This window comes from Narcine bancroftii, chromosome 12 (genome assembly GCF_036971445.1).
Source record: "Narcine bancroftii isolate sNarBan1 chromosome 12, sNarBan1.hap1, whole genome shotgun sequence".
Taxonomy (NCBI): Eukaryota; Metazoa; Chordata; class Chondrichthyes; order Torpediniformes; family Narcinidae; genus Narcine; species Narcine bancroftii.
In genome coordinates this window covers 39,604,926-40,181,641 of record NC_091480.1, presented here as the reverse complement: position 1 = coordinate 40,181,641, position 576,716 = coordinate 39,604,926, and the positions used below count along the sequence as shown (strand labels likewise).

The following is a 576,716-nucleotide window of genomic DNA, read 5'->3' as shown; positions in this document are numbered from 1 at the left end:
GCACTGACTGTGTGGCCCAGCACTGACTGTGTGGCCCAGCACTGACTGTGTGGCCCAGCACTGACTGTGTGGCCCAGCACTGACTGTGTGGCCCAGCACTGACTGTGTGGCCCAGCACTGACTCTGTGTACAGCAGGACTTTGTGGTCCTGTACTGACTGTGTGTGCAACAGAACTGTGTGCCTCAGTACACACTGTGTATACAACAGGACTATGTGGCCCAGTACACACTGTGTGTATAGCAGGACTGTGTGGCCCAGCACACAGTGTGTGTGCAACAGGACAGTGTGTCCCAGCACTGTCTTGTGGCCCAGCAATGACTGTGTGTCCCATCACTGACTGCGTGGCCCAACACTGACTGTGTGTACATCTGCACTGTGTGGCCCAGAACTGACCGTGTGGCTCAACACTGACCATGTGGCACAGCACTGACCGTGTGGCTCAGCACTGACCGTGTGGTTCAGCACTGACCGTGTGGTTCAGCACTGACCGTATGTCCCAGTGCTGACCGTGTGTCCCAGCGCTGACCGTGTGTCCCAGCGCTGACCTTGTGTCCCAGCGCTGACCGTGTGTCCCAGCGCTGACCGTGTGTCCCAGCGCTGACCGTGTATCCCTGCACTGACCGTGTGTACAACAAGACAGTATGGCCCAGCACTGTGTGTTTTACAGAACTGTGTGTCCCAGCACTGACTGTGTGGCCCAGCACTGACTGTGTATACATCAGGACGGTGTGGCCCAGCAGGACGGTGTGCCCAGCAGGACGGTGTGCCGAGCAGGACGGTGTGCCCCAGCAGGACGGTGTGCCCCAACAGGACGGTGTGCCCCAGCAGGACGGTGTGCCCCAGCAGGACGGTGTGGCCCAGCAGGACGGTGTGGCCCAGCAGGATGGTGTGGCCCAGCAGGACGGTGTGGCCCAGCAGGACGGTGTGGCCCAGAAGGACGGTGTGCCCAGCAGGACGGTGTGCCCAGCAGGACGGTGTGCCCAGCAGGACGGTGTGCACAGCAGGACGGTGTGCCCAGCAGGACGGTGTGCCCCAGAAGGACGGTGTGGCCCAGCACTGACCGTGTGGCCCAGCACTGACCGTGTGGCCCAGCACTGACCGTGTGGCCCAGCACTGACTGTGTGTACAACAAGACAGTATGGCCCAGCACTGTGTGTATAACAGAACTGTGTAGCCCAGCGCACACTGTGTGTACAACTGGACTGTGTGGCCCAGCACTGACTGTGTGGCCCAGCACTGACTGTGTGTCCCAGCACTGACTGTGTGTCCCAGCACTGACTGTGTGTCCCAGCATTGACTGTGTGGCCCAGCACTGACTGTGTGGCCCAGCAGGACGGTGTGGCCCAGCAGGACGGTGTGGCCCAGCAGGACGGTGTGCCCAGCATGACGGTGTGCCCAGCAGGACGGTGTGCCCAGCAGGACGGTGTGCCCAGCAGGACGGTGTGGCCAGCAGGACGGTGTGACCAGCAGGACGGTGTGCCCAGCAGGACAGTGTGGCCCAGCACTGACCGTGTGCCCCAGCAGGACGGTGTGGCCCAGCACTGACCGTGTGGCCCAGCACTGACTGTGTGTACAACAAGACAGTATGGCCCAGCACTGTGTGTATAACAGAACTGTGTGGCCTAGTACACACTGTGTGGCTCAGCACTGACTGTGTGGCCCAATACTGTCTGTGTGGCGCAGCAATGACTGTGTGTCCCATCACTGACTGCGTGGCCCAACACTGACTGTGTATATATCTGCACTTTGTGGCGCAGAACTGACCGTGTGGCTCAGCACTGACCATGTTGCCCAGCACTGACCGTGTGGCCCAGCACTGAGCGTGTGGCCCAGCACTGAGCGTGTGGCCCAGCACTGACCGTGTGGCCCAGCACTGACTGTGTGGTCCAGCACTGACTGTGTGTACAAATGGACGGTGTAGCCCTGCACTGTCTGTGTGCACAGCGGGTCTGAGTGGCGCAGCACTGACTGTGTGTACAACAGGACTGTGTGGCCCAGCACTGACTGTGTGGCCCAGCACTGACTGTGTGACATAGCACTGACTGTGTGACCCAGCACTGACTGTGTGACCCAGCACTGACTGTATGACCCAGCACTGAATGTGTTTCCCAGCACTGACTGTGTGTCCCAGCACTGACTGTGTGTCGCAGCACTGACTGTGTGTCCCAGCACTGACTGTGTGGCCCAGCACTGACTGTGTGGCCCAGCACTGACTGTGTGGCCCAGCACTGACTGTGTGTCCCAGCACTGACTGTGTGTCCCAGCACTGACTGTGGGGCCCAGCACTGACTGTTGGGCCCTGCACTGACTGTGGGGCCCAGCACTGACTGTGAGGCCCAGCACTGAATGTGGGGCCCAGCACTGACTGTGGGGCCCAGCACTGACTGTGGGGCCCAGCACTGACTGTGGGGCCCAGCACTGACTGTGGGGCCCAGCACTGACTGTGGGGCCCAGCACTGACTGTGGGGCCCAGCACTGACTGTGGGGCCCAGCACTGACTGTGGGGCGCAGCACTGACTGTGGGGCCCAGCACTGACTGTGGGGCCCAGCACTGACTGTGGGCCCCAGCACTGACTGTGGGGCCCAGCACTGACTGTGTAGAACAGTACGGTGTGGCTCAGCACTGTTTGTACAACGGGACCGTGTGGCCCAGCACACACTGCATGTACAACTGGACTGTGTGGCCCAGCACTGACTGTGGGGCCCAGCACTGTCTGTGTGGCCCAGCACTGTCTGTGTGGCCCAGCACTGTCTGTGTGGCCCAACACTCTCTGTGTGGCCCAGCACTGACTGTGTGTCCCAGCACTGACTGTGTGTCCCAGCACTGACTGTGTGTCCCAGCACTGACTGTGTGTCCCAGCACTGACTGTGTGTCCCAGCACTGACTGTGTGGCCCAGCACTGACTGTGTGGCCCAGCACTGACTGTGTGGCCCAGCACTGACTGTGTGGCCCAGCACTGACTGTTTGGCCCAGCACTGACCATTTGTACGAGAGGACTGTGTGGCCTAGCACTGACTGTGTGCACAGCAGGATGGAGTGGCCCAGCACTGACTGTGTGGCCCTGCACTGACCGTGGGGCCCAGCGCTGACCGTGGGGCCCAGCGCTGACCGTGGGGCCCAGCGCTGACCGTGGGGCCCAGCGCTGACCGTGGTGCCCAGCGCTGACTGTGTATACATCAGGACGGTGTGGCCCAGCAGGATGGTGTGCCCAGCAGGACGGTGTTCCCCAGCAGGACTGTGTGCCCCAGCAGGACGGTGTGCCCCAGCAGGACGGTGTGCCCCAGCAGGACGGTGTGCCCCAGCAGGACGGTGTGGCCCAGCAGGATGGTGTGGCCCAGCAGGACGGTGTGGCCCAGCAGGACGGTGTGCCCAGCAGAACGGTGTGCCCAGCAGGACGGTGTGCCCAGCAGGACGGTGTGCCCAGCAGGACGGTGTGCCCAGCAGGACGGTGTGCGCATCAGGACGGTGTGCCCCAGCAGGACGGTGTGGCCCAGCACTGACCGTGTGGCCCAGCACTGACCGTGTGGCTCAGCACTGACCGTGTGGCCCAGCTCTGACCGTGTGGCCCAGCACTAACCGTGTGTCCCAGCATTGACTGTGTGGCCCAGCACTGACTGTGTGGCCCAGCAGGACGGTGTGGCCCAGCAGGACGGTGTGGCCCAGCAGGACGGTGTGCCCAGCATGACGGTGTGCCCAGCAGGACGGTGTGCCCAGCAGGACGGTGTGCCCAGCAGGACGGTGTGCCCAGCAGGACGGTGTGGCCAGCAGGACGGTGTGACCAGCAGGACGGTGTGCCCAGCAGGACAGTGTGGCCCAGCACTGACCGTGTGCCCCAGCAGGACGGTGTGGCCCAGCACTGACCGTGTGGCCCAGCACTGACTGTGTGTACAACAAGACAGTATGGCCCAGCACTGTGTGTATAACAGAACTGTGTGGCCTAGTACACACTGTGTGGCTCAGCACTGACTGTGTGGCCCAATACTGTCTGTGTGGCGCAGCAATGACTGTGTGTCCCATCACTGACTGCGTGGCCCAACACTGACTGTGTATATATCTGCACTTTGTGGCGCAGAACTGACCGTGTGGCTCAGCACTGACCATGTTGCCCAGCACTGACCGTGTGGCCCAGCACTGAGCGTGTGGCCCAGCACTGAGCGTGTGGCCCAGCACTGACCGTGTGGCCCAGCACTGACTGTGTGGTCCAGCACTGACTGTGTGTACAAATGGACGGTGTAGCCCTGCACTGTCTGTGTGCACAGCGGGTCTGAGTGGCGCAGCACTGACTGTGTGTACAACAGGACTGTGTGGCCCAGCACTGACTGTGTGGCCCAGCACTGACTGTGTGACATAGCACTGACTGTGTGACCCAGCACTGACTGTGTGACCCAGCACTGACTGTATGACCCAGCACTGAATGTGTTTCCCAGCACTGACTGTGTGTCCCAGCACTGACTGTGTGTCGCAGCACTGACTGTGTGTCCCAGCACTGACTGTGTGGCCCAGCACTGACTGTGTGGCCCAGCACTGACTGTGTGGCCCAGCACTGACTGTGTGTCCCAGCACTGACTGTGTGTCCCAGCACTGACTGTGGGGCCCAGCACTGACTGTTGGGCCCAGCACTGACTGTGGGGCCCAGCACTGACTGTGAGGCCCAGCACTGAATGTGGGGCCCAGCACTGACTGTGGGGCCCAGCACTGACTGTGGGGCCCAGCACTGACTGTGGGGCCCAGCACTGACTGTGGGGCCCAGCACTGACTGTGGGGCCCAGCAGTGACTGTGGGGCCCAGCACTGACTGTGGGGCCCAGCACTGACTGTGGGGCCCAGCACTGACTGTGGGGCCCAGCACTGACTGTGGGCCCCAGCACTGACTGTGGGGCCCAGCACTGACTGTGTAGAACAGTACGGTGTGGCTCAGCACTGTTTGTACAACGGGACCGTGTGGCCCAGCACACACTGCATGTACAACTGGACTGTGTGGCCCAGCACTGACTGTGGGGCCCAGCACTGTCTGTGTGGCCCAGCACTGTCTGTGTGGCCCAGCACTGTCTGTGTGGCCCAACACTCTCTGTGTGGCCCAGCACTGACTGTGTGTCCCAGCACTGACTGTGTGTCCCAGCACTGACTGTGTGTCCCAGCACTGACTGTGTGTCCCAGCACTGACTGTGTGTCCCAGCACTGACTGTGTGTCCCAGCACTGACTATGTGGCCCAGCACTGACTGTGTGGCCCAGCACTGACTGTGTGGCCCAGCACTGACTGTTTGGCCCAGCACTGACCATTTGTACGAGAGGACTGTGTGGCCTAGCACTGACTGTGTGCACAGCAGGATGGAGTGGCCCAGCACTGACTGTGTGGCCCTGCACTGACCGTGGGGCCCAGCGCTGACCGTGGGGCCCAGCACTGACTGTGGGGCCCAGCACTGACTGTGGGGCCCAGCACTGACTGTGGGGCCCAGCACTGACTGTGGGGCCCAGCACTGACTGTGGGGCCCAGCACTGACTGTGGGGCCCAGCACTGACTGTGGGGCCCAGCACTGACTGTGGGGCCCAGCACTGACTGTGGGGCCCAGCACTGACTGTGGGGCCCAGCACTGACTGTGGGCCCCAGCACTGACTGTGGGGCCCAGCACTGACTGTGTAAAACAGTACGGTGTGGCTCAGCACTGTTTGTACAACGGGACCGTGTGGCCCAGCACACACTGCATGTACAACTGGACTGTGTGGCCCAGCACTGACTGTGGGGCCCAGCACTGTCTGTGTGGCCCAGCACTGTCTGTGTGGCCCAGCACTGTCTGTGTGGCCCAACACTCTCTGTGTGGCCCAGCACTGACTGTGTGTCCCAGCACTGACTGTGTGTCCCAGCACTGACTGTGTGTCCCAGCACTGACTGTGTGTCCCAGCACTGACTGTGTGTCCCAGCACTGACTGTGTGGCCCAGCACTGACTGTGTGGCCCAGCACTGACTGTGTGGCCCAGCACTGACTGTGTGGCCCAGCACTGACTGTTTGGCCCAGCACTGACCATTTGTACGAGAGGACTGTGTGGCCTAGCACTGACTGTGTGCACAGCAGGATGGAGTGGCCCAGCACTGACTGTGTGGCCCTGCACTGACCGTGGGGCCCAGCGCTGACCGTGGGGCCCAGCGCTGACCGTGGGGCCCAGCGCTGACCGTGGGGCCCAGCGCTGACCGTGGGGCCCAGCGCTGAACGTGGGGCCCAGCGCTGACTGTGTATACATCAAGACGGTGTGGCCCAGCAGGATGGTGTGCCCAGCAGGACGGTGTTCCCCAGCAGGACTGTGTGCCCCAGCAGGACGGTGTGCCCCAGCAGGACGGTGTGCCCCAGCAGGACGGTGTGCCCCAGCAGGACGGTGTGGCCCAGCAGGACGGTGTGGCCCAGCAGGACGGTGTGGCCCAGCAGGACGGTGTGCCCAGCAGAACGGTGTGCCCAGCAGGACGGTGTGCCCAGCAGGACGGTGTGCCCAGCAGGACGGTGTGCGCATCAGGACGGTGTGCCCCAGCAGGACGGTGTGGCCCAGCACTGACCGTGTGGCCTAGCACTGACCGTGTGGCTCAGCACTGACCGTGTGGCCCAGCTCTGACCGTGTGGCCCAGCACTAACCGTGTGGCCCAGCACTGACCGTGTGGCCCAGCACTGACCGTGTGGCCCAGCACTGACCGTGTGGCCCAGCACTGACCGTGTGGCCCAGCACTGACTGTGTGTACAACAAGACAGTATGGCCCAGCACTATGTGTATAACAGAACTGTGTAGCCCAGCGCACACTGTGTGTACAACTGGACTGTGTGGCCCAGCACTGACTGTGTGGCCCAGCACTGACTGTGTGTCCCAGCTCTGACTGTGTGTCCCAGCACTGACTGTGTGTCCCAGCACTGACTGTGTGTCCCAGCACTGACTGTGTGTCCCAGCACTGACTGTGTGGCCCAGCACTGACTGTGTGGCCCAGCAGGACGGTGTGGCCCAGCAGGTAGGTGTGGCCCAGCAGGACGGTGTGGCCAGCAGGTCGGTGTGCCCAGCAGGACGGTGTGCCCAGCAGGACGGTGTGCCCAGCAGGACGGTGTGGCCAGCAGGACGGTGTGCCCAGCAGGACGGTGTGCCCAGCATGACGGTGTGCCCCAGCAGGTCGGTGTGCCCCAGCAGGACGATGTGGCCCAGCACTGACCGTGTGGCCCAGCACTGACTGTGTGTACAACAAGACAGTATGGCCCAGCACTGTGTGTTTTACAGAACTGTGTGGCCTAGTACACACTGTGTGGCTCAGCACTGACTGTGTGGCCCAATACTGTCTCTGTGGCGCAGCAATGACTGTGTGTCCCATCACTGACTGCGTGGCCCAACACTGACTGTGTATATATCTGCACTTTGTGGCGCAGAACTGACAGTGTGGCTCAGCACTGACCGTGTGTACAACAAGACAGTATGGCCCAGCACTGTGTGTATAACAGAACTGTGTGGCCTAGTACACACTGTGTGGCTCAGCACTGACTGTGTGGCCCAATACTGTCTGTGTGGCGCAGCAATGACTGTGTGTCCCATCACTGACTGCGTGGCCCAACACTGACTGTGTACATATCTGCACTTTGTGGCGCAGAACTGACCGTGTGGCTCAGCACTGACCATGTGGCCCAGCACTGACCGTGTGGCCCAGCACTGACCGTGTGGCCCAGCACTGACCGTGTGGCCCAGCACTGACCGTGTGGCCCAGCACTGACCGTGTGGCCCAGCACTGACCGTGTGGCCCAGCACTGACCGTGTGGCCCAGCACTGACCGTGTGGCCCAGCACTGACCGTGTGGCCCAGCACTGACTGTGTGGCCCAGCACTGACTGTGTGGCCCAGCACTGATTGTGTGGCCCAGCACTGACTGTGTGGCCCAGCACTGACTGTGTGGCCCAGCACTGACTGTGTGGCCCAGCACTGACTGTGTGGCCCAGCACTGACTGTGTCTACAAAAGGACTGTGTGACCCAGCACTGACTCGGTGTACAGCAGGACTTTGTGGTCCAGCACTGACCGTGTGGCCCAGCACTGACCGTGTGGCCCAGCACTGACCGTGTGGCCCAGCACTGACCGTGTGGCCCAGCACTGACTGTGTGGCCCAGCAGGACGGTGTGGCCAGCAGGACGGTGTGCCCAGCAGGACGGTGTGCCCAGCATGACGGTGTGCCCCAGCAGGTCGGTGTGCCCCAGCAGGACGATGTGGCCCAGCACCGACCGTGTGGCCCAGCACTGACTGTGTGTACAACAAGACAGTATGGCCCAGCACTGTGTGTTTTACAGAACTGTGTGGCCTAGTACACACTGTGTGGCTCAGCACTGACTGTGTGGCCCAATACTGTCTCTGTGGCGCAGCAATGACTGTGTGTCCCATCACTGACTGCGTGGCCCAACACTGACTGTGTATATATCTGCACTTTGTGGCGCAGAACTGACAGTGTGGCTCAGCACTGACCGTGTGTACAACAAGACAGTATGGCCCAGCACTGTGTGTATAACAGAACTGTGTGGCCTAGTACACACTGTGTGGCTCAGCACTGACTGTGTGGCCCAATACTGTCTGTGTGGCGCAGCAATGACTGTGTGTCCCATCACTGACTGCGTGGCCCAACACTGACTGTGTACATATCTGCACTTTGTGGCGCAGAACTGACCGTGTGGCTCAGCACTGACCATGTGGCCCAGCACTGACCGTGTGGCCCAGCACTGACCGTGTGGCCCAGCACTGACCGTGTGGCCCAGCACTGACCGTGTGGCCCAGCACTGACCGTGTGGCCCAGCACTGACCGTGTGGCCCAGCACTGACTGTGTGGCCCAGCACTGACTGTGTGGCCCAGCACTGACTGTGTGGCCCAGCACTGACTGTGTGGCCCAGCACTGATTGTGTGGCCCAGCACTGACTGTGTGGCCCAGCACTGACTGTGTGGCCCAGCACTGACTGTGTGGCCCAGCACTGACTGTGTGGCCCAGCACTGACTGTGTCTACAAAAGGACTGTGTGACCCAGCACTGTCTCGGTGTACAGTAGGACTTTGTGGTCCAGCACTGACCGTGTGGCCCAGCACTGACCGTGTGGCCCAGCACTGACCGTGTGGCCTAGCACGGACTGTGTGGCCCAGCAGGACGGTGTGCCCAGCAGGACGGTGTGCCCAGCAGAACGGTGTGCCCAGCAGGACGGTGTGGCCCAGCAGGACGGTGTGGCCCAGCAGGACGGTGTGCCCAGCAGGACGGTGTGCCCAGCAGGACGGTGTGGCCCAGCACTGACCGTGTGGCCCAGCACTGACTGTGTATACAATAAGACAGTATGGCCCAGCACTGTGTGTATAACAGAACTGTGTGGCCTAGTACACACTGTGTGGCTCAGCACTGTCTGTGTGGCCTCGCACACACTGTGTGGCCTTGCACGGACTGTGTGGCCCAGCACACAGTGTGTGTGCAATAGGACAGTGTGTCCCAGCACTGTCTATGTGGCCCAATACTGTCTGTGTGGCCCAGTAATGACTGTGTGTCCCATCACTGACTGCGTGGCCCAACACTGACTGTGTATACATCTGCACTTTGTGGCGCAGAACTGACCGTGTGGCTCAGCAGTAACCATGTGGCCCAGCACTGACCGTGTGGCCCAGCACTGACCGTGTGGCCCAGCACTGAGCGTGTGGCCCAGCACTGACCGTGTGGCACAGCACTGACCGTGTGGCCCAGCACTGACCGTGTGTCCAGCACTGACTGTGTGTACAAATGGAGGGTGTAGCCCTGCACTGTCTGTGTGCACAGCGGGTCTGAGTGGCGCAGCACTGACTGTGTGTACAACAGGACTGTGTGGCCCAGCACTGAATGTGTGACATAGCACTGACTGTGTGACATAGCACTGACTGTGTGACCCAGCACTGACTGTGTGACCCAGCACTGACTGTGTGACCCAGCACTGACTGTGTGTCCCAGCACTGACTGTGTGTCCCAGCACTGACTGTGTGTCCCAGCACTGACTGTGTGGCCCAGCACTGACTGTGTGGCCCAGCACTGACTGTGTGGCCCAGCACTGACTGTGAGAGACAGCACTGACTGTGTGTCCCAGCACTGACTGTGTGTCCCAGCACAGACTGTGGGGCCCAGCACTGACTGTGGGGCCCAGCACTGACTGTGGGGCCCAGCACTGACTGTGGGGCCCAGTACTGACTGTGGGGCCCAGCACTGACTGTGGGGCCCAGCACTGACTGTGGGGCCCAGCACTGACTGTGGGGCCCAGCACTGACTGTGTAGAACAGTACGGTGTGGCCCAGCACTGTGTGTACAACGGGACCGTGTGGCCCAGCACACACTGCATGTACAACTGGACTGTGGGGCCCAGCACTGACTGTGTGTCCCAGCACTGATGTGTGTCCCAGCACTGATGTGTGTCCCAGCATTGACTGTGTGGCCCAGCACTGACTGTGTGGCCCAGCAGGACGGTGTGGCCAGCAGGACGGTGTGCCCAGCAGGACGGTGTGCCCAGCATGACGGTGTGCCCCAGCAGGTCGGTGTGCCCCAGCAGGACGATGTGGCCCAGCACTGACCGTGTGGCCCAGCACTGACTGTGTGTACAACAAGACAGTATGGCCCAGCACTGTGTGTTTTACAGAACTGTGTGGCCTAGTACACACTGTGTGGCTCAGCACTGACTGTGTGGCCCAATACTGTCTCTGTGGCGCAGCAATGACTTTGTGTCCCATCACTGACTGCGTGGCCCAACACTGACTGTGTATATATCTGCACTTTGTGGCGCAGAACTGACAGTGTGGCTCAGCACTGACCGTGTGTACAACAAGACAGTATGGCCCAGCACTGTGTGTATAACAGAACTGTGTGGCCTAGTACACACTGTGTGGCTCAGCACTGACTGTGTGGCCCAATACTGTCTGTGTGGCGCAGCAATGACTGTGTGTCCCATCACTGACTGCGTGGCCCAACACTGACTGTGTACATATCTGCACTTTGTGGCGCAGAACTGACCGTGTGGCTCAGCACTGACCATGTGGCCCAGCACTGACCGTGTGGCCCAGCACTGACCGTGTGGCCCAGCACTGACCGTGTGGCCCAGCACTGACCGTGTGGCCCAGCACTGACCGTGTGGCCCAGCACTGACCGTGTGGCCCAGCACTGACCGTGTGGCCCAGCACTGACCGTGTGGCCCAGCACTGACCGTGTGGCCCAGCACTGACCGTGTGGCCCAGCACTGACTGTGTGGCCCAGCACTGACTGTGTGACCCAGCACTGACTGTGTGACCCAGCACTGACTGTGTGACCCAGCACTGACTGTGTGTCCCAGCACTGACTGTGTGTCCCAGCACTGACTGTGTGTCCCAGCACTGACTGTGTGGCCCAGCACTGACTGTGTCTACAAAAGGACTGTGTGACCCAGCACTGACTCGGTGTACAGCAGGACTTTGTGGTCCAGCACTGACCGTGTGGCCCAGCACTAACCGTGTGGCCCAGCACTGACCGTGTGGCCTAGCACTGTCTGTGTGGCCCAGCACTGTCTGTGTGGCCCAGCACTGTCTGTGTGGCCCAGCACTGTCTGTGTGGCCCAACACTGTCTGTGTGGCCCAGCAATGACTGTGTGTCCCATCACTGACTGCGTGGCCCAACACTGACTGTGTGTACATCTGCACTTTGTGGCGCAGAACTGACCGTGTGGCTCAGCACTAAGCATGTGGCCCAGCACTGACCGTGTGGCCCAGCAGTGACCGTGTTGCCCAGCACTGACCGTGTGGTCCAGCACTGACTGTGTATACAAATGGACGGTGTAGCCCTGCACTGTCTGTGTGCAGAGCGGGTCTGAGTGGTGCAGCACTGACTGTGTGTATAACAGAACTGTGTGGCCCAGCGCACACTGTGTGTACAACTGGACTGTGTGTCCCAGCACTGACTGTGTGTCCCAGCACTGACTGTGTGTCCCAGCACTGACTGTGTGTCCCAGCACTGATGTGTGTCCCAGCATTGACTGTGTGGCCCAGCACTGACTGTGTGGCCCAGCACTGACTGTGTGGCCCAGCAGGACGGTGTGGCCCAGCAGGACGGTGTGGCCCAGCAGGACGGTGTGCCCAGCAGGACGGTGTGCCCAGCAGGACGGTGTGCCCAGCAGGACGGTGTGCCCAGCAGGACGGTGTGGCCCAGCACTGACCGTGTGGCCCAGCACTGACTGTGTGTACAATAAGACAGTATGGCCCAGCACTGTGTGTATAACAGAACTGTGTGGCCTAGTACACACTGTGTGGCTCAGCACTGACTGTGTGGCCTCGCACACACTGTGTGGCCTTGCACGGACTGTGTGGCCCAGCACACAGTGTGTGTGCAATAGGACAGTGTGTCCCAGCACTGTCAATGTGGCCCAATACTGTCTGTGTGGCCCAATAATGACTGTGTGTCCCATCACTGACTGCGTGGCCCAACACTGACTGTGTATACATCTGCACTTTGTGGCGCAGAACTGACCGTGTGGCTCCGCAGTAACCATGTGGCCCAGCACTGACCGTGTGGCCCAGCACTGACCGTGTGGCCCAGCACTGACCGTTTGGCCCAGCACTGAGCGTGTGGCCCAGCACTGAGCGTGTGGCCCAGCACTGACCGTGTGGCCCAGCACTGACCGTGTGGCCCAGCACTGACCGTGTGGCCCAGCACTGACCGTGTGTCCAGCACTGACTGTGTGTACAAATGGAGGGTGTAGCCCTGCACTGTCTGTGTGCACAGCGGGTCTGAGTGGCGCAGCACTGACTGTGTGTACAACAGGACTGTGTGGCCCAGCACTGACTGTGTGACATAGCACTGACTGTGTGACATAGCACTGACTGTGTGACCCAGCACTGACTGTGTGACCCAGCACTGACTGTGTGACCCAGCACTGACTGTGTGACCCAGCACTGACTGTGTGTCCCAGCACTGACTGTGTGTCCCAGCACTGACTGTGTGGCCCAGCACTGACTGTGTGGCCCAGCACTGACTGTGTGGCCCAGCACTGACTGTGTGGCCCAGCACTGACTGTGAGAGCCAGCACTGACTGTGTGTCCCAGCACTGACTGTGGGGCCCAGCACTGACTGTGGGGCCCAGCACTGACTGTGGGGCCCAGCACTGACTGTGGGGCCCAGCACTGACTGTGGGGCCCAGCACTGACTGTGGGGCCCAGCACTGACTGTGGGGCCCAGCACTGACTGTGGGGCCCAGCACTGACTGTGTAGAACAGTACGGTGTGGCCCAGCACTGTGTATACAACGGGACCGTGTGGCCCAGCACACACTGCATGTACAACTGGACTGTGTGGCCCAGCACTGACTGTGGGGCCCAGCACTGACTGTGTGTCCCAGCACTGATGTGTGTCCCAGCATTGACTGTGTGGCCCAGCACTGACTGTGTGGCCCAGCAGGACGGTGTGCCCAGCAGGACGGTGTGCCCAGCAGAACGGTGTGCCCAGCAGGACGGTGTGGCCCAGCAGGACGGTGTGGCCCAGCAGGACGGTGTGCCCAGCAGGACGGTGTGCCCAGCAGGACGGTGTGGCCCAGCACTGACCGTGTGGCCCAGCACTGACTGTGTATACAATAAGACAGTATGGCCCAGCACTGTGTGTATAACAGAACTGTGTGGCCTAGTACACACTGTGTGGCTCAGCACTGTCTGTTTTGCCTCGCACACACTGTGTGGCCTTGCACGGACTGTGTGGCCCAGCACACAGTGTGTGTGCAATAGGACAGTGTGTCCCAGCACTGTCTATGTGGCCCAATACTGTCTGTGTGGCCCAGTAATGACTGTGTGTCCCATCACTGACTGCGTGGCCCAACACTGACTGTGTATACATCTGCACTTTGTGGCGCAGAACTGACCGTGTGGCTCAGCAGTAACCATGTGGCCCAGCACTGACCGTGTGGCCCAGCACTGACCGTGTGGCCCAGCACTGAGCGTGTGGCCCAGCACTGACCGTGTGGCACAGCACTGACCGTGTGGCCCAGCACTGACCGTGTGTCCAGCACTGACTGTGTGTACAAATGGAGGGTGTAGCCCTGCACTGTCTGTGTGCACAGCGGGTCTGAGTGGCGCAGCACTGACTGTGTGTACAACAGGACTGTGTGGCCCAGCACTGACTGTGTGACATAGCACTGACTGTGTGACATAGCACTGACTGTGTGACCCAGCACTGACTGTGTGACCCAGCACTGACTGTGTGTCCCAGCACTGACTGTGTGTCCCAGCACTGACTGTGTGTCCCAGCACTGACTGTGTGGCCCAGCACTGACTGTGTGGCCCAGCACTGACTGTGTGGCCCAGCACTGACTGTGTGGCCCAGCACTGACTGTGAGAGACAGCACTGACTGTGTGTCCCAGCACTGACTGTGTGTCCCAGCACAGACTGTGGGGCCCAGCACTGACTGTGGGGCCCAGCACTGACTGTGGGGCCCAGCACTGACTGTGGGGCCCAGTACTGACTGTCGGGCCCAGCACTGACTGTGGGGCCCAGCACTGACTGTGGGGCCCAGCACTGACTGTGGGGCCCAGCACTGACTGTGTAGAACAGTACGGTGTGGCCCAGCACTGTGTGTACAACGGGACCGTGTGGCCCAGCACACACTGCATGTACAACTGGACTGTGGGGCCCAGCACTGACTGTGTGTCCCAGCACTGATGTGTGTCCCAGCACTGATGTGTGTCCCAGCATTGACTGTGTGGCCCAGCACTGACTGTGTGGCCCAGCAGGACGGTGTGGCCCAGCAGGACGGTGTGCCCAGCAGGACGGTGTGCCCAGCAGGACGGTGTGGCCCAGCAGGACGGTGTGGCCCAGCAGGACGGTGTGGCCCAGCAGGACGGTGTGCACAGCAGGACGGTGTGCCCAGCAGGACGGTGTGGCCCAGCACTGACCGTGTGGCCCAGCACTGACTGTGTATACAATAAGACAGTATGGCCCAGCACTGTGTGTATAACAGAACTGTGTGGCCTAGTACACACTGTGTGGCTCAGCACTGTCTGTGTGGCCTCGCACACACTGTGTGGCCTTGCACGGACTGTGTGGCCCAGCACACAGTGTGTGTGCAATAGGACAGTGTGTCCCAGCTCTGTTTATGTGGCCCAATACTGTCTGTGTGGCCCAGCAATGACTGTGTGTCCCATCACTGACTGCGTGGCCCAACACTGACTGTGTATACATCTGCACTTTGTGGCGCAGAACTGACCGTGTGGCTCAGCAGTAACCATGTGGCCCAGCACTGACCGTGTGGCCCAGCACTGACCGTGTGGCCCAGCACTGAGCGTGTGGCCCAGCACTGACCGTGTGGCCCAGCACTGACCGTGTGGCCCAGCACTGACCGTGTGGACCAGCACTGACCGTGTGGTCCAGCACTGACTGTGTGTACAAATGGACGGTGTAGCCCTGCACTGTCTGTGTGCACAGCGGGTCTGAGTGGCGCAGCACTGACTGCGTGTACAACAGGACTGTGTGGCCCAGCACTGACTGTGTGACATATCACTGACTGTGTGACCCAGCACTGACTGTGGGGCCCAGCACTGACTGTGGGGCCCAGCACTGACTGTGGGGCCCAGCACTGACTGTGGGGCCCAGCACTGACTGTGGGGCCCAGCACTGACTGTGTAGAACAGTACGGTGTGGCCCAGCACTGTTTGTACAACAGGACTGTGTGGCTCCACACAAACTGTGTGTACAACTGGACTGTGTGGCCCAGCATTGACTGTGGGGCCCAGCACTGTCTGTGTGGCCCAGCACTGTCTGTGTGGCCCAGCACTGTCTGTGTGGCCCAGCACTGTATGTGTGGCCCAGCACTGTCTGTGTGGCCCAACACTTTCTGTGTGGCCCAGCACTGACTGTGTGTCCCAGCACTGATGTGTGTCCCAGCATTGACTGTGTGGCCCAGCACTGACTGTGTGGCCCAGCAGGACGGTGTGCCCAGCAGGACGGTGTGCCCAGCAGGACGGTGTGGCCCAGCAGGACGGTGTGGCCCAGCAGGACGGTGTGGCCCAGCAGGACGGTGTGCCCAGCAGGACGGTGTGCCCAGCAGGACGGTGTGGCCCAGCACTGACCGTGTGGCCCAGCACTGACTGTGTATACAATAAGACAGTATGGCCCAGCACTGTGTGTATAACAGAACTGTGTGGCCTAGTACACACTGTGTGGCTCAGCACTGTCTGTGTGGCCTCGCACACACTGTGTGGCCTTGCACGGACTGTGTGGCCCAGCACACAGTGTGTGTGCAATAGGACAGTGTGTCCCAGCACTGTCTATGTGGCCCAATACTGTCTGTGTGGCCCAGTAATGACTGTGTGTCCCATCACTGACTGCGTGGCCCAACACTGACTGTGTATACATCTGCACTTTGTGGCGCAGAACTGACCGTGTGGCTCAGCAGTAACCATGTGGCCCAGCACTGACCGTGTGGCCCAGCACTGACCGTGTGGCCCAGCACTGAGCGTGTGGCCCAGCACTGACCGTGTGGCACAGCACTGACCGTGTGGCCCAGCACTGACCGTGTGTCCAGCACTGACTGTGTGTACAAATGGAGGGTGTAGCCCTGCACTGTCTGTGTGCACAGCGGGTCTGAGTGGCGCAGCACTGACTGTGTGTACAACAGGACTGTGTGGCCCAGCACTGACTGTGTGACATAGCACTGACTGTGTGACATAGCACTGACTGTGTGACCCAGCACTGACTGTGTGACCCAGCACTGACTGTGTGACCCAGCACTGACTGTGTGTCCCAGCACTGACTGTGTGTCCCAGCACTGACTGTGTGTCCCAGCACTGACTGTGTGGCCCAGCACTGACTGTGTGGCCCAGCACTGACTGTGTGGCCCAGCACTGACTGTGTGGCCCAGCACTGACTGTGAGAGACAGCACTGACTGTGTGTCCCAGCACTGACTGTGTGTCCCAGCACAGACTGTGGGGCCCAGCACTGACTGTGGGGCCCAGCACTGACTGTGGGGCCCAGCACTGACTGTGGGGCCCAGTACTGACTGTGGGGCCCAGCACTGACTGTGGGGCCCAGCACTGACTGTGGGGCCCAGCACTGACTGTGGGGCCCAGCACTGACTGTGTAGAACAGTACGGTGTGGCCCAGCACTGTGTGTACAACGGGACCGTGTGGCCCAGCACACACTGCATGTACAACTGGACTGTGGGGCCCAGCACTGACTGTGTGTCCCAGCACTGATGTGTGTCCCAGCACTGATGTGTGTCCCAGCATTGACTGTGTGGCCCAGCACTGACTGTGTGGCCCAGCAGGACGGTGTGGCCCAGCAGGACGGTGTGCCCAGCAGGACGGTGTGCCCAGCAGGACGGTGTGGCCCAGCAGGACGGTGTGGCCCAGCAGGACGGTGTGGCCCAGCAGGACGGTGTGCACAGCAGGACGGTGTGCCCAGCAGGACGGTGTGGCCCAGCACTGACCGTGTGGCCCAGCACTGACTGTGTATACAATAAGACAGTATGGCCCAGCACTGTGTGTATAACAGAACTGTGTTGCCTAGTACACACTGTGTGGCTCAGCACTGTCTGTGTGGCCTCGCACACACTGTGTGGCCTTGCACGGACTGTGTGGCCCAGCACACAGTGTGTGTGCAATAGGACAGTGTGTCCCAGCTCTGTTTATGTGGCCCAATACTGTCTGTGTGGCCCAGCAATGACTGTGTGTCCCATCACTGACTGCGTGGCCCAACACTGACTGTGTATACATCTGCACTTTGTGGCGCAGAACTGACCGTGTGGCTCAGCAGTAACCATGTGGCCCAGCACTGACCGTGTGGCCCAGCACTGACCGTGTGGCCCAGCACTGAGCGTGTGGCCCAGCACTGACCGTGTGGCCCAGCACTGACCGTGTGGCCCAGCACTGACCGTGTGGCCCAGCACTGACCGTGTGGTCCAGCACTGACTGTGTGTACAAATGGACGGTGTAGCCCTGCACTGTCTGTGTGCACAGCGGGTCTGAGTGGCGCAGCACTGACTGTGTGTACAACAGGACTGTGTGGCCCAGCACTGACTGTGTGACATAGCACTGACTGTGTGACCCAGCACTGACTGTGTGACCCAGCACTGACTGTGTGACCCAGCACTGACTGTGTGTCCCAGCACTGACTGTGTGTCCCAGCACTGACTGTGTGGCCCATGACTGACTGTGTGGCCCAGCACTGACTGTGTGGCCCAGCACTGACTGTGTGGCCCAGCACTGACTGTGTGACCCAGCACTGACTGTGTGACCCAGCACTGACTGTGTGACCCAGCACTGACTGTGTGTCCCAGCACTGACTGTGTGTCCCAGCACTGACTGTGGGGCCCAGCACTGACTGTGGGGCCCAGCACTGACTGTGGGGCCCAGCACTGACTGTGGGGCCCAGCACTGACTGTGGGGCCCAGCACTGACTGTGGGGCCCAGCACTGACTGTGGGGACCAGCACTGACTGTGGGACCCAGGACTGACTGTGTAGAACAGTACGGTGTGGCCCAGCACTGTGTGTACAACGGGACCGTGTGGCCCAGCACACACTGCATGTACAACTGGACTGTGTGGCCCAGCACTGACTGTGGGGCCCAGCACTGACTGTGGGGCCCAGCACTGACTGTGGGGCCCAGCATCGACTGTGTGGCCCAGCAGGACGGTGTGGCCCAGCAGGACGGTGTGGCTCAGCAGGACGGTGTGGCCCAGCAGGACGGTGTGGCCCAGCAGGACGGTGTGGCCCAGCAGGACGGTGTGGCCCAGCATGACGGTGTGGCCCAGCAGGACGGTGTGGCCCAGCAGGACGGTGTGGCCCAGCAGGATGGTGTGGCCCAGCAGGACGGTGTGGCCCAGCAGGACGGTGTGCCCAGCAGGACGGTGTGCCCCAGCAGGACGGTGTGGCGCAGCAAGACCGTGTGGCCCAGCACTGACTGTGTGTACAACAAGACAGTATGGCCCAGCACTGTGTGTATAACAGAACTGTGTGGCATAGTACACACTGTGTGGCTCAGCACTGACTGTGTGGCCTAGCACGGACTGTGTGGCCCAGCACACAGTGTGTGTGCAATAGGACAGTGTGTCCCAGCACTGTCTGTGTAGCCCAGCACTGTCTTTGTGGCCCATCACTGTCTGTGTGGCCCAACACTGTCTGTGTGGCCCAGCACTGACTGTGTGTCCCAGCACTGATGTGTGTCCCAGCATTGACTGTGTGGCCCAGCACTGACTGTGTGGCCCAGCAGGACGGTGTGCCCAGCAGGACGGTGTGCCCAGCAGAACGGTGTGCCCAGCAGGACGGTGTGGCCCAGCAGGACGGTGTGGCCCAGCAGGACGGTGTGCCCAGCAGGACGGTGTGCCCAGCAGGACGGTGTGGCCCAGCACTGACCGTGTGGCCCAGCACTGACTGTGTATACAATAAGACAGTATGGCCCAGCACTGTGTGTATAACAGAACTGTGTGGCCTAGTACACACTGTGTGGCTCAGCACTGTCTGTGTGGCCTCGCACACACTGTGTGGCCTTGCACGGACTGTGTGGCCCAGCACACAGTGTGTGTGCAATAGGACAGTGTGTCCCAGCACTGTCTATGTGGCCCAATACTGTCTGTGTGGCCCAGTAATGACTGTGTGTCCCATCACTGACTGCGTGGCCCAACACTGACTGTGTATACATCTGCACTTTGTGGCGCAGAACTGACCGTGTGGCTCAGCAGTAACCATGTGGCCCAGCACTGACCGTGTGGCCCAGCACTGACCGTGTGGCCCAGCACTGAGCGTGTGGCCCAGCACTGACCGTGTGGCACAGCACTGACCGTGTGGCCCAGCACTGACCGTGTGTCCAGCACTGACTGTGTGTACAAATGGAGGGTGTAGCCCTGCACTGTCTGTGTGCACAGCGGGTCTGAGTGGCGCAGCACTGACTGTGTGTACAACAGGACTGTGTGGCCCAGCACTGACTGTGTGACATAGCACTGACTGTGTGACATAGCACTGACTGTGTGACCCAGCACTGACTGTGTGACCCAGCACTGACTGTGTGACCCAGCACTGACTGTGTGTCCCAGCACTGACTGTGTGTCCCAGCACTGACTGTGTGTCCCAGCACTGACTGTGTGGCCCAGCACTGACTGTGTGGCCCAGCACTGACTGTGTGGCCCAGCACTGACTGTGTGGCCCAGCACTGACTGTGAGAGACAGCACTGACTGTGTGTCCCAGCACTGACTGTGTGTCCCAGCACAGACTGTGGGGCCCAGCACTGACTGTGGGGCCCAGCACTGACTGTGGGGCCCAGCACTGACTGTGGGGCCCAGTACTGACTGTGGGGCCCAGCACTGACTGTGGGGCCCAGCACTGACTGTGGGGCCCAGCACTGACTGTGGGGCCCAGCACTGACTGTGTAGAACAGTACGGTGTGGCCCAGCACTGTGTGTACAACGGGACCGTGTGGCCCAGCACACACTGCATGTACAACTGGACTGTGGGGCCCAGCACTGACTGTGTGTCCCAGCACTGATGTGTGTCCCAGCACTGATGTGTGTCCCAGCATTGACTGTGTGGCCCAGCACTGACTGTGTGGCCCAGCAGGACGGTGTGGCCCAGCAGGACGGTGTGCCCAGCAGGACGGTGTGCCCAGCAGGACGGTGTGGCCCAGCAGGACGGTGTGGCCCAGCAGGACGGTGTGGCCCAGCAGGACGGTGTGCACAGCAGGACGGTGTGCCCAGCAGGACGGTGTGGCCCAGCACTGACCGTGTGGCCCAGCACTGACTGTGTATACAATAAGACAGTATGGCCCAGCACTGTGTGTATAACAGAACTGTGTGGCCTAGTACACACTGTGTGGCTCAGCACTGTCTGTGTGGCCTCGCACACACTGTGTGGCCTTGCACGGACTGTGTGGCCCAGCACACAGTGTGTGTGCAATAGGACAGTGTGTCCCAGCTCTGTTTATGTGGCCCAATACTGTCTGTGTGGCCCAGCAATGACTGTGTGTCCCATCACTGACTGCGTGGCCCAACACTGACTGTGTATACATCTGCACTTTGTGGCGCAGAACTGACCGTGTGGCTCAGCAGTAACCATGTGGCCCAGCACTGACCGTGTGGCCCAGCACTGACCGTGTGGCGCAGCACTGAGCGTGTGGCCCAGCACTGACCGTGTGGCCCAGCACTGACCGTGTGGCCCAGCACTGACCGTGTGGCCCAGCACTGACCGTGTGGCCCAGCACTGACCGTGTGGTCCAGCACTGACTGTGTGTACAAATGGACGGTGTAGCCCTGCACTGTCTGTGTGCACAGCGGGTCTGAGTGGCGCAGCACTGACTGTGTGTACAACAGGACTGTGTGGCCCAGCACTGACTGTGTGACATAGCACTGACTGTGTGACCCAGCACTGACTGTGTGACCCAGCACTGACTGTGTGACCCAGCACTGACTGTGTGTCCCAGCACTGACTGTGTGTCCCAGCACTGACTGTGTGGCCCATGACTGACTGTGTGGCCCAGCACTGACTGTGTGGCCCAGCACTGACTGTGTGGCCCAGCACTGACTGTGTGACCCAGCACTGACTGTGTGACCCAGCACTGACTGTGTGACCCAGCACTGACTGTGTGTCCCAGCACTGACTGTGTGTCCCAGCACTGACTGTGGGGCCCAGCACTGACTGTGGGGCCCAGCACTGACTGTGGGGCCCAGCACTGACTGTGGGGCCCAGCACTGACTGTGGGGCCCAGCACTGACTGTGGGGCCCAGCACTGACTGTGGGGACCAGCACTGACTGTGGGACCCAGGACTGACTGTGTAGAACAGTACGGTGTGGCCCAGCACTGTGTGTACAACGGGACCGTGTGGCCCAGCACACACTGCATGTACAACTGGACTGTGTGGCCCAGCACTGACTGTGGGGCCCAGCACTGACTGTGGGGCCCAGCACTGACTGTGGGGCCCAGCATCGACTGTGTGGCCCAGCAGGACGGTGTGGCCCAGCAGGACGGTGTGGCTCAGCAGGACGGTGTGGCCCAGCAGGACGGTGTGGCCCAGCAGGACGGTGTGGCCCAGCAGGACGGTGTGGCCCAGCATGACGGTGTGGCCCAGCAGGACGGTGTGGCCCAGCAGGACGGTGTGGCCCAGCAGGATGGTGTGGCCCAGCAGGACGGTGTGGCCCAGCAGGACGGTGTGCCCAGCAGGACGGTGTGCCCCAGCAGGACGGTGTGGCGCAGCAAGACCGTGTGGCCCAGCACTGACTGTGTGTACAACAAGACAGTATGGCCCAGCACTGTGTGTATAACAGAACTGTGTGGCATAGTACACACTGTGTGGCTCAGCACTGACTGTGTGGCCTAGCACGGACTGTGTGGCCCAGCACACAGTGTGTGTGCAATAGGACAGTGTGTCCCAGCACTGTCTGTGTAGCCCAGCACTGTCTGTGTGGCCCATCACTGACTGCGTGGCCCAACACTGACTGTGTGTACATCTGCACTTTGTGGCGCAGAACTGACCGTGTGGCTCAGCACTAACCATGTGGCCCAGCACTGACCGTGTGGCCCAGCACTGACCGTGTTGCCCAGCACTGACCGTGTGATCCAGCACTGACTGTGTGTACAAATGGACGGTGTAGCCCTGCACTGTCTGTGTGCACAGCGGGTCTGAGTGGCGCAGCACTGACTGTGTGTATAACAGGAATGTGTGGCCCAGCGCACACTGTGTGTACAACTGGACTGTGTGGCCCAGCACTGACTGTGTGTCCCAGCACTGACTGTGTGTCCCAGCACTGACTGTGTGGCCCAGCACTGACTGTGTGGCCCAGCATTGACTGTGTGGCCCAGCACTGACTGTGTGGCCCAGCACTGACTGTGTGGCCCAGCACTGACTGTGTGGCCCAGCACTGACTGTGTGGCCCAGCACTGACTGTGTGGCCCAGCACTGACTGTGTGGCCCAGCACTGACTGTGTGGCCCAGCACTGACTGTGTGGCCCAGCACTGACTGTGTGGCCCAGCACTGACTGTGTGGCCCAGCACTGACTGTGTGGCCCAGCACTGACTGTGTGGCCCAGCAATGACTGTGTGTCCCATCACTGACTGCGTGGCCCAACACTGACTGTGTGTACATCTGCACTGTGTGGCCCAGAACTGACCGTGTGGCTCAGCACTGACCATGTGGCACAGCACTGACCGTGTGGCTCAGCACTGACCGTGTGGTTCAGCACTGACCGTGTGGTTCAGCACTGCCCGTATGTCCCAGTGCTGACCGTGTGTCCCAGCGCTGACCGTGTGTCCCAGCGCTGACCTTGTGTCCCAGCGCTGACCGTGTGTCCCAGCGCTGACCGTGTGTCCCAGCACTGACCGTGTGTCCCAGCGCTGACTGTGTGTACAACAAGACAGTATGGCCCAGCACTGTGTGTTTTCCAGAACTGTGTGTCCCAGCACTGACTGTGTGGCCCAGCACTGACTGTGTATACATCAGGACGGTGTGGCCCAGCAGGACGATGTGCCGAGCAGGACGGTGTGCCCCAGCAGGACGGTGTGCCCCAACAGGACGGTGTGCCCCAGCAGGACGGTGTGCCCCAGCAGGACGGTGTGGCCCAGCAGGACGGTGTGGCCCAGCAGGGCGGTGTGGCCCAGCAGGACGGTGTGGCCCAGCACTGACCGTGTGGCCCAGCACTGTCTGTGTGGTCCAGCACTGACTGTGTGTACAAATGGACGGTGTAGCCCTGCACTGTCTGTGTGCACAGCGGGTCTGAGTGGCGCAGCACTGACTGTGTGTACAACAGGACTGTGTGGCCCAGCACTGACTGTGTGGCCCAGCACTGACTGTGTGACCCAGCACTGACTGTGTGACCCAGCACTGACTGTATGACCCAGCACTGAATGTGTTTCCCAGCACTGACTGTGTGTCCCAGCACTGACTGTGTGTCCCAGCACTGACTGTGTGGCCCAGCACTGACTGTGTGGCCCAGCACTGACTGTGTGGCCCAGCACTGACTGTGTGTCCCAGCACTGACTGTGTGTCCCAGCACTGACTGTTGGGCCCAGCACTGACTGTTGGGCCCAGCACTGACTGTTGGGCCCAGCACTGACTGTGGGGCCCAGCACTGTCTGTGTGGCCCAGCACTGTCTGTGTGGCCCAGCACTGTCTGTGTGGCCCAGCACTGTCTGTGTGGCCCAACACTCTCTGTGTGGCCCAGCACTGACTGTGTGTCCCAGCACTGACTGTGTGTCCCAGCACTGACTGTGTGTCCCAGCACTGACTGTGTGGCCCAGCACTGACTGTGTGGCCCAGCACTGACTGTGTGGCCCAGCAGTGACTGTTTGGCCCAGCACTGACCATGTGTACGAGAGGACTGTGTGGCCTAGCACTGACTGTGTGCACAGCAGGATGGAGTGGCCCAGCACTGACTGTGTGGCCCTGCACTGACTGTGTGTACAACAGAACTGTGTGCCCCAGCACACACTGTGTGTACAGCAGGACTGTGTGGCTCCACACAAACTGTGTGTACAACTGGACTATGTGGCCCAGCACTGACTGTGGGGCCCAGCACTTACAGTGGGGCCCAGCACTTACAGGGGGGCCCAGCGCTGACCGTGGGGCCCAGCGCTGACCGTGGGGCCCAGCGCTGACCGTGGGGCTCAGCGCTGACCGTGGGGCCCAGCGCTGACCGTGGGGCCCAACGCTGACCGTGGGGCCCAGCGCTGACCGTGGGGCACAGCGCTGACCGTGTGTCCCAGCGCTGACCGTGTGTCCCAGCGCTGACCGTGTGTCCCAGCACTGACCGTGTGTCCCAGCGCTGACTGTGTGTACAACAAGACAGTATGGCCCAGCACTGTGTGTTTTACAGAACTGTGTGTCCCAGCACTGACTGTGTGGCCCAGCACTGACTGTGTATACATCATGACGGTGTGGCCCAGCAGGACGGTGTGCCCAGCAGGACGGTGTTCCCCAGCAGGACGGTGTGCCCCAGCAGGACGGTGTGCCCCAGCAGGACGGTGTGCCCCAGCAGGACGGTGTGCCCCAGCAGTACGGTGTGGCCCAGCAGGACGGTGTGGCCCAGCAGGACGGTGTGGCCCAGCAGGACGGTGTGGCCCAGCAGGACGGTGTGGCCCAGCAGAACGGTGTGCCCAGCAGGACGGTGTGCCCAGCAGGACGGTGTGCCCAGCAGGACGGTGTGCGCATCAGGACGGTGTGCCCCAGCAGGACGGTGTGGCCCAGCACTGACCGTGTGTCCCAGCGCTGACCGTGTGTCCCAGCACTGACCGTGTGTCCCAGCACTGACCGTGTGTCCCAGCACTGACCGTGTGTCCCAGCGCTGACTGTGTGTACAACAAGACAGTATGGCCCAGCACTGTGTGTTTTACAGAACTGTGTGTCCCAGCACTGACTGTGTGGCCCAGCACTGACTGTGTATACATCAGGACAGTGTGGCCCAGCAGGACGGTGTGCCCAGCAGGACGGTGTTCCCCAGCAGGACGGTGTGCCCCAGCAGGACGGTGTGCCCCAGCAGGACGGTGTGCCCCAGCAGGACGGTGTGCCCCAGCAGGACGGTGTGCCCCAGCAGGACGGTGTGCCCCAGCAGGACGGTGTGCCCCAGCAGGACGGTGTGGCCCAGCAGGACGGTGTGGCCCAGCAGGACGGTGTGGCCAGCAGGACGGTGTGCCCAGCAGGACGGTGTGCCCAGCAGGACGGTGTGCCCAGCAGGACGGTGTGCCCAGCAGGACGGTGTGCCCCAGCAGGACGGTGTGGCCCAGCAAGACCGTGTGGCCCAGCACTGACTGTGTGTACAACAAGACAGTATGGCCCAGCACTGTGTGTATAACAGAACTGTGTGGCCTAGTACACATTGTGTGGCTCAGCACTGACTGTGTGGCCTAGCACGGACTGTGTGGCCCAGCACACAGTGTGTGTGCAATAGGACAGTGTGGCCCAGCACTGTCTGTGTGGCCCATCACTGACTGCGTGGCCCAACACTGACGGTGTGTACATCTGCACTTTGTGGCGCAGAACTGACCGTGTGGCTCAGCACTAACCATGTGGCCCAGCACTGACCGTGTGGCCCAGCACTGACCGTGTGGCCCAGCACTGACCGTGTGGCCCAGCACTGACCGTGTGATCCAGCACTGACTGTGTGTTCAAATGGACGGTGTAGCCCTGCATTGTCTGTATGCACAGCGGGTCTGAGTGGCGCAGCACTGACTGTGTGTATAACAGAACTGTGTGGCCCAGCGCATACTGTGTGTAGAACTGGACTGTGTGGCCTAGCACTGACTGTGTGTACCAGCACTGACTGTGTGTCCCAGCACTGACTGTGTGTCCCAGCACTGACTGTGTGGCCCAGCACTGACTGTGTGTCCCAGCAGGATGGTGTGGCCCAGCAGGACGGTGTGGCCCAGCAGGACAGTGTGGCCCAGCAGGACGGTGTGGCCCAGCAGGACGGTGTGCCCAGCAGGACTGTGTGCCCAGCAGGACGATGTGCCCAGCAGGACGGTGTGCCCAGCAGGACGGTGTGCCCAGCAGGACGGTGTGCCCAGCAGGACGGTGTGCAAAGCAGGACGGTGTGCACAACAGGACGGTGTGCCCAGCAGGACGGTGTGCCCAGCAGGACGGTGTGCCCAGCCGGACGGTGTGCCCAGCCGGACGGTGTGCCCAGCAGGACGGTGTGCCCCAGCAGGACGGTGTGGCCCAGCACTGACCTTGTGGCCCAGCACTGACTGTGTGTACAACAAGACAGTATTGCCCAGCACTGTGTGTATAACAGAACTGTGTGGCCTAGTACACACTGTTTGGCTCATCACTGACTGTGTGGCCTCGCACACACTGTGTGGCCTAGCACGGACTGTGTGGCCCAGCACACAGTGCGTGTGTAATAGGACAGTGTGTCCCAGCACTGTCTGTGTGGCCCAACACTGTCTGTCTGGCCCAGCAATGACTGTGTGTCCCATCACTGACTGCGTGGCCCAACACTGACTGTGTATACATCTGCACTTTGTGGCGCAGAACTGACCGTGTGGCTCAGCAATGACCATGTGGCCCAGCACTGACCGTGTGGCCCAGCACTGACCGTGTGGCCCAGCACTGACCGTGTGGCCCAGCACTGATCGTGTGGCCCAGCACTGACTGTGTGGTCCAGCACAGACTGTGTGTACAAATGGACGGTGTAGCCCTGCACTGTTTGTGTGCACAGCCGGTCTGAGTGGCGCAGCACTGACTGTGTGTACAACTGGACTGTGTGGCCCAGCACTGACTGTGTGACATAGAACTGACTGTGTGACCCAGCACTGACTGTGTGACCCAGCACTGACTGTGTGACCCAGCAATGAATGTGTGTCCCAGCACTGACTGTGTGTCCCAGCACTGACTGTGTGTCCCAGCACTGACTGTGTGTCCCAGCACTGGCTGTGTGTCCCAGCACTGACTGTGTGTCCCAGCACTGACTGTGGGGCCCAGCACTGAGTGTGGGGCCCAGCACTGACTGTGGGGCCCAGCACTGACTGTGGGGCCCAGCACTGACTGTGGGGCCCAGCACTGACTGTGTGGCCCAGCAAGACCGTGTGGCGCAGCACTGACTGTGTGTACAACAAGACAGTATGGCCCAGCACTGTGTGTATAACAGAACTGTGTGGCCTCGTACACACTGTGTGGCTCAGCACTGACTGTGTGGCCTAGCACGGACTGTGTGGCCCAGCACACAGTGTGTGTGCAATAGGACAGTGTGTCCCATCACTGTCTGTGTGGCCCAGCACTGTCTGTGTGGCCCAGCACTGTCTGTGTGGCCCATCACTGACTGCGTGGCCCAACACTGACGGTGTGTACATCTGCACTTTGTGTCGCAGAACTGACCGTGTGGCTCAGCACTAACCATGTGGCCCAGCACTGACCGTGTGGCCCAGCACTGACCGTGTGGCCCAGCACTGACCGTGTGGCCCAGCACTGACCGTGTGGCCCACCACTGACCGTGTGGCCCAGCACTGACCGTGTGGCCCAGCACTGACTGTGTGTTCAAATGGACGGTGTAGCCCTGCACTGTCTGTATGCACAGCGGGTCTGATTGGCGCAGCACTGACTGTGTGTATAACAGGACTGTGTGGCCCAGCGCACACTGTGTGTACAACTGGACTGTGTGGCCCAGCACTGACTGTGTGTCCCAGCACTGACTGTGTGTCCCAGCACTGACTGTGTGTCCCAGCATTGACTGTGTGGCCCGGCACTGACTGTGTGGCCCAGCACTGACTGTGTGGCCCAGCACTGACTGTGTGGCCCAGCACTGACTGTGTGGCCCAGCACTGATTGTGTGGCCCAGCACTGACTGTGTGGCCCAGCACTAACCATGTGGCCCAGCACTGACCGTGTGGCCCAGCACTGACCGTGTGGCCCAGCACTGACCGTGTGGCCCAGCACTAACTGTGTGGCCCAGCACTGACTGTGGGGCCCAGCACTGACTGTGGGGCCCAGCACTGACTGTGGGGCCCAGCACTGACTGTGGGGCCCAGCACTGACTGTGGGGCCCAGCACTGTCTGTCTGGCCCAGCAATGACTGTGTGTCCCATCACTGACTGCGTGGCCCAACACTGACTGTGTATACATCTGCACTTTGTGGCGCAGAACTGACCGTGTGGCTCAGCACTGACCATGTGGCCCAGCACTGACCGTGTGGCCCAGCACTGACCGTGTGGCCCAGCACTGACCGTGTGGCCCAGCACTGACTGTGTGGCCCAGCACTGACCGTGTGGCCCAGCACTGACCGTGTGGCCCAGCACTGATCGTGTGGCCAAGCACTGATCGTGTGGCCCAGCACTGACTGTGTGGTCCAGCACAGACTGTGTGTACAAATGGACGGTGTAGCCCTGCACTGTTTGTGTGCACAGCCGGTCTGAGTGGCGCAGCACTGACTGTGTGTACAACTGGACTGTGTGGCCCAGCACTGACTTTGTGACATAGAACTGACTGTGTGACCCAGCACTGACTGTGTGACCCAGCACTGACTGTGTGACCCAGCAATGAATGTGTGTCCCAGCACTGACTGTGTGTCCCAGCACTGACTGTGTGTCCCAGCACTGACTGTGTGTCCCAGCACTGACTGTGTGTCCCAGCACTGGCTGTGTGTCCCAGCACTGACTGTGTGTCCCAGCACTGACTGTGTGTCCCAGCACTGACTGTGGGGCCCAGCACTGACTGTGTGGCCCAGCACACAGTGCGTGTGTAATAGGACAGTGTGTCCCAGCACTGTCTGTGTGGCCCAACACTGTCTGTCTGGCCCAGCAATGACTGTGTGTCCCATCACTGACTGCGTGGCCCAACACTGACTGTGTATACATCTGCACTTTGTGGCGCAGAACTGACCGTGTGGCCCAGCACTGACCGTGTGGCCCAGCACTGACCGTGTGGCCCAGCACTGACCGTGTGGCCCAGCACTGACCGTGTGGCCCAGCACTGATCGTGTGGCCCAGCACTGATCGTGTGGCCCAGCACTGATCGTGTGGCCCAGCACTGACTGTGTGGTCCAGCACAGACTGTGTGTACAAATGGACGGTGTAGCCCTGCACTGTTTGTGTGCACAGCCGGTCTGAGTGGCGCAGCACTGACTGTGTGTACAACTGGACTGTGTGGCCCAGCACTGACTGTGTGACATAGAACTGACTGTGTGACCCAGCACTGACTGTGTGACCCAGCACTGACTGTGTGACCCAGCAATGAATGTGTGTCCCAGCACTGACTGTGTGTCCCAGCACTGACTGTGTGTCCCAGCACTGACTGTGTGTCCCAGCACTGACTGTGTGGCCCAGCACTGACTGTGTGGCCCAGCACTGACTGTGTGGCCCAGCACTGACTGTGTGGCCCAGCACTGACTGTGTGGCCCAGCACTGACTGTGTGGCCCAGCACTGACTGTGTGGCCCAGCACTGACTGTGTGGCCCAGCACTGACTGTGTGGCCCAGCACTGACTGTGTGGCCCAGCACTGACTGTGTGGCCCAGCACTGACTGTGTGGCCCAGCACTGACTGTGTGGCCCAGCACTGACTGTGTGGCCCAGCACTGACTGTGTGGCCCAGCACTGACTGTGTGGCCCAGCACTGACTGTGTGGCCCAGCACTGACTGTGTGGCCCAGCACTGACTGTGTGGCCCAGCACTGACTGTGTGGCCCAGCACTGACTCTGTGTACAGCACTGACTCTGTGTACAGCAGGACTTTGTGGTCCTGCACTGACTGTGTGTACAACAGAACTGTGTGCCTCAGTACACACTGTGTATACAACAGGACTATGTGGCCCAGTACACACTGTGTGTATAGCAGGACTGTGTGGCCCAGCACACAGTGTGTGTGCAACAGGACAGTGTGTCCCAGCACTGTCTTGTGGCCCAGCAATGACTGTGTGTCCCATCACTGACTGCGTGGCCCAACACTGACTGTGTGTACATCTGCACTGTGTGGCCCAGAACTGACCGTGTGGCTCAACACTGACCATGTGGCACAGCACTGACCGTGTGGCTCAGCACTGACCGTGTGGTTCAGCACTGACCGTATGTCCCAGTGCTGACCGTGTGTCCCAGCGCTGACCGTGTGTCCCAGCGCTGACCTTGTGTCCCAGCGCTGACCGTGTGTCCCAGCGCTGACCGTGTGTCCCAGCGCTGACCGTGTGTCCCTGCACTGACCGTGTGTACAACAAGACAGTATGGCCCAGCACTGTGTGTTTTACAGAACTGTGTGTCCCAGCACTGACTGTGTGGCCCAGCACTGACTGTGTATACATCAGGACGGTGTGGCCCAGCAGGACGGTGTGCCCAGCAGGACGGTGTGCCGAGCAGGACGGTGTGCCCCAGCAGGACGGTGTGCCCCAACAGGACGGTGTGCCCCAGCAGGACGGTGTGCCCCAGCAGGACGGTGTGGCCCAGCAGGACGGTGTGGCCCAGCAGGATGGTGTGGCCCAGCAGGACGGTGTGGCCCAGCAGGACGGTGTGGCCCAGAAGGACGGTGTGCCCAGCAGGACGGTGTGCCCAGCAGGACGGTGTGCCCAGCAGGACGGTGTGCCCCAGAAGGACGGTGTGGCCCAGCACTGACCGTGTGGCCCAGCACTGACCGTGTGGCCCAGCACTGACCGTGTGGCCCAGCACTGACTGTGTGTACAACAAGACAGTATGGCCCAGCACTGTGTGTATAACAGAACTGTGTAGCCCAGCGCACACTGTGTCTACAACTGGACTGTGTGGCCCAGCACTGACTGTGTGGCCCAGCACTGACTGTGTGTCCCAGCACTGACTGTGTGTCCCAGCACTGACTGTGTGTCCCAGCATTGACTGTGTGGCCCAGCACTGACTGTGTGGCCCAGCAGGACGGTGTGGCCCAGCAGGACGGTGTGGCCCAGCAGGACGGTGTGCCCAGCATGACGGTGTGCCCAGCAGGACGGTGTGCCCAGCAGGACGGTGTGCCCAGCAGGACGGTGTGGCCAGCAGGACGGTGTGACCAGCAGGACGGTGTGCCCAGCAGGACAGTGTGGCCCAGCACTGACCGTGTGCCCCAGCAGGACGGTGTGGCCCAGCACTGACCGTGTGGCCCAGCACTGACTGTGTGTACAACAAGACAGTATGGCCCAGCACTGTGTGTATAACAGAACTGTGTGGCCTAGTACACACTGTGTGGCTCAGCACTGACTGTGTGGCCCAATACTGTCTGTGTGGCGCAGCAATGACTGTGTGTCCCATCACTGACTGCGTGGCCCAACACTGACTGTGTATATATCTGCACTTTGTGGCGCAGAACTGACCGTGTGGCTCAGCACTGACCATGTTGCCCAGCACTGACCGTGTGGCCCAGCACTGAGCGTGTGGCCCAGCACTGAGCGTGTGGCCCAGCACTGAGCGTGTGGCCCAGCACTGACCGTGTGGCCCAGCACTGACTGTGTGGTCCAGCACTGACTGTGTGTACAAATGGACGGTGTAGCCCTGCACTGTCTGTGTGCACAGCGGGTCTGAGTGGCGCAGCACTGACTGTGTGTACAACAGGACTGTGTGGCCCAGCACTGACTGTGTGGCCCAGCACTGACTGTGTGACATAGCACTGACTGTGTGACCCAGCACTGACTGTGTGACCCAGCACTGACTGTGTGACCCAGCACTGACTGTATGACCCAGCACTGAATGTGTTTCCCAGCACTGACTGTGTGTCCCAGCACTGACTGTGTGTCCCAGCACTGACTGTGTGTCCCAGCACTGACTGTGTGGCCCAGCACTGACTGTGTGGCCCAGCACTGACTGTGTGGCCCAGCACTGACTGTGTGTCCCAGCACTGACTGTGTGTCCCAGCACTGACTGTGGGGCCCAGCACTGACTGTGGGGCCCAGCACTGACTGTGGGGCCCAGCACTGACTGTGAGGCCCAGCACTGAATGTGGGGCCCAGCACTGACTGTGGGGCCCAGCACTGACTGTGGGGCCCAGCACTGACTGTGGGGCCCAGCACTGACTGTGGGGCCCAGCACTGACTGTGGGGCCCAGCACTGACTGTGGGGCCCAGCACTGACTGTGGGGCCCAGCACTGACTGTGGGGCCCAGCACTGACTGTGGGGCCCAGCACTGACTGTGGGCCCCAGCACTGACTGTGGGGCCCAGCACTGACTGTGTAGAACAGTACGGTGTGGCTCAGCACTGTTTGTACAACGGGACCGTGTGGCCCAGCACACACTGCATGTACAACTGGACTGTGTGGCCCAGCACTGACTGTGGGGCCCAGCACTGTCTGTGTGGCCCAGCACTGTCTGTGTGGCCCAGCACTGTCTGTGTGGCCCAACACTCTCTGTGTGGCCCAGCACTGACTGTGTGTCCCAGCACTGACTGTGTGTCCCAGCACTGACTGTGTGTCCCAGCACTGACTGTGTGTCCCAGCACTGACTGTGTGTCCCAGCACTGACTGTGTGGCCCAGCACTGACTGTGTGGCCCAGCACTGACTGTGTGGCCCAGCACTGACTGTGTGGCCCAGCACTGACTGTTTGGCCCAGCACTGACCATTTGTACGAGAGGACTGTGTGGCCTAGCACTGACTGTGTGCACAGCAGGATGGAGTGGCCCAGCACTGACTGTGTGGCCCTGCACTGACCGTGGGGCCCAGCGCTGACCGTGGGGCCCAGCGCTGACCGTGGGGCCCAGCGCTGACCGTGGGGCCCAGCGCTGACCGTGGGGCCCAGCGCTGACCGTGGGGCCCAGCGCTGAACGTGGGGCCCAGCGCTGACTGTGTATACATCAGGACGGTGTGGCCCAGCAGGATGGTGTGCCCAGCAGGACGGTGTTCCCCAGCAGGACGGTGTGCCCCAGCAGGACGGTGTGCCCCAGCAGGACGGTGTGCCCCAGCAGGACGGTGTGCCCCAGCAGGACGGTGTGCCCCAGCAGGACGGTGTGGCCCAGCAGGACGGTGTGGCCCAGCAGGACGGTGTGGCCCAGCAGGACGGTGTGCCCAGCAGAACGGTGTGCCCAGCAGGACGGTGTGCCCAGCAGGACGGTGTGCCCAGCAGGACGGTGTGCGCATCAGGACGGTGTGCCCCAGCAGGACGGTGTGGCCCAGCACTGACCGTGTGGCCCAGCACTGACCGTGTGGCTCAGCACTGACCGTGTGGCCCAGCTCTGACCGTGTGGCCCAGCACTAACCGTGTGGCCCAGCACTGACCGTGTGGCCCAGCACTGACCGTGTGGCCCAGCACTGACCGTGTGGCCCAGCACTGACCGTGTGGCCCAGCACTGACTGTGTGTACAACAAGACAGTATGGCCCAGCACTGTGTGTATAACAGAACTGTGTAGCCCAGCGCACACTGTGTGTACAACTGGACTGTGTGGCCCAGCACTGACTGTGTGGCCCAGCACTGACTGTGTGTCCCAGCACTGACTGTGTGTCCCAGCACTGACTGTGTGTCCCAGCACTGACTGTGTGTCCCAGCACTGACTGTGTGTCCCAGCACTGACTGTGTGTCCCAGCACTGACTGTGTGGCCCAGCACTGACTGTGTGGCCCAGCAGGTCGGTGTGGCCCAGCAGGACGGTGTGGCCAGCAGGACGGTGTGCCCAGCAGGACGGTGTGCCCAGCAGGACGGTGTGGCCAGCAGGACGGTGTGCCCAGCAGGACGGTGTGCCCAGCATGACGGTGTGCCCCAGCAGGTCGGTGTGCCCCAGCAGGACGATGTGGCCCAGCACTGACCGTGTGGCCCAGCACTGACTGTGTGTACAACAAGACAGTATGGCCCAGCACTGTGTGTTTTACAGAACTGTGTGGCCTAGTACACACTGTGTGGCTCAGCACTGACTGTGTGGCCCAATACTGTCTCTGTGGCGCAGCAATGACTGTGTGTCCCATCACTGACTGCGTGGCCCAACACTGACTGTGTATATATCTGCACTTTGTGGCGCAGAACTGACAGTGTGGCTCAGCACTGACCGTGTGTACAACAAGACAGTATGGCCCAGCACTGTGTGTATAACAGAACTGTGTGGCCTAGTACACACTGTGTGGCTCAGCACTGACTGTGTGGCCCAATACTGTCTGTGTGGCGCAGCAATGACTGTGTGTCCCATCACTGACTGCGTGGCCCAACACTGACTGTGTACATATCTGCACTTTGTGGCGCAGAACTGACCGTGTGGCTCAGCACTGACCATGTGGCCCAGCACTGACCGTGTGGCCCAGCACTGACCGTGTGGCCCAGCACTGACCGTGTGGCCCAGCACTGAGCGTGTGGCCCAGCACTGAGCGTGTGGCCCAGCACTGAGCGTGTGGCCCAGCACTGAGCGTGTGGCCCAGCACTGAGCGTGTGGCCCAGCACTGAGCGTGTGGCCCAGCACTGACCGTGTGGCCCAGCACTGACCGTGTGACCCAGCACTGACCGTGTGACCCAGCACTGACTGTGTGGTCCAGCATTGACTGTGTGTACAAATGGACGGTGTAGCCCTGCACTGTCTGTGTGCACAGCGGGTCTGAGTGGCGCAGCACTGACTGTGTGTACAACAGGACTGTGTGGCCCAGCACTGACTGTGTGACATAGCACTGACTGTGTGACCCAGCACTGACTGTGGGGCCCAGCACTGACTGTGGGGCCCAGCACTGACTGTGGGGCCCAGCACTGACTGTGGGGCCCAGCACTGACTGTGTGGTCCAGCATTGACTGTGTGTACAAATGGACGGTGTAGCCCTGCACTGTCTGTGTGCACAGCGGGTCTGAGTGGCGCAGCACTGACTGTGTGTACAACAGGACTGTGTGGCCCAGCACTGACTGTGTGACATATCACTGACTGTGTGACCCAGCACTGACTGTGGGGCCCAGCACTGACTGTGGGGCCCAGCACTGACTGTGGGGCCCAGCACTGACTGTGGGGCCCAGCACTGACTGTGGGGCCCAGCACTGACTGTGTAGAACAGTACGGTGTGGCCCAGCACTGTTTGTACAACAGGACTGTGTGGCTCCACACAAACTGTGTGTACAACTGGACTGTGTGGCCCAGCATTGACTGTGGGGCCCAGCACTGTCTGTGTGGCCCAGCACTGTCTGTGTGGCCCAGCACTGTCTGTGTGGCCCAGCACTGTATGTGTGGCCCAGCACTGTCTGTGTGGCCCAACACTGTCTGTGTGGCCCAGCACTGACTGTGTGTCCCAGCACTGACTGTGTGTCCCAGCACTGACTGTGTGTCCCAGTGCTGACCGTGTGTCCCAGCGCTGACTGTGTGTACAATAAGACAGTATGGCCCAGCACTGTGTGTTTTACAGAACTGTGTGTCCCAGCACTGAGTGTGTGGCCCAGCACTGACTGTGTATACATCAGGACTGTGTGGCCCAGCATCGACTGTGTGGCCCAGCATCGACTGTGTGGCCCAGCAGGACGGTGTGGCCCAGCAGGACAGTGTGGCCCAGCAGCTCGGTGTGGCCCAGCAGGACGGTGTGGCCCAGCAGGACGGTGTGGCCCAGCAGGACGGTGTGCCCAGCAGGACGGTGTGCCCAGCAGGACGGTGTGCCCATCAGGACGGTGTGCCCAGCAGGACGGTGTGCCCAGCAGGACGGTGTGCCCCAGCAGGACGTTGTGGCCCAGCACTGACCGTGTGGCCCAGCACTGACTGTGTGTACAACAAGACAGTATGGCCCAGCACTGTGTGTATAACAGAACTGTGTGGCCTAGTACACACTGTGTGGCTCAGCACTGACTGTGTGGCCTCACACACACTGTGTGGCCTAGCACGGACTGTGTGGCCCAGCACACAGTGTGTGTGCAATAGGACAGTGTGTCCCAGCACTGTCTCTGTGGCCCATTACTGTCTGTGTGGCCCAGCAATGACTGTGTGTCCCATCACTGACTGCGTGGCCCAACACTGACTGTGTATACATCTGTACTTTGTGGCGCAGAACTGACCGTGTGGCTCAGCACTGACCATGTGGCCCAGCACTGACCGTGTGGCCCAGCACTGACCGTGTGGCCCAGCACTGACCGTGTGGCCCAGCACAGACCGTGTGGTCCAGCACTGACTGTGTGTACAAATGGACGGTGTAGCCCTGCACTGTCTGTGTGCACTGCGGGTGTGAGTGGCGCAGCACTGACTGTGTATACATCAGGACGGTGTGGCCCAGCAGGACGGTGTGCTCAGCAGGACGGTGTGCCCAGCAGGACGGTGTGCCCCAGCAGGATGGTGTGCCCCAGCAGGACGGTGTGCCCCAGCAGGACGGTGTGGCCCAGCAGGACGGTGTGGCCCAGCAGGACGGTGTGGCCCAGCAGGACGGTGTGGCCCAGCAGGAAGGTGTGGCCCAGCAGGACGGTGTGGCCCAGCAGGACGGTGTGGCCCAGCAGGACGGTGTGGCCCAGCAGGACGGTGTGCCCAGCAGGACGGTGTGCCCCAGCAGGACGGTGTGCCCCAGCAGGACGGTGTGCCCCAGCAGGACGGTGTGGCCCAGCACTGACCGTGTGGCCCAGCACTGACCGTGTGGCCCAGCACTGACCGTGTGGCCCAGCACTGACCGTGTGGCCCAGCACTGACTGTGTGTACAACAAGACAGTATGGCCCAGCACTGTGTGTATAACAGAACTGTGTGGCCGAGTACGCACTGTGTGGCTCAGCACTGACTGTGTGGCCTAGGACGGACTGTGTGGCCCAGCACACAATGTGTGTGCAATAGGACAGTGTGGCCCAGCACTGTCTGTGTGGCCCAACAATGTCTGTGTGGCCCAGCAATGACTGTGTGTACATCTGCACTTTGTGGCGCAGAACTGACCGTGTGGCTCAGCACTAACCATGTGGCCCAGCACTGACCGTGTGGCCCAGCACTGACCGTGTGGCCCAGCACTAACCGTGTTGCCCAGCACTGACCGTGTGGTCCAGCACTGACTGTGTGGACAAATGGACGGTGTAGCCCTGCACTGTCTGTGTGCACAGCGTGTCTTAGTGGCGCAGCACTGACTGTGTGTATAACAGGACTGTGTGGCCCAGCGCACACTGTGTGTACAACTGGACTGTGTGGCCCAGCACTGACTGTGTGTCCCAGCACTGACTGTGTGGCCCAGCACTGACTGTGTGGCCCAGCACTGACTGTGTGGCCCAGCACTGACTGTGTGGCCCAGCACTGACTGTGTGGCCCAGCACTGACTGTGTGGACCAGCACTGACTGTGTGGCCCAGCACTGACTGTGTGGCCCAGCACTGACTGTGTGGCCCAGCACTGACTGTGTGGCCCAGCACTGACTGTGTGGCCCAGCACTGACTGTGTGGCCCAGCACTGACTGTGTGGCCCAGCACTGACTGTGTGGCCCAGCACTGACTGTGTCTACAAAAGGACTGTGTGACCCAGCACTGACTCTGTGTACAGCAGGACTTTGTGGTCCTGCACTGACTGTGTGTACAACAGAACTGTGTGCCTCAGTACACACTGTGTATACAACAGGACTATGTGGCCCAGTACACACTGTGTGTATAGCAGGACTGTGTGGCCCAGCACACAGTGTGTGTGCAACAGGACAGTGTGTCCCAGCTCTGTCTGTGTGGCCCAGCAAAGACTGTGTGTCCCATCACTGACTGCGTGGCCCAACACTGACTGTGTGTACATCTGCACTGTGTGTCCCAGAACTGACCGTGTGGCTCAGCACTGACCATGTGGCACAGCACTGACCGTGTGGCTCAGCACTGACCGTGTGGTTCAGCACTGACCGTGTGGTTCAGCACTGACCGTATGTCCCAGCGCTGACCGTGGGTCCCAGCGCTGACCGTGTTTCCCAGCACTGACCGTGTGTCCCTGCGCTGCCCGTGTGTCCCAGTGCTGACCGTGTGTCCCAGCGCTGACCGTGTGTCCCAGCACTGACCGTGTGTCCCAGCGCTGACTGTGTGTACAACAAGACAGTCTGGCCCAGCACTGTGTGTTTTACAGAACTGTGTTTCCCAGCACTGACTGTGTGGCCCAGCACTGACTGTGTATACATCAGGACGGTGTGGCCCAGCAGGACGGTGTGCTCAGCAGGACGGTGTGCCCCAGCAGGACGGTGTGCCCCAGCAGGACGGTGTGCCCCAGCAGGACGGTGTGCCCCAGCAGGACGGTGTGGCCCAGCAGGACGGTGTGGCCCAGCAGGACGGTGTGGCCCAGCAGGACGGTGTGGCCCAGCAGGAAGGTGTGGCCCAGCAGGACGGTGTGGCCCAGCAGGACGTTGTGGCCCAGCAGGACGGTGTGCCCAGCAGGACGGTGTGCCCCAGCAGGACGGTGTGCCCCAGCAGGACGGTGTGCCCCAGCAGGACGGTGTGGCCCAGCACTGACCGTGTGGCCCAGCACTGACCGTGTGGCCCAGCACTGACCGTGTGGCCCAGCACTGACCGTGTGGCCCAGCACTGACTGTGTGTACAACAAGACAGTATGGCCCAGCACTGTGTGTATAACAGAACTGTGTGGCCTAGTACGCACTGTGTGGCTCAGCACTGACTGTGTGGCCTAGGACGGACTGTGTGGCCCAGCACACAATGTGTGTGCAATAGGACAGTGTGGCCCAGCACTGTCTGTGTGGCCCAGCACTGTCTGTGTGGCCCAACAATGTCTGTGTGGCCCAGCAATGACTGTGTGTACATCTGCACTTTGTGGCGCAGAACTGACCGTGTGGCTCAGCACTAACCATGTGGCCCAGCACTGACCGTGTGGCCCAGCACTGACCGTGTGGCCCAGCACTAACCGTGTTGCCCAGCACTGACCGTGTGGTCCAGCACTGACTGTGTGGACAAATGGACGGTGTAGTCCTGCACTGTCTGTGTGCACAGCGGGTCTTAGTGGCGCAGCACTGACTGTGTGTATAACAGGACTGTGTGGCCCAGCGCACACTGTGTGTACAACTGGACTGTGTGGCCCAGCACTGACTGTGTGTCCCAGCACTGACTGTGTGGCCCAGCACTGACTGTGTGGCCCAGCACTGACTGTGTGGCCCAGCACTGACTGTGTGGCCCAGCACTGACTGTGTGGCCCAGCACTGACTGTGTGGCCCAGCACTGACTGTGTGGCCCAGCACTGACTGTGTGGCCCAGCACTGACTGTGTGGCCCAGCACTGACTGTGTCTACAAAAGGACTGTGTGACCCAGCACTGACTCTGTGTACAGCAGGACTTTGTGGTCCTGCACTGACTGTGTGTACAACAGAACTGTGTGCCTCAGTACACACTGTGTATACAACAGGACTATGTGGCCCAGTACACACTGTGTGTATAGCAAGACTGTGTGGCCCAGCACACAGTGTGTGTGCAACAGGACAGTGTGTCCCAGCACTGTCTGTGTGGCCCAGCAATGACTGTGTGTCCCATCACTGACTGCGTGGCCCAACACTGATGACTGTGTGTACATCTGCACTGTGTGGCCCAGAACTGACCGTGTGGCTCAGCACTGACCATGTGGCCCAGCACTGACCGTGTGGCTCAGCACTGACCGTGTGGTTCAGCACTGACCGTGTGGTTCAGCACTGACCGTATGTCCCAGCGCTGACCGTTGGTCCCAGCGCTGACTGTGTGTCCCAGCGCTGACCGTGTGTCCCAGCGCTGACCGTGTGTCCCAGAGCTGACCGTGTGTCCCAGCACTGACCGTGTGTCCCAGCGCTGACTGTGTGTACAACAAGACAGTATGGCCCAGCACTGTGTGTTTTACAGAACTGTGTGTCCCAGCACTGACTGTGTGTCCCAGCACTGACTGTGTATACATCAGGACGGTGTGGCCCAGCAGGACGGTGTGCCCAGCAGGACGGTGTGCCCAGCAGGACGGTGTGCCCAGCAGGATGGTGTGCCCCAGCAGGACGGTGTGCCCCAGCAGGACGGTGTGGCCCAGCAGGACGGTGTGGCCCAGAAGGACGGTGTGGACCAGCAGGATGGTGTGGCCCAGCAGGACGGTGTGGCCCAGCAGGACGGTGTGCCCAGCAGGACGGTGTGCCCAGCAGGACGGTGTGCCCAGCAGGACGGTGTGCCCAGCAGGACGGTGTGCCCCAGCAGGACGGTGTGGCCCAGCACTGACCGTGTGGCCCAGCACTGACCATGTGGCCCAGCACTGATTGTGTGTACAACAAGACAGTATGGCCCAGCACTGTGTGTATAACAGAACTGTGTGGCCTAGTACACAATGTGTGGCCGAGCACGGACTGTGTGGCCCAGCACACAATGTGTGTGCAATAGGACAGTGTGGCCCAGCACTGTCTGTGTGACCCAGCACTGTCTGTGTGGCCCAGCACTGTCTGTGTGGCCAAGCACTGTCTGTGTGGCCCAGCACTGTCTGTGTGGCCCAGCAATGACTGTGTGTCCCATCACTGACTGCGTGGCCCAACACTGACTGTGTGTCCATCTGCACTTTGTGGCGCAGAACTGACCGTGTGGCTCAGCACTAACCATGTGGCCCAGCACTGACTGTGTGGCCCAGCACTGACCGTGTGGCCCAGCACTGACAGTGTTGCCCAGCACTGACTGTGTGTCCCAGCACTGACTGTGTGTCCCAGCACTGACTGTGTGTCCCAGCACTGACTGTGTGTCCCAGCACTGACTGTGTGTCCCAGCATTGACTGTGTGGCCCAGCACTGACTGTGTGGCCCAGCAGGACGGTGTGGCCCAGCAGGACGGTGTGGCCCAGCAGGACGGTGTGCCCAGCAGGACGGTGTGCCCAGCAGGACGGTGTGCCCAGCAGGACGGTGTGCCCAGCAGGACGGTGTGCCCAGCAGGACGGTGTGCCCAGCAGGACGGTGTGCACCAGCAGGACGGTGTGCCCCAGCAGGACGGTGTGCCCCAGCAGGACGGTGTGGACAGCAGGACGGTGTGCCCAGCAGGACGGTGTGCCCAGCAGGACGGTGTGCCCAGCAGGACGGTGTGCCCCAGCAGGACGGTGTGCCCCAGCAGGACGGTGTGGCCCAGCACTGACCGTGTGGCCCAGCACTGACTGTGTGTACAACAAGACAGTATGGCCCAGCACTGTGTGTATAACAGAACTGTGTGGCCTAGTACACACTGTGTGGCTCAGCACTGACTGTGTGGCCTCGCACACACTGTGTGGCCCAGCACACAGTGTGTGTGCAATAGGACAGTGTGTCCCAGCACTGACTGCGTGGCCCAACACTGACTGTGTATACATCTGCACTTTGTGGCGCAGAACTGACCGTGTGGCCCAGCACTGACTATGTGTACAAATGGACGGTGTAGCCCTGCACTGTCTGTGTGCACAGCGGGTCTGAGTGGCGCAGCACTGACTGTGTGTACAACAGGACTGTGTGGCCCAGCACTGACTGTGTGACCCAGCACTGACAGTGTGACCCAGCACTGAATGTGTGTCCCAGCACTGACTGTGTGTCCCAGCACTGACTGTGTGTCCCAGCACTGACTGTGTGTCCCAGCACTGACTGTGTGTCCCAGCACTGACTGTGTGGCCCAGCACTGACTGTGTGGCCCAGCACTGACTGTGTGGCCCAGCACTGACTGTGTGAGCCAGCACTGACTGTGTGTCCCAGCACTGACTGTGTCCCAGCACTGACTGTGTGTCCCATCACTGACTGTGTGTCCCAGCACTGACTGTGTGTCCCAGGACTGACTGTGGGGCCCAGCACTGACTGTGGGGCCCAGCACTGACTGTGGGGTCCAGCACTGACCCTGTGACCCAGCACTGACCGTGTGACCCAGCACTGACCGTGTGGCCCTGCACTGACTGTGAGTACAACAGAACTATGTGCCCCAGCACACACTGTGTGTACAGCAGGACTGTCTGGCTTCACACAAACTGTGTGTACAACTGGACTATGTGGCACAGCAATGACTGTGTGTACAACAGGACTGAGTGGTCCAACACTAACTGTGTTTATTTCTGCACTGTGTGGCCCAGAACTGACCATTTGGCTCAGCACTGACCGTGTGGCCCAGCACTAACCGTGTAGCCCAGCACTGACCGTGTGTCCCAGCACTGACCGTGTGTCCCAGCACTGACCGTGTGTCCCAGCACTGACCGTGTGTCCCAGCACTCACCGTGTGTCCCAGCACTGACCGTGTGGCCCAGCACTGACCGTGTGGCCCAGCACTGACCGTGTGGCCCAGCACTGACCGTGTGGCCCAGCACTGACCGTGTAGCCCAGCACTGACCGTGTGGCCCAGCACTGACCGTGTGGCCCAGCACTGACCGTGTGGCCCAGCACTGACCGTGTGGCCCAGCACTGACCGTGTGGCCCAGCACTGACCGTGTGGCCCAGCACTGACCGTGTGGCCCAGCACTGACTGTGTGGCCCAGCACTGACCGTGTGGCCCAGCACTGACCGTGTGGCCCAGCACTGACCGTGTGGCCCAGCACTGACCGTGTGGCCCAGCACTGACCGTGTGGCCCAGCACTGACCGTGTGGCCCAGCACTGACCGTGTGGCCCAGCACCGACCGTGTGGCCCAGCACTGACCGTGTGGCCCAGCACTGACCGTGTGGCCCAGCACTGACCGTGTGGCCCAGCACTGACTGCGTGTACAGCAGCACTGTGTGTCCAAGCATTGTCTGTGTGTCCCATCACTGACTGTGTTGCCCAGCAATGACAGTGTGGCCCAGCACTGACTGTGTGGCCCAGCACTGACTATGTGTACAGGACTCTGTGGCCTAGCACTGACCGTGTGTCCCATCACTGACCGTGTGTCCCATCACTGACCGTGTGTCCCAGCACTGACCGTGTGGCCCAGCACTGACCGTGTGGCCCAGCACTGACTGTGTGGCCCAGCACTGACCGTGTGGCCCAGCACTGACCGTGTGGCCCAGCACTGACCGTGTGGCCCAGCACTGACCGTGTGGCCCAGCACTGACCGTGTGGCCCAGCACTGACCGTGTGGCCCAGCACTGACTGCGTGTACAGCAGCACTGTGTGTCCAAGCATTGTCTGTGTGTCCCATCACTGACTGTGTTGCCCAGCAATGACTGTGTGGCCCAGCACTGACTGTGTGGCCCAGCACTGACTATGTGTACAGGACTGTGTGGCCTAGCACTGACTGTGTGCACAGCACTGACTGTGTGCACAGCAGGACGGTGTGGCCCACCACTGACTGTGTGTACAAAAGGACGGTGTGGCCCAGCACTGACTGTGCATACAAAAGGACTGTGTGTGTGTACAGCAGAAATGTGTGCCCCAGCACACACTGTGTGTAGAACAGGAGTGTGTGGCCCAGCACACACTGTGTATACAACTGCATTGTGTGGCCCAGCGCACACTGTGTGTCCTAGCACTGACTGTGTGACCCAGCACTGACCATGTGTACGAGAGGACTGTGTGGCCTAGCACTGTCTGTGTGCACAGCAGGACGGTGTGGCCCAGCACTGACTGTGTGGCCCTGCACTGACTGTGAGTACAACAGAACTGTGTGCCCCAGCACACACTGTGTGTACAGCAGGACTGTCTGGCTCCACACAAACTGTGTGTACAACTGGACTATGTGGCCCAGCAATGACTGTGTGTACAACAGGACTGCGTGGCCCAACACTGACTGTGTTTATTTCTGCACTGTGTGGCCCAGAACTCACCATGTGGCTCAGCACTGACCGTGTGGCCCAGCACTAACCGTGTGTTCCAGCACTGACCGTGTGTCCCAGCACTGACCGTGTGTCTTAGCACTGACCGTGTGGCCCAGCACTGACCGTGTGGCCCAGCACTGACTATGTGTACAACAGGACTGTGTGGCCCAGCACTGTGTGTATAACAGAACTGTGTGGCCCAGCACACACTGTGTGTACACCTGGACTGTGTGGCCCAGCACTGACTGTTTGGCCCAGCACTGACTATGTGTACAACAGGACTGTGTGGCCTAGCACTGACTGTGTGCACAGCAGGACGGTGTGGCCCAGCACTGACTGTGTGCACAGCAGGACGATGTGGTCCAGCACTGACTGTGTACAAAAGGACGGCGTGGCACAGCACTGACTGTGTGTACAAAAGGACTGTGTGGCCCAGCACTCACAGTGTGCAGAGCAGGAATGTGTGCCCCAGCACACACTGTGTATAGAACAGGACTGTGTGGCCCAGCACACACTGTGTACACAACTGCATTGTGTGGCCTCGCACACACTGTGTGGCCCAGCACTGACCGTGTGGCCCAGCACTGACCGTGTGGCCCAGCACTGACCGTGTGGCCCAGCACTGACTGTGAGTACAACAGAACTGTGTGCCCCAGCACACACTGTGTGTACAGCAGGACTGTCTGGCTTCACACAAACTGTGTGTACAACTGGACTATGTGGCCCAGCAATGACTGTGTGTACAACAGGACTGCGTGGTCCAACACTAACTGTGTTTATTTCTGCACTGTGTGGCCCAGAACTGACCATTTGGCTCAGCACTGACCGTGTGGCCCAGAACTAACCGTGTAGCCCAGCACTGACCGTGTGTTCCAGCACTGACCGTGTGTCCCAGCACTGACTATGTGTACAACAGGACTGTGTGGCCTAGCACTGACTGTGTGCACAGCAGGACGGTGTGGCCCAGCACTGTGTGTATAACAGAACTGTGTGGCCCAGCACACACTGTGTACACAACTGCATTGTGTGGCCTAGCACACACTGTGTGGCTCAGCACTGACTGTGTGGCCCAGCACTGACCGTGTGGCCCAGCACTGACCGTGTGGCCCAGCACTGACCGTGTGGACCAGCACTGACCGTGTGGCCCAGCACTGACCGTGTGACCCAGCACTGACCATGTGACCCAGCACTGACTGTGTGGCCCTGCACTGACTGTGAGTACAACAGAACTGTGTGCCCCAGCACACACTGTGTGTACAGCAGGACTGTCTGGCTTCACACAAACTGTGTGTACAACTGGACTATGTGGCCCAGCAATGACTGTGTGTACAACAGGACTGCGTGGTCCAACACTAACTGTGTTTATTTCTGCACTGTGTGGCCCAGAACTGACCATTTGGCTCAGCACTGACCGTGTGGCCCAGCACTAGCCGTGTGTCCCAGCACTGACCGTGTGTCCCAGCACTGACCGTGTGTCCCAGCACTGACCGTGTGTCCCAGCACTGACCGTGTTTCCCAGCACTGACCGTGTGGCCCAGCACTGACCGTGTGGCCCAGCACTGACCGTGTGGCCCAGCACTGACCGTGTGGCCCAGCACTGACCGTGTGGCCCAGCACTGACCGTGTGGCCCAGCACTGACCGTGTGGCCCAGCACTGACCATGTGGCCCAGCACTGGCTATGTGTACAACAGGACTGTGTGGCCTAGCTCTGACTGTGTGCACAGCAGGACGGTGTGGCCCACCACTGCGTGTATAACAGAACTGTATTGCCCAGCACACACTGTGTGTACACCTGGACTGTGTGGCCCAGCACTGACTGTGTGGCCCAGCACTGACTGTGTGGCCCAGCACTGACTGTTTGGCCTAGCACTGACTATGTGTACAACAGGACTGTGTGGCCTAGCACTGACTGTGTGCACAGAAGGACGGTGTGGCCCAGCACTGACTGTGTGCACAGCAGGACGATGTGGTCCAGCACTGACTGTGTACAAAAGGACGGCGTGGCACAGCACTGACTGTGTGTACAAAAGGACTGTGTGGCCCAGCACTCACAGTGTGTACAGCAGAAACGTGTGCCCCAGTACACACTGTGTATAGAACAGGACTGTGTGGCCCAGCACACACTGTGTACACAACTGCATTGTGTGGCCTAGCACACACTGTGTGGCCCAGCACTGATCGTGTGGCCCAGCACTGACCATGTGGCCCAGCACTGACCGTGTGGCCCAGCACTGACCGTGTGGCCCAGCACTGACCGTGTGGCCCAGCACTGAACGTGTGGCCCAGCACTGACCGTGTGGCCCAGCACTGACTATGTGTACAACAGGACTGTGTGGCCTAGCACTGACTGTGTGCACAGCAGGACGGTGTGGCCCAGCACTGTGTGTATAACAGAACTGTGTGGCCCAGCACAAACTGTGTGTACACCTGGACTGTGTGGCCCAGCACTGACTGTGTGGCCCAGCACTGACTGTGTGGCCCAGCACTGACTGTGTGGCCCAGCACTGACTGTGTGGCCCAGCACTGACTGTGTGGCCCAGCACTGACTGTGTGGCCCAGAACTGATTGTGTGGCCCAGCACTGACTGTGTGGCCCAGCACTGACTGTTTGTAGAACAGGACGGTGTGGCTCAGCACTAATTGTGTGTAGAACAGGACGGTGTTGCCCAGCACTGTGTGTAGAACGGGACCGTATGGTCTTGCACTGATTGTGTGCACAGTGGGACTCTCTGGCCCTGCACTGATTGTGTGCACAGCGGGACTGTCTGGTCCTGCACCGACTGTGTGTACAACAAAACTGTGTGCCCAGCACTGTGTGTACAACGGGACCGTGTGGCTCTGCACACACTGTATGTAGAACTGGACTATGTAGCGCAGCACGCACTCTGTGTGTAGCAGGACTGTGTGGCCCAGCACTGACTGCGTGTACAGCAGCACTGTGTGTCTAAGCATTGTCTGTGTGTCCCATCACTGACTGTGTTGCCCAGCAATGACTGTGTGGCCCAGCAATGACTGTGTGGCCCAGCACTGACTGTGTGGCCCAGCACTGACTGTGTGGCCCAGCACTGACTATGTGTACAGGACTGTGTGGCCTAGCACTGACTGTGTGCACAGCAGGACGGTGTGGCCCAGCACTGACTGTGTGTACAAAAGGACTGTGTTGCCCAGCACTGACTGTGCATGCAAAAGGACTGTGTGGCCCAGCACTCACTGTGTATACAGCAGAAATGTGTGCCCCAGCACACACTGTGTGTAGAACAGGATTGTGTGGCCCAGCACACACTGTGTGTACAACTGCATTGTGTGGCCCAGCGCACACTGTGTGTCCTAGCACTGACTGTGTGGCCCAGCACTGACCATGTGTACGAGAGGACTGTGTGGCCTAGCACTGTCTGTGTGCACAGCAGGACGGTGTGGCCCAGCACTGACTGTGTGGCCCTGCACTGACCGTGTTGCCCAGCACTGACTATGTGTACAACAGAACTGTGTGCCCCAGCACACACTGTGTATACAGCAGGACTGTCTGGCTCCACACAAACTGTGTGTACAACTGGACTATGTGGCCCAGCAATGACTGTGTGTACAACAGGACTGCGTGGCCCAACACTGACTGTGTTTATTTCTGCACTGTGTGGGCCAGAACTGACCATGTGGCTCAGCACTGACCGTGTGGCCCAGCACTAACCGTGTAGCCCAGCACTGACCGTGTGGCCCAGCACTGACCGTGTGTCCCAGCACTGACCGTGTGTCCCAGCACTGACCGTGTGTCTTAGCACTGACCGTGTGGCCCAGCATTGACCGTGTGGCCCAGCACTGACCGTGTGGCCCTGCACTGACTATGTGTACAACAGGACTGTGTGGCCTAGCACTGACTGTGTGCACAGCAGGACGGTGTGGCCCAGCACTGCGTGTACAACGGGACCGTGTGGTCTTGCACTGACTGTGTGCACAGCGGGACTGTGTGGCCCTGCACTGATTGTGTGCACAGTGGGACACTCTGGCCCTGCACTGATTGTGTGCACAGCGGGACTGTCTGGTCCTGCACCGACTGTGTGTACAATAAAACTGTGTGGCCCAGCACTGTGTGTACAATGGGACCGTGTGGCTCTGCACACACTGTATGTACAACTGGACTGTGTGGCACAGCACTGACTGCGTGTACAGCAGCACTGTGTGTCCAAGCATTGTCTTGGTGTCCCATCACTGACTGTGTTGCCCAGTAATGACTGTGTGGCCCAGCACTGGCTGTGTGGCCCAACACTGGCTGTGTGACCCAGCACTGGCTGTGTGGCCCAGCACTGACCGTGCGGCCCAGCACTGACCGTGTGTCACAGCACTGACCGTGTGTCTTAGCACTGACCGTGTGGCCCAGCATTGACCGTGTGGCCCAGCACTGACCGTGTGGCCCTGCACTGACTATGTGTACAACAGGATTGTGTGGCCTAGCACTGACTGTGTGCACAGCAGGACGGTGTGGCCCAGCACTGCGTGTATAACAGAACTGTGTGGCCCAGCACACACTGTGTGTACACCTGGACTGTGTGGCCCAGCACTGACTGTGTGGCCCAGCACTGACTGTTTGGCCCAGCAATGACTATGTGTACAACAGGACTGTGTGGCCTAGCACTCACAGTGTGCACAGCAGGATGATGTGGTCCAGCACTGACTGTGTACAAAAGGACGGCGTGGCACAGCACTGACTGTGTGTACAAAAGGACTGTGTGGCCCAGCACTCACAGTGTGTAGAGCAGAAATGTGTGCCCCAGCACACACTGTGGAAAGAACAGGACTGTGTGGCCCAGCACACACTGTGTACACAACTGCATTGTGTGGCCCAGCACTGACTGTGTGGCCCAGCACTGACCGTGTGGCCCAGCACTGACCGTGTGGCCCAGCACTGACCGTGTGGCCCAGCACTGACCGTGTGGCCCAGCACTGACCGTGTGGCCCAGCACTGACCGTGTGGCCCAGCACTGACCGTGTGGCCCAGCACTGACCGTGTGGCCCAGCACTGACTGTGTGGCCCTGCACTGACTGTGAGTACAACAGAACTGTGTGCCCCAGCACACACTGTGTGTACAGCAGGACTGTCTGGTTCCACACAAACTGTGTGTACAACTGGACTATGTGGCCCACCAATGACTGTGTGTACAACAGGACTGCGTGGCCCAACACTAACTGTGTTTATTTCTGCACTGTGTGGCCCAGAACTGACCATTTGGCTCAGCACTGACTGTGTGGCCCAGCACCAACCGTGTAGCCCAGCACTGACCGTGTGGCCCAGCACTGACCGTGTGTCCCAGCACTGACCGTGTGTCCCAGAACTGACCGTGTGGCCCAGCACTCACCGTGTGGCCCAGCACTGACCGTGTGGCCCAGCACTGACCGTGTGGCCCAGCACTGACCGTGTGGCCCAGCACTGACCGTGTGGCCCAGCACTGACCGTGTGGCCCAGCACTGGCTATGTGTACAACAGGACTGTGTGGCCTAGCACTGACTGTGTGCACAGCAGGATGGTGTGGCCCAGCACTGCGTGAATAACAGAACTGTGTGGCCCAGCACACACTGTGTGTACACCTGGACTGTGTGGCCCAGCACTGACTGTGTGGCCCAGCACTGACTGTGTGGCCCAGCACTGACTGTTTGGCCCAGCACTGACTATGTGTACAACAGGACTGTGTGGCCTAGCACTGACTGTGTGCACAGCAGGACGGTGTGGCCCAGCACTGTCAGTGTGCACAGCAGGACGATGTGGTACAGCACTGACTGTGTACAAAAGGACGGTGTGGCACAGCACTGATTGTGTGTACAAAAGGACTGTGTGGCCCAGCACTCACAGTGTATACAGCAGAAATGTGTGCCCCAGCACACACTGTGTATAGAACAGGACTGTGTGGCCCAGCACACACTGTGTACACAACTGCATTGTGTGGCCTCGCACACACTGTGTGGCCCAGCACTGACCGTGTGGCCCAGCACTGACCGTGTGGCCCAACACTGACCGTGTGGCCCAGCACTGACCGCGTGGCCCAGCACTGACCATGTGGCCCAGCACTGACCGTGTGGCCCAGCACTGACCGTGTGGCCCAGCACTGAACGTTTGACCCAGCACTGACTATGTGTACAACAGGACTGTGTGGCCTAGCACTGACTGTGTGCACAGCAGGACGGTGTGGCCCAGCACTGTGTGTATAACAGAATTGTGTGGCCCAGCACACACTGTGTGTACACCTGGACTGTGTGGCCCAGCACTGACTGTGTGGCCCAGCACTGACTGTGTGGCCCAGCACTGACTGTGTGGCCCAGCACTGACTGTGTGGCCCAGCATTGACTGTGTGGCCCAGCACTGACTGTGTGGCCCAGCACTGACTGTGTGGCCCAGCACTGACTGTGTGGCCCAGCACTGACTGTGTGGCCCAGCACTGACTGTGTGACCCAGCACTGACTGTGTGGCCCAGCACTGACTGTGTGGCCCAGCACTGACTGTGTGGCCCAGCACTGACTGTGTGGCCCAGCACTGACTGTGTGGCCCAGCACTGACTGTGTGGCCCAGCACTGACTGTGTGGCCCAGCACTGACTGTGTGGCCCAGCACTGACTGTGTGGCCCAGCACTGACTGTGTGGCCCAGCACTGACTGTGTGGCCCAGCACTGACTGTGTGGCCCAGCACTGACTGTGTGGCCCAGCACTGACTGTGTGGCCCAGCACTGACTGTGTGGCCCAGCACTGACTGTGTGGCCCAGCACTGACTGTGTGGCCCAGCACTGACTGTGTGGCCCAGCACTGACAGTGTGGCCCAGCACTGACAGTGTGGCCCAGCACTGACCGTGTGGCCCAGCACTGACCGTGTGGCCCAGCACTGACCGTGTGGCCCAGCACTGACCGTGTGGCCCAGCACTGACCGTGTGGCCCAGCACTGACCGTGTGGCCCAGCACTGACCGTGTGGCCCAGCACTGACCGTGTGGCCCAGCACTGACCGTGTGGCCCAGCACTGACTGTGTGGCCCTGCACTGACTGTGAGTACAACAGAACTGTGTGCCCCAGCACACACTGTGTGTACAGCAGGACTGTCTGGTTCCACACAAACTGTGTGTACAACTGGACTGTGTGGTCCAGCATTGACTGTGTGTACAAATGGACGGTGTAGCCCTGCACTGTCTGTGTGCACAGCGGGTCTGAGTGGCGCAGCACTGACTGTGTGTACAACAGGACTGTGTGGCCCAGCACTGACTGTGTGACATATCACTGACTGTGTGACCCAGCACTGACTGTGGGGCCCAGCACTGACTGTGGGGCCCAGCACTGACTGTGGGGCCCAGCACTGACTGTGGGGCCCAGCACTGACTGTGTAGAACAGTACGGTGTGGCCCAGCACTGTTTGTACAACAGGACTGTGTGGCTCCACACAAACTGTGTGTACAACTGGACTGTGTGGCCCAGCATTGACTGTGGGGCCCAGCACTGTCTGTGTGGCCCAGCACTGTCTGTGTGGCCCAGCACTGTCTGTGTGGCCCAGCGCTGTATGTGTGGCCCAGCACTGTCTGTGTGGCCCAACACTGTCTGTGTGGCCCAACACTGTCTGTGTGGCCCAGCACTGACTGTGTGTCCCAGCACTGACTGTGTGTCCCAGTGCTGACCGTGTGTCCCAGCGCTGACTGTGTGTACAATAAGACAGTATGGCCCAGCACTGTGTGTTTTACAGAACTGTGTGTCCCAGCACTGAGTGTGTGGCCCAGCACTGACTGTGTATACATCAGGACTGTGTGGCCCAGCATCGACTGTGTGGCCCAGCATCGACTGTGTGGCCCAGCAGGACGGTGTGGCCCAGCAGGACGGTGTGGCCCAGCAGCTCGGTGTGGCCCAGCAGGACGGTGTGGCCCAGCAGGACGGTGTGGCCCAGCAGGACGGTGTGGCCCAGCAGGACGGTGTGCCCAGCAGGACGGTGTGCCCAGCAGGACGGTGTGCCCAGCAGGACGGTGTGCCCATCAGGACGGTGTGCCCCAGCAGGACGTTGTGGCCCAGCACTGACCGTGTGGCCCAGCACTGACTGTGTGTACAACAAGACAGTATGGCCCAGCACTGTGTGTATAACAGAACTGTGTGGCCTAGTACACACTGTGTGGCTCAGCACTGACTGTGTGGCCTCGCACACACTGTGTGGCCTAGCACGGACTGTGTGGCCCAGCACACAGTGTGTGTGCAATAGGACAGTGTGTCCCAGCACTGTCTCTGTGGCCCATTACTGTCTGTGTGGCCCATTACTGTCTGTGTGGCCCAGCAATGACTGTGTGTCCCATCACTGACTGCGTGGCCCAACACTGACTGTGTATACATCTGTACTTTGTGGCGCAGAACTGACCGTGTGGCTCAGCACTGACCATGTGGCCCAGCACTGACCGTGTGGCCCAGCACTGACCGTGTGGCCCAGCACTGACCGTGTGGCCCAGCACTGACCGTGTGGCCCAGCACAGACCGTGTGGTCCAGCACTGACTGTGTGTACAAATGGACGGTGTAGCCCTGCACTGTCTGTGTGCACTGCGGGTGTGAGTGGCGCAGCACTGACTGTGTATACATCAGGACGGTGTGGCCCAGCAGGACGGTGTGCCCAGCAGGACGGTGTGCCCAGCAGGACGGTGTGCCCCAGCAGGACGGTGTGCCCCAGCAGGACGGTGTGCCCCAGCAGGACGGTGTGGCCCAGCAGGACGGTGTGGCCCAGCAGGACGGTGTGGCCCAGCAGGAAGGTGTGGCCCAGCAGGACGGTGTGGCCCAGCAGGACGGTGTGGCCCAGCAGGACGGTGTGGCCCAGCAGGACGGTGTGCCCAGCAGGACGGTGTGCCCCAGCAGGACGGTGTGCCCCAGCAGGACGGTGTGCCCCAGCAGGACGGTGTGGCCCAGCACTGACCGTGTGGCCCAGCACTGACCGTGTGGCCCAGCACTGACCGTGTGGCCCAGCACTGACCGTGTGGCCCAGCACTGACTGTGTGTACAACAAGACAGTATGGCCCAGCACTGTGTGTATAACAGAACTGTGTGGCCTAGTACGCACTGTGTGGCTCAGCACTGACTGTGTGGCCTAGGACGGACTGTGTGGCCCAGCACACAATGTGTGTGCAATAGGACAGTGTGGCCCAGCACTGTCTGTGTGGCCCAACAATGTCTGTGTGGCCCAGCAATGACTGTGTGTACATCTGCACTTTGTGGCGCAGAACTGACCGTGTGGCTCAGCACTAACCATGTGGCCCAGCACTGACCGTGTGGCCCAGCACTGACCGTGTGGCCCAGCACTAACCGTGTTGCCCAGCACTGACCGTGTGGTCCAGCACTGACTGTGTGGACAAATGGACGGTGTAGCCCTGCACTGTCTGTGTGCACAGCGGGTCTTAGTGGCGCAGCACTGACTGTGTGTATAACAGGACTGTGTGGCCCAGCGCACACTGTGTGTACAACTGGACTGTGTGGCCCAGCACTGACTGTGTGTCCCAGCACTGACTGTGTGGCCCAGCACTGACTGTGTGGCCCAGCACTGACTGTGTGGCCCAGCACTGACTGTGTGGACCAGCACTGACTGTGTGGCCCAGCACTGACTGTGTGGCCCAGCACTGACTGTGTGGCCCAGCACTGACTGTGTGGCCCAGCACTGACTGTGTGGCCCAGCACTGACTGTGTGGCCCAGCACTGACTGTGTCTACAAAAGGACTGTGTGACCCAGCACTGACTCTGTGTACAGCAGGACTTTGTGGTCCTGCACTGACTGTGTGTACAACAGAACTGTGTGCCTCAGTACACACTGTGTATACAACAGGACTATGTGGCCCAGTACACACTGTGTGTATAGCAGGACTGTGTGGCCCAGCACACAGTGTGTGTGCAACAGGACAGTGTGTCCCAGCTCTGTCTGTGTGGCCCAGCAATGACTGTGTGTCCCATCACTGACTGCGTGGCCCAACACTGACTGTGTGTACATCTGCACTGTGTGTCCCAGAACTGACCGTGTGGCTCAGCACTGACCATGTGGCACAGCACTGACCGTGTGGCTCAGCACTGGCCGTGTGGTTCAGCACTGACCGTGTGGTTCAGCACTGACCGTATGTCCCAGCGCTGACCGTGGGTCCCAGCGCTGACCGTGTTTCCCAGCGCTGACCGTGTTTCCCAGCGCTGACCGTGTGTCCCTGCGCTGACCGTGTGTCCCAGTGCTGACCGTGTGTCCCAGCGCTGACCGTGTGTCCCAGCACTGACCGTGTGTCCCAGCGCTGACTGTGTGTACAACAAGACAGTCTGGCCCAGCACTGTGTGTTTTACAGAACTGTGTTTCCCAGCACTGACTGTGTGGCCCAGCACTGACTGTGTATACATCAGGACGGTGTGGCCCAGCAGGACGGTGTGCCCAGCAGGACGGTGTGCCCAGCAGGACGGTGTTCCCCAGCAGGACGGTGTGCCCCAGCAGGACGGTGTGCCCCAGCAGGACGGTGTGCCCCAGCAGGACGGTGTGGCCCAGCAGGACGGTGTGGCCCAGCAGGACGGTGTGGCCCAGCAGGACGGTGTGGCCCAGCAGGAAGGTGTGGCCCAGCAGGACGGTGTGGCCCAGCAGGACGGTGTGGCCCAGCAGGACGGTGTGCCCAGCAGGACGGTGTGCCCCAGCAGGACGGTGTGCCCCAGCAGGACGGTGTGCCCCAGCAGGACGGTGTGGCCCAGCACTGACCGTGTGGCCCAGCACTGACCGTGTGGCCCAGCACTGACCGTGTGGCCCAGCACTGACCGTGTGGCCCAGCACTGACCGTGTGGCCCAGCACTGACTGTGTGTACAACAAGACAGTATGGCCCAGCACTGTGTGTATAACAGAACTGTGTGGCCTAGTACGCACTGTGTGGCTCAGCACTGACTGTGTGGCCTAGGACGGACTGTGTGGCCCAGCACACAATGTGTGTGCAATAGGACAGTGTGGCCCAGCACTGTCTGTGTGGCCCAGCACTGTCTGTGTGGCCCAACAATGTCTGTGTGGCCCAGCAATGACTGTGTGTACATCTGCACTTTGTGGCGCAGAACTGACCGTGTGGCTCAGCACTAACCATGTGGCCCAGCACTGACCGTGTGGCCCAGCACTGACCGTGTGGCCCAGCACTGACCGTGTTGCCCAGCACTGACCGTGTGGTCCAGCACTGACTGTGTGGACAAATGGACGGTGTAGCCCTGCACTGTCTGTGTGCACAGCGGGTCTTAGTGGCGCAGCACTGACTGTGTGTATAACAGGACTGTGTGGCCCAGCGCACACTGTGTGTACAACTGGACTGTGTGGCCCAGCACTGACTGTGTGGCCCAGCACTGACTGTGTGGCCCAGCACTGACTGTGTGGCCCAGCACTGACTGTGTGGCCCAGCACTGACTGTGTGGCCCAGCACTGACTGTGTGGCCCAGCACTGACTGTGTGGCCCAGCACTGACTGTGTGGCCCAGCACTGACTGTGTGGCCCAGCACTGACTGTGTGGCCCAGCACTGACTGTGTCTACAAAAGGACTGTGTGACCCAGCACTGACTCTGTGTACAGCAGGACTTTGTGGTCCTGCACTGACTGTGTGTACAACAGAACTGTGTGCCTCAGTACACACTGTGTATACAACAGGACTATGTGGCCCAGTACACACTGTGTGTATAGCAAGACTGTGTGGCCCAGCACACAGTGTGTGTGCAACAGGACAGTGTGTCCCAGCACTGTCTGTGTGGCCCAGCAATGACTGTGTGTCCCATCACTGACTGCGTGGCCCAACACTGATGACTGTGTGTACATCTGCACTGTGTGGCCCAGAACTGACCGTGTGGCTCAGCACTGACCATGTGGCCCAGCACTGACCGTGTGGCTCAGCACTGACCGTGTGGTTCAGCACTGACCGTGTGGTTCAGCACTGACCGTGTGGTTCAGCACTGACCGTATGTCCCAGCGCTGACCGTTGGTCCCAGCGCTGACTGTGTGTCCCAGCGCTGACCGTGTGTCCCAGCGCTGACCGTGTGTCCCAGAGCTGACCGTGTGTCCCAGCACTGACCGTGTGTCCCAGCGCTGACTGTGTGTACAACAAGACAGTATGGCCCAGCACTGTGTGTTTTACAGAACTGTGTGTCCCAGCACTGACTGTGTGTCCCAGCACTGACTGTGTATACATCAGGACGGTGTGGCCCAGCAGGACGGTGTGCCCAGCAGGACGGTGTGCCCAGCAGGACGGTGTGCCCAGCAGGATGGTGTGCCCCAGCAGGACGGTGTGCCCCAGCAGGACGGTGTGGCCCAGCAGGACGGTGTGGCCCAGAAGGACGGTGTGGACCAGCAGGATGGTGTGGCCCAGCAGGACGGTGTGGCCCAGCAGGACGGTGTGCCCAGCAGGACGGTGTGCCCAGCAGGACGGTGTGCCCAGCAGGACGGTGTGCCCAGCAGGACGGTGTGCCCCAGCAGGACGGTGTGGCCCAGCACTGACCGTGTGGCCCAGCACTGACCATGTGGCCCAGCACTGATTGTGTGTACAACAAGACAGTATGGCCCAGCACTGTGTGTATAACAGAACTGTGTGGCCTAGTACACAATGTGTGGCCGAGCACGGACTGTGTGGCCCAGCACACAATGTGTGTGCAATAGGACAGTGTGGCCCAGCACTGTCTGTGTGACCCAGCACTGTCTGTGTGGCCCAGCACTGTCTGTGTGGCCAAGCACTGTCTGTGTGGCCCAGCACTGTCTGTGTGGCCCAGCAATGACTGTGTGTCCCATCACTGACTGCGTGGCCCAACACTGACTGTGTGTCCATCTGCACTTTGTGGCGCAGAACTGACCGTGTGGCTCAGCACTAACCATGTGGCCCAGCACTGACTGTGTGGCCCAGCACTGACCGTGTGGCCCAGCACTGACAGTGTTGCCCAGCACTGACCGTGTGGTCCAGCACTGACTGTGTGTACAAATGGACGGTGTAGCCCTGCACTGTCTGTGTGCAGAGCGGGTCTGAGTGGTGCAGCACTGACTGTGTGTATAGCAGAACTGTGTGGCCCAGCGCACACTGTGTGTACAACTGGACTGTGTGGCCCAGCACTGACTGTGTGTCCCAGCACTGACTGTGTGTCCCAGCACTGATTGTGTGTCCCAGCACTGACTGTGTGTCCCAGCACTGACTGTGTGTCCCAGCACTGACTGTGTGTCCCAGCACTGACTGTGTGTCCCAGCACTGACTGTGTGTCCCAGCACTGACTGTGTGTCCCAGCACTGACTGTGTGTCCCAGCATTGACTGTGTGGCCCAGCACTGACTGTGTGGCCCAGCAGGACGGTGTGGCCCGGCAGGACGGTGTGGCCCAGCAGGACGGTGTGCCCAGCAGGACGGTGTGCCCAGCAGGACGGTGTGCCCAGCAGGACGGTGTGCCCAGCAGGACGGTGTGCCCAGCAGGACGGTGTGCACCAGCAGGACGGTGTGCCCCAGCAGGTCGGTGTGCCCCAGCAGGACGGTGTGCCCAGCAGGACGGTGTGCCCAGCAGGACGGTGTGCCCAGCAGGACGGTGTGCCCCAGCAGGACGGTGTGCCCCAGCAGGACGGTGTGCCCCAGCAGGACGGTGTGCCCCAGCAGGACGGTGTGGCCCAGCACTGACCGTGTGGCCCAGCACTGACTGTGTGTACAACAAGACAGTATGGCCCAGCACTGTGTGTATAACAGAACTGTGTGGCCTAGTACACACTGTGTGGCTCAGCACTGACTGTGTGGCCTCGCACACACTGTGTGGCCTTGCACGGACTGTGTGGCCCAGCACACAGTGTGTGTGCAATAGGACAGTGTGTCCCAGCACTGACTGCGTGGCCCAACACTGACTGTGTATACATCTGCACTTTGTGGCGCAGAACTGACCGTGTGGCTCAGCACTGACCATGTGGCCCAGCACTGACCGTGTGGCCCAGCACTGACCGTGTGGCCCAGCACTGACCGTGTGGCCCAGCACTGACCGTGTGGCCCAGCACTGACCGTGTGGCCCAGCACTGACCGTGTGGCCCAGCACTGACTATGTGTACAAATGGACGGTGTAGCCCTGCACTGTCTGTGTGCACAGCGGGTCTGAGTGGCGCAGCACTGACTGTGTGTACAACAGGACTGTGTGGCCCAGCACTGACTGTGTGACCCAGCACTGACAGTGTGACCCAGCACTGAATGTGTGTCCCAGCACTGACTGTGTGTCCCAGCACTGACTGTGTGTCCCAGCACTGACTGTGTGTCCCAGCACTGACTGTGTGGCCCAGCACTGACTGTGTGGCCCAGCACTGACTGTGTGGCCCAGCACTGACAGTGTGGCCCAGCACTGACAGTGTGGCCCAGCACTGACCGTGTGGCCCAGCACTGACCGTGTGGCCCAGCACTGACCGTGTGGCCCAGCACTGACCGTGTGGCCCAGCACTGACAGTGTGGCCCAGCACTGACTGTGTGACATAGCACTGACTGTGTGACCCAGCACTGACTGTGGGGCCCAGCACTGACTGTGGGGCCCAGCACTGACTGTGTGGTCCAGCATTGACTGTGTGTACAAATGGACGGTGTAGCCCTGCACTGTCTGTGTGCACAGCGGGTCTGAGTGGCGCAGCACTGACTGTGTGTACAACAGGACTGTGTGGCCCAGCACTGACTGTGTGACATATCACTGACTGTGTGACCCAGCACTGACTGTGGGGCCCAGCACTGACTGTGGGGCCCAGCACTGACTGTGGGGCCCAGCACTGACTGTGGGGCCCAGCACTGACTGTGTAGAACAGTACGGTGTGGCCCAGCACTGTTTGTACAACAGGACTGTGTGGCTCCACACAAACTGTGTGTACAACTGGACTGTGTGGCCCAGCATTGACTGTGGGGCCCAGCACTGTCTGTGTGGCCCAGCACTGTCTGTGTGGCCCAGCACTGTCTGTGTGGCCCAGCGCTGTATGTGTGGCCCAGCACTGTCTGTGTGGCCCAACACTGTCTGTGTGGCCCAACACTGTCTGTGTGGCCCAGCACTGACTGTGTGTCCCAGCACTGACTGTGTGTCCCAGTGCTGACCGTGTGTCCCAGCGCTGACTGTGTGTACAATAAGACAGTATGGCCCAGCACTGTGTGTTTTACAGAACTGTGTGTCCCAGCACTGAGTGTGTGGCCCAGCACTGACTGTGTATACATCAGGACTGTGTGGCCCAGCATCGACTGTGTGGCCCAGCATCGACTGTGTGGCCCAGCAGGACGGTGTGGCCCAGCAGGACGGTGTGGCCCAGCAGCTCGGTGTGGCCCAGCAGGACGGTGTGGCCCAGCAGGACGGTGTGGCCCAGCAGGACGGTGTGGCCCAGCAGGACGGTGTGCCCAGCAGGACGGTGTGCCCAGCAGGACGGTGTGCCCAGCAGGACGGTGTGCCCCAGCAGGACGTTGTGGCCCAGCACTGACCGTGTGGCCCAGCACTGACTGTGTGTACAACAAGACAGTATGGCCCAGCACTGTGTGTATAACAGAACTGTGTGGCCTAGTACACACTGTGTGGCTCAGCACTGACTGTGTGGCCTCGCACACACTGTGTGGCCTAGCACGGACTGTGTGGCCCAGCACACAGTGTGTGTGCAATAGGACAGTGTGTCCCAGCACTGTCTCTGTGGCCCATTACTGTCTGTGTGGCCCATTACTGTCTGTGTGGCCCAGCAATGACTGTGTGTCCCATCACTGACTGCGTGGCCCAACACTGATGACTGTGTGTACATCTGCACTGTGTGGCCCAGAACTGACCGTGTGGCTCAGCACTGACCATGTGGCCCAGCACTGACCGTGTGGCTCAGCACTGACCGTGTGGTTCAGCACTGACCGTGTGGTTCAGCACTGACCGTGTGGTTCAGCACTGACCGTATGTCCCAGCGCTGACCGTTGGTCCCAGCGCTGACTGTGTGTCCCAGCGCTGACCGTGTGTCCCAGCGCTGACCGTGTGTCCCAGAGCTGACCGTGTGTCCCAGCACTGACCGTGTGTCCCAGCGCTGACTGTGTGTACAACAAGACAGTATGGCCCAGCACTGTGTGTTTTACAGAACTGTGTGTCCCAGCACTGACTGTGTGTCCCAGCACTGACTGTGTATACATCAGGACGGTGTGGCCCAGCAGGACGGTGTGCCCAGCAGGACGGTGTGCCCAGCAGGACGGTGTGCCCAGCAGGATGGTGTGCCCCAGCAGGACGGTGTGCCCCAGCAGGACGGTGTGGCCCAGCAGGACGGTGTGGCCCAGAAGGACGGTGTGGACCAGCAGGATGGTGTGGCCCAGCAGGACGGTGTGGCCCAGCAGGACGGTGTGCCCAGCAGGACGGTGTGCCCAGCAGGACGGTGTGCCCAGCAGGACGGTGTGCCCAGCAGGACGGTGTGCCCCAGCAGGACGGTGTGGCCCAGCACTGACCGTGTGGCCCAGCACTGACCATGTGGCCCAGCACTGATTGTGTGTACAACAAGACAGTATGGCCCAGCACTGTGTGTATAACAGAACTGTGTGGCCTAGTACACAATGTGTGGCCGAGCACGGACTGTGTGGCCCAGCACACAATGTGTGTGCAATAGGACAGTGTGGCCCAGCACTGTCTGTGTGACCCAGCACTGTCTGTGTGGCCCAGCACTGTCTGTGTGGCCAAGCACTGTCTGTGTGGCCCAGCACTGTCTGTGTGGCCCAGCAATGACTGTGTGTCCCATCACTGACTGCGTGGCCCAACACTGACTGTGTGTCCATCTGCACTTTGTGGCGCAGAACTGACCGTGTGGCTCAGCACTAACCATGTGGCCCAGCACTGACTGTGTGGCCCAGCACTGACCGTGTGGCCCAGCACTGACAGTGTTGCCCAGCACTGACCGTGTGGTCCAGCACTGACTGTGTGTACAAATGGACGGTGTAGCCCTGCACTGTCTGTGTGCAGAGCGGGTCTGAGTGGTGCAGCACTGACTGTGTGTATAGCAGAACTGTGTGGCCCAGCGCACACTGTGTGTACAACTGGACTGTGTGGCCCAGCACTGACTGTGTGTCCCAGCACTGACTGTGTGTCCCAGCACTGACTGTGTGTCCCAGCACTGACTGTGTGTCCCAGCACTGACTGTGTGTCCCAGCACTGACTGTGTGTCCCAGCACTGACTGTGTGTCCCAGCACTGACTGTGTGTCCCAGCACTGACTGTGTGTCCCAGCACTGACTGTGTGTCCCAGCACTGACTGTGTGTCCCAGCATTGACTGTGTGGCCCAGCACTGACTGTGTGGCCCAGCAGGACGGTGTGGCCCAGCAGGACGGTGTGGCCCAGCAGGACGGTGTGCCCAGCAGGACGGTGTGCCCAGCAGGACGGTGTGCCCAGCAGGACGGTGTGCCCAGCAGGACGGTGTGCCCAGCAGGACGGTGTGCACCAGCAGGACGGTGTGCCCCAGCAGGTCGGTGTGCCCCAGCAGGACGGTGTGGACAGCAGGACGGTGTGCCCAGCAGGACGGTGTGCCCAGCAGGACGGTGTGCCCAGCAGGACGGTGTGCCCCAGCAGGACGGTGTGCCCCAGCAGGACGGTGTGCCCCAGCAGGACGGTGTGCCCCAGCAGGACGGTGTGGCCCAGCACTGACCGTGTGGCCCAGCACTGACTGTGTGTACAACAAGACAGTATGGCCCAGCACTGTGTGTATAACAGAACTGTGTGGCCTAGTACACACTGTGTGGCTCAGCACTGACTGTGTGGCCTCGCACACACTGTGTGGCCTTGCACGGACTGTGTGGCCCAGCACACAGTGTGTGTGCAATAGGACAGTGTGTCCCAGCACTGACTGCGTGGCCCAACACTGACTGTGTATACATCTGCACTTTGTGGCGCAGAACTGACCGTGTGGCTCAGCACTGACCATGTGGCCCAGCACTGACCGTGTGGCCCAGCACTGACCGTGTGGCCCAGCACTGACCGTGTGGCCCAGCACTGACCGTGTGGCCCAGCACTGACCGTGTGGCCCAGCACTGACCGTGTGGCCCAGCACTGACTATGTGTACAAATGGACGGTGTAGCCCTGCACTGTCTGTGTGCACAGCGGGTCTGAGTGGCGCAGCACTGACTGTGTGTACAACAGGACTGTGTGGCCCAGCACTGACTGTGTGACCCAGCACTGACAGTGTGACCCAGCACTGAATGTGTGTCCCAGCACTGACTGTGTGTCCCAGCACTGACTGTGTGTCCCAGCACTGACTGTGTGGCCCAGCACTGACTGTGTGGCCCAGCACTGACTGTGTGGCCCAGCACTGACAGTGTGGCCCAGCACTGACAGTGTGGCCCAGCACTGACCGTGTGGCCCAGCACTGACCGTGTGGCCCAGCACTGACCGTGTGGCCCAGCACTGACCGTGTGGCCCAGCACTGACAGTGTGGCCCAGCACTGACTGTGTGACATAGCACTGACTGTGTGACCCAGCACTGACTGTGGGGCCCAGCACTGACTGTGGGGCCCAGCACTGACTGTGTGGTCCAGCATTGACTGTGTGTACAAATGGACGGTGTAGCCCTGCACTGTCTGTGTGCACAGCGGGTCTGAGTGGCGCAGCACTGACTGTGTGTACAACAGGACTGTGTGGCCCAGCACTGACTGTGTGACATATCACTGACTGTGTGACCCAGCACTGACTGTGGGGCCCAGCACTGACTGTGGGGCCCAGCACTGACTGTGGGGCCCAGCACTGACTGTGGGGCCCAGCACTGACTGTGTAGAACAGTACGGTGTGGCCCAGCACTGTTTGTACAACAGGACTGTGTGGCTCCACACAAACTGTGTGTACAACTGGACTGTGTGGCCCAGCATTGACTGTGGGGCCCAGCACTGTCTGTGTGGCCCAGCACTGTCTGTGTGGCCCAGCACTGTCTGTGTGGCCCAGCGCTGTATGTGTGGCCCAGCACTGTCTGTGTGGCCCAACACTGTCTGTGTGGCCCAACACTGTCTGTGTGGCCCAGCACTGACTGTGTGTCCCAGCACTGACTGTGTGTCCCAGTGCTGACCGTGTGTCCCAGCGCTGACTGTGTGTACAATAAGACAGTATGGCCCAGCACTGTGTGTTTTACAGAACTGTGTGTCCCAGCACTGAGTGTGTGGCCCAGCACTGACTGTGTATACATCAGGACTGTGTGGCCCAGCATCGACTGTGTGGCCCAGCATCGACTGTGTGGCCCAGCAGGACGGTGTGGCCCAGCAGGACGGTGTGGCCCAGCAGCTCGGTGTGGCCCAGCAGGACGGTGTGGCCCAGCAGGACGGTGTGGCCCAGCAGGACGGTGTGGCCCAGCAGGACGGTGTGCCCAGCAGGACGGTGTGCCCAGCAGGACGGTGTGCCCAGCAGGACGGTGTGCCCATCAGGACGGTGTGCCCCAGCAGGACGTTGTGGCCCAGCACTGTGTGTATAACAGAACTGTGTGGCCTAGTACGCACTGTGTGGCTCAGCACTGACTGTGTGGCCTAGGACGGACTGTGTGGCCCAGCACACAATGTGTGTGCAATAGGACAGTGTGGCCCAGCACTGTCTGTGTGGCCCAGCACTGTCTGTGTGGCCCAACAATGTCTGTGTGGCCCAGCAATGACTGTGTGTACATCTGCACTTTGTGGCGCAGAACTGACCGTGTGGCTCAGCACTAACCATGTGGCCCAGCACTGACCGTGTGGCCCAGCACTGACCGTGTGGCCCAGCACTAACCGTGTTGCCCAGCACTGACCGTGTGGTCCAGCACTGACTGTGTGGACAAATGGACGGTGTAGCCCTGCACTGTCTGTGTGCACAGCGGGTCTTAGTGGCGCAGCACTGACTGTGTGTATAACAGGACTGTGTGGCCCAGCGCACACTGTGTGTACAACTGGACTGTGTGGCCCAGCACTGACTGTGTGGCCCAGCACTGACTGTGTGGCCCAGCACTGACTGTGTGGCCCAGCACTGACTGTGTGGCCCAGCACTGACTGTGTGGCCCAGCACTGACTGTGTGGCCCAGCACTGACTGTGTGGCCCAGCACTGACTGTGTGGCCCAGCACTGACTGTGTGGCCCAGCACTGACTGTGTGGCCCAGCACTGACTGTGTCTACAAAAGGACTGTGTGACCCAGCACTGACTCTGTGTACAGCAGGACTTTGTGGTCCTGCACTGACTGTGTGTACAACAGAACTGTGTGCCTCAGTACACACTGTGTATACAACAGGACTATGTGGCCCAGTACACACTGTGTGTATAGCAAGACTGTGTGGCCCAGCACACAGTGTGTGTGCAACAGGACAGTGTGTCCCAGCACTGTCTGTGTGGCCCAGCAATGACTGTGTGTCCCATCACTGACTGCGTGGCCCAACACTGATGACTGTGTGTACATCTGCACTGTGTGGCCCAGAACTGACCGTGTGGCTCAGCACTGACCATGTGGCCCAGCACTGACCGTGTGGCTCAGCATTGACCGTGTGGTTCAGCACTGACCGTGTGGTTCAGCACTGACCGTGTGGTTCAGCACTGACCGTATGTCCCAGCGCTGACCGTTGGTCCCAGCGCTGACTGTGTGTCCCAGCGCTGACCGTGTGTCCCAGCGCTGACCGTGTGTCCCAGAGCTGACCGTGTGTCCCAGCACTGATCGTGTGTCCCAGCGCTGACTGTGTGTACAACAAGACAGTATGGCCCAGCACTGTGTGTTTTACAGAACTGTGTGTCCCAGCACTGACTGTGTGTCCCAGCACTGACTGTGTATACATCAGGACGGTGTGGCCCAGCAGGACGGTGTGCCCAGCAGGACGGTGTGCCCAGCAGGACGGTGTGCCCAGCAGGATGGTGTGCCCCAGCAGGACGGTGTGCCCCAGCAGGACGGTGTGGCCCAGCAGGACGGTGTGGCCCAGAAGGACGGTGTGGACCAGCAGGATGGTGTGGCCCAGCAGGACGGTGTGGCCCAGCAGGACGGTGTGCCCAGCAGGACGGTGTGCCCAGCAGGACGGTGTGCCCAGCAGGACGGTGTGCCCAGCAGGACGGTGTGCCCCAGCAGGACGGTGTGGCCCAGCACTGACCGTGTGGCCCAGCACTGACCATGTGGCCCAGCACTGATTGTGTGTACAACAAGACAGTATGGCCCAGCACTGTGTGTATAACAGAACTGTGTGGCCTAGTACACAATGTGTGGCCGAGCACGGACTGTGTGGCCCAGCACACAATGTGTGTGCAATAGGACAGTGTGGCCCAGCACTGTCTGTGTGACCCAGCACTGTCTGTGTGGCCCAGCACTGTCTGTGTGGCCAAGCACTGTCTGTGTGGCCCAGCACTGTCTGTGTGGCCCAGCAATGACTGTGTGTCCCATCACTGACTGCGTGGCCCAACACTGACTGTGTGTCCATCTGCACTTTGTGGCGCAGAACTGACCGTGTGGCTCAGCACTAACCATGTGGCCCAGCACTGACTGTGTGGCCCAGCACTGACCGTGTGGCCCAGCACTGACAGTGTTGCCCAGCACTGACCGTGTGGTCCAGCACTGACTGTGTGTACAAATGGACGGTGTAGCCCTGCACTGTCTGTATGCAGAGCGGGTCTGAGTGGTGCAGCACTGACTGTGTGTATAACAGAACTGTGTGGCCCAGCGCACACTGTGTGTACAACTGGACTGTGTGGCCCAGCACTGACTGTGTGTCCCAGCACTGACTGTGTGTCCCAGCACTGACTGTGTGTCCCAGCACTGACTGTGTGTCCCAGCACTGACTGTGTGTCCCAGCACTGACTGTGTGTCCCAGCACTGACTGTGTGTCCCAGCACTGACTGTGTGTCCCAGCACTGACTGTGTGTCCCAGCACTGACTGTGTGTCCCAGCACTGACTGTGTGTGCCAGCATTGACTGTGTGGCCCAGCACTGACTGTGTGGCCCAGCAGGACGGTGTGGCCCAGCAGGACGGTGTGGCCCAGCAGGACGGTGTGCCCAGCAGGACGGTGTGCCCAGCAGGACGGTGTGCCCAGCAGGACGGTGTGCCCAGCAGGACGGTGTGCCCAGCAGGACGGTGTGCACCAGCAGGACGGTGTGCCCCAGCAGGTCGGTGTGCCCCAGCAGGACGGTGTGGACAGCAGGACGGTGTGCCCAGCAGGACGGTGTGCCCAGCAGGACGGTGTGCCCAGCAGGACGGTGTGCCCCAGCAGGACGGTGTGCCCCAGCAGGACGGTGTGCCCCAGCAGGACGGTGTGCCCCAGCAGGACGGTGTGGCCCAGCACTGACCGTGTGGCCCAGCACTGACTGTGTGTACAACAAGACAGTATGGCCCAGCACTGTGTGTATAACAGAACTGTGTGGCCTAGTACACACTGTGTGGCTCAGCACTGACTGTGTGGCCTCGCACACACTGTGTGGCCTTGCACGGACTGTGTGGCCCAGCACACAGTGTGTGTGCAATAGGACAGTGTGTCCCAGCACTGACTGCGTGGCCCAACACTGACTGTGTATACATCTGCACTTTGTGGCGCAGAACTGACCGTGTGGCTCAGCACTGACCATGTGGCCCAGCACTGACCGTGTGGCCCAGCACTGACCGTGTGGCCCAGCACTGACCGTGTGGCCCAGCACTGACCGTGTGGCCCAGCACTGACCGTGTGGCCCAGCACTGACCGTGTGGCCCAGCACTGACTATGTGTACAAATGGACGGTGTAGCCCTGCACTGTCTGTGTGCACAGCGGGTCTGAGTGGCGCAGCACTGACTGTGTGTACAACAGGACTGTGTGGCCCAGCACTGACTGTGTGACCCAGCACTGACAGTGTGACCCAGCACTGAATGTGTGTCCCAGCACTGACTGTGTGTCCCAGCACTGACTGTGTGTCCCAGCACTGACTGTGTGGCCCAGCACTGACTGTGTGGCCCAGCACTGACTGTGTGGCCCAGCACTGACAGTGTGGCCCAGCACTGACAGTGTGGCCCAGCACTGACCGTGTGGCCCAGCACTGACCGTGTGGCCCAGCACTGACCGTGTGGCCCAGCACTGACCGTGTGGCCCAGCACTGACAGTGTGGCCCAGCACTGACTGTGTGACATAGCACTGACTGTGTGACCCAGCACTGACTGTGGGGCCCAGCACTGACTGTGGGGCCCAGCACTGACTGTGTGGTCCAGCATTGACTGTGTGTACAAATGGACGGTGTAGCCCTGCACTGTCTGTGTGCACAGCGGGTCTGAGTGGCGCAGCACTGACTGTGTGTACAACAGGACTGTGTGGCCCAGCACTGACTGTGTGACATATCACTGACTGTGTGACCCAGCACTGACTGTGGGGCCCAGCACTGACTGTGGGGCCCAGCACTGACTGTGGGGCCCAGCACTGACTGTGGGGCCCAGCACTGACTGTGTAGAACAGTACGGTGTGGCCCAGCACTGTTTGTACAACAGGACTGTGTGGCTCCACACAAACTGTGTGTACAACTGGACTGTGTGGCCCAGCATTGACTGTGGGGCCCAGCACTGTCTGTGTGGCCCAGCACTGTCTGTGTGGCCCAGCACTGTCTGTGTGGCCCAGCGCTGTATGTGTGGCCCAGCACTGTCTGTGTGGCCCAACACTGTCTGTGTGGCCCAACACTGTCTGTGTGGCCCAGCACTGACTGTGTGTCCCAGCACTGACTGTGTGTCCCAGTGCTGACCGTGTGTCCCAGCGCTGACTGTGTGTACAATAAGACAGTATGGCCCAGCACTGTGTGTTTTACAGAACTGTGTGTCCCAGCACTGAGTGTGTGGCCCAGCACTGACTGTGTATACATCAGGACTGTGTGGCCCAGCATCGACTGTGTGGCCCAGCATCGACTGTGTGGCCCAGCAGGACGGTGTGGCCCAGCAGGACGGTGTGGCCCAGCAGCTCGGTGTGGCCCAGCAGGACGGTGTGGCCCAGCAGGACGGTGTGGCCCAGCAGGACGGTGTGGCCCAGCAGGACGGTGTGCCCAGCAGGACGGTGTGCCCAGCAGGACGGTGTGCCCAGCAGGACGGTGTGCCCATCAGGACGGTGTGCCCCAGCAGGACGTTGTGGCCCAGCACTGTGTGTATAACAGAACTGTGTGGCCTAGTACGCACTGTGTGGCTCAGCACTGACTGTGTGGCCTAGGACGGACTGTGTGGCCCAGCACACAATGTGTGTGCAATAGGACAGTGTGGCCCAGCACTGTCTGTGTGGCCCAGCACTGTCTGTGTGGCCCAACAATGTCTGTGTGGCCCAGCAATGACTGTGTGTACATCTGCACTTTGTGGCGCAGAACTGACCGTGTGGCTCAGCACTAACCATGTGGCCCAGCACTGACCGTGTGGCCCAGCACTGACCGTGTGGCCCAGCACTAACCGTGTTGCCCAGCACTGACCGTGTGGTCCAGCACTGACTGTGTGGACAAATGGACGGTGTAGCCCTGCACTGTCTGTGTGCACAGCGGGTCTTAGTGGCGCAGCACTGACTGTGTGTATAACAGGACTGTGTGGCCCAGCGCACACTGTGTGTACAACTGGACTGTGTGGCCCAGCACTGACTGTGTGGCCCAGCACTGACTGTGTGGCCCAGCACTGACTGTGTGGCCCAGCACTGACTGTGTGGCCCAGCACTGACTGTGTGGCCCAGCACTGACTGTGTGGCCCAGCACTGACTGTGTGGCCCAGCACTGACTGTGTGGCCCAGCACTGACTGTGTGGCCCAGCACTGACTGTGTGGCCCAGCACTGACTGTGTCTACAAAAGGACTGTGTGACCCAGCACTGACTCTGTGTACAGCAGGACTTTGTGGTCCTGCACTGACTGTGTGTACAACAGAACTGTGTGCCTCAGTACACACTGTGTATACAACAGGACTATGTGGCCCAGTACACACTGTGTGTATAGCAAGACTGTGTGGCCCAGCACACAGTGTGTGTGCAACAGGACAGTGTGTCCCAGCACTGTCTGTGTGGCCCAGCAATGACTGTGTGTCCCATCACTGACTGCGTGGCCCAACACTGATGACTGTGTGTACATCTGCACTGTGTGGCCCAGAACTGACCGTGTGGCTCAGCACTGACCATGTGGCCCAGCACTGACCGTGTGGCTCAGCATTGACCGTGTGGTTCAGCACTGACCGTGTGGTTCAGCACTGACCGTGTGGTTCAGCACTGACCGTATGTCCCAGCGCTGACCGTTGGTCCCAGCGCTGACTGTGTGTCCCAGCGCTGACCGTGTGTCCCAGCGCTGACCGTGTGTCCCAGAGCTGACCGTGTGTCCCAGCACTGATCGTGTGTCCCAGCGCTGACTGTGTGTACAACAAGACAGTATGGCCCAGCACTGTGTGTTTTACAGAACTGTGTGTCCCAGCACTGACTGTGTGTCCCAGCACTGACTGTGTATACATCAGGACGGTGTGGCCCAGCAGGACGGTGTGCCCAGCAGGACGGTGTGCCCAGCAGGACGGTGTGCCCAGCAGGATGGTGTGCCCCAGCAGGACGGTGTGCCCCAGCAGGACGGTGTGGCCCAGCAGGACGGTGTGGCCCAGAAGGACGGTGTGGACCAGCAGGATGGTGTGGCCCAGCAGGACGGTGTGGCCCAGCAGGACAGTGTGCCCAGCAGGACGGTGTGCCCAGCAGGACGGTGTGCCCAGCAGGACGGTGTGCCCAGCAGGACGGTGTGCCCCAGCAGGACGGTGTGGCCCAGCACTGACCGTGTGGCCCAGCACTGACCATGTGGCCCAGCACTGATTGTGTGTACAACAAGACAGTATGGCCCAGCACTGTGTGTATAACAGAACTGTGTGGCCTAGTACACAATGTGTGGCCGAGCACGGACTGTGTGGCCCAGCACACAATGTGTGTGCAATAGGACAGTGTGGCCCAGCACTGTCTGTGTGACCCAGCACTGTCTGTGTGGCCCAGCACTGTCTGTGTGGCCAAGCACTGTCTGTGTGGCCCAGCACTGTCTGTGTGGCCCAGCAATGACTGTGTGTCCCATCACTGACTGCGTGGCCCAACACTGACTGTGTGTCCATCTGCACTTTGTGGCGCAGAACTGACCGTGTGGCTCAGCACTGAGAGTGTTGCCCAGCACTGACCGTGTGGTCCAGCACTGACTGTGTGTACAAATGGACGGTGTAGCCCTGCACTGTCTGTGTGCAGAGCGGGTCTGAGTGGTGAAGCACTGACTGTGTGTATAACAGAACTGTGTGGCCCAGCGCACACTGTGTGTACAACTGGACTGTGTGGCCCAGCACTGACTGTGTGTCCCAGCACTGACTGTGTGTCCCAGCACTGACTGTGTGTCCCAGCACTGACTGTGTGTCCCAGCACTGACTGTGTGTCCCAGCACTGACTGTGTGTCCCAGCACTGACTGTGTGTCCCAGCACTGACTGTGTGTCCCAGCACTGACTGTGTGTCCCAGCACTGACTGTGTGTCCCAGCATTGACTGTGTGGCCCAGCACTGACTGTGTGGCCCAGCAGGACGGTGTGGCCCAGCAGGACGGTGTGGCCCAGCAGGACGGTGTGCCCAGCAGGACGGTGTGCCCAGCAGGACGGTGTGCCCAGCAGGACGGTGTGCCCAGCAGGACGGTGTGCCCAGCAGGACGGTGTGCCCAGCAGGACCGTGTGCCCAGCAGGACGGTGTGCACCAGCAGGACGGTGTGCCCCAGCAGGACGGTGTGCCCCAGCAGGACGGTGTGCCCAGCAGGACGGTGTGCCCAGCAGGACGGTGTGCCCAGCAGGACGGTGTGCCCAGCAGGACGGTGTGCCCCAGCAGGACGGTGTGCCCCAGCAGGACGGTGTGCCCCAGCAGGACGGTGTGGCCCAGCACTGACCGTGTGGCCCAGCACTGACTGTGTGTACAACAAGAGAGTATGGCCCAGCACTGTGTGTATAACAGAACTGTGTGGCCTAGTACACACTGTGTGGCTCAGCACTGACTGTGTGGCCTCGCACACACTGTGTGGCCTTGCACGGACTGTGTGGCCCAGCACACAGTGTGTGTGCAATAGGACAGTGTGTCCCAGCACTGACTGCGTGGCCCAACACTGACTGTGTATACATCTGCACTTTGTGGCGCAGAACTGACCGTGTGGCTCAGCACTGACCATGTGGCCCAGCACTGACCGTGTGGCCCAGCACTGACCGTGTGGCCCAGCACTGACCGTGTTGCCCAGCACTGACCGTGTGGCCCAGCACTGACCGTGTGGCCCAGCACTGACCGTGTGGCCCAGCACTGACCGTGTGGCCCAGCACTGACTATGTGTACAAATGGACGGTGTAGCCCTGCACTGTCTGTGTGCACAGCGGGTCTGAGTGGCGCAGCACTGACTGTGTGTACAATAGGACTGTGTGGCCCAGCACTGACTGTGTGACCCAGCACTGACAGTGTGACCCAGCACTGAATGTGTGTCCCAGCACTGACTGTGTGTCCCAGCACTGACTGTGTGTCCCAGCACTGACTGTGTGTCCCAGCACTGACTGTGTGGCCCAGCACTGACTGTGTGGCCCAGCACTGACTGTGTGGCCCAGCACTGACTGTGTGAGCCAGCACTGACTGTGTGTCCCAGCACTGACTGTGTGTCCCAGCACTGACTGTGTGTCCCAGCACTGACTGTGTGTCCCAGCACTGACTGTGGGGCCCAGCACTGACTGTGGGGCCCAGCACTGACTGTGGGGTCCAGCACTGACCCTGTGACCCAGCACTGACCGTGTGACCCAGCACTGACCGTGTGGCCCTGCACTGACTGTGAGTACAACAGAACTATGTGCCCCAGCACACACTGTGTGTACAGCAGGACTGTCTGGCTTCACACAAACTGTGTGTACAACTGGACTATGTGGCACAGCAATGACTGTGTGTACAACAGGACTGAGTGGTCCAACACTAACTGTGTTTATTTCTGCACTGTGTGGCCCAGAACTGACCATTTGGCTCAGCACTGACCGTGTGTCCCAGCACTGACCGTGTGTCCCAGCACTGACCGTGTGGCCCAGCACTGACCGTGTGGCCCAGCACAGACCGTGTGGCCCAGCACTGACCGTGTGGCCCAGCACTGACCGTGTGGCCCAGCACTGACCGTGTGGCCCAGCACTGACCGTGTGGCCCAGCACTGGCCGTGTGGCCCAGCACTGACCGTGTGGCCCAGCACTGACCGTGTGTCCCAGCACTGACCGTGTGTCCCAGCACTGACCGTGTGTCCCAGCACTGACCGTGTGGCCCAGCACTGACCGTCTGGCCCAGCACTGACCGTCTGGCCCAGCACTGACCGTGTGGCCCAGCACTGACCGTGTGGCCCAGCACTGACCGTGTGGCCCAGCACTGACCGTGTGGCCCAGCACTGACCGTGTGGCCCAGCACTGACCGTGTGGCCCAGCACTGACCGTGTGGCCCAGCACTGACCGTGTGGCCCACCACTGACCGTGTGGCCCAGCACTGACCGTGTGGCCCACCACTGACCGTGTGGCCCAGCACTGACCGTGTGGCCCAGCACTGACCGTGTGGCCCAGCACTGACCGTGTGGCCCAGCACTGACCGTGTGGCCCAGCACTGACCGTGTGGCCCAGCACTGACTGCGTGTACAGCAGCACTGTGTGTCCAAGCATTGTCTGTGTGTCCCATCACTGACTGTGTTGCCCAGCAATGACAGTGTGGCCCAGCACTGACTGTGTGGCCCAGCACTGACTATGTGTACAGGACTCTGTGGCCTAGCACTGACCGTGTGTCCCATCACTGACCGTGTGTCCCATCACTGACCGTGTGTCCCAGCACTGACCGTGTGGCCCAGCACTGACCGTGTGGCCCAGCACTGACCGTGTGGCCCAGCACTGACTGCGTGTACAGCAGCACTGTGTGTCCAAGCATTGTCTGTGTGTCCCATCACTGACTGTGTTGCCCAGCAATGACTGTGTGGCCCAGCACTGACTGTGTGGCCCAGCACTGACTATGTGTACAGGACTGTGTGGCCTAGCACTGACTGTGTGCACAGCACTGACTGTGTGCACAGCAGGACGGTGTGGCCCACCACTGACTGTGTGTACAAAAGGACGGTGTGGCCCAGCACTGACTGTGCATACAAAAGGACTGTGTGTGTACAGCAGAAATGTGTGCCCCAGCACACACTGTGTGTAGAACAGGAGTGTGTGGCCCAGCACACACTGTGTATACAACTGCATTGTGTGGCCCAGCGCACACTGTGTGTCCTAGCACTGACTGTGTGACCCAGCACTGACCATGTGTACGAGAGGACTGTGTGGCCTAGCACTGTCTGTGTGCACAGCAGGACGGTGTGGCCCAGCACTGACTGTGTGGCCCTGCTCTGACTGTGAGTACAACAGAACTGTGTGCCCCAGCACACACTGTGTGTACAGCAGGACTGTCTGGCTCCACACAAACTGTGTGTACAACTGGACTATGTGGCCCAGCAATGACTGTGTGTACAACAGGACTGCGTGGCCCAACACTGACTGTGTTTATTTCTGCACTGTGTGGCCCAGAACTCACCATGTGGCTCAGCACTGACCGTGTGGCCCAGCACTAACCGTGTGTTCCAGCACTGACCGTGTGTCCCAGCACTGACCGTGTGTCTTAGCACTGACCGTGTGGCCCAGCACTGACCGTGTGGCCCAGCACTGACTATGTGTACAACAGGACTGTGTGGCCCAGCACTGTGTGTATAACAGAACTGTGTGGCCCAGCACACACTGTGTGTACACCTGGACTGTGTGGCCCAGCACTGACTGTTTGGCCCAGCACTGACTATGTGTACAACAGGACTGTGTGGCCTAGCACTGACTGTGTGCACAGCAGGACGGTGTGGCCCAGCACTGACTGTGTGCACAGCATGACGATGTGGTCCAGCACTGACTGTGTACAAAAGGACGGCGTGGCACAGCACTGACTGTGTGTACAAAAGGACTGTGTGGCCCAGCACTCACAGTGTGCAGAGCAGGAATGTGTGCCCCAGCACACACTGTGTATAGAACAGGACTGTGTGGCCCAGCACACACTGTGTACACAACTGCATTGTGTGGCCTCGCACACACTGTGTGGCCCAGCACTGACCGTGTGGCCCAGCACTGACCGTGTGGCCCAGCACTGACCGTGTGGCCCAGCACTGACTGTGAGTACAACAGAACTGTGTGCCCCAGCACACACTGTGTGTACAGCAGGACTGTCTGGCTTCACACAAACTGTGTGTACAACTGGACTATGTGGCCCAGCAATGACTGTGTGTACAACAGGACTGCGTGGTCCAAAACTAACTGTGTTTATTTCTGCACTGTGTGGCCCAGAACTGACCATTTGGCTCAGCACTGACCGTGTGGCCCAGAACTAACCGTGTAGCCCAGCACTGACCGTGTGTTCCAGCACTGACCGTGTGTCCCAGCACTGACTATGTGTACAACAGGACTGTGTGGCCTAGCACTGACTGTGTGCACAGCAGGACGGTGTGGCCCAGCACTGTGTGTATAACAGAACTGTGTGGCCCAGCACACACTGTGTACACAACTGCATTGTGTGGCCTAGCACACACTGTGTGGCCCAGCACTGACTGTGTGGCCCAGCACTGACCGTGTGGCCCAGCACTGACCGTGTGGCCCAGCACTGACTGTGTGGACCAGCACTGACCGTGTGGCCCAGCACTGACCATGTGACCCAGCACTGACCATGTGACCCAGCACTGACTGTGTGGCCCTGCACTGACTGTGAGTACAACAGAACTGTGTGCCCCAGCACACACTGTGTGTACAGCAGGACTGTCTGGCTTCACACAAACTGTGTGTACAACTGGACTATGTGGCCCAGCAATGACTGTGTGTACAACAGGACTGCGTGGTCCAACACTAACTGTGTTTATTTCTGCACTGTGTGGCCCAGAACTGACCATTTGGCTCAGCACTGACCGTGTGGCCCAGCACTAACCGTGTTTCCCAGCACTGACCGTGTGTCCCAGCACTGACCGTGTGTCCCAGCACTGACCGTGTTTCCCAGCACTGACCGTGTGGCCCAGCACTGACCGTGTGGCCCAGCACTGACCGTGTGGCCCAGCACTGACCGTGTGGCCCAGCACTGACCGTGTGGCCCAGCACTGACCGTGTGGCCCAGCACTGGCTATGTGTACAACAGGACTGTGTGGCCTAGCTCTGACTGTGTGCACAGCAGGACGGTGTGGCCCACCACTGCGTGTATAACAGAACTGTATTGCCCAGCACACACTGTGTGTACACCTGGACTGTGTGGCCCAGCACTGACTGTGTGGCCCAGCACTGACTGTGTGGCCCAGCACTGACTGTGTGGCCCAGCACTGACTGTTTGGCCTAGCACTGACTATGTGTACAACAGGACTGTGTGGCCTAGCACTGACTGTGTGCACAGAAGGACGGTGTGGCCCAGCACTGACTGTGTGCACAGCAGGACGATGTGGTCCAGCACTGACTGTGTACAAAAGGACGGCGTGGCACAGCAGTGACTGTGTGTACAAAAGGACTGTGTGGCCCAGCACTCACAGTGTGTACAGCAGAAACGTGTGCCCCAGTACACACTGTGTATAGAACAGGACTGTGTGGCCCAGCACACACTGTGTACACAACTGCATTGTGTGGCCTAGCACACACTGTGTGGCCCAGCACTGATCGTGTGGCCCAGCACTGACCATGTGGCCCAGCACTGACCGTGTGGCCCAGCACTGACCGTGTGGCCCAGCACTGACCGTGTGGCCCAGCACTGAACGTGTGGCCCAGCACTGACCGTGTGGCCCAGCACTGACCGTGTGGCCCAGCACTGACTATGTGTACAACAGGACTGTGTGGCCTAGCACTGACTGTGTGCACAGCAGGACGGTGTGGCCCAGCACTGTGTGTATAACAGAACTGTGTGGCCCAGCACACACTGTGTGTACACCTGGACTGTGTGGCCCAGCACTGACTGTGTGGCCCAGCACTGACTGTGTGGCCCAGCACTGACTGTGTGGCCCAGCACTGACTGTGTGGCCCAGCACTGACTGTGTGGCCCAGCACTGACTGTGTGGCCCAGAACTGATTGTGTGGCCCAGCACTGACTGTGTGGCCCAGCACTGACTGTTTGTAGAACAGGACGGTGTGGCTCAGCACTAATTGTGTGTAGAACAGGACGGTGTTGCCCAGCACTGTGTGTAGAACGGGACCGTATGGTCTTGCACTGATTGTGTGCACAGTGGGACTCTCTGGCCCTGCACTGATTGTGTGCACAGCGGGACTGTCTGGTCCTGCACCGACTGTGTGTACAACAAAACTGTGTGCCCAGCACTGTGTGTACAACGGGACCGTGTGGCTCTGCACACACTGTATGTAGAACTGGACTATGTAGCGCAGCACGCACTCTGTGTGTAGCAGGACTGTGTGGCCCAGCACTGACTGCGTGTACAGCAGCACTGTGTGTCTAAGCATTGTCTGTGTGTCCCATCACTGACTGTGTTGCCCAGCAATGACTGTGTGGCCCAGCACTGACTGTGTGGCCCAGCACTGACTGTGTGGCCCAGCACTGACTATGTGTACAGGACTGTGTGGCCTAGCACTGACTGTGTGCACAGCAGGACGGTGTGGCCCAGCACTGACTGTGTGTACAAAAGGACTGTGTTGCCCAGCACTGACTGCATGCAAAAGGACTGTGTGGCCCAGCACTCACTGTGTATACAGCAGAAATGTGTGCCCCAGCACACACTGTGTGTAGAACAGGATTGTGTGGCCCAGCACACACTGTGTGTACAACTGCATTGTGTGGCCCAGCGCACACTGTGTGTCCTAGCACTGACTGTGTGGCCCAGCACTGACCATGTGTACGAGAGGACTGTGTGGCCTAGCACTGTCTGTGTGCACAGCAGGACGGTGTGGCCCAGCACTGACTGTGTGGCCCTGCACTGACCGTGTTGCCCAGCACTGACTATGTGTACAACAGAACTGTGTGCCCCAGCACACACTGTGTGTACAGCAGGACTGTCTGGCTCCACACAAACTGTGTGTACAACTGGACTATGTGGCCCAGCAATGACTGTGTGTACAACAGGACTGCGTGGCCCAACACTGACTGTGTTTATTTCTGCACTGTGTGGGCCAGAACTGACCATGTGGCTCAGCACTGACCGTGTGGCCCAGCACTAACCGTGTAGCCCAGCACTGACCGTGTGGCCCAGCACTGACCGTGTGTCCCAGCACTGACCGTGTGTCCCAGCACTGACCGTGTGTCTTAGCACTGACCGTGTGGCCCAGCATTGACCGTGTGGCCCAGCACTGACCGTGTGGCCCTGCACTGACTATGTGTACAACAGGACTGTGTGGCCTAGCACTGACTGTGTGCACAGCAGTACGGTGTGGCCCAGCACTGCGTGTACAACGGGACCGTGTGGTCTTGCACTGACTGTGTGCACAGCGGGACTGTGTGGCCCTGCACTGATTGTGTGCACAGTGGGACACTCTGGCCCTGCACTGATTGTGTGCACAGCGGGACTGTCTGGTCCTGCACCGACTGTGTGTACAATAAAACTGTGTGGCCCAGCACTGTGTGTACAATGGGACCGTGTGGCTCTGCACACACTGTATGTACAACTGGACTGTGTGGCACAGCACTGACTGCGTGTACAGCAGCACTGTGTGTCCAAGCATTGTCTTGGTGTCCCATCACTGACTGTGTTGCCCAGTAATGACTGTGTGGCCCAGCACTGGCTGTGTGGCCCAACACTGGCTGTGTGACCCAGCACTGGCTGTGTGGCCCAGCACTGACCGTGTGGCCCAGCACTGACCGTGTGTCCAGCACTGACCGTGTGTCCCAGCACTGACCGTGTGTCTTAGCACTGACCGTGTGGCCCAGCATTGACCGTGTGGCCCAGCACTGACCGTGTGGCCCTGCACTGACTATGTGTACAACAGGACTGTGTGGCCTAGCACTGACTGTGTGCACAGCAGGACGGTGTGGCCCAGCACTGTGTGTATAACAGAACTGTGTGGCCCAGCACACACTGTGTGTACACCTGGACTGTGTGGCCCAGCACTGACTGTGTGGCCCAGCACTGACTGTGTGGCCCAGCACTGACTGTGTGGCCCAGCACTGACTGTGTGGCCCAGCACTGACTGTGTGGCCCAGCACTGCCTGTGTGGCCCAGAACTGATTGTGTGGCCCAGCACTGACTGTGTGGCCCAGCACTGACCGTTTGTAGAACAGGACGGTGTGGCTCAGCACTAATTGTGTGTAGAACAGGACGGTGTTGCCCAGCACTGTGTGTAGAACGGGACCGTATGGTCTTGCACTGATTGTGTGCACAGTGGGACTCTCTGGCCCTGCACTGATTGTGTGCACAGCGGGACTGTCTGGTCCTGCACCGACTGTGTGTACAACAAAACTGTGTGCCCAGCACTGTGTGTACAACGGGACCGTGTGGCTCTGCACACACTGTATGTAGAACTGGACTATGTAGCGCAGCACGCACTCTGTGTGTAGCAGGACTGTGTGGCCCAGCACTGACTGCGTGTACAGCAGCACTGTGTGTCTAAGCATTGTCTGTGTGTCCCATCACTGACTGTGTTGCCCAGCAATGACTGTGTGGCCCAGCAATGACTGTGTGGCCCAGCACTGACTGTGTGGCCCAGCACTGACTGTGTGGCCCAGCACTGACTATGTGTACAGGACTGTGTGGCCTAGCACTGACTGTGTGCACAGCAGGACGGTGTGGCCCAGCACTGACTGTGTGTACAAAAGGACTGTGTTGCCCAGCACTGACTGTGCATGCAAAAGGACTGTGTGGCCCAGCACTCACTGTGTATACAGCAGAAATGTGTGCCCCAGCACACAATGTGTGTAGAACAGGATTTTGTGGCCCAGCACACACTGTGTGTACAACTGCATTGTGTGGCCCAGCGCACACTGTGTGTCCTAGCACTGACTGTGTGGCCCAGCACTGACCATGTGTACGAGAGGACTGTGTGGCCTAGCACTGTCTGTGTGCACAGCAGGACGGTGTGGCCCAGCACTGACTGTGTGGCCCTGCACTGACCGTGTTGCCCAGCACTGACTATGTGTACAACAGAACTGTGTGCCCCAGCACACACTGTGTGTACAGCAGGACTGTCTGGCTCCACACAAACTGTGTGTACAACTGGACTATGTGGCCCAGCAATGACTGTGTGTACAACAGGACTGCGTGGCCCAACACTGACTGTGTTTATTTCTGCACTGTGTGGGCCAGAACTGACCATGTGGCTCAGCACTGACCGTGTGGCCCAGCACTAACCGTGTAGCCCAGCACTGACCGTGTGGCCCAGCACTGACCGTGTGTCCCAGCACTGACCGTGTGTCCCAGCACTGACCGTGTGTCTTAGCACTGACCGTGTGGCCCAGCATTGACCGTGTGGCCCAGCACTGACCGTGTGGCCCTGCACTGACTATGTGTACAACAGGACTGTGTGGCCTAGCACTGACTGTGTGCACAGCAGTACGGTGTGGCCCAGCACTGCGTGTACAACGGGACCGTGTGGTCTTGCACTGACTGTGTGCACAGCGGGACTGTGTGGCCCTGCACTGATTGTGTGCACAGTGGGACACTCTGGCCCTGCACTGATTGTGTGCACAGCGGGACTGTCTGGTCCTGCACCGACTGTGTGTACAATAAAACTGTGTGGCCCAGCACTGTGTGTACAATGGGACCGTGTGGCTCTGCACACACTGTATGTACAACTGGACTGTGTGGCACAGCACTGACTGCGTGTACAGCAGCACTGTGTGTCCAAGCATTGTCTTGGTGTCCCATCACTGACTGTGTTGCCCAGTAATGACTGTGTGGCCCAGCACTGGCTGTGTGGCGCAACACTGGCTGTGTGACCCAGCACTGGCTGTGTGGCCCAGCACTGACCGTGTGGCCCAGCACTGACCGTGTGTCCAGCACTGACCGTGTGTCCCAGCACTGACCGTGTGTCTTAGCACTGACCGTGTGGCCCAGCATTGACCGTGTGGCCCAGCACTGACCGTGTGGCCCTGCACTGACTATGTGTACAACAGGACTGTGTGGCCTAGCACTGACTGTGTGCACAGCAGGACGGTGTGGCCCAGCACTGTGTGTATAACAGAACTGTGTGGCCCAGCACACACTGTGTGTACACCTGGACTGTGTGGCCCAGCACTGACTGTGTGGCCCAGCACTGACTGTGTGGCCCAGCACTGACTGTGTGGCCCAGCACTGACTGTGTGGCCCAGCACTGACTGTGTGGCCCAGCACTGCCTGTGTGGCCCAGAACTGATTGTGTGGCCCAGCACTGACTGTGTGGCCCAGCACTGACTGTTTGTAGAACAGGACGGTGTGGCTCAGCACTAATTGTGTGTAGAACAGGACGGTGTTGCCCAGCACTGTGTGTAGAACGGGACCGTATGGTCTTGCACTGATTGTGTGCACAGTGGGACTCTCTGGCCCTGCACTGATTGTGTGCACAGCGGGACTGTCTGGTCCTGCACCGACTGTGTGTACAACAAAACTGTGTGCCCAGCACTGTGTGTACAACGGGACCGTGTGGCTCTGCACACACTGTATGTAGAACTGGACTATGTAGCGCAGCACGCACTCTGTGTGTAGCAGGACTGTGTGGCCCAGCACTGACTGCGTGTACAGCAGCACTGTGTGTCTAAGCATTGTCTGTGTGTCCCATCACTGACTGTGTTGCCCAGCAATGACTGTGTGGCCCAGCAATGACTGTGTGGCCCAGCACTGACTGTGTGGCCCAGCACTGACTGTGTGGCCCAGCACTGACTATGTGTACAGGACTGTGTGGCCTAGCACTGACTGTGTGCACAGCAGGACGGTGTGGCCCAGCACTGACTGTGTGTACAAAAGGACTGTGTTGCCCAGCACTGACTGTGCATGCAAAAGGACTGTGTGGCCCAGCACTCACTGTGTATACAGCAGAAATGTGTGCCCCAGCACACACTGTGTGTAGAACAGGATTGTGTGGCCCAGCACACACTGTGTGTACAACTGCATTGTGTGGCCCAGCGCACACTGTGTGTCCTAGCACTGACTGTGTGGCCCAGCACTGACCATGTGTACGAGAGGACTGTGTGGCCTAGCACTGTCTGTGTGCACAGCAGGACGGTGTGGCCCAGCACTGACTGTGTGGCCCTGCACTGACCGTGTTGCCCAGCACTGACTATGTGTACAACAGAACTGTGTGCCCCAGCACACACTGTGTATACAGCAGGACTGTCTGGCTCCACACAAACTGTGTGTACAACTGGACTATGTGGCCCAGCAATGACTGTGTGTACAACAGGACTGCGTGGCCCAACACTGACTGTGTTTATTTCTGCACTGTGTGGGCCAGAACTGACCATGTGGCTCAGCACTGACCGTGTGGCCCAGCACTAACCGTGTAGCCCAGCACTGACCGTGTGGCCCAGCACTGACCGTGTGTCCCAGCACTGACCGTGTGTCTTAGCACTGACCGTGTGGCCCAGCATTGACCGTGTGGCCCAGCACTGACCGTGTGGCCCTGCACTGACTATGTGTACAACAGGACTGTGTGGCCTAGCACTGACTGTGTGCACAGCAGGACGGTGTGGCCCAGCACTGCGTGTACAACGGGACCGTGTGGTCTTGCACTGACTGTGTGCACAGCGGGACTGTGTGGCCCTGCACTGATTGTGTGCACAGTGGGACACTCTGGCCCTGCACTGATTGTGTGCACAGCGGGACTGTCTGGTCCTGCACCGACTGTGTGTACAATAAAACTGTGTGGCCCAGCACTGTGTGTACAATGGGACCGTGTGGCTCTGCACACACTGTATGTACAACTGGACTGTGTGGCACAGCACTGACTGCGTGTACAGCAGCACTGTGTGTCCAAGCATTGTCTTGGTGTCCCATCACTGACTGTGTTGCCCAGTAATGACTGTGTGGCCCAGCACTGGCTGTGTGGCCCAACACTGGCTGTGTGACCCAGCACTGGCTGTGTGGCCCAGCACTGGCTGTGTGGCCCAGCACTGGCTGTGTGGCCCAGCACTGCCTGTGTGGCCCAGCACTGACTGTGTGGCCCAGCACTGACTGTGTGACCCAGCACTGACTATGTGTAGAACAGGACGGTGTGGCCCAGCACTGATTGTATGTAGAACAGGACGGTGTGGCCCAGCATTGATTGTGTGTAGAACAGGACGGTGTGGCCCAGCTCTGTGTGTACAACAGGACGGTGTGGCCTTGCACTGACTGTGTGCTCAGCAGGACTGTGTGGCCCAGCACTGACTGCGTGTACAGCAGCACTGTGTGTCCAAGCATTGTCTGTGTGTCCCAGCACTGACTGTGTTGCCCAGCAATGACTGTGTGGCCCAGCACTGCCTGTGTGGCCCAGCACTGCCTGTTTGGCCCAGCACTGCCTGTGTGGCCCAGCACTGCCTGTGTGGCCCAGCACTGCCTGTGTGGCCCAGCACTGCCTGTGTGGCCCAGCACTGCCTGTGTCGCCCAGCACTGCCTGTGTGGCCCAGCACTGACTATGTGTAGAACAGGACGGTGTGGCCCAGCATTGTTTGTGTGTGGTACAGGATGGTGTGGCCCAGCTCTGTGTGTACAACAGGACGGTGTGCCCTTGCACTGAATGTGTGCACAGCAGGACTGTGTGGCCCTGCACTGACTGTGTGCACAGCGGGACTGTGTGGTCCTGCACTGACTGTGTGTACAACAGGACTGTGTGGCCCAGCACTGCCTGTGTGGCCCAGCACTGCCTGTGTGGCCCAGCACTGACTATGTGTAGAACAGGACGGTGTGGCCCAGCATTGTTTGTGTGTGGAACAGGATGGTGTGGCCCAGCTCTGTGTGTACAACAGGACGGTGTGCCCTTGCACTGAATGTGTGCACAGCAGGACTGTGTGGCCCTGCACTGACTGTGTGCACAGCGGGACTGTGTGGTCCTGCACTGACTGTGTGTACAACAGGACTGTGTGGCCCAGCACTGACTGTGTCTACAAAAGGACTGTTTGACCCAGCACTGAGTGTGTGTACAGCAGAACTGTGTGGCCCTGCACTGACTGTATGTAGAACAGAACCGTGTGCCCCAACACACACTGTGTGTACAACAGGACTGTGCGACCCAGCAATGACTGTGTTTACAACGGAACTGTGTGCCCAGCACTGACCTGTGTCTACACATTTCTGTGTTCTGTGTCGCTGTCACATTTTTCCTCTCTGACTTTAATCTAAGGCTTAAAAAGTCCTCTTCAGATAATATACAACTTTTTGCCTGAATTTCAGTAACATCAGCAAAACAATGGGATTTGGAATGCAGAAATATATTTCCTTGAACGTGGCATCACAAGTATAACCATATAACAATTGCCGCATGGAAACAGGTCATTTTGGCCCTTCTAGTCCGGACTGATCCAAGTACCCTCCTCTAATCCCACTTACCAGCATTCTGCCCATATCCCTCCATCCCCCTCCCATTCATATACCTATCCAACTCTTTCTTAAATGACAAAATTGACCCTGCCTCCACCACCTTTACCAGAACCCCGTTCCACACAGTAATCACTCTGTGAGTAAAGAAGTTCCCCCTCATGTTCCTCCTAAACCTTTGCCCATCAATTTTCAACCCATGACCTCTTGTATCCATCTCTCCTACTCTCAATAGGAAAAGCCTTTCCACATCAACTCTATCTATCCCTCTCATTATCTTAAACACCTCTATCAAATCCCCTCTCAGCCTTCTACGTTCCAAGGAAAAAAACCTAATTTGCTCAACCTTTCCTTGTATTCCAGATGGGATTGTATAAAGAGCTTTCAGTATATTAGCCTCCATAAATCAATGTATTGTGTATAGGCGTTGGGATGATGAGTCGAAGTTGTATAAAACATTGGTGAGGCCAAATTTGGAGTATTGTGTGTAGTTTTGGTCATCCAACTATAGAAAAGATATCAATAAGATTGAAAGAGTGGAGAAAGTTTACAAGGATGTTGCCTGGACTTGAAGAGCTGAGTTACAGGGAAAGCTTAATTAGGTGAGGACTTTATTCCCTGGGTTATCTCAGAATGAAGTGAAATTTGATGGAGGTATTTCAAATTCTGTTAGATATAAACAGAGTAGATGCAAGCAGGCTTTTTCCACTTAAGTTGGGTGAGACAAGAACTAAAGGATGGGTTAAAGATGAAACGTTTAAATGGAACATTAGAGAGAACTTCTTCATTCAGGTGGTGATGAGAGTGTGCAATGAGCTTCCAGTGGAAGTGGTGGATGTGGGTTCACTTTTGCCACTTAAGTTTAGATTGAGCAAGTATGTGGGGTATGGAGCACTATGGTCCGGATACAGGTTGATGGTACTAGGAAAATGAATAGTTTGGCCCGGACTAGATAGGCTGATGGATCTGAAGCCATGTTTCAAACAGGTCAAGGTTTGTAAGGATTCCCTGGGGTCTGGAATGTTTTCTGTTGATGACACTTTGCATGAGAGAAGCATTTGATACTTCCCATGATGCAGGATGTCAGGGCAGTGGAATCGGACATCTGGCTGAGCCTGTAATGATCAAAATAAATTCAACAAACTTCACATTTAAAACCTGGTTGCTTTGTTGATTTATGTAGTTAAATGGTTGTTATTTACTGATCATAACATTATTCATTTATATTAATTTTAAATACCATGCCCCACTTTTCTTATTTCACCAAATTCCTGCAATTACAAACTTCCCAAATGGTGCACTCTATTCAGGCTAGAAGCTGCATAATCTGTCTGTATAACAAAACAGGGTCCCAGCATTGAATGAAGGCCCTGTGTGTACAGCTGGACTGAGGGTCCCAGCAGAGACCGTGTGTACAGCTGGACTGAGGGTCCCAGCATTGACCGTGTGTACAATAGAGTAAAATAAAGGTCTGCAGATGCTGTGATGAAAGTGAAAACACAAAATGCTGGAGAAATTCGCCAGATCACACAGTGTCTATAGGAGGTAAAGATGTATACCAACATTTCAGGCCTGACCCCCTCTTTAAGGAGTGAGCCAAGAGGAGACAGCTGCCTGAATAAAAAGGCTGGGGGAGGAGGGAAGAAAGGGTAGGGGGAGGAGCACAAGCCAACAGGATGTGGATGGGAGGGGTGAGAATTGATGGGGGGGGGGTGTCACTCACTCTGTGAATGCAGAGATTGAGGTAAGGAGACAGAGGGAAAGGGAAACAGAGTTAGAGGAAAGGAGAGAGGAATAAGAGAAGGGGAGAGACAGGGTGGGGTGGGAGTAGGAAGCGGCACGTTTAGTGCAGCAGTTAGCACAATGCCGTCACAGCGCCAGCGACTGGTACTGGGTTTGAATCCCACGCTGTTTATAAAGAGTTTGTACGTTCTCTTCATGTCTGTGTGGGGTTCCCCAGGGGCTCAGGATTCCTCCCACCATATGAAACGTATCGGGGGTGTAGGCTAATTGGGTGTAAATTGAGTGGCATGGACTCATGGCCAAAGTGGCCTGTTTCCTTATTGTATTTCTAAATTTAAATAAAAATGATGAAAAACTACTTTTGTTTTAAAAACTACTTGTCTAGGTGAAAGTCTATTGCTGCTGGGTTTTGAGGTCCTTTGGGCTCATATCACTTGTTGAGAAAATTACATTATTTACTTAAATTTTAATATCAAGCTTCACTTTTCTCTCTTCACCAAATTACAAACTTCCCAAACATTGCACTCTGTTCAGGTTAGAAGCCGTATGATCCATGCATTTGACAAAACAGTGTCCCAGCACTAACTGAGGGTCCCAACAGAGAGTGTGGGTACAACAGGATTCAGGGTCCCACCACTGACTGTATACAACAGATCCAATATCCCAGCATTGACTGTGGGTACAACAAGACTGAGGGAATGTGAAAAGTATGACTGTAGTGGGCCGCTCCGCAGGCCGACACAACAAATAGCTGTCGAACACGACGATCGGGAAGACAGCACACGGGATGAGACGCCCGCTCCCATAGGCTGCAGGCATAGTGGTCGAATCAACCAGTCACTGCAGGGGGTCCAATCCGGGCCCGCGCATCCGGGACAGCCAATCAGCAGTCGGCCTCACTCAAGCCACGCCCCAGTGTTGAGATGGCCAGCTGTCTATATAAGGCAGAGCTGCAGTTCAATAAAGCCAGTGTCAATTACACTCCCTTGGTGTGAGAGTTTTCTTTCAACCTCGAGCTATAACCCATTATACTTTGAGCTATTACCATAGTGACCCCACTACAGTGGTGACCCTAACTGGCCCAAACAGCGTTTTGGACCCAACAATGGAGGAACAGCCTACAATCAACACCGTAGCATTGAGGCTGCCAGGCTTCTGGACGTCGCAACCACAGATATGGTTCCAGCAGGCCGAGGCGCAGTTCGCCATTCACCAGATCGCCACAGATGACACGTGCTACCACCACGTAGTCAGTGCTCTTGATCAAGACACCGCAGCCCTCATCGTCAACTTCCTCCAGCAGCTCCCGGAGCAAGTGAAGTATGTGGTCGTCAAGGAGCTACTAACTCACACTTTCGGGCTTGCGAACCGCGAGCACGCGGCCTGACTGGTGCACATTGACGGTTTGGGGGACAGTGACATGCTTACTCTCAATGATGGCCACACCTCTTGCTTGTTGTTCCAGCAGATCATCCTGGAGCTACTGTCTGAAGAGATCTGGCTGTTTGACTTTGATGACCCCAGGAGTGTGGCTGCACAAGCTGATGTGCTATGGACAGCAAAGCGGGATGCCTGCACTTCACTCAAGCAGGTGATGGCATCTCAAGTCATAGTGGAATTCCCCTCCATCAGTACGCCCCATTTCAACTTGGTGGAACCCAAACATGGGGTGAGACTCCAAATTATTATGTAGGGTGGAGGCCATGAGCAGACTACCACCACCTTAATGAGGCCACCTGACAGATATCCTGTGCCCCATATCCAATCTGCAAGGGGCACGGATATTCTCTAAGGTGGACCTCATCAGGGGTTATCATCAGATCCCAATCCACCCTGATGACATTCCCAAAACTGCCATCATAACCCCCTTTGGATTGTTCAAATTCCTCCGCATGCCAATCGGGCCGAAAAATGCAGCTCAGACTTTCCAAAGGTGGGCCGGGATCTGCACTTCACCTTTATCTACCTCGATGGCATTTTAAAGCCAGCCACACCCACACTGAGCATACTGCTCACTTAAGACTATTATTCTCCAGGCTAAGTGAGTTCAGTTGAACCATCAATTCGGCCAAGTGCCAGTTTGGCTGTGGGACAATTGATTTCCGAGTCCATTGCATTGACCAACATGGGGCCAGGCCATTACCCACCAAAGTGGACGCTATCCGTTCCTTCCCCAGACCATCGACCGTGAGGGACTGCAAGAGTTTGCAGGTATAGTCAATGTTTATCATCGCTTCATACCTGCAGCGGCCCTGCATCATGAGTCCACTATATCCCCTCATGGCAGGGCCCAGTAAAAACATTCAATGGACACAGGAAGCGACCGAGGCTTTCAAAGGAACCAAAGGTGCCCTGGCCAAAGCTACCCTCCTTGTGTATCCCAGGACAGATGCCCTGACCTCCCTCACGACAGACCCCTCCAGCACAGTGGTCAGGGATGTACCTGAGCAACTGGTTAATGGACAGTGCCAGCCACGGGCCTTTTTCAGTAAACACCTCAGGCCACCAGAGCTCAAGTACAGTGCCTTTGATAGGGAGCTGTTAGCCTTATACCTGGCATTTTGGCATTTCTGTTACTTCCTGGAGGGCAGGAAGTTCAAAATTTACACAGACCACAAACCACTTACCTTTGCTTTCAGCAAGGTTTCAGACCCGTGGTCGGCCAGGCATTAGCGGCACTTGTCCCACATATCTGAATTTTCGACAGACATTGAGCATATCGCTGGCAAGTCCAATGTGGTAGCTATTGCCCTATCCCGTCTGGCCATCCTAGCAGTGCACGATCCCGCCCCGGGTATCGACTCTGTGGCCCTGGAATCTGCCACAGCAGGCAGACCCTGATGTACTGGCATACCGTCAAGCACTTACCAACCTGCAACAGGAGGACATCCAGATAGCCCCAGGTAACAGCACTCTGCTCTCCGACACCTCCACTGGTGAACTGCACCCTGTCATTCCAGTTGCATGGAGGAAGTGAGTTTTTGATTCAGTCCACAATTTGGCTCACCCCGCTATCAGGTCTACAGTTAAAATGGTGGCCAACAGGTATGTCTGGCATGGCCTCTGTAAAGGGGTCACTCAGTGGGCCAAAACGTGTACTCAGTGCCAGGCATCCAAGGTCTAGACCCACATTAAAACCCCTCCACAGCCCTTTGAACCAGCACACTTGCCATTTCAGCCACGAGCACATAGACATTGTGGGGTCCCTACCCATATCCAGAGGTACATGTTATCTGTTGACCATGGTCGACCAGATGACTAGATGATCAGAGGCGGTGCTGCTACCTGAAATCTCCACAGAGACGTGCACGGGCATTACTGAACACCTGGGTGGCATGTTTCAGGGTCCCAATTCACTTCCAGCCTGTGGACTGCCTTAGCAAATGCCCTGGGGACTCAACTCCACCACATCACAACACACCACCCGCACACAGGCTAACGGGCTGGTGGAGAGGTTCCACAGGCACCTGAAGACAGCTCTGATAGTCCGACTCACTGGGCCGACGAACTCCCTTAGGTCCTGCTGGCATCTGCACCGCCTTGAAAGAGGATCTCAATATATCCTCTGCCGAGTTGGACTATGGCGCTCCTCTGGTCATCCTGGGCGAATTTGTGGTGGCTTCTGAGGACTTGGAGCTCCTGGCAGCCACATTTTCTCACTGTGCGAGCACCTGGGCTCACTGGCCCCAGTTAAGCCCAGAGCTCACGGGCAAGCCAGCACCTTTGTCCCAAAGAACTTTGCAGACTGTTACTACTTATTCATCTGATGCGGGGCCCACCGGCCATCTCTTCAATGGCCTTATGAATGGCTGTACCACGTCATCAAGCACAACGGTCCACCTGCATGTTGGACATTGGCGGCAGGGAAGAGACCATCACGCTCGACCGACTGAAACTAGCCCACTTGGACGTTAACCAATCAGTCACTCACCTGACCCCACAGTACAGGGGTCAGCCACCAAAAGGCAGTGTCCTGATCGCCGGTTCAGTGGGGGGGCAGTCGTGCAACATCTTGCGGCCCACTCAATGGGCTGACACAGGAAACAGCCATAGAACACAACGATCGGGTAGACAGTACGCGGGATGAGACACCCACTCCTATAGGCTGCAGGAAAAGCAGTCGAATCGACCAATCCCTACCAGCAGATCACCAATCCGGCCCCGCACATCCGGGACAGCCAATTAGCAGCTGGCACCACTCAAGCCACGCCCCAGTGGTGACACGGCCAGCTGCCTATAAAAGGCAGAGCTGCAGCCCAATAAAGCCAGTGTCGATTACACTCCCTTAGTGCGTGTGAGTCTTCTTTTAACCTCGAGCTATAACCCATTATATCTCAAACTATAACCGTAGTGATCCCACTACATGACCACATTAATGACCACCCAATAGTCAGCGAGAATTAAATGGATTTTAGCAAGGCATTTGACAAGGTCCCCCATGAAATACTCATCCAGAAAGTCCTGGGGCACGGGATCAGTCAAAAATTGGCTTGTAGGAAAAAAGCAGAGAGTAGTATTAGAAGCAACATATTCTGCCTGGAGGTTGGTCACAAGTGGAGTGCAGCAGGAACCTGCTCTTTGTGATTTTCATAAATGACCTGCATGAAGAGGCGGATGAATGGGTCAGTAAGTTTGTGGATGACACGGAGGTCGGATTGGAGGAGTTATGGATGGAGATGAAGACTGTTGAAGGTTACAAGATGATGTAGAGTTGGGCAGAAATGTGGTAGATGGATTTCAATCCAGATAAGTGTGAGGTGATACATTTTGGAAGGATAAACCTTGCTTAGTAGGCTGAGTACAGGGTGAATGGTCAGTTACTGAAGAGTGTGGATAAACTGAGGGACCTTGGAGTGTAAATCCATACATCTCTCAAGGTTGCCACATTGATAGTTATGAAGGTCTATGGGATGCTGGGACTCATTAATGGGGGATTGAGTTCAAAAGTAGAGAGGTTATGTTACAACTCTACAAATCTCTGGTAAGACCACATTTAGAGTATTGTGTTCAGTTCTCAACATAATTATAGGAAGGATGTGGAAGCTATAGAGATGGTGCAGAGGAGATTTACCAGGGTGTTTCCTGGACTGGGAAACAAGTCTTATGAAGCAAGGTTAGCAGAGCTTGGACTTTTCTCTTTGGAGCGTAGAAGGATGAGAGGAGACTTGATAGAGGTCTACAAGATCAATGGAAGCATAGATAAGGTGAACAGCCAGTGCCTGTTTCCCAAGGCAGGATCAGCAAACACCAGAGGACATCTGTACAAGGTTAAGGGAGGGAAGTTTATGGGAGACATCAGGGGTCCATTTTTTTCACAGAGAGTTCTGGGTGCCTGGAATGACTTGTCGTGCATGGTGGTGGAAGCTGAAACATTGGGGGAATTTAAGAAACTCTAAGACAGGCCCATGGATAAAAGAAAAATAGAGGGCTATGGGGTATGGCGGGTTTAGTAGGTTTTTTTAAGGAAGAAATATATGGGTTGGCACAACATCTAGGGCTGAATGGTCTGTACTGTGCTGTAGTGTTCTATGTTCTATATCTGCAGAGAGATTGCAAACAGCTAAAGGAACAGTTGTGAAGGTACAAGATTTTAACTTTCCATATATTTACCAAGACTCTCATACTGAAAAAGGGCTGGATGGCCTGGAGTTTGTCAAATGTGTTCAGGAAAGTTTTCTAAATCAATATATCAAGCTACCAACTAGAGAGAGTGTGATACTGGATCTACTATTAGGGCACAAGACGGGAGAGGTGACAGATTTATGTGTGGGGGTACACTTTGGGTCCAGTAATCATAATATCATTAGTTTTAAGATAATCATGGAGGAGGATGGGTCTGGACCTTGGGTAGAGATTCTAAATTGGAAAAAGGCCAATTTTAAGAAATTTTAAGAAAAAGGCCAATTTTAAGAAAATATGAAGGATCTAGAATGCGTGGATCTAGAATGTGATAGGTAAGAGGAAGGCCTTCAAAGGTGAACCTTTGAGAGTACAGGTTTGTATGTTTCTGCAAAGTTAACAAGCATAAGAAACCTTGGATCTTGTTAAGAAAAAGAGAGATGCAATAAATGTAAATCAGAAGTGGCTTCTCTAACTCGTATGTTTTGGTCATGCCCCATACTGGAGAGGTACTGGATAGATATTTTTAAGACTTTGTCAGCTCTACTGGATATCAATTTGCAACCATTGACTGCTCTTTATGGAATTTCTATGATTTAGATCAGTGGTTCTTAAGGTGGTTTGTGAGTGGGAAGGGAAGGTTGAGAATCACTGCTCTAGACCCAATTGTTACTGAAATGTTTTGCATTAGAAAAATTGTTATTGGCCCATTTCCTTTGGAGTTATGAAACCGTGCATATAACGAGTCAATGAGGTACAATTAAAACAGTGGTTTTCAACTTTTTTCTTTCCACTCACATACCACCTTAAGGAATCCCTTACTAATCAAAGAGTACCTATGGCATAGGGAATACTTAAAGTGGTATGTGAGTGGAAAGAAAAAGGTTGAGAACCACTGATCTAATGATTTCTGAAAGATTATTACCAATTCCTCCACAATCTCTACCCCTACCACTTTCAGAACCTGAGGGTGCAATTCATTTGGTCTGAGAGACTTTTCCACCCTGAGACCATTCAGCTTTCTGAGCAACTTCTCCCTTGAAGTTCCCTTCCAATACCCTTCGACATCTGGCCCACTGCTGTCTTCCACAGTGAAAACTGATGCAAAATACGCACTTACCTCCTCTGCCATCTCCTTGACTTCCATTATTATTTTTCCAATCATTTTTGCATCCATATTTACTCTCGCCTTGCTTTTACTTTTTACATACTTAAAAAAGCTTTTTGTATAATCTTTGATATTATTTGCTCCCCCATTTTCATACTTCATCTTTTCCCTTCTTATGACATTTTTAGTTACCTTCTGCAAGTTTTAAAAAACTTCCCAATCCTTTATATTCCCTCTAATTTTTGCTTCCTTGTATGCCCTCTCTTTTGCTTTCACAATGGCTTTGACGTCCCTTCTCAGCCACAGTTGTGACATTTTTCTATTTGAATATTACTCTTTTTTTGGTCTGTATTTATCCTGCAGATTTCCCATTTCTTGCTGAAACTCCATCTTTGTTGCTCTGCCGTCTTCCCTACTAGTGTCCCCTTCCAATCTACTTTGGCCAGTTCCTCTCTCATTCCACTGTCAATCCCTTTACTCCATTGAAACACCAACACATCTGACTTTAGTTTCTCCTTGTTAAATCTCAATTTGTGATCACTGGCCCCTTCTTCTTTGGCTTGGCTTCGCGGACGAAGATTTATGGAGGGGGTAAATGTCCACGTCAGCTGCAGGCTCGTTTGTGGCTGACAAGTCCGATGCGGGACAGGCAGACACGGTTGCAGCGGTTGCAGGGGAAAATTGGTTGGTTGGGGTTGGGTGTTGGGTTTTTCCCCCTAGTGGTTCCTTTACTCTCATGCCTCTGGTGCATGACACAACACAGTCCAGTGCAGCAAGCCATCTCAAAGGCTTTCTATAAATTTTCTCTCTTTTTTAAAACTTTATTTATTCGTTCAAAAAACAAATAATATATGACATAATCAACAATTAACCATAAACATGAACGTTATTTTTTATATATAGAAAAAAAAACAAAGAAAAGAACTCCCCCCCACTTCAGCCAACTCTCCTAAGGAGAGCCATAAAGATAAAAGAAAAAATATTAAAGAAAAATTAAATATACATATTAAGAACTAATCAATGTAAATTGAAATGTAAATATTCTGAATATAGCAACCACTTATTAATTAAAAAATTATAATTATCATGTGAAACATACATAATTTTTTCCATTATTAAACAATATCTAATCTCATTATGCCATCTATTAATATCAATAATATTTGTATCTTTCCACGTACTAGCAATACATTTTTTCACTACAGATAAAGCTAAATATACAAAAGCAAGCTGGAACTTATCTAATCCCAAGCCTTTCAGAGGTTGCAAACTACCCAATAAAAATACTGTCGGATCTAAAAATATTTTAAACTTATACAGGTATTCTAAAAATGATTGAATTTTCTTCCAAAAAGATTGTCTATGTTTTTCTTTTCTTCTTTGGCTTGGCTTCGCGGACGAAGATTTATGGAGGGGGTAAAAAAAGTCCACGTCAGCTGCAGGCTCGTTTGTGGCTGACCAGTCCGATGCGGGACAGGCAGACACGATTGCAGCGGTTGCAAGGGAAAATTGGTTGGTTGGGGTTGGGTGTTGGGTTTTTCCTCCTTTGCCTTTTGTCAGTGAGGTGGGCTCTGCGGTCTTCTTCAAAGGAGGCTGCTGCCCGCCAAACTGTGAGGCGCCAAGATGCACGGTTTGAGGCGTTATCGGCCCACTGGCGGTGGTCAATGTGGCAGGCACCAAGAGATTTCTTTAGGCAGTCCTTGTACCTTTTCTTTGGTGCACCTCTGTCACGGTGGCCAGTGGAGAGCTCGCCATATAATACGATCTTGGGAAGGCGATGGTCCTCCATTCTGGAGACGTGACCCATCCAGCGCAGCTGGATCTTCAGCAGCGTGGACTCGATGCTGTCGACCTCTGCCATCTCGAGTACCTCGACGTTAGGGGTGTGAGCGCTCCAATGGATGTTGAGGATGGAGCGGAGACAACGCTGGTGGAAGCGTTCTAGGAGCCGTAGGTGGTGCCGGTAGAGGACCCATGATTCGGAGCCGAACAGGAGTGTGGGTATGACAACGGCTCTGTATACGCTTATCTTTGTGAGGTATTTCAGTTGGTTGTTTTTCCAGACTCTTTTGTGTAGTCTTCCAAAGGCGCTATTTGCCTTGGCGAGTCTGTTGTCTATCTCATTGTCGATCCTTGCATCTGATGAAATGGTGCAGCCGAGATAGGTAAACTGGTTGACCGTTTTGAGTTTTGTGTGCCCGATGGAGATGTGGGGGGGCTGGTAGTCATGGTGGGGAGCTGGCTGATGGAGGACCTCAGTTTTCTTCAGGCTGACTTCCAGGCCAAACATTTTGGCAGTTTCCGCAAAGCAGGATGTCAAGCGCTGAAGAGCTGGCTCTGAATGGGCAACTAAAGCGGCATCATCTGCAAAGAGTAGTTCACGGACAAGTTTCTCTTGTGTCTTGGTGTGAGCTTGCAGGCGCCTCAGATTGAAGAGACTGCCATCCGTGCGGTACCGGATGTAAACAGCGTCTTCATTGTTGGGGTCTTTCATGGCTTGGTTCAGCATCATGACCAAACAGCATGAAAAAAAGTTTCAACCGTATCACCACATCTAAAACACAAATCTGATTCATGAAAACCATACTTTTTAAATTTTTCAGGTGTTAAGTATAATTGATGTAAAAAATTATAGTTAATCATTGCATAACGTGCATTTATCAAATATCTAACCAATCATCTTTGGAAAAAATAAAACCAGTATTTCCATTTACTTTTAGATCTATTCCAACCCTTTTTAACCATACCATCCTGTAATATTTAATATATAGATGAAATATAACCCTTCGTTAGTACCTTCATAAGAAAAGTCTCAAATTTAGTCATTTCTCTACCAAACATACATTTTACCAAAGATCAAATTTGATAATAGAGAAACAAAGAGTTCTTAACAATACCAAAACTTTCCCTCATCTGATTAAAAGATAAAAATTTACCCTCTTTAAAACAATCTCCCAAATTTTTCACACCTTTAAATTTCCAATGCAATAAACTTCGATTATGTATTGAAAAAGAAATAAGTTGATTATTATACAACGGAGTCAAAGCCGATAATTTACCTCGAGAGCCTATCATTTTATTTTTCTTTATCCATAACTTCATTAAATGTTTTAGTATAGGCAAATTGTAACAAATTGTAACAAATTTTAACAAATTTATATTCCATCTAAACAAAAATTGATGTATTTCAAATTCAGAAATATTTGCCATCTCAATTTAGGCCCAGCTAGGAGGCCGTACCAAATCCATCAATGAACTAATAAATTTAAGTTGGCCTGCTTCATAATAATTTTGAAAATGTGGTAAACGTAATCCCCCTAACTCATATTTCCAAGTTAATTTATTCAAAGCTACTCTCGAAAATTTACCTCTCCATAAAATCTCCCTAACCATTTTATTCAAGTCTCGAAAAAAAATATTATCAAGTAAATACGGAATAGATTGAAACAAATATTGTATACGCGGAAAAATATTCATCTTAATTGTATTTATCCTACCCATTAAATTAATAGGTAAATCTTTCCATTTAATTAAATCAGTTTTATTTTTTTTCATTAATGGAACATAATTTAATTTATATAAAGATTGATAATTAACATTCAAAATTATACACAAATATTTAATTCGATCAGTCCATTTCAAATAATATTAATATTCTTATAAACTGAATAATCTCCTTCACTTACCGGTAATATTTCACTTTTTTCCCAATTAACTTTATATCTAGAAAGACATCCATATTGTATCAGACACTCCTTCAAGTGCAAAAGTGATTGAGCTGGATTTGTTAAATACAGCAATACATCATCAGCAAATAAATTAATTTTGTACTCCTCGTCTAAAACTTTCATACCTTGTATCTGTGTATTTTGTCTTATCAGCTGTGCTAAAGGTTCAATCACTAACGCAAACAAAGCTGGTGATAAAGGACAACCTTGACGAGTTGATCGAGTTAACTTAAAAGGTTCCGAAATCAAACCATTTGTCAATACTCTAGCTACTATATAGAGCCCTAATCCAACCAATAAAGAAAGGACCAAACTTAAATTTCTCCAAAACTTTAAACAAAAAGTTCCATTCAACTCTATCAAATGCTTTTTCTGCATCTAGAGATCACCATTGGGTGATCTGAAGATTGTCAAAATCTATTAATCAAACTAATCACGCACAAAATATTATCTGAAGCATATCTATTCTTTTTAAAACCTGTTTGATCAATATGAATCAACAGGTAAAAATTTAGCCAAACTATTCGCTAATATTTTAGCTATTATTTTATAATCTACATTTAACAACAAAATTGGTCTATATGAAGATACTTTCAAAGGATCTCTATCTTTTTTTGGGATTACTGTAATTAAAGCACTAGAACAATACTCGGATAATTCATAATGTTCTCCAACTTCACGTAATACATCCCCAAACACTGTAGATAAATCATCATAAAAAATTTTATAAAATTCAACTGAAAATCCATCATCACCAGGTGATTTACTGTTCGGCATTTCCAGCATAGCCATTTTAATTTCCGAATCAGTAAATGGTTCTTCTAACTCCTGTATATCTGCATCCTTTAATATCGGTAAATTCAACTGTGATAAAAAAAGATCAATTGATCCAGTTTCTTGTTTTCCTTCAGATGTATATAACTTTTTATAAAATGAGTAAAATTCATCATTAATCTCACGAGGTTTATAAGGGAATTCCGTCTAACAGCATTAATAGTCCTCGAAATCTGTTCTTTCTTTAATTGCCATGCCAGTACCTTATGTGCTTTCTCTCCCCATTCATAATACCTTTGCTTAGTCCTATTAATCTCACATTCAAATTGATAAGATTGCAAAGTATTATATTCCAATTTCAACCTAGATAATTCTATTTTCTGATCTTCTGTAGCATCTTTCTGAAATTCATTTTCTAACTCATCAATCTGTTTTTCTAATTCAAGACTCTGATTTAATCGATTTTTCTTTATTTTAGAAGTATAACTAATTATTTGTCCTCTCAAATAGGCTTTCATAGCATCCCATAATACAAACTTATTTTGAACAGAATTAGAATTTTCTTTCAAAAAAAAATTAATTTGTTTTTTCAAAAAATCAATAAATTCCATATTTTTATGGAATTTCCAATGATCGGCCACTTGAATTTTCTCAGAAGTTGCATATGTAAAATATAACAAAGAATGATCTGAAATCACCCTACTTTTATATTCCGCTTGTTGTATTTTCCCTTGTAAGTGTGCCGATACTAAAAAGAAGTCAATCCTTGAAAATGATTCATGTCTAAATGAATAAAAGGAGAAATCTTTCTCTGTCGGATTAAGATGTCTCCAAATATCTACTAAATTAAGATCTTTCATCAACGCTTGAACCTGAACTGCCATCTTGGATTTCTTAACTTGCTTCGGAGATTTATCTAATAAAGGTTCCAAAACACAATTAAAATCACCACCAACTAAAATATTATCATTAGTCTGACCCAAACATAAAAATGTTTCTGAAATAAATATTTCATTATCTGCATTTGGGGCATAAATATTAAGTAAAGTCCAAAATTCACTAAAAATCTTACAATTCAATTTAAGAATACATCCTGCCTTTTCCTCCATTGATTGTAATTCAAAAGATAAATTTTTATGTATCAAAATTGCTACACCTTTAGCCCTAGAATTAAATGAAGAATAATATACATGCCCAACCCAGTCCCTCTTTAATTTCATACTTTCCTTCACATTCAAATATGTTTCTTGTAAAAAAGCAATATCAATTTTCATTTTCTTAATATACACCAAGACTCGCTTACGCTTAATTTTACTATTTAATCCTTGAACATTAAAAGTAGCAAACCTCAACTTTGACATACTTACTATTATTACAAAATACCAATGATATCTTTATATAAAACCTCAAATCAACATATATAGGCCCTCCAATAGAAAAGAAAATCACAAATTAAAAATTAACTAAAATGAAAATAAAAAAATAATTAAAAAAAAGAAAATTCCCCCCCAAAAAAACCTACCAAAAGGTAGTAATCCCCTAAGCAAAAATTGGGTGTGGGTCACCCACCAGTGGCTGATGACTAGAAAAGAACTTAGAGCAAATCTCTCCTTCCCCAGCCAAACAATGAATAACATCAAAATATCATAATAACAAAAAAAAGTAAGAAAAAGAAAATTCTTCTTTTCATCCAAGAGATTCCAATCTCAAAGATCCCATTTCAGAAGAAGTTGGACTCTTTCCATTCCCGTTTTTCCCATTTCTGCCATTTCTTCCGTTTCCAGAACAACCAGAATTTTCTTTAGGAGACAATGGTGGACTACGTCTTTGTCCTCTTATATCTGGCAATTAATCAGCAAATATCATTGCTTCACGATCATTCTCAAAAAACCGAAATTGATAGTCTCCATAAAACACCTTCAACACTGCAGGGTAGCGAAAAGTAGACATATAACCTTTACGCCACAAAACTTCTTTAACTGGATTAAATCGACATCGACGTTGAATGACCTCTTGACTCAAATCAGGATTTAAAAAAACTCTGCTATTCTGAATCAATAACGGAGTTTGTCATTGTCTCGCATTTTGCACTGCTAGTCGAAGTATTGCTTCTCTGTCCAAATAATTCAAACATCGAATTATTACCAGCCTCAGTGGTTGACCAGCTGAGGGTGTTCTTCTTAGAGCTCTATGGGCTCTTTCCAGCACCAATCCTCCAGAAAAAAATTCTTGCCCTAATACTTGCGGGATCCAGTCTTTAAAGAAACGAAGAGGATCTTGTCCTTCTATATCTTCTGCTTTGATTCTCTAAATAGTCTATTTTCCTCTCTAGCTCCATCTCGCGTTCTCCCAATTCTATGACTGATTTTTCAACCTTCAACACTTTTTCTGTGTTAGAAGCCACTTGTTGTTTACAGTCCGAAAAACAGTCTGAAATTTTTAAAATTCTTCATATGATGCATCCACATGTGCTTTAACTGTATTCAATTCTGAACTTCTACTAGCATTCATTTGAACCATCTCATTCATTAGAGGCTGAATAACTGCATTTAGTTGCATACAATGTAGATCAGAAAAGCTCAGCCCTGCTCTCTCTCTGACGTAGTGGCAGGACAAGGTAACTGCAGCTCCTGCTGCAACTCAACAGAAGCCACTTTAAAAGTTTTACTGCAGGTCTGGACTCCCAGTGACGGCACCCCGACTTCCTCAGGGGGTCGCCGCTGGTCTCCCCCCGCATCTCGTTTTTTCACAAAATCATGAAAGTAAGCGATTTCTTCAGGTTGAAATGCTTCTTGATGCATTTCCAACAATGGAGTCGTCTTCCTGCGTGCTCGCTCCATTGAAATCGAAAGGCTTTCAAAATCGGGATCCACTTCTTGGGAACACGCACCTCCTTCCAGAGAACAGGTAATTCCAGTGCCATCCTTCACTTGGTGAGCAAAAGACTTTTTTTTTCAGCTCCCACAGGCAGTCTTTGAGGTTTAGACAATGAAAAGATTAAGCCTGGGGCTGTATCAAGTCGTCTAGGCCCCAAATCTAGGCACTTCGAAAATGTAACTTCTTCTGCACTTGAGATTTAATCTTTTTACCATTAGTGGCCATAATAGTTCCCTGATACTTTAAACTAAAATTTTAAAAAGTTTAAACTTGAAAACAAAGGGTTAAAAAACAGGTACTTAAAAGTCTGGCCAGAGAGGTCGAGATTACACGTCTAGACTTTTCGCCATCTTGCCACGCCCCCCATAAATTTTCTCTCTTGAGATGCATTCCCAACCTCATCTTCCCCATCTACTTGCATGTTAAAATCCCCCATGACGACCATAACATTGTCCTTCTGACACCTTTTCCAACCGCTGTTGTAATTTGTAATCCACATCCCAGCTCCTGTTTGAAGGACTCTACCTTTACCATTTAATTCAACCCACAATGATTCTATATCTTCTGATCCTATGTCACCTCTTTCAAATAATTTAATGTTGTTCCTTACCAACAGAGCCGCACCACCCCCTCTGCTTACTTGCCTATCCTTGAATGCACTGGGTATCCTTTAACACTTACTCCTAATTATATGCATCCTTTAGCCATGACTGCATGATGGCCACCACATCATACCTGCCAATCTGTACGTACTACAAGCTCATCCACTTTCATTCTTATACTGTGTATTTAAAGATTTTGCCGTGTATTTCTCACTTTTTTGGTTGCATTGCAACTCATCCCCATGCCTGTAATTTTTCCCCGTCTGCCTGTCCTTCCACATAAACACCCTACCAGCTGTCCCTACTTGTGCACCAACCTCCTCTTTTTCTTGGTTCCCACCTCCCCACTCCCTGTGAATCCAGTTTAAATCCCTCCTGCAATAGAAGGGTTATGGACAGTGTAGGTCAGTTACACGAAGCAGAATAATATTTTGGCACAGACTAAGGGGCTGAAGGGCTTGTTTTCTATGCTGCAATGTTCTATGGTTCTAAGAGTCTCAGGATTGTGTGTGTGCAACGAGACTAGAGCACCCAGCCTGGACCGTGTGGGCAATAGGACGGGGGGGGGGGGGGGTCCCAGTCCAGACTGTGTGCGCAATTGGACTGGGGGGGGGGGGGAGGGTCCCAGCCCAGACCATGTATGCAATAGGACTGGGGGGTTCCCAGCCTGAACTGTGTGTACAGGACTGGGGGGTCCCAGTCCAGACCATGTGTGCAATAGGACTCGGGGTCCCAGCCCGAACCATGTGTACAGGACTGGGGGTCCCAGCCCGGACCATGTGTGCAATAGGACTGGGGGTCCCAGTCCAGTCCATGTGTGCAATTGGACTGGGGGTCCCAGCCCAGACCATGTGTGCAATAGGACTCTGGGTCCCAGCCCGGACTGTGTGTACAGGACTGGGGGTCCCAGCCTGGACCATGTGTGCAATAAGACTGGGTGGGGGGGGGGGTCCCAGCCTGGACTGTGTGTACAGGACTGGGGGTACCAGCCTGGACCATGTGTGCAATAAGACTGGGTGGGGTGGGGGGTCCCAGCCTGGACTGTGTGTACAGGACTGGGGGTCCCAGCCTGGACCATGTGTGCAATAAGACTGGGTGGGGGGGGGGGGTCCCAGCCTGGACTGTGTGTACAGGACTGGGGTACCAGCCCAGACCATGTGTGCAATAGGACTGGAGGTCCCAGCCCAGACCTTGTGTACAGGACTGGGGATCCCAGCCCGGACCATGTGTGCAATAGGACTGGGGGTCCCAGCCGGAACCGTGTGTGCAATAGGACTGGGGGGTCCCAGCCCATACCATGTGTGCAATAGGACTGGGGGTCCCAGCCAGACCATGTGTACAGGACTGGGGGTCCCAGCCCGGACCATGTGTACAGGACTGGGGGTCCCAGCCCGTCTATGTGTGTAACAGCTGTGACAGTGTGAGTGAGTGAAGTTGTTTCTTTAATCATGTTCTGTGCCCCTCAGGGTTGCTCCTTGATCCGACCCACCAGAAGTGCGGTGGTGTTCTGCTACCCACTATCACCCGTGGAATCATGCAGTATTCTCTGTCCATGACTAATTCTGTTAACGTGATGAAGTGCTCCTGGGTTCTGCAAACACCTACTGCAGAGGTCATCGAGTTGGAGGTGGTCTCCCACAAGCCCACAAGCCGCCCACATGTCAGATGCTCGTCTGCCTACACGGTAATCAAACTAGAGGCAGTAGAGAAGGAAGGGGAATTCTGTGGCCTCTTCTGGACCATTCTTGGGGCTGGCAAGAAGCTCGTGATTCAAGGGCCAGGGCCAGGTATCGTGACCCTTCAAACAACGCCTTCTGCCTTCAAGCGTGGATTTATCCTGAGGTACTCGGGTAAGTGGGATGGGTTGGGAAGAATCAGGGCTCCAGGTATGATGAGGCTGTGGGAAAGTGAGTATTTCTCCAATACTCTCCCGAATGTGTGTGAGGGGGAATGGGAGGGAAGGAGGGGGAGAATGAGGGAAAGAGAGGGGGAGGGATGAAGGATGGGGAGAGGGAGAGAGAGAGGGATGGAGGAAGAGGGAAGGATGTGGAGAGGGAGGGAAAGAGAGGAGGGAGGGAAGGGGAGAGAGTGTGCAGTTCTGGTCGCCTAATTATAGGAAGGATATAAACAGAGTGGAGAGAGTGCAGAGAAGGTTTACCAGAATGTTACCTGGGTTTAAGCATCTAGAGTATAGGGAGAGATTGGACAGATTAGGTCTTTATTCTTTGGAACATAGAAGGTTGAGAGGGGATTTGATAGAAGTATTTAAGATTATGAAAGGGATAGACAGAGTGGATGTGGATAGACTATTTCCGTTAAGAGGAGGAAAGATTAAAACAAGAGGACATGAGTTAAGAATTAAGGGGCAGAGGTTTAGAGGTAACATGAGGGGGAACTTCTTTACTCAGAGAGTGGTAGACGTGTGGAATGAGCTTCCGGGAGAAATAGTGGCGGCGGAGTCAATTGTATTATTTAAGAAAAGGTTGGACAGGTATATGGATGAGAAGAAGATGGAGGGTTATGGGCATTGAGCAGGGAGGTGGGACTAGAAAGGGGTGTTTGGTTCGGTGCGGACTAGAAGGGCCTAATGGCCTGTTTCCGTGCTGTAATTGTTATGTTATGTTATGTTATGAGAAAGAAAATAAGGGAGAATTGAAGAGAATATTTGACGAATGCTGTGAAAAAGCTGTCTGCACCTTTCTCCGTGCCTGTAAATTCAAGTTCTCTGGTTGCAACCTGAGCCTTGAGCTCTGGGGTTCCCTCCCACATGTCTCCAGATCCTTTTAAAATCCCGTCGATTGAATTTCTGGAGGACTGCATCCATGGGTAGAAAGCATAGTAGTTGGTCAGGGTTGGATTTGGTCCAAACGTCACGGTCATTGCCTCCTGACTGCTCGTTTTCGTTTGGGGATCTTCACTCCGACTTTATTCTGATGTTTGGGACAGGTGAACTCAGCAAAACAATCGACCCAAATGCTGCAGAGCCACAAATTCCAATCTCTTCTCCAGCTCGGGGGAACCGGCTTGGCTTCGGATGCGAAGGAATCACCATTTCTCTTCTGACAACGGGACAAGAGCAGAAAGTCTTTCCAGGAAACAAGCGAAGGAGAAGAGTTTGGGTCCATCGCCCCTCTGGAAGTTCCATTCTTCTCGCCCGTCCCAAGCAGGACACCCACCTGGAGACGAGAAAGATCGCAGTATCAAGGCGCTCCCAGGCAGAAGCCAGTGTCACCTTGAATCCCAAGTCCATGGAAAGAGTGAATTCTTCAGCCTCCATCTCCACTTGGCACAACGTCTCCATCCCCACCCCACCACACACCGTCCCCACCCCACAACACACCGTCCCCATTGCCACCCCATCACACACTGTCCCCATCCCCACTCCACCACACACTGTTCCCACCCCACCTCACACTGTCCCCACCCCACCACACACCATCCCCAGCCTTACCCCACCACCCACTAATCCTAGGCCAACACACCCCAACCCCGAACCCAGCCCCAGTCTCAGCCCCGTGCTTGGAGCAAGCTCTCTTCCGAGCTCCACATCCTTCTCCACCGGCAGCCAGCGATCTTCCCCAACTTTAACTCCCAACTCCAGGTCCAATGTTGACTCTACACCTGCCTTGACACCCGGCTTTTGGTGTTTTTTATGCTCCCTTCAAAATAGAACCCTGGTCGATGAAACACAATTAATATCCCCGCCACTGGCACCATCGGCAGAGCCTCGGGTGGAACCCCTGCGCAGTGCCATGGTTGGCGGGCGCCCTGCCCTAAAGTCCAGGCAAAAGCCACTCCCGGCGGACAGCTGGATGGTGAGAGGCTCCACACTGACCACAGGTGAAGCCAATCATGGGGCCACTCACGATCAGCCTGAATCCCACCCCAACATCCCACGGCTGCCTGCAGCCAGCCCCCAACTCAGTTCTCACCCGTCACCAATGATCCTAACAGCAGGGACTAGCACTCTGGCCACAGGGTCTGATGTCTCCTCGGTCAAGGTTGGCCAACAGGGAGCTGGGCATCATAGGAGCAACCAATGGGGCTGCTTGTCCCCGCAGCCACTGTGGGGTGGCGGGCTTGGGTCCTGGGTACCAAGCAGAGGGGTCCAGACAGCCTCAACACCAAGTGCGTCCAGGCATGCCTCTGTCCGGACAAACCAGGGAGTGGCGAGGGAGCCCTTGTATGTTGCGGGGGGAGAAAGTGGTGGCGAGCGGAGCTCTCTGTTGGGATTGCGTGCCACTTCCAGGCAACCCGTCTCTCCCGCAGACCGAACTGAGAGAAGGGGCTCGAAGCAACCCCCTCAGACCAGTGATGTCCCTGTCTCGCCCTCCGCTCAAAACTCAGCCCCGCAGGATGTCCGAAGCCGCCCTGCACAACACTCGGCCATGCTCATCAGGACTGGATGGAGGCACCCTCCAGCAAATGGAAGCCCCCCGTCTGCTGGCATCTACTTAAGTGAGACGCCACCCAATGAGGCAGGCCGTCAACCCCCAGGGAGCTTCTCAACTGCCCTGCCAGTCACATGGTATCCATGGAGATCAAAGCTGCCTGATACCAGGCTGCCAAGTCAGATCGTGTCCAGAGCATCAGGAAGGATGGTCACATCATTAGCTGAAGCCGTGGGCCAAGCGAGGAAGGTGGGAAGGCTGGAGGTTTCTCCATCTCCACGAGTCTCAGTCAAAACCCAGTCTGCAAGACAATTCCCACCATCCCCTCTCCTGCCTGTTTTGGTGACCAACTTGGCAGAATTCCAGCAGCCCGTGCCTGGCCTCCACACAACTCTTCAAGCTCCAATTGACCAAAGAGATGTGGTGAGATTGCACAAAGGTGACATCCTGTCCCCTTCCTCAGGTGGGAAGCCAGCCCTCCCAACCACCATCAGTTTAAAGGTTAATCCTCCTTTGCTGTCTTCTCCCAAAGCGGAGCCATTGGCATGGACACCGCAGGAAGACCAGCTGATTTCAGGGCTTAGTGGTGCCTCTCCAAAGCTCCCGCAAGATCTTAGCAATCTCCCAACCCAGCCAGCGGAGTCTTGGTTAAGTGAAGAATGGCACTGGAAAATATTGCCAACTTTAGATGATCCCACCACCAAAGAGACAATAACCACCATCCACGGGAGGGTCCCAGCACCTCACACGTCTGCTGTGGCCAAAGGGGGTACGGTACCTTCTCCAATTTTACACATGACTGAGTTAGTAATCACACATAACACAACCAACATCACAACACTGAGCCCAGATGGCAGGCCAACACAGAGCAAAGATGTCAGTCAGACTTTGAGGAGAGACATCAGTCAGATGCTGAGCACAGACGTCAGTCAGACGCTGAGCCTGGACATCAGTCAGACACCGAGCACAGACATCAGACAAACACCGAGTACAGACATCAGTCAGACGCTGATCAGAGACATCAGTTGGACGCCGAGCACAGACATCAGTGAGACAATGAGCACAGACATCAGTGAGACACTGAACACAGACATCAGTCAGACGCAAGGCACAGACATCAGTCAGACACTGAGGAGAGACATGGATCAGACACTGAGGACAGACATGAGTCAGACACTGAACCCAGACATCAGTCAGATGCAAGACATAGACATCAGTCAGACGCTGAGCCTGGGCATCAGTCAGACACCGAGCACAGACATCAGACAAACATCGAGTACAGATATCAGTGAGACAACGAGCACAGACATCTGTCAGACACTGAACACAGAGATCAGTCAGACACCTAGCCCAGACATCAGTCAGGCTCCGAACCCAGACATCAGTCAGACACCCAGCGCAGACTTCAGTCAGACACTGAACCTGGACATCAGTCAGACACTGAGCGCGGACATCAGTCAGACACTGAGCACAGTCATCAGTCAGACACTGAGCTCAGATGTTAGTCAGACACTGAACACAGACATCAGTCAGACACATAGCCCAGACATCAGTCAGACACTGAACCCAGACATCAGTCAAACATTGAGCCCAGACATCAGTCAGACACTGAGCCCAGACATCAGTCAGACACCGAGCACAGACATCAGTCAGACACCAAGCACAGACATCAGTCAGACACTGAACCCAGACCTCAGTCAGACACTGAACCCAGACCTCAGTCAGACACCCAGTGCAGACTTCAGTCAGACACCGAACCCGGACATCAGTCAGACACTGAGCTCAGATGTTAGTCAGACACCAAGTGCAGACTTCAGTCAGACACTGAACCCAGACATCAGTCAGAAACCAAGCACAGACATCAGTCAGACATTGAGCTCGGATGTCAGTCAGACACTGAACTCAGACATCAGTTATACACCGAACCCAGACATCAGTCATACACCAAACCCAGACCTCAGTCAGACACTGAACCCAGACCTTAGTCAAACACTGAATCCAGACCTCAGTCAGACACTGAGCCCGGACATCAGTCGGACATTGATCCCAGACATCAGTCAGACACCGAACCCAGACGTCAGTCAGACACCGAATCCAGACCTCAGTCAGACACTGAAACCAGACATCAGTCAGGCGCTAAACCCAGACCTCAGTCAGACACTGAGCCCGGACATCAGTCGGACATTGATCCCAGACATCAGTCAGACACCGAACCCAGACGTCAGTCAGACACCGAATCCAGACCTCAGTCAGACACTGAAACCAGACATCAGTCAGGCGCTAAACCCAGACCTCAGTCAGACACTGAGCCCGGACATCAGTCGGACATTGATCCCAGACATCAGTCAGACACCGAACCCAGACGTCAGTCAGACACCGAATCCAGACATCAGTCAGACACTGAAACCAGACATCAGTCAGACGCTAAACCCAGACCTTAGTCAAACACTGAATCCAGACCTCAGTCAGACACTGAGCCCGGACATCAGTCGGACATTGATCCCAGACATCAGTCAGACACCGAACCCAGACGTCAGTCAGACACCGAATCCAGACCTCAGTCAGACACTGAAACCAGACATCAGTCAGGCGCTAAACCCAGACCTCAGTCAGACACTGAGCCCGGACATCAGTCGGACATTGATCCCAGACATCAGTCAGACACCGAACCCAGACGTCAGTCAGACACCGAATCCAGACCTCAGTCAGACACTGAAACCAGACATCAGTCAGGCGCTAAACCCAGACCTCAGTCAGACACTGAGCCCGGACATCAGTCGGACATTGATCCCAGACATCAGTCAGACACCGAACCCAGACGTCAGTCAGACACCGAATCCAGACCTCAGTCAGACACTGAAACCAGACATCAGTCAGACGCTAAACCCAGACATCAGTCAGACACCAAGTGCAGACTTCAGTCAAACACCAAACCCAGACGTCAGTCAGACACCAAACCCAGACATCAGTCATACACCAAGCGCAGACTTCAGTCAAACACCAAACCCAGACATCAGTCAGACACTGAGTGCGGCCATCAGTCAGACACCGAGCAAAGTCATCAGTCAGACATCGAGTGCAGACATCAGCCAAATACTGAACGCAGACATCATTCAGACGCAGAAGACAGACATCAGTCAGACGCTGAGGACAGACATCAGTCAGACATTGAGCCCAGACATCAGTCAGACGCTGAGCAGAGACATCAGTCAGACACTGAGCCTGGACATCAGTCGGACATTGATCCCAGACATCAGTCAGACACCGAACCCAGACCTCAGTCAGACACAAAACACAGACCTCAGTCAGATGCCAAACCCAGACATCAGTCAGATGCTGAACCCAGACATCAGTCAGACACCAAGCGCAGACTTCAGTCAAACACCAAACCCAGACATCAGTCAGATACTGAGCGCAGACATCAGTCAGACATTGAACCCAGACATCAGTCAGATGCTGAGCAGAGACATCAGTCAGACACTGAGCGCAGACATCAGTCAGACATTGAACCCAGACATCAGTCAGATGCTGAGCAGAGACATCAGTCAGACACTGAGCCTGGACATCAGTCGGACATTGATCCCAGACATCAGTCAGACACCGAACCCAGACCTCAGTCAAACACCAAACCCAGACATCAGTCAGACACCAAACCCAGTCATCAGTCAGACACTGAGCACAGACATCAGTCAGACACTGAGTGCGGACATCAGTCAGACACTGAGCGCAGCCATCAGTCAGACAGCGAGCACAGATGTCAGTCAGACATTGAGCCCAGATATCAGTCAGACACCGAGTGCAGAGATCAGTCAGACACTGAGTGGAGACATCAGTCAGACACCGAGCACAGACATCAGTCAGACACTGAGCGTGGACATCAGTCAGACACTGAACCCAGACATCAGTCAGACACCTAACCCAGACATCAGTCAGACATCTAACCCAGACATCAGTCAGACACTGAACCCATACTTCAGTCAGACACTGAGCACGGCCATCAGTCAGACACCGAGCACAGACGTCAGTCAGACATTGAGCCCAGATATCAGTCAGACACCGAGTGCAGTGATCAGTCAGACACTGAGTGGAGACATCAGTCAGACACCGAGCACAGACATCAGTCAGACACTGAGCACGGACGTCAGTCAGACACTGAGCGTGGACATCAGTCAGACTCCAAGCGCAGACTTCAGTCAAACACCAAACCCAGACTTCAGTCAGACACCAAGGACAGACATCAGTCAGACATTGAGCTCGGATGTCAGTCAGACACTGAACGCAGACATCATTCAGATGCAGAAGACAGACATCAGTCAGACATTGAGCTCGGATGTCAGTCAGACACTGAACCCAGACCTCAGTCGGACACCGAGCAGAGATATCAGTCAGACACCGAGCACAGACATCAGTCAGACGCTGAATACAGACATCATTCAGACAGCAAGCCCAGACATTGGTCAGACACCGAGCCTAGACATCAGTCAGACACTGAGCCCGGACATTAGTCAGACACTGAATACAGACATCATTCAGACAGCAAGCCCAGACATTGGTCAGACACCGAGCCTAGACATCAGTCAGACACTGAGCCCGGACATTAGTCAGACACTGAACCCAGACATCAGTGGGACACCAACCGCAGACTTCATTCAGACACTGAACCCGGACATCAGTCAGACACTGACCACAGACATTGGTCCGACACTGAGCTCAGATGTTAGTCAGACACAGAATCCAGAAATCAGTCAGACACTGAGCACAGACATCAATCAGACACTGAGCGCAGACATCAGTCAGACACAGAGCGCAGACCTCAGTCAGACACTGAGCGCAGACCTCAGTCAGACACCGAGTGCAGACCTCAGTCAGACACTGAGCACAGACATCATTCAGACACCGAGCACAGACATCATTCAGACACCGAGCACAGACATCAGTCAGACACCGAACCCAGACATCCATCAAATAGTTGGCCCAGAAATCGGTCAAACACTGAACCCAGATGTCAGTCGAACATTAAGCCCAAATGTCAGTCAGACACTGACTGCAGAGGTCAGTCTGACATTCAGCCTGGATGTCAGTCAGACATTGAGCTCAATTATCAGTCAGACAACGAGTCCAGAGGTCAGTCGAACAGCGAGCACGGAGGACAGTCTGACATTGAGTCCAGACGTCAGTTGGGCATTGAGCCTGGTTGTCAGTCAGACACTGAGCCTGGATATCAATTGGGCACCAAGCACAGACATCAGTCAGATACCGAGTACAGACATCAATCAGATACCGAGAACAGACATCAGTCAGTTACCGAGAACAGACATCAGTCAGATACCGAATACAGACATCAGTCAGACACTGAACCCAGAAATCCATCATATACTGGGCGCAGACATCAGTCAGACATTGTGTTCTGACACCAGTCAGATACCGAGCACAGACATCAGTCAGACAATGTGTCCTGACACCAGTCTGACACCGAGCACAGACATCAGTCCGACACTGAGACTGGAAGTTAGTTCATCACAGAGTCCAGAGGTTAGTCGAACACTAAGCCTGAACATCAGTCAGATACTGAATCCAGATGTCAGTCTGAGCCCAGATGTCAGTAGGACACTGAGCCTGGAGATCAATAGGACACTAAATATAGAGGTAAATTGGACACTGAGCCCAGGCATCAGTCGGACACTGAGCCCAGATGTGAGTTGGATGCTGAGTCCAGAAGTCAGTCAAACATTGAGCCCGGATGTCAGTCAGACACTGAACCCAGACATCAGTTGGGCACTGAGCCCAGATATCAGTCAGACATTGAGCCTAGATGGCAGTCAGACATTGAACCTGGATGCAAGTCAGACACCGAGCTCAGATGCCAGTCGGACTGCGAGTCCAGAGGTCAATCAAACACTGACACTGTACGTCAGTCGGACACAGAGCTCAGACGACAGTCGGATATTGAGCCCAGAGATCCATCAAACGCTAAGTCCAGACATCAATAGGACACCGAATCCAGAAGTCAGTCGGACACTGAGCCTGGATATCAGTTGGACACAGAGCCCAGATGTCAGTTGGATGCTGAGTCCAGAGGTCAGTCAGACATGGAACCCGGACGTCAGTCAGACATTGAGCCTGGACATCAGTCAGACACTGAGTCCAGATGCCAGTCAGACATGGAACCCAGACATCAGTCAGACATGGAGCCCGGACATCAGTCAGACACTGAATCCAGAGGTCAGTCAGACATGGAACCCGGACATCAGTCAGACATGGAGCCCGGACATCAGTCAGACACTGAATCCAGAGGTCAGTCAGACATGGAACCCGGACGTCAGTCAGACATTGAGCCCGGACATCAGTCAGACACTGAGTCCAGATGCCAGTCAGACATTGAGCCCAGATGTCATTCGGATACTAAGCTCTGACGTCAGTCAGACACTGAGCCTGGACATCAGACGAACACTAAGCCCGGACATCAGTTGGTCACTGAGCTCAGAGGTCAGTCAGACACTGAGTCCAGAGGTCAGTCAAACACTGAGTCCGGATGTCAGTTGGAAATTGAACTCTGATGTCAATCGGACACTGAGCCTAGATGCCAGTTGGAAACTGAGTCTGGACGTCAGTCGAACATTGAGCCCAGATGTTAGTTGGACACTGAGCCTGGACATCAGTCGAACAATGAGCCTGGATGTCAGTCGGGCATGGAGCCCAGACGTCCCTCAGACACCAAGTCCAGATGTCAGCCAGACATTGAACCTGAATGTCAGTCGGACACTGAGACCAGATGTCGGTTGGATGCTGAGTCCAGATGTCAGTCGGACATTGAGCTCGGATGTTAATCGGGCAATGAGCCCAGATGTCAGTCAGACACTGAGCCCAGGCATTAGTCAGATACTGAGACCGGACGTCGGTCGGATACCAAGTCCAGATTTCAACCAAGCCCATAGCAAGACTGGCTTAGCACTAACCTTACTCACACCAAGCACTGGATCAGTGATGTCCTTGCTCCCTACATCCCAGCCCAGCATTGACTCGCCTAACAGGCTAACATCATCAACTGAAGACACAGAGACAGAGAGAGCGGTGCCAAACACTGGCCACCAACACACACCAGGCACCTCCAGGTACACCACCACATTTACAACTCCTCCAGAGAAACCCAAACAGATTTTTATTCTGGAGGACCAGCTACCACAGCTCAGAGGTAAGTCCAGTGACCAGCTAACCCGAGTCCGATCGGACAGAGCCCTAATGTAACCTCATGCCCTTCTCTGTCAATTGTGTTGGGAGTGTTGCTATTGTCTGGGGGGGGGGGGGGGCCTTTGCAAATTTGAGGGAAAATAATTAATTCCCAGGTTAAGAGTTGGGATTAAAAACCCAGAATTCAACTGGTAAATTGGATGGTTCTGCTAATTTCTCAATTTACTTTCACTAGGACCTTTTAAGGCATGTTATCAGGAACAGCATTAATCAAACAGCATCTCTAGGTTGAAGAACAGTTTCTTTCCAACGGCTTTCGGACTCTTGAACCTCTCCAGGTTTCACTAACAGGGACTGCTCCAACACCACAGAAACCTTGTCTGCACTATTCCTGTCACTTTTTTGCACCATGATAGCTGTGAATATTTATGATTTGATTTTGTATTTCTTGTCTTTTTTTTTTAAATCAATGTGCCCTTGTAGCTGTTTTATTTGAAAATTTTATTTATTGCTCAAAATAAATCATACAGTCAAAATCAAAACACAAATTGATACATAATGCTTATCCCCTATAATCCCCCACCTCCAACCCTAGCCCCAACCCTAACCCCAACCCCCCTCTAAACTACCCCAAAATTAAAAAAGAATAGAAGATAGAAGAGGTGATCAACTCACATACCAGTCATCAACTATCGCCATGGTTCGGTGCAACCCCAACACCGGTGGAGGAAAAAAAATGATTGCAAATTCAAACCCATACATCTCATATACAGGCTCTAAACTTTAACAAAAAAGGAATCATTATTACATAAATTATACGTTATCTTTTCCTGCGGAATACAGGAACTTATTTCCATATGCCAGCGTTAAATACTTAAATCACTCATTTTTCCAAGTAATTGCCAAACATTTTCTTGCCACAACTAATGCCAATCTTGTTACAAGCCCAGAGGACCCATAAACCCAGTAGCAATAGACATTCACCAAGACAAATGGTTACTTAAACAAAAGTTGCTTTTAATTATCTTTAAGCATGAAAACAGAATCACACTTTAACTTAACTTACTTAACCTAACTTAACCCCCTTCTAATTGTAAATGCATGTGTATGTAATGTGTGTGTAAGTTCAGAAAAGTTCTTTGGTTCACAGTCCAATCTCATTTCTCATTTCTCCAAGTTCACTGGTTGCAGGCAATTCTTATACTGTGCACAGAATTTAACATTTATAATATTCACCAGGCTTTGGTGCTTGAAAGGTAAATAGTTACCGCTCAGGAAGGTTCTTGTTGGTTTTCAGAGAGATTTGTTGTTCCAGGACATCCACAACCGATTTACTTCCATCAGCCACTCCAGTATCTTACTGACGAAACTTGCCCCTTCAGGGTTTTCCAGATGATAACATCTTTCTTTCAGGTCATCACAGAGTTCCGTTTTGTTTCTCTTATTCCAAGTGAAACATTAGTCCTCTCCTCTTGCATGAACCACAAGGGCTTTGACCAGGCTGTCTTCCAAATGGGGCTTTCCATAAGCTTGCCAGCTTGTCTTGTTCCAATCCTAGATGCTGTTACTGGCTGTAACATTGTAGAAGTGATCTGTGTGTGTCTCTCTCTTTTTGTCTGAGAAAAAGCCTGTTTTACTCTCTCTGCTTGCCCTCTTAGAACAACAAGTTCTCTTCCAGACAATCTGTGGCTCCGACAAGATCTTTCATCTGTTGCCATTTGTAAACAACAATCCATTATTGAAGTCTCTTGGGCACTCTTCAAAGCTCTTGCAAAAGCTGTGGAGCCGATATGTCTAGCATTAGCAGAGCTCCAGTATTTCAAATAAGATCTGTTGTAAAGTGTTTGTATGTAATCTACTCTAACAAACCTTTCCTAATTTATCTCTCAAAAACATATTTATATACTCTGTCACAATCTCAAAAAAGCAATTTGAAACATCCAATTTTAATTCCAAGCTCAATTTTTTAATATAACCCAATAAAAATACCATAGGGTCAAACGAAATTTTAAATTTAAATAAACCTTCAAAAAATTTCTTAATTCTATTCCAAAAAGATTTCACTGACTCACATATTTGTTGCTGTTTTTAGTGGCATTTGCCATTTTCTTTTGTAAAGTACCCGTTCTGTTGCAGAAAGTAAGAATTTAAGAAAGTAATAATGTTGAGTGACAATAAACTCATTGTCATTAACAATTTTAACACAGTTTCATTTGGGGGTGGGAAGGTAAACATTCACACATGGGGTGGCACAGTTGGCGTATTTGTTAATGCAACACCGTTACAGCACAAGCGATCAGGACCAGGGGGTTCAAATCCCGCGCTGTCTGTAAGGAGTTGGTACGTTCTCCCTGTGTCTGTGTGGGTTTCCTCCTGTAGCTTTAGTTCCCTCTCACTGTTGGAAATGTACTGGGGGTTGTACGTTAATTGGATGTAATTGGGCAGCATGGGCTTGTGGGCCAAAACGGCCTGTTACTGTGCTGTTTGTCTAAATATGAACTATATGCACTTTCATCTTCCCCAACACAGCCAATCAAATACTTCTGAGGTTTTATCGCTTCTTCAAGGTTGGAGCCACACACTGTAAATGTGTGGAAAAGAAAAAGTGTATATCATGGCTATTGTGATTTATGGTGTGAAAAATAAAAAATTAAAAAAAAAAAAAAAAAAGGTTGGAGCCACACCTCGTCCAGTCAAATCCATTACTCCATAAGACTTAGGAGGAGAAACAGGCCATTCAGCCCATCGAACCTGCCCTGCCTTTCAATCATGAGCCTGACCTTCTCCCCATAACCTTTGATGCCCCGGCTAATCTATAACCTATCAATCTCAGCCTTAACTAAATGACCTGGCCACCACAACATCTGTGACAACAAATTCCGCAGATTTACCATCCTCTGGCTGAAGAAATTCATCTGTTCTCAGCAGATGCCTTTCAAACTTGAAGTTGTGCCCCCTCTTATCCTGACTCTCCCACCAAACATCTACATCTCCTCTGTCCACATCTTTCAACCCTATTGTAGATAGGAGGATTTTGGTGTGTCAGGCCCTGAGTCTTTCATTGTGGGATGCCCTGCCTCAGATCTGCTTCATGAGGCTGGCCTGACTCTGTCCCCAAACATGTTGACAATGGGGAAACTCAACTCTAATAATGGTGTGGAATGTCATGGTTAGGTGGCTATCTCACTCTCTATTTGAAGGAGGTCATTGGCTGCCAGGTGTGACGTGAATATCACTTATCTTTTCTTGAGGAGTTCTGACTGGAATTGAACATTCATTATACGAACGTTAGAAGTAAAACATGAAAATCCTTGGTTGAAGTAAAAACACACAAAGCTGGAGAAACTCAGCAGGTCAAGTAGTGGTAAAAATACAGAACCGTTTTGCTTGAGCCCTTCCCGTTCCCATTTCTAACCTTATTAAAATTTAAATGTATTTGTCACATTATACCTCGTACAGTGAGAAGGGTTCTTCTGCAAGTAGGATTATAGGTTATTTCTAAAGTTCAAACAGCATTGTATAAAGCACAATTTACAGAGTGTAGGATTATAATGAAAATAAAGATCATGGTGGAACAAGACAGACACTGGGATTGTAGTAAGGAAACACCAAAATGCTGGAGGAACTCCTTGAAGAAGGGCTCGCACCAAAAACATCGGCAATATATCTTTGTCTGCTATGGTCACTGAAAGATGGGTTGAGTTCCTCCAGCATTTCAGTGTGTGTTTAGGGCAGCATGATGGCACTGCTGTGGGTTTCGTTCAGGAGCCTGATAGCTGTGGGGAAGAAAGCCTGTTGGTTTGCGTTTTCACACTCTTGAACCTTCTCCCTGGTGGGAGAGGAGAGTGTGTTCAGGGTGTGATGGGGCCTTCGATGAGTTGGTTGAGATCTAGGATGTAGATGGAGTCTGTGGAGGGGACGGAAGATTGGATTACGTTGTGAGCAGCATTCACCAGCTTCTGTGGTTCCTCCTGATGTCGAGGAGCACCATACACTGGGGAATCTGCTGAAGATCGTTAGGCTGAAGAATCATGTTCTGGAGATGAGAATGATCAACCTTCAGTGACCACAGTAATATTCACTGACTCCAGCCAGTGAAACTTTATCCCATCACTTATCATTGGATGTTGGTTTTAACAAGTCTCCTTGATGTCACATGGGACAAGGAAAATGATGGCAAGGAAAATCATTAACACCACTCATCTGAAACGCAGCTCGTTTGTCCATATTTGGACCAAATACATCGATGTTAGGAGCTGAGGGCTCCAGGGAGGAGTATTGTCAAGCAACTTATTCGTAAATGCTGCTCAGTAATCATGGACCATAAATTTCAATGGGATTTTTCTCACCACCAGTCACTCAAGAGCCAAAGTTCAAATTTATCATCAGGGTACATACGTGACATCACAACCCTGAGGTTCTTTTTTCTCTGTTGGGTTTACAATTTCTACTCTGAGTGACTGTAAACAAACTGTGCAAATGTGTATTGAAATATAAATTGCATATATGAGTCCCGAAGTGATTCTCTAAGTGAGTATAGTTAGATGTTCGAGAGTCTGATGGTTGAGGACTGTTCTTGAACCTGGTGGTACGATTCCTGAGGCACCTGTACCTCCTTCCTGATTGAGCATGGTCTGGATGGTGCGGGTCCTTGATGTTTGATGCTGGTCTCTGTTGGCAATGCTGCATATACATATGTCCAAGGGCGTGGAGAGTTTTGCTGTGATGAACTGGGCTGAATCCACTACCTTTCGCAGGATTTTTCGCTCAGAGGTTTTGGTGTTCCCATATCAAGCCACGATGCAGCCATGTTTGCCATGGTTCCCAATGTCATATCAAATCTCTGCAGACTCTAGCGCTGTCATGCTTTCTTTGTGCTAGCATTGATATGATGTGTCCAGGACAGGTTCTCCAAGATCAAGGCACCCAGAAATTGGAAGTTGCTGACTTTAAATCTTCTGGTTTTCCTTTCCTCAAGTCTGCAAGCATCTCCTTTGTCTTCATGATATTGAGTGAAAGGTTGTATGTGCAGGGAAGTATCTGACAGGAATCATTTCCTTACTCAGAGATATTCTGTGCAGGCCTCTGTCTGATTGACTGCACAAACCTTTACATTTAATTTAAATGTAGACATATGTACAGCCCTTTTGGCCCTCGAGCCAGTGCCGCCCAATTATACCCAATTGACCTACAACCACCTGGCATGGTTGGCGTAGTGGTTAACACAACCCCTTTACAGTGCCCAGTGATTGGGACCGGGTTTGAATCCCGCACTGTCTGTAAGGAGTTTGTATGTTCTCCCCTGTGTCTGCATGGGTTTTCCCCGGGGCGGGGGGGGGGGGGGTGTTCCAGTTTCCTCCCACCCTTTGAAACATACCAGGGTGTAGATTAATTGGGTTTAAATTGGGCGGCACGTACTTGTGAGCCAAAATGGCCTGTTACTGTGCTGTTTGGCTAAATTTAAAAATTTTAATTTAACCTGGTATGTTTTGGATTTTTGGAGGAAACCAGAGCACCTGGAATTTGAACTGGGGTCACTGGCACTGTAATGGTGTGGTAACACCATCTTTGAAACATTTTAATTGTATGTAACCTCTACCTCTTCCTATGGCAGCTCTTTCCACAAACTCAGTGAAGAAAACTTGCCTCTCAGGTTCTCTTTAAAATTTTGCCCTCTCACTTTAAAACTGTCTTCTAGTTTTACATTCACCTGAACTTGGAAAAAGATTGTGACCATCCACCTATGTCCTTCAGCTTACTTTGGTCCAGGAAGACAGTTCCAGCCTATCTACTCAAACCGCTAACCTCAGCAATATCCTTGTGAAAATTTTCTACAACCCTTCTACCTTACCCCCAGCTCACTCAATTCGACAGCTCTTCCAAGGTCCCCGCCATTTACTGAGCAAATCCTGCCCTTGTTTAACTTCACGAGATGCAACTTGTGTGAGTGAAGTTCTAGCTCCCATTCCCAGTTCATTTAGATCCTGTTGTAACCTTGGACAACCTTTTTCTCTGTCCATTGCACAGATCTTGTTGTCATCTGCCAGCTGAGTAATCAGGTCACCTACCTAATTGGACCAAAAGGTGGGTTGGGAAAGTTACCAAGGAACAGGGCTTCGGTTTCACTGAGGTTCACTCTGTCCTGGTTTGAGTTGGCTGCATCATTTCGGATTTAATGTCGAAGTACATACAGGGTATCCTTCACATCCAGGCCTGAGATTCTTCCTCCTGCAGGCCAGACAGAATTACCACATATTGGCTGTTCAAAAAAAAACTGGTACACAATGTTGTACATATAAAGAGATAAAGAAATGTAAACAACTGATTGCAATACAGAGAGGATAAAAACAATCAATAAAATGCTCAAGTCTGAGTCATTAAATGAGCCCCTGATTGAGTTTGTCATTGAGGAGTCTGATGGTGGAGGGGTAGCAGCTGTTCCTGAACCTGGTGGTGAGAGTCTTGTGGCACCGATACCTCTTTCCTGATGGCAGCAGTGAGAACAGATCATGTACTGGGTGGTGTGGATCCTTGATGACTGCTGCTGCTCTCTGATGGCTATGTACCAAAAGTAGTAAATCTAGACCAAACTAGATATTCTTTTTTTTAAATTTTTTTTATTTTTCACACTATAAACCATATTGATCAAGATACATACATTTTCCTTCTTAAATATATACAGTGTTGTTTTCTCCCCCCCCTTCCCTCCTCCCCTCTCTCCCTCCCTACCTCCCCTCCCATTTATTTAAAGTTCAGAATATAAGATACATTAAACCCGTCAAACAATGTTGTCACTCAATAAAAATAAACAAGAAATTCCACTGAGTCAATTCTTTTCATTATCTTCTCCTTCTGTCATTTTAGGTGGTAGATGTCCACGGTAGGTTTTCTCTATTATGTTTCATGTATGGCTCCCATATTTGTTCAAATATTGTAATGTTATTTCTTAAATTATAGGTTATTTTTTCTAATGGAATATATTTATTCATTTCTATATACCATTGTATTCTCAAGTTATCTTCTAATTTCCAGGCTGACATAATACATTTTTTTGCTACAGCTAGGGCTATCATAACAAATCTTTTTTGTGCACCATCCAAATTGAGTCCAAATTCTTTGGTTTTTATGTTACTTAGGAGGAAGATCTCTGGGTTTTTTGGTATATTGCTTTTTGTGATTTTATTTAATATCTGGTTTAGATCTTCCCAAAAATTTTTCACTTTCTCACATGTCCAAATTGCATGAATTGTTGTTCCCATTTCCTTTTTACAGCGAAAATATCTGTCAGATACTGTTGGGTCCCATTTATTTAACTTTTGGTTGAGGTGTAATGTATAGCCTGTGTATCCAGTTATATTGTATCATACGTAACCTCGTGTTTATTGTATTTCTCATAGTTCCTGAGCATAACTTCTCCCATTTTTCATTCTTTATCTTTATGTTTAGATCTTGTTCCCATTTTTGTTTAGTTTTACCATTTGTTTCCTCATTCTCCTTTTCTTGTAGTTTAATATACATGTTTGTTATAAATTTTTTGATTATCATTGTGTCTGCAATCACATATTCAAAATTACTTCCCTCTGGTAACCTCAGACTGCTTCCCAATTTGTCCTTCAAGTAGGATTTCAGTTGGTAGTATGCCAACACTGTATCATGAGTTATATTATATTTATCCTTCATTTGCTCAAAGGATAATAATTTATTTCCCGAAAAACAATTTTCTATTCTTTTGATCCCTTTTTTCTCCCATTCTCTAAAGGAAAGGTTATCTATTGTAAAAGGGATTAGCTGATTTTGCGTCAGTATTAGTTTTGGTAGTTGATCATTTGTTTTATTCCTTTCTACATGAATCTTCTTCCAAATGTTGAGCAGATGATGCAATACTGGAGAATTCCTATGTTGTACCAATTTTTCATCCCATTTATATAATATATGTTCAGGTATCTTCTCCCCTATTTTATCTAGTTCTAATCTAGTCCAATCTGGCTTTTCCCTTGTTTGATAAAAATCTGATAGGTATCTTAATTGTGCGGCTCTATAATAATTTTTAAAGTTTGGTAGTTGTAAGCCTCCTTGTTTATACCATTCTGTTAATTTATCTAGTGCTATCCTCGGTTTCCCCCCTTTCCATAAAAATTTTCTTATTATTTTCTTTAACTCCTTGAAGAATTTCTCTGTTAAGTGTATTGGTAATGCCTGAAATAGGTATTGTATCCTTGGGAAAATGTTCATTTTAATACAGTTTATCCTTCCTATCAGTGTTAGTGGTAAGTCTTTTCAATGCTCTAAGTCATCTTGTAATTTTTTCATTAGTGGATAATAATTGAGTTTATATAGATGGCCGAGATTTTTATTTATTTGTATACTTAGATATCGCATTGGTTGCGTTTGCCATCTGAATGGTGATTCTTTTTTAAATTTTGAGAAATCCGCATTATTCATTGGCATTGCTTCGCTTTTATTTGCATTAATCTTGCACCCCGACACTTCTCCATATTCCTTCAATTTCCTATGTAATTCCTTTATTGATATTTCTGGTTCTGCTAAGTATACTATAACGTCATCTGCAAATAAACTGAATTTATATTCCTTGTCTTTTATTTTTATCCCTTTTATTTTATTTTCTGTTCTTATCAGTTCTGCTAGTGGTTCTATGGCTAATGCGAACAATAAGGGAGATAGTGGGCATCCCTGCCTTGTTGATCTGCTTAAGTTAAATTGTTTTGATATATATCCATTTACTGTCACTTTTGCCAATGGCCCCTTATATAATGCTTTAATCCAATTAATATATTTCTCTGGTAAGCTGAATTTTTGTAGTACTTTGAATAAATAATTCCATTCTACTCTGTCAAAGGCCTTATCTGCGTCTAAAGCAACCGCTACTGTTGGAGCTTTATTTCTTTCCACTGCATGAATTAAGTTAATAAATTTACAGATATTGTCTGTTGTTCGTCTTTTTTTAATAAATCCAGTTTGGTCTAGATTTACTATTTTTGGTACATAGTCGGCTAATCTGTTTGCTAATAGTTTAGCTATTATCTTATAATCTGTGTTAAGTAAAGATATTGGTCTATATGATGCTGGTGCAAGTGGATCTTTCCCTGTCTTTGGTATTACTGTAATTATTGCTGTTTTGCATGAATCTGGTAAGCTTTGTGTTTTATCAATCTGGTTGATTACTTCCAGAAGGAGAGGAATTAATACATCTTTAAATGTTTTATAGAATTCTATTGGGAATCCATCCTCTCCTGGTGTTTTATTATTCGGTAGTTTTTTTATTATCTCTTGTATTTCTTCTATTTCAAATGGTTCTGTTAATTTATTTTGTTCCTCTGTTTGTAATTTCGGTAGTTCAATTTTAGTTAAAAATTCATCTATTTTGTCTTCTTTCCCTTTGTTTTCAATTTGATATAATTGTTCGTAGAATTCTCTGAAGTTTTCATTAATCTCCGTTGGATTATATGTGATTTGCTTGTCTTTTTTCCTTAATGCCAATACCATTCTCTTAGTTTGTTCTGTCTTAAGCTGCCACGCTAGAATTTTGTGCGTTTTTTCTCCTAGTTCATAATATTTCTGTTTTGTCTTCATTATGTTCTTCTCCACCTTATATGTTTGTAGTGTTTCATATTTTATTTTTTAATCTGCCAATTCTCTTCTTTTAGTTGTGTCTTCCTTCATTGCTAATTCTTTTTCTATATTTGCTATTTCCCTTTCCAACTGCTCTGTTTCCTTGATTGTAGTCTTTCTTCATCTTAGTTACATAACTTATTATTTGCCCTCTGATGAATGCTTTCATTTCGTCCCATAGTATAAACTTATCTTTCACTGATTCCGTATTTATTTCAAAGTACATTTTAATTTGTTGTTCAATTAATTCGCTAAAATCCTGCCTTTTAAGTAGCATGGAGTTTAATCTCCATCTATACATTCTTGGTGGGATGTCCTCTAACTCTATTGTCAATATCAGGGGTGAGTGGTCCGATAATAGTCTAGCTTTATATTCTGTTTTCCTAACTCTGTCTTGCATGCGAGCTGATAACAGGAATAGGTCTATTCTTTAGTATGTTTTATGTCTACCCGAATAATATGAATATTCCTTTTCCTTTGGGTGTTGTTTCCTCCATATATCCAAAAGTTGCATTTCTTGCATCGATTTAATTATAAATTTGGTTACTTTGTTCTTTCTGTTAATTTTTTTCCCAGTTTTATCCATGTTTGAATCCAAATTAAGGTTGAAATCCCCTCCTATTAGTATGTTCCCTTGCGTGTCTGCTATCTTCAAAAAAATATCTTGCATACATTTTTGATCTTCTTCGTTAGATGAATATACATTGAGTAAATTCCAAAACTCCGAATATATCTGACATTTTATCATTACATATCTCTCTGCTGGGTCTATTATTTCCTCTTCTATTTTAATTGGTACATTTTTATTGATTAATATAGCTACTCCTCTGGCTTTTGAATTATACGATGCTGCTGTTAAATGTCTTATCCAATCTCTCTTTAATTTCTTGTGTTCCACTTCAGTTAAGTGTGTTTCTTGTACGAATACTATATCAATTTTTTCTTTTTTCAGTAAATTTAGCAGTTTCTTCCTTTTGATTTGGTTATGTATTCCATTAATATTTAAAGTCATATAGTTCAACATAGCCATTTCATACTTTGTTTATCTTTCCTTTCCGTTTCCTCATCATCACCTTTCCTTCTTATCCATTTCTGCTTTCTTTTTTTGAACACTTTATAAGACAACATTTCTAAAACATAAATCATTTCCCTTATTCTCCTATCTAAAATTCCTTTAACCCCACTATCCCCTCCCCTTCCTGAGTTGCCCTTTGTCCCTTGTCGGGCAACCACATCTCCCCTCTCCATTTGGATTTGCGAATTCACTTGCAAGCGTCAACTGATTTCGCAGTGACTGTAACTCTTCCCCACCCAGCCCCCCCCAGAAAAGATTTTAATCTTCATATACAACAAAGGTCACTCTCTTAATTCCCCCCATACATCCTTTCTTCCCTTTCTTTCCCTTCTCAGTTCTTACCTATATTCTATTTTTTTAAATATATACATACACACATACACACACACATATATATATATATATATATATATATATACCTACATACACACATACATATAGTTTGTGGTCATTTTTGTTCTTGTTACATATCTTCCTCTCTCTGTCTGTTTTGTAGTTGTTCTGCAAATTTTCTTGCCTCCTCCGGATCCAAGAATAGTCTGTTTTGCTGCCCTGGAATAACTATTTTAAGTACCGCTGGATACTTTAGCATAAATTTATATCCTTTTTTCCATAGGATCGTTTTTGCTGTATTAAACTCCTTCCTCTTCTTCAGGAGTTCAAAACTTATATCTGGATAGAAAAAAATTTTTTGACCTTTGTATTCCAGTGGTTTTTTGTCTTCTCTTATTTTCCTCATTGCTTTCTCCAATATATTTTCTCTTGTTGTATATCTTAAGAATTTTACTAGAATGGATCTTGGTTTTTGTTGTGGTTGTGGTTTAGGAGCTAATGTTCTGTGTGCCCTTTCTATTTCCATTTCTTCCTGTAATTCTGGTCTTCCTAAGACCCTGGGGATCCATTCTTTTATAAATTCTCTCATATTCTTGCCTTCTTCATCTTCCTTAAGGCCCACTATCTTTATATTGTTTCTTCTATTATAATTTTCCATTATATCTATCTTCTGAGCTAACAGCTCTTGTGTCTCTTTAACTTTTTTATCAGATTCTTCTAATTTCTTTTTTAAGTCATCTACTTCCATTTCTACGGCTGTTTCTCGTTCTTCCACCTTGTCCACTTTTTCCTATATCTGACATGATCATCTCTAATCTATTCATTTTTTCTTCTGTACTTTTTACTCTTCTTTTTTTTTCACTGAATTCTTGTGATTGCCATTCTTTTACTGATTCCATATATTCTTTAAAAAAATATATATCCATGTACTTGCCCTTCCCTTCATCTTCCATTTCTCTGTGTTCTTCCTCTTCTTCTTCTGAGTCCACTCCAGGATCTGTGTCCTTTACCTCTGTCTCTTCTGGTTTTTTTGTTGGTTTTTTTGTTTTATTTTGTTGGGTATTTTTGGTCTTCTTATTTTTACTAGAAGTGTCTTGCTGCTGGTCTTCTTCCTCTGGGTTGGTCATCTGTTGTTTCTTTGATTTCTTTTTACTCTCTTCTTTCTTGCTCTTGTTATTTTCTGTGTTTTCCTCTTGCTGCTTTGTTGTGGTTGTCAATTTCAGCTGTGGAGATCGACTCCTCAGCTGGTCCCCCCTCCCGTCAGTGTTATTTTTGTCATGCGCGGTTGCGCACTTTTGTTTGGCTCCGTGAGCCATTTTTGTAGTCCCAAGTTCGGGGCTTCAACTGACCTTAGGGAGCGGGCTTCTCTCTCCGTGGCGGACCTTCTCCGACGTCCTTTTTTCTTCTCTTCTTCCCATTGCTTTTGGCTTTTCTTTTTTTGCTGCCATTTTCTCCACACATTTATTTTCACTTTATTTTGGTTTTTGTGTTTGTGCCTTTGTTTTTCACTGTCTTTTTTTTACTTTTCTGGAGAGGGCTGGAGTTCCCCGACCGGCCACTACTCCATCACGTGTCTCCTCTCCCCCTGAAGATGTTCTTGATGGCAGGAAGAGGTTTGCCTGTGATGTTCTGAGCTGTGTCCATTACTTTGCAGGGCTTTATGCTCGGGAGTATCAAAAGGTCCAATATAGCTCACAAAATGGGCCAAAAGGGAGAGGGCAGCTTCACTTAACAAGGTTTGATGGGAAAGTTTCCCCATTTCCCACTTGACAATTTGGGTTGGGCTACTGATGTCCATGAAGAGCAGAAAGGTCCATTAACAGATTCCTTCCCTTGGAAAGCAGGTCCACCATATATGTGTGAGATATTCTGGCAAAGGCTACATGACCAGACATGTGTCTATCCCACAGGTGTGCAATCATATCTCTGAGTAGAACAAGGCTGTCGGAGAACTTCTTGGTGGGTACAGTGTAAGTCTGTCGGAGAACCTCCTAGTGGGTACGGTGTAGGTCTGTTGGAGAACTTCCTGGTGGGTACAATGTAGGTCTGTCAGAGAACTTCCTGGTTGGTACAGCATAGGTCTGTCGGAGAACTTCCTGGTGAGTATGATGTAGGTCTGTTGGAGAACTTCCTGGTGGATACGGCATAGATCTGTCAGAGATCTTCCTGGTGGGTATGGTACAGGTCTGTCAGAGAACTTCCTGGTGGGTACGGTGTAGGTCTGTTGGAAAACTTCCTGGTGGATATGATGTAGGTCTGTTGGAGAACGTTCTGATGGGTACGATGTAGGTCTGTCAAAGAACTTCCTGGTGGGTACAGTGTAGGCAATAGACAATAGGTGCCGGAGTAGGCCAATTGCCCGTCGAGCCAGCACTGCCATTTATCGGATCATGGCTGATCTTTCCCTTTCAATAATCAATCCCAGCCTTATCCCCATAAACCTTAACTCCCCTGCCCACAAGAGCCTTATCCAACTCTCTCTTAAATCTATCCAGCGAATTTGCCCCCACTACTCTCTGTGGCAATACATTCCACCGATCCACAACTCTCTGGGTAAAATAATTTCTCCTCATTTCTGTCTTAAATGGAAATGGCCTTCCCTGGATTCTTAAACTATGCCCTCTAGTCCTAGTCTCTCCCATCATTGGGAACATATGCTCTGATTTCACCCTGTCAAGCCCTTTGATAATCCTAAATACCTCAGTCATGTCTCCCCTCATCCTTCTAAACTCCATCGCATATAATCCCAGTCTTTCTAACCTATCCGCATATGACAATCCTGCCATCCCGGGAACTAACCTTGTAAACCTGCATAGCACTCCCTCTATAGCAAGTATGTCCTTTCTTAAATATGGGGACCAGAACTGGACACAGTACTCCAGGTGAGGTCACACCAGGGCCCTGTCTGTCGGAGAACTTCCTGGTGGGTACAGTGTAGGTCTGCTGGAGAACCTCCTGGTGGGTATGGCGTAGGCCTGTCGGAGAACTTCCTGGTGGGTATAGTGTAGGTTTGAATACCTACCCAAAGCAGGCCTGGCAGATTGACAATAATCTTGGATGAATCTTATAATTCCCATTCAGCAGCGAGATGGGTTGACAACTTCTGTTCTCTTCCCTCTCTGCCTTTCTATGTGTATTAGAGGTTGGTGATGCCTTTCCTTATGGGTTCTGTCCTGTTTCCAGCTAGAAGTATCACCTTTCCCACCTCCAGCAGGCCAGTGCCCTTCCAGTACCACAGAGCCAAGTACAACTTTGCTGGCAAGCCCTCATCTGCTGCTAAATTTCGTGACAGGTTCATGACAATAAATTTTGATTCTGAGTGGGCAACCATTGTCAACCCTTCGAGCTTTAGCCAACAGCCCAGATCCTCCAGTTTGTCCTCCTCGAATTCACTGTCAGTTCAGACAGGAGGCTCTGGGAGACTGTGCTGGCCATCATCTTCAAATCACCCATGCCCAGAACGGAAGCATTTCTGTGTTGTGCATTGAGGATGGCACCGAGATCTTCTTCCAATGGCTTTTTGATCTCTGAGCTCCTGTTTCAGTGCGGAAAATCTTGATCAGAAGATGGCAAGTTGTATGGCTATGGTGTTTAAACATAGTAACTGATGATTTCCTGGGTGATTTGAGAGGTAATGTGAGTTGCACTGGGAAGGATAATAGATTTTCTTCCATGAGATCAGATGGGGTTTTGCAACAATTCATTAATTTCATGGGCATGTTATGAGACATTTGTTTTTTTTAATGAATGTTCCAGATGGTTTTTGTAACTGAGTTTAAATATCCCAGATTCAATGGTGGGTTTTGTAATCCTATTTCAGGATTAATAGACCAGACCTGCGGGTGGAAATGAAACCACAATGCTACAATTTGATTTTGACTCATATCTGCAGTCTGCAGCTTTGCTGTGCATATGAAGTATTGGATTTAAAGTACATAGAGCCATCCAGCACAGAACAGGCACCAACTTGTCCTTGCCGACCAAGTTGGCATTCTGGCCCATTCCCACTTGCCTGAATTTGCCTCATCTCCTTCTGAACTCTTCCTATCCACGTATCTGTCCAAACGCCTTTTGAACCCCGTAATTGTAACTGCTTCTATAGCTTCCTCTGGCAATTCACCCCAGATGGGGACTTCCCCCAAGTGAAAAAAGGTGCCCCTCTCTGTTAAATCTTTCCCTGTTTACCTTAAAGGTGTATTCTAGAATCACCTGGCCTTGGAAAAAGACTAGGAGCATTCACCTTATCCATGCCTATAAGGTCACCCTTTCAACTTCTGATGTTCCAGGGAAATAGAGATCCAGCGATTTCCAGTCTTTCCCTATAAATGTAGCCCTCCAGTCCTTGTAACATCTTGGTGAATCTCTTCTGCACTAATGGCATCCTTTGTATTACTGGACACCCATAACTGTGTAACTTATGTGACTCAAGGTTGCGACATCTTCCATAAAAACATGTTATATTATTGTCCCGTGAAGTCCCTCCAGGCTGTGGAACGACGAACCAAATAAGAAGAGCTATTCTTTTAAAGTTCCCTCTGAAATCCACCCCAAATTAATTTTTTTAAAGTTTAGACAAACAGCACAGTAACAGGCCATTTCGGCCCATGAGCCCATGCTACCCAATTACACCCAATTAACCTACAACCCCCAGTGCGTTTCAAACGGTGGGAGTAAACCGGATCAGCCAGGGAAAACCCACGCAGAATGTACAAACTCCTTTCAGACAGCGGGGGATTCGAATCCCTGTCGCTGGTGCTGTAAGTGCGTTGCACTAACCGCTACGCCAACTGTGTCACAATACACATAGCAATAGAAAGCAGTTTGGAGATCTGGGTTTTTTTTCCATATTCTGACAGAAAATTCTAGAAGTTCTCAGCAGAATTAAGCAGGATTACAGGAGAGGGAAACAGAGTAAATGGTTCATATTGATACCTTACATCTGCTTCAGGACAGAAAAAAGCTTGCCAACATAGCTCGTTATCTCTCCTCCTTGCTGTGCTTCCAACATTTTCTGACTTCTTTCAGATGACCAGCTACTGCAGTATAGTTCTGCTTGATGTCTCTGTGCTCTTCCTAAAATCACATAAATCTCTTACTAATTTATGAGGAGAGAGGTTTTGATTTCAATGGACCAATCAGATCAATAGCCACCATAATCCTGTGGATCTTCTGAGACACAAGTAACTCAACATTCAGAGGTTGAGTTTAAATTCAGAAATTTGTATAAAACATTTACATCTTCAAAGGCAAAGATTTTCTCTTTCAGGAAGAGGGACATTTCCTCCCTGCCTTCCCTCATGATCTACTACGAGTTAATTACTCACCGAAGGTTAATAATTAAGACCTGGCTGAGAGGTTGTGACAGGACTGGTGATACAAGAGACCTTACAGTCCATCTTAAAATCACATACAGAGCCAGGGTTTCCCACCCTCACACCTCGGTTTTCTAGATTAGAAGTGATGGACCTGTACCGGTAGCATAACCTGGAGGGTTATGGGCATGGGAGTGGGTAGGTGAAACTCGTGGAGTTTCACGTAAATCAGTGCGGACTAGAAGGGCTGATATGGCCTGTTTCCGTACTGTATATTGTTATATGGTTACTAAAGGCCAAGGGCTCACCACTTGAATTGCCAGATGTACTCAGTAGGCACTTTCAGGTGGGCAATTGGCTAGCTTGTAAAGCCGCATATTTTGGCAAAATGCGGCTGTGGGAAGGCCACGTGAATGTGCAGGAGGCGCCTGCAAGGCGAGTTTGTTAACCCTCTCTCCGAGAGGGATAATCCCTGTAGCACAAGTGGCTGCATTTGGATGACAGTCAGCCGGCCAGTGCCTGACAGCTCCTCTCCCAGTCCCCACACTGTCGGGCGGCCGGCGCGGGCTGTAAGCGCGAGAATGTCCCCACACTGATCCCGCTGCCCTGCTCTCTCCCCACTCACAAAGCCAGTTTCCACACTGTCCCCACACTGTCGTGACTGATTTTGGGAAAAGGGGGGCTGGAGCGACCGGCAGGGGAGAAGGGGGCTGGCCGAAACAATGCCGGTACCTGATTCGAGTGCCTCCTTCTCCCCCACTGGCCGCTCCAGCCCCCGTACTCACCCATCATCCGCTCCAGCCTCCTCCCCTGCCGGCCACTCCAGCCTCCGTACTCACCCGCTGGTGCTCCAGCCTCCTCCCCCGCTGGCCACTCCAGCTCCTGTACTCATCCGCCGGCCGCTCCAGCCTCCTTCCCCGCCGGCCACTCCAGCCCCCGTACTCACCTGCCTGCCGCTCCAGCCTCCTCCCCCGCTGGCTGCTCCAGCCCCTGTACTCAACTGCCGGCCGCTCCAGCCTCCTTCTCCCCCACTGGTGTTCCAGCCTCCTCCCCCGCCGGCCGCTCCAGCCCCACTCACGCACCGGTGCTCCAGCCTCCTCTTCCGTCGGCCGCTCCAGCCCCGTGAGTGGGGCGAGAGCGGGGCGCTGATAGCCCATGCTGGCTATCCCAGCTAGCAGCCAGCCATCCTGAATTGACAGCCCAAGGGACAGGAGCCGGAATGCGCTCAGATGCACATCCTGGCGCAGCTGTCCTTGAAGGTGGCCAGCGCTGCACTTTCAACGCTGCCACCTGAACTGCAACTTAAAGGGCCGCTTCTGCTTCTTCAGGCACATTTTTAGTGAAGAATGCACCTGAAAAAGCCTTGTGACTGAACTGTACTCACCAGTACTCTACTGTAGTGTTACAGAATTATAATCTGTTCCCCATTCATACTGTACCCAGAGGAATAAAGTTTCAGACTTGTCACCATCAGTACTGTACCCCAGTGCCCCTCCAGAACTGTACCCTGGTATATAGTTCCTATCAGTACTGTATCCCAGTGATATACCTTGACAGACCTGTCTCCACCAGTACTGTGCCTTGCTATTATACATCATAAGCCTGTCCCCATAAGTACTGTACCCTGTTGATATACATTGACAAGCCATTTCCCATCAGCTCTGTATCTCAGTTATATAGAGTGGAATACTTATGCCCACTTGTACTGTACCCCAGTGATTCAGTGTAGGTTTACATACCAGTGATTCAGTATATGTTTACATACCTGTCCCCACCAGTACCGTTCCCCAGTGATATACATTGACAGACCAGTTCCCATCAGCTCTGTACCCTGTTGATATACATTGACAAATCTGTCTCCACCAGTACTGTACCCTGGTGAATGTACGTTAACAGACCCATCCCCACCAGTATTGTATCTTGGTGATACATATTGACAGGCCCATCCCTACCAGCACTGTATCCCAGAGTTATGCAGTACAGGACCTGGTACTATTAGCACTGGGATCGAGTACATGTTGGCAGATTCAATGATATAGAGAAACAGACTTGTTCCTTCAAAGTTGTACTGAACAGACAGTAACAGACCCATCCCTTTCAATACTACTTCCCAGTGTAAAAACAGTGAAAGACCTGTCCCTATCAACACTCTACCACTGTACCCTAGTGATATATGTTGACAGATCCATCCCCACCAGTACTGTGCCCTGGTGATAAATGTTGACTGACCCGTCCCCACCTGTACTGACTGTGGTGGTATACAATGACAGACCCGTCCCCACCAGCACTGTACAACAGTATTACACCTGAAAATTTATTGAGTTGTTGCAATAGAGCATAGAACATTAGGGATGGCACGGTTTGTATTGCAGTTCGAGCAATGCTGTTACAGCGCCAGTGACTAGGACCCGGGTTCAAGTCCCGCACAGTCGGTAAGGAGCTTGTACGTTCTCCCCATGTCTGTGTGAGTTTCCTTGATGGGGGGAGTCCTGTTTCCTCCCTCCGTTTGAAATGTTCAGGGGGTTGTAGGTTAATTGGTGTATTTTAGGGGCATGGTTTTATGGACTGGAATGGCCTGTTACCATGCTGTAGGTCAAAAGAAAATAACAGCATGTCACAGGAACAGGCCTTATGGCCCATCATGTCTGTGCCAACCATGTTGCCAATCTTATTCAAATTTCAACCCATTTGCCTGTTCATTGTCTCTCCATTCTCAGCCTGTTCACGTGTTTCCCAAAATGCCTCTAAGTGTCATTATTGCAGACACTTCCTCCACCCCCAGCAACCTGGTCTAGGCACTTGCTATGAAAAAGAGCTCTAAAATCTCCTTTTAACCTTCCCCCTGTTACCTATGCCCTCTGCTATTTGACCCTCCCACCCTGGGGGAAAAAAACCTTCTTTGACTCTCTTATAATTTTGTAAACTTCTGCCAGGTCTCTGATGCTCCAGAGAAAACTATCTAAATTTGTCCACCCCCCCTCCTGGCTGCTGATGTTCTCCAATCCTGGCCACAGCCTGGTGAACCTCCTCTGCACCTTCTCCAAAGGCTTCTCATTCTTCCTAGAGTGTGGTGACCAGAACTCCAAATGTGGCCTGACCAAAATTTTATTCAGCCGTAGCTCGATTTTCCAATGTTTACACCCTATGTCCCCACTGATGAAGGAAAGGAGGCCGTATGCCTTTCTTTGTCGCTGTGTTAACCCTTTCAGGATGCGGTGTAACAGGAAGGATATTCTGGTGGCTTGACACTTCCAAGGAAGATGGGCAGGATAAATTCTGGGATGGGCAGGAGCTGGATTTCAGACTTGAAGGAGTGGTGATATCTCTATATACGGTGCTATGGAGAAATGAGTTAATCGAGGAACTTGAGTGCAAAGATGCGAATTTTGATGCTGTGTTTTACAGAGGTCACCATAAAGATCCCAACAAAGCTTGTTTTGGACATGAGCTTTAACCTCCACCTGGAAGACTCAAAATCAGAGCAATACCAGAAACTGGTCAAGGATTTCACACGGAATGTAAGGCTTCCAGCACATTGTCGAAGGCAGGCCCTGGTCCAAGTTCCACAACTGTGAATGTTTTCACAGAGGTTGGGGTTGTGCTGTTACTCTACCCTGCCGTCAACCTGCCCTCAGCCTGTCGCTGAGCAATAAGATCGATCTACCGTGACACCACGCGCCCCATTGGTTGGTTGATCAACCATCTCTCCTTGGACAGTTCTAATTCACTCAGTAACTCTCTGCTGCCGCAGTGGCTGCACCTCCACTCACACTGCTACTGTCACCGGGCCAGAATCTTCGGGCACCCACAGGCATGGCCAAACACTGGTTCCCCAGACTATTGTTGCGAGGCTCCTATTTACACTGTGACCAGGTAATCACCATCACCAGGTGTTCACAATCACCAGGTATTCACTGGCACTGGGAGTTCACAATCACCAGCTATTCACTGGCACTGGGTGTTCACTGGTACTGGTTTTCACCATCACCGTCATCAGGTGTTCACTGTCGTCGGGTGTTCACTCGCTGCCTCTTTCACTCTCTATTTGTGCGCGCGCCCTCACTCACTCTCACACACACACCATCACTCATTCATACACACACGCATTCTCACTCACACTCACTCACACACACTCAATTGCCACTCACATTCTCAGAATTTTGTGGCATGTTTGGAAAAAAGAAACCTTGCAACTTGGCCTCTTCTATCCTTTTTTATTCCTGCAGGTTTCTCCATTTTATGCCAAGGTTCCTGGATTTGAACGGCTACAGATGAAACGCTTCAGGTGATAAAAATTTAACAAACTTTGTCACTCTGTACACTTGTAAGATCACCTCATAAACTGAATGCTGGATTTTGCCTCGAGTAATATTCAAATCTCCCCTTTCTTCTTATCTGAAAACATCTCAGAAATGCTTCCATCATTAACCCCATTGGAGAGTGAGATGTTGCGGACATTTCCTGGTTTAGGAATGATGTGTACGGCGATGCTGTATGTGTCTGTTAACCTGCAGATGCCATGATTCTAGTCAATGATGGTGAGGCTCTATGTGTGTCTGCAATGGCTGTGGATGTTTTGTGCATGGGTCTGTTCTGTGAGTCTGACTGATGTTTGCAGATGAATGTCTTTAGAAGTTCTGTGTGTCTGTGTCTAGCTCCTTTCCTCGTATGGCCATTTCTGGGGATCTGATCATTATTGAGACCAGCATTTCAAGATTCAAGATCAAGATTCAATTTATTGCATTGTAATAAAATAGGGTCATGTTATACAAAATTACTTACGCCTGCTGTAAAGCAGACCGATTCGCCATCGGCAGAAATTGTCTGAAGCGCCTCTTACAGTGAGAGAAACAGAAGCAAAGGAGAGTTCCCCCAGAGTCCCTGAGTGGCCATAGATTCGCCTCCAGTGCCCCTGCAGCCACAGAGTCCGGTCCAAACCATCGGCCACCCAAACTCCAGATCCAAGCTTTCAATGCCATCAGGAACCCTTCAGTGCCCTCTCGCATCCCGGTTCTGATACCTGGTGCCCCTTCAGCCAGTCTCCAGGAGTCTGCAGCCCGGCGCGAGTCTCCCAACAACAGCCTCCAGCAGCCCGCAGCCTGCGTGGGTTCCTCACCTCCAGTCACCAGCAGCCCGCCACATGCGAGGGTCTTTCAGCCGCAGACAACCCTCCCCCACTGGTCTGCCGCCATGGTCACCGACTTGTGTGTCATCTTCTCTGCTTCTCCTTCTCAGGGGTGATCTCCCTGTTTTCTGGTGCCCCCGTGGCTGCTGCCGATCAAAGGCGTTGCCATCTTGGGTGCAGACCCCACGATCGTGGGATTTTAAATGAAACCACTATCGGCTCCTTTAATGGGCTGTTGAAAGCCTGTGTAGGGCTGACAGCAGTTTTTATTGCCCATTTCTAATTGGGCTTGAGAAGGTGAGCTGCTTTCTTGAATCATTGCAGTCCTTCCTATAACGGGTCAACCAGAGTGCTATGGACAAGAAGTGACAAGATAGTGGGTGATGCCAGGTGGGGGGCTGGGGGCGGCCCTGGAAGTGGTAGTCTCCCCAAGCTCTGGAGGTAGAGGTTATGGGTTTGGCAGTTGATGTTGGAGTCACCTGGGTTGGTAACAGCAGTGGATTTTGTGCAAGATGCTGTAACCCTGTGCAGTGTGGGGGATGGGGTGCTGAATTGTCCTGCTGCTTGGTGTTGTTGACCTTGTACACATCCAGGTAAAAGAGACTATTCCATCCCTGCCTCTTGTCATGAGAGCCTGTGGTGTCTAAATTTTTTTAGAAGTAGACATGCAGCACTGTAACAGGCCAATTTGGCCCTACGTGTCCGTGCCACCCAAATTACACTGCATTAACCTACATCCCAGTATTTTTTTGAATGGTGGGAGGAAACCGGAGCCCCTGGAGAAAACCCACGCAGACACGAGGAGAACATACAAACTCCTTACAGACAGTGAGGGATTCGAACTCTGGTCCCAATCACTGGTGCTGTAAAGACACTGCGCTCACCGCTACACAAAAGGTGAGTGACTTACCACATTATACCCGGACTCTGTCCTGCTTTTGTAGCAACAGTATTTACGTTGCTGATCCAGTTGGGTGACCCCAGAATGATGATGGTCAGGGACTCACTGATGGCAGGGTCCCTGAATGCCAAAAGTAGCAGGTTAGATCTCCATTCATGCATGCTCAGTGTGACCAGAGACACTGTGTGAGTCTGTGCATGCCAGACAATATCTGATAATATTCTGGAAATGTCTGAAAAATGTCCAGGCATGCTGCACATCCGTGGAATCCCCATGTCTGTGGACATGGTGTGTGTCTGGTGAATGTGGACATAGTGTGTGTCTGGTGAATGTCTGTGGACGTGGTGTGTGTCTGGTGAATGTGGACATAGTGTGTGTCTGGTGAATGTCTGTGGACGTGGTGTATGTCTGGTGAATGTGGACATAGTGTGTGTCTGGTGAATGTCTGTGGACGTGGTGTGTGTCTGGTGAATGTGGACATAGTGTGTGTCTGGTGAATGTCTGTGGACGTGGTGTATGTCTGGTGAATGTGAACATAGTGTGTGCCTGGTGAATGTCTGTGGACGTGGTGTGTGTCTGGTGAATGTGGACATAGTGTGTGTCTGGTGAATGTCTGTGGACGTGGTGTATGTCTGGTGAATGTGGACATAGTGTGTGCCTGGTGAATGTCTGTGGACGTGGTGTGTGTCTGGTGAATGTGGACATAGTGTGTGTCTGGTGAATGTCTGTGGATGTGGTGTGTGTCTGGTGAATGTGGACATAGTGTGAGTCTGGTGAATGTCTGTGGACATGGTGTATGTCTGGTGAATGTGGACATAGTGTGTGTCTGGTGAATATCTGTGGATGTGGTGTATGTCTGGTGAATGTGGACATAGTGTGTGTCTGGTGGATGTGGATGTGTGTGTCTGGTGAATGTCTGGATGTGGTGTGTGTCTGATGAATGTGGACAGTGTGTGTCTGGTGAACATCTGTGGACGTGGTGTGTGTCTGGTGACATCTGTGTTATGTGGTTAATGCTTTGTGTCTGAGAAGGCTCTCTGCATCTGTTTAATGAATGTGTTCTGCATTCCTCAAAAAATATTTCATTAATGTCTGTGGACACACTCCATCTGGTTAAAGTCTGCCTTAAATCTCTGTTTCTCTGTGTGCTCCTTATATGCTTGGTTCATGAGTGCAGGCATATTTGTTTGGTTAAAGCCTGTTTAATGTGTGTACGTGGATAATGTCTGCATATCATCTCTTTGGTCGGCTGAAATCTCTATGGATAATGTCTGCAGAGGTTGTTCCTATCCGGTTGGCATCTGTGAACTCTCAATGTGTTGGCTAATGTCAGGGATTGTTCAATATCCCTGGTTAATGTATTGGGGCTCTTCGGTGTGTCCTGCCTGTGCCTGTGAATGCTCTCGATATCTGGTTACAGCCCATGATGCCTCCTGCATGTTTGGTTTATTGCTGTGCATGTTCCTCGTGATCAGTTGGTGTCTGTGGATGCTCATTTTGTCCAGGGATATCCTTGCACTCTCTCTGATTTATGCCTGTGCATGCTAAGAGTGCAATTTGTTAATGTCTGCAGATGGTGCTACGTTAATGCCTTGGGTCCAGGCAAGACAAGCATTGCCTGTTGTCTGTGGGTGTTCTTTGTGTGTCTGATTAATATCTATGTACGTCCACTGTGTGTCTGAGGATACCCTGTTTCATACCTGTGGATGTTCACTGTGTCCACCGAATGCCACTGGATGAGTTGTTTATTCAGGGTTTTATGCATGTTTGGCTAATTCTTTCTCTGGTTCCAGTTTGTGGACACTCTGCTTACTATCTCTGCTTAAATAAAGCCTGCAGATGGATTTTGTGTTTGTGTAAATTCCATGCCTCATTTATGCCTGGTTCCTATTTATGTATGCTCTCTCCATGTTTGTGTCCAGGTATTGTCTGTGGAAATTCTCTCCTGGGAAAGGTGTGTGGGTGCTCTGGGTGGTTTGACGATCTCTGTCTTCGGCTAATGTCAGTGGACACTGCATGTTAATTTCCATGGGCAATCTCTGTGTGTCAATGAGCCAGAGGGCACTGACATAATTAATTATTCCCATTCTACTTGCCTCGAACATCTAGCAAGTGGTCACCTCCTCTACCTGTCTCTCCACCTCTCCCACCTTCTATCCAGTGTTCCCTCCTTTCTTACCCTTGCTACCTCTCCCCCTCCATAGATGCAGCCTGAATCCGGGTTTTCTTTGTACATTCAAAGTTCTGGCATCTGCAGTCCTTGTGCTTATATTTTTCTTAATTTTTTAAATTATTTTATTTAACAATCAACAACCATAAAAAATGTCAAGTAAACCCCATCCCTTCACCTCCCCCCCCCCAATCTCCTGCTTGTGCTTTTATGTCAAAGAATAGATTTGTGTTGATCCCCCCTGTGTTTCTCATGCCTCTACCTGCACGTCTACCTGCTGGTCATGTCCATGACTGGTTGGTACCTCCCCCGGTAAAGAACTCTGGTGTTGTTTCTGTCTTGTTATTAATTTGCCATTCCACAATCACAGTGCTGGCAGCGTGCAGATTGAGTTTGACGCCATCTTCAGCTTGAAGGACATATATCCGTTTCTGCTGGAACCTGACCGAATCTTCAACATCAGTGGCCTGGCCTTGGTGATTGCTGGTGGTTTTGAGATTGGCGGCGCACGAGTGGTGGGAGTGTACGTGACAGGTAGTCTTCTCCAAACTGTTGAACACCTCCTACCTTCCTGGCCACTAGGGGAAGTGAATAATTCCCCTGGTCTCCCCTTCTCTTGTTGAGTAAAGAAGACACGAAGGTTCTGCAGAAACTCAGCAGGTCACGCAGCATCCAGAGGAAGTAATGGGGAACTAACATGTCAGGCCTGGGCCTTTAGTAGGGAATGTGGAAAGACATGCCGAGTTTCTCCAGCACTTTTATGCACTGAACTAGACCCCAGCCTCTGCAGGTTCTCTCGTTTAACAAATTAAGAGGTGAGCTGTGTTGTTCATAGGACCAGCTTGGAACAATTATTGTCCTAATTTGAAGTTAGCTCTAACTCTTGAAGAGAAGGAGTTTATTTTACAAATGTCACCAGCAGGTTTTTTTTTATTTTATTTTTTAAAATTTTTTATTTTTCACACCATAAATCACGTTAGCCATGATATACACTTTTTCTTTTTCACACATATACAGTGACTTTTTCTCCCCCCCCCTCCCTCCTCCCAAGCCACCCCCCCACCCCCCCCTCATCCATTTTAGGTATACAATCTAGGTTGCATTAAGCCAGTCAGACAATGTTGTCATTCAACAAAAATACACCAGAAATTCTACTGAGTCCATTCTTTTCTTCTCTTCTCCTTCCATCAACTTAGGTAATGTTTGTTCCCGGTAGGTTTTCGCTATTGTATTTAATGTAAGGCTCCCATACTTGTTCGAATATTTCAATATTATTTCTTAAACTATATGTTATTTTTTCTAATGGAATACATTTATTCATTTCTATATACCATTGTTGTATTTTCAAATTATCTTCCAATTTCCAGGTTGACATAATACATTTTTTTGCTACGGCTAGGGCTATCTTAACAAATCTTTTTTGTGCATCCTCCAAGTCAATTCCAAATTCTTTATTTTTTATGTTACTTAGGAGAAAGATCTCTGGATTCTTTGGTATATTGTTTTCTGTTATTTTATTTAATATCTGATTGAGATCATCCCAAAATTTTTCTACTTTCTCACATGTCCAGATTGCATGAATTGTTGTTCCCCTTTCTTTTTTACATCGAAAACATCTATCAGATACTGTTGGGTCCCATTTATTTAACTTTTGCGGTGTAATGTATAGTCTGTGTAACCAATTATATTGTATCATACGTAGCCTCGTATTTATTGTATTTCTCATCGTTCCAGAACATAATTTCTCCCATGTTTCCTTTTTTATCTTTATATTTAAATCTTGTTCCCATTTTTGTTTAGTTTTACCATTTGTTTCCTTATTCTCCTTTTCTTGCAGTTTAATATACATATTTGTTATAAATCTTTTGATTAACATTGTATCTGTAATCACATATTCAAGGTTACTTCCCTCTGGTAAACTCAAATTGCTTCCCAATTTATCTTTCAAGTAGGATAATATGCCAGCGCTGTATCTCCAGTTATATTGTACTTATCTCTCATTTGTTCAAAGGATAAGAATCTACTTCCTGAAAAACAATTTTCTATTCTTTTAATCCCTTTTTTTTCCCATTTTCTAAAGGAAAGGTTGTCTATTGTAAAAGGGAGTAGCTTATTTTGCGTCAATATTAGTTTTGGTAATTGATAATTTGTTTTATTTCTTTCTACATGAATCTTTTTCCAAATATTGAGGAGATGGTGTAATACTGGAGAAGTTCGATGTTGTACCAATTTTTCGTCCCATTTATATAATATGTGTTCAGGTATCTTTTCCCCTATTTTATCTAATTCTAATCTCGTCCAGTCTGGTTTTTCCCTTGTTTGATAAAAATCTGATAGGTATCTTAATTGTGCGGCTCTATAATAATTTTTGAAGTTTGGCAGTTGTAAGCCTCCTTGTTTATACCATTCTGTTAATTTATCTAGTGCTATCCTCGGTTTCCCCCCCTCCATAAAAATTTCCTTATTATTTTCTTTAACTCTTTGAAGAATTTTTCTGTCAGTTATATTGGCAATGCCTGAAATAAGTATAGTATCCTTGGAAAAATGTTCATTTTAATACAGTTTATCCTTCCTATCAGTGTTAGTGGTAGCTCTTTCCAATGCTCTAAATCGTCCTGTAATATTTTCATTAGTGGATTGTAATTGAGTTTATATAATTGGCCTAGATTTTTGTTTATTTGTACACCTAGGTATCTTATTGCCTGCTTTTGCCATCTGAATGGGGATTCCTTCTTAAATTTTGAGAAATCCGCGTTATTCATAGGCATTGCTTCACTTTTATTTACGTTTATCTTGTATCCCGACACTTCTCCATATTCCTTCAATTTCTTATATAATTCTTTTATTGATAGTTCTGGTTCTGTTAAGTACACTATCACATCATCCGCAAATAGACTGATTTTATATTCCCTGTCTTTTATTTTTATTCCTTTTATATTATTATCTATTCTTATCAATTCTGCTAGTGGTTCTATAGCTAGCGCAAACAATAACGGTGATAGTGGGCATCCCTGCCGCGTTGACCTGCTTAAGTTAAATTGCTTTGATACATGTCCATTTACTGTCACTTTCGCTAACGGTCCCTTATATAATGCTTTAATCCAATTAATATACTTCTCCGGTAAACTGAATTTTTGCAATACTTTGAACAAATAATTCCATTCTACTCTGTCGAAGGCCTTCTCTGCGTCTAAAGCAACTGCTACTGCAGGTGCTTTATTTCCTTCTACTGCATGAATTAAGTTAATAAATTTACAAATATTGTCTGTTGTGCGTCTTTTTTTGATAAATCCAGTTTGGTCTAAATTTACCATTTTCGGTACCTGTTCTGCTAATCTGTTTGCTAATAGTTTAGCTATTATCTTATAATCTGTGTTTAGCAAAGATATTGGTCTATATGACGCTGGTGAGAGTGGATCTTTCCCTTGTTTTAGTATCACTGTAATTATTGCTGTTTTACATGAATCTGGTAAGTTTTGTGTCTCATCAATCTGGTTGATTACATCCAGGAGGGGCGGTATTAATAGGTCTTTAAATGTTTTGTAGAATTCTATTGGGAGTCCATCCTCTCCTGGTGTCTTATTATTTGGTAATTTTTTTATTATCTCTTGTATTTCTACTGTTCCAAATGGTTCTGTTAATTTATTTTGTTCCTCTATTTGTAGTTTTGGTAGTTCAATTTTAGTCAAAAATTCATCTATTTTCCCTTCTTTCCCTTCGTTTTCAGTTCGGTATAATTGTTCATAGAATTCTCTGAAGTTTTCCTTAATTTCTTTTGGATTATATGTAACTTGTTTGTCTTTTTTCCTTGTTGCCAATACCATTTTCTTAGTTTGCTCTGTCTTAAGCTGCCATGCTAGGATTTTGTGCGTTTTTTCACCTAGTTCATAATATTTCTGTTTTGTCTTCATTATATTCTTCTCCACCTTATATGTTTGTAATGTTTCATATTTTATTTTTTTATCCGCCAATTCTCTTCTTTTAGTTGTATCTTCCTTCATTGCTAATTTTTTTTCTATGTTTACTATTTCCCTTTCCAACTGCTCTGTTTCCTGATTGTAGTCCTTCTTCATCTTGGTTACATAACTTATTATTTGCCCTCTAATGAATGCTTTCATTGCATCCCATAGTATAAACTTATCTTCCACTGATTCCGTATTTACTTCAAAATACATTTTTAATTGTTTTTCAATAAATTCTCTAAAATCCTGTCTTTTAAGTAGCATGGGGTTTAATCTCCATCTATACATTCTTGGAGGGATGTCCTCTAGCTTTACTGTCAGTATTAAGGGTGAATGGTCCGATAGCATTCTCGCTTTATATTCTGTTTTTCTTACTCTATCCTGCATACTAGCTGATAACAAAAATAGGTCTATTCTTGAGTATGTTTTATGTCTAGTCGAGTAGTATGAGTATTCCTTTTCTTTTGGGGTTTGTTTCCTCCATATGTCCACAAGTTTCATTTCTTGCATTGATTTAATTATAAATTTGGTTACTTTGTTCTTCCTGTTAATTTTTTTCCCCGTTTTATCCATATTTGGATCCAAATTCAGATTGAAATCCCCTCCTATTAGTATGTTCCCTTGCGTATTAGCTACCTTCAAAAAGATATCTTGCATAAACTTTTGATCTTCTTCGTTAGGTGAATATATATTAAGTAGATTCCAATGCTCCGAATATATCTGACATTTTATCATAACATATCTCCCTGCTGGATCTATTATTTCCTCTTCTATTTTAAATGGCACATTTTTGCTAATTAATATAGCCACTCCTCTTGCTTTTGAATTATACGATGCTGCTGTTACATGTCCTACCCAATCTCTCTTTAATTTCTTGTGCTCCAATTCAGTTAAGTGTGTTTCTTGGACAAATGCTATATCTATTTTTTCCTTTTTCAGTAAATTTAGTAGTTTCTTCCTTTTAATTTGGTTATGTATTCCATTAATATTTAAAGTCATATAGTTCAGCGTAGCCATTTTATATTTTGTTTATCTTCTCTTTCCGTTTTTCCATCATTACCTTTCCTCCTTTTCCATTTCTGTTTTCTTATTTTCAACTCTTTACAAGACAACATTCCTACAACATCCAACATTTTCCTTATTCTCCTATTTCTATCTTCTTTATCCCCAATCTCCCCTTCCCCTCCTGAGTTGTCCTTTATCCCTTGTCGGACAACCACATCTCCCCTCTCCATTTGGATTTGCGAATCCACTCGCAAGCGTCAACTGATTTTGCAGTGACCGCTATTTTCCCCGACCCAGCCCCCCACAGAAAAGATTTCACTTTTCATATGTCACAAAGGTCACTCTTTTAATTCCCTCCTTATTCTCTCTATTCCATTACCTTCCCTTATTAATTCTTGTCTATACTATCTATATTTTCCTCTAATTACAGTTACATTCACGTATGCACATTGTCTCTATTCACTCTTATACCTCTTTACCCGCATACATATCAATCGTGGTCATTTTTACCCTCATTACCCGTCTTCATCCCTCAGTCTATTTTTGTCTTTACCCACATACATATCAATCGTGATCATTTTTACTCTCATTACCCGTCTTCATCCCTCAGTCTATTTTTGTAATTGTTCTGCAAATTTTCGTGCTTCTTCTGGATCCGAGAATAGTCTGTTTTGTTGTCCTGGAATAAATATTTTCAATACCGCAGGATGCTTCAGTATAAATTTATACCCTTTCTTCCATAAAATCGCCTTTGCTGTATTGAACTCCTTTCTCTTCTTTAGGAGTTCAAAACTTATATCTGGATAAATGAAGATTTTTTGCCCTTTATATTCCAGTGGTTTGTTGCCCTCTCTTACTTTTTCCATTGCCTTCTCCAGTACCTTTTCTCTTGTAGTATATCTTAGGAATTTTACTACAATAGATCTTGGTTTTTGTTGTGGTTGTGGTTTAGAGGCCAATGCTCTTTGTGCCCTTTCTATTTCCATTTCTTGCTGTAGTTCTGGACATCCTAGGGTCTTAGGGATCCACTCTTTTATAAACTCCCTCATATTCTTGCCTTCTTCATCTTCCTTAAGGCCCACTATCTTTATGTTATTTCTTCTGTTATAATTTTCCATTATATCTATTTTTTGAGCTAGTAGTTCTTGTGTCTCTTTAGTTTTTTTATTAGATTCCTCCAATTTCTTTTTTAAGTCTTCTACCTCCATTTCTGCTGCTACTGCCCGTTCTTCCATCTTGTCCATTTTTTTCCCCATTTCTGTTAAGGTCATATCTATTTTATTCACTTTCTCTTCTGTGTTGTTTATTCTTCTTCTTAAATCATTGAATTCCTGTGTTTGCCATTCTTTAAATGACTCCATGTATCCTCTAACAAGAGAAAGTATATCCTTTACCTTGCCTTTCCCTTCATCTATTTCACTGTATTCTTCCTCTTCTTCTTCCTCTGGGTTGGCCATCTGTTGTTTCTTTGTTGCCCTTTCCTTCTCTTCTTTCTTGTTTTCATTGTTTTCTGTGGTCTCTTCTTGCTGCAGGTGTTCTGCAGCTGTCGTTGCTGGCTGTGGAGATCGACTCCCCAGCTGGTCCCCTCTCCCGTCGGTGTGTTTTTTTTCATGCGCATCGCGCATGCGCGACTCCTCGTGCATGCGCGGTTGTGCACTTTTACTAGGCTCTGCGAGCCATTGTTGTAGTTCTTTTTCTACCGACCTGAGGATGCGGGCTCCTCTCTCCACAGCGGGCCTCTTCGGACAGGTAAGGCCTTCACCTTTTTCCTCCGTTGTCTTCTCTTCCTCTCTTCTTTCCGTTGATTTTGATTTTTCTTTTTTTGTCTCCATCTTCTTTCCACCTTTATACTCACTTTTCTTTAACTTTTATTTCTGTGCCTTTGTATTTTCTCTTGTTTTTCCCGACTTTTCTGGAGAGGGCTGGAGTTCTCCGTCCGGCCACTACTCCATCACGTGACTCCCTCATGTCACCAGCAGGTTGAGGGAGCTACAACCTCTCTCTTTGGAGCAACAAAGGATGAAAGGTGACTTAACAGAGGTGTACGAGATTATGAGGGTCATAGATAGGGTGGGCAGACATCCACCTTTTCCCCAGAGCGGCAGTGGAATCAGTTCAAGGTGAGAGGAGATGTCGGGGATAAGCTTTATTAACACAGCATTGTTGGGGTTGATGGGGGTAAAATAGGGACATTCCAAAGACTCCGAGTGAGGCAGACAGATGTAAACAAAATGGAGGGTTATAGACTATGAGGAAGGGAAGGGTTCGAATGATGAACCAAAGAACCATAGAACATTACAGCACACAAACAGCCCCTTCATCCCCTTTTTTCTGCCTCATCCAAGTGACCTTCCCCCAGTCCATAGCCCTCCATTCTGCTCCCATCCATGTATCTGTCCAAATTCTTCTGAAATGCTAATATGAGCCTACTTTCACCACGTGAGCTCGTTCCACACCCCCACCACTCTCAGTGTGAAGATGTTCCCCCTAAACCTTTCCCTTTTCACCCTTAACCCATGTCCTCTGGTTTGTATCTCAGTGGAAAAAAGCCTACTTACATATTGTTATGAGCCCTAATGACTCAAAAACCAGTAGCAACAGAAATTCACCAAGACAATGGCAAGTTAAAACAAAATTATTTTCTTAACACAGAATTATAAGATCAGGTAGCGGCCTGCGCCTCGGGCCAACACTGGAAATGGCCATTGAACGAGGCGACTGACAAGAACTCGCACGGGCTGAGAGGCCCATTTCCATAGGCCGCCGGTGGAACGGTGAAACTGTCCAACCACTGCCGGCAGATCGCAGGGGGCCCAATCGGGGCCCGGATGCTGGAACCGACCAATCAGTGGCCGGTCCGCTCAAACCATGCCCTGGTGGTGACACGGCCGAGCTCATTATAAAAGCCAGACCTTCCCCTGAATAAACTCAGGGTCGAATACACTCGACCGGTGTGCACGCCTTCTTTCCTCTGCAAGTTTCGAGTTGCAGTCCAGGAGCTATAACCATGACCTGTAATCTGGCTGTAGCAGTAGCGACCCCACTACAGTGGCATTTTGGACCCAGCGATGGAGCAACAACACTGTAGCGTTGAGACTGCCCTGGTTCTGGACCTCCCAACCACAGCTGTGGTTCCAACAAGCCGAGGCGCAATTCGCTATTCGAAGGATCTCCAAGGATGACACGCACTACTACTACTACATGGTCAGCGCCCTCGACCAGGATACGACAGCCCGGATTATTGATTTCCTCCAGCAGCCCCCAGATCACGGAAGCTACGTGGCCATCAAAGAACTACTAATCCACACTTACGGGCTCTCAAAGCGCGGGGGCGCTACCCGTCTGTTGCATATGGACGGTTTGGAGGACAGGGCCCCATCCGCCCTCATGAGCGACATGCTTGCTCTCTGCGATGGCTACTCCTCCTGCCCGCTGTTCCAGCAGATCTTCCTGGAGAGGCTGCCTGAGAACATCTGGCTGGTCATCGCAGAGGAGGATTTTGAGGACCCCAGAAAGATGGCCACCCGAGCAGTTGTGTTATGGGCGGCAAAGAGGGACTCCTGCGCTTCGATCGACCAGGTGATGACACCACATCAACAGTGCCCAGCCATGAGGAACACCCATCAGTCACCTGACCAATCGTCCAACCGATCATCAAACCGACCGAACGAACGAGATGCCCCACCGGTGAGCTTTACTCTTATTATCATTTACTGTGGGGCTCCGATGCCGCTCCCCCTGCGTATTCCATGGAAATGCTCAGGCCGGCTGTTGTTAATGGCTGCAACAACCGGCCACTGCATAGCCAGCTACATATCCAGGATTCACTGTCTGGCTGACACTTCTTAGTGGACACTGGGGCACAATACAGCATCATCCCCCCCACCAGCCTTGAGGCTTGCTGCGGCAAAATGGGCTAAAAACTCTGAGCGGCAAACGGCTCCAGTATCCGGACTTTCGGCACCTGTTCCATGCCCCTCCACTTCGGGGACCACTGGTTCACTTGGAAGGTCACCGTGGCAGCCGTGCAGCAACCAAATTTAGGTGCCAACTTCCTGAGGCCCCACTCCCTCCTGGTGGACATCAAGGGACGTTGACCGGTGCATGCCCAGACATTCCAATTGCTCTCCCTCAACAGCACCAAGCTCACCAACCCCCACCTGCACTCGGTGAGTGGTGCCACCAACAAGTTCGTCAAGATCCTGACGGATTTCCTCACCACCACCATGCCTCGCTTCCATTCAGCAGAACCCAAACATAGAATGAGGGCCCTCCCCTCCATGCCAGAGCGCACTGCCTCCCCCACTGAAAAACGTAACTTGGCCAGGGATGCAATTTTTAAAAATGGAGGAACTGGGCATTGTGTGGTGCTCCGATAGTCCCAGGGCCTCTCCCCTCCAGTACAGTGGTCAGGGGTGTACTTGAGCAGCTCCTTGATGAACGTTGGCAACCGCTGGCCTTTTTCAGTAAATACCTCAGGCCACTGGAGCACAATTACAGGGCCTTTGACAGAGAACTGTTAGGCTTATACCTGGCAATTCGGCATTTTGATACTTTCTGGAGGGCAGGAAGTTCAAAGTTTACACAGACCACTAACCCCTTACATTCGCCTTCCATAAGGTGTCCGACCTACGGTCAGCCAGGCAACAGCAGCACCTGTCCTACATCTCTGAATTTACAACAGACATTGAACACATAGCCGGTAAATCCAACATGGTGGCTGACGCCCTATCCCATCCGGCTACTTTGGCGATGCACGACCCTACCCTTGGCATTGACTACGTGGCCCTGGCAGAGGCACAGCAAGCAGACCCTGACATTCTGGCGTACCAAATAGCGCTCACTGGCTTACACCTGGAGGACATACAGATCGCCCCCGGCAATCGCACACTGCTCTGTGACACCTCGATGAGTAAACCTTGCCCTGTTACAGCCGTATGGAGGAGGCGAGTGTTCGACTCTGTCCATAACTTGTCTCACCCTGCCATCAGGACTACTGTTAAGATGGTGGCGAACAGGTACATCTGGCACAGCCTCCGCAAAGTGGTCGCACTATGGGCCAGGACTTGTACTCATTGCCAGTCATCAAATTTCAGACCCACACCAAGGCCCCCCCCCCCCCATAGACATTTGAGCCCGCACGTCACCGGTTCACATGCACATTGACATTGTGGGGCCCCTACCTGTGTCCAAAGGCGCACGCTACTGGCTTCCACAGACAGCAGTGCACAGGCCCTACTCAATACTAGGGTAGAGCATTTTGGGGTCCCCGAACTCCTCACTTCAGACGGGGAGCCCAATTCTGTGGACCGCCTTAGCCCACGCCCTGGAGACCCAACTCCACTACACCACGACGTATCACCCACAGGCCAACAGGTTGGTGGAGAGGTTCCACAGACACCAGACACCAGGCGGCTTCAATGGCAAGGCTGACTGGACCTAACTGGGCTGACGAGCTTCCCTAGGTCCTGTTGGGAATTCAAGCCACACCCAAGGAGGACCTTGAGGCAACTTCCGCTGAGTTGCTCTACGATGCACCCCTGGTCATACCGGGCGACCAGACCCCACGGCAAACCCCACACTTGGCCGATTGTAAATACGTATTTGTTTAGCATGGGGCACACCGGCCAATTCTCCAGATACCTTACGATACCTTACGAGGAGCCATACCGTCTCATAAGAAACAACGGCTCCACCTGTGTTCTGGACATTCATGGCAGAGAGGAGACTTACCATCGATTGGTTGAAACTGGCCTACTTACACTCTGACCAGCCCATCATCCATCTGACCCCGTGACGCAGGGGTTGACTTCTTAAGAACTCCGCCCTGATCGCCGGATCTGGGCGGGGGGAGGGTTGTAGCAGCCTGCACCTCAAGCCAACACCGGAAATGGCTGTCAAACACGGCGACCGGCAAGACCTCGCACAGGCTGAGAGGCCCGTTTCCATAAGCTGCCGGTGGAAGGGTGAAACTGTCCAATCACTACTGGCAGATCGCAGGGGGGCCCAATCGGGACCTGAATGCTGGAACTGACCAATTGGTGGCTGGCCTGCTCAAGCCACACGGCCCCAGAGTAAACTCAGTGTCGAATACACTCGACCAGTGTGCGTGTCTTCTTTCTTATAACTATGAGCTGTAGCCTGGCTGTACCAGTGGCGACCCTGCTACAATCAATATTTAACTTATTATTAAGATACTTAACCCCTTTCTAATTCTAAGTGCTCATGTGCGTATGTTCAAGATGGTTCTTTTTCACTGTCCAGTCATTTACTGTACAGTTCTCCAAATTCACTGGTATCAGGCAGTTTTCAGTACTGTGCACAGAATAAACAGTCATAAGATTCAACAGGCTCTGGTGCCTTAACTTAAGCTGTTACCAGTCAGAAATGTCTTTGGTGGGTGCAGAGAGATATTCGTTGGACATGCAAACTGATTTCTTTCAATCAGCATCTGAAGTCTTTCCGAAGAAACGTGCCTTCTCCCAGGTTACCACAAAGAGTTCTTCTTCTCCCCCATTTCAAGAGAAACACAACAACCAGCCATGGCAGAGATTTCAAATAGGCTGAACACAGAACTCAAAACCCATCACCTTTCACTGACTGCTGCAGCTTTTATCTCCCCCTCTCCCCTTTTTTGTTTCAGTTTCTGTAATGTGATGTTTGCTTGTGAAAAGTGACCTAAACTATCTTATCTTATTCCCCATTTTTAAACTTTTAAATTAAATTTTATTAACTTATTCTGTTACAATTTACTCTGTCCATCCCCTTCATAATTTTAAATACCTTATTTAACTCTCCCCTCATTCATCTACACTCCAGGAATAAAGTCCTAACCTGTTTAACCTTTCCCTATAATTCAATTCCTGAAGTCTGGGCAACATCCTAGTAAATTTCTGTTGATAGCTTTCCTGTCGTTGGGTGGCCAAAACAACATACAATATTCCAAATTTGGCTTCAGCAATTTCTTATACAACTTTACCATAACATTCCAGCTCCTGTATTCAATGCTTTGATTTATCAAGGTCAATTTCCAAAATCCACCTGTGATGCCAGTTTCAGGGAATGATGTATCTGTTCTACCGCACTCCTTAGTGGCTGTTGTGAGTGAGTAAATAAGTTTGGTAGGTCTCAAAAGCAAGGACTCTGGACACAATTTTTGTAGTGAAGGATTTTATTTACAGAAGGCAAGTGTGAGAAATGATAACAGATGCCACATGCGCGCGCACACACACAGAGTTTACAACAGCCGTGGGAAAGTAAGATTGGTAGTGAAAAACGCTTACAATTAATAACAAACATGGCAGAAATAGCGTGGGAACAAAATACACACACAACAAACTGGTACATACAATGATCAGGGAAAATCACTATGATGCCCCACCACCCCTTGACTCAGTGCAGCAATGACTCTATGCTACAAGGGACACTAATTAAACGCTCCCAACCCTTTTAACAGTGCACATCTTACCAACATTTTCTCCAGCGCCCTTCCACATTTCTAGGCCTTGAGTGAAGCAGGGTGGTCCCAAGCTGGCAAAGAGGGAGAACAAAGAACACATGGCGCCTTTATAGTGCTGGAGGGTCCAGCCCAGGTCATTAGCAGGACCACAAAGAAAGACGGAAGAGAGTGGGGCAATTCTGTTAGATGGCATGGACCCAGTGGGGAAGGAAAATAGTCAAGAGATAACACCACATGGAAAAAGTCCCTTCAGCCCAGCTTGACAATGCCTACCAAGTTGTCTACCCATTTGCCAATGTTTGGATCAAAGTCCATATAACCATATAGAGCACAGAACAGGCCAAATTTGCCCTACTAGTCCATGCCGGAACAAATCCCCACCCTCCTAGTCCCACTGACCAGGACCTGGTCCATACCCCTCCAATCCTCTCCCCTCCATGTAATTATCCAGTCTTTCCTTAAATGTAAATAACGTCCCTGCTTCAACCATCTCCGCCGGAAGCTTATTTCACATCCCAACCACCCTTTGCGTGAAGAAATTTCCCCTCATGTTCCCCTTATAATTTTCTCCCTTTAATCTCAAACCATGGCCTCTGGTTTGAATATGCCCCACTCTTAATTGAAAAAGCCTATCCACGTTGACTCTCTCTGTCCCTTTTAAAATCTTGAACACCTCCATCAAATCCCCCCTCAATCTTCTACACTCCAGAGAAAAAAGCCCCAGGCTGCTCAACCTTTCTCTGTAACTCAAACCCTGATATCCTGTCAACATTCTCGTGAACCTTCTCTGCACTCTCTCTATTTTGTTTATATCCTTCCTATAATTTGGTGACCAAAACTGCACACAGTATTCCAAATTTGGCCTCACCAATGCTTTGTACAATTTCATCATAACATCCCAACTCTTGAATTCAATACTCCGATTTATGAAGGCCAACATTCCAAATGCCTTCTTCACCACTCTATCTACCTGAGTATCAACTTTGAGGGTACTATTTACCATAACTCCTAAATCCCTTTGTTGCTCTGCATTCCTCAATTGTCTACCATTCAATGTATATGACCTATTTAAATTTGCCTTTCCAAAATGCAACACTTCACACTTATCCGTATTAAATTCCAGCAGCCATTTCTCAGCCCACTCCTCTAGCTTTCCTATATCTCTTTTTAAGCTACGGTAATCTTCCTCACTGTCCACAATACCACCAATCTTTGTATCATCTGCAAACTTACTCATCCAATTTACCACCCCTTCTTCCAGATCGATAATATATATAACAAACAATAGTGGACCCAGGACCGATCCCTGAGGAACTCCACGAGTCACCGGCCTCCAATTGGACAAACAATTTTCTACCACTACTCTCTGACACCTCCCATCCAACCATTGCTGAATCCATTTCACTACCTCCTTATTTATACCTAATGCCTCCACCTTTTTTCCTAACCTCCTGTGGGGAACTTTGTCAAAAGCTTTACTAAAGTCTAAATAGACAACATCCACAGCCTTCCCTTCATCAATCTTTTTTGTAAACCCCTCGAAAAACTCTATAAGGTTTGTTAAGCATGATCTACCCCTGACAAAACCATGCTGACTACGACCTATCAATCCCTGTTCTTCCAAATATTTGTAAATGCCAACCCTCAGAACACTTTCCATCAACTTACCCACCACAGACATCAGACTCACAGATCTATCATTTCCAGGCTTACATTTGGACCCTTTCTTAAACAGTGGAACAACATGCGCCTCCCTCCAATCCTCTGGCATTACTCCCGTGACCAGTGACATCCTAAATATCTCTGTTAATGGCCCCACTATCTGTATACTAGTCTCCCTGAGTGTCCTTGGGAATAATTTGTCCGGACCCGGAGATTTGTCCATCTTTATCTTTTTTAACACTGCCATCACTACCTCCTCAGTTATCCTTATATGATTCATGACCTCCCCACTATTTTTCTTTACTTCAACTGGTACAATATTTTTTTCCCTAGTGAATACTGAGGAAAAGAAATCATTTAAAATTTCCCCCATCTCCTCTGACTTTTCACATAGCCTACCCTCCCTATCTACAAGGGGTCCAATTCTATCCCTCACTAATCTTTTACTTTTAATGTACCTATAGAAACCCTTTGGATTTATTTTTACTCTGCCTGCCAAAGCCTCTTCGTGCCTCTTTTTGGCCTTTCTAATTTCTTTCTTAAGATTTTTTCTACACTCCTTGTAGTCCTCTTTCAATTTCTCATCACCCTGTTGTTTATACCTCTTGTACACTTCCCTCTTTCTCCTAACCAAATTTCTAATATTCCTCTAAAACCAAGGGCTCCCTATGACTTCCAGCCTTTCCTTTGATCCTCACTGGGACACATCTACTCTGTACTCTCAAAATTTCTTCTTTGAATATTCTCCATTTTTCATTTACATCCTTTCCTGACAAAAATCACGTCCCACTCAATACTCCCCAAATCCATTCTTATTCTTTCGAAATTTGCTTTTCTCCAATCCAGAACCTCAACTTTAGGCCCTTCTTTGCTCTTCCATAAAACTACCCTAAAACTAATAGAGTTGTGATCACTCGACCAAATTTGTTCTCCAACATTAACCTCAGACACCTGACCTATCTTGTTCCCTAACAGGAGATCCAGTATTACACCGTCCCGAGTCGGTTCCTTTACGTATTGATTAAGAAAACTATCTTGTACACATTTGACAAACTCTAGCCCATCCAGCTCTCTTACTGTATGGGTATCCCAATCAATGTGAGGGAAGTTAAAATCTCCCATGATCACTACCTTATGTTTATTACACATATATGCTATCTCCTTACAAATTTGTTCTTCCAATTTTCTTGGTCCATTTGGTGGTCTATAATACACTCCTATTAGTGCCCTCATGCCTCCTCCACCCCTCAATTCCACCCAAACAGCCTCACTGGATGATCCCTCCAAACCATCCTGCCACCTCCGGCAGTAATGTCCTCCTTAGCAAGCAGAGCAACTCCTTCCCCTTTTTTACCCCCTGTTCTATCACATCTAAAACATTTGTATTCTGGAATATTTAGTTGCCAGTCCTGTCCCTCCTGTAACCAGGTCTCACTAATTGCCACAACATTATGATTCCAAGTGCCAATCCATGCTCTAAGCTCATCTACCTTGTTCACTATGCTTCTTGCATTAAAGTACATGCATTTCAGAGAATGACCCTCACATATATTCTACCTTTTACCTTAACCTCCATCCTTCCTTTGTTATCTTTATCATTCTTAACTAGGAGGCCATGCACCCTAGACACTGCTTGGAAACTCTGCTCCCCACCCCCCTGCCAAACTAGTTTAAACCCTCCCCCACAGCTCTAGCAAATCTGCTTGCCAGGATATTGGTCCCCCTCCAGTTCAAGTGGAGTCCGTCCCTTTTGTACAGGTCCGACTTTCCCCAGAAGAGATCCCAATGATCCAAAAATCTTATCCCTTGCCCCCTGAACCAGCTCTTTAGCCACGCATTCATCCTCCAGATCCTCTTATTACTACCCTCTAAACCTTTTCTATCCACACCTCCCACCTGAAACCTATGTTTAGTCTAGTTCCAGACTCTCCCACCCTGGGAAAAAGACTGGAAATAGAGGACAGCAGGTAGACAGAGGGAGCATATTTATTACGATGGGGAATGGCAGAGCAAGCTTTATAATTATAATTTTAATTTACTTTATAATTATAATTTTTAATGTTACTTTATAATTAGAACAATGATAAGGAAATCAGAGGGGCAGAAAGAGGACAAGAGGGAGCATTGGTAGCTAACGTAAAGGATAATCCCAAGAGATTTTATAATTACATAAAGGGAAACGAGAGAAAATGGGACATCAGGAGATTGGCAATGTACTTTTGCTCTGCTTTTGCTGTGGAGAAGGACGTGAGGACTGAGTAATATGGGGCAAGTGGTGACATAAAAACAGTCAGTATTACAGTTAAGGAGGAGCTCAACTTCCTGATGTGCTTGAAGGCAGACAAATTCCCCCCGGACCTGATCAGATATATACAAGGATATTGTGGGAAGCTAGAGAGGACGTTGCAGGTGTCCTGGCTGAGATCGTTGAGTACAGGTGCGCTGCTGGAAGGCCGGAGGGTGGCATATGTTGTGACTCTATTCAGGAAAGGCTGCAGGGAAAAGCCACAGGCCAGTGAGCCCAACATCTGCGGTGGGTAATTTACGAGAGAGTATTCTGAAGAAGCTTGGTGTGAGCTTGCAGGCGCCTCAGATTGAAGAGACTGCCATCCGTGCGGTACCGGATGTAAACAGCGTCTTCATTGTTGAGGTCTTTCATGGCTTGTTTCAGCATCATGCTGAAGAAGATTGAAAAGAGGGTTGGTACGAGAACGCAGCCTTGCTTCACACCATTGTTGATGGAGAAGGGTTCAGAGAGCTCATTGCTGTATCTGCGAGCTCACACCAAGACACAAGAGCAACTCGTCCGTGAACTACTCTTTGCAGACAATGCCGCTTTAGTTGCCCATTCAGAGCCAGCTCTTCAGCGCTTGACGTCCTGTTGTGCGGAAACTGACAAAATGTCAGCCTGAAGAAAACTGAGGTCCTCCATCAGCTAGCTCCCCACCATGACTACCAGCCCCCCCACATCTCCATCGGGCACACAAAACTCAAAATGATCAACCAGTTTACCTATCTCGGATGCAAGGATCGACAACGAGATAGACAACAAACTCGTCAAGGCAAATAGCACCTTTGGAAGACTACACAAAAGAGTCTGGAAAAACAACCAACTGAAAAACCTCACAAAGATTAGCGTATACAGAGCCGTTGTCATACCCACACTCCTGTATCATGGGTCCTCTACCGGCATCACCTACAGCTCCTAGAACACTTCCACTAGCGTTGTCTCCGCTCCATCCTCAACATTCATTGGAGCGACTTCATCACCAACATCGAAGTACTCGAGATGGCAGAGGCCGACAGCATCGAATCCATGCTGCTGAAGATCCAGCTGCGCTGGGTGTGTCATGTCTCCAGAATGGAGGACCATCGCCTTCCCAAGATCGTGTTATATGGCGAGCTCTCCACTGGCCACCGTGACAGAGGTGCACCAAAGAAGAGGTACAAGGACTGCCTAAAGAATTCTCTTGGTGCCTGCCACATTGACCACCGCCAGTGGGCTGATATCGCCTCAAACCGTGCATCTTGGTGCCTCACAGTTCGGCGGGCAGCAACCTCCTTTGAAGAAGACTTCAGAGCCCACCTCACTGACAAAAGACAAAGGAGGAAAAACCCAACACCCAACCCCAACCAACCAATTTTCCCTTGCAACCGCTGCAACCGTGTCTGCCTGTCCCGCATCGGACTTGTCAGCCACAAACGAGCCTGCTGCTGACGTGGACATTACCCCTCCATAAATCTTCGTCCGCGAAGCCAAGCCAAAGAAGAAGAAGAAGAAGATTCTGAAGAAGATACACCATATATAATCGTGTATAATCGAGTGAAGAGGAAGATACACCGTGTATAATCGTGTATAATCATATATAATCGTGTGAAGAAGAAGATATGCTGTATATAATTGTGTATAATCGTATATAATTGTGTGAAGAGGAAGATACACCGTGTATAATCGTGTATAATCATATATAATCGTGTGAAGAAGAAGATACACCGTATATAATCATGATCTCATGTAAAAATTCACCCCCTACTTTTGGCCCAAAAATCTGCAATTTTCCATATATATATAAAAAGTCGTCGCTAGTTCTTCACAGATAACAGATCAACCTGTACATAAATGTTTCAATGAGAAAATGAAGGTATTTCACTGTTCTGTAAAAAATACTGAACACCTTTACTGCACTCACTCCTCCAAGCTTGACATGAGGCCCTCCATCAGTGCTGGAAGGAAGGAGCCGATCCCCAGGATATGTGTGACTCCCAAATCGCCTCTTTGTACAAGAACAAGGATGACAGGAGCGACTACAGGGGGAATCTCCCTTCTGAGTATTGCTGGCAATGTCTTCGCTTGTGCAACTCTGGCAAGTCTACAGACACTAGCTGAACAGGTCTATCCTGAGTCTCTGTGGTTTCCGCGCAGGGCGGTCAATTGTTGGCACGATATTCTCACTCTGTCAGCTCCAGGAGAAGCACAGGGAAGAACAGAAACCCCTCTGTGTCCCTTTCATTGACTTGACCTTGTTAGCAAGGATGAGCTCTTTCAGATTCTCCCCAAGACCAGCTGTCCCCCAAAACTCCATCGTATCATCAACCCATTCCATGACGACATGAGTACAATGGCAGCTCATCAGAATCCTTCACTATTTGGAGTGGAGTCAAACAAGGATGTGTGTTGGCCCCAAAATTATTCAGCATCTTCTCTCTGCTATTGAAGCACATGTTTGGGATGTCGACAGAAGGCATCTATGTACACACCAGGTCTGATGGGTGGCTGTTCAATCCTACACATTTAAGAGCAAATGCAAAGGTGTGAATAATCTTACTACATGATATGCTCTTTGCTGAGACGCTGCCAGAACCTCGCACACCAAAGAGCAACTACAGACTCTCATGGACTGCTTCTCTGAGGCATGCAATGTCTTCGGCCTAAAGAAAATAAATGTCCTTACCCAGAATGTAGTGGAGACATCAACAACTATGATCTAGAAATGTTTGGATACTTGGGGTCGAGTATTAGTGACACTCTCTCCCTTGATGCTGAAATCAATGTGTATCGGCAGAGCAGCATTGATCCTTGCTCAACTCTCCTCGCAGGTCTGGGAGAATCACAAACTCGCTACAAAGACCAAGACTTGGACCATATACTCCAAACAGGAGAGGAAACTCAGTGGTTTTCACCTGTGCAGCCGTTGGCTTATCCTTGGCATCACCTGGAGAGAGAGACAAAGTCCCAAATTCTGAGGTCCTCTCCTGCACTGGACTTCCCACAATGATCACGTTTTTAAGACAATGCAGACTGCGCTGGTTGGGCAACGTCTTTCGCATTAAGGATGGTCAACTGCCAAAGGACATCCCCTACTGAGAACTAGCAAAAGGCAAGAGGTAGGTTGGTAGACCCTGGCTTCGCTTCAAGGACCTCTACAAGCGCGACATTGAAAACAGAGTGACGGGAGGATACAGCAGGTCAAATGGGGAAGTACTCTTCATCAACACCTAGAGAAAGGTGAAAGAGTGATGTGGAGTCAGTTTGAGGAGCGGACAGCAGACCACAATTCAACGATGCCCTATATTTGCAGTAACTGTGGCAGCGCCTGTCATTCCATGATCAGCCTTGATAGCCACAGTCGACGCTGCTGAACAAACCCGTGACTATCAGAGGTGCAATTCCCATGGTCGATCACGAATGACGTAGGCCACACTATTACTATTTTTGTATTACCAATATAGCCTTAAGCTGCATTGAATTATGGTAATTAGCACTGATATATCGGGTACTATACCATAACACATCTGTGATATGGGATGACTTTAACCATGAATAGGAAATTGTGGTTAAAGGTTTTGTGATCTGAGCAGGTACAGTTTAGTTGTAGATATCAGTAATGGTGATATACTGTCATTAAGAACTTTAAACAGATTTCACTAAGCAAGTCCGGTGGGTGTAATGGATACAAATAAAAGAGCAAGAGTCGGAAGATATTTCTAAGAGCTATAGAGCATCATTTATGGTTTTTTTTTACTTGGTAGGACGTGTGTTTTGACTCTTATTACTTTAATTCATTGTGGGGATTTTTCTTCATTCACTCAGAGATCATTTGGACTTCTACTGATACAACATTTTGGATTCTAGTAGGTATCCACGTAATCATTCACCCACATACATTTAACATTAAAAAATGGTTGAGAAAATTCAACTTTTCCACAAGTGTATATGGAACCATGCATCTGGAGGGAGAAGGGCTGATTTTGTATGTGGGAGTCAGGTCCCACAAATCTGATCGGGTTTTTTGAAGATGTGACCAGGAAGGTTGAGCTGAAACAGAGGGTGATGGTAGAAGGTTGTATTCCAGACTGGAAACCTCTGACGAGCGTGTGCCACAGACTTCGGTGCTGGGCCCATTGTTGTTTGTCATCCACATCATTTATTTAGATGAAAAAGTACACGGCATGATTAGCGGATGACACTAAAATATCTGGGATTGAAGAGAGCAGGATTGGTTCGGCAGGTCGATAGAGGAATCATTGATGGAATTTAATACAGACAAATAGGAGGTGTGGCATTTTGGGAGGATAGGTCCTACAAATTGAAAGGTAGGGATCTAGGGAGTGCTGTAGGATCGAGGAGAGGGACATAGTACTTTGAAAGTGATGTCACGGGTAGATAGTGTGGTCAAAATGGTTTTTGGCATATTGGCTTTCTTCAGTCAGAGAATTGAGTTTAGAAGTTGGGAGGTTGTGTTACAGTTGTGTATGATGTTGGCATATTGTGTTCAGTTTTGGGCACCGTGCTACAAGAAAGATGGAAGTGATTGTTCTACCGTTCCCTGCTGCGGCTCCCTCTCTCCCGCACTGATCCCGATCAAGGAAAGTCAAGAATGAGCAGCGACCCGGAAACGGTCCGTTGAGCCGTGATGGTCCCTGTTTCTTTTTATTATTTGTACTCTTATTCGTTTCCTTAATGTTAGTGTTTGTTATTGTTATCGACATTGGAGTATGAATGAATCGTTTAGTTTTATAGGGGGTGGATAATGACGCAGGCTTGTATATATAATCATAGATAAAAGAAATACATCTACATGTATACGAGACTGTGAACTGCCATCGTTGGCAGGTCGCGGTATATGACTTCAAGCCGGTATGAAAAAATATAAATAAAATATTCTAAAAAAGAAAGATGTTGTCAAGCTGGAGAGGGTGCAGAAATTTATGATGATGTTGCAGGGATTCAGGGGGGCCTGAGCTATGGGGAAAAGTTCAGCAGGCTGGGGCTTCATTCCTTGGAGCACAGGAGCATGAAGGGTAATCTCATGGAGTGGACAAAATGATGAGAGGAATCAATCTGCTGAACACAGAGAGTAGGGGGATCAGTAACCAGAGGACACATATTTAACATGAGGAGCTGCCAGAGGAGGGGGTTGAGGTAGGTCATGTTGTTCTGTTTAAGAACAAATTGCACAGATACGTGGATAGGATGGCCCATGGGCAGGCAGGTGGGCCTCTTTCCCTGCTGTAGGACTTAAATATTTAGAAGAAAGGGCATTGTGGTCTCAAGCTCCTGCTGTGGCTCTGGGGTGGACGGCGGGGGGGGGGGGGGGCGGGGGTGGGGGGGGAAGGTGGTCAATTAAAATATCACTTTTTGTGTCTGATAGATTTTTTTAATGCAAAAATATTAAGGGTTACGGAAGTAAGAAATTAGGAGATTGGGTTAAATTAAATAATGAACTAATTTTGAGGGGCAGTGTGGCTTTCATATGTTCAGGTGTCCCATCATTCTTATAGAGTTCAACAATGTGCGGAAATGCAGAAGTCACGTGATGGAGTAGTGGCCGGTAGGGTAAAACCAGCCCTCCCCAGAATAGAAGAAAAAAAGTCAAGAAAAGACAAAATTCAAAAAATATAAAATATAAGAAATAAAAGATAAAGTTGCAGAGAAGAGAAAGAAAATGGCACCTAAGAAGGGAAAAGTAAAAACAACGGGAAAAAAAGAAGAAAAGACGTCGGAAAAGAAAGGAGAAGGCCTTACCTGCATGAAAGAACAGGGAGCCGTGGTGGAGAAGAGCACCCGATCTCTGAGGTTGGTGTCAGCCCTGCGGAGTTGCGACCCCCCGACCAGTGGACTGCAAAAATGGCTCTCTGAGCTCTCTGAGCCAAACAAAAGTGCACACTGCGCAATCTAAGGAAAAGGAAATCACAGACGGGAGGGGGGCTCAGCCAAGGAGCGACCAGCTGAGGGATGCCCAACACCAGGGCTCTTAGCTGGAAGATGAGGAAAGCGGCAGGAGAGGGAGTGAAGTACCAAGTGAGAAAGAAAGTCGATGGGGTGAACGGCAAGAGGAGCAGCAGCAGGAGGCTCGACAAATGAGCAGATCAGAAGGAGAGGACCAACAGCAAGAAGTCAAGCAAGAGGAGGCCCGACAAAGTGAGACAAGCAACTCATCAGAAAAATCAGAAGAGACACAGATACAAAGAAGAGAAGAAGAAGACACAAACACAGGTACAGATACCGAAGAAGAGGAAGAATACCAAGATCTTCACAGAGAAATAGAAGGTAAAACAGATGAACAGAATATAGATAAAAAATAAAGCTTTTTTTCCAAGAACAAATGAGAGCATTAAAAGAATGGTTGACATTAGAATTTAGTGCAATTAAAAGAAAAATGAAAAGAACAGAAGATGAAATGCAAAGATTAGAGCTAGTCATGACAGAAATAGGGAAAAGAGTAGAAAATGTAGAAGAACGAGAAACGGCTGTAGAAATGGAAGTAAATGACTTAAGAGGAAAATTGGAAGAAAGTGATTATAAAAATTAAAGAGACACAAGAGTTGTTAGCCCAGAAAATTGATATGTTGGAAAATTATAGTAGGCGAAACAACATAAAAATAGTGGGCCTGAAGGAAGATGAAGAAGGCACAGATATGAAGGAATTTATAAAAGAATGGATCCCGAAGGTCCTGGGAATGACAGAAATACAGGAAGGAATGGAAATAGAAAGGGCACACAGAACACTAGCTCCGAAAACACAGACACATCAAAAACCAAGATCCATTTTAGTAAAATTTTTGAGATATACGACAAGAGAAAATATACTGGAGCGGGCAAGGAATAAAATTAGAGAAGACAATAAACCATTGGAATACAAGGGTCAAAAAATATTTTTTTACCCAGACACAAATTTTGAACTCTTAAAGAAGAGGAAGGAGTTTAATACAGCAACATCAATCCGATGGAAAAAGGTTATAAATTCATGTTAAGACATCCAGCTATGGTTAAAATATTTATCCCTGGGGAGCAAAACAGACTGTTCTCGGATCCGGAGGAAGCATGAGAATTTGCAGAACGCTTGCAGGACAGAAGGAGAGATGAAGAGATGTAACAAGAATGAAGAACGCCGATAAAATATAGATAAAGATGTAAAAACAATGTATATGTAAAGAACTAAAGAAGGGAAAGAGAAGGGAAGAAAGGAAGTAAGGGGAAAAAAAGGGAGAACTTTGTTATTTGTGTAAAAAAAAGTGTTTTCTGGGGGGGTTGTGGGGGGGGGAGAGAATAACCATCACTGCGAAATCAGTTGACGCTCGTGAACAAGATTGCAGTCCAAATGGAAAGGGGAGTTGTGGTTGCCCAGCAAGGGATAAAGGGCAACTCAGAGAGTGGGGGGGGGGGTATTTGGGGTTGAGATAATATTGGATGTGGGAGTTGTTGGAGTATTTTATGTTTTAAATGTGTTTAAAAAGGGAAAACTGAGAGATGAAAATGGGGAAAAGGGGGAAGGTGGTGGTGAGGAAGCAGAAATGAGGTGTAAACAGGATATGAGATGGCCATGTTGAACTATATGACTATAAACATTAATGGAATACATAACCAAATTAAAAGGAAGAGGCTATTAAATTTACTGAAAAAAGAAAAAAATAGATATTTGTGCAGAAAACGCACCTAACTGAAGTAGAACATAATAAATTACAGAGACTGGGTAGGCCACATAGCGGCAGCATCATATAATTCAAAAGCTAGAGCTGTAAATATATTAATTAATAAAAATTTACCAATCAAAATAGAGGAGGAAATAATAGATCCAGCAGGGAGGTATGTAATGATAAAGTGTCAGATATATTCAGAATTTTGGAATTTGCTCAATATATATGTGCCTAACGAGGAGGATCAAAAGTTTATGCAGGTTATTTTTGAAGATTATAGATACACAAGGAAATATATTGATAGGAGGGGATTTTAACCTTAATTTGGATCCAATGTTGGATAAAACTGGACAAAAGACAAGCAAAAAGAATAAAGTGGCCAAATTTATGGTTAAATCAATGCAGGAAATGAAACTTATGGGTATATGGAGGAGGCAACACCCAAGAGAGAAGGAATACTCATATTATTTGAGTAGGCATAAAACATACTCAAGGATTGATATGTTTTTGTTGGCCTATATTCAAGGGAGAGTTAGAAAAACTGAATATAAAGCTAGATTACTATCTGATCATTCACCCCTATTATTAGCAATAGAACTGGAGGACATCCCACCAAGAACATATAGATGGAGGTTAAACACCATGCTACTTAAAAGGCAGGAATTTAGAGAGTTTATTGAACACCACATTAAAACATATTTTGAAATAAACACGGAATCAGTGAAAGACAAATTTATACAATGGGACGCAATGAAAGCCTTCATCAGAGGGCAGATAATAAGTTATCTAACTAAGATGAAAAAGGACTACGATCAGGAAATAGAGCAGTTGGAAAGGTAGATAGTAAGTACAGAAAAGGAACTAGTAAAAAGGGATGATATAAAAAAAAGGAGAGAATTGGTGGACAAAAAAAAAACCAAAACATTACAAACATACAAGGTGGAGAAGGACATAATGAAAATAAAGCAAAAGTATTACGAACTGGGAGAAAAAACACATAAAATATTAGCCTGGCAACTTAAAACAGAACAAGCTAAAAGAACTGTATTGGCATCAAGGAAAAAGGACAAACAAATTACATATAACCCAATAGAGATTAATGAGAACTTTAAGGAATTTTATGAACAATTATACCAAACTGAGAACGAGGGGAAAGATGATAAAATAGAAGAGTTTTTAGCTAAAATTGAACTGCCGAAATTGCAAGAAGAGGAACAAAACAAACTGATAAAACCATTTGAAATAGAGGAAGTACAGGATATATTAAAAAAGCTGCCGAACAATAAAACATCTGGAGAGGATGGATTCTCAATAGAATTCTATAAAACATTTAAAGAGTTATTAATTCCTCCTCTCCTGGAAGTAATGAACATAAAAGTAAGAAACACAAAACTTGCCAGATTCATGTAAGACAGCAATAATTACAGTAATACCAAAGATGGGGAAGGATCCATTAACACCAGCATCATATAGACCAATATCTCTACTTAATTCAGATTATAAGATAATAGCAAACAGATTGGCCGACTGTGTACCAAAAATAGTAAAACAAGATCAAACTGGATTTATTAAGAAAAGACGAACAGCGGATAATGTCTGTAAACTTATTAATCTAATTCATGCAGTTCAAGGAAATAAGAAGCCAACAGTGGCTGTTGCTTTAGATGCAGAAAAAGTCTTTGACAGAGTAGAATGGAACTATTTAAAGTATTACAGAGGTTCAATCGACCAGAAAAATATATTCATTGGATTAAAGCATTATATAATAGACTGTTGGCGAAGGTAACAGTAAATAGATATGTATTGAACCAATTTAAATTAAGTAGGTCAACTAGACAGGGATGTCCATTATCCCCCTCATTGTTCGCTTTAGCAATAGAACCATTGGCAGAACTGATAAGAACAGAAAATAAAATAAAAGGGATAAAAATAAACGAGAAGGAGTATAAAATCATCTTATTTGCAGATGACATCATAGTATACTTAACAGAACCAGAAATATCAATAAAATAATTACATAAGAAATTGAAGGAGTATGGAGAAATATCGAGGTACAAGATCAACGCAAATAAAAGTGAAGTGATGCCAATGAGTAATGCGGATTATACAGAATTTAAAAAAGAATCACCATTTAAAGGGCAAACACATGCCATCCGATACCTAGGCATCAGGTTAGATAATAACTTAAGCCAACTGTACAAACTAAATTATCAGCCACTAATAAAGAAATTGCAGGAAGACTTAGAACATTGGAAAGAATTATCGCTAACGTTGATAGGAAGGGTAAATTGCATTAAAATGAATGTCTTCCCAAGGATACAATACTTATTTCAATCGTTGCCAATTCCCTTAATGGAGAAATTCTTTAATGAACTAAAGAGATTAATAAGGAAATTCTTGTGGAAAGGGGGGAAACCGAGGGTAGCGTTAGATAAATTAACTGAGAGGTATAACCAAGGTGGTTTGCAGTTACCAAACTTTAAAAATTATTATAGAGCAGCACAATTAAGGTATTTATCAGATTTTTACCAGACAAGGGAAAAACCAGATTGGACCAAAATAGAGCTAGATAAAATAGGGGAGAAGGTACCAGAACATATACTTCATAAGTGGGATGAAAAGCTGGTGCAATATAAAAGCTCACCAGTACTGCATTATTTACTTAATATATGGAAGAAGATCCACTTATTAAGGAAAAAAACGAACTACCAAATACCAAAATTACTATTGACGCAAAATCCGCTCATCCCTTTTGCAATAGATAACCTTTCCTTTAGAGAATGGGAGAGAAAAGGAATTAAAAGAATAGAAAATAGTTTTTTGGGAAATAATTTATTAACATTTGAACAGTTGAAGTACAAATATGGAATAACTCATGGTACAATGTTTGCATATCATCAACTGAAAGCTTATTTAAAGGATAAATTGGGAAACAGACTGAGATTACCAGAAGGAAACAGCTTTGAATATGTGATTACAGACACAATGATAATTAGAAGATTTATAACGAAAATGACCATTAAGCTGCAAGATAAAGAAAATGATGAAATAAGCTATAAACCTAAACAAAAGTGGGAAAAGGATTTAAACATAAAGATAAAAAATGAAATATGGGGAAAGTTATGTTCTGGAACTATGAAGAATATAATAAACACAAGGTTACGCATGATACAGTATAATTGGTTACACAGGTTATATATCACGCCCCAAAAGTTAAAAAAATGGGATCCAACATTATCAGATAGATGTTTTCGCTGTAAGAAGGAAATGGGAACAATAGTACATTCAATTTGGGCATATGAGAAAGTGAAAATGTTTTGGGAAGATCTAAATCAGATATTAAATAAAATCACAAAAAATAACATACCAAAAAGTCCAGAGATCTTTCTTCTAAGTAATATAAGAAGTAAAGAATTAGGCCTCAAATTGGATAAAGCGCAAAAAAGATTTATTATGATAGCCTTAGCAGTAGCAAAAAAATGTATAATGTCAACTTGAAAAATGGAAGAGAGCCTGAGAGTACAGTAATGGTACATGGAAATGAATAAATGTATTCCATTGGAAAAAATAACATATAATTAAAAAATAAAGTCACATTATTTGAACAAATTTGAGAACCGTACATGGAAATCAACAGAGAGCGCTTGCCTTGGACCTCCACCCCCTAAAATGATAGAATGAGAAGAAGACAAAATGACTTGATCCAGTGTGTAAAAGTAGATGACACAATTTTCTTGTTTATTTTCATTGTGTGATGGCATTGTTTAATGGGTTTATTGTATATGTTGAATATTTATTGGTTTTGGAGGGGGGTGGGAAGGGGGGAGGGAAGGTAGGGGGGGAAAAAAGGGAGAAAATGCAACTGTGTATATTTAATGAGAAATGTTTGTATATATTTTGGTTGATATGGTTCACAGTGTGAAAAATAAAAAATTATAAAAAAAACGTGCGGAAATGGTCGCAAGTCTGAGACAGCCCCTTCAGGAAAGGAGATGTGAAGGCTTCCTTGGGTATCAGCGTTCAAATCAAAATTTGATCTGCTTTTCTCTCTCGCCCTCCCTGTCCTCCTCTTCCTCTTCACAGAAAAATTCCTTTCTCTGTGCGGCAAGGCGTTTTACTGCCAAAATGGGTTCCAGTGTGTTCATCGGAAGTCAGGAAACGTGAGCTGTACGTCTCTCTGCCACAAAGCCTACTGCAAGAACAGCGGCATCTGCACTCACAACTGGGGCCAGGGGCCCATGTGCCAGTAAGTGAAGCCATGTTTCCTGTCACCGTTGTCTTCAGCAGCACTACTGCAGCACCACCAATCCAGGCTCAAATCTGGTGCTGACTGTAATGAGTTTCTACGTTCTCCCTGTGTCTGCGCGGGTTTTCCCCGGGGGCTTTGGTTTCCTCTCACCCTTTAAAAACATACCGGGGTTGTAGGTTATGGGTGGCATGAGGTCGTGGGCCAGAAGGGTCTGTAACTGTACTGTATATCTACATTTTAAAATTTAATTCAATATAGACTGGGAACAGGAGCTCCAGGACACAAGTGATAGAGTGTCGGCAGTGGATGTTCTGTACAGACAAGCTGTTAAACCAACCCTGCCTGATCCACTATTAATCCAAAAGTCTAGACTAACAATTCAAAGATTTTAGTTCATACCCCACCTTTTCACACAGAAAGAGCTGGCAGAGAAAGTGTTAGAAGTGGGTACAATGATAATGTTTAAAAGACCTTTAAGCAGCTAATTAGGAAAGGTTTAAGGGATTTATGGGCCAAATGCAGGCAAATGGGATGAGCTTGGGTAGACTATTTGGTCAGCATGTATGAGTTGGACCAAAGGGCCTGTTTCTTTCTTGCAAAACACTACAACTTTAAAACACCACGACTTTAAAACACTGTGGTTAATATGGACTTTAAATCCAGTTAATAGTCAGGAATTGGCAATAATTAATCTTTGTAATGATGAGAACACATCTGGTTAACTCGTGTCCCACAGAGAAGCACATCCTTACCAGGTTTGACCCACGTGACTGCAGACTCTCCGATGAGGGTTAACTTTAAAAACAATATCCTCTTACAGCATCCCAGCAAACTACCTATCACCAAGGATGGACAATAAATTTGGAATTCCCAGATCGTGAAAAGTGACTAAATTTAATAGGTACCATAGTACTATTTTCAGAGGGTTTGACCTGTGATATTCTTCAAAAAAAAAGCAGTGTTCCAGTCTTTATTACAATGTTGTTCATGGAATCTTACTTTGTACATATTGTCTGCCCAGTGCCCCACATTCCAACAGTAACAACACGTAATTCATTAGCTGCAACGCTTTGAGAGGAGGCTCGGTTAGCATAGCAGTTAGTGCAATGTTGTTAAAGCGGCAGCGATGAGGACCAGAATTTGAATCCCGCGCTGTCTGTAAGGACGTTCTCCCCGTGTTTGTGTGAGTTTTCCTTGGGGGCTCCGGTTTCCTCCCATTGTTCCAAACGTACCGGGGGTGTAAATTGGGAGGCTAGGGCTTGTGGACTGAAATGGCCTGTTACCGTGCTGTATGTCTAAATTTGTTTTTAAATGAGGAAAGGGCCAGTTCTCTATTGACAGTTGAACTATCTGGTGACAATAGCAAAGGGAAGTTTATGAATCTATCTGTGACTTATGCTGGATGTGTTGACCCTGTCTGGAATGGTGATAAAGAAGCTGGGTGTCTGGGATAAATTAGGCATATAGCAGGGTAACAGGCCCTGCCGGCCCACAAGGCCATGCCACCCAATATCCCAATTAACTACAACCCCCATACGTTTTTTTGAAGGGTGGGAGGAAACTGGAGCACCCGGAGGAAACCCATGCAGTCACAGGGAAAACGTACAAACTCCTTACAGACAGCGCCAGATTCGACCCTGGGTTGCTGGAGCTGTAACATCATTGTGCTAACCATGCGGCAAAGTTCCTTCCCCTTATGCAACTCCTGGTGTTCAGATCAACAGCAGGTGAAGGCAGACCAGACTCCGCTGTGATACTTTGCATAATGAGGGGAGGTGATTGTGAACTTTAGGAAGGGAAAAGCAGAGATGTATGATCCAGTGGCCATTGAGGCATGGAGAGGGTGAGCAAATTTAAAGGCCTTTCCTGGACCAAATATACTAATGGCATCATGAAGAAAGCACGTCAGAGCTGCCACTTCCTCAGGAGTTGGAAAAGATTTGTTATGACATCGAAAACCATGGCAAACCTCTACAGAAGTGTAGTGGAAAGTGTGCTGACCGAGTGCACTACAGCCTGGTATGGGAGCCCTGCAAAAGATAGTGGACACAGTCCAGGGCATCACAGGCAAAACTCTTCCCACCATCGAGAAAATCTACTCAGAATGCTGCCGACGGAGAACAGCAAAAGATATTGGACACAGCCCAGGACATCACAGGCAAAACTCTTCCCACCATCAAGAAAATCTACTCGGAACGCTGCCGACGGAGAATAGCAGAAATCATCGAGGACGTGCTCTGTTCTCACTGCTCCCTTCAGGAAAGAGGTATAGGTGCCACAAGACTCGTAACATCAGGCTCAGCAACAGTTGGTACCTTAAAATTCCTAAACAACAAGATGTGAGTCCTACTATTTAAAAATAAAACTTTATTTAGTATTTTTTCAATATAAATAGACTTTTACAGAATAAGTAATCTAATAATAATAAAACAAACCCACTCCCTCCCCCCTCCCACAACAGATCCCTCAAGGGAAGTATTAAAAATAAACAAAAACATTCAATAATTTACAATATTACTAAATTCATATTTTTCATGTAAGGTGTCCACATCTTAACAAAAAAAAATTCATAATTATTATGTAAATTATGTTATTTTCTCCATATAGATACACGACTTCAACTCATTATGCCATCGAATTAGATTTAATTCCGCTTCATCTTTCCAAGACATAGCAATACATTTACGAGCAACTGCCAATGTTTGACAAATAAACACTGTCTGAAACTTATCCAACCCCAAGTCCACTAATGGAGTAAAATAACCCAACAAAATATTTTTGGATCTAAAGGAAATTGAATTTTAAACAAATTTTGACGAAAATTCCTAATTTTAAACCAGAAAGGTTGAGCTTTATCACAAAACCAAACAGAATGTGGAAATGTTGCAACACATAATCCACACCTAAAACACAAATCTGAATTACTAAATCCATATTTTTTTCAATTTTTCAGGGGTTAAATATAAATGATGCAAAAAATTATAATTAACTAAGGTTAATTATATCTTGCATTAATTAATTTAGTCAACCCATCATAACACATTTTCCCAAACCACCTGACTAATCTCACAACTTAAATCATGCTCCCATTTAATCCTAGATGTATCTAATTTTTTTTAAACCATAGTATCCTGTAACAATTCATACATCTCTGATATAAAACCCTTATCTGAAAAATATGAAACCATAAATTCAAATTCAGTTAACTTAGAAATTTTCATTTCTCTTCCAAAATGATCTTTCACTAATGTCCTCATTTGCTAATAAACAAACAGAGAATTCTCTAAAATCTCTAATTTCTCTTTAAGATGATTAAATGATAAAAATTTGCATTCTTCAAAACAATCCTGCAATCTTTTTATTCCTTTAATCCACCAATCTTCTAAACTCTAATATTCAATGAAAAAGGAATCAATTTATTTTGATATATTGGGGATTGAACTGATAAACTACCTTTTGATCCTATGAATAAATTCATTTTAGTCCAAATTTCTAATAAATGTTTCAAAATTGGTACATTATATTTCTGTAGTAAGACAGTATTCCATTTAAATACAAACTGATGAGGACAAAATTCCAATATCGCAGTCAATTCCACCCTAGCCCAACTAGGAGGATTAGAAACATCTAACATATGAATGATTAATAAATCTTAATTGAGCTGCTTCATAATAATTAAAAAAATTATGTAATTGCAAACCTCCCAAAGCATCTGCCAGGTCAATTTATGCATCGCTACTCTTCCTAATTTTCCTTTCCATAAAAATTCTCGAACTACTTTATTTAAATCTTGAAAACATGATTTCGGAAGAGAACAAGGAATCGATTGAAACAAATATTGAATTCGCGGAAAAATATTCATCTTTATACAGTTTACTCGACCTATTAAAGTTAAAGGTAAATCTTTCCATTTAATCAAATCTGCTTTAATCTTTCTCATTAATGGTACATAATTTAAATTATACAATGATTGAAAATTTACATCAGTCATTATCCTTAAGTACTTAATTTTATCAGTCCATCAAAATTTACTAATTTGTCTACATTGATCATAATTTCCTTCAGAAATTGGCAGTTTTTCACTTTTATTTCAATTTACTTTATATCTAGATAATTTGCCATATAATTCTAAACAATTTTGCAAATAAATTAAAGATTGATCTGGATTAGGGTATAAGGATTGGACAGGATGAATATAAGATTAATTTACAAGATGTGAGACCTACTAGAGGAGAGGCCATACTGGATCTAGTACTGGGTAATGAACCTGGTCAGGTGAAAGACCGTGGTGGGGGAGCATTTTGGTGACAGTGATCACAACTCCTTGTGCTTTTGCAAAACTATGACAAGGATAAACCAGACAAAATAATAAAATGTTTAATTAAAGAAGGGCTAATTACAAAGGGACGAAGCAAGAATTAGGGAGAGTAAATTAGGAAAGGATGTTCTTGGGAGAAAGTCTTCCAGACTCCCGGATGTCCATATCTGCACTAGGTGTGTCGAGCTGCAGATTGTCAGGGACCGTGTTAGGGAACTAGAGCTGCAGCTCGATGACCTCAGGCTGGTTAGGGAAACAGAGGTAGTCATAGACAGGAGTTACAGCCAGGTGGTCACGCCAGGGCCACGGGAGGATGAAAGGTGGGTAACTGTTAGGAGAGGGACAAAAGAACGTAAGGTGCCAGAGACGAGCCCTGTGAATGTAACCCTCAGCAATAAGTACGCCTCTTTGAGCACTGTTGAGGGGGACATCAAGGTTGGGGGGAGTGACAGTGGCTGTGCCTCCGGCACGAGGTCGGCCCCTGTAGCTCAGAAAGGGAGGGAAAGGAAGAGGAGGGCAATTGTGGTAGGAGACTCCATAGTTAAGAGGACGGATAGGGGATTCTGCGGACGCAGCAAGGAGAACAGGATGGTGGTTTGCCTCCCTGGTGCCAGGGTCCGAGATGTTGCTGCTCGTGTCCCAGATATCCTAAAGTGGGAGGGACAGGAGCCAAAGGTCGTGGTACATGTAGGTACCAATGACATAGGGAGAATTAGAGAAGAGGTCCTAAAAAGTGAGTACAGGCAGTTAGGTAGGGAGTTAAAAAGAAGGACCGCAAAGGGGGTAATCTCTGGATTACTCCCTGTGCCACGTGACAGTGTGAATAGAAATAGAATGAGGTGGAGGATTAACACGTGGCTGAAGGGGTGGAGTAAGGGGCAGGGTTTTAAGTTTCTGGATAACTGGGACCTTTTTTGGGGGAGATGTGACCTGTACAGTAAGGACAGGTTACACTTAAATCCCAGGGGGACCAGAATCCTGGCAGAGGATTTGCTAGGGCTACTCAGGATCCTTTAAACTAGAATGGTTGGGGAGAGGGAACAAAATAGTACAGAGCAGTAAGGAGAAGGTTAGAATGCAAACAAAGAAAGTTTGTAGTAAGTATTTGAATATGGATGGGCAGGTGATAGAGAAGGGAAATGCTCTGGAAGAAGATGAAGGGCAATTGGCAGGAAAAGTAAATAATGTTGTTCTTAAAGATGAGGGAAAACAGGGATTAAAAATTGGGAAATCCCTGAAATTCATATATTTTAATGCCAGGAGTATTGTAAAAAAGGTGGATGAGCTGAAGGTGTGGATTGATACTTGGAAGTATGATGTGGTAGCGATTAGTGAGACATGGTTGCAGGAGGGATGTGATTGGCAACTGAATATCCCTGGGTTTCGTTGTTTTAGGTGTGATAGAGTCGGAGGGGCAAGAGGAGGTGGGGTTGCATTGCTTGTCAGGGAAAATATTACAGCGGTGCCTAGGAAGGATAGATTAGAGGGCACATCCACGGAGGCTATTTGGGTGGAACTGAGGAGTAGGAAAGGAGAGGTTACACTTGTAGGGGTGTATTATAGACCACCCGGAGGGGACCGAGACCTAGAGGAGCAAACCTGTAGGGAGATAGTAGATATTTGTGATAAGCACAGGGTTGTAATTATGGGAGATTTTAATTTTCCACATATAGATTGGGAAACACATTCTGTGAAAGGACTGGATGGGTTAGAGTTTGTGAAATGTGTGCAAGATAGTTTTTTACAACAATATGTAGAGGTGCCGACCAGAGAAGGAGCAGTGTTAGATCTACTGTTGGCAAATGGGATGGGTCAAGTGACGGAGGTTAGTGTTGGCGAGCACTTCGGGTCCAGTGATCATAATGCCATCAGCTTCAATGTCATTATGGAAAGAGAGAAATCAGGGCCAAGGATTGAGGATTTTGATTGGGGAAAAGCTAGATTTGAGGAGATGCGAAAGGACTTGCAGGGTGTGCATTGGGACAATTTGTTTTATGGGCAGGATGTAGTAGAGAGATGGAAGTCTTTTAAAGATCAGATTTTGAGAGTGCAAAAGCTTTATGTTCCTGTTAGGTTAAAAGGAGGGGCAAAAGGTTTGAGAGAGCCGTGGTTTTCAAGGAATATTGGAAACTTGGTTCGAAGAAAAAGGGAGGCGTACATTAGATATAAGAAGCATGGAGTTAAGGAGATGTTTGAAAGATACATTGAATGTAAGAGGAATCTTAAGAGAGGAATTAGGAAAGCTAAAAGAAGGTACGAGAAAACTATGGCAAGCAGGGTGAAAACTAATCCAAAAGAGTTCTACAAATATGTTAATGGTAAGAGGAAAGCTAGAGACAAAATTGGTCCCTTAGAAAATCAGAGTGGAAAACTGTGTGTGGAGCCTAGAGAAATGGGGGAGATATTGAACAGTTTCTTTTCTTCGGTATTCACTAAGGAGAAGGATATTGGGAGATGTGGGATAAAAAAAGCAAATTGGGTAAATATGGGGAATATAGAGATTACAAAAGGTGTAGTTTTAAGGCTTTTGAAGAATATAAAGGTGGATAAGTCTCCGGGACCAGACGGGATCTTCCCCAGGACATTGAGAGAAGTGAAGGAGGAAATAGCAGAGGCTTTGGCGGTAATTTTCCAAATGTCATTAGATATGGGGATAGTGCCGGAGGATTGGCGCATTGCGCATGTGGTTCCGTTATTTAAAAAGGGTTCAAGGAGGAAGCCTGGCAACTATCGGCCTGTAAGTTTGATGTCTGTGGTAGGTAAATTAATGGAGAAAATTCTTAGAGATAGTACTTATAAACATCTGGATAGACAGGGTCTGATCAGGAGCACTCAACATGGATTTGTGGGAGGAAGGTCATGTTTGACCAATCTGATTGAATTTTTTGAAGAGGTGACTAGGAATGTGGATGAGAGTAGCGCAGTGGATGTTGTCTATATGGACTTCAGTAAGGCCTTCGATAAGGTACCACATGGAAGGTTAGTTAGGAAGGTGCAGTCTTTAGGTATAAATTTTAAGATAGTCAAATGGATTGAACATTGGCTGAAAGGGAGAGGCCAGAGAGTGGTAGTGGATAATTGTCTGTCAGGTTGGAGGCCGGTGACCAGTGGTGTGCCTCAAGGATCTGTATTGGGCCCATTGTTGTTCGTTATATACATTAATGATCTAGATGATGGGGTGGTGAATTGGATTAGTAAATATGCAGACGATACTAAGATAGGTGGAATAGTGGATAATGAAGAAGGTTTTCAAGGATTGCAGAGGGATTTGGGCTGCTTAGAAAAGTGGGCTGAAAAATGGCAGATGGAATTTAATGCTGATAAGTGTGAGGTGCTTCATTTTGGTAAGAAGAATCAGAATAGGACATATGTGGTAAATGGGAGAGCATTGAGGAATACAGAAGAGCAGAAAGATTTAGGAGTGACGGTACATCGTTCCCTGAAGGTAGAAACTCACGTGAATAGGGTGGTGAAGAAGGCTTTTAGTATGCTGGCCTTTATCAATCATTGCATGGAATATAGGAGTTGGGAGGTGATGTTGAGATTGTATAAGACGTTGGTGCGGCCTAATTTGGAGTTCTGTGTGCAGTTCTGGTCGCCTAATTATAGGAAGGATATAAACAGAGTGGAGAGAGTGCAGAGAAGGTTTACCAGAATGTTGCCTGGGTTTAAGCATCTGGAGTATGGGGAGAGATTGGACAGATTGGGTCTTTATTCTTTGGAGCGTAGAAGGTTGAGAGGGGATTTGATAGAAGTATTTAAGATTATGAAAGGGATAGACAGAATGGATGTGGATAGACTATTTCCGTTAAGAGGAGGAAAGATTAAAACAAGAGGACATGAGTTAAGAATTAAGGGGCAGAGGTTTAGAGGTAACATGAGGGGGAACTTCTTTACTCAGAGAGTGGTAGCTGTGTGGAATCATCTTCCGGGAGAAATAGTGGCGGCGGAGTCAATTGTATTATTTAAGAAAAGGTTGGACAGGTATATGGATGAGAAGAAGATGGAGGGTTATGGGCATTGTGCAGGGAGGTGGGACTAGAAAGGGGTGTTTGGTTCGGTGCGGACTAGAAGGGCCTAATGGCCTGTTTCCGTGCTGTAATTGTTATGTTATGTTATGTTATGTTAAGTAATGTGGGGATCTTTAGGGACCGTGTGTGTGTGGGGTTCTTGAGGTTTGTTCCACTGAGTCAGGGAAAAGATGGTAGTGAAAGGAAGCCATGGTTGATAAAAGAGGGGAGGCGACTAGTTAAAAGGAAGAAGGAAATGTACATTACATTTAGCAATATTTTAGGTTTAAAAACAGTACTCTATATGTAATTGGATGAATACGACCTCCTTTTGTGCATGGCACAATTGGCTTCAATTTAAAGTGGTCAATAGAGTACATATGTCCAAAGTTAAATTATCTCATTTTTATTCAGAAATAAATCCTCCATGTGATAAATGGAACATTGCTGATAATTCGTTGATCCATATGTTCTGGGATTTCTTAGTTAAGAAAAATTATAGAAAGATATTCTTAAAAGTCAAATGAAAACTTTGCCCTTTAATTGCTCTATTTAGATTATTTCAAGAAGATGAAGTCTTAATGATTCCAACTCAAAGTTGAATTTTATCTTTTATTTCTTTGATAACCAGACGTACGTACACACACACACAACCTCGGCCACACCCACCCCATACCCCACACACACACCACACACCCCACACATGTCATGTCTTACCCAAGCTTAGAAAAAAATTAGATATGCTATTAAAGATTCAAAAATTAACTTCCAAAAGATATGGGGCCCATTTATGGACAACTATCATCATCTTAAGAGTTCAGGTTGCCAAAGTGCTGTTGAGTTTCAGGGTCACTCAGTTTCCATGGACCATTTTCTAACCTTGCTGAGAGGTCGGGGTTTTGAGCTATGGAGTTTTTCTCCCTTTTTTTTAAGTTTAGGTTTCTTTTATTTTCTTTTTTAAATTAGATTAAGGCTCTGCTCAACTGTGATTAATACAACTTTTGATAAAAATTCTTACAGAATGAGAAGGAAAGATAATTGTACACCTTTTCCTTTATTTCTCAAAAAATACATTTATAATTTATTTGAAAAGAACTTTTAATTTTATTTTTCCTTTATTTCTCTTTATTTTGGGTTGGGGTTTTTTCTTTTTGTTTGACATTACGTTTTTCTACACTATATCCAATGTGCGTTGGTCCTGTTCATATTTGAAAACTTTTTCTTAGGTTTTTAAATGTATTGCACATTGTATAATTGTATCATTCAATTGTTTTTATATTAAATGCCAATGAAAATACTTTAAAAAGATTTAAAAAACAGGAGGGGCTCATCAGAAGTATTTGGTAGCCAGGAAGGAACTTAAGAAAGGACCGAGGAGAGCACGAGACCGAGAGGGCACGAGAAGACCTTGGCATGTAGGATTAAGGAGAACCCCAAGGCGTTCCATGCTTATGTGAAGAACAGAAGGATGAAGAGAGTGAAGGTAGGGCTGCTTAAGGATAAGAGAGGCCCCATGTGCCTGGAGGGGGAGGTCCTAAAGGAATACCATGCTTCAGTATTCACCAGAGAAAAGCACGGAATCGAATAAGTTTATGTGCTGATATTAATTTGAGATTAACTAATCTGTGATATTAAGAAAAGAAGTGCTGGTTCTTCTTAAAAACAAGATGATAAGTCCCCAGGATCAGATGAGATATACTCCAGATTGCTTTGGGAAGGAAGGGAAGAGATAGCTGGGGACTCTGGCAATGATCTTTGTGTCTTCTTTGGCCACAGGAGAGGCACCAGAGGATTGGAGCCTGGCAATTTAAATTTTTTTTTAGACAAACAGCACAGTAACAGGCCATTTCAACCCACGAGTACATTCCGCCCAATTATAGCCAATTAACATACGTTTCTAATGGTGGGAGGAAACTGGAGCCCCCAGAAGAAACCCACACAGACACAGGGAGATCATACAAATTCCTTACAGACAGTGCAGGTTTCAAACCCTGGTCCCAATCACTGGCGCGGTATCAGTGTTGCACTACCCGCTACACTAACCTTGCCCCCTTGTTTAAAAGAGGTAATAGGGAGAATCCTGAGAATTATAGACCAGTGATGGGAAAACTATTGGAGAGGACAGGATTTACAAGCATTTGGAGAAGTACAATCTTCTCAAGGACAGTCAGCATGGCTCTGTGAAGGGGAAGGTTGTACCTCACAAACCTAATTTAGTTTTTTTGAGGACATACAAAAGAAATCAATGAGGGTAGGCGGTAAATGTGGTCTACATGGATTTTAGTAAGGAATTTGACAAGGTCCATCCTGTGAGTCTTATTCAGAAAGTTATGAGGCATGAGACCTTGACTGTGTGGATTCAGAATTAATTTGTCTGTAGAAAGTAGAGATTTGTAGTGGATGGAAAGTATTCTGCCTGGAGGTCAGTGATGAGTGGAGTTCTGCAGCAATCTGTTCTGGGACCCCTGCTCTTTGTGATTTTTATTTAATGAACTGGACCTAGATGTAGAGGGATGAGTCAGTGTTTGCAGATGATGCAAAGGTTGGAGGAGTTGTGGATGGTGTTGAAGGTTGTTGTAGGTTACAAGAGGATACAGACAGGATGCAGAGATGGGGGGAAATGTGGAGAATGGTGTTCAATTTGGATAAGTGTGAGGTGATGCATTTTGGAAGGTCAAACCTGAAGGTAGAGTACAGGGTTAATGATAGGAAACTTAACAGTGTGAAGAACAGAGGGACTTTTGGATCCAAATCCATAGATCTCGCAAGGTTGTCACGCAGGTGTATAGGATAGTTAAGAAGGCTTATGGTCTGCTGGGCTTCATTAGTTGGGGGATTGAGTTCAGGAGTCGTGAGGTGATGTTGCATCTTTATAAATATCAGGTAAGACCACACATAGAGTATTGTGTTCAGTTCTGGTCACCTCATTATAGAAAGGATGTGGAAGCTATGGAGAGGGTGCAGAGGAGATTTACCAGGATGCTGCCTGGATTGGGAAACAAGTCTTATGAGGCAAGGTTAGGAGAGCTGGGACTTTTCCCTTTGGAGCGTAGAAGGATGAGAGGAGACTTAATTGAGATCTACAAGATTATGAAAGGCGTAGATAAGGTGGACAGCCAGCACCTTTTTCCCAGAGCAGGAGTAGCAAACACCAGGGGTCACGCACAAAGTGAAGGAAGTTTAGGGGAGATATCAGGTTAAGATTTTTTTATTTAAATACACAGAGAGCTGTGGGTGCCTGGAATGCATTGCCGGGGTGATGGTGCTTGCTCGTACAATATGGGCATTTAAGAGAATCTTGGACAGGGTCATGGATGGAAGAAAAATGGAGGGTTATGATGTTGTGAGGGTTTTGTTTTTTTGGACATATATAGATTGGCACATAGTGGCCAAAGGGCCTGCACTATTCTGTAATGCTCTTTGTTCAATCAGAGACTCATTTAAGGACACTTACTTCGCATGTTATTTATTATTGAACATTTATTTTCTGTATTGCACAGTTTGTTTACATTTTAAATTCAAACTTAGACATACAGCACGGTAACAGGCCATTTTGGCCCACAAGCCCATGCTGCCCCATTACACCCAATTAACCTCCACTCCCAGTATGTTTTGAACAGTGGGAGGAAACTGGAGCCCCTGGAGAAACCCCACGCAGATAAGGGGAGAACATACAAACTCCTCACAGACAGCGCGGGGTTCAAACCCCGGTCCCGATTGTAACAGCATTGCGCTAACCACTACGCAAACCGTGCTGCCCCCAGTGCAAACCGTGCTGCCCCCTATGGTAGCCTGTTGGTTTGCTCTTTTCAAGCTCAAAATAACAAGCTTCTGAATGAAGTCCCTGGCAGTGATGCCACGCATCTATTCTCAAGCAGGCGCGCCAATTGACCAACTTTTTAAAATCCTTTTCCTCCTTCCCTCCACCATTCAGAATCCATTGGACCCTCTTCCCATTCATTTCCATTTTACTGCATCTCAATCTACTAATCTCTTTCCCGTTCACTTTCACTGAATAGAATCAAAATGGATCAAGCCAAAGTGCCAGAGAAGGAACAGGGAGGCAGGTGCATTTGAAGTTTGGTTCATTAAATCTCTGTGACTAGAAAGTTGGTCAACTTAACCTGTCACATCATTAACACTGCAGAGTATCTTGTACAAACTTGGAATTCCTGGAATGCCAACAAGGGCTCAAAGGTAATTTTATTGCAAAGTAGATGGGACACTGTCTGCTTGCAATTGCAAAGAGTTCGGGAGGAGAGGTGGTCAGTGATTGGTAAGAGACCGAAGAAACAGGATTGGTTCATGTAGTTGCTGTGTTGTTCAGTACCATCGAGTATCCTGTGCCTTGTGCACTTTCATATCTGGATGCCATAATTATGCAAAAGAATGTATCAATTTCAGTCTTGACTATACTCAACAACTGAACATCTGTTATAACCATATAACTATTTACAGCACAGAAACGGGCCAGTATGGCCCTACTCGTCCGTGCCGAACATCTCCCATCTAATCCCACTGACCCACATTTAGCCCATAACCCTCCACACCTCTCTCGTCCATATACCTATCCAACCTTTCCTTGAATATTAACGTCAATCTCACTTCTACCACCTCTGCCGGAAGTTCATTTCACACCCACACCACCCTCTGCATGAAGAAATTCCCCCTCATGTTTCCCCAAAACTTTTCCCCTTTTACTCTCAATCCGTGCCCTCTTGTCTGAATCTCCCCCAATCTCAGTGGAAAAAGCCGATCCACATTGATTCTCTTTCCCCTTTATAATTTTGAATATCTCCATCAAATCACCCCTCAACCTTCTACGCCCCAGGGAATAAAATCCCAGCCTGCTCAACCTTTCTCTGTAGCTCAAACCCTGAAACCCCAGCAACATTGTTGTAAACCTCTTCTGCACTCTCTCTATTCTGTTTATATCCTTCCTGTAATCCGACGACCAAAACTGCACACAATATTCCAAATTTGGCCTCACCAATGCCTTATACAGTTTGAACATTACATCCCAACTCCTGTGTTCTATATTCTGATTTATGAAAGCCAACATCCTAAAGGCCTTCTTCATCACCCTATCTACGTGATTCAACTTTCAGAGAATTATGTACCATGACTCCTAAATCCCTTTACTCCACTGCAGTCCTCAATTGTTTACCATTTAACATGTATGTCCTATTTTGATTAGTCCTACCAAAATGTAGCACCTCACACTTATCCGTATTAAACTCCATCTGCCATCTTTCAGCCCACTCTTCTAACTGTCCTGTATCACCCTGTAAGCTTTGATAATCTTCCTCACTGTCCACAACCTTTGTATCATCTGCAAATTTACTAATCCAATTTGCCACCCTATCATCTAGATCGTTAATATACATGACAAACAGCAGTGGACCCAGTACTGATCCCTGAGGCACTCTACTCGTCACTGGCGTCCAATTCGACAAACAATTTTCCACCACTACTTTCTGGCATCTCCCATCCAACCATTGCTGAATCAATTTCCCTACTTCATAATACCTAATGGTTCCACCTTTCGTACTAACCTTTTATAGGGAACCTTATCAAAAGCCTTACTAAAGTCCAAATAGACAACATCCACCGCCTTCCCATCATCAACCTTTTTTAGTAACCGTCTTGAAAAACTCTACAAGATTTGTTGGTCATGATCTACCACGTACAAAACCATGCTGACATACTCCAAATCAGTCCCTATATTTCCAAATAATTGTATATACCATCTCTCAGAACACTTTCCATTAATTTACCCACCACTGACGTCAGACTTACAGGCCTATAATTACCAGGTTTACTTTTGGATCTGTTTTGAACAGCGGAACAACGTGAGTCACCTTCCAATCCTCTGGCACCTCCCCTGTGACCAGTGACATTTTAAACATTTCTGTCAATGCCCCCACTATTTGTTCACTAACCTCCCTCAGGGTCTGAGGGAATATTTTGTCAGGACCTGGAGATTTATCCACCTTGATCTTTTTTCAATATAGCCAACACTATCTCCTCATTAATCCTTACATTATCCATGAGCTTCCGACCACATTTCTTCACTTCATCTGGCTCAATATTCTTTTCCTTAGTGAATATTGAAGAAAAAAAAGTTTAAAATTTCACCCATCTCCTCTGACTTCTCATAGAGCCTCCCCCCTCCCATCTTCAAGGGGGCCAATTTTATCCCTCACTATTCTTTTAATGTACCTATAGAAACCTTTTGGATTTACTTTTACTTTTACCCTTTCTAATTTCCTTCTTAAGATTTTTTTTTACACTCCTTATATTCCTGAAGCAGCTCATCCATTCCCTGCTATTTATACCTGTTGAACACATCCCTCTTCCTCCGAACCAAGTTCCCAATATCTTTTGAAAACCAAGGCTCCCTACAGTTTCTAACCTTTCCTGTAATCCTCACGGGGACAGAACGACTCTGTCCTCTCAGAACTTCTCCTTTGAATATCCTCCATTTATCTGCTACATTCTTCCCTGAAAATATCTTATCCCAATCCACACCCTCCAAATCTTTTCTCATCCCCTCAAAATTTGCTTTCTTCCAATCAAGAAGCTCAACCTTTGGCCACCTCTATTCTTTTCCATTACTAGCCTAAAACTAATAGTATTGCGATCACTAGACCTAAAGTGTTCCCCAACAAACCTCTGTTACCTGACCTACCTCGTTCCCTAATAGGAGATCCAATACTGCCCCCTCTTGAGTTGGTTCTTCTACGTATTGATTAAGAAAACTTTCCTGAACACACTTAAACTCTAACCCATCCAGCCTCCATAGTATATGGGTGTCCCAGTTAATGTTTGGAAAATTGTAATCTCCCATAATGACCACCTTATGTTTATTACCTATGTATGTAATCTCCTTACAAATTTGCTCCTCTAATTCCCTCAGCCCATTTGGTGGTCTATAATACATTCCTATTAATATATTCATGCCTCTGCCATTCCTCAATTCTACCCAAATAGCCTCATTGGGCAATTCCACCAAACCATCCTGCCACAGCACTGCTGTAATGTTCTCCCTGATAAGCAATGCAACTCCTCCACCTTTTATCCCCCCCATTCTATCATGCCGAAAACAACAGAATCCTGGAATATTTAACTGCCAAACATGTCCTTCCTGCAGCCAAGTTTCACTGATGGCCACAATATCCTATTTCCATGTGGCCATCCAGGCCTTAAGCTCATCCTCCTTATTTACAGTACTCCTTCCATTAAAATACATGCTCTTGAGAGACTCCCACAACTTTCTATTTCTACCCCCACTAGCGCGTGGCACAGGCAGCAATCCCGGGATCACCACCCTTAGGGTCCTGCTTTTCAACTTCTTCCCTAACTCTATGTAATCCCTCTTTAGGACCTCATCCCCACTTCTAACTATGTCATTGGTCCCCACATGGACCACGACTTCTGGCTATTCGCCCTCCTCCTCCCCCTCCAGAATGCGGTGGACTCAATCAGAGACATTCCTGACCCTGGTACCTAGGAGGCAACATACCAACCAGGGTCCAAATTTCATCCAGCAAACCTATCTGCTCCCCTAACCAGCGAGTCCCCAACTACAAGAGCTCTACTCTTTTCCCCCTTCCCTTCTGAGCCAAGGGTCTGGCCCCAGTGCCAGAGACCAGATCTCCATGACTTGTTGTTGAAGGGAATGGCTGCAAGGGTTCTCTGCACTGCCTCTCTCCCTCCTTTCCCTTTCCTCACAGTCATCCATTCCCCTGACTCCTGACCGTTGGGGGGGTGACCATCTCCCCTTAACTCCTACCTCTGCCTCCCTCATGATCTGCAGTTCATCCATCTGTAACTCCAGCTCCCTAACCCGGGCTTCCAGGAGTTGCAACCGGATGCACCTTTTGCAGGTGTCGTCCCTGACCCCCCACATCCTGCAATCGGAGCACTCAACTGCTCCAACACCTGCTCTTCAATTACATTAGAGTAATTAAGATAAACTTAAAAAAAGACTTACCAAACCTTACCTCCCAGGGAGCTCTCCTTCAGCCTCTGCTCGCTGAAGCCTCAGTGCCCCACTCCTTCCCTGGTCCACTCACTCCCTGGGCCGCTCCTTTACCTCTCCCTCCTTCTATTGGCCAATTACTGTCTCCCACAAATGAAACTCCAGCTGTTTCTCTTTTTATAAGCATTCGCAAAGCACTTGCTCCTCCCACTTGGTCAAATACACATTTAAATAAATAAACAAAAGTTTCGACCACAGCTGCTCACAGTTACTGTGTCAACTTCTCTTGGTTCCTCACCTTTCTGTTGGAAATGATCTTCCACATAGAGAAATCTCTCATCTACATCTTCAATCCCTTATTCAAAGTTTTGTAGCTGGAAAACTCTTTGGGCCAATTCATCCACACTGACCCCAGCCTTTCTTATTTCAGCTAAACTAACTTGCCTATGTTTATCCCAGATTCTTTTAATCCTTTTCTACTCACCTACCTGTGCAAATGTCCTTTAAACCTTGCATTTGTACCCGTCTCTGGCAGCTTTGTACACATCCTCACCAACCCCTGCTCCTTTTGTGAAAGTTCATCTGAAGCAGAATTGACTGGACAGGTGCTTTAGTTGGTCTGGGGTGGGAGATGGGCTCATTGCAAGGTGTGACAGGTTATGTTATATTTTATATTGTTTACACTTCACAACACAGATCTCATTTAAAATGCCGAAGCTTTGCTCAAGCCAGACAGTCCAGGCTCTGGGCACATTTGCAAAAACTTTGAAGAATGCCTATAAGGACTTCACAAGTAGGTGTTGATTGAACATGCTGTGGAGTAATGGATTATTGTTTTGGAAAGCAACAGATGAACGGACTCAGAAGATTGGGTCCAGTGCTGCAGTCTGTCTGGGTGCAGTTGGCTGTTCTAAGAGGTCATGTGGTTTTCAATGAGAGAGAGAGAGAGAGAGAGAGAGAGAATTCAGTTCTACAGTTCATCAGCAGCAGCTGGGACTGGAACAGGACAAACTTGCAAGCTTGTGGAAAACCCCATTTTGGAAGATGGGTTGTGAGTTCTGACTTCAGCCAATTCAAAGCCCTTGTAGTCCATACAAGAGGAGATGGCTGGCTCTACAATGTTTCGCCTGAGATAAGGGAAACAGAAAAGGAACTCTGTGGTGACCTGAAAGAAAGAGGTTGTCATCTGGAAAACCCTTACGGGGCAAGTTTCTTCAGCAAGACACTGAAGTGGTTGATCAAAAGGAATCAGTTTGTGTCCAGCGAACAACAAATCTCTCTCTGAAAACTGACAAGAACCTTCCTGAGCGGTAACCATTTACTTTTCAAGCACCAAAGCCTGGTGAAGATTCATAAATACTAAATTCTGTGCACAGTATAAGTTAGGTTAAGTTGATAGTAATAAGTTAAAGTTTGTTCCTGTTTTTATGTTAAAAGAAAATTAAAAGTAACTTCTATTTAAGTAACCATTTGTCTTGGTGAATTTCTATTGCTGCTGGGTTTTGGGGTCCTCTGGGCTCGTAACAAAGGTGTAAACTGAAGGACCTCTGGAGCCATGATCTCAGCCAGTGTTCATCACCTGTCTCCACAGATGCCCTGTGGGCAGTGATTATTGGTTCATGGGACCCCGATGTGACCACAGAATGACCAGGCAGAGCCTGATAGCCATTGCATTCGGTGTGGTCTTTGCTGTAGTGGTGGTGCTGACGGCTGTGGCCATCGCAGTCCTGAGAAGGTTCAAGGTCGTGTTGATGGAGGCAAAAATCGACCAGACCAGAAGCAGGTGAGAGAGTATGCGGTTGTTGCCTACCTGGGGAAGGAGGGGTTCACTGCACAGGCACCCAGTGGGGTGACTCAGCCTCCTGACGGGAGGGGGCTGGTGGTGACCACACTCACACTTCAGCTGCCCACACTGTTTGATGGGCTGTTTGGTTGGTGGGTGTTGGGAACACAGTGTAATCTCATCACTATTTAAATTCTATCATGTGCTCTCTGCGGCATCCAGTCCGCAGTCCCCATTCATCCACACGGTCTCCGTGCTGTCCCATCCACGCGGTCGTAGTCCCCATCTCGATACGCAGTCTCTGTGCCATCCCGTCCACACGGTCCCCATCCTGTCCACGCAGTCCCCATGCTGTCTCATCTATGCAGTCTCTGCGCTATTCACGTGGTCCCCGGTCCACACGCTGTCCCGTCAATGCAGTTCACAATCCGTCTACTTAATGTCCGCGCTGTCCTGGCCACACACCTTGGCGCTGAAACCTCCATTTACTGAGCATGGACACTAGAATACAGAGTAGCCAGTGGGATCCCTGAGACTGGGTTACTGGTGCTGATGGTGGGAGTGGGGATGAACATTACTGCAGACCAAACTGTTCCTCATTGGACAGATCCAGGTGCATTTATGAGTTGGTTGGCAGTTCACCCGTTACCCCATCCTGCTGAGGTTAATTTCCCCATTACGCCAGCTTTTATTTCTCTCAAGTTAAATTGTATCCCAGTGGAAAAAAAAGAACAGTCAGGAAGCATTTGTAGTCAGGCAAGGAGATAGTCAAAGCCACGTCGGGGCCACTTGCACGAGTCGTCATCCTCCAGCACTTTACTTTCTGCCTCTCTCCCCGCCCCTCCGACCCACCCCTCTCTATCCCATCCCTTTCTCTCTCTATCCCCTCCCCTTTCACTATCCCTTTCTCTACCCCATCTTTCTCTCTCTGTCCACACCCCTCTCTCTACCCCTTTTCCGTTCCTGCACCTCTCTCTATCCCCACCACTTTCTCTATCCCTAACTCTTTTTTCTCCACTCTCTCTATTCCCACCCATTTCTCTCTGCCCCTCCCTTTCCCCACCCCCTCGCTTTGTCCCTGGCCCTCTCTCTGCCCCCTGTCCCCACCCCTCTATCCCTGACCCTCTATCTCTCCCTATCCCCTCTTCTCTATCCCCATGCCCTCAAACTACCCTCAGCCCCTTCTCTCTAACCCCACTCTCTCGACCCTGCCCCCTCTCTTGACTCTGCGCACACCCCACTACCTCTTCCTCTGCCCCTCTACCCCCATCCTTCTATTTCCACTCACTGAGTTTCTCCAGCAGTTTTTTGCTCCAGATTCCACCATCTGAAGGCTCTTGTGCTGCCTGGTATGGACTGACTGTTTTTGTTTCCTTATTGTTGCATCACCTTTTCTCATGGTCTTTATGTTGAATCTATCGAGCCTTTCAATCCATCGCCCCTTTCAAAGCTCTTCTAATAACGACCTCCTAGGCCGGATGTTTCCATTGCCCTTCCTCAATGGTCATTACTGTCTGATTCCTCCCCACACGCCTGCTTCCAGCTTCTTGTCTTTATTTTGAACTGAACATGATTGGAAGAAAGTTTTACTTCTTTTTAATAGGATTTCCTTTCATTTAAAATACCCATCATAAATCTGCTGCTTTGTCATATAGTCGGGCCCCGCCGACCAAAATCTCCCACTCGCACTTGTTCTACTTGCCTGTGTTTGGCACATACCCCTCTAAAATCGAAACCCATTCTATCCATGGATTTGTCAAATATTTTCTTTAAACATTGCGACAATATCTGCCTCAATCATCTCCTCTGACAACCCATTCCATACATCCACCATCCTCTGGGGGAGGGGAGGGTGGTAATGTTACCCCTCAGGTTATGTTAAATCTCACCCCTTCACTTAAAAGACACTTAAATAACCAAAGCACAGAATAGGGATTTGATGCAAATAAATGGGATTAATTTTGATGGAGACAAAGGTCAGCATGGACATAGTGAGCAGAGGAGTCTGTATCTCCTGCTGCACAAACATCCTGACATTATCCTTGAGACCTTGCTTTTTAAAGTAGGGTCAACTGCTGAGAAACCCACCTCTCTTCCTAACTTCATTTCAACATGGACCATATGAACTGGACTTCCTTCCTGAGAGAATGCTGGCAGTGACTGGCTCCCTCTACCTGATCCCTGAAACTCCACAAATCCTTGGTCTGCCTTGTTTAAATTATTTGAGTTTCAGTAACAAGCCTCCCAATGTCAGAACAAAGAAATAAGATCTGCCAGTAAATCTTTGGTTAAACAGTGTTCATTACAGATATGCTAATAATGAAATGCATCCCTGTGTAGAAATACAATATGAAACTAGGATCTTTGTTTTGAATGCAACTTCCTCGAGTTTGAAAGGATGGACTGGGAGCATCAATCTCAGGTTTTGTCCACTGTCGGAGGGGAGGCCAAATGTAAACGTGAGAATGAACACATCGCATTCCTCCCAGACAGCCTTAAAACCAACTGCATAAACATTGAATTTTAAGATTGTGGGTGACCACCCCCCCAGCCCCACCTGATTCCATTCTCTTCTCCTGTAAATATTTTGCCCCTTCTAACTTTTCTTCCTCCCCCTCCCCTCATGATCTCCTTTCACCTCTGGGCCCCTCCCCCAGCTTCTTTATATGTGTAATATCGTTGTTCACCATGGATACTGTTCGACCTAGTCTGCCCAAGACTTAGCATCTGCAGCTTTTGTGTTTCTCCAGTTTGGTTCCTTTTGTTTACCCCTTTCTTCCGTAACTTCTTTCCTTTGCTGTGGACTATCACAAAAACCTTAGTCTCCTATAAAGATAGAAGTAGGATTAAGAACATGATAATTCTCGTCCCAAGTCCCTCATCATCGTGGCCTGAAAGTCCAGGTCCAGATTCAAACAGTTGCTGGAAGGTAGTTGTAACCTATGCAATTTTCTCTTTCTAGTTACAAGCGCTTCAGCCGCTTTGATGATTTCTCCAATCAATATCACTCCCAGTCCTGGCTCAACTTCTCCGTCAATTCTTTGGACAATCCTGGCTTCAGTAACTCAGATGAACTACTCCATCTACAGATCTTGGACACGAGTTTCTACTCTTGCCAAGAAGAATCGGTGACTGGGACATTCAGCAGCCAGAGAACAGGCCCTCATGGTCAACCAGCTTTCAGGCACAGGTAAAGATCACTTATCAACTATGGTTGAATCCTAAAATGGTTGAATTACAGCAAGTTAGGTATTCTCATATTAATATTCTAGCCGCTGAGAAGGTAACAAGGAGGATCAACAAGGGAGGGGTGTTGGATGTAGGGCTGCTGGGAGTTTAGCAAGATTTTGATGTGGCAGAAAGGACAAACGTACACAAGCCTGTGAGAAGCAAAGGAGAGTGGATTCAGCATATGCCTCAGTGGCAGAAAATAGTTGAGGAGGCTTTTATTATTTGCAAGGCTGTTTACCAGTGGGGTTCCAAAGGTGTTAGTACACTGTCTCTTGGTTTTTCTGGTACAGGTACAGAATCCTTTATCCGGAACCCTTGGGGGTTCTTAATTTCAGATTTTTCCGGATTTCAGAACAAAAGCCAGCTGCCCCTGGGGTGGCCTTCCAGTCGCGCTGCTGTCTCTCTCCCCCCCACCCACCCGAGTCGCGCTGCTGTCTCTCTCCCCCCCCCCCCCCCCCAACCTAGTCGTGCTGCCGTCTCTCTCTCTCTCTTTCCGCTGTACCAGCACCAGGAAAAAAATGCTGGATTTTGGAGCTTTCCGGACTTTAAATATCTGGATAAAAGATTGTGTACCTGTATATGTTAATGACTTAAATGTAGGGGAAATTATGTTTATACGTGATACAAGAATTGGCAACATGAGAGGGAAAGCATGGAGAAGGGTTGGTCAGTTGGGAGGAAGTAGACGAATGGAATTGGGTCCAGAGGAAGCTTTGCATTTTGGAGAATGTCATTAGGCAAGCGAATGTGAAGTGACCTTGGAGCATACATCCACACTCCCAAAGCTAGCAGGACTGTTTAATGTTGATGAAAAGGGCATAGAATGTTTTTGTTTATTTGCTGTGGCACAGAAAGTAAAGAGCTGGGAGGCTGTTCTGAAATGAGTTAATTCAATAACAGCTTGTGCCTTGTGTCCAGTTCCAGGCACCATGGGAGGAGAGATGCAAGTGTCGACAAGGTTTACAATGAAGCTGTCATGAATGGAAACCTGTAGTTTTGAAAAAGGGTTAGGTTAAGGTCACTTTCCTTGGGGAAAAAAAAGGCTAAGGGGAAACTTAAATTACAAAGGGCCTAAATAAACAGGGATGACCAATTTCAGGGAGTGTAGATTTAGAGTAATTGGTGTAAGGAATAGAGGGAAGATGGCGATTTATTTCACTTAACGAATGGGGGTTTGGAACTGACTGCCTGAAACAGTGGTAAAGACAGAAACCCTCATATTTAAACAGGACCAAAGAACCAAAAACTGCAGGGTTAAACACCTGGTGCTGGAGTGTAAGATGAGGCGAGATAATGTTTCAACAGGCACAGACAAGATGAGTTGAATGGCCTCCATTGGTTTCGATTGGCTTCCCAAGGACATTTTCAATTAAATGCTCTACAACTGAAAAGAGAGGGTGACCCATTTTCCCAAATCAAACTCGAACAAACAGCAGTGATAACCAGTGTTTTTTTTTCAGTGCCTTCAGCTGATGGTCATAACATTGGGGATCATTACAGGAACAAAAAGCAAGTTGCTTGGAGAAACTCAATGGGTCAGTTAGCATCTGAGCAGGGAAATGGAGTCAACATTTTGGGTCGAAAGCCTTCATTAAGACTGGTGGATAGTATCGACCTGAACTGTACTCTCTCCATTTTCTTCTCAGATGCTACCTGACCCATTTTCTTCAGCAACTTGTTTTTTTGCTCCAGATTCCAGTATCTGCAGTCCCCTGGGTCTCCATTAGGGAACACTTCCTTGCTCTTCTGAGGAAGAGTCCCTCAGTTCATCACCCCATTGAACAGCACCCTGGAGCATCAGCCTGGAGTGCTTCAACTAAACCAGAGTTGGCTGAACACTTGCTTCTCTCTGGCAGTGGGTTTCCCAGTTCAGTACCTAAGACATTTTAGAGTTCCACCTCCCAGATCTCTAGCACAGAAATGAGCCCTTCAACCTTTGGGGCAGCACGGTTGGCACAGCAGTTAGTGTTGTCCCGTTACAGCGCCAGCGATCGGGACCAGGGTTCGAATCCTGTGCTGTTATCCCCATGTCTTGTGGGTTTCCTCCCATCGTTCAAAACGTACCTGGGTTGTAGGTTAATTGGGTGTCATCTGGCGGCATGGACTTGTGGGCTGAAATGGGCTAAATTTAAATATAATTAAAAACCCATCAATATCAATGCTGCTCATCAATTACCCATCTATACATTCAGCACCCTAGCCTGGCAGATGATAACCATCCATGAACCTTGCCTCCTAAAATATCCTTCCTTCATAATAATTGTCAGGATTACAATGGCTTCTCTGGGTTCTAAGTAGTTAAGTTTGGCTGTTTTGAGATTCTGTCAGAGGGTGGATGTTGGGAAGCTTGCCACGATCCCAAAATAACATCCGTTGTGACGTGATTCGGGTGGGATCAAATGTGATGGACGAGGATCCAGCATGATCAGTGGCCTCGCAATTTTTCCATTAACCTTAATCTTTTAAATGTTCTGAATGTGGTCTCCAGAGAATTCATCATGGAGTTATTATGCTGAGAATTACTAGAGTACCAATTCCATCTTAAAGGCAATGCAAGTTAGAAAGGAGTGCTATGATTTATATAATGGATATTACAGTTTACTACCAGTGCAAAAGGAAAAATAAACTGATGGAAATCTGAACCATAACCAGTAAATGTAAATCAGGCAGCAAATGGAAGGAGAGAAAAACAAAATCATTGTGTGAAACAAGTCTGGACAGAGTATCCAGCTGAGCACTGAAAACCTGTGCTGACCAACTAGTCAATAGACATCTTACTCCAGCAGGGCATGTTACCCACCTGTTTCAAACAGGTCTCAACTGTACTGATATCCAAGAAGAGTGTGGTAACCTGCCAAAATGACAACTGAGCAGTGGTGGTGTTTTGAGAGCCTGGTGTTGAAGCGCATTAGCTCCTGTCTGAGCAGAGACATAGATTCATTCCAATTTGCCTACCACAGCAACAAAATGCTGGAATACTAGGAGAGCAGAGATACATACATCAGGATGCTCTTCACTGACTGCAGTTCAACACTTAACACCATCATCCCCTTAAAACTGATCAGCAAATTCCAATACCTGGGCCTCAATGCCCCACTGTGTAATTGGACCCTGGATTTCCTCACCTCCAGACCACAATCAGCGAGGATTGATAAGAAATGGGCACGTGGAATATTGTGTTCAGTTCTGGTCACCTCATGACAGTTGCGGAAGCTATGGAGAAGGTGCAGAGGAGATTTACCAGGACGTTGCCTGAATTGGAGAGCGTGTCTCATGAGGCAAGATTAGCAGAGCGAGGGTTTTCTCTTTGGACCAAAGGAGGATGAGAGGTGATTCAGTAGATTATGATAGGGAGGATAGGCAGGGCGACAGTGGCAAACTCCAGAGGTCATCTGTATAAGGCGAGGGGAGGAAGGTTTAGGGGAGACGTCAGCGTTGGGTTTTTTTTACATAGTTATGGGTGATTTCCAGGGTGGTGGTGGAAGCCGAAACATTAGGGACATTTAAAAGACAGACTCACGAATGAAAGAAAAATAGAGGGTTATGAAATAGGAAAGCTGGAGTTTTTTGAATAGGTTTAAACACAGTAGGTGGACCGACCATTGCGTGCTGCAATATTCCATCTCCACAAGCTCCATCAGTGTCAAAGTGCCCCAGGGTTACATGTTTCACACCTAAGACTGAAGAGTTCAGAACACTATCTACAAATTCGCTGACAATACCACAGTCGTGGGCTGTATTAAAAGGGGCAATGAGTCAGCACACAGGAGGAAGACTGAAAACTTGGCTGAAGGGTGCACCAACAACAACCTCTCACTGAACGTGACCAGAACCAAGAACATTAGGACGGGAAAACTCTAGGGGTTCGATCCAATGATCATTGAGGGAAATCAGAGATGAAGAGGGTGAACAAATTTAAATTCCTGGGAGTCATGATCTCAGAGGATCTTTCCTGGACCCAACACACTAATGTCATTGTGAAGAAAGCACGTTACTGCATCTCGTTCCTTCAGAGTTTATGGAGGTTCGGTCCGACATAAGAAACCGTGGCAAACCTCTGCAGATGTGTAGATGGTAGATGGTGTGCTGACCAGCTGCATCACGGTCTGGTATGGGGGCATCAATACCTCTGAGCAGAAAGCCCTGCAAAAGGTAGTGGACACAGCCCAGTACATCACAGGCAAAACCCTCCCCACCATCAAGAACATCGACATGGCACACTGCTGTCGGAGAGCAGCAACAATCATCAAAGACCCACACCACCCAGCACATGTTCTGTTCTCACTGCTGCTATCAGGAAAGAGTTATCAGGTCCACAAGACTCGCACCACCAGGTTCAGGAACATTTGCTCCCCCTCCACCATCAGACTCCTCAACCACACTTAGAGACTCATTTAAGGAGTCTTACTTTGCACATGATTTATTACTAAATATTATTCTTTTCTGAATTTGCACTGTCATTTTGTTCACATTTCTTTTCTGTATACTGTACATTTCTTTTTCTTTAGTACACTTTACACTCCAGAAAAAATTCTGCCTGGCCTGCAGGAAAAGAATCTTAGGGTTGTATACATGTTGTATAATAAATTTGAATTTGAATAATCTTTTATCACTTAAGTCTTGATCAGAGATGGTGTTTGTCTTCATCGATACTGCCCAACTTATTGTTGCCAACATTTTCCATTTTAGTCAGTGACCTCTAAACCCTGTTTCTTAATTCAGAACCTGGTACAGGTCAAATACCCCTTATCCGAAATGCATGGGACCAGAAGTGTTTCAGATTTTGGAACACCATTTTAAAAAATGCACTCACTCACTTAAAGATACATGCATTCACATTACAATAGAAATATTTACATCTGCACAAATTAACTGAAGTAGACATATATTGAAAAATCTACACTCAATAATGCACTACTAACGTCTGCTACATCCCATTCTCCGATTGGGATTTTTGAACTCTATTACGTGTTACCTTATGGGAAGTTTCAGATTTTGGATAAAGGATACTCGACCTGTATGGACAGCACAGTTCCCTCGACAGTATTACAGAGCCAGCGACTCAAGTTCGAATCTAGCACTGTCTGTAAAGAGTCTCCCTGGCGTTCCGGTTTCTTCACACCCTCCAAAACATAATGGGTTGTCGGTTAATTTGGGTGTATGATTGAGCGGCATGGGTTTAAAGACAGAATTGGCCTCTACCAGGCTGTAAATAAAAGTTAAAAAACATGCATGAATATTGTGGGATCAAGAGATAGGGAGCCTCGGTCCACCATGCGCTGGGCCTGGTGTATTGAGGGAGGAAGATGAGGGGCTGGGAACATGGAGATAAGGGACAAAGGAGAAGATAAAAATGGAAAAGCAGGAGGGTGGAAGGATGAGTACAGAAAGGTACAAGGTAGTGTAGAAGCCACCCCAGGTGTCCTTGCCTGGTATCTACTTGTAAAGTGTAAAACATGCTAATTGGTTGTTCGATGCCATCTTGTTAACTTGGGAACAGTAGCATTGTAAACACTCAAAGCAATCGATGCTAAAAATGCTCAATGTGATTTTTCTTTTTATTCCATTGCAGTTTACAAAACTTGAATGCTAGTATCAGCAGCATCAATGAGCATGCAGGAGATTCAGGGACAGCCAGCCACTTGTCAGTTTGCAGCTGGCCTCATGAGCCCTTCCCGTGGTCACCATACCCAATCCTGTACCAGCTCAGCAGGGACCGTCCAGTAAGTATCACAGATCAGTCCATTTGTATTTGTGAGCCTTTTCATAGCATCCTTCCTCTGATTACCACCTTGTGGGAAGAACTGGTGTCTTCCCTGACATAGAGTGGTGTGGTTAGCACCACAGCACCATTGACAGTCTGTAAGGAATTTGTACAGTCTCCCTGAGCTTGCGTGGGTTCCCTTCCACATTCCACAGATATACAGGGTTAGTAGGTGACATGGGTCTATTTGGGGTCATTGGCCTGGAGCTCTAAATTAAGTACCTGGTGATCAGTTGCTCCCTGCAATCTGGCATTAGCTCCCACTCCGGAGAAGAAATGATGGTTGAGCTCATCCTTCCTCCTTGTGTTGGACTGACACTTGGTTCAGGCCCCACCCAGAAATTGCCAGAGCAGAAAATGCTCAGGTGATCTGTGTCCAACATTGACTGACATTATTGCCCACTGGGGTTAGGATCAGTGAACTGTGCATGAGGTCAGCCACTTGACTGCAGTAATCTCAATGCTCTCAACAGAGGGAATTGGTGAAGAAATAAATGATAATAACATGGCCACTCACGTGAATCTCTATTCAATATGTGGAATTCATTTGAAAGTGCGTGTTAATCTAAAATGGGGAGTTTAAGGATACTAACTGAGACTAATGTTAGTGCTGCCGTTGACGCAGACCCAGGAGAGCAGACAGTGGAGGCACAGCGCTGTGCTGAAGGGTTCAACCCCTCGGTCCTAATGTCCTATGTACAGACTTCAAATGGCCTGTTAAAGATGCTGACTGCATTTTTAAGTGAAATTCTGCAGCTGCAGAGGTGAATGCCCAAGATGCTGTACCTGGTAGCGGCCATGAGGGGTTGCAGATCTAGGGAGCAGCGGACCAGAAACGGGAGAACACTCCCTGTTGAGGAGAAGAGGGCGAACCAGCGAGGGGCTCAGCGTCTGAGGGACTCATACAGACTGTGGCCGTCTTGCAGTTGGGGACCCACCAGGGCTGCTGGAGACTGGCTCATGGGAACCAATTATCGGAACTGGGTTTTGAAAGGGCACTGAAGGCTTCCTGATCGCGTCAGAGATGTGGACCTGGAGCTTGGGTGGCCAATGGATCGAACAGGAGTTTCTGTAGCTGCAGAGGTGAATTCACAGACGTGTCATTGAAGGGACTCTCTTTCGCTTCTCTTGCTCTCTTACTATAAGTGACATTAATGGTGACTCTCTGTCTGCCTTATAGAAGGCAGAAGGCAATTTTGTGTAATATTACATGTTTTATACTATTACAGGGCAATAGGGGAATCTTAAAGCTGTTATCGGTTATCAGAGTGGGAGGCAAGATGCAAACCAGCAATTGGACTAAATGGCCTGTGAATGCTATAGATTTTACGCTGAAAATCACATGCTCTCTTCCAGTTCAGAGCCAGACGGCCACATTCTTATTGTGAAGGGATGGAACTTGTGGACATGGAGAGAGACTGGACAGCCTAAACAGCACTAGACAACAGCCAGAAAAATCATCACCCTTTTTCCTGAAGGTCAGGCTTATTTTTCTTGGATTGGGTGCAGCATAGGCATCACCATAGCAACATTTTCCATGTTTTTATACTGGCCACCCTGTGCAAAAACAATTAGCCAGAACATTTGGGTCTGGAGTCTAATGTCACTTCCGCAAGTGTGACTTTCCTGTGGAACAAAACTCTGACCTCAGATTAAACAATACACCATCTGCTGTGTGCACTCTGACCTGTGTTAAATAGCAAACCCTTTCCTTTATCACATGACTGGGCAGATGCTCTCACAAGGAGGGTTTCAAAGGGTGTGTTCATGTATGTATTGAGGTGCTGCAGGAGGAGAGTCAGACAACAGTCATCCACTGATAAATCACAACACAAAAGAACAGAAGGGCAGGGAGGAAAGGCTGAGCAGCCAAAAACATGATTTATTAATATTTGAAGTAACTTCATAATTCAACGCAACCAAATTATACATTTTACAATCACATTCTATTTGTAAACAGTTAAAAAGCCACTGACTTGTTTGCATCTTCCAACAGACAGTTACAATGAAGGCAATGAAATGGTGGGATTGACTGCAGTGTTAAAATTGTGTCCTGGTTTGTCTCCACTGAATGAAAACATCGTGTGACAAAACCAAAGTGTAAAATAACTCATTTTCTCTTTAACCTTTTTATATGCAAATTCTAACAATAAAACAGCTTCTTACAGATGACAGTATGATTCTGTAAACTACTGGAGTTGATTACAGTCTGCATAGTAACAGATCTCAGCCAGATTTGTTTTTAAATACAACAGTCAATTGGACAGTCACAATAGCAAAATACATTTAGCCACTCGATAATGGGAATATAAAGGAAGGGGGTGGTGGAAATAAAAGTATATATACTACAACATGTCAGCAAAATTCACTTTCACTCACCATAAAATGACAGCAATTTCAAAGCAACAGCTGGAAATTCCGGCTTTAAGCAGTTAACTTGGCAAAAATAAAACAAAGGTAATTTTACAGAGCAGTTTAATTCAGTGCTAAAAGTTTTGGTGGGGGGGGGGGAGTCCTACACAATACTATCCGAGGCTCCTAACGTGGGAAAGAGGAGGAGGGGGAGGGAACTATTTCCTGAGAACCATGCTCTTTCTCGTTTCAGGATATAGAGGAATAGAAAAAAAAGAACATGGTCAAAACACTGTTCAATATTCCCAGAGATAGAACATCTTCATCTGCAATTTTTTTAATTAAAAAAAATCATTTTTTTTTATTAATGATGGAAGAGTAAACATTTCCCCTCAAAAGTCTGTAAACAAGAGGGCACAACCAGGGCACCTCCAAAAAAAATGAAAGCTCTATTGAAAGTGCTGTACCCTCCTGGCTTGCAGGGTGGGGTTGCAAGTCACAGCTACTGCCACAGTGTCACACTGTAGAGATTAAATTCTTTAGGTTTTCTTTAATCTTATTAAAATGTTTTGAAAAGAAATAGATTGGTGCAATACTTTTTTTGAAACTGCTAGATCAGTATGATAACTTTGCTCTACAATACCACGCTACTGTAAGTACATGTCAAGGCATATTAAAGAGCACACTTTTTTTGCCATTTATTTCCTTGCTAATAAGAACATTTTTGAGTAAACATTTACACTTGAACTACCCTCTCCACCCTCCGCCCCACCCCGCCCTATTGCCAATTGGACAGGGAGACAGTACTCAGTGCAGATTTAACAGCTCACACTCCCAACATCACCAAACTCAAAATAGTTTTGGAATTTAAGGAATAGACATGATGAGTGCACACAACTAGCTCAATTGAAGCAGTTTTTTAAATGGATAGCACTATCTGGAAGTATAAATATATACTTTTCACATTTTTTTAATCTATTGGCCTGCATGATTCAAGTATTAAAACTGATATGTTCTGGGCTAAAAGAAAGTGGAAATAAAGGTGCAGAACGGAACATTTCCACAGGTGACCCCTTTTCTCCGTCTCTCTCTCTCTCTCTTTCTCGCATTGTAGGTGAAAAGTCCGATTAGTGCTGCTTTTCATGTCGAGGTCACAGTTTGAGTCATGAGTAAAGTTTAAATGGACTCTCCACCTCCAAGATGATCAACAGGGAGGAAAGCATTGATTGGGGAGGGGCTGCCAATTCCCCGCATATCATTGCTGCTTGGGGTTCCCCATAGGCTAGTGGAATAACTGGGAGTGCCCCAGAGTGAAGTGCCATGGAGGTCTCCACGACCAGTTCCCGACAGCCCAGTTCCATTCCAGTGATTGAGATCATTGCGGTTTGAGAATGGGTGGGAACTGTCAATGGATGCAATACGGTTCTGGCTGGATCCCAGAGACTGCCAGCCCAGAGAGGGTGTCAACGACTGGCCTTGTGCAAAGAAGCGATTAATCTCGTCTTCACTGGCAAACTCAGCAAGAATGGTAGTGTTCCCTAAAACACACCTGAAAGTCAAAAGGGAAATCAACCGAATAAACACACAGTACCTGGAATGCAGAATAAACACCCACTTTATCATAAAGCCAAGGATGAAGGGAAAAAAACCAAGAATTACGAGATTTGTTCAATATTGATCATAAGGCAGCAATAAGTGGACTGGAGATTTTTAAAAACAGAAATGGCAGAGGAGCAGAGATGCAGGATAGAGAGGCTTTAAAGGGACCCTCCTGCTGGTTTTGAAAAGGAACACGGTAAATCTTCAAAAAATGCCTTGACAACACTGTAGTGACTACGTTGCCAACAGGAAGTGGATCATATGGCAATGAATTTAGAGAAAATGAAGAGTTTGGAGAGCTTCAAAGAAGACAACCCTTGCATAACTCACTTCTCCGGCAATAAAATACTCCAAATAGATCTCCCCTGACCTTTCTCAAGTACTACCATGTCCTTTCCCTCACATGGAGACCAAAGTATACAGTCCTTTTCCTCCAATATATTTAATTTTTAAAAATGAAATAAGTATGAAATAAGTATTGTTAAAAATAATTCTCTGACTAATCTTGCAAATTCTTATGACAGGTGGAATGGCTGTGAAATGTAAATGGCTTTGGAGATGAGCAGCCTCTCTGGACCAATAGATGTAATTCCCAAGGACCTCCTCCCAACTATAATACTAACCCACAGCCTGGTTAGATTAAAGTTCAAACTTCTCAGTTCACATGATGTGATTTATAAATCCTTTCCCATTCTCATAAAGGTAACTACATTCCCCCACTAATGTTAAACCTAGGTCAAACTTACATGTGCAGAGATTTCTGTGCCTTGGCTGCCTCTTCTTTCGAGCTGTAACAGACCAAAGCGTTTCCATGGGGCAGGTTAAGGTGGAATGTAATTAGTGGGCCGTGCTGCATGCACAGTGTACGCAATGTGGAGCCGTCAATCTGAAGGTTAAAGACACAGCAAGAGCCCAGTCAGCAAGATTAATACAGGGCTGCAGCCAGACAACTTACTTTTATACAGTGCTTTAATGTAGCAAAACCTCCCACAGTCATTCACGGCAATGAATAAAGTCAACATTGTAATCACAAAAAGGTTTTAAAAAAAGTTTTAACACCTGAAATAAGAAGTGGAGAGGATGACAAGAGTCAGGCTTTAGATAGTTGAAAACACAACCATCCTGGTGGAGAGAAGGAAGGTCAGAACAGAAAACAGCTGGATTCTACATCCTCAGTAACGTTCCAACTGGGATGAGCTTTAAAACAGAGAAAGTGTGAAGAGCAGCTTACAATGCAGAAAACAAAATCAATTGCAGATAACCCCATCTTTTTGAAAGTTTGCTTTATGCCATTTTGCTTTTATGGAAGACCTACATTAGTATCGTTTTTTTTAATCAAAAGAAATCCAAAGAGTATTTTCGCTTTTATGAAAAAAGCAAAAATAGCATTCAGTGGGCTGTCGGGAGAGTGTGGGGCAGTAGGATCAGAGTGGGGACTGAGAATGGCTGTTGGGAGAGTGTGGGGCAGTAGGATCAGAGCGAGGACTGAGAGTGGCTGTCGGGAGAGTGTGGGGCAGTGAGATCAGTGTGGGGACTGAGAATGGCTGTTGGGAGAGTGTGGGGCAGTAGGATCAGAGCGAGGACTGAGAGTGGCTGTCGGGAGAGTGTGGGGCAGTGAGATCAGTGTGGGGACTGAGAACGGGCTGTTGGGAGATTGTGGAGCAGTTAGGTCAGTGTGGGGACTGAGAGCAGGCTGTCGGGAGAGCGCGGGGGAGTGGGATTAGTGTGGGGACTGAGAAAGGGCTGTTGGGAGATCGTGGAGCAGTTAGGTCAGTGTTGGGACTGAGAGCGGCTGTCGGGAGAGAGTGGGCAGTGGAATCTGTGTGGGGACTGAGAGTGGCTGTCGGGAGAGCGCGGGGGAATAGGATTAGCATGGGGACTGAGAACGGGCTGTTGGGAGATTGTGAAGCAGTTAGGTCAGTGTGGGGACTGAGTGGCTGTCGAGAGAGAGTGGGGCAGTGGAATCGGTGTGAGGACTGAGAGCAGGCTGTTGGGACATTGTGGAGCAGTTAGGTCAGTGTGGGGACTGAGAGCAGGCTGTCGGGAGGTGGGATTAGTGTGGGGACAGAGCAGGCTGGTGGGAGAGCATGGGGCACTGGGATCAATGTGGGGACAGAGCGGGCTTTCAGGAGAGCGTGGGGTAGTGTGGGGACTGAGAACAGCTGTTGGGAAAGTGGGGGCAGTGGGATCAGTGAGAGCGGGAGGTTGGGAGAGTGTAGGGCAGTGGGTCTGGGAATGCTCAAGATACTTTCCCAGATAAATTAATGGTAATTGCTTTTTTGCTTTACACCATTTTGGCTTACGAAAGGTTTGATAGGAACACTCTACTTTTGGATAGTGGGGGAAATTTGTACGTAGTTCACTGAGAAATTTAAAAAAAGTTGTGATGTCTGCATCACAGTCAGGTTATGCTGCTAGGACTCACAATCTACTGAGCTGCACACTGACAATGAGCTACACATAGTTTCCATTAACCTTTAGAAAGTTCGTTGAGTCTATTGGGCTGGAGAAGTAATCTAATCAGCCAGGCATCCGGCTATCCAGTAACTGGGAAAATATCCCAGTGGGAAGGCAAGATTGTCATCTCCTGCCTCAAATCACCTAAGGCTATCTGGACAAAGTAACAGAATGCTGTTAATCTCTATGTGAAATTGCTCTTCAGTAATAAAATATATCTTTGGGGTGGAGGATAAGGGTGGAGAAAGGGCACTAGTACAGATAGCTTGAAGATTCAAAAAGGGAAGGTTTATTTGTAAGTTACAATGGTATTTGTAACTCATTTAAAAACTTGTAATATGTAAACAAGTGCAGACAAGGTTGACTTGGATTCCATATGCATTTTCTTAGTGGCGAATTAGAGATCCTGAGCAGCTGTCATCTGTTCAGCTTCTTTACTGTGCACAGGATGACTGAATCATTGCATGAATACGGTGCATCCACTTACCTGAGGCGTGAGGTTCTTGAGAACGAGCCAATTTGTTATTCTACCTGAGCTGATGTCGCCCCAGCTAATAGGACCTGGAATCAAGGCAACAAAATGATCACTCCTGATCACCTCTGTCCAGCCAAGTTAAATCACTTATACTATCAAGTAAAACTAGCATGTCAAAAATAAATCTACTTGAAAACAGGCAGTAAAATGGCTTTGTGCCTTGACTCTGTCCATTAATTTAATATGCTGGAGACTTTAGTCTAGAAAAAGTCTAGCCCAGCACCACATTCAATGTTCACTTTTTGTTTGATGTCAGAGGAGAAAATTTTCCAGTGAACTTGTTAGTTTTAAAGGGAATGTGCGAAAAAGATGCTGGTCTTGTGAGGAATTTGGGCTCTTAAAGTTAGTATAGGAATCAGCGACCAGTGAGCCAGATGCCTAAGCATCAGGATTTTTGAGCACAGGTAGTCCTTGACTTCTGACCTACGCGAATTATGTCCACCTGCACATACGACCAAATTAAAAAACTCTTTATTAAAACTACTGTACAAGTACATATTTTGTATTAAACGTACTGTATACAGTGGTCTCCACTCCTGGCAGCAGCCCGTGGTCCCCGAGTAATCCCCCAAAATATCTGTAGTGCATCAGTTTGCAGAAGTTGGAATACACAGAAGGGATGAAAGGAAAATAAATTTTAATAAGGAGTGAAGACTAAAAGTGTTTTAACAACTGAAAAATATCAGTGCATTAAAACTTGGCTAATCTGGGTCAATGCCTGGCTCACTCATTGGTCTGAAATCTGACCATGAGTTCAAGAGTGCAAGCAAGGTGTGGTGCGAGAGCTGGGTTCCAGAACTGTGGGTCACATATGCAGCTCAAATTGGGGTTGGGGTCCAAACATCAGGTTTTAGGAACATGAGGAAGTCTGTGGGCAGAGGTGGGATCTGGAGTGCTTGTATGTTTCCCCTCTTCCTTTAAATTCACATGGCTGACTGGAAAATTTATTATCTGACTATGTTAAAAAAAATGTTTGTTTGGATAAGAGTCACATACGATAGTCTGGGAAATCCACTAGTACAACAATGCTGGATTATTGGAGGCTGAGAGTTCTAAAACATGGAAACAGGCTCTTTGCATGCCATCCAATTTAATTCCATTGACCTGTTGCCTGCTCATTCTTATAAACCATACTTAATCAGGTCTCTTTCTAAATGTCTTCTGAACATGACAATTGGCCCGTCTCTCATACACCCAACACCCTGCAGGTGAAGCAGTTGTCCCTCAGATCCTTTTTAAATATTTCCCCTCTATTTTTAGGTTTCCCCTACTCTGGGAATAAATGACTATTTACCATGGTTTTAAATCCCTCTAAAAGAACCCCTTTCACCAGCCTCTCCTTATAATCAAAGCCCACCAAACCTGGCAACATTTTTGTGAATCCTTTCTGCACCTTTTCCAGTTTAATGATATCTTTCCCATAGCTTGTTGGCCAAAAATGCATACAATACTAGTGTAGTCTCACCAACATTCTGTACATTGTAACATATGTTTCCTGAACCAGGTTTTTTTAAAAAACTAACATAGCATGTGTACTGAAGCAGGGCCGAGCATGGGCACTTAATGGCCTACAGATAGGCTGCTGTGAAACTGACCAACAGAGTATTTAGAAGTTAGTTTCAGCTCCCAAATTCAAGTAACAGGAAAATGTATTTACTGATCCTCCAAATGTTACCCTTCTGGAAAACGCAGACTGGTACAGTTGACAAGTTCATGATTAGGTACACCTGCAATGCTTTAACAATCTGCTGACACTCTCTGTTCAGACATGTTATAGGTACCAAAAAGTAGCCAGTGTCTCAGAGGTCAGACCCAGCATAATTTGGAGCTTTCAGAAGAAGCAGATAAAATTATATGCCTCAGTGGCAAGTAAAAATAAATAATAAAAAGCTGCGAGAAATTGAAACACTGTGGTGACACTCCAATGAGCTACTCCAACTAGCCGGTTTGCTTTGTAGCCAAATCAAATTTTACTGCAACAAAAAAGAATAGTCAGTCTAATACCAGCTTCTTACCAGGGTTGTATCTCGAGTCGGAAGTCCCCCATCCTCCACCCATGCGCAGCGAGCTAGTTCCCCAAGAGGACGAAGGCTTCTGATTGGTCAGCCCTGGAGGTGGCCGGGACGGAGCGGTAGTGTTTTTGGGTGGCAGGGGTACTTTCCACAGTTCGTGAGCAAGGGAAGCATTGGTAACTGGACCAGGAGACCAGGTGGATTTGGGGTCACCAATTCTGGCTGGGAAAGGGAAGCACAAATAAAACACCAGTCACTAAATCCTTGCACATAAACACACTTTAAGGAGTTCCCAGTCTACTGATCCTGTCTTTAACTTGGAAACTAAGTAATCCACCCCTTCCCTTTCGGCTGAAGGTATATTGCAATCTGGTTCTCAGATTCTTCAGTTAAATAGACCTGAAGTAAATACACAATGCTGGAGAAACTCAGCAGGTCCAACAGTGTACTTTATATAGTAAAGATAAAGATACGTACCAACGTTTTGGGCCTAAGCCCCATCAAGGTATGAGCAAAAATTTAGACGGGGGGAAGCACAGGCACACAGGCAATAGGGGAATGGGAGGGGGAGCACAACAGCGGTGGGGTGGGGGGGGTGGAGGAAAGGAGAGGGATAGGGAAGTGAGGGAGGACAGGGAGTGGGCTAGCAGAAGCTGGAGGTCAATGTTAATGCCGTTCGGTTGGAGAGTGCCCAGACAGAATATTAGGTGTGGCTCCTCTAATTTACAGGTGGTCTTGGTTTGGTTGTGCATGAGGCCATGGACAGACAGCGGCATAGGAGTAGGGTGCAGAATTTAAATGGTTGGCCACTGGGAGATCCCTGTCATTGATGCAGACAGAGTGAAGGTTCTCAGCGAAGCGATCTCCCAGTCTGTGTCCAGTCTCTCTGATGTACAGATGGCCACAAAGGGAGCACCTGATGCAGTAGATGACTCCTGCAGATTCACAAGTGATGTGTTGCTTCACTTGGAAGGACTAATTGAGACCCTGAATTGTGGTGATGGAAGAGGTTGGGCGCAAGTGTGGCACTTTCTATGATCACAGGGGAAGGTGCCAAATGAAAAGGGATGAGTGGTCGGAGGGGTCTCAATGGAAGGCAGAGAGGAGAAGAAAGGAGACGTGTCTGGTGGTGAAATCATGTTGTAGGTGGCGGAAATTGCGGAATTTATGTATATATATATATATATATATGTGTGTGTAATAATCTCTCTATCAGATGCGGAGGCTGGCGGGGTGGTAAGTGAGGTCAAGGGGAATCCTGTTTTTGCTGCATTAAGGGGCAAAGGAGGCCAAGGCAGATGTTTGGGAAATGGAAGAGATACAGCTAAGGGCTGAGCTGATGGTGGTAAAGGGGAAGCCATGTTTTATGAAAATGGAGGATATCTTGGATAATGAAAGAAAAAAACACAATGGACAGACTTGTGCAGATAGTTACTGGGCAGCACTTGTGACAGGGTATGCATTCATTTTCTTGCACTGATGACCAAGTTGGACACAGTCCCTATTCCTCATCAAGCTCTCCCCTCATCAAAAATAAGAATAAATTCGTCTACAATGTTGAATGGGTGCAGGTGAAATAGAATGAAAAGAGGCCTTTATGAGACACTTTGCACATGTAATTGGTGAAGGAGTTTTATAGTGATTAGTAGGATTCCTACCTGGAGTGCTTTGTGCTGTACTGCTGAGGGAACTATTGTAGCTGGAGGCACCAACAAGGGACCAGGCACTAGTTGAAGGCAGCGTGGTGTTCATAGATGAGGATGACCCTACTGAACACACATAAAGACTTATCAATGATTTTCTGCAAGCTTCAGGCATAAATTTCAAAGCCACGATATAAAACAGAGAAATTTACGTTAAACTCCACTTTTGATAGGTAATGCAACAAAATTTAAAGAAAAGTGTAAACAACAATTTTTCCCAGAGGATACAAATCCCTCTATTCTATCTTCTTTTATATTTAATTTGTCAATCAAATGATACAACCTGACATGTTTCTTTCAGAGCACTGCACACATAATTATACAACTGGAACAGGTAACCCGAAGGAGGCCTTCCATCCTATACTCTCATGTAAATATTCATCCATCTTATACTGGAAATGGTTTAGGCAATGAAATGGACACCCAACCATCTTGAGGTATGGGGTGCAATGGTTGTTACAGAACTAGTAAACCAACAATCTGGATTAATAATCCATTGACACAAGTTTAAAGGCCAACAAGAGCAGATACAGAATTTTCAGTGTTAAAAACTCCAATTAAATTAAAAAAGATAGTCTTAGCAATGGTGACCAAATATTTCAGTCGATCTGCAACAATTTCGAGTACTTTGATCACAAATCAGTCATCGGTGAAATCTATTTTCACATGATACCAAGAAACAGCTCAAAGTACTGGTCCAAATATTATCCTGGCCTAGTTCTGCAAACCTACTCTTTAGAACTGCCTGTGCCTGATTCCAAGCTGTTCTACTAGGGTTACAACACTGGTATCTATCTAACAACATGGAAAACATCCCAGGTACATTCAATCTGGAAAGTGGAGGACAAATCCAGTTTGACTAATTATCATTCAATTAGTCTATTCCCAATTACAAGGAGAATGTGACTTGCCACATGTCATCTGATGTCTAAATATTATCCAGACATGATTTTGCTTCTTTCCTCGTTTTTCATGTAATTTCACCTATTCTATCGGAGTCTTGATGAAGGATTTTGACCCGAAATGTTGATTGACGTTTTCTATCCCTGGATGCTGTGTGACCAGCTGAGTTCCTCCAGCAATTCTTTATCCAGCATAATCTGGATTGTTCATCCACTGCTGGATGCACCATCCTCTGAAGCTATGACAGCCTCTGTAGTGCAGGGAGTGGACTGTAAATGCTGATATAGACTGGTTGTCAGATTGGCCAGTTTGATGTATTTACAAACCAAATCTCCAATTGTCTTTTCTGATTGGTGTGTTTGATGTTCTGGCTAATACATATCCTTCAACCAACATTACTGGAAGAGATTTCCTGGTTTTTTTTTTCTGGTTGTTTGTCACTAATTGGCTGTCAAGTTTCCTTTATTATAACAATGGCTACACTTCTCGGTACAAATCTACAACACACCTTCAGTTGAAATAACTCTACGAAGTTGAGACTTACTATTGTTCCTGTCCCTGAGGAGGTCAAGATCCCGGGCAGTAGAGATTGACAGATTGGTCATTACACTGCCAGGAGTGACGTAAGGGTCAGTTTCAGGGTCAATATTTTGATAACCTTTCCAAGGCTCACCAGGACGAAATTCTAGATGGAGAACCAAGCATAATGAAGTTCAGTATTCAGAGAGCAATCCCTGTGAATATAAAATGAGTGCATAGAGAAGCCAAGCCACCAAAAGCCCAACAGAGTGGGATATCAGTCTACTAGAGTTTCTTCTTTTAGAACAGTGGCTTTGAAGAACCACAAGAACACAATATCAAGCTCATTCTTTCCAAACAGTTGATGTATTTTAACATATCTTCCACCTCCCACCACAATCTGTATTACTCATCAATTCCACAATCAGATATATTTTCTACTTGTAATGAGATAAATATTAGCACTCAGAATTGAAGTGATGTCACTCCAAAAGAATCGCTCTGCTGTATATAAAAAAATGTGGTGCAAATGACACAAAATCTCAGGTTCCACAAACCAGGAAGTTTACAAGAATAAGAACGCTGGAACCTATGCAATGAAGGGTGTGACAGTGGTTCAGCAGCCCAAGTTCAAATCCCATGTGGCAGATGTGGAAATGCAATTCATCTAAAGATTTGGGATTTCAAAAAAATAATAATAATGAGCAAGGAACCTAAAGCTAAAGAATAACTAATGGCCAAATTTCATCAGGCTAGACTTCCACTGTCCAGACTTACCAGACAAGTGATAAGTGTGAAATGCTTCATTTTGGGAGGAATAATCAAAACAGGACATATGCAGTGAAGGGAAGGGCATTGAGGAATGCAGAGGAACAGAGAGATCTTGGAATAACGGTTCATCATTCTTTGAAAGTGGAATCTCATGTGGATAGGGTGGCGAAGAAGGCTTTTGGTATGCTGGCCTTTATAAGTCAAAGCATAGAATTTTGGAGTTGGGAAGTGATGTTGAGACTGTTCAAGGTGTTGGTGAGGCCATATTTGGAATACTGTGTGCAGTTCTGGTCCCCAAATGATAGGAAGGATATCAATAACGTAGAGAGGGTGCAGAGAAGATTTACTAAAATGCTGCCTGGATTGCAGTATCTAGAATATAAAGAAAGATTGAAAAGACTGGGTCTTTATTCATTAGAGCGTAGAAGGTTGAGGGGGGATTTGATAGAGGAATTTAAAATTATGAGTGGGATTGATAGAGTAGGTGTGAATAGCCTCTTCCCCTTGCGGGTAGGTGAGATTGGAAAGAGGGGTCATGAGTTAAAGGTTAGGGGGCAAAGGTTTAGAAGTAACACGAGAGGAAGCTTCTTCACTCAGAGAGTGGTGGCTGAGTGGAATGACGTTCTAGAAGAGGTGGTTGCAGCAGGGTCAATTTTGTCATTTAAGAAAAAGTTGGATAGGTGCATGGATGTGAGGGGATTGGAGGGTTATGGGCAGGGTGCAGGTAAGTGAGACTAGAGATCACTTAAATCGGTACGGACTAGAGGGGTCGAGATGGCAGTTTCTCTACTGTAACTATTATATGGTTATATAAGGTTGTCCATTATCTCCATCTCTTTACCTCCTCGCTATTGAACTGATCCACACAGGTTCAATCAGGAAAAACATAAAATCAATTAATTTGTTGATAATGTTCTGATATATCTGACAGAACCAGTTAAGTCATAACAAAAATTGTAGTCTAAATTAGAAGATTTTGGGATTATATCGGGTTATAAAGTCAATTGGGACAAGAGGAAAGTTATGCTACTTATGGGTGGGAATTATGAACAAATTAAGAGAAATTCTCAATTTAAGTGGCCGCTCAATGGGATTAAATATTTAGGAATCAAGGTAGATAACAACCTTTAGAATTTATATAAGTTGAATGATCTGCCCTTGCTTCGGAAAACTGAGGATGATCTTAATAAATGGTGACCCCCCCAATAACTTTGTTTGGAATGGTCAACTGTATTAAAATGAATGTGCTGCCTCGAGTACAATACAGAACAACTTTGATTATCCAAAATGGCTGAGACCGGGAAAATTTTGGATAAACGATTTTTTTGGAGAACTGGTCATTTTTTAAAAGGCACCCCAGAAGCAACAGCAAATCACTTGTAACAGTGTATAAACAACAAGGTAATGTTTTTTAAGCATTAAAATAATGTTTAATTCTCCCAAAAAACATGCTGGCCACACCGATCATGGACACCTCCTCACTGAGGACCTGCTCGTGCTAGGAGCCTGAAGGTCCTGCCCCTGCTTGGGAGCTTGAGGTCCCCACTGCTGCCGGGAGCAACAGGTCTGCTACTGCCCCTGTGGGAGCCCGAGGTCCGCTGCTGTCGCCACCAGGAGCCTGAGGTCAGCTAGTGCCGCTGCCAGAAGCCCAAGGTTCCAGCTGCTGCAGGGATCCCAAGGTCTGCTGCTGGGAGCCTGAGGTCTGCTGCTGCCGCTGGAGCACTGCATCCCCGGTCAGTTCGGCTCTGAAAAAAATTTCCAGATAAACAGAGGATTTTGGAGAATCCAATTTCAGATAATTGGAGTTGTACTGTATTTTTTTTCAAAGTTTACCTGTTCCTAGGCTTCAGAGATTCTTTCAAAACCTTAATAAATGTATCAGAAAGTTTCTGTGGAAAGGTAAGCCTACTGATAAATTAACTTGGAATTATAAATTGGAATGATTAATGCTCCCAGATTTCAAAAAAATATTTTTGGGCAACCCAATTGAAGTTTGTCACCTCCCTCTTTAATGGAGGACACAAGTCTTTAGGTGTAAATTTGGAGTTGCACAAAGTAGGTGAGAGGATAACCTTATATATATAAATGGAATTCTAAATTTATTTAGAAATAAATAAATTTATTACATTCTAAAGAAGCCACCCTATTAATGCATTTGATTACAATATGGATTCCATTAACAATTGATAATAAAATCCTTGACACTTCGTCCCAGAGATGGGTTAAGTGTATTGAGGATTGTTATGAGCAGGGACAATTTTTGACATTTGAGCAAATTAGGAAAAAATATGGAGTTTTAAATACATTTTTTTCTACTGTCTTCAGTTAAGATCTTATTTAAGGGGAAAATTGGGTCCAGCACTAACCTTACCGCAGTGTAGCAAAATAGAGACTATGGTTTTAAAGGGGGCACAAAATACTTTATGTCAAAAATGTATTCCTTACTTCAGGTGGGAACCCCTGAACAAGGGCTTGATAATCAAGACAAAGGTATGAATCAGATTTGGATATAGAAATTGATCCATTTTGCTGGTCCAACTTTATGTCAGGACAGCATGATGAACATGATTAATGTAAGGTATCAGCTGGTGCAATATAACTTGCATCAGCTATTCCTTACTCCACAAAGTTACATAAACTGAAAAGGAAATATCAGACCAGTGCTTTTGATGTGGTCAAGAAATAGGCACTTCCTTGCATTCAACCTGGTCATGCCCTAAAGTGAGGCCTTTCAGGGAAGATTTGCGTAATCTCCTGGAAAAAATTACAGGAATTCAATACCCTCAGGCACCTGAATTATTTTTATTGGGGAATTTAGAAGATGTGAGACCTAAAATGACGCTGTCGAAATATCAATTAAAATTCATTAAGCTTGCTTTAGCAGTGGCCAGGAAATGCATAGCAATTACTTGGAAATCAGATTCCCAACTACGTTTAGCCTGCTGGAAGATAGAAATCCATCATTGTGTTCCCCTGGAGAAGATGACCTACAAGTTCAGGAACAGGTAGGATGTATTTTTAAGAATATGGAATTCATACCTAAGGTACATTGGGGTAAATCTTTAACAATTCCCCCCTCCTGTCTCTCCCCTCCACCCAGTGCTCTTAGTGCCAAGGACCCTAGAGGTTATTTGTCCTTTGATGGGAGTGGAATTTATGTGAGGTGAAGCAAATCTTTTCCTTTTCTTATTCTTTCTCTTACTTGTTCTTCTTGCTTCTAGGGGGCGGGAGTGTTCCTCTTATTTTGTTCTTCTTTCTATGATCTTTTTCTCCCTTTGGTTCAACATGGACATTGAATTTGCATTTTTGTAGTATTAATGTAATTTTTTTTCTTTATAATAATTGAGTTACATGCTGACTCATTTTTCTTCCTTTAATATCAAGGTGTGGATCGATATTTGTATTTTGTTAATATTATTGATAATGATTTTTTTGATTATTCTTCATTTTGACTACATGTTGATTGAAATTCTCAAAATATAATATTCAGAAAAAAAAGAGCAACCCTGGATTGTTGTAAGATATGATCTGGTTTGCTCATGTTCTTAGGAGAGGTAATTTTATGCAGTCTGGCCTATACGTGACTTCAGATCCATAACACAGTTTACTCAAGAAGTAAAACGCAAAAGTTTGCAGAACACCGTGGTTGAAGTAAAGATACGATGCTGGAGAAACTCAGCAGGTCAAACAGTAGACTTTATATATCAAAGATAAAGATACAGAACCAACGTTTTGGGCTTGAGCCCTTCTTCAAGGTATAGTATACTTTGATGAAGGACTCGAGCCCAAAATATGTTATGCCAGAATCAGAATTTATTGTCATGAACAAATCATGAAATTTGTTGTCTTGTGGCGGCGTCACAGTGTAAACATTTATATAACAATAAATAAAAATAGTGCATGAAAAATCAAAGTAAGGCAGTTGTGTTGGTTCATTGATCATTCAGGAATCAGAAAGCAGTGGGAAGAAGCTGTCCTTGTGCCGCTGAATGTTATCTTTAGGCTCCTGTACCTTTTTCCCAATGGAAGCAGAGTGAGGATCCTTGAGGATAGAGGCTGCTTTCTTAAGAACACTGCCTCTTGTAGATGTCAACACTGGAGTGAATCTGGTGTCCATGATGTCGCAGACCAAGTTAACAACCCTCTGGAGTTTTTTCTTGTCCTGAGCGTTGGCACCTCTGTACCAGACAATGATGCAACCCAATGCTCTCCACAGCACACCTGTGGAGGTTTTCGAGTGTCTTCGGGGACACATCGAATCTCCTCAAACACCTCTAAGTATAGCCACTGGCGAGCCTTCTTTGTGATTGCGTTGACATGGAGGCTCCAGGACAGATCCTCAGAGATAATGACACCCAGGAATTTGAAGTTCTTGACCCTCTCCACTACTGCGCCCTTGACGAGGACTGGATCATGTTCGGACTTCCCCCTGAAGTCCACAATCATCTACTTGGTTTTGCTAACTTTGAGTGCAAGGTTGTTGGTGTGACACCACTCTAGAGCTGATCTACCTGTATGCTTATTACAGTTTGTGATTCTCCCGACAGCTGTGATCTCATTGGCAAATTTGTAGATAGCATTGGAATTGTGCCTGGTCACACAGTCATAGGTATATAGTGAGTAGAGCAGTGGGCTTAGCACGCATCCTTGGGCTGCGCCTGTACTGATAGTCAATAAAGGAGAAGTTGTTTCCAATTTGTACTGACTGTGGTGTTCCGATGAGGAAGTCAAGGATCCAGTTGCAGAGAGAGGGGTGCAGAGGCCCAGGGTTCAGAGCTTGTTGACCAACACTGAGGTGATAATGGATTTGAAGGCTGAGCTGTAGTCGTTGAAGAGCAGCATATGCACGTATGTTGCTGTATGAGTTCTGTATCTTTATCTTTGCTATATAAAGGGCACTGTTTGACCTGCTGAGTTTCTCCAGAATTGTTCTTCTACTTGTTGCGAAGTACACTCCAACTTCCCGTGAAAGTGGCCTAACATTTCAGAGTAACTAGGATTTGAAACATAGAAGATAGGAGCAGGAGTAGGTCATTCGGCCCTTCGAGCCTGCTCCGCCATTCAATGAGATCATGGCTGATCTTAAAGTTCAGTACCCCATCCCCGCCTTCTCTCCGTAACCCCTAATTCCCTTATACTGAAGAAATAGATCTAATTCCCTCTTAAATATATTCAATGAACCTGCCTCTACTGCTCTCTGTGGCAATGAATTCCACAGATTCACCACCCTCTGGGTAAAGAAATTCCTCCTCATCTCGGTTCTAAATGCTTTGCCTATTATCCTCGAACCATGGCCTCGGATTCTGGACTCCCCCACCATTGGAAACATCCCTTCCGCATCCATTCTGTCCAGTCCTGCCAGAATTTTATATGTCTCTGAGATCCCCTCTCAATCTTTTAAACTCCAGCGAGTACAATCCCAATTTGCGCAATCTTTCCTCACAAGTTATTCCTGCCAATGGGCTATAAATGCTGAGTTTGTCAGTGACGGCCATATCCTGAAAAATTCATATCTGAATAAAAACTGATTTCTTGGAGTCACATTGAAAAGAAGTGGTTTGAAGCAAACGAGATAACAGATCGATAAACCGAATTGGTAAATACTGAACGCTGTTGGACGAACTGAGCCTATCCATTTTTCTGTATTCTAGATTTCCAGCAACTGTTAAATCTTCATTAAAATGTTTTCCCCTTCCTTTTTCTTTGCACTATTTTCCCCTTCTCCAGATAGATTAGCTGCTTATAACAAACTTTTTTCACATCCTGTGGCACTGTTAGCGCAATGCTATTACAGTACCAGCGACCCAAGTTCAAATCTGGCACTGTCTATTCTCCCCATATCTGCGTTTTTCCTCTGGGTGCTCCCTTCAAAACGTACGGGGGGGGGGGGGGTTATAGGTTAATTGGGGTATTTGGGCTCATGGCTGGAAGGGCATGTAACCGTGCTGTATGTCCAAATTTAAAATGTAAAAATTATTTCAGCTATCACCATTTTATATTCACCTCCACCTGATCACAGTCATTCGATCTCCCCACTCCTCTACCCATGCAGCAATGTTAAACACATCTGCTTGCTCAAGGCTGTAATAAGAAGCCATCCATCTGAAGCACACTGTTTCTTCCCAGATGCTGTCTGACCGGTTGAGTACTTCCATTTTCTGTTTCAATTATTGCAGATACCTTTGGACAAACAGATCATTCTCTGCCTTGAAATTTCATGGTTCTCTTCCACCTGCCTCCTTGCCACTGTCTGAGAGATGTTGAAAGCTATTTTGTAATTACCCAGTGTAATGGAGAGGCTGCGGCCACCACATGGTGGCTCTGCTGCGCTCCTATCGAAGGACACATCACATGCATATCAAGGTCAAGACTCAACCCAAGCTATTAAGGTGACCCTTGCAATTGGCGCATCTAAATTACCAGGTCCTACAGTCCAGACAGCCTGCCTGGACTCAGCCCTGACCTTCACCCAATTGACCCAGGTGAATCACCTAGGCTAATCCCTGTTGAGCCCTTGCACTTGGCTTCGAGCCATTGGCCACAGCAACCAATGAGGTTGGCCATTGGTTTGAGGGATTGGCCCCCCAATACTGCCTGCAGAACTATAAAAGGCCATGTGCCCCTTTGTTCTGTCTCTTTGGACTCCTCATGGCCATAAGTATCACCTTTCGCACTGGATTGGGGTGAGTCCCGAGGATAGGTAGCTAGAGCCTTGTCCGTACCAGTCAAAGGGTGGGGCATGTAGTATCATCTTGATTCTGACTGTATGTGTTTTTAAGTAATTTCCCCAGTTTCTGTCAGTTTCTCCCTAGTTATCTAAAGAGTATATTTACCCCTTGTGTGTGTGTGTGTGTGTGTGTGTGTGTATAGGTTCATTTAGCATTTCAACTTTGTTGCCCTGTCTGGATCCCCAAAATAAACTTGTGCTTTGTACCTTGATGTTGGTCTGGTTCTTAACCTGTGGGATCCACATGAACCCCTATAACAATTGGCACTGCGAGCAGGATCCCAACGGTTTTTGGCCAAGCACAGACCAGAGAGGAATGTTTTGGAATAGGGGAAAGAAAGCCAGTACTGATCCCAAAGACAGAATTCCCAGGTGGGCCGATGATAGGAAGGGATTTGCGAGTCTGGCCAGCATGCTAGCAGACTTTGGAAAACCCGTGGACTGGTCTGAGCAATTGGACCCTTGTGGTGAGTGAATGGGACACCACGTGGTAGCCCTCCTCAAAGTGTCAGGGTTTCCCAAGGCAAGTGGGGTGCCTACTGGCCGCTGGCGTCACTGCTGAGATGCCACGTAGGGATTGTCAATCAGCTGGTGGGAAAGCTGCAGGCTGTCTCTGACCAAAGAGACAAGGAAACAGAGGCCCTGGGACAGAGCTGCAAGAGGCACTTCTTGCTGCCCAAAGCAGAGCAAACAACCTGGAGACCCGAGACATGGAGGTCGCTTGCAGACTTGGTGCAGCTCCAGCAGGCGCAGGCAGCCTGTCGGTCTGGTTGGCGACCAGACCTGATTAAAATTAGAGCCTTGGTCTGGGTGGCGGGGGTGGGGGGGGGGGGGGGGGAAAAGCAGCCAGACGCTTGGCTGGGAAATGGGGACATCTGGATGGAAAGTAATGGAGAAGGGATGCCCAGAGAGTTGGGGTCCCACCATGACTGTCCTTGTTCCCCCCCCCCACCCAAACCATTGAGTCCTTCCAAGCCTGACCCGTCTCCACACGATCCCAGGTCCTCTGCAGAGAGGAGCAGAGCGATGAGGAGATAGCCAGGGGGCATGCCTGGGGCTGCTCGGAGACAACCGAGACCTGGGATTCCTCCCCCAAGGAGCTTGCCCAGCTGGTGGACCGACACAGTAGGGAAGGATACCTGGGTTATCAGAGTTGGCCCTGATCAAAGGGATCTATGAGGAGGCCATTGACTAGAATTTTATTGAAAACATGAGGGTGACTGGCATGCTCGCGGGGCACCTTGTAACTACCGTAGCAACCAACCTTAAGTCTGTTGTCCTGCTTCTCATGGGCCCCACCACAGGGAAGTCGGAATGCGAAGCTATTACCCTCCTGGAAGGGCTGGAATATATGCTGCGGGAGGCACCTGCCCTAGTCCGCAGTGCGGAGTCCAGAACCTGGAACCTGAGTCCTTCTGTGCCACGCAAATGGCTCTACTTCGATCTGCTGCGCGCTGGGGTGGACCCCACTAGCATTGATGGGGACCCACACCTGCCCTGTATGCGTGCTGGAGGATATTGTGTAAGGGGAAGCTTGGCCAGGGGCCACTCGGAAACAACTGAGACCTGGGATTTCTCCCCTAAGGAGCTTGCCCAGCTGGTGGACCGACACAGTAGGGGAGGGTACCTGGGTTATCAGAGAGTTGGCCCTGATCAATGGGATCTATGAGGAGGCCATTGACCAGACCGGAAGCCAGATGCTGGGAGCGACATCAGTCCCCACACCATACAACCAACCCCCCAGCGCACCACCTGACCCCATCTCCCCAGCCATTAAGGCTGAGATCAGGCAGCAGTTGCTGCAGGAGATGTTGACTCTTGTCCTGCGTGAGCAGCCCGCCAGCAGTGCGCGGCAGACCCCCAATCCTCTCTGATAGGATGAAGGCCACACATTCTGACCTCTCCTGCCCAGGGGACCTGAGGCCACACATTCTTGTAGTGGTACATTGGGGAAAGGGCAATACACAGCACTGGTTAATACTTGTGGACACAGGCACACAGCACACCATTATCCTGGGCAATCCCGGGGGATGAAATGGGACCCCTTCTGCCCCCGAAGAAAGTCACTATCTGCCTGGCAATTGTGAAGCAACCCCCTGGACCTACTGTAGTCCTCATTGTGCCCTCCCCTGAGTGCATCTTGGGCATCAATTTATTACAGGGACAGTTCCTCCACACCAACCGGGGTTTGCTTCACCTTCGTGGTAGTGGGAGCCCATAGTCATACCCCCACCCTCCAAGATAACATATACGTGGCAATACCGCGTCCTGGGGGACTACCAGGACATTACAGAAGCTGTGCAGGCTCTCCTATGGCAGGGAATTATCAGACCTGCAGACTCCCCCTTCAATAGCCTTGTCTGGCTGGTCCGGAAAAAAGATAGTACCTTGAGAATGATTGTGGACTAGAGACAACTGAATAAAATTGCTCCCCCCACCCGCTGGCCACTGCTGTCCCAGACATTGTCACCTTAGTGGAAGATAATAAGGCCCTTTCAGATAGGGCAAAAGTCCAAATGTAAAGGCGGAGAACCTGTGCCAAAACGCATAACCACGTAGCTCTCTGAATGTGTGGAGGGATAATCAGCAGAGTGCTGTGCTCCACTGATCGATCTGAATCCACAGCTGCGCTAAGCGGCTATTTAGAGGCAGCTGATGATACGCAACCCATCTCCCCACCACCCCTCTCCCTCCAATTCAGGGGTGGTGGGGTAACAGGAGCCCTCGGGGCAGCGGAGGCTGGCAGGAGCTGTAAGTGGGCAGATAACAGTGCTGTAGCACCACCCGTCATAAAAACGGAGCAGAGCAATGGCCATCTTCCCTACCCATAATTCCCCAGGCAGCTGGAACTGTTCTGGGAACCAGAGCGATTCCAGTTGCCTGTGGGATCATGGGCAAGGGAAGACGGCCATTGCTCTGCTGCGTTTTTATGACGGGTGGTGCTACAGCACCAGTCGCTCTGCCTCCGTCAGATCCGGAGGGCCCTACGAGTTGCCTCTGGATATGAACGGGATGCTGGAGCAGCCTTTTCGGGCTGCTGTCTGAACGGTAAGTTCTTAGTTTTCCATCTGCTCCTGTAGCCAGCCTCAAGGCAGAGGCCTGACATGAAATAGCCTAGAGCTTCCCGACCCGATAGGCCAAGGCCATGATATGGGGTGGTGGACCAGCAAATGCATTCTTCTCCATCCCCCTGCATCCGGAGTCTCAGGGCCAATTTGCATTAAATGAATGCACAATACACTTTCTGCAGACTCCCTCAGGGGTACCTTCACAGCCCCACTATCTGCCACAGCGTAGGCGCCCGAGATATACAGTCAATTGATTTTCCTCCTGACGTGTCAATTGCCCATTATATTGACGATGTCCTTATCCACGGACTGTCTGAGACCATTGTCCCTGAGGCTCTTCAGACGTTAATGGTTTTCCTTCAAGATAGGGGGTGGCCCATTAATATGCATAAGGTTCAGGGGCCCGCCCGTGAAGTTAATTTCCTGGACATTCAATGGCACTCGGGACACCTGAGGCAGCCAGGAACAAGATTTTAATCTCTGCTGTCCCCAATGATAAAACTAGCACTTAGAGCTTCGTGGGTCTCCTGGATTATTGGCGACAACATATACCCCATCTCACTATGATTCCCAGACCACTCTACAGGGTCTCCCAAAAGAAAGCCATCTTCCTATGGGAGCCTGAAAACAGGCTGCTTTTGACACAGCAAAGCAAGCTGTTGAACAAGCATTTCCCCTCGCTCCCAGGCAGGCAGGTGTTCCTTTTGAATTATAGGTTTTGGCAAGAGAGACCACAGCCAGATGGAGCCTCTGGCAAAAACTCCAAGGTCGCAGGGTCCCGTTGGGCTTCTGGACAAAGCCTCTGCCTGAGGCTGCTGCGCACTACAGCCCATTTGAGCACCGGCTGCTTGCCTGCTACCTGGCCCTCCTGGCTACTGAGCTGTCGTTCTCCGCCTCCACCTGCCCATAATGCGGTGGGTCAAATCCTCCAATTCCACCCACAAGGAAGGCCGGGCCCAATGGCCATCTATAGTAAAATGGAAGTGGTACACTGTGGAATGTGCCGAGCCTGGTCCGGAAGGGGTCAGCCACCTCCACGAACAGGTCATGTCCTTCCCACAAGCCTAGGACCCAGCCCCAGAAATGGCTGAAATTCTGCCCTCCCCTGTGTCCTGGAACTACCCCTTTGACCCCAACATAAATCCCACGCCTGGTTCACAGATGGCTCCAGCCGCTGGAAAGGGGGAATCAATATTGGAAGGTGGCGGCACTTCACCCCACTACGGGAAAAATCTTGACTAAGGAAGGGACTCCAGGGAGCTTGCTGAAATGATAGCAGTAGCACTCTCATTACAGGATACCACCGGGCCCGTTCACATCTATACCAATTTCTGGTTTCCCAGTATTCGTAGTGCCCTACATCCACTCTCTTGACAACCAGCCTTTGGCGACCACCGTAGCAAGACAGCCATCACAGCGGGAAAAAGGTTCTAGATGATCGTCTTCCCCAGATACGGTACCACCCGACTCTCCACCGAAGTAATCCAGATGACCGCCCTCCTCAAGATGTTGGCCAACAAGATCACAGTGGCATTGCACCAAACACAGGACGCTCTGACCCGGACAGCTGTGGAGCTGACAGCGGTCTGTATGGTCGCACTGCAAAATTGGATGGCCCTGATGACCTGCTGGTGGCAAATGGTGGTACCTGTGCCATCACTGGTCAGGATGCTGCACCTACATGTATGACGAATCCACTAACATCATCCACCTGTCTGACCACATTTGGGACTCAGTGGCTAAAATTCAAAAAGGGACCACTTTCTCCAGCACACTACCTCATAGGGAGACTGGTGTACATTTGGCTCCATTGGGGGTGTCTTGGCAACTATTATATATTGGGGAATTGTTTTCATCCTTATTATTTCTATAATCATTCTGTGCTGTGCTTGCCAAATCATACGGACCACGGTATTACCCCATTAGATTTGTTACTGAATGTAATATATGATTGGCAAGCAATGTGTCTTCTGAAGGGGTGGATTGTAATGGAGAGGCTGTGGCCACCACATGGTGGTGCTGCTGTACTCCTATTCGAAGGACACATCACATACAAATCAAGGTCAAGACTCAACCCAAGCCATTAAGGTGACCCTTGCGAATGGCCCATCTAAATTATCAGGTGCTGGAGTCCAGACAGCCTGCCTGGACTCAGCCCTGACCTTCACCCAATTGGCCCAGGTGAATCACCTAGTGATCTGTGCTGAGCCCTTGCACTTGGCTTCGAGCCATTGGCCACAGCAGCCAATGAGGCCCAGCCTGGCCTGAGTGATTGGCCCCTCAATACTGCCTGCAGAACTATAAAGGGCCATATGCCCCTTTGTTCTGTTCTTTTGATCCCTTGTGGCACATAAGTATCACCTTTCGCACTGGATTAGAGTGAGTCCCGAGGTTAGATAGCTAGAGCCTTGTTCGTACTGGTCAAGGGGTGGGGCACGTAGGTATCATCTTGATTCTGACTGTATGTGTACTTAAGTAATTTCCCCAGTTTCTGTCGGTTTCTCCTTAGTTATCTAAAGTGCATATTTACCCCTTGAGTATTGTGTGTGTGTGTGTGTGTGTGTGTGTGTGTGTGTGTGTGTGTGTGTGTGTGTGTGTGTGTGTGTGTGTGTGTGTATAGGTTCATTTAGCATTTCAACCTTGTTGCCCCGTCTGGATCCCCAAAATAAACTTGTGCTTTGTACCTCGATCTTGTTCTGGTTCTTAACCTGTGGGATCCACACGAATCCCTATAACACCCAGCCTTTCAGTGGGCCTGTGCAACAAATGATGTAAAGTTCACACTGCCGTTTGTAGTTTTATCAATGTGGCAAACATTTCACAGAGATAAACCAGCATGTCCATCTAATCTCCACTTTTCTCATGATAAAATGTGAAGACACCACAATACAATTTTTCTGTTCACCAATTTAACCTTGTCATAATGATTACTACATACTTATGGCAAGTTGACATTCATTGGGAACTAAATATGATTGTTCACTTGAAGATGTATGCACAATTAAATGTTAAAGTGATCAAACTGCAGGCCCAAATGTCTGGAAGATGTTTAATATTTTAGCTGAGAGCCACAGAAAGGTAGGATAATGCAAGTACCATGCACTACAGCCTGTGCCACAAGGTGTCCCTATACATTAATTATCTGGAAGGAAATAACAACACACAAAAGTGCCAGAGAAACTCAGCAGGTATTGTAGCAACCATAGGAGGCAAACATATAACCAACCTTTTGGGTCTGAGGCCTGCCTACTGAGTTGCTCCAGTACTTCCTTGTTTTACTGAGGGAAATAATTACTTCAATACCCTGAATTCTTAAACTTGGTCAAGGAATTGCAGAAGGCTTCTGATTTAGAATTTGGCATCTAAAATTGGCTTCCATCTGATTAAATATACAACATCTTACCTGGTGGCCAATTAACATTGCTAGAGAGCTTATCACTGGGTGATTTGGCACTTGGCCAGCCATCTCCAACAGATCCAGGAGGACTGGCCAAAGACTTCATGGAAATGTCAAAGTGACCAAAAGGAGATTCTTCAAGCAACTTTCCAGAACAAATACTAAGACCACTTGAAGTAGCACCTGATTGGGAAGAAAAAAAATATTTGTTTTTTGTAAAGAGAGTGAGATGTCAGCTCAATCCTTTTTAATAAAAACACAAACTCAGCATGTCTTGTAGCATCCATAGCTGGGAAAAACATAACCAATGTTTCAGGGCTGACCCCTTTTTCAAGGTTTCAGTAAAAAGAAGATGGGCACCTCAATAAAAAGGCTGGCAGAGGAAGAAAGGACAGATGGAGGAACACAGGCCAACAGGTAAAAGCCCATAATTGGACACAGATAGGATGACTACAGGAGAGGAAATGTGAGAATTGATCAGGGGAGGTGGTGGGTTGGGACTGTGAATGCACAGCTGGAGTAAAGGATGCAAAAGGAAAGAGAGAGAGAGAAAGAGCAAGAGGAGACAGGGATAGGGGCAAGGGAGGGATGGGGGAGGTGCTAAATGAAACCTGAAGTCGATGTAAATGCTATCTTGTTGGAGGGTGCTCAGACAAAATATGAGGTGTTGTTCCTCCAATTTGCAGCTGGTCTCAGTCTGGCAGTGCACGAGACCATGGACAGAGATGTCAGCAAGGGAATAGAGCATAGAATAGAAATGGACTGCCACTGGGAGATCCCTGCTGTTGTAGTGAACAGAGCGAAGGTGCTCAATGAAGCAATCTCCCATTTTGCATCCATCCTCTCTAATGTAGAGGAGAAAACTGGCACACTGGATGCAATATATGACCCTGCTGATTCACAAATATAGTGTTGCTTCACTTGGAAGGACTGTTTGGGGCCATGAAAGGTGGTGAGGGAGGAGGTCTGGGCGCGTATAGCATTTCTGGGCACAGGGGTAGGTGCCAAGGGCTGATTGGTGGTAAGGGAGAAGTGGACAAGAGAGTCATGGAGGAGAGAGGGAAAGATGTGTCTGGAGTTGAGATCACGTAGTAGGTAGCATAAATGGCAGAAGTTAAGTTGGATGAGGATGCTGGTGGGGCAAGGGGAATCCTTGTTGCACGTAGTGGTGAAGGGGGCCAGGGCAGGTGTGCGGGTAATAGAGGATATGCAGGCGAGGGGTGAGTTGATGGTAGTAGAGGCAAAGCCAAATTTTTTGAAGCAAGAGGACATCTGGATGATCTTTCATGGAAGACCTCATCCTGGGAGCAGATGCATTGGAGATGGAGGATTTGTGAGAAAGGAATGGAATCCTTATCAGGTACAGGGTGTGAAGAGGTGCAGTTGAGGTAGCTGTGGGAGTTGGTGGGTTTGTAGAAAACATCTGTTGTTTTTTGTGAGTTTGTCTCCCGAGATGAAGACGAAGAGATCAAGAAATGGGAGTTGCTATAAGATGGACTAAGTGAATTTGGGGTCAAGGTGGAAGTTAGCAATAATTTAGATAAAGTCAACAAGCTCATCATGGTTCATGTGTAGTCGTACACAGCTCACAATCCAAACACAGAATCCAATAGACATCAGACTCTTTCTACGAGGCTATTTAAATGATTGAGGTCCAACCATTAATATTAGAACTAAAAGTCATTCATGTCTTACCATGTTTGCTGGAGTTTTGATCTAGAGAGGAATTAACTGGAAGGCTTTCTGAGGCAGTCCATTGCTTCAATCGAGACTGTTGGGATTGTGGCTCTTTCAGGTTAACAATACTGCCGAAATCCAGGGGTACATTCAAGTTTGGATTTAAGCCTAGGGAAACAAGTCAATTCGGTATTAAATAAAGGTACAAATACAAGGTGCAGATGCACAAACTTAAAATGGAACTCTCACAGGATAACTCCTCAGATCTTGCAAGGAATCATGCAAATGGAAAGTACCATGCCCATCTTCACCAGTGACAATGACTTGTTCAATTAGCTCCATGCCAGATCTCCAGTACTGAGTGAGTGGCAAAAAAGGTCCATCCTGGAGAGCCACACAGCAGAACTGGCCCTGTGTTTAGAGACTCCACTTCACAGATGGACAGCTGTCAATGAGTTGTATTTTTAATTAAACAATCCTGCAGCTTTTTATTGGTGGCAGCCCATAACAATTCATATTTATTTAATTAATTTCCAAAGCTTGCCCAAGGTGAGAAAAGAACACTAAACTTCAAGATTGCCTGCTCAATAATAAAGGGAAACAGTTGCCAAACTTCATAGGACACCATCAGCTTCCCTCTGGGAACATTTGGAGACTAAATGTTACACAAACAGATTATTCACCTCTTGATTTAGATCTTTCTTGAATGGTAAGCTTCTTCCCTGCATGCTGGTGGATGGGTGAGCCTGTCATGTGTCTGTTTGCATTGCAGAGTGGGGGGCTGAAGAGGCTGTGGTTAGGGCTGTTATCAGGAAGAAACATTTTGGGCACAGGACAATTTAAGGGCACACGGGCAAGGTGAGCAGCTTCAGGCATCGTGGAGTCAGATTGCCCATGATTGGGTTGGGGAAACCCACCTAAAGGGTAGCTGCTGTATGAGTTAAGCGAAGGCGGCTCTTTTGTCTGCAGCTCGTGAGGGGTAGGGGGCATGAGATTCTCCGGGAAGGGCTTCATGGAGGGCTGATGCATTGGCTGCTGCTGTGATGAAGACTGCTGCTTCAGAAGGCTTGCATCCAGTTGACGGGGGTGTTGCAGCATTTGTTGCATGTTGAGTACACGAGTAGCCTGAACATACAAGGAAGAAATCACACATGTAATGTCAATATATTTCAAAACTAAGTTAACATTTAATAGGAATCACTTCTGGGTCCCTTCTCACATTCATATTAGCAATACATTGTTAAGATCCTCAAAGCCACACAATTAGTTAGTCATTTCAAGTTTTCAAAATAAAATTATGCAGTCTAAGCTTAATCCCAACCTCTATTTAATTAAACTGACAGTGAATTGATTGGACGGAAGATTGGTAATTCTAGTCCAGATCATCAAAGACCAGTAAAATGGTTTCTCCAAAAACTAGAGTCAAGATTCCAAGTCCCACCATGCATGTCAATAGGATCGATTATACAAGGTGCTCCCCTACTTACGATGGTCCAACAGGATTTTCAAAGTTATGATGGTACAACAGTGTGACTATTGTAATTTACTTTCATGTGATACGTTAAAGTAAGGTAATTGCAAGCATCATTGATTTCCAATAAACATTAATAATTCCTCTAAGGCGAATTCTTTGTGGCCTCTTTGGTCAATCACTTCTTTTAGTTCAGTCGGAAAGCTTACAGGGATTCAGGGTCTGATAAGGCACTGTCAGGGGAGAGCTGGGCAGTGGGATCAGTGTGGGGACTGATACACCGCTGTCGGTGTTATACAAAGTATACCTGCATTCTTTATGGACATGATTTTTTCAATTTATGAAGGGTTTGCCGGAACGTAACCCCATCGTAAGTTGAGGAGCACGTGCATAGTGTCTCAGCCCACACGACTAAGTTTGTGAACACCAACTTTGTACTTGTCCATACTTCCAGTGGCATCTCCACTCCAGTGGGACTAGTGCAACTATTGTTCCTTCAAAACAAAACTAATCCAGCTATCCTATTAACCCAAAACAAATGCAGATTACTATCCCTCTCCCACCACAGAATGCACTCATCATCGTAAACTTATGACTGAGCAGGTTATTGTAATGAGTGTTTTCTCCACTGAAACACAGTCAATCATATAGCATGGAAATGAGCTATTCACCCACCAAGTCCATGTCAATCAGTGGGCACCCATCTTGATTAATCCCACCTTCTTTCACTTGGTCTCCAGCAATTAAGGTACTCACCTATTGTCATTTCTTAAATGCTGGAGGCAGTTCTGTTTCTACCATTCTCTCTGACAATGTATTCCAGGTACTCACCTCTCGCTAGGTGGTAAAGATCCCTTAGGTCCCCTATAAATCTCTTACCCCTTACTCTAAATCCATGTCATCTAGTTTTATTCATCTCTGATTTGGGAAAGAGTTTCCTGCAACCTGTCTTATCTAAAACCACACCCACCCCCCCTCCCGTCCCAGGAATTTATACACCTCAAACTTGTCCCTTTTTATTCTCCTCTTTCCAGGGAAAACAGATCTAGCCTCTTCGGTCTCTCCCCATAATTGAAATGGTTCATCCCAGCAACATCCTGCTGAATCTCCTCTGGAACTTCTCCAGCATTATCACATTATTCCTATCGTGTGCTAACCAGAACACCACACAGTATTCCTGCTGAGGCTCGACCAATGTTTTCTAAACCTCTCTGCCCGAATAATGAAGGCCAACATCCATATGCTTTCTTAACCACATTACCCATTAGCGCAAGGATCTTCGGTTTTCTATACCAAGGACCCTAACCTTCAAAGTGTTTGCCCTAGCTGCTCTGGTACTCCCACAATTCATCACCTCACACTTTTCGGGGTGAAATTGTAACTGGCATTTTTCAGCCCATTTCACCAACACACAAATACCTCTAGGGTCCTTAACATTTATAGACGTTACCTGTTCTTGAGCCTGACGCATGGGTCCAGACATGTTCCTCTGGGTTTGTACCTTCTGTTGCTGTAGCAGTCGCTAATATTAAGAATGAACATCAAAAATGTAAAATGTTTTCAATTAACAAAGGTGGCCAAAATATTTTGACCCACTTGAAGATATTCAGGTAGTTTTACACTGGAACTCTGAGGTAGTTGGAATTTATCAAATGGTGCACGGTCTGTGCTCAAAATGAACCAGCTGGTAATGTTGCAGCATCCTTGTTCAATGTGCCCTGCGACAAATAATTACAACTGTGGGAGCTCTCATCCATCAAATCCCTACTTTGGCATCTACTCTGAAGAACATACCTGAAGGGCAATGGTGCACGGACTGGCAGGATTAGGTTTTAGATTTCCTCATGCATTTTCCATGAGGACTGGCACACACAATCTCAGCATGCCATGGATGAAGCAATTACTTGGTCCAGTTCAATTTAATTTGCACAATGAGGGAACAGTACCTTCCATCCAGGGTGGAGGAGGAGAACATGCAGACAAATCACATCTGTCTGGCAAATACTGCCTCTCCATGCCACCTTTCCTGAGGCAGATTGAATAAAGGCATGCTACTGGTCAATTTTCTACCTCTGCATCATTAGGGAATGGAAGCAGTAATGTTTGGAAGGGTTGAAAGGACTTACAAAAATACCCAAAATTTTCCAGTTTGATGCAAATCTGCAATGACACTGAATGCTTAATGCTGCTCGATGTCAGATACTTGCACTTTGTCCTTCAATCCTGTACCACAGATAGATACCTTACAACTATCAGAAAGCAATTCAATGGTAGATGGTACTACAATGAGTTTACTCGGACTGACATCTGAGATCATGAGCAAAGTGCCCAGAACTATGAAAATGACAAACCGGAACCAATTGGGCCAACTACAGCATCCATACCAATACCTCAAATGATATCAGCTAAATTCAACGCACAGCACGGATGGAACCCAAGACTTTTAAGAAAAAAAACATTATTCTAAGGCAAGCATTGTGTTGGGTTGTTAACCCCACCCACACCTGACAGTTTTCTCAAAACTTAAATATTGCCTACCTGTAGTTGGGAGATCTGTGAAAGTTGAGACAGCTGGTTCAACTGGGAGAGCTGGTTCAGCATGGCCACCTGCTGGGGGCCAAAGTTCAATAGTGCAGTGTTTAGGCTCCCATTGGCTGTTGCATACTTCAGTAATGATGCTGAAACCTTTCAGAAAAAAATGATTGCAAGGATTTAAATTGTTATTAACTGGATTCAGCCTTACTTTCGATGTCTTTGCAAATCGCCAGGGATTTTAAAATTGAGATATTGTAAAGAGATATTTAAAATTGAACAATGTTTTTTAAAAAATGGTTCAGAGATCAATAGATTTTAAAAGTCAAATGAATACCACAATTCCCATCTGCTTCTCTCCTTGCACCCATCAAATGGGTGAGCTAACTTTATAGGCACCATGGTTAGTGCAGTAGTTAGTGCCAACACCATTACAGGACCAATGACTCGGGTTCAAATCCGGCGCTCATTGAAAGCACCAATGTGCTTTCTCCCTGGGTCTACGTAGGTTACTTCTGGGTGCTTCAAAAATGTGTGAGGAGTATTTGTGGGGCACAGACTCAAAGGCTGCAAATGCTCGTTTCCATGCTGTGTCCAGATGCTTTTTAAAAATGACTTGCACCCACCACTACTGACTCCATAAAAATACTGCAACGTTACGACACGATGACACTGATGCAACTATACCTAGGGGAGACTGAGGCAGCACAGCATATTTTATATTAGTGTAGAGGCCCGCATGCGGAGACACATACCAGCATACAAAATGGCTGAAAAACGAGGCAACCGCACGGACCTGGGCGTGGTACCGGCTGTCATCCCAGGTGACCTCCACACAGCAGGAAGATGGAGAACTCTGGCAGGAACGTTGGCCAATCCCAGGCCGGTGCTCTGATGACATGATGCCCTGATGTCAGCACCTGGGGCCCATATAAGTGTGACTGGCAGAGCAATAAACCAGTCTAGTTTTCCAAGGCTTTGGTGTGTGTGTTCTTCTTCTCCATGCTCAAGTAGTACGATCGCCTCATTGGCAGTTGGACCTGATCAGGACACAGCGGCAAGGGTCGTAGATTTCCAACGCCAGCCTCCAGAGCAAGGTAAATACATGGCCATCAAATAGCTGTTAAACTGAAATTTTGGGCTCTCCCGGCATGAGCACGCTGCCCGATTGCTGCTTATGGATGGACTGGGGGACAGGGCTCCATCCTCCCTAATGAGCGAGATGCTTGCTTTGACTGAGGGCCACAAACCTTGCCTGGTCTTCGAGCTGATCTTTCTGGAGCAGCTGCCTGAGGATATCTGACTCTTGCTCATGCATGAGGATGTCAGCGACCCTTGGAGGGTCGCAGCCTGGGAAGATATGCTCTGGAGAGCGAAGAAGGACACTAGCGCTGTTGTAGACCACATCAGCAAGTCCCACAAACAACCCCTGGCGAGATCAAGGCCAGAGGAGAGGAAGTGAGTACCCCAGGACAGTTATGCTACTATCATCAGTGATGGGGTGCAAAGGCCCATTGATGCCACCCTGCGGGTTTCCAGGAAATGCCCTGGTCAACTGTCATTGATGGCTGCAGTGGTTGGACTGTGTGATAGTCTCCTCTACGTCTGGGACTCACTGTTGGGCAGGCATTTCCTGGTTGACACAGGCACCAAGATAAACGTCCTACCCCCTGCAGGTACTGACACCCACAATGGCAAGCAGGGCCCGGCACTGAGAGCAGCTAACAGCTTTTCCATTCAGACTTTTGGGACCCGCACCATCCCCCTTCATTTTGGCAACAGCCGCTTTACATGGACCTTCACCTCATGACAGTGGCGAACCATTCCTGGGAACCAACTTCCTTCGGGCTCACTGTTTGCTGGTCGACCTTAAGGGACGGTGCTTGGTGCATGTCAGAACCTTTCAGACTCTGTCTCTGGGAGAAGCCAAACTACCCGCCCCCCCCCCCCCACTTGGACTCTACAACATCTCGGACAATGAATTCACCTGCATCTTGGTGGAGTTCCTCTCGATAGTGGCACCACAGTTCTCTGCAGTTGAGCCAAAGCACGGGGTAAGGCACCACGTTCTGTCCGAGGGCCCCCCGCTCCATGCCAGGGCACGCTGACTCCCTCTTAAAAACTCAGCCTGGCGAAGGAGGAGTTTAAAAAAATGGAGGAGCTGGGGAATGTGCGGTGCTCCAACAGTGCCTGGGCTTCTCCCCTCCACATGGTGTCCAAATCAACAGGGCGTTGGAGACCATGCGGTGACTACCACCACCTCAATGAGGCCACCATGCCCGACAGATATCCCGTCCCACACATCCAATACTTTGCTGCCAACCGGCACAGGGTACGGATGTTCTCCAAGGTGGACGTCATCCGGGGATACCACCAAATCCCAGTTCACCCCCAAGACACTCCCTTTGAATTTCTCCGTATACCCTTCGGTCTAAAGAACGCGGCACAAACTTTTCAATGGCTGATGGACGCAGTTGGCCAGGACCTCCCATTTGCATTCATTTATTTGGATGATATTCTTATCGCCAGCCACAGCCGCAAAGACCACGCTGCTCACCTGAGACAATTGTGCACCCTCTTGAGTGAGTTCAGGCTGACTATCAACCCCGCGAAATGCCAATTCAGTCTGGACACCATCGACTTCCTGGGGCACAGGATTAACAGACACGGGGCTACACCCCTCTCTGAGAAGGTTGAGTCAGTCCGGCATTTTGCTAAGCCACACGTGGTAAAAAGGTTATGATAAACTTTTACCACAGGTTCATACTGGCAGTGGCACACATCATGCACTCCCTCTTTGCGCTGATGGCAGGCAAATCAAAGAACATTACCTGGGACAGTGAGTCTTCCAGGGCATTCCAGAACACCATAGACATGCTGGCTAATGCTATCCTCCTGTTCCACCCTAGGCACATACAGCTCTGACATCAACACCTCCAGCACAGTGGTAGGGAGCGTGTTGGAACAACCCATTGAGGGCCAGTGGCAATGCCTGGCCTTTTTAAGCAGGCACCTCCACCCCCCCAGAGCTCAAATACAGTGCTTTCGACCGAGAACTGTGGGCACTGTACCTGGCGGTAAGACATTTGCGTTACTTTTTGGAAGGTCGGCAATTCAAGGTGTTCACCAATCACAAGCTGCTGACCTTTGCCTTCCATATGGTATCGGACCCATGGTCGCCCTGACAACAGAGACACTTGTCCTACGTGTCCAAGTTTACCACAGGCATTCAGCATATCGCAGGGAAAAACAACGTAGTAGCCAACGCTCTGTCACGCCCCGGTCGGTATACGCTCTGTCCCAAGAGGTCAACTATAAGACCCTTGCCAAAGCACAGGGACCCTGTGATCCCTATGTATAGGAGAGCCGTCTCTGGCCTCAGGGTGGAGGACATCCCCGTCAGCACAGGTAACCTGACACTGTTATGTGATGCCTCTACCGGCAGCCCCCGCCCCATTGTTTCAGTTGCATGGAGGAACCAGATTTTCAATGCCATCCACAACCTGGTGCACCCCACAATGTGTGCCATGGTCAAAATGGTGACCAGCAGGTTTGTCTGGCATAGCTTCTGTCAATAGGTCAGCCAGTGGGCCAACAACCGCACGAACTGTCAGTGCTCCAAAGTGCAGGTTCACACAAGAGCACCCACACAAACATTCGAGCCAGTGCGTCACAGGTTCAACCATTTCCCGTGGGGCGAGATACCTCTTGACCATGGTTGACTGCTCCACAAGGTGGCCAGAGGCGGTCCCGCTGGCTGATACCACCACAAAAACCTGTGCCAGGGCACTTGACACATGGGTGACCCGGTTCAGGATCCCAGAGCACCTGAACTCAGACAGGGGGCCACAATTCATCTCTGGGCAATGCTGGTTAACTTTCTAGGGACACAACTCCAGCACACCATGCCGTATCACTCCCAGGCCAACGGGTTGGTGGAGCGCTTTCACAGACACCTCAAGGCAGCCTTGATGACAACTCAAGGGTCCCAACCAAGTGGACCAACTGCCTTGGGTCCTGTTGGGAATTCGTATTGCGCCGAAGGAAGACTTCAATGCCTTGGCGGTGGAAATGTCTATGGCGTGCCTTTGATCATCCCCAGGGAGTTCCTGGCCCCTGATAAATGCCCGGAAGACCCTGTGGTACCATTGAGAACTTACAGTGAAAACTGGGGTCCTTGGTTCCGCGGGAACCCCCACCACATGGCCAGCCCAAATATAATGTCCCCAGAGACTTAAAGTCTTGTCAATATGTATTCATGAGAAAGGGTGCACATTGGCTGCCCTTACAACAACTCTATGAGGAGCCCTACAAGGTTGTTAGGGACAACTGTTCCATCTTCGTCCTCAACATTGATGGTAAGGAGGAGACTTTTACCATCGACTGCCTGAAACTGGCATATCTTGTCTGTGATGACCCGGTCTCCACTCCTCCCCCGTGAAGCCGGGGCAGGCCGCACAAGGCTGCAGACAATGGGCTGGTCGTCGGTTCTTGGGGGGGGCGGCAGGGGGTTCGTGTAGCAGCCTGCGTGCGGAGACATGGACCGGCCCTCAAAATGGTCGACGAATGCAGCAACCGTGCGGACCTGGGGGTGATACCAGCCGTCGTCCCAGGTGACCTCCACACAGCGGGAAGATGGGGAACTCTGGTGGGAATGCTGGTTAATCCCAGGCCAGTGCTCCGATGATGCGGGGCCCTGACGTCAGCACCTGGGGCCCATATAAATGCGACAGCCAAAGCAATAAACCAGTCTCGTTTTCCAAGGCTTTGGTGTGCGTCCCGTTTTTCTTCACGCTCACTGAACGCTACAACAGAATATACAAATGTACTTCAAAAGTCATAAAGTTTGGTGACACCAGATAATTCAGAAAATACTGCATTTCAAAACAGGGTGGGTCCATATATTAGACGATTAATCCTATTACTGGAGCCAATTAGCAGGGAGATGTTTGGATTAATTAAGCACCTCATTAAAATCCATGAACTGATATATGGCTGCTATAAACAAATGACAGTCACTTTATGCTTGAAGATCAGTTACTTAAAGATGTTCCTCCTTTTAAAAACCCAATTATCCCTTTTAAAATTTAGAACACCTTGCAATAAAAAGGCAAACCATCTTAATTGTAACAATGAACACAACTAATTAAGGGTATATGCTTGCCAGACGAAGCAGCAGTTAGAAAATTTGGCACAACTAAACTTTTGGTTTTGAAGGAGTAAAACATGGTAGCAACCGTGCAGACCTGGGGGTCACAGTCGCTGTGATTGTAGTAAAAACACAGAAATGCTGGAAGAGCTCAGCAGGTCTCACAGTGTCTATAGGAGGTAAAGACAGATTACTGACATTTCGGGCCTGAGCTCTTCTTCAAGGTAGGAGCAAAAAGCAGGCAGGGCTGGTGAAAAGGGAAGAATGGGAGAGGGAGTACAGACCAACAGACAAAAGGTGTTAATTGGATATGCTATGAGGACAGGAGAGAGGAAAGGTGACAATTAATTGGGGGAGGGGGTGGTTTATAGTTCTGTGAAAGGAGATAGAGTGAAAAGAGAAAAGAGAGTAACAGAGCTAGAGGAAAAGAAATATAGGGAAAGATGAGGGGGCAGGGGTCTAAAGGAAACTGGATGCTCACTGTGCCCAAGACCATCATTACTTGCTCTAATCAGAAGCCATGGATGACCGTGGAGGTGTGTGTGCTGCTCATGAACCAAGATGCTGTCTTCATAGCCCTAGCTATTATAAAAGCCAAGCTGTCTAAGGCCATCAGGGAAGCAAAGCGTGCCCATGCCCACCACATTCAGTCACTTCCTGGACAGCAAGGACATGCGACGCATGTATCACCAACCAAAAAACTAATCTGTCTGGCTGTGCTGGTGATGCCTCCCTCCGAGATGCATTGAACAACCTCTATTAATATTTTGAGGTGAAAAACGATATGGCAGCGAAGAAGACCACCTCTCCTCCGAATGTTCAGGTGCTGTGTCTTGCAGTGGCCAATGTGAAGAGAGAGTAAGGCAAGGTCATCCCACGGAAAGCTGCAGAACCGGATAACGTTCTTGGTAAAGCGCTCAGGGGATGTGCTCAGCTGGCAGATGTTCTCACTGACATCTTTAACATCGCACTGAGAAGCACCGTGGTCCCAAAGTGCTTCAAATCCGCCACCATTTTCCCCGTGCCGAAGAAGTCGTCTGTGTCCTGCCTCAATGACTACCGTCACATCCATCGTCATGAAGTGCTTCGAGAGGCTCGTCATGGGGCACATCAAACTCCGGCTGCCCCCACCACTAGACCGCCTGCAGTTTGCATATAGATCCAACAGCTCTAAGGACTATGCCATCAACACCGCCCTCCATCTAGCCCTCGCCCATCTGGAAAATAAGGACTTGTACGTTTGAATGTTGTTCATCAACTTCAGTTCAGCATTCAACACAACCATACATCAGTACCTGGTAGGGAAGTTGAGCCTGCTGGGTCTAAACACCTTCCTCTGCAATTGATGGGGAGACCTCAAGCAGTCTGGGTTGGGAACACCATCACATTGAGCACAGGGGCCCGCAAGGGCTGGGTGGTGAGTCCACTGCTGTTCACTGACCCATGACTGTGCAGCTAAACACAGCTCGAACCACATCATTAAGTTCGCTGACGACACGACTCTGGTGGGCCTTATTAGTAAGAATGAGGAGTCAGCTTACAGAGATGAGGTGCAATCGCTAACGGACTGGTGCAGAGCCAACAACCTGTATCTGAACATTAATAAAACAAAAGAGATGGTTGTCGACTTCAGGAGGGCGTGGGGGGGGGGGGGGGGGAGGAAACCATGCTTCACTGATCTTTGCTGGCCCAACCATTGAGGTTGTTAAGAGTCTGAAGTTCCTTGGAGTGAACTTGGCACAGTATCTCACCTGGTCCCTTAACACTAGCTCCATAGCCAAGAAAGCCCAGCAGCACCTCTACTTTCTGCAAAGGCTGAGGAAAGTTCATCTCCCACCCTCCATCCCCACTACATTCTACAGAGGATGTTTTGAGAGCATCCCGTGCAACTGCATCACTGCCTGGTTTGGAAGCTGTACCATCTTGGACTGCAAGACCCTGCAGAGGATAGTGAAATCAGCAGAAAAGATCATTGGGGGCTCTCTTCCTACCATGAAGAACATGTACAATACTCGATGCAGATGAAAGCCAATAAACATTGTGAAGGACTCCACACATCCCTCATGTAAACTGTTCTCCCTTCTGCCATCTGGAAGGAGGTACCATAGCACTCAGGCCCTTACATCCAGATTGGGCAACAGCTTTTTCCCCCCAAGCCATCAGACTCCTGAACTCCCGAACATTTGTGGATAGGTTACCGTAGACTTTTACTCTATACATCTTAATACTTTGAATATTTCAATGTGTTTTAACTTCTATTCTAACTTATATTTATGTAAATTTCTCTGTGTTCCTGGAGAAATGCTGTCTTGTCTTTACCGTGCGAACATGGTATGAACAATAAATAAAGGTAACTTGACTTGACATTAATGCCAGGGTGCCCAGACAGAATATGAAGAGTAGCTCCTCCAATTTGCGAGTGGTCTCAGTCTGGGAGTGCATTAGATTATGGACAGACTTGTCGGCAGGGGAATTGAAATTAATTGTCATTGGGAGATCCATGCTATTGCAGCCAAGGTGCTCAACTGTGTATCCAGTCTCTCCAGCGCAGAGGAGGCCATAAAGGGAGCACCGGATGCAGTAGATGACCCCTGCAGATTCACAAGCGAAATGCTGCTTCACTTGGAAGGACTGTTTGTGGCCCGGAATGGTGGTGAGGGTGCAAGTGGAGCATTAGAAAATCTCCTGTGGTTTTGATAACTCATGGAAAAAAAGGAAAAGAAAACCTGAGACCAAGAACAAGCAAGACCTGATGCTGGAGAATTGATATAAAGGTGTGTGCCAGTAATGGGTGGACACTCATTTGTGGTGCACACTCGTCAACCGTCATTAAACCGTGCTTCTTAACTAATTTCAGTGCCCTATCTGCACCTGGTCGAGGGTAGTGGGTACTGTTGTTGTCTTCCTCCACATAACATCTATATTGTGTGGTTTATCGTTATTGCTTATTAAGTTATGTCTGATTCCTCAGGAGTTTGCGGAGGAGCTAGTGGAGTTGTTCAAGTGAACCGGTACGGACTTGAAGGGCCGACATGGCCTGTTTCCGTGCTGTAAATGGTTATATGGTTATAAGAAAGAATACACCAATGTTTGTATACCTGAGGGGATAATAATGGAGGAGGCACTTGAGCGCGAAGATTAGGCTGCGATGAATTAAGAGGTTGTGCTGAAGGCTGTTGCGTGCCCCTGACTTGTGCTGCTGCATTGCTGTTGCCAAACATATTAGGGTTGCCATTCTGTAATTAGAGCATAACCAGTATCAGAGCAAAAATTATAGTTTTGAATATATCCCATCATTACAGGACAAAAGCTCCAAGACAACTAGGAGTCGAGAATATAATCGAACGATGGATATTCAACAGGAATTCATTTTTGATGCAAGCAATTCCCTGATTGCTTCCATTTCAAACTAAACTAATGTATGTTTCCACTTCTATCAGTTTCTACTTTGACAGTTTCTTTCCCCAGCCAATCCCTCCTCTTCTGCCTTTAATTTGATTACAAATGTAAATTTCATTAACTGCCCTTCAAGCAAAATGATTTTGGAGGGTAGAGGTGAAAGGAAAAGGGAGAGGACAAATACATGGGAAGGGGTGGGAGATAAAAATCACACCAAGAGCATAATCCCTATTCCATCACTTAAAAAAAACATTAAAGCCTCTCATTTTGCTTTTCAGGTCAGATCACTGCTCCTTCAATAGACAAGGACTCCTTTCAATAACACAATTTCCTCAGCTTTTCAAACATTCAGATTTTTTTGAATCAACTGGTAATCAATTGGTGAAATATTCTACAGAAGAAACCAATCAGGATGTGCACAACATGATTATAGAAAATGCTCCAAAAGACAACCCTAAACTATCTATGCCGCTGTACAGTAGGAACTGAATCCCATTTATCAATGCTATCAATGCTTTAGAATACTTGGAATAGTAAATGTAGTGGGATCTTTCATAGCTTCTAAAGGGAAAACAGATAAACAGAAAATAAAAAATTTTAAGGGTACACAAAGGAACGCAGTGAAGGTGTTAAAGCAGTTTTTTTCAGTAAGCAAACACAACAGAAGTAAGTTGAATAGGGCTCTTTTACTATCATGGATAAGTTGTTTTCAAAGCAGCTTCTCAGGGTCGAGGAGGTTTTGCTTCCACTCCAATGTAGAGGGCTATTAGCTGGCTGAAGAGTCCTGTATGAGATCCATATCCTTTGACACAGGTGGGGTAGGTAATATTAGGCAGAGTAGATTAAATGCTTTGAGGTATTGTCTGCTCCTTCCACATACCCTCTACATGCACCTGTAGTAGAGACCCAAGGTGCTCAGTGTCTTCCTCTATTTGAGTCACCATTGAAGAGAGATTTCCGTAAACTGGTGCGAAGACAATCAAGGAGACCTTGAGAATGCTGTCTTCTCAAAATCTACTGGGGTCGCAAAGCTACTGCATATTTACTTCAAGAGTCTGGTTGCAAACAATATGAGCTATGCACTGGAGTTCACTGAAAGTGATCAGGACTTTGACGATGGACATGTGATTAAATGCGATCAGGACCTTAATGTCAGCATGTGAGCTAATGTATTTGAATGATTTTGCAGAAGCTAGATTGATGGTACTTCTCTAGTGCCCATGATAGTTGTGTTTTTGAAATCTTGGTCTTCAGATATTATTTTTCCCACTTAACCCAAAGTGCACTGGACAACAACAATAAACATCGATAGAGGCCTGCCTTTGCTGAGATAGGAAAAATTAGTCACATTTTCCTGGTTCTCATTTTAGATCTGGATTGTTGCCAGGTGGTATTATGCAGTGGGGGTTGGAAGAAGATAAGAGATTTCCACATCCTCTTGTACATTTTAATAAAGGAATCAATGACTTGGAGATTACATATGCAAGCTGTAAATCAGTGTTTGAAGTTCAGGACTTGCTCATTTGCCCTACAGAGATTAGTGACACCACATTGAATATGAGATGCAGTGAGGAAGATTGAGAAGAAGATTGTTATGGATTGAGATTGAATCAGTGATGAGAACATCTGATAAATTATAGTTTGAATGTTATGATCCCAACCAGAAATGGATCAAACCACTTCCTTCTGTACTATAAGTTCTATCATTTATGGACAGCCTGCTGATTTATACATTAATTCTCACAAATTCAGCTAAGTTTACAAGAATGTCACACAAGAAACTGCAAGCCTAAAGCAGAACACCAGCCATGGATACCCTGATAATTTTTTGAGCAGTAGAAAATGAGCTATGACAAGAAGGGACAAGAGAAACAGTGAAGCAAATGTGAATAGTACAAAAGTTCCTTAAACTATTTAATTGTAATATATTTTAAAGTTCACTTCCTGCACATTGAAGATTGCAAACTGACTCACCTGTCTAACAGAATTCAAGTTTTGCATTACCAGACCCACTGACCCAAGAGCCTGATTAGGTAGTGCACAGTTTGAAGGGGGAAGCTTCATGCTTGGTGCAGAGATGTACGTTAGGTTTTGGGGCTCTTCTGCTATAATGCCATCTTGATTGGACAAAGACAGAGACAACTAGGCAAGGAAGATTGGGGATGGAAAAGGCAAACATGAAAAGCCAATCAGCAGCAGAAAGTCAAACATGGCAGAAACAAGAGTAAAGCCAAAGGGTTAGTATCTATTTGAGATCCACAAACAGGTTTAAAAGGCTGACTACCAACAAATGGAGCTTCATGACATACAAAGACATTACAAAAGGTCATTTATTACATAAAACAAAGACAGCTAAAATCATAATAAAAATATAGTAGTATTAACATAATCAACACTGCTCACACGATCTAAATAAGATCTGCTTTCAAAGCTCAAGGATTCTGGTTTTTATATAATTTTACAATACATAATGAAGGAATGGGACAAGAGGTTTACCATTCTCTGAAAGTTTCTAATTTGCATAAGGATCTTGTTTCCTGACTAGAATCCAGATAAATAGCAATGACCAAGGGCCAGATTCAATTCAATATTTTAACTCCCACTTGTACCACCCAAATCTTCACTTAAAAAAAAACTCACCAATTCACCTGTTTCCAAGACATGGGCATGGTGAGAATACTAACCTTATCGTAATAAGAATTGCGTTCCATGGAAGACTCTTTGGAAATGTGAGAACGAGAAGCATGTCCTTTCCCTATAATGCCATTATATTCTCCAATGTTCATGCCATGCTTGTCCATATCCATTCTCTTATCTCTTAACATACCTGGAAGGAAGAGAGAATCAGCAGGTTGATGTTGAGTGATATTAGGTAACAAAAAAATCACCAGATTTGAAAACTCCTGTTGAGTGAAGGCTAGATAAGCTGGTGAAGGAAATATATATTAGATAATCTGGTGAAGTAGGCAGACAGGATGCTGGCCTTCATTATTTGGGGTTTAGAGCATGAGATTAATGGTAAAACATTATAACATGTAAAATGGCAGGGCAGCTGATGTGGATCCGGGGACAGCATTCACCCAAAGGATCCTACCACTCAGTCCTACTGCCGATGGCTCTGTATAGGCTTTAATCAGCCTGCTGAAAGAGCTGACCAGCGTTTTATTTAAAATCCTGCGACCGCGGGATCTGGGCCCAAGATGATGACACCTTTGTTCGGCAGCAGACACAGGGGGTTGCAGACTCCAGGGAAACAATGGCTGGTGCACGCCTCCAGTAATGGAGAGAACACCCCGCATTGAGAAGAAGAAGCAGGGATGACCCTGAGGACAGTGAACATGGTGGTGGACCAGTGAGGGGCTTTGTGGCTGAAGGAGACACAGGTAGCAAGCCATTGGCAACTTGCGGGTGAGGAACCCACAAAGGCCACGGGCGGCTGGTGACTTGAGGTCAAGTGATTCACACCACGATGGGCTGCTGGAGATTGGCTCGTGAGAACCATTTATTGGAACTGGGATTCAAGAGGATGCTATGGGTACGAAGAGCTCCCAAAGGCCCCTGAGTGCTGAATGGTTTCTCAGGGATGTTAGGATTTGGGCTCAGTTTGAACTGAACTGTGTTTTGTGTAGCTGCAGAGGCTCTGTGAGTGCTGGAGGCAAATTCACGGACACTATGATGGGATTCTTTTGCTGACTTTTAAGGGGTGCCAAGCAATGATAATGGCAAATCATATGACAGACTACAGGCAATTTTGTGTAACGTTACATTTCTGTCCCTGAGGATCTGTCCTGAAGCTTCCATGTTGATGCAATCACGAAGAAGGCTTGCTTGCAGCTATACTTTGTAAGGAGTTTGAGGAGATTCGCTAATGTCACCGAAGACTCTCGAAAACTTCTACAGTTATACCGTGGAGAGCATTCTGGCTGGTTGCATCACTGTCTGGTACGGAGGTGTCAACACTCAGGACAAGAAAAATCTCCAGAGAGTTGTTAATTCGGCCTGTAACGTCACCACTGCAAATGGTGATGTCTTAAGAAAGTAGTCTCCATCCTCAAGGACCCCCACCACCCAGGCTATGCCCTCTTCAATCTACTACCATTGGGAAAAAGGTACAGGAGCTTGAAGATGAGCACTCAGCGGCACAAGGACAGCTTCTTCCCCGCTGCCATCAGATTCCTGAATGATCAATGAACCACAGACACTGCCTCACTTTGACTTTTTCTTGTACTATTTTTATTTAAGGTGGTTTATTTAAATGTTTGCACGGTGATGCTGCCATAAAACAATGAATTTTGTGACACGTTAATGACAATAAATTTAGGTTCTGATTCATTTTATTCCATGTCAATAAAAACTATCTGATCTGATCAGGAAAGTACTGTGTGCAGCTCCAGTCTCAACATTTTAGGAAGAAAGTGCACAAATGATCAACTAGGATGCTTGGTATAAAGCAGTTCAGTTATGAAAAGAGGCCAGACAGTCTAGGTTTGTTTTCCTTGGATGGATGGGCTGAGGGGGACCTGATAGAGATAAGCAGATTTACGAAACACACATATAAAGCAAATAATGAGAAACCTTACCCAGATCAGAGACATTTAAGACCATGGGCATAGTTTGAATAATTGAGGATGAGAAAGGATTTGTAGCTTTTTTTTTCACTGGGGGTGGTTGCCATCTGCTTGAGAAGATGCAGGTGACACTTAAACATTCTCAACACTTAGATATTACCTGGACAAGCACTTAGGTGTAGGCAGCTATGAAAAATGGGTTTAGAATAGATGGGTATTGAATGGCCCCATTATTTATATACAGGTCGAGTACCCTTTATCAGAAATCTTCCAAAATCTGAAACTTTTTTCGTCTGTGGTCCCATAAGGTAATACATAATAGAGTTCAGAAATCCCGATCAGAAAACAGGATGTAGTAGACATTAGAAGTGCATTATTGAGTGTAGATTTTTCAGTATGTGTCTACTTCAATTAATTTGTGCATATGTAAATATTTGTATTGTAATGTGAATGTATGTATCTTTATGTCTGAGTGAATGAGTGCATTCTGTAAATGGTGTTCCACAATCCAAAAAAAATCTAAAATCTGAAACACTTCTGGTACCATGCATTTCCGATAAGGAGTAGTCGACCTGTAATATCATATTCTTGTATTATTATCAGATTGAGCCAATGGGCCAGTTTCTGTATTGTGTGACTTGATGGTGCTAGTTTTAGTTTAATGATATAATAACTTACCAATAGGCATGTCCATCTTATTGCTCTTTGCATCTTCAGCAGAATCTCTCTGTAATGTGCAGAAAATACCTTAGATATTCAAAATGTATTGAAAATATTGGAATTGGCATCAGTAGAAATATCAGGTGCAAATTTCATCATGAGATCAAAATTGCTATCCTCAGGATCTGGAACAGAGTTCTACAAACAAGTTACTTTCAACTCTATTATACAAAAATATAGCAGCTGAATAAATCTTAAAGGCAGCAAATTTATCTTCAGCTGGTTAATAAATGTTATACAAAAACAGGTTAGGACTGTTTCTTTGGAGCATAGAAGACTGAGAAGAGATTTGATTAGAGGCTTACAAAATTATGAGGGGTATAGACATAGTAAATGTGAGCAGGCTCTTTCCACTTAGATTAGGAAAGATAAATAAATACAAGAGAACATGGCTTTTGGGTGAAAGGGGAAAGGTTTAAGGGGAACTTCTTCACTCAGAGAATGGAGGAAGTGTGAAGCAAGCTGCCATCTGATGTGGTAAATGCAGGTTCACTCTTAAGTTTTAAAAATAAATTGGATCGATACATGGATTGGAGAGGTCTGGAGGGTTATGGAATGGGGGCAGGTCAGTGGAACTAGTGGTATGATGTTTAGCACAGTCTAGAAGGCCTGTTTTACTGTGATGTAGTGTTCTATGGCATTGCTAAACAGCACTGAAATCAGCTCATTCAAGGTGATTTTATGAAAGCATGGCACACTGAGGAGTACTGAATCATCTAATTTCAAGGTGGGAAGTGAAATAGATGCAAAGTACAGAGGTGATGTATTCGCAACCAGGGAAAGAGCAGAGCTCCACAAAGAAAAAAGCCAGAGAAAATGAAACACAGAAAGGATAAATGATCAATACAAAGTAGCAGTCAAGTTTGTATCAGGAAGCAGTGCCAGTATTTGCTGTTGGGTTCCTGTGTGAGCGAGACATGGTAGAATGTTCCTGCATCATACGTTTCAATCACACCCCATTCACAAGCACTTTGAATGGACACATGACATCAGAAATCCATCACAGCTCAGCATTTTGATCCACTCTTGTGGGATTGAGCAAGGTTTGAACCAAGAACCATGAAAAGAATGGGCTGATGCATATTCCTGCCACCATTCTCTCCCCAAGAGAGAGAGAGAGTAAAAAATCAGCAAATCACTGGGCATGAGTGGTCTTAATAAAAGGTTCAACCTATGGTGTCAGTTAAGCACTGAAAGAATGGAGAAAGGAAAAAAAGGCATGATTATCATTCTGTACTTACAGGAAATCCAATGTTAGAGAATTGCTTCATCAATTGATTCATCCATATATCATCTTGTTTGTTTCCCCCTTTCACCATGCCCTATAAAACATTTAAAATCTAATCACATGCAACATTGGCTACAAGTGAAAAATATAAATGTTCAAAATCCAAGAACTTCATGACAGTGATGTTCACCACAAAAGAATATTATCAAGAGTAAATGAGACATGCAATGCACATTACTTTTCTCCCCACTGAGGTTCCCTGTTTCCTCTGTGATTGAGATTAAGTTGAGCCAGTCAAATTAGGACACATTGCAGTGATGCATTTAACACCAAATTGTTTAAAAGGTACAATCCCAGCACAGAGGAGCCAGAACAAAAATACATACTCTGACAAACAACATCTAAAACATGACTCAATTGATTAAATCACTGTGAAGCATTATTTACTTGGCACTTCTGGATTTTTAAATGATGTATTTTAAATTGATCGCCAACTATTTAATTTGCTACAGCTGAACATCATGAACATCAGTTGTTTCTGAAAAAGCTAATAAGTACAGAAAGATGAAAGTAAAGTTAGAAGGTAGGGCTAAAACACAAGGAACATCTTAATGTCCAGAATATAGAATAACAAGATTGCCTGAAGTCTCACCTTTGGAGCCATTTTTTTTGATGCCCAATTTGAAGAAGAGTTACTATCTTGTGAGGTGTTACAGTTCCACATCACGGAGTCCCCGTCCTCCTCCTCCCAGCTAGAGTGACGAGTTCCTGGCACCAACGTTTCCTCATCACCCCAGCCATCTTGCATAGGTTTGGGACCTGTAAAGAATAGATCACGATAAGCAACCTTTAAAGTTGTGGATTTCTCTGTCTTTTGAAGTTAACAACTGTGAGAATTCTCTCCCACACTCTTCGAAACTAACTTGTGCACATGCTTGACACTTGCTGAACTTGGCACAAGACAAGCAATATTTATTGTAAACTGTTTGGAGTACATATAATTGTGTTAATAATATGCAGGAAGGGAAACAGTTTGTAGTGATTCATGAAGAAATTGAGCAGATGGCCAGCCATGAGCTCAGAATGAAAAATATCCCCAGACATAATTTTTATTTTCATGAGCAGAAACAAAAGCAGGAAGATAACATTTGCCGACTTTCTCTTGAAAGGTGAGAAAGATGTTTCTCTCTGGGGAGCAGTGACACTTTACATTTTTATAAGATGCCATATTAAAAAAATACACATTAGCAGGGGCTTAAAGCTGGCTACATCCTAAATCTTTGTTCAGTGCTGGGGAATTCTGAAATAAAACTAAGCCAGTTAGTTCCAAGCATGTTCCACCATACAATAAAATCATTACTGATTTCTCAGGTAACTCCAATTACCTTCCTGTTCTCCATATCCCATATAGCTATAACAATAATCTTTTAAACTTTGATTAATATTAATCTTGTACAATTTGCAGAGTTCTACCACATTTCTAAAATCTTTGCACATAGAAGTATTTCCCATCTTTTACTAAAAACACAAATGCTGGAGGCACTCAGCAGGTCTCACAGCGTCCATAGGAGGCAAAGATACTCAATCGTCATTTCAGGCCTGATCCCTTCTTCACGGTATGAATAAAAAGTAGGCAAGTGTCTGAATTAAAAGGCTGGGGAGAAGCAATGAAAGGCAGGGGGAGGAGCACAGGCCAACAGACAAAAGGATATGGATAGGAGGACAGGAAAGGTGAGAATTGATGGGGGGAGCTGGGTGGCTCTGGGAGTGTATAGAGCTGGGGGAAAAGAGACAGAGGCGAAAGGGAAAGAGAGACAGAGCTAGAGGAGGAGACAGTGGGAGAGATGGAGACTAAGGGAAACTGGAGAAGTTGATGTTAATGCCATCCATTTGAAGGGTGCCCAGATGGAATATGAGGTGGAATTCCCCAATTTGTGGGGAATCTCAGTCTGGCAGTGCATGAAAACCATGGATAGACATGTCAGCAAGGGAAATGGGTGGGCACTGGGAGATCCCCGCTGTTGCTGTGGAAGATGTGTCTGGTGGTGGGATCATGCAGTAGGTGGCGGAAATGGCAGAGGATGATATATTGGATGTGGAAGTTGGTGGGTGGTAGGTGAGGACAAAGGGAATCCTGTCCGTTTTGTGTGGGGGTGGAGGGGGCCAGGACAGATGTTTGGGTAATGGAAGGTAATGCAAGCAAGGGCCGAGTTGATGGTGGTAGAGGGGAAGCCACATTTTTTTTGAAGGACATCTCAGATGATCTTGTGCTAGGCAGTCCAATCAACGTGTGGTTTCCATCTTCCCCATCAGTTCCCCTTATTATCTTGGAACTGCCACTCATATTATTCCATAACTTTATAAATTCAAGTGAAAAAATTATGTTTTGGCAATCACTCATAAATTAACACATGAATGCCAACTATTATTCTGGTAAATCTTCAGAATCTATTCCCTAAATTCCCTCCCACAGTGTGTCCATATCTACTCCAAAGGCTTTGTGTGGCTGAAGCATAACTTCTACTCTCTTGCATTCTATTTGCCTTTTTGGTTGTTTTACAACTTTATTGAGAATTTTTAAATGTTTATTGTGTTTCAGCATGCTTCAGAGAATGTCCATACCATTCTCTATTAGTTAGTTCCTCAGTCTCACCGGCAGACTGGATCACTTTTTAACCACGAAGCAATATCATACCCTCCAATCTTTAAAATTCCTTAACGAAAGGCAGAACGGCTAGCATAGTGGTTAGTGCAACATTGTTACAGCGCCAGTGATGGGGGTTCAAATCCAGTGGTATCTGTAAAGAGTTTGTACCTTTTCCCATATCTGCATAGGGTTCCTCTGGGTGCTCCAGTTTCCTCCCACGTTCCAAAGATGCACAAGGTTGGTAGGTTAATTGGGTGCATTTAACTGACGCAGGCTCAAGGGCTAAAAGCCCCGTTACCATGCTATGTCTCTAAATGAAAATTTTTAAAACTGGAGACTGAATATGAACCACTGAAATTTGGTAAAACACCCTTCAACCTTTTGTGAATCTCCACTGCTTTAAGGTCCAAAGACATTTTCCCTATTTTGAAATTTATTTGCTGGATCTTTTTCCCATTGGGTCTTCTATTCATTTCTCTTTACAATTTAATAGCCTCATCTACATTGTTTATAACACCTATCTTCGGTGAATTTGGCAAATATGTGCACAAGGCTATCACTTAAGTAACTTGTTATTGTAAGACACCACCTACAAGAGGATATATTCGGCACATTGAGTTCAGTACTTTGAAGTAACAATTGAATAGTGGGATAATTTATGTACCATGGTCATAAATTTTGCAGTGAGCTTGATAGAGCTAGAGCTAAGATCTAAATTTGGGCAAAACACCCTTGTGATGAGAGAGAATATATACATTTAAGTTAAGTAAATCTGCTAACAAGTGGAGGTACTGAATTTACTGAAACAATTTATATTTCTTAAAGGGTGAGTTATAAATGCCAAATAAAATGGAGAACAAAGGGGCAAGGAACAACATAAAACGATTAAAAAGAAGCACTGATCCTTTTAACTCACAGGTGTACAAAGACCAGTGACAAAACAGATAGTAAACACTTTGAAAAGGGAGGAAAACGATTCCAATCCAGCAACTTTTGTTTTGCAATTATATGAACACATAAAAGCACTCAGAAGTTAAACACATACTTGTGATACAGGTACACGATTCTTTATCCGGAACCCTTGTGTTCCGAATTTCGGAAAGCCCACCCGAATTGTACTGCTGTATCCACCCCCACCCCCTTCCAGTCACCCGGCCGTCTCTCTTGACCGCCTCCCCCGACCGCACGGCAGTCTTTCCCGGACCCCTCCCCCGACATTCTTCCCCAGCGGCTCGGCCACCTCCCTCGACCGCCTGGCCGCTTCCCCCGACTGCCGGTCCCTTGGCAGTCTCCCCCGGCCGCCTCCCCCGACCGCCAGGCCCCACTTGCCGGATTTTGGAGCTTTCCGGATTTTAGATGTCCGGATAAAGGATCGTGTACCTGTATGATAAATGAAAATAAGAAAAGGGTAGACATGCTGAAACATTACAAGGTATGTTATGTAGGACGAGCTGTTAATATCCCTTATTGCCTAGTTGCTGAAGAAAGATTATGATATTTACAGAAGAGAAGACTACCAAAATCTAATGATGAAATATGGCAAAAGCTAATAATGAAATTACAGTAAACAAAATAATGGCAGCCCCAAATGGCTGCCATCCTAAGCTTTTAGAATTAGCTAAGAATATTGGGCTATTACGGAAAGGGGATCTACAGGATGGAAACAGTTTCAACAAGCCATGAAGGTTTCAACCTGAAACATTGACAATTCCTCCACCCCCACCCCCATAGATACTAATTGAAATCTATGAAAAAGGCTGTTAAAAGAACCAGATGGTGTACATTGAAACTTAATGAATATTTAAATTTTAATTTAAAAAATTTAGACATATAGCACAGTAACAGGCCATTTTGGCCTACAAGTCCATGCTGCCCAATTTACACCCAATTAACCTACACCCTTGATATGATTTGAATGGTGGAAGGAAACTGGAGCCCCCGGGGAAAACCCATGTAGACATGGGGAGAACTCCTTACAGACAGTGCGGGATTTGAACCCAGGTCCGGTCCCAATCGCTAGCAGTGTAACAGCGTTGCGCTAACCGCTATGCCGACCATGCTATCAAAAAACTTGTGTAATAAACCAAATTAATGATGGGGTCCCATTACCCAAATGCATTGCAGCCATTATTCAACTTTATAATCCTGTTAAAGTTAGAAGCATCAAGATTTACCAGCTCTATTTGGAGGTGGGGGTGCAGCAGGGGTATTCCCCCAGCCGGAAGTACCAGCACTGTCATTAACCGGCTCTCTCCAGTTGGCTCCTGTATCCAGAGGTTGCCCCCAGGCCGCCGTTCCATTGTCCACAGTCACATTGAGAGCAGGCGGTTCTCCCCACGAGGTGTCTGGCTTTGTCTGAATGGTGCAAGATTCTCCCCAGCCTTTATTTGATAAAATTAAAAACAAAAACACAAACAAAAAACTATCCAGTTAATATCTTTGTCAACACAAACCATTCTGCCAATTTGGTGCAAAAATGTGGGAGACTTTTCACCTTGATATAGGGTGAGTATTTGTGTAATTTAAATACAATTACACACAAAAATAATCCTCCAACAAAGTTATAAGATGTACACATCACTCATATCAAATGTACCGTGCCCTTCACAAATACTTTATAGTGTGGCAGTGATAAAATACAACAGCACTGCTCTCATTCTCTCTCCTAAATCCAGCAATTAAAATTGGGCTCTTCAAATACGACCAATGAAATGTGGCCTGGGATCCAAAACGTAGCATCTTTTTTTCCTGCAAATTAGGGGCTGCTGAGTGACGAGAAGCAGAAAGATAGAGTGACTGTCTCCTCCTCAGGCCAGGCAGAGAGACCAAACTCTGGCTTGCCATCAGCCAGCTCAAAGTCCACCACAGATTTAGCTCCGATCTTTTCAGGTCTGCTTGACCACTGAGTCATTAGTGCTGTTCAGATGCTCTTGCTTCTATTCCCCAAATCCTAGCTCTGGACAATAGGCTTTTTCTGATGCGTAAGATATGCAAGGATGAATCTTGATCAGCAGGCAGTCCTGTTTCAGTACTTAACCCACAATAGATGGTTAAGTTTCCAGGAAACAACTGTACTCCCACTTCTAGTGCAGCACATCCAAGTTCCAACAATCAAAAGCACACATCAAATAAGAGAGGAAAGAACCAAAAAGCATCACACTTGGCTTCACATTCATATCCATGGCTCCTGCAAACTTCAAAATTTCAATAAAGAAGGAAGCAATTCAGCAATTTGGCCCCATTCCACGATCATGGCAGTTCTGCTTCACTTCTCCACTTTTTTCTATATTCCTGGATCCCACCCAAACAAAACAAAAAAGTATGTTGTTCAATTTGGAAATTTCTATGTCCCACCATCCAAACTACTTTACTTGGGAGTTGGGTGGCAGTGTTAACTAGGGGTGGGAAAGAAATACGAGTATAAGGAAGATGCTTTGCACATTTTGAGTAGACACTTGGATGTAATGTTGAAGGTAGTATTTAGCCTTCAGACACAATGAAGGTCATTTCTCTGGATTTGCATCATCAGAGGAAATGGCTTTCCTTTAGATTCTAACATTTACACATTTCAATTAGACTGATGCCTCCGTTTAAATTTTAGAATAACAGCTATGTCCAATCTATCTTTAATTAACCATTTCAGCACCATTCTGATGGATCTTTGCTGCACCCCTTCCAAGGTCAAAATACACTTCGGAACATTTCCTTAAATTCAAGTCGTTTTGCTAATAGTACTGTGAAACCAAATGTTCAAACCTTCATTTGTACATGTAGCAAATTTGTTACAAGTCTGCAGCTGCTACTCCAGGCAAGCTATGAAAAACAAACTGAAGTTAGAGGGATCCAATATTCAGTTTGAGAGAATAGCAATATTTTAACTAACGGGGATCAGTGACAAATAAGGTGGGGGGGGGGGGAGCACACTCAGAACTAATAACAGAAGTGTAAAGAAACAAGTTGAGCTATCAACAGAAAATGCCATGTAAAGTAGATGATCAAAATCTTGTGCACGATTCTACTGGTATATACATAATCAGACTTCAACATTGAGAACAACCAGAAGAACATGACAATTAAAACCATTTATCATTTGATTATCAATGGTAACCATTCTCTACCATGCCATGTAACAGCCTGTTAATTTATGTTTAACCAGAGTTTTCATTCACACATTACCATTAATGTGGTTGACAAGTTGATAGATAGTTATCTTTTAAGGAGTGTTTAGATGGGAAGAGATGGTTTAGAGATAAAATTATAAAACCAAAGGTCTTGGCAACTGAAGTCAATGGTGGATTGAATAAAATAGGGAACGTGTAAAAGGGCAGAATTTGAGGAAGGATGGTTATCGAGCTATAGTAGATCACAGAAATAGGAACAACTGAGAATTAAAATGAGATATTTAAAAACACATCACATAGATTTGAAAAAGACAGAATAGTTGAGGAGGAAGTAAAAGAAGTGACAGGAAAGAGAACTGAAAGTTTACAAAAAGCAAGGTGATGGCCTCAAGTCTGCTGTGAACATCAAAACACACCTTGAGAAGAAAGAATGTTACGGCAATCCCAAGTACAAGATAAACAGATAACTGAGAGTTGCCCGGTGAATGTACAGGTTCATCTCCTGACCAAGAACAATACTTGCTTATCTCAATGAAATTATCATGTAATCTTTGAACAAGGTTTGTTAACTGCTAATGCCATTTAAAATTAACACATAATCCAAAATCTACCAGCCAAGATCAGTAACATGTTTGAGGGGGAGCAAATGTGTTGAAGAGTCACAAAGTGAGAGATAAAAGGAAAATAAATGTATCAGGTGTTTTCAGTCTAATGTCACTAGAGGTGGGGAGGGGGAGAACTGTTGTCACACAATGCAGGAACAGAAGTAAATTATGAACTAGTCTGAAAGAAGCAATAACCTCCCCATTTAGCATTAACAAACCCCTTTATATCACTGCATTTAGTCCTATTTGCCCATATTGCAGGCTGACAAATTATACTGAATTAAAAATGATTCTGATACATCCAACATTATTACATTTGTTAATATCGAATCTACTGAAAAGTCTATTTACACTCTCCTAAAACCCACTTCAATCTATTAGAAGTCAAAACCAGCCAAAAACAAGCTGCATATAATCATCTAATACCAGAAATAATGAGCTGAAAGGAATCCACTCACATTGGAAATATGTTTCAAGCATTTCTGAATGCTAACGGCATAAATATACACAATGTGCAGAAACAACATGTACTAAAGTGGCTTCTAACAAATTACATTTTAGAAGATACAGTATAGCACAAAAATACCAGATCAGCTTTTCCTCTTTTTTTCTTTCATTTATATAGCTACTTACCAGGGCCATTATTCTCCTTGTTTTGAATGGCACTTGGTGGTGGCATTTGTTGTGACAGCTGCTGTTGGTGCTGCGGTATGGGTTGTGGTGTGGTTGGCGAGGACACGATTTGTGCCACCTGCTCTGAGCCAGTGCTGTTGCTCTGCGTGTTTTTGTTCCACATGTTCACACTCTTGTAGTTGTACTTGCTTGGGTCCCCCCAGGCAGCGGTACCATCATCGATTTCCATTTTGCGGCGAATAGACTCCGGAGAAGGTTCCTCCCAACCCGTTGGCTCCTCCTCTTTTGAAGATGCTGGCATTGGGCCATTAAGCCACCCCTGGCCAGGTTTACTGGCCCAAGGACCATTACCATCTTGTGGCTTGTGCCACTCTGCAGAGTTATTTGACTTGGTGGGTTCCCTCCAGTCTTGGGGGGACTGAGCAGACTTGGAGGGCTCCCCCCAGCTCTGGGGAGACTGTGCAGGCTTGGTAGGTTCACACCAGCCCTGGGGGGATTGTGCAGGTTTGGAAGTCTCCCCCCAGCCCTGGGGGGACCGAGAAGCCTTGGTAGGGTCCCCCCAGCCCTGAGGGGACTGAGCAGCATTGGTAGGCTCCCCCCAGCCTGTAGTATTACTGGAATCTGAATTGTTGCCACTTGTCCATGTGCCTCGGCCTGTTCCTGGCCTCCCAGGTTCATTCCATGCTGACGTAGATCTCTCACTGTCATTAACCCAAGTGCCTTTGCCAGACTTTTGCATCTCCCCCCACTGGCCGCTCCTTGAATTCTCTCCCCACCCATCAGCTGTGGACATTCCCCAGCCCTGGTTTAATTTCTGTCCATCAGACCATCCCTGTTTGACCTTTTGTGCATCATTCCACGCAGCTAATTTTTCTTCTTTGTTACCTCCCCATGTTTGATTGCTCTTGACCGTTCCTGTAGCAGCAGAATTGTCCTCCCAACCCCCTTGGCTGCTTGAGCCTTTGGTGTCTCCCCACCCCGTGTTGCAAGAGACTGTAGCAGGCTTTGGATCCCCCCACCTAGATACTGATGAGGTATCATTACTGTTTGGGCCATGCCCACCCCCCCACCCCCCTGAGTTTGAAGTCTGGGAAACACAACATCCCCAGGCCTCTGTCCCATTGTCAATTTTTCTATCACTCTTTGCTGAAGGTTCAATATCCCAGGCAGTGTTCTGTTTAATTGGAGTCTGTCCCCAACCAGTATTGGAAAGGACACGGCGGTCCAAGTCTGTTCTACTCAGTATACTTTGAACCATTCCTGGGTGGTCAGGTTTTCTTTTTTCACCTCGTCGGTTACTGCCATCATTGCTTCCTACACTCATTCTATCATGACGACTTCCCGTACTTTCTGTGCTCCCTTCACTGTCTGCAGTACCAGATGTTGGAGTTTTGACCCATAAGCTGTTCTGTTCACTGGGCTGAGATGCAAAATTTTGATTCTGACCACAAAGAGCATCATCTAGACTTTTCCATCCATTTGTTCCCTTCCTATTACCACTTCCGTTTAGACCATTACTGGAATGCTGATTGTTAGGCAGTTTGTTCCATTCTCCATTTGAGATCTTAGTGCCAGTGTTTGCATTTGGTGTTGGGTTTCCCCAGACTTTTCGAGTCCCTCCAGAGCCTAAACTGTTCCCTGCTCCCCAGGTCACATTATGGGAGTTGATAACACCAGACTCCCATGTAACACCTCCTCTATTGCTTCCACCATTATTTTTGTAAGCAGTACTTCCAGATCCATTAATAGCAGATTGTGCTCGAGTTGCATTCACAGTGTCACCACCAGCTTGCCCCAAATTACAGCTAGGGCCTGGACATTTTTCTCCAGAGAAGTTAGTGCCAGGTGTACCCCAAGTCGTACCAGAAGACTCACTGTTCATTCCTTCACTGATTCCTCCATTGCCAAGTTGAGAAACTGAAGTGCCATTTGTTACTGAAGAGGCCTGAAGTTGAGATGGATTTACTGTGCTCATTCCTAAGGGTACACCCCATGCCCCAGGCCCTGTATGTTTAGGCAGTTCATTTGTCTGCATCGAACTAGTAGAGTTTGGTAAGCTAGAGGTCAAAGGGTTAGTAGTGTTATTTGGTCCATTCATTTCAGTGTTACGGTTTTGAGGTTGTCCACCGAATGAAAGCTTCCTTGTACCATTCACTTCTGCATCGGAATTCTCCTGCAGCCCTCCCCAAGAACTATGAGCTGAGAGTCCCACGTTAACACTCTGATTATTCAGCATTTGACCTACAGTGCTACGTTGAACATTGCTACCTGGCACAGGTCCTTGCACAGTATTTCCATCATTTTCCAACAAAGGCCAGGCACCTAAATTGGAATTTGGATTCAAACTATTCTGATTCAATGACCTACCGGAAATGGAACCGACACTGCTCCAAGCATTCAGTTTACCTTGGCTGTTTTCTGGTTTGCCATCCATGTTTTCTGCAGAACCCTGACATGTGCTTGATAAGGAGCCTCGAGGTCCTCCCCAAGGCCCATTAATACTACCATTTCCTACATTATTGCTGACATTTCCAACCAAAAACTGACTTGAAGAACCATTTCCACTGCCTGTTCTGTTGCCATCACCATCATTAACTGTGCTCCCTGAAGCCATGGTACTGAGATTCTTCTCTGACCCAGAGCTTGAAGTAGAGTCAACATCCATGCATTCTGAAGCTAACTCTGGGTCACTGCCAGTGATTGAAGGCCAGGCTTCTTTGTCGGACCCGTCTACAATAACTTTATCCCAGTTTGTAGTAGAATCACTGTTGCTCGAGACAGGTCCCCAGTGAGAATTTTCATAATGCGATCCCAAACTACTGTGGTTTAGATCTGTAAAACATGAACAAGAATCTCATTTGTACATTCACTCAGTCACAATAATGAACTGATGTCACTGTATTCAATCTTTCATATGTATTTAGATTTTCACTGAACTGTTTAGAAATTTAGAATATGGGAAGGTGCCTATAACAACTTCAACTTTTCTGTTTGATATAAGTATATACAGCTTTGAGACAATGCATCCCCCATAGCATTTAAATATGTCCAATGAATGTTAAATTGGTACTACTAGAAATGCACCAAGATAAAAGGAACCACAAGGACAAGCACATTTCACAGAAATACATTGTTACACTGATTTTTCAACCACATTTGAATAATGTGTGGAATCAAAGATGTTTAAGAGCTATATGTGGAATGATTCCATCCTGTCACAATACTTAATCAATTATGCAGTAATCACTAATACCCATAATCCCTCTCCAACATTCAATTCAACCAGAGAATTCTATCTTAATATTTGAAATAACGGTAATAAGTAAAAGTCAGGTACAAATGCAAAAGTATATTACTGGCAAAACATTAAATTATTTGTTAACTGATCAGTATACATTAAATTAAGAAAAATTGAGGAAAGGTATAATGTGGTCTTCAGAGAGAGTAATACTGGTGTAAACCTTTGTTCTACATTATGAAATGAGGAGGAATTGGAATTGTACGTCCACACCTTGTCAAAATTAAAAATTTTAAATTACAATTAAAAAATTAAATTTTTAAATTAAAAATTTATACATTTTGAATTTCCACAGACAATACTTGTTCACAGCTACTAGCCTAGCCTACTGCTTGGGGACAGTAAAGGCAATAATAATTACTTGTAAATTCTGTAGATGGATTGCTGGCTCATTTCACTTCAACTGTTTTGTACCAATGATAGATATATACATGTACATAAGCATTAAAATAGTTCTATAACATTTCATCAGTACTGACCATATCGAAACCAAACACCAGATAAAATGATCAAACTTGTAAGATGCAAATTTTAATCAACAAAGAGTTTCAGACAGGCATTACACTAAAATAAAAAAAACATTTTTCTATGCTGAGATTAATAGTAAATAGCCATTAAATCCCATCTCATAGCAAAGAAGTGGTGGTAGGAAAAATGGAGGGGGGGGGGGGAAAGAGAGAGAAAACACAAGGTATTTCAGGTCACCAGTTTCCGATTTCTGTCTAATAACCAGCATCAAAAAGTGTTTATGTGACAGGAGGAATCGCTGCCATAAAAGGAAAGGTTCCGTTATTGTCATGTAATACTACATTTAGAATGCAACATACATGAAAGTCTTTAACTTTAGTGTACCATAAGGTAGAGGAAAAACCCAACACCCAACCCCAACCAACCAATTTTCCCCTGCAACCGCTGCAACCGTGTCTGCCTGTCCCGCATCGGACTTGTCAGCCACAAACGAGCCTGCAGCTGACGTGGACTTTCTACCCCCTCCATAAATCTTCGTCCGCGAAGCCAAGCCAAAGAAAAAGAGAACCATAAGGTAGACGGAGAGCCGCCACTTTGTCCAGTGCCCCAGGCCAGCTACATAAAAATTATGGTTCAAAAAGTTGACAGTTTCAAAATAGAAGCAAGAATACAAAACAGCACCAGAACCACCAGGTTTGGAGCTAAAAATGTGCATAGCACAAAAGTTTGGATACACAATACACAAGTTCTATAGCAAGCCATACATGAATAAAAACTGAAGAAAATGCCCCGGCTGGCCATCTATCTGAGCTCCTGATGCCTCGACTGCGCCCCCATCCAAATGCTTGATGCCCTGACCGCCTGTCCATCTGAGCCCCTGACGCCCCGGCCACCCTCCCATCCACGCTCCTGGCACCCCGACCGCTCATCCATCTGAGTTCCCAATGCCCTGACCACCCTCCCATCCAAGTTCCCGGCACCACGACTGCCCATCCATCTGAGCTCCCGACGCCCCGACTGCTTGTCCATCTAAGCTGCTACACAGCAGCTGCCATCCCATTGAAGCTCCTAACACCCCAACTGCCCACCCTTGCAAACTCCCAATACCCTGCTCTCCCTCCTGAATTACCAAAGCACTGGCCTTCTGCCCATGCAAGCTTCTGACACCACACCCTCTCTCTGGAGCTTCTGATGCACTGGCCTTCTGCCTATGCAAGCTTCCGACACCCCAACGGCCCACCCATCCAAGCTCCAGATATCTCGGCAGCCCACCCATCCAACCACCTGATGCTCCGGCCGCCCATCCATCCAAGCTCCCAATGGCCTGGCTGCCCTCCCACCCGAGGTCCCAATACCCTGACTGCCCACCCATCCAAGCTCCGATGATGCGATTGTGGCTGGCTGCCCATCCACCCATTGGAGCTCCCAACATCTCGAACGCGGAATTACCACCTGATTCTTTCCAGCTACCCATGAGTTCCTGACGCCACGAACAACTCAGGTACTTACCACAGTCAAAAGATGTATGTAATAATCGACCCCCTAAATTTTACTCTCAAAATTGGTCCTCAAAATTTAACTATTACACGAGTATATGTTATGTACATTTTGATTATTGAAATTAAGACAAATTAGTGTTTTAAAACTACATACATGAATAAATATTTATTCCAAACATGATTTCCTAATATTTATATATTTTTGCATCAAAATGTGCATGTAAGAGTAAAACCATGTATGTAATTTTTAAAAAAATGTCTTGCAGCTCTCAAACAACTGGTTTATTGTATGTGGCATTTACCAAAAGAAAGATCACCCCTGATCTGGTGATTGTTAAAATAAATTTTCAAACATGTGATTGATGTCTCTAAGTATGGCAAATTTCAGAATATTATGCTGGATATTTTACATATCAGATTAGGCATTTAATTGGTGACTGTCTGGGGACAGACATTTGATGTTGCAAAAATATATTTTCAAGACATTAAAACCAAAGACAGCAAGCTCAAAATCAACATTAAATCTATTTAATTTTATGAAGTTTAACTAGCAAAGCACATTTCCTTAACATTAGTCTTAAAGATATATTACCAATCAGTTAATACTACAAGACCCAGCCATGAATAATCAAGAAGGTAAAGTTGGTACTTTGTATGCCAAGAATTTATTTGTTTTGTGTTGGGAATGAGCTTCCGAATGAGATAGTTGCGGCAGGGTCCCTTCTGCCATTTAAGAAAAGGTTGGATGTATACATGGAGGTGAGGGGATTGGAGGGTTATTGGCAGAGAGCGGGAGGTTTGAGCTAGTGGAGCTGTTCTAGTGAACCGGTGCGGACTCGAAAGGCCGACATGGCCTGTTTCCGCTCCGTAAATGGTTATATGGTTATATCGTGGACCAATCTGTTCTGACACCATGTAGCAAATTATTCAATGAAACTGCCTTCTAGGAGTTGCATTTGGGAGGACATATGATCCAGCTGTTACCATTTTGCAGATAAGCAAAGGAGTAATTCATCAAAATATATTCCCATGTGTTAACTAATACTGGGCAATGACAGTAGATTAAGGAATACATATGATTCTAGAAGCAGCTGGTTCTTTTAGGTGTGGTTCCCTCCAAACAGTAACCTTGAATTAAAGCTAATTTCTCCCTGAACTGGTCTTAAAAGCATTACAACATGGCTGCCAAAGCTTCCCCTGGGGCTGGCTGATTTTGTCCTTCTGCCAAGTTTAGGCTCAGTAACTTCATGCTACATGAAACAATCATATTCTACCCAACTAGGAACATTTTAAAAATTACATTTGGAGAAATTACTGAGAAGTGCACTGCAGACGCTGCTATCAGAGCAGACTAGTCAATGTTGAAATGCAGCCAACAGATTTGTTGCAAACATTCAAGCACGAGCTGCTGGGGAGAAAGAAGCATTTAATCCAGCAGCAAATCTCCAGAAGGGGATGACAATTCAATACATGGGCCTCTTAAGTTAGAAAAGCCACAGGAAAACATTTATTAATCTTTGTTAAGTTATTTTGCATAATCAGGGCAGAAACATTCAGCAAAACTGCATTTTTATGCATATAACACATGAGTTACATGCATTTTTTACAAATCCCCATGTGCATTATATGTGTGTGCACGCTCTACAAGAATACTTTTACACATTGAAACAACATGCACAAATTATAGCGGGCATGGGAAAGTGACATTGGCAATTTACAGTGGGCGTGGGAATCTAACAGCAGCAATGAAAGAACGTGCACAATTTATATCGTGGGAATTGGGTACATACAAAATAGCAAAGTACAAAATTTTGATCTTGGAACTATCTCCTTGCCCTGAATGCCATGGTATTCCAAGAAACAGGATATTCTGGCTAGGGGTCTGCACCTTATCAATAGGTGTTTTCATGCTGGGCCTCCGCTTAGAGGCTGGCTGCAGATGTGGATAAAAATTTTAAACTTACCTAAAACTAAAAGGCTGCTCCAGTGCTGCTTTTATGCAGATTGGCGTCTCGAAGCATTGTCCGGAGCCACTTTAGGCAGGACAACTATTGCCGTGGCACCGCCCATCATAAATACGTGGCAGAGCAATGGCTGTCATCCCTATCCATAATCCCTCATGGAGCTGGTACCTCTCTGTATTTCCCAGAACAGTTCCAGCTGTGTGGGGATTATGGGTAGGGAAACCAGCCATTGGTTTGCCACATATTGAGCGGCTGGCACTGATGAGCTGCCCTGAAGGCTCAAGTGGCTCGGTCAGGTGACGGAGTGGCCAGTGGGGCTGTCACAGCCTGCATCAGCCGCCCTTGCCCTGAGGAGTTCATGGAGGGTGAGGGATAAGTGAGTGGGAGAGAGAGCAGAGATGCTGGGTGACGGAGTGCTGCACTCCGCCACTGACCCTTCCCCCCACCCCCCCCGAGAGGGATTGCAGTCAGTGCCTTGGAGCCAGCAAGGGTGCATTCATGGAGGTAAGTCTCCCGACGTAAGGGCAGAGAATCTCTGCCTTTACACTTGGGCTTTTTGATTTTATGAAAAGGACTAATGTTAATTGCCAAGACCCATTCCCTGAGGGAGGAGATTAACATATTAAATGCCTCTGATCTGAGACATTAAGATGATTCTGCCCTATGGCATCAGTTTAATTATTCTCATTACATCAAATCAAACCATAAATTTCTCAATTGCACACTACTTTTAATAAGATAAAGTTTATTTTAAAGAAAGGCTTTTAAAATCATGACAGATTTAAAATCTTGCTTAACTCTGAAGCCTGTCTTCAATCTATTTAATTAATTCCTCTCCAAAGCTTTTTAATGTGTTGCAGGAGGATATCATCCATATAATGGGAGATTGACACCTCTGGGGGAAGTTGAATGGGTGTAAAACACAGGAGAGTAACTGTGGCAGATAGTAGGACTCTGGAATGTGTTTTGTCTCATGTCCCAAGTAAAAGCAAATTACTCTTGTGAGTCAGAATGTAGAATACTACACCTGCGCAGTATATGTGTGTGTGTGTGTGTGTGTGTTATTCAAAAATATTTTTACTCATTTCATAATTTTCTGCATATTATATGCGTGTACACATTATATGAATGAAAATATGGTAGTGCTTTGTGTTTTATTGGTTTTCTTGCCACTGGGATGATTGAAGTGTGGAAACTGACTACAAAGGAAATAAAGGACATACATACTAAATTATTCTGCAACATGGACATTTAATACAAACTAGATTACTGCTTTGTGTTCAGCACAGTACATTAATAGTATGCAGCCCTGTAAAAATGCACAATCTATTGAGAGAGGTATGGTGGGCTATAGATTGGGTACAGGTCAGTGGGACTAGGCAAAAGAAAAATGGTTCGCCACAGACGAGAAGGGTCGAAGGGGGCCTGTTTCAGTGCTGTAATGTTCTATGCTTCTAATCAGAACAGGAGTTCATCAAAATGCAGTCACCATGTCCAAGATCTTTTTTCTAAGGTTACACAAATGATATTTCTTCCAAACAGAACAAGACAAACAAATCAAAGTTAACCCAGTAAATCACCATCTTGGACAGCCTATTTCTATTTGAAAACCTGTTCAATGCTTACCAATTGAACACTTAGATCACAGAAATTTTAACACAATGTGACCAAAGCAGGTGGATTCCTGACTCAGTTAAAAAATGTTTTGAACCAATAAAGAAATGTGGTTGATTTGAGATTTGAAGTGTGTGTGTGTGTGTGTGTGAGAGTGAGTGAGTGAGTGAGTGAGTGAGTGAGTGAGTGAGTGAGTGAGTGAGTGAGTGAGTGAGTGAGTGAGTGAGTGAGTGAGTGAGTGAGTGAGTGAGTGAGTGAGTGAGTGAGTGAGTGAGTGAGTGAGTGTGTGTGTGTGTGTGTGTGTGTGTGTGTGTGTGTGTGCATATATATTTATTTGCACGTAGATAACAGAGTATTATTTCTACAAAATTCTGCATACGTCTGTTCTGCTCTAAGCACATTCCCACACTGATTCCCGAATGCATTTCTTTAATGGTATTGACAATTACATGAATGTATACGGTATTGACTCATTCCTCTGCTTGCATTGGGAAAGCATAATTTTATCACTCTTGATCTGATCTTTGTTTAACAAAGAAATCTTCTTTGGCTTGGCTTCGCGGACGAAGATTTATGGAGGGGGTAAAAAGTCCACGTCAGCTGCAGGTTCGTTTGTGGCTGACAAGTCCGATGCGGGACAGGCAGACACGATTGCAGCGGTTGCAAGGGAAAATTTGTTGGTTGGGGTTGGGTGTTGGGTTTTTCCTCCTTTACCTTTTGTCAGTGAGGTGGGCTCTGCGGTCTTCTTCAAAGGAGGTTGCTGCCCGCCAAACTGTGAGGCGCCAAGATGCACGGTTTGAGGCGTTATCAGCCCACTGGCGGTGGTCAATGTGGCAGGCACCAAGAGATTTCTTTAGGCAGTCCTTGTACCTTTTCTTTGGTGCACCTCTGTCACGGTGGCCAGTGGAGAGCTCGCCATATAACACGATCTTGGGAAGGCGATGGTCCTCCATTCTGGAGACGTGACCCATCCAGCGCAGCTGGATCTTCAGCAGAACGCTTCCACCAGCGTTGTCTCCGCTCCATCCTCAACATCCATTGGAGCGCTTACACCCCTAACGTCGAAGTACTCGAGATGGCAGAGGTCGACAGCATCGAATAAAGAAATAGGTCTATATGAACACACTTTTAATGGATCTCTATCTTTTTTTGGAATTACAGTTATTAGAGCACTTGAGTATGATTCTGGTAACTTCTGATCTTCAGTAACTTGATTCAACACTTCTCCAAATACAGTAGAAAGATCATCATAAAAAAATTTATAAAATTCCACAGGGAATCCATCATCCCTTGGGGACTTTCCATTAGGCATCTCCTGAATAGCTTCCTTAATTACAAAATCCATAAATGAAGATTCCAATTCCTGAATCTCATTTCCATCTAACATCTAGTAACTTTAATTTAAGTAAGAGTCAATAGAACCATTATCCTGTTTCCCCTCAGAAGTAGATAATTTTAAATAAAATGAATAAAACTGGTCATTAATTTCCTGAGGTTTATGTAACTTTTGAATTCTTCTTAACAGCATTAATAATCCAAGATGTCTGTTCAGCTTTCAATTGCCAAGCAAGTACCTTACGAGCTCTTTCCCCAACTCATAATAACGTTGTTTACATTGATTAATTAAGCACTCAAACTGATAAGTTTGTAAAGTATTATAACGTAATTTCAATCTTGCTAATGCAACTTTTTTTTATCTTCTGTTACATCTTTCTGAAAATCTTTCTCTAACTCAGCAATCTTATTTTCTAACTTTAAACTTTCTACCATGTATTGTTTCTTAACTTTCATAGAATAACTAATAATCTTCCCCCTCAAATAAGCTTTTAAAGCATCCCATATTACAAAATGACTATCCATAGACTTAACATTCTCAGTCAAAAATAAAGAGATATGTTCTTTAACAAAAGTAACAAACTGTTTTTTTCAATAACATTGCACTAAACCTCCATCTAATCGATGGACATACTACCTCAGAACTTTCACAAGAAAAAAGTAATAATGAATGATCTGATATACTTTTATATTCAGCTCATAATACTCTACCTTGTAAATGTGCTGATAGATACCAAAAATAAATCAATTCTAGAAAACAAATCATGTCATGAAGAATAAAAAGAGAAATCTTTCTCTGTAGGATTAACTATTCTCCAAATATCCACCAAATTTAAATCTTTCATTAATGCATTAATTTGTGTTGCCATCTTTGACTTCCTTATACTTTTTAGATTTATATCCAATAAAGGGTCCAAAACACAGTTAAAATCACCACCAAATAAAACATTTTCATTAGCTTGAGTTAACAATAAAAAAGCTTCTGAAATACACCATAAAGATTTGACAGAGTCCAAGATTCAGCAAAAATTTTACAGTTCACTCTTAATACTCTGCCAGCAAACCCCTCTGGATTCCAATTCAAATGGTAAATTTTTATGAATCAATATCACTGCTCCTCTTGCCTTAGAATTAAAAGAAAAAAAAACATGACCAACCCAATCTCTTTTCAATTTCAAATGTCTTTTTCAGTCAAATGTGTTTCTTGTAATAAAGCAATATCAATTTTCATTTTTTTTAATATAAGCCAATGTTCTCTTTCTCTTAATTGGATTATTTAACCCCTGAATATTAAAAGTGGCAAAATTCAATTTAGATATTTTTTAACTACTAATATATTTACACACTATAAAATAATGCTCCCTTCTATAATTCTTCCAAGAAAAAAAAACCCTAAAAAAAATTTAAAAATAACAGAAAAATACAAAAATAAACCACCCAAAGGTAGTAATACCTTAAAAATTTGGGTGTGGTAAACCCACTAGCGGCAGATGACTATCAAAGTTTTCAGTGTCATCCACCCCACCCCAGCCAGATACATATTTATTATTTAATCAAACACAATATAGTCCATATATTCAGCCCAATGATTACAAGCCCAACGACTGCTCCGGATCTTCAACATCAAGAAGACTTTGTGTCAACTCTTCTTTCTTTCCATTCCCATGTCCATTTCCATTTCCCATCCTCTTAGGAGACAACGGAGGAGAACACCCATTTCTTCGCAATTCCGGCAAAGCATTAGCAAAAACCAAAGCATCATGATCATACTCAAAGAATTGAGATTGAAAACTTCCATAGAAAGCCTTCAAAATTGCAGGATAACGAAAAGCAAACTTGTAGCCATTTCGTCACAAAACATCTTTATCCGTATTAAATTCTCGTCATTTTCTAATAACCTCTTGGCTCAAATCGGCATAAAAGAACACTCTGTTATTTTGAACCATTAATGGAGATCGATTCTGCTGTGCTTTCTGGACTGCCATACGTAAAATCATTTCTCTATCTTGATATTTTAAACAACGAACCAAGACTGCTCTCGGTGTTTGTCCTGGCAGTGGTTTTCTTCTCAAGAGCTCTGTGAGCCCTATCCAGTTCCAAATCTTCAGGAAAAAGCTCTTTATCCAGCACCTCTGGGATCCAGTGCTTAAAATTTTTTATTGGGTCAGCCACCTTCAATGTCCTCTGGAAGACCAACTATTTTCACATTATTCCTTCGACCTTGATTTTCCAACGAATCAATCTCCTTCATTAAATCTCTTTTTTGAATCCCCCAATCTACAAAAGAACCTTCCACTTTTTCCATTTTTTCTCTATTACGTTCTACCTGAGTTTGACACTCAGAAAAGGATGTTTCAATTTTCTTAAAGTTATCTTGCACTTTATAAAATCAACTGATTTTATACATCTATTAATATCACTTTTAACTACAGTCATTTCCTGTTTCACAGTTGACATTTCATCACACAAGGTATTCATTTTTATTTTCATCTCCATTCATTTGAGTTGATATTTGTTTTGACATATTATGTATTTGACAAGCAATCCCTTCCAAAACAGTAAACATAGAAACATAGAAGATAGGAGCAGGAGTAGGTCATTCGGCCCTTTGAGCCTGCTCCGCCATTCAATGAGATCATGGCTGATCTTAAAGTTCAGTACCCCGTCCCCGCCTTCTCTCCGTAACCCCTAATTCCCTTATACTGAAGAAATAGATTTAATTCCCTCTTAAATATATTCAATGAACCTGCCTCTACTGCTCTCTGTGGCAATGAATTCCACAGATTCACCACCCTCTGGGTAAAGAAATTCCTCCTCATCTCGGTTCTAAATGCTTTGCCTATTATCCTCGAACCATGGCCCCGGCTTCTGGACACCCCCACCATTGGAAACATCCCTTCCGCATCCATTCTGTCCAGTCCTGCCAGAATTTTATATGTCTCTATGAGATCCCCTCTCAATCTTCTAAACTCCAGCGAGTACAATCCCAAATTGTGCAATCTTTCCTCATAAGTTATTCCTGCCATTCCAGGTATCAGCCTGGTGAATCGCCTCTACACTCCCTCCACTGCAAGAACATCCTTCCTTAGATAAGGTGACCAAATCTGCACACAATAGTCCAGGTGTGGTCTCACCAAGGCTCTGTACAGCTGGAGTAAGGTATCCTTATTCCTATACTCAAACCCTCTTGATATGAAGGCCACCATACCATTTGCCTTTTTAACTACCTGCTGTACCTGCATGCTCGCCTTCAGTGACTGGTGCACAAGAACCCTTAGGTCTCTCTGCACTTCCCCATCTCCCAATCTATTGCCATTCAAATAGTAATCTGCCCTCCGGTTTGTATTATCAAAGTGGATAACCTCACATTTATCCACATTGTAGTGCATTTGCCATGTATCTGCCCAGTCCCTCAATTTATCCAAATCACACTGGAGCTTCCTGACCCCTCTCTTCAGTGCACACAACCCCTCCTAGCTTAGTGTCGTCTGCAAATTTGGAGATATTACATCCAATCCCCTCATCTAGATCATTAATGTAAATTGTGAACAGCTGGGGTCCCAGTACAGATCCCTTTGGCACCCCACTGGTCACCGCCTGCCACTCAGAAAATGAGCCATTTATCCCAACTCTCTGTCTTCTATCTGCCAGCCAGTTCTCAATCTACATCAATACCTTCCCCCCAATCCCATGAGCCTTGATTCTGCATGCCAGTCGTTTATGTAGGCCTTATCGAAGGCCTTTTGGAAATCCAGGTACACCACATCCACTGGTTCTCCCCCATCTATTTTACCTGTCACCATCTCAAAGAATTCCAATAGATTTGTCAAGCACGATTTACCTTTTGTAAGTCCATGTTGACTCTGTCCGATCCCTTCTCTGCTCGTCATATGCTCCGCTATTACTTCCTTAATAACGGATTCCATCATTTTGCCCACTACTGATGTAAGGCTCACTGGCCTATAATTCCCTGCTTTTTCTCTACCCCCTTTTTAAATAGTGGGGTAACATTAGCTACCCTCCAATCCATGGGTACTGATCCTGAGTCTATTGAGTTCTGGAAAATAATTCTTAAAGCATCTGCTATCTGAATGTCCACTTCTTTAAGTACCCTTGGATGTAGATTATCAGGCCCTTGGAATCCATTCCAGATTCCACTTCCACTTTTTGAGATCCACCTCCTTTAACTGCAAGCTCCTCCTCCTGTACAAATTCCAATAAGGTAAGTTCCTCTTCTTCCTCAGCCATCGTAGGCCCTTTGGCTGAACTGCTGTGGGTCTGGACACCCGACGCCAGCACCCCGACCCCTTTGAGATGCTGGCGTTCGGGCTCCCCCACAGCCCACACTTTATCCAGCAGTTCTTGGACCCGCGATGCCCCACGCAGGCCAGGCAAAGCCGTCGGATGCGCAGGAGCGTCCTCCGACGCTACACTGCGCATCACTGGGCCGCCCAGCGAGGTCGCGGGGCGGGTCCCCTTACCGGCCATGTCGTCTGCGTGCACAACTTCACGTGAATGCGGGTCGGCAATGGCCAAGCTCACCAATGTGTCAGCGCCATCTTGCGGAGGCAGGATCGGCGCCGGAGTCAGACTCGAACGGGCTGGAGTCCTCTGAGGCTTGGAGACTCCCGACGACGACTCCGTGGATTCAGCTATGCAGGTAGGCCTCAATTCTTCTGCATGGTAGTTTTTTTCTGAAGCTGAGGTTTAAATTATTTCACATTGGATGCCATCATAAATCACTGTTATTTAAATAACTGTAAATATTATTTTAACCACTTTTATGTTTTTTTAAAAACCGGGTATTTAATGATCCAGCTGGGGATAGGTGGAACACACGTCTTTCTTCTACACCATGGCGCCCGCCCCACCCCCCGCACCCCACCAATCTGATATTTGTTTGACAGTGAACTTCAGTTCCAGCAAATTTGGAAAGTTTATATGCCTGTGCAAAAGGAGTTATTTTCTCCCGAGACACTACTAAAGTTCTGCATTCCCAAACAATTTTTTGTAGAGAAATTGGACAATGGGTTCCAGGATTATTGCACCAAGCAAATAACATAGCAAATTCCAAATCAGTGACCCTTAATACCTGCACCATATGATGCATCTTTAATCCTGAAAAACTTCCTCTTTGCCTGCAAGTTCTATACACCCCCACAGCTGTTTTTTAAAAATAGAATAAAAACATTTTAACTCAAAATGATATGATATCCAGTTAAACAGAAGCTGGAGAAACTTAGCAGCTCTATAGTATAAAATTCAGTGAGAGCACTTCGTCAATGGGGAAAAAAGCAGGCAAATGCCTAAAAAAAGTGGGGTGATGAGAAGGGGTGGGGTGGGAGGCAGCACAGGCCAACAGGCAAGATATTATAGGTGGGGGGCAGAAGAGAAAAGAGCTGAGAAGTAATGGGGAGGGGGTGGGCATCTGAATGGAGAGGAAAGGGAGATGAGAGCTGGAGGAGAGATGGAATATTATTTATGTGTTGCTCCAATTTGCAGGTGGCCTCAGTCTGGCAATGCACGAGGCCATGGATATAGCATGGGAATGGGGTATGAATAAATGGTTGGCTACTGGGATGTTCCCATTATTGCAGTGGCAGAGTGAAGGTGCTCAATGAAATGATCTCCCAGTTTGCATCCAGTCTCTCTGATGTAGAGGAGGCCACAATGGGAGCACTAGAGGCTGTAGATGATCCCTGCAGATTCAAGTGAAGTGTTGCTTCACTTGGAAGGTCTATGAGGAAGGAGGTGTGGGCATTTTCTGCAGTCACAGGGGCAGGTACCAAGGGGGGAAGTTAGTGGGAAGAGATGAGTGGATAAAGCAGACCCAGAGGGAGCGATCCATGCAGAAAGCAGGGGGGAAGATATGTCAGGTGGTGGAGTCATGTTGTCGGTGGTGGAAATTGCGGAGAATATGTTGGATACAGAGGCTGGTGGGAATCCTGTCCTTGTTGTATCGAGAGATGAAGGGAGCGATTGTAGATGTACTGGAAATAGAGGAGACGTGAGTAACAGCTGAGTTGATGGCAGGAAGCCACGTATTCTGAAAGAGGACATTTCAGATACATGATATCTATGCTTATTCTTTTGTTTTTCTTCTCTCAGCCACACTAAGCAAAAGAGTATTAATATTTTCTGCCATACACAAATTCATGTGCATATTAGAAAGACTTAATTAGGATAAGTAAAAAGAACATACAAGAGACCAATGTTTCTTCAATGAAGAAACAAGATATTAAGCTGACACACTAACTGTTGCAATGAAAGACCAAAACACAGAATAACCCAAAAAAGGCTCTAACTGTTAGGAATAATCATTTTGTTGCAAAAAAATCCTCCCAACAACAAGCATCAACAGATGAAGAGCAATGGAGGTTAGGTGACCCAAACATTGAGCAGCGAATGGACTTGGGTTCGAATCCTGCACTGTCTGTAAGGAATATGTCCATTCTCCTTGTGTCTGCGTGGATTTTCTCTGGGGGCTCTGGTTTTCTCCCACCGTCGTACCGGGGTTGTAGGTTAATGGGGTGTAAATTGGACATCACAGACTCATGGGTTGAAATGGCTCATTACTGTGCTGTATGTCTAAATTTAAAATTTAAAAGCGAGGGACTGTGTAGCGGAGCAGTCATTGCTGGTGTGGGCTGAGTCAGAGTGGAAAGGATTTGACTCATGAGGCTTCGGCGAGAAGAGGCTGAAGTGGTGATGCAGGAGATGAACTAAGAAAGGGGCACCGTATTCGAAGAACAAAAATGATTCAGCAGGTAGGCACAGGTAAGGTGTAAATCACTCAGGTTTGTGATCTCAGAATTGCTACCCACTCCATATGCTAGTGAGGTTAGAAATAGGATGGTGCAGGAGGAGGTGATTTTCTTCTGACGATAGGCACAGGTAAGGGCGTGTTTTATATATCATATATATAAAATTTATTTTTTTCCTCCAGTCTTAGACAGTGGGATTGGCAGCCAAGGCAGGGGGAATTCTCCTCTTGTCAGGGAAGCCAGCAGTATCCCTAACCACTTCACCCAGCTGCAGCTCCTGATAAACTGAATTTAAGGAATTGGAGCTGGATTTGAATGAACTTCGGATCATTTGGGAGGCTGAGGGGGTGATAAACAGGAGTTACAGGGACGCGATCACACTAAGGAGGTAGGAGGAGGGTAGAGGGGTGAGAGTCAGGAGAGGGAAAGTAAACAGGGCACCCCTCTGGCCGTTCCCCTCAATAACAAGTACAGTGTATAATTTTGGATACTGTTGTGAGGGACAAGCCATGGCGATCAGGTCTCTGGCAAGGACTCTGGTCCTGTGGCTAAGAAGGGAAAGGAGGAGAAGAGGTGAGCTGTAGTGATAGGGGATTCCATAATTAGAGGGAACAGATAAGAGGTTCTATGGAAGAAATCGAGAATCGCGGATGGTATGTTGCCTCTCTGGTGCCAGAGTCCGAGATATCTCAGATCGAGTTCACGGCATTCTCAGGAGGGAGGGTGAACAGCTAGATGTCATGGTCCACATAGGGACCGATGACGTGGGTGGGGTGGGTGATGAGGTCCTGCAAAGGGAGTTCAGAGAGTTAGCCGCTAGGTTGAAGGACAGGACCTCCAGGGTTGTGATCTCACAATTGCTACTCGTGCCATGTGCTAGTGAGGTTAGAAATAGGAAGATAATGCAGCTTAACACATGGATAAAGACGTGGTGCAGGAGGAAGGGCTTCAGGATCATTGGGCTCTCTTCCCAGGAAGATGGGGCCTGTTCCGACGGGCGGTTTGCATCTGAACTAGAGGGGAACTAATAACCTTGCAGAAAGATTTGCTAGTGCTGCTCAAAGGGTTTAAACTAGATTTGCAGGGGGAATGGGAACCAGAGTGCCAGAATAGATTGAGAAGTGGAGAAGGAAAAGGAAATGAGGGGAAAATTGCATGTAATGTTAGCAGTCAATGGGCTGTACATGGTGGAAATATTCATAGGTGTATCTATTTCAAAGCAATGAGTATTGGAGGAAAGGCAGACGTGCTTAGAGCATGGATTAGCACGTGGAATTATGACATTGTGGCCATTACTGACACGTGGGTTGCAGGATGGGCAGGACTGGCAGCAAAATGTTCCAGGCTTCTGTTGCTTCAGACATGATAGAAAAGGTGATGGGGGGGGGGGGGGGGGGGAGAAGGGGGAAGAGTGGCATTGCTTGTCAGGGAAAATTTCACTGTTGTGCTTAGGCAGGACAGACCAGAAAGCTCATCTACTAAGGATATATGGGTGGAGCTGAGGAACAGGGTTGTATTATGGACTGCCCAATAGTCAAAGAGAATTGGAGGAGAAAATCTGTAGAGGTAGCAGACAGTTGCAGGAAACACAAGATTGTGATAGTAGGAGATTTTAACGTTCAAAATATTGACTGGGACTCCCATACTGTAAAAGGGCTGGATGGCTTGGAGATTGTCAAATATGTTCAGGAAAGATTTCTAAATCAATATATAGAGGTACCAACTAGAGAGAGTGCAATACTGGACTCCCTATTAGGGAATGAGTCAAGACAGGGGACAAAATATGTGTAGGGGAACATTCTTGGTCCCATGACCATAATACTATTAGTTTCAACTTAATTATGGAGAAGGATAGGTCTGGGACTCAGGTTGAGATTCTAAATTGCAGAAAGGCAAATTTTGATGAAATGAGAAAGGATCTAGATTACGTACATTGGGATAAGTTGTTTTCGGGCAAAGATGTGTGAGGTACGTGGAAGATCTTCAAAGTGAAATTGTGAGAGGACAGTGTTTGTATGTTCCTGTCAAAATTAAAAGTCAAGTTATGAATGGCGCCAAAAGAGATGGGGAAGATCTTAAATGGTTTCTTTTCATCAGTTTTCACTCAGGAAAATGGCACAGAGTCAAGGGAAATAAAAAAATCAAGCAATGAAGTCATGGAATCTATACAGATTGAAGAGGAGGAGGTGCTTGCTGTCTTAAAACAAATAAGGTTGGATAAATCCCCATGGCCTGACAAGATATTCCCTCGCACCTTGAGGGAAGCTAACGTAGCAATTTCAGGGCTCTGATAAATATATTTAAAATGTTCTTAGCCACAGGTGTGGTGCCGTAGGATTAGCGGGTAGCTCACATTGTTATATTGTTTAAAAAAGGCTCCAAATGTAACCCTGGAAATAATAGGTGGGTGAGCCTGTTTTCAGTTGTAGATAAATTAAGAGATCAGAAAAACAATTATTTGGATAGCCAGGGACCGATTAGGGATTGTCAACATGGCCTTGTTTTTAACCAATCTTATAGAGCTTTTCGGGGAGGTTGATGAAGGAAAGGCTGTGGGTGTTGTCTACATGGACTTTATTATGGCCTTTGACAAGGTCCCACATGGGAGGTTTTTCATGGTGAGGTAGTAAAATGGATTCTAGAATGGCTGGACAAGAAAAGTCAGAGAGTAGTTATGGATGATTGCTTTTCAGACTGGAGACAAGTGGTGTGCCTCAGGAATCAGCACGAGAACCATTGTTGTTTGTCATCTATATCAACAATCTGGATGATAAGGTGGTAAATTAGATCAGCAAGTTTGCAGATGAAACTAAGATTGGAGGCATTGTGGGCAGTGAAGGTTTTCAAAGTTTGCAGAGGGATCTGGACCAGGTGGAAAAATTGGCTGAAAATAGCATATGGAATCTAATGCAGTCAAGTGTACAGTGTTGCATTTTGGAATGACAAACCAAGAAAGAACATACACAGTAAATCGTAGGGCACTGAAGAGTGCAATAGAACTGGGATATGGGAATACAGATACATAATTCCCTGAATGTAGAGTCACAAGTGGATAAGGAGAGCTTATAAGGATAAGGAGGGTTTAAGGAGAGCTTTTGGCATATTGACCTTCATAAATCAAAGTACTGAGTCTAGGAGTTGGGATATTGCAGTAAAAGTTGTATAAAACATTGGTGAGGCCAAATTTGGAGTATTGTGTGCAGTTTGGGTCACCTAAGATACCAATAAAATAGAAAGAGTGCAGAGAAGATTTATTACGATGTTGCCCGAACTTCAGCAACTGAGTAACAGAGAAAGGTTAAATAGGTTAGGATTCTATTCCCTGGAGCATAGAAGAATGAGGGGAGATTTGGTAGAGGTATTTAAAATTATGAGGTGGGACAGACAAAGTAAATACAGGTATACTTTTTCCACTGAGCGCAGTTGAGATACAATCTAGAGGACATCGGTTAAGGGTGAAAGGGGAAACGTTTAGGGGGAACACATGGGGAACTTCTTCATCCAGAGAGTGGTGGGAGTGTGGAACAAGCTGCCAACTGAAGTGGTGAATGAGGGCTCAATTTTAACATCTGAGAAGAATTTGGATAGGTACATGGTACAAAAACAGATTAATAGCCCCTTTCAAATAAAATCAAAGCAATGAGTAGAAGCTACATGAATACTTTTCATTGGTCATGCAATATGATTGGATGCAAGACTTAAAAATCACAACATGCAATGTCAGTCCTTGACTCTGAAAATTCCTGCAACACACAATCTACAAGACTGCCAGATTGCTCTTTGCTTGGACTATGGTATATTGCAGGGAAATAATGGTCTTTGTAAACAGGAAGTGCACAGTCTAACCAAAACCATGGGCACTAAATACATCACAATTTTACTAAATGGAGACTGCAGCTCTTAAGTAAATCATTGTTTAATGTTTCCATGAAAGTAACCTGATTACAGAGAAACTATTAATTATTCTGTAAAATTACATGGCAAAATATCACAATAAGTTTAAAATATCTAATAAAATATGGTCAAGTAATGTTAAAGTTCTTTAGCTTGTAAGTAACTAATTTCATTTTGATCACAAAGTTAAGAGCCACAAATTAATTCAGCACATGGCGCATTTTGTAGTATGTCCAAATAAAGCACTTTACCAACGAAGCCCATGAAGAACACCCAACTCTGTGCGCAATTACGTATATCCCTATTCCTTGCCAAACCTACCTTTCTAGGCCGTAAATTCTGATCTGCATGTTGGCACTGATGTTTTTTGAGAGTTAAATCCTAATTTAGATCCACAGAATTTGCCAATATGGTTAACTCCTTTTAGTCTCCAGATTAATTTGAACATTAAATACATCTTGAAGAAATGTATCTTAATCATAGGACGTAATCAAAATAAAAAAAAGTTTTTAAAATCACTCTTTTCAATTCCAGCATTAATCAATAATCTCAATGGTAAAGGAATTGAAGCAGTGATTTGCCACTCCCCTGTTGTCTGAGAAATGACGTGTTTGATCACAATAACACTAATTGAATAATGCTGCATATTAAATGAAAATTAACCGTCACCACCAAACTATACTGTTAAAAGTAAACTGCTCAATTTATATAGATACCTGAGAATTGCTGACAATGAAGTCTACATGATCACTCATGGATAGAAGTTCAAAAAAAAATTGGGTCTGAGCACATAAGAAAGGATTTAAGAAAAGCATGCAGATCTGTTACAAATATAAAACATCGAAACTGATGCATGAAGCAAAGCAAGCTAGCTGATCCAACCCACATCTCTTGCTAATAAACACAAGCAGCCATTGCCATTATTTTCATTTTTCAAGATGTGTAAAATCAAGGCACAATGAGATGACACAGGGAATGAAATGGAAGACAGCAAAGAAAGGATGTCAGATAAGGAGAGGAAAAAAATAGCTTTTGTCACCTGACTGGTTAGGGGAGTGGCTGACCAAATCCCGAATGGGAGGCATGCCTAAGAAAAAGCAAGAGAACCACAAAGGTGTCAGGGTTCAATAGACGCTCAGCTCACTTTTGATCAAAGAAAAATATTGAGCTTTTGCTCATCCTAATTATAACAAAGGGTATCAGTATACTTGAAAAACTCTGGCCAGTGATTTCTGTCATCTTTAGCTTGAACAGTACAAAATCCACTGTGCAACAGTTCTCAATTGTAATATATTGCAGCAAAACGAATTAATGTACAATTATAATACACTATGTCAGGAATAAGCTCACCAAAAGCAGTTCAACCATGAAAGCTAACATTATTCAAAGATATTGCAATCATCTAAGAGAGGTGTCTCTTGGTTAAAAGGAAAATAAAATAATAAAAAAATGAAAAGGTGCAGTTAAGTCAGATGAAGAGACTCCGCCTCACTCTGAATTTGCTGAACCAAGTCAGAAAATTGCTGAATCACTGCTTTTTTAAAAAAAAGAAAATAGATATCCCATCTTTCAGGTAAGATGTTAAGACAAAGCTCTGTCTACTCTTTCAGGGTAAATCTAATAATCAAAAAGAATTTGCTGAGATACAGGGCAGCATGGTTAGTGTTGTGGTTAGCACAATGCATTTCCAGAGCCAATGACCTGGGTTGGAATCTGGCTGTCTAGGAGTTTGTACCTTCTCCTTTCATCTGTGTGGGTTTACTCGGGGTGCTCTGATTTTGAATTTATTGTTTTAATTGGCCACAAACGGCAATGAGGAAGAATGCAGGAGGGAGACAGATCAGCTCATTGCCAGGTGTCACACCAACAACTTTGCACTCAACTTTAGCAAAACCAAGGAGATAATTCAGGAGGAAGTCGGAAGAAAACGTGTCATGGAGATGGTCAAGAACTTCAAATTCCTGGGTGTGAACATCTCCAAGATTCTGTCCTGGAGCCTCCATGTTGATGCAATCATGAAGAAGGTTTGCTGGTGGCTATACTTGGTGAGGTATTTGAGGAGATTTGGTATGTCACCCAAGACTCTAGAAAACTTCTACAGGTGTACTGTAGAGAGCATTCTGGCTGGTTGCATCAATGCCTGTTATGGAGGTGCGAAGGCTCAGGACAAGAAAAAACTCCAGAGGGTTGTTAACTTGGCCCACGACATCACAGGCACCACTTAAGAGACTGCTTTTTTATAAATTTTGTGACTTGTTCATGACAATAAATTCTGATTATGACTTTACATAATTATTCATGGTCACATCATCTTCACCCTCCCCTTCCCCACAATCACTGGTATCTTCAGCTAGTACATTCCCTCCTCCAATTTCCATCCAACATCCCCCCACCCCGCATTCTTCAAAGTGATCATGAGATCTGATTCTCTCTCCAATTGGCACTTTCAAGATATATTCTTTCAATTTCCACCGACAACCAATCCTACCTCCAACTCACTTCCTCTGCAATCTTGGTTCTCTGCAATAGTGGAAAACATTTGAGGAAACCTAGCGTGTCCTCTCAGCAGAATGCTCACTTTTAACAAGCCAAGCCAAACATTGTTGCAGCCAAATTTGGCCAATGGTATTTAGTTTGGGGGACTCTTGTTTACCTGCGTTAAAATTAGAGCATCAGTGAAATTTTAAAACTGCTTATCTCTGCAAATGCATTTTCAAGATGTTAGGATAAAGGTTGCAAAACTCTACTCTTCAGGAATTTAATTAACTAAACAAATATAATGACAACAAGACACTGTCAATAAAATTCCCATCCAAAGTTTACCTGAATGTTTTCTGCAATTCAGATTGCAAAATGTTCTTATGAGTATTGTTCTTTAACTGAAAAAAAGATTTAACTAAGGCCAAAACTGAGTTACTATATATCCATCAGTCTTGAGTCAGTAATGATAAGCAGGATTTTAAAAAAATGCCAGAAATATAGGGGATTAAATAGAACAATGGAGATGGAGGGGGAGAGGGAGAGAAAAAAACCCCACACATTTCAGGCTCATATCCTACTTACACCATCCAAATGTGATGATAAAACAATTGAGGTGCAGAGAAAGTATGGATAGCAAGAGAGATAAAACAACAAAAAGAATGTGAGTGCATGATAAAGGGAATAGTAATAAGACAGTTAAAGAAACAAAAGTTGACCCAGAGAGGGTAGCAAGAAAACAAAAAAAATCTAAAATTGATGATAGTAAAAGCTATGTGCCATTGTTCTTAGTAATCCTCACTGCAAATTGGATCAATGATTTTCTATCCCGTAGGCCACAATCAGTGAGGATTGACGAAAGCACCTCATCCTCCTCAACACTGGGGCCCTACAAGGCTCCATAGTCAGTCCCGATATACACCCATGACTGAGCAGCCAAATGTGTGAATATAGGCAGAATCAGATGGAGGGACATGGCCTGATGCCAGGACAACAACCTCTTGCTCAATGTCATCAAGACCAAGGAGCTGGTTGCTGACTTCTGGAAAAAGGATGGAGCTCACTCTACCATCTGCAACAATGGTGCTGAGGTGAAGATAGTAGACACATTAGGTTCCTAGGTGTGAACATCTTTGATGACTTGTTATGGTCCATCTGCATTGAAGCAATGGCCAAGAAAGTGCATTAGCACCTCTACTTTCTCAGCAGCCTGAGGAAATTTGGCATGTCTCCTACTTCCCTCAAAAATTTCTGTAGGTGCATCATTCTGCAAGACCACAAGAAACCCTTGTTGATGGTGAACCTGGCTTGGGTCATCACGCACCCCTCCCCTCTTGACTCCATCTATAACTCTCGCTGCCTTGGAAAAGCAGCCAACATATTAAAAGACTCATCCCATCACGGTCACACTCTCTTCACATTCCTTCCATCGTGAAGATGATTCATGAGTATGAAATCACACATCACCAGATTCAAGGACATACTGCTGAATGATCCTCTAAATAGCAATATTATGCTTTGCTCCGCACCAACTGCACTGTAACACAGCACTTTTGTATATCAATTGCACAATGTATGAAATTGCTAACTTGTCTGCTCATTAAACAACAACTATCACTACACGTAGCAATAAACTTGAACAATTGTGACATGTCAAAACTATTTTCTGACTTGCATCAAGCTACAGTGGGATAGCATAGAAAGCTGGGGCCAGAGGACAGAATGGGTTAAGGACAAATTTAGGAGACACATGATCCAAAACCTGGAGACATATTTAAAGGAATCTGCGAATCTCTATTTGATCTCCACAATGTAGAGACTGCGTTATAATAAGAAAACGCAATGCACTAGATTAAAATTAAGAAGTAAATCGCTACTTTTAAGTGTTTGAAGCCTAATGTGAAGGAAGTAAGGATGATGATGAATTGCTTCCAATTGTACTTTAAAGAACTATAGGAAATCAATTAGAAGTACAATTAAGTGAACTTGTGCCTTGATTACTCCTTTCCTGCATTCCACACTGTCATACAACTGAAGCTTTATTCTTTCCTTTTATCTATCTTTCCCTGTATCTCCAATACTGATTGACATCTCGACTTTTTCCAAGCTTCATGTTAACTGAAATATTAACTCTTTTCTTTCTCCATTATTATTTCAGATTTATTTTGTGTTATTTTGGTTTTGTACTCATGATAAGCAGATTTCATCCAAATGATCCACCTGAGCAAATTTGGTGCAATACTTTTTGGACAAAAAGTATAAAAGCCCAGAAGGGAAAACATTTGTTTGTAATTTGCATATTGCACAGTAGATTACCTGTCAAGGTTTTGCTGCTAAATTGCAGCTGCCCATTGGTCACTGTCTGCACGGTAACAGCACTGCTTCCAGACTGGCTGGTGACTACTGAGGTTGCAGTCCCAGCTGTTGATGGTAGCTGCTGGCCCCTCTTCAGCAGTTGCTTTTGCTCCTGGTGTCGAAAGCGTGGCGGTACTTCACGAGGAGGATATCGAGACAAGGCTTGCTGCTGAGTGTTGGCTGGAACCCGCTTGGCATTGCTATTGTTGCTGGTATTTGTGGAAGTGCCGCTGTTAGAGTTGGCAGGCTGAGGCTGGCTTTGACTGGTCTTGGGTGGTGCTGGCACTTGGGGAGGGGAGAAAAAAAAATGTTAATACCCACTCCATGACATCTCAATGAATACTTCACTACATCAACTTCAAATGTAAAAACATGAATATTTATGTTCATGCATACATGTGTACATGCTTAAATGTATATTCATTCTGATCTGATTAATTCTATTCTCAGGTATCTCATATATACCAGCAACTGATAGTAAAAGCCAAGAGCCCTTTTATAAAAAGTATCCAGGGATCCCTTTTTATGGGGTTACTTTTTGTCGGGTGAGAATTTGTGCAAATTGCTGGGAAAATAATGGACTTCCCTGAATGGACTCAAACTTTAGCATCTTTCCAAAAACATTCTATTTAAAAAAAAAGCAAAACACCGGTTCAACTGGGAACTTGTGGGAATTCTGCCTCGCCTGCAGGAAAAAGGAATCTCAGGGTTATAAGTGATGTCATGTACGTTCTTTGACAATAAATCAGAAATCTAAATCGAATTTTGGAACCTGACATGGGAGCCCACACAGTTATTTCTAATCAAACAATAGTTCACATAGAATTGTAAGATCACAAACAGAATACATTCCCAAATTTACTGAAGCTGTCACAGGAAAATCTGCACCTATGTCTGTGATTGTCTTGATTTAATGTTTACCTTTAAAGAATGGGAAAAAAATGAAAACACCATTTCCAGGTAGAGGTTGTACCTCTTTAATTTGGTGAAGATGAGACCTGGCCATTTCCGGAGCATAGAAAATGCTGTAAAACAGAAATTGACCCCTAAGGGAACCCCCTATGTAAACATATCAAAGGTACAACAAAGCTTAAAACAGGAAAGAATACTGTGGGGCGGTATGGTTAGCGTAGCAGTTAGCTCAACGCCTTCACAATTCCAGTGATTGGGATTGGGGTTCAAGTTCCGCACTGTCTGTAAGAAATTTGTACTAACGGCGGCAGATTCAATCTTTACAGTGACAGCGATCAGGTCTGGGGTTTGAGTCCCACGCTGTCTATAAGGAGTTTATACAGGTATGCATCGCTTAATGTCCATGATACATTCTGCGAAATTGGGCATTATACAAACACTATGTTATACACTTAGCAAAGTGTATACTGTAGTGTACTTGTAAACTTTTTATTTATAAGAATGAATCAGTGTGGGGACCGACATGGGGCAGTGGGCAGAGAGCGGGGCAGTGGGATCAGTGTGGTGACTGACACAGGGTTATGGGGAGAGAGCAGGGCAGTGGGATCAATGTGGGTACTGATACAAGACTGTGGGGAGAGCACGAGGCAGCGGGATTAGTTGGGACTGATAAAAGGGCTGTGTGGAAAGAGCAGGGCAGTCAGATCAGTTTGGGGATACAGTATACAATTTCCTATAGCTAGCGATCATTTTTTCTAAATTGCTGCAGACTTGTTCGTGGTAACTGAATAATTATGGGACCGGACGTTGCTTGAACAGACGTTAAGTGGTGCATACCTAAATGTGCTGGACCACAGAATGGAGGATAAAAGAGGTACAACCTATATTGATTTGGAATCACTTGATAACCATCCAAATACAATGCAAAATGGAAATGTACATCATGTTACAAACATGTAGCATTCTGGATTCTCCATACAAAAGGACACAGCATAAAAACTGTATGCAACTAAAATATTATAAAGGTTTAGTTTTGTCTTTTTAAGTCCACTTCCCATCTTAATTCGCTTTATGCACCCCTATTTTGGGGGCTTTCCTTTGAAATAAATTATACATTACAGAAATAAATTTATTTACATTACAATAATTCCAGTTCACTCTGACTAGGTAATGTCAAATTAGGATCTATTTTATCAGACAAAAAAGCTTGATAATATCAGTAAAAAGTATTATTTTCCATTTGTTCAAATGTTATAAATTTCCCAGCCTCAAACAAATCCTTTATCCTCTCAATACCCATCCACATCCAAGTCCTCAAAAATGAACTATCCAGAGAAAATGGAATGTTTGTTTTGACAAAGGGGCAGTTTTCGGGAAACTAAACCTTTCACACCTATTTCATTATCAATATTATTTCATAATTCAATAAGAAATAAATGAGAACAACTAGATGGAATTGTGTACAAATAATATGAAAAAATATTAGATATAGGTTAGTTCAATTTATTGTTTGCATCAGTTATATTTGACTGATGCAAAAAATTAAATCCTGCTACATCAGATTTATGTTTTAGGTGTGTGTGGATATGAGATTGAAACTTTTTTGCATTCAACATGAAAGTGTCCTAAAAAGTTGGATATTTTTGGTTGGAAGTTGGTAACTTTTTGGAACAGGTTATGGGGGTCAAGATCCCACAGGATCCAATGTTATTCTTATTGAGTAATATTAAGGTTAAGAGACCTAAATTAAAGTTAACTATGTATCAAATTGAATTTGTACAAATTGCTTTAGCAATTACTGGGAAATGCATAGCAATATCATGGAAGTCAGATACAGATTTAGGCATGGAAAGGTGGCATGCAGAAAACGTGAGTTGGTACATTTGATAGATTCTATGAAGACCTCACTTCTTGGTAGCCTCCAATATTAGACTTTATGATATAAATGCTCTATTCCCTTGGCATCCTCTGGTCCTTCTTTCTTTAATCTCTTTTTTCTTACTTTTCTTTTTTCTTTCAAGGGGTTTTGGGGGGAGGGGGGGGAAGGAGATAGGAGGAGAGGAAGGATTTTTTTCTTATATACCACATGTATAACTTTTTAAAATCATTTTTCAATTTAATGAAATGTAATTATCATTGTGGTATAAATTTGTAAATAAAATATTCAAAAAAAAGTTTAGCTTTAAATCTGATTCATTGATCTCTTGATAACCTGAAGAGCAAGACAACATATCTCAGAAGACAATGTTCACCCTACAAGCAAACAAAGCCAGTGGCATTGTACTAATCCATGAAAGCAATGAAAGGCTTCATTTTATTTCATTCCTTATACTGTGAATAAAATCCTTCTATTTTTTGTCATGAGATATTGTGAAGTGGATAGAACTACTATTTCTTAAAATCTTTACTTCATTTGGGCTCCGTGCAAAACAGAAATAGCTACAAAGCTCAGTATTATTTACAAGGATACAAATAGAATATTTTATTCATGTCACAGTCAGCCAATCCTTCAAAGATGGCAGGTATGGCACTGACCTAGTTTATTGCTATTTCACAGCTGAGTAAAATAACTGACAAGCAGCCAGAAGAATTATCCAGGCCCTCAGACAGCTCCAAAACAAAGGACTCTACATCACCTTTGTTGACTTCACCAAAGCCTTCGACACCGTGAGTAGGAAAGGGCTTTGGCAAATGCTAGTGCACCTTGGATGCCCCCCAAAGTTCCTCAACATGGTTATCCAACTGCACGAAAACCAACAAGGTCGGGTCAGATACAGCAATGAGCTCTCTGAACCCTTCTCCATTAACAATGGCGTGAAGCAAGGCTGCGTTCTCGCACCAACCCTCTTTTCAATCTTCTTCAGCATGATGCTGAAACAAGCCATGAAAGACCTCAACAATGAAGACGCTGTTTACACCCGGTACTGCACAGATGGCAGTCTCTTCAATCTGAGGCGCCTGCAAGCTCACACCAAGACACAAGAGCAACTTGTCCGTGAACTACTCTTTGCAGACGATGCCGCTTTAGTTGCCCATTCAGAGCCAGCTCTTCAGCGCTTGACGTCCTGTTTTGCGGAAACTGCCAAAATGTTTGGCCTGGAAGTCAGCCTAAAGAAAACTGAGGTCCTCCATCAGCCAGCTCCCCACCATGACTACCAGCCCCCCCACATCTCCATCGGGCACACAAAACTCAAAACGCTCAACCAGTTTACCTATCTCGGCTGCACCATTTCATCGGATGCAAGGATCGACAACGAGATAGACAACAGACTCGCCAAGGCAAATAGCGCCTTTGGAAGACTACACAAAAGAGTCTGGAAAAACAACCAACTGAAAAACCTCACAAAGATTAGCGGATACAGAGCCGTTGTCATACCCACACTCCTGTTCGGCTCCGAATCATGGGCCCTCTACCGGCATCACCTACGGCTCCTAGAACGCTTTCACCAGTGTTGTCTCCGCTCCATCCTCAACATTCATTGGAGCGACTTCATCACCAACATCGAAGTACTTGAGATGGCAGAGGCCGACAGCATCGAATCCACGCTGCTGAAGATCAAACTGCGCTGGGTAGGTCACGTCTCCAGAATGGAGGACCATCGCATTCCCAAGATCGTGTTATATGGCGAGCTCTCCACTGGCCACCGAGACAGAGGTGCACCAAAGAAGAGGTACAAGGACTGCCTAAAGAAATCTCTTGGTGCCTGCCACATTGACCACCGCCAGTGGGCTAATATCGCCTCAAACCGTGCATCTTGGCGCCTCACAGTTCGGCGGGCCCACCTCACTGACAAAAGACAAAGGAGGAAAAACCCAACATCCAACCCCAACCCACCAATTTTCCCTTGCAACCGCTGCAACCGTGTCTGCCTGTCCCGCATCGGACTTGTCAGCCACAAACGAGCCTGCAGCTGACGTGGACATTACCCCTCCATAAATCTTCGCCCGCGAAGCCAAGCCAAAGAAAATAACTGACAAGCAGCCAGAAGAATTATCCAGGCACAAGGCAGTTGAAAGCAGATAGTGCTCTCTGTAGTTCATAGTCCATTTAGAAATCTGACGGCGGAGGGGAAGAAGCTATTTTTATAACGTTGGATGTTTGCCTTCAGGTTCCTGTATCTCCTTCTTGATGGTAGCAGTGAGAAGAGGGCATGACCTGGGTGGTGAGGGTCCTTGATGATAGAGGTTGCCTTATGTAATTACAGTATTCAATAATTTAAATAAATCTTTAAGAAGTACAATAGGCAACGATTGAAAGAGATACCTGTAAACTTGGCATCACCTTCATTTTAATATAATTTATTCTTCCCACTGGAGTAATGGGCAGGTTTTCCATTCCTGTAAAACTTTCTCTATTTCTCCTAAAAGAGGGGTGTAATTAAATTTATATGTTCTGAATATTATTGTCTGTCATTATTCCTATTTAATCCCATCTATCTTCCAGTGATTTTGTACTAATCACCAAATCTACTACCTTTTTGAATTCTTTAATAATCAAAACTTTTCAATGGCATTATCTCACTCTTGTCCATATTTATTTTCTAACCTGATATTCTTCCATATTTTTCTAATGTTGTTTGTTATTTTATCAAAGATTCAGCCAAGTCATTCAGATCATCAGCAAATAAACTAATTTTATGCTCTTCCTGTCCAATTTTGAAGCCTTTAATGTCCGGATCTCTCCTTATAATATGCGCCAGTGGTTCAATAGCTTATATAAAAAGTGCTAGAAACAGAGGACACCCCTGTCTATTCCATCTTTCTTCTTTGGCTTGGCTTCGCGGACGAAGATTTATGGAGGGGTAAATGTCCACGTCAGCTGCAGACTCGTTTGTGGCTGACAAGTCCGATGCGGGACAGGCAGACACGGTTGCAGCGGTTGGAGGGGAAAATTGGTTGGTTGGGGTTGGGTGTTTCCTCCTGTCTTTTGTCAGTGAGGTGGGCTCTGGGGTCTTCTTCAAAGGAGGTTGCTGCCCGCCGAACTGTGAGGTGCCAAGATGCACGGTTTGAGGCGATATCAGCTCACTGGCGGTGGTCAATGTGGCAGGCACCAAGAGATTTCTTTAGGCAGTCCTTGTACCTCTTCTTTGGTGCACCTCTGACACGATGGCCAGTGGAGAGCTCGCCATATAACACGATCTTGGGAAGGCAATGGTCCTCCGTTCTGGAGATGAGACCAACCCAGCGCAGTTGGATCTTAAACAGCGTGGATTCGATGCTGTCAGCCTCTGCCATCTCGAGTACTTCGATGTTAGGGATGAAGTCGCTCCAATGAATGTTGAGGATGGAGCGGAGACAACGCTGGTGGAAGCGTTCTAGGAGCCGTAGGTGATGCTGTAGAGGACCCATGATTCGGAGCCGAACAGGAGTGTGGGTATGACAACGGCTCTGTATACGCTTATCTTATCAAGTGAAAAACCGCTAACGTCTGATTGTTGGTTATAATTTTGGCTTGTAGTTTATGATAAAGAATTCTTTTCAGTTTATAAATTTTCTGACTATACCAAATTTTTCCAATACTGTAAATAAGAATGTCCATTCCAATCAATTGAATGTTTTTTCTGCATCTAAAGAGAGGGTTATGCTTGCATTCAACCTTGATTTTGCCATATGTATTATAATTAAATAGTCTTAGTCTAATTCAGGGGTCACCAACCTTTTTGAAATCGCGAGCTACTTCAAGGGTACTGAGTAATACGAAGGGCTACCAGTTTAGTACACACCTCTGAAATAACAAAGTTGCACGGTTTACCTTTAATTATATATTATTATTAATGATTAATGATATGTGAAGACATTGATCACGTTAATGATTCCTCACAATAATTATTAACAATGATTTAACAAGGGAGGAAACAGATACGTTTCAACATGCAACACTATTTCTATTAATCTCTGCAAATGTTTCATTTTCAAATGATCACTTTTGCAACTTTTCATAGGAAATCATGTCCCATTTTACTAGCCACTAACTCTAACAATATTTAACAAATCATGAACTATGTACCATGTTTGTAGAAGTTATCAATTATGTAAGATTTAACAAAAATCAACTCTTTCAGATTAAAAAAAATCTTATCACATTTTGTACTAATCACCAAATCTGCAGTATTTTTAACAAAATCATATCTGTTGCACCTTACGTTTACGGACACATTTGTCACAATTTGTTGGAGTCAGTAAAAATAAACATTAAAAGATGGGTAATTTAATATAAAAACTTATCAACTCCAACAGAATTTAACTTTGCTATGGCACTGGTATCTGTTTCTTTGTCTGCTAGTGGGAAGCCTGGCATTGCAGTGTACTGTAATCTGGGGTAACTTGACACTGCAACTCTGAGTGAGCCTTGCAGATGTGCATCAGTGAGGCGTGCTCTGTGTTTGTTCTTGATGAAGTTCATGTCAGAAAAGGCTGATTCACAGAGATAGGTTGAACCAAACAGGCTGGCAATCTTCATAGCTGCTGTGTTTCCGGACATAGCCAAAACTCTTCTAATCATTGTACTTGCCCCCAGTTGGACATCGGAGAGAGTGGATAGGACATCGGCTCCATTCTTCTCATCCTTAAACACAGTGTTTGCAATTATCATCATTTCTTCTTTGAAAACCTCCCCATCTGAAAATGCCTTCCTCTTCTTTATCTAAAAATGTGTAGCTCTGAATGAGGCTTCGATTGTTTTTCAGGAGTTTTTCACCAGCCTCGTGAAGAAAGACTGGTGTTTGCCCAAGTTGCGGGCTTTTTCTGCCCATAGTGCGTTGTCCGGTGGAACGTACATTGTGCCGCTTTGCCGTCGCTACAGTCGTCCCGCAAATGAGACACACTTAGTTTTCTTTCACAGTAGCAAAAAACTCTTCCTCCCATTCACTATGAAAATGATGTTTTCTTTCCTTTTTCTCCCATGTTTTTGGGAGTAGAAACTGCATTTAGCTCAACATCTTCGCAGCATCCACTAGCTTATTTAGCAAACGCTGAGGGTTGTCATGCACACAATACTGACCTTTGAACCAGACTAGATTAGAGTTCATGTGTATTAAACAATTTTATTTTTAATTTTTTTTATATACAGGTACACAGTCCTTTATGTGTTTCAAACTTTGGAATTTTCCAGATTTCGAAAAGCCAGATTTGAACCCACCTGTGAGAGATGAGTAAACTTGACATGAAAATATGAAAGATGGGGAAACTAGTACAGACACATGGAGTGATGGATTAAACCAGTATGAACAGGCTAAGCATGGAAATTAGGATGCAGGAAGCAGAGTCAGCCTATGTAAGATAACCTTCTAGTCCTTTCGACAGGATCAGTGAGCCCACCGTATGAATAAGATAAGGAGAGGCAAGGAATAATAGAATGTAGGAAGTAGAGGTAGTCTGGGTGAGATAAGGTGCCAAGTTCTACATATTTAATTAGTAAGCCTTACACGGATGTACCAAGTTATACATATTAAATTAGTAAACCCTAGACAGGATTAGCGAACTCTGCATATGAAGAGACTGTAGCTCTGAGAGTCGGAAAGGTGTGAATGGGGACAAGGACAGGGTTGTGAATAAGGACAATGAGGATAATAACATGAAGGGACACCGACAGGATACCCCCTGGTCCTCCAAGTCACAGAAACAGCACGTAGGCAGGTAGGATTGCCTAACCAAACCCATCCAGGAGGCAGAAGAATGTAAGGGGGAGGGTATTACTCACTGTATAAAAGTTGGGTGAGCCCCAGTGTGTGTGTGTATTCCCAGGGTAAGGGGAAGCACCCAACTTTGACTTCTATTTCTAACAAATGGGGGCTTGTCCGGGATCCCACTCCCTCTACTGACAGAGTGCCCGACGACGAGAGTAGGTGCACCCCAGCTGATTCAGCTGGACTCACGAACGACGGGTGGCTGGTCAGTGGAAGAAGCGAGTGATATCCGAGAAGAGGCATTGAGAACAAACGACGGGAGAACGTTAAGGAAGCGCGATAAGAGTAGCTACTGGATCTGGTAAGAGAAATTTTTATACCTGTCAGTATGGGAGTTATGGGCAGTAAGAAAGAGAATCCTAGTGAAGGATTGGATGATCAGATAACCAAACAAAGTCCGTTAGGAGTAATGTTATCTGACTGGGGTTTGGGGAGAACCCGGGGAAAAGACAAACTTATCATGATTAAGTATTGTTGTCTGGAATGGGTTAAAAGCCCTATTAAAGGGAGCTCGGTATATTGGCCGAGGCTCGGATCTGAGGATGACTGGATGTGTCAGGAACTGAACATCTGGCTGTATAAGAATCAAAGGGATAACATTGAAAGCAGGGAATATGCCGCCTGCTGGCTCAGGGGATCGGTTGACCAACTGGTCCTGAACGAAAAGAGAAGTGAGGACAAGAGGGATGAGGAACCCCTTGTATCTGAAACGCAAGGATGGGATGTGTTACATTCCCTTCCTCCACCCTATGCCCCTCCTTTACCAGCTCCTATCTCCCCCCCCCCCTCCTGTGCTCTACCCTTCCGCACCTTCCCCTCCTCCCCCGCAACTAACGAAAGGAGAAGAGAATAGGGGTGGCGTGTTAACCCGTTCGCAAAGTATTAGATTACCTCCACGGTCGACGAGAGACAGAGGCAAGGTTAGTTTTGAGCAGAGTGAGAACCTACTGGAAGAAAGGGCAGGATACTGTGAGTCAGTTTCTGAAGAGCAGGATTTCAGAAATAATAAGCTAGAAGTTAGCTGGATGAGACCCCTGTGGGAGGTTCTCGTGGGATGGGGTCTCGGTTTTGTAAATGTGCCCTTGACCAGTACGGAGGTGCGTAATTTTAAGAGGGAAATGATTTCCCTGATAGAGGATGGGGCCATCAAACTGGTGACAGCCCTGAAGCACAGGGCAACAGACAGGCAGATGCAGCTGCTAAACAGGCAGCGCTCACTGCGAAAGTGGACATGCAGCTTTTACTCCCCATCCCACAGGAGCTTAAAAAGACTCCCATCTTTTCACGAGAAGAGGAGGTTGATATGAGGGATCAGGGGATGCGTCAAACTAGTGATGGGTTGTGGTGGACAGCCGAAGGACGGCAAGTGCTGAACAAAGCATTGGCACGGCAAATGTTTGATCAGCTCCACCAACAGACACACTGGGGAGCCCAGGCACTTGTCGACACTTTTGTACACTCCTTTCATTGTTCGGGCGTATACACTATAGCCAAGCAGAGTACTCAGGGGTGCCCAATTTGTCAGAAAATTAATAAGAATGTCATGCGCCAGGTAATGCCTGGCGGTCGCGATATCGCTGTACGCCCTTTCCAACGGATACAAGTGGATTTCACAGAGTTACCTAAGATAGGTGTTTACAAGTACCTGTTGGTGATGGTAGATCATTTCACGCAATGGGTTGAGGCTTTCCCGACCCCGAATGATCGTGCTAGCACCATTATCAGAGTACTGCTGGATTCTGTGATTCCACAGTATGGGATGATCCAGACTCGGATCGTGGTACACACTTTACTTCTCGGGTACTCCAGGGGGTTTGTAAAAGATTGGGCATTGACTGGCAGCTCCATATCCCATGGCACCCCCAGAGTTCGGGCCGGGTTGAGCGAATGAATCAGACTTTGAAATATCAGCTCACTCGACTTCATGAGGAAACTGGCCTCTCCTCGTAAAGACCTTGCTGTCTCACCATATGAGATGATGTTTGGTCTTCCTTACATGGGATTCCACACTGATACTCCCATCCCTGAGGCTAATGACCAATATATCTCTAAATATTTACAGGAACTGTCTGCTTCGCTCCTTGATTTAAAACAGAAGGGTTTACTAGCTCAAACTCCTCCCCTGGAGTATCCAATTCATTCTATTAAACCTGGTGATTGGGTATTTGTTAAAGCTTGGCAAGATACACAACTAAAACCTGTCTGGGATGGCCCCTACTGTGTACTTTTGATTACAGACACCGCTGTACGAACGAAAGAAAAGGGTTGGAGCCACATCCAACGAATCAAACGAGCTGCTGAACCACAGACTACAGATCTTCAAAATCCACCCTCCACCTGGTGCGCAGTCCTTCATCCTGACTTGAAAGTTACACTACGCCGGGAAAAAGTCTTGTAATGTTGTTTTTATTATTTATTGTACTGTTTAATTGTTACCTCCCAAATTCTGAGACATCACTAAAGTATTCAAAATGTATTAAGTCCTCCTGGAATAAAAATATAGGGGCAGCATAGATGGCCATTATTTTACTTTAGAATGGCTAGAAGATCTATACTATTAAATTGGAAAGAGGTAAATCCTCCCACTGTTTTCCAATGGTTTACCCAAACTATATTATGTTTAAATTTAGAGAAAATTAGAAACTCTGTCTATGAATCCCCTTCTAAGTTTGAGTTAACCTGGCGACCATTTATTCAATATTTTCATTTGTGGTGAGTTGATCTGGCTCTGTTTTCTTTCTATGATTATGTATGATAATTGGGCTGTAAGATGAGATCGGAGTGATCGGCGTGGTTTAGCTATATCTGCAGGTTTTTTTTTAAAGTTTTTTTAAAAGTTTTTTTTAAATTCAGATTTGTTTTTTCTTCTTTTTTGGGTTTTTTTTTTCTCTTTTTTCATATATTGTTATTAATTATATCTTTTTTTTAGAGATAGTTCACACCCTAAACTGATCAAAAAATTTTTTATGATATATTTTTATTCTGTAATATTATTGTTTAATATCTCTGTATTAATTCATTACTTACTATGTATTTTTTTATATCTCTTTGAACTGTATGTGTTTATAAATTATAATAATAATAAAAAGATTGAAAAAGAAAGAATGTTGACGGGACATAGAGGGTACGATCATAGTAAGGTAGGGGTTAATATAGATTTCAAATGTGGACCAGGGGAACAGAACACCTCTCAATATGATGATTTTACAGATATTAACAAGATCAGTTTAGGCGTTTAGCACAAAGCAGATGTGGGCACAAAGGCAGACAGGATAATTGTCAGGATTGTACATGTGGCAGAGAGAGTTGATACATATGCTAGTGTTCGCAGACAGGCTACAACTCACAGATTAAGTGACAAGAAACACCCCTCCCCAACCTGTGCTATTCTAAAGCATCCTTTGGATTACACAGCCATTCCAAATGTTAAATACCACCACTGTAAGGGGAGTTCCAATGGTCAACGAAGTAAACAGCTCCAGAATACTAAAGCTGCTGGGCATTTAAATCGTTTGTTCAGACTCCAGGCGGCTTTGGAGATCGTCGCCTGATCTAAAAGAGAAGTGAGGATTGTGAGAGATGAGTAAACTTGACATGAAAATATGAAAGACGGGGAAACTAGTTCAGACACATGGAGCGATGGATTAAACCAGTATGAACAGGCTAAGCATGGAAATTAGGATGCAGGAAGCAGAGTCAGCCTATGCAAGATAAGAACCTTCTAGTCCTTTCGACAGGATCAGTGAGCCCACCGTATGAATAAGATAAGGAGAGGCAAGGAATAATAGAATGTAGGAAGTAGAGGTAGTCTGGGTGAGATAAGGGTCTCCTAGCCCTAGATAGAAGTGCCAAGTTCTACATATTTAATTAGTAAGCCTTTACACGGATGTACCAAGTTATAATTAAATTAGTAAACCCTAGATACAGGATTAGCGAATTCTGCATATGAAGAGACTGTAGCTGAGAGTCGGAAAGGTGTGAATGGGGACAAGGGCAGGACAATGAATAAGGACAATGAGGATAATAACATGAAGGGACCGACAGGATACCCCCTGGTCCTCCAAGTCACAGAAACAGCACGTAGGCAGGTAGAATTGCCTAATGCCAAACTCATCCAGGCAGAAGAATGTAAGGGGGAGGGTATTACTCACTGTATAAAAGTTGGGTGAGCCCCAGTGTGTGTGTGTATTCCCAGGGTAAGGGGAAGCACCCAACTTTGACTTCTATTTCTAACACACCCAAATTGTGCTGCAGTATCCACCCACACCCCCTTCCAGTCGTGCTGGCGTCTCTCAACCCCACCCCCTCGCGGCCCAACTCGCACTGCCGGTCTCCCACCCGCCCAACTCACACTGCCGGTCTGTCTCTCGCCCCCCCCCCCCCCCCCGGGGCCCAACTTGCGCTGCCGGTCTCCTCCCCTCGCGGCCCGAATCGCACTGCCAGTCTCTCCCCCCTCCCCTCGCCAGCCCCAACTCGCACTGCTGGTCTCCTGCCTGCCCAACTTGCGCTGCCGATCTCCCCCTCCCCTCGCCGGCCCGACTCGCACTGCCGATCTCCTTCCCGCCGGACTTGTGCTGCCGGTACCTGTATTTTCGTTTTCAAATCTACATCAATGCAAGTGTTATTCAAAAAGAATAGCAACACAATTAAATAAAATTTTAGACAGAGCTCATTGGTGACTAGTGCTATTTTTAGAACAGGCCCGCGGGCGACTCATGTGGTCCCTGAGGGCGACCTGGTGCTTGCGGGCACCGTGTTGGTGACCCCTGGTCTAATTGAAGAATGCCTTCCTTTAACAAATCCCACCTGATATGGATGCATTAATTTTGGTAGATATGGTCCCAGTCTATTAGCTAATGCTTTGCTAATATTTTATAATCAGCATTGAGGAATGATATAGGTCGATATGATGAAATTTTTAATGGGTTTCTACCTTTCTTCAGTAACACTGTAATTAGAGCAGTCAAGAAAGATCCCAGGAGGGTCTGGCTCTTCACTCCCTGGACCAATATATCCACCATAAGATGTATCAATAAATCTTTAAATTGTTTGTAGAAATCGGGAGGAAACCCCTCCTCCCCCATAGATTTGTTAGCTTGTAAAGTACCCAAGGCTTTCTTGATTTCTTCTCTTGTGAAAAAGAAATCAATTCTTCTTCTATCTTCTTATTTTGGAAGTTCAACATTGTTAAACATTTATGACGATTTTCCAGGCGGCGAGCACAACCAAAGGCCAGCAGCCTGCACAGCGGCACGGCCCCAACAAGCGAACCATCAGCTGCAAGAGCAGCTTAAAGGCCAGCGACCCCAAAATGACGCTGGCCTTCCTGCGCAGCCAAAAGACAGGGACAGTACGCGGGAAGGGCATTGTTATGCAGGAAAGTACCCACGTGCGGGAAACCTGATTTTGTTAGGCATGTTATCTTGTCAGCCAAGGGGGGGGGGGCACAGCATGAACAGTGCAAGTATAAAAGTTGGGCCTGAGCCCTAATAAAACTCAGTCCTTAATCCGACTACGTTATGTGTGTGTGTGTGTCTCCTTTCGAGTAGCGCATGGCTAAAATTAGTGACCCCGACAGTTTGGACGGCATCTCAACCCAGCGATGAGTGAAAAGGCAGCTGTCAACCTTCTGGATAAATCAACGATGCGTGTGGTTTGACCAGGCTGAGGCACAGTTCCAGATCCAGCAGAATCCACCTGGTATTACCATATGTTGAGCGCCATGGACCAGGACACAGGAGGCCCAGTGGCCAACTTCATCCAGGAGCCCCAATTGGAAGGCGTACACAGCCTTCAAAGACATACTGATCGAGACCTTCAGAATCTCACGGCGTGAGAGAGGGGCATGTCTGCTCCTCCTGGACGGCCTAGGGAACAGGCCATCAGCCCCCATGAACGAGATGCTGGCCCTCCTGGATCATGCATCATGTTTGAGCAGGCATTCTTGGAGCAACTGCTCGAGGACATCCAACTGCTCCTGGTGGACGTGGATTTCAGCGACCCCTGGATAGTCCCTGCATGAGCGGAAGTTCAGTGCAAACAGAAGAGAGAGTGCACACATCCGTGGGGCTCGTCACTAAACCCTGCATCCAGACCTGAGCAGGGCCACCAGAGGAGGTGATCCAGATGACCAATGGTGTTTGTATTATGAGATGGGGCGCCAGAGCCCATCATTGCAAGCCGCCATGCACATTTCAGGGAAATGCCAGGGGCCAGCCATCGCTAATATCCACAACAGTTGGCTACCAAGACAGTCTCCTGTAATGTTTGGGACCGTCAGTCTAGACGATACTTCCTCATGGACACAGGAGCAGAGGTCAGCGTCCTGCCCCCATTGGGACAGGACACCAGGAACAGACAGTCGGGGCCCCAAGCTGAGGGCTGCCAACAACAGCACAATTCGGACCTACGGTACCCGCAAGGGCCAACTGCAGTTGGGAGGCAGCCTCCTCTTGTGGTTGTTCACGCTGGCCTCAGTGGAACAGCCGCTCCTTGGGGCAGACTTCCTGTGTGCCCACAGCCAACTTAGTGGTCCTCAAGGGAAGATTGGTCCACACCAAGACTTTTCAAACCTTCCCTCTCAAAGATGCCAGGCTCTCAGCACTCCACCTGGACTCCGTACAGAGATCGGACGAGTATGCTAAGGTCCTAGCCAAGTTCCCTGCAGTGCTCACTCCCTAATTCACCATGGTGATGCCCCGACATGGAGTATAGCACCAGATCCTGACCCTGGGCCCGCCACTCCACACAAGGGCAAGAAATTTTCCTCCGGAGAATCTCCAGCTGGCGAAGGAGGAATTCAGGAAGCTGGAGGAGCTTGGCATCATAAGGTGGTCAGATAGCCCATGGGCTTCTCCCCTGGACATGGTACCCAAAGCAACTGGGGGCTAGAGACCATGCGGTAACTAATGCCGGCTCAACGAGGCCACAGCACAGGATCAGTACCCTGTGCCGCATATCTAGGACTTCGTGGCTAACCTGCAGGGGACAAGTATCTTCTCCAAGGTGATCTTCATGCGGGGATATCATCAGATCATGGTACACCCCAATGATATCCTCAAGACCACCATCATCACCCTGGTCGGCCTCTTTGAATTCCTCCGAATGCCGCTCTGGCTAAAGAACGTCGCACAGACCTTCCAGTGACTCATGGACACAATAGGCTGAGACCTGGACGGCACCTTCGTGTACTTGGGCGACATCCTGGTGATGAGTAGGAACCAACATGAGCATATGGCGCATCTCTGCAAATGACACTCGACTGAGCAAGTTCAGCCTGATGATCAACCCAGACAAATGCCAGTTTGGATTGGAGGCCATCGACTTCCCACAGGATAACCAGGGAAGGTGCCACATCGCTACCCAGTAAAGTGGAGACCATTCGGAAGTTCCCCAGACCCAACACGACCAAGTTTGTGGGGATGCTCAACTTCTATCACAGATTCATCCCCTCAGCTGCCCAGATCATGCGGCCCTTGTTTGCCCAGATGGCAGGCAAGGCGAAGGACTCACAGGAGTAAGTTCAACTCACAGGAGTATGTTCACCCCTGTCCGTCTGTTGGACACTCGCCTGCTCTGCCCCCTCCAACTGGCCACTGGCCCGCACTGCCCCCACCCCCTCGTGCTTCGGCATGTTGCGACAGCAGCACAATGCAGGATGAATGGCCAACTTCGTTTCCCATAATCACTCACACTGCTGGAATTCAGCTGCGTGAGGGATTATGGTTAACAAGGATGGCTGTTCATCCCGCATAGTGCTGCCGTCGCGATGTGCCAAAGCGGCCTGCTGTTTCATGAGCTAGGCATCCTTTAATTTTAATCGCCAACATGATGCAGCATGCAGCATTGATGTCACGAGGCTTACCCTGCTTGACCTTTTCACACCACAGGGAGAGGGTGGTCCGGGAAAATTTCTGGGGCTGCAGCCCTCCCTACGAGGTAGGGCAGCGGACCTGTTTAAAATTCCAGGGCCAACTTTTTCACACCACAGGCTCACGGGAGGGTTCTTGGGAAAATTTCCCAAGAATTTCCATTTTACACTCTGGTATGTAAAGCCCATGATAACGATCATGGAATTCTTATGTATGCAATTTGCTTTTATAGCAATAACAGTTGAATGCTGAGCAATAAAATAATCTTTTCTATATATTAAAACTTATGTTGGTACAGGCATTTTCAAGGTAAACCAAACACAGCTATTTGAAATAAAATAAATTATTGAGCAGAGTAAAAATTGTCTAAATCTCAACTTAAAAAACCCCCAAATTCCTCTATATACAAGAAGTATGCTGACGCTGAATAGAATTTTATTTCAACATGTCAGAAAAATGATAAAGGTTAGGCAATTTTTAAATTTGGTTTTTGCAGTCTAGACAGTGTTACGGGCTATATTTTATAACATATATAAATACATCTTTAAAATAAACAGATTGGTGGGGGGGGGGTTCACAAACAGACATTAATATTTCACAAAAGACATCTCATTTGAAATGCAAGAGCTGTGCATAAGCATTCATGTCCACAGTGACTTGACTGAAACTTTGAAGAATGTCTATGGAGATTTCACAAGTAGGTGCTAATTGGACTGATGTTGTGAAATAAATGGACTATTGTCTTTAAAGCAACAGATGTTCAGGCTCAGAAACTGATTCAGGGTGCCAGCAATCTGTCTGGTTGCAGTTTGCTGTTCTAAGAGAAAAAAAACAGGCGATTCTTTGGAGAGAGAGAGTCAGTTCTACAGTAGATTTTGGAGGTTGTGAAGCTAGCAGCTTGTTAAAACCCCATTTTGAAGATGGGCTATGAGTTCTGAGTTCAGCCTGTTGAAAACCCTTGTAGTCCTTGCAAGAGGAAATGACTGGCTAGAGTGTTTCTCCTGAAATAAGGGAAACATTAGGAACTCTCTGATGACCTTAAAGAAGAGGTTATCATTTGGAAAACCCATGATTGGCAAATTTCTTTGGCAAGACATTGAAGTGAGTCATTGGAGGGAATCAGTTTGTGTGTGTCCAACGAGCAACAAATATCTCTCTGAAATCAACTAGAACCTTCCTGAGCAGTAACCATCTACCTTTTAAGCACCAAAGCCTGGTGAAAATTCATAAATTGCCTGATACTGGTGAACTTGGAGGAGTGAAGTGAATGATTGGACTATTAAAGCAAAGAACTTTCCTGAACACATTACATACACGTGTACATAGAATTAAAAGGGGGTTAAGTTAATAAAAAGTAAGTTAATGCTTGAACCTATTCCTATCTTTAAAGAAAATTAGAAGCAACTTTTGTTTAAGTAACCATTTGTCTTGGTGAATTTCTACTGCTGCTGGGGTTTGGGGTCCTCTGTGTAAAGGTTAAAACCTTGTCTTTTTGCTTCTTAGTAATTTTGTGCCTATCCCTTTAAGGAATTGTTGTTTGTAGTATTACTATAACATCGTAATATCTGTGCAGACTCGGAGCTTGCTTTCATTCTTCGAAGAACCGTGAAAGATACGTGAGCTTGAAATTTTTTTCTTTGAATTTTTCTTTATCATCTTATATTATCGTTTTATATCATTTTATATCATTATGTCTTTAAATATAACCAAATGATTTGTTTATTTATCATTATGAAAATCTCAATTGGAAGTTATGCAAAATGTTAATTCGCTTTTTCAACCAATAAAGACTACATAAAGCTGCAACTACAAAGTTTGATTTATTTGGAATATTAAGATACCTGTAGTAATTTGGAATATTGTCCTTGCGTTTCTTTGAAGATGACACGTTTTAAAATTGGGAAATACTAGAAAAATGGAAAGTCGTCTGTATTCTTATTCAAAGAAAAGTAATAAAATTGTGAAATATGTTTGGGAGAAAGACTGAAAGAACTCGACCTGTTTCAGCCAGATTTAAAATTGAGAAGCATTTCAGCTTAACATAGAAGCAGTTTTCTGTGAGAAAATGTCCACCAGCTGTCTGCCTGTGATTGTGCAGTTTAAGTTGAACAAAACTTGAAAGATACCTGTTGACTTTAGAGAGACCATAGAGAGGTCTGGTTTGCAGAATTGGCAGGAAGCCCAGATTCTGTGTTCTATAAACAACTGACATGCCAGTCTGTTTCTTGAACACAGATTTAAGACAACCAGAGAAATCCTCTTAAAGGGACCATACAAGATACAAATTTGTTTACAGTTCCCAGGAACCAGAAGAAGCGAGGAGAAGAAGAGTCTTGTCAGACTAGAGACCTCAAGGAAGCAGCTCCTCTCAAAGAACTATTTGATCGTGAGTTGAGCCAGAAAAGCAGAGCATGATAAGATATTTCAGACCTCATTCACTGACTTGGAGGTTAGTGGAACTGGACCAGGTGAATGTACGCTGCAAAGCCCCAAGGCTGCTGTACCGAGCAAAATACTGAAGATAGAGACTCAATCAGTGGTATCTGAAAGTTCAGATGTGAATCCTGATGATCGTTTTTCCAAGGTTATGTCCACAAGAAGATCTTCAAAGGCATCTAGAGCAAGTACAGCTTTGCATGCTTCAAGCATATCAGCTATGCATGCAAAGGCGCAAGCAGACTTGGCTATTATCTATACACAATGAGAGTGGTTTGAGAAGATATGGAAGCTGAAATGAAGGATCAGCAACTGAAGTTACAAATGGCTAGTGAAGAACAAAAAAGATTATGGAATAGGCAAAAGAGGAACAATGTGCCATGAATATGGCAAGAGTAAAAGCATTAGCTCAGGCTTCTGCAAGATCTATCACTCAAAGTGAAATAGCCAAGGTGCTAGCACCTAACATTCCAGCAGATCACTGCAGCACGAGAAATAAGTATTCTCGAGCAAGGAGGTATGGGTGTTGCTCCAGGTGCTCAAATGACAAGGACCAACCCTGTGGAAAGAGCCAGCGACATTCAATCTCTTCAGAGAGTACAATATATGAATCTTCCCAAAAGGACAACATTTCAAAAACGTTCAACCTTGCAAGTTGATCATACTCAACAATTTGATGTTTCTTCGTGTTGCTGAAGAATAATGACAAGTCAAGGATCCCCACCAATGCCATCACTTACAATTCAAGGTCTTACACCATGGTGGACAAGACAATATATTATCACTCATAGAGAAACAAAATAAAATTTCTGCTGTTAGGAAAGCAACAAGGTTCATATGGTTTACCTATGAAGGAAATCCCAGTTTTTAATGGAGATCCATTACAATATCTGCCATTCCTGAAATCCTTTGAATATCACATTGAAAGTAATACTAAAAATGCCAAAGATCGTCTGTATTACCTGGAACAGGTATACTGGAGGACAGATGAAGGATTTAGTCAAAAGTTGGATCCAGATCAAGGTTTTAAAAGGCCAAAATAATTATTGCATCATCATTATGTCGATGAACAAAAAATTGCAAGGGCCCACGGAGACAAGATTCTTTCTTGGCCAGCAATAAAATCAGAGGACGCAAAAGGCTTTACAAGAATATTCACTCTTTCTGAGAGGATGTCGTACTGCAATGGGAAGTAGCTTACATTTGCAAGAGCTGAATTTTCTTGCTAATTTGTCAATCATTGTCAATAAATTACCTATCAACTGAAGGACTTAAGGAGAAATAAAGCTGCAGAGCTTAAAATGAAGGGATGCATCTTTTGAGGATGTTGTACATATTTGGAATGGCATGTGCCTGTTAACACCATACTAGTATTTGGAAATATTAAGGATATTTCAATAATTCCTAAAGATGAAAGAAGTCTAAATCATTGTCTCAACAGAAACCAAAGGGAAATACCTTTGTTACTGCTGTGTCAGGTATAAGCACAATAAAGAACAAGGAAACAATAGAAAAAAAATCAGACTGTTCCGGAAAGTTGCTTGTATTGGAAAGATAAGAATGCTTGAGGAAAAAGTTCAAGATTGAAGAAAAAGTCCTATGACAAGAAATTAACCTTTTTAAAGAAGAATGAAATATGTTTCGGTTGCTTTAGTAATGGACACATCAGCAAAACTTGTAACAGGCAATTCAGTTGCAAATATAGGCAGTTTAAAGCATCCTAAGTTGAGAAGGATGTCAAACAATCTGAATCCAAGATTAAAATCATAGTTAAAGAATATGCTTCAACTTCAGTTCAGACAAACAGCCCTACTGGGGCCGGTGACTGAAGACCTATGTATTTCTTGATCTAGGAAGTACCGCATAATTTTGTACTGTTGAGTTAATAAATAAGCTTAATCTTTATGATAAAAGATCATAGATCTTGTTGAAGACAATGAATGATGAAAAGAACATTGAAACTAATATAGTTTCAGGTCTACAAATTGCTGGATTGAATAGCAATGAATTTTGCGATCTTCTAAGTGTATATACTCAGAAGACTATGCCTGAGAATAAGGAGAATATTCCCTATTACGATGATATCAAACAGTGGGATCATCTAAAAGATGCTTGCTTACACAAGATTGATGCTAAAATTGAGATATTAATTGGATTAGATGTACCAAAGGCTCTTGAACCTCTAGAAGTTATAAGGAGTCCAAATGACAGACCTTATGCTGTGAGAACGTTGCTTGGATGGACAATTAATGGACCATTAGAAGAAAAAATGAATAATGATCAGGAGTTGTCGAGTATAAATGTCAACAGAATTTCAGTTGTCAAACTTAATGATCTATGGGAACAACAGTTTAAAACTGATTTTTCTGAATGTCTCTCAGATATTCAGGAACCTTCAAAGGAGGATAAGCAGTTTCTGGATTTAGTTTAAAATTCTGTCAAACATGTTGATGGTCATTACTATATAGCTTTACCTTTGAAGAAAAGGGAAATTTGTCTGCCAGACAATAAAATAATTGCAGAACAGTGTATGCTGAATTTGAAGAGAAAATTCAAGAGAAATTCTTCCTTTCATTTGGAATATAATGTCATGTTGGACATGATAATCAAGTTATGTAGAAAAGGTATCAGAAGATATCTTAGAACCTCATAATGGAGTTAAACATCCATAAAAGGAGAAAATACATGTTGTATTTGATTGTGGAGCATCATTTCCATTGAATTTTCAACTTTTACAAGGTCCAGACTTAACCAGTTCTCTAATACGTCTTCTGATAAGATTTTGTAAAGAGCCTATTGTAATTGCTGTAGACATTGAAGTGATGTTTCATCAAGTGAAAGTACCATCAGAAGATCGTGATTTTCTACGATTGTTATGGTTGGGATTGAATACAGAATGACAGTTCATTTATTTGGAGCAACTTAGTCTCCGAGTTGTGCAAATTTTGCTCACAGGAAATGAGCTGAAGATAACAAAGAACAATTTAGTTCTCAAGCTATAAGCATCGTCAGAAATAATTTCTATGTTGATGATTGTCTTACTTCAGTGGTTTCAGAAAAAGAAGCAATAGATCTTTATCACGAGTTAAAAGAGATCTGTAATAAAGGAGGTTTATTCCTTATGAAATGGATTAACAACAGTCAAGATGTGTTGGCTGTTATTTCTGAGGAGGAAAGAGCAAAGGAGATAAAACATCTTGATGGATTGTGACATTCTACCTATCAAATGAATTCTAGGAGTGCAATGGTGTGTTCAATCTGATGTTTTCAAATTCAAAATTGTTTGGAAAGAATTACCTTTGTCAAGAAGAGGTATTCTTTCGATCGTAAGCTCAATATATGATCCTTTGGGAATATTGGCACCAGCAGTATTAATAGCCAAGAAAATTCTGCAAGAATTGTGCAGAAGAAAATTTGGATGGGATGAAGCTATACCAGAATCCATTGCACAAGATTGGATAAATTGGATTGAGAGTCTTAAAATGTTAGAAAGTTTTGAAGTCAACAGATGCTTTAAACAAACAGACTTTGGAATTGCCACATTTGCTCAGTTAAACCATTTTGTTGATGCAAGCAACAGTGGTTTTGGAAACCGTCAGTTATTTAGTATTGCAAAATAACCAAGAGCGAATACATTGTGGATTTGTAATGGAAAAAGCCAGAGTGGCTCCATTAAAGTCAGTTACCATACCTCGAATGGAATTGACTGCCACTACTATGGCGAGCAAAATGGACACTGTGTTAAGAAGAGAATTATAGATGGAGTTAGCAGATTCTATGTTTTGGATAGTACATCAGTGTTTAAATACATTAATAACTTTGGTGATTAACAGAATTAATGAGATGGAGAAGGTTTTGCATGCTAATCAATGGAGATATGTTAAAACAGTGGATAATCCAGCTGACGTGGCTTCATGAGGATCAAAGGTTAAATTGTTTCTGAAAAGAGCCAACACTTGGGTGTTTGGTCCTTGATTTCTTATGCAATCTCAAGAAGAATGGCCTCAAAATCCAAAACACTAACATGAAATACTATTCAAATAGCTACTGAGAAAGATCAATTATTTAATTAATTTGCTGTCATTCTTCATGGTTTAGTTTGAAAAAGGCAGAAGCCTGGATACTTAGATTTAAAACTATATTTTTTACCTCGTATCAAGAAAGAGAATCTGAAGTCTCAAAAGAGCTGTTACCTAACAGTTAATGAATTGGCGAATGTTGAATTAGAGATAATTTGTTTTTGTCAGAAAAGGCATTTGATAATGAGATATCAAAATTGAAGAAGAATCTGAATATTACAAAAGCAAGTTGTGTTTACAAGCTGGATTCTATTCTGGTAAATGATGTATTGAGAGTAGGAGGAAGATTGGAAAAAGCAATAATGCCAGAAGAACTGAAATATCCAAATTATATTAGCTAAGGAATTTCCTATTTATGAATTGATTGTTTGACATATGAGAAAACAAGTCATGGAGCTGTAAGAGAAAAAATGATTAGATCAATCCCTCTGTCAGAGCGTCTGCTATTTCCTCCCTGACTTGCCTCAAGGTCCTGAGGAAAATCCCATTGGGACCCTGTTGACTTATCCACCTTTAATTGCCTCATAAGTTTCAACACTCCCTCTTTCCTAATCCCTATGTTTTCCATAATTACCCCTTTTGCCCCACTTATTCTACATGATTCCATATCCTTTTCCCGAAATAACTCATTTAATATCTCCCCCATCTTAATCGGCTCCGCACACATTTGTCTGCTCTGATTCTCTAAGGGACCAATTTTATCCTTCATTCTCCTTTTGCTATTCACATATTTGTAAAAACCCTTCGGATTTACTTTCATCCTGCCCGCTATAGCCACCACGTACCTTCTTTTCGCTCTCCTAATTTCTTTCTTTAGCTTCTTTTTACAATCCATGTATTTTCCAAGCCTCTCATCCATACCTTGCTTTCTGTATTTAATGTAGGCCTCCCTTTTATCTCAAACCAACTTTCTAATTTCCCTTTAAAACCACAGCTCTTTCAAACTTTTGGCCCTAACTTTTATTCTAACAGGAACATAAAGATTCTGCATCCTCAAAATCTCACCTTTAAATGACCTCCAATTCTCCTCTACCTCCTTCCCATAAAATAAATCAGCCCAAACCACTCCTTGCAAATCCTTTCTCATTTCATCAAATCTGCCTTTCACCTACTCAAAAACCTTAATTGTCAGACCTGACCTATCCCTTTCCATAATTATATTGAAACTAATGGTACCATGATAACTGGATCCGAAGTGCTCCCCAACACACACCTCAGTCACCTGCCCTAACTCATTCCCCAACAGTAGATCCAACACTGCCCCTTCTCTAGTGGCTACCTCAACATATTGCTGCAAAAAAACTAGCCTGCACACATTTTACAAATTCTTATCCATCCAACCCCTTCACGGAATGCAACTCCCAATCTATATTAGGAAAATGAAAATTCCCTACTAACACAACCGTGTGTTTATTACAAATTACAGCTATTTTCTTATACATTTGCTCCTCTATTTCTCGGTCCCCACTAGGTGGTCTATAATACACCCCTATAATTGTAACCTAATCTTTTCCATTTTTTTATTCCATCCATGCCACCTCCCTTGACGAGCCCTCCAATCTACCTCGCTTCAGCACCGCTGTATTAGTATTTAATGTCTATAATAATAATTAGGGGCTAGAATGTAAAGTTTAAAACCTGGTGTTTTTGCTTCTTAGTAATTTTGTGTCTACCCCTTTAAGGAATTGTTGTTTGTTGTGTTACCATAGTTACTATGACATCATATGTCTTAATATCTGTGCAGACTCGGAGCTTGCTTTCATTCTTCGAAGAACCATGAAGGATACATGAGGTCAAAATACTTTTCTTTGAATTCGTCTTAATCATTTTATCATATCTTAATTCATCTTATTATTGTTTTATATTGTTATGCCCTTAAATAAAAATCTCAATGAGAAGTTATGCAAAATGTTAATTCATTTTTTCAACCAATTAAAGGCTACAAAAAGCTGCAACTACGAAGTTTGATTTATTTGGAATATTAAGATAGGAATTTGGACTATCGTCCTTACGTTTCTTTGAAGATGACACATTTTGAAATTGGGAAATGCTAGAAAATGGAAAGTGTCGGCTATACTCTGGGCTTGTAACAACAGGCATTATTAATGATCCTTGAGGTGCTGTGCCACTGCCTTGAAATGCTGCAGATTGGGTCAAGCCCACAGAAGGATATGAACAAAATCAAAATTTTAAACAAGACAATGTAAATAAATTTTCTATCTGGCATTTCAATTTTCATTGCATTTTCTATTAGACAATTTTAAAACAATGGCACATTACACAATTAAAATTTTCATTAATTTAGAATTAGGCCCATTTGGGCCAAGTTGTCTATGACAACCAAGTTGTCAACTCAAGCTAGACCCATTTACATGCTTTTGAATTATATCCCTCTAAATCTTTCATATCCATGTTTATCTTTTAAAAGTCACAATTTTGCATGCCTCCTCCACATATTGGTGCCCAAGATGAGTAGTGTGGAGTCACATGATGCTGAGAGGGTGAAAGGATGTGCTCAGAGAGCTCCCGTCTAAAAGCCCCTAAAACAAGGAAAATAACACCTATAAATAGAAGTTAAACTTACCCACACCAAAGTAAGATGGGCAGGCAGAGCAAGAAGCAGGCGACAGAAAATCAGGACCTGCTAGAAGTGGCGGAAACAATGAGTGAAAACTCACTCGATGCTAGTGACCCACAGGCTCCTGCACTGCTAGCAGCGCCCAGTGCTGAAGGCACGAGAATGAAGCCTGGTCATCGGGTTTGTCCAACCAAGATGTTCTAGCAATGGTGCAGTTGCTGGTGGCCCAGATTGGAGGTCTGGAGCAACGACTGGACAACAGACTAAAAGAGGTCTCTGAGGGCCTTTTCAACCAGCGGACTTCAACTGGGGCTCTGACAAATCACATTGGGGTCTTGGAAGGCAAGATGGAGGACATCCAAGATAGACAATAAAGCCTTGAAAATGGATCATCAAATAAAAAGAGCTGATAGATGTTAGACTATTTGGAAAACTACAATCGGCACAATAACATTAGACTACTGGGCCTGAAATGGGTGGAGGGGGGAGTGAAGGGAAGGACTTGGTGGAGTTCTTTGAGCATTGGATCCGCAAAGTGTTTGGAAGGGAGCAATTTAGAGCCCCCCTAACCATAGAAAGGGCCCATCGGATATTCAGCTCCCATACCACCCCAAATCAACGCCGGAGGCCAGTTCTGATCTGGTTTATTAGTGGCCAGGACCGGGAAGAACGGCAGGGGGAGACTGGTGGAATTACCTGGGGGTGGGGGGGGTGTGTGTGTGTGTGGGGTGGAGACTGATGTTCTTCCCTGACCCGAGTCCTGTGCTGCTAAAATAAAGAAAATAATTTGACCAGGTCAAGAAAATATTGAGAGATTTTAAAAAAAATAGAGAATGCGATGCTGAACCCAGCCACCCTAAAAATCATGATTCCAGGAGGGGAGAGGAAACATTTTAAGGAGCCACGGGATGCTATGTTATGCCCCTGGAAATTACCAGGAAATGTGTAAGCCTGCAAGAATACAGGCTGAACTGAAGCCCTAAATGAACTATGGACAATCCCTGAGAAGCTATTGTACAAAGGGGATCATTACAGTCTTATAATTATTGATTCATGAAAACAATTAAATGATTGAGGCTATATAATTTTCCTTATTTTTTCTTTAAAAAAATGTATAAACAGGGAAAATAATGGGAGCTCGAGGCAGAAGATACTACGCACGGCTGCAATGCAGACCAGGCGAGAATGGAGATGGTACACAAGGAGACTTAAAATAGGAGGGGAGACGGTGCAGGAGCAGAGAGGAGAGGTGCGAAAACGGAGGATGGGAATATTTTGAATGTTTCGCTTGTTAACTTTGATGTATTTTTTTTAAAAGGTTTATTTTATTTTATCTAGGTTTGTCTATGGGAGGGGGAAATTTTGTCCTTTTCATGTTTATTTTTATTCTCCCTTTTCCCTTTGTGGTTGGTGTGGACGGAAAGGCATGAGGAGGGCGCTATGGAAGACAAACAAACGGGGATGCTGTGAAGGTGAAAAGATATAGAAACACAAATGAAAAAGACTATCACATTTATTAGTATCAATGTGAATGGCTTAAACAGCCCCATAAAAAGGAAGCGAGCCCTGGTTTACCTTAAAAAATTGAGAGCAGATATAATATTATTACAGGAAGCGCACTTAACGAAAAGGAAACATGACAAACTTAAAAAGGACTGGATGGGGCAGGTATTTTCTTCTTCCTTCAGTTCTGAGGCTGGGGGGATGGGGGGAATTGCGATTTTAATACACAAAAGGGTCCCAGTGGTGGTGAGTGGTGGAGGTACACACCCAGCCGGAAGATTTATAATGGCACACTGCCAGTTACATTTGGAACCATGGACACTGCTAAATCTCTATGCACCAAACTTTGATAACGAGCAGTTCATGCAAAATGCTTTTCTGAGGGCTGAAGAGGGTAAACAGAACATATTAATTGGAGGAGATCTAAATTTTTCTCTGGACCCTATTCTAGATAAGACAACAAAGACACTGATGAGGTCCAAGACAGTGAAAACCCCTGTCCTTTATGAAATAATTAAATTTGATACACATGGAGCCAGAGGAACCTGCAGGCCATGGGAGTACTCCTTTCACTCAGGAAGCCCCATGACTCTCATACCAGAACTGATTATTGTCTGATGTCTGCCCGGTTGGAAGGCAAATTGCTTGAGTCAGAATATTTAGCAAGGCTAGTTCAGACCACTCACGTTGCAAATAACAATGCCTGAAAAACAGGCAAATTCATTTAGGTAACTCCTAAATGCTACACTGTTGAAAACACCCCCCAAACTTCTGTACTTTTATAAGGGGTCAAATTGCTCTGTTTTGTGAAACAAATTTCCCCTCAACTAATAATATTTTTTAAATCTGGAACACACTAAAGGCCTGTCTAAGGGGACAAATCATTTTGTATACCAAAAGTATTAAAAAAAACACTTTACTGAGATGGAGACATAGGAACAGGCGACCACAAAATTGGAAAAAGAATATCAAAATTTGGGATCGAATGAGAAATACAGGTACACAATCCTTTAAACGGACATCTAAAATCTGGAAAGCTCCAAAATCCGGCAAGTGGGGAGAGAGCCGGCAGCGCGAGTCGGACGGGTGAGGGGGGGGGGGGACTGGCAGCGTGAATTGGGCGGGTGAGGGGGGAAACTGGCAGCGTGAATTGGGCGGGTGAGGGGGGAGACTGGCAGCAAGAGTCGAGTGGGCGGGGACCAGCAGCATGAGTTGGGCGGGCGGGGGGTGGGGGGGGAGAGACAGCAGCACAATTCGGGTGGGCTTAAATCTGGTTTTCCAAAACCTGGAAAAATCCAAAATTTGGAACACACCGCCCCCCCCAAGGGTTCCAGATAAAGGATTGTGTACCTGTATTGGGAATTGGAAAATAAGAAAATTAAATACAACACTCTGCAAACATACAGAGTGAAAGAAAAAAACCCTCTTGCGATCCAAGCAAAGATATTATGAACTAGGCGAAAAAACACAAAATTCTGGCATGGCACCTGAAACTTGACGATTAATGCGGTTCAGTTGGGACTGGGCTCAGTAACATTCAATCCAAGAGAAATAAATCACACTTATTATGAGAAACTGTATAAATCCGAGGCGCCAAGAGACGTAAATAAAGGGGGTTGAGTTGCCAAGATTGGCTCAGGAGGACTGGATGGAATTAGATGCCCCATTTTCCAGTGAGGAAATCGAACGGGCCTTGGGAACGATACAAACAAGCAATTCTCTGGGAGAGGATGGCTCCCCCCCCCCCCCGAGTTTTATAAGGAATTCAAAGACCTATTGACACGTTGTTAATGGGTGTAGTGAACCAGGCGGCAGAGACATAGACTCTCCCAGAATCTTTTTCAACAGCTATCATTGTGGTGATACCTAAAAAGAACAGGGTTCTGTCGAAGCCATCCTCATACAGATCTATCTCACTATTAAATAGATTAAAAAATAATAGCCAAAGCACTGGCTAATTGGTTAGGTCAGTACCTTTTCAAGTTGATAGATCCAGATCAAGTGGGCTTTATCAGGAAGAAGCACTCTGCTAACAACTTGAGCTGACTATTAATATTTGACATATTAATATAGTTTCACTAATGCAAAAAAGGCCTTTGATTGGCTAGAATGGGCTTTTTTGTTTAAAGTTTTAGAAAAATTTGGAATGGGACAAACGTTTATTATTGGATAAAAACCATGGGCAAAAGTCAGTATGAATGGACAAACATCACCGACATTCCCCCTCAGTAGGTCCAGCAGGCAGGGCTGTCCTCTGTCTCCAGAGCTGTTTGTCTGAGCAAATGAACCATTGGCAGAGGCCATCAGGAAAGACCCAGTGATAAAGGGATTCAAACTGGGTCAGCGCAAGCACAAGATAAATCTAATGGCAGAAGACATGTTGTTGTACCTGATGAACCCAGCTGGGTCTTTGCCAAAGTTGCTTACCACACTGGAGGATTATATCGGGCTATAAAGCCAACATAGAAAAAAGCAATATCATGCCACTGAATACATTTGACCACGAAGAATATCAAAGAAGAAGCAATTTCAGTTGGCATGCAGGAGCTGTGAAATGCCTAGGAATCAAGATTGATAATAACCTGGAAAATTTATAGAAACTCAACTACCCCCCTATGCTGGAGAAGACTGAAGATGACTTAATGAGATGGAGGGATCGGCCCATCACCTTAATGGGAAGGGCTAACTGCATAAAGATGAAGGTGATGCCAGGACTCCCAATACCTTTCTTTGCCAATTCCATTACCACAATCTTTTTTAAAGGCCTGAATAGCATAAGGAAATTCATCTGGAATGGGAAAGTACCCAGAATAGCTTGAAAAAACGACATGGGACTACAGCTTGGGGAGGGGGGGGGGGGGGGGTGGAGGTGGGGTGGTGTCTAAGGTTGCCTGATTTCAAGAAATATTATCCAGCAGGTCAGTCAAGGTTCCTTGCATCCTTCTTTGAGGAGGGAGAACCATCCACTTGGGTGCAAATGGATTCGCATGCAATGGGGAGAGGACGGTGAAGGATTTCATATACAAATGGGATGCCAAATTAATAACAAAAAAAGCAGGATAACCCCATACTGAAACATCTGATTAAAATCTGGCATGAGATCAATGAATGTATTGGACAGAAAATGGAAATAATGCCCATAAACATGGGCAATAAAATCCTGGAGATTTGGCATCAGCAGGGGGTCCGATATATTGAGGGCTACTATGAGGGGAGACAGCTTATGTCCTTCGAGTAGCTAAAGGGTAAATACGATTTGTCTTATGGGACCTTTCACTGTTTTCTCCAATTAAGATCATTTCTAAGGGATAGGTGGGGCCGTACAATCTACACCTACACCTAGTGAGGTTGAGGGGTTGCTTCGACTTGGAAACACACAAATTTATATCAAGAATGTACTCAGTACCCTAAGGTGAAAGCCCCAAGCAGGGGCTACACAGATCAAGAGAGAGATAGGAGACAGACCTGGGCATCACAATTGACGAGAAATGTTGGTCAGAATGGTGTAATGACAGTGTGACAACAGTTATCAACTCTAGATACAGATTGGTCCTCTGTCTCCAGAGGACACCACAAAAGATTCACAAGGCAAAACCAGAGGCTTCAGGTGTGGAATGGAGCAGGGAACATTTGTTCATGCAACCTGGTCGTGCACAAAGGTAGCCCCATTTTGGCAGGATTTCGCCAACATACCAGAATTACGAAGGGAATTTTTCCACCCAATCCAACATTGTATCTGCTGGGGAACCTTATGGACATAAGTTACAAATTAACCAAATTCAATTTCGTATTTATTCCTTTGTCCATAGCAAAAGGATGCATAGCGATGACCTGGAAGTCTTACCCCCTTCTTCTTTACAGTAAGTGGATTACTGAGATTCATAGCTGTATCCCACTGGAAAGAAATCTTAGAAATTGACACAGCACCATTGTTGAAATATGACAATATGAAGTACACGGGAACACAGCGAGAACCACACCCCGATAAAAAGACCTGGAGATTCACCAGAGAGATTAATAAAAGTAACTAGATAAGGGGGTGGCTCCACAGCCTCTATGAATACTTAGTAGAACCGCCGACACTATATCCAGCCTCTCTCCTTTTTTTTCCTTTCTCCCTTTTTCTTTTTTTTTCTCCCTTTTTCTTTTTTTTGTTTTCTCTGTCTTTCCCTTGTTCTTTTGAGGGGGAGTGGGAATGGGAGGGGGAGAAACATCAAATGCATGTAGATTGCTGGGAGATATTGATATATACTGTAAGAGTCAGTGATGTTATTTCCTTGTTTATGGATAGAAAACGAAAAAATATAAAAAAAAAGAAAGGTGATGAGTCAGCATACAGGAGGGAGATTGAAAACTTGGCTGAATGGGGCACCAACAACCTCACACTTAATGTCACTAAAACCAAGGAGCTGATTGTTGACTTTAGGAAAGGAAAGCCAGAGATATACAATCTAGTGATCATTGAGGGATCAGAGGTGGGGAGGGGGCATTAATTTAAGTTCTTGGGAGTCACCATATTGGAGGATCTTTCCTGGACCCAATACACTAATGGCATCACGAAGAAAGCACATCCTCATGAGTTTGCAGAGGTTTGGAATGACATTGGAAACCCTGGTATGGAGGAATGTGCGCTGACCAGCTGCTTCACGTCAGTATGGGGACACCAATATCCCTTAGTGTAAAGCCCTCCAAGATAGTGGATACAGACAAAAACCTCTCCACTATCGATAACATCTACAGGGAACGCTGCCGTTGGAGAGCAGCAGCAATCATCAAGGATCCACATCACCCAGAACACAGTCTGTTCTCACTGCTGCCATCAGGAAAGAGGTAGAGGTGCCACAAGACTCGCACCAGCAGGTTCAGGAACAGCTGCTACCCCTCCACCATCAGACTCCTCAACCACAAACTCAATCAGGGACTCCTTTATTATACTTACTTGTGGACTTTATAATTTTTTAAATTTTTTCTATTTCACAGTCAGTTTATTTACATTTGTTATCTGTTTACATTTCTTTATTTGTTTACATCTATATACTGTGTACAGTTTTTTGTTTGCACTATCTGTACCAATAAGTGGTAATTCTGCCTTGCCTGCAGAGAAAGAATCTCAGAATTATATGTGATGTCATGTATGTACTCTGACAATAAATCTGAAAATTTGCAATTTTCCCAAGTTCCTAATTCTGGAAAACTATAAATATAACCTCTCTTCAACAAAGAGAGTCAGAAAACAGGAAAGTAAATTAAGTTTGCATCATTCATTGGGAAAAAGCTGGAATCCAGTGTTTAGTGGCATTACAGTGTAGAAAAATTAAATGATCATAATGTGTTCAAGCAGAGTAAACAGTTTAATGATGTTTCAGTGAGCAGGGTAGATAAGGAGAAAAATGCAATCAGGTTATAAACAATTAGGAGTTGATATGCAAGTGGTCATGGTATGATTGAATTTCTCAAACAAATGGAGGGTGTAATCGTTTGATCTAAGAACAGTGTATTATGAATAAACAAGGGAAACTAGATAGGATGAGGGAGGAGTTGGCTGCCAAAAAACTGGGAATACAGGTTGCAAAGTTAGACAGTCAAGGAATAGTGGAAAACTTTTAAAGAGATTTTTTGCAGTGCTCAACAAAAAAGTATATTCCATTTAAAAGCAAGGATGCAAGGGTAGGGAGAGCAGGCCTTGAATATTTAGGAAGGCATCAAACAAAAGCTAAAGTTGTTACGTATAGCAGGAAACTGAAAGATTAGAAAAAGCAATGCAATAATCACCAAACAATAAACTGCAATACACAAACTTGCTGGAGAAATTCAGTAGTCACACAGCATCCATCCTGAATTTCTCCAGTACCTTTGTGCATTGCTCTCTACACTGGCATCTGCAGACTTTCTTGTTTAATATAATGGAGTAAAGGGATGATAGATTGTTAAAATAAACTACGACAAAATATAAAAAAAAATTAAAAGCTTTTTCAAATATAGAGCAGAAAAAAGTAGCTAAAGTGAACGTAGGTCGCTTGAAAGATGAGAAAGGGTCATTAATATTAGATAATGTGGAAATGGTTGAGCTTCAAGGTGAAGGACCACATCTAACATGCCAAAGAGAGATGTTATAAATGTGATAGGAGGAGAGGACATCTATGCATTTGCTATCACTAAAGAGATAATGCTGAGCAAGCTAGTTGGCCTAAATCTAGTCCTCTGGTACAGATAGAATGCACCCTAGAGTTTTGAAAGAAATGACAGATGCTATAGAAGTAGTGTATGTGATAATTACCAACATTTTCTGGACTCTGAGCAGGTCCTGGTGGATTGGAAGACAGTACATGTTATGCCACTGTTTAACAAAGGATGTAGTCAAAAGGGAAGTAATTATAGACCTGCTTAATGTCTTTTAACATTTATTGAGGAAATTCTTGAAGCTATCATTAATGAGGCATCTGGATAAAAGTTGTTCCATCAGACAGATGCAGCATGGGTTCAGGAATGGTAGGTCACGTTTGATGAATTTACTGAAGCTTTTGAAGATATAATGAACATGGTGGATAGAGGAGAACGTGCAAATGTTTTATACTTGTATTTCCAGAAGGTACTCAATGTACTCAGGTACTTATGCTGCCACATAAATGAAGTATGGAAAAGGATGCATGGAGTTGGTAGTAATATTAGCATGAGAGGATTGGCTAATCAATAGAAGGCACAGTTGGGAAAAGCAGGTGTTTCTCTGGTTGGCAATCTGTAGTGAGCTGAGTGCTCCAGAGGTTGGTGCTTGGCCCGCAAACGTTCACAATATATATTCATGATTTGGAAGAGAGGACTGAATGTGGTATATCTAATATTGCTGATGACACTAAATTAAATGGAAGGCGGCAATGAAACGTTGGGCCTTTACTGCTTGAGAGATCGAATTTATGAGCAGGAGGTTCTGGTGCAACTGTACAGGGTACTGGCGAGGCCATGCTTGGGAGTACTACATGCAGTTTTGGTCTCCTTAGAAGAGGAAAGACCTTGTTGAAGAGTTCAGGCCCGAAACATTGATTATCCTCTACTTCCAAGAGATGCTGCGTGACCTGATAAGTTTCTCCAGCACTTATGTACATTGGATTGAAAAAAGAAACTGTCTTGGACGCTAGTGCAGTGGAGGTTTATGAGGTTCATTTCAGAGATGAGGTAGTTAGCCTATGGGTAAACATGGAGTCACCAGAGACCAAACTCATTGGAATTCAGAAATCAATGACATGATCTTGAATAAAATTATGGAAGAGATAGATAAGATAAAGGCAGGAAAGTTGTTTCCCTGGTAGGTGAGACAAGAACAAGGGGACATCGCTTAAAGATGTGGGGCAGTAGATTTAGAATAGAGATGTGGAGGAACTTTTTTCTGAGAGAGTAGTCAAATCAGGGCAAGACTTCCACAGTTAATAGCTGGGGCTTGAAGAGACCACAAGACCATAAGACATAGGAGCAGAAACAGACTATTCAGTCTATCGAGTTTACCTCGTCATTCAATCATGAGCTGATTCATTTTCCCACTCAGCTCCACTGTCCAGTCTAAACCCAATAATCTTTGTTGCCTTGACTAATCAAGAACCTAAAATACACCCAATGACTTGGGTCTCCAAACTGCCTGCAGCAACAAATTCCACAGATTTACTATCCTTTGGCTAAAGAAATTTCTTCACACCTCTATTGAAGTGCATCCATTTAATTGTGAAACTGTGCACTCTTGGCCTATCAAGAGAGTTGTAGAATGGAGAGATCAAGGGGTAAGTGTGCATAGTTCCTTGAAAGTGGCAACTCAGGTGAGTAAGGTGAAGGGAGCTTTTAAAACACTTGGCTTCATTTGGTAGGGTATAGAGTACAAAAGATGGGAACTCACTATTCAACTGTACAAGGTGTTAGTGAGATGACACAGAGTACTGTGAGCAATTCTAGTCATCTGGCTATAGGAAGGACATCAATAAATTGGAAGGGGTGCAGAGGAGATTTACCAGGATGCGTCCAGGACTGGAGAACTCGAGTTGTAGGGAGAGGTTGGAAAGGCTGGCTCTTTATTCCCAAGAGCAAAGGAAGCTGAGGGGTGATCTTATTGAGGTTTACAAAATCATGAGGGGCTCAGTCTTTTTCTTGGGATAAATGATTCTAGAACTACATAAGGTGAGAGGGGCCCAGGGGGAATTTTTTTTTCAATCAGAGGGCAGTCTGCATCTGCCATAAGCTGCCACAGGAAACTGTAGAGGCGGCCACAATAACAATATTCAAAAGTCATTTGGCCAGATTTATAGATAAGAGGGGCTTGGAGGGATATGATCCATGTGCATGCAAATGGGATTAGCCCAGAATACTATTTTAGTCAACATGTTCTACAACTCTAATATGTGCCTAATGAGATAGTATAGGAGCGATGGCTTTAGGTTTCTGAATCATCAGAACAGTTTCTGGCGAAGATGGGGCCTGTATAAATTGGATACGTTACAGTTGAACTTGAACAAATCCAACATCCCTTGTGGAAGTTACACAGAGTGGATGTGCAATGGCAGGGAGGAGGAAGTGGATGGTGTACATTCAAAACTAAGCAGGTCCAATAGACAGGGGAGGCATCATCATGGTATTATATGGGACAAACAATCTATTTTAATGCAAGTATGACTAGTAACGTGCAGATTAAAAAGGAGGAAGGGCTTACTGTTTTAAAACAAATAAAGGGAGATAAATCTCCAGGGCCTGACGTATTCCCTTGGACTTGAGAGAGGCTAGTGTAGAAATTGCAAGAGCTTTAGCAATTTATTTAACATAGCCATGGTGAGATACCAGAGATTAGAGGATGGATCATGTTGTTGTTGTTTAAAAATGATACTAAAAATAACCTGGGAAGTTATAGGCCGGTGACCTTGACGTCAGTAGAAGGTAAATTCTTCTAAGGTGTTCTAAGAAATCAGATATATAAGTATTTGGATAGACAGGGACTGATTAGAGAATGTCAACATAGCTTTGTGCATGGTAGTAGGTCATGTTTAATCAATCTTATTGAGTTTTTCGAGGAGGTTATCAGGAAAATTGATAAAGGAAAGGTTGTGGAAGTTGTGTGCATAGGCTTTAGTATGCCCTTTGACAAGTTCCTGTTAGTCAGGAAAGTTTATTCATTCAGCGTTCATGTTGAGATAGGAAATTGAATGAGACATTGGGTTTACAGGAGAAACTATAGAGTGGCAGTATCTGTAGAAAATTGCCTCTTTGATTCGACACCTGTGACTAGTGGTGTACCTCAAGCATCAGTGCTGGGTCCATTATTGTTTGTTATCTATATCAATGATCTAGATGATAATGTGATAAATTGCATCTGCAAGTTTGCAGCTAAATTGGTCAATACAGGCTCAATTCTGACATTTAAGAAACATTTGGATAAATATGTGGATGGGTGGTGCATGGAGGGATATAGTCCAGGTCAGTGGGAGTAGGCAGAATAATAGTTCGGCACAGACTAGAAGCGTCTGTTTCTGTGCTATAGTGTTCTATGGTTCTCTGGTTCTAATGATGAAATTAGTGTTGATCAGCACATATGATTATAATACTGTTGCTATCAACAGAACCCAAATGAAAGAAGGGTAGGGCAAAGCAACTCAATCTTCCAGGATGTAGAATCTTCAGATGTGAGATTGGGAGGCATGGGAGAAAAGAATTGAATGTGAAAGACGGTGGCATTGCAATGTTGATTAAGTCTATTTCTGTGCTGCAATGTTCGATGGTTTGATATCCTCAGACATCAAACGAAACCACATGGTAGTGCTTAAACAAAAAAGTGCGATCACTTTGCTGGTCCTGAACTGCCTATTTCTCAACCCTTCTGCAATTCAAAACTTTTCTCACCTTCCCACTTCTTATGAGGTGTGTTCAGCCAAACACATAATTTCACTTTCCACTGATAATGCCCAACTGATTGAATGTTTCTAGTAATATCTGTCTTTTGTTTGATCACCTGCAATATCTGTCTTTTGTTTGATCACCTGCAACTTTTCAATTTCCGACTCCCGATGAACACAAACATTTTAGAAGCTACTCCCAAAATTCAACTTTTAATTGTGTTAATTATGCATTGATGTCATTCAGTCTTTTATAAGATAAAGGCCAACTTATCCTCCTGACTGTTAGCTATAAATCTATCAATAGATTCCAGGAAGTAGAATTTAAAACTGATAATGAGCAGGCACACAGCTAACATTTTTTTAAAGTTCAGATTTGAAGCTATGTAGCAATTATCTAAAGTGCTTATAGCTAGAAATATTCATTTCATCTGATGGAAGTAAATAGACTTGCTTATTCCAAAACAGAATCTAACACCTGAAGCAGTTAGAGTGCAAAACATGGTTCTGGGATAGTATCACACGAGAACGTTAGCATTTCACCTCTGGTTCTTTATTTACTGCTGTTTTTGCATGTTTTTGTATTCCAATGAAGCATAGTTTAAAAACATAATTCACCAACTTTAATAATTAAAGTATTTCAATTAAACATTTAGTAGTGTATAAAGATTCATTGTCGCTACCCTTTTCATACCTGCAACAGGTCAAATCAGTTCATTAGTATGTCGCAAGAGCCTGCACTTGCAGCTACTTTTTTTCATACTTTTAAAATGCATGTCCCTCTGGTCCTTTTAAAATAAACAGCTAAAACATTAACTACTTAATTTTCAAGATGCATTTCAAAAGATCTCACTAATTAAGTCGCTATTGTATTTATTCTCTCCTCTTCCTGACAATATTTCGGGCACCCCAGAGATAAAATTCAATTAAAATTTGGCTAACCATTGCACATTCTTCTGGCATAGTTGGGAAGAGACATATTCAAAAAATAAAACCATTTGTTAAGAAAATGACTCGTAATTAACAAACAAATTCACAGTTTTGAATATTGGGTGGTGGGTGGGAAAAAAGGGTGGAATGAGAGGTGGCCTGAATATAACACGATAATCTACCAACAAAGTGGTGACAATTTTTGCAATCCAAATGCAAAAAAGGAGAAGCCCACTTTCACTTTACCGTTATAAAAGAGCACTGCTTGCCAAATTCCTCGAGGATGAGGGCCCCAATATAGAGCTGGATTATCCAACATCTAACAACTTCCTCTGCTGTTCTGAGTAAATCAAAGGCAGATGGGACACAACTTTATCCAACCAAAACAATCCTGAAAATGAGATCATTCACTAGAAAATATAAGTTTTCAGTATGCAGACCTGCAGCCATTCAGCTTTCTCCTTCTGACCCCACCCCCACGTCTCTGCCTCCAACAAATGTTCACTGTACATTTCTTGTATTTGACTTGCCTCAAGATGATGGCTCAGAATTATTAAGGGTCGAACAAAAGCTGTCAGACCTTTACATGGTGAAGCACAAGAAACTCGGTTGAGCATAAAAGAGTGCGAGCAATATCATTACATCTGCGCACGAGCGAACTGACCAAAGTTTTATATTCAACAACCAGTGTCCGATTTCAGTTGGATAAAATAAAATGGACCCACAATTTTTTGATGGTTTATTAATCAAAGAAAAATGATCAGCAGACGTGTTTTTCTGGAAGATTATTCATCATCTGGATGCCTAAAGTATCTTTATAGATAATTAACCATTCATTTTTGAAAAATAGCCACCATTGTCAAGAAATAAAGCACAAAAATGATGTCTCATATTGTGATACTAGTCAAATGACAAATACTGGGCCAGTACACTGGGTGAAAATTCTGCTCTAAAGTAGCTCAGTACAGGCATTCAGTCAACTGGCAAAAAAAATCCCCAAGGAAATAAATAAATAATTTAAAGGAAACTATATAAGATTCTAAGTTTAAAATTGTAAAATAAAAAGTATTCTTAATACAAGTGTATTAGTAAGCCACATACAGCCCCTTGGGAGCAATCAATCATCAGTGGAATGCCCCAGTTGTGTCCCGCCCACAGCAGCTGTTTGAATAAAATGGTGGCAGCCAGGACAAAGAGCCGGCCGATTTTGCTGGCCGCTGGGGCAACTCCCAAAGTGGCTCCCTGTCCCTGCTGGTAAGAGTTGTTATCTTCATTAGTATATTATTAATCATATTAATAAGAGTTTATCTGTAAACATGGGGGGGAGGGGAGGCTGATTATGATGCTGGTGTGGCGGCCCGGCGCGGTGGCGATCGAGCTGGCGCTCCAGGCGGCGAGTGCAACCAAAGGCCACACAGCGGCACTGGTCCCAACAAGTGAACCGCAGGTGAACAGAAAGGGAAGTTTAAAGGCCAGTGATCCCAAAATGGCGCTGGCCTTGCGACACAGCCAACACACAGGGACAGCGCGGGGGGAAGAAGGGCATTGCTATGCAGCAAAGTATCCACGTGCAGGAACCCACTTTTGTTATGCATGTTGGGACATCAGCCAAGGGGATGGGGGGGGTGGGGGTCACGGTGGGAACAGTACAAGTATAAAAGTTGGGGCTGAGCCCTAATAAAACTCAAGAGTTTAACCTACGTATGTGGGCGTCTTCTTTCGAGTAGCGCGCAGCTACACTGGCATGATTAGGGTAGCGGCTAGCACAATGCTGTCACAGCACCAGTGAGCAGGATTGGAATTTAAAGGAAGGTGCACTGAGGGTTTGACCAAAACAGTTGCATGGAGGTGAGTTGGGTTGTGCTGAGGGTCTGACTGGGACAGCTCTGTGGAGGCAAGTCGAGTTGCACTGACCGACTGGGCCACCAGGATGAAGAGACGGTCGATGCTGCTCGCCGCTGGGGCAACTCTTCCAAAGTGTCTCCCTGTCCCTGCCTAGTAAGAGTTTTTAATCTTTATTAGTATTAAGTACAGTACAACTACGATGAATATTTTAAAAATTTTTGGATAAATGAGGATATCCGAAATGAATCAGAAATCTGTAGCGGCAGCTACACTGCTACTGAAAGAACACACAACCAGATGGATTGAGCTCAGTAAGCAGAACTGATTTATTGCAGGCTGCTGGGCTGGACTTATACTCCCAGCCTGGACCTGGCTGAGAACCACGCTGTGGGGCGCTGACGTCACCCAGACGTCACGTGGTCCTCCAGCGCAGGCTTCTGAGCCCTGTGCTAAGAAGAAGGGGAAACGCCCGACGGCAGCATTTTGGCCGGCTGCCCCGCCGCATAGATTACAAGCGGGGCCGGTTCGCCTGCCTAGTGGTGTGCCATCACAAATCCTCATTTATCTGAAATTTTTTTCTGAGCTGTACTGACCGGGGACGTCAGGCTCCCGGTGGCAGCAGCCGCGGACATCAAGTTCCCGGCAGGAGTGGGATCCTCAGGCTCCCAGCATGAGCGGGGCCTCGGTGGGGAGGTGTTGGTGATCAGTGGTGGACAGCATTTTACTTTTGGTGAGAATTAAACATCAATTTAATGATTAAAAAGGCTTATCTTGTTTTTTAAACACTGTTAAAAGTGATTTGCTGTTGCTGCTGGGCTGTTTTTAAAAATGACCGGGTCTCCAAAAACCATTTATCCGAAATAGGCCCTGTCCCGGCCATTGCAGATAATCGGAGTTGTACTGTATATTAGTAAGGCTTTATCTGTAAACTTTAGGGAGGGGTTAATTATGACAGCAGCACAATTAGCGTAGCAGCTAGTGCAGTGCTGTTATAGTGCCAGCGACTTGGGTTCATATTTAAATGCTGTGTTATGGGAATTACATGATTAAAGTTAACTTTACATAATTAAGCAGGTTGCCCATTCAGAGCCAGCTCTTCAGCGCTTGACGTCCTGCTTTGCGGAAACTGCCAAAATGTTTGGCCTGGAAGTCAGCCTGAAGAAAACTGAGGTCCTCCATCAGCCAGCTCCCCACCATGACTACCAGCCCCCCCACATCTCCATCGGGCACACAAAACTCAAAACGGTCAACCAGTTTACCTATCTCGGCTGCACCATTTCATCAGATGCAAGGATCGACAATGAGATAGACAACAGACTCGCCAAGGCAAATAGCGCCTTTGGAAGACTACACAAAAGAGTCTGGAAAAACAACCAACTGAAAAACCTCACAAAGATAAGCGTATACAGAGCCGTTGTCATACCCACACTCCTGTTCGGCTCCGAATCATGGGTCCTCTACCGGCACCACCTACGGCTCCTAGAACGCTTCCACCAGCGTTGTCTCCGCTCCATCCTCAACATCCATTGGAGCGCTCACACCCCTAACGTCGAGGTACTCGAGATGGCAGAGGTCGACAGCATCGAGTCCACGCTGCTGAAGATCCAGCTGCGCTGGATGGGTCACGTCTCCAGAATGGAGGACCATCGCCTTCCCAAGATCGTATTATATGGCGAGCTCTCCACTGGCCACCGTGACAGAGGTGCACCAAAGAAAAGGTACAAGGACTGCCTAAAGAAATCTCTTGGTGCCTGCCACATTGACCACCGCCAGTGGGCTGATAACGCCTCAAACCGTGCATCTTGGCGCCTCACAGTTTGGCGGGCAGCAGCCTCCTTTGAAGAAGACCGCAGAGCCCACCTCACTGACAAAAGGCAAAGGAGGAAAAACCCAACACCCAACCCCAACCAACCAATTTTCCCTTGCAACCGCTGCAATCGTGTCTGCCTGTCCCGCATCGGACTGGTCAGCCACAAACAAGCCTGCAGCTGACGTGGACTTTTTACCCCCTCCATAAATCTTCGTCCGCGAAGCCAAGCCAAAGAAAAAGAAGACATAATTAAAGACTGGACAACTGATTTTTTTTCTAAGTTGCTTCACATTTTGGACTGTCTTCTGTCTTTTAAACGGTGTATTCTTAATGCAGATGTATTAGTAGTAAGGCATTGTAAGAGCGAGTCTCAGTTAACTGGAAAATACATATTTCTGGCATATTTGAGCCAAGTAGGTGCCAAATAATGGGGATTTTACTGTATAACAGCATAATTATCTGCATTGAAATGCAAGCTCAGAATACACATGTCATTAAAGTTACATTTGAACCCACAAACATGATGGCAAATACCGCAGACTTTTTGAAATGAACCTCACCTTTTTTTGCCTCAAATTTACAATCTCAGTCTTATAATATAAACCCAAGATAGCTTCGAACCATAAATATATGCCTTCACCAAGACTGCTATCATTAATTGCCAGGCACTGTCCCAGCCTCGTCATTTGACACTCGAATCCATGCATGTCAAAACTTTCAAGCTCATGACATTATCTTGCTCTATCCTCAATAAATTCCACCTGTAAACCCTACAGCCCACATCTCAACATGCACCATGTACTGTTCACCTATCACCCAGTGCTTGCTGCCACAGATTGGCTCCTGGTTAAACAGGATCTCCATTTTAAATTTCTCATCCAACATTAAATTCTTCTCTGGCCATGCCTCACACCCCATCTCTAATCTCTTCTACCCAGAGCCCAACAATATATCTACAGATCTAGATTCTTGATCAATCATAAATGTAATCACATAACTACCAGCTGTTGTATCTTAAGCTGCCAATGAGAAATACAATTCGGTTGTCAAATTTTGAACTTTTCATGCTCCTTAAATTATTTTATGATGTTTTGCTCAAATAAAGGTGCTAGTTTCTTAAAGGGAAACAGTTTCAGTTCATTAATGAAAAATGCATGGGATATCATCTGCTTGGCTGAATACTCCAAAACCTGGGACTCAAGACCCCACTGTGTAACTGGATCGTGGATTTCCCCACTTCTAGACCACAATCATTGAGGATTCGTAAGAACATATGCACCAAAGGTATAAGTTAATTGGGTGTAAATTGGACGGCACGGACTTGTGGGCCAAAATAGCCAGTTGCCGTACTGTATGCCTAAATTAAAAAATTTAAACATCTCCTCTACGATCTCCATCAGTACTGGAAAACCACAGGGCTGCGTACTTCCCCCCCTGCTCTATTCGCTATACACCTACGACTGTGTGAGTACGACAACAGTACCATTTACAAGTAAACTGACAATCCACGATAGTGGGTTGTTTAAAAAGGGGAGATCAGCCAGCACACAGGAGGGAGAATAAAAATTTTGCTTAATGGCACCAACAACAACCTTGCACTCAATGTCACCAAAATCAAGGAGCTATTTTTGACCAGGAAGGGAAAACTAGATGTGTATGATCCAGTGATCATTGGGGAAATCAGAGTTGGAGAGGGTTGAAGTTCTTGGGTGGTCGTTATCTCGGAGAATCTTTACTGGACCCAACATACTAATGGTGTTGTGAAGAAAGCATATCTGCGCCTTTAATTCTTCAGGAGTTTGGTATGACATTGGAAACCCTGTCAAATTTCTACAGATGTGGGGTGGAAAGTTTGCTGACTGACTGCATCACGGCCTGGTATGGGGACACCAATACCCGAGTGAAAAGCCCTACAAAAGGTAGTGGGCACAACCCAGGACATCACAGGCAAAACCCTCGCCATCACAGAGAACATCTACAGGGAACAATGCTATCGGAGAGCAGCAGCAATCATCAAAGATCCACATAATCCAGCACATACTTTGTCCTTTCTGCTACCATCAAGAAAAAGGTATAGGTGCTACAAGACTCGAACCACCAGATACAGGAACCAAAGAGAGTGACACTGACAGGCCTCATTGGCTTGGCACTGACCTCCACCCTTATGAAATGCTTCGAGCGAGTGGTGAAGCAACGCATCAAAGTGCACCTCCCAGAGACACTCAACCCACATCAATTCGCCTCTGGAAGAAATCGTTCAATTGATGATACCATAGCCTTGACCCTTCACTCTGTTCTGACACACCTGGAGATCAACTCCTCATGCACCAGGCTACTGTTTATTGACTTCAGCTTGGTGTTTCATATGATCATTCCCCAGAGGCTGGTGGAGATTTGGTTTTCACTGGGACTTCACACCCCTCTCTGTAACTAGATTCTGGACTTCCTAACAGAAAGACCACAGTCTGTCTGGGTTGGTAGCAGATCAATCTGCTCCTGTTTATGCTACTGACCCAACGAGTGCAAGGCCAGATCCAGCTCCAACAGTGATCAAGTTTGTAGGTGACACAACAGTCGTTGGCCTCATCAGCAACAATGATGAGTGACACTACAGAAAAGAGGTGAAAAATCTCATGATAAGGTGAAAGAATAACAACCAGAGTCTCAATGTGGACAAGGCAAAGGAAATTATTGTGGATTTCAGGAGGACCATGAGCAGCCACCCTCCACTATACATCAATAACCCTGTAGTGGAGAGAGCAGAGAAGACCAAGTTCCTTGGAGTCCACTTCACAAGTGATGTACTGTGGACAGAGATCTCCTCACTTGTCAGGAAGGCCCAACAGTGGCTGCACTTCCTGAGAAGACTAAAGCTGGAGAGGCTACCAGCCACCATCATGTCAACCTTGTACAAGAGCTTTACTGAGTGTCCCTGCCTGCTGCATCACAGTATGGTATAGTTGTTGCAGAGAATTGGATCGGAGGTCATATCTACTGGTCCACAAGAGAGACAGAGAGGGTCACTGGGGTCTCCCTGCCCTCATCGACATCATTTACCAGGATCGTTGTCTGAAGAGAGTGCACAAAATTGTTAAAGGCTCATACCACCGCACACCAGATCGGTAAAGAGAGACAGGAGTATCAGAACCAGCACCACCAGGCTCAGAAACAGCTTCTTCCCAATGACCAAATGAACTGCTCACACTAACCATTTGAGACTCTAACATGCACGAAGCAATATTTATTTATGTGTGTAATTTGTCCTGTGTACTGTGACGTTCTCCCATTTTTTAGTTCATTTTATTTGTGTGGGACTGTCCCTTTAAGAGAACAAATTTAACAAACATTGCAAGTTTTGGAACGTGATTGTGAACTAGCAGCAGACTTCGAAGACAGCATGTTCCGAAAGTTGATACATTTGCAGAGTGAACGAAAGAAGCCCTGGAGAAGCCAGTGGCAGAGACTATGTGACCAGCTTAGTGAAAAGAAAAGTGCTCAGTTTGCTCATGAGGCCATTTTAAGAATGCAGAACAAGAGTAAAGAACTCTTTGACCTCCTTGTGGGAATGACAAACCCACTTGGCCTCATTGTGTGGTATAGAAAAACTTTAGTCAGATTTCCTCTTGCTAATTATAGAGAGATGAGAAGACTACTTGGTGACCAAAAAGAATGAAGGTCACTTTTGTTTGACTAACCTCGAAGACTCCTATTTGCAGAACAAATACTGCATTTTTGTTTGACTGACCCTGGGTCAGTCTTCTTTCTTTGGCTTGGCTTCGCGGACGAAGATTTATGGAGGGGGTAAAAAGTCCACGTCAGCTGCAGGCTCGTTTGTGGCTGACCAGACCGATGCGGGACAGGCAGACACGATTGCAGCGGTTGCAAGGGAAAATTGGTTGGTTGGGGTTGGGTGTTGGGTTTTTCCTCCTTTGCCTTTTGTCAGTGAGGTGGGCTCTGCGGTCTTCTTCAAAGGAGGCTGCTGCCCGCCAAACTGTGAGGCGCCAAGATGCACGGTTTGAGGCGTTATCAGCCCACTGGCGGTGGTCAATGTGGCAGGCACCAAGAGATTTCTTTAGGCAGTCCTTGTACCTTTTCTTTGGTGCACCTCTGTCACGGTGGCCAGTGGAGAGCTCGCCATATAATACGATCTTGGGAAGGCGATGGTCCTCCATTCTGGAGACGTGACCCATCCAGCGCAGCTGGATCTTCAGCAGCGTGGACTCGATGCTGTCGACCTCTGCCATCTCGAGTACCTCGACGTTAGGGGTGTGAGCGCTCCAATGGATGTTGAGGATGGAGCGGAGACAACGCTGGTGGAAGCGTTCTAGGAGCCGTAGGTGGTGCCGGTAGAGGACCCATGATTCGGAGCCGAACAGGAGTGTGGGTATGACAACGTCTCTGTATACGCTTATCTTTGTGAGGTTTTTCAGTTGGTTGTTTTTCCAGACTCTTTTGTGTAGTCTTCCAAAGGCGCTATTTGCCTTGGCGAGTCTGTTGTCTATCTCATTGTCGATCCTTGCATCTGATGAAATGGTGCAGCCGAGATAGGTAAACTGGTTGACCGTTTTGAGTTTTGTGTGCCCGATGGAGATGTGGGGGGGCTGGTAGTCATGGTGGGGAGCTGGCTGATGGAGGACCTCAGTTTTCTTCAGGCTGACTTCCAGGCCAAACATTTTGGCAGTTTCCGCAAAGCAGGACGTCAAGCGCTGAAGAGCTGGCTCTGAATGGGCAACTAAAGCGGCATCATCTGCAAAGAGTAGTTCACGGACAAGTTTCTCTTGTGTCTTGGTGTGAGCTTGCAGGCGCCTCAGATTGAAGAGACTGCCATCCGTGCGGTACCGGATGTAAACAGCGTCTTCATTGTTGGGGTCTTTCATGGCTTGGTTCAGCATCATGCTGAAGAAGATTGAAAAGAGGGTTGGTGCGAGAACACAGCCTTGCTTCACGCCATTGTTAATGGAGAAGGGTTCAGAGAGCTCATTGCTGTATCTGACCCGACCTTGTTGGTTTTCGTGCAGTTGGATAATCATGTTGAGGAACTTTGGGGGACATCCGATGCGCTCTAGTATTTGCCAAAGCCCTTTCCTGCTCACGGTGTCGAAGGCTTTGGTGAGGTCAACAAAGGTGATGTAGAGTCCTTTGTTTTGTTCTCTACACTTTTCTTGGAGCTGTCTGAGGGCAAAGACCATGTCAGTGGTTCCTCTGTTAGCGCGAAAGCCGCACTGTGATTCTGGGAGAATATTCTCAGCGACACTAGGTATTATTCTATTTAGTAGAATCCTAGCGAAGATTTTGCCTGCAATGGAGAGCAACGTGATTCCCCTGTAGTTTGAGCAGTCTGATTTCTCGCCTTTGTTTTTGTACAGGGTGATGATGGTGGCATCACGAAGATCCTGAGGCAGTTTACCTTGGTCCCAACAAAGCTTGAAAAACTCATGCAGTTTGGCATGCAGAGTTTTGCCGCCAGCCTTCCAGACTTCTGGGGGGATTCCATCCATACCTGCTGCTTTGCCACTTTTCAGTTGTTCGATTGCCTTATATGTCTCATCCAGGGTGGGAACCTCATCCAGCTCTAGCCTTAGGGGCTGTTGAGGGAGCTGGAGCAGGGCGGAATCTTGGACTGAGCGGTTGGTACTGAAAAGAGATTGGAAGTGTTCTGACCATCGGTTGAGGATGGAGATCTTGTCGCTGAGGAGGACTTTGCCGTCTGAGCTGCGCAGCGGGCTTTGGACTTGGGGTGAGGGGCCGTACACAGCCTTTAGAGCCTCGTAGAAACCCCTGAAGTCGCCAATGTCCGCGCTGAGCTGTGTTCGTTTGGCGAGGCTAGTCCACCACTCATTTTGGATCTCCCGGAGTTTGCGCTGAAGATGGCTGCATGCGCGACGGAAGGCTTGTTTCTTCTCTGGACAGGACGGCTTTGTAAGGTGAGCCTGGTGGGCAGCTCGCTTCTTTGCCAGCAGCTCCTGGATTTCCTGGCTGTTTTCGTCAAACCAGTCCTTGTTTTTCCTGGAGGAGAAGCCCAGTACCTCTTCAGTGGATTGCAGTATGGTAGTCTTCAACTGATCCCAGAAGGTTTCAGGGGACGGGTCCGTGAGGCGGGTTGCAACGTCGAGCTTTGCTTTGAGGTTTGCCTGGAAGTTTCCTCTCGCTTCGTCTGACTGCAGTTTTCCAACATTGAACCTCTTTCTGGGGGCTTTATTGTTCCTGGGCTTTGGCTTGAAGTGAAGGTTGAGCTTGCAGCGAACCAGCCGGTGGTCAGTGTGGCATTCCGCGCTAGGCATGACCCTGGTGTGGAGCACATCTTGTTTGTCACTTTCTCGCACCAGGATGTAGTCCAGGAGGTGCCAGTGTTTGGATCGGGGATGCATCCAGGTGGTCTTAAGGCTGTCCCTCTGCTGAAAAAGGGTGTTTGTAATGACAAGCCGCTGTTCTGCGCAGAGCTCCAACAGGAGGCGCCCATTGTCGTTGCACTTGCCGACGCCATGCTTGCCCAGGATTCCTGGCCAGGTTTCTGAGTCTTTGCCGACACGAGCGTTGAAGTCGCCCAGGATGACAACCTTGTCGGCTGTAGGGGTACGTTGGATGAGGTTGCGCAGGTCGGTGTAGAACTTGTTCTTTTCTGCTGGTTCCGCCTGGAGGGTTGGAGCATAGACACTGATGAGGGTGATGTGACGCTTGTTTTGAAGTGGGAGTCGCATGGACATGATTCGGTCCGAGAGGCCTGTCGGAAGGTTTTCGAGTTTGGAGGCAATGAAGCTCTTGACCATGAAGCCTACACCAGATAGGCGTCGTTCATCCGAAGGCTTGCCAGACCAGTAGAGTGTGTAGCCCGCGCCGCGTTCTTGGAAGCTGCCTACATCTGCCAGGCGGACTTCACTGAGAGCGGCTATGTCGATGTCAAGTCTGAGGAGTTCATGTGCAATGAGGGCAGACCGACGTTCAGGTCGATGGCTGTCAGTCTTATCTAGCATGGTTCTGATGTTCCAGCATGCTAGCTTGAGTTTGTGAGCATCTTTTGTGGGGGAGGACGTGGAGGGGGAGGACGTGGAGGGGGAGGACGTTGAGGGGGAGGACGTGGACCTGTCCTCGGGCCTGCGCAAAGGAGCTTTTAGGTGGAGTGCAGTGCGCGCAGTACTGGCCCCACCCTTTACACCCATGGTTCGTGTGCCGTGGCCAAGCAAGCTGGGACGTGGCAGCGAGGTCCTTGGGTCGTAGGTTTTATATCGGAGTGGCCTTCTCCTATGCAGGTTTCTTACCCGGGCTGGAGGGGCCTGCCTCCCCTCCTCTCCTAGGTCGGTCCATACTGCCCGGACCGGGGCCTCCGTCTGCCTCACTCGACCGAGGCCGGGGCCGCCGTCTCCCCCTTGCTCCTGCCCTGGAGAGGCACAGCTGCCACCTGGTTGATGGTGGCTTCCCCTTGCTGTTTGGTTTGCCATAGTACATCCGCACATCGGGGCGGCGGCCCCGATACGGGCAGGAGCAAGGGGGAGGCGGCGGCCCCAGTCCGGGCACAGGGAGAGCAGCGGCGGCCCCGGCCCCGGCCCGGGCGAAGGGTAGACGGCGGCGGCCCCGATACGGGCAGGAGCAAGGGGGAGGCGGCGGCCCCAGTCCGGGCACAGGGAGAGCAGCGGCGGCCCCGGCCCCGGTCCGGGCGAAGGGTAGACGGCGGCGGCCCCGATACGGGCAGGAGCAAGGGGGAGGCGGCGGCCCCAGTCCAGGCACAGGGAGAGCAGCGGCGGCCCCGGCCCCGGTCCGGGCGAAGGGTAGACGGCGGCGGCCCCGATACGGTCAGGAGCAAGGGGGAGGCGGCGGCCCCAGTCCGGGCACAGGGAGAGCAGCGGCGGCCCCGGCCCCGGTCCGGGCGAAGGGTAGACGGCGGCGGCCCCGATACGGGCAGGAGCAAGGGGGAGACGGCGGCCCCGGCCTCGGTCGAGTGAGGCAGACGGAGGCCCCGGTCCGGGCAGGGAGTGGGAGGCGGCGGCCCCAGTCCGGGCACAGGGAGAGCAGCAGCGGCCCCGGCCCCGGTCCGGGCGAAGGGTAGACGGCGGGTCAGTCTACTTGCCGAAGAAATACTGCGCTTGGATGGTGACCAAAATTAGAGTAATTTGAGTTCGGCTGACCCACGAAAAGGGTTCTAGAAGCTTCGTGTGCACCATTTGCTTCATATCCCCTACGCTAAAGAAGAGGGGAGTTTTGGCTGGCACCTGAATAAAAGGGACATTTTACTGCAGTACGTCCACAAGGGTTTTGTGTTAATCAACTTTCTGTCACCCCCGGTCTCTTTCACCCACTTCATGAATTGCTAACTCCACCTAAGGCCTGCATGTCTCACCCATCTTAAAACCTGCATGTTGCATCCAACTAAGGCCTGCATGCCTCACCCATCTTAAAACCTGCATGTTGCATCCAACTAAGGCCTGCATGCCTCACCCATCTTAAAACCTGCATGTTGCATCCAACTAAGGCCTGCATGTCTCACCCATCTTAAAACCTGCATGTTGCATCCAACTAAGGCCTGCATGCCTCACCCATCTTAAAACCTGCATGTTGCATCCAACTAAGGCCTGCATGTCTCACCCATCTTAAAACCTGCATGTTGCATCCAACTAAGGCCTGCATGTCTCACCCATCTTAAAACCTGCATGTTGCATCCAACTAAGGCCTGCATGTCTCACCCATCTTAAAACCTGCATGTTGCATCCAACTAAGGCCTGCATGTCTCACCCATCTTAAAACCTGCATGTTGCATCCAACTAAGGCCTGCATGTCTCACCCATCTTAAAACCTGCATGTTGCATCCAACTAAGGCCTGTATGTCTCACCCATCTTAAAACCTGCATGTTGCATCCAATTAAGGCCTGCATGCCTCACCCATCTTAAAACCTGCATGTTGCATCCAACTAAGGCCTGCATGCCTCACCCATCTTAAAACCTGCATGTTGCATCCAACTAAGGCCTGCATGTCTCACCCATCTTAAAACCTGCATGTTGCATCCAACTAAGGCCTGCATGCCTCACCCATCTTAAAACCTGCATGTTGCATCCAACTAAGGCCTGCATGCCTCACCCATCTTAAAACCTGCATGTTGCATCCAACTAAGGCCTGCATGTCTCACCCATCTTAAAACCTGCATGTTGCATCCAACTAAGGCCTGCATGTCTCACCCATCTTAAAACCTGCATGTTGCATCCAACTAAGGCCTGCATGCCTCACCCATCTTAAAACCTGCATGTTGCATCCAACTAAGGCCTGCATGCCTCACCCATCTTAAAACCTGCATGTTGCATCCAACTAAGGCCTGCATGTCTCACCCATCTTAAAACCTGCATGTTGCATCCAACTAAGGCCTGTATGTCTCACCCATCTTAAAACCTGCATGTTGCATCCAATTAAGGCCTGCATGCCTCACCCATCTTAAAACCTGCATGTTGCATCCAACTAAGGCCTGCATGCCTCACCCATCTTAAAACCTGCATGTTGCATCCAACTAAGGCCTGCATGTCTCACCCATCTTAAAACCTGCATGTTGCATCCAACTAAGGCCTGCATGCCTCACCCATCTTAAAACCTGCATGTTGCATCCAACTAAGGCCTGCATGCCTCACCCATCTTAAAACCTGCATGTTGCATCCAACTAAGGCCTGCATGTCTCACCCATCTTAAAACCTGCATGTTGCATCCAACTAAGGCCTGCATGTCTCACCCATCTTAAAACCTGCATGTTGCATCCAACTAAGGCCTGCATGCCTCACCCATCTTAAAACCTGCATGTTGCATCCAACTAAGGCCTGCATGCCTCACCCATCTTAAAACCTGCATGTTGCATCCAACTAAGGCCTGCATGCCTCACCCATCTTAAAACCTACATGTTGCATCCAACTAAGGCCTGCATGTCTCACCCATCTTAAAGTTGGCGTGTTGCCTCAATTTTAAATCCACGTCAACATCACTGAATTTTTGAAAATGAACTTGGAACTATTTTTGAAGAATTGAGCCTTGAGCTGTCATGGCCTGGGGTATTCCATATACACCAGTATACTCGCACAGAGTTGAGGGTTAATTTAGATAAGCGTAGATAAGTTAGTTAAATTAAATTAGGTGTTATATAATTGTTGATTAATAATTAAAAATATTATTTTAAATATAACACCATACGGGCTAATTTTTATTGCTGCTGTCTGGTACATAACATATTGTTTGTCTGGCGATGTTTCTGCATGTTTTGCACTGAGAATACTATTTCATCAGGTTATATTTGTGCTATAGGATGATAATAAACTTGAACCTGAACTGCCAAACCCTTTCATCACCACCGTCTACTCATGTTACCACTTTCAGGGAATTACGAACTTGCATCCCCAGGCTCTATTTTAAAACATTCTCCATTCACGTGTGTACATCCTTCCTTGGTTTCATTTACCAAAATTAATTACTTTACATTTCTCAGGATTAAATTCCATCCACCATTCTTAGTCCACCTTTGAAATTGATTGATCCAGATCAGTGGTTTTACATATTTTTCTTTCCACTTACATACCACTTTAAGTAATTCCTATGCCATAGGTGCTCTGTGATTAGTAAGGTATATTTCGCTGTATGAGTCGTGAAACCCCCAAAAAATCTCAAAAAAATTAGGTCGATTTATTCACCAGATATACTATTGAGACCTTAAATTTAGCTCAAAATCCAATCCACGCCAATCCGGCATACAAGTTGACCCATGAAAAAACCAATTTGGCATACGTCAGCTTTTGTAAAACAACTAAAAACCCAACTGTGACAGATATTCATTCAGATTTTTATTGAAAACGACAACACAGTTAGAACCCTTCAAAATCACTCTCACTATCATCGTCTGAGGCAAATATGGCGGCAAGCACGTCCATACACTCACTGTTTAAACAGTCATCACATGGGTCCCAGTCTGTATCTGATGAGGCAGTTTCAGCTTCAGCTTCATTGTCAGCGTTGACAATGATTCATCTTCTGCACCATCAATTGCACAAGAGATACCACACTTTTTAAATGATTTTATCAGTCTCTACTTTAACTTTGTCCCATGCCTTGAGCACAAAATTCCACAGTATATCAAGCACTGCCCTGCCCTTTGTGAATGACTATTCTGCACTTGACATCCATGAATTCCATTCCTCACACACATGGCTTTTGAATGGCTCGTTCAAGCAGTTAAGTGTCCACGAAACATATCCCAGTTCAACAAAACTCTGTTCTGAGTAAACCGCCTTTTCCACACATTGTCCATCCATAGTTTTACACCATCTATTCTTTTTCACGAAAATGTAGAAAAATACCTGCAGGGAATTTTATTTTAGGTTTAATTTTGCATTTACCATGGGTCTTAACATCATCCCATTGACTATGCACGATAACACCATGGTAAACCTGGTCCTTTCGTGGCCTGTACTTCTGGTTTGCCCAGTCTTAACAACTTTCCATTCCACTGTTCTATTGCCTGTCATGTCGAAATTCATGGAGGTTTCATTGAAGTTTCCGATATTTGGCAATGCAAACTGCTGTTTCTGCTGGTTACGTTTGATAATCTGGTTAAAATATCAACTTTATGATCAAGATCTTTTGGTAGTTTCTGTGCAATTTTTGTTTTTTGTCGTAATACCAGATTTTTCCTGTTCATGAAATACTTGCACCAGCTTCAAAATATTTACTGAGGTCTGGGTGTGACTTGGCCCACTGTAATGCAAATGTTCTTATTTTATTTTGGGTGACTATACTGTTCTGCAACATAATTTTCCAACTCTGGCAATGAGTGGTTTCTTTTTTTCAACGAACATTGCCTTTTTGGTATTTTTCTTAGTCTTCTTTGTTCCTCCAATCTCTTACCAACTTCTCACATACATCAATTTTTCTTGCAGCAGCGCAGTTGGCCATTTCTATCACTTTCAATTTAAAACTCGCTTGATACTTTCACCATGAGTTGCGTTGTTTTGATGAACCCGCCGATGATCGCAATCACCTCCAGTCAACATCCAGCAAATCAATCCTAGTGATCTTTGGGGGCCAACTCAGGCATCCAGAAAATTGGGGTCAACTTGTATGCCGGATATACCATAAAACCCTTAAAATGAGGCTTAAAAAAATAGGGGTTGACTTGTATGCCAAAATGTATGGTACTTAAAATGGTATATGAGTGGAAAGAAAAAGTTTGAGAACCTTGTTTTAATTGTACCTAATTGACTTGTTATGTGTATGGTTTCATAACTCCATAGGAATTGAGTGTTAAGGATCCTGGACAATTTTTTTTGGATCAGGGACAGGACTGAACTTGCGGCAGGAGAGAGAGAATCATGTGCTGCTGTGAAGCACTGAAGTAGCGCTGGGAATACCGACAGTTGGGTGGGAAGTGCTGGGAAATTACAGCAGTCAGAAGTGCGAAAGTCATGCGCTGGAAGCCGGTGGGCTCACGGTGAGCGCGCCAGGTTTAGTCAACCTCTCTCCACCAATCGGGAGAGCTGAAGGCACGTGCTGGGGCAGGTGAAGAGCCCAGTGCGCTGAGTTTTGAACAGATTGGACAGTTGGTCTGTGTGAGCATGCTCACCAGGCAGCTTCAGCAAAATTGAGGCTGAGTGTCAGTGTGCTCACCCAGTAGTTTCAGTGGGAGAAAGGAGACTGAACTACCTTGTCTGTGGGTGCCAGCACTGTTGCCCTGACAGCATTTGCGGCACACTGGTGTGTGGGTGTGTGTGAGAGAGAGAGAGACACACATACAGACACCCAGGCGTCCAATAGGAGAACTGTGTGTGCCAGGACTCATTTCATTACACAGGCCCTAATGTGGCCTTCAGAGGCGTGAACCTCGTGCAGTGACCAGGAGGTCATGGGGAGAAAATTCCCAAGTTAAGAAATCAAAGTGCTTGTTGCCATATTCGAAACTCAAGTCATAAGTCTACAGTGATCACAGCCATCTGTATCTGTCTCTATGTCCAACTAAAAGACCAGCATACAACTAAACTAAGAATTCCAAGCCTAGAGACCAGACTCTGGGAGCTGCTCCTTTTTAACTGATGGATTTGATGTGACTGACTTGAGGTTTTGTTTTGGGAGCTTCTTTTGGGGCATTTTGAACTTCGAATGTAATGGCCTGGGGTTCTCCACCCCCCCCCCCCTCCTCCCCCCCACCCGATACACCTTATAAATATGTTTTTAATGTAGAGTGGCCATAAAGGCTTATGTTCAGGTGTTAATTTTATTGAGGTAATTCTGTTATTGTTAATTTGTTAATAAATGGTGCTTATGCGTCTCTCAATTGCTGCAGGTGAGGCGTAACATGGGCCAATGACAATTTTTCTCAAGCAAAATATTCCAACAATTGGGTCGAGCAATGGATTTCACCCTTTTTTTCCCCCTTATGCAATCCCTTACTAATCACAGGCATAGGAATTATGTAAATAGAAAGAAAAAGTTTGAAAACCACTGATCTAGATCCTGTTCTAATCTTCTTCACTGTCCTCTGTATAATCAAATTTAGGTGTCATTCATAAAACTACAGGAACAACATTTTTGCCCAAATGGAGGACAAATAACAGCAGAGCCAATCGCTGCAGCACACCACTGATCACAAGCCTCTAATCGGAAAAAACGGGCTTCCACCTACATCTCTGACTCTACCTACCAAGGCGATTTGCACCCAATTGGTTACTTTACCCGAGATCTCACGTGATCTCATCTTTTGGACCTGCCCACAATACAGGACCTTATCAGAGGCCTTGCTGAAGTCCACGTAGGCAACATCTACTGCCTGGCCTTCAATCAAACCTCCCCTGACCGGGATGTTAGTTGGACTCTAGAAGTTCTTCTTCTTGCTGAGAGATGTTTCCACCCCTCAGAGAGTCTGAAACTTCAACAGCGGGACCACAGCTTATATTACCCAAAAATTGCTTACCCAAGCACCTATTCCCTGCGCAAAAAAAAAAGATAACCGAGCACACCCAGGCTTCTATCAAATACCACAACTTTCTAGCTTATCATTTTGAATAGAATGATTTACTTAGCTTCAAGGTCTCGCCTGACAGTCTGCGACCAGCAATCCCATCAATCTCAAAATTCAGCAACCGGCTAACAAGCAGGAAGATTAAACGTTCTTGGTACCAGATGTCTTTTTGTCAGATAACTGGATCTCTGGTGGAATTTAGCTTCTGCCTGCTGATTCCTACATTACTCTCAAAGTAGGTTACTGATACTCAGCCTTGCAGGAGCAAAAGCAGGGTCTAAATCCTCCATTACAGGCCCTCAATCAATTTTCTGGTCATCTCTTTAAAAAAATATATTCTTAAAAGACAATTTTCCTTGCACAAAGCTATGTTATGTCTACCCTTTCAAATGCAATTAGATCCCATCCCTCACCATCCCATCCAGTAACTTACCCAACACAGATGTTAGTTCCAAGACCTTCATCTTGTAACCCTTCTGAAATAAAGGATCATTAACCACCCTCCATTCTTCTATTATCTCACCAGTACATAACAATGATACAAATATTTCTGCTATGGCGCCAGCATTTTTTTCCCGCCAAGCTTCCCACAATGTCCTCAGAGATACCTCAAGTTCAAATTCAAGTCTATCATCTGATTTTACAATTATAACCCGATGAAACAGCGTCCTCCGGTCCTCGGTGCAAAAAAACTGCAAACACACAAACAGACGATACATATGCACAGTACATATATACAAATATTAAACTAAGTAAAGATTATTGTTAAATAAATAGCAGTTATGGAGGGTTTGTATGAGCAGTTCATCAGTCATTCAGCAGTCTCATTGTGGGAAGAAGCAGTTTCTCAGCCTGGCGGTACTGGCTCTGATACTCCTGTATCCCTTTCCCAACGTGAGTAGCTGAAAAATGCAGAGTGAAGTGCGAGGGGCCTCTACAATTTTGCATGCCCTCTTCAGACTGGGATCTAGGTAGATAACATCGATGAGGGTGGGAAGGGAGGGAGACCCCAGTGCTCCTTTCTGTCACTTTTCTGGTCATGCATTCTCCAGGAACCGTACCACACAGTGATGCAGCCAGCCAGGAAGTTCTTGATAGAGCTTCTGTAGAAAGTGGACAGGATGGGGGCCTTGCCCGCCTCAGGAAGTGCAGTCACTATGGTACTTTTCGGACAAGTGAGAGATGTTGTGTGTCCAGGATATTTTGCTTCTTAAGTGGACTCCAAGGAACTTGGTGCTCTCTCCTCTACCAAGTTGTTAATCTGTAGTGGAGGATCTGGTTATAATTTGATCCCTTGCCACATGTAACTCCTGTTGTAGGTATCACACAAATGATTTTTTTTTTGGTGTGTATGCATGCTTTGCCTTATGCATTTGTCAGGTGCCAGGGATTTATCCACATTTTTAAAGCATAAGATCGCAAGCACCTCTTCATTTGTCATGTGGATATGGTTCAAGATATTATTATTCTCTTCCCCAAATTCCCTTGACATTTTCCACTGCAAATACAGACAAGAACTACTAATTTAAGACCTTGCCCACCTCCTGTGGCTCAAAACATAGATGACCAAGTGTTAGGTCTGCTTTGTTCATGAATGAGTGAGTCAGACACCAGACTGAGTTGAAATCAAGGTTCTTTATTACCGGATTGTAACACTTGCAACTAACAGTGTTAGTTGGAGAAGGCGCATTCTGCCGTTATCAGCAAGTGGTGTTTTTTTTATACCTCAGGATACGTACTTAGTAAATTATCATACCATGACATTGTCCAATGAATAAACTGTTGCTATCCTTCTCTGTTAGTCTGCTGCACATCATTCTTGTTAGTGCAAAGCTTATCTTGAGTGGACAAGGTCACATCTGCATTCTGTTACTCCTTAGTACTGGGTGACTCCTTCTCCGGTCCCATCTCATGATGTTTTTACCTTACACAAGCTAATCCTTAAGGTGCCTTATTCTCTCCCTCATTATTCTTTTGGACTTTATATAAAATCTTTCTCCTTACCTTATATTTTTCCGTCCTGATTTCCCTCTCTTGTACTCTTAACATCATTAATACTCGAGGGGTTTGTTTGATCCCACCTATCTATACCTGCCATGTGCCTCTTCCTTTTCCCTGATCAGTCAGGATATCCCTCATTACCCAGGGTTTCCACTCCAGGGATCAGCTGGAGTTAACACGCTGACTTTTCATGGAGGATGGAGCCCACTCAGAGGTTCCCAGACTGCACTCCAAATACAGCCAAAGATAAAAGCTACAACAAAATTGCACCTTTTGGCAAAAACTATGCACTAATAGGTTTTGGATGGGAAGGAGGAAAGAGGGGAAGGTCTTAATGCAGTTCTCTGAAACCCATTTTTAGTTAATTTCCAATTGAGATGGCATCATCAAATGACTACTTTAAACAAGTGCACTGGCTCACTTTTAACTCAAAGCCCAAATGGTCTGAAACAATTTGGAAGATTCCACTGTGGACTTGGCTGAATTTGACTAACTCGCAGTCAAATTTTTAGGGTCAATATTTCAGTTTATGAAGGAGTTATTGCAGATATGCTGATCGGATACATTTCCATCATCAGATTAATATCAAAAAATCACAAAGTATCAAATTACATGACTTAAAAGAAGTATTAATGAGTCAAATAAAGCTCTGTAATTCCATTATCCCTATGGTGGAAAATGCAGACTGAAAGGCTGCTATCTTCACAACTGTTCAGAAATGTGGTGATTATAGTCAAATATAGTAAAAACACCATGCTGGAGAAACTCAGCAGGTCTAACAGTGTACTTTATATAGGAAAGATAAATATACAGAACCAAAATTTCTGGCTTGACCCCTTCATCAGAGTATGAGCAAAATGTTGACAGGCACCCAAACAAAATGGAGGGGGAGGGGCAGGAGAGAACAGACCCACAGGCAAGAGGTAATAGGTGGAGAAAGGAAGGTGGGCACACCAGCAAACAAGAAGAGGGGAGATGGCTCTATGAATGGAGACAGAAGGGGGTGGAGAGCTGGAGGAAAGAAGATAGAGGGATGGGGAAGAGAAAGAGAACAGGGAGTAGGCTAGAAGAAACCAGAAAAGTCAATGCTAGTGCCAGCTGGTTAGAGACTGCCCAGACGGATAATTACCTGTAGATGCTGCTCTTCTAATTTACAGGTGGTCTTGGTTTAAAAGTACATGGACAAACATGTCAGCGAGGTCACAGGGTGCAGAATTGAAATGGTTGGCCACTGGGAGATCCGTCACTAATACGGACATTGCAAAGGTGCTCAGGGAAGCGATCTCTTGGTCTGCTTCCAGTCTATCTGATGTATAGAAAGGCACAATGGGAGCACTGGATACAGTAGATAACTCCCACGGATACACAAGTGAAGTGTGACTTCACTTGGAAGGACTGTTTGGGGCCTCAAATGGTGGTGAAGGAGGAGGGGTAGCACAAGTATGGCCGCAGGGGAAGGTGCCAAGGGGGTGATTAATGGAAAGGGATGAATGGAAGAGGTATTCATGGAGGGAATGGTAGAGAGGGGAGAAGAGGGGAAGATTTGTCTGGTGTTGGGATCACGTTGTAGGTGATGGAAATTACAGAGGATAGCATGGTTAGCTCAATGCCTTTACAGCCCAAGTGATTAGACCGGGGTTTGAATCCTGCTCTGCATATTATTTAGCTGAATTCTGGACTTCCTAGCGGAGGCGACTACAGTCTGTCCAGATTGGTGGTTGAACGTCGAGCACCATCACCTCTCAGGGCCGTGTGCTCAGCCTGCTCCTGTTTATGGAGTTGACCAGCATCTGCATCACCAGATCCAGCTCCAAAAGTCAAGTGCGCAGATGATACGACAGTGGATGGCTTCCTCAGCATCGATGATGTTGCAGTGTGGAGAAGAGGTAGAAAGTCTGGTAAAATGCTGAGAGAATAAGAACCTGAGTCTCAACATAGACAAGATAAAGTAGATGATTGTAGACTTCAGGAGGACCAGAGATGACCACCCTTCACGACTCATTAATGGCTCAGTAGTGGAGTCCACTTAAAAAGGTACCTCTTCTGAACACAGAACATCTCACATGTCAGGAAGCTGCAACAGTGACTGCATTTCATCACAAGGCTGTGGCAGGGAAGGTGACTGGCCACCAATCTGTCAATTGTCTATAGGAGTTCTGACGAGGGCGTCCTGGCCGGCTGAACCACAGTTCCGCCAGCTGTAGGAGGGTGGAGGCAGAGGAGGGACTGTTTGGGTCTATTGTCCAGATAGAAACAATGGGCTTTGAGGCTTCACTATGGGGGAATGGAGGTATAAAGTGAATGTCCATGGAAATAATGAGCATCTGCAGATGCTGTGCTGTGTTCACAAACGTACCTGAAATAAAGCAGAAGAACTGCAAAGGATTCTGGGTATGGTTTAATCGAGCGATTCTGTGTGTGACGCTGTGTGCGATTTAATCGAGTGATGCTGTGAGTGATCTAATCAAGCAATTCTGTGTGTGATTTAATCGAGTGATGCTGTGTGTGATTTAATCGAGCGATTATGTGCGTGGTTTAATCGAGCGATTCTGGGAGTGATTTAATTGAGCGATTCTGGGAGTGAATTCATTGAGTGATTCTGTGTGTGATTTAATCGAGTGATTCTGGGAGTGAATTCATCGAGCGATGCTGTGGGTGATTTAATCGAGCAATGCTGTGTGTGATTTAATTGGGCAATAGTGTGTGTGGTTTAATCGAGCGATTCTGTGTGTGGTTTAATCGAGTGATTCTGGGACTAATTTAATCGAGCGATTCTGGGAGTGATTTAATCGAGCGATTCTGGGAGTGATTTCATTGAGTGATTCTGTGATTCTGTGTGTGATTAAATCGAGCGATACTGTGTGTGGTTTAATCGAGCGATTCTGTGTGTGGTTTAATCGCACGATTCTGGGAGTGATTTAATCGCGTGATGCTGTGCGTGGTTTGTTCGAGCGATGCTGTGTGTGATTTAATTGAGTGATGCAGCGTGTGATTTAATCGAGTGATGCTGTGAATGATTTAATCGAGTGATGTTAGTTATTTAATCGAGTGATTTAATCCAGTGATGCTGTGAGTGATTTAATCGAGCGATTCTGGGAGTGAATTCATTGAGTGATTCCGTGATTCTGTGCGTGATTTAATCGAGCGATTCTGGGACTCATTTAATCGAGCGATGCTGTGTGTAATTTAATCGAGCGATGCTGTGTGTTATTTAATCGGGCAATAGTGTGTGTGGTTTAATCGAGCGATTCTGTGTGTGGTTTAATCGAGCGATTCTGGGACTGATTTAATCGAGCGATTCTGTGATTGATTCTGTGTGTGATTTAATTGAGTGATGCAGTGTGTGATTTAATTGAGTGATTCTGAGTGATTCAATTGAGTGATGTTGTGAGTGATTTAACTGAGTGATTCTGTGAGTGATTTAATTGAATGATGCTGTGTATGATTTAATTGAGTGATGCAGTGATTGATTTAATTGAGTGATGCTGTGTGATTTAATTGAGTGATGCTGTGATTGATTTAATTGAGTGATTCTGTGATTGATTTAATTGAGTGATGCTGTGATTGATTTAATTGAGTGATTCTGTGAATGATTTAATTGAGTGATGCTGTGATTGATTTAATTGAGTGATTCTGTGATTGATTTAATTGAGTGATGCTGTGTGTGATTTAATTGAGTGATGCAGTGTGTGATTTCATTGAGTGATTCTGTGAGTGATTTCATTGAGAAATGCTGTGTGTGATTTAATTGAGTGCTTCTGTGATTGATTTAATTGAGTGATGCTGTGTCTGATTCAATTGAGTGATTCTGTGAGTGATTTCATTGAGAAATGCAGTGTGTGATTTCATTGAGTGATTCTGTGAGTGATTTCATTGAGAAATGCTTTGTGTGATTTAATTGAGTGATTCAATTGAGTGATGTTGTGTGTGATTTAATTGATTGTGTGTGATTTAATTGAGCAATGCTGTGTGTGATTTAATTGAGTGATTCTGTGATTGATTTAATTGAATGATGCTGTGATTGATTTAATTGAGTGATTCTGTGAGTGATTTAATTGAGTGATGCTGTGTGTGATTTAATTGAGTGATTCTGAGTGATTCAATTGAGTGATGTTGTGTGTGATTTAATTGATTGTGTGTGATTTAATTGAGCAATGCTGTGTGTGATTTAATTGAGTGATGCTGTGATTGATTTAATTGAGTGATGCTGTGATTGATTTAATTGAGTGATGCTGTGATTGATTTAATTGAGTGATGCTGTGATTGATTTAATTGAGTGATGCTGTGTGTGATTTAATTGAGTGATGCTGTGATTGATTTAATTGAGTGATGCTGTGATTGATTTAATTGAGTGATTCTGAGTGATTCAATTGAGTGATGTTGTGAGTGATTTAATTGAGTGATGCTGTGTGTGAATTAATTGAGTGATGTTGTGTGTGATTTAATTGAGAGATGCTGTGTTTGATTTAATTGAGTGATTCTGTGATTGATTTAATTGAGTGATGCTGTGATTGATTTAATTGAGTGATGCTGTGTGTGATTTAATTGAGTGATTTTGTGATTGATTTAATTGAGTGATGCTGTGTGTGATTTAATTGAGTGATGCTGTGATTGATTTAATTGAGTGATGCTGTGTTTGATTCAATTGAGTGATTCTGTGTGTGATTTCACTGAGTGATTCTGTGAGTGATTTCATTGAGTAATGCAGTGTGTGATTTCATTGAGTGATTCTGTGAGTGATTTCATTGAGAAATGCTGTGTGTGATTTAATTGAGTGATTCTGAGTGATTCAATTGAGTGATGTTGTGTGTGATTTAATTGATTGTGTGTGATTTAATTGAGCAATGCTGTGTGTGATTTAATTGAGTGATGCTGTGATTGATTTAATTGAGTGATGCTGTGATTGATTTAATTGAGTGATGCTGTGTCTGATTCAATTGAGTGATTCTGTGAGTGATTTCATTGAGAAATGCAGTGTGTGATTTCATTGAGTGATTCTGTGAGTGATTTCATTGAGAAATGCTTTGTGTGATTTAATTGAGTGATTGTGAGTGATTCAATTGAGTGATGTTGTGTGTGATTTAATTGATTGTGTGTGATTTAATTGAGCAATGCTGTGTGTGATTTAATTGAGTGATTCTGTGATTGATTTAATTGAATGATGCTGTGATTGATTTAATTGAGTGATTCTGTGAGTGATTTAATTGAGTGATGCTGTGATTGATTTAATTGAGTGATGCTGTGATTGATTTAATTGAGTGATTCTGTGATTGATTTAATTGAGTGATGCTGTGATTGATTTAATTGAGTGATGCTGTGTGTGATTTAATTGAGTGATGCTGTCATTGATTTAATTGAGTGATGCTGTGATTGATTTAATTGAGTGATTCTGAGTGATTCAATTGAGTGATGTTGTGAGTGATTTAATTGAGTGATGCTGTGTGTGAATTAATTGAGTGATGTTGTGTGTGATTTAATTGATTGTGTGTGATTTAATTGAGCAATGCTGTGTGTGATTTAATTGAGTGATGCTGTGATTGATTTAATTGAGTGATGCTGTGATTGATTTAATTGAGTGATGCTGTGATTGATTTAATTGAGTGATTCTGTGATTGATTTAATTGAGTGATGCTGTGATTGATTTAATTGAGTGATGCTGTGATTGATTTAATTGAGTGATTCTGTGATTGATTTAATTGAGTGATGCTGTGATTGATTTAATTGAGTGATTCTGTGATTGATTTAATTGAGTGATGCTGTGTGTGATTTAATTGAGTGAAGCTGTGTTTGATTCAATTGAGTGATTCTGTGATTGATTTAATTGAGTGATTCTGAGTGATTCAATTGAGTGATGTTGTGTGTGATTTAATTGAGTGATTCTGTGTTTGATTCAATTGAGTGATTCTGTGTGTGATTCAATTGAGTGATTCTGTGTTTGATTCAATTGAGTGATTCTGTGTGTGATTTAATTGAGTGATGCTGTGTGTGATTTAATTGAGTGATTCTGTGTGTGATTTAATTGAGTGATTCTGTGATTGATTTAATTGAGTGATGCTGTGATTGATTTAATTGAGTGATGCTGTGTGTGATTTAATTGAGTGATGCCGTGATTGATTTAATTGAGTGATGCTGTGTTTGATTCAATTGAGTGATGCTGTGATTGATTTAATTGAGTGATTCTGTGATTGATTTAATTGAGTGATGCTGTGATTGATTTAATTGAGTGATGCTGTGTGTGATTTAATTGAGTGATGCCGTGATTGATTTAATTGAGTGATGCTGTGTTTGATTCAATTGAGTGATTCTGTGATTGATTTAATTGAGTGATTCTGTGAGTGATTTAATTGAGTGATTCTGTGATTGATTTAATTGAGTGATGCTGTGATTGATTTAATTGAGTGATGCTGTGTGTGATTTAATTGAGTGATGCCGTGATTGATTTAATTGAGTGATTCTGTGTGTGATTTCATTGAGTGATTCTGTGAGTGATTTCATTGAGAAATGCAGTGTGTGATTTCATTGAGTGATTCTGTGAGTGATTTCATTGAGAAATGCTGTGTGTGATTTCATTGAGTGATTCCGAGTGATTCAATTGAGTGATGTTGTGTGTGATTTAATTGATTGTGTGTGATTTAATTGAGCAATGCTGTGTGTGATTTAATTGAGTGATGCTGTGATTGATTTAATTGAGTGATGCTGTGATTGATTTAATTGAGTGATTCTGTGATTGATTTAATTGAGTGATGCTGTGATTGATTTAATTGAGTGATTCTGTGATTGATTTAATTGAGTGATGCTGTGATTGATTTAATTGAGTGATGCTGTGATTGATTTAATTGAGTGATGCTGTGATTGATTTAATTGAGTGATTCTGTGATTGATTTAATTGAGTGATGCTGTGATTGATTTAATTGAGTGATGCTGTGTTTGATTCAATTGAGTGATTCTGTGAATGATTTAATTGAGTGATTCTGAGTGATTCAATTGAGTGATGTTGTGTGTGATTTAATTGAGTGATGCTGTGTGTGATTTAATTGAGTGATGCTGTGTGTGATTTAATTGAGTGATGCTGTGATTGATTTAATTGTGAGATGCTGTGTGTGATTTAATTGAGTGATTCTGTGTTTGATTTAATTGAGTGATTCTGAGTGATTTAATTGAGTGATTCTGTGTTTGATTTAATTGAGTGATTCTGAGTGATTCAATTGAGTGATGTTGTGTGTGATTTAATTGAGTGATGCTGTGTTTGATTCAATTGAGTGATTCTGTGTTTGATTCAATTGAGTGATTCTGTGTTTGATTCAATTGAGTGATTCTGTGTGTGATTTAATCGAGTGATTCTGTGTTTGATTCAATCGAGTGATTCTGTGTTTGATTCAATTGAGAGATGCTGTGTTTGATTCAATTGAGTGATTCTGTAAATGATTTAATTGAGTGATTCTGAGTGATTCAATTGAGTGATGTTGTGTGTGATTTAATTGAGAGATTCTGTGTTTGATTCAATTGAGTGATGCTGTGTTTGATTCAATTGAGTGATTCAGTAAATGATTTAATTGAGTGATTCTGAGTGATTCAATTGAGTGATGTTGTGTGTGATTTAATTGAGAGATTCTGTGTTTGATTCAATTGAGTGATTCTGTGAATGATTTAATTGAGTGATTCTGTGATTGATTTAATTGAGTGATGCTGTGATTGATTTAATTGAGTGATTCTGTGATTGATTTAATTGAGTGATGCTGTGATTGATTTAATTGAGTGATTCTGTGATTGATTTAATTGAGTGATGCTGTGATTGATTTAATTGAGTGATTCTGTGATTGATTTAATTGAGTGATGCTGTGATTGATTTAATTGAGTGATGCTGTGTTTGATTCAATTGAGTGATTCTGTGAATGATTTAATTGAGTGATTCTGAGTGATTCAATTGAGTGATGTTGTGTGTGATTTAATTGAGTGATTCTGTGTGTGATTTAATTGAGTGATGCTGTGTGTGATTTAATTGAGTGATGCTGTGATTGATTTAATTGAGAGATGCTGTGTGTGATTTAATTGAGTGATTCTGTGTTTGATTTAATTGAGTGATTCTGAGTGATTCAATTGAGTGATGTTGTGTGTGATTTAATTGAGTGATTCTGTGTGATTTAATTGAGTGATGCTGTGATTGATTTAATTGAGTGATGCTGTGTGTGATTTAATTGAGTGATGCTGTGATTGATTTAATTGAGAGATGCTGTGTGTGATTTAATTGAGTGATTCTGTGTTTGATTTAATTGAGTGATTCTGAGTGATTCAATTGAGTGATGTTGTGTGTGATTTAATTGAGTGATGCTGTGTTTGATTCAATTGAGTGATTCTGTGTTTGATTCAATTGAGTGATTCTGTGTTTGATTCAATTGAGTGATTCTGTGTGTGATTTAATCGAGTGATTCTGTGTTTGATTCAATCGAGTGATTCTGTGTTTGATTCAATTGAGAGATGCTGTGTTTGATTCAATTGAGTGATTCTGTAAATGATTTAATTGAGTGATTCTGAGTGATTCAATTGAGTGATGTTGTGTGTGATTTAATTGAGAGATTCTGTGTTTGATTCAATTGAGTGATTCTGTAAATGATTTAATTGAGTGATTCAATTGAGTGATGTTGTGTGTGATTTAATTGAGAGATTCTGTGTTTGATTCAATTGAGTGATGCTGTGTGTGATTTAATTGAGTGATTCTGTGATTGATTTAATTGAGTGATGCTGTGATTGATTTAATTGAGTGATTCTGTGAATGATTTAATTGAGTGATTCTGAGTGATTCAATTGAGTGATGTTGTGTGTGATTTAATTGAGTGATGCTGTGTTTGATTCAATTGAGTGATTCTGTGAATGATTTAATTCAGAAATGCTGTGTGTGATTTAATTGAGTGATGCTGTGATTGATTTAATTGAGTGATTCTGTGAATGATTTAATTGAGTGATTCAGTGATTGATTTAATTGAGTGATGCTGTGATTGATTTAATTGAGTGATGCTGTGATTGATTTAATTGAGTGATTCTGTGAATGATTTAATTGAGTGATTCTGAGTGATTCAATTGAGTGATGTTCTGTGTGATTTAATTGAGTAATTCTGTGATTGATTTAATTGAGTGATGCTGTGATTGATTTAATTCAGAATAGCTGTGTGTGATTTAATTGAGTGATGCTGTGTTTGATTCAATTGAGTAATTCTGTGTGTGATTTAATCGAGTGATGCAGTGTGTGATTTAATTGAGTGATGCTGTGTGTGATTTAATTGAGTGATTCTGTGATTGATTTAATTCAGAAATGCTGTGTGTGATTTAATTGAGTGATGCAGTGTGTGATTTAATCGAGTGATGCTGTGTTTGATTCAATTGAGTGATTCTGTGATTGATTTAATTGAGTGATTCTGTGAATGATTTAATTGAGTGATTCTGAGTGATTCAATTGAGTGATTGTTAGTGATTTGAGAGATGCTGTGTGTGATTTAATTGAGTGATGCTGTGTTTGATTCAATTGAGTGATTCTGTGAGTGATTTAATTGAGTGATGCTGTGATTGATTTAATTGAGTGATGTTGTGTGTGATTTAATTGAGTAATTCTGTGTGTGATTTAATTGAGAGATGCTGTGTGTGATTTAATTGAGTGATGCTGTGATTGATTTAATTGGGTGATGCTGTGATTGATTGAATTGAGTGATTCTGTGAATGATTTAATTGAGTGATTCTGTGAGTGATTTAATTGAGTGATTCTGAGTGATTCAATTGAGTGATTGTTAGTGATTTGAGAGATGCTGTGTGCGATTTAATTGAGTGATGCTGTGATTGATTTAATTGAGTGATTCTGTGAATGATTTAATTGAGTGATTCTGAGTGATTCAATTGAGTGATGTTGTGTGTGATTTAATTGAGTAATTCTGTGATTGATTTAATTGAGCGATGCTGTGTTTGATTTAATTGAGTGATGCTGTGATTGATTTAATTGAGTGATTCTGTGATTGATTTAATTGAGTGAATCTGTGAATGATTTAATTGAGTGATTCTGAGTGATTCAATTGAGTGATGTTGTGTGTGATTTAATTGAGTAATTCTGTGATTGATTTAATTGAGTGATTCTGTGAATGATTTAAATGAGTGATTCTGAGTGATTCAATTGAGTGATGTTGTGTGTGATTTAATTGAGTCATTCTGTGATTGATTTAATTGAGTGATGCTGTGTTTGATTTAATTGAGTGATTCTGTGTGTGATTTAATCGAGTGATTCTGGGAGTGAATTCATCGAGCGATGCTGTGTGTGATTTTATTGAGTGATGCTGTGATTGATTTAATTGAGTGATGCTGTGATTGATTTAATTGAGTGATTCTGTGATTGATTTAATTGAGTGATGCTGTGATTGATTTAATTGAGTGATTCTGTGATTGATTTAATTGAGTGATGCTGTGATTGATTTAATTGAGTGATTCTGTGATTGATTTAATTGAGTGATGCTGTGATTGATTTAATTGAGTGATTCTGTGATTGATTTAATTGAGTGATGCTGTGTGTGATTTAATTGAGTGAAGCTGTGTTTGATTCAATTGAGTGATTCTGTGATTGATTTAATTGAGTGATTCTGAGTGATTCAATTGAGTGATGTTGTGTGTGATTTAATTGAGTGATTCTGTGTTTGATTCAATTGAGTGATTCTGTGTGTGATTCAATTGAGTGATTCTGTGTTTGATTCAATTGAGTGATTCTGTGTGTGATTTAATTGAGTGATTCTGTGTGTGATTTAATTGAGTGATTCTGTGTTTGATTCAATTGAGTGATTCTGTGATTGATTTAATTGAGTGATTCTGTGAGTGATTTAATTGAGTGATTCTGTGATTGATTTAATTGAGTGATGCTGTGATTGATTTAATTGAGTGATGCTGTGTGTGATTTAATTGAGTGATGCCGTGATTGATTTAATTGAGTGATGCTGTGTTTGATTCAATTGAGTGATGCTGTGATTGATTTAATTGAGTGATTCTGTGAGTGATTTAATTGAGTGATTCTGTGATTGATTTAATTGAGTGATGCTGTGATTGATTTAATTGAGTGATGCTGTGTGTGATTTAATTGAGTGATGCCGTGATTGATTTAATTGAGTGATGCTGTGTTTGATTTAATTGAGTGATGCTGTGAGTGATTTAATTGAGTGATTCTGTGATTGATTTAATTGAGTGATGCTGTGATTGATTTAATTGAGTGATGCTGTGTGTGATTTAATTGAGTGATGCCGTGATTGATTTAATTGAGTGATGCTGTGTTTGATTCAATTGAGTGATGCTGTGATTGATTTAATTGAGTGATTCTGTGAGTGATTTAATTGAGTGATTCTGTGATTGATTTAATTGAGTGATGCTGTGATTGATTTAATTGAGTGATGCCGTGATTGATTTAATTGAGTGATGCTGTGTTTGATTCAATTGAGTGATTCTGTGATTGATTTAATTGAGTGATTCTGTGAGTGATTTAATTGAGTGATTCTGTGATTGATTTAATTGAGTGATGCTGTGATTGATTTAATTGAGTGATGCTGTGTGTGATTTAATTGAGTGATGCCGTGATTGATTTAATTGAGTGATGCTGTGATTGATTTAATTGAGTGATTCTGTGATTGATTTAATTGAGTGATTCTGTGATTGATTTAATTGAGTGATTCTGTGATTGATTTAATTGAGTGATGCTGTGTGTGATTTAATTGAGTGATGCCGTGATTGATTTAATTGAGTGATGCTGTGTTTGATTCAATTGAGTGATTCTGTGATTGATTTAATTGAGTGATGCCGTGATTGATTTAATTGAGTGATGCTGTGTTTGATTCAATTGAGTGATTCTGTGATTGATTTAATTGAGTGATGCCGTGATTGATTTAATTGAGTGATTCTGTGATTGATTTAATTGAGTGATGCTGTGTGTGATTTAATTGAGTGATGCCGTGATTGATTTAATTGAGTGATGCTGTGTTTGATTCAATTGAGTGATTCTGTGATTGATTTAATTGAGTGATTCTGTGATTGATTTAATTGAGTGATTCTGTGAGTGATTTAATTGAGTGATGCCGTGATTGATTTAATTGAGTGATTCTGTGATTGATTTAATTGAGTGATTCTGTGATTGATTTAATTGAGTGATTCTGTGATTGATTTAATTGAGTGATGCCGTGATTGATTTAATTGAGTGATTCTGTGATTGATTTAATTGAGTGATGCTGTGTGTGATTTAATTGAGTGATGCCGTGATTGATTTAATTGAGTGATGCTGTGTTTGATTCAATTGAGTGATTCTGTGATTGATTTAATTGAGTGATTCTGTGATTGATTTAATTGAGTGATTCTGTGAGTGATTTAATTGAGTGATTCTGTGATTGATTTAATTGAGTGATGCTGTGTGTGATTTAATTGAGTGATGCCGTGATTGATTTAATTGAGTGATGCTGTGTTTGATTCAATTGAGTGATTCTGTGATTGATTCAATTGAGTGATGCCGTGATTGATTTAATTGAGTGATGCCGTGATTGATTTAATTGAGTGATGCTGTGATTGATTTAATTGAGTGATGCTGTGTGTGATTTAATTGAGTGATGCCGTGATTGATTTAATTGAGTGATGCTGTGTTTGATTCAATTGAGTGATTCTGTGATTGATTTAATTGAGTGATTCTGTGAGTGATTTAATTGAGTGATTCTGTGATTGATTTAATTGAGTGATGCTGTGATTGATTTAATTGAGTGATGCTGTGTGTGATTTAATTGAGTGATGCCGTGATTGATTTAATTGAGTGATTCTGTGAGTGATTTAATTGAGTGATTCTGTGATTGATTTAATTGAGTGATTCTGTGATTGATTTAATTGAGTGATGCTGTGATTGATTTAATTGAGTGATGCTGTGTGTGATTTAATTGAGTGATGCCGTGATTGATTTAATTGAGTGATTCTGTGAGTGATTTAATTGAGTGATTCTGTGATTGATTTAATTGAGTGATGCTGTGATTGATTTAATTGAGTGATGCTGTGTGTGATTTAATTGAGTGATGCCGTGATTGATTTAATTGAGTGATTCTGTGATTGATTTAATTGAGTGATTCTGTGAGTGATTTAATTGAGTGATTCTGTGATTGATTTAATTGAGTGATGCTGTGATTGATTTAATTGAGTGATGCTGTGTGTGATTTAATTGAGTGATGCCGTGATTGATTTAATTGAGTGATGCTGTGTTTGATTCAATTGAGTGATTCTGTGATTGATTTAATTGAGTGATTCTGTGAGTGATTTAATTGAGTGATGCTGTGTGTGATTTAATTGAGTGATGCCGTGATTGATTTAATTGAGTGATGCTGTGTTTGATTCAATTGAGTGATTCTGTGTGTGATTTAATTGAGTGATTCTGTGATTGATTTAATTGAGTGATGCTGTGATTGATTTAATTGAGTGATGCTGTGTGTGATTTAATTGAGTGATGCTGTGATTGATTTAATTGAGTGATGCTGTGATTGATTTAATTGAGTGATTCTGTGATTGATTTAATTGAGTGATGCTGTGATTGATTTAATTGAGTGATGCTGTGTGTGATTTAATTGAGTGATGCCGTGATTGATTTAATTGAGTGATGCTGTGTTTGATTCAATTGAGTGATTCTGTGATTGATTTAATTGAGTGATTCTGTGAGTGATTTAATTGAGTGATTCTGTGATTGATTTAATTGAGTGATGCTGTGATTGATTTAATTGAGTGATGCTGTGTGTGATTTAATTGAGTGATGCCGTGATTGATTTAATTGAGTGATTCTGTGTGTGATTTCATTGAGTGATTCTGTGAGTGATTTCATTGAGAAATGCTGTGTGTGATTTCATTGAGTGATTCTGAGTGATTCAATTGAGTGATGTTGTGTGTGATTTAATTGATTGTGTGTGATTTAATTGAGCAATGCTGTGTGTGATTTAATTGAGTGATGCTGTGATTGATTTAATTGAGTGATGCTGTGATTGATTTAATTGAGTGATTCTGTGATTGATTTAATTGAGTGATGCTGTGATTGATTTAATTGAGTGATTCTGTGATTGATTTAATTGAGTGATGCTGTGATTGATTTAATTGAGTGATGCTGTGATTGATTTAATTGAGTGATGCTGTGATTGATTTAATTGAGTGATTCTGTGATTGATTTAATTGAGTGATGCTGTGATTGATTTAATTGAGTGATGCTGTGTTTGATTCAATTGAGTGATTCTGTGAATGATTTAATTGAGTGATTCTGAGTGATTCAATTGAGTGATGTTGTGTGTGATTTAATTGAGTGATGCTGTGTGTGATTTAATTGAGTGATGCTGTGTGTGATTTAATTGAGTGATGCTGTGATTGATTTAATTGAGAGATGCTGTGTGTGATTTAATTGAGTGATTCTGTGTTTGATTTAATTGAGTGATTCTGAGTGATTTAATTGAGTGATTCTGTGTTTGATTTAATTGAGTGATTCTGAGTGATTCAATTGAGTGATGTTGTGTGTGATTTAATTGAGTGATGCTGTGTTTGATTCAATTGAGTGATTCTGTGTTTGATTCAATTGAGTGATTCTGTGTTTGATTCAATTGAGTGATTCTGTGTGTGATTTAATCGAGTGATTCTGTGTTTGATTCAATCGAGTGATTCTGTGTTTGATTCAATTGAGAGATGCTGTGTTTGATTCAATTGAGTGATTCTGTAAATGATTTAATTGAGTGATTCTGAGTGATTCAATTGAGTGATGTTGTGTGTGATTTAATTGAGAGATTCTGTGTTTGATTCAATTGAGTGATGCTGTGTTTGATTCAATTGAGTGATTCAGTAAATGATTTAATTGAGTGATTCTGAGTGATTCAATTGAGTGATGTTGTGTGTGATTTAATTGAGAGATTCTGTGTTTGATTCAATTGAGTGATTCTGTGAATGATTTAATTGAGTGATTCTGTGATTGATTTAATTGAGTGATGCTGTGATTGATTTAATTGAGTGATTCTGTGATTGATTTAATTGAGTGATGCTGTGATTGATTTAATTGAGTGATTCTGTGATTGATTTAATTGAGTGATGCTGTGATTGATTTAATTGAGTGATTCTGTGATTGATTTAATTGAGTGATGCTGTGATTGATTTAATTGAGTGATGCTGTGTTTGATTCAATTGAGTGATTCTGTGAATGATTTAATTGAGTGATTCTGAGTGATTCAATTGAGTGATGTTGTGTGTGATTTAATTGAGTGATTCTGTGTGTGATTTAATTGAGTGATGCTGTGTGTGATTTAATTGAGTGATGCTGTGATTGATTTAATTGAGAGATGCTGTGTGTGATTTAATTGAGTGATTCTGTGTTTGATTTAATTGAGTGATTCTGAGTGATTCAATTGAGTGATGTTGTGTGTGATTTAATTGAGTGATTCTGTGTGATTTAATTGAGTGATGCTGTGATTGATTTAATTGAGTGATGCTGTGTGTGATTTAATTGAGTGATGCTGTGATTGATTTAATTGAGAGATGCTGTGTGTGATTTAATTGAGTGATTCTGTGTTTGATTTAATTGAGTGATTCTGAGTGATTCAATTGAGTGATGTTGTGTGTGATTTAATTGAGTGATGCTGTGTTTGATTCAATTGAGTGATTCTGTGTTTGATTCAATTGAGTGATTCTGTGTTTGATTCAATTGAGTGATTCTGTGTGTGATTTAATCGAGTGATTCTGTGTTTGATTCAATCGAGTGATTCTGTGTTTGATTCAATTGAGAGATGCTGTGTTTGATTCAATTGAGTGATTCTGTAAATGATTTAATTGAGTGATTCTGAGTGATTCAATTGAGTGATGTTGTGTGTGATTTAATTGAGAGATTCTGTGTTTGATTCAATTGAGTGATTCTGTAAATGATTTAATTGAGTGATTCAATTGAGTGATGTTGTGTGTGATTTAATTGAGAGATTCTGTGTTTGATTCAATTGAGTGATGCTGTGTGTGATTTAATTGAGTGATTCTGTGATTGATTTAATTGAGTGATGCTGTGATTGATTTAATTGAGTGATTCTGTGAATGATTTAATTGAGTGATTCTGAGTGATTCAATTGAGTGATGTTGTGTGTGATTTAATTGAGTGATGCTGTGTTTGATTCAATTGAGTGATTCTGTGAATGATTTAATTCAGAAATGCTGTGTGTGATTTAATTGAGTGATGCTGTGATTGATTTAATTGAGTGATTCTGTGAATGATTTAATTGAGTGATTCAGTGATTGATTTAATTGAGTGATGCTGTGATTGATTTAATTGAGTGATGCTGTGATTGATTTAATTGAGTGATTCTGTGAATGATTTAATTGAGTGATTCTGAGTGATTCAATTGAGTGATGTTCTGTGTGATTTAATTGAGTAATTCTGTGATTGATTTAATTGAGTGATGCTGTGATTGATTTAATTCAGAATAGCTGTGTGTGATTTAATTGAGTGATGCTGTGTTTGATTCAATTGAGTAATTCTGTGTGTGATTTAATCGAGTGATGCAGTGTGTGATTTAATTGAGTGATGCTGTGTGTGATTTAATTGAGTGATTCTGTGATTGATTTAATTCAGAAATGCTGTGTGTGATTTAATTGAGTGATGCAGTGTGTGATTTAATCGAGTGATGCTGTGTTTGATTCAATTGAGTGATTCTGTGATTGATTTAATTGAGTGATTCTGTGAATGATTTAATTGAGTGATTCTGAGTGATTCAATTGAGTGATTGTTAGTGATTTGAGAGATGCTGTGTGTGATTTAATTGAGTGATGCTGTGTTTGATTCAATTGAGTGATTCTGTGAGTGATTTAATTGAGTGATGCTGTGATTGATTTAATTGAGTGATGTTGTGTGTGATTTAATTGAGTAATTCTGTGTGTGATTTAATTGAGAGATGCTGTGTGTGATTTAATTGAGTGATGCTGTGATTGATTTAATTGGGTGATGCTGTGATTGATTGAATTGAGTGATTCTGTGAATGATTTAATTGAGTGATTCTGTGAGTGATTTAATTGAGTGATTCTGAGTGATTCAATTGAGTGATTGTTAGTGATTTGAGAGATGCTGTGTGCGATTTAATTGAGTGATGCTGTGATTGATTTAATTGAGTGATTCTGTGAATGATTTAATTGAGTGATTCTGAGTGATTCAATTGAGTGATGTTGTGTGTGATTTAATTGAGTAATTCTGTGATTGATTTAATTGAGCGATGCTGTGTTTGATTTAATTGAGTGATGCTGTGATTGATTTAATTGAGTGATTCTGTGATTGATTTAATTGAGTGAATCTGTGAATGATTTAATTGAGTGATTCTGAGTGATTCAATTGAGTGATGTTGTGTGTGATTTAATTGAGTAATTCTGTGATTGATTTAATTGAGTGATTCTGTGAATGATTTAAATGAGTGATTCTGAGTGATTCAATTGAGTGATGTTGTGTGTGATTTAATTGAGTCATTCTGTGATTGATTTAATTGAGTGATGCTGTGTTTGATTTAATTGAGTGATTCTGTGTGTGATTTAATCGAGTGATTCTGGGAGTGAATTCATCGAGCGATGCTGTGTGTGATTTTATTGAGTGATGCTGTGATTGATTTAATTGAGTGATGCTGTGATTGATTTAATTGAGTGATGCTGTGATTGATTTAATTGAGTGATGCTGTGATTGATTTAATTGAGTGATGCTGTGTTTGATTTAATTGAGTGATGCTGTGATTGATTTAATTGAGTGATGCTGTGATTGATTTAATTGAGTGATGCTGTGATTGAGTTAATTGAGTGATGCTGTGATTGATTTAATTGAGTGAGGCTGTGATTGATTTAATTGAGTGATGCTGTGATTGATTTAATTGAGTGATGCTGTGATTGATTTAATTGAGTGATGCTGTGATTGATTTAATTGAGTGATGCTGTGTGTGATTTAATTGAGTGATGCTGTGATTGATTTAATTGAGTGATGCTGTGATTGATTTAATTGAGTGATGCTGTGATTGATTTAATTGAGTGATGCTGTGATTGATTTAATTGAGTGATGCTGTGATTGATTTAATTGAGTGATGCTGTGATTGAGTTAATTGAGTGATGCTGTGATTGATTTAATTGAGTGATGCTGTGATTGATTTAATTGAGTGATGCTGTGATTGATTTAATTGAGTGATGCTGTGATTGATTTAATTGAGTGATGCTGTGATTGATTTAATTGAGTGATGCTGTGATTGATTTAATTGAGTGATGCTGTGTTTGATTTAATTGAGTGATGCTGTGTTTGATTCAATTGAGTGATTCTGTGTGTGATTTAATCGAGTGATTCTGGGAGTGAATTCATCGAGCGATGCTGTGTGTGATTTAATCGGGCAATAGTGTGTGTGGTTTAATCGAGCGATTCTGGGACTGATTTAATAGAGCGATTCTGGGAGTGATTTAATCGAGCGATTCTGTGAGTGATTTAATTGAGTGATTCTGTGATTGATTCAATTGTGTGACGATATGTGTGATTTAATTGAGTGATTCTGTGTGATTCAATTGAGTGATTCTGTGAGTGATTCAATTGTGTGACGATATGTGTGATTTAATTGAGTGATTCTGTGTGATTCAATTGAGTGATTCTGTGAGTGATTCAATTGTGTGACGATATGTGTGATTTAATTGAGTAATTCTGTGTGAGGTTCAATTGAGTGATTCTGTGAGTGATTCAATTGTGTGACGATATGTGTGATTTAATTGAGTGATTCTGTGTGATTCAATTGAGTGATTCTGTGAGTGATTCAATTGTGTGACGATATGTGTGATTTCATTGAGTGATTCTGTGTGAGGTTCAATTGAGTGATCTGTGAGTGATTTAATTGTGTGATTCTGTGAGTGATTTAATTGAGAGATGCTGTGTGTGATTTAATTGGGTGATTCTGTGTGTGATTTAATTGAGTGATTCTGTGTGATTCAATTGAGTGATTCTGTGAGTGATTCAGTGTGTGATTTAATTGATTCTGTGTGTGATTTAATTGAGTGATTCTGTGATCGAGTGGGTCAACTTATCTCTGTACCTGACGTTCTACTTGTGTCCTTCTGGTCTCTCCAAAAGGTGAAGAATGTTAAGGAGGGGTGAAATTTAAAGAAGCATTTTGAAACATTGATGGGATTTGGGTATTGTATTCAGGACCCATGTTTGTTGCTCATCTCTAATTGGTCACGGTTGTTGCTGGAAAAGGAATGTTACCATAGTGAAAAATATAACCATATACAGCACAGAACAGGCCAGTTTGTCCCTACTAGTCCATGCTGGGACAAATCCCCATCCTCCTAGTCCCACTGACCAGCTCCTGGTCCATACCCCTCCAATCCTCTTCCCTCCATGTAATTATCCAGTCTTTCTTTAAATGTAAATAATGTCCTTGCTTCAACCACCTCTGCCGTAAGCTTACTCTACATCCCAACCACCCTTTGCGTGAAGAAATTTCCCCTCATGTTCCCCTTATAATTTTCCTCCTGCAATCTCAAGCCATGGCCTCTGGTTTGAATATCCCCCACTCTTAATTGAAAAAGCCTATCCACGTTCACTCTCTCAGTCCCTTTTAAAATCTTGAACACCTGCATATAGTTTGGCTATATTGTGAAGAGCTGCAGCCTATTTCTTTTTCAATCTTTTTTCTGAGGTATTGTTCATTGATCAAAGCAAGATAAGACCTGATTAGAACATTTCAAGCCAAACTACTTAAGTTGGATACTTTTGGAGAAGCTTTAGAACAAAACAGTCGGACAAGGATCGGAGTAGACAAGATGGGAAAGTATTTGATTAGGGAAGGACTAAGTACCATGGGAGAATAAATTGGGAACAATTGGGAGTAAATTGATCTCTAGAAAATATTGAGATTTACATTTCTGATTTATTGAAAGTGTACCTATATGGCATTGTATATAACCCGGAGCTTTGTTTTTCCTGCAGATAAGACAGAATTACCACTTACTTGCAATGCAAAACAAAAACCCGACTCAACATCCACATTTAAACAAGTAATGTAAACAGACTGCAATACAGAGAGAAAAAAAAATTAAGTGCAAAAATAAGCCTTTAAATGAGTCCCTGTTGAGTCGGTTGTTGAGGAGTCCGATGATGGAGAAGGAGCAGCTGTTCTTGAACCTGGTGGCGTGAGTCTTGGGGCATTTCAACCTCTTTCCTGATGGTGGCAGTGAGAACAGAGTACGTGCTGGGTGGGGTGGATCCTTGCTGATCGCTGCTGCTCTCTGAAGGCAGCGTTCCCTGTAGATTTTCTCGATGGTGGGGAAGATTTTACCTGTGATGTCCTAGACTGTGTCGACTACCTTTTGCTGGACTTTACGCTCAGCGATATTGGTGTCATCACACCAGACCTTGCCAAAGCACAGCAGAAATGTATAGAATGTTTAGGTACCCTATATGAGGTGGGGGGAGGGGGGTCCTTCGATTGGTTTGTCCCAATGACACAGGGAAAAGATGATGGAATAGATGCTATGGCTGACAAAAGAGGTGGAAAAACAAATCAGGAGGAAGGAAGCAACATATACAAGGTTTAGAAAGTAAAAGTCACCAAGGGTCCTTAAGAATAATTTGTAAGCTTTTTTTTTTAAAAACCCAAAGTTGTGGATGCCTGGAATGCCTTACCAGGGGAAATAGTGGAGGCTGAAACATTTGGGGCATTTTAGAGACTGAGACAGGCATATGGATTAAAGAAAAATAGAGGGTTATGTGGGAGAAAGTGTTTCTTTTTTTAGAAGGAATATATCGGTCAGCACATCATCAAGGGCTAAAGGCCCTGTACTGTAGTGTTTTATGTTATTTAGGGTTAGGGTTAACGTCCATTCAGGCAATATCCAACCGCATATACATCCGTGTTCCCATAATTATTCAGCTACCGCGAGCAAGTCTGCAGCAATTTAGAAAAAACGATCGCTAGCTATAGGAAATTGTATACCCTATACCCTAACTAATCTGACTGCCCTGTCAGTCCCCACACTGATCTGACTGCCTCGCTCCCTCCCCACAGACCCGTTGATCCCCACACTGATCCGACTGCCCCGCTTTATCCCCACAGCACCCACACTGATCTCACTGTCCCACTCTCAGCCCACAGGTCCACGTCAGTCCCCACACTGATCCCTACTTATAATTAAAATGTTTACAGGTACACTATAATATTCCATATAGCTTTGCTAAGTATATAATATGGTGTTCACACAACATCCACCTCACATAATGCCCTTTTTCACAGAACGTATTGCGGACATTAAGCGGCGCATACCTGTATTCTGCAAGAGCAAGAGATTACCTCAATAAGCAAAATGCAAGGTACAGAGTCTATAGACGTATCAAAGATTCCTATCCAGTAATGATTTTTTTTAAAAATTTAGACCTTATGGCTCAAACTTGTGCCACCCAAATACCCCAATTAACCCACAATCCCCATACATTATTAAAAGCTTAGGAGGAAACCCACACAGATTCAGGGAGAACGTACAAACTCCTTACAAACAGCGCTGGATTGGAACCTGGATCACCAGTGCTGCAATGATTAATTGCTACGTTAACTGTACCATATACTTGTGTAACTCCACTAGAATATTCTATTGTTTGGTAAGCCCACCAAGTATCCATTGAAACACAACACTGCCCCAGATAATTTCATTATGAAAGGTGGAGAAAATGTAATGGAGGGAAAGGAAAACAAGTCTAAGTATGTGGTTAGAATCAATGCCATATTTGATGATAAGGATCATATATCAAGACTGGGAGAAGACTTGAAGGGTGATAGGTTCTTCTGTAAATATCATCAACTCTAAGCCCTGTCATGTAAACCTTTAAAGAGCATATCAATTGGCCAAAAAAAGTACCAAATCCGAAGACTGGTAACAGTTCAAGATGCAGCAAAGGAGGACAAAGGGATTAATCAAGAGGGCAAAAATAAATTACGAAAGTAAGCTTGCGGCAAACATAGAAACCAACTGCAAAAGCTTTTATAGATATGTCAAGAGGAAAAGATTGGTGAAATCCAGAGTAGGTCCCTTGCAGTCAGAATCAGGGGAATATATAATGGGGAATAAGGAAAGGGCAGACCAATTAAATTCTTACTTTCGTTCTGTTTTCACAAGAGAGGATACAAATAACCTCCCAAGGATGTTGGGAAACATAAAGACTAATGCAAGGGAGGAGCTGAAAGAAATCAGCATCTCTAAGGACATGGTCTTGGGGAAATTGAAGGCCGATAAATCTCAAGGGCCTGATAATCTACATCCTAGGGTATTTAAAGAAGTGGACATTCAGATAGCAGATGCTTTAAGAATCATTTTCCAGAACTCGATAGACTCAGGATCAGTACCCATGGATTGGAGGGTAGCTAATGTTACCCCACTATTTAAAAAGGGGGGTGGAGAAAAAGCGGGTAATTATAGGCCGGTGAGCCTTACATCAGTAGTGGGCAAAATGATGGAATCCATCATTAAGGATGTAATAGCGGAGCATATGACTAGCAGAGAAGGGATCGGACAGAGTCAACATGGATTTACAAAATGTAAATCGTGCTTGACAAATCTATTGGAATTCTTTGAGATGGTGACAGGTAAAATAGATGGGGGAGAACCAGTGGATGTGGTGTACCTGGATTTCCAAAAGGCCTTCAATAAGGTCCCACATAAATGACTGGCATGCAAAATCAAGGCTCATGGGATTGGGGGCAAGGTATTGATGTAGATTGAGAACTGGCTGGCAGATAGAAGACAGAGAGTTGGGATAAATGGCTCACTTTCTAAGTGGCAGGCGGTGAGCACTGGGGTGCCACAGGGATCTGTACTGGGACCCCAGCTGTTCACAATTTACATTAATGATCTAGATGAGAGGATTGGATCTAATATCTCCAAATTTGCAGATGACACTAAGCTAGGAGGGGTTGTGTGCACTGAAGAGGAGATCAGGATGCTCCAGTGTGGTTTGGATAAATTGGGGGACTGGGCAGATACATGGCAAATGCACTACAATGTGGATAAATGTGAGGTTATCCACTTTGATAATACAAACCGGAGGGCAGATTACTATTTGAATGGCAATAGATTGGGAGATGGGGAAGTGCAGAGAGACCTAGGGGTTCTTGTGCACCAGTCACTGAAGGCGAGCATGCAGGTACAACAGGCGGTTAAAAAGGCAAATGGCATATCAAGAGGGTTTGAGTATAGGAATAAGGATACCTTACTCCAGCTGTACAGAGCCTTGGTGAGACCACACCTGGAGTATTGTGTGCTGTTTTGGTCGCCTTATCTGAGGAAGGATGTTCTTGCAATGGAGGGAGTGCAAAGGCGATTCACCAGGCTGATACCTGGAATGGCAGGAATAACTTATGAGGAAAGATTGCACAATTTGGGATTGTACTCGCTGGAGTTTAGAAAATTGAGAGGGAATCTCATAGAGACATATAAAATTCTGGCAGGACTGGACAGAATGGATGTGGAAGGGATGTTTCCAATGGTGGGGGAGTCCAGAAGCTGAGGCCATGGTTCGAGGCAAACCATTTAGAACCGAGATGAGGAGGAATTTCTTTACCCAGAGGGTGGTGAATCTGTGGAATTCATTGCCACAGAGAGCAGTAGAGGCAGGTTCATTGAATATATTTAAGAGGGAATTAGATATATTTCTTCAGTATAAGGGAATTAGGGGTTACGGAGAGAAGGCAGGGACAGGGTACTGAACTTTAAGATCAGCCATTATCTCATTGAATGGCAGACGGAGCAGGCTCGAAGGGCCAAATGACCTACTCCTGCTCCAATCTTCTATGTTTCTATAACATTTGTTTTTCAGAAGCAGCAAGAACAGATACTGTAGGAACAGAACATGTTTTAACAGAGCGGAAATAAATCATGGAAAGTGTTCAATGTGAATGAAATAGCGACCCCTGGAGGAGGAGGTGCTCACAATCATTCAGGATGCAAGAAGTGCTCCAAGCTTCAAGAAAGCCAAAGATTTCAAAGAAACAGCATCAATTTAGCCATATCAACACCTCTTGAGATTATGTACACAAGGGAACAATGTATGTGGAGGAAATTCTGGGCATAGCGTATACACAACTCCACAGATTTATAAACCAGAAATTCTCCAATAAGATATGCTCAAGTTAGGAAAGGAGGCTGGGTTTGATGAAGTAGGCCAGAATGACATGGAATCACTACTGGAATAGCACACCGAAGCAATCATAAGAAAAAGGATTAATAGCTTAAGCAATAGCTGTGAGTAGATAATACCAGTTATAGTTAACAACCAACAAGCCCTCTTTAACCAACAATCCTGGTAAATCACATCGATTAAGGATAGAGGGCAGTAGTAGAGGGTGACCCCAGTGATGCTCTCTGCTACTTTTATGGTCTGGTAGATTGACGTCTGATCCGATAGTCTACAGCAGTAAAATGTTGATAGAATGGTGACTGGTGGCCTTACCTGCCTCAGCCTTCTTAGGAAGTGCTGTCACTTTTATACAGCCCATTACTGTGGTGTCATCAGCAAATTTGTAAATGGGGTTGTTGTTGTACTGAGATGTCGGGCTAAACATACGACCCTGTGGTGCTCCAGTATTGATAGAGATTGTGCAGGAGTTGTTCTTGTTAATCAGTCCTGATTATGATCTTGAGGTGATGAAATCCAGAACCTTATTATACAGTGGGGTATTGAGGCTCAGATCAATTTGGAGTTTGCTGATCGATTCTGAGGAGATGGTGGTGTTGAATGCCGAACTGGAGTCAATAAAGTGCATCATGATGTATGCATCTTTGCTGTCCAAGTTTTCCAGGGTTTTGTGTAGAGACAGTGAGATGGCATTTGCTGTAGATCTGTTGCTGTGGTTGGCAAACTGGAACAGATCCATCTCAAAACATTTAATCACCGTGGATGCGAGTGTCATTGGTCAGTAATCATTTAGGCAGGCTACTGCATTCATCTTGGTTGAGGCCAGTTTGAAACAGGTAGGTACTACACCTTATCGGAGTGAAGTATTGAACATATCATAAATACATTGGCCAGTTCGTCAGCACAGGTATTCAGTACTCAGCTGGGTACTCCATCCAGACCAGATGGGTTCCTGAAGGTAGCCGTCATGACATCTTCGGATACTGATAGTAGAGAATTATCAGGGAATGTGGGGGTTCACAATGGATCTTCCTTGTTCTGGTGATAAAATTGGGCATAGACGGCATTAAGTTCATATGGGAGTGAAACTTTACTGTCTCCTATTCTGTGAGGTTTTGTAGCAGGTTTTATCATTTGGGTCCCGCCACAACTGTTCAGTGTCGTTTGTTGTTTCCACTTCCATCCAGAATCTCCACTACGCCTGGTAGATTGTCGTACCTGCTTCCTTATGGAGTTTTATATCTCTGGATATAAATGCCTGTGCACTTGCTTTCAGTAGATTCCAGATTTCATCATTCATCCAGAACTTCTGGTTGGGGAAAACTCTGAACAATTTAGTGGGGACACACTTATCCACAGCTGTTTTGATAAAGTCCCTAATGCCCTGGTGTCATCATTCAGATCCTGGGCTGTTCTTGAACATTGCCCAATCCAATGATTAGAGGCAGTTCTGTATCTGTATTCCAAGATCCCTCTGTTCACTCCTCAGTACCCTATTGTTTACTGTGCATGTCCTTCTGAAGTACAACATCTCACATTTGTCTGCATTAAATTCCAGCTGCCATTTTGCAACTCATTCTTCCAGCTGGTCCAGATCTCTCTGTAAGCTTTGAAAGCCTTCTTCATTGTCCGGGACATCTTCACTCTTAATGAAAATTGGATCAGCAAGTTTGCGGATGACATAATCATCCAGATCATTGTTATAGATGACAAACAACAGGGTACCCAGCAACAATCCTTGAGCTACACCACTAGTCAGAGACCTTCAGTCATAGAGGCAAGTATCCAGTACCACTCTCTGGATTCTCCAATAAAGCCAACGTTTAATCAAATTTATGACCTCAACATGAAAAAACAAGGGACTGACCTTCCATGGGGGACAACATCCAGGATCTTTGCTTCATCAATTTTTCTGGTAACCGCCTCAAAAAACTCTAACATTAGTTAAACATGATCTACTATGCACAAAGCCATGTTGACTATCCCTAATCAGTCCCTAACTTTTGAAATACTTGAGTATTCAATCTCTTAGAACACCTTCCAATAACTTGATGTTAGGCTTACTGGCTTTTTTTTTTAGTATTTTTTAAACAATAGAACATGAGCTACCCTCCAATCCTCTGGCCACTCACCCCTGGCTACAGACAGGTTGAATATATTTGCCAAGGCCTCTACAATGTCTACATTAGCCTCCTTCAAAGTCCAAGGGAGTACCTGGTCAGGGCCTTGGAATTTATCCATCCTAATTGGCTTTAAGACAGCAACCACCTCCTCCTCTTTGATCTGTATTGGTTCCATGGCTTCACTGCTTGTTTGTGTCACTTTCCTAGACTCTGGGCCAGTTTCTCGAGTTAATACAGATGCAAAAAAACATTTAAGATATCCCTCATCTCTTTTGACTCCAGGATTTTCCCCTCACTTTGCCTGCCTCGTATCTTCTCCTGATTTCTTGAATTTTCTTTATCTCATTAGCTCCTTATTGCGCATACCTGCTAAATACCTCTTTCTTCTTAACCAGATTCCCAATAGCCCCTAAAACCAAGGTTCCCTTTGCCTGTTAACTTGCCTTTGATCCTGATTGAAAGGTTGGTGTTGAAGCATATTAGCTCCTGTCTGAACAGTGACACGAATCCATTCCAATTGGCCTATCGTAGCAACAGGTCTACGGATGCCATCACACTGACTCTACACAAAGCCTTGGACAGCAAAGATACATGCAGCAGAATGCTCTTTATTGATGACTACAGTTCAGCATTTAACACCATCATCCCTTCAAAACTGATCAGCAAACTCTGAGGTTCAACACCCCAATGTGTAATGAATCCTGGATTTCCTCACCTCCAGACCACAATCAGTGAGGATCGGTAAAAATATCTCCACAATCTACATCAACACCAGAGCACCACAGGGCTGCGTTCTTCGCTCCCTGCTCTATTCACTTTACACCTATGACGATGGCTCAGTACAACAACAGTGTCTACAAATTCACCGATGATACCATGGTAGTGAGCTGTAGAAAGAAAGGTGATGAATCACCATGCAGGAGGGATTTTGAAAATTTGCCTGAAAGGTGAACCAAAAACAACCTCACACTCAATGTCACTAAAACCAAGGAACTGATTGTGGACTTCAGGAAGGAAAAACAGATGTGAACGATCCAGTGATCATTATGGGGATCAGAGGTGGAGATTTTTTTTCTAGGTATCCAGCATGGCAACAGACCATTTCAGACCACGAGTCTGTGCTGCCCAATTTACACTCTATAATTCCTGTACATTTTGAAGATGGTGAGCAAATTTAAGTTCTTAGGAGTCACTATCTTGAAGAATCTTTCCTAGTCCTAAAACACAAATGATATCATGAAGAAAGCACATCAGTGCCTCTGCATAGGAGTTTCCAAGGTTCAGTATGACATTTGGAAACCCTAGCCAATTTCTACAGATGTGTGGCAGAAAATGCACTGTCTGATGCCTTACAATCTGGTATGGGGACACCAATACCCTCATGAACATCTACAGGGACTGCTGCCATCAGAGAGTAGTAGCAATCATCAAGGACCCACTACACCCAGCATACACTCAGTATGCACTGCTATCATCAGGAAAGAGGCATAGGTGCCGCAAGTCTCACACCACCAGGTTCAGAAATAGCTGATATCCCTCCACCCAGGGTCAGCGCCAGAACGAATGTTAGGTAGGGGGGGCACAGTGGAATGCTCATACACTTGCTCAGCTGGGGGGGGGGCTGCTGTTGGATGCTGGGACCTACCTGCAGACAGACATGAACATCATCCACCCCTCCAAAGTAAGAGATGAGGATCCTGCTTTTATTGCGTCAAGCACTAGACGCATACTAGTGACGACGCCGGGGGCGGGTGGAGAGTGCATGTGTCAAGCTAGACACTAGTGATGCTTGATGCATGCTAGTGACATGGGAGGGGTGGGAGCAGGTCCGACGGCAAGTAATGGCCATGACTGTATGGGGAGGCCAGCACCTCGCATGAGGAGGCAATGTCTGTGGATGCACCCCCCCCCCCCCCCCCCCGGGGGCCAACCCTGCCTCCAGTATCAGACTCAACAATAAACTCAATTTCAGACTCATTTAAGGACTCTTAAATGTATAATTTGATTTTTTTTCTCTCTACATTGCAGTTTGTTTACATTTCTTTATTAGTTCTGCCTCACCTGCAGGAAAAAAAAACTTAGGGTTGGATGTGATGTCATTTATCTACTCTAACAATAAATCTGAACATAAACTCTGAACTCACAAAATTTCAGCTTCAAAGCCTCCCACTTACCAAGCATATCCTTGCCAGAAAACAACCCATCTCCATCTTTGCATTCTAGATCCTTTCTCATTTCCCAAAAATTGGCCTTTCTCCAATTTAGAATCTCAACCCGAGGATAAGACCTATTCTTGTCCATAATTATCTTGAAACTAATGGCATTATGATCACTGGATTCAAAGTACATTAGGGGTCTCAAAAAAATTCCTGAGGGGGGTTGATAAATGCCAGGGTGGGGTGGGGGTCGATGAGACTTTTGGGGGTCAACAGAATTGTAAAGCCCGAGGTCCCCACACTCCTGCCTGGGAGCCTGAGGCAACTTCTTCGATGTGGAAGGCACCGCACCATATGTTGGAACGGAGTCGCCGATGGTGAAGACTTGGACCCAGCACGGTTTAGCTTGTTCCCAGCCAGAAGCAAAGGTTTTTGTTTAAAGTGTTATTGTAATCACTTGCTTGCTTAATTTACAGATGATACTTGGCAATTGGGATGTTGTAACAAAGTCTGGGTTATTCCATGCATATGGAAACTGCATACCAATAATTATCTACTTATTGTACTGGGGGGGGGGATCAATGATGGATCAAGGATTCCATGAAGGGATCGATGGTCTAAAATGTTTGAGGACTCTGCCCGACATGCATCCATAATCTGTCCTGCCTCATTCCCCAAATTGGGGGCAAGGGAGGTGGAGAGAGTGTAGCATCACTGGTCAGGAATAGTATCATGGGAAAGGAGGATGCTGCCGAGGGAGCATTTTCTTCTAAAATGATGTAGGTGGAAGTTAGAAATAGCAAGGGAGCAATCACTGAACTAGTAGTCCATAGGCTCCCAAATAGTCCTAGGGACACCGAAGAGCAGATAGATTCTGGAATGGTGCAGGAAATAAAGGGTTGTTGTTATGGGAGACTGCAACCTCCCTAATATTGACTGGGGCTTCCTGACTGCAAGAGTGATAGATTGTGTGTTCAAGAAGGATGCCCTTTTTTTCCCAGAACATTTTTTTGGCTTAAATATACACATCGAAATTTTCCATTTTCAAAAAATATATACATGATAAAACAAAACAACCCCTTCCCTCCCTCCCTCCCTCTCTTACCAGCAGAAATCTGTATTCCGTCAGGGCTTTTACAATTGGGTTTAAAAAAGAAAATCTTCCTTTGGGGAGGTCACATTTTTATACTAATAGCTTTTTTTTTCCAATTTGGGCCACTATATAGTCCCAATATGGTTGCCATTATTTTTATAAATACGCCATATTTATTTTTTAGATTGTATGATTTTTTTTCCATAGGTATACAAATGTTTATTTCTGTCTTCCGTTGTGCTATCTTGTAGAGGGGAGCCAAATTTCCAATTGCAAGATTTTTTTTGCCATTGCTAAAGCTATTTTAGCAAATGAAATTGCTCAAAAGATAAAGCTCCAGGTCATCCGCGAAGGCCACCCCTGTAATTCTTGTTAGTGTTTCAGTAATATCTTGTCAGAAAGGTTTCACTTTCACATATGACCATGTAGCATGCGAGAACGTCCCTATTTCTATCTAACACCTAAAACACATCTCCAATATTTCAGATTTTGATTTATGCATCTTCTGTGGTGCAAGATATAATTGGTGTAGGGAATTAAATTGCACTAATCTGTATCTTGCATTTATAAATAACATCATACTATCCAAACACCAATCAGACCAAAATCTTTCCATGATTGCTACTCCTAGATCCAATTCCATCGCTCTTGATCTCTGTAATGAGAGAGAGCGAGAGAGTGAGATAGCTAGAGTATTCCCCAGCCAAATCATCTGTTCCATCTCACTAAATTCAGGTGGGGTCGTTTGGTCCCCATCTTGCTCTTAAGAACGATCTCAACTGGAAAAAGCAGAAAATGTCCCTCGTCTTGTTTCTTAGTTGTTCAAAAGACACGAGATCCTTCCATTCAACAATCATTAACATATTTAATTCTTTTGTCATACCATGAATTCAATATTTTGTTACCCAGATTCATAGGCAGTAGTACATTTTTGCATAATAACATCCTTAATGATATAGAATTAGCCATTTTTTTTGTTATTGATTTGACATTCCACATAAAGTCCTTCATTGATTCCTCTTATTGCATTCAGTCCCATTTGAATCCACGAAGGGGGACTGTTTTCTTCATAGAAAGATTATAGAAATCTTACTTGTGCTGATAGATACTTAAAATCTAGAAGTCTAAGTCCTCCCAGTTTATAGTCCCATGTTAACTTTTCCACTGCAATTCTTGGTACTTTGTAATTCCATAGGAATCATCTTATACAATTATGCAATAATTTAAAGAAATTTTTAGTTAGTACAATAGGCAATGATTGAAATAGATATTGTAGTCTTGGCATTACTTATTTTCTATTTTTTCCTAGTAGAGGGGTATAATTAAGCATATAAATTATTCATTATTCCTAATATTTAATTCCATCTTCCGTTTAAATCTACTGCCTTTTTGATATTTTCATAATCAAAATTCTGCAATGGCATTATCTCACTTTTATCCATATTTATTTTATATTGATATTCTTCCATATTTTTCTAATATTGCTTGTAATCTTAGTGATTCAGCTGGGTCAGACACATCATCAGAAAATAAACTAATTTTATCTTCTTCCTGTCCAACTTTGAAGTCCTTAATATCTGGATCTCTTCTTATAGTCTCTGCCAGAAGTTCAATAGCTAGAATAAATAATGCTGGTGATAGGGGACATCCCTGTCTACTTGATCTACTCAAGGGAAAAATGGATGACATTTGGTTATTAGTTATAATTTTAGCTTGTAGACAATAGACAATAGGAGCTGGAGTAGGCCATTTGGCCCGTCGGGCCAGCACCGCAATTTTAGATCATGGCTGATCATTACCATCAGTACCCCTTTCCAGCCTTATCCCCATAACCCTTAACTCCGTTACCCACAAGAGTCTTATCTAACTCTCTTTTGAACATAGTCAGCGAATCCGCCTCTACCACCCTCTGTGGCAGAGCATTCCACAGATTCACACTTCTCTGGGTAAAAAAATGCTTTCTCATCTCCGTCCTAAAGGGCCTATCCTGTATTCTTAAACTATGCCCTCGTCTCCCCCATCATTGGGAACAAGTAATCAGACTTCACCTTGTCTATCCCCCTGATGATTTTGTATACCTCAATCATGTCCCCCCTAATCCTTCTAAACTCCAATGGATATAAGTCCAGTTTTTCTAGCCTTGCTGTATATGACAACCCTGCCATTCCTGGAACTAACCTTGTAAATCTGCGCTGCACACCCTCTATAGCTAGTATGTCCTTCCTCAAGTTTGGAGACCAAAACTGGACGCAATACTCCAGGTGGGGTCTCACCAGGGCCCTGTATAACTGCAGAAGGGCGTCTCTGTTCCTATACTCCAATCCCCTCTTTATGAAAGCCAACATTCCATTTGCCTTCTTCACAGCTTTCTGAACCTGCATGCTAGCCTTCAGTGACCGGTGAACAAGTACACCCAGATCCATTTGCACTTCCCCACTCCCTAGCTTATCTCCCATTTAAATAATACTCAGCTTTCCTATTACTTCCCCCAAAATGAATAACCTCACATTTGTTCACATTGAAATTCATCTTCCATTTAGCCGCCCACTCCTCCAGCCTGTCCAAGTCCCTCTGCATTTTCCTTACATCCTCCTCACACCCCACACCGCCACCCAGTTTAGCGTCATCTGCAAATTTGCTCATGTTATTTATAATCCCCTCATCCAAATCATTAACATAAATTACAAACAACTGAGGACCCAACACCGATCCCTGAGGCACTCCACTCGTCACATCCTGCCATTCTGAAAAAGACCCATTTACTCCAACCCTTTGTTTCCTATCTCTTAACCAATTTCCTATCCATGTCAGCACCTTACCTCCAATACCATGCTCCCTGATCTTGCCCACTAGACTCCCGTGCGGTACCTTATCAAAGGCCTTCTGGAAGTCCAAATACACCACATCCACTGGCTCTCCCGAGTCCACCCTCTTTGTCACATCCTCAAAAAATTCCAGAAGGTTAGTCAAGCATGACTTACCCTTAAGGAATCCATGCTGACTAGCCCTTATACTATTATTACTGACTAAGCGTTCTGCTATTTCTCCTTTTATGATGGACTCCAATATCTTCCCCACCACTGATGTCAGGCTAACCGGTCTATAATTTCCCGTTTTCTCCCTCCCTCCTTTCTTAAAAAGCGGCACCATATCAGCCACTCTCCAATCCTCAGGGACCTCCCCGGAATCTATGGAACTTTGGAAAATGTCGACCAGTGCCTCCACAATTTCCATAGCCACCTCTTTAAGCACCCTAGGATGCAGCCCATCAGGCCCTGGGGATTTATCAGCCCTCAGTCCCAACAATTTACTCATAACCTCCTGCTTCTGGATCCGGATATCCATTAGATCCCCTACCTCCCCAGTAAAGTTCCCCAAGTCTCTTGGTACCGCATGACCACTACCCCCTAACTGACTATAACCTATATCCTCCTTGGTGAAGACAGTTGCAAAGTATTTGTTAAATTCCTCTGCCATCTCCTTGTTTCCGGTAATAAATTCACCCTTGCCCATTTTCAAAGGGCCAATTTTAGACCGAACCAATTTCTTCCTCTTCACATACTTAAAAAAGCTTTTGCTATCCTCCGCAATATTATCTGCTAATTTCCTCTCGTACTTCATTTTCCCGTCTCTTATGGCTTTCTTAGTTACCCTCTGATGTTCTTTGAAGGTTTCCCAATCCTCTAATTTCCCACTCCGCTTCGCTATCTTATAATTACTCCCTTTGGACTTGATAATGCACTTGATTTCCTTAGTTAGCCAGGGCTGCCATTTGCATCTCCTAGAGCCTTTCCTCCACTTTGGAATAAATTTGTCCTGAATCCTGTGAAAAATGTCCATAAAAACCTGCCATTTTTCCCCAGTTGTCCTCCCAGCTAGTGTATCTTCCCATTTTATTTTGGATAGCTCCTCCCTCATAGCTGCAAAATTCCCTTTATTTAACTGAAGTACAGATGCTTCCGACTTCCTTTCCATTTCCCTTTCTAATTGCAGCTTAAAAGTAACCATACCATGGTCACTATTCCCTAATGGCTCCCCTACATCAAGGTCACTTATTAAGTCTGCGTCGCTGCACAGCACCCAGTCCAGAATCGACTCCCCCCTGGTAGGTTCCTCCACTAGCTGTTCCAAGAAAGTATCTCGTAGACATTCTATAAACTCGCTCTCTTGTGTTCCTGCCCCCGTCTGATTATCCCAGTCCACCTTCATGTTGAAGTTCCCCATAACTACCGTATTGCTACCACTTTGACATGCCACTCTTAATTCCTGATTTATACTACTACCGATATCTGAGCTACTTTTCGGAGGCCTGTAAATGACCCCCATTATATTCCTCTTGCCCTTGCAATTTCTTAATTCAATCCAAACAGACTCTACCTCACCTGTCTCAATGTCCTTCCTTTCAAACGCCTGAATCTCATTTCTTACCAACAGAGCTACCCCACCTCCTCTTCTTAACTTTCTGTCCTTTCTAAAGGACGTGTACCCTGGAACATTTATTTCCCAATCCTGCCCTTCCCGCAGCCATGTCTCCGTTATTCCGACAATGTCATAACCTCCCATTGCCATTTGTGCCTCAAGCTCATCCATTTTATTCCTTACACTCCTTGCATTCATACACAATACCTTGATGCCATACCTCCTTTCTCCCTCCACCTTGGTTCTTGGTGCATTCGTTCTTATTCTATCACTTTTAGCTCCCTTATTCCTTATTGTTTCACCGTCTATCGGAACCACCCCTATATTCTCTCTCCTATCTACTTCCCTATCAGTCCTGTTCCCTTCCCCCTGCCAAATTAGTTTAAATCAGCTCCGACAGCTTTATTAAACCTAACTGCCAGTATATTGGCCAGTATATTGTGGATTATGTTAGAGTTTTTATCCAATTTATGAATTTTCTGCCTATACCAAGTTTTATTTAAGAAAACCATTCTAGTCGGTCAAATGCCTTTTCTGCAACTAAAGAAATAGTTATGTTTGGATTCAACCTTGATTTTGCCATATGTCTTAAAATGAATAATCTACTTAAGCTATTTGAAGAATATCTTCCTACTTGATCTGGATATATTAATTTTGTAAAATACTCACCCAATCTATTCACTAATGCCATTGCTATAATTTTATAGTCTGCATTCAGAAGTGATACTGGTCTGTATGATGATGTTTTTTGAGGGTTTCTACCTTTCTTTGGTAGCACTGTAATAGCAGTTGAAAAAGTTGCTGGGAGGGTTTGGGTCTCCAACACATACATCAAAACAGGCATCAATAAATCTTTAAATTGTTTATGGAACTCGGGAGGAAACCCATCCTCCCCTGGGGGACTTATTAGCTTGCAAAGTTCTTAAAGCTTTCTCTATTTCTTCTCTTGTAAAAGGTGCATCTAAGTCATCTTTTTCTTTCCCTTCTAATTTAGGAAGTTCAACATTCGTTAAAAATTCTTCCATTTCATTTTCATCTATTAATTCTGATTTAGTTTCATATAGCATTGTCTAAACGTATTATTTATTTCTTTTTCATTATGTGTTATAGCAAGTTTCTGTTTCTATCATTCTGGATGACTCCTCTACTTTAACCTGCCAAGATAACACTTTGTGCGCCCATTCTCCTAGTTCAATATTTTTGTTTAGTCTTTAGAATAATTTTTCCATTCTATTCTTTGTAATGTATTATATTGTAACTTTTTGTTCTCTAATATTCTATATTTTCCTTGTGTTCCTGATATGATTCTTTTTCTAATTTTTTATATCCTTCTCTAGACTTTCAAAATCTCTCGCATATTCTCTTAAGATTTTTAGTATGAGAGATGATTTGTCCCCTCAAATAAGCTTTAAGCGTATCCCATATTAGAAAAATATTGTCAGTAGAAGATTGTTTTCTCAAAATATTTCTATCTCAATAAATTCACAAAAATCCTTCTTTAGTAATGTAACATAAAGGTGCCATCTATACATATTTTCTTGCTTTTCCATTATAGTAATAGTTAACATTAACACTGAGTGGTCTGATAAAATACTTTGTTTTTACCACTCTACTTTGTAACTGAGCAGACATTAAAAATAGGTCAATCCTTGTACGTGAATCATGTTCCCTTGAGTAGAACAAACAGTTTCTAAGGGGTTGAGCCGCCTCCACATAATCAATTAAATTTAAATCCTTCATAAATTATATATTTCTTGCAGCTTTCGTCCTTGTTGTTGTTCTTGCTGATTTGTCCAATATTGGATCTAAGCAAAAATTTAAATCTCCTCTAGTCAAAATATTTTGCCTTCACCCGGCAGTTTTTAAAAAGGTATCTTTCATAAAGACTTCATCACCATAGTTTGGGCCGTAGATATTCATAAACAGCCATGATTCTGCATAAATGTTACAATGTGCCTTTACAAATATTCCACCTTGATCCATTAATGTCTCCTATTGTCATTGGTATATTTTTATTAATCAAAATCGCTACACCTCTTGCTTTTGATGCAAATGAAGATATTACTTTTTAATTTTTCATGTTCCAATTTGGTCAGATGTGTTTCTTGTAAAAAAAAATCTGTCTTTAATTTTTTAGGTATGCTAAGACCCGTTTTCTCTTCACCTACCCATTAATTTCATTAACATTAAAACTAATAAATTTCAATGTTCTATCATATTCTTGTTTAAAACAATATTTTTAACAATAAAATCTGACTCTTTAAATAGTAAAGTGTTCCTTCCCCGAAAGCCCACGAAAAATGCCCGTGGAATCTCTCGAGAAGAACCCTTCCCTTTAGCACCATTGTTTTGTTACTCCATTCCAGGCGACATTCTTCACTGGACCGGAGTCTACACCCGACTACTTTTCCAGATTTTTTTCCTTTTTACTGACGTCTCCGTGAACACTTCTATACCTTTTATTTTTAAAAATACACTCGACAGTTTAGCAAAAATAAAAATACAACTTTTACTAAGTTCCATTATAGATATTTTCACAATCTTCTCCCTCAGCAGCCTCAATTTTTTAAAAAAAAAACAAACTTTCCAGAAAATCTTCCACCTCGTTCTTGGTCTTGAAAAGTTGCCCTTTCCCTTCTGCTACTTCGACCCTCTATGTCACAGGGTATATCATTGAATATGTCAAGATTTTAGCATGTAATTGTCTTTTCATATCTTCAAATTCTTTTCTTTATTTAATCAGGGTCTGGCTAAAGTCTTGAAAAAAAAAGTATCTTTTTATGATCAACCTTGGGCAGGCCATCATTCTGTTTAGAGTAGTCTATGCTACTTCCAGAATTATCTCCCGTTCTCAGTAGCTTAAAAGCCTCACCAGAACTGGTCTTGGTCTCTGGTTGCCGTCTCTTCTGGGTCCAAGTGTTCAGTTAGGTCTCTGAATATGTAGTTTTTCTCCAAATTTGTCTTCTCCCAATATTTGTGGGATCCATTTTTTGAAAAATGTTCTCTCTGTAATATTTTATTTTTGTTTTTTTTTCAAAATATTATACAGAGCAACATTTTAAGTATACAAAATATTAAACTTTTTCTCACAAAAAAAAAGCTTCCCCCCCCCCCCCCCTTTCCATACATACAGATCCGTTCACCATCAGATGTTAAATACATTTTTAAGTATATAGAGTACAGTTCAGGAAACTAAATAATAGTTACTTTTATACCCTCTTTTGTTTCTTTTTATTACTATATCTGGGCCCCTATATGGTCCAGGATTGGCTGCCAGACCTTTACAAAAGTGTAATATTTATTAAAAAAATTTTCCCATTGGCATACAGCTGCTCATTTCCCTATTCTTGGGAGTAGAGGGGAGTTAGACTTCCAAGTGATCATTATACATTTTTTCGCTACTGCCAGTGCTATTTTTATGAATTAGATTTGATATTTAGTCAATAAGACACTTATTTCCATGAAATTACCTAATAGATAGAGCTCCGGGTTGCACATCAAAGCCACTCCCATTATCCTAGTTAATTTTTCTGCTATTTCTTGCCAAAATGGTCATGCATGACCATGTGGTATGTACATGTGGTTTCGCACATCTGAAACATCTCTGAGATTTTGGCTTTTGATCTGTGCAACTTTTGGGGGTGGGGTAAGATATAATTGGTGTAAAAAATTATACTGAACCAGTCCATATCTTGCATTTATAAATGATGTCCTGCTGTCCTTACACCAATCTGACCAGCTTCTTTCTGTAATCACCACACCCAAGTCTGATTCCCATCTTTCCCTTGACCTCTGCAATCCTGGATTTGAACTTTCACTCTAGAGAGCATGATACATTTTTGTTATAAAGTTGGGTGTATTCCCCATCCAGACCATTCATTCACTTTCACTAATTTCAGGTGGGGTCAACAGTGGTCCCCATCTTTCTCTTAAGAACAATCTAAGCTGGAGAAAACAGACGGTCCCAATGGCCACTCCAAATTTGTGGTTTAATTATTTAAAGGACACAAGTTCCTTCCATATAACAGTCTTTAATATCTTAAACCTTGGTCATACCACAGATTTAATATTCTATTGTCCATGTTCATAGGCAATGACACATTTTTACACAAAGGTGGTTTTATTGATATCCCTACCTTTTTTTTCCCCTATACATTCATTAATTTCTTACGTTCTAACCATATGTATTAGAATGGGGTTATCCTTCTCTTTCTTTAGTGATTTGACACTCCATTTATAGATAAAGTCCTTTGCTTCCCCCTCCTCCATTGAGTACATTCCCATTTAAACCCAAGATGGGGGGTTGTCTTCAGTGCAGGAGGTTGCGAGAAATCTAGCCTGTGCAACAAAGATTTTTTTAAAATCTGGGAGTCTAAGACCTCCCAGCCCATAGTCCTTTGTCAGTTTTTCCATTACAATTCTTGGTACCATATTATTCTATCGGAACTGTCTAATATAGTTTAGTAGTTTAAAAAACAGTTTTAGGCAACGAAATAGGGAGCAATTGAAAAAGGTATTGCAGCTTGGAAATACTTTCATTTTGATGAAGTTAACCCTTCCCACCAAAGTAATTGGCAAGTCTCTCCATTTCTGTTGGTCTCTTTCTATCTTCCCAAGAAGAGGGACATAATTTAGTTTGTGCAGATTTTGCAAGTTATTGCCAGTTGCTATTCCAAGGTATTTTATTCCATCCGTTTACCATTTATTTACTTCCTCTTTGGTATCTTTCATATTCAAAATGTGTTAATGGGATTATCTCACTTTTATCCATATTTATTTTGTAGCCTTATATACTTCCATATTTTTCTAGTGTTACTGTAATTTTTCCCAAAGATTTAGCCTGTTCTGATAGGTACAACAGCTCATCATCGGTGGACATACTGATTTTGTGTTCTTCTTGCCCAACTTTGAAGCCCTTTAAATCCATATCCCCTCTTATTATCTCTGCCAGTGGTTCAATTATTAAAATACAAAGTGCTGGGGTCAGGGGCTTCGTGGTCTACTTGATCTACTCAAGGGAAACACCACCAACATCTGATTATTTGTTATTATTTTAACACGGTTTGTGGTATAAAATTTTTATCCAATTTATAAATGTTTTGCCTAGACCAAATTTTTCATGTGTGTTAAATAAAAAGGGCCAATCCAAACAGTTGAATGCTTTTTCTGCATCTAGGGAGACTGTAATACTTGGATTTCATTCCGATTTTGCCATTTTATTATATAATCTTTCTCGACCATTTGAGGAATGCCTTCCTTTAAGAACTTCTGCTTGGTGCGTATGTATTAGTTTGGTAAATATTGTCCTAACCTATTAGCCAATGCTTCCGCTAGCACCTTCAAACCAGCATTTAACAGGGATATTGGCCTGTATGATGTTATTTTTGGTGGGTCCCTATTCTTTTTTGGTAACACTAATAATTGCAGTTGAAAATTACTCCAGTGTTTCCATTTTTTGGTCCAGAACATCCACTAAAAGGGGAATTAATAATTATTTGAATTGTCTATAAATCCTCTCCCAATTATTTATTAGCTGGGAAAAGTCCCCAGGGACTTTTCAATTTCTTCCCTTGTGAAGGGAGCATATAATTCTCTCCTTTCTCTTTCTTCCAGCTTTGAAAGTTCAATATTCAGCAAAAATTCTTCTATTTTGTTATCATCTCCTAGTAATTCTGATTTATATAGTTTTGTGTAATATTGTCTAAAAGTGTCATTAAGTTATTTTAGCTTATATACTAGAGTGTCTGTTTCTGTTTTTATAGCATTTATCATTCTTGATGACTCCCCTGTTTTAATCTGCCAGGCTAAAACTTTGTGCACCTGTTCACCCAACTCATAGTATTGTTTAGTTTTTAAATATAGCTTTTTCTGTCTTATATGTTTGTATTGTATTATATCTTAGCTTTTTATTCTCCAATAATCTGTAACCTTCTCCAAATTGTTTCCTCTGTCATATGTTCCCTAAGATTCTTCATACAAGATATAATTTGACCCCTTAAATATGTTTTAAGCTATTATTAATAGACGGCAGAATAGTTTCACAAAGTACTTCTAACTGCCTCTTTATAAATTCGTGTTCAGTCTGTTCTTTTGAGCAATGTAGTATTGAGATGTCATCTGTATACATTCTTTTACCTTTCCATTGTTGCTATAGTTAATATTAATGGAGAATGGTCTGGTAGAAGCCTCACTATATATTCTGTTTTTATCACTACTTTTCAACTGGGTAGACATTAAAAATAAGTCAATCCTTGTTTGTGAGTTGTGCACCCTTGAGTAAAAAGAGCAGTCTCTTTCTCTCTTTGGGATTTAATTGTCTCCATACATCGATAAGATTTAGATCTTTCATATCTGAAATTGTGGTTTTTGCTGCTTTTGCCCTTGTTATTGTTCTTGCTGATTTATCTAGTATTGGGTCCAAACAGAAATTAAAGTCTCCCCTAACTTCTATATTTTGACTTCCCTCTGCTGTTTTAAAGATGTCCTTCATAAAGGCTTTATTGTCATAATTAGGGCATAAATATTCATAAATGTCCATGCTTCATAAATTTTAGTGTTACATTACATACCTTCCAGCTTGATCAATCCAGGAATCTTCTATTAACACTGGTGTATTTTTATTAATTAGAATTGCCACCCATCTTGCCTTTGAACCAAAGGAAGATGATATTATTTGTCCCACCCATCCCCTTTTTAATTTATCATGTTCCAATTTGGTAAGACGCGTTTCCTGCAAAAAGATTTTATCTACTTTTCATTTCTTTAAGTATGCTAAGACCCACTTCCTCTTTACAGGCCTGTTTATCCCATTAATATCAAGACTAATAAACTTTAGTGTTTTATCCATATTATTTTTCACACAAATATTGTATAACAATATCTTCCCAATTTTCTAAATACTATCATAACATTTCCTTATTAAGACATTTCCAACACATACATTTCCCCTTTAAGAAATACATACACACATCCCTAGCTCTGACAGTGACATTGACAATAGTACCCAGAAATGGCCGAAAGAAGCCTGTGGGTCCTTCTGAATAAGAAAAAACCCTCTCTTTGGCTTTATCTTTTAAAAAATCACTCCTCTCCTGGCGACATCTCCCCCCCACCCCCAAAGTTGGAGTTCCCACCTTGCTGCTTTCTTTACCACCTTTGTCTTTTCAGAGCTCTCCATATACACCAATGTTTTTTTCCCTTTTAACAGTGAAAACAAGACGGCTCACTACAATCAGCATAAAGATGCATCTTTCAGTTAGCCCCACTTTGAAATAGTCTTCTCAGCCCTTTCAGCTGGTGACTTTAATTTTTTCATAACTTTCTTAAAAATTCTTCTACTTCTTTATTCTTGAAAAGTCATCAATTACCTTCTGAGACATCCACCCTCAGTATTGCTGAATAAATCATTGAATATTTAAAATGTTTAGATTACAGTTGTCTCTACCTCGTCAAATTCCTTTCTTTGTTTGACCAAGGCAGGACTGAAGTCCTGGAAATACATTACCTTTGTATTGCCCACCATTAATTTTTTGAATATTCATCTGCTGCTCCCAAGTAACTTAAAAGTCTTGCCAGGACTGGTTGTGGTTGCAGCTCACTGGTTCTCTGGGTCAGAGGGTCCGGTGAGCCCTTTCAATTTTCAGCTTTACAGTTAACTTATTTTGTCCCAGCATTTGAGGGATCCATGTTTCAAAGAAACTCACCGTGTCTTTTCCCTCTATTCCTTCTCTCAGTCCAATGATTCTTACATTGTTGTGTCTGTCAAAATTTTCCATGTGGTTGATCTTATCCTTCTGTCCTTTCTTTTCTATGTCCCATATTTTTGCTTTTACTTCCAGTGCCTTCAGCCTGTCTTTTGTTTTGTCCAGCTCAGCCTCTGAATGAGTCATTCATTCATTTAAGTCTTCCACAACTTCAACTTTCATTACCTTTGCTGATATATCTCTCATCACTGATTTCATACTCATAAAATGACTGCATAAAGGTTCCATCGTGTTCCAGATGGTGGCTATATCTTGGGCCGACTCTCCAGCTCTGTTGGTTTCAGCCAGTCCCAAAACCCCTGCTGAGTCACTCCTCATCAGGCTACCATTCAATGTTCTTGGCTGAACTGTTACTTCAGTTTTTGTTTTTTTTGGTCATTTAGTACTAGTTTTATCCATTTATAATGATAAAATTCTGGTTTTTGAGCTTTTAAAGGGTGTTTTTAATACTTTTTGTGGAGAGCTCTTTCAAAACACTTCTGCTCAGCTCATTAACATGGCCACGCCCCATTCACTAGGTCTCTTCCCTTGATTCCTTCCTTCAGTCCGATAATTTGGACATTGTTCCGTCGACTGAAGTGCTCATATATTAATTTTATCAAGCTGTCCTTGATTATCTACTCCCATTCTTTGTTTTTTTTCCCCCAAAGCCTCGAATTTCAACTTCTGCTCGACTCCATTCTCTCCATCAGATCTTCAACAATCTCTTATTTCATTCATTTCTTTCCATCACACATCTCTCACCATTTCAACACTTATGAATCGGTAACTCAGATTCTCAATTTTTTCCAGCATGATGCTCAGCTCTTGACCAGACTCCCCAGTTTTACCTGGGTCTGCTGGTCCTGTCGCCATTTTTGCACCACTCCCTTTCAGACTTTCACCCAAAGTTCCCGGTTGAAGAAGAGCTTCTTCATTCTTTGTTCTCGATTACCGTGGCTTTTTTGTGCTAACCTTATTTTTGATGAAGAAAATCTTGATTCACGGAGTGCTCAACAAAAACACATTTGTCTTGGTCCTTTGGAAGAAGGATTCCTGACATACAGAAGAGAGGCCATACTGGATCTAATTCTGGGGAATGAACCTGGTCAGGTGACAGATCTCTGGTGGGTGAGCACTTTGGTGAGAGTGACTATAACTCCCTGAGCTTCAGCATAGCTAAAGGATAAATGCAGACAAAATGGGAAAGTGTTTAATTGCGGAAGGGCAGGAACCAGCTAGAGTAAATTGGAAACAGATGTTCAAAGGTGAAATTACAGAACTAATCTGGAGGAAGTTTAAGGACCACTTGTGCTGGGTTCAGGATAGGTTTGTCGCAATGAGACAGAGAAAGGGGAACTGTGGTTAACCAAACAGGTGATGCAGCTAGTCAAAAGGAAGAAAGAAGCATACATGAGATATAGGAAACAGGAAAGGTGCATAAGAAGTATGTTAGCCAGGAAGGAGAGCTAGAAGGGGGCATGAGGAGGCCTTGGCAAGTAGAATTAAAGAGAACCCCAAGGCAATCTACTTATGTGTAAAGAACAAGAATGAAGGTGGGGCTGCTGAGGATAAAGGAGGCAATATGTGCCTCGTCATGGAGGAGTTTCTAATATTTTGTTTCAGCATTCTCAAGAGAAAAAATCCTGGATCAGGGTATGGTCGAAATAGAACAGGTTTGTGTTTTCAACAATGTTGAGATTAAAGAGGTGCTGGATCTTCTTAAAAACATTAAGTTTGATAAGTCCCCTGGGCCAGATGTGATGTATCCCAGGTTGCTATGGGAAGTGAGGGGCAGTGGTGGCTGGCCCCAGTGGCTATGATCTTTGAGTCCTCTAAAGCCACAGGGTAGGTGCCAGAGGATTGGAGAATGGCAATCTCCTTGTTTATAAAAGGTAATTGGGAAATTTCTGAGAATTTTTGACCGGTGAGTCTTATGTCAGTGGTGTTCAAACTATTTGAGTGTATTCTTAAGGATAGAATATGTGAGCATTTCGTGTAGTCTACTCAGGGGTAGACAGCATGTCTTTGTGAAGGAAAAGTCATGCCTCATGCGTCTAATTTAGCTTGTTGAGGAGATAAGAAAAGAAATTGATGCCATTAGGGCAGAAGATATGGTCTACATGGAGTTTAGTAAGGCATTTGGCAAGGTTCCCCATGAGAGACTCGTTCAGAAAGTCGTGAGACATGGGATTCATGGGACCTTGGCTGTGCGATTTAAAAAATTGGCTTGCATTTAGAAAGCAGAGAGTAGTGGAATCTGTTCTTGGTCCCATGCTCTTTTTGAATTTTATAAATGACCTAGATGAAGAAGCGAACGGATGGGTCATTGCTGATAATACGAAGGTTGGAGGAAGTTGTGGACTGTGCTGACGTAGGTTACAAAAGGATATAGACAGGATGCAGATTTGGGCAGAAAAGTACCAGATGGGAGTCCAATCCAGTTAAGTATGAGGTGAAGCCTTTTGGAAGGACAAAGCAGAAGGCTGTACAGCCTTGAAATGGTCAGTTACTTAGGAAAGTAGATTATAGAGGGACGTTGTCCAAATCCATACATCCCTCAAGGTCGCCACGCAGGTTGATAGGATAGTTAAGGCCTGTAGGATGTTAATAGAGGGATTGAGTTCAGGAGTCAAGAGGTCATATTGCAACTGTACAAATCTCTGGTGAGACCACACTTAAGAGTATTGTGTTCAGTTCTGGTCACCTCACATTAGGAAGGATGTGGAAGCTATGGAAAGGGTACAGAGATTTACCAGGATGCTGTCTGGATTTCAAAATAAGTCACATGAGGCAAGGTTAGCAGAGCTTGGACTTTTCTCTTTGGACTGTATAAGGATGAGAGGAGATTTAGTAGAGTTCTACAAGTTTATGAGAGGCATCGATAGGGTGGCCAGCCAGCACCTTTTTCCCAGAGAGGACATATGTAGAATGAAGGGAGGGGTTGGAAAGACAGTAGCGGTACATTTTAAAAAAAGAGGTGTGGGTGCCTGCAATGCTTTGCCAGGGATGGTGGTGGAGGATAAAGCATTGGGGCATTTAAGAGACTCTTAAACAGGCACATGGATGGAAGAAAAAATAGAGGGTTACAGGGTAGGGATGGTTTAGTATTTTTTTTAAGGAATATATGGGTTGGCACAATATCAAGGGCCGAAGGGCTAGTACTGTGTTATATGTTCTATATTATTTCATTGCTGTTATATTCCATACCTCTTGAAATGAATGCTTGCATTACATCTGCTATCTTGACCACTGACTCAACCTGTAAGTTTACATTCAGGCTATCCTGCATCACGACTCCCATGTCCCTTTGTATCTGGTATTTTCAATTTTCACCCATTTAGAAAATATCTTGCCTGTTTTATTTTTTCTACCAAAGTGCATGACTCTGCACTTTCCAATATTGTATTTCAATGATCATTTCTCTGCCTAATCTTAGACCTTCTGCATCCACCCCGTTTCCTCAACACTACCTGCTCCTCCACATATCTTTGAATGGCCATTAAGCCATTCTTTCCATAATGGATGAACAATCTCCATACACCTTCATTCCCTATACCAGGGGTGTCAAACTCAAATTAACGGAGGGCCAAAATTAAAAACTTGGACTAAGTCGAGGGCCGAACTAAATATTTATTGAAAATTTTCAACAACATCTGCATGTTTTCTCTTCTTTCAACATATGTAATGTTAAACTTTAGGATATAACTTTAGGGAGGATAATGTTACAGGTCAGGAGTAGGTAGCTCAAGTTCACCCTTTGCTTGACCTGAGGGAAACCTATTTGGTCCCTGTGGAGATGTAGTCAGCATTCACAGGCTGTGTCCATTTTGGCCTGCATCAGGACTCAGCATTTCCTGCTCACTCCTCAGGCTCTAGGCCTCTATTCACCCTCGACCCACCATCCCTCTACCTGACCAGTCCTTTACCCAACCTCTACTCACCCCTCACTCCACTCGCTCTGCCTCTACCCACCCCATCCTATACACGCCCCTCTACTGCCTCTCCCCTCAACCTGTTCCTCCCTCTACCCGTCTCTCACCCTCTAATCACCCCTCCCCTACTCGCCCTGCCCCTCCCCTTTTACCTCTTCCCTATCCACCCCTCTTTCTACTCATCCCTCCCTCTAACTGCCCCTCGCACCACCATAACTTCCCCTGCCCATTACTCCTCACCTACACCCTCTGCCCACCCCTGCTTACCCACCCACTCAGGCCCAGCGCGCTGCCGATCAGCCTTTCCGGACAGCCACCATCTCTCTTCACGTGCAGGGCCGAACCAGCCGTCCCTGGGGTCCGCGTGGGTGCAAGCGCTGAAGGCCGTGGCGACCGGGAGAAGTGCGCTCGCGCTGTGGAAAGGCCGTCCGGTGCCAGTCGCGCGGGGCTCGCGCTGCCCGGGGGCCGTGCGCAGCCTGCCATGCCCGTCGCACCGACAGGAAATCACAGGCGCTCGCCCATCCGCCGCACCGCTCGACAGGTGGGAGAAGTGACTGGTTGTGCGGGGAGCCTTCCAACCAGCTTGCCGGCTGATGACATCGACAGACTTCTCGTGTTACAATTTCTCGTGTTACAATGGGGAAGGATGTGCAATGAAGGGGGAGGATGGTGGGGGTGACATTACCAAAAAACAGCTGCAGGGCGGGCCACCTCTAATACATTTTTGAAATGATCTTGCGGGCCAAATATAATTATATTGCGGGCCAGAGTTTGACATGTGTGCCCTATACCAAAGGTCTCAAAGCCCTTAGTTTCTTTCTCAACAACAGACCTAACCAGTCCTCTTCCACCACCCACCTCCTCCGATGGCAGAATTTGTCCTCACGCTCAATAACTTCTTTAAATCATCCCACTTTCTTCAAATCAAAGGGGTAGCCATGATTACCTACACTGAACCCAGCTATGTCTGCCTTTTTGTTGGCTACATGGAGCAATCCATGCTACAAGTCCACATAGGCAAGGCCCTTCAAGTCTTCCTCCACTACATGAACGACTACTTTTGGTGCTGCCTCATGTATCCAGAATGAGCTTGTCGACTTTACTGCTTTGATGCCACTTCCACTACGACTTCAAATTCACTTAGTCCATCTCAAGCAAAATAAGGGTTAGGGCCATTTCTGCCATCGACTTTGTGATCTCAACACCAGGCACATCTTTCTCTCTCCGCTTTCTGCAGGGACTGCTCCCTCTGTGACCCGCCCCCCCCCCCACCCCCCCCCCACCCCCCCAATCCACTCCTCTCTTCCAGCGAGGACAGTTTCTCCACCAGCTTCTGGGATATTATTGTGTGAAACACTAAAGTAAAGTCAATGAACTGCAGCCTGGTATACGAGGCATTGTTCTCCAGATGGGTCAGGACAGAGTGGAGGTACAAGGATATAGCATAGTCATGGAACAGTTCCAACTGTAGGCAAATAGAAATGAGTCCAGCATATCTGGGAGGTGCACCTTGATATGTTTCATCACCAGACGGACAAAAGATTTCTTGATGGTGGAGGTCAGTGCCAGTGACCCCTTTAGAGCACTTTTACTCTTGCCCTTTGGCAGAGATGATACCTGCCTTAAAACTTGTGGGGATGATGGACTCCATCACTGGCAATGTCATTGTAAATGGCTTATGAGTACCGTCATCTTTGGACAGTGGCATTAAGGATGCGTTAATTGATATTCTCACACTTGATGCAATTGTCCTGTCATTTAACAATCCAGGCTCCATCTCAGTGGAATGAACTTCAATTTTGGAGCAAATGAAGCTCATTAATGCAAGTTATATTATCTCAACAATAACAGCAACAAGGGCTTTGGAAAAACACTATGAATTATGGGAGCATGGGTAGGGTCATCCAAAATAACTGCTTCTGCTGATCATGAGCAAGAAAATGATTCAGAGATTTCAGGTAACAACTACTTCAATTGATTGCTTAAGGAACACACTGAACAATAGAAGGTAAAATGATTGAGACCACCTGCAAATTGGAGGAACAACATCCCATATTGTCTGCGCACTCTCCAACTGGATGGCATTCACATTGACTGCTCTGGCCCATAACCCCCCACTTCCTTCAACTATTGCTATGTCTCCTTTCCTCTTGCTCTCTCTTCCCTTTTCCATGTTGCCTTATTTCCACCTCTGCATCCAGAGCCAACCCACACCCCCCCCAATCAATTCTCACCTTTCCTGTCCTCCTATCCATATCCAATTAACAGCTTTTGTCCTCCACCTGCTCTTTCTTTTAATTCAGGTGCCTACCTGCTTTTTACCCATACCTTGAAAAAGGGCTCAAGCCGAAAACATTGGTAATACATCTTTAGCTTCTATAGACACTGAAATCTGATGAAACCCTCCAGCATCTGTATTTTTACTACAATCACAGCGTCTGGAGACTTTCATGTTTCACTCCACGGACATGTATCCAGGAAATCGGCTGTATGGCAAATTACCAAGTAATTAGTATACAAGACCAACAGAAAACAATGAACACATCTTACCTTTGCTTTTTTGTTCAATTGCCTGCAACAAAAGTAATGCCCATTAGTTAAAAAAACTATCACTTAAAGTTAGGAAAACAGATAAACAGCAGTTTATATTGCATTTTTGAAAATATTTTGTTTTTAATATTAAAGAAATGCATAAACTTGTTCATCACAATTAACTAATACATTAAAAATACAGAAAGGGTTTAATAAAAACACCTGCATTCCCACTGTTCAACATGCTAATGAGTATGTTGATGGCACTTCATAGAACGTGGTGAACAAAGGAGCTACAGTAAAAGGTGCAGTTCATCCCTGATGTTGCAGCATCTAGGTCTCATTCAACCATTAATGGGGTTTCACATAATCAGTAAAATGCAGTTTTATAAAAATCCCCTTACAAACTATTTTCCTCCTAAGTGTCTTATTGAAAAGAGGACTGTCACATGCACACGTTTGTTAAAAAGGTTGGTGTTTTCTTCAAGGGGAATAATACATAATCAAAACTACAAGGCAGCACTTGTGCTTTCTATTATGCTACAATCACTATTTGAGAAAGCATTGGATATAAAGAGCTACTCAAATTTTTTTCAAATATTCTGAATATTCTGTGTGCAAACTTGCAAGTTTTCCAAGAATGTAAGTATTTCAATTCAGACTTAATTTCCTTCTCTCTATTTCAAAATTTGTATTTTGTAAGCTCTGGTATATATTCTACATAATCTGATTTTATTAGGCAGCTTTTCCAAAAGGGGCATTCAGTAAATACCTTCTTCAGAGCGGCTTCCTTTTTCTTCTTGTCGTCTTTTCTCTTTTTCTTTTCTTCCATCAACTGTTCTTCCTTTTCTTGCACTCTATCCCTGCAAAAGAGAAAAAGCAATTTTGAAGACTATGTTGACCATGATTCATTTTCTGCTTTTAAACGAACACCAGGCCTGATTTGACATATCTGGAAGATAGGAAAAGCTCTGTGGAATCTACTTACAGGATTACCCTTGCTTTAACCTTTCGATTACTACTAGCTCATAAAAAAGCTTACATTTACGCATCTTCCAGGTTCAAATACAAGCTTTTTCCAAAGTGCTTCTGACTCTCCCAATTCTTCAGAAAATTTGAGGTCTACACTAACATGGGCATACACCCTTAATCAAACTTTTTTCAATATTTTATATAAATAAAATTTCCATACATATAATAAACAATTATATAAAACAATAATTTAAATTTTAAGAGTTTCAATCATTACATGATGGTTATAACCCCTCCCCTTCCATCCCTCCCTAAACCCCCTACCCCCAAAGAAATAAAGGATATATAAAGTAAAGGAAAAAGAAAAAATAGCTTCATGGATTGCTTGGAGGATTGTTTTCCAACACACTGAACTTCAGCAAGGTTTATATGATCAATTTAGGGAAGATTAACACAGGTCTTGAGAGGCTGGAAGAACACCACAAGATATTTATACCTAAAATTTGCATATACAGGCTCCAAATTTGCAAAAATATACCAGATTTAGTTCTCAAATTGTATACAATTTTCTCCAAGGGGTACAGCTTTGAATTTCTGCATTCCATCTTCCCACACCCAAATGTGAATCTGATTTCCAGGTTACTGCAATAAACTTTCTTGTCACCACTAATGCTATTTTAACAAATTTCATTTGGTATATTGATAGGTCTTGTTCCTTCCATATTTCCCAATAGAAATAAATCTGGATTTTGTGGAAATACAGAATCTGTAACTTGTCAAAAAAAAACCTCAAGTCCACCCCAAAAGGCATGACCAAGTTGAATGCAAGAAAGTTCCTGACTCTTCACCACATCTAACATTGATCTGATAAATCTGATTTCATTCTATTCAATTTTTGTGGTGTCAAATAAAGCTGATGTAAAAAATTATTCTGAACTAATCTATACCTTACATTAATAGTATTTATCATACAATCTTGGCATAGATCTGACCATCTTTGATCACCAATTGTAATATTCAAATCCAGTTCCCACCTTTATGGACTCCATGTTTAGTAGTTCCTGTTTGTAGTAAAAGATACATTGCAGAGGTAAATTTCTTAGTATTTCCCTTCCTAATAAGAATTTCTGCCTCACTACAAGCAGGTAACAGGATCACTGGACCTAACTTATCCCTCAAATACCCTCTTATTTGAAAATAAGAAAAAGAGTACTATTAGGTATTCCATATTTACTCCTTAGTTGTTCAAATGACATCGATTGGCCTCGTTCATAAAAATCTTCAATTTTTTTAATGCTTTTACGAAACCAAATGGTAAAAAATCGATTATCCTTTGAAAAAGGTGGAGATCATTTTGAATCAGAGGCTTCTCGGCTGATCTACTTCCTTCCATCCTGTTGTTCCAAACAGTAATCAAATGTTTCAACAATGGTGTTTCTTTATCACCAATCATTCATTTTGAATCCCATTTGTATACAAATTCCTCTGAAAATCTCTATTTTATCCAATTCTATTTTTACCCAAGCCAGTTTTTTTGCTCCTTCAAAAAAGATGAGAAATCTCATTTGAGTTGTTTGATAATAATTCTTGAAGTTAGGAAGCTGTAGGCTTCTTTACATTAATCATTCTATAGAAACTCTTAGCATTTTACCTTTCCAAAAAAAAAAATTCCTTACATGTTTATTTAATTCTTGAAAAAACTTTTGAGGTAATATAGGTAGGGTTTGATAAAGGTATTGTACTTTTGGGAATATATTCATCTAATATAATTAATCCTTCCTACTAGCGTTATAGGTGAAAGCATCAATTTTTTAAAAATTCTTCAATGTTTTAAATAATAACAAATAATTCAATTTATATAAATTTTAAAAATTATTATCTACACGAATCCCTAGATATTTAATCCCATCTTTTGGCCATTTAAATTGAGTAGTTCTTTGACAATAAGTATAATCTCCTTACTTAAGGGGAATAATTTCACTTTTGTCCCACCAGAAATTTTACCATATTCTTCCAATTTAAAAAATAATTTCACAAGGAAATCTCAGGTTCTGTCAAATTCATTAGAACATCATCTGCAAATAAACTAATTTTATGTTCTTCTTGACTCCCTTTAATTGCCTCTGCTAGTGGCTCTATAGCTAATATAAACAAAGCTGGAGATAAGGGACATTCTTGTCTACTGGATCTCTCAAATGAAATGGAACAGATAGGTTTTCAATTAAAAAGTATATATTTCACATTTAAAACCATACATGAACAAAATAAACCCCCCAAACAAGTGTTGTTTAAATAATACACAACACTACTTCCTTCTATTTTACTGGTTGCGACCAAAATCATGAATGCCCACATGATCCAGCAGGAGTTAGAACCTTAATACCCCTCCCCCCCCGGTACATTTACCATTTAATCTTCAATCATACAAAGAATTTCCAGACCAACATTAAAAAAAAATCTATATTATTCTGAATTATTCAGACCTACAAAAATTGTCAAATATATTTAGTCCGTCTAAGACATGATGGCAGCAGCTGATTATCTAATTCTTTAATCCACCTGAGCTCTCGGAAGACCTTGCACAAACTCTTCTGCTTGTTCAAACCTCAGAAGAACTTCTCTCCATTTTGATATCGAAGAAACTTAATTAGCTTCTGATTTGGAAGTGGTTTTCCTCCAGGAGGCTTGTGTGCTCTTTCAATCTCAACAGGGTGGTCAAAATTCTCATCTCTCAACACTTCAGGAAAATCAAATATTTCTTAACCATCATGTAGATACAGACACACAAAACTGGACTTAAGTTTGAGATTATTTTAAAGTTACTAAAACGAAATAATCTGTGCTGCGCTATTCCAGAAGCAGGTGCATTTATAATTAAAACACAGGAGTGTAGATAATAAAATACAATGATATGGCACAGTAACAGTTATACTTCCAAAGCTTAGACTTTAGAGAAATACTGAAGTTGAAATTTTGTCCATCACTCTACAACACATGTACAAACCATTTACTGAGCATTTGAGATGCAGAAAATACCATTTTTGATAACCGCAGCAGTTTTGTCATTCGCTGTAACTAATAATCAGCCCATAACCTCTTGGATTATCTGCAATCAAAGACACTTTATTCACCTATACTTTTCTATGGTGCCTACAGAATAGGATCAGGCAGTTGCTTCACAAGGGAAAGCAGCACCAAGAATCCTATTTATTTTTCCAAGCCAAGCACTGCTGTTCTTTGGTTTTGGCTGAAAAGTGGCTCAGTGACAGGGTCCTGGACGCCACCATTCAGCTGGACGTGCTCACTTTATTGCTGCTGTGGTAAAGCCTGTGGCAGTGGAATAAGATGGAATGGTGTAAGGATTCGGTATGAGTCTCTGGTCACTGCTCAACACTGTGACTGTCAGATATAAACCTTTTTTATCTATCACAGGAATTCACCATGGTCCTCAGGAAGTGTATACATCCACCTCCCCACCCCCCCCCCCCCCCACCACCGCAAACGCTAAGGAGGCAATCTTGGAACTGTATGAGGCAATAAATGAACTGCAGACCTCACACCCTGATGGACTGATCATCATCGCTGGGGATTTCAACCAGGCAAACCTCTACAGGGCTACCTAAATTCAACCAGTATGTGGACTTTGCTACGAGAGGGGTGAACACATTGGACCTTGTGTATACGAGCATCTACAACGTCATTCCCCCACGTCGGATACTCAAACTACATCTCTCTAATGCTAATCCCAGCATATAGGACACCCATTAGATGCTCCAGACCAGTCCTGGTCAGCAGGGGCATTCATAAATCTGAGGTCGTATGTGGCAACAGTGACCAGCTACATTAGTAAGTGCACTGATGACATTACTGTGCCAAAGTCCATCACTATTCACTCTAATCAGAAACCTTGGATGACTGCGGGCGTGCGGGTGCTGCTCAGAAACCAAGATGCTGCCTTCAGAGCGGGCTACAGGGCAGCCCTAGTGATTGCAAGAGCCAAGCTGTCTAAGGCCATCAGGAAGGCAAAGCATGCGCATGCCCAGTCACTTCCTGGACAGCAAGGACATGCAATGCATGAGGAAGGGGATCCAAGATATCACTAACCACAAGACTACACCATCTGCATGTGCTGATGATGCCTCCCTCCCAGATGAACTGAACAACTTCTATGTGCGGTTTGAGGCGAAAAATGATGTGGCAGCGGAGATCGCCCCTTCTCCAAACAATTAGATGCTGTGTCTTACAGTGGCCGATTTGGAGAGAGAACTAGATTGTCAATCCAAGGAAAGCGCTGGAATGGATAACATTTCCAACAGTGCTCAGGGGTTGTGCGGCTCAGCTAGCAGATGTTCTCACCAACATCTTTAACATCTCCCTAAGTAGCGCTGTGGCCATTGTGCCTGTGCAGAAAAAGTTGTTTGTATCCTGCTTCAACAATTATCACTGTTTCACTCAGGTCTATCGTTGTGAATTGCTTCGTGAAGCTCATCATTGGGCACATCAATCACCTTCTGCCCCCTTCACTGGACCATCTGCAGTTCGCATAGAAATCCAACCGCTCCACAGATGATGTTATCGCTACCGTCCTTCATCTAGCCCTCGCCCATCTGGAAGATAAAGACTCGCAAGTTTGAGTGCCATTTATTAACCTCAGTTCGGCATTCAACACGATCATACCTCAGTACCCGATAAGGAAATTGGACCTGCTGAGTCTAAACACCTCACTCTGCAATTGGATTCTCGTCTTCCTGACAGGGAGACCTCAAGCAGTCCAGATGGGAAACAGCACCTCCAAGACTATCACACTGAGCACAGCCCTCCCCCACCCCACCCACAGCTGGATGATAAGCCCACTGCTGTTCACTCTGCTGACCCATGATCATGCATCCAAACATAACTCGAACCACATCATCAAGTTCGCTGACAACAACAGTGTTGGGCCTTATCAGTAAGAAAAAGGAGGCAGTATATAGAGATAAAATGCAGGCATTAACGAACTGGAGCAGAACAAACAACCTGCATCTGAAAGTTAAAGAACACAAATGATGATTGTCGACTTCAGGAGGGCCCGGCGAGATCACGCTTCCCTGACCACTTCCCTTAACACAAGTCCTATAGCTAAGAAAGCCAAGCAGCGCCTCTACTTCCTGTCAAGGCTAAGGAAAGTTCATCTCCCACCCTCCATCCTCACTACATTCTAAAGAGGATGTATTGAGAGTATCCTGTGCAACTGTTTCACTCCTGGTTTGGAAGCTGTAGTGAAGTCAATGGAAAAGATCATTGGCAACCCTCTTCCTAGCATGAAGGACAACTCGATGCAGGTGGAAAACAATAAACATCATGAAAGACTCCACATATTCCGCATGTAAACCGTTCTCCCTTCTGCCATAGCTCTTGCATCCAGAGTGGGAAACAGCTTTTTCCCCCAAGCCATCAGAATCCAAAACTTCCAGTACAGATGTGGATAGTGTGATGTGGACTTTCAGTGTATACCTCTCAATACCTTTACAGAGATAAAAGTTGCTTTCCTAACTTGTAGATATGTAAATATGCTCCATGGTCCTGGAGAAACACTATCTTCTCCTACCTTGAGAGCATGGTATGAACAATAAGTAAATTGGATGACTATAAACAAGTAAAAACCATGCTGGAAAAACTCAGGTCAAACAGCGTACTTTATTTAGCAAACATTTTGGGCTGGACACCTTCATCATGGTATCCTTCAAGCTCTGAAGCAAGTGCTTATATTAAAAAAAAAAACACAAAAGTTCAATATATGCAATGACGAATTTTCAAACTACATGTATGTAATCTTTTATCCGAAATTCTGGAAACTGAAAATCTTTGAAACTCTTACCTTTTTTTCCCTGGATGTCGTCTGCACACCAAATCTCTCACTGGTGCCAAACATGACTCAATGCAACCCATGCTTGAATATCCCGTGTTGGTAATTAATGGGATGCAAGGGAATTCCTACTTTATAGGTGCCAGTGGAAAAACAAAGTCGATCACCTCTGATTTGCTGTATAGACACTCAATTCGTCATCGGTGGCCTTAAAGCCCAGTCACGCCCCCACCACCCGAGTCCAACGCATCTGCAAACCAACCCACCCCTCCCCCAGCGGTCAGAATTGGGAGCTTGAATGGGGTATAGGTTGGGACGGGGATCCATGGTCGAAAGTTCGGATGGGCAGACAGCTGTGGCATCGGGGCTTCAGATAGGTGGGTTGCCAGGATGTTGGGGATTCAGATGGGCAGGCATCTGGGGTGAGAATCCACAGTCAGGAGCTCAGATGGGCAGGAAGCCGGGGCGTTGGAAGCTCCGGTGGGCATATAACTGGGGTGAGGGTCCTCTGAAGGGGCAGCAGGAGATTCAGTGGGGGGTAGGGGGCAGCTGGGGCATTGGGAGCCACGGTTGGCAGACTGCTGGGGCGAGGGTCTGCTGTTGAGGCATCGGGAGCTCAGATATCTACAACAAACACCACCCCCTCCCCATCTTCGCCGCCACCAATACCACCCCACTGGCTAGCGCTGTTGCAAACAACCCTCCACTATTATTCTATTATCTGAACAATTTTGAATTCTTAAAAATTTCTGGTCCCAAGGGGTTTTGGATAAATGTTTCTGTACCTGTATTCAAAAATATTTATAGACATTAATACTTGTATTTCATCATTGGAAGTTTGTAAAATTGCACCTTTAGAAAATTAAATCCCTGTAAATGGACATGGATTCTACCATATTGCTTGTGCAGTTCTTCAGAACTGCTGACTGAAAGGGATCTTGTGACATTTAGGAAAAGATTGCCAATCTATACCAACTAATATTTCAGGTTCCACTCCAACATGATGAGTACTGAAATAGCAGGACCGAGGCAATAATGCTTACTTTCATCAGTGAAAAGGACAAATAACATCTTGAAGCTTCTAGGGATTACATGCATATCAATAAATGTATAAGTGTCAGTTTGGATCTGTTTCACCTGCAATACAAAGTACTCAGAACAAATAACGTTTAGAGCCACAGCAAGTTATTGCACTGCAGTATCAAGGGAGTTCTTTAACTTCTCATTACTAAATTGAAATCAGATAGCACCGGTGGCCTTAAAAAGGTCCAATAGCATCACTCCAGATAATTAAAGAACAAAATTCAAGCCATCTTTTCAATTAATCAAAGATTTTTACCTTCATTGTTCAACTAAAATCTCCTATTCTGATCACTCCAAGACACGATTGACAAAATGATTATACTGAACTTGCAGCATCTGTGGTTTTTGCTTAATGATGAGCTCTGTGGTTAACCTCTGTAGCCCAGTGCCTTGGAGACCAGAAATGGTTGTAACTTTTCAACATGCAATCGGATTAAAAACCAAGATGATCATAGCTTGCTTTCTAGTATTTTGAATGCCATTCAACCAGCTCACCCACTTTGAACCAAGAATGAAGTCCCTGCGTAATATACTTGATTGAATCAAAACAAATTAGTGTTGTGTTGCATATTTTTTCCTCTGTGCAATACTTAACACTTCCCACTTGCATTATTTGGTCTAATTCTGGAACTTAGAAAAAAATCAGGGAGTTCCCCAAGTTCTATCATTCTTCACTCGATATTACTGATCTCTCATTCAAGTATAATAATGATTTGTCCCATTCGGAGGGAAACCCCACCTCAGTCAGTGAACCTTAATAAAAAGCTTAAAACTGTAGGTTGTAACATCTCCAGGTTATGCTCTATAGAATGACGTGGATATCTATCAAAGTCAAGATTAGACCCAGTTTTTTTTCTCATATGAGAAAATAAGCATCCTAAAATCCATTGCCTAGTCCATTAGGTCTGCATAAATATGTTGCCATAAATACTCTTTCAATGAACATACAATTTTGGTGAAAGTATGATAAGCAATCAAATTCACATCATTCATAAGGTTATCTTGACTGCACCAATCATTTAAGAATAATTAACAATAAATCATAGTGAGTATTAAGAAGAATAGACAATCACTAGAGAAACAAACAGAACCCTCCTACATTAGGCAATGTTCAATCTCGACTACCATCTTTAAATAAACAGTTTTGATATCAACTCCATGTTCTAGTAAATAGCACCACTGAAATGGTGAACTAAACCCATGAAAATCCTCATTTAATGTCACGATCCACAATAGAAATCCAACTGAAATTCCTTTTTAAAAATAGGGATACGTGACGATTCAGATTCATTGTCAGAGAACATACATATCATCACATACAACCCTGAGATTCCTTCTTCCTTCGGGCGCAGCAGAATTACCACCAATTAGTAATGCAAACAAAATCTGCACACAGCGTGAGCATGTAAGCAATCAAAAGAACAGTAAACCAATAACAAATGTAAACAAACTGTGCAATACAGGGAGAACAAAGAAAATCAATAAAGTGCACAAATAAGAGTCCTTAAATTGAGTCCCTGATTGAGTTTGTTGTTGAGTCTGATGGTGAAGGGGTAACAGCTGTTCCTGAACCTAGTCGTTCGAATCCTGTGGCACCTATACCTCTTTCCTGATGGCAGCAGTGAGAACAGAGCGTGCTGGGAGGTGAGGGTCTTTGATAATGGCTGCTGCTCTCCAACGGCAGTGTTCCCAGTTGATATACTCAATAGTGGGGAGGGTTTTTCCTGTAATATCCTGGGCTGTGTCCACTACCTTTTGGAGGGTTTTATGCTCAGGGGTATTGGTGTTCCCACACCAGACCACGATGCAGCCAGTCAGCACATTTTCCACCACACCTTGGTAGAAATTTGCCAGGGCTTCCAATGTCATACCAAACCTATGCAAACCTCGGAGGATGGAGAGACAATGACACGCTTTCTTCATGATGCCATTGGGGTGTTGGTCCAGGAAAGATCCTCTGAGATAGTGACTCACAAGAACCTAAATGTACTCACTCTCTCCACCTCTGATCCCCAAATGATCACTGGATTGTATGCCTCTGGCATTCTTTTCCTGAAATCAACAATCAGCTCCTTAGTTTCCATAAAAACAAAAGCATCTATTTTTTGAAACGGCAGCATAAGCTTTTCAAATATCTTATCAATATAACTGTCTGGTCAGTGAAAGTGTTAGGTGAAGACATTTTGCTTCAGGAACCATGATCCTAGGTCACAAACAGTACAAAAATAAATGGCTGGAGATTGGATCACATAAAACTTTTTTCAAAGATACTAAGTTATTAAAAACAAATCAAATATTCTGGATGACACTGCATCAATCCCAAAACTGGACGAGACACATTAACATGCTTCACATTTATTTTGCACTGACGTGAACACAATTAAATTAATCATTGTAAAGCATCTTTCAACCAGGATTAATTTCAGCTGGAATCAATAGGCCCTTTCATGCAAAGAAAAAGCCCGACTGCAAGGTGGAGATTCTCCATTCTTATGTTAGGAGACTTATCTTCTTGAATGCGCTAAGGCACCGACTGCAATCTCTCTCGGGAAAGGATCATCTCCGCCACCTCACATGAATATACAGCCGCTGCAAGCAGCGTTAGGGGCTACCTGATGATGCTGTCTGCCCACAACGCATCTCCCCACTCACCCCTCTCCCTCCATGACCCCCTCAAGGCAGGGGCAGCCAGCAGGGGCCATCAGGGCAGGGGTGTCCGGCACCTCACCGGGCTGCTTCAGCCTTTGGGGTCCTTCTCTGCGGCTCAAAACACGGCAGAGCAATAGCCGCCTTCCTTACCCATAATCACCCACACAGCTAGAACTGTTCTGGGAAAACACAGAGAGGTTCCAGCTGCATGGGGGATTATGGGTAGGGAAGACAGCCGTTGATCTGCCGCGCATTTATGGGTAGCGCACGGCACCAATCCCCCTGCCTCCAGAGAGCGCTACAAGGCGTTATTCGACATGAATGTGGCTCAGGAGAAGCCTTTTAGGACTGCTCCATGAACTATGTCTTATGTTTTCCCTCCGCGCTCATAGCCAGCCTCCAGGCATGAAAGGGCCTAATATAAGTTGATATTTGAAGCTCCAGACAAGAGTTGTGAAAGAGATTCAAACAAATTTGTAGCATAGCAGTTATTTTAATTATGATTTAAAAGGCACATCCTCGTGACGTTGGAGAAACTCATAGGGAAGCTTTAGAACTGACTGTAGACTGTTCCAACACCTTTCTAAATCCAGAGTATGGCACAGCTACTAACATGTTTGCATGTTGTAGTACTTAGCTGCTGAATGTCTCAATGATGATGTCACTTTCAGCACTTTAAAGCATAGTTCACTCTCAGGAAAACCTGTGGCAAGTGATGAAGTCTCAATGCAGAACCTTTAGATAATTCACATTGTACCTAGATGTCCCAGATAAATTCCAAGGCCAGAGGATTAGCTATATTAAAAATTTACCATTTAAAATATTGCATACAACTATAGATAAAGCAGGGAGATATGTAATGATTAATTGTCAAATTTATTCAGAATATTGGACATTAATGTGGATGATGGGAAATTTATACAAGATATACAATTATCAAGTGTCCAGGGGAAAATAATAATGGGTGGGGATTTTAATTTTACTTTTGATCCAAAACTAGATAGATCTGGTAGAAATATTGTTAAAAATAAAGTAGTTAAAATCGTGGCAGTTTTTAATGAATGAGATGAGACTTATTGATAGTTGGAGGATAATTCATCCCAATGATAGGGACTATACTTTTAATTTTTTTTAGACACAAGATGTATTCACTTATTGATACGTTTTTAGTTTCTACACAATTACAAGCTAGAGTTCAGAAGACTGAATATCAAGCAAGAATATTATCAGATCATTCACCCTTAGTGATGGCAATTGTGTTGGAAGAAGAATATAGGTTATAGATGGAGATTTCATACAGTACTTTTAAATGGAAGGACTTTTGTGAATTTACAAGACAACAGGTGAAGATTTTTCTAGAAATTAATGAACATTCAGTAGCAAATAAATTTATTATGTGGGGCTCTATGAAAGTCTATTTAAGAGGACAAATAATACATCTAAAATAAAGAAGGAATATATGAAAGAAATAGATCAATTAGACAAAGATCTATTGTATTTACAAAAGGAATTGCATGTTCATAAAAAGAGAAACGAAGATTATTGGAATCAAAAAAATTGAAATTTAATACAATACAATCTTATAAAGTAGACACACACGACAGAAATATTATGAATTGGGTGATAGATCCCATAAAGTTTTAGCATAGCATCTCAAGGCGGAGCAATTATCAAGGAAAATAATAGCAGCAAAAACTGGTCAAATTACATACAAAATGCAAGAAATTAATGATTATTTCAGGAAATTTTATAAACAAAACTATCAGTCCAAATCTTTAAAGGATGAGAAAAAAATGAATATCTATCACATTATATTGCCAGAATTAAATGTTGATGAAAAATTGTAAGTATCCAATTCCTTTATCGATGTTGAAGTATATAATATTTTGATGTCTTTGCCAAATAATAAGGCTCACAGAGAGGATGGTTTCTTTTCCGAATTCTATAAAGAATTTAAGGAGTTGTTAATTCTTGTTTTTAATGGGACTTTTGGATCAAATGAGAGACTCTCACAACATACCAGAATCTTTTAAAACAGCAGTAATAATAGTTATTCTAAAAAAAAAGGGAAGGATCCTTTATTACCATCCTCTTATATCATTATTAAATAATTATAAAATTGTATCCAAATTATTAGCTAACAGATTAACTAAATATTTACCTAAATTAATAAATATGGATCAGACTGGCTTTATTAAACATAGAACATCTGTGGGCAATATAGTTATGTTTATTATATGTAGCCCAGAAAGAAAAAAATATCAGCATGTGGCTTTAGATGCAGGAAAAGCATTTGATAGACTACAATGGGATTTTTTATTTAAAGTATTAAATGTTTTTGACGTTCAAAACTATTTTATAAATTGGATAAGAGCTTTGTGTAATCATCCAAAAGCTAAGGTAGTCAGGAATAGGCAAATATCTAAACCTTTTCCATTAGAAAGCTCATCTAGATAAGGATGCCCATTATCACCATTTTTATTTGCATTGGCTATAGAACCATTGGCAGGTGATAAGAAGAAATAATGAGATTAAGGGTTTTACAATAAAGGATAAAATTAGCTTGTTTGCAGATGATGTTATATTATATCTTACAGAACCGGAAATATAATTGAAGAAAATAAATGTATGATTGGCAGATTATGGCTTGATATCAGGTTATAAAGTCAATGTAGGAAAAAGTGAAGTGATGCCTATGAATGATGGGGACTATACATTAAGTAAGTAGGTGATGAAGTTTAAGTGGCAAAAGGAAGCAACTAAATATCTAGGAATGAATATCAATAGAAATTTAAATAATTTATTTAAATTGAATTATCTACCATTGCGAAAAAAAAATCAAAGATTTAAAGAGATGGAAAGATTTACCAATAACTTTAATACGAACGATAAATTGTATAAAGATGAATATTTTTCCGAGGTTGCAATACAGTATTTATTTCAGTCGTTACCCATTCCTATACCAATGAAGTTTTTTTTCAAGAATTAAATAAAAGTGTAAGAAAATTTATTTGGTGTGATAAAATGTCATGGATAGTTTTGGGGAGAGGACAGCGTGGGTACATATTGAAATGAATAACATAGGATAAACTAATCTCTAACATTTTTTGTATAAATGGAACAAAGAACTTTTGAAAGGATTACCAATTTTAAAACATTTATTCAAGATATAGAATGAAATTCATATACAAAGAGGAATTATGAACTACCAAATAGCTAAGATGATGTTAAAGCAGAATCCGTTTATTCCTTTTACTTTAAATAATCCTTTCTTTGATATCTGGCACAATAATGGGATAAAGAGAATAAAAGATTGTTTCTTAGGTTCTTTTTTTCTTGACTTTTGAACAAATGAAAGAGAAATACAATATACCAAATAAAACTATTTTTTCATATTATCAGCTTAAATCATATTTTAAAAAGAAATTAGGCACAAATTTTAGACCACTGGAAGAGAGCCCATTTGAGTATGTAATAATTGATATATTTATGGAGAAATTTATTACTAATAAGTATACACAAGACAATGCTGAAAAAGGAACTATTGAAGTCAGAAAAAATGGGAAAAAGATTTAAATATGCAAATTCAAGATGAGGCCTAGTCAAGATTGTGCCAGGATAGTGTAACTAATACAATTAATGTTAGATATGAAATGATACAATATAATTTTTTTGCACCAATTATACTACACTCCATATAAATTACATAGACTCAATTCAAATTGTTCTGACAAATGTTTTAGGTACAACAAACAGGAACCCTATCACATGTTTTGTAAAAAAGTGGGAAATATTTGGGAAGATTTGAATATATTCTTGGGATAAATTATGAAGATACAAATACCAAAAGATCGCAGAATATTATATGACATGATACAAAACTGAAGTTAGACAGATATCAGCACAAACTTTTGAGTGTAGCAATAGCAGTGGCATGGAAATGTATGGCAGTAACATGGAAGTCAGATAACTTTATACAATACTGAAATTCAAAATTGTATACCATTGGAAAAGATTACTTATAATTTAAGGAATTAAACTGAGAATGTTTATATGATTTGGAAGCCATATATGGATTTCATTAGTAAGAGTCCATTCCACATCGTTCACAACACCCACATCTCACAATTAATATGTAGAGGATAGAATAATATGCTAGGAATATATAAATAGTGAATGATAATAAATTCAGGTGTTTTATCTTCCTCCTCTCTTTTCTTTTTCCTTTGGGGAGGAGAGCTAAAAAGAAAAAAATATACATAATTTTGCATAATTTTTATTATTTTGTAAATAAAATGTTCAAAAAAAAGGGGGGAATCCCAGAACAGATCCTTGCAGAACTCCACAAGACATCCGTCCACTACAACTCTCTATAGGCAAGCCAACAGTGAATCCACACAGCCAAGATTCCATGAGACCCTTACCATTCCACACACATCTTATCAGGAAAGAGATACAGGAGTATCAGAAACAGAACAACCAGGCAGAGGAACAGCTTCTTCCCTTGAGCTAAACGACTGAAAGAACTACTTGTGTAACCCCACTTAAACTATACATTAAACAATAATTATGTATTTTTATTTATGTGTACATGTGCTGCATATGTAATGATAATGACCTTGAACAAATCTCACCTCTTTTACAATTTACAGGAAGAAGCTATTACAGCACAGAAACAGGCCCCTTCCGTCCCTCTAGTCTATGCTGAACTATTATTTTGCCTAGCCCACTGGCCTGAACCCAGTCTGTAGCCCTCCATACCCTTCCTATCCATGTAAATTTCCAAATTCTTTTTAAATGTTAAAATTGAGCCCACAGTCACCATTTCAGTTGGTAGCTTGTTCCATACTCCCATCACTGTGAAGTTCCCCCTAAACTTTTCAACTTACACCCTTAATTCATGTCTTCTCACCTACCCTCAGTGGAAAAAACCCTACTTACATTTACTCTGTTTATACCCCTCATAATTTTAAACTCCACTATCAAATCTCCCCTCACTCTTCTATGATCCAGGGAATAAAGTCCTAACCAATTTAACCTTTCCCTGTAACTCAGTTCCTGAAGTCCAGGCAACAACCTAGTAAATCTTCTCTTTGATATCTTTCCTGTAGTTAGGCGACCAAAGCTGCATACAATACTTCAAATTTGGCCTCACTAATGTCTTACACAACTTTTACCATAACATTCCAACTCTTGTACTCAGTACTTTGATTAATGAAGGTCAATATGCCAAAAGCTCTCTTTACAACCCTATCTACCTGTGATGCCACTTTCAGGGTACGTACAGAATGCATTTGTATTCCCAGATCCCCCTGTTCTACCACACTCCTCAGTGCCTGACCATTTAGCATTTATCCTTTCTTAGTTTGTCCTTCCAAAACACAACACGTCACACTTGTCTGCATTCAATTCAATCTGCAATTTTCAGACTTTTTTTTCCCCAGCAGATCCAGATCTCTCTGCAAGACTTCCTCGCTGCCCACAATGCCTCCAATCTTTGTGTCATCTGCAAATTTGTTGATCCAATTACCACAATGCCACGTATATCAATGATCTGAATTACAACAACAATGGTCCCAGCATCAATCCCTGGGCACTCCACTGGTCACGGAACTCCAATCTAAAAAGCAATCATCCACTACCATTCTCCAGTTTCTCCCATATAGCCAATGTCGAATCCCATTTACGATGTCACCATGAATATCGAGTCTGAATCTTTCTGACTAATCTTCCACGTTGAACCTTGTCAAAGGCCTTACTAAAGTCCATGTAGACAACATTCACAGCCTTTCCTTTATTAACTTTCCTAGTAACCTCCTCGAAAATAAAACTATCAGATTGGTTAAACGGGACCTACCACACATAAAGCCACGTTGACTATCCCCAATCAGACCCTGGCTATCCAAATACAGTAAAACCTTGTTAGAACGCAGTAGATGGGGTCCAAGATTTCAGCCAAGTCATCAGCCGCCCCTTAGCAGTTTGGGGTCCACAGACATCTGCGCTATAAGTGATTCCGCGGATTAACGAATCACATTCTAACAAGGTTTCACTGTACTTGTCTTAGAACATCTTCCTATAATTTACCTACTATTGACATCAGGCTCAATGGCCTATAAATTGCAGGGTTACTTTTGGAGCCTTTTTTAAACAACAATGCAACATGAAGTACCCTTCAATTCTCTGGCACCACACCCTTGGGCAAGAACGTTTTAAATATTTCTTCCAGAGCCAATGCAATTTCTAAACTAGCATCCCTCAAGGCCCAAGGGAATATCTTGTCAGGCTCCAAGAATTTATCCATCCTTATTTGCTTAAAGACAGCAAACATCTCCTCTTTCATCTGTTTAGATTTCCTGACTTCACTGTATATTTTCCTTACTTCCCCGGACCCCATGCCAGTTTCATGAGTAAATACTGATGCAAAAATCCCGTTTAAGATATCCCCCATCTCTTATGGCTCCATGCACAGCTGATCACTCTGAGCTTCAAGAGGACAACTTTTTGTCCCTTACTATCCTTTGACTTAACATACTTTTAGAGATCCAGTGTTGTACTCTTTCTATTTGGTATCTCCACACAGTCATGCACCGCATAATATCCGACCACATATATGTCCATAGTCCCAGAAGGTTTAGATTTCTGATTTTATGGTGTGCATATTTTTATGTTGCAAATTGAAATCAGTAAGAGTTAATTATTTAGTCAAAGCAATTATCGTGTTATGTCCGCTTCGTCCCATCATCCGATCAGAGAATGGGACATAGCAGACGTAACCGGATAATATGGTGTTCACACAATGTCGAAATTGCATAATGTCCTATTTCACAGAACATTTCATGGACGTTAAGCGTCGCATGTCTGTGTATTGATTGAGAAAACAGTCCTGAACACATTTGATAAACTCCAAGCCATCCAGGCCTTTTAAATTATGGGAGTTCCAATCCAATAAATATATGGAATATTAAAATCTCCTGTTATCACTACTTTATGTTACCGGCAGTTGTCTGCTATCTCTCTACATGTTTGCTCCTCTAATTCCCGCTGACTATTGGGTGGTCTATAATACAACATCATTAGTGTGGTAATATCTTTCCTGTTCCTCAGCTCCACCCATATAGCCTCAGTAGACAAATCCTCTGGTCTGTCTTGTCTGATCATTTCCCTGATGAGCAATGCCACTTCTCCCCCTTTCAACACCACTCCCTTCCCCCCCACTCTATCATGTCTGAAACAACAGAAGTGTGGAACATTGAGCTGCCAGTCCTGCAACTAAATTTCACTAATGGACATAATGCCAAAATTCCATGTGCCAATCCATACTCTAATTCATCTGCCTTTCCTACAATACTCCTTGCATTGAAATAGATGCATCTGAGAAAATATTCACCACGTACAATCCTTTGACTTCTGACGTTACATGCAATCTTCATCTTTTTCCTCCTCCACTCTCCTATCTGCTCTGACACTGGTTCTCCCTGGTGCACCACTAGCAAACCTTCCTGCAAGGATATTAGTTCCCCTCCAGTTCAGATGCAAGCCATGGTGTCGGAACAGGTCTCACCTTCCCTGGAAGAGGAGTCAAGGATCCAGAAACCTGAAGCCCTCCTTCCTGCACAATCTCTTTAGCCACATATTAATATGCATTTATCCTATTTCTTTCCTTCACGTTTCTACATTCACGCAAAAACTTGCGTCGTTTTTGTCCTCAAATGCAATTATTCATTCCACACTTGGCTAGTTACATCACCAGCGTCTACAGATGCCGGGGATTGCACTAGGGGTCGAGGCAGTGTGATGTCATCTCACACCAGTGTTGAGACTATATTTATTCCACATGACCCTTTTTCAGCCAATTGGCCTTTAATTCCTGGGACCACTTGCAAGTGCGAAAGGGGCTGGAGGACTGTGACAAGTGGTGTGCCTCAGGGATCTATGTTGGGACCATCATTGTTTGTTGTCTATATCAATGATCTGGATTATAATATGGTAAACTGATCAGCAAGTTTGCTGATGACACAAAGATAGGAGGCGTTGTGGACATTGAGGAAGATTTTAAAAGTTTGCAAAGGGATTTGGGAGAATGAGCCAAAAAAAAAAGGCAGATGGAGTTTAATGCAGACAAGTATGAAGTGATGCATTTTGCAAGGGCAAATCAAGTTAGGACGTTCACAGTAAATGGTAGGACACTGGCGTGCAAAGGAGCAAAGAGATCTGGGAATACAGATTCATTTTTCCCTGAAAGTGATGTTGCAAATGGACAGGATTATAAAGAAAGCTTTTGGCATCTTAGCCTTTATAAATCAAAGTATTGAGTATGATATATTGAAGTTGTTTCAGACATTGGTGAGGCCAAATTTGGAATATTGTGTGCAGTTCTAGTCACCTAACTACAGGAGGGATATCAATAAGATAGCAAGAGTGCAGAGAAGATTTACTAGGATGTTTCAGAGCCTCAGGAGTTGAGTTACCATACAACAATTACAGTATGGAAACAGGCCATATTGACTCTTCTAGTCCGCACCAATCCAAGTGAACTCCACTAGTCCCACCTACCTGCTCCCTGCCCATAACCCTCCAATCCATGTACTCATCCAAATTCCTCTTAAATGAGAAAATTGACCCTGCTGCAACCACCTCTTCTGGAAGGTCATTCCACTTAGCCACCACTCTGAGTGAAGAAGCTTCCTCTTATGTTACTTCTAAAGTTTTGCCCCCAACACTTAACCCTCATTCCAATCTCTCCTACCCTCAAGAGGAAGAGCCAATTCACATCTATTCCCCTCAATTTTATATACCTCTATCAAATCCCCCCTCAACTTTCTATGCTCCAATGAATAAAGACCCAGTCTACTCAATCTTTCTCTGTATTCTAGATACTGCAATCCAGGCAACATTTTAGAAAATCTCCTCTGTACCCTCTCTACCTCACTGATATCCTTCCGATAATTTGGAGACCAGAACTGCACACAATATTCCAAACTTGGCCTTGAACACTCTCAAAATCACCTTCCAGATCCTATATTCTATGCTATGATTTATAAAGGCCAAAAGCCTTCTTCACCACCCTATCTACATGAGAATCCACTATCAAAGAACATTACATGGAAAGATTAAACAGATTATTCCTTAAAGCGAAAAATGAGGAGAGATTTGATAGAGGCTTACAAAATTATGAAAGGTATAGACAGAGTGGATGTGAGTAGGCTTTCTCCACTTCAATTGGGAGAGATAAATACGAGAGGTCATTCTTTTAAGCTGAAAGGGGAAAGGTTTGGGGGAACATTAGAGGAAAGTTCTTCACTCAGAGTTGTGGGAGTGTGGAATGGGCTGCCATCTCATATGGAGAATGTGGGCTCGATCAAGTTTTAAAAATAGATTTGATAGATAAATGGATGGGAGAGATCTGGAGGGTTATGGAGTGGGAGCAGGTCAGTGGGACTAGCGAAAGTGGTCAGCACCTAAATTGCCTGTTTTCCTTGCTGCAGCATTCTACAGTTCTTCCCATATTCTCAAGAGGACCATTCTCACACCTTGGCTGCCATTCCCAGTCTACGCGTCCAGAGGACCCCAAAACCCAGCAGCAATAGATATTCACCAAGACAAATGGTTTACTTAAACAAAAGTTACTTTTAACTATCTTTAAGCATGAAAACAGAATCACACTTTAACTTATCATTATTGACTTAACTAACCTAACTTAACCCCCCCCTTCTAATTCTAAGTGCACGTGTATGCAATGTGTATGCAAGTTCAGAAAAGTTCTTTGGTTCACAGTCCAATCTCACTTCTCATTCCTCCAAGTGCACTGATTGCAGACATTTCTTATACAATGCACAGAATTTAGGATTTATAAAGTTCACCAGGCTTTGGTGCTTGAAAGGTAAATGGTTACCACTCAGGAAGGTTCTTGTCGGTTTTCAGAGAGAGATTTGTTGTACAATGGACACCCAACCACTTCAGTGTCTTGCAGAAGAAACTTACCCCCTCAGGGTTCTCCAGATGATAACCCCTTTCTTTCAGGTCACCACAGAGTGCCTTTTTGTTTCTCTTACTCCAAGTGAAAGGACTGCCTAAAGAAATCTCTTGGTGCCTGCCACATTGACTACCGCCAGTGGGCTGATATCGCCTCAAACCGTGCATCTTGGTGCCTCACAGTTTGGCGGGCAGCAACCTCCTTTGAAGAAGACCTCAGAACCCACCTCACTGACAAAAGACAAAGGAGGAAAAACCCAACACCCAACCCCAACCAACCAATTTTCCCCTGCAACCGCTGCAATCGTGTCTGCCTGTCCCGCATCAGACTTGTCAGCCACAAACGAGCCTGCAGCTGACGTGGACATTTACCCCTCCATAAATCTTTGACCGCGAAGCCAAGCCAAAGACAGACTCCAAGTGAAAGATTAGACAGCCAGTCCTCTCCTCTTGCATGAACCACAAGGGCTTTGACCAGGATGAACTAAGAACTCACAACCCGTCTTCCAAATAGGGTTTTCAACAAGCTTGTCCTGTTCCAGTCCCAGCTGCTGTTGCTGACTGTATCACTGTAGAACTGATCTCTGTGGGTGTCTTACTCTGAGAGAAAGCCTGTTTAACTCTCTGCTTGCAAAACCACATGACCCTGTTAGAACAGCAAGTTCCCTTCCAGACAATATTCAGCTCCAACAAGCTTTTTCATCTGTTGCCTTTTTGTAAGCAACAATCCATTAATGAAGTCTCTTGGGCACTCACCAAAGCTTTTGCAAAGGCAGAGGCCCTGACATGTCTAGCATTAGCAGAGCTTCAGTATTTTAAATAACATCTGTTTTAAAGTGTTTGTAAGTGACCTACACTATCAAACCCCCATGCCCCAATTCATCTCTGAAAAACATATCTATATTATGACAGAGTATACCCAACAAGGTCGGGTCAGATACAGCAATGAGCTCTCTGAACCCTTCTCCATTAACAATGGCGTGAAGCAAGGCTGCGTTCTCGCATCAACCCTCTTTTCAATCTTCTTCAGCATGATGCTGAAACAAGCCATGAAAGACCTCAACAATGAAGACTCTGTTTACATCCAGTACCGCACAGATGGCAGTCTCTTCAATCTGAGGCGCCTGCAAGCTCACACCAAGACACAAGAGAAACTTGTCCGTGAACTACTCTTTGCAGACGATGCCGCTTTAGTTGCCCATTCAGAGCCAGCTCTTCAGCGCTTGACGTCCTGTTTTGCGGAAACTGCCAAAATGTTTGGCCTGGAAGTCAGCCTGAAGAAAACGGAGGTCCTCCATCAGCCAGCTCCCCACCATGACTACCAGCCCCCCCACATCTCCATTAGGCACACAAAACTCAAAACGGTCAACTAGTTTACCTATCTCGGCTGCACCATTTCATCGGATGCAAGGATCGACAACGAGATAGACAACAGACTCGCCAAGGCAAATAGCGCCTTTGGAAGACTACACAAAAGAGTCTGGAAAAACAACCAACCGAAAAACCTCACAAAGACTAGCGTATACAGAGCCGTTGTCATACCCACACTGGCTCTGAATCATGGGTCCTCTACCGGCATCACCTACGGCTCCTAGAACGCTTCCACCAGCGTTGTCTCCACTCCATCCTCAACATTCATTGGAGCGACTTCATCCCTAACATCGAAGTACTCGAGATGGCAGAGGCCGACAGCATCGAATACACGCTGCTGAAGATCCAACTGCGCTGGGTAGGTCACGTTTCCAGAATGGAGGACCATCGCCTTCCCAAGATCGTGTTATATGGCGAGCTCTCCACTGGCCACCATGACAGAGGTGCACCAAAGAAGAGGTACAAGGACTGCCTAAAGAAATCTCTTGGTGCCTGCCACATTGACCACCGCCAGTGTGCTGATATCGCCTCAAACCGTGCATCTTGGCGCCTCACAGTTTGGCGGGCAGCAACCTCCTTTGAAGAAGACCGCAGAGCCCACCTCACTGACAAAAGACAAAGGAGGAACAACCCAACACCCAACCAACCAATTTTCCCTTGCAACCGTGTCTGCCTGTCCCGCATCGGACTTGTCAGCCACAAACAAGCCTGCAGCTGACATGGACATTACCCCTCCATAAATCTTCGTCCGCGAAGCCAAGCCAAAGAAAAGAAAGAAGATACAGAAATGTTTTTTGGGAGATAAAGGTTTGTTAGAGTAGGTGACACTCAAACACTAAAAAAAGATCTTATTTGAAATACCGGAGACATAGTGGCTTCTCATACCTTTTTGCAAGAGCTTTGAAGGGTGCTCAAAAGACGTCACTAATGGATTATTGTTTATCAAAGGCAACAGATGAAAGTGCAGACTGGAGTCGCTATTGTCTGCAGGAGAGTTCTACTGTTGTAAGAGGGTCATCTGGTTTTACAAGCAGAGAGACTCAAACAGGCTTTCTCTCAAAGAAAGAGAGAGAGAGAGAGAGAGAGATCAGCCAGCAGAAGTTGCTGGGACTGAAGAAACAGGACAAGCTGGCAAGCTTTAGGAAGACAGCCTGGTCGAAGACCTTGTGGTTCATGCAAGAGGAGAGGACCGGCTGTCCAATGTTTCACTTGAAATAAGAGAAACAAAAAGGAACTCTGTAGTGACCTGAAAGGAAGAGGTCATCATCTGGAGAACCCTGATGGGGCAAGTTTTGTCAGCAAGACACTGAGGTGACTGATGGAAGTACATCAGTTGTGGATGACCTGGAACAACACATCTCTCTCTGAAAACCAACAAGAACCTTCCAGAGCAGAAAACATTTACCTTTCAAGCACCAAAGCCTGGTGAACTTTATACACATTAAATTCTGTGCGCAGTATAAGAATTGCCTGCAACGAGTGAATTTGGAGGAATGAGAAGTGAAATTGGACCATGAACCAAAGAACTTTTCTGAACTTACACATATATTACATACACATGTGCTTAGAATTAGAAGGGGGTTAAGTTAGGTAAATTTAATAAGATGATTCTGTTTTCACGCTTAAAGATAATTAAAAACAACTTTTGTTTAAGTAACCATTTGTCTTGGGAAATATCTACTACTGCTGAATTTATGGGTCCTCTGGGCTCGTAATAATATTCTGTCACTAGAGGAAAAAAAATGATATAAAACCTGTGGTTATCTGTGGCTACCTGCTGAATCCTTTTTGTTCCTCGCATAGGATGACCCTTACTTCAACTCATACACCACCACCTCAACCTCTTCTCTACTCTTGAGCCAAAGCTTCACCAATCTGAATCAGCCCACTCTGACGTTGACCACACAACATGGTTCCACACTTGACTATTTTTAATATTTGCTGTTGCTTTTTACCTCCTTATGGAATTTTGTTTCTTTCTCCATGTATTTTTTTAAAATCACAATCTTCTATCTTCTCAATAATTTTTGCTTCTTTGTATATACCCTCTCTTTTGCTTTTACATTGAGTTTGACTTCCTTTGTCAGCCACAGTTGTGACATTTTTCCATTTGAATACTTTTTTTTGGTATATTTATCCTGTACCTTCCTCATTGCTTGTAGAAACTACATCCATTGCTGTTCTACCACCTCCCTACTGCTGTCCCCTTCCAATCTACTTTGGCCAGTTCCTCTCTGATGCTTCTGTGATTTCCTTTACTCTACTGAAATAACGACACATTTGAATTTTGTTTTGCATAGTTATTGTTTGTGATCTCTGCCCCCTAATAGTTCCTTTGCTCTACGTTGTCTGATCACCTCTGGTGCATGACACAACATGGATCCCCCAGTGGGCTCATTCGACAAAATGTATTTTTTGAGATCCAGTCCTAACCTGGCTTGCATGTTAATAACATTGCCCTTCTGACACATCATTTCAATTTGCTGCTGTAATTTGTTGTCCACATCCCAGTTCCTGTTTGGAGGTCTGTATGTAACTGCCAACAGTGTCTTGTTACCCTTGCCTTTTCTTAATTCAATCCACAATATCTTCTACTCCTGTCACCTCTTTCTAATGACGTAATGATATTCCTTACCAACAGAGACATGCCACCCTTCTGCTTCCCCATCCTTTCGATACACTGTGTATTATGCACATTCAGCTCCCAATGATATCCATCCTTTGCCATGACTCCATGATGGCCACTACATCATATCTACCAATCTGTAGCTTTACTATAAGGTCATCCACTTTATTTCTTATCCTGTGTATATTTAAACATAACACCCATAGCCTTGTACTTGTTAATTTCTTTGGATTGTGTCCCTGTTTGTGCTCTACACAAACTCCCTACCAGCTATCCTTACTCATGCGCCAACCTCCTTCCTGTGCCTCTTCATTTAGGTTCCCACCCCCATGCGAATCTCTGGATCCTAGATAACATTGGTCTTAATCATCTGTACATGATAATATGATCTAGTCATTATATAATGTTTGATGGTTCTGTACAGAAATTCACTGCCTAAAATTTCTAGCATTAAAAGTGATTGTAATTCAGCATACTATTTAATATCCCACAGACCAAAAGGATCATCCTCAGATGGCATGCAGAAAGTCTATCTGGGATGAAACCTTACAAATCCTGAGCAAACAAAGAGAAGATGGAGGGTCTCAGCATGTCAAGCAGCATCCAGGGAAAGAAATACTCAACTTTTTAGGTCAGGATACTGTTTTAAGACTACAGTGGGAGAGGAAATAGCAAGCATAAAAAGGATAAGCTTTACCAGCAGATTCATTGTCCCCATTTCCAATGCTATAAATGCCACCCCACCCCAAATTTCCACATTCCTATTCTTGGCTTTTAGAAAACTGTTCATTTAAACATAAAATCTCCACTTAATATTAGAATCTGAAACATATTTGACTAAGAGCAGCCACCAGAATTAATCCCAGGGTGCAATAAAAAAAAAAAGTCCACAACAAATACTTTGGTTTTGCTTCTGATGCTCAGGTAATTCCAGAGCCACACTGATTAAATGACCAGGAAAGCAATTAATTCAGTGTTTTTCACTTATCCAAGTCCTACTTTGCAAAGCACAGCTGGATACGGCAGATTCCCAACTGAAGACGTGCTAATTGTTTGCCCTTCTCCACTAATAGAAAAGGGGAGAGTATTGTGGGAGCAAATTGCCTGTCGGCATCCCAATTATTAAAAAGAGCATGAGGGTCACTCTTTCTAAGTCAATTGGAAGACAAAAGGTATTCATGGTCAACCTATATCCCCAATATTTATAGGAAAAAAAATCATTGCATTATCTCCAGGACATTGAAGAACAGTGATAAACAAACATTTATTCAAATCTTATCAAAACCATTAACAGCACTCGAGATAATACTTAACCACAACAAATTCAGGGTGGTGTAGAACAGTTCCCATCCAGCCTTTTGAACATTGTCTGCTAAACCATCTGAATTAGCAATCACTTTTGAAGCAATCTATGTGGGGTCTTTATTTATTTCAACAACTTTATTAGACTATGATGTTTCAAATACGCAGGAAATGCATTCCCCTGAAAATACAAAAAAAAACACCCAGAAAATAGTGCAACTTCTTGGGAAGTTTGTGGGGGAGAAACAATTGATGTTTCGTTAAGAAGACTTTCTCAGAGAAGCTAGCAAAAGTTTAGCAAATGTTGATGAACTAACTGAGGGAATGTAAATAAAATGAGATGAATGAAAACAAAGGAGAAAGAAAAATGTTAGAAACATGAAACACAAAAGTCTGTAAATATGATACTGCAGGCCAGGCAAATTAAAAAGGTTTTGGAAACATTTAGCAGGTCAGACAATAATTCTGGAGGAACTTGGCAGAGAAGACAGCATACACAAGCAAAAATGGTTTCAGGTCTGGACTCTATCAAGATTAAAGTGGAAGGGGTGATATTACTTATCTTTCAAGGCATTTTAATGTTTGCTCAAGATTCTAACATCTACAGTTTGTGTTTCTCTAATAATTATCTCATATAGAATGTTCACGTTTTTAATCATTATCTGCCAATTCAGATACAAACTGCAAAGGCTGGGAATTTGAAATCATCTAATGATCAGTGTTGATGCAGTCCCAATCCAGTGTTATATACCATCCATTCAGATTGAATCAAACACCAATTTTTGTCAATCAATGCAATAAACCCAAAGGTGTTGAAGTGATCCAGGATTAAGGGCTTCATAATGACAATTTGTAGCCAGACTAATGGAGGTCTATTTATTTCACTATTTCTTGGCATCTCCTTTAATGCAGAGGCAAACATCAATTTGTCCCTCTCCTTGGTCTCTTCAGCAATAAAGACATTGACGCAGGTGCAACATCAAAAAGGCAGCCAACATCATAAAATACACCCTTCACCTTGGGCATACTCTCTTCTCGCTATTACCATCAGGCAAAAGATATAGCACCTCTGGGTTCAAGAACACTTTTCCTCCCAACAGCTATGAGGCTTTTGAACCTCCCCGTACCACCCAAAGCATAAGACTATTTCAAGAAAACCAAAGATCTGTCTGCACTACTGAACACATTTTTAGCACTGCCAGACCACTATAAATGTTATTTTTTTCTTTTCTTTTAAATTTATATTTCTCTTTGTGGCATCTTGTGTTATCTATAAATTGTGTGTGCTTTATGTAATTGTACTTGCTTATATGACAAATTCTCATTCATTTGTGCATTATTACAAGAAATAGACGCAGAAGGAGTCCAATCAGCTCATCTCATTCAACAAGATCATGACTAACCTTATCTTAGCCAAAATGCCACTTTCCTGAGTTCTTGCCATGCCCTCAGTGCCTTGTGATGCAAGTGTCTTTGAATTTCCATTTGAAGCGTATTCACAGCTCTCTGGGGTAAAAATTTCCAGAGTCATGATTCTCAGAACAACTTTCACTCATTTTTTCACAAATACTCTAGCCCTGTCAATCATTCATTCATTGAAACCTAGCGCTCATCCTTCTACCTTCCAAATGATTCACCTCAGTTATCCGGACTGCAGGTGTTAATCAAGCACTAGAAGATATACATACTGTGATTAACATCATACAATGCATTCCGATGCCTGCTCATTCATCACTGGAACTTCAATCAGATTAGGTTGACTACTTCCAAATTGCCACCACCTTATCTTTACAACACCAAGGAATCAAACACTTAGCCATTGCTACACTATCATCAAGAACAGCCACCATTCCATTCTGTTCAGTCAGTCACAAACCTGGTTGGGATTCTCCTTCCTACATACAAGAAAAACAGAACAGTGCTGCACTGGCAAGACGACCATATGGTGAAGATCAGGAGAGGCAGAAGAGCGGCTTTGTGACTGTCAGAGTTGATGGACTGGGCCATGCTCAAGGACTTGGCAGCATTGTTAGCCACCACTGTTGGATTCTTACTAAAACTATCTGATTGTATGCTAACTAGAAGCCATGGATGCAAGAGATCCAGAACTTGTTGAAGACCAAATCTGTGGCATTCAGATCAGGTCATTCATAGACTTCCAGGGATCCCAGGTAGACATGATATTGACAGGATGCAAAGTTAGGTGGAAAAATGGCAGAGGGTATTCAATCCAGAAAAGTGTGAAGTGATACATTATGGCCAATCAAACTTGAAGGCAGAGTTCTCATCTGTGATTCTTGATGGACTTTATGTCCCTCACCATGCTGATTACATATAGGCACTTGCGGAGTCTCTATTAAACAAGACAAGGCCCATGCCAACAGACTACAAAACATAGTCAGTGACTTTAACCAGGCCTGATTCGAGAAATCCCAGCCCAATTACCACCATCATGTAACCTACTGTACCAGGGGTTCCAGCACACGAACACGTTACATCAAGATAAGGAAGGCCTACCGTTCTTTCCTGAGACTGCATTTTGTTAAGTCAGATCACCTGTCTGTTCTCCTAGCCTAAAAAGAGAGGCTCCAGAGATTACAACAGTAGTTGCAGGAAACTGAAATTTGGTTATAGGACTGTCTTGAGTTAGTGGATTGATCTGTGTTCAAGAACTCAGCTGAGGATTGGAATGATTATACCAGGGCCGTGACAGCTGTTCCCTAACCAAAAGCCCCGGATGAACAATGAAATCCGGAACCTGGTGAGAGTCAAATCATAGGTATTTGTGCAGAGATCCAGAACACAATACAAGGAGGAGGTACAACCTACAAAAAGCCATCTCCTGGGAAGTTCTGAATGAAAATGGAAACAACAAAGGATGCCCGATACCTGTGTCAGGGCCTAAATGACATTACCTGCTACAAAACCAAATCCAGTGCTGTAGGAGATACCAAACCTTCATTCCTAGATGAACTCAATGCTTTCTATGTCTGATTTGACCACCAGAACAAGGAAAAGCCACTGCACACTCCCTCCGATGTCCTCTGAGGATCCTCTACTGTAGTGTCCAAGGACAACTTGCAGGCTGCCTTCAGGAGAGTGAATCCAAGGAAAGCATCTGATTCAGATAGAGTACCCGGCTGAGTACTGAAAACCTGTGTTGACCAACTTGCCAGAAAATTCATGCAAACATCTCGCTCCAGCAGGGCACAGTACCCACCTGTTTCAAAGAGGCCTCAGTCATACCTGTGTGCAAGAGTGTGGTAACCTCCCTCGAGCAGCACAGTTAGTACAACGCTATTAACGCAACAGCGAGCCAGGTTAGAATCCTGTATTGTCTGTAAAGAGTTTGGATGGATTTCCTCTGGTTTCCTCACACCTTTCAAAGCTTATGGGGTGGATTGGGGTATTTAGGTGGAACAGGCTTGTGGGCCAGAAGGGCCTATTACCATGCAGTATGTCTAAATTTTTTAAAAATTAAATGAATATTGGCCTGTGGCACTCACATCCACAGTGATTAAGGGTTTTAAGAGGCTCCTGTCTGTAAGGTAAAACATCATGAGATGGGAATGTGTAGGGAGTTACCCTGTACAGGGCAGTAACAAGAAGGGGAGGTGTCCTTGTACTCCTGTTAGGTAAAACATCATGAGATGGGACCGGAGAAGGAGTCACCCAGTACTAAGGAGTAACAGAATGCATCCTTGTACTTACAAGATAAGAGAGACATTGATGGATTGAGAGGCAGGAAGCTAGCAGGGAAAGGATAGCAACAGTTTAAGAGAGACATTGATGGATTGAGAGGCAGGAAGCTAGCAGGGAAAGGATAGCAACAGTTTTAGTCATTGGACAAGTAATGATATGATGATGTTCTAAGCACATATCCAAGGGTATAAAAAAATCACCATTTTGCTGATAACGGCAGAATGCATTCTCCGACTAACATGTTTAGTCGCAAGTGTTACAATCCGGTAATAAAGAACAAAGAACCCTGATTTCGACTCAGCCTGGTGTTTGTCTCACTCATTCATGAACAAAGCAGACCTAACATGTCTGAGCACAGACATGGATCCATTCCACTTTGCCTATCATAGCAACAGGTATACGGCAGATGCCATCTCGTTGGTTTTACTCAAAGCCCTGAAACACCTGGACAGCAAAGGCACATACATCAGGAGGTTCTTTATTGACTACAGTTCAGCATTTAACATCCCTATAAAATTAATCAGCAAACTCTTGAGCCCCACAATGATTTCATCATTTCAAGTCCACAATCAGTTAGAGGCAACATCAGTACCAGAGCATCACAGGGTTGCATTCTTAGCCCCTGCTCTATTCACTTGACACCCAAGACTGTGTGGCTTGGTACAACACTATCGAAAAATGTGCTGATAATCACACGAGTAGGTTTACATAAAAGGGGGCGATGAATCAGCATAAAGGAGGGAAATTGAAAACTTGCTGAACAGTAGACTAATAAGAACAACCTCATACTCAATGTCACCAAAACCAAGGAGCTGAATGTGGAAAACCAGAGGCGTTCAGTCAGGAAGGAAAAACCAGAGGTGTACGATCCAATGATCATTGGGGGATCAGAGGTGGAGAGGGTGAGAACATTTAAATGTCTGGGAGTCACTAGGCCCTTTTACATAAGGCTTCAAGACAGAATATCTCTGGATTTCCTATGCTTCAATTACCTGCATGAATGGAAAAAAAAGGGGGGGGAATTAGCATGTCAGAGGTATAGTGAAGTCACACCACCTCCTGTCTAAACAGACGAGTGCTAAAACTGGCTCGAAAGGGGGATGGCTAATGACATCGCAACAACGTCCTCAGCCTGTGACCGAAGTGCGCAAATTTTAAAATTAAAAGAGAATGTTCCCAATAAAGAAGTTGTGAACTCAACGCTGAACTGTGATGTTGATCCTTTTCAAACTTCAAACAGTTTTAAATTTACATGAAGCACAATATTAACCCAATCCCAGACGCAGGTTTTCACTATCAGGGCAACGCATTTAATGGGGGCGCCGGCAACAGGCATTCACGTTTCCCTGGCACTGGCAGAGCGGTTCCAGCTACATGAGGGATTATGGGTAACAAAGACAGTGATTGGTCCCTCATTGAGCCGCCACTGCCCTGGGTGGGCTGTGAGGTGCTGGAGTGGTCCCGAAGTGGCCTGATGAGGTGCCGAAGTGCCACTCCAGCGAGGTCTGGCAGCACTGCACCCGTCTGCAACAGATGTCCTACAACTCCTGTCAGCTGCCAGGACAGATTCCCAGCGAAGTTCTAAACTTACTGCCCAATTAAAGCTAACGCATTGCTGGGTGAATGTAAATATCATGCTCTGAGCCCCCAAAGAGAAGTGAAATCAAGTTTATAGAGAAAATAAACAATAACGAGAATTGCTCCGCCAATGATCACTCCATTGGCTGAAATGGGCAATGGGCTTGATGTGGTCAAGCACGGTGTTTTATAAATGGCAAGGTTTTTTTTTTTTTTTTTTTTTTTTTTACAGATAATCCTAACACAAATCATTGCAAATGATAATGGACTTGGTCAAAATCAAAATAAATTGATTCACTTCCTGGCATGCATGTTCTACATCACAGCAGAGGGAGGCATTGCTGTGAATCGCATCCTGCCTCTTTTTCCCTGGGAAGCCAAATATTTATGTAAAAAGACTCAGCAGCGTAGAAGCTGAATCCACATTTCAGATTTCCCTTTTACATAGAGGAGTTTGGCAATAAGGTGGGCTCTCTATGTAAAAAGGGCTACTATTTCAGAGGTACTTTCCTGGACCCAATACACAAATGTCATCATAAAGAAAGCACGTCAGCGTCTCTGCTTTCTCAGGAGTTTGCGGAAATTTGGTATAAAATCAAAAACATTAGCAAACCTACAGATGTGTAGTGGAAAGTGTGGACCGCCTGCATAACAGCCTGGTATGGGGGCACCAATACCTCTGAGTGGAAAGCCCTGCAAAATAGAGGACACAGTCCAAGTATATCACAGCAAAACCCTCCCCACCATTGAGAACATCTACATGAAATGCTGCAGTCAGAGAACTGTAGCAATCATATCCACACTACCCAACGCACACTCTGTTCTCACTGCTACCATCAGGAAAGAGGTATACTGTAGGTACCACAAGACTCGTACCACCAGGTTTAGGAATAGTTGCTAACCCTCCACCATCAGACTCCTAAACACTCAGATTCATGCAAGGATATAATTTATTATTCAATATTTATTTTCTGGATTGTAGTTTGTTTGCACTTCCTACTTGTTTACATTTTTTTCACTTTTGTATTCGTATCCTTTCTTCAATACAGTTTTTTTTGCACAACTAGTAAGTAGAAATTCTGGCCCACATGGAAAAAGAATCTCATGGTTTCATGTATGTAGGTGTCATGTAAATCTGAACTTTGCACTTTAGAGCAATGGAGAAGAGCCGACAATAGAAGCATATAAGATTATGAGGGGCATAGATAGAGTGGACAGCCACCAGCTTTTTCCAGGACAGCAATGGCCAATACCAGACAATATCTATTTAAGGTGAGTGAAGGAAAGTTCTGGGGAGATGCCAGAGACAGATTGTTTTTTTTTTTAAAAAAAGAACAGAGTGGGTAGCTGGAATGCATTGCTAAGGGTAGTGGTTGAGATTGATACAATGAGGACATTTAAAAGACAGAGAAAGAAAAATCAGGGGTTATGAACTGTGAAGGAGGGATGAGTTAGATTGATCATGAGGTTGCACAACATTGAAGGACGAAAGGCCCATATGATACAATGTGTTCGAGGTTCAGGATATTACAAATGCAAAAAGACATTCCAGACTTAAATAAATGTAGAATTTAATATAGTTCTGATAAAATTAAAATGTCATTATGCAGAATACACTCATCAAAGTTGGTGACTGTTGTTCAAAGTTGATTAACAGAGCCCTGGATTATTCCTTCTGGACTTCCTCAGTTCAGTATCATAGGCCCTATCATTTATAACAGTTTCATTCACTATCTTACTTCCATCACAAGGTCGGAAGTGGGAACGTTGGCTGATGATTGTGCAATGTTCAACTCTCTTTGCAATCCTTCAGCAAATTAATCAGTTCATACAAGACCTAAACAACAATTGAGACATGGTATGATGAAGGGGTCAAGCCCGAAATGTTGGTTCTGTATATTTATCTTTCCTATATAAAGTACACTGTTAGACCTGCTGAGTTTCTCCAGCATGGTGTTTTTACTATATTTGACTATAATCACCACATTTCTGAACAGTTGTGAAGATAGCAGCCATTCAGTCTGCATTTTCCACCATAGGGATAATGGAATTACAGAGCTTTGACTCATTAATATTTCTTTTAAGTCATGTGATTTGATACTTTGTGACTTTTTGATATTAATCTGATGATGGAAATGTATCCAATCAGCATATCTGCAATAACTCCTTCATAAACTGAAATATTGACCCTAAAAATTTTGACTGCAAATTAGCCAATTCAGCCAAGTCCACAGTGGAATCTTCCAAATTGTTTCAGTCCATTTGGGCTTTGAGTTAAAAGTGAGCCAGTGCACTTGTTTAAAAGTAGTCATTTGATGATGCCATCTCAATTGGAAATTAACTGAAAATGGGTTTCAGAGAACTGCATTAAGACCTTCCCCTCTTTCCTCCTTCCCATCCAAAACCTATTAGTGCATAGTTTTTGCCAAAAGGTGCAATTTTGTTGACGTAGCTTTTATCTTTGGCTATATTTGGAGTGCAGTCTGGGAACCTCTGAGTGGGCTCCATCCTCCATGAAAAGTCAGCGTGTTAACTCCAGCTGATCCCTGGAGTGGAAACCCTGGGTAATGAGGGATATCCTGACTGATCAGGGAAAAGGAAGAGGCACATGGCAGGTATAGATAGGTGGGATCAAACAAATCCCCCGAGTATTAATGATGTTAAGAGTACAAGAGAGGGAAATCAGGACGGAAAAATATAAGGTAAGGAGAAAGATTTTATATAAAGTCCAAAAGAATAATGAGGGAGAGAATAAGGCACCTGAATGACTGATGAACTGCTCATACAAACCCTCCATAACTGCTATTTATTTAACAATAATCTTTACTTAGTTTAATATTTGTATATATGTACTGTGCATATGTATCATCTGTTTGTGTGTTTGCAGTTTTTTTGCACTGAGGACCGGAGAACGCTGTTTCATCGGGTTATAATTGTAAAATCAGATGATAGACTTGAATTTGAACTTGAGGTATCTCTGAGGACATTGTGGGAAGCTTGGCGGGAAAAAAATGCTGGCGCCATAGCAGAAATATTTGTATCATTGTTATGTACTGGTGAGATAATAGAAGAATGGAGGGTGGTTAATGATCCTTTATTTCAGAAGGGTTACAAGATGAAGGTCTTGGAACTAACATCTGTGTTGGGTAAGTTACTGGATGGGATGGTGAGGGATGGGATCTAATTGCATTTGGAAGGGTAGACATAACATAGCTTTGTGCAAGGAAAATTGTCTTTTAAGAATATATTTTTTTAAAGAGATGACCAGAAAATTGATTGAGGGCCTGTAATGGAGGATTTAGACCCTGCTTTTGCTTATGCAAGGCTTAGTATCAGTAACCTACTTTGAGAGTAATGTAGGAATAAGCAGGCAGAAGCTAAATTCCACCAGAGATCCAGTTATCTGACAAAAAGACATCTGGTACCAAGAACGTTTAATCTTCCTGCTTGTTAGCCGGTTGCTGAATTTTGAGATTGCTGGTCGCAGACTGTCAGGCGAGACCTTGAAGCTAAGTAAATCATTCTATTCAAAGTGATAAGCTAGAAAGTTGTGGTATTTGATAGAAGCCTGGGTGTGCTCGGTTATCTTTTTTTTTTGCGCAGGGAATAGGTGCTTGGGTAAGCAATTTTTGGGTAATATAAGCTGCTGAAGTTTCAGACTCTCTGAGGGGTGGAAACATCTCTCAGCAAGAAGAAGAACTTCTAGAGTCCAACTAACATCCCGGTCAGGGGAGGTTTGATTGAAGGCCAGGCAGTAGATGTTGCCTACGTGGACTTCAGCAAGGCCTCTGATAAGGTCCTGTATTGTGGGCAGGTCCAAAAGATGAGATCACGTGAGATCTCGGGTAAAGTAACCAATTGGGTGCAAATCGCCTTGGTAGGTAGAGTCAGAGATGTAGGTGGAAGCCCGTTTTTTCCGATTAGAGGCTTGTGATCAGTGGTGTGCTGCAGCGATTGGCTCTGCTGTTATTTGTCCTCCATTTGGGCAAAAATGTTGTTCCTGTAGTTTTATGAATGACACCTAAATTTGAATATACAGAGGACAGTGAAGAAGGTTAGAACAGGATCTAGATCAGTGGTTTTCAAACTTTTTCTTTCTATTTACATAATTCCTATACCTGTGATTAGTAAGGGATTGCATAAGGTGGTATGTGAGTGGGGAAAAAAAAGGGTGAAATCCATTGCTCGACCCAATTGTTGGAATATTTTGCTTGAGAAAAATTGTCATTGGCCCATGTTACGCCTCACCTGCAGTAATTGAGAGACGCATAAGCACCATTTATTAACAAATTAACAATAACAGAATTACCTCAATAAAATTAACACCTGAACATAAGCCTTTATGGCCACTCTACATTAAAAACATATTTATAAGGTGTATCGGGTGGGGGGGGGGGGGGGAAGAGAACCCCAGGCCATTACAGTCGAAGTTCAAAATGCCCCAAAAGAAGCTCCCAAAACAAAACCTCAAGTCAGTCACATCAAATCCATCAGTTAAAAAGGAGCAGCTCCCAGAGTCTGGTCTCTAGGCTTGGAATTCTTAGTTTAGTTGTATGCTGGTCTTTTAGTTGGACATAGAGACAGATACAGATGGCTGTGATCACTGTAGACTTATGACTTTCTTGAGTTTTGACTGTGGCAACAAGCACTTTGATTTCTTAACTTGGGAATTTTCTCCCCATGACCTCCTGGTCACTGCACGAGGTTCACGCCTCTGAAGGCCACATTAGGGCCTGTGTAATGAAATGAGTCCTGGCACACACAGTTCTCCTATTGGACGCCTGGGTGTCTGTATGTGTGTCTCTCTCTCTCTCACACACACCCACACACCAGTGTGCCGCAAATGCTGTCAGGGCAACAGTGCTGGCACCCACAGACAAGGTAGTTCAGTCTCCTTTCTCCCACTGAAACTACTGGGTGAGCACACTGACACTCAGCCTCAATTTTGCTGAAGCTGCCTGGTGAGCATGCTCACACAGACCAACTGTCCAATCTGTTCAAAACTCAGCGCACTGGGCTCTTCACCTGCCCCAGCACGTGCCTTCAGCTCTCCCGATTGGTGGAGAGAGGTTGACTAAACCTGGCGCGCTCACCGTGAGCCCACCGGCTTCCAGCGCACGACTTTCGCACTTCTGACTGCTGTAATTTCCCAGCACTTCTCACTCAACTGTCGGTATTCCCAGCGCTACTTCAGTGCTTCACAGCAGCACATGATTCTCTCTCTCCTGCCGCAAGTTCAGTCCTGTCCCTGATCCAAAAAAAATTGTCCAGGATCCTTAACACTCAATTCCTATGGAGTTATGAAACCATACACATAACAAGTCAATTAGGTACAATTAAAACAAGGTTCTCAAACTTTTTCTTTCCACTCATATACCATTTTAAGTACCATACATTTTGGCATACAAGTCAACCCCTATTTTTTTAAGCCTCATTTTAAGGGTTTTATGGTATATCCGGCATACAAGTTGACCCCAATTTTCTGGATGCCTGAGTTGGCCCCCAAAGATCACTAGGATTGATTTGCTGGATGTTGACTGGAGGTGATTGCGATCATCGGCGGGTTCATCAAAACAACGCAACTCATGGTGAAAGTATCAAGCGAGTTTTAAATTGAAAGTGATAGAAATGGCCAACTGCGCTGCTGCAAGAAAAATTGATGTATGTGAGAAGTTGGTAAGAGATTGGAGGAACAAAGAAGACTAAGAAAAATACCAAAAAGGCAATGTTCGTTGAAAAAAAGAAACCACTCATTGCCAGAGTTGGAAAATTATGTTGCAGAACAGTATAGTCACCCAAAATAAATTAAGAACATTTGCATTGCAGTGGGCCAAGTCACACCCAGACCTCAGTAAATATTTTGAAGCTGGTGCAAGTATTTCATGAACAGGAAAAATTTGGTATTACGACAAAAAACAAAAATTGCACAGAAACTACCAAAAGATCTTGATCATAAAGCTGATATTTTCACCAGATTATTAAATGTAACCAGCAGAAATAGCAGTTTGCATTGCCAAATATCGGAAACTTCAATGAAACCCCCATGAATTTCGACATGATAGGCAATAGAACAGTGGAATGGAAAGTTGTTAAGACTGGGCAGGGGGCGTGGCAAGATGGCGTAGAGGGAAGATGTGCAGTTCCACCTTTCCCCAGTTAGACATAAATACCCAATTTTAAAACTTGTAAAAGTTGTTAAAAATAGTATTTATAGACTTTGGAATAATGGAGGATTGAAATGGCTACAAACATGAAAAAAATCAAAAACTTAGTTACAGAAGAAATTACCCTATAAAAGTGTTGAAGAATGGAGGCCAACCTACCAAGTTGAAGCCACGGAGTCGTCGACTGGAGTTCCCAAGCCTCAAAGGACACCTGCTCGGCTGAGTATTACACCGGCGCCGATCGCACATCCGCAAGATGGTGCCGTTTCTGTGATGAGCTCGGTTGGCCCTGACTCGCGCCCCCATGAGCTCAGGCGCATCGGCCAAGTGGGGACAGACGCGCGACCCCGCAGTAATGCCTGGTGGTCTAGGGGCGCGCAGTGTAGCGTTGGAGGACGCATCTGTGCGGTCGGTAACTCTTCCAGGCACATGCGGTGCGTCGCGAGTTCAGGATTTACTAGAGGTGTGGGCTGTGGGGGAACTTGAAAGACGGAGGGCTGACGAGGTCGGCACACTATCGACGGGTCTCTAGACCCACAGCCGCACTGGAAGAGGAACCATTTTGTCAGAAGAGGAGGAGAGCCCAGCGCTATTGGAATCAACACAGGAAGAATATATGGGGACTGGGACCAGATAAGGTAGGCCTCAAGGGGAAGTGATGGAACCTGGACGGGATTCTGTGTTTCCAATATTGGAAGGGATTGCTCATCAAATGGAAAACATGTCAATGCAGATGTCTAATCAGATAAATCAAGGATTTATGGAAGTGAAAACTAAAATGAATAATACGTGTGAAGGGATGACCTCTATGAAGAAAGATATGACTGTAGTTAAAAGTGATGTTAGTAGATGTACAAGAACAGTGGACATTGTACAGGATATTTTTTTTTAAATTGAAGAAGCTTTTTTTGAATGCAAGAACCAAGTGGATCATAATAGACAAAAAAAATGGAAAAAGTAGAGGATTATTTCATGGATTGGGGGATTCTGAAGAAGGAATTACTAAAGAAGATTGACTCATTAGAGAATCAAGGTCAAAGAAATAATGTAAAATAGTAGGTCTCCCAAAAGATATGGAAGGTTCAGATCCGGTAAAGTTTTTTAAGAAATGGATTCTGAGGTACTGGGGAAGGAATTTTTTCCGGATGATCAAGAGTTGGATCGAGCGCAGAGAGTATTGAGGAAAAAACCGTTTCCAGGTCAACCACCGAGGGCAAATTTTTGATTCGTTGTTTGAAATATCAAGATAAGAGAAATTATACTTTCAGTTGTGGTGCAGAAGGCACGGCAAAAATCAGACTCCAATGATGGTTCAAAATAACAGTGTTCTTCTATGCAGATTTGAGTCAAGAAATTATTAGAAGGCGCTGAGAATTTAATTCAGCTAAAGAAGGGTTCTGGCAAAAGGGTTACCCGGCTGTACTTAGTTTTTTTTTAATTGGAATTTTCTGAAAATGATCATGATGAATTAATTTTTGCTAATTCGTTACCAGATTTGCAAGGAAATGGTCAGTCGCCATTATCGTTGCCTAAAAAGAGGGTAAATGGAAATGGGAATGGAAAGAATGAGAAACACGGAAAGAATGGAAAGAAGGTTAAATTGACGCAAAGTCTTCTTGATAGTGAAGACCCAGAACAATCATTGGTATTGAAATTGCTGGGTTGAATATGTCTGTATAATTACTTTGTGAAAGTCTGATTGGGGGCAGGGGTGGGGGGGGGATGACACAGACCTGATAGTTGTCTGCCACTAGTGGGTTTTACCACACCCAGATTTTTAGGGAGTTACTACTTTTTAGTAGTTTACTGAGGGGAAGTTTATATATTTTTCTTGTTTTTGTGATATTTTTATATGGAGGGGGGTTAGAATATTTAGGGAATTAGAAAGGGGAGTAATATTTTATAGTAGAACTTTTACTAAAATGTCTAACTTGAACTTTGCAACTTTTAATGTCCAGGGATTGAATAATCCTATTAAGTGTTTTTTTTTGTTTTTTTTTTAAACTTTATTCAAGATTTTATAACATGAATAACATATAGGATTACATTTTAAAAAATTAAGAATAAAATAATAAAATTACAATACAGTATCACTCCTATTAAGTGTAAACGAGTATTGGCTTGTATAAAAAAAGAAAGTTGATATTGCTTTTTTGCAAGAAAAACATTTGACTGAAAACGAACATGAAATTGAAGAGAGATTGGGTTGGTCATGTATTTTATTCTTCCTTCAATTCCAAGGCGAGAGGTGTAGCGATCTTAATTCATAAGAAATTACCGTTTGAATTAGAATCCTTTGAAGGTAATGCAGGGAGGGTTTTGAAGTTGAATTGTAAAATTTTTGCTGAATCATGGAAAATATCTACGCACCTAATGTGAATGATGAAAGGTTTATGTCGGAGGCTTTTTTCTTGTTAAATCAGGCCAAGGAAAATATTTTGGTTGGGGGAGATTTTAACTGTGTTTTAGATCCTTTGTTGGATAGGTCTCAGAAAAGTATAAGGAAATCAAAGACAGCAATACAATTAGGGGCATGATGAAAGATTTGAATTTAATTGATATTTGGAGGAGAGTAAATCCTACAGAAAAAGATTTCTCCTTTCATTCATTTAGACATGATTCATTTTCTAGAATAGCTTTTTTTTTGGTATCGGCGTATTTACAAGGTAGAGATCTCCAAGCAGAATATAAAAGCCGGGTCATATTGGATCATTCTATGTTGTTTTTCTCTTGTGCAAGTCCGGAAGTGGTGCAATTGTCCTATAGAATGCGGCTTAATACAAAGCTATTGAAGAAACCAGATTTTGTTATTTTTGTTAAGGAACAGATTGCTTTATTAATACAGTAAGTAGTACTTTTGTATTATGGGACCCTTTGTAAGCATATTTGCATGGGCAAATTATTATACTATTAAACTTAAAAAGCAATGTGGTGGAAAGCTTAACATTGGAGAAACAAATTACTGAGTTGGAAAAGGAATTTCAGAAAAATGTTACAGAAGATAAAAAGGCAGCTTTAGTAAAGTTGAAACTGCATTAAGTATGAGTGTTTAATTAGTCAATCTCAGCAACTTTATTATGAATTAGGTGAGAGGGCTCATAAGGTGTTAGCATGAAAATTAAAAACAGAACAGACATCGTGAATTATTAATGCTGTTAAAAAGAATTCAATAGTTACCTATAAACCTTAGGAAATTAATGATCAGTTTTACTCATTTTATCAACAATTATATACTTCTGAGGGAAAGAAGGAAGCTGGTTCTATTGATTCTTATTTATTGAAATTAAATTTACCTATTTTAGGAGAGGAGGTGGTTAGAGAATTAGAAGCTTCATTTACAGATTTCAAGATTAAAGAAGCTATACAAGAGATGCCGAATGGGAAGTCACTGGGGGATGATGGATTTTCAGCTGAATTTTATAAAGTATTTTATAAAGATTTATTCTCAGAATTTGGAGGTGTTCTACAGCAAATAACTGAGGATCAGGTGTTGCCGGAATCTTGTTCAAGTGCTATAACTACTGTGATTTTAAAGAAAGATAGGGATCCATTGAAAGTATCTTCATATAGGCCTTTCTTTTTTTCTTTGGCTTGGCTTCGCGGACGAAGATTTATGGAGGGGGTAAAAAGTCCACGTCAGCTGCAGGCTCCTTTGTGGCTGACAAGTCCGATGCGGGACAGGCAGACACAATTGCAGCGGTTGCAAGGGAAAATTTGTTGGTTGGGGTTGGGTGTTGGGTTTTTCCTCCTTTGCCTTTTGTCAGTGAGGTGGGCTCTGCGGTCTTCTTCAAAGGAGGTTGCTGCCCGCCAATCTGTGAGGCGCCAAGATGCACGGTTTGAGGCGTTATCAGCCCACTGGCGGTGGTCAATGTGGCAGGCACCAAGAGATTTCTTTAGGCAGTCCTTGTACCTTTTCTTTGGTGCACCTCTGTCACAGTGGCCAGTGGAGAGCTCGCCATATAACACGATCTTGGGAAGGCGATGGTCCTCCATTCTGGAGACGTGACCCATCCAGCGCAGCTGGATCTTCAGCAGCGTGGACTCGATGCTGTCGACCTCTGCCATCTCGAGTACTTCGACGTTAGGGGTGTAAGCGCTCCAATGGATGTTGAGGATGGAGCGGAGACAACGCTGGTGGAAGCGTTCTAGGAGCCGTAGGTGGTGCCGGTAGAGGACCCATGATTCGGAGCCGAACAGGAGTGTGGGTATGACAACGGCTCTGTATACGCTTATCTTTGTGAGGTTTTTCAGTTGGTTGTTTTTCCAGACTCTTTTGTGTAGTCTTCCAAAGGCGCTATTTGCCTTGGCGAGTCTGTTGTCTATCTCATTGTCGATCCTTGCATCTGATGAAATGGTGCAGCCGAGATAGGTAAACTGGTTGACCGTTTTGAGTTTTGTGTGCCCGATGAAGATGTGGGGGGGCTGGTAGTCATGGTGGGGAGCTGGCTGATGGAGGACCTCAGTTTTCTTCAGGCTGACTTCCAGGCCAAACATTTTGGCAGTTTCCGCAAAGCAGGACGTCAAGCGCTGAAGAGCTGGTTCTGAATGGGCAACTAAAGCGGCATCATCTGCAAAGAGTAGTTCACGGACAAGTTTCTCTTGTGTCTTGGTGTGAGCTTGCAGGCGCCTCAGATTGAAGAGACTGCCATCCGTGCGGTACCGGATGTAAACAGCGTCTTCATTGTTGGGGTCTTCTTCTTTACTAAATGTAGATTATAAAATTATGGTGAAAGTATTAGCGAATAGACTTGCTAAATATTTACCTCAGTTGATACATGTAGATCAAACAGGTTTTAATAAGACTAGAAATGCGTATGATAACATTCTTAGATTGATCACATTGGTCAATGCATCCAGACAGCAACGCAACCACGTTGCATGCAGAAAAAGCTTTTGATGGGGTTGAATGGAATTTTTTATTTAAGGTGTTAGAGAAATTTAATTTTGGCCCTTATTTTATTGGTTGGGTTAAAGCTTTATATAAAAACCCAATTGCTAGGGTGGTGACAAATGGTCAAATTTCTTTACCATTTAAATTAACACGGACGACTCGGCAAGGTTGTCCATTATCACCAGCCTTGTTTGCATTGGCTATTGAACCGTTAGCTCAGACAATACGATAGAATGATAAGATTAAAGGGATGTGAATTGCAGATGATGAATATAAGATTTATTTATTTGCGGATGATGTGTTGGTCTATTTGACAGAACTGGAGCAGTCTTTGAAATATTTGCAAGATTGCTTGCTGAAATTTGGGAAGTTATCTGGATACAAGGTAAATTGGGATGAGTGAAATATTACCAGTTGGGGAAGGAGATTATTTGGAATATAAAAATATTATAAAATTGAAATGGTCAGGTAAAATTAAATATTTGGGAGCAACAGTAAATGCAGATTACCAATTTTTATATAAATTAAATTATGTTCCTTTATTAAAAATGATTAAAATTGATTTGATTAAATGGAAAGATCTTCTGTTAACATTAATTGGTTGAGTAAATTGTATTAAATGAATATTTTTCCTCAAATCTAATATTTGTTTCAGCCAATACCTTGTTTTTTTTAGGATTTGAATAGCGCAGTTCGGGAATTTTTATGGAAGGGGAAATTAGCACGAGTAGCTTTACATAAACTTACGTGGAAATATGCATTGGGTGTTCTTCAATTACCTCACTTTCAAAATTATTATGAAGCAGGTCAGTTGAAATTTGTTAGTAGATTGATGGATATGGACCAACCTTCGAGTTGGGCGAAGGTGGAAATGGCTTATATTCCTGAGTTGAGGTACATCAGTTCATAATTTTTCCCTGCAACCACTGCAACCGTGTCTGCCTGTCCCGCATCGGACTTGTCAGCCACAAATGAGCCTGCAGCTGACGTGGACATTTACCCCCTCCATAAATCTTCGTCCGCGAAGCCAAGCCAAAGAAAAGAAAGATATGGAGTAAAAGAAATATGGTTTTAGGGTCGAAGAGTAAACTATCAATTCAAACTCCGTTATAACATAATCAACTTATTCCCTTTTCAATGTTTAATAATCATTTAAAGAGATGGAATTCTAAGGGCATAAAGATAGTTCAGAATTGCTTTGAAAGACAGTTTCTTTCCTTTAATCAATTGAGGGAGAAATTTGATATATCTGTAAATTCTTTATTTGTGTACTATCAACTCAAAGCTTTGATAAAAGAGAATTATGGTAAAGAGATGAATTTACCTATGTTGATGAAATTTGAGTCTTTGATTTCCTCTACACCAAAGAAAGGTTATATTTCAGATATGTATCAATTGTTACAAGATAGTATGGATAAACCGGAATGGGAGAAATCACATGGGAAATGGGAAAGTGATTTAACTTATATTTTTTCTGAAGACAATTGGGAGATTATGTGTCACGACAGTGTAATAACTAAATTGACGAATGTAAGATATGGAATGGTTAATTTTAATTTTTTACATCAGTTATATTTGACTCCAGAGAAATTGAAAAAATATGGGTTTAGTAATTCGGACTCTTGTTTTTGATGTGGACTATATACTGGAACTTTTTTTACATGCTGTTTGGTCTTGTATTCTCGTACAACCAATTTGGGAAGGAATTAGATTGGTCTTAGAAAAAATTATTTAAGACTCAATTTTTTTGTTGAGTTATATGGTTTCTTTGAAGGAATTGGGGTTGGATAAATTTAAAATTGCATTTGTACATTTAGCATTATCTGTAGCACGAAAATGTGTAGCTAGTACTTGGAAAGATAATGTGGAGATTAACATAGTACGATGGCATAATGAATTAAGAGCTTATATTCCGTTGGAAAAAATTACATGTAACTTGCATGATAATTATTCCTTCTTTGTTAATATGTGGTCTTCTTATTTGGACTACATGATTTTGAAAATACTTTGAAATATTCTATATATTCTGTATATTTTGTTTTGTTTTTGTATTTGGCTCCCCTTAAGGGAGCTGGCTGAAGGGTTGGGAGGGTGGGGAGGGTTTTTGTTTTCTTTATGTAGCTAAAAATTTCTTGCTGTTATTTGATTGTATTTTGTTTTTAAAAAAATTTTTCAAATAAAATTTGAGAAAAAAAAGACTGGGCAAACCAGAAGTACAGGCCATGAAAGGACCAGATTTACCATGATGTTATCGTGCATAGCCAATGGGATGAAGACCCATGGTAAATGCAAAATTAAACCTAAAATAAAATTCCCTGCGGGTATTTTTCTACATTTTTGTGAAAAAGGATGAATGGTGTAAAACTATGGATAGACAGTGTGTGGAAAAGGCGGTTTACTCAGAACAGAGTTTGCTGGACTAGGATATGTTTTGTGGACACTTAACTGCTTGAACGAGCCATTCAAAAGCCATGTGCGTGAGGAATGGAATTCATGAATGTCAAGTGCAGAATAGTCATTCACAAAGGGCAGGGCAGTGCTTGATGTGCTGTGCAATTTTGTGCTCAAGGCATGGGACGAAATTAAAGTAGAGACTGATAAAATCATTTAAAGAGTGTGGCATCTCGTGCAATTGATGGCACGGAAATGAATTGAAACATCTTTAACATTTGTTCATGAAATTGGAATGTCTTGTTGTTACGTTGATCATTTGACGGTAACTCAAAGTCTTTTAATTCTTAGCTCAAATTACTCATTCAGGAATATCACAGTTAATGTCTCTCACTGCTGCCAAATGTTGCAGTTCCGTACTCCCTAATTGATAAGACAAGCTTTATATGACATCATTTCTGAGGGAAAATAAAGTGTAATCACTTCTTCAGAAAATGAAACTTGCGTTCAGCTATAGTTACAAACCCATAATCCTTTGCATTCTATTTTACAAAAGTCACAAAATTCTTCACAATGTCACAAGTTAATGTGAAATTGCCCATAAACTTTAAAATCTCATGCAACCATCATAGCTCATTCACTTCATCCACTTTCCTGCAATCTTTCATGCCGACCTCAAACTAATTTTGTCCATCTCTGGCAACACTCTCCCTTTCCTCAATCTCTGTCTCCACCTCAGGAGACAAACTCTCGACAGACATCTTCTCCAAACCCCCAAATCCAAAAGCTGCCTTAACTACACCTCTTCACGCTCGGTGCCCTGTAAGGATTCCATTCCCTTCTCTCAATTCTTCCATCTCCGGTACATCTGCTCCCAGAATGAGGTTTTCCATGCCAGATCATCAGAGATGTCCTCCTCCTTCAAACAATTGCTTTCCCTTGACCACCATCAACCGCGACCCTCACACACACATCCTCCAATACCCACATATCTGCCCTGGCCCCATCCGATGCAGGCACAATAAAACAGGATTCCTCTTGCCCTGACTTTAACACCCCACCATCCTCTGTGTCCAACATATCCTCTTCCGCCATCTACTACGTCAGGGTGGCCAAAACGTGACTCTTTGACATGAATGTGCAGTTCATGGAGGTTTGTTGGCTATGTAGTGTTAGTGGGCATGACTTACGATCATGTGATTGTGGCAAGTGGCTGTGTTGTGGGCAGTGAAATTAGCAGAGTGCAAGTGTGATCTAGGTCTCTCCACCTTCTTCAGGGACCACTCTCTCTGTGACTGCTTTGTCTACTCCACCCTCCCTACCAATCGTCCTCTTGGCTCCTATCCCTGTGACCATAGGAGATGCTCCACTTGTGCTTACACGTCCTCCCTCACCACTGTTTGGGAGCCCCAAACAGCCCTTCCAAGTGAAGCAACATTTCAATTGTAAATCTGCAGGAGTCATCTACTGCATCTGATGCTCCCATTGTGGACTCCTCAACATCAGAGAGACTGGATGCAGACTGGGAAATCACTTTGTTGATCACCTTGGCTCTGTCTGATGCAATAGCATAGTGGCCACCCATTTCAATTCCCCATCCCATTCCCTTACTGACATGTCTACCCATGGTCTCATGCACTGTCAGACTGAGACCATCTGCAAATGGGAAGAACATTTCAATTTCTGTCAAGGCAACTACCAACCGGATGTACATTCTCCGGTTTCCATTAAACCTGCACTCCCTTCTTCCCCCAGCATATCCAATTAACACCTTTTGGTGGTCAGGACTCCTCCCCCAGCCAGTCTTCAGTTTTTTTATTCTTAAACCCTCCTTTTTTTTGCTTATTCCTTGAACCTCTTTTGGACACTGCGAGACCTGCTGAGTTCCTCAAGCATTTCTGTGTATTTCACTACAATCACAGCAGACTTTCGTGATTTATAGTTATGAATATTGTTGCACTTTCCTGATATGTGAGATGTTATGTATTCAGGAGAGGTAACTTCTTAAGTTGACTCAGAGGAACTTGGGACTCTCCATGACTGAGCTATTAATGTGTAGTGAAGGGTGGTCATCTCTAAGACCACAATCACCTATTTTGTCTTGTCCACGTTGAGACTCAGATTCTTATTCTCACACCATTTTACAAGATTTTCCACCTCTTCTCTGTATTGCAGTATCGTCTGTGGTGATGAAGCCAATGACTGTCAAATCATCTGCAAACTTGATGACTGTTGGAGCTGGATCTGGCGATGCAGATGTGGGTCAGCAAAAGGAACAGGAGCAGGCTGAGCACACAGCCCTGAGGCGTGACGGTGCTCGACGTTTTGCTGCCAACCCAGACAGACTGTGGTCTTTCTGTTAGGAAATCCAGAATCCAGCGAGTGGAATTGAATCCCAGCAAGTATAGCTTCTCCAACAGTTTCTGGGACACGACTGCATTAACCATCGAGCTGAAGTCAATGAACAGCAGCCTGGCATTGTTCTCCAGGTGGATCAGGACAGGGTTGAGATACAAGGGTATAGCATCGTCAGTAGAATGGCTCTGTCTGTAGGGAAATTTAAATGACCCCAGTATCTCTGGGAGGTGCACTTTGATACGTCAACCAATGCTCGAAGCTTTTCACAATGGTGGAGGTCATTGAGGCTTGATACTCTTGCCCTCTTTGGCACCGAAATAATGATAACTGGCTTAAAGTGCATGGGGATGATGGACTTTCATCACTGATCAAACACCGGCAATTTCATTGTAACTTCACCATTGAACAATGGTATTAAGAATGCACGTTAATCGCCGTTCTCACACTTGATCCAGTTGTCCTGTCATTTAACAATCCAGGCTCCATCCCAGTGAATTGAACTTCATCTTAGGAGCAGATGAAGCTCATTAATGTGAGTTGAATTATTTTAACCAGAACAGCAACAAGATAGTGATATACACTATCCTACAGACTGAATTCTGGGAGTTCGGGGAGGGCCTTCCAAAGTAATTGCTTCTGATGATCATCAGCAAGAATACAACTCAGAGATTTCAGATGGCAATCATCCCGATTAGTTACTTATGGAACACACTGAATAATGGAAGATAAAAGGAAGTACCAGCACCACCTCAGGCAAGGTGTTCCAGATTGTAACACTCACTGGTTGAAAATAATATCAGATCCCATTACTTTATGCCGTCCTGTCTTAGACACCTCTCCCATGGGGAAAATTTGCTTACTATTTTCTCCATCAATTTCCTTCATAATTCTATATATATATATATATATATATATATATATCTACTCAATCCACCTTTAGTTTTCTCTGAACAAAGGAGAACAAACTGAACTGTCCAGTCTCTCTTCGGAAATGGCACATTCTATCCAAGCATCATTCTTACAAATCTGTTCTGTGCTGTCACCGGTAGAAACATGTCTTTCCTATAGTATGGTGATCAGAACTGCACACAGCATACAATCTGTGACATAACCTGTATTTTATAAAGTTGTACCAAGACCTACCCACTTGTATTTTTTGGCCCAACAAACGAACTCAAGTAAGGCCTTCGTTTTATCTACCACATTCAAGATCTTTGGATTTTGTTGGAGTTACTTATTCTTTTGTTCCACAATACACCCAAGGATATTCATTGTGACCTACCCCCATTAGTCTCCCCAAAATGTATCACCTCACACTTCTCAGAATTAAATTCCATCTACCCTATATACCAGCTGATTAACATCATTGTAGCCGAAGGCACCTTCCTCGCTAACCACAAACTTCAAACACTTTTGTCCGCAAAATAATGTTGTTTTGACATGGTAATGGTGAAGAGATGCCCAAGAATCTAGCCGTGAAACTTCAGTGTCAGAATGAAATAAATCAGGGCAGGTTGGTACAGGACCTTTGTGGAACCCATTCTCTTATGCTAAGTGAATGAATGGCTATGCTAAAGCAGTTCTTCAGTCACTTGGAGGTTGCAAGTGAGGGCCTGGCAATGACTTAAATTGCTCCAGATAGCAGAAAGACCCTTTTGTAGTTATCCCAGTCAGATCTTTCCCCTTTAACAAAGATGGACATGATTACAGCATCTCCCTTGGAGTGATACATCCTTCTCTTCCCAAATGTGGACAGAGATTGTAAATCTGTAACAAATTATTTGAGGAACAACAGCCATAGAAATGTGGACAAGATCACCGAATGATCACTGTTTCATACAATGAATAAAATAAATCCCTCTTTCTTCTCCACACACTTCAATCAACTATCACTCCCTTCCCCCACCACACGCAATTTTATCACATACATACCAGGAGAAATTTACAATGGAAAAAGACAGTATACAGCAAGAATAGGTAAAGCCCACTGATGGAGTGATGAGGCAGCAGCATTATTAGCTTCACTACTGTGCCACCCAAGACTTGTAGGGAGTTGAATATTAAGTATCAGAAGGAATTTTTCATTCAGAGTGCTGAACCTTTAGTATTCTCTGCCTAAAAAAATGGCAGCATGCGAGGTTACAGCGGCCATTTAAGCTCCTCATAACGATCAAAACCCAATCCATTACGAACAGTCCATAATCGGCAAACCATGAAATGACAAAACACAAACTGGACTTTCAAACTAGTGAATCCAATTGGTAAGATGCAAAGCAGAGAACAGAGACTGCAGCAAACCGTGGAGTGGATCGCTGGAGACATGTGGAAGGACGTCAAAGCACAGTGAGAGAAGGCAGAAGTGGGACAGCATTGGGGTTAGTCTGAGTTAACCCCCCACTTCAGACCTGTGCTACCAATGATCTTGCTTGCAAATGTAAGATCACTGAAGAAAATGGATTACCAAAGGCTGCACCTAAACCCGAAAGAACTGCAGGCTCCAGGTTTCCATTTTGTACTCAGTGATCCAGCTGGATGGCTTTACCTCCTTCAGGGCAGACAGAGATGCTGCTATTTCTGGCAAGACTCAAGGAGGGGACTATGCATTTACATCAGCGAGAACTGGTGCACAAATGACCCTGTTATTAAGTACCTGATGGGGAAATGCAGACCCTTCTACCTGCCCAAGAGAATTCTCAGCCACAGCATATCAACTTTGCCACAAGAGAGAATGCCCTGGATCAGATGGGTGTGCTCCAATATCCCTGGTGCGTAAAAGACTGCCCCCCTCACCAAGGACCTAAGGGAAGTTGATGAAGTCACAACCTACAAACCTCCTGCAAATTGTATTAATAAGGATTACTTGGCATCAATCCAGGTAGCGTCCTACCATTCGATTACAGTTGGCATTGCTTTGAAGTAACAGGGGTGGAATTTGAAGGGTTGAAATGCCCAACAAGAAGGCAAAAAGTAGAGACAGTATGCAGCAGCCCCAGAGGCCAACCCAACAGACTAAAGCCTGGTCCTTGCCTGATCCGGTCTCCAAAGGCAGCTGCCATACCAGGAAGAACAGGTAAGTGGCAAAAGCTAGCAGTGTTGACTGAATATTGCAAAGACATTGTAGAGGCCATTAAAATGGAGATAAGAATATGTATTGGAGAAGAGCTGGCTGTCCTTAAGTCAAAGCTACAGACCGAAAAAGTATCCAGACACCAGATGGAAAGAAATTAAAGATACTGCTGGAGAGCTAGAACGTTCAATGTAGGAGTGTACCAATAACATTTGCTTGATGCAAAAGAAAATGAAAACTCTCAATGCCAATATGCTAAAGGTGGAAAATAGAAGTGAACATTTGGAAGTGAGGACCCAGACAAATAACATCGGGCTAGTGGGGGTTCCCGAAGGAACTGACAGCAGAAATAAAAGTGCAGTGTCAGCTTTATTAAAAGATGAGTTCGGCCTGGAAAAAGAACCACTGCTGGACTGAGCACACCACACCCAACGGCTGATAACAGGGACAGGGTAGCACCCACGGGTCATAGTGGCTAGACTTCACTGTAAAATGAACGTGTGGATGTCCTACACCATGCCAGAGAACGCCGTGTGGTCAGTTTGAAGGAGATGACAATCTCAGTTTTCCCCTGCGAAAGTGGTCTGAGCCTGGGTGGCATTCAACAACGTCAGACGGCAACTGCATACCCTGCAGAGAGTCTGATACAGGTTAATCTACTCAGCCTGACTACAGATCACTTACGGCAACAAGATGGAGGATTTCCTCTCGGCTGAAGAAGTGAGAGTATATGTCAAGGTGCTGAAAAACACGAGTACAATGGGTATTCTTATTTTAACATGCAGTTACCAAACTCATTAAGGCAGAAATCCAAGACTAATATAATGCGGCATTACTACTGTTAAATTTATATGTGACTTTGTTGTAGAGCTGACCAAAATGCCTTACAATGTGCCTGTAAACCTAATTCAAAATTCATGGGAGGGATGGTTATGTTTCTTTTATACCTAATGTCACTCTCCGCGTCCTTGACATTTTGGGGCAAGGACATTTAGACCTTGTGGATGTAAAGTGCTGACCCTAGAGCTTAGTATTAATATGTGGATGAGTATATTAAGTTTTTGGGCATGTATGCAGATTTATTTGTGTACGTTGGTGAGGGGGGACCAGCTCGTCACTTACACTCATTTATCCAACAAAATCTAAATGTCTAATCCACTGAATTTGAACACTCATAGCGGGGGAGGGGGGGGATGTGCCTATCAGATTTCAGGAATGGGAATCCCTATCGAAAGATCTCTTCCATCTGAACCGGTTAAATGGAAATTGAGAAGAAACTGTGGGAAGAGAGAATTCATTCTACCACCAATTACATTCGTTTGGGACTCATTCAGTTAAGGTGCTGCACAAGGTTCACTTTTCTAAATCCAGAAATGGAGGAAAAACGCAACGGGTGTAATGACTCCCCTTGCCACCCAAGTCATATGTTTTAACAGTATCTCAATATACAAGGGTTCTGAAGTAGAGTCTTCAGGACACAATCCGCAATATTTAAAGTCAATTTGTAGCCCTGCCCGTTGTCTGCAATATTTGGAATCTCCGACAACTCGCTAAATTCCCTGCAGAAGGACGTGATAACATTTATGTGTCGATTAGCCAAGCATCTAATCTTGTTACACTGGAAGACAGACAGGGGTCTTTCCATTACACAATGGATTAAGGATATCAGTTCCTTTATTAAACTAGAGAAAATCAAATACACATTAAGAGGGTCCATCAGAAAACTTTTCCACAAATACCAACATTTTACACGTATTTTTTTTCTCTGAAATGCAAGTGCTTACAGTGTAAAAGACTAACGGTGAAACAGTTGTACTAATACAATAGGTAATATACCAATAATACGGTCAGCAAAGGTGCCAAGGTAGTCAGGGAGTGAGATGTCCAGGCGTGTATCTGAGGGCGTACAAGAACATTTGTGTATATGTGTTGGTTTTTGTTTCAAAATAGGAACACAATGTATATCTGTATAATATATACAAAGTTGTTTTTGTTGTAGCCACTTACAACGGTCGTGTAAACATCGAGGAATACACTGGCTCCATTAGAAAGTTCATGGAGGATGTAACCAAGATCAAATGATTAACAGGGCTAACCAGAAACCATGGTTGGATGCAGAGGTTCGGGCACTTCTCAGAATTCATCATGCTGTCTACAGGGCAGGAATCAAGACAGTACTCCTATCAGCCAGCGCTGAACTTTCCCCTGCAATCCAGAAGGCATAGGGTGGGTATGCACAAAAAATCCATAGCTGTATGATACGGGCAATGCAAAGTGCATGTGTCAAGAGATCAAGCTCATAATAGATCACAAGTCCGCCTTGAGAGTTAAAGAGAACAATGCCTCCCTTCCGGACAGGCTCATCATCTTCCATGCATGGTTCGATAAGAATAACTGGATAACACAGAAGAAAGCTCCATATCCCTCCTATAGATTTCCCCCTGTGGAGCTGTAGCGAAGTGAGTAAAGCCCTATTGAAGGTGGGACTACACAACGTACCTGGTCTTGTACTGAAGGACTGCGCCAACCAACTGACAGAGATCCTTATGGACATCTTCAACACATCAGTGCAGCAGTCAATCATACTTCAAGACAGCCACTATCATCCCAATACCAGATAGGACAGCAGTAATAGGTCTCAATCACTACCACTCTGCAGCACTGACCTCCACCATTAGGAAAAGCCTCGAGTGTCTGGTGATGACACACAACAAAGTACACCTGTCGGAGACATTAGACCCATTTCAATTCGTCTCTAGAAGAAACCGTTCCATTAATCATGCTATAGCCTTGTCCCTTCACTCTGCCCTGTCCCACCTGGAGAACGAGGCTTCACATGCAGGTTGCTGTTCATCAACTTCAGCTTGGCATTTAATACAATCATTCCCCAGAGGCTGTCGGAGGGGCTGTCCTCACTGGGACTCAACGCCCCTCTCCAGAACTGGATTCTGGACTTCCTAATGGAAAGACCACAGTCTGTCGAGGTCGGTGGCAGAACATCAAGCACTATCACACTGAGTACTGGAGCCCCTCAGGGCTGTGTGCTCAGCCAACTAATTTTCATGCTACTGACCCACATCCGCAAGGCCAGATCTAACAGTCATTAAGTTTGCAGATGACACAAAAGTAGTTGGCCTCATCAGCAATAGCAATGAGTCACACTGCAGAGAGGAGATGGAAAATCTCATGATATGATGCAAGAGAACCGGCAACAATTATGCCAACTTTCTGTAGGACCTCTATTGAGAGCATCCTGGTCAGCTGCATCACTGTGATGTATGGTTGCTGTAGAGAATTGGATCAGAGGTCAATCCACAGGACTGACAGAAAGGACACTGAGGTCTCCCTTCCCCTCAACTGGGATCATTGTATGAAGAGGTCGCAAAAATCATTGATAACCCCTATCTCCCTACACACAGGATCTTTCAGCTAGTCGCATTGGGAAAGAGTTACAGGAGTATCATAGCCAGTATCACCAGGCTGAGAAACAGCTTCTTGCCACATGCAGTGAGACTGCTGAACAACTTATGAAATGCTCAAAGTAACCCTCCAAGACTCTACTTCTTATTAAACAATATTTATTTATTTTTATGTCTGTATATTTGTTCTGCTCATGAATAGCTTGTTTTCATGTGTGTTATGTCTGGTTGTGTGTTTGTATGTTTTTGCACTGAGGACCAGAGAACGCTGTTTCAAAGGGTTGTACTTGAGCAATCAGATGATAAATAAACGAGCTTAGAATCAAAGACACAAATCAGACTGGAAAGTGAATACAAGGTTGAAGATCTGTCCTATCTGTGTCAGATAGCACAGTAGGCCCAAAGAGCACATGGTCTATTCTATCTCACTTCTTATGGACTAAGAGCATGGCAGACAAGTGTCTGAAAACAAAAAGAAGAGTGCAGCCATTAACTCTTAAAATACAGTAGCTGGAAATGAAATAACACAAGGGTCACTGTATAGTTAAACTGCATTCAGAGAATTGTGAATTTTGCAACAACTCATACCAGCATGCCATGACACCAAATTAGCATGGAGGAACATGGAGAAGTGACCAAGTGACGATAAAAATATTTTTGCTATTCTTTTCAGGTAACCTGGACTCTGAATATAGCTTAATTTGATTTCAATTTTCTGTGTCTTTGACACTCAAGTTGCTATTCTGCACTTTAACATGAACAAGTGCAAAAAGAATAAAATATTTGAAAAGTACTTTTTGACATTACTCCTCTTTCAGTTCTTTGAATTATTCAACAATTAGATTTCTTATGCAAAGTCATAATTAAGCAGTCAATATTTCACAGAAGCTTCATCACTTGCTTAAGTGTAACCATAGTTCAAGGTATTCACCTCAAAACGTTCTGCTTCCAGCACTTTGAAGAGAATCTATTCGTTACTTTCAGTTACCTCCCAGCGACTTTGGAGTAAAATGTTGTGCAGGCCAAAACTTCAAAACATGCTTTAAATCTTAAAAAATTAAATCTCCATTTAAAGTTGGAATTCAATACATCTTACATTTTTGGATAGTTTTCCCTTTTACGTTATAAAAAAGAAAATAGTTTTAGTATATTCCATTTTTCTCAGAGAAACAAGGTCACAAGCCATTATATCACATGGTACCTACTCAAAGTTGAGGCAGTCTTAAATTAAGTTTGTTCAGCTCTCCGACAAGCAAAATGGTCTCCAGGGAAATCTTCAGGAGGGTTGAATGCAGACACATTCCAAGCATTACATTTGGCATAAGAGTCACAATATGTGCATCGCTTAAACCAATGCTGCCAAGATACACACTGCTCCTTAACATTGGTAACTTCTGAAAACAAATCATTAAACTTAACCAATGTAAAAATATTGGATAGGATCCTTGCAGGCTCAGTCATTGAACTGTTCTAGGTGCTCCTATAACAAAAGCAATGTATGGCTAGAATCCACATGAGAAATAAAGGGAAGCAATCTGGAGTGCTGATAATGTACTTCTTATAAACCAGTAACAACCAGGGAATTAGAGGGCATGACATTCACTTTTACACAATGAGAAATTAAAAGTCACCATTCAATTACAGATTTCTCTGTCTGATAATGATCATCTGCCTATTTCTGGGATACCATCATCATGACTCAGCCCTGATTTATAGCTCTCTATCAGAGCCATCAGTTCAACACAAGTTTACAGTATTTTCAACAAATACCACATATAGTTGTATACATTTTTGATAATTCAATTTATAGTAACTTTAAATAATACATGCAGCAACCTTAAACTATACATGAAATTGTAGGTTAAGAATAAATGACTGAATCCAACACAAACCAGAACCACAACATTATGCATCAGATATCTTTATATTAAGGCAAATTTCAAACTTTCATTTATACTTCAGAAAACTTGATTGTTCTACTTAGCAATTGCAGTCATTTTCCAAACAAGAGAGTAGGAATTTTAGGTCTATGAGCATTGGCGATGCAACATACATAAGAATCAGCTAGACCAAATTGGTAACCCTGTGGCGGATCACGCCACGTAGTTCTCAAACCATCATTCAGAGGTTCGGGCTCTCGCGGGATCCCAGCGCGGGATGGGTTGGGGTAAGTGGTCTGATAGGCAAGGCTGGGCGATTGCTTTTCCTCTCTCTGGGTCAGAAGGTCTACTCACATTTTCAACCATGGATAATGACATTTGAGCTGAAAAGTTGAATTATTAAACTTAATTTTTGAACCAAATTGTTAAAACAATTAAACTCAGTGTTTGTACAAATGACTATAACCCAAAGATACTGGAAAGGATGCTTCATCAGACATAATAGGTTTACCAAATCCTTTTTGACTGACAAAACTCAAACATAAAGGAGCAAAATCATCCTTCTAGAAAAGGGACAATTAAAAAGTTCCCCTCAAAAAATGATCATACTCAATTATTGATAGAAGGACAAATGTAAAATTACACAAAGTTCAAAAAAAAGACATCATGAGACTTATTCAGTCTTGGGTGTCCACCTGTGCTGAATTCCATTAAAGTCTTCATTAAAACCTACAGATAGATATCATTGACCACGGCAGCATTTTCTACCCATCCTTACACTTAAAGTGGTCACTCGCATGTCCTCAAACTGTCTGTTGCACTAAGAAAGGAAAACAAGACAGAAGGGCAGGAAAGATGGCAGTTGGAAAATTCAGCAAAAAGAACATCCAAAAAAATGTTTAACCCAACTGCAAAAAAATTAGTCTAGAAATGATGGAAAATCCTTAATTCTTTTTATCCTTAATTATCCTTAATTCAATATCTCATATCATCAGCACAGATATTCCCAACCTATGCAACTCCGTACGTACAACTGAAAAAAAACTATACATTTTTAAAAATAAAAAAAGTATAAAAATTACACTTGGTCGTACGTCCACCAGTGCTAACAGCTGCGTGCATACGATAGTGACCAGATGATATCCCGGCATTATGTACATCACAGCATCTCTCTCAGTTCTCAGGATAAAAGAATACTGTACAGGTACAGTGGGCTTCGGGAGAGTGCAGAACAGTGGGATCATCATGGGACTGATAGCAGGCTGTCGGGAGAGCACGAGGGAGTGGGGACTACATGCCACGCTAACATACTGCCGACTTGTGTCTATTTAGAGGTACGATCGGTCGGTCGGTCAGAACGGGACTCGACGTATGTCATGGAGTATCTGTATACTGTGACACTGTACATAAACTCCAGTACCTCACTGATCAACCATAGGAATGATTCTTCTTCAAAATGTATCTCTGCACAGGGACTCACTTAATTTAGAAAACAATTAAAGACATTAGCATACAACTTTTGCACCACCATGGGTGGCAGGGGTTGCGCAGCACTGTTACAGCATCAGTGATCAGGATTCAAATCCCAACCTGTCTATAAGGAGTTTGTACATTCTCCGCACGTCTGTGCGGATTTCCTCCGGATGCACTCCCATACTTCAAAACATACCAGGGCTAGATTAATTGGGTGTAATTGGGCAGCACTGGCTTGTGGGCAGGAAGGGCCTGTTACTGTGCTGTGTCTAAATTAAAAAATTAAATGGATGCAAATTTCTTTTTGCCTGCAATTTTAAGTGATGTTGATGAAGTATGAATTTATAATATTGTTTCAAATAAATAGTGTCCATCAAAAATATACATGGTTTGTAGGCTAATTGGTGTATTTGGCAACACAGACACTTGGACCAGAAGAGCCTTGTTACCATGCTGCACATCTGTATTTAAAATTTCATTTTTAAATCATTAGCCATCATTCTAAGACCTACAACCATGACTGTCAATACCCACACTTATTACCACTATATTCATTATCTTGCACCCCAATCTGTCTTGAACTTTGCCTCAATTGAAACTTTGGTGCTCAAATCCTATTGTCAACTTTATTATAACTGCCCTTCGATCCAGACCTCAATGGCATATTGGTTCTTTATTCCCAAAACTTGAACTCTTATTTAAAACTAGACATACATTTATACATATCTTCACAGCTTCAGGATATCCAAAGCCTACTGTAATTTTAAAAACATACTAAGCAAAACAGCTCAAGTTTTCCAATAAGAGGGTTACCAAACAAAATTCGACACTACTCAACATTTCAGAACTAAAGACTATTGATCAATGCTCTGAGAAGCCATAGAATAAGGAAAATAGCCTCCACTTCAGAAAGACTAGCCACTCATGATGGAGCAATAAATACAAGGCCTAGTAAAAGATGGAGTCGAAATAAGTAACAAAAATATTGGTGTATGGAGTTTATACTTTAGTCAGAAAGATCAAAGAAACTGCAGATACTTGAAATGTGAAGGGAGAAAGAGGTTGCTAGCCGTTTTCCAAACATTCCAATTAAAGTCATCAGTCTGAATTGTTAACTGTATATGCCTTTCCAGTTACCAACTTAGATTTCAACAAGATGCTGACATAGGGGCATCTAAAACCAAGAACAAAAACTTTAAAAACAAAATTGAACCATTAAACAGGAGTGAACCCACGTTAATCAACACAAGTGACAGTGCAAACTCTGAATGGGTTAATGCCTTAACAATGCTATTTAGTGAACTGCTTTTCTGGATTGACTCATTCCAGAAGCCTGAACGCATCCAAATCAATTCGCTGACACTTGGATTTGCTCAAAAATCTCAAACATTCAAACTATGGCCTTGCCTCTCACTTCAGACCTTCCTACCTTTACAGTAATATTTCTTCCAACCTAGGTTTCACAAAACTCCTTCACATCACCATTAGCTGCCTTCAGCATTTTAAACATCAGGTTCTGCATATCTCTACTTAAATTTCTCTGTCTTATCTCTCCATTATATCACATCCTAAAGCAAACAAGATAAGAAACCAAATCAAAGAAAGAAATGGCCAGTTTGATTAAAATTGTCAGCATTGACTAATTTTATCACCTGCAAAATTAAAGGCCACTGTCTCTACAAATACAGCCCATCTAGCTGGGCTGATTTTATTAGATTTTCACCATTTTTTTCACTTTTTGATCATTTTTTTGGCTGATTCCAAATCTCATTAAAGTACCATATGGCATCATGATACATTAAAGGCAAATTCACACAAATTGTTCAAAATTGTCACACCAACTTCAAAAAAGTGCGAGAACATTAACAGAATTAGGCCTTTACAAAAGCCATTTTGCCACAATTTATTTTCAACCATTTCATACAAATGAATGTAATCAACGACATAAAATTGTGATTACAATCGTAAGGTTCCTCAAACTTGGAAATCTCCACCGAATTATTTTAAAAACAGGAATGATCATTTGTTTTCATACCTTAGTTTTTGCAGTGCAACTCGTCAATTCCTATAGCAAAGAGATTATGTTTATCAATAACCATATGTGAGGGGGGGTTGGGGGGACGACGACGAAATGGGTACATCTCGGTCGTGTCCTACACCTGAAAGGCTAATCTGACTTTTGCGTTTCAGATGCAGCCCGAAAATATTTCCAAAACTACCGTTAACTATTATCTGGAAGATCCTCGCTTTCCCCCCCACCCCAATAATTTGCTTTAAAGCCAGATCCAACAAAACAGCACCATCATTTGTACTCAACAAGCGGATGGTGAAGGTCACAATTTTCCCTCCCAAAATTCAACCTGAATACAAAATCCCCAAAACGAACTAAAAACAAATCGTACCTGTTTCGTTTCTCTTGCGTTTCTTTGGTAGCGTTAGCCTCCAATCTTCTGCAAATAAACATACTAGGATCAGAAAGGCATTGTGCGTTATTTTTGAGTGCGGGGCTGCAGCGAGAAGGCCAGGAGAGGAGAACGCTGCACTGCGGGTTTTGCACACAGGCCGAGCCCAGGCGTCTGCAGCAGCCGAGGGGCCCAGTCACCCAGCCTCCCTCACACCCCGCCGGGGCCCCCCAGCTCGCCGCGGGACGACATGGGCCGGGGCAGCAAGTCCCCCCACCCCCGGGGGAGAGTGGGATCCACTTACCTCATTAATGTAAAGTGCAACAGTGAGAAATTCGAAAGCTAAACATGCGAGTAAGGCTTTAACAGTGACTTTGCGAGTAGCCGCGGCTCCAGGCGCAGCACTCCCCCTCCACAGCCGCCATCTTCTTCGAACTGACAGGAACTGGCAGCGGAGCGCGCGGCTGGGCACTTCCGGCCCGCCGGAATGGCTGATCACATGCTGTCCCGCTCTGCAAGAAGGGGCAGATTTGAGGGTAGGGTAGGGGAGGGGAAGGGGAGGGGAAGGGAAGGGGAGGGGAGGGGAGGGGAGGGGGAGGGGGAGGGGGAGGGGGAGGGGAGGGGGAGGGGAGGGGAGGGGAGGGGAGGGGAGGGGAGGGGAGGGGGTGGTTCAGTGTCGGCCTCTCTGTTGCAGGAATCCTTTGCCAAAATATTGGGTCCTAGGGGGCAATGTGGCCCGAACCCGCTCTCGGGCTGCCCGATTGACCTGTGAGGTGTGTGGCTTGGATGCTCCATCTCTTGCGTGATTAGCGGGCTAATGAATGCATGAAGGGGCTGGTGATCTTCGCTGCTCTTCAGCCCCAGGTTCCTGATGTTTGGGCGTCTAACGTGCGGTGGGGACCTCCTGTCACTCAGTTCCATGGATATTCATGTCCAGAGCATCGGTCTATTGGGGATTGAGGTGGTCCATCCAGATGACTAGTTTCCAGGGTGATATTTGTTCCTGGCTCCCCCTGGAGCGGAGCCCCCAGTCGGCACTGCTTATCGGATTCCAGGTAGTCTTTGCTCCATCCTGTTTGACTCTTTTTTTAACCTCTTCCTTTGTTTGGCACTTGCCAATCATCTTCCTCCGACCTCACCCTTCACCAACACCCCCCCCCCCCCCCCCCCCAGTGGCCCCTGTCTGTCCACATTATATTCCCATCTGCATTTCTGCATTTCTCAGTCTTGATTGTGGTTTGCAGCCCAAAACATGGATAATTCTTTTTCTTCCACAGATGCTGCTTGACCCACGATTTCCTCCATCTAATGGTAATGTGTATCTGTCACTGGATAACTCTTATTTTACTGTTGTTATAGTCTCATATACACTCTTCAATGCTTTCATTTCATGCAGCATCTGAATTTATTCAGCTTTCATTCTGCAGGCACACAATGTCACAGTTTATCTTTTTCAGAGTACAAATTTTATAAGTTATTTACATCATGCAACAAATATGAGTTTTTAAAAATCCCAACTGAGATGTTTCTTTTATTGTAATAAAGAAGAATGGGTTCTTTTAAAACAACTATACTTTATTAGCTCATGTGGAGGCATCCATCTTGAATCCAACCAAAGCTGCCACAAACTCGTCTCCAACTCCCTCTAGTGGTCAGGAGGATCACTAGCATGCTATCATTACATCCTCTCTCTGAGATGTTTAACAACATGACACACTAATACAGTATTCATTTCAATTTAAAGTTCAACATAAACATAAGTGTGCAGTTCATTTTCTTTTAGAAACTCTGCCTGACTGGTACCTTCATAATGCATGTGGATCTTATGCATGTGTCGGCTCTGCTGGTCCACAACTGTTCAGCACTGGTGGTGTTTCCTCTGCTGCTGTGCAGGCTGGATCTTCTGCATTTGTCTGTTCCTGCAGTGTCTCTTGCATTTTCAGCAGGCTCTTTTGATTCCTCCTCAGTATTTGACCCTCCTCTGTTCTGACAGTGTAGGATCTTGGATTTACTTCCTGCGGAACAGTGGCCTTTTTCTCCCAAGCGTTGGAATCTCTTGAGTCTCACTGTCATGTTGTCCCGCTGACTTATCATAGTTTGCTTTTTGTCTTCATTTCAGATACTTTTGTTTCCCTTCGACATCTCTGTTCTTGTTTGGATCAGCAGAGTAGGGAAGTGTGGTGTATAGTCTACATCCCATCACTACCTCAGCGGATGACATGCTATGTTTAAGTGGCGAAGCCCTATAACTCAATAGAGTTAGATGTGGATCAGAGCCACTGTCTCGTGCTTTCTTGAGCAACTGTTTAACTATGTGAACTCCTTTCTCTGCTTTACCATTTGACTGTGGATGCAGAGGACTTGAAGTCACATATCAAAATCATAGCCTTCTGCAAAGTTTTGGAATTCTCTACAGCTGTAGCATGGTCCATTGTCACTGTAGACAATTAGAGGAATTCCATGTCTTGCAAAGATTGATTTCACATATTTGATCACACAAGCAGCAGACATATTAGGAAGCAAAACCATCTCCAGATAATTTAAAAGATAGTCAATAACCAGCAAGTAATTCTTTCCATCCCAACTTTCCACCATGGTTCTGCTGGTACGTCAATTATTATCATGGGTTCCTTTCTCTGATTTGTGTGATGTTTCAAACAGGTCTCACAGCTTGAAACCATCATGCCAATGTCAGCATTTCTCCCTGGCCAATAAAGAGCATTTCTGGCCCTCTTGCATTTTCAATTCCAAGGTGCACCCTCATGCACCCTTTTCAGCATTTCTTTTCATCTTTAGCTTGGCTTCGCGGACGAAGATTTATGGAGGGGGTAAATGTCCACGTCAGCTGCAGGCTCGTTTGTGGCTGACAAGTCCGATGCGGGACAGGCAGAAACGGTTGCAGCGGAAAATTGGTTGGTTGGGTTTGGGTGTTGGGTTTTTCCTCCTTTGTCTTTTGTCGGTGAGGTGGGCTCTGCGGTCTTCTTCAAAGGAGGTTGCTGCCCGCCGAACTGTGAGGCGCCAAGATGCACGGTTTGAGGCGATATCAGCCCACTGGCGGTGGTCAATGTGGCAGGCACCAAGAGATTTCTTTAGGCAGTCCTTGTACCTCTTCTTTGGTGCACCTCTGTCACGGTGGCCATTGGAGAGCTCGCCATATAACACGATCTTGGGAAGGCGATGGTCCTCCATTCTGGAGACGTGAACTACCCAGCGCAGTTGGATCTTCAGCAGTGTGGATTCGATGCTGTCGGCCTCTGCCATCTCGAGTACTTCGATGTTAGGGATGAAGTCGCTCCAATGAATGTTGAGGATGGAGCGGAGACAACGCTGGTGGAAGCGTTCTAGGAGCCGTAGGTGATGCCGGTAGAGGACCCATGATTCGGAGCCGAACAGGAGTGTGGGTATGACAACGGCTCTGTATACGCTTATCTTTGTGAGGTTTTTCAGTTGGTTGTTTTTCCAGACTCTTTTGTGTAGTCTTCCAAAGGTGCTATTTGCCTTGGCGAGTCTGTTGTCTATCTCGTTAGCATTAACAAATTTCACCAGTCTTTGGTGCTTAACAGGCAAATGGTTACCACTCAGGAGGGTTCTTGCTGGTTTTCAGAGAGAGATATTCCATTTCCAGGACATCTGCAACTGATTCCTTCTCAATCAGTCTTTCTAACAAAACTTGCCCCCTTCAGGGTTCTCCAGATGTTCCTCTGATGTTGCATCTGATGAAATGGTGCAGCCGAGATAGGTAAACTGGTTGACCGTTTTGAGTTTTGTGTGCCCGATGGAGATGTGGGGGGGCTGGTAGTCATGGTGGGGAGCTGGCTGATGGAGGACCTCAGTTTTCTTCAGGCTGACTTCCAGGCCAAACATTTTGGCAGTTTCCACAAAACAGGACGTCAAGTGCTGAAGAGCTGGCTCTGAATGGGCAACTAAAGCGGCATCGTCTGCAAAGAGTAGTTCACGGACAAGTTGCTCTTGTGTCTTGGTGTGAGCTTTGTTAGAGCAGCTTGCACACAAACATTTTAAAACACAGAATCTTCACAGGACTTTTGCAGAATGTTTTTTGGACGAGGCAACAAAGTATCGACAGCAGCTTGCCTGGGAGAGCATGTGATCTTTGCAGGCAGAAGAGAGCTGTTTTGCTCTCAGAGAGGGAGGGTGTGAAACAGAGAGCAGAGACACAGAAATCAGTTCCTGGAGGACAAGCTGGCAAACTTTGGAAGGCTGCCTGGTCTATGGAGAAGACTGGCAGACTGAAAGATGACCTGAAAGAAAGAGGAACATCTGGAGAACCCTGAAGGGGGAAAGTTTTGTTAGAAAGACTGATTGAGAAGGAATCAGTTGCAGATGTCCTGGAAATGGAATATCTCTCTCTGAAAACCAGCAAGAACCCTCCTGAGTGGTAACCATTTGCCTGTTAAGCACCAAAGACTGGTGAAATTTGTTAATGCTAATTTATCTGCACAGTACAAGAATTGCCTGCAACCAGTGAGATTGGACTGTGATCCAAAGAACTTTTCTAATCTTAAATACACATTACACACACCTGCACTTAGTATTAGAGGGGGGGATTAAGTAGTTAAGTAGGTTAAGTAACAAGTTAAAGTTTAATTCTTTTTCTTGTTCAAATATAATTAAAAACAACTTTTGTTTAAGCAACCCTGTGTTGTGGTGCATATCTATTGCTGCTGGTTTTTGGGGTCCTCTGGACTTTGTAACAGTAGAAGCCCATTAACAACACTCAGCTCAGCTCTGATGTTGTAGTATGGCTGAGATTCACCTCCAGGTCATCCTTCATTCAGATTCTTGATGACCTTCTGTAGCTTGGATTTCATTGTCAGATACGGGAAGAGATTCAGTGATCAGATTCACGTGGAGATTCACATCTGTCTCTGTGGAACTCTCGTGGTTCTCTATACGTTGTTGCTCTGGATTACGCCTCAGCTAACATAACAAGTTTCCCTGGTATGTTCACCAATTCAAAGTCATAACATTGTAGCTTCATCATCAATCTTTGGATTCTTGGCAACATTTCTCTGAGAATTTTCTTGATTATTGCTATTAATGACTTGTGGTCTGTCTCTGACATGAATATTGGTAGACCATACACTTAACTGTGGAATTTCTCAAGTCCATAGACCAGACCTAGACACTCATTCTCGATCTGAGCATATCAACATTCAGAGATTGTCATCGTCCTTGATGCGATGCTACTGGCCTCCAATCTTCTCCTACAGCCTGAAGAAGTTCCAGCACCTATTTCATCTTTTGAAGTGTACAAAGATATTTTCGTCCTTCTGGATGCGTCAAATAAAGTTAAAAGTACTGGTTCTGTAGTTAGAATGGTCTTCAGTCGTTCCTATTCTTTCCTCGTGGTTGTTTGTCCACTTGAATTCATATTTGTCCTGTAACAACTTCCGTAGTGTCCTGTAACACTTTGGAAGACATGTTTGGTATGAATTTACCAATGAAATTGATCATTCCCAGCACTCTTGATATGCCTTTTTTGTCAGTAGGTCTGGGCATCTCTAAAATTCCTTTCACCTTGCTCTTGTCTGGCTCTACTCCTGCTCCTCTGACAATTTTCTCCAAAAAAAGGTGATTTCCTGACTTTTTTCTCTGTTGCTGAGCATTGGCCCTGTTAATGTGGTACATCTACTTGACCAGTCTTTGTTTTCACATGTATTGTCACCAAGCAAGTGATTCATGTCCACCTAGGACTACTGTGAACCTGAGGTGGTGCTCTTTACCTTTAACTTTCACCTTGAGTTTACATGTATCTTATGTGTGAATGCTCTTAAGTTTGCATTGATGTATGGCTTTATCTTTATTGCCCTGATGTTGCGCTCACAGATCAAATTGGCCTTTGCCCCTGTGTCCAGCTTGAAAGGAATATTTGTTCCATTTGTATGTAAGGACACAATCCACTTATTTTGCTCAATTCTGTTCATGCTTGGCTGTTCAGTGTCTGTTGGTTTATAGTCTTTCTGCACAACAAAAAATGTATCACTGAGGGCAATTTCTTCTATAGTGTGTATAGTGTGTACACTTTCACTTCTGTTTTGTTTTCCCTTTTGAAAAACATTACTTTGCATAGTGATTCTGCCCTTTGCACTTAGTACAGACTTTTCCATGTGCAGGGCATTGTTTTGGTGCATGTTGAGTGCCACATCATTTACCATTGCATGTCTCTCCACCTTTTAGTTGTTTCCTCTATCTCATTTTTTGTTTGTGTATGGATATGCATTATGGCTATGGATATGCCTTTGTTTTCACTGGCTTTCCCACTCTCACTGAACTTTTTTTGCATGCTGGTGTAGCATATCTTCACAGCTCTAGCAGCAACCTTTCTCTCACTTTCTTATCAATAATCCCAAACACAATTTGATCATGGATCATTGACTCTCGCACTAATCCAAAATTGCATGTTCTTGCTTTTAATTTCAAGTCTGTTTTAAAAAAAAGTATCAAAGCTCTCTCCCTGCAGCTTCGTACATGAGCAAAATGTACCTCTTGAATGTTTCATTTTTCTAGAACAGTGTTCATCAAACATCTTGATAACCTTGTCAAACTTGCCCTGGTTTTTTAAAATAAATGTATTGAAAACCTCTAGGGCTTGAGGTCCTGCCACAGTAAGTAGCAGTGCAATCTTCAGTGCATCAGGTTAGCTATTGAGTCCAATGGCTTGCAGGTACAGCATGAATCTTTGTTTGAACTGTTACGAGCGCAAAGGATCCCAAAAACCAGCAAAAATAGATATGCACCACAACACAGGATTACTTAAACAAAAGTAGTTTTTAATTATAATTGAACAAGAAAACATAATTAAACTTTAACTTATTACTTAACCTACTTACTTAACCTACCTAACCTACTTAATCCTCCCTCTAATACTAAGGGCAGGTATGTGTAATGTATATTTAAGATTAGAAAAGTTCTTTGGATCACACAGTCCAATCTTACAGGTTGCAGGCAATTCTTGTACTGTGCACAGAAGATAGCATTAACAAAGTTCGTCAGTCTTTGGTGCTTAACAGGCAAAAGGTTACCACTCAGGAGAGTTGTTGCTGGTTTTCAGAGAGAGATTCTTTTTCCAGGACATCTGCAACTGATTCCTTTTCAATCAGTCTTTCTGACGAAACTTGCCCCCTTCAGGGTTCTCCAGATGATCCTCTTTCTTTCAGGTCACCTTTCAGACCGACCTTCTCCGTTGACCAGGCAGCCTTCCAAAGTTTGCCAGCTTGTCTTTCAGGAACTGATTTCTGTGTCTCTCCTCTCTGTTTCACACCCTCCCTCTCTGAGAGCAAAACTATTCTCTTCTGCCTGCAAAGATCATATGCTCTCCCAGGCAAGCTGCTGAATGTTGCTACTTTGTTGCTCCTCTGCAAAAAACATTCTGCAAAAGTCCTGCAAATATTCTGTGTTTTAAAATGTTTGTGTGCAACCTGCTCTAGCAATTCCTCCCAAGCCACCTCAAAATACTCTGTCACAGAACAAGCTCCACTTATGGTTGACATTTCCAGTCCAATTTACAGCATCAGGAGCCTTTACATTATCCATATCTCTTCTGATAATGACTGATACACACACTGCACATTCCTGGTGTTTCTTTCACTCCTGTGCACACTGCACATGTGATGTTTCTTTTATTGTAATAAAGAAACTTGGGTTCTTTTAAAATAAATATACTTTATTAGCTAAAGAACTCATCCAACTGAAGCTGCCACAAACTAGTCTAAGACTCCCTCTAGTGGTCAGGAGGATCATGAGCACTCTATCATTATACCAACCGATGGGATTAAAAATACAAGAACAAATTATACAAAGGCAGAAGAGAAAATAGATTGTAATTTGAGAAATAATTTACTAAAGGGGTATCAATCAGTTACATAAATGAGAATAAAAGATGGCAGATGGAGTAATAATGAGAATAAATGTCAGTTCTCTATTTTGGCAGGAAAATAAATGCTATTAAATGGTCTGAGAACATTAAATGTCAGCGTGCTAAGAGACCTGAGAGTCCTTGTCCAACAAACACAAATATAGCATGCAAGTAATTACTAAAGAGTAGGACTAGAGGGAGTCCATACAGGGTAGGTTCCTGTTTCACCATACAATATACATACACACATAGAGCACGGTAACAGGCCATTTCAGCCAATGAGTCCATTCTGCCCAATTTACACTCCATTAACCTACACCCCTGGCATGTTTTGAATGCAGCTAATCTATTTGTTGGTTGCACCTTCAATTTTCTGCCTGACTTTCGGAATGTTTAATTTTTCCTACCTCACTCTATCTCAGCTTTCAATATACTTAATGCCTCTGTGTTCCTAAATCTCTGCATAAAGATTCATACCCATCTGAAAGCAGAAATGTTTCTTTATCTCACTGTTAAATGGATGTTGCTTTATGTGTCCCTGGTTCTGGACTAAACCTCCTACCTTTCAAGGAACAACCTCAGATTTTAACATTTTAGAATTTGCACCATCTTTGAGTGAAGGGGTTGAAAGGAATAGAATTTGTTAGGTATGTTCAGAAAGGTTTCCTGGTACAATATGTAGATAGGCCAACCAGAGGAGAGAAATGAACCAGGTCGAGTGTCTGATCTCTCAGTGGGTGAACAATTTGGGAAAACATTTAACTGGGATAGGGGAAAATATAATCAAGTCGGAGCTTGGGAGCACAAATTGGGAGGAGATACATTCTGAGAAAAGTATGGTAGAAATGTGTTCACAAAACATTTGCATGGCGCTCTGCACCTGTATATTCCATTGAGGCAGGGAAATGATGCTAAGATGAAAGAACCATGGTGTACAAAGAATGTAGAAAATTGAGTAAAGAAGAAAACAAAACTTACAAGAGGTTTAGGAAGATAGGGACTGATAGAGCTTTAGAGAATTACAAGATTGTCAGGAAATAGGATAAGGAAGATTTAAGAGAGCTAGAGAAGCCATGAGAAGGCCCTGGCGATCAGAATTAAGGAATACTTCAAGATTTCAACAACATCATCCAAGATCATCTCCTTCTTCAAAAAAACGTGGCTTCCCCTCCTACCACCCCCAAATCCTCCATTATCTGCACATCTGCCCTGGCTCACTCTGCCCTCACCTACCACCCCACCAGCCTCTACATCCAACATATCATGCTCCGCCATTTCTGCCACCTACTACGTGTTCCACCATTGGACACATCTTCCCCTCTCAGCCTTCCACAGGATCCGCTCCCACTGTGACTCCCTCATCCACTCCTCCCTTCCCACCAATCACTTCCTTGGTGCCTACCCCTGTAATCACGAGAAATGCTAAACTTGCAACCATACCTTTTCCGTCACGACTATTTTCGGCCCTAAACAGTCCTTCCAAGTGAAACAAAACTTCACTTGCTTTTTTAAAATATTTTATTTAATACTCCATACATGCAGTAACCATAATTATTATAATATACAGATATATAAAAAAAAACAAATTGATTACATACATGATGGTTTTCAACCCATTCCAAATTCCCTCCCTCCAACCCAACCTCCTATCCCAAAAAAGAAAGAAAGAAAAGTATTGAAATATAAAGTATATGAAAAAATATATAAAAAGAACAAAGAATCTTGGATTGCAGAGAGAGATGTCGTGCAGCGCAATGCATCATTTCTTACAATAACATATATAGGATTCTGCAGGACCAGAGGGGTAAAAAGGATAACACTATAAATTTAATCCCATTACATGGGCACCAAATTTGAATAAACATAGATTTTTTATTTCTTAAATTATAAGTATTTTTTTTTCCCAAAAGAATACAACTTTGCATTTCAACATGTACTGTAGCAATGGTAAGATGTATCTGATTTCCAAGTAATTGCAATACATTTCCTCTCAATTTCTCATGCTAATTAAACAAATTTCAATAGATAAATTGACAATTTCAATTTAGGAGCTGTACCTTCAATATTTCCTAATAAAAACAGATCAGGATTTAATATCAGAAACTGACTTTTGAAGATCTTTTTTCTAAAACTGTAAATTCTTTTTCTAATTGGTTTACTTCTTTCATATAACCCTTTTTAATATTAGATGTGAAACATAATTTGCCCTCGCAAATATGCTTTTAAAGCATCCCATGTAATAAAAGTATTATTTATCAAATTCAAAATTGTATCACAAAATATTTTAATATGATTTTGAACAAAATCACAAAAATCTTTCCTTTTCAACAACAAAGACATTAATCTCCATCTGTATATTGACTTCTCTTTATCAAGCATTTCCATAGTTATTAACAACAGTTAGTGATCAGACAAAATCCTCATCTTATAATCCGCTTTAAGAATCCTAGTTTGTATTTGAGCCAAAACCAAAAATAAATCAATTCTAGAATAAGAATCAAACCTACTGGAATAAAATAAATAATCTTTCTCTCTAGGATGAATTCTTCCCCATACATCAACCAAATTTAAATCTCTCATCAGACCCAATGTAGCTTTAGCAGCTTTCGTAGAATAGATCTATCTAACAAAGGATCTAAACAAAAATTCAAATCTCCTCCAATAAAAATATTTTCACCAGGACCAGGAGAAGTACCAAAGGATTGGAGGGGTAAAAATGTTGTACCCCTGTTCAAGAAAGGGAGTAGAGATAACCCAGGAAATTATAGACCAGTGAGTCTTGCATCAGTGGTGGGCATACTGTTGGAAAAGATCATGAGAGACAGGATTTGCAAGCATTTAGGGAGGCATAATCTGATTAGGGATAGTCATCTTGGCTTCGTTAGGGCAAGGTCATGACTCACAAGCCTGACTGAATCCTTTGAGGATGTCACAAAGATTAAGGTAGAGTGGTGGATTTAGTGTATATGAATTTTATTAAGGCGTTTGATAAGGTTTCTCATGAAATACCCATTCAGAAAGTAAGGAGCCATGGAATCCAAGGAGGTTTTGCTTTTTGGATGCAGAATTGACTTGCCCAGAGAGTTCATATTCTGCATAGAGGACAGTGACCACTGGTGTTCTGCAGGGATCTGTTCTGGGATGTCTCCTCTTTGGATAAGGAAGTAGAAGGGTGGGTTAGTAAGTTTGTGGCAACACAAAAGTCGATGGTGTAATGGATATTACACCATTGATAGGATGCTGAGCTGGGCTGAGATGTGGCAGATGGAGTTTAACAGAGAAAAGTGAGGTGGTTCAATTTGGTCAGTCAAATTTGAAGGTAGAAGCCAATGTTAATGATAGGACTCTGTGTGGTGTGCATGAATTGAGAGGTTTTAAAATTTAAATTTAAATGTATAGCACTGTAACAGGCCAATTTACACCCCATTAACCTACAACCCCAGTACATTTTGAAGGGTGGGAGGAAACCGGAGGCCCCTGAGAAAACCCATGCAGACATGGTGAGAACATACAAACTCCCTACAGATAGCACATGATTCAAACCCAGGTCCGGTCCTGATTACTGGCACTATAAAAGCACTGCACTAACTGCTACGCCAACTGTGCTGATCTTGAGGTCTGTGTCCATAGGACATGCAAAGCTTCTGCACAGGATGATAGTGCTGTTAAGAAGGTATATGGTGTATTTGCTTTCATTGACCAGATTGAGTTCAAGACCAGTGAGGTATTGTTTCACAATATAAGACCTTAGTTAGACCTCACTTGGAATATTGGGGTCTTTCACTACAGGCAAGATGTGGATGCTATAGAGAGGGTGCAGAAGAGATTTACAAGGATGTTGTCTAGATTGGAGTGCATGCCATATGGTGATTGGGTACTAGGTATTTTCTCCTTGGAGTAGTGATGAGAGATGTCCTGATATAGGTGTATAAAAAGTTGAGATGTATTGATTGTGTGGATGACCAGAGGCTTTTTCCATGGGTTGAAATCGCTAACATGATTTTATATTTATTGTCAGAGTACCTACATGACATCATATACAACCTGAGATTCATTTTCCTGTGGACCAGGAAGAATTACGACTTATTAGTAGTGCAAATAAAAAACTGTACACAAGTAAACAAATGAACAAATGTAAACAACTAACTGTGCAATACAGAGGGGAAAAAAAACAAAGTACAAAAGTAAGAGTCCTTAAATGAGTCCTTGTTTGAGTTTTTAGTTGAGGAGTCTGATGGTGGAGGGGTAGCAGTTGTTCCTGAACGTGATGGTGCGAGTCTTGTGGCACCTCTACCTCTTTCCTGATGGTACCAGCGAGAACAGAATGTGTGCTGTGTGCTGTGGATCCTTGATAATTGCTGCTCTCTCCCCTCAGATGTACGCATTGGTGGGAATGATTCCTGCGCTGCATCCACTAAATTTTGCAGGGCTTTATGCTCAGGGGTATTGGTGTCCCCATACCAGACCATGATGTATCCAGTCAGCACACTTTCCACCACTCATCTGTAGAAATTTGCCAGGGTTTCTGATGTTAAACCAAACCTCTGCAAACTTCTGAGGAAGTAGAGGCACTGACGTGCTTTCTTCATGATGCTATTAGCATGTTGGGTCCAGGAAAGATCCTCCGAGATAATGACTCCCAAGAACTTAAATTTACTCACCCTCTCCACCTCTGATGCCCCAATGATCATTGGTTTTCACATGTGGTTTTCCCTTCCTGAAGTCAACAATTAGCTCCTTGGTTTTGGTGAAACGGAGCGCGAGGCTATTGTTGGTGCACCAGTCAGCCAATCTTCCTCCTGCCTGCTGACTCATCGTCTCTTTTTATACAACCCTCTACTGTGGTATCATCACCAAATTTGTAGATGGTGTTGTTGTCATACCGAGCCACGCAGACATAGGTGTAAAGCGAGTAGAGCAGGGGGCTAAGCATACAGCGCTGTGGTATTCTGATACTGATGGAGATTGTAAACATGAGGGGTCATAGTTTCAAGGTGCTTGGGAGTAAGTACAGAGGGGGATGTAAGAGGTAGGTTTTTCACAGAGATTAGTGAGTGCATGGTGTGGCAAGCTGCATCAAAGGAAAACACAGGCACAATACTGTTTGGGGCAACATAGCTTTATTCCACTCACATAAATATCTAGTTGGCTGCTCTCTGTGCTTACAATGTGATCCCGGGGAGAAAGAAAGCGCACACAGTCGGGACCTCGACTTTATACCATGGGCCCTCTGGGCCCAGCTGGTGGTTGGATGTCATAGGCTGGGTGCCGTGTCTCCAGGCCATTTGATGGCTTATCATTCACCCCTTTAAAAAAGTCATGGTATTGCTCACGTCCAGGCATACCATTGGTTTCCGCACCCTCTGGGACCTCCTAGGGAGGGTGCATCATGGTTTGGGCTTGGGCTGGGGGGGGCGGTTGTTCGGCCGGGTGTTGTGGGTATACTGGGTGGGTTTGGGGTCCCCAGGGGGGTGGCATTTGTCCTCTGTGGTGCAGCTGGGATGGGTTTAGGTGCTTGAAGGGGTACCAATGGTACGTCGATTGGGTCAGACTGGGATTCTTCTGGTTCTTCCTCTTCTTCTTTGGCTGGTTCTTCTTCAGCTGGCACCAAGTCCCTCATGGAGATGGAGTCCTCCCTCCCATCAGGGAACGTCACAAACGCATAGTTTTGGTTCACGTGGATCAGCTCTCCCCTTTGATCAGCATCGGGCCCGGTGAGATCATCCAACTTTTCACCTCCGAGCTTGGGGTCGATTTCCTCGTGAAATAGAAAAATCTGTCATGTGGGTTCATGTTCGTGGCAGTACATAATAATGAGAGTATCATGTGTAATGCCTCAGGTAACACTTCCTGCACTAAGGTCCTTTGACTTTAGTATCAGAAAGACATCTTCCAAATGGTACCATTCTCCCTCTCTACTTGCCCGTTCCCTTGGGGGTTGTAGCTTGCGGTGTGGCTGGTAGCAATCTCCTTCTCTCAGAAGTATTGCTGCAACTCGACACTCATGAAGGCTGCCTACCTGTCTGTGTGGATGTAGTTAGGGTATCCGCACATGTGGAAGATGGGTTTAAGGCACTTAATTACTGCTGTTATGGTCACATCTGCACAGGGGATGGCGAAGGGGATCTGGGAGAACTCATCTATCCTGGTGAGGAATTAACAGTTGATATTGGTGGATGGGAGGGGGCCTTTAAAATTGATGCTAAAACACTCTAATGGCCGGATGGATTTGATGAGGGCTGGCTCAGGTGGGCAGTAGAACTGTGGTTTGCACTCTGCACATCTACGACAATCCTTTGTAGTAGTCCTTACCTCCTCTGCTGAGAACAGCAGGTTGGCGTTCTTAATGAAGTGGAACATCCTGGTCACTCCGGAGTGTCCCAGCTTGCTGTGGATATTCTGCCGCTGGGACGTGTGTTGAGTGGCCGTACAAGCGCCCCTGGACAATGCGTCCTGGGGTTCATTGACCTTACCGGGGCGGTATTGGATGTCATACGAGTAAGTAGACAGTTCAATCCTCCAACGTAAGATTTTATCGTTCTTAATTTTCCTCCTGGTTGTCAAACATAAAAGCTACAAACTGTTGGTCTGTGACCAGTGTAAAGAGGCTGCCCACCAGGTAGTGCCTCCAGTGCCTTACTGCCTCCACTATGGCCTGTACCTCTTTCTCCACTGCTGAATGCATGGTTTCTGAGCCTTGCAGCATTCAAGAAAAGAAAGCCACCGGGTGTCCCTCCTGGTTCAGGGTGGCTGCTATGGCTACATCTGAGGCATCGGTCTCCACCAGGAAGGGGAGTGTTTCATCTACAGCCCTCATGGTGATGTATGCCAAGTGGTCACGCGGGCTGTTAAATGCCTGGACCACCTCACTGGGCAGGGGGAATTCTTTTGCTCTCATCAGTGGATGGGCCCTGTCTGCATACTGGTGTATCCACTGTGCGTAATAAGGCATCATTTGAGCGATTTGGGCGTAGTGGGGATGGGTAAGTCCATCAGGGCCTGCATGCGAGCTGGATCTGGTCCCAACTCCCCATTCTGTACTTCGTAACCCAACAAAGCTAGCTTCCTAGCCTCAAACACACACTTGTCTTTGTTGTATGTCAGGTTGCATTCTTTGGCTGCCTCCTTTAGGTTTGCGTTGTGGTCACTCATCGAGTGCCCACAGATGGTAACATTGTCCAGGTACTGGAAAACAGCCTCCAGACAGTAGTCATCCACCAGTCTGTCCATTTTCCTCTGGAACAGTGATACATTGTTAGTGACTCTGAACGGGAGTCGGAGGAACTGGTAGAGTCGGCCATCGGCTTCAAACGCCTGTCGCTCCTCCTGATGGGCACCTGGTGGTGCGCAGCCTTGAGGTTGATGGTGGAGAAGACCTTATACTGGACCATCGTATTCACCATCTCGCTAATTTGGGGCAGAGGGTATGTGTCAAGCTGTGTGAACTTATTAATGGTCTGGCTGTGGTCGGTGTGTCTCCATTTTAATAAAAGCTCTCTCTCTGGGGCTGTACCTCCTGCTCTTTGTGGCTATGGGCTGGGGTAAGGTGGGTAAATAAGGGGGGAGGGCTCAATATTAAGGACTGATAGTGCACAATGCTTTTAGCTCGTAAGCACTAGCGGGGGCTGTGGACCGTTGTGGACAACCGTGAGGCTCTCCAGCTGACACTGGAAGTCTAATCCCAACAGCACCAGGGTGCAGAGCTGTTCCAGGACCAGCAGAAGGAAGTCCCTATACTCCCTTTTATTTCTAGTGTCACCACACAGTACCCCTTCCACTGAGAGGTTGTTGGAGGCTAGGAGAATCTGCCTGTTGCTGGGGTATATGGGAAACCCGTGGTCTTTGGCTAATTTCAGCTCTGAAACTCTCCGCTATCCAACAGACATTTAAATTTCGACCCGTTCAACCACATGAAGACGATAGCCTCTGACAAACTGTGTGGACTTGCCTGATTGATCCTGAGGAAAGCCAGCGTGCACTCCTCAGTCTCCTTGTGGTCTCCGTAGTAGTGGTGCTCCTCCTCTGGATCCCGGGTCCAAAATGGCCGCTCCCTCTGGGCGCACATGGCATTCCTTCCTGGCTGACCTGGGGAAGAAGCAGAGCTATCCCACCATCCATTTACATGACAATGGATCTTGGCGGTCACCCGCAGGCTCCTGCAGACTCGAACATAATGGCCTTGTTTTCTACATTTCAAGCAGTCCGTGTTTCTTGCCGGGCAGCATGCCCAGGGGTGAGGGTTTTGGCCGCAGAACTGGCATCTGTGGGTCGCATCTGGCTGAGCCGCCATTGCTGCAGCCGTTGTCATCTCCACATTTTCGGCCCGATCTTGATAGGGTGTCAGCGAATCTAGTAGGGTTGGAGTGGGAGGCTTGGCACTGTGGTCAGGGAGGTATTCCCCAAGGTTGTTTCTAGCTCTCTCCATCGCCTCTGCCACCCTCACAGCCTCTTCCAGGGACACCGTGCTTTGTTCTAACAACCGCTAGTGGATTTGTTTTGACCAGACTCCCGCCACCAGTGTGTCCCCCATCAAGTCCTGGTCTATTTGCTGTGGGGTTCTAGCACGGAAGTTGCATGCCCGTGCTAGGGCTCTTACTGAGAGCATGAAATCCCGGAAGGACTTTCCTTGTTGCTGTCTTCTGGTCAGGAGATGGTGTCTCGCTTGTACTTCGCCTCCCCTCTGGAGATAGTGGGACTGGAGTATGTCCATAGTCTCCCTGTATGAGGTGCAGTCCTGGGCTAACGTGTACGGGAGCTCTTCCGGTTGAGCAATCGGCAGCATCATGCGAACATAGTTCAGGAAACAATGTCTCCAGTGGCTGAAGTGCGTGCGTGCGCAGGGGACCCAGGGGTCTAGTTCCAGGTGGTCCGGCTGTAGCAGCGTTAAGAGGTGCTACCGGTGATTTGTTTCTAGGCCCCCCGATTGCACTGGGGCTTGAGACAGTTGCCTCCACTGATGGATGTGGGGCTCCCAGAGGACCGGCGTAACCTGGTAGGCATCTGCTGAGGGTCCGGCGTCCTCGCTCTTATCCCCGTGTCTGAGCCAGTCTCCACCAGGTTTGGGAGGGCTCGCACACATCTCAACCATGAAGGATTCATCCCCCTCCTCCATCTCCTCCTTGTGCTTGGGTGGGATCGCCCAGGTTGGGGGCAATCTTTGCCTACTGGCTATATTTATGAGAGTGGAATAAATTGTGGCAAGCTGCACCAAAGGAAAACACAGGCACAATACTGTTTGGGGCAACACAGCTTTATTCCACTCACATAAATATCTAATTGGCTGCTAGCTGTGCTTACAGTGTGATCCCGGGGAGAAAGAGAGAGCACATGGTCGTGTCTCTAGGCCACCTGTTGGCCGAGTGATGCACCGCAGTGTATCATCACACATGGAACAATGGTGGTGGAGGCAGATAGAATGGGATCTTTCAAGAGACTATTAGATACAGCGCCCTCCGTAATGTTTAGAACAAAGACACTTTTTTCTTTTATTTTCCTCTGTGGCTCACAGTTTTAAATTTGTAATCAAACAATTCACATGATTAAAGTGCATATTCCAGATTTTATTCATGGTTATTTGTTTGCATTTTGGTTTTTCAATGTGGAAATTACAGCACTTTTTATACATAGTTTGCCCATTTCAGGACACCATTAATGTTGGGGACATTTGGGTTTACAGGTGTTTGTGAGTACTCAGGTATGTTGAATTACTTCATTGGTGCAAGTTAAGAGAGCTAGGTTTGTTTCTAAGCTTTTGATAACCTTTGGAGTCGGTATCAGAATCAGAATTTTTTGTCATGAACAAGTCACTTTTATACAGAATGTGGATTGCGGAGGATCATGTGGCCTCCCAGTTTGAAACCTAGTTGTAAGTCACATCACCTGCCAAACAAGGTTGGACTCCGGCCACCTATTAGTGCACACCTTACCGTTGGCTCATTTAAATGATTCAGCGTTGTCATTGTCCAGATACCCAGTTCAAAACAAAATAAACTCCAACGTTTGCACCACTTCTGACTACGAACGCTGCTCTACACCAGGTCACTTAACTGTGGAGCTCGCTGGAGGAGTCATTGGTAAGGTGTGCACTAAACATAGACCGGTACCGTAGTATTTGGCAGTACTTAGCATTGAGTTGCACACCCACCAAACCCTACCCACCCATTGGTACTGGGAGCCAGAAGTGTGTTTTAGTCCCTCTTTTTTTTGTAATATTTTATTTATCATTTTAAATATATCAACAATCATACCAAGTACAAAACATCAAGAGAACCCCTCCCTTCACCCCCTCCCCTCTAAACAAGTCCTATTAAACAGAGAAAGAATGAAGAAAAAGAAACAAAATAAAGATCAGCCCCTTGTCAGTGTGCAGGGTAAAACATAAGGAGACACGATAACATCACAGTGTTAATATCTTTACAGAGGTCTACTGGCTAGCCAGTAGCAATCGTAACTCTATAATGGGGCCAGTGAAGTTCCGATATCCTCTAAATAAGGCTGCCAGATTTTTAGGAAGGGTTTTAACACCATGTAGATTGTATATGACCTTTTCAAGTGGGGCAACACACCTGTTCATCTCCGAAGACAACTTATCCATGAGGAGATGGGAGTCAGACTTCCATGTTACTGCTGTGCATTTCATGGCCACACATAAAACAATTCCTATGAATTTAATTTGAGAATAAGTAAATGATCTACTACCCTGTGGTAAAGTTCCCCAGAAGGTGACTCCTGAGAGCTTGGTTAGGATGTGGCAGAGGTCGTACCAGAAGGGCCTCACCTTCGTGCAAAGCCAGGTAGAACGTAAAAAGGAACCAACCTCTACACCACATCTAAAACACATCTCTGATAATTCAGGTTGATATTGGTGTGATTTCTGTGGGGGTTAGTCCCTGTTTTATTAGAGTGTGTTAGTGACCATCAGTGTATTACTTAACACTGAGCTGGTCCCCCAATGTACAGGGATCGGGAATGTTTGCTGAAGCTCCTGTTTGTGAATGAGTACACGTGAGGGAGAGAGTGGCAGGATAATCAGCCACTGGTATCAAGGACCTTTACACCCAATGTGCCTGCTTACACTGTTACAGCTTTTGCTTGTACGGTGTAGAAGATAGGCAACCACCAGTATTGGAGCCCAACCTAGATCTGATGTGAATGCCTGAGAGAGATTACATATCATTTGATGTCTTCCCCTGTTTGATTTCCATGTGTACAATAAAGTTACTTTTGATTGTGACTCTTGTGTCCAGACTTGTCTCTGTGAACCCACTGAACTTGATACTTTTCCCAATACAACAGTCATGAGATTCGTTGTTTAGCAGCAGCTTCACAGTGCAAACATATCAGCTACCTTACAAAAACAAATAAAAATAATGCATAGAAAGTTAAATTCAGGCAGTGTCTTTGGTTCATTGATCATTTAGGAATCTGATGTCAGCGGAGAAGAAGCAGAACTTGTGCTTGCTGCTAAGTGCTCGTCTTTAGGCTCCTGTACCTTTTTCCCAATGGTAGCAGAGTGAAGAGGGCATGGCCTGGGTGTTGGGGGTCCTTGAGGATACAGACTACTTTTGAAAACACCACCTCTTGTAGATGTCGTCAATGGAGTGAAGACTGATGCCTATGATGTCGCAGGCTGAGTTAACAACCCTCTGGAGCTTTTTCTTGTCCTGAGAGTTGGCTCCTCCCTACTAGACACTGATGCAACCAGCCAGAATGCTCTCCATGTTACACCTATCTTCAGTGACATGCCAAATCTCCTCAAACACTTACAAAGTATAGCCGCTGACGAGCCTCCTTTGTGATTGCTTCAACATTGGAGGCTCCAGAACAGATTCTTGGAGATGTTGACACCCAGAAGTTTGAAGCTCTTGACCCTCTCCACTAATGAGCTCTCAAATCTCAATGAGGACTGATTCATTTTTCTCCTGACTTCCTCTTGAAGTCTATTTTTTTCCTCCTATAGGACCAGAATTGTAACAATGAAAGTCAAAGAAGTCACTATGAGGCTGAAACGTACTGGAGGAGTAAGTTAATTGGGTGCAAATTGGGCATCACAGATTCGTGGGCTGAATGGCCTTTTACCATGCAAGTTTACCTAAATTTTAAAAAATCCTCCATTCTTGAGAGATTTGCTCTAAGTTCTATTAGTCATCAGCCACTGGTGGGTGATCCACACCCAAATTTTGTTTAGGGTTTACTACCTTTTGGTAGTTTTTTTTTCTTTTGTAGTTTTTATTTTTATTTTTTTTTTCTATTATTTTTTTTTATTTTTCCTTTGTGTTTTTTTTTCTCCTATTGGAGGGCTTAATAACGTTGATTTGAGTTTTTATATAAAGATATTATTAGTCCTTAGTAATATTAGTAGATATGTCAAAGTTGAGGTTCGCTACTTTTAATGTTCGAGGTTTAAACAGTCCAATTAAGCGTAAGCGAATTTTGGCGTATATTAAGAAAATTAAAATTGATGTTGCTTTTTTACAAGAAACACATTTGAATGTCAAAGAAAGTATGAAATTGAAGAGGGACTGGGTAGGGCATGTATATTCTTCATTTAATTCCAGGCTAAAGGTGTAGCAATTTTGATACATAAAAATTTATCTTTTGAATTACAATCAATGGAGACTGTATTCTTAAATTGTATTGTAAGATTTTTAGTGAATTTTGGACTTTACTTAATATTTATGCCCCAAATGTAGATGATGAAATATTTATTTCAGATGCACTTTTATATCTGGGTCAGGCTAATGATAATGTTATAGTTGGTGGTGATTTTAATTGTGTTTTGGAACCTTTATTAAGTAAATCTCTGAAGAAAGTTAAGAAATCTAAAATGGCAGCTCAGGTTCAAGCGTTGATGAAAGATCTTAATTTAGTAGATATTTGGAGACGTCTTAATCCGACAGAGAAAGATTTCTCCTTTTACTCATCTAGACATGAATCGTTTTCAAGGATTGACTTTTTTTTTAGTATCGGCACATTTACAAGGGAAAATGCAACAAGCAGAATACAAAAGTATGGTGATTTCAGATCATTCTTTGTTATACTTTACATATGCAACCTCTGAGAAAATCCAGGTAGCCTATTGTTGGAGGTTTAATACAATGTTATTAAAAAATACGGAATTTATTGATTTTTTGAAAAAAACAAATTCATTTTTTTAAAGAAAATTCTAATTCTGTTCAAAGTAAGTTTGTATTATTGATGCTATGAAAGCTTATTTGAGAGGACAAATAATTAGTTATGCTTCTAAAATAAAAAAGAATTGATTAAATCAGAGTCTTGAATTAGAGAAACAGATTGATGAGTTAGAAAAGGAATTTCAGAAAGATGCTACAGAAGATCAGAAAATACAATTATCTAGGTTGAAACTGGAATATAATACTTTGCAATCTTATCAATTTGAATGTATGATTAATAGGACTAAACAACGGTATTATGAATGGGGAGAGAAAGCACATAAGGTATTGGCATGGCAATTAAAGAAAGAACAGGTTTCGAGGACTATTAATGCTGTTAGACAGAATTATTTTATGACTTATAAACCTCGTGAGATTAATGATGAATTTTGTTCATTTTATAAAAAGTTATATACATCTGAAGGAAAACAAGAAAATGGATCTATTGATCCATTTTATCACAGTTGAATTTACCGACATTAGAGGATGCAGATATACATCACCTGCCAAACAAGGTTGGACTCCGGCCACCTATTAGTGCACACCTTACCGTTGGCTCATTTAGTTGGAAGCACCATTTACTGATTCGGAAATTAAAATGGCTATGATGGAAATGCCGAATGGTAAATCGCCTGGTGACGATGGATTTTTGGTTGAATTTTATATAAAATTTTTTATGAAGATCTTTCTACAGTGTTTGGAGATGTATTACATCAAGTTGGAGAACGCTATGAATTGCCTGAGTCTTGTTCTAGTGCTTTAATTACAGTAATTCCAAAAAAAGATAGAGTTCCTTTGAAAGTATCTTCATATAGACCAATTTCATTGTTAAATGTAGATTATAAAATAATAGCTAAAATTTTAGCTAATATATTGGCTAAACTTTTACCTAAGTTGATCCATATGGATCAGACAGGTTTCATAAAGAATAGATATGCCTCAGATAATATTCTGCGTGTGATTAGTTTGATTAATAGATTTCGACAATCTTTAGATCACCCGATGGTGATATCTTTAGATGCAGAAAAAGCATTTGATAGGGTTGAGTGGAATTTTTTGTTTAAAGTTTTGGAGAAATGTAATTTTGGTCCTATCTTTATTGGTTAGATTAAGGCTTTATATAGTAAACCGGTAGCTAGAGTATTGATGAATGGTTTGATTTTGGAACCGTTTAAATTGACTCGATCATCTCATCAAGGTTGTCCTTTACCATCAGCTTTGTTTGCGTTAGTGATTGAACCTTCAGCACAGTTGATAAGACAAAATACACAGATACAAGGTATGAAAGTTTTAGATGAGGAATATAAAATTAATTTATTGGCCGATGATGTATTGGTGTATTTAACAAATCCAGCTCAATCACTTTTGCACTTGAAGGAGTGTCTGATACAATATGGATGTCTTTCTGGATATAAAGTTAATTTGGAAAAAAGTGAAATATTACTGGTAAGTGAAGGAAATTATTCAGTTTATAAGAATATTATTTATTTGAAATGGACTGATCGAATTAAGTATTTGGGTATAATTTTGAATGTTAATTATCAATCTTTATATAAATGAAATGATGTTCCATTAATTAAAAAAAATTAAAGCTGATTTGATTAAATGGAAAGATTTACCTATTAATTTATTGGGTAGGATAAATACAATTAAGATGAATATTTTTCCGCGCATGCAATTTTTGTTTCAATCTATTCCGTATTTATTTGATAATATTTTTTTTTCGAGATTTGAATAAAATGGTTAGGGAGTTTTTATGGAGAGGTAAATTTTCAAGAGTAGCCTTGAATAAATTAACTTGGAAATATGAGTTAGGGGGATTATTTTTACTATATTTTCAAAATTATTATGAAGCAGCCCAACTTAAATTTATTAGTTCATTGATGGATTTGGAACGGCCCCCTAGTTGGGCCAAAATTGAGATGGCAAATATTTCTGAATTTGAAATACATCAATTTTTGTTTAGATGGAGTATAAATTTGTTACAGCAACATAATGTGCCTATATTAAAACATTTAATGAAGTTATGGACAACAAAAAAGAAAATGATAAGCTCTAGGGGTGAATTATTGGCTTTGACTCCGTTGTATAATAATCAACTTATTTCTTTTTCAATACACAATCGAAGTTTATTACATTGGAGATTTAAAGGTGTGGAAAATTTGGGAGATTGTTTTAAAGAAGGTAAATTTTTATCTTTTAATCAGATGAGGGACAGTTATGGTATTGATAAGAACTCTCTGTTTCTTTATTATCAAATTCAATCTTTGGTAAAACATGTGTTTGGTAGAGATATGATTTTACCTGAAATGACTAAATTTGAGACTTATGAAGGTACCAGAGAAGGGTTATATTTCATCTATGTATCAAATATTACAGGATGGTATGGATAAAAAGGGTTGGGATAAATCTAAAAGTAAATGGGAAGTAGATATTGGTTTTATTTTTTCCGAGGATGATTGGTTAGATATTTGTTATGCAATGATTAAATATAATTTTTTACATCAATTATACTTAACACCTGAAAAACTAAAAAAGTATGACTTTCATGAATCAGATTTGTGTTTTAGATGTGGTAATTCTGTTGGAACTTTTTTTCATGTGGTCTGGTCATGTGTATATATATATATATATATATATATATATATACAATCTTTTTGGAAGAAAATTCAATTGTTTTTAGAATACCTGTATTAGATTAGAATACCTTTAGATCTGACAGTATTTTTATTGGGTAGTTTGCAACCTCTGAAAGGTTTGGGATAAGATAAATTTCAACTTGCTTTTGTATATTTAGCATTATCTGTAGCGAAAAAATGTATTGCTTGTACGTGGAAAGATACAAATATGATTGATATTAATAGATGGCATAATGAGATGAAATATTGTTTAATAATGGAAAAAAATACATATGTTTCGCATGATAATTATAGTTTTTTTATTAATAAGTGGTTGTTATATTCAGAATATTTACATTTCAATTTAAATTGATTAGATTTTTAAATTTTTTTTAAAATATTTTTTCTTTCATTATGGCTCTCCTTAGGAGAGTTGGCTGAAGGGGGGGGTGTTTCTTTTCTTTTTTTTTCTCTATGTAATTTATTTGCTGATGATGTTCATGTTTAGAGTTAATTGTTGTATATGTTATGTACTAATTGTTTTTTGAATGACATAAATAAAGTTTAAAATAAATCCTCCATTCTTTTAATTCTGAGAGAATTCAATTCAATTCTTTAATTTCAGGAATAAGCTCTTGAACCACTTCTGAACTTTCAGGATATTTGATGTGCAGGGAGAATAGGCAAAATAGAAAAGAAAGTTCTGTAGCACTAGAGAATAGGTAAATCCAGATAGAACTAGTGAAATTACATTGGCATGATAGTTCATGGTGGAGAATTAGAATTAATTTAGGCTACCAATTAGTAGTTGTAACATTGAACATGGCATTAAAAAGGAAATTAGAGATGTAGGTGACAGGATTAGTGCAGAAATTATAGGAAGATTTAAGGTTCAAGGTTTAAAAATGTTACGTACATGATTCAAGGCACACTTCTGTGTACAGCCAATAAGTTTCAATTCTGGTGCTATTTGAATAGACATTTTGCATTTTCCCAATGACCACATAGGTTTCTTCTCAGATATTAAAAAAATGCTGATAGTTTAATTAGCTGCTGTAAATTGTAGGTGGGTGATAGGAGAATTGGGTTGTGAGGAGAGAATAGAAAATAGATTACTGGAAAGATAGTGGGGGAGTGGGACTGATGGAAATTCTCTGAGTTGGCATGGACTCAATGGGCTGAATGGCCTCCAATATCATTTAAAAAATGAGATGCACAAAATATTTAAAGCACTTGTCGGGCTGAATGAAAAGTACAGGGTGTTTTCAATTGCTGTGCAGCTTAGAACCAGGGAACACTGTTCAGAATAAGATGTAGCTCATTTAGAACTGAGATGAAGAAAAATGTCTTCATTCTGAGGGTGTACATTCTATTCTAATCCCTAGTAAAAATATTCAACAGCACTCTGCAAAGTTGCTTGACAAAGGCAACTCAAATTTTCATTAATTTATTAACAATTTGTCCAAAATCAAATTCCTGTAATCTGCCATTAACCAAAGAACTTGACATTCATGAAGTTCTGTGTTCTTTTGGGTGTGGTGGACTTTCCTGAAGATGGGAAAGTGCTTTTCAACTTGCTCAGTGCCCAAGTCTCTTAGTTGCAGAAAGTGGATTGACCATTCTCATCATCTTCTTGCTATGTGCATATTAATCATGGATAAACTACTGGATTATATTTTCTGTCAATGGAACTGCTCCTAGGGTATTTCAGATCCTTTTGGGAAAGATGGTTGAAACGAATTTATGCTGAAGAAGGGGAATTCGTTTAATGTCATTCAAAGGGAAACAGCATAATTTTGATAATTCAGACAATGAGGTGAATTACTGTTAAAAAGGAATGTAAAAGCAGTCCGAGTAATTGGGAAGGGATTTTGTTACCTGTGATTCTTTCCAGTGGAAGCTAATTGGAAAAATGTTTGCTCAAACTTTTCTATACCATAAGGGTTTATTAGAAGGCTTTGCTATATAAAGTGCACTGTTAAACCTGCTGAGTTTACCCAGCATTGTTTTTTTTCTTCCACCATGCAGTCTTTCATGTTTTACTTCTTACAATTAGAAGGCATTTAGATAGCATAGAATAGAATTAACTGGAAAGGGGATTAATCCATTATGAATAAATGTTATATGAGAATGAATAGGAAGGTGGCTTTTCTTTTCAGAACATATGAAGAAGGAATTGAATGGTAAAAGGGTTTAATCCTTTGGGAATAGTGTTCAAAGTCAGTGAGTGAAAAAAAGAATGTTCATTGGAACTATGCATTGAATAATGAATTAGAAGGGGTTTGATTTTTTGCTGAGAAATACTATTTTTGCCAAGAGAAAATCATTTACAGATTCGATATCAACATTTAAGAGGCATTTTGACAAGCAGGGAATCGAGAGTTATAGACCATGTATAAGGAGATGGGGTTAAATGGATTGGTATTGCAGTCAGTGCAGTCACAGTGCTTTATGTTCTATAAAATCTTAAAGTTAGAACTGAAATTATCAGCCTGTTTAGTACATAAATTAAAAGGATTTCTGACAGTGTTACAGGCTTCTGTTATTCTTTATCTTTATTTTATGTGTTATATTTTAGTAAAGTTATTTTGAGGGTTGGATCAGGGAAAGACACTCATAGATGACAACCATTTTGACAGATGCAAAGGTACCTATGTTCAAAGCTGTAAACAGCATTATTAATGTTGTTCAATTGAAATACTATATAACCATATAACAATTACAGTACGGAAACAGGCCATCTCAGCCCCTCTAGTCCGTACCAATTTAAGTGATCTCCTCTAGTCCCACTTGCCTGCTCCCTGCCCATAACCCTCTAATCCCCTCACATCCATGCACCTATTCAACTTTTTGTTAAATGACAAAGTTTCCGCAACCACCTCTTCTGGAAGGTCATTGCACTCAGCCACCACTCGCTGAGTGTTACTTCTAAACTTTTGCCCCCTAACCCTTAACTCATGACCCCTCATTCCAATCTCACCTACCTGCAAGGGGAAGAGCCTATTCACATTGACTCAATTATCTCCCTCATAATTTTAAATCCACCCTATCCCTCACATCTACTCCATCAAATCCCTCCTCAACCTTCTATGCTCCAATGAATAAAGACCCAGTCTAATCAATCTTGTTTTGTATTTTAGATACTGCAATCCAGGCAACATTTTAGTAAATCTTCGCTGCACCCTCTCTACCTTATTGATATCCTTCCAATAATTTTGGGACATGAACTGCACACAGTATTCCAAATTTGGCCTCGCCAATGCCTTGAATAGTCTCAACATCACTTCCCAACTCCTATGTTCTATGCTTTGATTTATAAAGTCCAGCATACCTAAAGCCTTCTTTACCACTCTATCCACATGAGATTCCACTTTCAAAGAATGATGTACCGTTATTCCAAGATCTCTCTGTTCCTCTTCATTCCTCAATGCCCTCCCCTTCACCGCATATGTCATTTTGATTATTCTTCCCAAAATGAATCACTTCACAGCCCATCTTTCAGCCCACTCTTCTAAGCACCCCAAGTCCTTCTGCAGTCTCTGAAAACCATTTTCACAATCCACAACTCCCCCTATTTTTGTATCATCCACATATTTACTAACCCAATTTACCACTCCATCATCCAAATCATTAATGTAAATGACAAACAACAAGGGACACAACACTAATGCCTGAGGCGCACTGCTTGTCACTGGCTTCCATCCTGACAGTTATCCACCATGACTCTCTAGCATCTACCCTCTAGCCACTGTTGAATCCATCTGACTATTTCAATATTAATACCTAGCACCTGAACCTTCCTTACCAACCTTCCATGCTGAACCTTATTGAAGGGCTTACTGAAATCCATATAGACTACATATACTGCTCTACCCTCATCAACCTTCCTAGTCACCTCCTCAAAAAATTCAACAAGATTTGTCAAACATGACTTTCCCCACACAAACCTATGTTGAGTGTCTCTGATCAGTACCTGTCCCTCTAGATACTTATACATATTATCTCTAAGAATACTTTCCATTAGTTTGCTGACCACCGACGTCAAACTTACTGGCCTATAATTGCTGGGCCTACACCTGGAGCCCTTTTTAAACAGAGGAAGCATGTTCAAGATACGCCAATCCCGCAGCACCATGCCCCCCTCTAGTGACTTTTGAAAAATCACTGTCAGAGCCTCTGCTATTTCCTCCCTGACTTGCCTCAAGGTCCTGGGGAAAATCCCATCAGGACCCGGAGACTTATCCACCTTTATATGTTTACTCAAGACGACATCTGAGCAAAAAAGAAGCCATCTGCCGATATGACTTGGCTTTTGAGAAACGGAAACTGAACCAGTATTGCTCAAGCCAGTCTTATGATTAAAACACTTGAAGAAAGCATTTTACTTCAGCAGAAAGTCATCTGGAGAGTCAAAATTAAAGTTATTTCGGGGAAGATGGTCACCTCTGATGTTTCTCCTTGTCAGAGGAGAACAGTGATTTGTTGTGGCCATTATAATGGTCACTTCTGAATGACCCATATCTGGGTAAAGAAAGGAAGATCATTCTTGTGTGAGAAGTGCCTTCGCGTTCACAAAATATGCTCGAGACAAAAGTTGAGAACAAAGAACATTTATTTATATTTACAACATTGCAAGGTTGGGTACTCTCCCCTTACCTCGGGAAAGTACCCCGAGGGCGGGAAGCCTCTTTGTTTTTATACAATTTTTACTTCACCTCCCCTTACATTTGTCTTACGTTTGTCCTTTTTTTTAAAACTTTATTTAAAATTTTATGACATGAATAAAATAAAAATTACATTTAAAGAAATAATAAAAAATAAGATAATAAAAATTAGAATACTACATCATTAAACTACACAAATTAACCCCCCCCCCAATAATTATAACACAACATTAATCATCTAATTTAAAATTAGTCCCACCCTCCCTCCAAAATAAAGAGTGAAGAATTAATTAACAATGTTGTAAATACTCGAGATGGCAGAGGTCGACAGCATCGAGTCCACGCTGCTGAAGATCCAGCTGCGCTGGGTGGGTCACGTCTCCAGAATGGAGGACCATCGCCTTCCCAAGATCGTGTTATATGGCGAGCTCTCCACTGGCCACCGTGACAGAGGTGCACCAAAGAAAAGGTACAAGGACTGCCTAAAGAAATCTCTTGGTGCCTGCCACATTGACCACCGCCAGTGGGCTGATATCGCCTCAAACTGTGCATCTTGGCGCCTCACAGTTTGGCGGGCAGCAACCTCCTTTGAAGAAGACCGCAGAGCCCACCTCACTGACAAAAGGCAAAGGAGGAAAAACCCAACACCCAACCCCAACCAACCAATTTTCCCCTGCAGCCGCTGCAACCGTGTCTGCCTGTCCCGCATCGGACTTGTCAGCCACAAACGAGCCTGCAGCTGACGTGGACTTTTACCCCCTCCATAAATCTTCGTCCGCGAAGCCAAGCCAAAGAAAAGAAATAAAATAGAAAAAACCCCACTTACAAAAAAAGGATAAAACTTAACAACAAAAAAATTACTAACAACAAAAAAAATCAATACTAAAATAATACCCTTAAACATATATTTAAATCGAACATAATACATGTATTTAACAAATGAAATCCACTTTAAAACTAAGTTCAAATATTAAAATCATATATCAACCACATATCTGTTATACAAAAAATCATAATTAATAATACATAAATACAGAATTTCCATTAATACCATTTCCTTTATAATTCATCGAGAGAACAAAAACATCCCTTAGAGAAACAATCAGATAAACTTTTTATTCCCTTCCCCTCCCCTTATATAAAAAAAGAAAAAAAAGTTCAAACTCTTATAAAATTCTCCATATTCTTCATTTATAACATCTTCAAAATTCTCTATCGAAATTAACTTAATTTTATTAAACTCTTCTCCCTCAATGTATTTGTACTTGGTTTTCTTCTTTTTCTTCTTATCACCTTTCCCCTCATCTTCCTCTTCATCTAATTCAACATCCTCAATTTTTAACTTATCTTCTGTGACATCATCCTCTTAAAAAAGAAAGAAAAAAGAAAACCTCCACCCCCAAAAAAAGAGAGAAAAAAAGGAGAGAAAAAAACCTCCTAATTCCCTCTCAATTACAATCAGAAAACAAAAAGAGTTAAAAAAAATTATTTATTTAAAAAAAAATAATTAAAAAAAACTTCACTTCTTAACCTGAAAATTAAAAAGAAAAAAAAAACAGGTCGGAGGTCATGACTACCTCCTCCTGTTTAAACCGCCCAAAGTGGTAACTCCCCCAAAATATTGGGTGTGAGATAACTCACAGGTAGCTGATGACTTCTGGAAACTAGTGCCCACCCAGTTCCCTCTCCCAACTCCCATTTCATTAAACTATCATCATTATTTAAACTCTTCTCAAAAAAAAATGAAAGATTTATTTTTTTAAATCAACGTTACCACTTCGGTCACCATTGCTTCCATTTCTTTTAAAAATCTGGATCCCACCTTACATCTCTACTCTCTTTGGAGACCTTGAAGGACTACATCGTTTCTGAAACTGCATGATTGGTAAAGACTGTGCAAAGTCCATAGCCTCTTTAGGATTGTCAAAGAACTTTGGCTGATTTCCATCCTGAAAAATCTTCAGTACCGCAGGATACCTGAATGTTGCCTTATGTCTTTTTTTCCACAACCGTTCTTTCACAGAATTAAATTTGCGTCGTTGAAACATAATTTCTTGACTCAAATCTTGATAGAAGAAAACAGGATTATTCTGAACCATCAAAGGAGATCTATTTTGCTGGGCATTTCTAATAGCCATACGTAAAATTGTCTCTCTGTCACAATAGTTTAAACAACGGATCAGAACAGGTCTTGGATTCTGTCCTGAAAAAGATTTTCTTCTTAAAACTCTATGAGCACATTCCAGTATTAAACCTTCAGGGAATTTATCCTGTCCTAACACTCGTGGAATCCATTCAGTAAAAAATTTTCTTGGATCTGATCCTTCTATGCCTTCTGGCAAACCAACAATTTTCACATTGTTCCGTCTAGATTGATTCTCCAAATAATCAACCTTTTTTGCTAAATTTTTATTTTGGATCTGCAATGTTTCAATTATTCTATTTTCATCTTGCAGTTGATCCTGTGCATCGACTAAACCTTGATCACACATTTCAAATCTTTCAATGGTTTCAAGCTTAAAAGCTCCATTAATGACTTCCGCCATCGCATTAATCTTGGAAATAAACAGGTTCACAAAATGAGCTAAGTGACTCGATACAGAATATATCTTATCTTCAAGATCCTTAACAGACATTTCAACAGAAGTAGATTCAGGCATAATGGGGTCTTGCTGTTCCTTAAAGACCACGGGATCTTCTGTCCCCTCCCTTAATTTAGTATCTTTTCTAGCAGTTTGACTTCGTATAAAAATCCCTCTCAAAGTCCCCCCAGCAATGCCAGGAGACTGAAGATCAGGGTTATCTTTAAGCCAAATCTCTTTAATCATCTTCACTGAATTGATGTCTGGAAAAACCATTGTAATTGAAGATGCATTTTGCAGCGCCACCACTGTAGCAGTCGAATGGCAGCTCTTTAACTCTCCAGCTGGTGGCGCCCCAGCTGATTCAACTGTCAAAGTCTCAGTAACAGCACTCACAGTGGCCGTTGTGTGAAATACTGGCACCTGTCCAGCTATTTGGTCTGAAAGCTGTTGAATGCGACCTTCAGAGAGCCTCACCGGCTTAAAACGGAGTTTCAATGCTGAACTCTGCACGTCTTCCTCTGGATCCATTCTACGCTGATTCCTGGCTTCTTGTAAACAAGTAGGCTCAGATAATTTCGGAAAATGTAGTTTTTTAACAGTCTGTTGATGTTTTCTTTGACCTTTTTTTTGCATATAAACCATTAGGTATTAATCCAGCACCTCTTATTATTTATAAACTTTTAAAAGAACTTTAACGGGCACTTAAAGACAAAACAATAAATCAGAGTCAGGAGAGGTCTGGAAGGCACGTCTGTTCCCTACGCCATCTTGCCACACCCCCCCACGTTTGTCCTTCTTGGATTGGTTTGGCACTTTTCCCTATTCGTCTGACTCTTGACTGACTCCAACTTTCTCTTATCCCGTGCTCACACCTCCTTTCCCCACCCCCTATTAAACAAGCTCTTTGTGTGTTTCGTGCATATTTCTATGTCTGCTTGAATTCCTCTGTTATCTTGTTTACTTTGTTCTGCTGTTTTTCATGCACCATTTTACACAAAGAACATTTTAGCTTTTTTCTTGCTTTTTCTTTCTACCTTCTATAACTGTTTCAGAACTCCTACCATTAAAATAATAACTGTTTCTAAACTCCTACAATCCACCCCTTAAAAAGAGCTATACTTTCAAACCTGTCTAAATAATAGAAGTTTCTTTTTTCCATAGTTTCAGAAGGTTCTCTGCCGCCTCAGCATAATCCTATTGTTGCAGAACCATAATGGGACCGATTTGTCGAATGGCTCGTCTAACCAAACACTGGAGGCAAGGAAGGATGCAAGGGATCAGTATTAAGGCAAGAAGTATAAAGGCAGAAAGGTAAGTGCTGAATGTATCCATGACCAGGAGCCACTAAACCATGTAGACAATCATGAGCCAACGGCGGGGTGCCATGTTTACACAGACACATGGGAGAGTTTCCGTATACCTGAAGAGATATCTTTAACAGCTTGTCCATTATTATCAATTGTAAGGCAGCAATTAGAAAGATTCAGCTTGCCACACACACCACCTTCTGCAGCCAATAAATAGTCCAGGGCTAGGCGGTTCTGATAAACGGTAGCCCAGATTTGCTGTTGTTCCTCTGCCAACAAATCTAAGGCAGTAGCTGTCTGGTTAGTAATTACTTCCAGGACAGCCTGCAAATGGATTAGACGATTAAGCATGTAAATTGGAGTTCAGTACCCCCATGAACCATCCTGTGCCCACATAGCCGGTCCATAGTATGAAATTATGCATTCAGGGGGCCAGTCATCCCCCTATTTGCTGATCTCAGCCGAACGGCGTTGTATGGGGGAATGTAATCGAGTGGAAATATGTTCATCGGAATCTGGAGGAAGAAGATGGAAATGTAGTTGAATCATATCAATACAACAAGTCCCACTCCAGTCGGGTTCAAGGTATGTATAAGCCATATTCCCACAACTCCAATATAAGCCGTCGGGTGCATAGCCGGAAGGACTAGAATCTTCCCAGAAGGATGTCAGCGCAGGAATGGCCTAATAAGGGTTGAAACCAGTGCAATTCCAAAACAACGTCGGCAAGGTCAGATGTGTCATTAATGGGAACCGAGGATACACAGGGAACATCTGATCGATTAGAAAGTGACAGGAAGCCGGTAGGCAGGGTTGGAACCTAATTTCCACTAGTGATATTTTTCCAGCGCCGGCAAGCCAAATCGCCCTTTGGGTACCTGCCGTGTTCTTTTACCAAGCACTCAAAGCCTTGTGGATGATTTTCCAACTTCAAAGACTCACGGGATTGACCAGAAGTGCTAGTGGAAAGATTGGAGACAAGAAGTGTACGATCATCTAATGGCTCACCTCTCCATGCCCAAGTTCCATCCTGGGTTGGGCCGCTACAAATCCAACAGTTACGAACACCAAGCTCCTGGACGGTAAGTTGATGTAAATCAACCCATAGGTTATCTCCAAGTCTATGCCTATTGGCTTGTATTCTTGCCCTCTCGTATTAGTTCTTTTGAGACTTGTGTGGCGAAACGGTGATCATGTTGGTACCACTATACTTAGAAACTGCCCGCAGTGTAATCACTTCCTTCATTAGAGGGTCTCCCGGTTTGCCTAATTTGGAGGCACAGAAGGGTCCCGGGGGGGGGGGGGGGCAGGACAGGAAGAATCTATTTCTTGACCTACCTAGGGGAGAACAATTGTCGTTCTTTCTTGGGACTACACAACCCTCCTTCGTCCCCGTCCACTTCTCAAAATACTTAATCTCCCTAAGCTCAACGTCATTACCCGAAGTGCTGCCCCTCTTCCAAAAGGACTTAACACATTGGGAGCAAGACGGAGTGGAGGCGAAAGCAATGGGGAAAATAAAGAAAAATACAAACAAGGACATTATTATTATACACAAATCAAATTTTTCGTCGCAGGGTGAGCTTGAGGTCACTAGGATGTCGCTCCGCCTGCCAATATGAGCCTTCTAGGTCAGTGGAGATATTCGCGAGGGGCTGGTGATAACGTTTCACCCTCTGGACATGAGTCCACCCTTTTTCACGCGTTCGTACAGCAATATCTGTAACTAGAAGGACACAAAAAGGACCATCCCAGGTTGGCGTCAACTTAACATCTTTCCAACTCTTTATCAATACCCAGTCACCGGGTTGAATGGTATGTATGGGGAATTCCAACGGCGGCGTCTGCACTAGAATCCCCCTTCTTCTCAGATCAGCCAACGTGGTGGAAAGTTCCTGCAGATACTTAGATATAAATTGGTCATTTGCCTCCAGTATTGGGAGGTCTGTATGGGAGCCCAGATAAGGAAGGCCGAACATAATTTCATACGGGGAGACGGCAATATCATGACGGGGAGCGGTACGAATATGAATCAAAGCCAGGGGTAAACATTTAAACCAGGAGAGACCTGTCTCAGCACACAGGTGGGTGAGCTGAAGTTTATTCCCATGGATGCCTCCTTTGCGACCTCATCTGCCTGACTGTTACCTCGGTCTTTGGGGCTTTCCCCTACCTGATGTCCCCGGACATGGACCACGGCCACCTCCTTAGGCAGCATTAAAGCATCCAAACATTTTAGTTAAAAATTCATCTATTTTGTCTTCTTTCCCTTCGTTTTCAGTTTGGTATAATTGTTCGTAGAATTCTCTGAAGTTTTCATTAATCTCCGTTGGATTATATGTGATTTGTTTGTCTTTTTTCCTTGATGCCAATACCATTCTCTTAGTTTGTTCTGTCTTAAGCTGCCATGCTAGAATTTTGTGCGTTTTTTCTCCTAGTTTATAATATTTCTGTTTTGTCTTCATTATGTTCTTCTCCACCTTATATGTTTGTAATGTTTCATATTTTATTTTTTTATCTGCCAATTCTCTTTTAGTTGTGTCTTCCTTCATTGCTAATTCTTTTTCTATATTTGCTATTTCCCTTTCCAACTGCTCTGTTTCCTGATTGTAGTCCTTCTTGATCTTGGTTACATAACTTATTATTTGCCCTCTGATGAACGCTTTCATTGCGTCCCATAGTATAAACTTATCTTTCACTGATTCCGTATTTATTTCAAAGTACATTTTAATTTGTCTTTCAATGAATTCTCTAAAATCCTGCCTTTTAAGTAGCATGGAGTTTAATCTTCATCTATACATTCTTGGAGGGATGTCCTCTAACTCTATTGTCAATATCAGAGGTGAGTGGTCCAATAATATTCTAGCTTTATATTCTGTTTTTCTAGCTCTGTCTTGCATGCGAGCTGATAACAGGAATAGGTCTATTCTTGAGTATGTTTTATGTCTACCCGAATAATATGAATATTCCTTTTCCTTTGGGTGTTGTTTCCTCTATATATCCAAAAGTTGAATTTCTTGCATCGATTTAATTATAAATTTGGTTACTTTGTTGTTTCTGTTAATTTTTTTCCCAGTTTTATCCATGTTTGAATCCAAATTAAGGTTAAAATCCCCTCCTATTAGTATGTTCCCTTGCGTATCTGCTATCTTCAAAAAGATATTTTGCATAAATTTTTGATCTTCTTCATTAGGTGAATATACATTGAATAAATGCCAATGAATAATGCGGATTTCTCAAAATTTAAGAAAGAATCACCATTCAGATGGCAATACGATACCTAGGTATATAAATAAATAAAAATCTCGGCCATCTATATAAACTCAATTATTATCCACTAATGAAAAAATTACAGGATGACTTAGAGCATTGGAAAGACTTACCACTAACACTAATAGGAAGGATAAACTGCATTAAAATGAACATTTTCCCAAGGATACAATATCTATTTCAGGCATTGCCAATACACTTGACGGAGAAATTGCTCTCATAGAGGAAATAATAGATTTGCAGTCTAAGATCCGGAGTGATCTAGGGGATGAGCCTCTATGTGAGGGAGAGAGATGGTTTATAGATGGTTCTTCTCGTTGAATAGAAGGAACCCGTTACAGTGGATATGGCATAGTGGATGGAAAAGATGGTTCTGTTATCGAATCTGGTCGCCTCCCCGGTCTCTGGTCGGCTCAGACATGCGACTTATATGCGCTGTGTCGAGCCCTCCAGGGGCTACAGGGGAAAGTAGGAACAATTTACACAGATTCTAAATATGCTTTTGGAGTTGTACACACCTTTGGAAAAATTTGGATGGAACAGGGGTTGATTACAGGAAAGGGCCAAAAATTAGTCCATGAAAACTTAATAATCAAATGTTCATTACATATCTCCCTGCTGGATCTATTATTTCCTCTTCTATTTTAATTGGTACATTTTTACTGATTAATATAGCTACTCCTCTAGCTTTTGAATTATATGACGCTGCTGTTACATGTCCTATCCAATCTCTCTTTAATTTCTTGTGCTCCATTTCAGTTAAGTGTGTTTCTTGCACAAATGCTATATCAATTTTTTCTTTTTTCAGTAAATTTAGCAGTTTCTTCCTTTTGATTTGGTTATGTATTCCGTTAATATTTAAAGTCATATAGTTCAACATAGCCATTTCATACTTTGTTTATCTTTCCTTTCCGCTTCCACATCATCACCTTTCCTTCTTATCCATTTCTGCTTTCTTGTTTTGAACACTTTATAAGACAACATTTCTAAAACATCAAACATTTCCCTTATTCTCCTATCTAAAATTTCTTTAACCCCACTATCCCCTCCCCTTCCTGAGTTGCCCTTTATCCCTTGTCGGGCAACCACATCTCCCCTCTCCATTTGGATTTGCGAATTCACTCGCAAGCGTCAACTGATTTCGCAGTGACCGTAACTCCTCCCCACCCAGCCCCCCCAGAAAAGATTTTAATTTTCATATATAACAAAGGTCACTCTCTTAATTCCCTCCTTACTTCCTCTCTTCCCTTTCTTTCCCTTATTAATTCTTATCTATACTCTATATATTTTCTTTTAAATACAGATACACTCATGTACACACATATATACATACACACACACACATATATATATATATATATTATATATATTATATATATTATATATATATATATGCCCATAAACACACATACATATAGTTCGTGGTCATTTTTGCTCTCGTTACATGTCTTCATCTCTCTGTCTGTTTTGTAGTTGTTCTGCAAATTTTCGTGCTTCCTCCGGATGCGAGAATAGTCTGTTTTGCTGCCCTGGAATAACTATTTTAAGTACCGCTGGGTACTTTAGTATAAATTTATATCCTTTTTTCCATAGGATCGCTTTTGCTGTATTAAACTCCTTTCTCTTCATCAGGAGTTCAAAACTTATGTCTGGATAGAAAAAAAAATTTTGACCTTTTTATTCCAGTGGCTTTTTGTCTTCTCTTATTTTCTTCATTGCTTTCTCCAATATATTTTCTCTTGTTGTATATCTTAGGAATTTTACTAAAATGGATCTTGGCTTTTGTTGTGGGTGTGGTTTAGGGGCTAATGTTCTATGTGCCCTTTCTATTTCCATTTCTTCCTGTAATTCTGGTATTCCTAGGACCCTGGGGATCCAATCTTTTATAAATTCTCTCATATTCTTGCCTTCTTCATCTTCCTTAAGGCCCACTATCTTTATATTATTTCTTCTATTATAATTTTCCATTATATCTATCTTCTAAGCTAACAGCTCTTGTGTCTCTTTAACTTTTTTATTAGATTCTTCTAATTTCTTTTTTAAGTCTTCTACTTCCATTTCTACGGCTGTTTCTCGTTCTTCCACCTTGTCCACTCTTTTTCCTATATCTGACATGACCATCTCTAATCTATTCATTTTTTCTTCTGTACTTTTAATTCTTCTTTTTATTTCACTAAATTCTTGTGATTACCATTCTTTTACTGATTCCATATATTCTTTAAAAAAAAATATATCCATTGTCTTGCCCTTCCCTTCTTCTTCCATTTCTCTATGTTCTTCTTCTTCTTCCTCTGGGTTGGTCATCTGTTGTTTCCTTGATTTCTTTTTACTCTCTTCTTTCTTGTTCTCATTGTTTTCTATGTTCTCTTCTTCTTGTTGTGCTGTAGCTGTCATTCTCAGCTGTGGAGATTGACTCCTCAGCTGGTCCCCCTCCCGTCAGTGTTATTTTTGTCATGCGCATCGTGCACTTTTGCTTGGCTCCGCGAGCCATTTTTGTAGTCCCGAGCTCGGGACTTCGACTGACCTTAGGGAGCGGGCTTCTCTCTCTGCGGCGGGCCTCCTCGGACAGGTAAGGCCTTCACCTTCTTCTTCCGATGTCTTTTCTTCTTCTCTTCTTCCCGTTGCTTTTGACTTTTCTTTCTTCGCTGCCATTTCCTTCCCACCTTTACTTTCACTTTATTTTAATTTTTGTGTTTGTGCCTTTGTGTTTTCTGTGTTTTTTTTTTAACTTTTCCGGAGAGGGCTGGAGTTCCCCGACTGGCCACTACTCCATCACGTGACCCTGTGAACTTTGTTAATGCTAACTTCTGTGCACAGAACAAGAATTGCCTGCAACCCATGAGATTGGACTGTGATCCAAAGAACTTTTCTAATCTTAAATATACATTTCACACTGTGATAGTACAGGATACTATCATCAATGTATATTATTTGTATATATTTGCATATAGTGATTGGCTGAGAGCCATAGCTATGCCTAGTGGCAGGTCATAAAGGGCTGCTCCTAACCAGACCCAGGTCAGTTTGGACTGGTCGATCTTGATGCAGTACACTCCAGTCTTTTGCTAATAAAAGCCTTGTTTTGAGTCCACAAGTCATTCAATGCGCTACAATTTTATTAACAAAAGTTTCAACGGATGGAGCAAATGCTGCAACCATAACGCCTCAGCATCGACCCACAGTCAGCTACTGCCCAGAATGATTTTAGACACTGGGTGAGGTGCTTCGATCAGACCCTATCGTGGAGGAAGACACAAATAAACTGCTAGTCATGGTGTCCATGAGGGTCTACGAAAATATCCAGGATGTGACCTTCGACATGGCTGCGTAGAGGGGACTCTACGAGCAGCCTATGAATGCGGTCTATGCCAGGCACATGCTAGCGACCAGGAGGCAGCAGCCGGGTGAGTCTTGCAGAGCCTACATCCAAACACTGAGGTTACTGGGTAGAGCTTGTGCGTGCACCAACAAAACTGCAGCTGGGATCATTGATGACCTCATCCGGGATGCTTATGTGGCTGGGGTCCAATCCAATGAAGTGAGGCAACGATTGCTGGAGCATGGGGGAGACAGCCTGGTGGAGACCATTCAAATCGCTGAAACGATGGAGGCTGCAGCCCTAATCGTAGACGCCTACACACAGGGCTGGGCCCCCCGTTACAATGTGAGTAGAATGCCTGCATTTAACCTAGCCTCCCCATGCACCGTCGATGGCCTCGCTGCCGCCGTCACACTACCCTAAGCAGCTCCGAAGTGCTACTTCTGTGTGATGGAGAAGCACAGTCGATCCCTGTGCCCTGTGAGGAAGGCCCGATGCCAGAAGTGCGGTAAGAATAGCCACTTGGCCACCATCTGCTGGTCCAAAATGGCCACTGCCAACCACAGTGCCTCGTGCAAGGCTCAACCGCCTTCTCCAAATTCGAGTTACTCCTCCTCAGAACTCTCATCCAATGAGAGTGAGGAATCGATCGCACGGCAACACTTTTTAAAAATTTTTTTTATTTTTCACACTATGAGCCATACTGACCAAAATATATACAGACATTTTTCTCTTGAATATAGACAGAGTCATTTTCTCCCCTTTCCCCCCTCCCTTTCCTCCCTCCCTCACCCCCCTTCCCATTTATTCAAAGTTCAATCTATATGATACATATAACCCATTAAACAATGTCATCACTTAATAAAAATAAACAAGAAATTTTTATCTTTTACTTTTATATACTGAGTCAGTTCATTTCATTGTCTTCTCCTTCTGTCATTTTAGGTGGTGGAAGTCCATGGTAGGATTTCTCTATTGTATTTCATGTATGGTTCCCATATTTGTTCGAATATTGTGATGTTATTTCTTAAATTATATGTTATTTTTTCTAATGGAATGCATTTATTTATTTCTATGTACCATTGTTGTCTCCCAATTTCCAGGTTGACATAATACATTTTTTTGCTACAGCTAAGGCTATCATAATAAATCTTTTTTGTGCTCCATCCAAATCGAGTCCAAATTCTTTATTTCTTATATTACTTAGAAGGAAGATCTCTGTGTTTTTTGGTATATTGCTTTTTGTGATTTTATTTAATATTTGGTTTAGATCTTCCCAAAATTTTTTCACTTTCTCACATGCCCAAATTGCATGTATTGTTGTTCCTGTTTCCTTCTTACAGCGAAAACATCTGTCTGATACTGTTGGGTCCCATTTATTTAACTTTTGGGGTGTGATGTTCTTCTTCTTCTTCTTCTTTGGCTTGGCTTCGCAGACGAAGATTTATGGAGGGGTAATGTCCACGTCAGCTGCAGGCTTGTTTGTGGCTGACAAGCCCGATGCGGGACAGGCAGACACGGTTGCAGCAATTGCAAAGGAAAATTGGTTGGTTGGGGTTGGGTGTTGGGTTTTTCCTCCTTTGTCTTTTGTCAGTGTAACCAATTATATTGTATCATTTGTAACCTCATGTTTATTGTATTTCTCATAGTTCCGGAGCATAGCTGTTCCCATGTTTCATTCTTTATCTTTATGTTTAGATCTTGTTCCCATTTTTGTTTAGGTTTACAGTTTATTTCCTCGTTCTCCTTTTCTTGCAGTTTGATGTACATGTTTGTTATAAATTTTTAAATTATCATTGAGTCTGTAATCACATATTCAAAATTGCTTCCTTCTGGTAACCTCAGACTGTTTCCCAATTTGTCCTTCAAGTAGGTTTTCAGTTGGTGGTATGCAAACATTGTACTGTGAGTTATATTATGTTTATCCTTCATTTGTTCAAAAGATAATAATTTATTTCACGAAAAACAATTTTCTATTCTTTTGATCCCTTTTCTCTCCCATTCTTTGAAGGAAAGGTTATTTATTGTGAAAGGGATTAGTTGATTTTGTGTTAATATTAATTTTGGTAGTTGATAATTGTTTTATTCCTTTCTACGTGAATCTTCTTCTAAATGTTGAGCAGATGGTGCAATACTGGTGAATTTCTACGCTGCACCAATTTTCATCCCACTTATATAGTATATGTTCAGGTATCTTCTCCCCTATTTTATCTAGTTCTAATCTGGTTTTTCCCTTGTTTGATAAAAATCTGATAGGTATCTTAATTGTGCTGCTCTATAATAATTCTTAAAGTTTGGTAGTTGTAAGCCTCCTTGTTTGTCCCATTCTGTTAATTTATCTAGTGCTATCCTCGGTTTTCCCCCCTTTCCATAAGAATTTCCTTATTATTTTCTTTAGCTCCTTGAAGAATTTCTCTGTTAGGTGAATTGGTAATGATTGAAATAGGTATTGTATCCTTGGGAAGATGTTCATTTTAATACAGTTTATCCTTCCTATCAGTGTTAGTGGTAAGTCTTTCCAGTGCTCTAAGTTGTCTTGTAATTTTTTCATTAATGGCTGATAATTTAGTTTGTATAGATGGCCGAGATTATTATTTAGTTGTATACCTCGGTATTGAATTGCTTGTGTTTGCCATCTAAATGGTGATTCTTTCTTAAACTTTGAGAAATCCGCATTATTCATTGGCATTGCTTCACTTTTATTTGCGTTGATCTTGTACCCCGATACTTCTCCATATTCCTTCAATTTCTTATGTAATTCTTTTATTGATATTTCTGGTTCTGTTAAGTATATTATAACGTCATCTGCAAATAGATGCGCGGCAACACTTGATGTCACGACGCAAGCACAGCGAGCAGAAGGCGCCGCCCTTGCAACACTCCACCCTTGCCACTACGACGAAATGCTCCACCCTTGCCGCTGTAATGCTGATCCCTGATGTGGCCCCCCCCCCCCCCCCCAGCCCAATGGGACCTTCACACCAGCAGGCCCTGATGGACTTCCTGTACAGCGATGGTTGCCGCCTTCACAGCTTGCGTCGCCTCTGACTTTAACCAGGTCATGACACCAGAAGACCCGTCCGGCCTGCCTGCACCACAAGTATCGCCACCTCTGCAGCTCACCGCTGACTCCATCCGAACACTGCCGCCTCTGCAACTCACCGCTGACGGCCCGCACACGCTGATGATATCACCAAGCGAACATAGCGCGCATCATGCCAAGGCCCCACAATGCTCTGTCCCCTACTCCAGCAATATGAGGAACCACCGGACGGCCCCCCCAGCGACGAGTGACATTATCACGCCAGCCTCCACAGTCACCAACACAGGCAGCAGACCTACTACCTGCATCGATTGCTGCATCAGTGACATTAAACCAGGACCAGTCACACCCGCAGCTAAGGCTATGGAAATTATTAAGATGAACAGCCAATATACTAACTGTCTGTTTGATTCAGGTTCGATGGAGAGCATCATTCACCCGGACCTGGTACAACGATACGCGCTAGCTGACAGACCAGAAGATCTCACTGGCCACAAGAGCCCACTCAACGGGCATCAAGAGGTATTGTGTGGTGACCTTGAAAGTTCAGGGCATCAAATTTACAGGGTTTAAGTTGCTAGTCCTGTCTCAACTATGTGTGCCTGTGTTGTTGAGGTTGGATTTCCAATGTCATTTTAAATCGGTATCACTGCATTACAGGGGTCCCCACTCTCCACTCTCTGTCTGCCACCACTCCACCCCAGAGACCTCCTGCCAGCGACAGCCCATGCCAGTCCCCATGCCCCGACGCTCCACTTGCAGCCTCTCCACCCTCTGGTTCGCTCCTCCAGCACTCTTCACCAACCTCACCCCGGCTAGAAACCGGTTGCCACTAAAAGCCACCAGTACAGTTTCGGGGACAGGAAATTTATTAAAAGTGAGGTGCACAAGCTGCTGGATAAGGGCATCATTGAGCCCAGCACAAGTCCCTCGAGGGCGCAGGTGTTAGTGGTGAAGAACAGGGAGAAGCTGCGGATGGAGGTTGACTACAGCCAAACGGTCAACTGCCTCATATTCTTGGACGCCTACCCTCTTCCACGAATCACGGATGTGGTGAATCAGACCGCACTGCAGCTGTGGAGACATGACACTGTCCTGCAGATATTGAGACATGACAATGTCCTCCAGCTGTAGAAACAGGCTACTGTCCTGCAGCTGTGGAGACATGACAATGTCCTGCAGCTGTGGAGAGAGCTCACAGTCCTGCAGCTGTGGAGACACGACACAGTCCTGTAGCTGTGGAAACATAACACTGTCCTTCAGCCATGGAGACATGACACTGTCCTGCAGCCATGGAGACAGGTCACTATCCTGCACCGAGGAGACAGGCCACTGTCCTGCAGCTGTGAAGACATGACACTGTCCTGCACCATGGAGATATGACATTGTCCTGCAGCAGTGGAGACACAAGACAGTCCATCAGCTGTCGAGACATTAGATTGTCCTTCAGTTGTGGATACACAACACACACTTGCAGCTGTGGAGACATGATACTGTACTGCAGCTGTAGAGACATGACACGGCCATGCAAGCGTGGAGACATGACATGGCCATGCAAGCGTGGAGACATGACACTGTCCTGCCACTGTGAAGACATGACACTGCCCTGAAGCTGTGGAGACAGGTCACGGTCCTGAAGCTATGGAGACATGTCACTGTCCTGCAGCTGTGGAGACATGAGACTGTCCTCCAGCTGTGGAGACACGAGACTGTCCTTCAGCCGTGATACATGAGAATATCCTGCAGCTTTGGAGACACGAGACTCTCCTTCAGCCATGAGACATGACACTGTCCTTCAGTCATAAGACATGATACAGTCCTGCAGCTGTGGAGACATGCCACTGTCTTGCAGGTGTGGCGAAATGACACTCCTGCAGCAGTTGAGACCTGACTTTCTCCTGCAGCCATGGAGACATGACTGTGTCCTGCAACTGTGGAGACATGACACTTTCCTGCAGGTGTGGAGACATGACAATTTCCAGTAGACTTGGAGACACGACACTGTCATACAACTCTGGAGACAGTTCTCTGTCCTGCATCTGGGGAGATATGTCACCCCCTTGAAGCCATGGAGAAATGAGACAGTCCTGCAGCAGTGGACACAACACTGTTCTGCAACTGTGAAGACATGACACTGTCCTGCTGTTGTGGCGAAATGATACTGTCCGACAACTGTGGAGGAACGGCACTATCTAGCAACCGTTGAGACACGACACTGTCCTGCAACTGTGAAGACATGACACTGTCCAGCAGCTGCTGAGACATGACACTGTCCTGCAGCTGTGAAGACAGGACAATGTCCTGCAGGGTTGGAGATATGACACTGTCCTGCTGCCGCTAAGACACGACACTGTCCTGCAGTGGTGGAAAAATGACATTGTACAGAAGCTCTTGGGACACGACACTGTCCTGCAGCAGTAGAGACATGACATTGTCCTGCTACTGTGGACACATGACCCTATCCTGTAGCTGTGGAGATATGACATTGTCCTGCAGATGTGGAGATACGACACTGTCCTGCACCCGTGGAGATGTGACACTCTCCTGCAGCCGTGGAGACAGGTCACTGTCCTGCAGCTGTGGAGATATGACACTGTCCTGCAAACTTTGAGACACGACATTTTCGGTCAGTGGTGGAAAAATGACACTTTACAGAAGCTCTTGGGACATGACACTGTCCTGCAGCAGTAGAGACATGACATTGTCCTGCTACAGTGGAGACTTGACACTGTCCTGCAGCTGTGAAGACATGACACTGTCCTGCAGCAGTGAAAACCAAACAATGTTCTGCAGCTATGGAGACATGAGTGTCCTGCAGCTGTGGACACATGACACTGTCCTTCAACCATTGAGAATTACTTTGTCCTGCAGCCGTGGAGACATGACACTGTCCTGCAGCAGTTGAGACATGACTTTGTCCTGCAGCCATGGAGACATGACTGTGTCCTGCAACTGTGGAGACATGACACTGTCCTGCAGCTGTGGAGACATGACAGTGTTCTGAAGCCGTGAAAACCTGACAATGTTCTGCAGCTGTGGAGACATGACAGAGTCCTGCAGCTGTGGAGACATGACACTGTCCTTCAACTGTTGAGACATTACTTTGTCCTGCAGCCGTGGAGACATGACACTGTCCTGCAGCAGTTGAGACATGACTTTGTCCGGCAGCCGTGGAGACAAGACTGTGTCCTGCAACTGTGGAGACATGACACTGTCCTGCAGCCGTTGAGACCTGACTTTGTCCTGCAGCCGTGGGACATGACTGTGTGTTGCAACTGTGGAGACATGACACTGTCCTGCAGCCATGAAAGCCTGGTATTCTCCTGCAGTGGTGGAGACATAACATTGTCCTGCCGATGTGAAGACATGACACTGTCTTGCAGTTGTGGATAAAGGTCACTGTCCTGCAGAAGGGGGGACAGGTGGCTGTCCTGTCGCTTTGGAGACATGACACTGACCTGCAAGAGTGGAGACAAGACACTGTCCTCCAGCTGTGGAGACATGTGCTTGTCGTCCACCTGTGAAGGCAGTTCACTGTCCTCCAGCTGTGGAGAAATGTCACTGTCCTGCAGCTGTGGAGATACGACACTGTCCTGCAACCGTGGAGACAGGCCACTGTCCTGCAGATCTTGAGACATGGAACTGTCCTCCAGTGGTGGAAATACGACACTATCCAGAGGCTGTTGAGACACGACACTGTCCTGCAGCAATGGAGACATGGCATTGTCCTGCTACTGTAGACACATGACACTGTCCTGCAGCTGGGGAGATATGACACTGTCCCGCAGCTGTGGAGATACGACTGTCCTGCTGCTGTTGAGACATGACTTTGTACTGCAGCTATGGAGATATGACACTGTCCTGCAACCGTGGAGACATGACATTGTTCTGCAGCTGTTGAGACATGACACTGTCCTGCAGACATTAAAACATGACACTGTTCTGCAGCTGAGGAGACATGACACTGTTCTGAAGCCGTGAAAACCTGACAATGTTCTGCAGCTGTGGAGACATGACTGTGTCCTGCAACTGTGGAGACATGGCACTGTCCTGCAGCCATGAAAGCCTGATATTCTCCCGCAGCAGTGGAGACATAACACTGTCCTGCCGATGTGAAGACATGACACTGTCTTGCAGTTGTGGATAAAGGTCACTGTCCTGCAGAAGTGGGGACAGGTGGCTATCCTGTAGCCTTGGAGACATGACACTGACCTGCAACTGTGAAGACATGACACTGTCCTCCAGTTGTGGAGACAGGCCATGGTCCTGCAAGAGTGGAGACATGACACTGTCCTTCAGGTGTGGAGACATGTGATTGACCTTCACCTGTGAAGACAGTTCACTGTCCTCCAGTTGTGGAGAAATGTCACTGTCCTACTGGTGTGGAGATATGACACTGTCCTGCAGCCGTGAGACCTGACTTTGTCCTGCAGCTGTGGGACATGACTGTCTCCTGCAGCTGTGGAGACATGACACTGTCCTGCAGCTGTGGAGACATGACACTGTCCTTCAACTGTTGAGACATTACTTTGTCCTGCAGCCGTGGAGACATGACTTTGTCCTGCAGCTGTGGAGACATGACTGTGTGTTGCAACTGTGGAGAAATGACACTGTCCTGCAGCCATGAAAGCCTGATATTCTCCCGCAGCACTGGAGACATAACACTGTCCTGCCGATGTGAAGACATGACACTGTCTTGCAGTTGTGGATAAAGGTCACTGTCCTGCAGAAGTGGGGACAGGTGGTTGTCCTGTAGCCTTGGAGACATGACACAGACCTGCAACTGTGAAGACATGACACTGTCCTCCAGTTGTGGAGACAGGTCACGGTCCTGCAAGAGTGGAGATATGACACTGTCCTTCAGGTGTGGAGACATGTGCTTGACCTCCACCTGTGAAGACAGTTCACTGTCCTCCAGCTATAGAGAAATGTCACTATCCTACAGGTGTGGTGATATGACACTGTCCTGCAGCCGTTGAGACCTGACTTTGTTCTGCAGCTGTGGGACATGACTGTGTCCTGCAGCTGTGGAGACATGACACTGTCCTTCAACTGTTGAGACATTACTTTGTCCTGCAGCCGTGGAAATATGACTTTGTCCTGCAGCTGTGGAGACATGACTGTGTGTTGCAACTGTGGAGAAATGACAATGTCCTGCAGCCATGAAAGCCTGATATTCTCCCGCAGCACTGGAGACATAACACTGTCCTGCCGATGTGAAGACATGACACTGTCTTGCAGTTGTGGATAAAGGTCACTGTCCTGCTGAAGTGGGGACAGGTGGTTGTCCTGTAGCCTTGGAGACATGACACAGACCTGCAACTGTGAAGACATGACACTGTCCTCCAGTTGTGGAGACAGGTCACGGTCCTGCAAGAGTGGACATATGACACTGTCCTGCAGCCGTTGAGACCTGACTTTGTTCTGCAGCTGTGGGACATGACTGTGTCCTGCAGCTGTGGAGACATAACACTGTCCTGCAGCTGTGAAGACATGACACTGTTCTGAAGCCGTGAAAACCTGACAATGTTCTGCAGCTGTGGAGACATGACAATGTCCTGCAGCTGTGGAGAAATGACACGATCCTTCAACTGTTGAGACATTACTTTGTCCTGCAGCCATGGAGACATGACACTGTCCTGCAGCAGTTGAGACATGACTTTGTCCAGCAGCCGTGGAGTCATGATTGTGCCCTGCAACTGTGGAGACATGGCACTGACCTGCAGCCGTTGAGACCTGACTTTGTCCTGCAGACGTGGGACATGACTGTGTGTTGCAACTGTGGAACATAACACTGTCCTGCAGCCATGAAAACATGACACTGTTCTGCAGCTGAGGAGACGTGACACTGTTCTGAAGCCGTGAAAACCTGACAATGTTCTGCAGCTGTGGAGACATGACAATGTCCTGCAGCTGTGGAGACATGACTGTGTCCTGCAGCAGTGGAGACAGGACACCGTCCTGCAGCTGTGGAGATGTGACACTGTCCTGCAGCCGTGGATTCGTGGCACTGTCCTGCAGCTGTGGAGACATGACTGTGTCCTGCAACTGTGGAGACATGACACTGTCCTGCAGCTGTGGAGACATGACACTGTTCTGAAGCCATGAAAACCTGACAATGTTCTGCAGCTGTGGAGACATGACAGTGTCCTGTAGCTGTGGAGACATGACACTGTCCTTCAACTGTTGAGACATTACTTTGTCCGGCAGCCGTGGAGACATGACTGTGTCCTGCAACTGTGGAGACATGGCACTATCCTGCAGCCGTTGAGACCTGACTTTGTCCTGCAGCCGTTGAGACACGACTGTGTCCTGCAACTGTGGAGACTTGACACTGTCCTGCAGCCATGAAAGCCTGATATTCTCCCGCAGCAGTGTCCTGCCGATGTGAAGACATGACACTGTCTTGCAGTTGTGGATAAAGGTCACTGTCCTGCAGAAGTGGGGACAGGTGGCTGTCCTGTAGCCTTGGAGACATGAAACTGACCTGCAACTGTGAAGACATGATGCTGTCCTCCAGTTGTGGAGACAGGCCACGGTCATGCAAGAGTGGAGACACGACACTGTCCTTCAGGTGTGGAGACATGTGCTTGACCTCCACCTGTGAAGACAGTTCACTGTCCTCCAGCTGTGGAGAAATGTCACTGTCCTACAGGTGTGGAGATATGACACTGTCCTGCAGCCGTTGAGACATGAGTTTGTCCTGCAGCTGTGGAGATACGACACTGTCCTGCAACTGTAGAGACAGGCCACTGTCCTGCAGATCTTGCGATATGGAACTGTCCTCCAGTGGTGGAAATACGACACTGTCCAGAGGCTGTTGAGATACGACACTGTCCTGCAGCAATGGAGACATGGCATTGTCCTGCTACTGTGGACACGTGACACTGTCCTGCAGCTGGGGAGAGATGACACTCTCCTCCAGCTGTGGAGATACGACACTGTCCTGCAGCCATGGAGACATGACACTGTCCTCCAGCTGTGGAGACAGGTCATGGTCCTGCATGAATGGAGATATGACACTGTCCTGCTGGTGTTGAGACATGTGCTTGACCTCCACCTGTGAAGACAGTTCATTGTCCTCCAGCTGTGGAGAAATGCCACAGTCCTACAGCTGTGGAGACATGACACTGACCTGCAACTGTGGAGACATGACACTATCCTGCAGCCATTGAGACCTGACTTTGTGCTGTAGCCGTGTGACATGACTGTGTCCTGCAACTGTGGAGACATGACTTTTTCCGGCAGCCGTAGAGACACGACTGTGTCCTGCAACTGTGGAGACATGACACTGTCCTGCAACTGTGGAGACATGACACTGTCCTGCAGCAGTGGAAAACTGAATGTGTCCTGCAACTGTGGAAACGTGACACTGTACTGCAGCCGTGGAGACATGCATTCTCCTGCAGGTGTGGCGACATGACACTTTCCTACAGCTGTGGAGAAATAAGATTGGTCTTCCGCCGTGGAGACATGACACTCTCGTGCAGCAGTGGAGACAGGACACCGTCCTGCAGCTGTGGAGATGTGACACTGTCCTGCAGCCGTGGAGAAGTGTCACTGTCCTACAGGTGTGGAGATATGACACTGACTTGCAGCCATTAAGAAATGACACTGTGTTGCAACTGTGGAGATACGACACTGTCCTGCAGCCGTGGAGACATGACATTGTCCTGCAGCCGTGGGACATGACTGTGTCTTGCAACTGTGGAGACATGACACTGTACTGCAGCCGTGGAGACATGCACTCTCCTGCAGGTGTGGCGACATGACACTTTCCTACAGCTGTGGAGAAACACGATTGGTCTTCCGCCATGGAGACATGACACTCTCCTGCAGCAGTGGAGACAGAACACCGTCCTGCAGCTGTGGAGATGTGACGCTGTCCTGCAGCCGTGGAGAAGTGTCACTGTCCTACAGGTGTGGAGATATGACACTGTCCTGCAGCCGGGGAGACATGACACTGTCCTGCAGCCGTGGAGATGTGACACAGTCCTGCAGCCGTGGAGACAGGTCATTGTCCTGCAGCCGTGGAGATATACGACTCTGTTCTGCTCCTGTGCAGATGTGACACTATCCTGCAGCCGTGGAGATGTGACACTGTGCTGCAGTCGTGTAGATACAACACTGTCCTGCTGGTGTGGAGACAGGCCACAGTCCTGCAGATGTTGTGGCATGACACTGTCCTGCAGTGGTGGAAATACGATACTGTCCAGAAGCTGATGAGACATGACACTGACCTGCAACTGTGAAGACAGTTCACTGTCCTCCAGCTGTGGAGAAATGTCACTGTCCTACAGGTGTGGAGATATGACACTGTCCTGCATCCGTTGAGACATGACTTTGTCCTGCAGCCGTGGAGACATGTCTGTGTCTGCAACTGTGGAGACATGACACTGTCCTGCAACCGTGAAAGCCTGATACTCTCCTGCAGCTGTGGAGACATAACACAGACCTGCCGAGGTGAAGACATGACACTGTCTAGCAGCCATGTAGACATTACACTGTCCTGCTGCTGTGGACACATGACACTGTCCTAGTGCTGGGGTGAGATGATACTGTCCTGCAGCTCTGGAGACATGATAATGTCCTGCAGCTGTGGAGACATAACCCTGTCCTGCAGGCGTGACATGACACGGTCCTATAACTGTGAAGACATAAGATTGAACTTCAGCCGTGGAGACATGACACTGTCCTGCAGCAGTGGAGAACTGACTGTGTCCTGCAACTGTGGAAACATGACACTCTGGAGTGTCATGACTGTGTCCTGCAACTGTGGAGACGAGACATGACACTGTCCTGCAGCCTTGAAAACCTGACACTGTTCTGCAGCTGTGGAGACATGACACTGTCCTGCAGCTCTGGAGGGATGAAATGTCCTGCAACTGTGGAGACATGACAGTGACCTGCAGCTGTATAGACAAGACACTGTCCTGCAGCCTTTTAGACATGACTTTGTCCTGCAGCTGTGAAGACATGACTGTATCCTGAAACTGTGGAGAAATTATACTGTTCTCCAGCTGTGAAAACCTGATACTCTCCTGTAGATGTAGAGACATAACACTGTCCGGCCAAAGTGAAGACATGACACTGACTTCCAACTGTGAAGATATGACACTGTCCTGCAGGTGTAGAGACATGTACTTGTCCTCCACCTGTGTAGACTGTTCACTGTCCTCCAGCTGTGGAGAAGTATCACTGTCCTACAGGTGTGGAGATATGACACTGTCCTGCAGCCGTTGAGACATGACTTTGTCCTGCAGCTGTGGAGATACGACACTGTCCTGCAGCCATGGAGACGTGGCACTGTCCTGCAGCCGTGGAGACAGGTCATTTTTCTGCAGCCGTGGAGATACGACACTGTCCTGCTCCATTGGAGATGTGACACTATCCTGCAACCGTGGAGATGTAACACTGTGCTGCAGTCGTGGAGATACAACATCGTCCTTCCGGTGTGGAGACAGGCCATAGTCCTGCAGATGTTGTGGCATGACACTGTCCTGCAGTGGTGGAAATACGATACTGTCCAGAAGCTGATGAGACATGACACTGTCCTGCAGCAGTGGAGACATGACATTGTCCTGCTACTGTGAACACATGACACTCTCCTGCAGCTGGGGAGAGATTACACTGTCCTGCAACTGTGGAGACATGACACTGTCCTGCAGCCGTGAAAACCTCCTTTGGAGATGTGACACTATCCTGCAGCCATGGAGATAGGTCACTGTCCTGCAGCAGTGGAGAGAGGTCACGGTCCTACAGCCGTCGAGACATGACACTGTCCTGCAGCTGTGGAGATGTGACACTGTCCTGAAGCCGTGGAGACATCAAAATGTACTGCAGTTATGTAGTCACGATACTGTCCTGCTACTGTGGACACATGACACTGTCCTAGTGCTGGGGTGAGATGATACTGTCCTGCAGCTCAGGCGACATGATAATGTCCTGCAGGCGTGGAGACATGACACGGTCCTATAACTGTGAAGACATGAGATTGACCTTCAGCCGTGGAGACATGACACTGTACTGCAGCCGTGGAGACATGCACTCTCCTGCAGGTGTGGCGACATGACACTTTCCTACAGCTGTGGAGAAACAAGATTGTTCTTCTTCCGTGGAGACATGACACTCTCCTGCAGCAGTGGAGACAAGACACCGTCCTGCAGCTGTGGAGACTTGACACTGTCCTGCAGCTGTGGAGATACGACACTGTCCTGCTCCTTTGGAGATGTGACACTATCCTGCAGCCATGGAGATGTGACACTGTGCTGCAGTCGAGGAGATACAACACCGTCCTGCCGGTGTGGAGACAGGCCACAGTCCTGCAGATGTTGTGGCATGACACTGTCCTGCAATGGTGGAAATACGATACTGTCCAGAAGCTGATGAGACATGACACTGTCCTGCAGCAGTGGAGTCATGACATTGTCCTGCTACAGTGGACACATGACACTTTCCTGCAGCTGGGGAGAGATTACAATGTCCTGCGGCCATTGAGACATGACTTTGTCCTGCAGCCGTGAAGACATGACTGTGTTCTGCAACTGTGGAGACGAGACATGACACTGTCCTGCAGCCGTGAAAACCTGACACTGTTCTGCAACTGTGGAGACATGACAGTGACCTGCAGCTGTGTAGACAAGACATTGTCCTGCAGCCTTTGAGACTTGACTTTGTCCTGCAGCCGTGTCGACATGACACTGTCCTCCAGCCGTGAAAGCCTGATACTCCCCTGCAGATGTAGGGACATAACACTGTCCGGCCAAAGTGAAGACATGACACTGTCTTGCAGTTGTGGATAAAATCACTGTCCTGCAGAAGTGCGGACAGGTGGCTGTCCTGTAGCCTTGGAGACATGACACTGACTTGCAACTGTGAAGACATGACACAGTCCTGCAGGTGTGGAGACATGTGCTTGTCCTCCACCTGTGAACACTGTTCACTGTCCTCCAGCAGTGGAGAAGTGTCACTGTCCTACAGGTGTGGAGATATGACACTGTCTTGTAGCCGTTAAGAAATGACACTGCTGCAGCTGTGGAGATACGACACTGTCCAGCAGCCGTGAGACGTGGCACTGTCCTGCTACCGTGGAGACATGACACTGTCCTGCAGCCGTGGAGATACGACACTGTCCTGCTACTGTGGAGATGTGACACTATCCTGCAGCTGTGGAGATGTGACACTCTGCTGCAGTTGTGGAGATACAACACCGTCCTGCCGGTGTGGAGACAGGCCACAGTCCTGCAGATGTTGTGGCATGACACTGTCCTGCAGTGGTGGAAAGACGATACTGTCCAGAAGCTGATGAGACATGACACTGACCTGCAACTGTGAAGACAGTTCACTGTCCTCCAGCTGTGGAGAAATGACACTTTCCTGCAGCTGGGGAGAGATTACAATGTCCTGCGGCCATTGAGACATGCCTTTGTCCTGCAGCCGTGGAGACATGACTGTGTCCTGCAGCAGTGGAGTCATGACATTGTCCTGCTACAGTGGACACATGACACTTTCCTGCAGCCAGGGAGAGATTACAATGTCCTGCGGCCATTGAGAAATTACTTTGTCCTTCAGCCGTGGAGACATGACTGTGTCCTGCAACTGTGGAGACATGACACTGTCCTGCAGCCGTTGAAACCTGACACTGTTCTGCAGCTGTGGAGACATGACACTGTCCTGCAGCTCTGGAGGGAGGAAAATGTCCTGCAACTGTGGAGACATGACAGTGACCTGCAGCTGTGTAGACAAGACACTGTCCTGCAGCTTTTGAGACATGACTGTGTCCTGCAGCCGTGTCGACATGACACTGTCCTCCAGCCGTGAAAGCCTGATATTCCCCTGCAGATGTAGAGACATAACACTGTCCGGCCAAAGTGAAGACATGACACTGTCTTGCAATTGTGGATAAAATCACTGTCCTGCAGAAGTGGGAACAGGTGGCTGTCCTGTAGCCTTGGAGACATGACATTGACTTGCAACGGTGAAGACATGACATTGTCCTCCAGCTGTGGAGACAGGTCACGGTCCTGCAGGAGTGGAGACATGACACTGTCCTGCAACTGTGGAGACATGACACTCTCCTGCATCTGTGAAAACCTGACACTGTTCTGCAGTTGTGGAGACATTACAGTTTTCTGCATCTGTGGAGACATGACACTGTCCTGCAGCTGTGGAGGGATGAGACTGTCCTGCAACTGTGGAGACATGACAGTTTCCTGCAGCTGTGGAGACAAGACACTGTCCACAGCCTTTGAGACATGACTTTGTCCTGCAGCCATGGACTCATGACAGTGTCCTGCACCCGTGGAGACATGACTGTGTCCTGCAACTGTGGAGACATGACTGTGTCCTGCAACTGTGAAGACATGACACTGTCCTCCAGCTGTAGAGCCACATCACAGTCCTGCATGAGTGGAGACATGACACTGTCTTGCAGGTATGGAGACATGTGCTTGTCCTCCACATATGGAGACAGATCAGTGTCCTGTGGCAGTGGAGAAAAGTCACTGTCCTGCAGGTGTGGTGATACGACACTGTCCTGGAGCCGTGGAGACATGACACTGTCCTGAAACAATGAAGACAGGACACTGTCCTGCTGCCTTTGAGACATGACACCGTCCTGCATCCGTTGAGACATGACTTTGTCCTGCAGCCGTGGAGACATGACTGTGTCCTGCAACTGTGGAGACCTGACACTGTCCTGCAGCACTTGAGACATGACTTTGTCCTGCAACTGTGGAGACCTGACACTGTCCTGCAGCACTTGAGACATGACTTTGTCCTGCAGCTGTGGAGACATGACTGTGTCCTGCAACTGTGGAGACATGACACTCTCCTGCATCTGTGAAAACCTGACACTGTTCTGCAGTTGTGGAGGGATGAGACTGTCCTGCAACTGTGGAGACATGACAGTTTCCTGCAGCTGTGGAGACAAGACACTGTCCGCAGCCTTTGAGACATGACTTTGTCCTGCAGCCATGGAGACATGACTGTGTCCTGCAACTGTGGAGATGTTACACTGTCCTGAAGCCGTTGGGGCACGGTATTGTCCTGCAGCAGTGGAGACAGATCACGGTTCTGCAGCTGTGGAGTCATGACATTCTACTGCAGCTGAATCCATGTGCATTTAACCCTCCGCTGATCAGAACCAATGAAGTAGGAAACCAGGGTCCATGGCAACAGTTTGTGGGAATCATTCTCTTGGAAGGTGGAGTAGAGAGAGAGGAAAACAATGCACTTGATCAGGAGTGTTGTGAGAAACTCTAACTGTAATTATGGGAGATCTATAAAGCCCTGCACAACCTTCCTCTTTGACATTGTAAAGGAAATCCCTAATTAGCTTTCTTTCTCATGTGCTGTGTAGTTGGCCAGGTTGAAAGGCACCGTAAACTGGGAAATAAACTGTCCATGCATTCAAAGGGCCCTAAAAACACTTCCCACAGGTGAGGGCACGTTGCACAGCGATGTTACAATGTTAGTCTGAACGCTCTTTGCATGTGGGTTGGGGTTGCTTCTGAAAATTCCTGCCCATTTCCCTTCTGCACCATTATTGTCACGTGTATGTTGGTGCCACAAACATTTTGGGATCCTGAAGAAAGCCTGTGAATTCCTCTCCATGGATGCTACTGGACCTGCTGATGCTCTCTTTGGGATAAAGATAGCAGATCAAGCAGTCAGAGTTCTTTACTGCAAGCTCACTCAACAACACTGCATGTTTCCATTTTATTTTATGTCTAAGGACTGTTTGACTGAATGTGAGGCCCATCAACCCCCTCAGGTTGAGTCATAAGATGCCTCGTCTCTACGATAATGCAGGAGAACTCCACCACATCATAAAAGGATTGCTTCCTTGCTATTAATCAAAGCCGATGGTTGGTGCTTTTTTCTGAATATTTTATTTTAATTTTATGATTAAATGTAATAGATTAACTATTACAAATATCTAGAATAAAGCAATAAAAAGAATCATTGATACAGATTTTCCATGTTTCCAACTAACCGAATCCCTCCTCCCCCCCTCCCCAAATACATACCCAAGATAGAAGAATAAAGGTAGAAAATAAAGAGAAAGAAAGAGAAGAAAAAATGATTAAGAAAAAGAATCACGAGAGAAAGAGGAGCTGTCAGGATCTGGAATCCAGTCCAGAAAGTTTAACTTTTTCTTACCTGGATCTCAAATATGGGAAAGAACAGGGATGTAAAGACTCGAGGACAGAATGTTAAATATCCAACACAGTGTTTTACCAATAAGGCTGCCATACCTGCAAAAACATGTTATACTTCTTCCTTAAACTGTCATTAATTTTCTCCATTTCCGCATTCCATCGGGCTACGTCCACAGGGGAATCAGACTTCCAGGTAACTGCAGTATATTTCCTGGTCACTGTCAATGCAACTTTAAGAAATTCTAATCGATACTTAGCTTCATTTTAGGTCTTATGTCCACAATATTTCTGAGGAGAATCAATTCTGGACTTTGTGGCAATTGCTTCCCAATGATCTGGTTTAATAAAATGGTTAAATTTTCCCCAAAAGGTTTCACTTTAGTGCATGACCAGGTAGAATGTAAAAAGGTACTTGTTTCTTCCCCAGATCCAAAACATATTTCCAATATATTGGAATTTAATTTATGCAACTTCTGCAGGGTAAGGTAGAGCTGATGCAGAACATTATGTTGCACCAGTCTGAAGGTTGGTGCTTGTATGCAGAGTGTTTCCTACATTGCAGTACAGTCCATGCTTCAACAAAATAAAGATCCTGAGGCTGGATGGGGAACAAATGTTTCTCCACATGGAAGAATTTAGAACTGGGGGTCCATGTTTTCAAATGGGGCAGCACGGTTGGCATTGGCCAGTGATCGGGAACAGATTGGGATACAAATCCCGCACTGTCTGTAAGGAGTTTGTATGTTCTCCTCGTGTCTGTGTTGGTTTTCTCCAGGGGCTCCGGTTTCCTCCCACTGTTCAAAATGTACCTAACCCTAACCTCAGTGAATGAACATGTAGTCAATGTCTTTGAGTCTGCAGGCCCTGAGGTGGGTGGTGTCCATGGTACAAGGGACCCCAGCCTGTCCCTCAGTTTTTGCAGTGCTGCCCCTCCTTCTGTGTCTGTGCCCTTGATGGTGGGGAGGAATTCTCCGGGGAGGGTAAAAGGGGCTCGATATACCAACTTGGCCAAAGATGCCTGGAGGTCCTCCTTGGGTGCTGCCCGGATGCCAAGGAGCACCCACGGGAGCTCTCCACCCAGTTGGGTCTGGTCAGACAGACCATGAGCCTGTGTATCCTGCTACATCCCCATTTTGGTGCTGACTCCCCCAAGTGTATCTGGGTCATGAACATTATGAAGGGGCAATTCCTACACAACAACAAGGGGTTGCCCACACAACCATAATAGTCTAGGAAGCCAAATGGGAACCCATAGTCATTCCCCCACGAGCCCCAGTGGTCTTCCATGGTACATGGACAGCAATACACTGCAGGGTTTGACCAGATAAACACATTGACACCCACCAATACACTGCAGGGATGAATCAGAGAAGCATACGGACACACACTAATACACTGCAGAGGCGGATCAGATAAACACATTGACACCCACCAATTCACTGCAGGGGCTGATCAAATAAACACACTGACACCCACCAATACACTGCAGGGGTGGATCACATAAACTCACTGACACCCACTAATACATTGCAGGGGAGGATCAGATAAACATTTGGACACCCAACAATACATTGCAGGGGAGGATCAGATAAGCACACTGACACCCACCAATACACTGCAGTGGTGGATCAGAGAAGCACACGGTCACATACTAATGCACTGCAGAGGCGGATCAGATAAACACATTGACACCCACCAATTCACTGCAGGGGCTAATCAAATAAACACACTGACACCCACCAATACGCTGCAGAAGTGGATCATTTAATCACACTTACATCCACTGATACATTGCAAGGGTGGAAAAAATAAACACACAGACACCTACAAATACACTGCAGGGTTTGATCAAATAAACACACTGACACCCAACAATAGACTGCAGGGGTGGATCACATAAGCTCACTGATACCCACTAATACACTGCAGGGGTGGATCAGATAAACACACAGACACCCAACAATACACTGCAGGGGTGCATCACAGAAGCACACGGACACACACTGCACTGCAGAGCAGGATCAGATAAACACATTGACACCCACCAATTCACTGCAGGGGCTGATCAGATAAACACACTGATATCCACCAATACACTGCAGGGGTGGATCAGATAAACACACAGACACCCAACAATACACTGCAGGGGTGCATCACAGAAGCGCACGGACACACATTAATACACTGCAGAGGCGTATCAGATAGATAGATACATTGACTCCCACCAATTCACTGCAGGGGCTGATTAGATAGACACACACTAATACACTGCAGAGGCGGATCAGATAAATACATTGACTCCCACCAATACACTGCAAGGGTGAATCACATCAGTTCACTGACACCCTCAATACACTGAAGGGGCGGGTCACATAACCTCTCTGACACCCACTATTACACTGGAGGGGTGGATCGGATAAACAGTCGGACACCCAACAATACAATGCAGTGGTGGATCATTAAAACACGCTGACACCTACAAACACACTGCAGGGATTGGATTAGATAAACACACAGATACCCAACAACACACTGCAGGGATTGGATTAGATAAACACACAGATACCCAACAACACACTGCAGGGATTGGATTAGATAAACACACAGATACCCAACAACACACTGCAGGGATTGGATTAGATAAACACACAGATACCCAACAACACACTGCAGGGATTGGATTAGATAAACACACAGATACCCAACAACACACTGCAGGGATTGGATTAGATAAACACACAGATACCCAACAACACACTGCAGGGATTGGATTAGATAAACACACAGATACCCAACAACACACTGCAGGGATTGGATTAGATAAACACACAGATACCCAACAACACACTGCAGGGATTGGATTAGATAAACACACAGATACCCAACAACACACTGCAGGGATTGGATTAGATAAACACACAGATACCCAACAACACACTGCAGGGATTGGATTAGATAAACACACAGATACCCAACAACACACTGCAGGGATTGGATTAGATAAACACACAGATACCCAACAACACACTGCAGGGATTGGATTAGATAAACACACAGATACTCAACAACACACTGCAGGGATTGGATTAGATAAACACACAGATACCCAACAATACACTGCAGGGATTGGATTAGATAAACACACAGATACCCAACAATAAACTGCAGGGATTGGATTAGATAAACACACAGATACCCAACAACACACTGCAGGGATTGGATTAGATAAACACACAGATACCCAGCAACACACTGCAGGGATTGGATTAGATAAACACAGATACCCAACAACACACTGCAGGGATTGGATTAGATAAACACACAGATACTCAACAACACACTGCAGGGATTGGATTAGATAAACACACAGATACCCAACAACACACTGCAGGGATTGGATTAGATAAACACACAGATACCCAACAACACACTGCAGGGATTGGATTAGATAAACACACAGATACCCAACAACACACTGCAGGGATTGGATTAGATAAACACACAGATACCCAACAACACACTGCAGGGATTGGATTAGATAAACACACAGATACCCAACAACACACTGCAGGGATTGGATTAGATAAACACACAGATACCCAACAACACACTGCAGGGATTGGATTAGATAAACACACAGATACCCAACAACACACTGCAGGGATTGGATTAGATAAACACACAGATACCCAACAATACACTGCAGGGATTGGATTAGATAAACACACAGATACCCAACAACACACTGCAGGGATTGGATTAGATAAACACACAGATACCCAACAACACACTGCAGGGATTGGATTAGATAAACACACAGATACTGTCGGACTCTGGCTTTAACTTACTCTTAATCTAGTCTATGTGTAGTCTGAGTCCAGCGCGTTCTTTGAATGAAGTGATAGGAGAAGGTATTCGGTTCAACAGTCAATTTATTACACAGCACAAGAATAAAACTTAACAGAGCTCTGGGTCACTCATTAGTTCATAGGTCACCTGCACAGTGAGCTACTCCCCAAGACTGACCCCTATTGTCCAGTTGGTTCAGTTTATATAGGTCAACCTTATCATACAGAACAAAAGTTGGCTTCCTTTGCTAGATCTTTTTGCATAAGGGTTATCACAAGTCATCTCCTGTTTTGCAGATATCTGGGGTGTAGCACTCCCATCTTAATCCTCCAGGCCAGACTATCCTGTTGTGTTGATCAGAAATTAATTCATCCCCAGATATTTCTAATCACCATTCTGTTCTTGTCCGGCCAATTTCTGCTGTTCTCTTTAACACCTCTTCCTGCCTTAATCTTCCTCCTAGACTGGTTTTCCATTCCCTTTTTTTCTTACAGGCCAATCTTTGTTCTGATCTGGCCTGTGTCTCCTGTGCTACTCACCACCTCCTTTAGTTTGAGCATTCCTCCTAAATCGTTTTATGCATTTCCTCTCCCTGTATTTTGGAGAGACAATTTTGTTCAGCCAACTTTGCTCCATGCTGTGATTGCCACTTAATCACATTCCTTTTTCCCTGAACCATGCAGTAAATATACACTTATTAATTAATCATTTATTTCATACTGTTTTAACCCCTAGATTCCAACAGTTCCCACTTTTGGTCTCATGAAAATGAGACCAACCACCAGTTAACTTATGGGACCAAGACCTCAGGAGTTTTTGCAAGGACCGGCATCTCCGACCCCTTGTTAAACTTAACCTCACAAACTTGGCCATTATGAACACACTTCAGTTCAGTGGGGGCCCCAACACAGTGTTCAGGAACGTCAGTCCAATCCGCAAAGTAATGTTTCGGTTCATTATGGGCCTCCCAGGCTGATCATAAACACTTTGTACAGTTGTTTCCTTCTCCAGATGCTTCAAGGGCTAGGAACAACATCACCCATAGTCCCCACATAGTATTCATCTCAGCTCCCTTCATTGTTTTGATGCCAATAAATTGATTATGCCGTCAACCACTGATACACAGTCACCGTAGTCCAATAGTCTCTTTAAAAAGGGACGTTAAGTGTTCTTAGTCCGTGGTTGCTTCACAGGTTCTCAGTCACCTCCGTTCGAATCTGTTCCAGTGTCCGTGTCGGTGGGTCCGTTGCTGCACACTGACTCCAATGATACCACGTCTCGCCTTTTCCCTGTAGTCGAACCGCGTGGGACGTCCTCTCCACCACTCTGTAGGGTCCTGTCCACCTGGGCTCCGACCACTTTCTTTTGATGACCTTTAGCAGAACCCACTCCGCGACTGAAGGTATCGGTGTTTCCCCTTCTCTGTTGGGACTTGTGACCTGTTGTGAAAAATCTGACACCAGAGCCGTTAGTTTTTCATAATAAAGCTTGCATCCCATTGAGCTTACCTCATTCTTCGTAGTCTGAATTCCGGCTCCCGGTCCTGGAAACTGGTGCCCTGTTTGTAGTTCATATGGAGTAAATCCTGTCACAGAACTTACCGAACTCCTTATTGACATTAATGCCAGGGGCAACGCATCCACCCAATTTAGTTTGGTCCGTGCCTGTACTTTCCCGATCTTACTTTTTATTGTTTGGTTCATCCTCTCCACTTTCCCTTGGGATTGCGGATGGTACACCGTTCCAAAGGCATGTTTCAATCCCAACATTGCTTCTACCTCCTGTAGATCATTATTCTTAAAATGACTTCCATTATCAGACCTGATTTTTCTAGTAAATCCGTGTCTCGGAATATACTGTTTGATCAGGAATTTACATACCGTCCTTGCATCTTCTCTTTTGGCAGGGATTGCCTCCGGCCACCCTGTGAACACATCTACTGCTACTAAGAGGTATCGATAGCCACTTACCCTCTCAATCATGTCCGTATAATCAAGTACGATTTCCTGCCCTGGTAACTTAGGTAGCGGGAACTGACCTTCATGTGGCTTTACAGTCGCCTTTACATTGAAAGCTATACATACCTCACACTCTCTAATATGGTTCTCCACCATCGCCGGCAGGAAGGGGTGCCACCAATGTATCAAGTACCTTATCATCTGCTTCTTTCCACAGTGTGTTAGCCCATGCGCCTCCTCGAGGAGGGGTTTCATGAGTCCAGATGGTAAAACTGGCCTCCCGTCTATCGATCTCCATAGTCCTTGATCCTCAGTTGCCCCCCTTTCCTCCCATACAATCCTTTCCTGAGGTGATGCCTTTGCTTGTTCCTGTATTATTACTTCTACCCTACACAGTGGTAATAAGTCATGTGCTGTTCTGTCTGCCTGTATCATAATAAACTGAGGGCCGTATCCTGCTGCCCTTTTAGCGGCCATGTCCGCTTCCTGATTTCCCCGAGCCACCATCGTATCTGTTCTATCATGTCCTTTACATTTAAGAACTGCTAATGCCCTTGGTTTCAGGAGGGCCTCAGCCAGTTTCCTAACGTCCTTCTCGTGTTTAATTGGGGTCCTTGCTGCTGTTAAAAACCCACTTCTAATCCATTGACTAAGTTCAACCTGTATTGTCCCTACCACATATGCCGAGTCTGTATATATATTGACCTCCTTCCCTTCTGCCCATTCTAATGCTGTTATCATTCCCTGTAGTTCTGCGAGTTGTGCTGACTCCTTTCCTCTCACTGTCCCTGTAATGATTTCTTCAAATCCTCCTGTAGTTTTTCGTACCACCGCATAGGCAGCTTTCAATCCATCTGTGGGGTGCCTGTAACAACACCCATCTGTAAACAAGGTTTCATCTGGTTCTCTTAAGGGTGTAGCCTGTAAGTCAGGTCTTATTTTAATATCCTTCACTACCCTCTTCTCACAACAGTGTAGTTCTCCCTCTCCCATATTGTCTGCCATGTTAATGCCTTCATGGGTAACTGTAACATTTGGAGCATTCAGGATCTTTTCTAGTCTCGTCTGCCTTAGCGAAGTCATTGTAAATGCTGTCGAGCTCACAAATGCTACAATGCTGTGTTGTTAATACCGTCAGGCCATGTCCCAATACTATGTGTGCCACCTTTTGTAAAATCTTTGCTACTCCCGCTGCATGTCTCGTACATGGTGGGTGTCTGTCTTCCGTTGGGTCTAGTGTGATACTCACATACATGAGCACACATCTTCCACCCGCTTTTTTCTGAAAAAGAACACCATCAATTGTGTGTGCTTTTTCAGAAACATCCAAAAAGAAAGGTAGTTTATAATTTGGAATCGCCAAATCTATAGCTGTTGTAAGAGCTTGCTTCAATAGAATAAAACTCATCTCAGCCTGTGCAGTCCAATCAAGTGTAGCTCCCAGATTCCTCATCCCCTGCTCATACACCAAAGTTCGCAGTGGATGTGTCAACTCACCATACGATGGGATAAACTGCCTACTATAACCTGACAAACCCAAAAATGAAAGCATCTCTTTTACTGTCTTTGGTTTTGTATGATGTAGTATCGCTGTTCGATGTGCAGGGGAAATCCCTGTGCCTTTCGCTGAGACCATTCTCCCTAAAAAGGTGACCACCTGCCTGCAGCATTGCAGCTTTGAGCGAGAGACTTTAAAGCCTGCCTTGAACAGCTGCACTAGCAGGAGACAGGTGGCCTCCAAACAGGAAGTATGATCAGGTGCTGCTAATAGGATGTCATCTACATACTGGATCAGAACTACCCCACCTGGCAGTGCTAGCCCCCCCAGCTGTTCTTTCAACACCTGATTGAAAATCCCTGGAGATAAAATAAAGCCCTGCGGAAGCCTAGTATACCGCAACTTTCTACCTCTATACGTGAACGAAAACACATCTCTTAATGGTTCTGCCAGCGGCAAGCAAAAGAAAGCATTCGCTAAATCTATGCAAGAGAACCACTTGTGGTTGGGGGTTAAAGCAGTCATGGCAGTATATGGGTTTGGTACTGGAACTGTGGGTGTTCTCACAATACCATTGATGCGCCTTAAGTCATGGGCCATCCGATATTTGCCCGTGTCTTGTTTAGGAACAGGTAAAATGGGTGTATTCCAACTAGAACGCGAATGTTCCAACACCCCTGAATACATAAGGCCATCAATGGTTTCTGCCAAACCTTCCTCAGCTTCAGGTTTGTGGGGATACTGCATCTGCCAAATAGGGGTGTAATCTGACAGTTCGAAGGTTATGGGATCAACCTGCTGACAAAAACCCACATCTGCTGCTCCCACTGACCACAGGTTCTCAGGGAGAGAATCTAGCATAGGGGCCGAGTCGGGGTGATCCATCTTCTCTCTACCATGAAAGCGTTCAATCTGTCTATGCTCAAGGAGGACTTGATCATATGTTGGAGACAAAATTTTGTATGCCTGACCAGATGAGGAGAACTGCACTGTCGGTATTTGGGTGTCAGACCAGTCACTAAGGGACCTCAAGTTCCGACACATCGGTCCCAAATCTTTTGCCTGATGAGTAGTGCCAATTGCAAGGGTGACATGAGGAATGGCCTCACCTGCCATCTCATACCATTCCAGCTGTTCAGATGTCAGTGCCACCGCAGCGGCCACTCCCTCCTTTCCTACCACTATGTAGTCCGAATTAATTTCCCATAGCATGCCCTCTACCTCTTCATAAAAGGCATGCTGATACATTTCATCCCCATCCCTATCGTAAAAGAGGGTCATATGGGGAGGGTCCGAGGGAGGGGTATACGGGTGTAACGTCTGGATCCACGGCTTCCATTGATTATAAAGCTTTAGCAGCCCTCCCTTCTGTGGGTCCTCTGGTTGCAACAACCCCCAGTAAATGTCAGCCCATTGTCCCTCAGACGCGGATCCTCCAGCTGCCGCCAACAACATCTGAGAACTGGAATGCAGTGTAGTTAATGAACAGTTCATAGAATATCCATTTGGAAAGGTGACCTCTATTCCGCTGGGTCCACAAAGGATCGATGCTCCGCACTTGACCAACAGGTCTCTGCCCAAGAGATTGGTAGGGCACCTGGCTGACAAAATGTATTGATGTGTAAAAGTCTGTCCCGCCACAGAAGTGACTAGTGGTGTAGAAAACGGCAGATTTTCTGGTGTACCCGAGAACCCTATCAGCTGGACGCTAGAGGATGATGCTTTATCTTGAAATTCAGTGCCAGTGAGTGTTGAAAATCTGGCTCCCGTATCCACTAAAAAGGATACTTCCATGTCCATTACTTTAATCTGCAGGAAAGGGTCTGCCAACCTAGCCTGCTCGTGGGTGCTCGGGCTCCGTCACTGTGGGCAATATTGCTCCTCCTCTGTCAGCAAAGGGAATTGTCTCTTCGGAGCTAGAGCCGCATAGGGTGCCTGATGTACTGGGGGTGGCACTGACGATCTCTGGGGCTGGACCCAATGCTCATTTTGTGGTGGTCCATATCCCCTTCCCCCAGTGTCCCGAGGATCCCAAGCCAGGGGGCAGTCTCTCTTCCAGTGTCCTGGCTGACCGCATACAAAACATACGGCTGGTTGCATTCGTGGAGCACCCCGACCTCTCCCTCTTACTCGGAATCCCCCCATTGGACCTCCCATTCTGGCCACATAGGTGGGACCCGGTGCCCAATATGGGGCCGGGTGCCAACTCATATTATTCCCTTGTGGTGGCTGCGTTGGCTGCTGAATCATCTGGTTCGCACCCTTTGAGGAAATCTTTTTTGCCTCGTTTGCCTTTTTTCTAGCCTCTTCCAATTGAAGCTTAAGGAGTTGCACTTGTGCCGACTCCATAGTATGTTTGTCCTCCTTTTGCTTAGCCCTGTAACGTTTCATGTGATGGGTCAAATGTTTTTCCCATTGCTCACTCGAGCAGCCAGGAATATCAGGGTTATCCTCTAACGCCTCCCTAACTACAGCTGGCAGTCCGCTCGTTACTCCAGCCCTAAAGAGTGTAGTCTGCAAGGGATCTGTGGCTGGGTGTACTCCTGCTTTATCAGTCCAACTCTCCTTACACTGACTCAAAAAGGTCAAGATCTCCTCATCCTCCTTTATGGAAAAGGTCAGGGACTGCATGACACCGGGGGGAACAGGGAACTTATCTCTCATTGCCCCTCCTACTGCCGTAGCATGGTTGGCAAATGGCTCGGCATCGAGGCACCTAGTGATTCCTGCGATCATTTCTACCTGCTGTATCTCCCACAGCCCAAGCTGTTTACCCAATAATGCTCTCCAATCTCCTATGGCTATCTTATGTCCCATCGTATATTGGCAGAACTTTCCCATCCACGCTCCACCTCCCTCAGTCGGAGGTGGCATTTTATCCAAAATACAATTCATGTCGGTGAATGAGAAGGGTTGATACCTCTCCCCAATTTGTGGACCCTTATAAATTAGCGGCATCTGTCTATACCTTTCTGGAAGCCGTACTTCCTCCCTGTCCCGCAACGCATATCCCAAAGGGGAACGAGGGTTATCCTGACTCTGTCTTCTGTGTGTGATCATGCTTCCCCTGATCGTGACTGGCTGTTCCTCCTCTTCATTCTCAACACTCACACTAGCTGGATCAGTATCCTCGTTCTGCTCTCTCTCCCGTTCCCATCTGACACTCGCTGGGTCATTTCCCTTCCTATTCTCCTCTTGTCCCAGCTCTTTCTCATCTGTATTTCCCAAGCCCCTACTATTTTTCCTTACTGCACATCTATTGTCCTGTACTTCGTGCACCCACTCTTTTGTTTCCTCCACTCTCTCCTGCGCAACTCTCTTCAGTCTCTCCTTCGCCTCATGTAGTTCTGGACCTGTTAACTCAGTGACATTCACTATTCCCTCACTTATCTGCATCGCTGGCATTTGGGGAATAGGATAAGGTGGTGGCAATGTCTCCGGTAACTCTGGATATAACGGGGCTGACGGCTTCACCTCCCCCGTATTCTCCTTAGTGTTATGGGATCCCTTTTTAATATCATGTTGAAGGTTCGCTTCCACAGCCATGCAAGCCAATGTCATAATGTGTAAATCTGCCCTTCTCTGTTCCTTCACTTCTCTCTGTTGTTTAAACCTTCTATTCCATATAGATCCTTGTCCTTTTGCCTCATGTTCCTGTACCTCCTTGGCTGCTTCCCTCTCTGCTTCTCCTAAGTACAGTACCAGCCGGATCTTTTCAAACCCTCGTGGTATCTTCCCCTGACTCTGCAGCTCTTTCCATATCTGTTCATACCGTTTCATAGCTTGTACCTCCTCTCCCTTCGGTAATCCTCCCAGTAATTGATTCCTTGTTTTTTCCCACTGTCGGTTTACAGATGGGGGAACTCCTCTGTCTTCCCCGAGCTCTTGCCCTACATCCCTATTTACTCCTTCCATCTCTGTTCCGATCTTTAACCCTTTAGACTTCGTACTTCACTGGGTCTCTCCCCTGGTAGGATTTTGACACCCTGCAATCTACTTCGTCCCTTCCCATGTTATTATGAACACCAGCAGCACATTACACACGATCCTGAAACAAATACTTATTATAAACTATTATGATACACTAGACGATTCCTAAACAGATACTTATCCACTATAGAAGCAAATAACTATAAAACAATACACCTTTTACAGATACTGATTATATACTACTATGGTACACGAACCTTAATCAAATACTTATTACACACTATAGAAGCAAATAACCATCACCATACACCTTATTCTAATTGGCCAAGTGTCTAAAGCTATCTCTCGAGATCGCTACGAGGGGACTCCAACCCCGTTCTACTAGGAGGACTCCAACCCCCTTTCTACTAGGAGGACGCCAACCCCCTTTTTACTACAGGGGACTCCAACCCCGTTCTTCTAGGAGGACTCCAACCCCCTTCTACTACAGGGGACTCCAACCCTGTTCTACTAGGAGGACTCCAACCCCCTTCTACTACAGGGGACTCCAACCCCGTTCTACTAGGAGGACTCCAACCCCCTTCTACTACAGGGGACTCCAACCCCGTTCTACTAGGGGGACTCCAACCCCCTTTTGTTTTATTCTTTGGCTTTAACGAGGGCTTTTGCAGAGTAGTGACAACACACAATTTATCTTTGCCAATAGCAGAACTTCGTTAAAACAGGCGTCTGCTTACCTCCCTTTGTAGGATGGTCACTTGTTGTTATCACCACACCACAATCGACCGGTGTTTCGTATCTTTTTCTTCCGTCACTTCTCCATCTTCATCACGTCGGGGTCACCAAATTGTCGGACTCTGGCTTTAACTTACTCTTAATCTAGTCTATGTGTAGTCTGAGTCCAGCGCGTTCTTTGAATGAAGTGATAGGAGAAGGTATTCGGTTCAACAGTCAATTTATTACACAGCACAAGAATAAAACTTAGCAGAGCTCTGGGTCACTCATTAGTTCATAGGTCACCTGCGCAGTGAGCTACTCCCCAAGACTGACCCCTATTGTCCAGTTGATTCAGTTTATATAGGTCAACCTTATCATACAGAACAAAAGTTGGCTTCCTTTGCTAGATCTTTTTGCATAAGGGTTATCACAAGTCATCTCCTGTTTTGCAGATATCTGGGGTGTAGCACTCCCATCTTAATCCTCCAGGCCAGACTATCCTGTTGTGTTGATCAGAAATTAATTCATCCCCAGATATTTCTAATCACCATTCTGTTCTTGTCCGGCCAATTTCTGCTGTTCTCTTTAACACCTCCTCCTGCCTTAATCTTCCTCCTAGACTGGTTTTCCATTCCCTTTGTTTCTTACAGGCCATTCTTTGTTCTGATCTGGCCTGTGTCTCCTGTGCTACTCACCACCTCCTTTAGTTTGAGCATTCCTCCTAAATCGTTTTATGCATTTCCTCCCCCTGATTGGAGAGACAATTTTGCTCAGCCAACTTTGCTCCATGCTGTGATTGCCACTTAATCACATTCCTTTTTCCCTGAACCATGCAGTAAATATACACTTATTATACAGTACTGCGCGCACTGCACTCCACCTAAAAGCTCCTTTGCGCAGGCCCGAGGACAGATCCACGTCCTCCCCCTCCACGTCCTCCCCCTCCACGTCCTCCCCCTCCACGTCCTCCCCCTCAAAAGATGCTCACAAACTCAAGCTAGCATGCTGGAACATCAGAACCATGCTAGACAAGGCTGACAGCCACCGACCTGAACGTCGGTCTGCCCTCATTGCACATGAACTCCTCAGACTTGACATCGACATAGCCGCTCTCAGTGAAGTCCGCCTGGCAGATGTAGGCAGCCTCCAATAACGCGGCGCGGGCTACACACTCTACTGGTCTGGCAAGCCTTCGGATGAACGACGCCTATCTGGTGTAGGCTTCATGGTCAAGAGCTTCATTGCCTCCAAACTTGAAAACCTTCCGACAGGCCTCTCGGACCGAATCATGTCCATGCGACTCCCACTTCAAAACAAGCGTCATATCACCCTCATCAGTGTCTATGCTCCAACCCTCCAGGCGGAACCAGCAGAAAAGAACAAGTTCTGCACCGACCTGCGCAACCTCATCCAACGTACCCCTACAGCCGACAAGGTTGTCATCCTGGGCGACTTCAATGCTCGTGTCGGCAAAGACTCAGTAACCTGGCCAGGAATCCTGGGCAAGCATGGCGTCGGCAAGTGCAACGACAATGGGCGCCTCCTGTTGGAGCTCTGCGCAGAACAGCGGCTCGTCATTACAAACACCCTTTTTCAGCAGAGGGACAGCCTTAAGACCACCTGGATGCATCCCCGATCCAAACACTGGCACCTCCTGGACTACATCCTGGTGCGAGAAAGTGACAAACAAAATGTGCTCCACACCAGGGTCATGCCTAGCGCGGAATGCCACACTGACCACCGGCTGGTTCGCTGCAAGCTCAACCTTCACTTCAAGCCAAAGCCCAGGAACAATAAAGCCCCCAGAAAGAGGTTCAATGTTGGAAACCTGCAGTCAGACGAAGCGAGAGGAAACTTCCAGGCAAACCTCAAAGCAAAGCTCGACGTTGCAACCCGCCTCACGGACCCGTCCCCTGAAACCCTCTGGGATCAGTTGAAGACTACCATACTGCAATCCACTGAAGAGGTACTGGGCTTCTCCTCCAGGAAAAACAAGGACTGGTTTGACGAAAACAGCCAGGAAATCCAGGAGCTGCTGGCAAAGAAGCGAGCTGCCCACCAGGCTCACCTTACAAAGCCGTCCTGTCCAGAGAAGAAACAAGCCTTCCATCGCGCATGCAGCCATCTTCAGCGCAAACTCCGGGAGATCCAAAATGAGTGGTGGACTAGCCTCGCCAAACGAACACAGCTCAGCGCGGACATTGGCGACTTCAGGGGTTTCTACGAGGCTCTAAAGGCTGTGTACGGCCCCTCACCCCAAGTCCAAAGCCCGCTGCGCAGCTCAGACGGCAAAGTCCTCCTCAGCGACAAGATCTCCATCCTCAACCGATGGTCAGAACACTTCCAATCTCTTTTCAGTGCCAACCGCTCAGTCCAAGATTCCGCCCTGCTCCAGCTCCCTCAACAGCCCCTAAGGCTAGAGCTGGATGAGGTTCCCACCCTGGATGAGACATATAAGGCAATCGAACAACTGAAAAGTGGCAAAGCAGCAGGTATGGATGGAATCCCCCCAGAAGTCTGGAAGGCTGGCGGCAAAACTCTGCATGCCAAACTGCATGAGTTTTTCAAGCTTTGTTGGGACCAAGGTAAACTGCCTCAGGATCTTCGTGATGCCACCATCATCACCCTGTACAAAAACAAAGGCGAGAAATCAGACTGCTCAAACTACAGGGGAATCACGTTGCTCTCCATTGCAGGCAAAATCTTCGCTAGGATTCTACTAAATAGAATAATACCTAGTGTCGCCGAGAATATTCTCCCAGAATCACAGTGCGGCTTTCGCGCAAACAGAGGAACCACTGACATGGTCTTTGCCCTCAGACAGCTCCAAGAAAAGTGCAGAGAACAAAACAAAGGACTCTACATCACCTTTGTTGACCTCACCAAAGCCTTCGACACCGTGAGCAGGAAAGGGCTTTGGCAAATACTAGAGCGCATCGGATGTCCCCCAAAGTTCCTCAACATGATTATCCAACTGCACGAAAACCAACAAGGTCGGGTCAGATACAGCAATGAGCTCTCTGAACCCTTCTCCATTAACAATGGCGTGAAGCAAGGCTGTGTTCTCGCACCAACCCTCTTTTCAATCTTCTTCAGCATGATGCTGAACCAAGCCATGAAAGACCCCAACAATGAAGACGCTGTTTACATCCGGTACCGCACGGATGGCAGTCTCTTCAATCTGAGGCGCCTGCAAGCTCACACCAAGACACAAGAGAAACTTGTCCGTGAACTACTCTTTGCAGATGATGCCGCTTTAGTTGCCCATACAGAGCCAGCTCTTCAGCGCTTGACGTCCTGCTTTGCGGAAACTGCCAAAATGTTTGGCCTGGAAGTCAGCCTGAAGAAAACTGAGGTCCTCCATCAGCCAGCTCCCCACCATGACTACCAGCCCCCCCACATCTCCATCGGGCACACAAAACTCAAAACGGTCAACCAGTTTACCTATCTCGGCTGCACCATTTCATGAGATGCAAGGATCGACAATGAGATAGACAACAGACTCGCCAAGGCAAATAGCGCCTTTGGAAGACTACACAAAAGAGTCTGGAAAAACAACCAACTGAAAAACCTCACAAAGATAAGCGTATACAGAGCCGTTGTCATACCCACACTCCTGTTCGGCTCCGAATCATGGGTCCTCTACCGGCACCACCTACGGCTCCTAGAACGCTTCCACCAGCGTTGTCTCTGCTCCATCCTCAACATCCATTGGAGCGCTTACACCCCTAACGTCGAAGTACTCGAGATGGCAGAGGTCGACAGCATCGAGTCCACGCTGCTGAAGATCCAGCTGCGCTGGATGGGTCACGTCTCCAGAATGGAGGACCATCGCCTTCCCAAGATCGTGTTATATGGCGAGCTCTCCACTGGCCACCGTGACAGAGGTGCACCAAAGAAAAGGTACAAGGACTGCCTAAAGAAATCTCTTGGTGCCTGCCACATTGACCACCGCCAGTGGGCTGATAACGCCTCAAACCGTGCATCTTGGCGCCTCACAGTTTGGCGGGCAGCAACCTCCTTTGAAGAAGACCGCAGAGCCCACCTCACTGACAAAAGGCAAAGGAGGAAAAACCCAACACCCAACCCCAACCAACCAATTTTCCCTTGCAACCGCTGCAATCGTGTCTGCCTGTCCCGCATCGGACTTGTCAGCCACAAACGAACCTGCAGCTGACGTGGACTTTTTACCCCCTCCATAAATCTTCGTCCGCGAAGCCAAGCCAAAGAAAAAAAAAAATTAATTAATCATTTATTTCATACTGTTTTAACCCCTAGATTCCAACAATACCCAACAATACACTGCAGGGATTGGATTAGATAAACACACAGATACCCAACAATACACTGCAGGGATTGGATTAGATAAACACACAGATACCCAACAACACACTGCAGGGATTGGATTAGATAAACACACAGATACCCAACAACACACTGCAGGGATTGGATTAGATAAACACACAGATACCCAACAATACACTGCAGGGATTGGATTAGATAAACACACAGATACCCAACAACACACTGCAGGGATTCGATTAGATAAACACACAGATACCCAACGACACACTGCAGGGATTGGATTAGATAAACACACAGATACCCAACAACACACTGCAGGGATTGGATTAGATAAACACACAGATACCCAACAACACACTGCAGGGATTGGATTAGATAAACACACAGATACCCAACAACACACTGCAGGGATTGGATTAGATAAACACACAGATACCCAACAACACACTGCAGGGATTGGATTAGATAAACACACAGATACCCAACAACACACTGCAGGGATTGGATTAGATAAACACACAGATACCCAAGAACACACTGCAGGGATTCGATTAGATAAACACAGATACCCAACAACACACTGCAGGGATTGGATTAGATAAACACAGTGAAACGCAACAACACACTGCAGGGATTGGATTAGATAAACACACAGATACCCAACAACACACTGCAGGGATTCGATTAGATAAACACACAGATACCCAACAACACACTGCAGGGATTCGATTAGATAAACACAGATACCCAACAACACACTGCAGGGATTCGATTAGATAAACACAGTGAAACGCAATAATACATGAGGAGGTTGATGAGATAAAGACACTGACACCCACCAATACACTGCAGGGGTGAATCAGATAAAGACACTGACACCCACCAATACACTGCAGGGGTGAATCAGATAAAGACACTGACACCCACCAATACACTGCAGGGGTGAATCAGATAAAGACACTGACACCCACCAATACACTGCAGGGGTGAATCAGATAAAGACACTGACACCCACCAATACACTGCAGGGGTGAATCAGATAAAGACACTGACACCCACCAATACACTGCAGGGGTGAATCAGATAAAGACACTGACACCCACCAATACACTGCAGGGGTGAATCAGATAAAGATACTTACATCCACTCATACACTGAAAGGGTGGAAAAGATCAACACACAGACACCCACTGTAATGGAAGATTTAAACGGTGTCTTTTGCAGTCTTTGATTCTGTAAGGCTTAGAACTTGTTTGGAATCAGCAGACATAATCTAAATTCCACCATGAGACCAGGATGCATATTTAGTAAACACCCACCATGGGGCCCAGGATGCAGTTGAATAGACATGATCTAATTTACATTTATGAGGCCCAGAGCAGTTTACATTTGTTGGTCGCAGACTGTCAGGAGACCTTGAAGATAATTAAACCATTTGTTCAAAGAGATAGGATTTGAGGTAAACAACTTTTGGGGTGATATGAGCCATGGTCCCACTGCTGAAGTGAGAGACTCTCCAAGAGGTGGCAACATCTCTCAGCAAGAGGAAGATAATAAACCATTTGTTCAAAGAGATAGGATTTGAGGTAAACAACTTTTGGGGTGATATGAGCCATGGTCCCACTGCTGAAGTGAGAGACTCTCCAAGAGGTGGCAACATCTCTCAGCAAGAGGAAGATAATAAACCATTTGTTCAAAGAGATAGGATCTGAAGTAAACAACTTTTGGGTAATATAAGCCCTGATCCCACTGCTGAAGAGGGACTCTCCAAGAGGTGGCTACATCTCTCAGCAAGAAGAAGAACTTCAAGAGTCCAGCTAACGTCCTGGTCGAGGGAGGTAGAGAAGCTGCTACCGGCACCCGACAACCTACTACAAGTGTGCAGTCGTTGCCTCGCTTCGGCAGTTGGGACCAGTCCAGGCATCGATAAGTATAATTGGGAAGGGCTTGCATATTGTAGTGTGAATTCAGCTTTAGATTTAGTAATAAAGACTTGTATAAACTGAACTGCTCTCGGTGTGTGTGTCTATTTTCTTTTGGTAGTTCGAACACTGTGACCAATCTAAAACAAACAAAGTGAGAGGTACAAGTTTACCCAAGACACCCACGAAAACACTGCAGGGTTTGATCAGATAAAACACACATCGACACCCACCAATACACTTCAGGGGTGGACCAGAGAAGCACACGGACACACACTAATACACTCCAGAGGCGGATCAGATAAACACATTGACACCCAACAAAATACTGCAGGGGTAGATCTGAGAAACACACTGACACCCACTAATGCAATTCCAATAATACCCTGCAGGGTTGTATCAGAAAACCTCACTGACACCTCCTAATACTCTGCAGGGATGTATTAGATAAACACATTGACACCCACTCGTACACTGTGGGGGTGGATCAGATAAATGCAATTACACCCACCAATACACTGCAAGGTTGGATCATTTAAAGTCACTGATACCCACCAATATTCTGCAGGGATAGATCATTTAAACTCACTGACACCCACTAATACACTGCAGGGATGGATCAGTTAAACACACTTGTCACCACCCAATACACTGCAGGAGTGCTTCATTAAAACACAATGACACGCACTAATACACTGCAGGAGTGGATCAAATAAATACACTGACACCCAGTAATACACTGCAGGGGTGCATCAGATAAACACACTTGCACCCACCAATAGACTGCAGGGATGGATCAGATAAATACACTGACACCCACCAATAGACTGCAGGGATGGATCAGATAAACACACTTACACCCACTAATACACCGCAGGGGTGGATCAGTGTGCAGTTGCAGGTGGTGGACAACCTCAATTCCCATATAACTGGCCAGGAAGGTCTGCCCACTCTCACACCATATGTCATCCTCTGATATCCCCAACTTGGAGCAAGTGGTCGTTCAGAAGACCAAAGAATCAGATAGAATGTGGGTAGAGCAGGCTCAAGTTCCACTTAAAATAGGCGAAATTATCACATGTGGGCCCTGAGATACGTGATGGGTTGTAATTCCAGGCAGACTTAATCTGTCATGTATCCACACCCAAAGACTAAACAGACCAGAGTCAGTTTTGCAGTTCTTCCCCCACCCCAAACAGGAGTATGCTGCTCTGGAAAATACTACTCATCATCGCTGTGTCGATCGACATCATAGAAGCCTACAACATGTTCCTCAAGGTGGCCTATGAATACACCAGCTGTACTAACAAATCAAATTGCTGGATCTGCATTCAAAGTCCGATGCACGATGCTGAGGGACTTCCATTGATGTCTATCCCATTGGACACCACAGAGATGGACTGTTTGCACTGGTTAATTCCTCGGCCTTTTGTGTTCTGGTGTGGTGTGGCTACCTCCTTGTTGCACACCATTGCACATCATTACATCCAGTCACCCCCGGTGGGGTGGATGGGTGTTTCAGGAACTGCTCTTTTCTTCCCTACAATCTGGCAAAGACTAAAATCCCGATTCTCAGAGTGTTTCCCCAACTGGTGAACAGGGCTGGGGAATGTTGGTGCAGACATTTTGATGAACCCTGGTCAGACCTGTCAGTAGGGAACTGAATGTGAGTGAGTATGGTGCCCAGGTACATCAGTGTCCACAGCCGAGGATGCTGCAAAGCTGGGGGTTTCTGGACACTCAATATCACTCACTGGATATGCAAACATGTGCCTACCCCTGGCTCCCCATGGGATAGTGCGGTTGTTGCTTTATCCACCATCCTTTTTTGAATATTTTATTTAAATTTTTTCCATATGTGTAATTAATAAACAATTATATAATAGGAATTTAAATTTAAGAGAGTTTGAATCATTAAATGATGGTTATAACCCCTCCCCTTCCATCCCTCCCTAAACCCCCTACCCCCCAAAAAATAAAGGATATATAAAGTAAAGAAAATAGAAAAAATAGCTTCATGGATTGCTTGGAGGATTGTTTTCCAACACACTGGACTTCAGCAAGGTTTTTAGGGAAGAAGATTAACACAGGTCTTGAACACCACTACATATTTACACCTAAAATTTGCATATACAGGCTCCAAATTTGCAAATATATGCCATATTTATTTCTCAAATTTTGTGTAATTTTCTCCAAGGGGTATAGCTTTGAATTTCTGCATTCCATCTTCCAATATCTAAATGTGAATCTGATTTCCTTGCCACCACTAATGCTATTTTAACAAATTTCATTTGGTATATTGATAGGTTTTGTTCCTTCTATATTTACCAATAAAAATAAATCTGGATTTTGTGGAAATACAGTATCTGTAACTTGTCCTAAAAAAATTCCTTAAGTCTACCCAAAAAGTCTTTAACTTAATTTGAATTTAAGAAAGTTCCTGACTCTTTACCACACCTAAAACAGTAATCTGATAAATCTGATTTCATTTTATGGTCACAAATATAATTAATTGATGTAAAAAATTATACTGAACTAATATATACCTTCTTTGGCTTGCTTTCGCGGACGAAGATTTATGGAGGGGTATGTCCACGTCTGGTGCAGGCTCGTTGGTGACTGACAAGCCCGATGCGGGACAGGCAAGCATGGTTGCAGTGGTTGCAAGGGAAAATTGGTTGGTTGGGGTTGGGTGTTGGGTTTTTCCTCCTTTGTCTTTTGTCAGTGAGGTGGGCTCTGCGGTCTTCTTCAAAGGAGGTTGCTGCCCGCTGAACTGTGAGGCGCCAAGATGCACGGTTGGAGGCGATATCAGCCCACTGGCGGTGGTCAATGTGGCAGGCACCAAGAGATTTCTTTAAGCAGTCCTTGTACCTCTTCTTTGGTGCACCTCTGTCTCGGTGGCCAGTGGAGAGCTCACCATAGAACACGATCTTGGGAAGGCGATGGTCCTCCATTCTGGAGACGTGACCCACCCAGCGCAGTTGGGTCTTCAGCAGCATGGATTCGATGCTTACGGACTCTGCCAGCTCAAGTACTTCGATGTTGGAGATGAAGTCATTCCAATGAATGTTGAGGATGGAGCGGAGACAGCGCTGATGGAAGCATTCTAGGAGCCGTAGGTGATGCCGGTAGAGGACCCATGATTCGGAGCCGCACAGGAGCGTGGGTATGACAACGGCTCTGTACATGCTGATCTTTGTGTGTTTCTTCAGGTGGTTGTTTTTCCAGACTCTTTTGTGTAGTCTTCCAAAGGCGCTATTTGCCTTGGCGAGTCTGTTGTCTATCTCTTTGTCGATCCTTGCAGCAGATGAAATGGTGCATCCGAGGTAGGTAAACTGGTTGACCGTTTTGAGTTCAGTGTGCCCGATGGAGATGTGGTGGGGGGGGGGGGCTGGTGGTAATGGTGGGGAGCTGGCTGATGGAGGACCTCAGATTTCTTCAGGCTGACTTCCAGGCCAAACATTTTGGCAGTTTCCGCAAAGCAGGACATCATGCTCTGGTCAAGTGCAATGACAACGGGCGCCTCCTGTTGGAACTCTGCGCAGAACAGCGGCTTGTCATTACTAACACCCTTTTCCAGCAGAGAGACAGCCTGAAGACTACCTGGATGCATCCCCGATCCAAACACTGGCACCTCCTGGACTACGTTCTGGTGCAAGGAAGAGACAAACGAGATGTGCTCCCCACCAGGGTCATGCCCAGCGCATAATGCCACACTGACCACCGGCTTGTTCGCTGCAAGCTCAACCTTCACTTCAAGCCAAAGTTCAAGAACAGTGGAGCCCCCAGAAAGAGGTTCAATGTTGGAAACTTGCAGTCAGACGTAGTGAGAGGAAACTTCCAGGCAAACCTCCAAGCAAAGCTCGAGGATGCAAACTGCCTCACGGACACGTCTCCTGAAACTCTCTGGAATCAGCTGAAAATGGCCATACTACAATCCATTGAAGAGGTACTGGGCTTCTCTTCCAGGAAAAGCAAGGATTGGTTTGACGAAAACAACCAGGATATCCAGGAGCTGCTGGCAAAGAAGCAAGCTGCCCACCAGGCTCACCTTGCAAAGCCTTCCTAGCCAGAGAAAAAATGAGCCTTCTGTCTCGCATGCAGCCACCGGGAGATCCAAAATGAGTGGTGGACTAGCCTCGTCAAATGAACCCAGCTTAGCGCCGACATTGGCGACTTCAGGGGTTTTTATGAGACACTAAAGGCTGTGTACGGCCCCTCACCCCAAGTCCAAAGCCCTCTGCGCAGCTCAGACGGCGAAGTCCTCCTTAGCAACAAGATCTCCATCCTCAATCGATGGTCAGAACACTTCCAATCCCTTTTCAGTGCTAACCGCTCAGTCCGAGAATCCGCCCTGCTCCAGCTCCCTCAACAACCCTTGAGGCTATACCTTAAATTAATAGTATTTGCCATACAATCTTGACAGAGATCTGATCATCTTGGTTCATCAATTGTAATATTCAAATCCAGATCCCATCTTTATTCACCACCTTAACAATCTCGGGGAACACCCAGCTTACTGTTGACACCAGGACAGAAAGAAATCACTGAGGCGGAAGGTTCTGGATGATCTCTTTCCCCCAGTATAACAAAGTAATCTGCATGACCAGCAGGCTGGAGACACTGGCTAATGAGATGGCTGTGGACACTGCAGCATATGGAGGATGCTCTGACTCGAGTGGAGGCAGAGCGGATGGCCATCTGCATGGTTATCTTGCAGAACTGGATGGGTCTGGACTACCTGCTTTCTGGTGAAGGTGATACCTATGCAGTGATTGGTAAAGAGTGCAGCACTTACTTTCTGGGAACATTGCTCATTTAACTGAGCATATCTGAGAACTGATGGGTAAAACTGAAAAAGGAAGGGACCAGTTCTTGCATCATGGCTTCTCTTGGGGCTCTGGGGAGTTGTGGGCTGTTGCCATTCACTGGGTCACTATTATCACCCTTGTTGTGATGGGGTTTTGTCTTTATCAAGAAAGCTCTTAGTCTGTATTGATGTATGTAATTATAGACGAGAGTCATTATTTCCGAGCGGTGGAATATAATATGGATTGTGGAAGGTCATGTGACCTCTCCATCTGGAACCTAGTGGGAAGTCACTTCGCCTGCCAATCAAGGTCACACCCCGCCCACAGGTCAGCACACATCTGGCCATTGACCCCCTTAATTGCTTCATTGATACCTGGGCTGGACTCTCCAGCTGATGACACTATTAAGCCCACCACAAGTGAGCCATTTTCCTCTTTCTCTTCTGGGATGAATCTGAGCTCTACTCCAGGTTGGGAACCGTTGGGATCCTCCCCAGTGTTGTAGGATCATTGGGAAGGTGCGTGCAGACAAAGGACTGGGAACAGTAGTACTGTGTGCCTAGTGTCCCTAGTTCAGTTAAAGAGCCGTGGCTGTCAGGGATATCAGGGGGTGCCAGGTATCCTATGCTGTAACTTACCCGTGAGTGGTTGCGAGTATATAATTTAATCCGGCAAGTGTGTGTATGTATGTGTCTTTTATCCATGTTGAGACTCCCCTACATGTGTGAATAAAAACTACTATTCAACTAGCCATATTCAGATTTGTTGCCCTTGGAACCTCTTGAACCAGTTTCACACACACAACAGTCATCTACTTTATTTCTTAAGTTGCGTTCATTTAACTACAAAACCTTGAGCCCTGTATTTGTCACTTTTTTTTGTCTGTGTCCCTGTTGCATTCCAACTCTGCCTCATGGCTGCAATTTTTGCCCCATCTGCCTGTCCTTCCAAACAAACTCCCTACCAGCTGTCCCAACGTGCACTGTCCACCTCTTCCTCTGTCTCTTCACTTTTGTTGCCACCCCCCTGCGAATCTAGTTTAATCCTCCCCCCACCCCCACCCCCAAACGGCATTAGCAAACCTCCACACCAGGATATTGGGTCCCCCCCAGTTTAGGTGTATCAGTCCCATGTGTACAGGTCATCCCTTCCCCAGAACAGGTTTCAATGATCCAAAATCTATCGATCAGTAGTGCTTACATCATCAGTGAGGACTTGTTTTGAAAGGCTGGTGTTGAAACATATCAGCTCCTGTCTAAGCGGTGAAATGGATCTGTTCCAATTTGCCGATTGTAGCAGTAGGTCTATGGTGGATGCCATCTCACTGGCTCTACACGAAGTCCTGAAACACTTGAACAGCAAAGATGCCTACTTCAGGATGCTTTTTATCGACTACAGTTTGGCATTTAACACCATCATCCCCTCAAAATTAATCAGCAAACTCCAAGACCTTGGGACTCAACACCCTGCTGTGTAATTGGATCCTGGATTTCCTCTCCTCCTGTCCAGAATCAGTGAGGATTGGTAAGAACACCTCCTCCACAATCTCCATCAGTACCAGAGCACCACAGGGCTGTGTTCTTAGCCCCCTGCTCTACTCACTTTGCACCTTCGACTGTGTGGCTTGGTACGACAGTAACACCATCTACAAATTTTACTGACAATACCACACTAATGGATTGTATAAAGGAAGGTGATGAGTCAGCATACAGGACGGAGATTGAAAACTTGGCTGAATGGTGCACCAACAACAACCTCGCACTTAATATCACCAAAACCAAGGAGTTGATTGTTGACTTCAGGAAAGGAAAGTCAGAGGTGTATAACCCAATGATCATTGGGGATCAGAGGTGGAGAGGGTGAGAAAATTTAAGTTTTTGGAATGCACTAACTTGGAAGGTCTTTCTTGGACCCAACACATCAATGGCATCATGAAGAAAGCATGTCAGCGCCTCTACTTCCTCAAGAGTTTGCCGAGGTTTGATATGACATCAGAAACCCTGGCAAACCTTCTTGGTTGTTCCATGCTCAAATTCGCAAACTCAGGGGACATTATACCTTCACTCTTGCAGTCCCTAAACTGTGGAACAACATTCCTCCCTCCGTCAAATCAACCCCTTCCTTAAACTCTTTTAAACCCAGGCTGAAGTTGTATTTTTATGCACAAGCGTTTTGAGGTGATTGTTGATGGTTACCATGTTGTATGTACAATTCTGAACCTTGGGGACCCATTTTATACTGCACTTTAAATAGCTGCTTAAGTTAAGATGCAATTTATGATCTGTACAGGACCTTGGTCAACGTGAGTTATTTTAAATGTGCTAAGCAAATAAATATACGGAACAAAACTTCTATTCCCACAATAGATGAATCCAGAATAAGAGGGCATAGGTTTAACATGAGAAGAAGAACCTAAAAAATATTTGACAAGATTGTTTTTTTACCCCACAGTGTGGTTGATCTTTGGAACATGGTGCCAAAGGAAGTGGTGGAATCAAATACAATCACTCTATTTAAGAGGAATTTAATCCAATATTTAGGTGGAATAGAAAAATAAAACCACAAAACCATGACATAGGAGCAGAAATTGAGTCCATTGAGTCTCCCCACCATTCTCCCACTCAGCCCCACTGCCTGGCCTTTTCCCCATAACATTTGATGCGCTGGCTAATCAAGAAACTATCAAATTCTGTCTTAAATATGCCCAATGACTTGTCTTCCACAAATGTCACAACCAACAAATTCTACAGATTCACAACCTTCTGGGTGATAAATATTTCCACATCTCTGCTCTAAGTGGACACCCTTCAATCCTGAAGTTGTGCCTTCTTGTCCGAGATGTTCCCATCATGGGAAACAACTTTTCTACATCTACACTATGCCTTTCAACATTTAAAATGCTGCAGTGATATTCTCCCTCATTCTAAACGCCAATGAGTACAAGTCATGAGCTGTCAAACGCTCCTCATATGATAACCTTTTCATTCCTGGAATCATCTTTGTGAACTTCCTCTGAACCCTCTCCAACATCAGCACTTCCTTTCTTAAACGAGGAGCCTAAAACTGCTCACAATACTCCAAGTGAGGTCTCACCAGTGCCTGATAAAGCCTCAACATCACATCCCTGCTCTTATATTCTATTCCTCTTGAAATGAACGCCTGCATTGCATTTGCCTTCTTCACCACCAACTCTATCTTCAAGTTTACCTTCAGGCCGTCCTGCACGAGGACTCCCAGGTCCATTTGTATCTGGGAATTTTCAATTTTCTCCCCCAATCAGTAGGCCCTTTCATGCCAAGCTTCTGCCTGGAGGCCGGTTCTAAACGCGGAGGGAAAAACATAAACTTACCTTTCATGGAGCAGCCCTAACAGGCTGCTCTTATGCCACATTCATGCTGGGCCATGCCTTGCAATGCCTTCCGGAGCCGATGGAGGTGGGGTGACTGGTGCCGTAGCACTGTCTGCCGAGTCGACATAATTCGTATGTGCTGAGCTGTCGGCGTTTCAAAAATCCCGCTCATGCGTCGCAGGCTGATGGCGTCACTGTGAAGTCAACAGCCCGCCCCCTAGCCAGCGCTCCACCACTGACCCTTCCCCTGAGAGGGATTGAAGTCGGTGTCTTGGAGCCGGCCAGGGCGCATTCATGGAGGTAAGTTTCCCGATGTAAGGGTGGAGAATCTCCACCTTTACACTCTAGCTTTTTGACTGTATGAAAGGACCTCCTGTAATTAGTGTGGATGGACAAACTAGTCAGCGAATGGTGGCTGAAGGGCCCATTTCAGTGCTGTAGAAGTCTATGACTATAAACCACCAGAATTACAGAGAAGCATGGTTAACGTAATGGTTAGCTCAATGCTGTTACAGCGCCAGCGATCTGGAAAGAGTTCAGATCCCAAGCTGACTGAAAGGAGTTTGTACATTCTCCTGTATCTACGTCAGTTTTCACCAGGGGCTCCAAGTTTCTCCCACCCTCCAATTGGATGTAATTGGGCAGCTCGGGCTTGTGGACCAAAAGGGCTCGTGCCGTATGTCTAAATTTAAAAATTAAAAAAAAAATCTCTCCAATACCTTTTCAGATGGGATGAGCCACACCTGCTGGAATACATACCTCCTGAAATAGTTAATCTAGTGAGTGCACAGTATCTACCCGGGAGCAGACAGCTATCATGGCTACCTCTCTGACATTTTGCCATTTGCTTTCCCAAGTCTATAAGAATTAGAGAATAAATGGAACCTTACAAAACAGACAGCTATTTAAATGATAAGCACTGAGCTCTGAGGGCAACTCTCCCCCTTCACTTTAAACAGCTACCTGTTGAGGGGTGGAAATTCTTGGTTCAAATATGATAGACATGTTGGAACTTTAATGTTGAATTATTTGGTGTCCAGCACAGGAAGTCAGCTGGAGCGAGAATGGGCTGTACACGTTCAATGCAGATTCTTCTTGAGACACAAGCTGGAGTTTGACAACCTAAACATATATGAAATTCTATACAATTCTGCATATATTTTCAAGATTCTGCCCCGTGTTTAAAGGCATTCAATTATCTCAGATGGATATGCTGGCAATGTGGCGGCACACCACTATGCAGGCAAACCGGCCCCGTTTGTAATCCACGCGCTGGGGCAGCCAGCCAAAATGGCACTGTCAGGGGTTTTCCCTTCTTATCAGCACAGAGCTCATAAGCCCGTGCTGGGTGACCATGTGACACCCGGGTGACGTTAGCGCCCCTCAGTTCAGTTCTCAGCCAGGTCCGGGCTGGGAGTATAAGTCCAGCCCAGCAGCCTGCAATAAATCAGTTCTGCTCACTGAGCTCAACCCAACTGGTTGTGTGTTCTTTCAGTAGCAGTGTAGCTGCCGCTACAATTGGTGACCTTGACTGGTTCAAATGTCCTTGAACCCATCATGAGCGAGCCTGGGATCAGCGCTATAGCCGTCAAACTGCCTGAATTCTGGGTTCAGGAGTCGGAGATCTGGTTCATCCACGCAGAGGCTCAGTTTCACCTCTGCCAGATTTCATCTGACACGACCAAATTCTACCAAGTGGTCGCCACTGCCAAATGCGTGCTGCACCTCGTTCAGCACCTACCCACTGAAGACAAATACAAGACCATCAAGCGAGTGCTCACCTGATCCCTCGGACTATCCAGGCGCCAGTGTACCGCTCGGATGCTGCACCTCGACGCCCGAGGGGACAGGTCCCCGATGGAACTAATGGACGAGATGTTTGCGTTCATGGGTGATGACACCAACTGCCCACTCTTCGAGCGCATTTTCCTCGACCATCTGCCCGAGGACGTCCAGCTGTTACTGGCCAAGAGAGCTTTACCGACCTGAGGAAGGTCGCTCAGAAGGCCAAAGAGCTATGGCTTGAGCGATTTCCGGAGGGCTCAGTGGTCCAGCAGGTCATGAGGCATGGCCATGACCACGCCAAGCCTGCCCCTAGCGCTGTGGTAGAGCATCCAGCCCCTGCAGGAGCCTCCAAGAGCATAGGGGCACGGCATCTACTCCAGGCCTCTGGTTCTACCACCAGCGCTGGGGAGCCAAGGTTCAGAAGTGTCATCAGCCCTGCTCATTCCAGGGAAACGAGCAAGCCGGCCGCTGTTAATGGCTGCGGCGGCTGGCCAAGGACACAGCGTCCTCTACCTGCGGGACTCAGTCAGCGACCGTTGGTTCCTCGTCGACACTGGGGCCCAAGATCAGCGTCATCCCGGCCACGGCCATCAAGTCCAGGAACCGACCTTGAGGACCTCCCTTCCATGTGGCCAACACAACAGAGATCCGGGCATATGGAGACAAGACAGTCCACTTCCAGATCCGCCAACGAAAGTTCTCATGGAGGTTCACCGTCTCGTCCCTTCCGACTGCCATCCTGGGTGCCAACTTCCTCCTCACCCACAGGCTTCTGGTGGACATTCGGGGTAGGCACCTGGTGGACACCCATACTTTCCAGGCTGTTCACCTCGATGCCTCCTACACAGAGCAGCTGCAGATGGCCACAATCAGCACATCCAGAGACAAGTTCCAGCGAATCCTGGATGAGTTTCTGGCCCTCCTCAAGCCACAGTTCTCCGCTGCCTCGCCGCACCACAGGATGTTCCACCACATCCCCACCCAGGGCCCACCGGTTCACACCAAGGCACGCCAGCTTCCGCCTGACAAGCTCCAGATGATGAAGGAGGAGATTTTGCATCTGTTGGAGCTGGGGATCATATGGCAGTCCAACAGCCCATGGGCCTTGCCACTCCACCTGGTCCCGAAAGCCTCTGGCGGCTGGCGCCCCTGCGGAGACAATCGACGGCTCAACGAGGCGACAGTTCTTGACCGTTACCCCATCCCTCACATCCAGAACTTTACGGCCAACCTGCATGGTGCGAGAGTTTGCTCCAAGGTTGACCTGGTGCACAGGTATCACCAAATTCTGGTGCACTCTGAGAACATACCCAAGATGGCCATCATCACCCCCTTCGGCTTGTTCGAATTCCTTTGCATGCTATTCGGTGTCAAGAATGCCGCTCAGACCTTCCAGCGCCTCATGGACTCAATGGGCAGGGACCTGCATTTCATCTTCATTTACTTAGATGACATGCTCGTTGCCAGCAGGGATCGGGTGCAACACAAGGCCCACCTGGCCGACTTCGGCCTCACCATCAACCCAGCCAAGTATCAGTTTGGTCAAGAATCTGTGCAGTTCCTGGGCCATACCATCATGGCGAAGGGTGCCACGCCCGCCGCTACGAAGGACGCCACTATCAAGGAGTTCCCATGTCTGGACAATCTCAAGGGGCTTCAGGAGTTCGTGGGTATGGTCAACTTCTACAACCGATTCATCCCGGAAGCTGCACGCATCATGCAGCCACTATTCGCCCTTATCGCAGCCAAGCACAAAACGTTCACCTGAACCCCAGAGGCCTGCAGTGCACCAAGGACGCCCTCGCGAAGGCTACCATGCTCGCCCACCCGCACACTGACCTACATATGGCGCTCTCTGTCGATGCCTCTGCCACAGCCATTGGCACCATCCTGGAGCAGCGGGTGAATGGACAATGGAAGCCGCTGGCATTCTTCAGCCGGCTTCTCCGCCCACCAGAGCACAAGTTTAGTGCTTTTGACCATGAGTCACTGGGTATGTACCTGGCGGTGCGGCATTTCCGCTATTTCTTGGAGGGGAGGACTTTTACCATCTTCGCTGACCACAAGCCCCTCACCCAGGTACTCGTGATGGCGAAGGACCCCTGGTTGGCCTGCCAGCAGCGTCACCTCTCCTTCGTGTCGGAGTTTACCACCGACATTCAGCACAAGGTGGGGAAGGACAATGTGGTCGCCGATGCACTCTTGCGACCGGCCATCTGCACACTGATACCCGGCCTCGACTTTGACCAGTTCGCCCGGGACCAGAAGTCCGACAAGGAGACGCAAGCCTTCAGGACTGCCATCCGAGACATCCTGACTCCGAGTGGCGGAAGCACCGTCCTGTGCGATGCCTCCATGCGGCCAGTGGTTCCCCAGCAGTGGTGCAGGCAAGTCTTCCATCACTTCCACGATCTTTCGCACCCGTCCATCAGGTCCATGGTTCGGATGGTGGCAGAGCGGTTCACCTGGCACGGGCTGGGCCAGAACATGCACCCATTGTCAAATGTCCAAGGTATACAGGCACACCAGGGCACCTATGCAAGAGTTTGAGTATGTCCGGGAACGGTTCAGCCACATTCAAGTGGACATAGTCAGGTCCTTACCCGTTTCCTGGGGAAACCGTTACCTGTTCACGGTGGTGGACTGCACCACTCGTTGGCCCGAGGTGATCCCAATGCCGGACGCCTCCACGCACACCTGCTCCTGAGTGCTGTTGAATGGTTGGGTCGCCTGGTTTGGCATTCCGAATCACCTCACCAGCGATCGGGGCACCCAGTTCACCTCTGCGCTCTGGGCACAGCTCGCCAACGGGGGGGATCGAGCTACTCCGCACCATGGCCTATCACCCGCAGGCCAATGGGCTGGTCGAGCGTCTGCTCTGCCACCTTAAGTTGGTACTTATGGCCCGCCTCACCGGTCCCAACTGGGTGGACGAACTGCCTTGGGTGCTCCTGGGCATCCGCTCCATGCCCAAGGAGGATCTGCAAGCGTCATTAGCTGAGCTGGTCTACGGCGCACTGCTGGCACTTCCTGGTGAGTTCATCAACACGCCTCACAACCCCCAGCAGGCACCGCACGAGCTGCTTCCCCACCTCCGGGCCCGCTTGGACTCCTTCGCACCTCCACCGCCGCCCAGACACGGTACACGGCCATCTCACGTCCCCAGCGAGCTGCTTTCTGCAGAGTACGTTTTTATTTGGCGGGGCCCACCCGTGGCTCCTCTGCAGAGACCTTATGAGGGGCCATACAAGGTTATCCAGCGTTCAGGGTCTACTTTCACACTGGACATTGGCGGCAGGCGGGAACTGTTTACTGTGGACAAGCTGAAGCCAGCGCACCACAACCCTACCGAACCAGTGATGTGGCCCAGCCCAAGAAGTGAGGCCGCCCAGCTAAAAAGGACATTGGCACTGGTTCTGGGGGGGGCTGTGTGGTGGCACACCACAAGGCAGGCGAACCAGCCCCGCTTGTAATCCACGCGGCGGGGCAGCCGGCCAAAATGGCGCTGTCGGGGGGTTTCCCCTTCTTCTCAGCACAGGGCACAGAAGCCCGCGCTGGGGGACCACGTGACGCCCGGGTGACGTCAGCACCCACCAGCGCGGTTCTCAGCCAAGTCCAGGCTGGGAGTATAAGTCCAGCCCAGCAGCCTACAATAAATCAGTTCTGCTCACTGAGCTCAACCTGAATGATTTTGTGTTCTTTCAGTAGCAGTGTAGCTCTGCTCCAGCAGTTCCTTTTGACTGATGTATGTAGAGTGAAAGGTCTTCAAGGATCTCTGTGGGGAATTACAAGAATGTGGATTGAATTACATTCCAACCTATGGGGAATGCAAAGAAAATAAGTGGCTGTCAATATGTGTACACGAATATCTGTCCAGTTTAGATCGTGTCTGAGTGCCTGTATCTAAATGTCTGCTTATCTTTGTATTCATCATTGTTTTATACTGTCATACATGATGCATGTGTGTGTCTTTCTGTTGTTTGTGTGTTCCAGCCTGCTTGTTTGTATCTGTCTGCAGGCACCCCAAGGCACTGGAAAGACATCACCAAAGTTTTTTCCACATAATCCCCTAAATTCATTGGTGGGATAAGTGAACCAGTGTTCTCTCCCTGTCCAACATTCCCAGTATAATTGTTCACATTATTTATATGCCTGAGAAGCGAGTCCCAAAACATTCATTTGACAGTATATTTTGAACCATCATGGAAAAAGATGGCCAGGTGGACACAGGAAAAGGTTGAGGTTTCCATGTAGAAATGCAATATCCTCTCTGAATACTGGGAACCTTTCATCCATGACCACTTGGAATAAGCACATACCTCAAAGAGCCAATGTTGTGAAAGGCTGAAAATCGTACAAAGTGCAAAGTTCATATTTATTGTCAGACTATATCCAAATCTGAGATAATTTTTCCTACGGGTCAGACAAAAATAACTGTGCTTAAGAAAAGAGAGAAATGTAAACAAAGAGAAATGTAAACAAATTGACTGCAATGCAGAAAAAAGAATTCAGTAAAAAAAAATGTGCAAAGTAAAAGATGAGTTTGTCATTGAGGAGTCTGATGGTGGAGGGGTAGCAGCTGTTCCTGAACCTGGGGGTGTGAGTTTTGTGGTACCTAGACCTCTTTCCTGATGGCAGCAGCGAGAACAGAGTGTGTGCTGGGTGTTTTTTAAAATTAAATCATGCACCCTCAGGGTTTGTGCCCAAAGGTGTGGCACTTATGTTTGGCAGCGGCCATGGAGTTGCGGCTTCCAGGGAGCAGCAGACTGGAACAGTGTAATAGAAGTGGGGAGAACACTCCCTGTTGTGAAAGAGAAGCAAATGAGACAACCCTACAGGATAGTGGCCACAGCAGCAGATCAGCGAGGGATTTGGTGGCTGAAGGACCCTACAGGACAGTGACCACAGCAGCAGATCAGCGAGAGGTTCAACAGCTGAAGGACCCACGCAGGCCGCAGACAGTTAGCGATTGCAACTGAGGGACTCACAGATTCATGAGGATGCTATGAGAAAAAAAGGGCTGCCAGAGGGCCTTGGGTGCTGAAGGCTTCCTGATCGTGTCGGTGTTTTGGATCTGGGGCTCGGGTTGCCAATAGATCCAACAGGGTGTGTGCAGTTGTAGAGGCTGAGGCAACGCTGGAGGCAAATCCATGGACACTCAGTGTCATTGAAGGGACTCTCTTCAGAAAGAAATTAGGAAAGCAAATAGAAGGTACTAGTTGGCTATAGTGAACAGAGTAAAAGTAAATCCAAAGGGGTTTTTACAAATATGCAGATAGCAAAAGGAGTGTGGAGGATAGAAATGGTCCCTTAGAGAATCAGAGCAGACAACTATGTGCGGGGCAGAATGAGATGGGGGAGATATTGAACGAGTTCTTCTCTTCAGTATTCACTAGGGAAAAGGATATGGAATTGTGTAGGATAAGAGAAGCAAAAGAGGTGATTATGGAAAATGTAGGGATTAGGAAAGAGGGGGTGTTAGAACTTTTGAGGCATATATAGGTGGATAAGTCTCGAAATCCCGATGGGATTTTTCCCAGGACCTTGAGGGCAGTCAGGGAGGCTCTGACAGTGATTTTTCCACAGTCACTAGAGGGGGGTATGGTGCTGCAGGATTGGCGTATCACAAATGTGGTCCCTCTGTCGGCCCAGCAATTATCAGCCAGTAAATTTGACGTCGGTGGTCAGTAAACTAATGGAAAATATTCTTAGAGATAATATGTATAGGTATCTAGAGGGGCAGCGACTGCTCAGGGATACCCAACATGGGTTTTTGAGGGGAAAGTCATGTTTGAGAAATCTTGTTGAATTTTTTGAGGAAGTGACTAGGAAGATTGATGAGGGTAGAGCAGTAGATGTAGTCTATATGGATTTCAGAAAGGCCTTCGATAGGGTTCTACATGGAAGGTTGGTGAGGAAGGTTCAGGTACTAGCTATTCATTTTGGGATAGTTAAATGGGTTCAACAGTGGCTAGAGGGTAGATGCCAGAGAGTCATGGTGAGAATCTGTCAGGATGGAGGCCGGTGATGAGTGGTGTGCCTCAGGGATCGGTGTTGGGTCCCTTGTTATTTGTCATTTACATTAATGATTTGGATGATGGAGTGGTAAATTGGGTTAGTAAATATGTGGATGACACAAAAATAGGGGGAGTTGTGAATAGTGAAGATGGTTTTCAGAAACTGCAGAGGATTTGGACTACTTAGAAGAGTGGGCTGAAAGATGGCATATGGAGTTTAATACTGAAAAGTGTGGTGCATCATTTTGGAAAAAAATAATCAAAACAGGTCATATGTTCATATGTGGTGAAGGGGGAGGGCATTGAAGAATGCAGAGGAACAGAGAGATCTTGGAATAATGGTTCATTGTTCTTCGAAGGTGGATTCCCATGTAGATAGGGTGGTGAAGAAGGCTTTTGGTATGCTGGCCTTTATAAATCAAAGCATAGAATATAGGAGCTGGGAGGTGATGTTGACTATTCAAGGTGTTGGTGAGGCCAAGTTTGGAATACTGTGTGCAGTTCTGGTCCCCAAATGATAGGAAGGATATCAATAACGTAGAGAGGGTGCAGAGAAGATTTACTAAAATGTTGCCTGGATTGCAGTATCTAGAATACAAAGCAAGATTGATTAGACTGGGTCTTTATTCATTGGAGCATAGAAGGTTGAGGGGGGATTTGATAAAGGTATTTAAAATTATGAGGGGGATTGAGAGAGTAGATGTGAATATGCTCTTCCCCTTGAGGGTAGGTGAGATTGGAACGAGGGGTCATGAGTTAAGGATTAGGGGACAAAAGTTTAGAAGTAACCTGAGAGGGAGTTTCTTCACTCGGAGAATGGTAGCTGAGTGGAATGACCTTCCAGAAGAGCTGGTTGCAGCAAAGTCATTGAAGGAAAAGTTGGATGAGTGCATGGATGTGAGAGGATTGGAGGGTTACGGACAGGGAGCAGATAGGGGGGACTAGAGGAGTTCTCTTAAATCAGTGCAGACTAGAGGGGCCGAGATGACCTGTTTCCATACTGTAATTGTTATATGGTTATATGGTTTCTCTTTCTCTCTTACTGGGTAATACTAATGGCATCGCTGGGAAGGAAAGGAGAAGGAAATTTTGTGTAATATTACATTTACATGACAATAAAGGAATCTTGAATCTTTATATTTGATCACCTCTGATACCCAGTGATCACTGGATCAGACACCTCTGGATTTCCCTTCCTGACGTCTCCAGTCAGCTGCTTGGTTTTGGTGACAATGTATGAGAGGTTGATGTTGCACCATTTGCCAAGTTTTCAGTCTCCCTCCTGGGCTGTCTCATCTCCCCTTTGATGTAGCCCACTTCTGTGGCATTGTCAGCAAATCTACAAATGGTGGTGTTATTGTACTGAGCCACACTGAGGAATTACAGCTGTTCATTTCTCTAAGACATTAGCTGTCTTGGAGCTGCACGAGATGGTCAAATTCTTAACCTCACAGTTCAGCAGATCAACATGAACACGAGAACCTTCAGGTTTTGAAGTCAAGAACACTGTTTGCAGGCATACTGTACTATGTTAAGCGTCTTTGGCAGGCAGTTCACACTGCTCACTGTGGTTAATCAATGCTGGGAGCCCCTGGAGGCTCACTGTTGTGTAATAGGCTGCTCTGATCAAAAGGAAACCAGGTGGCAGCAATCCATGTGTCACAGGTCAGGAGGTCTGTGTACTGACAACAACCACAGTGCGAGTATAAGACAGCTTTAATAAATTAATATGTACACTAAGAGGTCTTGTCTCTCTGCAAGACAAACCTGGAAGGCTAGACTGTAGCTTTAACTGCTTTATTATACTAGGATGACCCCTCCTGACCTAGTGTTGTAATTACATATCACCACAGTCTGGTCCAGTACTGAGGCACAGTGAAGGGTAATTCATTTTGTCCTGCCAATGGTACGTGTTATATACAGTGGAAACTTGGGACTATTTTATGCTGGAGTATGAGCACTGCAAGAGCCGCATCACACTGAGTGGTGAGCATGCTCAGTGCAACAGTGTATTCATACATGACCAGCAGCCTGCGATGTGAGTAAAAATTTGTGCTGTAAACTTACAAGTTTCTCTGAGTGTTTATTAAACCCTCCGATGGTACAACCGAGGACAGAACAGTATGCTTGTCGGGTGAAGGAGAACCAGCAATCCTTGCAATTTTGATCCTGGGTGAAATGAATAAAGTGACATAGTGAAGCCCCAGGAGGTGACAATTTACTCAATTAGATCAGATTTCACTCCTCCTGAACTCATGCTGAAACTGGCTCATGTTTCTTTTGAGTTAAAGAAAATCTGCAAACGCTGGGGTCAAGTTCAATACACAAATGTGTTCAGTAGGTCACGCAGCATCTATGGGAAGTAAAGGTAAGTAACATTTTGGGCCTGAGCCCTTCATTTGTAATAAGAAAAAAACCAGGCAGATCAAGTAGGAGAGGGAGGAAGGGGCAGGGAGAGGAGCATGGGCTAACAGGTAAAGAGTGGATGCAGGTGGGAGGGGAAGAGGCCAGAAGGCGAGCTGTAGGAAAAGAGGGATAGGGAAAGAGAGAGACAAGGTGAGAAGGTTAATGGAAATTGGAGAGATCAATGTCACTGCTGTCTGATTGAAGACTGCCAAGATAGAAAACAAGGTGTTGTCTTTACTCTTCTAACTGCAGTTGTTCTTGACACTGTGTTTCCAACTGCTTTCCCACGTATGGTTTGACTGGTTCAACTGCTCACAAAACAAACTTTCTCAATGTACCTCGGTATATGGGACAATAAACTTGAACATGAAGACTGCTTGATGGGATTTTGACTGGGCGCCTTCAGTTATCACTGCAGGGGCAAACACCTTCCCAAGTCCACATGGACTAAAACAGCAGATAGTCAAAAAAGTCTTATGAGTATTTGATAGAGGCCTGCAGATGGGGACAAGGAACTCAATGAACAGGGAATATCGAAGAACAGAAGAACCGTTTGCATTTGGAATGGAGGAGGCTGATGGGAGGAACTATATACAAAGTTAGGAGGGGCTTAGACAGAGGTAATAGCAGGAAAAAATTCTACATAGAGTATTTAAAAATAAAGGAGTTAGGGATGGTGCTAGGGAGGGGGCAGTAAGGAGGACATTTTTCACCCAGAGAGTGGTTGGAATCAGAATCAGAATTTATTGTCATGAACTAGTCATGAAATGTGTTGTTTTGCGGCAGTGTCACAGGGCAAACATTCATATAAACCACCTTACAACAATAAATAAAAATAGTGCATGAAAAGTCTCAGTAAGGCAGTGTCTTTCAGAGGGGAAGAAGGTGTCCTTGTGCCATTGAATGCTTGTCTTCAGGCTCCTGTACCTTTTCCCTGATGGTAGCAGAGTGAAGAGGGCACGGCCTGGGTGGAGGGGTTCTTTGAGGATAGAGGCTGCTTTCTTAAGACTCCGCCTCTTGTAGATAACCTCGATGGAGTGAAGTCTGGTGCCTGCGATGTTGCCGGCCAAGTCAACAACCCTCTGGAATTTTTCCTTATCCTGAGCGTTGGCGCCTCCATTCCAGACAGTTATGCAACCAGCCAGAATGTAGTAAACATGTAGAAGTTTTTGAGAGTATTCGGTGACATATGGAATCTCCTCAAACACCTCACAAAGTATAGCTGGTGGTGGGCCTTCTTCATGATTGCATCAACATGGAGGTTCCAGGACAGATTCTCGGAGATGTTGACACCCAGGAATTTGAATTTCTTGACCCTCTCCACTACTGAGCTCTCGATGAGGTCTGGGTCATGTTCTGACTTCCTCCTGAAGTCCACAGTCATCTCCTTGTTTTTGCTAACATTAAGCACAAAGTTATTGTCGTTACACCATTCAACGAGCTGACCCATCTCCCTCCTGTACGCTTCCTCATTGCTGATTGTGATTCTGCCGACAACTGTGGTGTCATCGGCAGACATGTAGATGGCATTGGAATTGTGCCTGGTCACACAAGCATGGGTGTATAATGAGTAGAGCAGTGGGCTAAGCTCGCATCCTTTGGGTGCACCTGTGTTGATGATCAGTGAGGAGGAAACATTGTTTCCAATTTGTACTGACTGTCGTCTTCCGATGAGGAAATCATGGATGCAGTTGCAGAGAAGGGTGCAGAGATCCAGAGTTTGTAAATTCTTGACCAGCACTGAGGGAATAATGGTGTTGAGGGCTGATCTGTAGTCTATGAAGACCAGACGTATGTATGAGTTACTGTTTTTGAGGTGATCCAGAGCTGAGTGGAGAGCCAGTGATATTGGGTCTGCTGTGGACAATAGGCGAATTGCAGTGGGTCCTGAGAAGGCGCTAGAGATACCTAGACAAAAATCATCAACATATGGTAGTTAATGCTGGTAAATAAGAATGTGATGGGCTGTAGGGCCTATGCTATATGTACCATGGGAAAGTGGAACAGGAGTAAGGCTGAAAGATCAAATGTTCATATTTTATATTTTTTTAGCACAAGCCATTATACTAAATTAAATACTTAGAATATTTAAATCATGTTAAATGAGGAATTATAAGAATAAACTGATACTAATTTGAAAACTGAATTTTTGTCACCGCTTTGCTCTGTTGGGAAAAAAATGACTAAATGCTACCAAGCTTAATTATAACTGGCTTTAATTTAATCAGTCCTGTTTAATAAGTTGCCCTGGTAATTAAGAAAGGCTTTGGATACAACCGTCTTGACTTCTGTTCAAACAGATTTTCACAGGAGCTGGGAATCAGAGCATTTAATCAATCACAGGCGCACAGTGACAGAGAGGGAAGCAGGCTGCAACACAGTTTGCAGAGACTACATAATTCATTCAATAATTAATACATCACATAGCCTACTGCAAGAGCTACCCTTATGATCTGTAGAAGTTGTGTCCTCAACACTGGGATTCTGCTGATAGGTTCACTCATGAGATCCCCTCTTTGCCTTCTCAGCCCTCATTTCCCAACCCCACAGCCACCATGCTATTCGCCTCCGTCTGTCGAAGAAAGCAAGAGGTGCTTGTGGGTTCATTCTTTTGCCCTTTTTGATCAGCCAGAATGGTTGCAGCATTGTGGAGATGGCTTTACAGAATACCCCCGTTCCATTCTCTGGGCCTTAATTCTCTATCCCACTCTCGCTGGAGCTCCCACCTGGAACAATAACTTGTAGCTTCCCTCTATGGAGATGTTGTTTGATGTGCTCACTCTTCTTTTATACAGATGAGGTTTGATGAACAACTATCTAACATACTCTTGGCCACAACAGCTTTTATGTTGCCCTTGGATTACCCTATTACGGATGATCTCTAATTCAGATCCCATCTCCCATTCCCTCACCCTGGCACTGACTGAATCTGATCTGCCCCCATATCCCATGGACTCTGAAACTTTGATCCCTTACCCCGACTCCTCTCGTGCATCCTCGAACTGGAAATTTTCTTTGGCTTCTTTCCCAATCGACCCATCCTCCTGCTCCATCTCCCGTCTCCCCTTCCTCTCCACTCATTACTGACTAGTGGCTCCTGTAATAGCCAGGCTTCCTGGATCAGTCAATGTCCTCACCCCGGGACCTCCTCCCTCCTGCCCTATCCTGCTTCCCTCCAAATCTTGTCTGATTCTGATCCCTTGTCTTTCTCCACCTCTGCCCCTTTTGCCAGAGTTCCCTCGTTTTCCTTTCCTCTGACATTGGCTTCAGATACCATGGCACATTGCAAGGGCCAACTGGTGTCATTCCCTATTAATATATAATTTCCTATACAATTCTCTTAGGAGCTGGTTCGCAGGTAATTTGCTTCCATCCTTCATGCATTCCATGTTTCTCTCCCTCTCCTGACGCTCCATGAATTTCTGTCTGGGTCACTGGCATTCCCTTAGTGGATAATCATACACAACAGAACAAAAAACAGATTATGACTTGCTATTTAACAACAGAAAGGGAGAGCATCACTGATCTCATTCTGGCACTACCCAGTTGGTAGTGGGATGGCTTAATGAAAAAGTAGATAGTCAGTCAAGTCAAGTTGATTGTTATCTGATTGCACAATTACAACCCGATGAAACAGCATCCTCCAATCCTCGGTGCAGAACACGTAGACACACAACCAAACATAACACGTACCGACAAACAATGCATATGCACGCGTCAAGGTTGTCCTCTTAGTCCCTTATTATTCAACCCAGCTTTGGAACCCTTAGCAATTACTCGAAGAGATTCCACAAATGTCCATGGTATCCAAAGAGGAGAGAGGGAGAGAGAGAGAGAGAGAGTACATAAGGTTTCTTTATATGCAGATGATTTGTAGGGATCCTAAAAAATCGATTCCTTCTGTGTTATCTTTGCTTATTGAATGTGGTATTTTTTTTAGGATATAAATTGAATTTAAATAAAAGTGTACTATTTCCTATTAGTAATCTTTTACATTTATATGACCTTTTAAAGTTGTTAAAAAAATCAATTTACATATCTCAGTATAAAAATTACAAAAATCTTTAAGGATTTATACAAATATAATCATCTCCCTTTGACTGATTATGCTAAACAAATGTTATCAAAATAGTCACCATTAGTAGGTCAAATTACTGCAATTAAAATGATAATCTTACCGAAGCTCTTACATACCTTTCAAGCTTTCCCAACTTCTGTCCGTAAAGTATTCTTTGACAAATTAGTTTCTAAAATATCAACTTACATATGGATTAATAAAAGTCCTAGGTTGGCTAGACCATTACTACAGAAAATGAAAAAAGATGATGGTATGGCATTACCAAATTTCAGGTTTTATTACTGGGCAACATTACATGATGTTTTGGACTTAATATTCTGAGATTGTCCTTTATGGGTGAAATTAGAGAAGAATTCGGTGAGAGAATACTTTTTAACTTCTCTATTAGGTACATCAAGTGGAGAGGAGCACAGAATGGTTATAGACTACAGCCAGACCATCAACTGGTTCATCCTCTTGGATGCCTACCCCATCCCCTGCATAGCGACATGGTGAATGAGATTGCCCAGTACCGGGTCTTCTCCACCATTGATCTCAAGATGGCCTATCACCAGTTCCCGATCCACCCAGAGGATAGCCCATACATGGCGTTCTAGGTAGATGGCCATTTCTACTATTTCCTCAGGTTCTCCTTTGGAGTCATGAACAGGGTTTCATTCTTCCAGAGGGAGATGGACCAAATGATGGATGAACACCAACTGAAAGCCACATTTCCCTAACTGGACAACGTGACCATCATTGGTCATGACCAGCAGGATCTTGATGCTAAACTGCAAATATTCCTCCAGACAGCTAAACCCACAAATCTCACATACAACCAGAAGAAATGCATATTCTATACCACGCCTGGCTATACTAGGGTGTGTGGTGGCATCTGCTGGTGCTCCCACTCCCCCATAGCGTCAAGACCCTGAAAACGTGCCTGGGGTTCTTTTCATATTATGCACAATGAGCCCCTAATAATGTGGACAAAGCCCGTCCTCTAATAAAAACCACCACCTGTTGGCAGAAGCCTAAGCTACCTTCACTCGCATTAAAGGCGACATTACCAAGACAGTGATGCATGCTGCAGACAAATCCTTCCCATTCCAGGTGGAGAACGATGCGTCCAACTATGCCCTGGCTGCCACGCTGAACCAGGTGGGCAGGCCCGTGGTATTTTTCTCCCATACCCTCCAGGGCCCTGAATTCCAGCACTCAGCCATTGAAAAAGAGGCCCAGGCCATAGTGGAAGCTGGGGCATTATCTTGCTGGTAAACCATTCACCTTGCTGATTGATCAATGTGCAGTCGCATTCATGTTTAACAACAAACAGTGGGAAAAAAAATTAAGAACAACAAAGAATTGAACTGTCCACCTACGATAATGAGATCTTCTACTTGCCCGGGAAGCTCAACGAGTCTCCTCGATGCCCTGTCCCGGGGTACCTGCGCCAAAGTGCAATCAGACTGCCTCCAAGCCCTTCACAGCCTCTGGGGTCACCAGACTCTATCACTTTGTGAGAGCCTGCAACCTCCCGTATTCGGTTGAGGACATCAGGGAGCTGACCTGCAGTCTGTGCGGATTGCAAGCTGCACTTCTACTGGCTGGAGAAAGTTCACCTGATCAAGGCCACTCACCCCTTTGATCATCTAAGTATGGACTTCAAGGGCCCCCTTCCCTCCACAAACCAGAATGTGTATTTCCTTGACAATGTTGACGAATACTCACAATTCCTATTCTCTATCCCCTGCCCAGATATGATCACGGCCACAGTAAGTCACTGCGCAACCTCTTAATGCTCTTTGGATATTCCAGTTACATTCACAGTGACTGGGGGGGGGGGCTCTTCATTCATGAGCAAGGAGTTGGACCAATAGCTGCTGGCCAAAGGCATAGCCATGAGCAGTATCACCAGCTATAACCCCCCCAAGGGAATGGCCAGGTGGAAAGGGAGAACGGTGCCATTTGGAGGGAAATCCTTCTGTCCCTCAAATCAAAAGGGCTGCCTGTCTCCGTGGTGACGTCCTACCAGAGGTGCTCCACGCCACCAGGTCCCTCCTCTGTACTGCAACAAATGTGACCCTGCATGAAAAATTATTCTCCTTTCCCAGGAGGTCGGTGTTGGGAATCAGGCTACCAGTCTGGCTGACAACCACAGAGCCTATGTTACTCCAGAGAACCTATAATGCAGACCCCCAGTTGAGAAGGTCCACCTCCTTCATGTGAACCCCCAGTATGCCTACATGCAGCTCCAGGATGGGTGGAGAGACACCGTCTCTGTCCAGGACTTGGCACATGCAGGAGCCCCGCAATTGGACCAACCACGGTTGACCATCCAGAACCCCCCTCTCCCCGTGACTACCACTGACACAGTCGGGTATCCGACCCAACCATTGACACCAGTTGACACCGCCCCAACCCCAAAGCACACCCACCTGATCCAGCCCCAACTGATTCTGTTCAGCTATCCGAATCACAGCCCATCACACAGAGCCAACAGCTACAGCACGGTCAGCTCAACGGACGAAACCACTGGGCAGGCTGAACCTGTAAACAGACTCTGAATGGCCTCTGACACCTCACCCCACCAGACTTTGTTTCTAAAGAAGGGGTGAATGTGGTGGAACTCTGTATTGCAGTCATTGTACTGATTGGCCTGCCCCTGATACTGTAACTCTCCCCCTCCAGGATCCCTAATAAAGGAAGTATCGCCCAATCCCCTCCCTCAGCACTGTTTTTGGAATCGGGCCCACAACATGCAAGACATGACTGTAAGTTTACAGCGATTAAAGCCTATTAATCTCAACTTCTGGCCTGTCGGGTCTAATTGATAGCGCTACAATGCTTAAATGGTGGGACAGGCTCCTGGTTTGTTCCAATTGTTCCCTCTTCTCAGTCCCTCGCTATAATGAAGTCAATGCAGGATACGTTTCCTCTACCACATGGAGCAGGTGGCTGGTGAGATGGTGAGCTGGGGTGTTGGTGAGGTGGGGTGTTGGTGGGCTGGTTGCTCCTTCTGCCATATACTGTATGAACGTTTCGGATGCATGGGCCCCGGGTTCTTAATGCCTGAGGAAGGGAAATTTAATTGCTTTTCAGTGCACCGAAATACTGAAAAAAACTTTGTTTATCTTGGCAAGTCAACCAGTCAATCCAGACTTAAGTAAAACAGTGCATGGTGTAGTATTACAGGAGGTTAAAGAGTGGAGGGGATCGTGTTACAGAGACTAAGTCCAGAGTATAAAGTACACGGCATAATCTTTTACAAAAGAAATGTTCACTTAAGACAACAGCAGGAAAGAAACTATCTTTGAATCTGAAGGGATGTGTTTCTCAGGTCATATATCTTCTGCCTGATGGAAGAGGGGGCAACGAGAGTCTGAGGGGTCTGAGGGGTATGGAAGAGAGGCGGTATAAAGAAACTGTATGAGGCTTATGGCACGAAGCTGTATTGCAGAAATGTAGAATTTTTCAGTTCACTACAATGATATAAAATGTATAATCCGGACAAAGGAAGCAGCAATTTGTGTAGAGTCAGAGCTGCAGATTCACTGAGCGCAGAGGTGTCTTCAAAAAGCCTCAAAGGCCCTCACCATCCAGGCCATGCCCTCCTCATTCTACTATCACCAGGGGAAAAGGTACAGGAGCCTAAAGACGAGCACTCAGCGGCACAAGGACAGCTTCTTCCCAACTGGCATCAGATTCCTGAATGATCAATGAACCAAAGATACTGCCTTACTTTGACTTTACGTGCACGATTCTTATTTATTTTTGTAAGGTGGTTTATGTGATGCTGCCGCAAAACAGGGGGGGGGGGGTGGCGGGGTCAGGGAGCAGCATGTGCTGGATGTAGCAAATACAAATTTCTCTGCAGTGAAAGGAAAGCATTAAGGCAGGAGGGAGATCAGTGAGTGGAAACAATTGTGCAGAAAATGGATATTTATACACAGACGCAAGAACCAGCCTTCAATAAACCGGCACACATTTAATTAACTATAGACGTTCAAGTTCAGATTTATTGTCAGAGTACATACGTTACATCACATGCAACACAGAGATTCTTTTCCCTGCAGCCCAGACAGAATTTCTACTTAGCGGTAGTGAAAAAAAAAACTGTACATGAAAGATATGTATATCAAAGAGAGAAATGCGAACAAGATGGAAGTTCAAACAGAGTGAGCAATACAGTAACTAATTTGCAAAGTAAGAGCCATTAAAAGAGTTTGTTGTTGAGGAGTCTGATTGTGGAGGGGTAGCAGTTGTTGCTGCACTTGGTAGTACAAGTCTTTCCTGAAGGTAGCAACGAGAACAGAGGCTGTCCTGGGTGGTGTGGGTCCTTGATAATTGCTCTCCGACGGCAGAGTTCCATGTAGATTTGCCTCTGACCACTACACTTTCCAGGGCTTTACACTTAGAGGTATTGGTGCCCCCAAACCAGGCTGTGATGAAGCTGATCAGTACAATTTCCACTTGTACATGTTTGCCAAGGTTTTCGATGTCATACCATACCCTCTGAAAACTCCCGAGAAAGTAAAGGTGCTGACGTGCTTTCTTCACGATGCCATTAGTGTGTTGGATCCAGGAAAAATCCTCTGAAATATTTACTCCCAAGAACTTAAATTTACTCACCATCTCCACCTCTGATCCCCCAATGATCACTGAATCATCCACCTTGGTGGTTCTCAACCTTTTTCTTTCCACTCACATACCACTTTAAGTATTCCCTATGCCATAGGTGCTTTGTGATCAGTAATGGATTGCTTAAGGTGGTAAGTGGGTGGAAAGAAAAAGTTTGAAAACCACTGTTTTAATCGTACCTAAATGACTTGTTATGTGCACGGTTTCATAACTCCAAAGGAAATGGGCCGATGACAAATTTTCTCAAGCAATATATTTCAGTAACAATTGGGTCTAGAGCATTGATTCTCAACCTTCCCTTCCCACTCACATCCCACCTTAAGCAATCCCTGCAGTGAACTGGAATTCACCATCTGTGTGTTGTTCTGATGGCCGGCTCCTCCTCCCCTGGCTCCACCCTCACCTAAATATAAACCCTCGTTTTCCTGCCTTACCTCAGATTCACCTGAGGACTATTTTGTCTATTGGCAATTCATTGTAAGCTGTTAAAAGCGTCTTTGTACTCCTTCACTTGTCTCTGAAGAGCCACCTGATGAAGTAGACAAAGATGATGTGGTCAAACAATAATCATGGCTTTTATTAGCAGAATCTCATGGTACAATAATGAAAGACAATAGGTGCATATACAGTTATATCCAAGGGGAATGTCCTTAACAGTAGAGATAATGCACAGCCAATGTTAGTACAGCAAGGCTCGCCAGAGGGAAGACAGGCAGCTTGGTAGACATTCACCATAGTCTTCCCCTGGCAAAAGAAGGGTTAAAATCAAAAGGATAGCTGCTAGGAAAGACTGAAACAAGCGATACATGGATACCATGTTTGGCCTTGAGATACTCTAACAGCCAAAATACGCCAGTATCTAGCAAGCAATCGAAATATAATGAGATGTTTTATGATAATCTCAGCCTATTAGGTTGTTTATGAATTCTGGTGCTTCGCCTCAAAACAGGTGGCTCCTTTGCAACCTTGGGAACTGGTACAGGTCCTGGGTCTGTAGTGGGGGAAGGACTGGCTTCTGGACCTGCTCCAGAATCGCCAGTGTGAGGCAGTGGAGCCTCAGCGTGGCCATCTGAAAGCTTACTAGGGGTCACAGGCTGGGGTGGGGGGGGGGGGGGGGTTGAATCCAACCTCTCAGGCTCCCTATGAGTAGGGGTGCGAGGAAGGGGCGAACCAGACGAGGCCAGATCTCTTAGGGGTACAGTGTCAGTAGTCCCTTCTGGGAATTTAACATGAGCATAGTTGGGGTTAGTATGCAGTAGCTGAACTGGTTGGACTAGGGGGTCTGTTTTATGCACCCGAGCGTGGCTCTTCAGCAGCACGGTTCCAGCCTCAGATAAACAGGCTGGCCAGTCCATCACAGTTCCTGATTTCCTAGGAAAGGCAAACATACGTCTATGAGGTGTTTGATTTGTTGCAGACACAATAAAGACCGAATAGAATGTAGTACCTTCTGCCACCGGGTAACAGAGTAACCATGTGTCTTTAATGCAAGGTTAACAGTCTTCCAGACTGTAGCATTAGCCCTCTCGACCTGCCCATTGCCCTGCGGGTTGTAGCTTGCGTTACGGCTGGTGGCAATCCCTTTTCATAGCAGGGCTCGCCACAGTTCAGCGCTCATGAATGCTGAGCCTCTATCGGTATGAATGTAATTGGGAAAACCAAAAATGCTGAAAATTCTGTCAAGTGACTTAATGACAGACGCTGACGAGAAGTCAGGGCAGGGTATCGCAAAGGGAAACCTGGAATATTCGTCAATTACAGTAAGGAAATATACATTTTTGTTGTTGGAAGGCAATGGCCCTTTAAAATCTAAGCTAATCCTCTCAAAATGTCGGGTTGCCTTGATGAGAGTGGCCTCTGGAGCTTTGAAGTATTGCGGTTTGCATTCTGCGCATACAGGACAGCTTTTAGTCAGTTTCCTGACTTCTTCCAGAGAGTAAGGAAGGTTGTTAGCCCTTATGTAGTGGAAGAATCTCGTGACTCCTGGGTGGCACAGTCTGCTATGGATCTCTTTTAGCCCCTCCAGCTGAGCACCAGCAGCAGATCGTGACAATGCGTCAGAGGGGTCATTTAACCTGTCCGGTCTGTACTGAATCTCATAATTATGTTGAGAGCTCTATTCGCCATCTTATAGTTCTTGATTTTACTTTTGTGTTTAGTACTGAACATGTAGGCTACAAATTTCTGATCAGTGACAAGAGCAAATTTCCTGCCGGCTAGGAAATGTTTCCAGTAGCGAACAGCTTCAATAATAGCCTGGACTTCTTTTTCAATGGCAGGATGTTTAAGTTCAGATCTGCATAACGTGCGGGAGAAAAATGCCACAGGTCTGCCCTTTTGATTAAGGGTTCCTGCCAAGGCACAATCTGAGGCATCAGTTTTCACTTGGAATGGGACATCCTCGTCAATGGACAAGAGTGCTGCTTTGGCAATATCATGTTTAATAAACTCACGATCCTCTTTGCTGTAAGAACGGCTCTTAGTGGCAATCGGCCGACACTCGGGGGATAAATCACTGAAAAGGGAGGGAGCTTTGCTCTTTAATGTGGACAGACCACAGTAACTAGCACGGGGGATGGTAAGTGTGGGTAGTGGCCCACCGAAATTTAACACTACACTGTTCATCTGAGATTGAATATCTAACCCCAGTACCACAGGGATGCAGAGCTCTGGCATAATAAAGAGCCACACATCAGCCAGGCAATGTCCCTGCAAGTTTATAGTAACTTTACACTTGTCCCGTACAGTTTTTGTAAGTTCACTACAAGCCATCGATATCTTTCGGTTCGCTGGATATCTCCACAAATTTAAGGCTCTGGCAACTCTCTCTTGGATTTAGCTGTCAGCACTCCCTGAGTCTATTAGACAATCAAGAGTCTCACCATTCACCTCCCCCTTCATAGTCGACCGTTCCAGTCCATTACATCCCCCAAGCTTTGGAGTCAATTGAGCTATCACAGGGGATCTCACCTCGCCGTCACTTGAAGTTGATTCAGCCTGCTCGTCTGAAGATTCCCTCATCACAGTTGTCTTCCATTCCTGCAGCTCCAGGGCGCATTTTCTTGGTGCATCTCTTCTTCTTCTTATCAGTGGGAGTACTTTTCGCCTTACACGCTTTAGCAAAATGGCTGAGTTTCCCACAATAGCTGCAGGTAGCAAATCGAGCCGGGCACTTCTGTCTGGGGTGCCAGCTCTTATCACAGAAGTAGCATTTTTCAGGAGTTCGCCCTTTTCTTTCCTTCAGGGTTCCAGCACTCCTGGATGTTTCCTTTTCGTCTTCTAGCATTTCACTGGACCGCATGGCACTTCTCAGTGTTTTGGCTAGAGTGACTGCCCAGTTGTAGGTTAAGGGCTCCGTCTCCAGCAGCCTCTGTCAGATGTAATTCGAGTCAATCCCATTGACTAAAGCATCCAGCTTCAAGGCGTTGCGGTGTTGTTGCACATTGACTGCCCTGACATCACATTCATTTGCCGGTGAGTCGAGAGCCAGTCCATAGGCAGCATCACTTTCCCCGGGTTTCTGGCATCTTGACAGCAACTGGTGTCGAGCAAGCACCACATTCCGTGGCGCCGCATAATAAGCAGTCAGACGTTCCCGGGCTATAGCCAGAGTGGTAGCTCCTTGCGTTATGGCGAAAGGGACCTCGCCCAGCAGAGAGTTCAGGTGGCCCCACTGTATCGCCTCATCAACCACGTTGTTTCGAGCCATGAAGTAATCGAAACAAGCAATCCAGTGGTTGAAAATTTCTCTGGCCCTCGGGTCAGACTGGTCGAATATCAGCCACTCTGGCTTGAGGGCTGCATCCATTTCTGCTAATAAAATTGAAGTGCCAGTTGATGAAGTAGACAAAGACGATGTGGTCAAACAATAATCATGGCTTTTATTAGCAGAAACTCATGGTACAATAATGAAAGACAATGGGTGCATAAACAGTTATATCCAAGGGGAGTGTCCTTCACAGTAGAGATAATGCACAGCCAATGTTAGTACCTCCTCCATATCCTGACCCGAATGTGAGGGCCCCCCAACTGTCCCACTGTATCCATGATTGCCCACAAACCATGACAGGAAAGGATGGGATGATCTAATTCAGACCACCGCCGCCTATGGCCACCAACAAGAGCCAGGAGCTGCCTTGCCAGTGGGGGCGGCAGCTGGTCCAATACCTCCACCCGTACCCACTCCCGCAAGTGTCCCGCCCGCACCCCTGGATGAGGCCACGCCGCCCAGGGATCCCCCAGTGAGAGGGCACCTCCCAAGGATGGAGGAGGGCACTGAGGAAGAGGAAGGGGATCCTAGGATGCAGGTCCGTACCCAGAGTCAGACCAAAGCTGGTCTAACTGATTCTACTACTCGATACCCTAGAGTTATGATAGGCAACACCCCAATCTTGAAACCCTGGACGCCAGCTGAGGCGCGGGATATGATTACTAATGCCCCTGACCCTGTTAAGGCCCCCACTAGATTTCACCACTGGCTGGACCAGACCTGCCACCTTTACCATCCCCTACCAGGAGACGTCCGGTCGTTACTTCAGGCCGCTTACAGCTCTCATTGGCAGGCGGTGAAAGAATCATTCACTGTACCGCCTGGAGAGAACGGGGATTGGAGAACAGATGACACTATGGCAGATAATGGGAATGAATCCATGGTCCACTGGTTGCAAAACAGGGGAAGAGAAGCTATCATGTGGAGTGCCAAAAGGCACGGAGATATTGGAGAGGTCACCCGCTGTCTCCAGAAAATGGGAGACGAAATGATGGAATTCGTAATTCGATTTAAAAACACCTGGGAGGAAAATGCTGGAGTGCCCCTACATGATAACCAGATCTTGGCGGTATAAACCTTGCTGAATTGTATGCTGCCCCAAAATGCAATAATGTATGAGATGAAGCAATTGGATTGGCAAGGAAAGAACTGGGCGGATACTATCACGGTATTGGCTAATATGGATAGGGAAGGACTGTTTACGCAAAAGGAAAAGCAAGTCGGACAGTTTTATATGCACGTGAAGGGAGAAGAGAGAGGACGAGGTAGATCCCGAGATAAGGGTAACGATCAGTGCCGCAACTGCGGAAATAGGGGCCATTGGGCGCGGGAGTGTAGAAGTCAATCCCGGGGGAGAGGCTGGCAAAAGGAGGGTACCCAATGCCCGGAGGAATTCAGACCCCAGACAGGTTTATACTCTAACCTGAGCCAGAACTGTGACGCCTATGGTTAGTGACCCCAATTCTCTTTTCGACAACCGAATCCATAAGGGTGCCCAGAGGAACTGGTGGTGCAGGCTTCTCTCATCCAATTGTCCTCCAGTGGAGAGACCCAACCCATGATCAGTGTAAAATTGGGAGAGAGGGAGAATTTAATGTTGATTGATACTGGAGCCACCATGTCCTCTGAACCGCCATCCTTGGGAGTGCCCCTTAGTTATAAGACAATTGGCAGCATTGGGGTATCCGGTAGTCCCATGATAGATCTTCTTTCACAACCAGTGACCCTAATGGTTGGAGACACCAAGATACAAGAAGAACTTATTGTTTCGGACACTACCCCTGTCCCCATATTAGGGAGACAGGCTCTGTGCAAAATGAATGGGACATTGTACTGCAAGGAGGGAATATTTATGGATTTGCCCACCTCTCAAGCATATCAGCTCATCTGCACAATGGCGGACGATGAACTTGATATGAATAGAAATCCAGCTCACTTTGGCTGGTGGCTAAAGACTAACCCCTTTCTCGAACAATTGGAAGAAGTAATGAGGTAATTACAAAGGCCACAGGAATTTTCGGCCCTGCAGCAAATGGGTGCTGTCCTGCAAATTGTGCCCAAGGTAAAGGACCTCCAGGTAACATCTGGGTATTTTGCGCCCGGAGAGGAGGTCCCACATATAACCGGACAAGGGGACTTTGAGGCGGTAACTGTGGGACCGCGACTGTTTTTCAGACCAGACGGGATAGGGGCATAGGCCGAATTAAGCCTGGACCAGACATTTCATTTCCAACTGCCACACACAGCCCCACATATCACCTTGGCTATGCGTCGGCCTCATCAGCCGAAAGACGTGGGACAGATGGTCATGACTTTGCAGAAACATGATCACTGGCCGTGAGAACAACACCGGGCAGAAAGGGCTTGCGAGGCATATGCTGACTTACAGTTGAAAGAAGGAGATTTTAGTGTAGACATCCTCTTTCACTCCCATGACACCGGTAGCATTTGGATGGGAAGAAAAATAGTGCCAGCGTCCTTCTGCCGAACTTGTTCGCCAGAGTCAATCCACTATAAATGGCTGGCTGCCCTAACGCAGGTCTCCATGAAAGTGTGGGCATAGTCAAATATGCATGTGGGGTTTGTACATTCTGCCCCGCCGTTTAAGGTTACAGTGAGGGAGAAAGCACCCCTGCCAGCGGTAAAACAATATTGCCTTTCTCTGGCCGTTGTAGAAGGTGTACGAGGCATCATAGAGGACCTGGAATGACAGGGAGTGCTTGTTCAAACACAAAGCTCCTGCAATACGCCGATCTTGCCCATACGAAAGAAGGACAAGAATGTCTTGAGATTTGTCCAGGACATCAGGGCCTTAAACGACATTGTGGTGCCAACCGCACCAGTGGTCCCAACCGCACCAATGATCCCAGACACCAACACCATCGTGTGCGTCATACCTGCCACCGCCACAACTTTCTCTGTCATTGACCTGTGTTCCACCTTCTTCTCCATACCACTCGCAAAAGAGAGCCTTCCCCAGGGCTATACTGAAAGCCCAACCATATACGCAGCCGCTGTGCGAATAGACCTGACGAAGCTTGCCCTACCAAGGGGTTCTACCCTTTTGCAATATGCGGATGACCTGCTAGTAGCCTCCCCCGATGATGCTGCATGCGTTGAATATACAATTCCTCGCCTGTCAGGGCCACCGTGTCTCCATGAAGAAAATGCAATTCTGCCAGAAGGAAATAAAATATTTGGGATATATTTCACAGGAGGGAGAGGGAAGAGTGGCCCCAGAAAGGATAGCAGCTGTATACCAGATAATCAAACCAACCACAAAAAAGGGAATCCTGGCTTTCCTGGGCATGGTGGGATTCTGCAGACAGTGGATACCAGAATATCGAGAAATGGACGCAGCACTAAGAGCAGCTACTGTGAAGGGAGAACTGGAGGAAGTGCAGTGGACGAAGGAAAGAGAGCAGGCCTTTCTGAATCTTAAGCAGGCTCTGACTCAAGTCCTGCTCTAGGCCTCCCTAATAATGAGAAACCCTTCACACTATACATAGTGGAGAAGAATGGATTTGCTTGTGGAGTGCTGGTACAACAGCACGGAGGATTGAAGAGGCCTGTAGTCTATTACTCCACCAAACTCCCGTTAACAGTAATAGGGATGTCCCCATGTCTGCGGTTGGTGGCCGCCACGGTAGAGATAGTAGAAAAATCGGTATCGCTGGCGCAGGATCGGCCATGCACGGTGGTCACGGATCATGCCGTACTACTGCTGCTCAACTCGACATCGACACAGCGTTTCACCACAGCCCGAAGGACAGGATATGAGGTGGTACTGTTATCCCGACCCAATTACACTTACAAAAGATCGGGCTCTTACAACCCTGCCCATCTATTGCTTGAAACAGAAGAGAAAGACCATGAAGGACACGACTGGGTGACCAGCCCAAGACCTGACCTAAAGTCTGACCCAATAGAAGCAGATATCACCTTAAACGTTGATGAGTCTTCACACCGGCCCCGGGACGTGGTGCTATATGCAGAGTACACCATAGTGAATGATTTCAAAACCATAGAAGCATATGCCCCACCGGAAGGCACAACCACACAAATGGCGGAACTGTTCACCTTAACTAGAGCATGTGTATTGGCAGACGGAAAAGGAGCAAATATCTATACTGATTCTCAGTACGCTTTTGGGGTGACCCACAATTTCAGATATGGAAAAATAGAGGGTTCATAACAGCCAGTGGGAAGGGGATAAGACATGCTGAAATGATAGAGGGGCTATTAGAAGCTATCCAACTCCCGGCAGATTTGGCCATTGTCAAATTTCAGGCTCACACCAATCAGAATGATCCTATGTCAAGGGGAAATGAGCGGGCCGACATGGCGGCCAAACTAGTTATCAGCCAACAGAACCCCATGTTACCCATGACCTTCAAGCGAGAGGTCAACACTCCCGAGCAATACCAAATGATACAAGAATTAGAATTGAAAACTGCACAGGAGGGGGTTTCTGCCCAAGAACGGCGTACACGGGAAACCCACAGATGCCAGATGGTCAAAGGCATATGGAAAAGTAACGATGGTCGAGTGGTGTGTCCAAGAAGCCTGTACCAGCCTATAGTGCAGTTAGCACATGGATGAGCCCATTTGGGAAAGGCAGGAATGCTACATAACATAAAGCAAATTTGGTTTGCACCTGGAATTTCTACCAACAAAGAACGGCAGGTGAGAAACTGTCTGATCTGTCAGCCAAACAATCGGGGGTGCTCGCCTGGCAAATTGGATAAACTTCCCCCTGCTCATGCCCCTTTCGAGAATTTGCAGATTGACTTTGCCCGCATGCCAGCTGGTAGAGGGTTTAAATATCTATTAGTGATCGTTGACACGTTCACACGGATAGAAGCGTACCCGACAAAAAGGGATGATGCTCGGACGGTAGCTAAGATTCTGATGAAAGAATTGATTCCCTGTTATGGGATCCTGCGGGGAATAAATAGCGACCAAGGCTCCCACTTCATGGGGAAGATAGTTTCTGCAGTAAACGAAATAATGGGCATAGATTGGAAATTCCACATCCTGTATCAGCCTCAATCTTCTGGTATGGTGGAGAGATTAAATGGAGAAGTAAAAAGGGGATTGGAAAGAACGTATATGGCGAGACAGGACTACCTTAGCCAGAAGCGTTGCCTATAGTATTATACGCCCTACGCAATCAGATAAATCGGAATACAAAATTGACACCACACAAAGCTCTGATGGGGCACCCATGAGCACAGGAATAAGACCCCCTATGATGCTGGAAGAGGTTATCAAGATTTGGATACAGGAAAACACCCTAGCATATGCCCAGGGGTTGTGTGAGGCTACCTTCGAATGTATGATAAGATGAAAGCCACCCAGGGACCATGGATGGAGGGAAACACCCACCCATTTTTACCGGCAGATCAGGTAATGGTGAAAGCGCTCACGACGGTTCCTTTCTCCCCCTAGGTGGAAAGGACCCTACCAAGTCCTCCTAGTCACAAGAACCGCCTTAAAGTTAGATGCACTGGACGGCTGGATCCACGCAACCCCAGTGTAAGCCATTCCGAGAGGATGATACAGACAAAGGTGATGCTTGCATGGACAACAATCAAGATGCTGGGGCTAATAATGGGGGGATTGACGGAAGTAACCACAGAGGAGACAGTTGAGATCTTTCCCAAGGAGAACCCTGATGCTAAGGGGTGCTGGGTCAACTCCATTTTGCATTGTAGAATGATCTGGAATGGGAATATTGAATGCTGCAGATATTGAGACTCTACAGAATAAGATACAGAAGGTAGGGACCAAGGTTGGGGAAGGAATCAGAGTCAGAAATGCATGGGGAAACACGGTGCAGGAGGAGATAGAATTGGGATATCGGGCCCAAATGCGAACATGGACCTATACTGTGCGACTGATGGCTGAGATAGGAAACGTCTTTGGGGAAACCAGGGTGGGGCACAACTATACTAGATGTGTGCTCTCAGAGATCTTGATTCAGTTACTATGGGCAGAACTAGAAAGAAAGGTATTGTCTCACCATACGGCAACTTGGAAAGTTATGTTTAACCTGACGCAGTATTGGGTCCACCCAGACCTGTGGCATACACGCTGTGACCATAGGGGATGCAATGTCATGCAGCTGGTGAAGGGACAGAACGCATCCACCTGGTGCCAGTGCGTGCCAATTCCCCAACTGTTCGGAGCCCAATTCTGGGAGCCGATATTCTGAGGAACCTGGGTAGATGAGGATGGTCGCACACACACCGAACAGTCTTGTGCCCAATGGTCTGATGGGATGCTATGTCCGCTATATTCTGCTCTGTATGACCCGTGCACTATGAGACATACAGAGGGCACGTGCACTTGGCTGCTAGTGGCCGTAAACCGGACCGTTGTAGTGGAGGTGCGATCCCATGAAGTATGTATGTAGGGCATTCGGAGATAATCGTGAACGGCCAAAAGACACTCTCTCCCCTGTTCAAGGTTGTTTAGAAAAGGTCTACACAATCCATATCCCTAGGGAGAATCATCTTTTTCACATAGGTTCTATGACACAAGATAGAACTGCCCACCTCGACCCCTTTCTCGGGTCGACAGGGAATTATCGCCAGTTGCAGCAGTTGCTAAAAGAAAATGAGCAAATCACCGTAATGCTCCAGAAACTAGGCCGCACCTTAAGCCAAGCTCAGGTTGACCTGACTTACAAGGAGGGACAACTAGAGCGAATAACCGACCAGGTTACGCAACTTAGTGTCCATCACTGGTGGGGCATTTTTAAGGGATGGTCACCCAGAGCCTTGTCCTTGCATGGCACCCTGTTGTGATTATGTTCGCGACCCTAGTGGCCTTACTTATGGTGATCATTTGCATGTGGGTTAGATTGCGCACACTCGTGGGACAGGTTAACGAGACAATAAAAAGGGTACAGCGGTGAGTGTATCAAGAGGCCATATTAGCCAATCATCAGGACAAAGAGGATGCTCCCTTAATGGTGTAGATGGTGGAAGGAAACATGACTTTAATCAAATAGACGCCAAGACAGAAGGGGGTGAGGGAGTAACTCACATTACGTTGTTGGAATGTGATAAGGGTGCGTCCTTATCTGTTTCCTGCTTTTCAATCTATCTTGTAACCATACTGTGTGAGAGGAAGTACATATCCTGTAGGAATGATTGAAGACTTGTTTGTTTCGGGTTATAAAAGCTTGTTCTCTGCCTGATACGGGCAGGGTCTCTGTTGTGAACTCTCCAAGGTTACCCCTTGTCAATAAACTTTTTTGAAACAATCTCCCGTGCTGTTTTCTATTTAAATAATTATAGAGTCCCGAAGAAATCGGCGACAACATGCCCAGGTTTCTTGCAGTTCTGGCATGCCCTGGGCTGTCCAGTATAGACCAAGAACCCATGATTCTCTCCAATGGTGAACACGGAGGTGGGGTGGATGGGGCACCTTTACTATCCACTCTCAGCTTCACCTTCACTTGCCTCTTGCTAGTCTAGATTCCAATCATGTCTTTGATGTCCCTGCAGGTCTGCTCCCTTGACATAATGCCCCACGAAGGTGAGCACGTTCACAACTGTTACATGTGGGTTGAACATGTGGACCATTGTCACATCCTGGAAGAGCAACAATCAGATGCCTTGTAAGATGCCAGGCCCTGACAGCAAACCTGGCAGGGGACTGAAAATCTACACCAAGCAACTAGCCAGAGTGTTCACGGACATTTTCAACCTCTCATTGTGGCAGTCAGAGGTTCCCATCAACTTAAAAGGGCATCTATCACCCCTAGAGGAGGAGTGTGGGCCGCTTCAATGACAACCACCCACTAGTACTAACTTCTACTGTGATTAAATTATTCGAGAGGCTGGCCATGGCCAAAATTAACACGTACATAAGTAAAGATGTGGATCTACTACAATCCTCCTATCGTCACAATTGCTCCACGGCAGATGCAGTATTGCTGGCTCTCCACTCAGCTCTGGACCACCTCTAAAACAGCAATTCATACATACAGCTGCTCTTCATAGACTACAGCTCATCCTTCAATACTATTATTGCCTCAGTCCTTGTCAAGAAGCTACAAACCCTAGGCCTCTGTACTGCCCTCTGCAACTGGATCCTTGACTTCCTCATCAGAAGACCACAGTCAGTACAAATTGGAAACAATGTCTCCTCCTCACTGATCATCAACACAGGCGCACCCCAAGGATGAGAGCTTAGCCCATTGCTCTACTTATTATATACCCACGTCTGTGTGGCCAAGCACAATTCCAATGCCATCTACAAGTTTGTCAATGACACCACAGTTGTTGGCAGAATCACAGATGGCTATGAGGAAGCGTACAGAGAGATAGATCAGCTCATTGAATGGTGTAACAACAAAAACCTTGTGCTCAATGTTAGCATAAGCAAGGAGATGATTGTGGGCTTCAGGAGGAAGTGAGGGGAATACGACCCAGTCCTCATCAAGGGCTCAGTAGTGGAGAGGGTCAAGAACTGCAAATTCCTGAGTGTCAACATCTCCAAAGATCTGTCCTGGAGCCTCCATTTTGATGCAATCACAAAGAAGGCTCGCCAGCGGCTATACTTTGTGAGATGTCTGAGGAGATTCTGTACATCACTGAAGACTCTCGTAAACATCTACAGGTGCACCATGAAGAGCATTCTTGCTGGTTGCATCACTTTCTGGTATGGAGGTGACAACTCATAGGACAAGAATAAACTCCAGAGGGTTGTTAACTCAGCCTGCGACATCACAGGCCTGCGACATCACTCCATCGAGGACATCTACATGAGGCGGTGTCTTAAAATAAGCAGCCTCTATCCTCAAAGATCATCCAGGCTCTGCCCTCTTCACTCTGCTACCATCGGGGAAAAGGTACAGGGGCCTAAAGATGAGCACCCAGCGGCACAAGGACTGGCATCAGATTCCAGAATGATCCATGAACCAAAGTGACTGCCTGACGTTTCCTTTCCTATTACTGTTATTATTATTATTTTATTTTATTTTTTATGGTAATGTCATAAATTGGTTATAATATGCCTGCACGATGATGGTGCCACAACACATCGAATTCCATGACTTCTTCGTGACAATAATACCTGATTCTGATTCTGACAGGTGACGGAAGTGTGTTCAGGGGGTCACTTTGGACCCAGTGATCAGAATCCTCTTCATTTCCAGACAATTATCAATAAGAATACGGTCCTCGGTTGAAATTCCAAAGTGCAGAATAGTCTATATTGAGAGAACGAGGAAGGATGGGGACAGGTTGTTTCCTGACAAGGGGGGTTCTTGGTAAGTGGGAGGCCTTTAAAGGTGGAATTTGGAGAGTGTGAGTTTGTGTGTTCCTGATGGGATTAAAGGTAAAAGTTAACAGCTATAAAGAACCTTGGACATAAAAGTTTCAGGATGTCAGGAGGGCTAAAAGCAGACATGGGTTGATTGAGCAAACAAGGTGAAGGAAAATCCTGAGGACCTCAATAGAGATGTTTAGAGCAAAAGTACAGCAAAGAACAAAATTGGCCTCTTGAAGATCAAAGTGGTCGTATGGGTATGGAGCTGTTACGAGCCCAAAGGACCCCAAAACCCAGCAGCAATAGACATTCACTGAGACAAGTAGTTTTTATTGAAATTTATTTATAGTATCTCCATACATTCATTTCAAATTGACTTAGTATAATATTACATAATAGATACTAAACAATTTTCAAATTTTCACCCCCCCCCCCCACCTCCCCTAACCCCTTAGGAAACCACCTTGTGGTGGTTAATTCCCAAAAACCCAAATGGGTGTGGTATAAACCACAAGTGGCCTATGACTTTCGGGAGCAGAAGTACCACCCCCTCCCCCCCCGGCAGACAAAATACACGTATAAACCGAAAAATCATCATTTCTTATATCCATAAAACCCCGGTCCATCAATTTAACCAATCTTATTCATAAACTCTTTTTTTTGAAAATCCAAACTTGATATTAAATTTTCACCCTTTCCACCCTCCTAACACTGAGTTAAACATTGTTTACAATCAATAAAAGCTTTTTTTAAATTTTTTTTTCAAGTCTTCCTGAATTTCATCCACTGAATTAAAACACCTCTGAACATCCCAGTTCAACACCGAATCTTCCATTCTTCTCAATCTCAAGTTGAATTTGTAGCTTACTTTCAAAAAAGTTTTTTCAAATCTTTTAAAATTTTCTTGAACATAATTCCTTCGGTCTTGATCTTCTAAAGCATCAATGTTATTCATAAGTTCTTTCTTCTATGTTTCCCAATTTAATATCAAATTTTCCACTTTGTCAATCTTCTCAATGTTAAGTTGAAATTATTGTTTATTTTCAAGAAAAACTTATTCAAAATTTTTAACTCTTCTTGGACATTGCTCCTTCGACTTTAATTTTATAAATCATCAATCTTGTTCATAGTTTCTTTCTACTGAGTTTCCAAGTTTAATAAAGTTTCCGTTTTTTCCAATTTTCTCAATATTAAACTGATCTTGTTGTTAGTTTAAAAAAAAACCTTTTCAAAACTATTAAAATCTGTTTGCAATGTATGCATACTCACAGATAATAAATTCACTCTTCCAATATTCCATCCAAAACAAAATCACTGATAAACCTTATTGCAGGTCAAGAAGTTCCATATATATGTTTATCTTCAGAAAATATTTAAAATATTTCAAATCAACATTCGTCGCCATCTTTCAAAAAGGAGTCCGAAATCAACTTTAATAAGTTCTGTTCTTGAGAAAATTCCAGCACCAACTCCGGCTCTGTCTGGGCAAATAGGTCAAATTTCTTCCAAAGTCAAAGAATGTAATTTTGTTCTGTATTTATAGATAATAAGTTCATCCTTCCGATATTCCATCCAAAAAAAATCACTAATAAACTTTAATGTTATCTGGATTTTTAAAACTCACGGGCAACCAATGCCAATTACTGCAATTTATCTTCATAAAACATTTCAAATCAATATTCATCACCATCTTTCAGAGGGGTGTCCAAGGCCAGCTTATCCGACAGTCCAATTAATGAGCTCCTTTCTTAAGAAGATTCCAGCCTTGACTCCGTGGTTCTGTCTGGGCAAGTAGGCCGAGTTTCTTCCAAAGTCAGAGAGTGTAGTTTTGTTCTGTATTTGAACTCTATTTTCCTTAATCTTTGTTGCCATTTTAAACATCTTTCAGAGGGGTGTCCAAGGCCAGCTTATCCGACAGTCCAATTAATGAGCTCCGTTCTTAAGAAAATTCCAGCCTTGACTCCGTGGTTCTGTCTGGGCAAGTAGGCCGAGTTTCTTCCAAAGTCGGAGAGTGTAGTTTTGTTCTGTATTTGAACTCTATTTTCCTTAATCTTTGTTGCCATTTTAAACATCTTTCAAAGGGGTGTCCAAGGCCAGCTTATCCGACAGTCCAATTAATGAGCTCCGTTCTTAAGAAAATTCCAGCCTTGACTCCGTGGTTCTGTCTGGGCAAGTAGGCCGAGTTTCTTCCAAAGTCGGAGAGTGTAGTTTTGTTCTGTATTTGAACTCTATTTTCCTTAATCTTTGTTGCCATTTTAAACTAAAAACAATTGATAAACAAAACAAAGACTTTTAACAGAAAAGAAATATTCTTAAAACGGGTATTTATATAACTGCCTGGGGGAGACCGGGAAGGCACGTCCGCTCCCTACGCCATCTTGCCACGCCCCCCAGACAAGTAGTTTTTAAAACAAAAGTTGTTTTTAATCAACTTTAAACATGAAAACAGAATCAAACTTTAACTTAACTCTATACTTAACTAACCCAAATTAACCCCCTTCTAATTCTAACCGCACATGTATGTAATGTGTGAGTAAATTTTAAAAAAGTTCTTTGGTTCACAGTTCAATCTCTCCTCCTTCATCCGAGTTCTCTGGATGCAGGCAATTCTTATACTCTGCACAGAATTTAACATGTATAAAATTCACCAGGCTTTGGTGCTCGAAAGGTAAATGTTTACCGCTCACGAAGGTTCTCGTAGGGTTTGTAAGGAGAGATTTGTTGTTCCAGGAGTTCCACAACTGAAGTACCACCATTCGTCACCTCAGTGTCTCGCTGATGAAACTCACCCCATCAGAGTTCTCCAGATGGTAACTTCTTTCTTTTAGGCTACCACAGGGTCCTTTCTGTTCGTTTATTCCAAGAGAAATATCAGACAGATAGCACTTCTAGCCATCCACTGCTCTGGAACTTTCTGTTTCCAACCGGCTCTTCCTGTTCAGCTGCTTTCAGAGTGACACACCCACTGGCTAAAAGAGCTTGTTGAGATTGGTCTCACCTTTCTCTCTCTCCAGCTGAGACTGCTAGGAAGCCCATGTGACTCTCTCCCTTGCAAAAAACCACCACCTTCTTCAGCAAACACCACAGGAGTTCTCCTCTCTTGGTCAAGCTGTTGTCTTAGATAAACAAAACCCAAGAGTGACCTGTCTGTGAGCACCCTGTAGGTATTTGCAGCTAGTTTGTCTCCTCAGAAACAATGGCTATTCATTTCATGACGTCATTTCAATTAGCACCTACTTGTGAAATGTGCATAAAAGTCTCCATAAAATCCTGCAATGTTACTGATTATGAATTCTTCAGTCTTTCAAATATGATCTGTTTTAAAATGTGTGTATGTATGTAACCTACTCCAATTTTACCAAATTCCTCCCAATATTTATCCATTACAGAGCCAAAAGCGATCAGGGAGATCTTACAGGGATGTTTTTGCATCTGTGTTTACTCAGAAGATTGATACGGAGGCAATAGGTGTGAGGGAAACAAACAGAGAGGTCTTTGATCGTTGACAGATGCAGGAGGAGGAGGGGTTTGCTGTCTCGAGGTTGGAAAATGGAGTGCACCACAAAGTTTGCAGGATTGTAGGACAAACACAGAAATGCTAGAGGAACTCAACGGGTCTTGCAGCGTCCAGAGGAGGTGGAGACAGATTACTGACGTTTCAGGCCTGAGCCCTTCTTCAAGATGTGGGAAGAAGCAGGCACTGGGAGGAGAACAGCCCCACAGACAAAAGGTGATGATTAGAAATGGAGACGAGGAAAGGAGAGAATTGAAGGGGGAGGGAGCGGCTTGGCTCTGTGAATGCAGAGCTGAGGTAAAGGGACAGACAGAAAAGAGAAGAGAGGAAGAGAGAGGGAAAGAGAGAGCTGCAGGAAAGGAAACGTGTGTGTGGTTGGGATGGTGGAGGGTGGTTAACCGCAGAAGCCAATGTTAATGCCGTTCCGTTGGAGGGTGCCTGGATGGAATATGAAGTGTTCCTCAAATTTATGGGTTGTCTCCATCTGACATTGCATGAGACCATGGACAGACATGTCGGCGTGGGAATGGGAAGGAAATTGGAACGGGTGGTCAATGGAGATCCCAGCTCTTGTGGCAGACAGATCCGAGGTGCTCAACGAAGCGATCCCCTAGTCTGCGACCAGTCTCTCTGATGTAGAGGAGATCACAACGGGGGCATTGGATGCAGTAGATGACCCCTTGAGATACATAAGTGAAATGTTGCTTCACTTGGAAAGACGGTTTAGATTCCTGAATGAAGGAGGTGTGGACACGAGTGGAGCTTCTCTTGTGGTCACAGGGGTAGTTGCCAAGGGGGTGATTGGTGCAAAGGGAGGAATAGATGAGGGAGTCATGGAGGGTGTAGAAGGTAGAGAAGGGAGGAGCAGGGACCATGTGTCTGGTGGTGAGATGACAGAGTACATAGAGAAAATGGCAGAGCATGATAGGTTGGATGTGGAGGTTGGTGGGGTTGTAGGTGACAACAAGGGAAAACCTGTCCTTGTTAGGTGTGGGGACAGAGTGGACCAGGATAGAAGTGCAGGAAATGGAGGATATGCACGTGATGACCTAGTTGATGGAGGTAGAGAGGAAGCTAAGCTGTTTGAAGAATGAGGACATCTCTGATGATTTGGCAGAAGACCTCGTCCTGGGAGGAGATGCGGAGGAGACCTTGGAATTGAGATAGATATGGAATCATTACAGGGTGCAGAGTGTGAAGAGGTGTAGTCGAGGTAGATGTGGGGGTTGATTTGTAGACGATGGTTGTTCAGTGCTTGTTTCCTGAGATGAAAACAGAGAGATCAAGAAAAGGAAGAGTGTGGCTCTGTTGGACCAAGTCAATTTGAGGTCTGGGTGGAAGTTAGCAGCAAAGTGGATAATGTCAAAGAGCTCTTCATGGGTACATGAGGCAGAACCAAAGTAGTCGTTGATGTCATGAAGGAAGAGTTGAGGGGCATTGACTGTGTAGGATTGATTGACAAAGCCAACAAAAGGCAGGCATGGCTGGGCCCATGCGGGTGCCCATGGCTACCCCTTCGACTTGGAGAAAGAAGGATGAGTGAAAAAAGAAGTTGTTCAGGGCGAGGTCAAGTTCTGCCACACGGAGGAGGGTGGTGGTGGAGGGGGAATGTTTGGGTTTGTTGTCGAAAAAGAAACAAAGGGCTTTGGGGCCTATGGTGTGGGGGATGGAGCTGTATAGTGAATGGATATCCATGGTAAAGGTGAGGCGGTCAAGTTCAGGGAATGGGAAGTTGTAGAAGTGATGGAGGGCATGGTGGACAAATCACCAGGGCCTGAAAAGATACTGCCTTGGATCTTGAGGGAGGCTCGTGTATAAATAACAGGGGCCCTGGCAGATATGTTTAAAATATTCACAGCCAGTGAGGTCACACAGGGTGGTATTGTTCCCCTCAACAGTGTGGGTACAGGGAGAGGTGGTGCCTTCCAGTACAGGCAGCATGACCCGAGGCCACTGTGTGAAGAGGGGTTTGGGGGTTACGATTGATCAGGTAAGAGGCAATGGGACATCAAACAGGGCCCCTCCAGCATATTTAAATTGCTCATTAACCCTTTATCACCCAGATCCTCTCCTACAGCTACATTGATCCTCTCTGATCAATATCTCCCCCTTACTGATGTCCCACTTTGCCCTCTACTGAAAAGTTGACTGATTTCAAATGAAGAAGCAATTCTAATGTTTTATTTTTACATAAGTGCATTTTATTTTTAAATTATTATTTTTCAATTATATTTTAAAAATGTTTAAATTTGGACATACCGCACAGTTACAGGCCATTTCTGCCCATGAGTCTGTATCACCCAATTTACACCCCATTAACCTGTAATCCTGGTACGTTTTGAATGGTGGGAGGAAACCTGAGCTCCCGGAGAAAATGCATGCAGACATGGGGAGAACATACAAACTCCTTGCAGACAGTATGGGATTTGAACTGTGGTCCAGTCCCGATCACTGGTGCTGTAAAGGCATTTTGCTAACTACTATACCAACAGTGCAGCCAAGTTACAATGTTCTTAATGATCCTTTCAAACATCTCCAAGTACTTTGCCCACATTTTACAGACTTATGAAGTGCAGTTACTATTGTAAGTTAGGAATCACAGCTAATTTGATTATAACATTCTCTCACATGCAATCACAGAACACCTTGATGAATAAATAATGCCCCTACTATTAGACCAGAAGTTAGAGGTTATTTGGCCTGTCGAGTCCACTGTGCCATGCCGTGATGAGCCATTACTCAGCCCCACTCCCTGCCATCTCCCTGTAACTTTTGATACCCTGACAATTCAGATACTTATCAACCTCTGCCTTAAATGCACCCAATGACTTGGCCACCACGGCCACAGGTGTTAACAAATTCAAGAGGTTCTCCACTCTGTGGGTAAAGAAATTCCTCCACATCTTTGTTTTAAATAGGAGGCCTTCAATCCTGAAGTTGTGCCCTCTTGTCCTTGTCTCCCCTAACATGGGAAATAATTTTACCACATCTACTGGGGTAAGATGGCGGCCTAAAGTGACAGGAGGTCCGAGGTTCGACGAGCAGAGCCGCGATGCCAGTGAGCGTGGACTGTATGGGCAGTTGCAGCCCAGCTGCTTTGACAGGGTGAAGATGGGCTTCATGATGGGCTGTGCTGTTGGCATGGCAGCAGGGCCACTGTTCGGCAGCTTCTCCTGCCTCAGGCTAGGACTGAGGGGCCGGGAGCTGCTGGACGGAGTCAGCAAGACCATGATGCAGAGCAGATCTTCTTTGGCTTGGCTTCGCGGAAGAAGGCTGCAGGCTCGTTTATGGCTGACAAGTCCGATGCGGGACAGGCAGACACTGTTGCAGCGGTTGCAGGGGAAAATTGGTTGGTTGGGGTTGGGTGTTGTGTTTTTCCTCCTTTGCCTTTGGACGTTTGGAACTTTCATGGTGATCGGAATTGGAATCAGATGCTGACAGCTCTTTCTGAAATTGAGAAATTAGTTGCGTGACCCCGGAGCGGTCGGGGTTCAACTTCTTAAGAGGGAGAAGTGGCGTATAGCCTCACAAGATTGAACAATAACAGGTCTGTGATACCCTTAGATGTCTGGGGCTGCACATGCGCTACACTGACTGGATCAGTGTGTGTTTACCCAACACTGACAGGTGCGGGTAACCCACTGATTCCCAAAGCATGCTTGGGATCGGAGATTGCAACTGTTGGCCGTGAACGAGGAATTCTCAGTAAGTGTGGGTCATAAGCTCGCTTTGATTAAGTCCCTGCCCTTTGTATACACCGCCCATCGCTACTACCAATTGGATGGTTTAGTGAGGTCCTCGGATCAGCCCTGCCGGAGTCGGCGAAGGCCCTGGTGGAGTGTCAAAGAGACGATTAAACTTGACTATCTAGAGGAAGTAAAAGTTGTAACAAAGTTTCCGTAGGTGAACCTGCGGAAGGATCATTAGGCGCAGACTCGAAGGGTCGACATGGCCTGTTTCAACGCTGTAAATGGTTATATGGTTATATGTGGATTTGTTCAAGTGAACCGGCACAGACTCGAAGGGCCGACATGGCCTTTTTCTGCACTGTAAACAGTTATATGGTCATATCGTTACTTTGTCCAGGCTTTACAACATTCAAAATGCTTCTTAGGACCTCCACCTCTCATCATTCTTCTGAACTCCAAGGAGTACAGTCGAAGTCCATCAAATCTTCCTCGTATGTTAATCCCTTCATTCCAGGAATCCTTCTTGTGAATGTTCTCTAAACCATCTGCAATGCCAGCACATCCTTTCTTCAATAAGGAGCCCAAAACTCTCTCAGCTACTGCAGGTGCAGCCTCGCCAGTGCCTGCTCAAGACTCAAAATCACATCCCTGCTCTTACATCCTATTCCTCGCAATATAAATACCAACATTCCATTCAGCTGTTTGACCACCAACATAGAGGTTAACCTATGGGGCATCCTGCATGAGGATGCCAAAGTCCATTTCAACCTCAGAATTTTGAATGTTCTCCCCATCCAATAATAATCTGCCCTTTTATTCCTTCTACCAAAGCTCATGACCAGACATTTTCCTACATTGGAATTCACTGGCCACTTCTTTTCCCATTCTCCTAATCTATCTGTCTCTCTACAGCCTCTCTGTTTCCTCCCAGCTACCTGCTCCTCTGTAACGGGTTTGCATAGGGTGAAGTAAAAGAGATGGCCCCCAGAATTGTTTTCCAGCATTTCTGCACACCTGCAGAAAGCAACATAACACAGCAATTGCCTCCTGGTTGTTCCCCCTGTGATAGTACAGATTCTATCACCAATGTGTATCTGTCCAGATTGTAGTGTAGGATGACTGTGATTGGCTGAGAGTCCAGCCACACCTACTGGCAGGTCTTAAAGGATTTCACCTCGCCAGACCAGATCATCCTGGACTGGTCGACCTACTTGTGATATGCTCCAGTCTTTTAGTTAATAAAAGCCTTGGTTTGGATCAACAAGTCTTTGGTTCTTTCAACACGCTCTACAATGTTCCCCCTTGCTGCACCTTTGCTCTCTGAGCAGTGTCACCAGCAGTGTCCTTTCCTTCTGTTCCTCAAAATACACACAGATACTTTATTTTAATATTTCAATATGTGCGCAACTCAGTGTTCACAATATTAGCCGAGAGCTGTTAAAATTTCCCAGGAAAACATTGCAAATTATAAAGTCTTCTCAAACAATGAAAAACCATGTACAAAAGTGGGTAAGGTAAAAACTGCATGGAGATAACTAACGAGCCAGGCTCACTTCGTCCCTGTAGAAGACAACACAACACAGCAATTGCCTTCTGGTTTTCCATCCTTTCTCCACCTTGGCTCCAAACATGCAAAATAACAGTGTCTACACGATGAAATCTCAGCAACATTGGTCACATGACTGGCATATAGTAATGGCACCAAAACACAAGTTAGATAAAATGTCCATAAAACTTACATTAATAGACAAAACAATACAAAACTAACAGTAAAACATAATAATATAAGCAATCAACAATATACATTAAGACTGACAACATAAACCATTCATTTTCCACAGAAAACAATTAAATAGCCAAGCAGTAATTTTCCCTCACACTTACCTTTAGCAGAGTAACCAAGCCATGGGAGGAACAGGAAGGGAGGGGCTCAGAAGGTGCAGAAGAGGTGTTGCTCCGCAAAAATAATTCCCGTCCAAAATATTATTAAAATGGCGGGATTTATTTCCCATGTGGGGAAGATGTAGACAGCGTAACCGAACACTTGTCGCATGTCGGTGAGTTGCAGATGGGGTTTACTCTGGATGGTGTGTTCCCTTCCAGATGTGAGTATCTTGCATGTTCCCCTCCAGATGTGAGAATCTGGGCTATCTCAGATTGAATTCACTGCATTCTCAAAAAGGAAAGTGAGCAACCAGATGTGGTGTTCCATGTAGAGACCAATGACGTGGGAGGGAAGGTGATGAGGCCCTGTAAAGTTGGCCTCGTCAGCAACAATGAAATGTTGTGTAAGTAACAACCAGAATCTTAATGTGAACAAGATGAAGGAGATGATTGTGGACTTCAGGAGGTCCAGGAACGATCATCCTCCACCTCACATCAATAACCCTGTAGTAGAGAGAGTGGAGAGCACCAAGTTCCTTGGAGTTCATTTAACTAATGATCTATCGTGGAAACTGTATTGGGAAGGGTTGTGGCTGTCATGGGACTGCACTGCCCCCTATCTATTGGAGGACACACCAGCAGCCAATCAACATTTGGTCCCGCCCCACCCATTCATGCACATCTTACTGTTGGCACCATGTAAATTATCTGGACTGCACTCTCCAGCCTGCGTGTACTTGGCTTTGGGCCATTGGCTATTGTAATTGGTTTAACCCTCCTGGCACTGAAGCATTGGGCTCCTGTAAATGATCTGCACTGGATCCTCCAGCACTATAAAGATGCAATGTGCTCTTTGTTCTCCTTCTTTGCCAGCTTAGGACTACCCTGCTTCACTCCAGGCCTAGAAATGTGGAAGGGTGCTGGAGAAACTGTTGGTAAGATGTGCACTGTTAAAAGGCTTGGGAGCATTCAATTAGAGTCCCCTGTAGCATAGAGTCGTGCCTGCACTGAGTCAAGGGGTGGTGGGGAGTCATAGTGATTTTTATGGACCAGTTCATTGTGTGTCTGTTTGTGTGCATCTGTTTGTGTGTACGTGTGGCATCAGTTATCATTTCCCACACTTGCCCTGTAAATAAAATAGTTCCCCATTAAAACTGTGTTCAGAGTCCTTGCCTTTGAAACCTACCAGGCCTGTTACCTCACTCACATCAGATACAATGTCTCCTGACTTGTCAGGAAAGGACAACACTTCCTGAGAAGACTGAAACAGGCAAGGCTACTGTGCACCATTTTGTCCTCTTTCTACAGGAGCTCTATCGAGAGAGTCCTTGCTGGCTATATCAAAGTGTGGCATGGTTTCTACATAGATATGTATTGGAGGTCAATCCACAGGACCATAACAGTGGCAGAAAGGATCACTGGGATCTCCCTCCCTGCTCCTCTTTCCCCATTGACATAATCTACCAGAATTATTGTCTGAAGAATGCGCATAAAATCATTGAGGACCCCTTCCAGCCTACACACAGCATCTTTCAGCTTCTCCCCTTGGGGAAGAGATACAGGAGTGTCAGAACCAGCACCACCAGGCTGATGAACAGCTTCTTCCCACGGGAACTGAAAATGCACGACAAAAGGAACTGCAAATGTGCACCATCCAAGACTCTTTTATGTACAAAGTAATATTTATTTATTTATTTGTAAAGATGAAATATTTGTCCTGTATATGTATAGGACCCCATCCTGCAGAATTTAGAGGTCTGGTGTGTGTCTGCATGTTTTGCACCAAGAACTGGAAAACACGGTTTTGTCGGGATATATTTGTACAAACAGATGACAATAAGCTTGACTTGACTTGGCAATGAAGGTTTAGGTTGTCAGGTGTGAAGTTGAAGGACAGGACCTTCAGGGTTGTGCTCTCAGGATTACTACTTTTGCCATGTGCTCGTGAGGTTAGAATCAGGAGGAAAATGCAACTTGATGAGTGACAAAGGAGAATTGGAGGAACAAATCCGCAGAGAGAGTGCAGACAGCGGCAGGAAATATAAAGTTGTCACAGTCGCTGATTTCAACTTTCCACATATTGACTGGGACTCCCATCTTGCAAAAGGACTGGATGGTTAAGGTTTGTTAAATGTGTTCAGTAAAGTTTTTATATCAATACATCAAGGTGCCAACTAGAGAGAATGCAATTGTGGATCTTATGTTAAGGAACAAGACAGGTTTTGGTCTGGTGATGATAATGCCTTTAGTTTCAAGATAATTATGAAAAATAATTGGTAAAGTCCACGGATTGAGATTCTAAATTGGGGAAAGGGAAAATTTAAGGAACTGAGGAAGGATCTAGGAAGTGTGGATTGGAATGTGTTGTATTCTACTGAAAGTGGGATGAGTCAAAGGAGAAGTTATTGATGGAACGTGGACCCCCAGCGCTGGCGGCAGGAGCGGACATCAGGTTCCCGGGTAGGAGCGGGTCCTCGGTGGGGAGGAGTCGGTGATTGGTGGCGGCCAGCACTTTTTTGTTGAGAATTAGACATTATGCTTAAAAAGCCTTTCCTTGTTGATTGTTGTTGTTTAAACAATGTTACAACTGATTTGTTGTTTTTAAAAAAAAGAACAGTTCTCCAAAAAACAGTTTATCTGAAATGGGCCCGGTCCCGACCATTTTGGATAATCACAGTTGTACTGTATAACCATCCTATGGCAATGACTATAAAAAAATTAAAATAGTTGTCCTCAAACATAAGACAGTGTCTTTGGTTCATTGATTATTCAGGAATAATCTGTCGTGCTGCTGAGTGCCCATCTTCAGGCTCCTGTACCTTTTTCCTGAGGGTAGCAGAGTGAATAGGGCAGGGCTTGGGTGGTGGGGGGTCTTTGAGGATAGAGGCTGCTTTTCTAAGACATCGACTAGTATAGATTCCTCAATGAAGTGAAATCTGGTGCCTGAGATGTTGCAGGTCATGTTAACGACCCTCTGGAGTTTATTCTTGCTCTGAGAGTTGGCGTCTCCATAACCAGACAGTGATGCCACCAGCCAGAAGGGTCTCCACGGTACATCTATAAAAGTTTATGAGAATCTCCAGCAACAGGATCTCCTCAGACACCTCACAAAGTATAGTCGCTGGTGGGCCTTCTTGGTGACTGCATCAACGGGGAGACTCCAGGACAGATCCTTGGAGATGTTGACACCCAGGAATTTGAAGTTCTTGACTCTTTCCACTAGTGAGCCCTTGATGAGGACTGGATCGTGTTTCCCTGACTTCCTCCTGAAGTCCACAATTATCTCCTTCGTTTTGCTGACATTTAGCGCAAGGTTGTTGTTGTTACACCTATCAACGATCTAATCTATCTCCTTCCTGTATGCTTCCTCATTGCCATTTGGGATTCTGCCAACAACTGTGGTGTCATCACTGATCTTGTAGATACCATTGGAATTGTGCCTGGCCACACAGTCATGGGTGTATAATGAGTAGACCAGTGGGCTCAGCACACATCCTTGGAGTGTACCTATGTTGAAAATCAGTGAGGAGGCTATGTTGTTTCCAATTCTGAGAGACTGTGGTCTTCTGATGAGAAAGTCAAGGATCCAGTTGCAGAGTGGGGCACAGAGGCCTAGAGTTTGTAGCTTATTGACCAGCACCGAGGGAATAATGGTATTGAAGGCCGAGTTGTATTCGATGAAGAGCACCCGTATGTATGATTTACTGTTTTCGAGGTGATCCAGAGTTGAGTGTAAAGCCAGCAATATTGCATCTGCTGTGGAGTGATTGTGACAATAGGGGAATTGAAGTGAGTCCAGATCTTTGCTTAGGTTCACTAATGGCCTTACCAACATGCAGTGGCATGGAGACTGATTCGACAGGGGAACATAAAGAAATTTATTTTAGCAATGTTTTTCTTAATTCAAGTGGAAACTCCTAAACAAGGCCTACATTAATCCAGACAGAGATGGGAATCAGATTTCGATATTATTATTGGTAATCAAAGCTGGTCCGCTTTATGTCAAGACAGCATGACAAATACAATAAATGTAAGGTATAGACTGGAAATCACAGTTGTGTCCCCTTGAGAAAAACATTTATAATCTGAGGAAAAAATATAACATTTTAAAAAATACAGCGACCATATTCGCAGCATTTAGATGCAACTTTTTAGCTGTACCCCTCTCGCCTCCGAACCCTTCGTCTACACTTGTCTCTCACAGATCCGGGGAAGTTAAATATTAAAGCCTGTAGGGTAGGTGGTGAACTCCTGACAACAAAAAAAATCCTTTTATTTTCTTCTATTCTTCTCCCCTTACCATCTTACGACTCTTTTCTTTTTTTCTCATCTAGTTTTCCCGTTATCCTGTTATTGTTTTATGGGAGGGTAGGGGGAGGGGGGGGGAATGTATGGTTATCGGTGATGTGTGAATAAAAGCTCTCACAACTGGAAGAACATACATTTTTATTAACTTATTATTGAGGGTAGAGTCTTACAGTGGTCTTCAGAAGGGCTCAGGGTTTAGACGGGAAACCAGGGTTATATATGGGTAGATGGGGGCAGAGCCAGCCATCAGTATAACACTTCATCATCATAACATCAGTATAACAGTGAATCTCAATTCACTGCATTCACTCCATGCTGCAGAATTTAGGGTCTGAATGAAGACAGATTTTGAAAAAAAATTCCAAAAATATAGGTATTTACAAATTCAAGCAATCTGGAGGTCTGGAGATTGGTGGGAGTGCCTCAGCACAAGAGGGCCTCGAACTCCTGGAGTCTCCTGGTCCCCTTGTGAGGGAAGGGTGGTGGGCAGGGTCTCTGGCTCAACGGTGGAGGGGGATGCACTTTCTTCCTGAACCAGATTCCCTGAGGCCCTGACTGGGGGCAGCGAGAATGAGCTCCATGGCTCGCAGGGCACCTGAGGCAATAGACCCTCTGTACCGGTGGGTGCCAGGTCCCTGATGGAGATGGTGTCCTCGCTGCCATCTGAGTACTCCACATAGGTGTATGTGGGATTGGCATAGAGCAATTTCACCCTTTCCACCAGGGGGTCGGTCTTGCTTCTTCTCATGTGCTTCCTGAGAAGGACTGGACCAGGAGTGGTGAGCCAGGTTGAGAGTGTACTTCCCAATGCCGACTTTCTCTCGAAATTGAATAGGAGCTCGTGAGGAGTAGCATTGGTTGTTGTACATAGTAGCGAGCAGATGGAACAGAGCACCAAAGGAAGAATTTCCTGCCAACATGAGTCTGTAAGGCCTCTTGACATGAGGTCCAGTTTGACAGCCTTCCAGACCATGGCATTTTCCTTTTTGACCTGGCCGTTCCCCCAGAAACTGTAGCTAGTCGTCCTGCTGGATGCAATGCCCTTCGCCAGCAGGTACTGACGTAGCTCGTCACTCATAAAGGATGAGCCCCGGGCACTATGCATATAGCCGGGATACACGAACAGGGTGAAAATGGAATCTAGGGCCTTTATGACTGCCGAAGTGGGCATGTCTGGACGTGGGATAGTGAACGGGAAGTGGGAGTACTCATCACAGATAGAGAGGATTAAATTGTTCCCATTCGAGGAGGGGAGAGGTCCCTTAAAATCGAGACTGAGCTGTTTGAAGGGCCTGGATGATTTAATCAGGTGCCCCTTTGCAGGGCAGTAGAAGTGTGACCTGCACTCTGCGCAGACCTGGCAAGACTGGGTCATTTCCCTGACATCTTCAAAGGAGTAGGGAAAATTGCATGCTTTAACAAAATGAACCAGGCGGATGACCCCACGATGGCAGAGCTCATTATGCAGAGACCACAGTTGGCCGGTGGGTGCAGAGGCACAGTTTCCTCTGGATAAGGCAACTGGAGGGTCATTGAGGGCTCCTGGCCATAAGGCAATGTCATAATTGTAGGTGGAGAGTTCGATCCTCCACCTAGCCAACTTGCCATATTTGATTTTGTGTTTCTTGATGTTACTAAACATAAATTCAACAGAGAACTGGTCAGTGAGGAGCGTAAATTTCCTACCAGCCAGGTACCTTCGACCTTTGCTTGAGCCGCCTTTTCCATAGAGCAGTTTCAAAGCTCGTGGCCTTGCAATATCCGAGGTAAAGAATGCAACCGGCTTGCCCATCTGGTTGAGGGCAGCAGCCAGGGCCACATCCGAAGTGTCACTTTCCACCTGGAAAGGTACATTCTCGTCCACTGCATGCATGGTGACTTTTGCAATATGGTTTTGGAGGTAGTTAAAAGCCATTTGGGCTTCAGCTGCGAGGGGAGAAGAAGTGGCTTTTGAGAGATAGAACCATTGGGAATAATATGAGAAAAACCCGAGGCATCTCTTCAAAGCCTTTGTGGTCCTGGGAATGGGGAGCTCTAACAGGGGCAACATCCTATCGATGTTATAAGTGAGATTCAGGGCTATCGCTGCGTGGAGAAAACTCTGAAGGTTGGCGTCATGGTCCTCCAGTAAATGGCCACAGATGGTGACGTTATCGAGATAGGGGAAGGTAGACTTCAACCCACATTCATTCACCATTCTGTTCATCTGCCTCTGGAAGATAGAAACCCCATTAGTCATACTGAAAGGGACCCTCTGGAATTGATAGAGACGACTGTTAGCCTCAGTGTCTCGAAACGCATTGGCAGCTGGTGATAAGTAGCTTTCAGGTTAATGCTTGAATAGATCTGATACTGCGCAATATCATTCACCATGTCCACAATTCGATGGAGGGGGTAAGCGTCCAGGAACATGTAACGATTAATAGTTTGCCAATGGTCAATTACTCGCCTGGACTTATTTTCCCCTTTCACCACGACCACTTGCACTCTCTATGGGCTGGTGCTAGGTTCGATGATACCTTCATTGAGTAGACGTTGTGTCTCAGACTTTATGAAGTCTCAATCTGCTGAGCTGCACCTCTTGCTCTTGGTTGCAATAGGTTTGCAGTCAGGGGACATATTCGGGAAGAGGGGTGGGGGGATTGATATTCAGTGGGGAGAGGCTGCATGTGGGTTCTGATTTTAGGGGGCCTCCTTTCCAAACTTTTATGGGGAAAGGGGACCAGAATACACCAAGGTCACATTTTTAAGTTGACACAGGAAGTCCAGACCCAACAGTGCACAATTCATTAAGTACATTCAGGCATATTTTTCAAATTTTTCCCCTTCAAACAACAAATGTACTATACAATGTTGTTGAATATGCGTAGAATGTGAATGAGATGCTAGGAATAGACGATAATTGGAAGGAAACATCTTTAGGTTGTGTTCTTGTACAGTCTATGAAGCTTTCAGTAGAGCCTGTGTCGATTAGGCATTTAGTGGAATGTCTGTTTACCTTCACAGTCACTATGGAATTGCTGAGCTCGCTCCTGATCTAGAACCATCAGGGCTCGGACTCCGGAGACTCCATACTCCTCACTTGAGTGGCCCCCACCGCCTTGGGTTGCCCACGGGTAAGATGGCGTCGACCTTGTGGCGCAGCAAGATGGCCACTGAGTCTTTTTGTACCGTTTTCTCACAGCCATCCTCCTTTGTTGTGTAGCGCAGCAAGTGGGTTCAGGTGAATTTGGGGAAGACGGCTTGGGGCTGGAATAGTATCCAGGAGTGTTGCAGACCATGGACTTTCCCGGACTTTCCCTCGTGTGAAAAACCCTCACCCATTACCCTTTCTTGCCACAGTTGGACAAACTGAGTCTTTAGCTGGACAATGATATCGGTGGTGCTGGCACTTTCCACAGAAAAAGCACTCCCTAACATGGGAGCGCTCCCTATAATGGGAACCAGCAGCCATTAGGGCTGGGGTAGCAGGAGAAGCCAGTCCTTAGAAGGGGTCACCTGGGTGAGTGAGCTCACTAGCTTTGAAGTCATTGTTCTTGAGCTTGGCCTGTTCAAACGATTTGGCCAGGTCCTTCTTGCCGGACTCGAGCATTCGCTGCCTTGTGTAGCTCGAAGGGACCCCATCAACTAGATTGTCCTGCATCAGTTCTTCCTCATGAACACGGCCTGCAACCGTTTTGTACCTGCACTACTTGCCAATTGTCCACAGATCCAGTAGGTAATCATCGATTGTCTCTCCTGGCCATTGGCGACGTAGAGTGAGTCTGTGCCTCACTAGGACCTCATTTTGCAACTTCAGGTACCGAACCCTCAAAACCTCAATGCAGCATCATATGTACTGCAGTCCCTGATAACTGCATACACTTTTGTTCTGACCCTGGAAACAAATGCGAACATCTTGAGTCCATCGGTGTGGAAGATGTCTCTGGTCACCTTCAGGTAGGCCTGGAAGGAGTCTAGCCAGTACGTGAACTCCTCAGCCGTGTCGGGGGACAGGTCTATCAGTAGCATACCGGGCTTGAGCATTGCTGCAATTGTTTAGGGAATAAGATAATACAATTTTAGCATGAATAAAAGCTCTCACGACTGGAATGTGAACATTTATTAGCTTATAACTGACTGTAGGTCTTACAGTGGTCTTCAGAAGGGCTCAGTGTTTAGGTGGGAAACCAGGGTTATGCATGGGAAGGTGGGGTTTGATTTTAGAAACTATAAATAAAATATTCAAAATATGGACACTTCAAAATGTTGGCAGTATTCAGCAGGGAATTGGCTTGTTTAAACAGAGCAGAAGAGGTCAGAAGAGTAGTGCAGTGAGTTGAGCCACAGCCTTACAGTTCTAGTGACTCGATTGGAACTGGACCTCTGATTCTCTCTGTGTGGAGTTTGCATGATCTTCACATGGCTGTGTGGGCTTCTCTTCAGGTGATCTGGTTGCCTCCCACAGCCCAAAGTTGTGCCACTGAGTTGGCGAATTGACCTTTGCAGAAAAGTGCCCACAGTGTAGAGCTGAAAGATCGAACCTGGGGGTCGGTGGGAATAGGGTGACAATAGATTACGTGGGGAGTTACTTGGGTACAGGTTCACACTGTGAGAGAGGCCAACATGTCTTAAAAAGTACATTGCAGAAAACACAACATTGTTATGGTTTAAAAATATTTACAGCAGTAAAAACAAATGGAGATTGTTGCATTTGAAAGCCACGTAAATACAGCAGCAAATACTGTCCATGGCCATCAGAGCCTTAAGTGTCCAAAACAATCTACACCAAGAACCATAAAGCCATAGAGTTCTCCAGCAGAAAGTCCTTTCGTTCAAATTGCCCCCAATGATCAAGCACATCCCATTTGCCTGCATTCTGCACATATCCCCCCAACCTTTCCTATCCACATCCCTGTCTCAATGTTTTTTGAACCTTCCCATTGTCCCTCTGGCCACTCATTTCATATCCACCACCCACTGTGTGGAGCCAGGGCCTCTCATAGCCCTTTTAAATCTGTTCCCCTCTCACCTTAAACCAATGGCAGAGTGAACTCCTGGTTAGTGATTCTGAAACAATCTGTCTACTCTCCTTTCTTTTCTTTTCTTTGGCTTGGCTTCGCGGACGAAGATTTATGGAGGGGGTAGAAAGTCCACGTCAGCTGCAGGCTCGTTTGTGGCTGACCAGTCCGATGCGGGACAGGCAGACACGATTGCAGCGGTTGCAAGGGAAAATTGGTTGGTTGGGGTTGGGTGTTGGGTTTTTCCTCCTTTGCCTTTTGTCAGTGAGGTACTCTCCTTTAGTATTGTAGCAACTCCCTACATTCAGAAAGGTCTTTCCCACAGAACCAATCCAATTCATTCAACTGATTCTAATTCACAGTTGATCCATGGAGCGGGCTAGGAAAATAACCATGTGCACTGAGGGAAGCAGGAATCAACAAAGAGACACCTCTGGTGGCCTTTAATAGGTTGGCAGTTGAATTACAATAGGGGTTTAAAGGCACTCAAAAACAGAGGAATTCCACATTGATATTGGAATTTGAAAAAGCAGACATTCCATTTGGAGGCTAATCAAACAAACCTGTTTCCAATTGTGGAAAAGGGCTTATTCCACCACTAGGTCACCAGGGGCCACCACCTGGTGACCTTGTAGTTTTCAACCAGTTGTAGCTCATTCTCATTCATTCTGGCCTAGGTTTGCACAGAGGCAAGGCCTAGCTGTATATATTAGCCAATTAAAACTAGCGTTTTACTTGTACTCTGTCTCGTGTGGTTAATGTTAGTCGTCATCAATAATCCAGGATGCAAATTGATAATGATTTGGAAGGGCCGCCCGTCCATTCAATGTCCTGTTGTGTTTAGTCAGTAGCTAATGATCCATCTCCAAATTCCTGAGCTCTGAAATCCAAGCTGATGCCCTTGGAGTCAGTGCTGTGCTTTGATAGGTGCACTCTTGTGGAAATAATGGCAAAGCCAAATTCTCCTGGATTGAGACATTTTATGGCCTTATTTTGAGGAGGAGGAGGAGCTTCTATTTATTCCTTAAATACCACAGGCACTAAACACCCCCATCATTTTATTTTGGCTGTTGATGGGAGCTTGGTTTGTTTAAATCAGCTGCTGCATTTTCCACGTCCCAACAATGACTACACTTCACACCACTTAATTTTGCTGCAAAGTAATCTGGGCTCCAGAAGCTCCTAGATATTTTCAAAGATTGTGAGAAATTCTACAATGTGGACAAAATTTTCCTTTCTATCTCCTCACAAAGACTGTGGATCTGGAAACGTTTTTGGAACCAATATGAGCTTTTGGTGAGTTCCTGTTGTACCAAGTGGACTTGATTAAAGTAATGTTGGTTTACTTACAGGCTTTCCATTTAAATTTAGACATACAGCACGGTAACAGGCCATTTCAGCCCACGAGACCATGACGCCCAATCACGCCCAGTTGGCCTACAACTCCTGTACATTTTGAACAGTGGGAGGAAACTGGAGGACCCAGAGGAAGCCCACGCAGACACAGGGAGAACCTACAAACTCCTTACAGACAGCGCGTGATTCGAACCCCAGTCCCGATGGCTGTAACAGTGTTGCACTAACCACTACACTAACCGTGCTGCCCCATGTTTACTTGTTACTTCCACTAGTTCTTCCTCCACAATGCCCTCCACATTTTGGGAAATCATGATTCTCCTGTTTATGTTCATATATGGAAGTCGTTTTCACTCACCTATTAAAAAAAGCATGATTAATTTTTGTTTTCAGCAAAATACCTGCATTCTTTCAAAGAAATAAGTTATTGCAGAATTGAGAATCACCTCCCATATCATTTAATGGATGATTATCATAGAATGTGACACAATCAAAATTCTGGGGATCAGAAATGACCAGAAACTCACCTGCACCAGCAAAAACTATGGTCTGGAGAAGCTGACGAGGTTATTGCTTAGTTTACTTCTGAAACTACAATCCCTACCGTTTAGAGCAACTATTCTCTACAGATGTCGTGCGGACGTTCAGTAGTATAACACATTTACAGGGGGGACACAGACTGAAATCTTAAGATTTGCTATGTTTTTTATGTAGTGGGTTGGAGTGATGACACGTGAAGGATGGTCGACTGCCAAAGACATCCTCTATGGAGAACTAGCAATAGGTAGGAGGTAGGTTGGTAGACCCCGGCTTCACTTCAAGGACCTCTGCAAGCACGACATTGAAAACAGAATGCTGGGAGGATACAACAGATGACTGGAACAAATGGGGAAGTACTCTTCATCCACACCTAGAGCAAGGCGGAAGAGGGATCTAGAGTCAGTTTGAGGAGCGGAGAGCGAAGCGAAGAGCACAGCGGACACCAAACGACATTCAACGATGCCCTATATTTGCAGCACCTGTAGTAGAGCCTGTCATTCCAGGATGGGCCTCCATTGCCACAGTTGACGCTGCTGAACAAACCCATAACTACCAGGGGCGCAATATCCACGGTCGATCTCGACCAATAGAGGCCAAGAGAGAAGAAGGAGAAGGAGAGAATAAACGACTGCTTCACAGGGAAAGGGGCCCACAAAAATTGAGCAGAGTCCTAAGGGGGCCAGAGCCAAAAAAACGGTTGAGAATGGTTGGTCCAGAGGTGGGAGGGCGAAGGGTTTATGAGAGTAACACTGCCTGAAGGTTCTGTTCCAACTCGTGGGCATTGAGACCTGGAAATATGTCATTGGTCCCTGAAGTTGCTGGGTCAAAATACCTGGAAGCCTCCTTCAACAGAAGGAGCACAGTGTTTCAGGATGTTAGCTCACGGCTGGTTTCTCTCCCTTTCTCCATTCCACTCTCTCAGTTAAACTTGGTGGGAATTAGCTCAACCCAATTTGCAATAATTTTTCCATCCGTTCTGCTGCTGTTTACCCTGCAGTGCTTACTTTATGGAATACTCTTCCCATTTTAAGGGGAAATTTGCCCATGTCTCATTCAGATGGGAGACAATTCTTGTCAGAATTGCTGCTTCTGGTCCCTTTGACAACTCTGGCAGTTGGTTGAGCCACTTCATTGGATTCCAGATGATGGAATGTATATTTGACACCATTACTTCTCCCAAAATCATTAAACTGCTCTGGGAGGGAAAAAAAGTTTGTTATCAGAGATGATTTCCTCCGGGAGGACATGGCACCGTAAGAGTGACCCAACTTATCTAAGGCTTGTTTCATGGAGCTAGGATCCCAGATGTTTAATTCACATTACTTAGACCAACTATCAACAGGGATTAGGAAATGGCCTTGTCTTTGTCGCATTATGAAGGCTCCAAACCCCAGAAGATTCCCTAACTAAAGTCACTTTTGGCAACAGTGCATTGAAAAGGATTCTTTTGCCATGTCCAGACTTGTAAAACATCTGACATTTCAGATTTCGGATTTCAGATTTATTGTCAGAGTTCATATGTGACATCACATAGATCCCTGAGATTCTTTTTGCTGTGGGCCATGCAGAATTACCCCTTCTTGGCAATGCCATATAAAACTGACTCAACGCTGAGATGTAAACAAATAAATAAATGTAAACAAACTGACTGTACGATACAGAGAGAAAAACACCAATAAAGTGTTAAAGTAAGCCTTCTTACATAAATCCCTGATTGAGTTTGTTGTTGAGGAGTCTGATGGTAGCAGCTGTTCCTGAACCTGATGGTGCGGGTCTTGTGGCACCGATACCTCTTTCCTGAGCGTGTGCTGGCTGGTGTGGATTCTTGAAGATTGCTGCTGGCCTCCGAAGGCAGCGTTCCAGATGTTCTCGTTGGTGAGGAGGGTTTTGCCTGTGATGTCCTGGGCTGTGTCCACTTCCTTTCAGAGGGCTTTACACTCAAGGGTATTGATGTGCCCATACCAGACTGGGATGGAGCCAATCAGCACACTTTCTACCACACCTCTGTAGAAATTTGCCAGGGTTTCCGATGTCGGACCAAACCTCTGCAAATCCATGAGGAAGTACAGGTGCTGACATGCTTTCTTCACAATGCCATTTGTGTGTTGGGTCAAAGAAGGATCGTCCGAGAAAATAACTCTCAAGATCTGAAATTTGCTCACCTTCTCCACCACTAATCCCCTGATGATCACTGAACCATACAACTCTGGTTTTCCCTTCCTGACGTCCACAATCAGTTCCTTGGTTTTGGTGGCATTGAGTAGGAGTTGGTTGTTAGTGCACCATTCCGCCAAGTTTTCAATCTCCCTCCTGTATGCTGTATCATCGCCCCATTATACACAATCCTCTACCATGGTAGGATCAGTGAATTTGCAGATGACATTGTTGTTGTACTGAGCCACGCAGTCATAAGTTTATAGTGAGCAGAGCAGGGGCTAAGAACACAGCCCTCTGGTACTGGTGGAGATTGTAGAGGAGATGTTCTTACCGATCTTCACTAATTGTGGACAGGAGGAGAGGAAATTCAGCAACCAATTACACAGAGGGGTGTTGAGTCCCAAGGTCTTGGAGTTTGCTGATCAATTTTGAGGGAATGATGGTGTTAAATGGTGAACTGTAGTCGATAAAAAGCATCCTGAAATATGCATCTTTGCTGTCCAGGTGTTCCAGGGCTTTGTATAGAGCCAGTGAGATGGCATCCACCATAGACCTACTGCTACGATTGCAAATTGGAACGGATCCATTTCGCCACTCAGACAGGAGCTGATAGGCTTCAGCACCAGCCTTTCAAAACATCTCCTCACTTCTGACTGAGGTTCAAGGTTCAAGACTCCTTTTATTTTCATGAAATAATGCTATAAAAATATTAAATATTTAAATATAAAAACATGATAAATGTAACTTTTGTCTGTCGTAGGCAAACAAAGTGTTAGTTGCTATGAGCCCAGCTACCCAACAATAATACTACATTTAATATGCAACGTACATGAAATTCTTTAATTTTGTCTACCATAAGGAAGAGAGAGAGTCGCCACTTGGTCCAGCTCCCCTCGCAGAAATGAGGCCCCAGCAAGGAGTGAACTCACGACCCCTGGTTTACAAGGCCAGTGCTCTAAGCACTGAGCTATTGAAGTAGAAAGAGAATCAAAAGAGCATCTGTTCAGAGCCATGGTCTGTGGATTCGCCTCCTGTGCTCCCTCAGTGTCTGCGGCTGCACAGTCTCCTGTTCAATTCATTGGCAACATCATGGTCCATCCCTTCACGAGCGAAGATGAACACGGTGTCTTGTAGCTCTTCTGTCCTCACAAACTTTTTGTAGTTGTTGGCACATTGTGATGTTCCACTGCGAATCGCAGAACGCCATGCAGTGCGATTTTTTTGCGAGGTCCTCCCAGTCAGTATGGTTGACATGGAATGACTGTAGATCGCACTTGATTATGTCTTTGTAGCAAAGACGTGGGTGGCCAACAGGGCAGGGAGCATCTGGTAGCCCACCATAGAGGACATCTTTGGGCAATCGGCCATCCACCATATGGATAATGTGGCCAGCCCACCGCAGGAGGTGAGCGCAGATGATTGAGTAGAGGTCTGTACTTCCAGTCTTCTCCAGGACTTGGACGTTTGTGACTCTGTCACGCCATGAGTAGCCTAGGATGGATCTGAGGCAGTGGAAATGGAATGCGTTAGGCAGTGTTCTTGCTTTATGTATGTGATCCAGGATTCAAGGCTGTAGAGAAGCATACTCAGCACACAGGCCTCGTAGACTTGGATCTTCAACTTGGTGGAGAGGTGGCAGTTTTCCCACACATGGGCACGGAGACGTCCAAAGGCAGTGGATGCTTTTCCTAGGCGTGTGTCCATTTCTGCATCAAGTGAGTTCATTGTTGTCATAGTGAAGCCTAAGTAGCAGAATTTGTCTACGTTGGTGAGTACTGACCCATTGATGGAGTGTCGTGGGTTTGTTGGCTAAAGATGACCATCTTGCCCAGGCTAATTATCAGACCAAATTCAGTGCAGGAAGATGCAAATGCAACACACAATGCTTGCAGCTCTGGCTGGGAGTGAACCACGAAGGCAGCATCATCTGCATAGAGCAGTTCTCAAATCATAACTCTCTGATTTTGGTCCTGGCACGGAGCCATGACAGATTAAAAAGTTTTCTGGAGCTCCTTGTGTGCAGGGCTGTGCCTGAAGCTTCTGGAAAGGCACGGCGCAAAAGAGCAGAGAAGAAAATGCCAAACAGAACTGGAGCTAGTATGCAGCCCTGTTTTATGCTGCAGCGGATTGGGAACTCTTCGGATCTCGAGCCATCGAATTGGACAGTGGCCTACATGTTGTTGTGGAACTGGATGATGATGGACAGTAGTGTGTCAGGGCAGCCAAGACGTTTTAAGACATGGAATAGACCTGAGAGACTAACATAGTCAAAGGCCTTGGTAAGGTCGATGAAGCACACATAGAGAGGTTTGCGTTGTTCTTTTTTTTTTAAACTTTATTTAAGATTTTATAACATGAATAACATATAGGATTACATTAAAAAAAAATTAAGAATAAAATAATAAAATTACAATACAATATCAGTAATCTAAATAAACTATACCCTCCCCAATAATTATTACACATTAATAACCCAACTCAAATTAGTCCAACCCCCCCTTCCCCCCAAAATAAAGAGTGAAGAATTAATAAAGTTAATAATATATGTGAGAAAAAAAACCCACTTACAAAAAAAAAACAAAAACATAACCGATTAAAATACTAACAAAAAGAAAAGTAATTAATACTAAGATATCAGACTTAAAAAACATATTTAAATCAAACTTAAATGCATATATTTAACAAATGGAGTTAAAATGAAACATATATTTAACTCAAACTTAATATAAAAAATTAGTAAAGTTAGTAACATTATCTATCAAAAATTCTTAAACAATAATCAATTTTTAAAAAAAATTGTAGCATGAAAAAAAAGATGAAAAAAAAACTTTCTCTATAGATAAACCTTCACCAAATATCAACTAACTTCACATCTATCATCATATTAGTCACATAAACCACCATCTTAAAACAAAATTCAAACCTCATTAAGCATTGTACAATTCAATTTTAGTACTCTTCCACCATTTTTCCCTTTTACTCTTGAATAGTTATCCAATAAAAGCTCCAATACCACATTTAAATATCCCCAATCATTACGTTAAAATTCAGATATCCAAATAATAAAAACACATCTACAACGAAATCTATATCTTCAACAAATGGAGCATAAACCACAAACAAAATTCAAGCCTCATTAAGAATTGTACAATTCAATTTATAACTTTCACCATTATTCCCTTCGTTCTATAACTAAAATAGCAAAATAATATACACAAGAATTACCACTCCTTTCACCTTAAAGTTAAAGAAAAAATATTTAAAAAAAACTTATCCATCCCATTCACATTTAAATTTCAGATATTCCTTATCTACTGAATAAACTTTACAAAAAAAAAACCACATCAATTTTTAGTTTTTTAAACAATCAAATACTTTCTTATGCTTTTTTTTATATTTAAACAAAAAAAAACCCTTCACTCTTTAATCTAATAATACAAAAAAAAGGAAAAAAAACGGGTAGGAGGTTAAAAATACCCCCTCCCGTCTAAACCGCGCAATGCGGTAACTCCCAAAAAAAATGGGTGTGAGATAA

The 576,716-nt window shown here is 45.3% G+C and overlaps 3 protein-coding genes and 1 long non-coding RNA gene across 14 annotated transcripts; 3 read left to right on the top strand and 1 right to left on the bottom strand.

The window, feature by feature from the left end:
* Positions 1–100,847: 100,847 nt before the first annotated feature.
* LOC138746604 (fap1 adhesin-like) lies at positions 100,848–114,541 on the top strand. Its single transcript, XM_069904896.1, has 5 exons — positions 100,848–101,061; positions 101,159–101,542; positions 102,639–111,275; positions 113,479–113,611; positions 114,472–114,541. Exons 1-5 carry the CDS (start codon positions 100,848–100,850, stop codon positions 114,539–114,541), a joined length of 9,438 nt encoding a protein of 3,145 aa, XP_069760997.1.
* Positions 114,542–136,100: 21,559 nt separating this feature from the next.
* On the top strand, positions 136,101–193,644 carry LOC138746602 (uncharacterized). The gene is made up of 7 exons (XM_069904894.1): positions 136,101–136,129; positions 136,188–136,351; positions 163,907–164,069; positions 181,976–182,167; positions 185,130–185,357; positions 190,971–191,121; positions 192,519–193,644. Exons 1-7 carry the CDS (start codon positions 136,101–136,103, stop codon positions 192,591–192,593), a joined length of 1,002 nt encoding a protein of 333 aa, XP_069760995.1. The 3' UTR covers positions 192,594–193,644.
* On the bottom strand, positions 193,009–436,902 carry LOC138747402 (trinucleotide repeat-containing gene 6A protein-like). 11 transcript variants are annotated; one of them, XM_069906577.1, is made up of 25 exons: positions 436,723–436,901; positions 436,419–436,466; positions 378,043–378,133; positions 377,289–377,310; positions 271,586–271,909; positions 267,831–267,878; positions 245,956–248,787; positions 242,771–242,977; positions 238,602–238,768; positions 237,963–238,043; positions 236,680–236,728; positions 234,118–234,260; positions 233,408–233,575; positions 231,133–231,270; positions 222,892–223,038; positions 221,804–221,875; positions 219,566–220,007; positions 218,901–219,050; positions 217,212–217,388; positions 203,268–203,408; positions 201,776–201,886; positions 200,121–200,339; positions 198,058–198,131; positions 195,860–195,999; positions 193,009–195,063 (listed from the first exon to the last, which is right to left on the bottom strand). In XM_069906577.1, exons 1-25 carry the CDS (start codon positions 436,725–436,727, stop codon positions 194,691–194,693), a joined length of 6,369 nt encoding a protein of 2,122 aa, XP_069762678.1. In that variant the 5' UTR covers positions 436,728–436,901; the 3' UTR covers positions 193,009–194,690. The 11 variants fall into 11 exon arrangements, with proteins under 11 accessions (XP_069762678.1, XP_069762679.1, XP_069762684.1 ...); XM_069906578.1 differs by having other exon boundaries at positions 201,776–201,883; XM_069906583.1 differs by having other exon boundaries at positions 201,776–201,883; positions 219,800–220,007.
* A 119,276-nt stretch (positions 436,903–556,178) lies between these two features.
* LOC138747474 (uncharacterized) lies at positions 556,179–573,876 on the top strand. The gene is made up of 3 exons (XR_011347512.1): positions 556,179–556,237; positions 567,135–567,244; positions 573,686–573,876. It is a non-coding gene; the product is annotated as an uncharacterized lncRNA (long non-coding RNA).
* The last annotated feature ends 2,840 nt before the right edge of the window (positions 573,877–576,716 follow it).

What these genes read in the sequence shown, in the direction of transcription:
- LOC138747402 (XM_069906577.1), bottom strand. An exon ending in CCACTCCCCTAACCAGTCAG is followed by an intron (nt 248,788 to 267,830) that starts GTGACAAAAGCT and finishes CATGTTTTACAG; the next exon opens with ATCTAAACCACAGTAGTTTG. An exon ending in TCTCTAACATTGGATTTCCT is followed by an intron (nt 236,729 to 237,962) that starts GTAAGTACAGAA and finishes TGCACATTACAG; the next exon opens with AGAGATTCTGCTGAAGATGC.
- LOC138746602 (XM_069904894.1), top strand. Translation starts at nt 136,101, where the DNA reads ATGTCCATGACTGGTTGGTACCTCCCCCG. An exon ending in ACTGGTTGGTACCTCCCCCG is followed by an intron (nt 136,130 to 136,187) that starts GTAAAGAACTCT and finishes CCACAATCACAG; the next exon opens with TGCTGGCAGCGTGCAGATTG. An exon ending in GGCCAGGGGCCCATGTGCCA is followed by an intron (nt 164,070 to 181,975) that starts GTAAGTGAAGCC and finishes CTGTCTCCACAG; the next exon opens with ATGCCCTGTGGGCAGTGATT.
- LOC138746604 (XM_069904896.1), top strand. Translation starts at nt 100,848, where the DNA reads ATGTGTGCAATAGGACTGGAGGTCCCAGCCCAGACCTTGTGTACAGGA. An exon ending in ATTTATCCTGAGGTACTCGG is followed by an intron (nt 101,543 to 102,638) that starts GTAAGTGGGATG and finishes TGTTTGGGACAG; the next exon opens with GTGAACTCAGCAAAACAATC. An exon ending in GCGCTGTCTGTAAGGAGTTG is followed by an intron (nt 113,612 to 114,471) that starts GTACGTTCTCCC and finishes CTCTATTTGAAG; the next exon opens with GAGGTCATTGGCTGCCAGGT.